General features: G+C 31.3%; 20 protein-coding genes across 25 annotated transcripts in view; 9 read left to right on the forward strand and 11 right to left on the reverse strand.

Annotated features, from left to right (window-relative positions):
• The first annotated feature begins 27,553 nt into the window (after window positions 1–27,553).
• Window positions 27,554–34,001, forward strand: LOC131852056 (uncharacterized). 2 transcript variants are annotated; one of them, XM_059202648.1, is made up of 6 exons: window positions 27,554–27,869; window positions 28,603–28,808; window positions 29,434–29,569; window positions 31,802–31,935; window positions 32,519–32,678; window positions 33,890–34,001. In XM_059202648.1, the coding sequence occupies exons 1-6, from the start codon at window positions 27,827–27,829 to the stop codon at window positions 33,979–33,981; spliced, it is 771 nt and encodes a 256-aa protein (XP_059058631.1). In that variant the 5' UTR covers window positions 27,554–27,826; the 3' UTR covers window positions 33,982–34,001. The 2 variants fall into 2 exon arrangements, with proteins under 2 accessions (XP_059058631.1, XP_059058632.1); XM_059202649.1 differs by having other exon boundaries at window positions 32,519–32,645.
• Window positions 34,002–34,827: 826 nt separating this feature from the next.
• LOC131852013 (vacuolar protein sorting-associated protein 4) lies at window positions 34,828–39,878 on the reverse strand. The gene is made up of 2 exons (XM_059202582.1): window positions 39,753–39,878; window positions 34,828–37,884 (listed from the first exon to the last, which is right to left on the reverse strand). Exon 2 carries the CDS (start codon window positions 37,869–37,871, stop codon window positions 36,549–36,551), a length of 1,323 nt encoding a protein of 440 aa, XP_059058565.1. The 5' UTR covers window positions 37,872–37,884; window positions 39,753–39,878; the 3' UTR covers window positions 34,828–36,548.
• A 941-nt stretch (window positions 39,879–40,819) lies between these two features.
• Window positions 40,820–41,692, reverse strand: LOC131852065 (putative peptidyl-tRNA hydrolase PTRHD1). Its single transcript, XM_059202668.1, has 2 exons — window positions 41,299–41,692; window positions 40,820–41,072 (listed from the first exon to the last, which is right to left on the reverse strand). The coding sequence occupies exons 1-2, from the start codon at window positions 41,485–41,487 to the stop codon at window positions 40,887–40,889; spliced, it is 375 nt and encodes a 124-aa protein (XP_059058651.1). The 5' UTR covers window positions 41,488–41,692; the 3' UTR covers window positions 40,820–40,886.
• A 146-nt stretch (window positions 41,693–41,838) lies between these two features.
• LOC131852074 (U6 snRNA-associated Sm-like protein LSm8) lies at window positions 41,839–42,326 on the forward strand. Its single transcript, XM_059202694.1, has one exon. It carries the CDS (start codon window positions 42,010–42,012, stop codon window positions 42,298–42,300), a length of 291 nt encoding a protein of 96 aa, XP_059058677.1. The 5' UTR covers window positions 41,839–42,009; the 3' UTR covers window positions 42,301–42,326.
• Window positions 42,327–44,088: 1,762 nt separating this feature from the next.
• Window positions 44,089–51,242, reverse strand: LOC131851973 (probable mitochondrial glutathione transporter SLC25A40). Of its 4 annotated transcripts, XR_009357904.1 has the most exons (11): window positions 50,968–51,242; window positions 50,733–50,890; window positions 50,492–50,654; window positions 48,999–49,121; window positions 48,426–48,524; window positions 47,954–48,060; window positions 46,734–46,815; window positions 45,912–46,119; window positions 45,757–45,826; window positions 45,383–45,506; window positions 44,089–44,449 (listed from the first exon to the last, which is right to left on the reverse strand). XR_009357904.1 is itself a non-coding variant. In XM_059202531.1 (10 exons), the coding sequence occupies exons 1-9, from the start codon at window positions 51,056–51,058 to the stop codon at window positions 45,787–45,789; spliced, it is 1,071 nt and encodes a 356-aa protein (XP_059058514.1). In that variant the 5' UTR covers window positions 51,059–51,242; the 3' UTR covers window positions 44,089–44,449; window positions 45,757–45,786. The 4 variants fall into 4 exon arrangements, 2 of the variants coding, with proteins under 2 accessions (XP_059058514.1, XP_059058513.1); XR_009357905.1 differs by lacking the exon at window positions 45,757–45,826; XM_059202531.1 differs by lacking the exon at window positions 45,383–45,506.
• A 1,173-nt stretch (window positions 51,243–52,415) lies between these two features.
• On the forward strand, window positions 52,416–76,002 carry LOC131851941 (NADP-dependent malic enzyme-like). The gene is made up of 12 exons (XM_059202501.1): window positions 52,416–52,568; window positions 61,803–61,977; window positions 62,482–62,640; window positions 64,825–65,006; window positions 65,525–65,705; window positions 66,560–66,688; window positions 69,139–69,321; window positions 69,942–70,164; window positions 70,835–70,977; window positions 71,772–71,942; window positions 72,271–72,394; window positions 73,497–76,002. Exons 1-12 carry the CDS (start codon window positions 52,540–52,542, stop codon window positions 73,655–73,657), a joined length of 1,860 nt encoding a protein of 619 aa, XP_059058484.1. The 5' UTR covers window positions 52,416–52,539; the 3' UTR covers window positions 73,658–76,002.
• Window positions 76,003–76,477: 475 nt separating this feature from the next.
• Window positions 76,478–88,009, forward strand: LOC131852088 (NADP-dependent malic enzyme-like). The gene is made up of 13 exons (XM_059202713.1): window positions 76,478–76,541; window positions 76,649–76,823; window positions 77,293–77,451; window positions 77,739–77,920; window positions 78,379–78,559; window positions 79,336–79,464; window positions 80,003–80,185; window positions 80,498–80,720; window positions 81,693–81,835; window positions 82,153–82,323; window positions 82,552–82,675; window positions 83,381–83,544; window positions 87,950–88,009. The coding sequence occupies exons 1-13, from the start codon at window positions 76,519–76,521 to the stop codon at window positions 88,007–88,009; spliced, it is 1,917 nt and encodes a 638-aa protein (XP_059058696.1). The 5' UTR covers window positions 76,478–76,518.
• Window positions 88,010–99,950: 11,941 nt separating this feature from the next.
• LOC131852079 (suppressor of lurcher protein 1) lies at window positions 99,951–386,689 on the forward strand. Of its 2 annotated transcripts, none has more exons than XM_059202698.1 (15): window positions 99,951–100,129; window positions 149,994–150,055; window positions 183,681–183,753; window positions 211,254–211,434; window positions 278,810–279,036; window positions 316,127–316,283; window positions 317,521–317,580; window positions 322,583–322,671; window positions 326,235–326,357; window positions 328,103–328,174; window positions 383,045–383,231; window positions 383,996–384,186; window positions 384,331–384,538; window positions 385,074–385,318; window positions 386,352–386,689. In XM_059202698.1, exons 2-15 carry the CDS (start codon window positions 150,029–150,031, stop codon window positions 386,423–386,425), a joined length of 1,914 nt encoding a protein of 637 aa, XP_059058681.1. In that variant the 5' UTR covers window positions 99,951–100,129; window positions 149,994–150,028; the 3' UTR covers window positions 386,426–386,689. The 2 variants fall into 2 exon arrangements, with proteins under 2 accessions (XP_059058681.1, XP_059058682.1); XM_059202699.1 differs by lacking the exon at window positions 99,951–100,129 and adding an exon at window positions 137,441–137,616.
• LOC131852080 (uncharacterized) lies at window positions 201,317–201,785 on the reverse strand. The gene has a single exon (XM_059202700.1). The coding sequence runs from the start codon at window positions 201,748–201,750 to the stop codon at window positions 201,352–201,354; it is 399 nt and encodes a 132-aa protein (XP_059058683.1). The 5' UTR covers window positions 201,751–201,785; the 3' UTR covers window positions 201,317–201,351.
• Window positions 288,587–290,565, reverse strand: LOC131852082 (anionic antimicrobial peptide 2-like). The gene is made up of 3 exons (XM_059202703.1): window positions 290,441–290,565; window positions 289,625–289,804; window positions 288,587–288,634 (listed from the first exon to the last, which is right to left on the reverse strand). Exons 1-3 carry the CDS (start codon window positions 290,483–290,485, stop codon window positions 288,596–288,598), a joined length of 264 nt encoding a protein of 87 aa, XP_059058686.1. The 5' UTR covers window positions 290,486–290,565; the 3' UTR covers window positions 288,587–288,595.
• Window positions 291,473–292,639, reverse strand: LOC131852083 (uncharacterized). The gene is made up of 3 exons (XM_059202704.1): window positions 292,522–292,639; window positions 292,062–292,241; window positions 291,473–291,631 (listed from the first exon to the last, which is right to left on the reverse strand). Exons 1-3 carry the CDS (start codon window positions 292,564–292,566, stop codon window positions 291,596–291,598), a joined length of 261 nt encoding a protein of 86 aa, XP_059058687.1. The 5' UTR covers window positions 292,567–292,639; the 3' UTR covers window positions 291,473–291,595.
• LOC131852081 (uncharacterized) lies at window positions 296,019–299,652 on the reverse strand. The gene is made up of 3 exons (XM_059202701.1): window positions 299,594–299,652; window positions 296,874–297,065; window positions 296,019–296,094 (listed from the first exon to the last, which is right to left on the reverse strand). The coding sequence occupies exons 1-3, from the start codon at window positions 299,642–299,644 to the stop codon at window positions 296,050–296,052; spliced, it is 288 nt and encodes a 95-aa protein (XP_059058684.1). The 5' UTR covers window positions 299,645–299,652; the 3' UTR covers window positions 296,019–296,049.
• On the reverse strand, window positions 377,038–382,309 carry LOC131852084 (DNA ligase 3). The gene is made up of 4 exons (XM_059202705.1): window positions 380,602–382,309; window positions 379,911–380,064; window positions 378,645–378,908; window positions 377,038–378,139 (listed from the first exon to the last, which is right to left on the reverse strand). Exons 1-4 carry the CDS (start codon window positions 382,198–382,200, stop codon window positions 377,259–377,261), a joined length of 2,898 nt encoding a protein of 965 aa, XP_059058688.1. The 5' UTR covers window positions 382,201–382,309; the 3' UTR covers window positions 377,038–377,258.
• A 1,690-nt stretch (window positions 386,690–388,379) lies between the features above and the next one.
• On the forward strand, window positions 388,380–535,893 carry LOC131852086 (cadherin-99C). Its single transcript, XM_059202707.1, has 31 exons — window positions 388,380–388,653; window positions 439,998–440,049; window positions 482,507–482,565; window positions 512,684–512,778; window positions 515,590–515,655; window positions 516,105–516,283; window positions 516,782–516,904; window positions 518,961–519,200; window positions 519,572–519,721; window positions 520,274–520,492; window positions 520,849–521,043; window positions 521,469–521,606; window positions 522,072–522,221; window positions 522,708–522,822; window positions 523,430–523,632; window positions 524,089–524,229; window positions 525,163–525,286; window positions 525,563–525,723; window positions 526,110–526,283; window positions 526,699–526,908; window positions 527,341–527,589; window positions 527,967–528,062; window positions 528,453–528,606; window positions 528,823–529,118; window positions 529,376–529,603; window positions 529,972–530,237; window positions 530,702–530,920; window positions 531,212–531,338; window positions 532,012–532,114; window positions 532,627–532,954; window positions 534,842–535,893. Exons 4-31 carry the CDS (start codon window positions 512,688–512,690, stop codon window positions 534,933–534,935), a joined length of 4,839 nt encoding a protein of 1,612 aa, XP_059058690.1. The 5' UTR covers window positions 388,380–388,653; window positions 439,998–440,049; window positions 482,507–482,565; window positions 512,684–512,687; the 3' UTR covers window positions 534,936–535,893.
• On the forward strand, window positions 456,115–461,679 carry LOC131851945 (uncharacterized). The gene has a single exon (XM_059202504.1). The coding sequence runs from the start codon at window positions 456,115–456,117 to the stop codon at window positions 461,677–461,679; it is 5,565 nt and encodes a 1,854-aa protein (XP_059058487.1).
• Window positions 471,793–472,595, reverse strand: LOC131852085 (uncharacterized). The gene has a single exon (XM_059202706.1). It carries the CDS (start codon window positions 472,593–472,595, stop codon window positions 471,801–471,803), a length of 795 nt encoding a protein of 264 aa, XP_059058689.1. The 3' UTR covers window positions 471,793–471,800.
• LOC131851946 (uncharacterized protein DKFZp434B061-like) lies at window positions 473,189–473,776 on the reverse strand. Its single transcript, XM_059202505.1, has one exon. It carries the CDS (start codon window positions 473,774–473,776, stop codon window positions 473,189–473,191), a length of 588 nt encoding a protein of 195 aa, XP_059058488.1.
• Window positions 535,894–540,351: 4,458 nt separating the features above from the next.
• Window positions 540,352–568,201, forward strand: LOC131851948 (zonadhesin-like). The gene is made up of 17 exons (XM_059202507.1): window positions 540,352–540,437; window positions 541,277–541,474; window positions 541,839–542,033; window positions 542,369–542,563; window positions 543,006–543,203; window positions 543,286–543,396; window positions 546,857–546,985; window positions 552,398–552,586; window positions 553,094–553,288; window positions 554,373–554,579; window positions 554,962–555,150; window positions 555,757–555,951; window positions 556,187–556,336; window positions 556,591–556,779; window positions 565,936–566,139; window positions 566,653–566,847; window positions 568,065–568,201. The coding sequence occupies exons 1-17, from the start codon at window positions 540,371–540,373 to the stop codon at window positions 568,106–568,108; spliced, it is 2,850 nt and encodes a 949-aa protein (XP_059058490.1). The 5' UTR covers window positions 540,352–540,370; the 3' UTR covers window positions 568,109–568,201.
• Window positions 542,387–543,435, forward strand: LOC131851986 (inducible metalloproteinase inhibitor protein-like). Its single transcript, XM_059202547.1, has 3 exons — window positions 542,387–542,563; window positions 543,006–543,203; window positions 543,286–543,435. Exons 1-3 carry the CDS (start codon window positions 542,461–542,463, stop codon window positions 543,423–543,425), a joined length of 441 nt encoding a protein of 146 aa, XP_059058530.1. The 5' UTR covers window positions 542,387–542,460; the 3' UTR covers window positions 543,426–543,435.
• Window positions 568,202–572,636: 4,435 nt separating the features above from the next.
• Window positions 572,637–576,716, reverse strand: part of LOC131851985 (venom peptide BmKAPI-like) — a 5,548-nt gene continuing 1,468 nt past the window's right edge. Inside the window, exons 2-4 of the mRNA XM_059202546.1 lie at window positions 576,174–576,374; window positions 574,505–574,687; window positions 572,637–572,806 (exon numbers count right to left, since the gene is read on the reverse strand). Coding sequence (XP_059058529.1) covers window positions 572,805–572,806; window positions 574,505–574,687; window positions 576,174–576,374 — 386 coding nt within the window. The 3' untranslated portion in view covers window positions 572,637–572,804. The remainder of the gene's footprint in view (window positions 572,807–574,504; window positions 574,688–576,173; window positions 576,375–576,716) is intronic.

The following is a 576,716-nucleotide window of genomic DNA, read 5'->3' on the forward strand; positions in this document are numbered from 1 at the left end:
AATAAAATTAATTTGTGGAACTTCACACTTTACGTGTATTTATGCAAATTTTAATAGCATTCCCAGCTAACACATTCTGCTTTCACGGTTCTAATCTCATATGCTATACACATATTTCGTATATACCTACACAAATGTGTGCTTAAGTACTTTAGGAACTGTAAATCAATAGATACATAGTTCCTAAGCTGCTACATCGTTTACTCGACACGTTATTATCGTTAGTATTTAGCTGAATCAGCTCCCCGCGTTAGGAGCCAATGCAGAGCACTTTTTAAGGGTGTTATACATTAGTACGCACATATAAATGTAAACCAATATCTAGTTTTACTAGTTTGTGACATTTAATAATAATACTAATAAACCTGGATAATACATATAACACCTAATAGATCTCAAGCTAAGCAGAACTTTTGTTATGGGTACCAGATAACTGATAATTATATATAAATTTAATATTTTTTTTTGTAAATGCATACATAATATACATAGAATACAACCAGCTTAATATAAAATGAAATGAAATGAACTGTATTTATTTGCATTAATATAATTTTTGTGTTCATGAGCATAAATAATATATAAATTAATTATGCTCATGAACACAAAAATTTCGAATCGAATCCGTGATAATCGAAAGTGGCGATGTGCTATGGAGACTAAGTATTAGTTTGACATAGATCTAACCTATGTACAAGTATTTTTTAGTTTACCACATTATCAGTTCAGTGATCTTCTATCAATAATAATCTTCTATCCTTACATAGAACTCTCCATCTTCGTGTACTTTTATTAAATCACATACAATTTTATAGACTCTTGAATCCTCCTGCTGATTCAATTTATGAGATTGAATCTCTTTTTAGCATTTAGTCTTCCTTCAAGATGACTTATGTACTTCGCATCCTTGCGGAATCCATATCGAAGATAGACAATTTTTTCTACAATTGCAGTAGTCCTGGAGACTTTTTCGTCAATTTTCATATATATATAAATATAGTATATTAATCATATGTTGAGTCATGCGGCACAAAAAAAAGCTGCGTTACAGGTACAACTGAAAATTCTTTATTTCCCGGTGTTTTGTACGCTCGGAATTGAAAACCACATTAAGCTAGAAATCGGATTGAGTCGATTATTCTCTCTCGTTAACTAAAGCCGGTGGTACCAATGTGGCCATTGCATGCTAACTAACTATTAGTTTGAATTACATGCAAGCGTAACATTCTAATAGTCCAGTGCGAGTGGATAGAAAAACTTGAGTAATTAAATAAAGGCAAATGAACCACTAACAGAAAGTACTGTCCATTAGCCTTTCTGTTAAATTAAGGTCATATTCTAATAGTTTCTTTACGTACATTTCAATACGTGTCTTTGATTACCTTTTTTATTTATATTGACGTCAGATCATCCCTTGTACGATAGGAGAGGACCGACGTTTCATTCTTTAAATCTTTAGCTTCGTCCACTGTCACACTTTGTCCTATACAGACACGCTGTGTTGTCTTGACTTCTTCATCATTTGAATATAATATATATACATATTTGTTTCTTATATAACTCAAAAAATATTTTAATTGATTTAAGTCATACTTCATCTATATTGTCGTAATCATGAAAATTCCATTTCAAAATAATTGAGAACAGAGATTCTTGACAATTATTCTCTTTGTTGAAAAAACCTGATGATAAACTTGTCACTACATTTCGAGCTGGTTATAGTAGTATATCGTATGTATATATACATATACATACGAAATAAATTCGTTTATTTCGTTTACATAAAAACAAAATCGTTACTTAAACGTGTATATTTGCATCAATTTTAACCTGTAACTAATAAATTTATATTATTAAATAAATAAAGTTGTTTTACAAAAAAAATAAGTCACTGCTAATAGAGAAATGCCACAATTGACGATTTTTGAAATTATTTTACTATTAATGACATTCTTAATAATAACTTAATAATCTGTACTTAATATAAACATTCAAACACAATGTACATTATTCATGAATATAATAAATAATAATAATAAATTAAATAAAACCGGTTTAAGAAGATTTACTATATTATGTATGTGGTCCCTTACGAAGCGTCAACGACAGTTTGGCTCCCAGCCAGACCCTCAACACATCTAGTGCCCACTTTACACCGCCAGAGAAACTATGTGACGGTCGTCATGCAAACTATGAGAATACCAAGCAACCTTAAACTCAAGTTGAAGACTTGTGCGGCTACCGGTATGAATTTGAGAAGTATTAACATCAAACTATTCAGCTTTGCGTCTTTATATAATATTATAAACTTGAAACTTTTCTAACCTAACATACATTAGATATAGAGAATATATATGGGCTCTTAGATATATGGTCTGTACAGGATAGTGAATATTGAAAATATACTTATGTACCCATCCGTCTATCAGTATATTATAATAATTTCAATAAGTACTTACCACTTATAGCTTATTTAGGTATCTACTAAAATGTAAAATTAATATCTGTTCTGGAAATGTAATAGGTAGGTAAATGTACCGTTTTTAAGAAAATAGCAAAAAAGATTTCCATTAATATAATATTTTACTAAGTATAACAGGGTATTATCCACACAAACGAAATTTGCATTCAAAAGCACTGGCTTTTGAATGCAAATGTTGTTTATTTGGCTCAACATAAGTCTTTACTAAAGCTTACATTTAAATATCAAAGTTGTAGGGCTATTTGTTAATCTTATAGGGTCTGTGAATTCACTAATAGTCAATGCGGTCTGTGACTTTATGATGACTGACCATTTTGAGAATTCTTTGTTTATTACACCCATTTGTAATCTGGGTAGATATTATACTCCTACATTACATCTACTGAGAATAACAAGCATCCAGTAGACCTTCCAAATAACAAGTCATCGGTGACCTCAACACACGAACATCACAAAATATTACATGAACCCAGTTCCATGAAACTGTTCATGCTTTGTTAGTTAAGAATTGAACGTACTATTTATTTTTGATCGTATAGACTGTTACATTACTATTAAATATTAATTTAAAGAATACCACAATGTATCAAGTATTTGACCCATTATTGATGTACATTATTTAATAAGTATTAGTACAAATTGACTGGTCTACTGTATGTAGATAATTTTATGTACATAGGGTCTCGACTCTTTTTTTAATAAATGATCTTTATCGCCGATAAAGAAATAGTGGTGTATTCTCCAGTGACAAATTTTATTCCAGGAAATAATGCTATGTCATTTTAGTCATGTGTAGGTATAATACGGAATGCAAATGATCTACGGAGGAACAGCCGCTGTTCAAGCGCAAAAATAAAGAGGAAACCAATATTTCCGTGACCTAGTTTATCTACGTAGTAAATTCAATTTGACTTGTTATCTTAACATTACATGAACACTAACGTTTTCTTTACTTTTTTATTTCACTATTTATAGCTGAAGAACTTGGAAATCTTTATCGAGCCAGATTATCTTTAGTAAATAGCCGTCATCATGTATGTATATTTTTTCACAGGATAATATATGTTGTTAAGGAAATACCTTTACCTCAAAATATTCCATCCAAATTTTAGCTACTAATAGTGCTGTTAACGGGCCCTCCGTTGCAACACCATCTACTTGGAAGTAGTATTCTTCTCTCATAGAAAATAGCCTCCACCCCAGCAATATTTGAGTAGAATACTGTACACGCATGTGTGTAGTAAACGCATCGTGGCATATTCGTAAACTGAATAATTCAAACGTTCAGAACTTGCAAATTATTGAACTAATATCTAAAGTTTATGTAGAAATTTCCAATTAACTCTCTCCTGTAATTAATCAATCAGTAAGATGACACTCCGGTAAGCTAGCAATGTTGAGATTTAATCAAATTATAAACATCTAATTATCCTTTTTAATTCCAAAAAAGTCCAAATTTCCATTATCTCTAAAGCAAGCCTTTATAAGCTACATTTGTGGTAAATTTTCTGCTTCGAGTAACATTTCCATTCAATCCCGAGGAGCTTATCTTCAGTAACAGCTTCGAGCAAAGGGACCAGAGGCATCAAGCGGGATCACCAATTTCTTACTTGATTGGGCCGCTTGATGGCTTTTGAAACAAGGGTATCGATCAAAATGAAGGAATACAACATGTTACGTGTACAATACAAGTTGAAGTAACGATTGCCCGAGCAAGCGTAACTGATTGGCAGTCTTAAGTTCATATTGGATTGGAATCGATATAAGAGAGATAATACGAATTCCACATTATTTATATTCCATTTTATTTGTATTTTACAGCAGGGATGTTATGGATATGATTTTTGGATACGGATAGGTTTCGGATATAGGAATTATTATTATACCGGATACGAATGCGGATATGAAATTATTTCGGATTATCCGTTAGTTTCGGATAATTTCGACTACGGATAATATTTTTTCAGGAATTTCAAATGTAAAATATAAGTAGCTAATAATATGGTTACATAACGTATCTCAATTAGGCTCCGCCCCTATCTGATATTGTCAGACACTTTTATTTCGGATTAGGTTACGGTTACGGATATTTTTTTATATCGGATATCTGATAGTTTCGGTTACGGTTACGGATCCTTAACATCCCTGTTTTACAGCAATAACTGTTTCTGTAATATATAAATTGTTGTTTTGTAGATACTGATAAATAAAAATATGTAGGTATTTGTCGAAATATTTATGTAATTCCAAAGGTACCATAATGCTTCGAGTCATAATCATTCAAGTACATCATTTTATATTTATTTATTTTTATGTACCTAAATTTGTATCTCTATATTTGTAGATATATATATAAGGGAACTCAGGTGGAGTTAATAAATCTACGAATATTTAAGAACTTTATGAAAATGTTCGATTCATACCTAAGACAAGAAAATGTCAGATTATAAATTGATTTACACTGAAGATTGAATAAACACATAACTGCAATTGCAATGCATTTATGCAATTAGATTAGACCATCTAAGTTACCGACATCGTATGTGCCCAAGCCACAGTAATGATTAATATTAATCACGCAACTTGGCTTGTGTCAACATAAACTCCAATTTATTGACTATTATTTGCCATTAACGTAAATCATGGAGACCATTACGGTAATGTATCAAAGGGACAACGGATTTTCATTTAGTGCGCCCATTATAATTGGAACATAACTCTATCTACATACATATTATACAAATATCTGTTCCATAAGAAAGGTCACGGTTTTTGTTGTCTTCGTTAAATTTTAATATAAATTTCTATAATAGTTTCTAAATTTTCTTAGCGAAGCTATTTGCTTAATTTTTAGTTTTGGTATTGACTTTTTAGTTTACCTTAGTAGCTCCATAGAGGGTATAACGTCTTTATGCAATATAAGTTTTTGGATAAAATTAAATTGATTCTACTATATTTTATGTACATAACTTGTAAAAGTCGTCTAAAAAAGAAATTGTATTAGTGATAAATCAACTCTATAATTTGTACTTTTGAAAAAAACTCAGAATCCCTTCTCTTTTATACTGTATTTGTCAATGTTAGTTTAATAATATATTGTTAAAAATAAAATACAAGATATTGATTATGGAATATGCATTTGAAAATATTTACGGCTATGTAAACGGCTAGACACTATCACACTTTAGTGATTGATAGAAATTATACTTTCTTTCTTTCTTTTTTCTAAAATTTTGTATGGTGCTTAAGTGTTGAATATATCTGAGCTATTCAACAATTATTTTATACAAAGCTAAACACATCTGTACATGTATATATAAATTTAGGATAGTTTGGGTATGTCTGACATAAGAGGGCTATTTATGTTATCTTAACAAACATGTATAAAGGCAGTGAGTCTCACTATCAGAAGGGACCCTGTAGACCATTGCTTGAAACTTTGGCTTATCTGGACTTATCAAATGAATTATTTAGTGGACACATTGCTATATATACTATAATATATGTATTAAATTATATAAGATATAATCTATATTACTCTTTTTTATAATTTTATACAAATAATCTTTGATAAATACGATTTTTAGTTAAAAAATTTGATAGCAAAAAATATTTTTTAAATTAAAAATGAAATTTTTAGCATAGTATTGCTTATCAAATCTGAACAACAGCTTAAACAACGTTAACTTTCAGATTGGTTTTTATATCAATTCTAATTTGATAATGTTGTATTTGATACTATTTTATGAAATACAGTATCAATCAGTATCATTTTTGTTTATATTTAGTTTCAAGTTTTGATTGAAAGTTAAGACTGAAGTTGTACGGTTTGCTATTGTTAACCACGACAACGTTTATCCATCTAAATAGAATATAACTGTCTTGTGAACATAAACATAGACAGGGATACCAACCGTACGAAAATCGTTGTACCAGTTTGGACAATATTTTGATATAAGAAGTCGACCGAAATACGATAATGTACAGGATTAAAGAGAGAGCAAATTGAGTTAAGATATTATCAGATTTCTTCATACGAAGGTACATGTTTTGGCACCCCTGAACCTAAATAAACCGACCTGCAGTGAGATGCCAATTATCGTGTTGACCTAAACTCCTTAATGGTTGAGCGGCTTTGTACATATGCAATTCTGAGATCGATATGTGTTTGCATCTTAGTGCTTCGCCAGTTAACATGAAGGGAAGCGAAGTGATTTACGACTATACTACATTGTACTATCCAAGGTCTTATTACATTAGTCTTATCTATGTTAGCCATCAAGTAGCTTGCATCGAAAATCATTTCATGAGAAGAGTAAGATAGGACAGATACATTGCAGAATATGGGAGCGTAACATCTTAGTATAATAGTATTCTAGTATGCATTAGTGGTATCACGGATGTAATATGATGATATCTGTGGTGTTGTTTATATAAAAAACTGACGGTTACTACTTACCGACATGTGGAAATCCTGCTTGTGTGTATTTCCTGTTATAAAAGAATAAATAAAAGTAATATGTCTAATATGTTGGTAAGTAGTAACCGTCACTTTTTTACATAATCAACACCACAGATATCAGCATATTACAGGCTGCATACCTATTTGTAACTAACAGACCATAAAAAAATATAAAAGAAAGAAATTGGGCAATGTTGCGAAATAAAAACCCTTATCAATAATAGCTCACCATCAAAAAATGCCAAGTGACCATTAAATCAATGAGGACAACTCTCATAACAATGGCCTCTTAGAGAAATAATGAAAGAAATTGTTATAAGTACCGGGGTACTCGAGCCGGAAAAAATCGCGCATTACAAAGAGAAAAAATATTTATAATGCCTACCAGCCGTTGTTCCCATAGCCTCCTTCTGCGCCAAAAAGCGTTAAGAGACCTTTTGTGAGACGCTGCGATGTGATTTTTTTTATAATTTTTCTTTTTGTCTCGAAATGTTGCGAATAGCGGTAGGCAATGTTAAATAAAATATTACACTCAAAAAATAATTGCCGTTGTAATTTTTAGCTCCTCATTTAACTTCGTTTTATTATTGCGGTAGACATAAAAAATACGTTAAGCGCGACAGGGCCGCGGGCAGAAGGTTCCAAACTATATAATTAAATTTGGAAACTCTGAATATTTTTGTGCTTTTAATTAGTTGCCGTGAGTAGCTTGAATTATATTTCGGTTCTCATATTTTGACCGTATTATTTAAATTACAATATCATGAAAAGATTACTCTTTATAATGCTTCGAAAAATGAGCATGATGTATTGACAGACGAGCTTGCGGCTTAGCGTGATGCTATTATTCTGAGTTCTAAGTACGACTGAGAAAGACAAGCCATAATGTCACTATACATATATAGTAAATTCGTATAATACAAATTAAGACATTTATTCATACTTTCCGCTATAATTATAAAACAACTAATTTAGAAAAATGTTCTATTATATTTACTTACTCATTCAATCATATAACTTAATTTAATTAATATAGCCAAGCAAAATTGTTTGAAGTTGCTATTCTTACCAATGAAAAAGATGTTTACTTGGCATGACATTGGGATAAAAGATATTTAGATGAAGCTTTGCATTACCACATGTACATATAACTTTTATTCTACCTCTGAATAATATTTCCGGATGTAAAACACACACAATTACAAATAATCATGCTACGTTGCGTCTAAAGAATGATGTTCTTGTCGATACTCCACCAGAACAATTTAAATAATGAAATATTTTTACACCAGTTTTCTTAAGAGATAAAGAGCTTGTCGTTACTTAAAAAGCAGAACCCTAAAATAAAGGCACTTCTTTAATTTGGGTTAATTATAACATCCCTACTATTATGTCTACCAGAATAAAGGATCATTTACACTTTAATATTTGTACGTTTGCATTGCAACATACGCTATTATTTTCATTATTATCTACAACTTCTTTAATCATTCTGTTAGTTTGACCGTCTATAAAATCGTAAAAAGGTGTCAAACGTACTAGAGAAACTCAAACTACATCATTTCTCCCATCATATCAGTGTAGCGTAGCCATGAAAAATACGAACCATTTCAACTCAGTTATAAAATTTTAAGGAATAAGTTAGTTATTCGCAAAATAAATTTTATAACTTATGAATTATAAATTTATTAATTTAAGTAACATTCATCTCTAAGATAAACCACCTGCCGACGGAGCCTTGGTATTACCACAGATAATATTGTATTACACTTGTAAATAGAGCCTTAGGGTATATATAATAGTACTAATGAGAACGATCTTAAACGTAAATGTGAGTTCATTTAAAATAATCTTCCCTTTTTAAATATTCTTATATCATGATCTAAATATTGATTTATATTTAGATCATGATGTAAGATTCATTTCAATATTAAAATATGTATTTATAACTTACGACTATCAATTAATTAGAGACTTTTAATTTGCTGTGTAGGTACCTATATCTATATTAATAATTTCGTCAAGGGGTACAGTAGATTCGAACGAAACCTTATGTAAATAACAAAACATAAAAAAATATTGATTTCGAGTCGACAACATATATCCGCAAAATTCGGATGATGGAGCATTTCGTTAAATTCTAATGACACTGACAAACAAACTGCAGTTACCATCTTTTCATTTCACTAGCATTTTCTTCGGTCGTTGACGTTTCGCGAAAATATTGTTTTTGACACTTTTTTATGATAAAAGAGTATGTGTTTTTTCTTTAAAACTGAAATTGGCCGAATGCGAGACAAATTTGGCAATTTTTTTTATTAATTTGTTTTACGGCTCTGGATATAAGTCCTTTTTAGCACAACAAAGTTTTACAAAAAAATAAAAATTATTTGTATAATAACTTTTGCATTTTTTATTTACTATATTTATTAAACACAATGAACGAAGCTTTACAAATCTATGCCTTGCTTACTTTTAATATTCCATAAGAACCGATGACTAAAGAAATATCTACCCACATTTCACCCGAGCGAAGCCGGGTTTTCATCTAGTATTATTTATAAAATGGATGGCTTATTATGAGTATTGTATCATAATATTATTTTACAATGCAGAGACTTGTGAATTTCATATGTTTATAAATGAAAATAGTCTTAAACCATTCAGCGACGTTATAAATAGTGCCTATACGTGCCTAATGTTCGCCAAGGGAAGGAACAGACTAAAATATTAACGAGTGTGAGAGTCCATAAACTAGACGAATTTGTATTCTGTACACTCCTTCAAGTGATGCATAATGTTGAAATAACAAACGGAAAATAAGAGTTAAATGTCTTTTATATTGTGTATTCTTGAATACTCACTGAATAAATTGAAAGAGAGAGTACATAACTTTATTGTATTATTTCGAATTCGACATTCGAAAATAATTTCTATTTCTTTTATTATTCTTCTTTCACTCTTTCTGCTCCTCTTATATAATTAATTGTTTGTGTTTTGTCTGCATTTAAATTTTTATATGAAATAACGATAAGGTATAATTTATAATCACCTGAAACCTGCTTCTTAAAGTTTATGAATATTCATAATTATACATAGTAATAGAATTTAGTTAATATAGACATCTTTAAGAAATCTATGGTACTATCTGAAATAGAATACCTGAACTTAAAGCAACAACAATGTTTTCTAGCACGTAAATGTACCACCCGAGAGATGGCGTTATACCAGAAACAACCACCTTAAACCGTTTGGGAACGACGCTCAGTCTTCAAATATTTTTCCGATAGATGTCACGCAAAGGCGATCTCGTCAAAATTTGTCTCGATAATATAAATTATTATTAAGACTTTTTTTTATAAAATATGTTTGGTATAAAATTCAACTACATAGGTAACTTATGAGGTAAATGGAATTAACGTTCGTTTAATTTTCACACTAATGACACCTACTCGAAGCGTCGACAGAGAACCTTTGTATATATCTTATTTACCATAATTTTTTTCATTTTAAACACGATAAACAGTAATTAATAATTGAATTTAAATAGAAACTTATAAATAGGTCAACTTTACTAAAAAGAACAATATGTATACATTTTATATATACATATAAAATTGAAATCGTTTAAGACTAATAATATATTGAATGTATGACGTTGATTATGACGATGACGATGACGTATGACGATGATTTAAACATGGTCGCGAAATCATGACGTACTAAAATAAGTTTTTACAAATACATATTCCGTTTACCATATATTATATTATGAATTAACTTTAAGTTATGTCATCTCGACTGGATAAGTAAATTTAAAATCTGTCGAGTCTTTTTTGCACTCCATATATTAAATTATAGCGGTAATAAAAAGTTTACTTTTTACTGTTGATTAGAAAATAATAGCGAAAGCGGTGGTAACAAGTACAAATGTTTATAAATACGTTAAACCTACAGTTACTGACAGAGCCCTGGGACATGGATAGATTGTATTTGTATTAGACCGCCCGCAGCGGTCAGACAGACGGTTTGCAATGCAATTCTTAATTGAATTAGGTATCACAGCTCTTTGCTAAATTAAGATCTGCAGTAGGAACGCAGTTCATATAGATTTTACATAAAGATATACCTACAAATTGTAGAGCATAGGAGCTTTACTTCGGAAAAGTTAAATATGTAACTTAAATTTATTTGCCAATATTTAACACCGATGGTATATCGGTGTTAAATATTGGCTACAAGTAAAAAAGCATTGCAATAGTTACAAAATAGCTAATTAAACTACGGAATATATTGTTAAAGACAATCTAACACTTATGTTCGTGTTTTAGAAAAAAGACCTAAGCTAATTATTTGGATATAATTAGCTTAAGTCCTTTGTCTCATGATATATCATGTTCATGGGCATTTTACTTGTTCGGCATAAAAAAAACTTAATCCACTATACACAGAAACAATAAGTATTCTTATACTCGTGCGATAGGTATTCAAACATGATAAAATTACGTTTGTATTGAGGCAGCCTGAAGCGATCAGACTGCGCAATGTAATTCCCGGATAGGGCTGCTGCTCTGTTATTGAATACTGGCTATTATCCGTGACTTTGACTGTATTTCTGAGATAAAAGATGCTTATCGTGAAAAGGTAAGAAACAAACATAGCATGAAACTTTCGAATTATTTATGTAGGTGTATAATAAATTATTAATTCACCATACAGTTTATATTTTTAAAGCTGTACAGGATTTAAACAGAAGAAATTAACAGGTATTATTTTAAAATTATATTAATTTAAAATTAATTTCCGAAAGTTGTTAGTTTTCGTTAGGTATTGTTTTTGTGAGTTTTCGCTTTGGACTATAAATACAATTTCATACACGTAGGTACATGCTATGATATCTTTCAATAATAATTGGATGCCCAAATTCGTCTATTTATTCTACAATTGGTAACGGGCCAAAAAATAAAATAAAGATGTTTTATGCCCTTACTGCAACATGGCTGTCTACAATGCAACTTTGATTGAGTTCCAGATTGCTTTGTAACTATAAAGGCATCTAACAGTAGGATCTTAGAACATTAGTTCTCTAAATTTCACATTAATCAAACTTAAATAATTAAATTCATCTAACGATAAAACGTTTTATTTAACTTTTAATGTGTTTTGTTCTTATGTCTCTATTTTCTTTATTTGAAACACCTTAAAATCTGGGAGTTAATTATTTTAATAATTAATATAAGTTAATGAATGGTATTAAGTTATACGAATTTTTTCGTCAGTAATTGAATAATTTGTGCTGATCTTACTTTCCTAAGTCATATTACTACAATATGCACTGAGGCGTTCGGGACCCTTGGGTTTGTATTACGACAAGCAAACCAGTTAGATAATATACTGAGTATCAAAATAATATATAATGTCTTCGTACGCAGTAAATTAGAAAGTAACGCAATTATATGGAACCCACATGAGTCAAAATGTAATACTCATGGTGGAGAAACTCCAAAAGAAATTAATACGATATATATATCAAAGGCAGTATGGTTATAGAGTCACATACCCTAATATATATCCTACTATGTTTTTGTTGGGGATGGTGGGATATGGCACACTCGAAGTAAGGCGGAAGATTGTATTAATGGAATATGTAGTCAAAGTCATGAGAGGTGAAAAATGTAACCAAGCGGTATTAACATCGGTGTCCATAAGAGCGCCCAATAATTACGTACAAGCACGAAGACGAAACTTGTTTGATGTTCCATGGTGAAGAACAGTGCTGGCCAAACAGGCTCCTATTTCTCTGGCATTGTCTACTCAACGATGTAGTTAGTCGCTTTACAGATTTAGACATATTTACTTGTAATTTGCCTCTAGTTTCGTAGGATGGCAGTAGATTATTTATGTAGTACAGAAAATTAGGATTACTATTTTTCTTGTGTAATTAGTGTATGTATTAGTAACTAGTGTTTTATATGTGTGTGTATATGTATAAAATCTTCCTAAGTGGGCATATTGGGAAACTGTAAAGCTCACTTAGTGTGACGTAAATAAATAAATAAATAATTTTCAAGGTGGGGCTATGAAATTATTGTTTAAAGGTGAATAAAACATTAGTCTTCAGGAAACAAACATTAGCTCTACTTCCCACATGAACCGTCAACATGTTTGTTATTGTAGTCTTATATAAAAACCCCAGTACAAGCAACAGTTCGTTGTTGATTACGATTTCATGCAATGATTAGAAACATAACAATTCTATTCAACGAATTAACAAGTTACGAAACATACAAACTTGACTTTGTTCTTTACAATATTAATTTAACCCGCTTGTTCTAAGTGTCTGAAATATCGAGACACGTTAATACTCGTAGTCCTAAACAAACAATCTGCGATACATACATGATGTTCGCCTAAAGCACAGCACACGGATTTTCGTCAATCGCTTAAGACAAAGAGAAGGGTGAATATTAAAGGGGCCAGCGACACTCGAGCGACGTTTTCATCAGCCAACGAGTCCCGTGTACCGCTTTCAAACCTTCCTTTTGAGATCCCGCGCAAGATTAGGCACCAGTTCTTATAGTGTGAACTTAGGGATATATGGACAGGTTAGTATTTCGAGGCGTGAAAGGAATTGAAAAATACGTCACTATTAAAATATTTCTAGGTTTAAAGTTTTCAAGAGAATTCTATTAGGATATGGTTACTAATATAGCAGTTTAAGTATTATGAATAAGTGGGTACAGGGCTAGGTGTTTTTACATTTTTAATTCTTATATTTTCATATTACATAAATGTAATGAAAATATAAGAATTAAAAATGTGGCGATTTCATGGAATGTTAAAACGTTTATCAACATTTTAACATTCCATAAAATCGCCACGTCATTCCGATGCACATATATATATTTAGGTATATATCTCCACTGTTATGCTTTCCTTACACACCTAAGTGTGAATGTTGTAGTTTCATCAAGCTAGGTATATGTTATATACAGAATATAAAACAGTGTAATTAAACTACTGAATGGATTCTTGAAATTTATAATAATTTAACAGCTATTAGGTTAACATGTATTTAGTTGTAATATCGATAATAATCTAAACGATGCAATGAGATTTCACAGTTCATTCTGATGATGTCTGAACTATTTTGTACGTGAGCTGGCTAGAATGTATGCTTGATTGCCACCATCGTAGTATAAAAAAAGAATATTTTCCTATGAATAGGTTGCAATTATGCAAGTAGCAGTTGTGCACAGAAAATTAGAAACTCTGCACTATTTTTCGATAGTTAGAAAAAACAGTAATTGCCCCAACCCTAGCTCGTTATTGCACGTCATCGCTAGTAGCACGACGCCTCTCGCCACTCGACACCGCGATGATTCAGCATTCTCAATCCAAAAGCCTTTTACGATTCCACTCTTTCATACTCTACTCGCATGAATTCGTGTCTTTGGATCTCTCACGCAGTTTAAACGTAACATGTAGAGAATAGTTCGCGGTTTCCGCTCCCTTATTCATTGCGCCAGACGTATTGCAGGCTCTTTTTGGAAGCGTGATTTAGTGAGACTCGATTTGGCACAGAACTAGTTACAGTTAAGAAATTTATTTATAGACTGAGAATTTTAGTAAACCAATATACATTTGTGTACAATTTGTATCTATATAAAAATCATGTCACAAAATAAAATAAAATTCATAAAGCCATTATTAAGTAAATATTTTCATAACTATGTACAGGAATTTAATGAAGATATCAACTTCGGTCTCGTAACAGGTATTTAATAATATAACTTTTATTATGAAAAATACATGCCGTTTAAAAGCATCGCACTAAAAAGAGAAAATAGAAACGGTGGAAAATTTATTAAAGTTGAAAAAGCAAATTGTCTGAAATGGTTGTTACATTATAAGTTCCGCCCTCGTCGAGCAATTTAAGTTCTGAGCACGTTTGAAGTAATTCAGGAAACGATGAAGAAACTTACACCTTTTTATTAAATTAAAATTATTTAAATTACAAATTATCAGTCTAATGGTATAAATTATATATATATTTTTATGAAGAATAAACTCATTATACTAACACACTGTATAAGGTAACAATTATTAATTAGATTTTAAACAGCGATCTATTTCCGGATGTCAAATATATTACATATGCGAATCATGTACATTACCACTTCTTAACTAATACTACATTTTAAGAGTTAATAATATTCTAATGATAACCAACCCTAAATTTAATTGACTGTACTGATTTACAGCTTCTAAAAGAGTACCTGCATAGTTTACGTGTTAGAGAGACAGGTCTGCCCATGAGGACAAAATTAATTAATCTATACAACAGTAAACTTACAATATATAATACTAATAAAAAAAAGACCGTAGCTTCATACAATTTCAACCTCAAATTATTTTGTTCTAAATAGGTTGGTACATAATGATGATGATGATAATGATGATGATGATGGTGATGATGATGATGGATGGACGATGGACTGACAAGTAGCGACACTGAACCTCGAGTAATTTATATAATAGTATAAAGTACTAGGAGAGAAGAAGGTTTTGAGTGTGAATAAATATTATAGAGGCTATCTTAATGTAGAATATAGAAGAACAAATCAATATTAATAAATCATATAGTATACTAAAATTTTGATAATTAATAATTAAAACATTGGATTTACTTGTAAATTCTTTTATCTGTGCTTGTAGCAAAGAGTTAAGATGTAAACTTAACTAAATGTGATTTAAAACATTTCAGTATATTTTATGATATCTATTATTCTAATGTTTTTAGATTTAATGATGGATTACTATATTTAACATAAGATGATTATATCTAATATCTTGCAAGACAAGGTTTTTGGCATGCACTGTATCTTATATAGTATATTCAGATACCTATATGACGAAGACATTCACATAAGTACAGCATTTACATATATTTGTGTAATGAAAACAGATCTCGAAAAATGTAATAAATAGGAACATCAATCAAGTGCAAAGCACAAAGCCAATGAAAAATGGCGGACGAAATAAAGCTTATTCGTAAATGTATAAATGTACAATGTAAAGTACGCAGCGTAGACGTCAACTGTAATTACAATTTTGATACGCATCAATCACTAAGAATTGTCCTATGTTTATCAAATGCTAAGATATTAGTACTTATGTATAAAAAATATATAATTTGAAATTCATCCATTTTAAAAAATATTTAAAATAAATAAGTTCTCTGATATTATATTCCTTCCTACCAAATTGAACGCTCTCACATATATGACTTCCTCAAACTTTAAGACGAATTAGGTAACAAACTATATTAACAACTCGAAGCAAGGTCTCACACAGTACAGAACAAACAACGCAAACGTGCCTACATAATACAGAAGGCAGGTGCCAATATATGCTCTGGGGAAGACTGAATGAAAGCCTAAATTATGTACTACTCCGTCAAAGAGAACCTATGCACAACTAATACAACTATTTGGCATTACTACTTGTATGAATTCATAACTAACTTGCATTTCAAATATGCGACAAAAACTTTGTTATAATGTATTTATACATATGTAAACAGTCAAACAATATTATTAAAATCTGTACACAGTTATAAAAATAAACTATTATTGTAAAATTAAAAATAACATACGGTGTACATGTGATTATGTCTACTTACTAACATTGAGACATGTTTCTAGGGATTTAAATTACACAATAAGAGTTACCTATCATTATATACCTAGTAGGTACTTTTAATAAAATCTCGTGTTTCTAAAAAATGTATTTTCCAGTCAAAGGGAAGCACAAAACTTCTGTTTACAAGCTACATATGTACGTACGCTAGCTGCAATTAGTGAAGTTGGAATGTTGCTACCATGTTGCTACAGAATAGGGTACGGTTACGGTAGGTACTCTGTTTGACGTTATATAACAGTACAGTAATACTGGTAACACGACAAATTAAAGTTTTACTTTATAAAAGATAATATACAATACATATATATAATATAATAAATTTAAATAAAATTAATATAAAATATTTAGTTTACATAAATAAATTTATTGAATTAAAAGTAATAATCAAGATTAAAAAAGAAAACGATATGATAATCCTTTACGACGATGTGGACACAAACTAAATTCAAAACCAAATAATTACTGTTGAAGTCGTTTGTAAACAAGGAATCTTTTTAGTTTTTTGTACAAACCTAAATGAAAGCTCAAGAAACACCAATGAGCTCTTATAAATCTCTATATCACAACACGGTATTAAATGATTTTGACCTAGGGAAGCAGAACGTATAAATGTATGCAGTTGTATGAAAAATGAACAATCTCGACATCGCGTATATGCCTCGTAGCGTAGGTAGGCTTTACGATAATATTTTATGTCGAGAAAATTATGAAAGAATAAAAAATGAAAACGAAACATGAAATTTTGTTTTAATCTTCTTATTGTATAAATTTTCATAAACAAAATTAAATAACGTTAACAAAGTTTTGTTTATTGATATTATTAAAATCGATCTTAAAATTTCTACTAACATATGTACTTTGTATTATAATTTATATTACAGATTCTTTATGGGTAATATTATAATTATTAAAGTTTTTTTTATATCTACCAAACGAAAATCTTAAACGAAAGATATTACACGCAGGAATGTACTTATTAGTTGATATATGTACATATCTATCTATGATGTAAAAATTATTATAATATTATGCATCAATACATACAAGAGACGTACATTGAAGAAACTATTCAGGCGGTATGCTTGCGTGCTTCAGTTGCACGACTCGTGAACAAAGAGTCGACGGAAATTCGCGCTCTTTTCAAATATTCCGCTATTACCAGATACACACAACCCATTAGACAGATGTACAGACAAAATTGTTATATTACGTAATATATATACATGATCAGCACTGTGGAGACCATGTTATAATGTGAAGACGGTGATATCACTAAATCCTGAGAGGTAACATATCATGGCTCATAAGATATCATTTCACTGCCTTATCTCAGCCTTCAACAAAGCAGCTACAGCTACAAAGCAAGGTATGTTAATGAAACAACAATGCAATCTAATGATTCTGTCTTTTAAATGTAGGTGTTTTGTCACTGTTTCAACCAACAGATTTGTTACAAATATTCAGCATGCAAATGCTTTATATTTAACATAAGCTTTCTTTTAAAAATACGTAAAAAAGAAGGATTCTCATTTACAGCATTATTTGTACATAATTAAAGACAAATATTGACTTCGGTCCAATGGACGATAATATGAATAGACTATATGTGTGAGATTAATGAAACGACGGATAAAAAATGTAATATACAATGTAAATACTTGTAAACTAGGTACGAACAGTAACATTGAAAAAGTAAAAAATAAATATAATGGCAAATCGAAAGATTAATACATAAACATATACAAAGAGTTAGCAACAGGTCCAATATTATAATAATTAAATTATGAAGGTTTATGATTTTTATCTTGAACGTGTTTGATAAATAGAATCTCTGTGTGTAAGGTTGTGATTGTGAAGCAATGGCGGCGGCGCGCCGGCCACAGTCTCCGCCGCCAATTTGTTACAACACCTCACAAAGCACCTCTTTTAATATTATTCCACAGAGCAGGACCCTCTCAAATTAAAGGCTACAGCATTATATTTGTGCCTTTATGAAAAGCTTACAGACGCTATTCGTTGTGTTCTTTTATTTTTAGGTCACAAAAAGAATACGAAATTACAAGGAATTTTAGTAAAACAGATTTCTACAGTTGAAGCGTAATATTGTTCGCACATAACTTTGTCGATTTGTGTTATGTACATTCCGAATAGAGACTACAATAGGGGATGAGATCTAGTTCTCATGTTAAATATTTAATACTCATAAAAAAAAACATATTTCTCAGATACCTAATTAATCACATTTCATTTCATTAGACACTGGAATGTGTTATTCCTTGATGTTAAATCAAACACCTTTCCGAGAACTAGAGTAACACCTGTTAATCCAAATTTTAAAAATATTATATATCCTCTATACCAGGGAAAGGCCTTCCCTACGCACCTGACATTCACTGTTAAATTATCAATTTAATAAAACATTTATTAAATTTTCCTTTAAGTTATATATAGACTTTGTAAAAAGTCGTCTACATGGGTCCGCTAAGCAGTTTGCAGACTGTATTTTACTTGGATGGTAAGATAAGACTGAAAAATTACAGAATAAGATCAAAAAATCTTGGACCTAGGGACTGGCAATACATGAGTAGTGTCACGAGCGACATGTGATAACGTTATATCCATAGTGATGAAATAGGCTTCGGTTACCACTCATCATCAGATGGACCATCGCCTTGTTTCTCATTCCAATTAGAAAATAAATCGTTATTAAAAAATATAATTATTACTGCGACGAAAATAATATTTTTTTTGTTTATTATACAAAATATTTTACATCTTGAAACCCTCTGCCCTGTACTTAACATTTCTAAAAGTAGTTATTAAGTTCTACAGCGTCACTGAAGTGTGAACAATGAGGCCTAATTTTCACTACCACTGTAGCTTACTGACTCTTTTGTTTGCACTCCCTCGCTCTTTACACTTGGCACATAAATTATGTCTATTATACTGTATAACGATCTCCGTGTATAATAACCCCGAAAGATCCGGATGAATAAATGAAAATTTGTATTACTTAACCTCCAAGGAACGAACCATATATTATTTTTATAACATTATTATACATATTATTAGTATTATTTTTCTACTTATATATTGATTTTATTATATAAATTAAGAAATCAAGTCATATAATAGCAAATGTAATAAAGCATTACATGTTTATTAATACGACATAATAAGACAAAAAACAATTCAAAATTCCTTTAATAAGTTATATTACAGCATTTTAATTTAATATAGAATCCGCATTTAGGTATAGAAGCTTAATTAGTACTTTAGGAAGTTTAATCTTTTTACATGTATCAATCGTTAAATGACAATTGATACAAACTTCCACATCATTAATCTGTAATTATTTAATGAGCTACCCTTTACTACTCTGCTAATATTAATATCTCTCTTTTAATTAGAAAATGTTCACAATGTTTTTTTTGTATTATACAATATTCTACCTCACTAAAATCTAAAACAAATGTTGGTATATTTTTTTTTTATCTATTTAAAATTATGATCCATATTGCAGTAAACTTGAAAGTTGAGTTGAGTGCATCAAATGGGGATAGGAACGTTTGTATCTGACTCCTATAGCATTTGGCCCATTAACTCTTGAGCCCGCAATAGACATCAGAATCTAGCTTCCAAGCACTTCACAACAAATAAGCAAAACTACTCTTAAAACCACCAGTTAAGTACCAAAATGGTGCGCAGGCTTTTTGGATAGTGACTACTTTGCTAATACGTAAGGTTGTAACAGTAGAAACAATTTTATTACATTCTCGACTTACTGCTTCTAACATTAGTGTTTAAAATTGTTTGTAAACGAATGCAATGTACAGAGCCGATTTAACTTATTTCATGTGGGTCCAAATTGCCAACAGTTAGGTTAACTGTTGCTCGCAGTACTTTCTATCTGTGCCATTGTGCTGCCTCCTGATATATTACAGAGCAGATGAAGGCAAAAAGCTCTAAGTAACAAATTTGGGTAATATTACATTTTCGTACTACACGTTAATATTTGGTAGTCCTCGGCCCAATTTTCATTTGCATCATCTCGACGCCTATACCGACTAAGACCGAATATTGCTTACTTCATACAATAATTTAAAAATGTAAAGAGTGTACTATAAATATTATAGCGTCTATATACAGCGTATTTTGTAAATATGTATATTAAAAAAATGTCAGTACTAGACGTAAAAAAAACCTACTGCTACATCACCGATGCCACGTAGGCTGTCATCCGAAATCACTTCCTTTGTACAATTAAAATTATACCTAAGTCCCAATGTTATTTAATTAATCACTCTCAAATATCTCTTTATAGGACTTCATTGAAACAATCATTTTTAGCAAAAATAAAATGGCACTATCACTGAAGTTAACTCAGTCAATTAAAAGAAATGAGAGTACGTACGTATTTTTTTATTACATTATAGGAAAAGATATACGTATAATATATAATATACATTGTAACAGGATATAAATATAATATAGAATTAACCTGCATACCACATTTATACAAATACTTAGTAAGTAAAGATAAATATTTTATTATATACAATAATCTTGCAGTTTGTAGACCGAATACAAAAATATAATATTCCCACAAACTATTACAATGTGAACGAAAGAGGGTCACTAAAAGTTATTATTATAGCGAAACAACATTGTACACTGATGTAATGCTAGGAAATGACATGAAAACCAAATGTTGTTGTCTAAGTACAAATATTTTGGGTAAAATATTCAGTTTGGTTCGTGCTGAAGTTTCCATTGTCGTTGTGTTTTTGTATGGGAAGCAATGTTTGTATGTATGATGAAGATAAAATACGAAAAGAAAAATAAATTTTATTCCTGTTTACACTAACATGGGAGATTATTAGTAACTGTTAGTGTGAAATTAAATAATGAATAAACATTCATCATTTTGATGTATTCATCAACATACATCCGAAGCCAGATAGCCCTGTATTCGCAAAGATCCAATTATTGAAACAATATTTTATTGTTAAATAAATTACAGAGTCATTTATTCGTTAATAATGTAGAAAGCTACATTATTAACGAGTAAATGAGACTAAGGAAAGGCTTAGGCGAAATCAGCAATGTATTTTATTAATTTTCTCAACAATAATTATGCTTGTAATATTTTTTTCCATTTTATTTCGAACAATCATTGTTATCCAACGCAGCACATCGTACCCAAGATACTGACAGCGTTCATTCTTTGAATCACCATGCTTATCCTCTACGCTGTTTGCTACCAGATCACAGGTCGCTAGTCTTTACAATATAGTTAAGAATAAACCTATAATTGAACAAGAACATGGTCCATCTGATAGTAGTAAGTTCAAAAAATCTAAATACGAACACCAAACTCAACCTGAAACCATAAGGTATCTATATAAGGGATATGTAACTTTATAAATACATGAATATAATTTAGCAGCAATATTCTATATATTTATGTTTCCGTTAGCCAGATTGCTCCAATTCAATAAAATATTAAAACTGAAGACTAATAAAATAAACTATATTCAAACATTGTAAAATGTTAAACAATATCATTGAAGATAGCTATTCCATTGAGGCATGTTATTCCTCGGACAGTATAATCCAAAAGTATCAATTCACATAAATTTATGGTGCGATACGGCATTTATAGCGTCGCTCGCCGTCGAGAACCAATAAAACCTCCTTGTTTTACGCTAAAGTTTATGTGCTATATTTTATAAAAATAAAATACCTGAGGACAGAAAATACAGGAATTTTATATGCTTATAAAAGGGATTTATTTATATTCCATTTTATGATATAAAGACCTTGTGAATTTTTTTAAGATTTTAGGAAACAGTTATAATAAATTGTATTAGTATTCTTTTCACCACAAACAATATATCTTAACCGCGATAATACTAAATTTAAAATATTAACGTGATACCCACTGTTCTCTATTAAACATAATTGTATTTATCTGAAATTTAAAGTGTTTCTTTAATATACCTACGCTTACACATGTCATTATTTTTTTATTACTTTCATGTCTATGCAATTATATGAGTAGGTCTATGTCTTTCTGAATACACATTTACCTCAGGAGTGAACTGTTTCGTAAATACAAATGAGAAATAATAAACAAAGAACGCATTTAAAATAAAATATAAATTATTAATTAATATATGAGGACGAAAAACTATTTTTATGGTAAAGAATTTATGGTCTGTAAATAAATTAGTTACCCCTTATAATATAAAATAACATTTTTATACATACTTCAAGTGGGACTAGAAACGCTAGCAACCATTAGTACCATGGCAGTATCGTCTACTTAACCTCATGGAACTATCACTTATATACATGCATTCACATTGCGCCTTTATGCGCCAAGAAGAAATTATCCTATGTACTATTACATTACATTCTACCCACCATCCATTGTTACATCTAAGGACTATTGCTTAACTATAAGTTAAGATGTAGAACTGAATACAACTTACAAAACTACTTGCTTAGCGACAGATATAAATGAAACAGATGCAAACGACATTGTATAAAGTGGCGCTCTAGAGAGATATAGGTACTTTGATTTATTTTTCAATATATTACAATTTTTCCATAAGAACTAAATTGAATTTCACGTAACGATAGCAACATTTTACTTAGTTTCGACAGCAAAAGGTATCTTCAAACTATAACACAAGCTTTGCTGTCTCTCTACCTGTCCATTAAAACTTGACAACCACTTCACGGAATTGATTGGAATCTTGGGGTCAATACCTATATTACTGAACACGTATATATATTTCGAACTTTTAAAAAGTAAATACGGACTTTCAGTATGTTACTTAAGAAATATATATATTTAAAAATAAAATTAATCATTTCGTAACTCACACTGGATTTAATTTATTTCTACTTAATGGTTTTTATATTTACTCATAATTAACAGTTTCACAACAAAATGTTCAGTATATTTTTATATGCGGTTACGAAATACTATTAACATTACTTAATCACTGAAATAAACACTGGTATAGTATAATCTATAGTACATTTGTAATGAAACTTTATTATAATAACGCACACCCGCAGTTTCGATTAAAATGAGATTCCAATAACGAATTCAGCATTTCAAGATGCTGCATATTCAATTGCTTAGAACTTTGATGTTTTGCCACAATTATGACAATTACGCTCGTTGTTATAGTCCGAACTAGTTAAAAAGTAAGTCGGCAATATAATGTCTATTATGCACGTGATGCCTAGTTAAATGGACGAAGTTAAATTGAAGTCCCTTATCCGACCCTTAGCTACGCATGTCGGCTAATACGAGTCTGGAACGTGTTTACTGCTGTTGTTTACTTGAATATGTACGAGGTCTATCAATATAACGTACGGTGACTTGTCTTAGAGAGTACGGAGATCAGTTAATATTATAATAGTTCTAATTTATCTTTTATCTTTTACGACTTTGTCTGTTATTATAAGTTGTTTATATCGTCTCTTACATTAAAATTAAGTATACTTGTGTCTATAAAATGAGACTGGTGGTATATTTAACGTTTATTTCTAAATGTTTATACATACAGAAAAATAAAATTGGAAATTAATGGCGAAGATGAAAATACATATTCCATTTATCATTATACATTTACAACGAACGCTTGAATTCAATGTCCCAAACCCGGCACAGTTCAGTTTTATTTATAAGAATGTAAATCTATACATATAGATTTTTATGACGGCCAAACAATTCATTATTATCATTTACGGTAATAAACTGGCAACTACGACGCTGCCTCCATCCGCAACATCTGAATTATATTCATGAATTTATATTGTGGCCTAACGGTATTATTATATTAATATTGTTATATAGTAGCATTGATCGTCAAGGCACTTACGTTATTAATCAAACCTGCAAAATCTAAACAGCTAAAGTTTTATTATTAAAAATATATAGGTATATAAATTTACGTGTTTACCGTAATCTTAAATATCATACCTATCTTAGGGTGTATTTTAATTAACAATCTACTTTAATTCTGCAGCAATAAAAGATAAACATGATTAAAATTTCCGGGTACAGTGCCCACCAATTTCTGTGCGTAATCCCAATGGATAATTAAAATTAATCGGTAGTTAAAGTCCACGTTAATTATTTTAATATTTAATTACCTTCTCTGCAGATATTATAAAAAGGTAATTATGCTGGCGATAAAACCAGAGCCATGCAAATTTTCCAATTAAATATTGAATATGTGAGAAGCATCTCATATTTTATTATACCTACTATTTCATAGGAAAATTCCTAACTGAATGCGATTTTTTATATGTTACGCAATATTTTTATCACCACGATTTTCATTTTAATCGATAACGTTTACTAGCATGTTGATTGCATACTAATTTTGTTACAGTTTCTAGGATAGTAGTTTTTTTGTTATTGTTTACCAAAACTATTAGTAGTATAAGAACAGATATAAAAAAATTACAAGCGATATAGCCACCAATTTTCAGTCTTTAATGCTGTGGACATAACTAAGTAACAGGGAATCTACGATAGGAATGAACACTATGAATCATGAAACTGCGCTCAATATTTAAAGATATCGCGTAAAACAAGAACCAAAAATAATATCGAAAGGAGAAACGAGAAGAATCTACAGTCCTTCTTTTGGTAAAAGGTAGTAATTGAAGCTTTAAGTTAGTCATTTATTGAAGCCATGCAGGGTCACATCAAACGTATGAGTACAGTATTGCTGTAAAAACATTTTATTTATAGAACCCAACTACAGCAGAATAATGGTCAAGTTACTGTGCTGGCTTCGTTTCATTGTTAGAAGGCGTTTCATGAGCTATAATGGCGTTATGAGAAACATAATATGGTGGATAAATGTTATAAAATAAATCACTGGTCTGAGAGTCTGGAAAATTAGATATATCGGTTTATAACTTTTTTTCATGGTTGTTTACATTTCTACATGTTTACATTGTACAAAATTAAATCGCATCCAATTTTAATGCAGTTTTTAGCAACAAATAGAGTAAATTAAGAGAAAGGTTTGTATGTACACCCTTGTAAAATATTATATAAACGGGATATTTGCTATGATATGTGATAAGATATATATGATATGAGATATATGAGCTATATCGACGCTGATACGAAAGTCTTATTTAAGAGTCGACTAGAAATAGCGGTGCATATAAACAATTATCACGAGTAGAGAAATCAGTCTATCAGCTTCCTTAGTCTTTTTTCTGCACATGCCACTGGAAAACGCAATACATAGTCATTACAAAACACACTAACTGTATCATTTTGATTTTATCGATCATATTTAGTATTACGCTTACTTTTATTTAAGTATTCCTCAAACAGGATTCCAGCTATAATGTCAGTTTGTTCTTTCAATGACCATAAAATTTGCAATTAATATACCAGTATTATTATTATTACACAAATAGTATATGCCTACATAGTATAAAAAGTTCGTCGAAATCAAATAGCATTACATTGGAATTAGTTTTCAAAGCAAATGCTGCTCAGCTGGTGCTACCAACTAGGTCCAATACGAGTTAGGGAATTGCAAACGGGAAATCAAAGGCTTTCGGCAATTTGGATAATATCTAATCAATCTTTTCTCAACCTGGGAGCGTTACCGCTCATGGGATCTGAATATTACAGTGGGTCGCAATATGTTCGCTAAACAAAATCTGTATACGAAATGAACATGTATATATTATATGAGGCACCAAATGCAAATTCTCAACACTAAAAAAGTAAAAAATTGATAATTTAATCAACTCTTGCTCATGAATCAACAGTGCTATTTAGTTTTCTTTTACTAATTGAAACACAAAACAATATGTTTTAAATATAGGTGAGGAATATAATCTAGAACATATCTGAGATTAGTCGATTAAGTATTTCAAAATAAATTGTGTGATACAAATTTCATTCAGAAGAGTTAATCAACTAAATGTACATATCAGCTCATACAATTTCATGGTAACAGGTAGTTAATCTCATGACAACAATAGCATAGAGATAATGGAAAACAACCAGGAAACCTGTACTATTATTGTGTTTTACAAAAACAATATTATCTTCCGTACTTAAAGAAAAAATTCTGGTCAGCAATAAATACATGATAAAAACTTCTTTGTACCTGTAGGTACCACTACCTCTAGATTCCATTACTTTATTATTAATTTGTTCGTAGATATAGGTATACCAAAGTCTTCATTAATATATATATAATTAATTTATAGTTATTTGCTATACCTAAAATATTTCACTGTAATTTTTGTAGTGATATATTTTATGTAATTATTTCATTGTTAACCTACATAAATGAAAATATTGTACTTGTATACATTTTACTAACATGTATATCTTAATTTTGTATAAAATTATTTGTTGGAATTGATACATTTAGGTACACAATGAAATATTTGCATAAAATAATTTACGTACGTACTTAGACTATTTTTAAACATTTATTAAGTATTTAATAAACATAAGTAACATTATAATGTAATTTAGAATATATAGGTATAATATAATAATAGGTACAAATCAAATTCTGTTATTTCACGTATAAGAGCATAAGATTACGAAATGTGGGATCTAAAACTATCTTATTCATTGGAAAGCATTACGGTACGAATATAATTAAATTATTACTATATTTTTATACCTTAATATTTTTTATAAACAACAGCACCCAAAATTCCTTAATGCATTATAATAGACAAATAGAGTAAATATTATTCATCTACTTTTATGTGGTGCTTCTATATAAATATTACTACGATTTATAGCTACGCGGAGGCGTAGCTCTACGAGCTCGTAGCGAATTTTACATAGCAACAGTTGCATTCCGTTCACGAAGTAAACCGCTCGCTCGCGCCTACGTCTCGACACTTAAAGTTACGAACGCGAAATGTCGTTTAGTTTATGATTTTCCAATTTACGTACCTAACAAATAAAATTTAATTCGCAAAATAAAATCATGATTAGTAATTTTAAAGTCACTTGAAATATTTGCCAAGCATACATCTTGATTAATATTAAATATAGCCTAAAAAAACATTATTACATACTGTAATTGAAAATATTGGTTTGTATTTTTAATTTAGACGATGAAAGTGAATGACAATAGTGAAATATGAAGATTGTTATAATTTACTTTCTACTTGCGTATGTAAAAGGTAATTATAAGGTTTTCTATTTTGACTATATGTTATATATTTTTTAGATAACGTTATAAATATTTATAGGCACTCTGTAACTAACGACTTCAATTTTGAATCTGTACTAACGGATAAAATGTAGATATTATAATATCAGACAGTATTAGTTAACATTAAAATTGATTTAATTAAATGTACAATAAAAAGTGAATCTTAATTATGCAATAATAAATACATAAACAATTTTACAAAAATCATCGTTCTTATATACTTAAATATCATGTGTGTATAAATAGCTTTATAATTTGATAATTATAAATAAGTATACCTTACACTTTTTTGGTCTGTGTCAAAATATTTTTGTAATAGTTTTTTGGCGTTCCTAATTAAAAATATTTGAACTAGATTAACAAAAAGGACATTCCCCGTTTTTTACTATCGTCGTAAACTTTTGTAAAAACAAATACTTTATTTAGTATAGAAAACAATATTTTCATTATATTGCTGTTTCGTTTACATTTGTTAGCTTTGTAATATTACATTTGTTAGGTTTGGAGAATTGTGCACTAAAATAATATATGGAGTGATTCAGAGGTACACCTAAGTCCTTATTATATAAAGCATACCTAAGGGCTATCACAGTATCTATATTAACGAAGGTGCTGTTTATGTTTATAAATGATGCAAACATTTTCTAGCAAATATGAAAATAATAAACAATATTTTATTTATTGTTTATTTTATTTGTCAGTAACAATATGTCTGCGAGTAGTCAGCATCACGGTACCGAAGTACAAACAGCGTGGTGAACCTGCCACTTTGACATGCGACTATGACTTGGAAGGCGGTCGCTTATATTCCGTGAAGTGGTATAGGGATAACGAGGAGTTCTACCGGTACATGCCGAGACTGAGGCCACCTCAACACGCTCATAGGCTAGACGGCGTAAAAGTTGATGTAAGTTTAAAAAATATGTATGTAAGAATAGAAACGCGTATTCATTTGTCTATGGGCAATTAATCTCTTAGAATTCTATCTGACGTCACAATAAAACAATATATTGAAAATTAAAAAGAAAACAAAAAGCACATTAAATTAATAAATTGCTCACTGGCTGTTACATATACGCTTTTCAACTTGTATTTACTCCCGTCCAGATTATGTTTTCAGATAAAAGTTACTCTACGTCCGAATAATAATACCATCTATCTTTACATCAAATTTCATTAAGATCTGTTCAGACATTTAGTCATGAAAAAGTAACAAACACGCAAACTGACAGACACACATTCACATTTTGTAATATTAGTAGGGATATATCATACAAGCTATTTCCCGTGGCTTTATCTGCTTTTTGGAAAATAAAATATAACTTATGTCCGTGCTCATAATTCAATATATTAAGTTTAAGTTAAATCTCATTAAGGTCCGATACTTCGTTTAGTTCTAAAAAGGTATCAAACACATATTCAAATTTATAGTATTAATTTGGATGGATAATAAGCTTTGCAAGCATTTTATAATCATCATAATATTTATGCCGTCCCATATAGTAAATCAATATTTTTTCGTATTTCTACAGTTGGGAAAGTCTAGTGCTAGACATGCACATCTCCGCGAGTTAACATTGAGATCACGAGGACTCTACCGCTGCGAGGTGTCTGAAGAAGCACCATCTTTCCATTCAGCACAAGCTGAAGCGTTCATGGAGGTTTACCGTAAGTTACCATTAAATCCTTTTGGTCTCTACATCTAATGTGTGCTGATTTAATATTTCAACCGTCGACGCGTCGTGTAGCTTGTTTTTAAGATTGGTTTCGGTTGAAGTGTACAGATTAGGCAGGCAATTACAGGATAAGAAGCATGGCATCTTCGTCATCTCGAATAGTAACGTATGAGTGGTATCACTGGTTTCACATGATAACGTAGTATTGTCATATATATATATATCGGTAACCGATTACCATCAACACTGTTAAACGCTATCACCAGGTGGGTGTCGACTTATTAATCAATCCAATTACATAAAGAAAGAGGTACTAGGAATTAGGAAAACTGACGACAAATATATATAGATAAGTTTGTTCTCTTCACACTTTCCTACATTGCTTTATCTTAGGTTCTAGATGTTTCTAATGTCAGGGTTTTTGAATCTCTTGATTAAAGATAATCTTTAATAATTGATTATATACTTTGTGAGCTATAAAAACAAACGTATAAGATAACGGATGTACATAATTTAAAATGTTTATAATACCTAAAACATCGTAAATCTATTTAAACTCCTATCCTCTGTTATTTGTATTTCTTAAAAATATGTAGATACCCATTAGGCATTATTAGTTTAAACAAATATAAGATCAGTTTCGTCATGAGAAGGTAACAAATAGACAGCAGACAGATATACTTACGCAGTTATGATATTGGTATGAATGTACTACAAAAAATAAAACCAACTAACCACCTACAACATTTCTCTCCGTAATATCTTTGTCTCTATGTAAGTACATCAATGTAATATTATGACCGAATACAAAATTGCACTTAGCCATGTCGTTCCCTCGCGAAACTTCCTGAAATATGTACGTTAGGTATATATGTATACTGTAGATATGTTTCAAGTCCTAGGAGTATTACGTTGGCAACTCTGCCAATTTCGCCAAATTGTAACATTCATATTTGAATGACGGGGCCGGCACTTTGGTCCATGCGCGACAGAAACCTACATAAAGTTTACTAGGTACTCACACTAATTCAGTAAATTCACTGTAAGACGCTTCAGTGCCTTAAGCTATTCCGTACCAACCTAACTAATTCATTTAACATTTCGCTCAACGTAAATGAATGAACAATAAGGAAAATGTCGATCAGTTTGTTGAGATATGAAATTAACATTGGAATTGATTGTATTTTTATTAATTGGAAATCATGCAAATACAAACTTTTTATAAAGTGTATTCTGTCTCTGGTTGTTTTTAAAATTCATATTCATATAACTAATAATATATGTCCTTGCAACTCCCAAAACGGACTCATTTGGCACCTGTAAATATCAACGTTACATATTTTATTATACTGTAAAAAGTCTTCACAATCCAAAGGGTATAGACGGTACACTTTCAGGATAATCTTACTAATGTATCTGTGATAATACTCGTATTATCAACGCGAAAGTAGGTAGCTGGATGGATGGATGTCTGTTACTCATTCACGTAAAAATTAATAAAGGAATTTTGATAAAACTATACAGTAATATAACTTATACGTCGTAACAATATAAATAGGCTACAATTTAAAAAAAAATGTAAATTGGCCGATTTTAATGATAAATGTCAATTAAGTGTCATACAGACGAAGTTCCGTTGTTCAGCTAGTCCATACTAAGTAGAATTTAAGTAATTTATTTCCCATAATACCAGTCAGGCCTGGGATTCAGTCCTCCACGTGTTCGTATTAGTTTACGTCCTCGTTTTACAACAAATAACCCGAACCCAGTAGTTACCCATCAATAGAACGATAAAGGGCAGTTATTATGATAATTTATGACTGTGATTAGTATGATAATAATTACCTACTAACCAACTGGTAATTAAGGGGTAAGGTATTAGTAATGTGAACTAAGATTATTAGTAATGTGAACTAATTCGAATACCAAGTTCACCTCCACAGGATGCCTCTACAAACCTCCATGATAAATTCCTAGTGAATTCACCACGATCGGCTAACTGACCTTACCTCTTGCTCATTTTATCATCCTCCACTATCCTAGTGACCCGCTGTCGTAAAACAATAAGCTAGGCAGGTGTACCATTAATAAAAACAAAGACAAATAATGTCAAACCGAAACTGAAAACTGTCTTCTATAAATACATACCAGTTACTTGTATCGCCTGATATCCAAATATATATTTTTATTTGTTCTACCATTCTAGATGTTTCTATTTTTGCAGATTTTCCTCGCGATAGCCCTAGTGTTACTGGACATGAACGTCGTTATGAAATAGACGAACCTCTTGATGTCAACTGTTCCTCTGCTAGATCTTTCCCAGCACCAGACCTACATTGGCATATTAATGGACAAAAGGTAAATAGTTTTGACTTCCTCATTGTGGACTACTTACGTGGCCATGGATATCTACATTTTAATCAAATCAAATCAAAAATCATTTATTCATGTAGGACATTTTAGCCACTTATGAACATCAATTTTTTTTAATATTTTGTTCTATAAAAGACATCACATTCTTTATAGACCAAAATATTGTTAATAATGTTACAGTCACGTTTGTCTTTAAATCTATTATTAATATTATGAATATGGTAAAAGTATATATACCTACTATAGTAGTAGGATAGTATGAACTCGTAATTGAAATTTTGATTCCTCATTAAACTGGAAAGCGTGTAAATGAATACGTAGTTAACGTATTCATTTACACGCTTTCCAGTTTATACTAAACGCGTGGTATACTTAGTATTGCTAATAGTATATATATATACCTACGTATTTACCAGATGTCTATATATTATAAATAGTCCCTAATTGAGTTAACGTTGACCTAAGAGCAATATCTAACTAAAATATCGTCATGATTACATATTTCATTGTAATTTTGTCCCAGTGAAAGTACCAACTTAATACTTATATTTTCAATCCAAATTTTCAGATTACAGAACGATCCTGGTTGGTTGCTTACGGTGCGAAACCTGTACCACAAGGATTATTGGTGTCTACACTCGGACTGAAAGCTCCAGCCAAACCTCGAATGAAACTCCGCTGCGTTGCTACTATTGGTACACACAAAAGAGAGCGAACTGTCTTAATAGGCAGGTTCCTTTTTTATTCACAAATAAAAAGACAAAAACAAACTCTTATATCGTCTGAAAGAGTATCTTAATCCAATTTAACATATATTCAAATGATGATATTATGACCTTTATCTATACATCTATACATATAAAGAAAATTGGACTGTCTGTTTGTAATATTAAAATATCAGTTTTTTACTACATGCTTATGAATATAAATTTGTGTATGTACCGTACATACACCAAAATAACATTTTTTACAATTTTTGTCTGCCTGTCTGTCGGTCTGTTTGTACCGGCTAATCTCTGAAATGGCTGGACCGATTATGACGCGAGTTTTTTTGGTAGGTAGCTGATGTAATAAGTAGTAACTTAGGCTACTTTTATTTTAGAAAAATAAAATAAAATTCCACGCGGACGTAGTCGTAGGTACAGTTAGTATAAAATAAAGTCGCTGTCGCCGTCTGTCCATCCCTATATATGCTTAAATCTTTAAAACTACGCAACGGATTTGAAGAGGTTTTTTAAAAGAGTGATTCAAGAGGAAGGTTTAATAATTTATGGTATGTAGAAGTTCAAATTGACTTTTAAATATCATTACGAATCGTTTGTATAGGATTCTTCCCGGAATCTCTCCACTGACATTTCAACTTTATGGTATGGTATTAAACTTCAAATTGACTTTTAAGTATCATTAAGAATCGTTTGTATGGGATTACAGAAGTGTAGTATTTAGGCAATTTTTTGAATTCATCAACCATCCAACCATCCTCGTACCTCAAGGTATATTTTAAAAAAAGAATTATCGAAATCGGTTTTGTAATTCTCGAGATTAGCGCTTACCAACACATTTAGCGATTCATTTTTATATTATAGATAGGTACATGTACACCCGTGCCAAGCCGGGGCGAGTAGAAAGTAATATTATATGAATTACGGAAACATTTCTATTGCCGAAGATGCTACAGCAAAAGATTTGTAATAATTACAGTCCATAGAAGCATACGTAAACAACAGGAAAACAAAACAATCTTTTTAAGTAACAGTTTTTGTTGAATCATCACAAAACTCCCACAAACACGTGATCCGATACTATAGCCATAACATTAAGGTCTAGAGACCATTTCTTATATTTTAAGTTCTATATTTATTTAGACCCCTTGGTTTATGGATCCTACTCGCAATTTACAGGAGTTAGTTTTACTATAATTCGATCTTTTTCATTACAGACACCAACTCAGCTAGTTGCAATAGCAGAGTCGGCGCATCTTTGCTGATTTTGACATGCGTCAATATGATTGTGCGTGACAAAATATCGTGATAGGTAGTTATATTTGTTAAGCATTTAATGTAAATACAGTGATGTTTTAAACTTTACTATTTATTATTTACCCACTCGTTAAAAACTGTACCTATATATATATATATATATAGGTATATGGTTTCTGATATATCACAACATACCCTGTTAAATTTGTATGCCATGAGATACAAAATTATAACTATATAAACTATGATTTTTCATATATATTATAGGTACTGAAATTGGAAAACAATTTAAAATATTTAGGATACATGGCTGCATTAAACTACATAAATAAACTTAGGCAAAATCGACCCAGCGCCATTTGTAGAATGATTCTATCAACGAAATAAATACATTTGTCTATCAACTTAAACCCAACCTCGACGTCTATAAATCGAGGTAGTAAACATCGTTGCCAGACGTGCCGATTATTAAATCAAAAATAACTGTTCCGCGCGGGAGTCTGTCCCGCTTTTCTTGGATAACTCGACGCTGCATACAGCAAGCTGTGGAGAACAAGATTCAACTGCTGAACAATCCGTTTCGTATTTCTGATTAAAAATATTATATTTTTATTAAAATGCTATTTTATTATTGTTATTTTTGTTATCTATTGTCACGTAAACGTAATTTGAACTCAATTAAAAAGATAAATATTTAAGAACTCGATTATCTACGGTGAGTTTTTTACTATATCTCGCTTTTGACGAAAAATGCCGCTATTTGTATTGAAAAATTCCAACTTAGCAAAAAAAATAAGTTGGTATTGGTAGTAAATTAGTAAATCACCAGGCCACAACGCTCTCAACAAAATTAAGTCACAAGATATAATTAAAACATATTTAATAAGCTTAATGACAAAATACATTTAACCATTATTGTGGGACATAAATCAACTAAACCTATTACTGAAAAAATATTTTAATGAAAATACAGTACTTATAACCTAAATGTACAATAACAAATTAAAGTATTAAAAATAATTTGTAATATTTTGACGAGTTCAAGAATACTATTATATACAATCAGAATATGACTTCCAATAATGGAATTTAATATAGACAAACCTACCTTCACATTTTTATACGTCTTGAACTCCTTCCGATAAAATAACGTAACACAATATTATCACTTTATAATAATAACAACTAAATTATATGGACAGATTCTGAAATGTAATTCTAGAAATCATCGTTGTATCGTGCCGCTAGTTTTGGTAAATTCTCATAATGTAAGACCACGTCATAAAAGGACCTAACTTAGTCATTTCCCGCCATATTACAAAACTTGGTCTAACTTCTATGGATAGTAATAGAGTAAATACTAGGAATAAAGTATTGACCAAGTGAATCGACATTAATATAGACTGCATATTTTGTGCACCTATTTTAAATATTTTCTAGCTAGCTACAGACTCCAGATTGACATGAACTGTTTTATATACCTACATTGTTCATCGCGAAATCAAAAACTATAAAGTTTATTAATAATACGACAGAATACATAATTATATACTAAAATGAAAATCATTCATCTAAAGATAGGACAACGAGAAAACAAGTTAAGTTAGTTATGTGTGCTTATTATTTTCTTGTCTATTGACCACATATAACATGATTTTACCTTTTGCTAAATGTTCAACAGTAGTGTTAATATAAAATGGTAATAATTACATAAATTATATTTACACATAAAATATACTATACACATAATTAAACACAGCTGTTTAGACTGGGTTTTGAGTAGTCAGTCGATTAGTCTAAAATCTAAAGAATGACATTTCAGAATATGCCGCGATCTACATCTAGATACAGTATATTAACATAGGTATCAAAAATAAATCTAAAGAAACATAAGAATTTTCAGGACAGTATTGAGTTACTATTACTATTACATTTTGCGTGCTTAAGTAAGTTAATAAGCAAACATTAAATTCTATTGAAACCCTGTCATCTCTTCACTCTAGATAATGTCAGGTTCCTAAATGTTTTATTTCACATTAGTATTACATTATACTATATAAATAATAAGACAACATGAATATAACTATGATTTCGTATTATGCATTATTTTATACAAAAAATAACTCTTGACAGGTACTCGCATGTTATTCACAAGCAAAATTTTGAATACCTCCTCAAGACTATAATTCATTATTTAACTAATTTATTTATTATTGAGATACCATATATATAACATTAAATATCGAAATCATGTTAATAATAAAGGCAAAATGGTGTATCCTCTACAACTGATACCAAAACTTATATTTTAAAAAGTGAGGGAGAAGACATCACAGTAATTTAGAAATGAAATTAAAAGATTTCATATCCTTTCATAGGAGAAGCAATTTTTAAAATATTTTTTTGGTACCTGTGACATCATATACATATAAGAAAACCAAAACCCATATGCAAATACTCTTATAATTTTTTTATGTCGTATAGTTTCACAAGAATTGTTTAATGTGCAACACACAGTAACTGTGTTTTAAAGTCCATGCAGTGGGTACAATCATATATGTAAGTGAATTAATTTTGATAAATTATAAGAAAAATGTGTTCAAAAATAATACCCTCAATTTATCCTTCCTGCCCAAAATCTTCCATAAATTTCTTTAGTTTTGTCATATCATCATCATTAACTGTTGGTTTTGAAGTGGCTAAAGATCGCAGCATATCAGACATAGTCACAGCTGGTTCACCAAGTTTGTCACCTGGAACCTCCATCCAAGTCATTTCAACTGCCCCTGGATCCCCAGGAGAGCAAGGAGTCAATAAATCGTCCACCATAATGTCTGGATTGGTGGGGCAGCGTCCTCTCATTTTCTTAAAGTGTGTGGCTGACTGTACTTTACGAACTGGCTGCATCAAAGCATCACGGACAACAATACTTATATCAGCCCCAGAGTATCCATCGGTTTTTGCAGCTAAATCTTTCAGATCTTGCTCTGTTAACTGATGGTAAGTATTACCCAAATGCAATTTAAACATATCCAACCGTGCATGCTCTTCTGGAAGGGCAATGTAAATACGTTTTTCAAATCGCCTCCTAATAGCTGCATCAAGAACCCATGGTATGTTTGTTGCTCCGAGGACAAGAATTCCATCCATATCATTGCCTACACCCTGCATTTGTACAAGAAACTCAGTTTTAATTCTGCGAGCTGACTCTGATTCATTGTCTGATCGCGATGAGCACAGTGAATCAATTTCATCAATGAAGATAATACTTGGCTTATGTTCTCGTGCAAGTGTAAATAAGGTTTTGACTAGCTTCTCAGATTCACCTAACCATTTTGAAACAAGATTAGATGATGAAACAGAGAAGAAAGTTGAATTGTTGGCTTCTGTGGCAACAGCTTTTGCCAAGTAAGATTTACCTGTACCAGGTGGTCCAAAGAGAAGAATTCCTTTCCATGGTATTCGTTTGCCTGTGAATAAATGAGGAAATTTTATGGGTAAAATAACAGCTTCCTTTAATGCTTCTTTTGCACCCTCTAATCCAGCAACATCACTCCACTTGACATGTGGCTTCTCAAGTACAATTGCTCCCTCGAGCTGCCCTGCTAATTTCTTCTTTGATTGGTCATCAGAATCAGTATCGCTGTCACTCTTTTTGTCTTCACTTTTTGAATTGGATTCTCCATCCTTTATGGGCTTTTTCTTTTGATCTTTCTTAAGGTATTCTTTTAACTTTTCTGCCCTGTCTAGATATTGGAGGCATTTTGCTCTAATGCTTTCCTTTGCCCTTTCCCCTTGTGCTTCATATTTCACTGCATGTAAAAAGTATTCTACCCCGTGTTCATAAAGACGTAATGCTTCCTCATAATTTTTATTTTTATCCTCCTCTGTTGCTTTTGTTACAAGATCAATAGCTTTCTGTAAAGTATTAGATGAAGCCATTGCTAACTGTTACCTGTAAACAAGAAATTCCTGTGATAATATGAGGAACAATTATACCACTAGTATGAGTTCAATGCGTAACTGAAATTCTATAGAAACACTGCCAAATTTAAATATACATTTTTCAGAAGTAGTACTATGTAGAACAGAATTAAATAAACTAGATATCCATGAAATACACCTTGTATTTCATATCTAGTTTATTTAACACCTTATAAAGATTAACATAATGTAACTCTTCTTCTCTTCATTTGGATTGGTGGCTCACCAGGAAAACCCACATCAAGCTAAACAGATGAAACCAACCTCATTTAGGAACTTATACTAGCTCTTAGGTAGAAATTCTCAGTAGAGAACGAGTTGCTTGTCTAAAAGGTGGTCATCAAACCGATTTGGATGTATTGCATTAAACTGTAGGAAAGTGCTAATACCTCCAACATTGAGATTCTCCAGTGATCTGAGAATGCAATGTTGAAGACCATTCTTAGGACACCATGATTTATAACCAACTTGGAAATCTATCACTTTTCAAATTTACCCTCAGTACAAGTGGAGCTTTCTAGCATATGCTCAAATATCAGGGCTCGACTGAGTGTCCACACCAATGAACTAGCTCAGAGGTTACTAACTGACAACCCCCCAAAATGCCTGAAATAAACACATCTACTGGATATTGATAAGCAACACTCCAGTTCTCAATTCCTGAATGTATGCCACAGGGAGTCATTAAATACTTGCACTCAATGGACTGCTGACTTTCATTGCTATTTGCCAACCAATCCGATTATAGTAGATAAACTAATTGCGGATAAACTAGGAACAAAACAAAAACATTGTAATAACTATGTTATCTATTTGAGGTGATTTTGATATAAATGATCCTCACATAATTGGCATTTAATACCACTGGAATAAGCATGACAAGATATTATATTCAAGCTGTTTTTCATGTGAATAGATGTTCATTTTTTCTATGAATAATGATTGAATGGTTCACCCACTTGTGCTACAATTGTAGCATAAGCGTTAATTAACACAATTGGAAGTACCATATTAAATTATTAACAACAAAATATTGCTGAGCACCAATAGAGGATAATAGAATAAGCATGAAGTTTACAAAGAATGACAACCTGACATGATACATTACTAAAATAGAAATATTGCGACTAGCTGCTGTCCCACCTCAACAAGTGGGATGTTAGCTTGTTTGATGTTTCAGTCACAAAAAAATCCTATCTTTGAGCATAATATAATATGTTCCAGTATGGCAGAAGTTTCATAACCCTCAGACCAAAACAATAGAAACTAGAATATTTAAGTGGGAAAATGTACTTTTTTATTTATCAAAGAACATATATAGATTTCAATATTATTCTATTCCATTGGACTGTTTGAATGTTTTTATTATGCCTTGACCTGCCTTCCTAGTGCATACCCTGTACTAAAAAGGTATGTATATGACTACATCTGTCAGTACCTAATTCATATCTCATTTTAGTTATACAAAGAGATTTCACTAATAAACAAAGCGAATGTTAACATCACAGGAAATTGAACTAGGAATGGTTTTAAATGATACTATTCCACACTTCAGGATAAACCTATTTGGTGATATCATAAGAACTTGATTGAAAATGACTCACGTATAACACTTACAATAGAATAATATTTCCAAAATATTGAAACTCCAATTATCTAATGTAAGACAAAAGATCAAATTACAGGCCAAAAAACAACATAAAATATATTAATCAATTACTATAATAGGAAAGTAGTTTTGATTGATGCAAAATATTATGATTGACAAAAAGAATCACGTAAAACATGATAATCCTTTAACTATTTTTAATTGGATGTTAAATAATATTTAACACTCACCATTTAAGAGTTAACAAAACAAAAAACTGTTTTTTTTCGTGATTTGTAAAAGGGATTTTATATCACAATTTATAAACTAAAAATATTCTTGAATTTCATTCAATGTTGATACCATAAGAACGTAAGTGTCAGGGTTGCCAGAAAATAAATTAGTAAACAGCCCATTCTTTGCTGATGTAACGTTTTTTGGCACAATATGGAATATTTAAAAGAATATTTACCTGATACTAAAAATGTAATTTGAAGAAAAATGAATGTTTGAGTTTGATTAAAAAAATTGCACGTTGGTATTTAGTAAATGTTATTAATTTTTACTATGCAATTTATTTTTGTCAAATATTTATATATATATACATATACACGATGTTTCCGTCTGTACTCTCGCAATACTTTATTTTAGAAATATTAGTTACTACATATAATATGCAATAAAAACGTTCATGCGTATGAACGTATATTCAATTTAGGTATATTTCGATTGTATTAAGTTTATTTAAAAAATATTAATAAGTTAGACTTGCTCATGTTATCTCAATTGTGTAGATATTTCACATATATTTATGGATATACTCTTACTACCAAACGGTCAGTTAGATCACTTCCCAATTACCATCCTCATTGAACTGATTCAAATTAATTTATATTAATAGCTGTCTAATTATACATTTCATATTAGAAATTAATTTAGCCATTCAGACAGCCACATCAGGTATAGCAGTAGCATAATAGCATAAATAATATATAAAGATATGTGTTGTGCTCAATATAAGTATACTGAGCACAACACATATCTTTATATATTATTTATGCATTTTTCTATTATAGTATAAAGAAAAATATATATATGTCATAGTCATTCTTGTTCTGCTATTTTACTTTTGTACATAAAGTTATATTATTTATTTCTAAAATCTGTGTTTACATATTTATATTTACCAGCCCAATATATACACAGTCCTTCATTCACAGATATAAAGGCCAGAACATATTGTACCATTTACCTACCATCTTAACTGATGTTGTTTTATGATATTGGTTAAAATAAAAATGTTTTAAGATGTGTCTAACATAATTTATTTATTTAATATAGAAAAAAAAGCAACAATATATTATATTGCATAAATTATAAATTACTTAAAGTACCATAGTAGCTTTGTATAGCTTGTATTTTCCTACAAACTTTTTTATTGCTTCTTTAGGATAAGGTTTGATTGCTAGACAGGTAGGTATATTCTCAGGCTGTTCAGTCCATAGTTTGTAATCTATTGAATTTTCTTTTAATTTTTCTGCAGCTTTTTTCAATGAATCTTCATTAGGTACCTAAAAATTGTAATTACGAGATTGGCATTAGTTATTTATGTAGGGCACCACTAATAAATTTAATATATTAGAAATATAGTCTGTAAATATTACAACTGATTTAAAAAATAATCAAGTTTCTTGCCACTATCAACTGAAGAAGTTACTAATAATGTGTGTAATATATACATCATATTAGGCACGTATATTAAAATAAACAGTTCAGATCCTATCGTATACTACTTACTTCTAAAACTACTTTATGCATGTTGTCTAGATCATTTAAGTACTGTATAGTGTGTTCGTCGTCTTTATACAGATGTAAAGCTGCTGTCGATGCATGACAAGCCTGGGCAACCAAAGCCCCAATTGACCACCCTAAATCTTTTAACAAATCACTTCTTAAGAGAACATATTGAACAATTGGGTTAGACATTGTGGTTATAATAGTAACATGCACAGTACAAAATGGTTTAGTATCATTCCTATAAATGAGTAATCACTATTTAGATTGTCACTTTAGTATTATAAGTTTAACTCCTTATCTACTTATAAGTAATGCTTAAATGAAAATTGTGTTTGAAAGTTTCAACTTGTATTAGTAAACACAGACTAAAATATTTCATGTCTCTAATTCTCTCGACTCGACTATGATCTGTAACGTGAATTCGCCACAGATCAATAAATTATGACAGTAATTAATAAATGTCAATTCTCGCACGCAATGAGCTGACATCAAACTGACTTTTGAGTTTCTGAAATCTGTGTAGTCTATTTCATAGTTTTCAAGCTAGTCTGTGTAGCAATATTCACAAACTAACTGATAAATGATACTGTTTAACTTTAAACTGTTTATTGTAAGTTTTATTTTATCAATTTGAATTTATTTTAGTACCTATATCATAAGCATCTTTTTCTTAGTGCTATTTGACAATTAGCATAGAAACATTGTGAAGAAATGGCTTCAGGACTAGAAAATTATGTGAACCAAACTGTTTCAGTGATAACCTCAGACGGCCGAAACTTCATCGGTACTCTGAAGGGATTTGATCAAACGATAAATATAATTTTGGATGAATCACATGAGAGAGTGTTCTCTTCGTCAACTGGAGTGGCGCAAGTGGTACTAGGACTTCACATAATTAGAGGAGATAATATAGCAGTGGTTGGTCAAATAGATGAATCAATAGACAGCAGACTAGACCTCGGAAACATCAAAGCAGAGCCTTTAGGACCTATTGTACATTAATATTTATTGGATAAGGCTGAGTAATAAATAAGTATTTTTTTTATTATTTTGTTTTTATTAAATATATAGATATTTGCCGTTTCCCTCCATTCACAGTGATATGTAAACAAATTCTAATTTAAAATAATATATATTCATAATAAAACTAACAATTATATTATATCTATGTACAAATCAGATTCATGTATAATAACATTCAAGATAATAGGTAACATTTTTATATACTTTATGTGATATAATCTAAAAACAATTCATACAATTTACTAATGCATTTGCATTATAACAAATCTAAAATTAGAGAGTTATTAATATTTAAACAGCAACATTTGAAAATCTTATTAAAATTTTATTAATTATATATTTGTTACATACTTGAGACTTATTAAAGGAATATGTCATGAAGTTGAAAATAGGTTTACATTGAGTCTAAGGTTAATTTAGTTGAAGGTATAAGAATGACTATAGTTATCTACTTGGTGTGTAGTTCTATTCATATTTAATAAAATTGTGAAGAATGCAAAATTATCTGATACATACATTATTATTGAAAATAATATAGAATACTACAGAATTTTGCTATATGATTATTGTATTAATTTTCCTGAAGATTTTTTAAATAAACCTACTAAATCTGTCTCTATTTAAATAATATATAGAATAGCATATGTTCAAATTAAAATAATTTTATATGTTTATTACTGTGCTAGTCTACTACCCATCTAAATGTGAATAGATAAAAAGATGCTCTTTTTATCTATTCACAATTAAATGGGTAAATCAATACATGTAAATGACAATGTAAAGACTATTCCACTTACAGAAAAACAATATAATCTAAATTACTCTATTGATGTTCTTATTTATTCTATTCTATTGAAATCTATTATTTTCTATAGGTTGTCAAATGTATATTATAATAATTACTACTCATTTGAAAATGCTGATGTAATGTTTTGTATAACAAAAACTATCACATTTACCTCTATAAAATAGATTCATTAAAATTTTGAGATAAAAGCCAGATATTCAGTTATGTTGATATAGCAACTGCATACACTTAGTGTAGGAGCTCTTTCCGCCCCTCTAATCTACTGCAAGAGTCCGGCCCATAGGGCTGGAGTGTTAGCTTTGAGGGAGGCAGGCCGGGGCAGGTTCCATCTGGGGCCTGCCCCACATCATCCTCAAGATGCTAGTAATGCTAACACCACCTCATCACTCCCGCAATGGTACTTGTGGGTACACTGTGTGGTTTTCAGTGAGTGAAACACACCCGGCAAAGGGATGGTATTTGGAGATTTTTCCACAGGATAAAAGAAAAAGGAACTCTTTATACAAGTTAAATAATTTATAGCAGTGCCATAATTAGTCTCATGCAAATTGAACTAATGTCAGATATCTCTGTCTGAAAATAAAATACTATATTAAATTTCAGTGTGACCACAATAATGTTTACATCACAGCTAAGACATCTAATATGACCAGATTGGCCAAAAGTCAAGCATAAATAAAATATACTCCTATTAGTGCAAACTATATTAATTATTCCGTTATAGTTTCACAGAAAAAGAAAATAAAACGGAAACACTGCACCAAAACACAATATGAAATACTAAATTCTATAAAATAAGATAATTTAATATAGTAAACTTTATCTAGGAACTCCAAATTGAAATTTAGTTAATTATGCAACACATGACACATGGGCCCAGTTAAGGCCACAATTGACACATAAAACATATCTAGTTGCGTTATACAATTATAACCACATAGTTGGCAGTAACTAGTTATTGCAGTAATTTATCTAGGCACTGTAAATATTTATACAATGTTGAACAAAGACTATTAATATTAATATTTGTTATAATAAATTATGTGTCTATAAGAAACTAATAATATAATTATATTTAGTACATATATAATAAAAAAAGAATCATCCTTATAACTTGTGTTGTGACAGACTGCCTCCTATACTTCCATAAAAGAATAAATTTATAACAGGTAAACTAAAGTACATAACTGACACAGTTATATCACATAAAATATGGTAGCAATGTTATATATTCGAATTTCGTAGCATTTACTAATTATGTCTTTATTAGAATTCTAAGAATAATCCCTAGATTTGTTGATCAAAAGTATTTCTTGATGCCTGAAAAAAATAAGAAACGAAAGAAAATCAATATCTTTCATCTTTATTACAAATACCTAATAATGCATCTATAATTATTGATAAGTTATTTTTACATGATTAATATCACAAACTATAAATACATAGACTGATTATACCACTAAACAGTATAATACCATTTTAACCATATACCAAAACTAGAATGAGATTAATGACTATCTACGATGTCGGTAGTTATCAATACCAGAGAGGACTACATATATATAGAGTGCAACCTGAACCAGCAAATAGAAATTAGACGAAGAGAAACATGAACAACATATTTTGTGTGGCCATCATCACTCCACAGACTTGCCCACAAGAAATCAACTGGTGTTAAAAATATGTGATATATATATATATATATATATATAATATAAGTACTCCTCTGTGTCATTACTGTTAGTTTAGATTAAACATTTATTGAAATTATAATTGCAAATACTTAATTTATAATATATTTAACATATAACTTGATTTTAATTTATCTAAAAAGAAGGAGGGAACATGAAATGTTAGTTCTCTATAAGTGCATTTTATGACTGTTAGTATATGAGTCAAGACAACTACATGTTATTGCTACAGAAAAAGACAGGATTTAGATGTGTTAGAAGTACAGTTGCCACGTTTATAAGTTAATTTGGGTAAAGTATGTTAGTTTGTGTTACAAATTAAAGTCCTTATAATGTCTCGAATGTTCTTGCAATATACAATATTAGTGAAGACAATCACCCCTGTCAGAAAGATAAATAAATTGAAATGGAAATCCCACGGCCGATAACATAGCGTGATGAAATAACATAATATTTTTTTCTTTTAAATTAATAATACATTTATTTTGCGTTTAGAAAAACAGTTCAGTATTACTACTAGGGAAGAAAGTTTCTTGCGATACATATATAAGTCGAAAATTACTTCTTCCTTCTTCCACTTAATGCAGCGACGATCTTAGTGTCGTGGAGCATAGATTGATACTGTCTCATGAGAATTTCTTGTGCCAGTCTATGGAGGAGGCTTATGTTCGACAGTGGATGATTGGCTGAAATGATGAATTGTCATTCGAACAATTTTTTTGGACATAAACTAGTAAATATTAGGGATTCTGCTGTGCTTCTCACACCATGAACAGAGCGGCGAGATTTTTTTAAATATAATACTTATAATTCTGACCTATTAATATAGTTCCAAAGTTAATCCATATAACTTATAAACGTGGCACATCTATACACAACTATTAATTCAATCAGACACGAGATTGAGAATTGGTGACAATATATTAAGATGAATACCTTTTTCAGTAACAGTAAATTTTGATCAATTTATTTATCACTTTTAATTATGTCTATTTCAATGCCTTGTCTGAAATATAGGTTACAAAAATTAAAAGGGAAGGCAAATAAAAATAATTGACAAAATTTATTTTCATCAAAACTATTTACTTTACCTTTGCATATTCTCTTTGTATTGCTGTGTATTATACTTTTGAAAGAATTGTTTTCCATATTCAAATGTTGCAATCATTATAGCACATGCTGGTGCTACTTTAAATATTCTGGGTAATAATCCAGTGAATAGACCTTGGAATCCATGAATTTTGTATATATTTCTAACAATATTTTTCATATTTGAGGCCCTTTGTTGAACTTTACCATCTGAAAAATATGTGTATAAACATATAAGTGTGGTTTTGCTTGTTCTTAGCAGCTGAAACAGCTTTCAGTCTTGGGGAGTAGTATTATAAAAGCGGGAATCTAATTCACACTCTAATCACACGCCTATTTTGTAAAGATAATATTTTCTTTATATGTATAATAGCTTATAATACGCTATAAAATGTTAATTAGCTGGTTAATGATTTCTCAAGAATTCTACGACTTAGAACAATCCTATATGTACCATAATATTAATATTTGATAAGTTCAATTAATTAATTTAAGTAGGAAAAAATCAATTTAATTCATCATTTAGGAATATTATTTATTCATTAATATTAATGTATAATTACACAACAAGAAAGTCTAATTTAAATACAGACAGCATAAGTCTCCTTTGAATAACACTGGACATGTCCATAGTTTGTTCGGTATATTTGAAACCAATGTATTAGGCGCATGCCTACAACCGTATATCAAATCAATTTTGTCATTACCCGAGAGTTAGTCAGAAATATCATTAGACACAGAATTTATGGTGTCGCCACATTTGAACTGACCGACCGTTTGGTCTAAGAAGGGCTATAAACTTCTCAAATGATAACAAGGATTACCTGTATAAATCTCTTTCTCGCCCAATTCAATTTGTTGATGTGTCTTTACAACATCGAATGGTAAAGTTACAAGCGCGGCAATCTAAAAATATAAAATAAACATCATACGAACTGTTTGTTGTATCAGCGTTTGTGATAAAGATTTGTATAAGCTTAGCACATATTTAACTAATGATAACGCATCGCCTTATACTCTCTGTTTAACACGATGATTGACTGGCAGAGAATGCCCTTACTAGAGGATCGTATGAGGGCCGCAGCAAATTCAATGGATAAAGCGCTCCCCTTTATCTAAAAGATGCTTAGCGTTCTTAATTTAATTGAACACATTTATTTTGTACATCATTATTTGTTAGATTCTCCCTGGGCTCAGATGTTGACTTCCTTGGGTCTTTTGCTTTACCAATTTAATCTTACTTCACTGACAATTAGACAGGAAATATACCTTGCATACAATTTCCGTGTACACAGAAGAGCAATAAAATAAATAACTATTTCTTGTATAATAGCTATAGTACTCGGAACAATAAACGAATGATTCACGCTGTGATCCTACGTTACCTTGAATTGGTGGTTACCAGCTTAACGAGAAGTAAGCGATAGCGGAGATAATAACTTGTTGAAACTCTGTTGAGGTTTTGAGTATGGCTATGGGCGAACAATATGATGTAACGGGTTATTACTCTATTATGCAATGGTTGGTACCGTTTTGACTGCTCAACTTAGAACTGGGTAAACACGTTACATGCTAGGTCTGGCCATCATTTACCACCAGATCAGGTTAGTCCAAATGCAAACCCATTTCTAAAAAGAAAGAGCTAAACCAGCGATAAAATCCAACTAAATAGCCCATTCAACCGCGCCCAAATGCTCTCATCTAAATGCGGAAAACAGGCGGAAAGGGGATTGTTAGTAATGTGGATTGATAACCCCATTGCTAGCAATGTACCATGTCAGGTCGACCTCCACACGGTTCCCTCTGGAAACCATCGTGTTAAATTCCTGGTGAATTTGTCACGGGGCTAACTGACCTGACCTCATACTCATCTTATCATCCTCCACTGGTGTCCCGCCAGCGTAAATCGTTAGCGCAGGCGGGTGCACCATTCCATTATTATCCCCAAAAAAAAAATGCGGGAAACAGAGTCCAACATACAATAGCCGACTCAATGGAGACTATTACTTTATAAATGTAAATATCAATTATTATAGTCACTTACGCTGCCAGCAATAGATCCACAAAAGAAATTAAATAAAAATATATTTTTCTCCGTATCAGGTGAGCTGAATGTTCTTTTTGTCGTTTCTAATGTTGTCCAATAAATTCCTATAAGTAATATAACCACACCTTTATAAAAAGTATGTAAGTACATCCAAGTATCCAATATATTTCTGAATGAATTAGTTGAGTATGCATTATAGGAAAATAAAGTCAAAGAAGGAATGAACTCAATACACTAAGAAAATCTGCTTTGGCTTTAATTATCACCATTAAACGACAAAACAAATGTATATGTTAATCATAAAAGATCACGAAACACCGTTCCTAAACAGTGCGAAATACGCAATGAGCAAATTTGAATGAGCCTCGAATTATTTGTTTTTATATGAGGGACAGGAGTATTAAAGTAAATTTCAGGAAACTTAACTAACAAATTTAACTAGTACTTAAATAAAATTTGAAAGATGTACCTGAAAAGGGGACGTCTCTTAGTAGGGTAGATCCCAATCCACGAAACAGTCCCTTAAAGCCTTCATATTTAATTACTTGAAGTAATGCAGACTTAATTTCTAAAAAAAAAGTAAAACAGCATAAAATAAATAATGAATAAATAAATTACATATATAATTAACCCTAATAAAATATGAAGGTATTTGTTTTCGTATAAATTATATGATTGTGTGAAATTAGCAAAAGTGTAAATATTATGTATGTTTTATAAATAAAAATAAAAATGTAATAGTGATCAAATTTAACAAAATCAACAACAAAGGGATCTTTGAGGTAATCCATGAACAGAGAGGCTTGTAAAAGGAACAACGGTACAAAGTTGGTTTTTGTTTTGTCTTAATTGTTAATCACTGTGGACATTATTTTAATTTAAAACAAATATCTTCAAATAAATTATAAAACAACACATTTTTTAATATTTTTTGTGGCTAATTTACCAAATGTCAACTTAAAACACAAGCATGAACATTAAACTGTACATTATAAAACTTTTCCATTAATATTCAAGTGATCAGTGATTAATAGAGATATACCTGCATATGACAACCTCTTTGACTGCATTTTAGTCCTTATTAATTCCAAAGGACTAACAATAGTAACTGCAGTTGTCCTGGCAGTTGCTCCTGCTATTAGTGGAATCCAGAGTGGTTGCGACACTACAACAGTAGAGATATAAAGTTTGAAATTAATATAAAAATCAAAAAGGAATATGGCCTGATATCTTAGTCCTCTAAAAAGGGAACACTTGAGGGGCATTATAAGTTTAATATGATAATATGGTTTCCATAGTGGTGTTCATGTATATCATTGACAATTACTTCTTCAGAAGTTTCATCAGATTCAGGGTTACCATTAAAAAGTATTGATGCTATTGTTATTAAAATTCTAAAGTGTAATTATTTCAAAGTTTTCAATTCAAAAACATACATCATAAACTAAAAAATATCAGGATAATCAGAAACCTATTTCAAGCCTACTTGCAAAAAAATTCTTATATTTTCTGTTAATTGGTCAACAACTAAAACTGTTTAAAATTTTGAATTAATAATAGGTATTGAAAGTTACTAAAATACAACACTGAATCATAAATTTATATTGCCCTGGTTCTGTCCATTAGGGGCTTCCCCCAATGCAAAGAGATTATACATATGAGATTATTTTTACAGTATTGTGTAGGTGGCAGCTATGTTTTGGAACATTATTCTAGTGTATAACAATTCCAATCATTGTAGTCTATATATAATAATCATAATTAATATTTTCTTAAAATCAATTATTTTATTGATCATAATAAAGTTGATAAATTACCTATATTTTATTAATTTGTACAGTAATCACCTGTGTCTGAGAATTTACATTGACTTTTTGAAAAATTAAACATGAGGCAAAACCACACTAACACTGGGGTAGCATATGGGTAAGCAGTTTTAAGAATGATCAGTATTGGTTTTGTGGCAAAAAAAAACCATTTTAAATAAGCCTTTGTACATACATAAACACTTATTTTTTATATACAACTAATGAAATATCTACTTCTTTATAATCAATAAAGAAGTATATATTTTATTAGTTGTTTACAATAATTTAATGATAACAGTGGTGACAAATGTGTTTATAATTGTATCATATTATTGACAAGTTCGGTTATCAATTGCCACCATATATCTTTATGAAATCAACTGTATCCATGTAATTTGATGTTTGTATTCTAGTAATGATGTTTTAAATTGCCCATATCTAAAAGATATGGGCAATTTATTATACACCCCATACCTAATATTTGTAAAATGGTTGCATTTAAGTAATAAGAAAATATTTACTTATATATATTTTTCACAAAGTTGCTTATTAATATTTCGATTGGATACAAATATTAATAGTTGTTTTAGCAAGACTTATTAAATAATAGTGGGTGTTCATACTCCCAGTTCTTTGACAACATACTCATAAAAATTGTAATATCAACCCAATATAGTAATGTTTTTTTAATTAATGTACTCCTAATAAGAAAGTACCAATTACTTACTGTCACCAGTGATCTTGTTGTATTTAGTTTTCATATTATACCTCAATTGTTCATTGCATACAAAATATATAACTGTACAAGGAACAGCCAACACAAGAGTTGGACTTAAACCAGACCATAATGCTGGAACTCCTTCTAATTTAGCTATTTTGTAAAAAGCATCCTGAAAAATAAAAAATACTCTGATAAAATAAGTTATTAAAAGTTATATGATTGTAGATAATTAAAAAAAGATACAAACCATTGTACCATTAAAGTGTACTCGTCTTGGTATCCATGCAGTTTCCCCACAAGGGCACAGATGTTCCATTAGTCCATTGCAATATAAATAACATTTATTTGAGAGTAGAGCTTTTTGTTGAGCCTGCAGTCTAATTTTCACCACATCCAACGGTGTCACTACACGTTTCGAAAACATTAATATTAAATATTACACAAAAAAACAAGTTCTGTCTTTTGTAACCTGTATAACTTACTGAATAAGGATGTAATAAGGGCACCAGTGCAAGCTGATGCCATCTGCTGCAACGGAGTTATTCGGAACTGAGGATCATCTTCTCGAATCATGACATCTAATAAATTTAATAACAATTAGTTAAAGAATTTATTAAAAAAATACGGACCGGCGTTTAATACTGAAAACACAGAGTAGTTATCGTACTGAAGTCTGAAACGAAAGTAAAGTAGTGAAAATGCTATACATAAAGTTAAAGTAATTCATGCTTTCGGAATCAATGATTTTGATGGCATGTTTTATATTGTATTGTGAACTGTCAATGTCATAGTATGATTGTCAATCACTTTATTCATTCACGTCAAATTGGCAGAAATTGAATGAATGAACGTTACGTGACGGCTTTATGGACTTAGACTCTTTGCCTTTTCTTTAAGGATAAATAAAAATGAAAAAATGAATTCAGGCATCGACTCTGGAGGCCCGGCAACAATCCACGGCCCTCGGGGGTCTGGATTATTTATTATTTTTTTATTATATTGAATGTCTAAAGTTAGTTACTAAAATATATAGAAAGAAAATAGATGTAAGGGCATAATTTACAAATAAACGGAACTTAAATTCTAGTATTATATTTGGACACTTTTTTATATTTCAGTACTTTTTCTTTTGAACGATATTGATTGAATCAGAATAGCAAAATGCACTTAACATCGATGTATCGAATATTATTATTCGATACTTCGGATTGATTCGATTTTTGGCAACATATTTTCTATTCGATATATTTCTAGAAACGTCCTATTGATAAAACCTAAGAGTTACGTATAGTGCACGTTTCAATTAAGTACCTATATATAAAATTAAAGTTTTGTAGTTAGTATTTGATATTGACAAATATTCGACATCGTACGTACTCGTCCGATATAGAAAACTATCGAAATATTGATACTACAAACTACAACAACGTCGATTGAATATATTAACGACGATTAACGAGTATAAATAACAGTATATTATTTTTAATCTGCACCTGTATTATTGTTCTTTTTTACATTTGAATACGTTATTGTTGCTTTACAATTGATATTCGTCATACAGGCAGGCAAGGGTTTCTGGATTATATAGCTCTTCGGTGGTATTTGTATATTTAGTTATTGGCAAGATCGTGTGTACTCTACTGATTCCAAAACAATTTTCTCATGAAATTTCACTATATTGAAGTATGGTTCTTTCATACATTTGTGTGACGTAGTGATTTATTGCTTGACGAATACTTTTAATTTAGTCTTAATTGTTTTTTAGAAATTAAACAATAGATGTATTTCAATCATATCAAATAATATTTATATAATATGTACATTTCCTTTAAGATATTTGGCCTAATATTTTTGAACTTTAGACAGCTGGCAACATTTGAATTCTGTGAATCATTCAAAAAGTACTTCTTGAATCAGTCAATCAGTCACATCACTGCCATCTGGATGGAGGGCGTTACTAATAAAATTGAAAATAATTAAATTCTAATTGAATAATACGAAAAAATATTGTGAGTTTGTCAGTTCGAAAATATTGATGAAAATATTTTTTTGAAATGTTTTCTACAATTCCCCGATCTCTGTTGTAAGTACCGTTTATTTATTTTCGTGGTTTACATAACTTGACAGCTGTTTTTTATATATACGATCTACAAACCGTGAGCTATTTTAATTAATAATAGACTGTCGTATTCGTCGATAACCTTAAATTAAAACAGTGAAGAGTATATTCGAAAGAGTACCTACCTACCTTAAAACACCCGACACCTTGTTTGAAATATTTGATGAGGCCGTTCAAAGTATAGTAATCTTGCGTTTTAAATGATTTTTGTAATCCTATTACCTGACAGGTATATTTTAAGTGTGCACATTCTTTTTTAGAATCCTCAAGAAATAATATTACCATATTTCGGTAGTTAGACCTGGGTCGTACCGTTTCGCATTTACACCGAGAGAGATTTTGAGTTACTTATGTTTAATTTGCGCCGTTTTTAGAATTTGAATTTTCGTGATTATTTATGTAATACTATGTGTTTAGTTACATATTACATTGAGTTTTTTTTTACGATGTAAAGGAAATTCTAACGAAAACTAAATTTAATTTGTAATTTTAAGTTAAGAAACCTGATATTAGTAAATTACCAAGAGTACTAAAAATAAATATGTATTACTTATACATTTTATATAATTACTTTTAATTAATATATATCATAAAAGAAGTAGACATAGGGGTAATAATTTTTAAGTCAATTATTTGCAATTTAGTAGACTTCTACATTACATTTATTATAATTATAGTTTAGATAAGAACTACCTGACATTCTAATACCTGTAATTTCCTAACAACAGTACTTGACATCACTTGATTGCCCTGTGTGATTTTGTTTGAAGATTTCATAGAAATACAGATTCATAGACTTACAGACAGCTGTGTATTAGAAGCCTGACAAACAAGACAAACTATCAATTAATTAGACAATAAGTATTTATTATTAATTAGACAATAAATTTATAGGTATCAATGAAAATCATTAGCCCAATTATTTTTTTTAAAGTTCTTTTCACTTTGATGACAAATAAAACATTTAATTCATCTGACTTCACAAGACTGGAGATAGTACTAAATATTGATTATATAAAATATTCTGTCAAACTTCTTGTAGATTTTTTATCTATGGATATCTCTATATTACATAATGTACATATATATATATATTTGATTTGACATTAGTATTTGTTAATTAATTTTCACATATTTTCTTATGAATGTGAGTGTAAAATAAGAACAATAGATACTAACAAATAAAATAATAATTTGTATTTGTTAGTATTTATTGTTCTTCTGTCTGTCTTGTTTATAAACAAATAATTTTGATAAAAGATAGGCATAGTCTAAATATATGAAATAAAGACAATCAGACTGTGTGATATTAATTGAAATAATATACCACAACTTTAATTATTATAATTTCATTTTATGTGATTATTGTATATATAGGCTATTGAAACTATGTTAATTTTTTTTCATGGCACTAATATGCTGGTGCAGTGGCACTAAATAATAATTAATTAACTAATTAATTAGTGACTAGTAGCAACATCACTTTTCATATTTCACACTATACATACTATATTTCACAAAATGCAAACTAAATTGCATGATAATTTAAAAAGTGGATCCAGTAATGGTACTGTTGTTAATCATAGAATAATGCTACCTTGAATTAACTTACTTAGTAGTTAAATGCTTTGTTTTATGTCTATATTAACACAGAACAATTGAATAGGCTATAAAATTTCAAAGACTTATATTTTCTTACATTTTAATTCCTCAATATACTTTATCAAAGTGGTAAGGTAAAAATGTCAAATGAAATGTTTGATTTTTGTTCACATTTCTTATTAACCAAAGTATGTACAAAACTTGTTTCTTCCTTTTATTATTAAGAATGAGGTTCTTAATTAAAAACAGTATAAATATGATTGACCTTCAATTTCTTATACTATAGATACAGATATCTATAGTAACAATAACATGAATTATGCTTTATGATTAAAGTATTTTAAGTATATGTATAGTTTGATACAGACAATTTATATATATACTTGTAATCATAAAAATTGTAGGTGTAGTATATAATTAAATACTTTTTATAGTTTTTACCCAAGCAAGGTAAGTATAAAGGTATTTATTTACTTATGTAAAAACCACAATGAGCTGGCCTATTTGCACACAGAATGAGTAAGAGACAGTAAAATTATTAGATATTGCCATTTGCAGCCAATAGTTATGAGCAACTTATATTGATGCATCATAGAGGGAATACATATATGGTACATACATACAGATATGTTGTTAACACATTGTAATGTCTTGTTACAGTATTGTGAATGACAATTCTATATATTTTAAATAAATAGTTCAGTCTACTGTTTTTTTTTTTTTTTTTTTTTTATACCACTTAGGTGGCAAACAAGCATACGGCCCATCTGATGGTAAACGGCTACCGTAGCCTATGGACGCCTGAAACACCAGGGGTGTCACATGCGCGTTGCCGACCCTTAAGAAACCTTAATATACCCTTCTTGAAAACCCCCATGCTGTAGTCTCTCGAGAAAACCTCGGCAGGTAGTTCATTCCACAATCTAAGTGTACGCGAGAGGAAGCTCCTCTGAAACCGCACTGTACGAGACCACTTAGGTTCCAGCGTGTGGGGATGAATTCCCTGTCGATGGCGAGCGGTGCGATGGTAAAAGGTAGCCGTAGGCATCATGTCAAACAATTCATCAGAACACAGTCCATTGTATATTCGGTAGAACACACAAAGCGATGCGAAGTCTCGCCTCAAGCTAAGTGGTTCGATACCGTTAGAGAGATTAGGATCATCGACAATTCTCATAGCACGTCTCTGAACCGAGTCAAAAGGACCGAGCTGGTATCCAGGTGCTCCTGCCCAAAGATGAGAGCAGTACTCCATGTGCGGCCGAACTTGCGACTTATACAATAGAAGTCTCTGGTTCGCAGTGAAGTACCGCCTCGCTCTATTCAGCACACCGAGCTTCTTGGACGCCAGCTTGACCTTTTCTTCGAGATGACTACGGAACTCAACTGTGCTAGAGATGTCGACACCGAGAATCCCAATGCTCTTAGAGATGGTAATGGACGTGTTCTGGAATTGCGGAGCCACAGCAAAAGGGGTTTTCTTAGCGGTGAACGCGCAGGCTTGTGTCTTGGTAGGGTTGAATTGAACTAAGTTCAATCGCCCCCAATCGGAGACTCTGGTGAGAGTACTCTCGATTTCAGACACAAGCTGTTCGCGCTTTGACTCCACAACGGAAAGAGGGATGTTCGCACGGCCCGTGTAAGACGCGTCCCCAGTACTGTCATCCGCATAGCAATGAATGTCAACCGTAGTTAACAAATCATTAATATGCAGCAAAAACAGTGTCGGGGAGAGAACAGAGCCTTGCGGGACGCCAGCGTTAATGTCCATGCTATTGGAGCAACTACCGTCGACCACGGTTTTGATGCATCTGCTAGACAAAAAACTAGCGACCCATTTGCATAATCCCTCTGGTATTCCGTATGAGGGCAATTTCGATAGGAGACCTTGATGCCAAACCCGATCGAATGCCTTCGCCATATCAAGGCTGACTGCCAACGCCTCACCCTTGCTCTCGATGGCAAGAGCCCAGCGGTGTGTGAGATACACTAAAAGATCACCAGTTGAGCGATTATGGCGAAAGCCATATTGACGATCGCTCAATAAATCGTAATCTTCTAGGTATCTGAGGAGCTGTGTATTAATTACACGCTCCATCACCTTGGAGAGCAAAGATGCGATAGCGATAGGCCTGTAGTTCGATGGGTTTGACCTGTCGCCCTTTTTTGGCACAGGGTGCACAGGGGTGGCCTTCCATGACGACGGAAATTGCCCAGAGGAGTATGAAAGCGCGAAGAGGCGCGTGAGTACGGGACACAAATCTTCTTTAGCACCAAAGCCGGTATGCCGTCTGGCCCGTTCGACTTGTTGACGTCGAGAGACAGCAACTCTCGCCGGACACTCCGTTGTGTTACGGATATTTCCGGCATAGAGTTACCACACCATGGGATGGTAGTAGGTATGGTGTTCCCAGCGTCTAAAGTCGAATTTGAGGCAAAAAGAGCGCACAACAAATCGGCCTTCTCTTTTGCACTATGTGCCAAGTTATCATCCGGCTTCCGTAGTGATGGTAAGGATGACTGACTAAAGTTACCTTCGGCAGCCTTAGCAAGGGACCAAAAGGCTCGACTTCCAGAAGGATGACGGGCTAATCGCTCCCCAATTTTGCTGACGAAGTCGAATTTGGCTCTAGCAATTACTCTTTTACTAAACCTGGACGCAGCATTTAAATTCCGCCTCGCAACAGATACGCCAACATCCCTGTTGGAACGAGCCGTGGTCCAAGCCTGATAAGCAGATTCTTTAGCCTGTCTGGCTTCTCTGCATGACCTATTAAACCACGGTCGCTTTTTCGCCCCTGAAGCAACAAGCAGATTTGGAATGAAACATTCCATACCCGCAAGTATGACTTCAGTAACGGCGGCTGTACAGGTATCGACGTCTTCTGATGCAAAGCAGTGCTGCTTCCATGGGTACGATGCGTAAAATTCTCGCAATCTGTCCCAATCTGCTGACTTATAATGCCACATGCGACGTCGACCAGGTGTTCGGTGTGTGGCAGGTTGTGTGCACTGTACTTGGGATCGAATAAGACAGTGATCCGAAGAACCAAGAGGCGCTTCCACGGTGACACTGTTAAAGCTATGTGGCAAAAAATAATGCAATGTTAGCTATTTATAGGCTGTACCATTGAGAGTTGGCAACGATGCCCTGAATGTACCTTAAAATATTATAAGCGTACAGAACTAACAATTATATTATTTAGGTCTATGTTTTTATAACACAACCAATTAGCTAGTAATTAATTTTATATTTTAGAAATGAATTTCTATAAGATTTCTTTCACAAGTAAAGCTACTCCTATCTTATCGATTATAAATAAAATCGTAATGAAATTCGTACAATATCGATGAGGATATTGTTTAACACATTCAGCTTGTAATTTTTAAATTGATTAGTATAACTTTATTTTTAAACTAGGTACTAAAGTTTTATAGATGTTAAAAAACATCGTTATCACGCTGTATCACTATGATCTGTGATTATTACTGATTATACCATACGAAGTGAGTGATTCAGACTTGTAATTGATCGATATTTTCTTATTTTTAGTCAACAACAGCTGTAGCTGCAACAACAACAAATGGTCTGTACGTGAAGTTATGGATTGTTTGTTTACATTATACCACGTATGATTTAGATAGGTTTGTAAGAATACTTCGGCTATCGATGAATAACTAGAATTATATGGCCCCTGTTTATTGTTTTAATGTAACTGCAATGACAAATAAATTGACGGACCACCTGACGGAAAGACTGACTGATGAAAACAACTGTCGCCTACATACAGGAACGGGACCAAAGGAGTCGCAATTTGAAGGTGTATCCCCAATGTGTTCCGGAGGATTACTGTGTCATGGCTCCTTACCCTGTATTTTCACAACTATATCTCACACTATATATAAATAAATATAACCCGAAGCATAACTTAATAAGCAATTCCCTTGGTTCCATTAACTAAGACGGTGATCCCGGTAATTCGTACTTCAGTAGTGTAAATTAAGTACGCAAAATACATGTATAATGAATTTTTAAAACTATGTCGATATGGTAGTAGACAAATTGTTATTCTGAAATAACTAAGTACCTGCGATTCTGTCTGTTATGAACTAGTATATCCATTATTAAGTACATTCATTACCAAGTTCACGGTCTATGATACCACCTACTTTACCGTTTGTTCCGTACATTGACTCTACCATTATAAGTTTAACCTTGTATAAACTAGACGCGTCTTAGTATAAGAAAGTCCTGCCATTGACTCGTGATTTTGTCATACTTCGGTAATTTGTTACTAGCCTTCTAGATTTTATATTCTGTACCTATTGCATCATAAATTTACAACAATGTACTAGTGTATTTTTTTATAAATGTAAGTAATATGTATCAGAGTACCTTTAGTTGGTTTCTCTTAATGACCAACTGTATTTAGAAGTTTCTTAATATATTGTCTACTAACTGATGATCGCGACTTCGTCTTCTTACATTTTGGCTTTTCGTTAGAGTAGTATATTTTTCATGATGAGTTTTATGTTCCTTACATAAAGTAAGATTGAGTCCCCATTCAAATTCAATTTCCGTTTTACCTCCTTTTACATTATTTAGTGAGAGAGGCTATGTTTTCATAGCCGGCATGTTGCGTATCAGGCAGCATATATACTTTCGTAGTTATATTATTTGTATAGATATAAAATCAGTGTGCAGTTTTTTTTCCAAGGTTAATCATGAAAACACATAATAGGTATACCAGGCAGAAAACTAGACGGGGTCTTGATGTAGATTAGGTAAAGAATAACCAAAAATTAATACGGATAATTGAGTATTTGTGCTTCATTTAAAATTCTTAAACACAAATGGTGTTGCGTCCTTCCAATGTCACGAGTGGACTGGTAAGAAGTCACATGATTGGTTATTTTTGGAATACAGTAATTTATATACGTGAAGACGTAATGGTATTTTTAGTGTACAACAGCAGTGATATTACGAAAACGGAGAAAAAGTGTTTTTGTTTGAGATAAATATCTATGTAAATGACTCTGCCTTTCATAATTGTAGTTGTAAGCTACTGTAAGGAATATAAGACTTTCGGAAAATTTATTGCATACGAATCGCGAGAATATATTCCATAAAGATGGGCGGTTTCTCTCTGTATTCTCTTATTGCAACAACAGTGTACGTAATGTATAACTATTTTATTAACATTAATGATGACGTATACAAGCACTTGCCTACAAACCTTCTTATATTACATAGGTCCTTATATACGATATACGATACTTATATCTTACAATAAATACCTTGTCACGTGAATAGGTGCTAACTATCGAATGACGGCAAAGTATGTACAGTATCCAACACAAAAATGTAAACAATTTTCGTGTCGTCACCATAATACTCTATTAAAGTAATGGTTAACAATTGTCAATAATATTACTATTACAAAGTATAGTATTTTAAACATGCACGTTACTGTACTGTACAACAAAGCCCTGAATCGAGATTTCTCGTCTCGTATAATCCGTGTTCCATGCTAAAACTAGTTAATGACATAATACTGTAGTCATAAAATGGAAAATGGAATGGCTGGTCACGGCGAATGTTAATTGATGCTACTTCTGTGTTATTTTGTTTCATGATTGGCAATGTTGAACATGCAAGGCTGCTCTGTTACAGTACATATGACACTGCATTGTGTATTATCTTCCTTCCGCCGTCAATATTGGATTTCCATTGTTAAGTTGATGCTCTTCTGTTATCACATTATTTCTACATAGATGCCTTTGAACTGATTAAAGAAGGTTGTAAATTGTATACGTAACACTTACTTATAATATATAAATGTCATAATAAGACTGAATATATAAATGATTGTTTATTTTTCACAGTTATCAAGGCTAGGCTTATGATATTGGCAGAGAGATAGTTGACATAAAGATTCGTTAGTATAATAATGATTGTCAAAAATAAATAAATAGTAAATGTTTTGTAATTTTAGGAAATTGTTTCTGTAATAAAAGTCTGACAGTGGCAAATAAAGACAAATAAGAAAAACAATATCATGACGCTCATTTATGCAAATGAAATAAAGGAAAAGTTGGCTACTAAGACCATAATTTGTATTGTGGATTTTACCCTTGTAATTTTCCTGTAGTCAAGGAAATCCATAGAGTCATGCCGGATAAAGTCTTGCAGAGAAAACCTACAAGTCCAGATAAAGATTTGCCTCTATTTTTATTTATATATTTGTGCTTGTTTTTAACTAATTTTATTTTGCGAAATTTGCGCCGGTGCTCTAAGTTTAATGTATATATTTGCAACATTTACTCATTTATTTACAAAATAATTTTCGAACAAGTATTCCATCAGTTACCTAAACATTGTAGTGTCATTGTGGCTGTACACAGAAACTAAGAAAAATTGTCTTTACCTATACCGTACGGATTTAGACCTATTGAAGATTTCCTAATAGGAGGTGAATAATATGTGCATACGGATATGGTTACTTCCATTAATATATTACAAGCTTTTAGCTACCTGTGCTGGTGGAAGAATAATCCGGCGGTCGATTTATTTATCATAACCTTGTTATTTGGTTAGTTAATATCCATATCGTTATACAAATTTTAATTGAAAGGGTATGATCATCAAAATGTGTCTGATTCAATATAATTCAAATCTGCGGCCACGAAATGACTGGCTTTTATTATTCTTTACGATACTCCAAATGGCGTCAATAACACAATACATAATTTGTAAGCCCAACGTGTTACTGTATACGACTGTAATTAAAGGCTAGGGCGTACTGTTTCCATGCGTTGTGCCGTGAATAATGAGGTAATGTAATATACAGTTTTCTTCAGTAATCGAGAAATAATATTGACCGAGATTGTCTTTAAAAGTCTTATCAAGCAATATGAACCTTCTCTCGACGACACTCGACGTAAAATCACACCTCCGTAAGCGACGCCAAATGTTACGTTACGAAGGACAAGGTACAATAATATTTAACAGTCACGAAATAGTATCACAAGCCAAATTTTCAGAACATTACGAATAACTCAGCTGTATTCTCATGGCTCTCGTTATCTAATGGGCACGTCTTTTGTAATCTAATTTGTTTGCGAGTAGCGGTTCATTCGAACTCAAACGATTAAGTTAATCCCATTACATTTAAATTTCATAGTATTTATTTGCCTTCTTACAAACTACTGCTTTTCTTCATCGGAATTTTGTAAAAGAAAAAGGAAATTACAAACAAAGGGAATATTAGGCTAAATAGGTATATAGGATTTTATTCGAAATTGTATTAAAGGGAATATTAGGCTAAATATATAGGACTTATTCGAAATTGTATTTTTACACCTTTCTCTCCCTTTATTAATCCTTATTGCCTAAAATACTCCAGTTACTTTCCAAAAATTTGGCAATACACAAATTTACGATTCCCCTGTTTTTGCTTATGTTTATGGTCGGAAATAATGACCTACCAAGTATGGTGCAATCTCATCTGCTCTCTATACTATGAAATAAACAGGGTCGTATAATAAATTTAGGTTACTACATAGGAATAAAAATTTGTCTTTGTTTTGTTTCAGATGTTGTACAAACGTCATAGTCCCGAACAGGGCGTTAGCGTTTGCACTGACCAAATGTCCGTTCCTGGAGAACCCTAATCTGCAATGCCGAGAGTACCACGAGGTCACCGGCAATATAATCTGCCCGAACGTGGTTAGAGGCATCGATAATCTCCGGGATCCTAGATTGAACAAGGTGAATAATCATATATGTCTCTATTATCTTAGAAAATATAACAGGGAATGGTTTGATTTATGTACGTATATATCACGTACTATATATATTGTATCAAAGGGTATTCAAAATTGTTTCCCCTTTTGTATGATTTATTTTGATATTGTGTTATTAAAATCAGTATGTAGACAAAAGGATCTTTATTATTTTCATATAATAAGGTATAGTGAAATAGTTCTACTTTTCCTTTAGCGTATTTCCTTGTGTGACCAAGTCAAAGCAGCGGTAAGACCAGACCGCTGTGGAGAACGTATCGAATAATAATAAGAAGAATACTAATAAATACTGATGTTATAATGTTTTCTTTAAATTAATTACTGAATGATTAACAAGTAAAATTTTGTCTATTTCTTGTTAATGTTTTAAATGAAATTTAAAAGTTCTCTAATTATAATGCATGAAATATTTGGAATAGGAATTTATTCATGTATGAATTAGGATAATTAAAATTATATATATTTTTAGGGTCTAGCGTTCACATTGGAAGAACGACAAGCCCTCGGAATTCATGGCCTCTTAGCTGCCAAGTTCAAAACTCAGGAGGAACAGCTGGATATCTGCAGTATATCCATCGATAGATATGCGGACAACCTCAATAAATATCTCTACCTCGTCGAGTTACAGGTGACTAAAAAAGATAAAGGTACCATTGATTTTATGATTTTGTGATTATTAATATTTATGTTGGGCTCGGATAAGGAAAAGCTAACATTCTGATATGGTTTGTTGTGTATATTTATTTATCGCTATTATAAGGGTAAAGATGAGAAAGAGAAGTAATAGTTTCTTTCAGGCCTTGCCTTGGAGAGGTGAGATGATAATACTATATATATCTTATTACTGGTCTCTACTTATGTAGAGGAATTAGCCAACTGTTACCACGGTGACCAGAAATGACCTTGGTATAAGATTTATTGGCTTCATACACTGATTCCTTCTAGCTGTCTCTTATGACATTTTAGAGATGAAAAGGAGTAGTGAGGGGACATTTTATATTAGGGTATTTCATTTATTACAGAGTATATCGTCAGGATTACATTATTTTAATTTGTTTTTGTTAGGTTTTATTTACTTACAAGTTCCATTATGGAAAGTTGACATTTAATTGTATGATATAATAAATCATTATTTAATAATAATGATGATATTTGAAGTCTTTGATGTCGTTTTTCTCTTAATACTTATGTCTAAAGTATTCAGTGCAAACTGTTACTACTTAAAATGTAGTTTTTCTTTGTGGAGAAACTCGGCTTTAATGATATCCCAAGAAGTAGCATATACCTAACTGATCTGATTTATATATTCTAAATTAAGTTTGGACTAAAAATTATCTCTTTCTCTATTACCCTTATATAGATAGACATTTACCGTGATATTTATAAAAACGTGAAACTGCCAACAATAAATTAATCGATTCGATTATAATATTGGACATAAATTTTAATAAATTCTATGGTGATGGAAAACACCTTTAACAATCGAATTATTAAATAACACGGTGGTAGATCGCGGGGTGGCAGTAGATCTCTATAAAGATGGGTTTAAATATTTAAACTTTAAATGGGACCGGAAAGCGAAAATGATTACATCGAGTATTAAATTAGCAAGAACATATACCTAGTGTCGTGTGTCGTCATGTGTAGTGAAGTCGTATTTTTTTTAAAGTACTTTATTATAATTGCTATTGTTCTTTTTTTTACAAATAGAGAATTTGTCTTGAGAGAAAGAGACACAAAGGTCTAATATAGCTTTTTATACGTTTCACGTTTTTATGAATAAGATACGAGGAACAATTTATAAACCAAGGTAAGCGTGGTAATTAAAATACAAAATATACACCGCCCGAGACGAGTTCAAGGTAATGTTGTAACTATTTTTGCACTATTTCTGTTAATAGAATTATAAAGACCACACAATGTTTTAATATAAACACTGAACTGTCACTTGCACTTACTGCTGTAATAACGGAATGAAGTTGTGTAAATAAAATGCTTATTAAATGCATTATGAACAATTAATTCTCTTAAATTTTCGAATCGAACGGATCTTTAGTTGTAAACTGAATGGAATGAACTATCAGATATATGATTTTTCAATTATTTTCACTCGTAGTTTTTTGGACATACGTAAATTGAAATTAATAGCTAAGAAAGTACTAATGTTCTTGTGTGATTTATTCCAATACTCAAAGAATGGTTACCTCTATTGAAATTAAGGAGTGGTGTTATTTTAATAGCATGGTGGTTATGGATTCGATTAAACCTGGAATCTATCCATTAAGGTATTAACACACGCAAGGTCGTAGGTAAACATAAAAGTTAATACTATGATCATGGGGAGCAATTTATTCAATTGGTCTACTTAATTTTCCCTATTTATGAAAGTAATACATCAATGAATAATTTGTTTGCATAAACTACACTACGACTAAACACTAAAGTTCTAGGTTCTATAGTTGGTTCAAGTAAATGAAGTTTACACGCATATCTTTTTAACGTGTTATATGCAGAGGAGGATATTTTGCTTTTTTCGTCCCAAGTTCGATTCTTGGTAGGACCAAGTAGCGACCAGAGCGAAAATAGTCTAATTGCCTGTCGGTTGAGTAGCGTGCTTGCCACATATCCTTATAGTGATATACTATGATACCTAAAGATGCCATTAATTTCTGTCCTAAAGAAATTCTATCATTCATAGGGTGTATAGAATTTACATCTGTCATGAGTTGCTTACATTGTAATAACACATTATTATATATTATTGGAAACAGTGATCTCAGATGTTATTTGTAGCGCCATTGAATTATTGCAGGACAGAAATGAGAAGTTGTTCTTCCGACTTCTTGCTGAGAATGTGGAAAAGTATCTACCAATTGTATACACCCCGACCGTGGGATTGGCCTGCCAGAGGTTCGGTCTCATTTACAGAAGACCTAGGGGTCTATTCATCACTATCAAAGATAAAGGACACATTTTCAATATTCTGAAGAATTGGTAACTATTTTAATTTCATGCTACTATTAATAATCTATTCGTACTGTGAATTTTTCCACGCAGTCAGAGACTGTACGTTTTATGTAATAGAATAATTTTTTGGCGCAGTTTATTCTTGCCATTGAGAAAATTTATAGCTAATAGGTTCAGAGTGTAGTTTTGTATGACTATTATATAGCCAAAACATTTTTGAATTTGTATATTAGAATATACACTGCGTTGTCGTGTTAAACAGTGCAATTTACTATTATAGTATTTTTTACAGATAAACTTAGTGTCTATCGTTATCCTAGTACTTTGACTTAATTCTAATATTTTGAACTTTAATTGCACCAATAGGATTGACGCTCCTATTGGTGCAACGCTCGTCTGAATCCTATTGGTGCATTAATAATAAATCTACGGCAATAATTAAGGGAATATCACAAAAAGATCCTTCGAAATATAAAATTTCAATTACTCATCTAACGAGGTACATTTTATAATACATCCAAAAATAATAATGACGTCACTTTTAGGCCCGAACCAGATGTCAGAGCGATAGTGTTCACGGACGGTGAGCGTATTTTGGGTCTCGGTGATCTGGGCGCTTACGGCATGGGTATACCGGTCGGCAAGTTGTCGTTGTACACTGCACTCGCTGGAATTAAACCGCATCAATGTTTACCTATAACGTTAGATGTTGGCACTGATAACCAGGTAAAGTTACCTATTATACTTATTATTTATAAGGTTATATGAATCAGAATATAACAAGCGGAATTTTAGCGATTTGGAATTGAAATAATTTAGTGTCACAATAGTATAATATTAGAAATTTATAATTTATGTTCAAAAATCGAATGAGACATTGTGTTTTTTGATAATTATAATATGGATGATAAATCTTTACTAATTACGAATGTTTGAAGCCGGATGCCATATAGTGACGCCATTAAATATTTCTCGTAGACAATGTCACGGCTATCGATCCGTGTAAGCGAAGATACTCCTTCTCGGAAATTTTGTTATAGAACTATATTACGCGTCTATATACGAGTTATATATGGCACTTTTTACTTATTATTAGCATTATCTATCGATCTATCCGAATTATACTGTCCAATATTTTGTTTTAGGAATAAATTAAATCAGATATGACGCACAGCAACAATCTAAAATGTTATGTAATTAAGTCGATCTCTTTATATCAGATAACGACATGTATTGCTGATATTAATCTGTCTTATCATTCATTGTTGATATAATTATTATATTATTATTAGTAATGTGATAATCCTTATCAATACTATCCTTAGCAGCTGACAATTAGAAACTTGAATAATAAAAATTGCAAGAAACAGTTAATTATTATTGATGCAAAATTGTCACTCATAACTATCCCCTTACGGGAATATACGTGTATGATGTTTGTTATGTAATTTAGTATGTCTCTGTCACCCGTATACGTAATTTAGTTTATCCTGTCAACACTAGGTCACTGTCATTGTAGCACTAAAATATAGAGTTCCCAAAGTGTATTCTAATGCAACGTAATATGGTTTATTTTATAGGACCTATTAGAGGACCCTTTGTACATCGGCTTGCGGCAGAAGCGTGTACGTGGACAGGAATATGATGAGTTTATTGATGAATTCATGGAAGCCTGTGTGCGAAGATATGGCCAAAATACACTGCTTCAAGTAAGTTATTTTTAGTTGTTTACGTACATCATATTGTAAATGCCTGATATAGTAGGTTTCATCCGTACACGTGCAGATCTATAAAACATTAGTAATACACATTCTTATGATTCAATTAATTTATTTTGAGAGGTTTTCGTATACCATTACATGTTTTGATGATCTGATTGATTTGTAGATAATATTCTCAACGCAAAGTAATTTTAGTACAAACATAGATAAATATTTTTGTTTGCTTGCTTAAGGAAAGTACTTTCTTTTTCTAAAAAAATAAATATTTCTTACTTGTTTTAGATATTTTAAAGAAAACATTCGATAGTCGTTTAATTAACTTCTGTTTGTTGTTAGAGGCTGACGTGTTGTTGACGTGGTTTATCGATAAGGCGATAAATTCCAACAATCAGTCAACAATATCTTTTACTAGATAAAGTAAATCTCAGAATAATCGTCGAATAATAAATTTATTACTTAAAATTTAAGTAGATTATCTTTTATTGATTATTATGGGAATTTATCGCTTAATGACCACTAATATTTTATATGATTTGCAATGATTTTTAACTAATTGGGGTAGATAAAGTTATATTTATATTTTGTTAAGCTATTTTAATCAATATTGTGTCTTTGGATTCAACTTAAACGTTTATTTGGTCTATATGATGATATCGTAAAAAAAAGAGTCATTTCATAAAGAAGAATCTATTCTTAGACTAAATTCTTTACTTTTGTAGTATAAAAGCTTAACTAATTTTATTTTTATTTGTGTATTTATTCATTGTGTTGTTTTATAAAGATACTATAATAGTAGTTTTCTTGTATTTTAGTTCAATTGTTAAAATATTTTTTGTCAAATTGGGTAATTAAGATGTTACGAGTCAATACAATCATACTAATATCTGTGAAATTGTGGATAGATGTTCGTTTGTATGTTTAGATTTCTGTTGTCTACTCAATAACACTACACAGCTACTATTTTCTTGTTTCAGAGTAAATTGTGTATTACTATTATATATTAATCAATTTTTAATACAGACAGAACGATATAAATATAATAAATTAGGAAGTATTTATATATATATTATACACTTGCATTGCCTTGGGTGGGTAATAGTTAATAGTAATAAGTTTCAAATGATTGGATTGTTAATTTTGTGTTTATTGGTTGGCATGAGCAATGAATGTATGCAGAGATAGTTTATCCGTAAATAAACTGTGTTTATCTCCATTATAAATTTGAATTTCCGTGGATAATTACATCCTAAGCTCATCATCAAAATAATTTTTAGTGTCCGTGCAGCAGTTCCGGTAATTACTTCCATGTCTAAACAAACAAATGTTAGATCTTTATAATAAGTGTCTGGCGTATCTACGCAATCATATCTACGGCGGCGTTTAAGTGTTCACAAGTGTTAGATTATTATAGGATAACAACATAAGTGTCAATATAGCGTCGTACACTGATATGCATAGGTTGACTGTGTAAATACAGATAGTCATGGCAATTTATTTACCTACACCAATAAATCATTGTTATACATATAAACGTAATATGGTCTCCGTAATTTGTGCCGTTTTGTTATATTTATTTCTCTTCATTTTGTCTAATTATTTCATTATTTTGAGTAGTACGAAAACTCATATGAAAATTTATTGTTGTGATAATGATGTCCATCTTTCGCAATACTCATTTAACGAAGCGTCTCATTTTCAAGCGAAATGTAACTTGTATATCTAATGAATTAACCGACAATATGTTTTGAAATAGCAGCGGAAAACTTCAAATATTGTTTTAAGAATTGAATATTCATAAATGGAAATAAAAGTAATAACTAATGAGATATTACTGAAACACACTGTATGATCTATTTGATGATAATTGTATATATGATATTATATCATTCTTTTGTTATCTTTAACTTACATTTCCCATAGTTTCCATAATTGTGTTGTGTTTCAAAATACTACGAAAGTAATTCCCTACATTAGTAATTATTCAGTAAGTTACTGAATATGTCAGTTGTGTTTATACTATAATTTTCTATATTATATAATTTCATACTCTCTTTTACTTATGGGGTATATTTATATTTATTTATAGGGTAATATTATCAATTTGTATCGTATTTTATTTAATTGGAATTAGTTTCGAAAACTGAATTGTTTATATAGTTGGATGTATTTAATTGGAACTAGTTTCTGGCGTTTCATCTACATTTAATGTCATATATAGTTTAATTTGGTTAAGTATGCAATTTTTATTAATGAATTGTGATTACTTAGTTTGTCGTTTAAAAAATAATAGAACGAGCCATTGTCGAGTCGAGTATATTGTCAGATGTCAAATAAAGATAAACACAATATTTTGTAGTAATACAATTATAATTTATTAATGAAATATAAAAATGAAATATAAAAAATAAATATGAATTATTATTTAATTTAATTTTCAGTTTGAAGACTTCGCTTTAGCGAATGCTGGGCGCCTTTTGGTCAAGTATCGCAATAGATATTGCACTTTCAACGACGACATCCAGGGTACGGCCAGTGTGGCCGTGGCAGGACTGATGGCAGCTGTCAGAGTCACCAAGAGGAAACTCAGCGAAAATATATACTTGTTCCTCGGTGCTGGTTCTGTGAGTAATATTATAATATATAAAATTATCTGCTATTTGTCTAACTACTGCTAAGTTGTGTAGTTTCCTCTTATAAATGTACTTATATATTCTACCGCTTTTCACAGGTTAAAATAAAACATGCATGACTTCTATGTCTAGTTAATAATCGTCGATGTGGTGTGTTTGATGTAATTCGATGACTTAAGTGTTTCTCGTACTAGAACTCTTACCATTCCCTTTTTCACTATGTTGAGCACCTGAAAAACTTAGATTAGGTGATTAAACAATTACATGAAATGGAATATATTTCTTAGAACATAGATTATAAAAGTAAATAGTATAGTATAAATATAATAGTAGTATAGTATAAATATAGTAGTAGTATAGTATATATAATATTATACCGTCACAAATTTTATCCCAACATAGATGGGTTGTCTGTGTCTAAGTCATGTTATCATGCTCATATTCTATTAAAGGTTATTTTTAAACCCAAGTGATGCATAACTCCAATTTAGTTAATTTGGTTTAATTTCAGTGAATAATAAAAATCTTTTGGTAGAAAACACTTAATAATTATGATCTCTTAATGACTATTAAATATTGTGATTATATTATTATGTATATGACTTTGGCAGGCTTCCAACGGTATTGCCAATCTAACAGTGGCAGCTATGGTGGCCGAGGGTCTCTCCGTGAGGCAAGCTCGGGACCGGGTTTACATGTTTGATGTGGACGGATTACTGTCGACACGCCGTGAGGGTGGTGTGCCTGAACACGCGAAGAACTTCGGTAAGGACATCGAGCCGGAGAAGGATTTTGAAAAGTGCGTCGCCAAGATAAAACCAAGCTGTCTTATTGGTGAGTAGAATATTAATATTTATTTATAGTATTTTCTCAATTTGTTTGGTATTTCTTGATGCTTCGACGGCTAAATTAATCAACATCAAATTTGATATACAGGTTGTATCTCTCCCGATTGATCCCTTGTCTCATACCAACTCGGGTCGACGTTACGATGTCTGTCCTCAGCCTAAAGTGTAAATCCTTCCGCGGTTTTTTAATCAAAGCAAAGCGGAGTTTGTGTTATGAGTCCTAAACAAGTGATAGAAATACTTCTATACATATAAAATACACATAGAAAACATCCAGACCAATGCAAACAATCATACTCTCGAATACAAATGATGCCATCGTGCGTCAAATTGAGACAAGTAAACTAAAATGATTTGCTAAACGCCTTGACCGGCTGAGGCTGTCGTGTTTGAAATGATTTCATCGACATTTACGTCTGGTGCAGCTATAAAATCCAACTGTGAGCAACTGCATTAGAATAATTTGTGAAAATTATGTAAAAAATGGGTTGTATTTGGAATAGAGGAGGAACAGAGGCCTCTATTATATCCCTGTTATGCTGGTCCAATTAATTTAAAATTATACAGATTTGCCTCATAGTCATGCATTTGATGATGTCTTTATTTCATGTTAGTATTTATATTATTTTTCTAAATTCATAATTTATTTATTACAGGTTGTTCCACTGTGGGTGGCGCTTTCACCACAAATGTTCTGAAGCAAATGGCGCAAAATACAGAGCGGCCGGTTATTTTTGCTCTCTCTAATCCAACAAGCAAAGCCGAGTGTACTGCTCAAGATGCATACGATCATACAGAGGTATGTTTAAGTTTATACTCTTTGCTAGCAAGGTGATCAGCAGGCAATCTCTTCTTCCTAATATTTTATTTTATACTTTACTAACAATAATAATAATAATATCGCAGGATAATTCACACAGCAGCACTAGACTACAACTAATATAAATACATACTTAGATACATTTTGTAATACATATGTAAATAATAATAAATTTTTATTTCATTAACCAATATGTTTTACATAGATAGTATTACATAAAATACATAGAAAACACCCAGACCGATACAAATAATCATACTCATTAATATAAATAGTTGTACCGTAGAAATCGATCCGCGATCACTAGTAAGGGGATGTGATACACCGCTACACCACCAAGGCTGTTAATAGTTTATAAGTTATTTACTAACGCAGTATGGATGAGTATCCGAATTAAATAAATACTGATTACCATACAAAAGTTGCCTGGTATGCATATAACACTACATTACATTACAGTTTCAGTACATTTTCTTTCAATTTTTTAGAATATTGTATTTACTTTACACATGTTACGTTATTGTGTTAGTTTCGATAATACAAACATACATTTTGTTAGATCTCTTTAATGATAATTTTTATGATATTTAAAAAAATGGTTCTTATATTTTGTATGGAGAATTTACATCTCTTTTTGTGTGAAATACTTTTCTTTATGTGTAAAGGTAGTTTTTACTTTCCACCAGTTTCCACAGAGATTTCACTAAAATAATTAACTATTAATAATTATTTAACAAATTGTTACTCTATTATTATTTGAACACTTGTTACAGGGTCGTTGTGTATTCGCGTCTGGTTCTCCTTTCCCACCGGTTATATACAATGGCAAGGAGTATCACACAGGGCAAGGCAACAATTCGTACATCTTTCCTGGTGTCGCCCTTGGTGTGATTGCCACAGCCACGCACCATATACCTGAGACTATGTTCCTTACTGCTGCGAGAGTACGTTATCTATATAAATTAAATTAATTTATTTTTTATTTCAATTATTGTTCTAACTAATTCTCTGGTTATGTAAACACCGAAAACTAAACTAATTCGCTAGAAGGCGGTAGGCACGCTTACCTCTGCCACTTCAAATATAACCAGCGAAATGTATATGTCCATATGTGAAGTATTACCGTAAGGTCGCTAATTTTAATTTATAAAAATATATAAAGATGTATTTTCACGTTTACAATGTTACTGAGGTTGTGAAAAGTTTTATGGATCTTTGAATTGTTCATACACTTAAAACAGCTAAAATAATAGATCTAAATGTTTTTTCCAGACTTTAGCTAATTATGTAAGCGAAGAAGATCTGTCCATCGGCCGCATATATCCGTCGTTGGCTGAAGTGAAGGAAGTGTCAGTATCTATTGCTATTGAAGTCGCCAAGATGGCGTACGATGAAGGTGAGTGCTTAGTTACGAATTTAAAGGTAATATTAATAATTACCATATTCCACATTTCTTGCTTAGATTCTTTGTTAATAATTTAATAGCGACTTTTTTGGGTGTTTCTTGGAAGATTTAGTTACTATCCAATATCGCCTGTGTGATATATACAGTATTTTTATAACTCATTTTCATAGCAATTAAACTTTAATTTCTATGATAATATCTATTTTAATAATAATATTTATTTATTTCAAAAACCACACTTTATACGAGTCACTAACTTTGCTGACATAGATCTTAGATTATGGAATAAAAATTAAACAAAGTGATCAGTTCTGTACATTTATAACAGTTTCTGCACTATGCGGCTGGTACCGCAGGATTCAATCCAAATTAAAGTGAATTCAATGTTTAAAATTCGTGTAGGTTCGTGGGATAGAACACCAATAATAATGATATTAGATATATTTCTGCGACTCTACTTAATTTTACTCTGACGCAATATGTTACCATCTAGAAATAATAGTATGCACTTGAGCTAAACGTGGCATTTAATTTTCCATTCAATATAATATTTTGTAGCTAAAATCTTCTTCAAGTTATTATAAACCTTATGGAAAATGATAATACATTATTTAATTAAGCCTTACTCAATTACACCGATTGTTAAACGTCATTACAATAGATTACAATTATATATTTGTGTTACTTGCATTATCAGCTTATGATATGTAGATACGTGAATAAAATTATAAAAATAACTAAATAACTTTTATATTTTAAGAGTGTTAAGGCCACGAGGCTAATGGTTTACTATCTTGAATTACAACATCCAAAAGGCCGTGTTTTTTAATTTGGCCGATACAAAAAAAACATCGTTTATTTATATTTGATTCTTCCACAATAGTCACATGTATCAAATCAAAAAATAATCCATGAGACGGTATTAGGCTCGCCCCTGCCACGTTGAATTTATATGAACCAAGTAAAATGCGGATATGTCACGTGCTGCGTTCATTACAACATCAACAAGTACTGCCTCTGATGAGTCCAGCTAGGATACAGTCGTAACAGTTGGTTGTATGAAAGCATAGTTTAAGTGATAAGTTTGTTGCAGGTTTGGCGTCTGTCTACCCCGAGCCAAAAGATCTCGCTAAACATGTCGAGAATCAAATGTACAACTACTACTACGAGAGTGCTTTGCCAGTTGTATGGGATTGGAAACCCGAGGAGAAATTTAATGTAAAACCAATCCAACCAGTACCGAAAAACATCTAAACAGTATTACTATTTTTTAATTATTTATTTTATTATCTAAGCGCAAGGAACATCGCGTCACATATTGTAAGAGTCGACTGTAATCGACACTTTGACGCCTTTATGGGAGTGTTCATGATTTTGTTTATTATTGTTACGATATGAATTAGGGATTTAAGAATGCATCTGTAATGTCATCCTGTAGCACGAAGTATGTTATTCGAAAAGTAGGGCTTTGGTCCAGTTGCATGTTTTATAACGCTGGCGTTAAATAACACAGATTATGATTTGAAGCGGTTAATATAGATTTATTAGAATTGTTAATAATTCTAACACCACAGACAATTTATTTTATTAAAAAATATTTTCTGTCTTTGGTATCTGAAATTTAATTGGATCTTTATACAGTAACTGGACCTATTTGTATTTCACGTAGTATTTGTCTTATTGTATGTTTGTGTGCAAGGTAGTAAGTAGAAATACGAGTTGAATCTATATAATGTAATCATGTTCAAAGTAATATACAATGTTCGTCAAACTATATATTTATGGGCGCCTTTCATATGTCATATTACCTAATTTCACGAAATGGTTATCTTTGAAGTTGGGAATGTTTGGTACAAAGTATGGCAATGAATTATTCGTTTATTGCTGAACTATTCATAACAAAAACTTACTTTGTAATATCATTATGCTCATATGTTTTTGTGACTAACATCTGACACATTTGGAGATACTTTTAACTTATTTTATTACAGTTTGTTTTAGCGTTATTTTCTAATTGCACTTTTGCTTGAACTAATTATTACTTACATTATTTATAATTTTTAAGATTTAAATGAAACAACACGATACAGCACTTACTTATCGTATTAATTTATATAATGGCAAAAATCTTAAGGATACATTGATATTATAACAATATAATATTATTAAAATAGAAAGGAAATACTCTAGTCAGCGCGGTATTAAAACTATATTACGGATATCTACCATGCAGGTTCGTAATTATACAGTAATATTAAGAGAAAGCACAATCATTTGGATGTATATGACTGTAGAATAAAATGTAGCTCGATTAGAATATAATTCTAATTAATGCATAAATTAGATGAAAAATAATTTTAGTGGCATCTTTTATTTTTTATTATAAATTGTGACTATTGCATGGCTCAGTAAGACATTAGATATCTTGAGTATAGTTATCATAATTCGATTATCAGATGTCAATGTGTTTAGAAAATGTATTATCTTGACTATAATGTTAATATTCTTTTGCGGGCAACATTAATTTTGAATAAAAGAAAATAGATTAAATCTGTAGTACTGTAACGGGCTTTCCCCCTGAATAAGCTAAAAGCGTAAGTTTGCAATCTGTCAAAAATTGAAATCGGGTTGTAAGAAGTTAATGCAAGAAAGAAGAACTCGAAAATTCGTCTAAATAGTATATGTAGTATTTTAATCAGTTTAGCGTTGAAGACTATTTGCATTCAATGAATAGTTCCCATAACACCTTTAAGTAGAAACAATGTGGTATGCTTGTTTTTCAATGCATATACATAGATTGAAGTTGTCGAATCTTTGCGTAAAAAAGAAATGAATCTAATAGAATATTAAAGTGTGATTAATTAGTTCAAATATATAGGAATAAAGTTTTTTGGCATTTGTTAATTGTTAATTGATATATAGTACTACAGTATGCCTCAAATACCACTATTAATTGGGGTTCTACAATTTTATTATTTTTCTGTATTATAATGCAGTTAAGGATAAAATTGAATTAATAGAGTTGGACATGAATTGAAACATCTGTCCATATCTTCAACATTGAATACACGAAAACAATTTGTTACTATATTCCATATAGTATACTTTACATAGGCTTTTATGAAAAACGAGATCATGATATTAAACTTGGACTATTTTATAATTTTAAGAAAATTAAATGTATTTTACATTTTAGTCTAACTTGATCTAGAATAACCGATTGCAAATATTAGTATTATGTTATTTAAAGTGAGACGCATTTCGCAAAGCGAAGTAAACCTTATTTATTTAATTTACAAATATTGATACATAGTGATTTTTAGCTGTGAAGATAAAATTATTTTTAAACTATGAGTTAATGTTTATCAGTTGTTCAAAATATACATGTTTAATTAAGACCAATTTTATTCAATGTTCAATGGAATTGTTTTGTTGTCAATTATCATGCAATATGTTTAGAATGATATTGATGTTTGAGGGTCTTTTTAATTTTACGATTAGGTCAATTACCTCATCTCCCCATGGCAACTGTAATGTACCTTTTAGGCGTACCAAGTCGTATGTTTAGTTAGTGCAATTGTTATATAAATTATAGATGTTACTAATTAAACATGTTCGAAATATATTATTGTTTTATTTATGACTAAATTAATAATTTCGTGTTACACTATCATTTTCTTATATTTTATGTATAAGTAGATTGTAAGTTATGAATTGATGTAACATATCAATGAATACATAGAATTCTTTTTTACATTCATGATTCTAGTAATATGTAAGACCATATATAATAATTTCGTATTTTAATGTAAAATCGGAGGTGTAATTAAACATAAAAATTTAATTAAATACACAATATTTTGCTAATTATATCAATATAAATGAGTTCGTTAAATTAAGAATACCTAAGTTACATACTAGATAATTTAGGGAACTCATTGTTCTCGAAATTACTTTGGGCTGAATTACGCTGAAGTCTAAAAGAACAAATCCGGTACTAGTGATACTTCGTTAAAAATGATACTGGCTGAACATTTGCATGACTTATAAAATATAAAGAAATATTGTGAAGAAAACGTCACTGTCATTATTACAACTTCGGAGATATATTTATAATGTTTTTATGTAGATTTTTGTTGTAAGTATATTTTTCATAATATAGAAATTTCCATTAGGTATTTATACATTTTTGAGTAATTATAATTATTTTGCATCCAGCATTAAAAATATAAATATTATTTTAAGGAATACACGAACGGCCCGCCAAATTAGTGTATTATTATATGTAGTTAAAAACACAAGGATAAATCTTGAAGCGATACTGGCTCAATGTCGGAATTTCCATGAGGTTACAGGAAACATCATCGTACCGAACTTGGTGAGAGGTATAGATCACCTAAAAGATCCTCGTATGAATAAGGTACGTTGAAGTAATTCATGGCAATTTTGCCATAGATCAAATAGAATCCAGCAACTCTGGAAACGATAGCTATGGCTGAAACATACTTGTTAGGTAGTGGATCTAACAAGTTACTACAACGTTAAATATGAGCTACAAAGTAATTCATAACTTACTTTCAAAAAAAGAAAAAATAGGTGCAATTCTCTTTGTTTTAAGAATTTACTTTATATAGTAGCGGCATCAAACAAAGTCGCCATAGCTATCTGTCCGCCTTTGTCTTTTAAATTACACTACGGATTTTGATGCCGTTTTCAGCAATAGATTTAAGAGGAAAGTTTAATTGTATAATACATGCGTATTATGGTATAGAACAAACCGACAAATTCAAATATTTATAATAGACAAGTTGCTTGTTATATACTATCAAAATCGTCTGTGTATCATCATTTAATAGAAATAATAGATTTTGTGTTATATACGATTTTAGGGTCTCGCGTTCACATTAGAAGAGCGCCAGGCCTTAGGACTTCAAGGTTTATTGGCGTCGAATTTTAAAACCCAAGAACAACAGATTGATATAGCAAGAATATCAGTGGACAGATACAAAAGTGATTTAAATAAATATTTGTATTTAGTGGAACTGCAGGTATCTATATTATTGTTTACTACAGTTTGATCCTCATTCACATTAATGTAAATAAGGATCTTTCCGTGTTTTAAGGATCTTTTCGGTGGTCTGTTATTGATTTATTGGTGGTCGGCTAATGATTTATTTTTTATATTGGTTACATATTACATATATCTTGTTGCGTTTCAAGTATGTAGTCTTTTATAGTGGAAATGAAAACTGATATATTTTTATAGTAAAAGTGGTAGGCAGAAAGTAGGAGGCAGGACGTAAATTGAATTTTGCATGTTTACACTATTTTTCAGGACATAAATGAAAGGTTATTCTTTAGCTTACTGGCTCAAAACATCGAGAAATATTTACCTATAGTGTACACCCCGACTGTAGGTTTGGCATGTCAGAAGTTTGGGCTTATATACAGAAGAGCAAGAGGTTTATTTATCAGTATTAATGACAAAGGACATGTATATGATATAATCAGAAATTGGTGAGTGGCCTGTCAATTAAGTTGTGTATATAAGTATTTTTTTATATAAAAGGAATGGCCGTAAGGTCCACCTGATGGTAAACGGCAATCTATAACATCACGGACATCATATTATTGCGATGTCCGTGATTGTCGACGACCATGGTAGACCACCTACCTTGCCATTCCGGAGCACTAGTGTCTTGCCTCCGTATCTTGTGCCTTACATATATCATCCTTCGAACGATATTTTTCCGTAAACTTATAGATCCATACATGTATTGTACGGGAATTGAGCTCGGTAATCAGAATATGATACTATACTGATTGTTATCAAACCGCTACCTTACCAGGGCTATTTACCTGTAAAATATACCTATATAAAGCCATCCCTGGTTCTTCCTTCAAAAATGATTATGTCGACTCGATATAAATAGATCTACATTGACCGAAAATATTACATGTAATGTCAATTTTAGGCCCGAACACGATGTTAGAGCGATAGTGTTCACTGATGGCGAGCGTATTTTGGGTTTAGGCGATCTGGGCGCTTATGGTATGGGCATACCAGTAGGCAAGCTTGCATTGTATACTGCACTCGCTGGGATAAAACCACACCAGTGTCTACCCATTATGCTGGACGTTGGTACTGACAACGAGGTAAAATTTTTATATCAATCCGTTCGTTTGCGAGTTTTCAGTATATTTACAATCAATACTCGTAATCGAGATGGTACACAAGCGTCAGTAATGCCTCATCTTATTTAAGAATATAAGTCAAGTCTAGGAGGGAGCACTAGTAGGTATTAACTTTATATTAAGTATATTAATTGTTCCTGCGGTTTCACCCGCATGAAATTTATAGTCTATATGTTTGTCTGATGTATAAGCTATATTACTGTAAAGTTTCATTAAAATCCGTGCAGTAGTTTTTGCGTGAAAGACTAACAAACATCCATCCATAGTCACAAACTTTCGCGTTTATAATATTACTAGCTACTCGACCCGGCTTCACCCGGTTGTACATGTCTTATATATATAAACCTTCCTCTAGAATCACTGTATCTATTAAAAAAATCGCTTCCAAATTCGTTGCGTAGTTTTATAGATTTAAACATACATAGGGACAGATTGCGACAGCGACTTTATTTTATACTATGTAATAATGATTAAGATTACCTATCTGACCCGCGTAACTTCGTCTGCGTCATGTTTTACAACACTTTATTCCAGCTCAGCTCCTATTGGTTGTAGCGTGATGTTATATAGTTTGTAACTTTCCTAAATAAATAGGATATTTGACACTAAAATAATTTTCAAAATCTGATTAGTAGTGTTATTATTATATGAAGTTGATCCTTAACATTCAAACTCCAAAACTATACCCTGCTATAAAAACAAATTGCTTGTATTAATATTATTGTATGAAATTTTAGACTTTGTTAGAAGATCCTCTTTATATTGGTGTACGGCAGAAGAGAGTTCGGGGTGAGAAGTACGATGAGTTCTTGGACGAATTTATGAAGGCATGTGTCACAAGATATGGACCAAATACACTTCTGCAAGTAATTGTGGCAATTATTAAGTGTGTAGTAAAATATGGTCGAAAGAATAAAAAATATGCGGAATGTTTAAAACTGGATTTCTTTTAGAGTACTAATTTTTAGGTAGGTTAGTTGATATCCTTCCTCCAAAGTAACTTTCACAGTTATTAACAATTTTAAATTAACCTAAGAATATTTTATAATTTTAATTCGGAATTCGGCGAAATCCTTTCATATAGGCACCGCTTCTTGTTCTACTTCGCTGAGTACGTCAATCACTGGTCAGAGTTGATTAATAAAAATAGAGTCCTCTACAAATACGGTTCCAATATTAAAATGCTCTACATTTTATGTTATCTGTTTTTATTTTAATTTTACTTAGATTTGCAAATTGCAAATGCATCTGATGAAGACATGATGATGGTGCACCTCAAGAACTAAGTTACTGAGTCTCTTGTAATTTCATTTCCATATCTCATCCTTTACACTTGAAAACAGTAAAATTAGTTAAGATATGTACCGAGAATTGAGAGATTTTAATATTTGATGTTTTAAGTAGTTTGAAGATTTCGCTCTCCCGAATGCTGGGCGATTTTTAAAGAAATATCAAGAAAAATACTGCACATTCAATGACGATATTCAGGGCACAGCCAGTGTAGTGGTCGCCGGACTATTGGCGGCAACAAGAATTACTAAGAAGAAATTATCAGAGAATAAATACTTGTATCTCGGTGCTGGATCTGTAAGTAGCTAACATTCCTACATTTCTCTATTTAATTGTCTTCATAAGATATTTCAGAAATGCGAGTAAGGTATGTATGCTGTAGGATTAATAGAATTGCTTTATAAATTCTATAATTGTCAATACACTTCAACGTCAATGTTTTGGGTCTTAAATATTAATACTTTGAAAACGTACTAACTATTGTGAGATCTCAATAGAAAAAAATGCTATAAACACAAGAGTTTACTAACAAAAGTTACAAGCAAACTTTATATTATAGGTATTTTTTTACCTAAATTTTCGGTTCTAAATTCAACGAATGTTTTGTAGGCGGCGAATGGAATTGCTGACTTGACAGTATTAGCAATGATGGACGAAGGAATGTCACAACAAGAAGCTCGAGACCGGATATTTATGTTTGATATAGATGGACTCTTGACCACTCGTCGTCCTCAAGGCGTCCCGGCGCACGCTGTGAATTTCGGCAAGGATATGGAACCGGAGAAGAGCTTCGAAACATGTGTGGACATTTTGAAGCCAACATGTATAATAGGTGATTTTTTAAAAATGCCTTTTTTCCCACATTACAATTAGAACCCTCAGACAAGCTGACGGGTTACCTGACTGTAAATGATAATCGACATCTATAGACATGAACAGTATAACAGATATCATGTCATCATTCGACGACCTCTCATGCATTGCCATTCCAATTGGACTACAAAATCATGGTATGTAATTCCACGCTGTAATTTCATATAGGAATGAAACACATTAAAAAGTACGTTTGACAAGTATGCTTGACGGCTGAAATTGACGATACTGAGTTTACGCGTGATGACTTAGTACAAAGTCTATCTTGGTAATATTATTGAAACTAACACTAACACGGGACTCTATTATTGCAAAATATGTTATTAAATGTGTGCAGATTTTGTTAAGATATGGTATGACTTGAAACTATAAATAATTAATATATTAGAAAAGATAGTAATAGAAAAAATATCTTACTTTAAAATCCGTTGAGAAGCTCCGCTATTTTTATTGATAACCGCAGAGTTTCAGAATAATATTGTTATTGTAACGTCATATCATATCATTATTGGATACTAGAAAATATTAATCTTCTAACTAGAGAAGGATTGTCCAACATCAAGCATCATCAACATCCAAGCCAAGCAAATCTCTCATTATATACATATATCCGTGGCGCATTTACAGTTTTAGCCAAGAATATTTAATTTAGTAAAAACTTAAAATACAATTGAAAAGATATTTGACACAAAAATTTTGTATCCCTTTTCATTAAAAATGCTAATGCGAATGTAGAAGTATGAAATTATAATTAGTCATATACTAAACAAATTAGTAGCGATACATCATCACATCATATAACAATAATATAAAGCTACAGTGGTGAGGTGATAACCATTGCGCTACACTATAATATAGCAAGGTATGTTGTGGCTGTATATGCAATCTACGACTAAATTATGCTAATACAAGGTTATTGCAAAACTTGCAGGTTGTTCAACTATAGGTGGTGCATTCACGCCATCTATATTGAAGTTGATGGGCAAACATAATGAGAGACCAATTATTTTTGCTCTTTCAAATCCAACGAACAAAGCAGAATGTACCGCACAAGCCGCCTATGACAATACAGAGGTGAGCTTAAATATTGCTGATACCATAAACTAAGTATGCTAATTTATATTTGTAACTGCACTCGAGTGGTGGTAACATAGATAATAAAATTAAAGAAATGCCGATATGTGACACATTGGACTCAAAATACATTCAGTGAAATATGGGATCTCATGTGTTACGTTCACCAAGTCGTTGATATTTTACTATGCGTCTGACAGGTTAGTCAGACGTATAGTCCAATATCAACATCATGGTTTACTATTATGCAGGTAAATGGTTATTATTACGGTTAATATTATGGTTATTATCTTATCTATGGTTTGTATATTTATTAGGGGCGCTGTATTTTTTCATCTGGCTCTCCGTTTCCACCAGTGACGTACGACGGGAAAGAATATCATACAGGGCAAGGAAATAACTCGTACATATTTCCTGGAGTAGCGCTTGGGGTCATTGCAACGTCAGCACATCATATACCCGATTATATATTTTTGACGGCTGCAAAGGTATGTTTAAAAAATGTTATATAAAACTTGCCTATTGAAAATTATTACTTTTGCGACTTATTGACATCAAAGATTGTGAAGACAAATCTAGCAAACACAAAGACTAAGATTCCTAATTTTATTTTTTAATAAATACTATTCGCTATTTTCATTTATACCGCATACGTATAGTTTAGTTAAGAATCCCCTTCGTTTTGAAGTTGGTTGAAAATAATTTATTTTTTATAGACGTTGGCGAAATCTGTTCATGAAAGTGATTTAAATATTGGTCGTTTGTATCCTCCTTTGAAACAAATTAAGGAAGTGTCATTAACTATAGCTGTGGAAGTTGCTAAAATGACTTATAAGAAAGGTGCGTAATATAAACTTGTTTGTTTTGTGTTTAAGATTTGGAAATCTAATTGGGTACTTGAATTAATTCTGAAACACAAAATAGAGACAATAAATGCTGCAATTGTAAATAATATATCGAATGGGTACGGCAGATTGTATGTAGAATTTCCTAGCATTATGTATTTTTTTATACTATTTTCTATTGCATAAAGTCTCTATTTCCAAAAATCACTCAGTCTAGAATACTCATAAAGATAGAGCCATCGTGCCGAATCACTATTGCTGCCAGTAGTATCATCTATAATGGAAAAAATAGTCAAAAGTAATTTTATTTTAATTTTATGAGAGATTATTATATTTAAGATCTATGAATAACTTCTCTAAGGGATTGAATATATAACGAAGTAAGTCACCAGACAGTTAAATTACTAGACGTATAGTTCAAGACGATTTCGAATCGTGAAGTGGCATCAAGTTGGTTGTAACTGGAAATTGAACTAGCTGAGAAGCAAATGCAATGCAGAATGACCTGCAGTTACGAGTAGGTCGAGCTATGATATAATAGGATATTGATATAGCTTGGGATTAGCCAAATCGATCAGTGGAATGCAGTGGGTTGATGACCATAAGATTATTTTTTATTACTCTTATAAAAGACTTCACAAAAACTGTGCAGTTTCTTATATATATAAACATTGTGTTTGATTCAGTATTGTTGTTATAGATTTAGCAACTGTCTACCCTAAACCAAAGGATATCAAAGCGTACTTAAAATCACATCTATACCAATTGAAATACCCAGATTATCTGCCGAGCTTTTATAAATATCCAGATATGCCTAAAGTGAAAGTAAAATCATTTGAAGAAGCCTACAATGGAATTATGTTGGTATTTATTATTTTCGTTTATTGTGTTAATATTATAAAACATATGATGTGGACAGAGACCGAAACGTCCTATTTTGCTAATATTATAAGACATATCACAGGAGGCCGAGAATTCTTATGTTAATATAATTAATATATAATTTCGAGTTTGAGTTTAAGTTCATAAAGTTTGATCAGATTTTTGTGATACTTTCACGTAAAAGTTACTAGTCCGTTTCGAATTAAATTTAGTAAGCAGATAGATAATATATTAGCCAGTATTCGTAAGAGCAGCGCTGTGATATATTGCCCATTTGTATATAGTTACGATTTGCTTCTATTCTATAACATTAGTCAGATATTTTGCATCATTGCATCATTGTCGGCGATACGCTTGCAATTATTATATATATATTTTTTTTTTTATAGCGTGCCGTGTATATTATATTATATATATATATATATATATATATATATATATATTACTATTATATTTATTCTTAAATGTCTGATAATGATTCTTTTTGTACAGCCAATAGTTCGAATGATTCTTTTCAGTCGCTTGATGGATCGATACTTGAACCTTCTCTTTCCACCTATCTCAGCCGGGAACTTGTGAGCACCGGTCGTACCTTGAATATATGTCATATTAATGCGCAGAGCTTACCACAGCACCATGGAGATCTAATGAATACTTTTAGTACGAATACAGTCGATGTGATTCTGGTATCTGAAAGCTGGTTAAATGCTACTATTCCCTCCACCTATGTTAGTTTACCTGGTTTCATTTTGCTACGTAATGATCGCACTGATAGGCGAGGAGGTGGTGTGGCCATTTACCTGCGGGGTAGTATTAATTATAAAATTTTAGTTAGTTCATCCATCACTGGTAGCGCTGAATATTTATTCGTGGCGGTTGATATTAGGGGTACCAAGATCGTTCTTGGTGTTGTTTATTGTCCTCCTTCCATTGATTACTTTCTAGACCTCGAGTCTGTTTTCGAAACTGTTATGACAGAGCACACACATCACATTATCATGGGAGACTTTAATACTGACTTGCTACAAGATACTCACAGGTCTCTCAAACTGCGCAATATTGTGGATTCGGCAAGCCTTTCTGTATTACCCCTTGGTCCCACGCATATCAACAAAGATTTTCCTGACACTTGGTTGGACCACATCTTTATCTCATCACCAACATCTGTACTAAAACATGGCCAACTACCTGCACCAGAATTCTCTCGACATGACCTATTATATCTTTCGTATGATATTAAAACTTTTAAACCTAAACCGGCAGTAGTTCGTCTTCGAAATTTCTCAAGAGTTGACATGACAAAATTGGGCAAGGATCTAACTACAGTTGATTGGTCATGTGTACTGTCCGCCTCATGTATTAATGACAAGGTATCCGAGTTTAATCGTACTGTGCTTCAAATCATGGACAAACATGCACCGGCCCATCTAGTTAAGGTTAGAAGACAGCCAGCTCCCTGGATAACTGAGGCAGTACGCATGGCCATGAGAAAACGAAATCGTGCTTTTAGGTTGTATAGAAGGGATCGTTGCGATGAGAATTGGAGTAATTTCAAAACTGCCCGCAACACCTGCAACTATATGGTAAGAGCAGCTAAACGCCGTTACATCCATTCGAATATTCATAACTCCTCTTCGGCCAATACTTGGAAGTTTCTCAAATCACTTGGGTTGTGCAAGCAACCTAATGATTTTTCCTCTTCATTTTCATTGAATGACCTTAATAGGCACTTTTCCACCGTCCCTGCTTTGAGTGTTTCTCAAAAGTCAAGTACTTTAGCTGAGATAACTTCATGGCCTAAACTTCCTGTAGTTGAATTTTTATTTACACCCACCTCTGATGATGAAATCTTTAAGATAATATCCTCAATTAAATCTAACTGTACTGGTTCTGATGATGTGAGTAGACCTATGATAATTCTCTTACTTGAAGCCATGCTCCCTATCATTACTCACATCATTAATTTTTCTCTACTCTCTTCTGAATTCCCTGCAGCATGGTTAAATGCTTTTGTTCTTCCACTTCCTAAAGTGTTATCCCCAAATCTTCTTAAAGATTTCAGACCTATCTCAATCCTGCCCTTTCTCTCTAAAATACTTGAAGCTGTTGTCCATAGGCAGTTATCCGACTTTGTTTTTAAAAACAAGCTGTTAAATCCATTCCAATCGGGGTTTCGACCTGGACACAGCACCACTAGTGCCTTATTGAAAATCACCGAGGATACGAGAGAGGGTATGGAACATTCAAAATTAACTGTTCTCGTTCTAGTCGATTTCTCAAATGCGTTTAACACCGTTGACCATGATATCTTACTAGCTATCCTTTCTCATCTTGGGATTTCATCATCAGTCCTTAAATGGTTTTCCTCCTATCTTCGGGGACGTCAGCAGGCGGTTCGTGTCAATCAGTCATTATCTGATTGGTGCGATCTTGACGCTGGCGTCCCCCAAGGCGGTATTTTGTCTCCATTACTTTTTTCTATCTTTATTGATTTTATCACTAAGAGTTTGAAATGTTCTTACCATTTATATGCAGACGATCTTCAGATATACTGTCAGACAGTTGCGGCTGAGGTCAATGAAGCCATCGACCAATTGAATAATGATCTTGGTCATATATTCAATTGGTCCAAAAAGTTTGGTGTATTTGTTAACCCTTCTAAGTGTCAGGCGATCATTCTTGGAAGCAGTCCACAAGTCAGTAAAATTAATTTCAATATTCTACCTCCACTCCTGTTCAACAATCAACCTATCACATACAGTACTAAAGTTAAGAACCTAGGTTTATTAATGGACAGTACTCTCAGTTGGCAGAACTATGTTAGCGAAATTGGCCGTAAAGTCACACTTACATTGCGCAACTTATATAGGTTAAAAAACTTTCTCCCTGTAAGCACAAAAATTTTACTCATCCAGTCCTTAGTGCTCCCTACCCTCGACTATGCTGATGTGTGTTGTTCTGACATGAATGTAGACCTTCTAAATAAATTGGATCGTCTTCTTAATAATTCTATCCGCTTCATTTTTAATTTACGTAAGTTCGATCATATCTCATCTTTTCGTTCACAGCTTAAATGGCTGCCTATCCGTTATCGTAGAAATGTCCGTATTTTATGCACTCTCTATTCTATTCTGTACGATCCAAACTATCCTGAATACATTAGCAGCAAATTTCATTTCCATGGGGACAACACCAATCGCTCTGTTCGCACTACTAGAAAATTATTACTTCATATCCCGGCTCATTTGTCTGGTTTTGTCCATTATTCTTTCGCCATTCAGGCAATCAAACTTTGGAATGACTTACCCCTTCATATCAAAACCGTCACGAGTAGATTTTTTTTCAAGCGTAAATTACGGGAACATTATTTAAACTTGTAACCTTTTCTGTGTCCTGTTTTCTCATTGTGCTTTTTATTTTTAGGTATAAATATATATATACTTTTAATTCCATTATTTGTGGCAGTACATGATATTTCATTGTCAGATTATTTATTAATTATGTATTTATGTACGGTTTATGTAAGTATATATATATGTAGTTATTTATTCATGTATATTTTTATGTGTATCGTTTTACATATTTTTTTTTTTAATTTGCACCGCCAACAATCATTCTCTGCACCACCCATGGTTGACTGGTAGATAATGCCGCATGGTGTTAAGTCCGCCATATGTACTTTCAATTATGTGCATTAAAGTTTTAATAAATAAATAAATAAATATTTCTTTATCGTTTTTTGCAAGTAAGCATAGATCGGCACTGATTTATCTATGAACTATTTTGTGTACAGTTTCAAAGATAAGTTAAGAGTCTTCATAAAAACGAGTCCGAAACGAGTTATAAAATTGAATTATACATGAGTTGTGTGTAAATGTCTATCGTCAGCCACTACACACACCACACATACACGCCACAGTTTTCTAGGCCTATCCCGTAAGGAACTGTGCTATATAGTGTTTAATTTTATATTTATATTTTACTAGCTATTTCCAGCGACTTCGTTTGCTTTTTATAGATAAAATAAATTTTTATGTAGTTTTCAAGATCTGTTTAAGGCGTTTAGATATGAAAATAACAAACAGACATACTTTGACATTTATAATATTAGTGTAGATCTGATTATAGGTGTATACATGCGTGTATTTATATTATGGGTGTTTGTGTGTATATATTAAAATAAGTATAATTCATAGGTATACTCAACGTATATATATATGTAAAATCTGCATCAGGTGCTTATTTATTTAAAGCTCTTTTTCAAAATGAAATTACTTTCCGGTGTTTCAATAAAACTAAGTACCAAAAGTCTGCCCGCCATTATTTGGATTAGAAATCGAAAATATGGTGTTGGCGATAAGATTTTTATCTCATTCGTTATTTTCAGGAGTACGGACGTACACCGTCCCCTTGGGAGACACAAATGATGGATGACTTTATAATATAAGATAAATTAGAAGTACTCTGTCTGGACATGGTAACCATCTAGTTCCAACTTTTTACTATTTTTAGACTTTGTTTGACATTATGAGATTGAACATTGTTAAAGTCAACATTGTGCTTACAACAAGACAATATATCTTATACATGAAATTATTGTTAATTATGTCCGAGTGTCGTACGGGTGTCCATAATAGATGAGGGTGGTCCAACCGACTAAATTTTTATTTTTTGACAAGTATTTCTCCAATATATTTCAAAAGAACAGCACAGAAATTACATTAAGATATGACTCTAAAATACAATAGAACTGCAGTTTTGTGAATAGCAGTTTAACACCTTGTAATTTTTTTTAGGCCGCAAGATCTCATTGATGCAAGCAAAATACAACCCTGCACGTTCACAATAGAACTCTGAATTTATTAACATCATGGATTATTTGCACTATATACTTCTACTTTTTAATTTTATGGAGTAAATTTAATTTATTTTTATGATATTTTTTAACTTCATTATGTACAACTTAAATTACTCGTAGCTCAAGGAATTTTATGATCTCATAAACCTCTGGAAGTATATTTTAAAAATCTCTTTCGAGCTATTAATTCGTTGATGACTCTCCGGTTCATTATGGACTAGTGAAGTGTAGTCTGAGAGCTAAGTATCTTACAGATCAATAAATTATGTTTTTTTTAATTATATGTAGTTATTTGTACCAGTTTATAGGATAATCTACAAAGAAGTAGTATAATCAGTATACAAAAATAATTTTCTTTACAATTATTAAATTTTAAAAATTGTCTCAAAATAATAATATTTCGAATACAACTAGTACCTCTAAAATGAGTATTCATTTTAGAGGTACTAGTTGTTTTCCTCGAATTAGTTTTTTTTTCTATATTAAAGATAGTGTATCTTTTACCTATTATACTCTCAGGTTCAGTCGGCAAAAAATATCAAATAAATAGACTGATACACATTCAAATTTATAATATTAGTATGGTTATACTTGTAAGCGTTTGCATTATATGTAGAACAAGCACACAATCATGGGGAGGTGATGCGATGTGGGTAATCACTATACAGATGCAATTGTATTCAGAGGTTGTAGCAATAAGTACTAACATGACAATGTTGTTAACCAACGAACTGGCGTTATTGATCATAACAGTTGGTAGTTGGTGTGGTCAAGTGCGGGGATGCTGGCACAATATCCGTGTAGCCACGTGACGCGGCAGCTGTTTGCGACGATTACACTGGATCAGTGCCACAGACGGTGCCGACAACACAGTACAATCACCGTCAACGATCGTGTCATATTTATTAAAACAACAATAGCCTACAACTGCATTTGTGTCAACATAAATGACCGGTATATAATGCCCATGATATTCGTTTTCATTTCAAATACTACTTATAGAATAATAGCCTACCTCTACAACTTAACCTTGACCATGGATGACCATGAAATGAAAAAGAGTCCCTTCTCCATCACAAATGCACATAGCGTATGTACTAAATTTCATGAAGATGAAAACGTAATAAAATACACATATTCACTTTTGTATTTGTTTAAGTTCATACAGAATAAAAAGAAGTATTGTATCTTTATTTCGTGTCTACCTAACATTATAAATTGAAGTTGTATTTATGTAGGTATTATATATATTTTATCGCTTTTGTATATAAAAAAAATAATTTTATTAAATTTCACCAATACACAAATAAATAATTACGAAGTAATTACGGTAATTCATTATTGAGCGAAGATATTGCGTAAAACGTAAACAAAAAAGTCTAATCAAGTTTAATGAAAAACTACAAAAACATATGTGTACCGAAATATAAATAAGAAGAACATTCAGTAGAGTGACAGTAAGAGCCTTTCGAGCTGGATCGCATAGAAAGAAGTGCTACTTCTTTTGCCACTTGCATGGTAATTCTTTGGCTCTTTTATAAAAACTTCCAATAATGCTCGTTAAACTATGAGTTCAGATCAATTTTTGCTATTGTTCTGCTACGTTTATAAAATATAATAACATCTGTGGCTTCGTCTCTCAGTTCAAACAGAGATTGCCTCCTTTGCATTTCAATCCAATTTTTCTAATTTCAAATGTTACGCTCCATTTGCGTGGAAATAGGATTGACCTTTTCTATTAAAAGATATTGAATTAAAATATATTGACAATATTGTTCTTAGAACTTTGCATCATTCTAATTTTTTCTAAATATAAACATGTGACGTATCGACTAAGATTAGGCCTAAATAATTCATAATGATGACTTACTGTTTAAAAAAAAATAACAATGGTAAAAGCCTGATAATAATTATCGATATTGTAAACACCGAATTAAATGCGTAACTTTTATTATCGTGTATTTGAACTAAACTAGTTAAAGTAGGTAGCATAGCAATAACTTAGTAATGATTAGATATGATATTGACCTAATTTTAACCATTCTATGCTGTAGTGTACAGCTCTCTTTTACATCAGTTGGCAACTTTTTGTTCACGTTTTTCAACGCAATTGTTCAGTTATTGGAAAATTTGTAAATTTTAGGTACTAAGTAAATTGACCCAGTGAACTTTGTACCGCCTAACAATCGATTCGAAGACCATTGGGGCAACTACGGTACGTGAATGAATTTTATAGAATATATATATATATATATATATATATTATAGAAATTTCTATCACAATTTTGTAGGAAAACTATTGCCGATAATATAGAAATAATAAAACTAGACGTCGCACAGTGCCATGAAATACCAAAGTAAGTCAACCTTGTATTAGCACCAGACGACGCATATTTTTTTTATGTATGTAAATGGAATGACATTTAATTTGCCCATCGGTGGTAAATGGTAACCGTCGCCTATATATAAACAACTCTACGGACATCATGTTATTGTGACACCCGTGAATACCGCTCATGTGTGTCATACCGCCATTCAAAGGGACTAAGATGGCATGCCTCTTATTTTGTAAATGCATTGACTAATCTGACCCTACAACCAAAACACAACTTGCAAAGGAAGCTACTTGTCGGTCGAAATAGGTGATACCGAGGTAGACAGTAGAGTTTTGATTGTTGCCAATATAGCTAGAAATAATAAATAAACTTGGACGACTCACACAGCGCCATATAGCCCTAAACTAAGCTACACTTGTATTAAGACCAGATGACGGATATAAATATTTTGTTGTTATAAATATATGTATATTAATAGATAAAAAGTGAACCCAACAAATATACCTACCCATAAATTCACATGTAGCGCGAGGATTGAATTTGCTATTTGCCATAAATGATTAAGTGAATAAGGAAATCTGCTAAGTTGCTAGACGGCATCAATTAGTTGTAATATTAGCTTTATTAATCAATATATCGTAGACAGCGATGGTATTTGGGTTGAACAAATTTTTATACGAATTCTTTCATCCCCAAAGGGCAGCAATGATTAATGACTACACTAGTGACCGGGAAGTTCCTCGTGGGGCGCTTTATTTACTAAATTGCCCTTAATCTTACGCTACACTGATTTCTCAATGGGTTGTGCTCTTTTTTTGTTAATGTTTAATTTAGTAGCTTATTTATTGTGATTGTATGAGATTTATGGGTTAATCATAGCATTCATCAAAAGATAGCGTGCCATATCATAGTCAAATTACACATTATAACGAATTTTACATTAATTGATATCTAGTCCTTCTATATTACATTAAGTATCTTACTTGGTGGACAGAGATAACCGAGTGCCATTACTTTCTATCGTTACATACTATTCTTGCTTTATTCTATTATTTAAATAACTTAACAATAATTAAAATTAATTAATCAAGTCTTAATAACCAACAATTAAGACCGAAAGTTACGATATAAAGAGATGACCAAAATGTGTAATATTTATTTTTATAATATTTATACATCACCAATAACGTAGGTATATAGTTAGAAACATAAATCCATTTGGATTGGGCTACTTCTACTTAATTAACTTGCCGTCAAAATGTTCTATCCACCGCACAATCACCAAAACATACTATTATTTTCCTTGTTCATTCTTTATGAAAATTCTAACCGAGAAAATATCAGTCTATTCACGGTTATAATAAAGTAAAAATTCCGTTCACGTTAAGTACATTATAAAACTTATATAGCTCCTAACATTTGTTATGCAAAAATTGAATTTAAAATTTCTACAGGGTGAAGACAAAGAGCGTGTAATGACCGTAGATCACCGGCTGCGTTGTACGTCCGTTTAGACCTCCCCCTGTATGAATACAAACAGCTTGCAAATTTCGACTGTATGAAATTTACATCGTATATTTCATGCGATAGCGTCTTTTGCTCCTTTGAATGTTACGTTACATTTTGATGCCCTGTTTATGTTTAAATGTAAGTGCCTATCTTGTGCCTATAAACAACGCTTAAAAGTCTACTGAATTGTTTGCAAGTTTGAGCAATGATACGTTTTTATTATTTCGTACCATTGTTTTGAAGAAATGCGAGTGTGTTTATGTGTGTGTGTAATGTGTACTTACTATACCAACTTAAATCAATAATATTTTTTATTATTAATATTTAATAATATCATAATACTGTTTAATTTATGTTCTCATGCAAAGACTATATTGTTATTAAAAGTTATTTTAGTATTGTATAAAATTATTGATAGAAATATTAAAAATGATCGACGTTTATTTCACAAGTCTAAACGTATATAGCACATAATTATATAATTATTGTGATGAATAAATATAATTAGAATTCTATTAAAACACCCTTACATGTTTACATGAGACAGGTAAATATATTATAAAAAACGAGTTTAAGTAATACCTAATTAAATAAACGATTTAAAACTCACTACGAATACTCAAAAAATAATTTAGGTTTAGGAGTATCAGATTAAAGGTAATAAATATGTATTGTACTACAACATAACGTTTCAGAACATTCCTTGCATAGGTATATAATTTAAGAAATGCTCACATTTTTAAAATGAACAATAACAAGAATGCTATGCAATTTGTTAAATATGCGACTACGTTCGTTGTAATGCGGGGGAATTATGTTGCTAGGCGTTAAAAATACAAGTTTGCCGAGGCTCGCGATTCTGTAGCGGAAGCATGATATCGCGTTGTGTCTGAAAACTACGGATATAGGGTGTAGTGCTTTTATACTTATTTAATATCGCATCTTTACATATTATGCGGCAGTTTTTTACCTTTATCAGAAATTGGAAGACTTTTTTTTATAGACTAGTATATAATAACATAAGGCTGGATGCCGCTCAATAATGGGACTCTAGAATGGTAGACCTACTAGTCTTCTAGATAAGATTACCATAGAAATTACTGACTTTGATTTCTCTTATGTTGAAAAACTCAAGACTCTTGAATCTTGTATTATGCCAGTGTAATGTATCTGAGTACATTCAACCTTTTGGTATCCCATACAAAAGTCGCGATTATAGATTGATTGATATCTACGTTTTATAAATTCTCTAGGTCTTAAAAAGTTGTTATAACAAAACATATCTACTTTTTTAAGAGTACCACAGACAATACCATCCACTGTGGCAGGTGTTATTTGTTATGCGACGGAAGAATAAAATCTATTTATCAAGCTGCACAAAATTTATTAAAAACAATTTCTTGTTAATTTTAACTTCGTTTAGCTCGCATCACCCAAAATTTGCAGCATGTTTGTTACTCACAGTATATGACTCTTATTAAAGTTTAAAATTAATTCCACACTGTGTACAGTACAGGATACTATGTCTGATGAGGTTTCTGTCATACAAAGTGGGTCCGGGCGTTGTACATTAGTAAATAATCTAGTGTCCTCCGCATAAAGATTATCTGCGTCCCCAGTTTTCATGTTGGGTCCATAAAACGCAGTCGTGGGCGTATTCGATTCACGTACAGCATAAAAAGTACGGTAGTATAAAAAAATACACTGTTATGTTTGCGTTATACTATGACGTACAGTGCCGTGTTGAATATGAGTAATAAACAAAAGCATTATCTTTATTATGTATTCTATATTAATGCTACGGGGCGTGTTATTTTCTTAATTATAGCATTATGTAGTTATTATAGCGTTTAGCCGTGTGCTACAACTTATTTAAAAATTAATTCGATCTACTATGTTTTACTTATACAAGAACTCGAACGTTTTCAATATATAGCAATCGACATAACTCATTTCCTCGATTTTTATGGCCTAAAATACATTTAAACGTTCTTCTACGTTCATTTTTCTTCCGTCCTCTTATCTTTATATTTCTATAGCGTTTTGGGGCGAAAACGAGATAACTACTACTGAATAAGTCCTAATTGTTTGCGACAATAAAGATAACATTCGGTCGAGTTTATGAGTATTCCAGTGGGATTATAACTGCATGGTAAATTAATAGCGATGCAAAATAAACTAAAACTTGAAGCTTATGGCTCCGTGCTGTATAATTATTTTGCACTAATTCCCGCTCTCACGCTATTGTAGTGTAGTCTAGTCGTTGCAACCACTTCTTATAATTGTATTTTGTTATTCGGTCAAATGTAGACCGCTGGGAACAGGTTGTGGTATTAAGAAAAACTATTTTATCTCTTAAATTACTATATGCATAAGTACTATATACATGACCACAATATGTCATATATACCCTATGACTTATAATACCCTAGTGGTTGTGAAATTAAATTTGTTCGATACAGCTGTGTCAAGTTCTATTTTCAATAATATACAATCGTATTCCATATAAAAACAGACTCCAATACAAATTAATTATGAAAACTATGAAAACTAACATTGTATAAAGACTTCAAAAGCTGTTCATAATTGACGAAGATACATGTACTACTAAAAAGTGAAGTTGGATTGCGATTGGATTTTTCTTGTAACGTATACTACGTTACAAGAAAAATCCAAATCGCATTACGTTGAAATATCTCAAAACTTTAGACATAAAAGAAATCCATATGGAGAAAACAGTTGTAAATTAGCTGTATTACATCGGACACTTTTAGACCTAACCTAAAAAGGTCTAAAATCAACCTACTTTCATTTTGAAATCTAGCCTTCAGATATAAGTTAAGCTATCAATGTTCGGTCATCTCCAATTGAAATTGTCTGTGGGCAAATTTTTGTATTTTCAATTAAATTAGAATGTATTACAAAGGCGACAAATTACCTTATTTATAATTAATTATAAACCAAATAATAATATAACCAAGAAGTGGTTACTATATTGTGGTTAGTTTAGTATATTTAGTTGCCCCAAGCGTGTACCCACTAACTCTGAAATGTGCAACTCCTAAATGGTTGTCTCGCTGAGAGCTGCCAACAACACTACAGGTAAGAACACCCATAGGACACGAGTACTTCATTGTACATTGCCACTACCACCGATCTCAGTACTGAACATAATTAACTATATCCGACTTATATTATAAAAGCGAAAGTTTATAAATAATAATATATAACCCTGGACAATTAATATAGCGCCCTCTAGTCCCACGGTAAGCAGAGTTTATGTTATGGGTACTAGATAACTGATATAAATGCTTAGATATTTTTCTTGTACATACATAGATAACACCCAGGCCGATACAAACAATTATACACACGGAATTGGATGATGACATTTATATAGACGTGATGGAATACAAAATTCGTTATAGGATCTGGTTTGTTTTTTTATTGTTGGCATATGATATAAAAATATATATAAATAAAGCATTTGAGTTGAATTAAAGTAATAGATCCTTATGTATAGGTAGTTTTGTGTCAATGGATCGATTATTATTTATTATATGTATTGTATATACACTTTTTACACTTAGGAAACCTGTCAGATTATTAAAATGAACTAAAATAAGTACGTATCTATATATTGGTTCAGGTGTATCTCATGGATATTTTTATTGGTTTAAAAGTCATGCTTTATTTGAATATCGGTGATAAACTATCTACGAGCCAAATTTCAATCCCATTCGTTCTGCAGTTTTTTCATGATGCTCATATTGTTGACTTAACAATACTAATATACGCGTGACTATGACGGGTAGAAGTTAGTACATCTTATACTATTTTAATCAGTTATTGGTCTAGTGAATTTATTAATATACTAACTATAGCGATATAGGCTACGTGGAATTAAGTACTATGGATTTAATTTATTAAAAGCATATTTCTTGTTGGTATAATTCGATGTTTTCGAATTGAAATAAGCACTAATAATACAGTGGCCGTAATAACACAGTAAGTCTAGTAATTATTAGTGAAATTTATTTTCGTGTTTATTTTTAGGTTTACCAATTATATCATTAAATTTACGTGTGCACAGGATTTGTAAGGAATAAGTACGAAAGTGGGCATTCCTTATTTTTCATTCAATCAATACATTATCTCAGTCACGCCAATTAAGTTGCTCACAAAAATTAATATACCATTCAAAGAATAAAGCTAAATGTAGAAATAACAAATTTAGTATTAGTGTATCGATTAAACATATTCATAAAAATATTGTAGTCGTGTGCGTTATAATTATAGATATTTTTAATCAAATTTCATTCATTGTATTATTATTTATAGGCATATCTATCTATCTTTATAGAATATTTTAGTGAATATAGCTACCAAGCTAAAATATTCTTATCTTGTTATTAAATAATTAAAAAAATATTAGTTGTTTTGTAGAAGTATTTGAAGGAAAACACTTCATCATAATTAATAAGTAGGTATACCTACGTAAGTATACTCATTGGTTATGATGCTATAATTACTATTTACGTATGGTCTACTCAGGTGAATAATTCATTACTTTCAAAGAAATAGGTTTTAATATCAACGAAATGCAATACTTATTTATGTATACTGTTTATTTTAATACATTGTTGATTGTCTGGGTATTGATCATTGCGGTCTTACTAGTTACTTGCTGGTCTATCTGATTCGTTTCTGTGTATTTTACTATCACTATTTAAATGTAGTGAAATATATATATTAGCAATACGCTATTATTATCTATGAAAATTATTAACGATCCACTACAACATATCGATTGAACTATTGCTGGGCAATCTTATTTCTTATTGATATTATAAACGCGAAAGTTTGTGAGTATGGATTGATAGATGAATGGATGGATATTTGTTACTCTTTCAAAAACTACGGAACGGATTTTGATGAATGATTTTAAATACTTACACCGTAATATAGCTTATACATCAGAATAACATACGGGCTATAAATTTCTTGCGTGGTGAAACCGAGGGCACAACTTATGGAGAAATAAACCTAATGAACGAACTATTTTCTTTAGGTACATAACATACATACAGTTAATATGGTAAATTATACACGTAGCTTTGCTCGTCTTTATTGCAATGCAATTTAGTAGAATAAAGCACGTCGCTATATTCACCTAAATTAGCAATATGAAGTGAAATCGCTTTACTAAAATTGAGTATGTGACTTGCAAACACGTAGTAAGGTGGAACGACAATAAAGTGAACGGACAATGCACGATCTAAAGTAGGTATGCACTACTTTAGAAAATGAACAATAAGCAATTTTAAATCAGTTTATACAGAACAGGTAGAAGTTAAAATAATGATGTAATAATATTACATCACTCTTGTTTTACTGGTAATGGTAAAGTGAAGCAATATCTGAAAAGTATAGAAATTTAATTATTCAAGTGTACATCAAAAATTAATTATGGTCTATAAATTATATAACTATTAATAAGTAAGCATGAATTATGCAGCGACATTTCTTCAGCTATTTAACTTCTTGTATTGGCAGTCTCTATACCTGGTTTTTTTTGTGCGGTATCGTAATTTGCAAATTTGAGCTATGTCTATCCTAATTCAATTCAGATACCAATTTTTCTGATCATCTTGGTTATATATACACATTCTATATACAATTTATGATTCCTGCTATGCGTAATGTAAAGTCGCTTTAATAAATTTTTCGGTTTTAATGAGATGTAGCTCAGTTACAGTTTAACCCGAATACAATCTAATGAAGTCTATTCAGCAACGTTCAGCAATAATAATTAATGTAGGTTACTGTACTATGTGTTTTAGTTTAAATATAATAATCTAATTGTATATGTGCACATTTTAGTAGGTAGTTGACTATTATTTACAAAAAAAATATTTTACTGAATCTAACACTAAATTAGACTACTTATTAAAATAAGCAATCCAATCTACTGTTCCATAATAACACATTAAATTGCCGGTTCGAATACTATTCATTTAATCTACATTTCTTGGTTTAATTTTAATCACTACTTTCTGCGTTTGTTTCAGCTATAATCACCACTTTTATACACTGTATACTATTGTTGTTCGTGATTTATAAAAGGAAATGTATTGGATAAAATAATTGTGTGTATTTTCTTAGTAAATATTACAATATAGTAATAACTATTAACGTGACAACGTGTAAAATTGAAAGCGTTGTAGTCTAATAGTCTACTACCAAGGTATGCACTCAAAAGGCATTGAGATGAAATTTCACCGATATAGATAGCTCGGTGATAGAAACAACGACATCAAACTAAAAATAAACCGCGAATGGAGGATAGTTGGCCCGCATCCTACCACGTTGGCTCTTCAATAATTTAATATTTTTTATATTATTATCACTACATGTAATTCGACCAGTTTTCTTTACGAAACCTTCAATAACATGTGATATATCATTAATAAAACTTATTTGTACTTATAACAACTATTTTGTCACATCATTGAAGAGTGGGTCAGGTAATATAATATTAATTAGTGCTGTGGCTGGGGCACAGTAGAGGTGCGTGTTGGTCTGCGACAGACTTGCACGAATAGGAAAATCAACACAGAACACTGACCTGTTGTTAAAAATATATTGAAGGTCTGTTATAGTCACGCTATCATATGTATTATACATTTAGTAATAAGTAGGTTTTAGTAATAATATTTTTCTTATATAATAAACGACCAAACTTTATGTGACCACTCCTTTCCATTTCAATGATATTATAACTGGCGATCAAATCATAGATACATTGGTATCAGAAAGGATAAACTCGAAAGAAATTGTTTTATAAAGAATTCTATCTAAAGGGATAATTAAACTGGTAACCCTTAACCTTATAAAGAGACCAATACGACGTATGCAACGAACGAGATAACGAAATAGGTAAGCTTACTACTAGATTTCTATATTAATTTTCTCGATGGTTTATGTTATTATAAAGTCTAATGCCTGGTTGCGTATTCATAATTTAGCAAATTTCTAATTACATAATGTAATTTCCATTCTAGTTTTAAGTTATCAATATTAAAATGTCTGTTCTGAAATTTTAACTTGATGTAATTTATTTTTTTTCCCAATAGATAAAAACGAATTAAATTTATTTCAAAATATCTAGAGTGAAAATAGTAGTTACTAAATATAGTATTAATAAATTGATAAAAATGTACACTATAGTCATCGTTCCATACTTTGGTATTTATAATAGTATAAAACTTTAAAAATGTGTTTTAAACATAATTTTAAATATAAATTTTAAAATAATTGTTATCTATCTGTTCCTTGCTACTTAGATATACATTTCCAGAAGAAATTACAACACGAGAGTAGAGAATATTTAAGCATTGTTTATTGACTCACATATTTATTTGCTAAAATAGACAATATAACAACTCAGCAAAGTGAAATTACCTCAGTATCCAATTAGTTCATACTTAGTACGAATCTTATATTGCCCAAGGAAAATTTCTAAGTGCTCAAAAAGTGTTAGTAGGCTACTAATAGCTATAGTGGAAATGAGGTCTCACTTCATATCATACTATATTACAGCTACACTACTCGGCAGTGAGTCTCGGTCGCTACGTAGGCACGGTCGCCTACGACACTCGCTACGCGCTACGCCGCTACTACGCGGGTATATAACTTAGTTCGATTATAAAAACTTATAAAATGTAGTAAATTCATTATTAATGTAATAACATAAGTGGGTTTTAGTATTAATATTAAATAGTAAAATAATGATCAGTGACATTAAAAAGAGTAGTGCTTGAATAGTGCACACTAACCTACTCAAATGTTTCATAAAACGGGGGTAAGTAATTACTAGAGTGCTATATTTATGTATAGAGAATGTACTAATTAAAAGAATGTTAGAGTGTGTGGAAGCTAGGCAGAAAATAATGTAATGGAAACTTTAATAATTTTGATTTACTTAGGTTTTTACGTTATGTTCATATTGTTATATTGCAACACAGTAAAATATATTTGAATATTTAAAAAAGAATGCACTATAGGTATAACTACAATTTTTTTGAAATGGTTCTATAATCTTTTTATGTATATCTAAAATCATTAAAAATAAATAAAGGATATCATTATTTATGGACCATAACAATATTGCTTCTACATATTAAAAATAGAAATTGCAAATAATTATTAATTATTTATGTATATTATATATTCTACTATCTCATTACATTATTTGTAATTAGATTTACCGAGATCTTAACAGTAATATTTTTGTAGATGGAACTAATAATATATATATATATACGTATATATTAGCCGTGACGATATTATTTACTGAGAATTAAACAATAATAATGTCCCCGGACAATTCACACAGCGCCATCTAGTTCCAAGCTAAGTAGAGCTTATGTTATGGATACTAGATAACTGATAGATACATTTTGTTTTGTAAATACATAAATATTATGCGCTCAAAAATACTCAGACCAATACGAACAATCATACTCATGAAAAAAAAATGTTTGTATTGTGCGAGAAATCGAACCGGCGACCAGCGGAAGTCAAGCGGTGCATTAATATTTTTATAGATGGAACTACATCTACAGGTATATAGGTACCTGTGTTAAAGGTTTGGAAATTTAATTGAGGTCATTATGCGAGAACTTGATTAATGATAGTTAAAATCAATACAAATGTTTAAATTGTGGCTACACCTCTACGTCATTTGCTACTTTTCCTGCATATTTTTATTCTGATTCAATCAAGTATATAAACAAAATCCCTTTTTTAATTTTGTTCTATTTTGAAATAATCGTTAAAATTCTTTCTATAAAATCATTTTTAGATAGACAACCTTATTTATTATAGAATGTTATTCGATTATGTGTAGCTGCTATACAGCTATTACGTGGCGCCCTGGTTTCCAAGAAAGTCTCAAAATTATGTAATTTTAAATACTAATAAATTCTCGACGTTTCTGGAAATATCAACGGAGTTTACAGAACAAAATTATTCTAATTAAATATTGCAATACTTCATAATAGCTTCGGTCACATTTAAGATACAGATCTCAATAATAAACAAGTTTCTAATTCTAAAATTGTGTAAAACAAACCTGCAAACGTGGCAGCTAACCTATTCTATGATTTATGGATGTTCCATAATGAACTTTTACCCTACCTCACTCTCATATTGTTATTTTCAAGAAATCAATAAATAACACATAAATTTCCATAAATAAAAAAGGGCAGTCTTTCACAGATGTGTTTATACATTTTGTATTAACACTCACGTGTGTATTTAATCTTCAATAGTCAGCACGAACGGTATTTTTTCATGTACCTTCTGAAATATGTGACACCTCGGCAGGTGTAGGTGTGTTTATGTGTCTGTGGTATCGTAGTTCCGAATAACGAATCATAACGAATAGACTGATTATGATATGTTTTTTGTTTGAAAACTGAAGTGAGCTTGTATTCTCCTAGATTATAATACATAACTAATTGAAATCTTTATACACAAAGATATTCAAATCTTTGTGTATAAAGATTTCAATTAGTTATGTATTATAACTTATTTTCATTGTGTGCTGTGAAAACTGTGAAGACTGCTTGCAATTTGTGCTCAGATAAACAGACAAATTCGAATGATTTCAGTTCTGCTAATAGTTTTTCTCATATGCTTCATGCAGCTATCAGTTACAGTTTTATTATATCTAAAAATACACATAAATCAATGGAGATTTTTTTTGTATGTTCTCATTTCATCCCTCCAGCGATGCAATGTGCATCATATTTAATTGCATTGCATTGTCGTTTTTTGGCGTCCTTGTCATGGATTTACCAAAGAGGATTGCATATACAGAGTGATTCTTTTACCAGTATTCATTATGAGTAGTGGACTGTCACGGTAACTATGACCAATATTATTTATAGTATAGTTTGTTCTTGGAGTAGTTGTAGATTTCCAATGAGAATTAATGCTATAATTTTATTGATGTTTGTTCTTCAAAATATAGCTTTTGCATTAGTTGTACATAAAATACATTTAATTATTTCTATCACTTGTCCAGTACTCATTGTGCAAACTCTGTAGATCGCTCTAAGTTATTCAGTTAAAAATATTTCCAATGTTGGTATAAGATAAATATCAAAAAATAGTTAATTATATATTCCAGTCTTGGTCTTCAATTATATAGAATACTTCAATGTTAAAGAAACAAAATTAATACCTATAGCATAGTTCAGCTGAAGTTTAAGAAATCAATATTCATAAATTATTTATATAATGTTACTGCCACGTCTCTGAATAAATAAATATGATGTTATTTTGGAAAACACAGTTAGTAAATAATCAACAATATAAAATAAATTCACTCTTGACGTAGTTGCTGATTCATGCTAAATATATAAAAATAAAGCAGTTATTTGATTTGGCTGTGTATAATTGTTTACGTAAAATAAAATAACTGCGTAATTTAAACATGAATAGAAATATAATGAAATAAACTGTTCGAAGTAACGGATTTGAACAATTGTTATGAATGGACACTACTATATATTCTAACTCATATATCCTATCTGACCATCTTGTATTAGTAATTCTATTGATGTGCTTATAAACAGTTTAAACGTTTATAAGCACATCAATTGTGATGAACTCGATAACAAGTTCATTATTATGTAATTTTCACAATTAATCTTTTACAGAAATGTAATTTATTATTTTCCTGAAATACTTAGTATATTGTTCACTACGGGAAGAAATGACTGATTGGCAATGACGATGCCATAGCTAAAGGAACTGCTTGAGGCCTCGCCTTCAGTTAGTGCGAGTTAGGAATGCTACTTTCCAGTGAATATTGTCTATTCTATACTTTTACCTAGTGCTATTGGCTTACGAGGAAACTATATTAATAATTATTCATTCACTTCCCATTTATTGCTGTAGAATGTTAGAAAGAACATTTTTTTATATTTTTTGCGGGTAGATTATTAATTTTTCAGAGAGATTAATCATGGACAGGCTAAAAATATTCAGTCCTAGAGTTACAGCGCTCTGAACACCCCCCGCCTCGAATTATCTTGAGCATTTTCTTTTATCTTCCGTAGCGTCAAACACTTTACTTTCAGAAAGCACTTGACGACGTTTTAAATTAAGTAAATTCAATTATGTATACATAATACTCGAAAGATACTTTAATAATGTAGACTTCATAATATTGTCTAAATATAAGTGAAGTGAAAAAGGAAAGTGTATTTCTGCTGTTTTTAGTGTATAATAATGACTTATTAACTTATACTGCGTTAAAGTATACTCTGACGGGACAAGTAAAGAATAAAAGATGATGGTAATAATAAATAAACGTATAAATGATTTGGTTAAAATATAGTGTAACATCTTTTGTATTGCTGGCAAAGTGCCAATTTCTTCCTATTAAAAATCGGTTGAAAAAGATAATATTCATTTTCAAATATCTTATAACAACCCAAATACTTTTGAAGTGCTATAATCAGACTATTTATTCGTTATACTAACGGATAAGGGAGTAGGTAGGATCGGAATTAAGTGAATTCCATAGATATTTTAACAGGAAACTTGGACAATCTTTTTAAGGAGCGAGGGGTTTCTTTTTAATTAAGCTTCCTCATTATGTTACATGAAAAATAAAAAGTTCATCGAGATTGAGTTTTTAGTTGCAAACTTTTGTGATAAATGCTTTCTTTTCGCTGTTGGCACGAGGTTTGTTGATTTGATTATAATTAATTTTATACATTGCCTGTAGTTTATATAGGATGGCTGAAGTTATTACTGTTTTACTACACAAAGACAGAGGAAATTACTTTTCACAAAACAATTATGTGCACAATTTGCTATTTTGAGTGTTACGATTTGATGAGCTCTCAATCTAACTCAAATCAATCGGTAGCTTTGTATTACAGATTCATATCGATCTAGGTATAGGGTTAGTTAAATAAATTATAGTCAATTCAGTCTACAGACTAGAGACTTGATTTACAACCTTGAGATTAACGTAAATAGCCAATAACGCTGGCAATCGATTGGTTTTTCTAATAAACCTGCCGAGTGCGAGCTAATTTATATAGTAACGTTTATACTTCATAATTATTTTAAAATAGGTAATAATACAATGGCTTTATACAAATTTAATGTATTAATTAAAAACAATATATATAATCATTTCTGGAACTAAAATTCCAAATTCAAATTGTTGTCACACCCTGATAACGTCAGTTTATAAAAAAGACTGTATAGTCCAAAAACCTTTTACAACCTACATGGCAAATTAAAAAAACAACAGCAACATTGCATAAAAAATAAATTGTGAATTTTGTTTTCCCGCCATTTATTTTTGCAAGTATGAAAAAATTATATTCGTGTCTACGACCACGACCGTTGGCCCGCAGTGAGCATGTAACATCAACGATGTGTGAGTATGGAGTAGGGGCATCAAATTAATGCTTAGTGAGCTGTTTGTTTAATACTTATATTCTAGAAGATATTTCTGCATGAAGAATGTGTTATAACCTGAATTGACAATACAAATGAGTAAATTTTAATTTGATTTTATAAAAACATTTTTAATTAATTTTTTTGTGAATTAAGTCTGTAATTTTGAATAATAATTTGATGAGTTTATATAGAGAAATGTGGAATACAAAAAATTAAAAGTAGATATGTCTTTTTAAAAAAAAAACTATAACTTAAATGTAACTCCGTTTCCAACTTTACTGTTTGTTACAGGTTACTATTAGATATAATTTTCGCTTACATTTAAGTATTAGCTGTTTTTTTATTATTAATGATATTGTTACCTACAATATCATTAATAATAAAAAACACAATACAATATCACTAATTGGTTTTGGACTAGATTTTGAGTTATTTATTTGTTTTGTCACATTATTTTGCCTATGTAATATTATGTTATCTGTGCTATTAGTGTCTAACAATGTAGTACCTTAATTGCTTCTTTGAACAAGTAAAGTACTTGATGTTTTAGTTCCTAAGTTCAATTAACACAGCATAGTTCATGTATGTATTAAATTAGAAGTTCCTAATAAGTGTCGTATATAACTATATAGGAATATTATTACATAGTATAAAATAAAGTCGCTACCGCTGTCTGTCCCCATATATGCATAAATCTTTAAAACTACGTAACGTATTTTGAAGCGGTTTTTTTTTAATAGATAGAGTCATTCAAGAGGAAGGTTTATATGTATATATAATAATACATGTACAGCCGTGCGTAGCCGGGGCGAGTAGCTAGTATTCAATATTACACTTGAGTACAATTTCACCTACATACTTATAAATTAATATTTCTAGATTTACCTATTTATTACTTACTACTATTTAGAAACTTACTTGTGTACTACAACAACATACTATTGCATCTGTTGTTACAGATGAGACAGTTAGAGCTATTCTTGAATATTGATATTGTTCTGAACACAACACTTTATATGTCTACATCTCGCAGGGTATATTTTGGATCCAACGTGATAGGGGGCGAACCTACAGCTGTCTCTCGAGTGTCTCTTGGGTATCTCTCTTATGGGTGTAATACTGGGTACTAAACCACTAGCATATGACGCTGTCTTATTGTTGTTAATATATCTACTAAGTGTTGTAGATATTAAAAGTTGATAGTAATGAGGGACTTACTTTTTATTTATAACAATAATGTATTATAAATGAAGTAACTGTACACTTGACAACGTCCGCGTGGAATTTAACTTTATTTTTCTAAAATAAAGGTAGCCTAACTTACTCCTTATTACATAAGCTACCTGCCAATAAAAGTCCCGTCAAAATCGGTTCAGCTATTTCAGAGGTTAGCCGAAACAAACAGACAGACAAAAATGATAAAAAATATTATTTTGGTGTATGTACCGTATTTATATTTATAATATGTATGTAGTAAAAAACGGTTATTTTAATATTACAAACAGACACTCCAATTTTATTTATATGTATAGATAATGTAAAAAATCATAACATTCTTCAGTTGGCTATTTCCTATAAGTGTAAACAATGGAGTACCGCGTTATCACAAATCAATTGCAACGCGTCGCCACGACACGAGAGAATGTGAGCCAGTGGAACAGTGGAACGATGCTAGGCCGAGTTGAGTTATGGACAAAGCGTTACACCGCATAAATACCATAGGTATTTATGCTAATAATAATTTCTGATGTGCCTTTTTTATCTTATGAGAGGTTTTTAATAGATTAGGATGTGACAGTGCTGTCATCTGAGGTAATGATATACGTAAGCGAGATACCTAATAGAGATCATGAAAATATTATGTAGTCAGCTCAGGTTTAGCGAGAATTAAGAGTCATGGTTTTCAGGCAATAATGTAGATGACTGAGAACATTGTCAGCGATAGAACCAATACTAAAAATCAGCGATAGATTTTTATTCTGTTATTGTGTATATATGTGTCTATAGTATAAAATATTAATTTAAAGTATGATAATTTCTTTCTCATTTGATATTCGAGTGAACATAACCCTACCCTAAAATGTCATTTTGTGGAAATGAAAAAAGTTTCCGGCTGACTGTTTGCTCAGGGCACCATATAAAAGGGCAGTATACATATTACTAATTATAGAGTAGGTATCTATTGGTTACTTTATCAGATTGTTATACATCTATCATACTATATAATTTACATAAATTATTCGACTATTTATTTTATTCACCGTCAAGCTAATGAAGTTTAAATGGTGTTGTATTGCTTGCTTTAGAAATTAAATTTCTGATATACATAGATGATATATTCGAACTATTTGGGTTATACCAATAAATTAACCCGAGAGGGCTATTATGATAATATGAGATTGTATTTGCAACTGATTTCCAACAGGTTTTATGATATCTATGTACAGAATAAGAGATTATGATAATAAGAAACACTTTAATCATCTATCGAATCGTTTCCTTTACAGTTATTAACAGTGCAACAACAAATAATTTACTTTATACGCTTTGAAGATGTTTACGTAATTATGTAGTTTTTGTGTAATTCTATATTAAATTCTTAATAGTAATGTGTAAACTCTAGATACTTTGTATATATATATATAGGTAGTTAGTATCTAGTAATGATATTCATGTTTTATTTAATTTATCTTATGTAATATTAATTAAGATTAAAATAAAAAATATATTCAATTAAATAACAACATAGTAATGGAATTCTGCCGTTCCCTTATAATCAAGTTCATATGCCAACAAAGTTGATGTTTGAGATCAAACATCAAATTTTAGGATTGATTCCTCATTCCTAACAATAACATCTATTACCCTATAATTAACTGTTATAATACAAGCGAATGGTGCGTTTAAGATAATTAAGTCTCTCCATTATGTTTCATGTCGGCGCACCTTCGGGGCTGTTTATTTATATACCGGTCATATTCGTCACGTATGAGTGGTTCGTGAACTGAATTGAAATTGCACACTTTGTAGCCTTGTTACAAAATAGGCTCCCGAAAAATATTACGAGTTACTTTAAACCGACTTCTAAACAGAGCAGGTTTTCTATACAAACATATATTGCATACAGCCGACTTCGGTATTGTAACAATTTTACAGACCGCCTCAATCCGATGTTTGTGGGTTCGATACTAATATTTATATTCGTATGTATGATTGTTTATATTGTCTGGGTGTTTTTTACGTATATTATGTATATATTTACAAAAATATTTAAACATTCATATCGGTTGTCTTAAATACAGGCTCTTAACGTTATGTTGCAGAGGAGTATTACAATATTTTTCAGTTTTATTGTGAGAATTATTTTTTAGCTTACTACTTTTTAGACTACTTAATAGATTTTTTAAACATTTAATTTGATCAGGTTTACTTATATATGTACATACCTATGCCCTAAGGTAATATGATGATCATAATCTGCCAAAAACTAACATTTTATCTTGCTCTATGTTACGAGAATTTTTGGTCAATTCAGTTGTATATCAAACGGTTTCATGCATATCATTTATAACATCTAATATAATTTTATTATGATTGAGGTCAATAAAACATTGGTACACATCAATACCTACGCTGAAATAAAATTATATGTAATAAGAATTGGGCAGACCACATTTTTAAATATTAATAAAATTTTCTTAAACGCGTTTATAAATTTATTCAAAAGTAGAACTTTTAACATCAAATAATATTAAAGTTGGCGCTTATTAAAGCAGTCGTTGGAACTTGTGTAAGGTAGAGCAACGCCGCCGCTTACCTGCCAATTACCTTTAGGCAGAATGTAAGCATTATTCCATATATTATAGGGTATATATTTGAGGTTCTTTTATATTGTGCATATATTCTATATGCAATATAATTTGAAGAAAATTTTAAGATTTTGGCAGTAATTATGTTGAAATCGATATTGTTGTTTTCGTAAATTACCAATAGTTTTATTTTTATTTGTAGCACATTTTTATAATTTGTGAATTATTACATCATGTATCACATAAATCACATATTTCTTAAAGAAAATACATATTAAGAAATTAGCATTTTGTATATGCTCTATATTATTAAGTAAAATGTTTGTAGAGAAAGTTATCGTATACCGCGATATAACAATTTCGGAAATGTAGTACATATAGTACCTCGAACGTTACACGAAACCTTACACACAATAACATATATGTGTATAATGAAGGTAAACGGCATATGTGTATTGAACACGAGTAGATTGGTAGTATCAATTGTATTGGTATGGCATCGGAACTTCTGAGGCTTGGACAGTTTATCCTGTATCCTGCAGCTTATGCATTGTCTGACGTATGATGTTAGCAGTCTATCTACTAACACAGCATAAAGTAAATAGTAACTTGTCGATAAACTGTATATTGTACTGAGGATATAGTGAGAGATCGTTAAATTATAATAACCTGTCGCTTTACATTAGTTTATGATGATCAAATCTCAGTCGCTGTAAGTAATAAACTTTTGAATATTATGCTTTCCTATTAATATTGCATCCGATACCTAATAATGAAATAGAAAGAACAATTATACATTTATAAAAGAAATTGAATTTGCTCCAGTAAATGCAGAAAACACGGTATGAAACTAACCTAAGTACGATAATTAAGTATTAAATTTTATAAATATTTTTTTGCTAATAATGTAGTAGTGATCTTTTGAACAAGTTTGTTATAAATGTAGGTGTTTAATTAATTACTTTCATAACACACTTCCGCGTACGCTTTGGGGTGCCAATGTAGTTACGCCCACAAACTAGCAATCCCAAACCGTTTTGAATAGATATAGTATCAGCTTTACAGCCCGTTAGTAAGTAACACTTTTCAAGAAGATTAGTTTAAATAATATTATGAAGAATAATTGCATTGAAAATGATTCCTTTCTGTATTATATCAAAGAAAAAAGAAATATATATTGTGTATTAGATTAACTAATTAAAACACGCTTATATTTTTTTATAAGTACCTAAAATGCAAAATTATTTCAATAATAGGATGAGTTATATACTTCAGTAATTTTATAAAAACGTATTGATTACATGAGAATGAGAATTCAGTAGGCAGTTTATAGAATTTCAAATAAATCTCGATATTTCAAATGTAAAACAAAAGAAAATAAGCTATTAAGATCCAAAATCCCGTGTGATTAGATTGAATAAATTCTGAAATCAATTTTGATTTTCGTAAACAAAAGACTCGGCCGACCAAACTTTGTCGAGTCGTAATTATTCGACATACAAATTGGTTTATGTAAATTTGTAGCTTCCTAAACTATGTTAACAGGCAGATTTAGGGTATTTAATTATTCTTTGAGTCCTGTATTAATGGAGATTTCAATTTATATTAGGGCATTAAAAATTAAATGTATTATAATTAGATCTACAAAATATGCATATTACTTACATATTTTAATTCTTATTACTTACTAGCTGATCCGTGCAACTTTGTCTACGAATATTTTTCCAGTTTTTTCCATATTTTTAATGTATCTCCATAACTTTTCATTACAGCACAACATTATAGAGGGTACAGCTATTTCGGATAAGTAGGCTATCTTATACAAAATATACAAAATAAATGAAATCGGGTCATATGTACTGGTCCCGAATATACAAACTCACAAATTTTACCTATTTGTAATTTTAGTACAGATTATTAAAATTATTACATGCGCCCAAAATACTACAGGTATTTTTAAGACAGAAATATTGGGCGCACATATTAGAAATTTGTTAAGAAGTAATAAAAACTCGTCTCACTTCCGTCTCTTCTAAACTAACATCGGGACAAGTTTGATGTTTTATGATGAAGCTTACATCAATGCGGAGACACCAAAACTTGAATAATGTTGATGTATTTACTCTACCGTCAAAATTATAATTACTTAAATATCTTCGGCAGAGCCCATCGCTACCCGGACAGACATTTCGCCAACTAATGGCTCTGTCGAATAATGTTTACTCCTGAACACTGTAACGATGGGACAAACAAAATTCACGTCCTCATTGTTTTCATTATTATGCAAATTACTTTTATTCATTCAATGGAACATACCTTTCAAACCCTCATTTGTTTAGTAAGTCCCATTAATCAAAGAAAATCCACGGGACTGGGATTCCGTTTATTTGAAATGCTTATTCTTTATTTGGCCCTGTTCAACTGCGTAATTACTACATCGAAGGGAAAAATGCGTTTGAAATACACGAGTATCCAAGGTTTTCTTTTACTACAAAGGTGGTGGATGTAAGTCACGAGCGCAGGATAAATTCACTCCAATGATTTTTCTTCCTTTTATGCCGAGTTTTGTCTTTACAGCTAATTTATTGAAATACGTGTTTTGACGTTAATTTGTTCCATTATTAGTTTCTAGGCGATCAATCATAATAATATTTGCACCAGTTTACTTATACATACCTTAAATTATAAATATATGATAACCAGTAAATACATCGTTAGTCGTAGTTTACGCACAAACCTCATTACAATACCATTTAAATATATGGAAATAAAACTTAATATTATTATGTCTTTATTATATATATAATTATTTTTAATATTTTTATATATAATTATTTTCTAATATATTATTTTATCAATTGTAATTCGTTTCTTTTAAAACTAGATGAACTAAAATCAACGAACAATCCTCTAACAGTAACAGTCATAACACTAAGCGAAAGCATTCACGTGAAAGCGACATGTTCGCTCGGGATAGTGGTTACAAACCACTTACGTGTGACATGTCGCAATTGTGAGATTCAATTTTGCGCCCCCTTTTATCCGATTATTATATAAGTATATTTAATGTTCAGTTCATGGATGGTGACGTTTTTTGTTACAACTGATTTCTATTTAATGGTCCATCAATATTTTGTAATAAGTGATTATATATTTTATTTAAATTATGTAACATTATGTTATCTATGATTTTAATTAAGAATGCTCTCTTAAACTCTATTAGGTATTAGCGAAATTAAAATAATTTATTTTTATTTTTAATAAGTAATATTTAATATTTATAATTTAGAATGTAAATATTTAAGAAGAAAACATATAAATTATTATGAATATATATGAATATCTATTGATTTCTGTTTTCATTTTTAGTAGATTTTCCTCACATAAATTGCAAAAGTAAATTTGAGTAACATTTTATTTTTTGTTTATACGGGCACTGCATTAAAATATTAAATATTACTTTACCATAGTTACGAGTATATAATGCAATACATATCGGCATTAGGAAAAAATATATTTAACTAGTTTAAATTATAGAAAGAAACGATAGTAGTGTATGACAATTAATAATAATATTCACGTAATCTTGCTTCTTTATGAGGTTAGTGGATTATGAAAACTTATATCCTTTTGTCAAGAAACTAAAAACATATATTATATATACGTATCTCCTATAGAACAAACAAAAGGAGTAAAAGACGTCTGCCAGCATTCTCAGCAAGAAGATACGTATTCGTAACAATGCAGAAGTACTCTCAGCAATAAACATAAGAGTATTTCGGCATTTGCCAAATGCTTAAGATCATTTTCTTTGATGCCCCTAGTGCATTTTGCATTCCAAGTATTATCTAATATATTTAGGTACTCTATATTGTGATAAAGAGGTAGCATAATGTAAATAAACATATTATAAGTGTTAAAAATATTGTAAGTACCATTTAATAGTATTTTTTTATTACCACTCATTCGGAAGCAGATTCCGCACAAGAAAAGTGAGCAAGGTTGCCTGTTGCTTTTTTAAACAAATTTTGTTGGCTGTATATTTTTTAGATTGCTCTTTATTGACTAGACCAACAACAACTGTCACCAATCTGAAGATTTTAGTGAACATGTTACTACTGTACAATATACACGTATGTGTCGTCGTCAGTTATTATAAAAATATTTATGTATAAATAAGAAGCGTAGTCAAATATCAAAAATATGTACGATATATTTATGATACACTATGCTTGTTATTAGATATTAATATGAATAAGATAATACAAGCCAATGCTTGGCCAATGCTCCAATTGGTGTCACTGTCTATGTTCAAGGCGCTGCTTATGGCTGTAGACAGGAGTTAGTACTGTACATGAGGTTATCATTGTGATTAGTTTGTTTAATAAAATTTAATTTACTCTGTCAGTAGATATCTCATTATATGTTTTTATAAATAAAATTAATTCCAGTAACCTAAGGCATAAAAATCTTAACATGGCGACTTTTCAGGTAACTCACAGATGAATCGATCAACCCCCTAACGCCTAGTAAATAGTAATATTGAAGTTAAATTAGTTTTGAAACAAATTGTAATTCGCTTAAATGTTTATACATTTTGAGTAATTGGATTGGATTTTGATAAACTTCCAATAATTAATTTTGATATCTAAGTATTAATAGGACATGGTTTTCCTTTCTAATTTAATGTAACTTTATAGACATGTTAAGAGGTTTATCCATAAACATGTTACTGATAGAGAGAATTGATATATACCTACTACCTTATTAAGTCCTACTTGACCGTGATCAGCTCATTATCTTGTTTTTGTGCCCATTATTTCGGTACACGCCATTCTGATTTTCTTTTACATTGGGAAAGGTCGTGAGGAGTTTGAATGATTAATTTATAAGTTATTTTAGGAAAGAAGTTTATTATAAATTGAAACGTATTTTTTGTGCCCGATATTTATACGCTACAACTTGACTCGTTATGAATAAAAATTCTAAATATTATACAATAATTATAACAATATAATGTAGGTAGTGCCTAATATTTGAATTATTGATATTTTTTAATACGCTATGCATTAATATTAAAACAAACTATTATACATTACGCATGATAATATATATTTAGAACATAAAATATATAATAACATTTTCTACAGGCTCTATATGAAAAATGAGGAATAAGTATGTAACATAAGATGTTATAATAATTTTACGTATACTTCATAAAAAGTACTACGTTTTGAAATTCTAGTCAATTTACAATTTTTTTCAAGATCGAAGTCAATGTTTCTTTGTGGATTAGTCATGAAAGTAATATTGTAGTTTGTGAAAGTAACTTAGGTACCCATATACGATTACTTTACAACTACTTACGTGGCGACGATAAAGTATTCTGTTAGAAGTTAATGTTGATATGTACTTTAGTTCTCTCGACACTTTGTCTTTAGATTTAGGTTCTTGTTACAATGATGTAATGTACTCGGTAAAAATTTTCGTAATTTTTCATGTTATACGCATTATCGATGTTGATTTTATATTTTAAAAATCATCCTGTGCAGTAATTTAAGTATATGTATATAAATTTTTCCGGGATGGCAACGCATGAACAATATCATGGACGTCATATGATACTGTTCAAATATATAGGCGACGTTTTCAAATTACCATCAGGTATATCGTCCGCTTGTTTGTCATTCAAATTACAGGAAAAAATATCAACTTGTAATTAAAAAAGTTGTAAATACTATATTATAAATTATAAAATGTTTCCCTCGCCGATGTCCCTATGGTATATTATCTGAGGACAGTAAAAAGTTTTATAAACAAACAGATCCTCGTATGACTAGAAGGGTATTGTGTCTGCTCATGCTTAAAATAAACCTTCCCGGGTCAATGAGCTTCATCCACTGAGGCAAATCCCCGGCCCCCGATATAAAAATAAATATATTGAAATAATAGGTTTAATGTCGTATCGTATCATAGTTGTTTACCACTACTCAAATTGATCCTACTGGCTGGACCACCAGTTTGAGTTGGATCTACATATGTCCAAGAAAAGTAACTATTAGATAATTTATTGACTACCGTTTAAACTATGGGTGCATTTTACTTTGTAAGCAAAAATATCAACAGATAATGTTTCAAATTCTTATGTTGATTTTAAAATACTACGTTTTGTAATACAAAGACGAAAGATTTTTTTTAATTTTAATATTTAGGTAAAAACGATTCTATATTATAAGTGTTTAATGACATATCAGCAATACGTAGATGCATATACTATATTATTGTTAAACTGTTCTCACGGTACAATAAATTTAGATTTAGCAGCAAAGAAAATAAGCAAAACCGTTATATAAAAATACCACTTCATAAATTCTGTAAAACTTACAAATAGATACAGTTTACTAGTTATCTACAAGAACAAATTTTTTCGTTCGATATAATCCGATTATGTCATGGGACATTACTATGCAATTTGCACATTGCGCGCCCATCGGAATACATCTTTTGTATTATCCATCAACCGAATACCAAATTGATCGCCTAAATTTCAGTCGACTTACACTGAATGGAATTTTCCTAGAAATTGATATGTAATATTGTTGTGAGAGGTTCTCGCAAACAGGATTAGAGACGGTACGGGCCTTGGGCCGTCAGAAAATCTAATTGAGACTTGTCGCGCCGCCCGGTCGGCGTCGATCGTCGTTCAATGAACACTTACACATATACTTACGCTTTTATTCCAATAAGATTACGCGAATCATACGTTCCCATAAACACATTTATTATGGTAAAACTATAAGTCATATATAGTTTCCTTTTGTAATGAAATTATAGTGGATTGGTGCCAAGTCGTTGTGGTGTTTATCTATATGTATTGTGGATATACCAAACAGTATTGGATTAAGTTAGCAATTTTCTTTCAACAATCAACTTAATTTTTACAAAATTCTATACGTCAGAAGCATACCTACAGAATATAGTTTGTAATAGTTAAATAGTTAACTATAATATAAAATCAGTGTAATAATTATAAAATTAATAATTTTAAGTAACCTCTGAATAATAAAACTCGAACAAATGGTAGCTAATAACAAATTCTATCATGATAGTTTTGAAACAAAAACATACTGCATCAAAATTGGTATATTTTTGTTTAGAAGCTACGTTGCAACAGACAAGTGCTCAGATACACAGTCACGTCAAACTTATAAAACCCCACTTTTTGCGTCCACTGAAAATAATAAAAGCCATTCTCGTAGCTTTATTCATGTAAAGAGAATGCCGTACACTTCCGAAACTGTTATACAATGCAAGAATGAAGGGAAACAGGTATTAGAGAAGTCCTAGAAATTAAGTCCTAAAATTACTAAGTAACATGTTTGCGAAAAAACGTATATGCACGAGGTGAAACAGGATTTGGAAGAAGAATGTGTCGTATAAAAGCGTAGAACAGAACGTCATACGTTCTGTTCTACATGATTATCCCCTAAGTGAGCTTCTACAAATATAGTTAGTTATATGATATTTATGTAATATTTCAATGGAGAACGTATACTGTGTTTGCCGACACGAACCAACACTGACGTGACTTTTATTGGAGTTGAGAGTCTTGTGATAAATTATTTACACCTGCCTGCAGTCTTTATGAAGATAAAGTGGGCAATACCTATTTACAGAATGGTTGGGATGGTCATTTAGGAATGGTTTTGTTAATAAATAAATAAGAATGGTGAATGGACCTATTGCTTAGTGATATTTACCTTTTATGTATAGTTTTGAAATATTATTATTGTTTATGTATATATTTTATATATCTCCCTTTGATGGGATGTTAAACTTGTCATTGCGAGTGAAAATCACCAAACAATGACAATTATAAAAGAAATGATTATGATGACAAAAATTTTCGGACTATTGAACATGTATTTAGAATTACAGTCTTTATTATTCTTCTCTCTATCATCTCACTCTCACAGCTTATATTATTATTATTATAATTAGTCAACTAATTTATCGATGATATTAGATATTTGTAGCAACAAAACTAAAATTTCTAAACTCGTTCTATGGTGGCAAAATCTTAGAATAGAGCATATTAGAAACATAGAAATAGTCAGTTTTGTTAAATAGTTGCACTTCATGAAATATTACCTTAATTTTTAACATTTTTCACGTTATACCTTAATTATATTATTGCATAACTAAACAAACAGCTGTATGTATAAATACTGTACGGTGATTTAGTAAAATATTTTCATTATTCAGTGCGTTGACATGTTGTACATATCTACTATACAAAATGGCGGTGCTAAACAATGCCTTACAAGTAAAACTTTTCCTTCTTAGCCAAGAAAAGTTGGGCTACTAGGTAAAGGAGGCCACACAATATTGGTTTTTTTCATTGGACAAATTTTGCACATATGCAGGCCATGCTATGACTATGGTTTTTCTTAATAACAAGATATATCTTTTTCTTAAAAATGTACCGAGGATTCCAAGGATATGGTATGGTATTAGGAAGATTGAGATAAATAGTGATAGCTATGATCTACAGAATTGTATATTCGTTTATATCAGAAATATGAACCTATTTACGTATATTAGGAAAATAATAGTACAACCACAGAAAAAAGAATAATAATAATTTTAAAACTAAAAGTAGCTAATAATATAAATCTAGTACAGATCTGCTAGTAGATAGCTACTAGATAAATTTTATATCTCGCAATTCAGCGCTATTTATATTAATAGCAGCTGCTGTCGTTTTTATTACATAAGGTTTACATGCACATCCTTATGTAGGCTTATATGTTTTCAAGTTTTGTCCCTGACTAAGGGAATCCTCCTTTGTTGACCTAAACAGGGTACAAACAACAATCCTAAACAAACATTTGAGTCTTAGTCTTGCTAATCTTGCTTACCTATAGCCACAGGCAACTAACTAAGATGTGAAATGTTGGTACTTATCACAAAATGGTCCTTAGTTGAGCAAATATTTATCTGAAATTTGGTCACAAGTCATTAAAATATGTTTGTTTTGATTTCGATTTTGAATAGAATATAAGTTGAAAATAAATAACATATGCTGTGGCAAATTGACAGAAAAAAAACTGACAGAAAAATCTTACGCTTGACGAATGTTTCGACTCTAATTCTATGTATTCCATAATATTAAGTAGATTATGTACTTTTGTTGTACATATAATTGTAAGTATTTAACTAATGGTTAAGTTAAAATCAATAGATGGCAAAAAATAATAAAGTTGGCAAAAGTTAAAAGAGCGAACAAGAAATGGTCCATCGATTAAACCTTTCGCCTTTTAAAGATCACTGAGCGGGTTATTTCTTCTCATAACTTTTATAATAATGACCCGGTTAGAAAATTTTACAGGGAAAAAATACAAAACCTTTATACAACAAACAAAGGAAATACGAATGTTATTCAATTATGGTGTTTTTATGGTTTCCGATCGGTCGCGTCCGCGTTCCAGTTTCCATCTAGTTTATATTTAATTATGCTTACGACACACACGAGTACACGGAATAGTTTAAGAACAGACCGAACATTCTTGTTTAGTTTCAAGGTAGCTACAAAACGTCTCAAAGCTTTCGTTTCCTAATATCGTGCGCAGAAACTTTGTGAAGCGGTACGAGGAAAATAATCAAGAGCTTAGTTATTTGTTATATTTATCAACAATGTAATTTGAAAATATTTATTCTTTTTTCTAAGGATTTAGATAGATAGATATAGCGCATCCCAATAAATTGATTTAGTATTCGATAGCAGGGGGCGCATTAATTATTTATGTGCTCATTAATAGAATTTAAATGTATAATTTGAAGGAGTTTCGGTCACCAGACCAATCAAAAATTACTTAGCAGCCAAATTAAAGAACCATCGATTATAGATTTGTGTAGGGTCAATTAGTTTTGAGAAATATGAAAATAATTGTAATATATATAAGTAGTACAAGACTTATGTACAGACACATAGTTGTGCAGATAATGACGACCACGAGAGCGTGATTGTGGTTACATGTAACAGTTAACCACTGGAAGCGGGTTAGCGCAGTAATTTCATTATTTATGCTATAAAATATAAGTTAGGGCTTTCGGGGTTCGAATTTTACTATCTTTGGGATATATTTTACATTATCATTGGTTATTTTTTATGTAACAGGAATTGAAAATGTAACTGTCACCATGTGACGCCAGTAGCACCTCATGCTTAATTATTCTGAAGAACTAAGAAATCATACATTCTCTGTAATGTCTTCACTCTTTGACCGAAATACGCCTTACAAAGTAATCTGCTTGGGGGTTAACATCGTCGGTAATATGTAATAATGTAAGAAATAAATAATAATTATTTTAAAGAAAGATCAAAAATCTTAATAATTAATTTTGAATGTTGCTTGTTTATTTGTGTATTTGGTACATTCAAATTACATTTACAAATATACATAATCAAATTGGTCTTTCTTTATTTTTATTGTTTAACATTCGTTTTAATACCATTAAAACGAATGTTAAACAATAAAAATAAAGACTTTAAACTAACTGTAAAGTTGTAAATAAATGCTACTACATAAACTACATTTGACTGATGTTACTGAAACATTTTTATCGGTAGTGGACAGGCAGCTTTATTTAGCAATAAGTGTCACGGGCGCAAGCGATAACAGTTGCTGTTTGCGCAGTAGTTAATCTTCTTAATGAATTTTCATAGACAATTCTAGGTCATATAGTTTCATGAGGCAGTTCGGCGTCACTAAACAATGGGAACTCGTATTTCAACGTTGAAATCGAACCCTGGAGAGGATTCAGTATTATTCCGTGTGCATTTATAACATGCAGTTGAAGTTTCTGTAAAACGAATTACGGCCCTGTTTTATATCAGAGCTGCCAATAAATCATTTACAGGTGTAATGAGGTGTATTGGGTATAAATCGTTTAATTCGTTGTCAATATGAGCGGTTTATTGAAGGTTATATAAATTTTTATAAGGGGTATTAATTTGTATGTCAAACTACAGCAATTCCGGGATCGTGAGTTACGTTTTTAATGTTATGTTCTGGGTTAACAAGTTCATTTATTAAGTGATTTAAATATAATAAATTGTGAGATTTTTATCCTATTCTCATTGTCAAAATTAAATAATGTTACTTAAGAATATCATCATCATCATCATCGCAGCCTGGAAGACGTCCACTGCTGGACATAGGCCTCCCCCAAAGATCTCCACGACGATCGGTCCTGCGCTGCTCGCATCCAATGCCTTCCCGCGATCTTGACCAGATCGTCGGTCCACCTTGCTGGAGGCCTTCCCACGCTGCGTCTTCCGGTCCGTGGTCGCCACTCGAGGACTTTACTGCCCCAACGGCCATCTGTCCTACGAGCTATGTGCCCTGCCCATTGCCACTTCAAAGTCGCAATTCTTCGGGCTATGTCGGTCACTCTGGTTCTTCTGCGGATCTCCTCATTTCTGATTCGATCACGCAGAGAAACTCCGAGCATAGCCCTCTCCATTGCCCTCTGAGTGACTCTGAGCTTGTTGATGGGGCCCATAGTTAGCGACCACGTCTCTGTTCCGTAAGTCATCACTGGCAACACACATTGGTCGTAAACCTTCGTCTTGAGACACTGCGGAAATTTGGACGAAAAGATATATCGGAGCTTCCCGAACGCTGCCCATCCGAGTTGGATTCGACGATTGACCTCTTTCTCGAAATTGGATCTACCTAGCTGGATAGTTTGCCCTAAGTATACGTAGTGATCGACAATTTCGAGTGTAGAATCTCCGATTTTTACGGGAGCAGGTACGACATGGACGTTTGACATAATTTTCGTCTTGTCCATGTTCATTTTAAGACCTACTCCTTGTGAGACTCTACTGAGGTCTTCGAGCATTTTGCTAAGGTCTTCCAGGGTCTCAGCCATGACCACGATATCGTCGGCAAATCGAAGGTGATTGATGTACTCGCCGTTAATGTTGATGCCCAGCCCGCTCCAGTCCGCTCCGCTTAAGAATATATATAAAGATTATTAAATGATATAATATTTCATATGCTTTTCTTTTAAACACATTTCATTTTCACTTATTGCAAGTTTATTTAAGTTTTATTTTTTATTCCGCAAAAATAGTATGTCATTTTCCATTTCAGATACTTAGCAGGTACTTGTGGGTTAATCCATTTACTAAACAAACAAACACGGCAACATAATAAATAACAAGTGGCTTTACTTATAATTTAATAATTAAATATTACAAATTAATAAAAATAAGAATATTGCAATCGCATTTATTATATTTGTCAGGATTTATGTAATATTTTTATTGACGGAGACTCATAATTTTCTTACGTATCTCTTATTTTATTGCCTATCCAATTAGAGTATATGTATATATATAGACATATGACTTTTTAAATCTGTAATTTTAATTTGTTTAGCAAATATCTCCACGGTGCACTACTATACTCCATGTATCTTCGTGTACCTATCTACTTCAGGTCGTAAATCATGTTGACATCAATTTCGATCAAGTGTGCCATTGGATACCTGGATCTAAGCACTTGTTACAGCTGAAATCTGCATCATATTGACATACCTACGTCTGTTGCCATGTAAGTATTGAGTTAGATTTCATTTATCCGTTTTAAATATAAATTCTAACATAAAATAACATTGAACGTATATAAGTAAATTGATCAATCAATTTTTATTTTGATCAATGAAGTTATAACATAGATCTTAATTTAAAATTCTCTAAGAATTATAAAACATAAATAATCTTAAATATTATTTTAATTTTGTAATCAACTGACAGAATATATTTATAAGTGTTTAAAATAATTTTGGATAATATAAGTTCATAATTACTTGTTGCGTTGTAAATTGTTCAAGACATAAAATTATAATAATTTCTTTAAAGTCAGTATGTTATCGATACTGATGATTTCAAAAGGGAAATAAACTTTAGTGTACATCGAAAATATCTTCAAGCAGCAATGTTATCTGAAACTATCATACGTGTAGAAATTGAAATAACCGCCACTCAAAGACCTTTTTCTTTTATTAAGTACTTACTTCCAATTCATAATAAAAGTTATTTTAAAGAAATACTATTACTGCGAGATTCTTGAAAGTTAGGTAACAGCTTTTAAATCCAACCAAGGCCGAACGAACTTAGTTAAATCCACTCACAATCGTTTTCTATACCTCTTCATGAATTTCACCCCAACCTCCCTAACTCGAATAATATTACATTTTCTCAAACAAATAGTGTAGTTACCAGTATATTATAATATTAAATATAACAGTTAATATTAGAATGTACTGGTAATTGTAGTGCTATATGTACTAAAACAAATGGTATAATAAAACAATTAGTTTTCTAACAGTTCTTCTGATAATTATACGGTTATTCATGGTACGAAAAAAACAATTTTAATATCATAAATAATTTATACAACGACAAATAATAATTTCCGTAACGTAATTAGAAAGTTTAAACACATTATACCTGTTTATTATATTTAAATACGTCAGTTATCCTGGGTTTAGTTATAAGACCTTGACTTTGTTACAACGAAACTTCCTCGAAATATACATAGTATATTTTTCAAACCAAAGAATTTTGATTTCGGCCCACAATTGACAAAGATATAGAGACATATACAAAGATATGAAGGTATATAAAAAAAAACATTTATAGTACCTTTTTCTATTTTGGAGTCGGTAAAAAGATCTAGTTTTAATATGTAAAACTACTCGAGTTTGCACTTAGCAACTGACTGTATCGTCAGCTGCCCTCGTATTAAGGCGGTTTCCCCTCAATTAGTCCAGTGGTCTTTTGTTTTAACGCTCTTGGTCAGGGGTGAGCAACCTTATTAATAAACGGGCCAATTTAAATTTAAGTTTTTGCAAATATATATATAAAAAAAATATAAATTTAAAAAAGAAGTAAAGAAGCTATACCAAATTAATGAAATCGTTTTTTTTTTCATTTTTGGACGACACGGCGAGTAACTCGTCACATAAAATTGTTTCAGTTTAGTTTAGTATGCACTATCATTTTATTATAAATATTTTATAACTATATATTTATGAGAGAAAGTAGAAGATATTAATTCAATTATAGAAATGCTTGGCGAGTCACAGGCTGTGTCTTGCTCATCCCTGCTCTAGGTAGTTTCATACTCATACTGCGCCGCGTTGCCAAATGGTAAATTTTTTATTCAACAATAGTTGTTGGTACTTATAATAAGTGCCTATGAAATTAGTAGTTCTGTAGAATTACGGCCAGTTAAATTAGCTAGTATACATTCTATAATAAATTTATGAAACACTATTATTGATTTTTCGATAACTTTCAGACTTTGAAAAGGTTAAAAAATATCAACCTTGTTTGTTGATAAACAAGGTTGATATTTTTTAATAATCGTAAAATGTCTGGTCTCACTTTAAAATAACTTTCACACTTAATCATGCTGATATAAAAAGAAAGTTTGTACGTTAGATGTATAAATAAATATATATACTCAGGTGGTTGAACATATTTCAATTAAATTTGTTTGATAGTCATAACATGTTAGAATACTTCATTATATCAAATACCTACAGATAATTGCTCCTAGTTAACTAAATCAATATTTTTTTCACTTATTTTTCTGAACATTTGGTTGGATCCGGCAGTACTTGAGGATCAAGTATGGCAGTGAATATTCACTAAATAATACCTTTTCAATTTCTTACTAGTATTTTTATTTTTAACTATCTAAATAGATTCTCGGAAGTACCTGACATTTGCGTGTAAAACCAGACATTCAGAAACAAGCTAAACATTTATTATGTAGATAGACCTAACTACATACAAAATTTGTTTTTATTTCTTGTAGTATTATTATACACGTATGTATATGTATACATATGAATTATTTTATTACATTCATGAGTATAATAAGCATCAAAAATGACCCTTTGACCAAAAGGGATCGGAATTTGTACAGAGACCTCGCATTTTTATGGGAATTTTTTTTAATATTAATAGACTAGTTTTGAGAGCGATGGTCTCGAAGGTGTATTTTAATTCCTTTTTTGTTGAAGTAATAATTATGAATGAGTATATAATGAATCCCTAAACTGAGTAAATGAGATCATTTAAAGAAAATTGTATTAGTAAAAATTTATATCTATAGATACTTATATAAACATATTAAATTAAAAGTATATATAAGATCCACAGGATATAATAGATAAACCTAATTTAATATCATCTGCAGATACTACATAGTTTTCTATCTTATTTTGAACCTGAAAGAAAAAAATAATAGACTGACTTTTTCAAGTGAAAAGTTGAAGCAATATAAAAACGTCTGAGCCAATTAATGACTTACTAAAAGAAAACCATTTCACAATACTTTTTATTCAAGTCCAAAGAAAACATTGTTGCGTATCTGCACAAAGAAATTGAACACAGCTTAAAGATAGTAGAAAGAATATATTTTTGAAAAAGTCTATAGAGTAGTTACAACAATTGGGGCATGTAATATATACACACTAATAATATTTAATTCTAACTGGAGGGCATAGATTTTTCTGCGTAAGAGGATATTAAACTACTATTACTTCGATGATCAAGAGGCTGGCACTAGATATAGAAGAGTGGTGACATTGTTGACAATTGTTTACTTAGTTTGCAGATTGGGGACACATGTCTGCCATTATACATATATTATGTATGCCTTTCGATAATGACTTCTGTTTTATATTCTTAGTAGTTATGCATTATTTAGAAAATATATTAAAAAGCGTCATTATTGGTATATTATATACATATTTATAAAATATAATCTAATATATAGTTATTATTATACCTACAGCTATCTCAGATAACCTATGCCTGACCTCGTGATACAACCTATTTTTGACTATGATGAAGTCAACAAATAGATAGATACACTTACGCTTTTATAGTACAAGTATTTATGGATTACAGCTACATATACATATATAAGTACGTCATTGATTTTATTCGACATCATTAGTTAAATTCAAATATTTTTAAATTGATATCTCATTTTCCATGCCGGGTAATCTTCCAGCAGTTTCTTTTTCGACCTCAACGTTAATCGGCTTTCATAAGAAGGTATCCATTATTTATTCTCAGTAGGTATACTTCCCGACTTTGTCTTAATAAATAAAGTACATGAAATATTTATTGTTTTTGTGCACGCTTCCTCAGGGATTATAATGTCTAATTGAGGCCGATAGCATCGCTCTGAAAATGTTTTCAATAAAATATTGGCGAAGTTCAAACACTCAATTATTAGTGACCGTTTTCCGGCATTTATTTGTATTAACAATTTATCAGGCAATTTGATATTTAAATCCGATTGGTACATTTATAGCTTTTTGATTCATAATTTTGAAAATACAGTTTGTTCGACAAATAATTGAATTTGTTTTGTTGTACGCATTGTTTAGAAATATTATTATCAGTTTATATTTATGACATATCCACAGTGATAATTTACTATTATATTATTACATATATTATGTAGATAATATAAATGACAGTTATTACAAATATTTTATACGATAAAATTTGCATAGCGACAATTACCTGAACAAATTTACCTCGACCTTAGAATGTTGCCTAACCTTATAATGTTTTTATAATTATAGACAGATCGTCACTTCTTTTGCAGTCTAAGTTCTAAAACAGAAGGGAAGGTCTAGTTGTTTGGGACGCTAATTATTTAGTAATTGTTGAAGTCGTTAGCATGTTTTTATATTAATTTTATGGAAAATCTGTGATCTCTTTTTGTTGAATAAGGTAACAACAGGAAGCCAGTAAGTAACTTTTAAGCCTCAGTGTTTGAAAGTCATTTAAACTTGACTAAATACTAAGACAGAATTGCCATTGATGGAAGTAACATATTTTAAAGTAATTATAAGAGAATGGTTACTGAGAGAATTGTGTATAAAGTATATCGAGGAGATGTCTTCTATTAGCTATAACGAATGGGGACATGGCATTTTACCATATGTAAATGTTATTTTATATTTGACTTTATGTTTAATACAGTAGAAATATAATCAGACTGTAACTTTAAATTATGTACTATAATAAAATTGTAAAAACATTACATACGTTTAAATTTACTTCAGTCAAATTTGCTAAGGAGTCCAAAAATACCTTAAAATATATTACAAGCTTATGCTTGTCACGTCGTCCGCGTAACTGGGTGTTGAGATATTGAGTAATCTGAATTTTTCGTAAAAAACATTTAATTGGGCTTTTTTTCAATTACAAAACCGGCATATTATATTGTGTGTCAATACCGTGTATAAAAATATTTACATCATAATATTTTGCAGACGTATGTATAGAATGTTGCGGAAAATCAGTGTCACCATCCAGTTAACAAAGAACTCTACACATCTTTGTTAATTAGTCAATCAAAAAATTTTGTTCAACAAATTGTTGATTAACAATTTTATATTATTATTTTTTTATTTATAACTCTTTATTGCACCTTTAAAAATACATAACAATATACATAGTATGTAGGTCATTGTAGGTACAAAAGGCGGTCTTATCGCTTAAGCGATCTCTTCCAGACAACCTTAGGGTAGAGGAGAAATTACAGATGGTGGTTGAAGGCGCAAGATGGAATGAAGAAACATAAATAATATAGCAATATAACATATATATATATATATATAAGTGCACATAAAAAAATATATTAATTGTTCCGAACGATTTATGTTTGTTAAATCGTTCTCTATATTTTTATATGCAAATAACAGGCATTATTTAAATAATTATGCACAGGTAAGGCCGCGCCAAACACATAGGTACCTAATATTTTCATAACAATAGCCACGATAATGCTATAAAAAGAAAATAAACAGTACTTTATTTAATCACGCTGCACGAGTTAATATCAACATTTATCATAATAACTGCATCCTGCAAAGTTAACTCGTAGATATAGAGATGAGAGGAAGCGAAACAAAATTACACCATTAAAATTCAGGCACGGATGTTACGTGTTTCACAAAACAGGCTGCCAAAATAAAACTGTTATGTGACTGCAAGCTGTGTCGTTTAAATCCTTTGAAATCTAAATGCATTTCATACATTCCCGTTGTACCAATTTCTTTCATTCATACATTACATCGCTCATCGGTTAAAATAATAAAAAATAGCTAAATTTAATTTAATAGGTTATCCTGTTTATTTTGTTACTGGAGATACAAGTGTGAATTATTATTAAGTACCTAAGGTTTTCATATTATCAAAAAATTCAACTCGCCAAATCTAGTGTGATGTGTAATTGGTTTACTAAAGTGCATATATTTTTCCGATTCATTTATTAGACTGCATTAAAAACATGCATAGGATTAATTTTATAGAATTCGACGAATGTATTAAGTCTCTTTAGATGTATAGGTGCAATATTGATGAATTAATGCAGTTTTATCGGTGGCCGTTGTAAAAAAAAATCAGCATTGTTACGTAAGGAGAGTTCTGTATTATTTTATTTTAGCAGGTGTATGAGGAACTATATCTAAGTACGTAAACTAGACTAGTATCGTAGTTCTTTACACGAATTACTTTGTTATTAAAGTAGCTTACCCAATAGTAATTTGTTTACGTAAGGTAACATGTCGACATTTGTATGGGGTAAGTTGACTAACGTATTAGGGCGATTGTGTTATTCTGAAATGACGAATGAAAACATTTTCAAGACAGATAATATATAATTTATGTGTCGGTAATAAACTAGTAATCTTTTTCATTTTGGTAACAGTTGGTATATGTTATTTATATTTTGAATAAAATTATGTCTATTCAGAGTCTATTCTAATAAAAAACAATTAATGGATACTTTCGATTTGTTTTAAATTTATTTGAAACTAGCGACTTTATATAGAAATTATTTTAGGTATGTATAATTTACATATGTATTTATGAATGTATATATCTTATTTATTGTGTTTAATATTTGTGTTTGTTTATTAAAAATAAAACAACAAATTTTACTTTTTTATAATACTAGTTCAGATAAAAATATCCAGCAATAAGCAGTTAGTTTTTTGTTTGCGTGCTAGGTTAAAAAACACTCTAGGATGATTGTCTGAAACTGGTCCGAAACAAAGCACAACTTAGCATGGTATCATGTACCACCTGTTTACTTATGAGCGTTTTGCATGAGAGCTGCAGAAAAGAATTTCATCTATGTAATGCTTTCTTTGAATTTTATCTTATTAAATGTTTATCATAATAACATTGTCTTATTTGAAGACGATGAGGATAAAAAATGTCCAATGATGTAAAAATGATAAATTTTAAATTTGACAGACCTCACGAATCGAATGTTTTTGTGTGATTATTACGTTTGCTATTTGAAAAACATTTTGACGATATATTTAAATTATCAATGAATATTAATTAAATCTTTTTTAAAGGATAATAATAAAATGGTACGCCGCCTACTCTATATATTCCTTTCAATACGCTGGCAGGATACCAGTGGAAGCTGATAAGATGTGCATGAAGTTGGGTGGTTAGTTAATTGTAATCAATACACTAAGAATTAATTACGACGTTTTCAGAGGGGATCGCGTGAAGCTCAATCTGACATAGAACATTACAGTACAAATCCTGGGTAAATTAGTAGAGGTTTATGTTAACTTCTAAATAGAAATGCACCTTGTAAGCTACACTTCTTAAATATTACCGTGTCGCTCCCGTTTCTAGGTCACAGACATAGTATGTCAACAATAGAAGATGTGTATGGATATTATGAACGCTAGTAACTCTGCGTATATATGCAATAGTAAGCAGAGTAAGGCAAAATTATTATAGATATTTAGAAATATTATAGATAATTAGAAGTATAAAAAAACATTGATTTGGACGAACGATAGTAATTTCTTATTATTATTTTTTAGAAAAGATTATTTTGTCTTATAAATTACTACAGACATAAATGTGGAGGTATAATATTTATGACAACTGTTTATCGTATATTGGTGGTGTATAGGATTCTTCTCTATATAAGAATGAAGAATTCTTATTCAGAGAAGAATCATATACATAATTAATTATTATTCGTCATATAATATAAGGATTACCTAAACTGTTATCACACTGTACAAGCGCAGTAGGGCATACGACGTTAATACTAATAAATAAATATTATTATTCAACAACACAAAACAGACAGTAAAGAATAAAGATAAATGTAGGAAATAAATTTCTATTTGTACCACGTAATTTAGGTTACATTAATGCATCGCCTTATATCCTCTCTGTTCAGCACGATAGTTGACTGGTAGAGAAAGCCATCAGGTATATTAAGTCCGTCCGGTATACATTTTCTGTGTGCAGTAGAATAAATAAATGAAATACTCTGTATTTATTTTGAGTTTTCCTTCTCTTACACTAATGTATTTGACTTCATCCCTTAGATACCTTTTACGATATGTTAGAGATGAGTAATGTACTAAGCAGTTTTATTTTTTAATTGTAGGTATTATAATATTAATAAAAACTCTGGATAATTCATACTAGACAGTTGTTAGAATTACTTTTTTTTAACGTTTGATAATCCGTTTCCCTAATGATGCCTTAAAAAGATTGCTTTGAGCCATAAGGCCACCTTATTCTAATTATACACGTGTTACTTGATATATTAATAATGTATTTACTTAATATATTAATTATGTTTTTTTTTTATTATTATTATTACATGGTATAAAATAAAGTCGCTGTCGCTGTCTGTCCGTCTCTATGCATGCTTAAATCTTTAAAATTAATCAACGGATTTTGAAGCGGTTTTTTTTAATAGTGATTCTAGAGAAAGGTTTTTATATATAATACATGTATACCCGTGCGAAGCCGGGCGATTCGCTAGTAACTAATAAAGTAATGAAATCAGATCTATTTAAAATATATAAACGACTAAGATTTAATATTCTCATAATATACACTTAGCTAAAACTTATATTCATAAGTACGATAGTCTGTATCAAACGATCGTATTAAAAATACAAATTTGTGCGTCGTTCGAGGTATCGAACCTCCGATAACAGGAAGTAAGGCGATGAGCTTAATCGTCAGACCACTGAGGCCGTCAATATACTGTACCTATATATAAATCCCATTTATACTAAGCTTAGAATGATTAAATTCGTTTTAGTAAATTGAAAGCGTGAAATCTCAAACGGTACTGACGAACAATACATGCGAAATACATGAAGCACGAAAGGCAAATAACTTTTGTGTTGAAGCACTTACAATTTATTTCGTTACTTAATCTATTGTTAATATATTCTCTTGTTTAAATGTACGTAAGTCTGTATTTGTAACAATAGCAAAGTCTATATGAAAGTTACGATTAAAAAGGTATAATCAATATTACAAAAAAAAAAAAACCGCAACTACCGAAAATATTAATAGTAATAGAAAATTAATGTCTGTAATGGGAATACTTACTATTTTATTTAAATATTTCTATAAAATATAATCCACAAATAATTCAGGATCTGTATAATAATTTGAAATTGTATATTTAACAAATATTGGATTGCTATCAACGTGAAAGATATTAAGTTGACTCACTTACTAGACTCCAAATTGTTGCGATTTACATAATGTAGACAAACTGATAATAAAAATCTATTAGTTCATATTTCAAATAAGCAAATTGCTATATTCTAACATTTCGTTTTAATCATATATTACAAACAAATCTTGGATAGAATTATAAACTCTGAGTCGTTGCGGGCAGATCAAGTTCCGATAAACCGCGAATAAAGTTCCGTAACGAATAGAATCATCAGTTTACATTAACATAATGTTTAAGTATATGAAGTCGAATTAACAACCTCTTTTTATACATACATTCATTTACATATATGTATTTGTATTTTACAAAATGTTGCATGTATAGATCAGAGTGCTTAGACAAGATGCAAACACGTACCATAAAAATTCGATTCCATTACCGCACGCATGAGATAAAATGAGATAGAGAGTCAGCAATATCTGACTTCTTGGTCTTTCTTATGTGTTGTGCAGCTATGGAGTCGTTATTGATAATACGTTAGCCACTTGAATAAGGTCCATTGAGTCCCAAATTACTACAATAAAACGTAAGTATAAATTGAGTTACAAACGTTACTTAACCTTAACACTGTATTAACGCATGAAATAAATCGTCACAAACGAAACAAATAAAGTGGTTTGGCAACTAGAGAAAGCATTCTGTAGATGGAGTAATAAAATGTAAATAGCTACAGAAGTGTTAAAAGGAGTCGCGGTAAAAGTTTAGCTCACGCGAACTTAGCACTCGGTGGCGTCCCTCAGAGTTCGCCTGTGGGACATTTAACAGGCGGGTTTGTGAGAATTAAAAAATATTTAATCTTTACTATGGATATTATGTATAAATAATTCTTCATATTTTATAAACCTTATATATATTAAAACTCTCCTACTAAATCACATGTATTAAAAATGAAATAATTCTGTAATATTTTATTAAAGAAATATGCTAAAGGCAACTTTCAGTCATGTCATTATAAGAAAATGATTTTTAATAAAAACAAATTCGTTAGCTTCTGGTATTATATAATTTATACCATCTTGTATGCATTTAGGTATGTATTAGAATTATAATTGACAATATCATCAAATAATGAGTTAGTAGTTATATTATCTTATCTGTGGTTATATAAAATGTTACTTTCCGTTTATGACATACACCACGTTGTAAACGATTCCCGCGTTTCTGAGGAAATCCGCCACAAATGGGTTCAGAGCGAAATAAGTATCGGAGTTATATTGGAGCAAGAATTATGAACATTGCTCTAATAAAGGCTTATTTCATAATTTAGTCCCAGATAAAGCGTCCTATCAAAAGAGAATTGTAATTAACATTCACTGCGGAAATTGGCAAAATAATAACAGAGGAAGAAGTGGCAGGTACCAGTTGGATCTGTGTACTAATATAGGTTTATAAGTATATTTATAAGTATAATATAATATTAATTTATGGACTTCTGTTTAATTTATGTTTTTGTATTATTAAAATAATGAAACATAAGTATTTGTTATTAATAAATTCTTATGTGGTGATAAAAAAATTTATACTAAAATTATGATAAAAAAATGTTTCATGTTACTAAGTAACCAAGTTATCATAACTTGGTTAGTAAACTTAAACTGCGTACTTTAAGGAGATCTCGAAATAAATTACAGAACGATTACACGAGTTGATTGTTTTGAGGCTAAAGGTTTAAAAAACAGAAATACGAAATTTCTAAAAATATTCTACGAAAACATATTTATCGTAATTATAATGTTTAAAGATACTACCTATTCGAGCGAAATCGTATTTTCGGACATTTGTTGTAATAGCTATTGCTAATTATATTTTTATAGATATACTAATATTCCTATAAGTATTAATTTATAAGATGAACAATGTGGCCGTTACAGGCATAAATACTTATTTAAATATTATGAATACATAACATTTAGAGATGAGAAAAGTTAAAAGGCAAAAGTGAAAAAAAATTACTCGGTGCAAAATCCGGTATTCCGTGTAGCGACAAACAAGGGTGAAAAGCAACAAAGTTTGATAAGATTGTTACAATGGCCCTGTTTCTTTCATAAGATTCGTGAGATGAACGAAACATAGGTAGTAACAACCTTAGACGATACGAGAGAGGGAAATGCGCGTTGAATATCAAACGCTTTTATGTATTTATTTAAAAGTTTATGAGTATTGAACTGTTGACAGTTACATTTTGTGTTAACACAGTACTATCTATATGTCAACGAAATTTAACAATACTTTAAGAAAACATGTTTCAAAGATTTGCTTTAGCTTCTGAAAAATTTATACATCTAGAAAATATCAAATTTAAACAAAGCTAGTAATGAAGTAATGAGTAATCATAACGTAAAAATGTTTTTTGTTACGTGATGATTACTTGGGATACCATTTGTTGATAATAAAAATAAGCATATAGGTGTAGACTATTTCTGTAGTGTAACTGCTAGTTTTGCAATTTGTGTTGCGGTTTGAAGGGTGAGAAATAGAAGTAAAATTACAGGGTACCTCCCTGTAATTTTGGTGTAAAATGTTACTAAACCTGTAAAATGGTACTAATTTCATAAAAATAGCAAAGCATAAAGCAAATAGCAAAGCTAAAAATCGTCAAAGTATTTTATGATGTCTGTATTGTCACTGAAATCTATCTATGCTAATATTGTAAAGAGATATAGCCTGTAAGTATATGAGGTTGTATAGGTAATCTCTGGATCAACTAAATCGTATTTTCTGTTTTTTCATTTTTTTCTGTTCTCACTGAAATTCCCAATAGTAAGTCACGTTATCTGTAAGTGTTGTAGGTTATATATTAACCCGGAAAACGAAAAAACTTTTGTGATAGTCGGAAATGATTACCGCCCAACAAAGTGGGCACGAGTCAGTAATATGGTTATTAGTTTAAACACTGTTTCAAACTTTTTTCATTGTTGTTTACAGTTACACATATAATGGTTACCACTAAAAAAAGGCAACAAGCTGTTGACCAGATTAGTTAGATTTAATCATTTCCAGTCAATTGAAAATTATACACTGAGTATGCAATTTTACTGTTGTTTATGTTTTAAGTTTGTTATTTTATAATAAAATTAATAATAATACGTGAAATAGCACTTCATAAGTAACAAAATTGTTAACCATATCTGACATTGTTTTATTATATTATTGTTATTGTATGACTATTGTTTGCATTCATAATATTACAAAAATGGCAATGTTAAAATTATAGATATAATCATCTATATCATTCTCATAATAATTATGAAATTAAAGTATAATAAAATTTATTTCATAAAACGTTTTATATCAATTATATTTTTATATAATCATAATCAAAGCCTTGAGGAAATTATGGAAATCTCCAATCGCCTCTGTTTTATTATCTCAGACAGGAAAATATTATATTCTAATAATTTTGAGGTCTTATTTATTTGTGGTGTATTTGTGACCAACCCAAACAAAAAAAACAAATTGATGAGACTACCGAAAATAAGCAATTTAATTTATTAGCGATTGTTTCCATATAAAATCAAGATGATTTATAGGTATATATTTTAATTTAATTCATTCTTGGAGTCGACTTAGATTTTATTAAATTAAAATAAGTGACTATCTTTTCAAACAAATGTATTTCATATATTTTGAAATAATTTTTATTAAATGATTTACATACCTCAGCTAATATAATTTTTAAGTTTGATATTCATTACATATATATAGTGGCTTGGTGGTACAACCAATACTTGCATTATACTGGACTTTAACTGAATATGATATTGTTTAAAATATTTGATACATATCTAGTGTTCTTATGATAAGTATGTATTATCCTTTACGATACACGCACTCTGTCATGGGTTTGTAGAAAACAAAGGCAGCGACATAAACACGGTTGATATATTAAAAACGTTTGACGGCATTATCAGTGAAATATACCTCCAGATATCCTCATAAATGATATATGTAATGGGGAAAGTGATTCATCACATACCCGTAACCACTGAACCCTGAAACTTGATATAACAGACCTATACGCTCCCTCCGGAGCATAAATATAGAATAACAAAACACATTTATAAATGGATGTTGAAACTGATCTAAGTGGAATGAGAAAACAAGTAACTGGGGATCTGATCTGAACTGACCATAAAACTATTGGTGTGTAGCAGTATTGTTACAGTCACTGACACCAGTGTAATTACGAATAAATATGCAAATGAACGAGGTAGAATATGTAGGTATAGAATCTCAATGTTTACACGTAGTGCCCTGACTTAGGCTTTGGCGCACTATTATTTGTCCTCTAAGGCACCTGAGTAAAAATTAATCGAATATTACTCTGCTATTCAATTAAATATGATTGCGTCAAGTTCTTATAGTAACATTATTGCTATGTTTTCGTACTAAAAGCCATTTAAACTGTACTTTTTTATTCCGGTTCTCGATGCGTTTTACTCACAATTTTTAGCGGTTTCGAGATTTTTTACTCATAAATTTTAACACATTTGTATCACATGCGCTTTTGTTACCTTTTATTTCAGCTGAAATCATATTTCTTTTTATAACGTATGTAAAATGTTGCTATAAATATTATAATAATTTAAAATTTGGTAAGTACCTACGACTAACTAAAGTTTAAATTTTTATTACATATATGTATTTTATGTGTGTGTGTGTGTGTATAAGTGGTAGACGTTGCCTATGTACATGAACCGCACCACAGATATCACGTGATTATGTGATACCATGTGATACCACACATGCGCTGTCATTCTGGAGGTCTATATAGATATCATGCATAATACGCTGTTATTCCGTTGCCTAATCTCGACCTTTCAATCGAAATACAGCTTACAAAGCAAATGGCTTGGTGCTAGAAATCAGTGAAACTGAGATATCTACGCAGACCAGTTTTTGAAGAATGTACTGGTAAATATTCCTAATAATATAAAACAATATGCAATGTTCTAATGATCAGTCTAGGTCGAATCAATTTAAAAAATAAAATATTTTTAATTAATGCCAAAGGTATATGATAAATTATTGATATTAATATATTTAAACTACATCTTTTTATTATGTCCACGCAAACAAAGGAAATATGCCGAAACCTTTTATATTTTTCTCGAATACATTTCCAATCGATTACGTTTACAGTGAGTACTATTTTCCTTATTTGAGCATAAAGTGTCTGTAGATATAAGGAACTTATCTATTAATAAACAGCCAACTGTCCATTTCTGTTGTGCAGATACCAGAAAGGCTAAGCGCTCGCCGCAATCGGAAAGGCGCAATTATATTCACTCGGTGACTATAACTCGTCGAACCACTACTATGAGTTTGAGTTTCCTATACTAATACTAATACATTTTAATTTTGATACTTGGACATGGACTTAGAAGATAGTAAAGAATATGTAATACTGTCAAATATTTCAAGTTCTAAATATTTAACAAATACTGTATTAAATTTTTTTTACAATTATATACATTATGTGAACGGGATATTTACCAGATATTTCGGTGCTGTTACAAACGTCAGTCACAGATTGATCAGACCAAAACATTTATAGGCGTTGCTGTAATGATGGAAACTCTTAAACAATATTGTCATGGAATTATATAATCAGTACAGTTGTACATATAGGTCTATGGAAATCAAAGTATAAGTCAAATAAGATACAAAGGACATGGAAAAGTTAAAGATAAACTTATAAAACGTGGGTGGTATTTAAATATATATATAGTTTGTTTGCCTAATAGTCACTGTAGCGCGTGATGACTATATTTGTTATGAGTTTTACAAGAAAATTTTAGATTCTGTTTTTTGTTTTCTGATTTTAAATTGAAAATTTTGGGTCTTCGTACTTTTTCTAAATTCATAAAAATATTGACACCATTGAGCTTTGAGTTCGAGTAACTAACCATAGTAATACGGCTAATGTTACACCCGAACGATTTTTCGCACCCTCGGTATGGACCGAAATAACTTGGTGTCTATATATTTGATTTGGAATAACCCAATGCTATTTCATACCTTATTGCCATGAGATTAGATATAAAATTGCCCTAACTCTCCCTATTCTTCTATGGATGTCTATCTACATGGATTTCCTCTGAAACAAAGTGACCTAGCACTTTAAAATTTTCTAGACAATTTATGCAGACCTGTAGTCTAAATAATGAGTGAGTATAATTTTTATATTTAGTATACTTTATTAGAATCACTACGATTTTAGATTTTAATTGTGGAAAGATATAGACGCTGGAACTGATTTAGATTAAATGTATGATCGAATACTAGATGCTACATTATATATAAGACAAGAATATTCAGAGAAGGTAATATGTGACATACTATTAAAGTAACCAAAGGGATATACTGTTGAGATATACTACGATGGTGGCAAATAAGTATGATGCTCATCTTATACTGTAGACGGAACGGTCTATGGACGACCACCAGGGGTATAAAGTGGGCGTAGCTAATCCATAAGAAACCTTAATGTAGCCTTTTTGAAAAACCTCATGCTGTAGTTTCTAGAGAAAACCATATAGTAAAGCAACATGAGGAAATACGCAGATAATGGGTTTTATTATATGTATCTTTTGTATTTTGATTTTACTATACTTTTAAGGAAACTTTAGTATTAGAGTTAAAGTTTACTATCATCATTTCCTGTTTATTTAAGTTCCAAGTTGTTTTTAACGGTGGGCCATATTCTGCATAACGGCCGAGGAGTTGTAAATTATCGAAGTCACTGGTAAGCTTTTTATATGCTAATTGAAATCAGTTTAAGACTTTTCTGCAGACTATAAAATCAGTTGTCGGAATGGTTTGGAATTCTCAAGCGATTTAATTTGCGTTTAATAAAACTGGCACTCAGTGGCTTGATTTTTACCGAGGGCAATTTATTCGTTATTGCTGTTAGTCTAAGGTAGAGTCAGCTAAAATGTAGCTGTATTTGTTAACATCTTAGTTTTAATTTCTCAGTATACTAAATAACATTTTGAATATGGAATAAAATTGTGTTTTTATCTATATTACATGCATACGCTAAAATGAAGTTGGTTTAATATCATCATTTCTACACAACACTACAACTTCAATATATATATACAAATATATGCAAAAAAATAATTTATTTCTGTTAATTTATCTAATTTTATTTTATTGTGGTGTCAGTTCTTTGTATGACAAAGCTAAACTCATCAAATAGGAAGTGTTAGTTACCTGTAGTCTTTGGCGGCACACAGTCGCGTGTTTGCTTTCATTATAACAGTATACGTGAAAATTTTGTCGATCCCCACACCCTTTTTCGTGCAAGTGTGCTAGTAATAAGCACGCACTCCACCCAAAGTATTATGTAGCGCATCGCGTGCGCCTGCCTTCCAAATAAAACTGATATTATCTATGTAGGTAGGTGCAGGTAAACCGAGGTAATTAAAATTTATTTATGACGTCTTTTATTTTATCTCCAAGTGGTAATGTTAAATAGGTATGTTAGAGTAGGTTGGTACTTAAGCATACAAGGACAACAAAGAATTTAATATAAGCTTCCTATTGAGATTTATCATATAAATTGCAGCACTCCTCATAAATAGGTATAGGTTTCGAATCAAAACAAATCAGAACATCTTTATACATGGTAAGTAAAATTTACCGTCTGGAAAGAAGTGACAAAAAATTCGGGTGTAACTTTTTTTATTGTATTACTACATTATAAACAATTTCAGCAATTATAAACTGAATAAACTAGTCTCCACAGGCCGTAACCGTTCATGTGTATGGTGATCGAGTCTCTTATAATTGCATTGCCTACGCACCTCTTAGAAAGAATATTCGCCCTAATCTAGACGTGACTGCAGTACAATACATCTACAGAGCGGGTCAATGCCGCCGTCGTTGCCTAGGGTGAATTCTGACTCGACCCTGTGACTCCGGTAATAGTGGTTGCCAGTTATACAAAGTGGTTTTATGGGGCATGTAAACCATTAGTGTCATAAGTTTAAGTGTCCTATACTCTACCTGCGTCGTAACTTTTAAAAATTTTCCACGTGTTAAATAAGTTATCATTGCCCTCTCAAACTTATTAGAGAGAATGAAACGACCTGGCTTACCACTTTCAAAATTCCTTTCTGGAAGTACCTAAAAGTCTCAGTTGTCGAACGAGCCGTCTAAATTTGATGCAAACATTTAAGGTTTTAACAGATAATTAGCGTCATTGAACCGGTTACATAGACAGCTGGAATTATTGAAGTGATACGAGACTAGGGATGTCGCAGAACCGATAATACTGTTGGATTAAATGTGTTCGTGAGTGAAAATTGCGAGCGTAAACGTAATATGGGACGTTCATTCTCAAACTGGAGCGAGGGTCTACGTAAACCAAATTTGAACTGTAGGGTTGAGTTTACACGTCGAAATTTTTGTTGGATTTTGTAATAATGTTTATTTAATTCTTAGGAAAGTATTTTTATATTTACTTTTTAATATATACCATATTTTTGTAATGCGTAGTTGAAAGTTTAAATAAGACTACACTTTCCCCACTAGAATCTAGGAATAAAAACAAGTCCACTCTTGCTCATAGGAGTGATTGTACTGACATAAGATTATATCCCTGAGCTGTACGATATTTCGAAAGCGATTATTTATATATATCTCCACAAATACTGCGTATATAATGATATATATTATCAACTCCATAATAAGGTATATAGAACATAAATATTATGCACAAAAGTTATAAATATATAAAGACCTATCCATACCAATATTTAAAAATCGAAAGTATCTTCGTCAGTTGTTAGTTCGTTAAACTTGACGTGAATGTAGATTGTTTCTAAAATGACGAACATAGACACATATCTTGTATATAAAGGAGCAGACGAAATCGCGCATAATAGCTAATATAGTGCAGCTAGTACACTGTGGTTAATATTTGTAGGTACTCCTAGAGCTTCTTCCTTAGCACTATCAGCGTCGGGAGTTAGTTCATCACAATTGCTTGACATTGTTGTGTTATAAAGAGTCGAGAATCATAAATGCTACCACGTACAGGGTTGCTTTCATGTCCGCTTCTTTACTTCTCGTAAAGAGTAGCAAATAAAAGATTTCAATGCATAAGGTTCATATTATGACCGCCATAAATCCAGTGTATGAAAAAAAGCTACGACTATTGTTTAGACTTTATTATATCTGATGTGGACTTTGTATGAGAAAGTAGTAAATAAAACTGCCAGAAATATTCAACTTTTTCTTGAATTTCGTTGAACGGTAAATTGATATTGTAACTTCTCGCATCAAGTAGCACACTCTATTCTTAACCTTCAATATTTATCCCAGCTGTGACTGTAACACTTATATAAACATTGAATAATTGAAATATATTTATTATTACTCGAATCTCCAACTAATGTGATAAAGTGAATAAACATTACTTGAACATTAATCATGATTAATTTAAGTAATTTATCTACATTAAATGTTCTGTTTTTCCGAGAAAAAAACAGACGGTTTCCACAGAAGAGATAATTAAACGCCATTTGGAAATTAAGGCTTTAATAAAATAATTACGTTTTTTTTATATAGTGAATTAATTTGTTAAATGAATACCAATTTCCTGTTTTATTAAAAAATGTTAATCCATTCTTCCATAGGTACTAATATAATAAACGTAACAGTTCATCATTGTGGTTGTTAGCTTATTACAATGGAAGGGACTAAGGAATCTTAATAAAATTGTATTGTAATAACCTGAAGATAGATTTGTATTACGAGGACGGAGATAGACAATCTTTTATCTAAAAAAATCAGATAATATCGCGGTTAATAGTCACGTAGAAATGGTTTCGCTTTTAAAAGAAAAGAGAAATTTATCAGCAATAAAAGAAATATCATAATCCTTAATGTTAGGTTATGGGCATTATTAGGTCTGATTGAGAGCAACGCAAAAAGGTGGCCACACGATTACGGTCGTAACGCGGTTTGATTACAATTCGACCCATGGAAAATAAGTCGGGAAAGGGTATTCCAAATCCGAAATCAGGGATAACGGTCTAAGATAGGCTTGTATCATTGAAATAGCTACATACTTACACAAACTAGTCAATTCTCATTTACATTACACCTACATATATAGGCTGTTTTGATTCTGTGATGCTGTGACAGCCGCGGTAGTTTTTAGAATATTAGCACAGCGCCTTACTTCTGATGATCTAGGGTTCAATTCATGGCACTGTATAAACACTTGTATTCATCACAATGATTGTTAGTATTGGTCTCGGTGTTTTCTATCTATATTATGTATGTATTTAAAAAAGTTATTCAGTATCCATAACAGTTATGTTAGGAAATTCTTATAATTGATGTACGATATTCGAAGAATATAATCTTCGTTACATAGTATATTTAAAAGATTAGTGGTATATTAATAAGAGCATATTGAGGAGTATTAAGTGTACCAACTATATACCGTGTCAGTAATACACAATAATGAAGAACTATAATCTAAGAAATATTTAAAATGGTCCGGTATATGTATAAAGGCCTATATATAAAATATCGTAAGTTAATAAAATTTACCTATATATTGTCATAAAATTATAATAAAAATGAAATCGATAATTTATTGGTTGTACTGTTATATCATATATATATATCGATTTGACTAAAAAAAACAAATAATATTAGTATGTTGGCGTTAATGACACGAAACTCTGTGTTGGCCTCGTGTTTTTCGCAGTACCATGAATTGATTTCCATTTACATATAAAACGTTTCACCGCGATTACTTTGTTCCCGCCGTTTATTACTTCTCCAATGAGCCGTGAAAAGATCGCTTTCCAAATTATTTACAGTTTTATTTTATTACGGGATTTTTGATTTTTGCAACCAAATGAGTTATAATCCGCTTTACAAATTAACATAATCCAGGTTGAGCGTTTGATTTTCCAGACCAATTTAAGCAGATAATAATGTTGACAGATTTGTGCATCTTTCATGTATTTGCAGTATTTCCATATTATTCAATGTCAACATATAGGGTAAACAGTATAGTGATTGCCCATTTAAGGAAATTATACTGGTTTTATATGTATATAAATGTTAATTAAAATAATAGGTAAGTGAGTGTCACCTCTTTGGTAACATTAATAGTTTAGCTAAGAGATCCAGTAGTAACAATTTAAATATCTTAAGGAAACTAATAATTACAAGCTTTAACAAAAATAACCTCTAAAAGTATAGTGATTGCCCGGACCAGATAGTCATTGCCTCACGCATCACATAGTTATTGCCCACATAGCATTATATAGTTACTAAATCTAGTTAAAAATATACCATATAAACATTAATTCTTATTGTTTAGGAATGTTGACTAACATTAATCGTTAAAGCAAAACAATGTCTCAAGTTTTAAAGACCTTATTTATTATTTGAGATCTTTTATAGCTTTCTGTACGTTAGTATACATTTCTAAACAATCAGAATCAGTGTCTTTAGCAGAATAAGAATCATCTACTTTATAGTAAAAATGACACAAAAACAAAAGAATATCTAATTCATCTGGCATGTGGTTTTTGTAATGTTCAGGAATACATTTTGAATAAAATGATTTGTGGCAGCTGCTGCCATTAATTTTATTTTTAAAAATTGTCTGCTTGCATACTACACAAACATACCCAGCGTGCAAAACCTGTTTTTCTTTTTACTCTAGTTTCTTCTTTTCTTTTCTTTAAGATTCTCCTTATATGATTGCCTTTATAGTAAAGCTAACTTGAATACGTCTGATGTAATAGCAAATGGTTGTCCTTCTGATGACAGACAGAAAGATAATCATTTGCTATTACATCATTTCCTTTTATTACCGGAGTTACAGGGTATGCTAAATAGTCCCAAAAAGATGAGTTAACTTTTTGTATTTGTAGACTTACTACACTAATAAAATATTTGGGGAACAAATGGACTACAAATAATACCAGCAGCCGAGAAAGTAAATAAAATGACTATTGATTATTTTCCATTTGAATGTTCAATATTATAAACGTTTCTAGAACCATTTTCAGCTACAACTAGTCCTGCACACTGGCAAATATGAAAATTTGTCTCACCTATATTGAAAACTTGACTTAAGACTTGGCTTATTACTTTTTCATTGACATAGCAATATTTCATGGAACCTAAATCTTTTTCAGATACACATGAGCTTGATTTTGTTCGAACACCTTCAAAACTCCGTATACTTAATTTAGGATGTCTCTTTAAAAATACTTTCCACTATCCAATGTCAGGCCTATTATTCACGAATGGATTAGGTCTTGGATTTTCCTCTAGAAATTTTTGAACACTGTTCAAAATATTTTCTTTATGCCTTGGAAAACCTTTTCGTGCTGAAGTTGTTATCCTGTCTTCAAGAATAGCTTCTTCTTTAGCAGTTAAAATTGGCACCGAACCCAAGCTGATTTTGTGTCCTGAATTATGTTAAAATATCAGCGTTGTCCTAGGAATTCCATATTTTTGAGCTATTTGTCAATCTGAAAACCTGTCTTTGTTATTTTGGATTTCGATGATTGCCCTCTTTAGGTCTTCCCGTTTGTATTTTAACTTGGTAACCTTCGGCATTCTATAAAGAACTAGATAATACTACTACGTAAATGTATTTAACAAAAATAAACTTATTTTAATAGAAATTGCCCGGGCAATAGCTGTACCCAATGCCAATGGCAATAACTAAATACTGATATGGCAATCACTAAAATTCATCTAAATAAGATTTAGTAATTGCCCACCCCATCTAACTCCTTAAGAGGTAAATTTTACATCACAATAACTTCTTGAAATTATAGTATAAAGCATTTACTAACTTATTCTCTATAGCAATAAGTTTAAAACGGAGCTAAGTTAACACAATAAATTAAAACAAAAAGTGTATCCTTAAGAAATTCTTTAAGAAACTTACTTTTTCCGATAAGAGGCATACCTGTTGTCAACAAATATGCCATAACACTATGTTTTTCTTTAAATTTTGCCAATTTATTATTAAACGTTCTACTAGAGGATCTCTTAATGCCATCCAGCGAATTTAATTCGAATTAACTCCTTTATAAATAGGTTTAAATGTATCATCTTCTTACTGTGGGCCATATCTATACACTGGGCAATCACTGTAGGGTTTACCCTACCTGTTTACAGATAAGTAGTTTATTCCACGGCAAATATTTATATGATAGCGTTTCCATCACTTCACACAAGTATTACACTCAGATATGGGTACAAATATATATGTATATATATAACTTAGATATTAAATATATTGCTATAACATTATATTTATAAATCAATTTTCATTTATTTAGAAATCGCGACTGCAGAAAATCCTACTTAGCCAGCGCCTAGACAGAGGCAGCCTAGCCCGGGGCGTGCAGCCGTTACAAATACGTGCAAATGTTATGGTTTAGAATGATAAAATTCTGTAACTGTCAATTAAAATAAACTCCAATAAATTTATGCTAAGAACTATCTAGGTCATGTCAGCTTTAAAGCAATAAAGAGGCATATAATCTCTTCTATAACGAACTATCACAGCACACACAACCACGTTAAACTGAAAATACCCCTCTTTTAATTAAATATATTTAAAAGACAGTATGAATTATGTTATAATCATTTATTTTTGAATGAAATATTGCGCTTGATTGCCAATGATATGTTCATATTCATGCAAATAAATACAATGTTTTAGTTATAACCAAACTTACGCCTACATAAACATCGCGAATAGAGACATAAAATGTTATATCTGACATATGTCTTACATTAAGCATCAGAACACACGGCGGGAACACACGCCAAACTTACATTTGACGTGTTAAGATAAATTTTGTTCGCTTTATTCGCATGAAATCTGATAAATTACACGTTGGAGTGATAGTGACAAGGTGACGCATGCAAACCGCACTTGCTACTTCAAGGTCGAAATGTCTGTGCTGTCTACGAAGAGCTGGTATTATCAACATGTGGGAGTGGATTATGTCGAATTTAGATTAGACAATTATTTAGCTGAAGGTGACATTTCGTCTGCGAAACCTGTTGTCATTATGAAATTCATCCAGACTGCATCGCGTTACACTTCAGTAAATGTTGGGACATATGTAATTTGGTACAAATCTTACAAATTATTAAATCTGTTGAAATATGATTAATATTATTTATTAGTTGAGGTCCGGATATCATACAAAACTTATTGGATTACAAACATATTTTGAGTAAAATTAAACAAACAATAAATAACTTCACCACAGTCTATTAGTAAAAACCGTATCCAAGTAGGTTCTGAGATTAGCGGGTATAAATGTACAGACAGACATTAAATTCTTACAACTATTGGATTTTATTACGTTGATAAAGTTGTAAAAATAATCTTATATCTACCATGTACAGACAGTCATCAGTTGCATTTTTATATATATGTAGGTATAGTTTTCTCACCGCTAACGGTAAGATATCACTTTGAAAGATCGAATTGTTGTGTTTTGTTTAACAGTTATTAAATTATAACTGCTCACAGAAATCAAATTGAATATTTTGTTTCAATTAGCAAAAAAGTTTAATTTTTTGCTAATTGCAACAAAAAGTTTTAAATTCTATCTTTATAATAATAGAACACTTTTCGAATTTATGTACAGCGGTATTCTCTTGAAAATAATAATGGAGTTACAGAATATTACAAAAGTATTTCTTTTGATGTAATTAGGTGAGAACTTCTTCATTAGGAACTTCGTAAGCAGTCAATCTTCTAATAATGAAAACACAGTAAAAGAACATCAGTGGCACAATATTTCTGATATAATAAAATGTTTTGCCTAATTCCCCCAATCATTAGGGCGCGCTTGTTCATGCCGATTGTAATTTGAATTGTCAGGGTTGTCACGCGAACACACTGTATTTCATTATGTTCTAAGTATGTCGATGTCGATAACAATGAAATGCTTTATTGGAATTTTCCTTTTACAGTTTAAATATACACAGCTATGTTATAGTTATTTGAAAGTAATATTAACACTATGTGTTTGTGTACAAAATTCCCGCGGGTAAAATCCTTGTCTGCTTGTCATTAGGTAGATCAATAAATACTATTTAATTATAGTAAACTATTATAATGATTAAGTAGTTGTAATTCACCCACTAAAGCAGGGATGCCGCTTTTGAATATTCAAGAATGATTTTGTTCATATAGAAAGATAGGGCTAAAGTAGTATATATATACGCCACTAAAATCAGAGGCAAAATCGGAGCAGTTGTAGGGAGTGGTCTCCATTACTTTCAAGATCGCCTCGTGTGTACCGTAACCAGAACCGATTTCTTCCATGTAGTGATCCCGCCAGGCTGATTGTACTTTCACCACAAATGCTCCAATATTGTTCCTGATTTTAGGGTTGTGTGAAGGCTTTTTAACTTAGTAACTAGTTTGCCCTTGTTAGAGAAGAGATTTGTCCAATGACATCTACAGAGCGGGCCGTCGCCACTGGATCATTGGTAGAGTGCTAATGTGACCCCGTGACACCCTCATACATTGCCCTCGGCGTGATTGAATGGTCGTAGGATTTTCCACACTGAAAACAAAACATAATTGCTCTTAATGATTTTAGTAAAAATGGTATTAAACTATTAAACTAAATTATTAATAATATTAAAAATCACAATTTTTAGCCGAACCCTGTGTTGTTCGTTTTCATTCAATTCTTCTTCGTTCGGTTTTAACTTAATTTCGTTCGATTAGGTACCTATGTTTCTGTTTGATTATTTATTCCACTTCATATCATCTGAGATGTATAGGCATAGGATATATATAAATTTATATTTTTGTATCTATACCAAAAGCGGTAAAATAGTAATAATATATTACAGTACAACCATACCGAACTTTTTTGTAGGAATAAAAATTGTAGAAATAAGATATGATCAACAATGAAATACGTCATCAATCACTTAAAAAACATTACAAACTTACACAAAAAGATAACCCAATTCAAGTATACATACGTACATTGTTATGTATATATTGCCCATATTGTAATAGTAATGTAGCCTATAAATATGCTTTATGGGCCAGTTTTGCCAGCCCTGTATCTACATATATTTTGTGATCATAATCGAGATAATAATATTGAAAAATATAGCTATCATAACTGCGTGGATTGTCGCGATACATATAAAAACATATTGGCCGCTTTTTTTCTTTTTTCTTAACAAGTCAAAGTTATTCTTTTTGTATTGACAGAAAGTTTTTTGTTATGTTATCAGCCGTCATAACAAATCAAACTATTAATAGAAACGAACACGCCTGATAAAATATTAAAGAAAGAGTTATTTAAACATGATTTTTATTTACTCTTATTTTTCTAAGCAAAAAAAGTATATGAAATACGACAGACCAATAATTATCTGTCTTCTAGATGTCAAAGATATTTTATTTACTTTTTTTAATGAATGATTGAATTATTATTTATTTATCTATATATTAATGTCTTGATATATTTCAGACATATGTACATATCATATAAGACTGTAAATAAATTATATGTTTATTAAAATTTATATACCAGTATAAAGTTTCTAAGTCAAAGTAATAAAAAGGTACGGCCCATCAAATTTATTATATACTCATCCGCTGATCATCAAAATGTATAGAAAATGCTATAAAGTTTTCATGGGCTTAAAATGAAAATATAAAGAAATATCAGGTTATAATCCTTTTCAACTAATAACTTTTTTAGCTTTTTTGTAATCTTTTAGCATTAAGATATGTAGTCAAATTTCAAGTTTTGATTGTACTAAGAAATTTTTAAGGCTTATTCTATAAAATAATTTCGAAAAAGAAAGTTTTCTCTACGAGTAAAATTAAATTTATAGTATTAAATATAGATTTTTATTCTATGGCAGCTATCAATTAATAGTCACTGTTAGTGACTAGTCACTTTCTCTCAAATTATGAACAGCGTGACGAATAACACAAAACATTTGGAATAGTCACCTTTTTGTCAAGCCCTAATTGAAATACAATAAATTATAACTGATATAATGAATATACGGATTTTTATACTAAAGCATTTTTACCGCATTTTATAACAGTAGCATAAATCCTTCCTCTTTTATATAAATAGACTCGAATTCATTAGAATTTTCAATGTTGAGTTGAGTTGAGTGATGAGTCAAGACGTGGATAGCGATTAAATTAGAGCCATATTACTACATTTGTATATTATGTACATTTTTTATACAGCAATAATGTTAAACTCAAACATACGGCTATGTGGATTTTTGACATATAAATAAAATTTGAGTTTCTGTTTGTAATCTTGATTTTCTTGATGATCCGTTTAATAAGTTAAAACTAGATGTACATACCAAGTAACAACAGAATAAGTAAGGATATAAAATTAAAGTTTAATAGATTTAGGCAAATGTCCTGATAAGGTCTCAAATTTCTTATAAAAATAGTGGTTTATTTGTAATAGTTAAAATTGTATATTTAGATCTGATAACAAAATTAAAAAGTAACCTATTGTTGTTGATATATAAAGGAAGTATATATATATGTCAACATTATAGATATCCCTGTATAGGGTACTGGCACTAGTAGTCGGCCCCGCACCAGTACTCAGCCTTTTTCGGTTTAAAACCAATAGGAATAGCGCTATAACAGAAAATACCTAATCAAATTATTTTAAATTGCTTCTATGACTTCTCATTGGTAGAATTAAATCCAAACATAATAGCTACGTGGCTGCGAAGTACATTAAATATGAATCTATTTCGACGTCATCGGCTGACGAGGCGACATGCGGCGTGCGCGCCATTTTTTTATTAGTGAGAAGCGTTCACAGAAATGGTAATTTATTTAATTTTTTTGTTAGTTTTAGGCCACATTGTATTAAAATTTACATTAATTAAGAGTTTTGGCATTGTAATCAATGAAAAGTATCATGTTTTTCTTAAGAATTATTAAATAATGAAGTGGCCGACTACTGGGTTCCATTTTTATATACATTATCTAGTACTCAACCACCCCTGGCTGACTACTGGTTTTAACGCTGTTTGTCAAAAACCCAATAGTCGGCCACTAAAATAGTTAGAGTTTGTTGCCTGGCTGAGTACTTGAAAGTAGACCCAGTATTACCGTCCATATTTAAATTGTTTTTTATATAGTTTTTAATACAAAAAAAAAGAAAAAAAGCAGATCTAGATTCTACCAAAAGTAAAGTGAAGGAGACTACAAAGAAGAAAAATTATGAATATGATAAGGAATTGAGTGTAAAATTCACAAAGACAGGCTGTGATTTAGTGGAAATCAAAAGAAAATAAAATTAAAATTCTCAGTAATATACTTCTATCTCCTGAAACTCCTGACACAGAAACCTGTAAGGAAGATAAGCTCCTAAAAAAAATTGTTAATCGGCGACTTTTACAAAGAAGAAGAAGAAGAAGAACTTATAATCTTTTTTTTTAAATACTGCTGTTACTAAAGAAGTTTCCGACTGGTTTAAATATAAGTTAGATAGGTATTTGATTGTTGTGATTGTTAGGGCACAGTTAAGTCCTTTTAGGTTCTATAACCGGACTAATTGTTTATTAATGTTCTTAATTTAAGCTTAAAACTATTGATCTTGCTGACCACTGGTGGCAATATTGAGTACTAGTTTTTGGCGGCTGAGCACTGGTGAAAAGTGCCTTATTTTGTTATAAAGTATTTTTCACTTTATTAAAGGATAAATTTGTAATTTTTGTTAATATATAAATGAGTAAGTTAAATTATACAAAAGACTTTCAATTTACTCTTTCTAATATTTTCTTATATAAGTTTGAACCCAGACTTACCACTAAAAGGCTGACTACTGGTGCCGGTACCCTACCGTGATTTACTAGAAAATTTCAATTTAACCGTATTTATTCCAGCTGTACGTAACACAATATCAGCGAAACCAATCAGATATAATGTCTGTTGTTTGTCATTTCGCCATTAAAATAATAGCTTCTCTATTATTAACTGGCGACATTAATTAGTACTTTATGATATTGAATGTTAAAAATCGATAATACGTGTTTTAGTACTTATGTTAAGTTACACGCTAAGGGATAAAAACTGAACTCCATTTGGTGGTATTCTATTTCTCTTTATATATATGTATATCTTAAATATATTTAGGAAAATGTACTATATAATTATTACGACATATTAATAAAGTATAATGTTAACAAATATTATAAATATACGATTGTTAAAGGTTAGACTGTTTTTTGTGTCGTTTTAATTTCAGTCTAAAATCGAGCTTCTACTATATTCAGAGGTAGCTACAATAACTTTTCCTGTAAATGAAGCAATGAAGAATACTTTTTGTATTGTTATGGCAATCAAGTTTATCACTTTTGTAACTTAAGAAATCAATTTTACGTCTCTTCTCATTGTCAACTTATTTTTAATTAATTAATAAATAGTTAGTTATATAGGATAAAGTGATGATGCTGAGATGTATAAATATATTTACCAGTATCAGTCTCAGCTTAAAATTCTAAAACATATATTAAGTCTTGTATTGACTTCCGTTTGCAATTTACTATATTATTTAATTTCTAAACTATTTCGTAGTTGTAAACTACTCACATTTCATTACAATATATGTAAGTAATTTTATTCATTCGTTCATTTATAATTTAAGCGCCACGCTCTTGTCGGTGGAGCTCTTGTCACTTCCCACGATTTTGATTATATATTTGGTATTTGTATTTTCAGATATTCCAGTTCAATTGAGGCGATGTCGTATCGCCATGGGACGACGAGGTAGTGCAATGGAGGTAAGTTACATATCATATCATACCTTTAATTTAATTATAAAATCACTAAAGTTCTTTAAAAGTAATCAGTAAAAATAAGTTTCCTTTTATCTTCGACTTAGTGACAAAATTATATTATTTGACTTATAAAACGTTATTCTAAAAATTCGATTAAAATTTATTTACAAGATTTAGAACTTTCTTCATAGTTTTGTTGTTAATTTAGTATACTTGATACTGATCTAATTTTCAGATATACTAGTTAATCAAAATGATTCAGAATTACAATTTTATCTTTCTAATGTTTTGTATAGAAAATTCGACGAATTTTGGAATTACACGTACAGAATTAACGTAATCGGATTTAGTTTTATAAATCCGCTTGTACCTATTATTCCACAAAAACACGGAAATAGTAGATAGGTCTTCATTTGTATTTTATTTACCTCGGAATATGTTATTTACTTTTTTACGTCTTCGTCATATGACAAATAATTTTATTGTGTCTGTATTATTATACATAATAATCTAAGAACTATTGCAATAAGATAAATTAAAAACTTGTTAAATTATATTTACTGTACAAAGTCCACTCACAAAATAATTACTAAATAACAAACGTGCTTGGCAGTAGTTGTTCATACACTCCGATTTTCATTTCATGTTATACATAGACATCTAAATAAGACTTTTATAATAGATTAATTATAAAAAAAAATCAGTTGAGTTTCTTGCCTGTTATAATTCATTTATTTCTAAACAAACGGAGTTGGCGAGTTGAAAAAAGTAGGTTCCTATGTTGTATAAGTTAACTATGCAGCTACTGCAGCAGATATCAAAATTCCTTAAAGTATACCTGAATATAGTATATACCAGAACCTACGTTCAAAAGTAATACTAGTAGTTCAAGCTGTGTACGTTTTTCGTTTATAGCGATTTTTTTAAAACAGCGTAATAATATGCCAGATATATTTCATAAATAAAAATATTCGCGTGTTTTATTCTGATTGTACATTCACATTCAGTAGATAAAACGGTAAAACAAAGTTCGTCGTCGCATCTCATCAGTAGAGCGGCTGAAAACAAAACTGGGAGAGCTCTCTTCAACAGCATTATTTTTAATTTTCATTTTATAAAACTTTTGAACACTGAAATGCTGCACTTATTAAGTTGTTATTTGTTTTTTAGTGGGAAAGAAACTTGCAGTTTGCAGCGGTCTAAGAAATAATTGCTATTTTTAGTGTCTAGTGGACTATTTACAATGTGTAAAGTACCAGTATGTATATATTTAAGAAGGCCATAAAAAATAGTACGTAAAAGAGGCTTCTTGGGTACATTTACATATATTATCAATAATATATATAGAGGTTTATAATTATTTGTGATAGTACATCACTATTGTACCATCCATACGTGATGAATAAATGTAACATACCACTTGTTTTTTTCTTCTAAAACCAAAATTTACTTGTGAGTGAATCCTGTAATTTTTAGTGAGCTTTAACAAAAATTATGTACAACAAGTTTTGTGGGAACGAAAATAAACTTTATTTATTTAGACGTATGTGTGATTAATGATGATGATGATGATGACGTTTGACTTTGTATTGTATAAACATAATCTGATAGACTGGTAGGCTGTTATTATTCTTACAATTTGGATTGTTTACTCGCCAAGAGTTAATTTCTGATTCTTCTTCTTTTAATGCATACGCACTCAATAGAAACACACATAAATATTAATTTGTATTAAATAATTATTTATTATTATAGTATTATTATTTTTGTTTAATAACCTCCCAGTGTCCTCGAAAAAATTACTCATTAAGTACATCGACATTAATTAAAATGTTTCGTTGATGTAACCTATATTGTTTTCATAATAATTTTACATTGTTTACCAGAGCAAACATAGAAATGATTTGAAAGACTTTGTTTTATAAAATAATAAACGTAATTTATGCAACAGAAAAGTTGAATTTGTCTGAAAAGGTGGCGAGCTTTGATTTTGACATTTAATTTATATTGTGTTTTTATAAATGATTGTGGAAGAGAAATCATTTTCCCATTGTTAAGTTTGTATAATTACAACGAAATGAAATATCTGTTTCCGTACTTCATAACTTCGGTTGACAATAGTATTTACTGAATAAGCTCACATATTAAATAAGTTCAACTTGCGATGTTATTACTCGAGTAAAATTTTAGCAACTCGTAATACGACAAGTATGACGTAGAGAGTTATATTTGTTGATGTATATTTACTCAAAATATTTTTTTTAATGAAAGAATTCGTCCAGTAGTTTTAATGGTGATACAATACATTTTTTAGACGACAACTTAAAAACTGGACTATATTTGACAAGAATATTAGAATCTCTATGAGACATTGTAGAGTTTGTTCTAATATGATGCTTATATATATTTAATAGATGACGAGGAATATGAACGGATATTTTTAAATACAATCCCTAAGGTGTCGGTTTACAGTATATAGTGTATAAAAAATTATATGGAGAAATAATATTAAGCAGATATTTCCATTTGAGACTTTACAGGATTAGTCTTAAAAACAAATAAATACGTACGTATTTTAAGTTCTTGTATAAAACACCGAATCGTTAAAAGTAGACCTGTAGTATGGTACCTAGTACCATGGATGAAAATAAGAGTATAAAACTCTGTAACAACAATTTATATCTCTGTCATAGAGATACGTTCATAACACTCCATTGCGTAGAAATAGTTACCTATTTCTACGCAGTACGAGTGTTAAGGATGGGTAGGTATATTCATTATTCTTGTTTATTTGAATAAGCTTTAATCTACACGCCCAAATAGGGTAACTTTTCAGCCTTTCAGATTTGCATATTCGTTGTTATTGTTGTTACCTTGCGCAAGTACGGCCTGCAATTGTATAATATCTGGCGCTTAAGCTGCTTTGATATTACTTACGACCTTTTAGCTTCTTTGCCTACTTGGTGTTATTAGACGGAAGTCTCGTGAAAGTCTTTGTATTCGTATCCTTTGAGCTCAGCTCACCTATGTTCGTAATTTAAATTTAGAAGTTCGCCTACATCAAATTAGGAAGTTGATATAAAGGACCTTTTAATATATAGTACATCGATGTAAATCGATATATAACGGAAGCAATTTTCAGGTTGTCGACTTAGGTTTGTTCGACATTTTCTTTTATTTTTTGGTAATATTCTGTTTTGCTTATATAACTACGATAGAAAAATTTTTTTTTTTCATTTTAATCCGCTGCTTTCTCTCCAAATAAAACTCTTCCAAAATTTTGTACCTGGCAGAAGTACCGAATATTGGATTCAATTCCATTTTAGTAATATCCTGAAGATGCGATATGTAAGTTTTTATGAAGCACATTGTTAATATATTTTTGTATATTGTTTTTATGCATCATTTTGTATTCGTAATGTATATTTTGAAAAATATGGAGCAATATAATTGTTATACTTTCGTGTTTAATATATATTATTTATATAATTAACCGGGTCTTAACACGAACTAATTTTATGGCAAATAAAGGTATTTACCTCTCACATGTGTGTCGCCAATTTTCGTTGAGCAATCTAGTGACGATGGAATGATAAAATTGCTGTCACCAATGTAGATATTGACATTGCTGTTATTCCAGGCAGCTCGTGTCTATGGCTGGTGCAACCTAGTCTAAACGTTGAGAGAGGTAAAAACCTTTATTTACTATAAAATTATTTCGTGTTAAGACCCGGTTAATTATATAAATAATGAATAATATACATAATTTGATTAATAGTATGAATATATGTATATAACGTAATCTGACTGACTGGCTGACTAGGCGACAAGATTTCATGCCAGTTCGATCTGATCTATAAGATCATGAGCCTGACAAATCAATCGGCAAATTGAGCAATCAGATTCTTATAAATATCTATTGGCCCCACTGATCTGGGCCAAATTGATTCATTCCCATTTTTCGTTTCAACTTATTATGTTAATATACGAGGACTACTACACTAAATTATCAAATATGACAGTTCTAAACTGACATTATCTGAGCCTGATTGAGGTCATTCCCGGGTAAATCTGCGCGAAGATAGTAATGCAAATAGCGTTTCTGTGTTTCAACGTACTACTATATATTCTGTGGTTTCAACGAATGAGTCACGTTATAGTCTACTAAAGCCTCTGCACACTCGTTGAATACATTTCAAGTTTTCCTACTATTTAAGAGAGTTTATTAGTTCAAAAATGTATTTATAAAATCGCTGCTACTACTTTTTTTATTTTTTCTTCCTGTATGCTGTTGGCTAGACAGACAATTGTCTCTATATTATACAACACAGTTCTGTAACTGTGGAAAACTTTCTCTAGGGAAAATATCGAAAATATATATTTCTTTAACACATATTGACGAATGACCTGAATTTTTATGTATCCAGTTCCGCTAAATGATATATGAGTAACGTAATTTCTTTAAATTTTGTACCAATATGTCATGTACAAATACCGTGCAAATATGTTATACATAACGCAGACGGTTAATCACCGCACAGTACAACCGTCAGCATTTCGCTGCTATTCATATAACACTCAAGCATCATTGTAAACTCATGTTTATATTAAATATTTTTTTGTGAGCTCTGAAAATTATCATTTATAAAGAATGTCATATTCAAGGATTCTCATAGCATCCTGAGTATCTGTGTTATAGCAGAGTACATATTATTTATGGTCCTTCGAGTCGGATGTTATAAACATAAAAAAATATATATTTTAAAGTGCAGTACTCGACTGTTGTTATAAATACACATTTATAGAGCTCAATTTTAACCGCCGACGCTGTTCGTGAAATGTCGTTAGTAAATAGCTCCCGAAACTCTCCGTTTCTATCCGGGTCCCCACTTATCTTGGGCTATCGCGACGAGACGGAGCAAAGTTAAATGAGGAAGAAAATCTATGGGTTGTTTAGTTGATTCCGAGTCTAGCGCTAATTCAGAAACTACTTAATCTCGTCTCGTTCCAACAAGTTTAAGCGGGATGAGATTAAGATCGGTTCCGTTTCCTGCGATACGAACGGTGAGCCAATTAATTTATTGAAAACGCCTGGCATTGCGGATGATTTCGGAATTCCTTTCATTGAAAAGATCAAACTGTTTCTTGTGCACCTTACAGCCCGTGGAATTTATATTTAATTTGAGTATAACAAATTACTGCTTATTTTTAATTAATAGTTAATTGTTGGGTAAGATTAATAAAAGAAGAAATATTTTGACGAATAATATTAGCGACCAATTAAATATATCTTACGTAGTGCCCGCGAAATCATTGATATGTACATTTGCAGATGCCATGTATGGATGATAAAATCAAACAACAACAATCAATAAATTTTCTATACGACTCCATTATTTTATTCAGAAATTATGTATTAAAATAGTAGTAGGCACATGAATAATTTTAACAAAATCTAATATTTCTCGTTAGTATGTATTTTTCTCAGCTTTCTTTAGCAGTTATGTGCATGTGCATACATGGACGCATATTTAACATTATATTGAAAATTTCATATTAACATACAAATAAACAGATGAAGAGACAGTTTTCGCCTAGTTACAATGTTATAATTTTATTACCTATGGTATATGTAAAGATGAAATATTGTTTAAGTAGTTATATGTAAATTGTGATTAGAAAGGCTAATTATTAAGTGTTTATAGTTTGCAGTTTATGTTGAGCCTACGCATGAGTAAAAAGTGATATTGTGTAACATTGATATTGTAATTTTATCTCTCTCATACTGGCAGATTATAGCATTTGTTCAAGAATTTGTGGTTACAGTAATGGATTCTAGTAACAAAACCAGTTTTATGGCTTGCTAAAGGACGGTTTTCTACAAGCGACATATGTGTCTTCATAATGTTTATTATTTCATGCGTTGTAACAGCTTTTATAATGGGTTGAAAGTTTTTATTATAACATTGTTATGAGAATATACAGAAAGATACTTTGTCGCACTAAAGAACAATAAATATACATACATACGTTGCTTGAAGATCGCATTTCCCTTATTAGACACTTAGAAATCGTCATATGTGAAATAATCAATGATCTATGTGTGGTGAAAATAAAAAAATATAGAGTTACTTTGACTATATACTTATATTACAATTACGAGTATGATTATAAACTTTTTTGTTTTGTCTCTTCTTTTGTGCATATTATTTTGACACATATTTTTAACAAATCTATTTTTCTTATTATCTTTTCCAATGATGTATAGTGTAAATTAAATGGTTTAATTATATTATTTAACTTAAAGTATCGTTTGTTTGCTCATTTTGGTCCCTGGCCTTATGTCAACAAAAAAAAAAACTGATTCCTATGAGTACAACTAAGTATCATAGAGCTAAATATTATCGGCTAAAAGCGCTCAAAATATGACCAGATTAATAATGAAATAGTGTATGTTCATAGTGAATCACAAAGTTATGTACTTTCGATTTAACAACTCTTCTTCTTATTGAAGTCGATTGAAATACATGCTTATACCTAAGTAAAATAGAATTTCGATTGCGTTGACAAATTTTCGTTATTTGGATAATTTCAAATTAGGCTCGGGGAATTCCGACAGCGTCTGCACAAAGTTTAAAGCCGACATCATAGTCCACATTAGCTGTGGGGCGACATTATCGCGTTGTAAACCGGAGATTTAACGGCACCTCCGCAGGTAAAGCTCAGTGTTACAGCTATAACGCCTTGGGATTTGCAATGAGTATATTCTTGTGTTACATACATATTTTATATGTACCATGTGTGTATTATGATATATAGTTTACATTGAATAATGTTTTCAGTCTATTATTTGACGGTACGTAGTGGCTATGTCCTTATATTTACCATATTGAAATGTAATGAAAAAATAATATACATAATAATATGCCATCACAACTATTGTCCCTAATAGAGTACTGTCAGCTAGTAATGTCGTAGTGAACACAATATTTGTCATACCCACATTTCGCTGAATACACCAGTGATAGGGGTCATTCTGAGCCCTGAACCTACTGCCGTCTCTTGGATTAATTTAAAGTAGAGATTATTATACATGTGATAATAACATTAATTCTAAATTTAAAAATATATATAAATAGTAATTGCCGTCGATATATATACTTATTTATACCTTATATATATACGATATATATAAGATGTAAATAAGCTATTTAATTAAAATAATTATTTAAACATTGATCTACTTGACCATATTTTGTCTAATAAAAATAGAAATATTTATATTACAGCTACTTATTACTTAAATATATATGTATGTTACAAGACTAACTAAAGTCTAACTCACTGTCACTACAATTTAATTTATATGTCCAGACGTCTAGATATAAGAAAATGTACTAGCAACTTTAGTTGTGTTCTTCATGACATACTTTTGTAACGAGATGTCAACCTCACTCGTTGGAAAATGTGTAGACCAGATCTGATATATGTAAGGATTTCATTTCAGATGATTACTTAATAATTGAATGATATTTGTAGAGAATATTTAAGATATAGTTGTAGTTGTAATAATTCATATCTATTTTTACCGCCATGCAGTTTGCTTTGTAAACTATCTTTCAATTGAAGGGAGATAAGGCAGAGTAATAGCAGGATATAGAAGAACGATATCTTAGCCCTTCGGAGTGGCAATGTAAGTAATACGTGAACGTTATAAAACAATATATTGTCCATAGTGCTGTTAATGTATATAGGTGACAGTTACCACTTACCATCAGGTGTCCGCCTGTTTGACATTAGTGTTTCATAAAAAATATTATATACTAAGCAAAATGCTTCTTATTTTTTTCCCATGATTCCAAATGAAAGTCTAAAAGTTCTTAACCTTTCATATTCAGTAGTTCCATAATGAATTAATGAAATTTCATCTATTATATTTTTTTATTAACAGTTTTGAAGTCACTTAAGTAATATTACTTGTTGAGATTGTTTGTTGCTTATCATCACAAACATGTTGTCATGAAAATGTTCGAAATAAATGCAACAAACTTTCCAAATGAAACCCAAAGAAATGGTTGAAGGAACTCAATCAAACGAATTGCTCCAATCATTTAAAAGCTTTCACCGTGACCAAATACATTGATTCACGTTTATAAATAGAACCCTTAGGTTACATTGTAGAAACTGTTTTATTGTACTGGTATAATAATATGTAACAGTTATAGAATATAACAGCCTTCAAATCCATTAGAATTCACAATTATACCTTTCATCTATCTAAATACTCTCTACTTGATTGTCTGTAAGAGATTGCTTATAGCTATAATAAGTGGAGGTTCTCAATTCGAGTGAATGATCCATTTTATAGAAAGTGATGTCGCTGGATGGACATATTTTCAGTAGCTATATGTATCACGACAAAATTGCCGCGTGAATTTCGATAAAATTGTCCTAGCTTTTATTCTAGAATATGCTCTAAGTCTATAAAAGCTGTATCGTCTAAATAAAATACTGTATAAATATAATAATGTTACTATTAATATTAGAATATAATAATATTACATTACTACAAACCTGTTAATAATTATGGTTATTAACTTTTTATTCTTTATTTTAATTAATATTAAAGACTAGCGAATTACCTTTGCTTCGTATGGTATAAGATATTTTACTGCGGATAAATAGACCCTATATTCCCTGTTAGATCTCTGTTAGACCTAGAGGTCTAACAGAGATCTAACAGTACTTCTGTGCAAGTCGTCTCTTCTTTGAAGGTTTGGCCTACAGACCGACAAATATTTTTAAGTCTGTAGTTTTGTCTTCTGTTGCTTGAATGTAGATGCCTATATTATATTTTTACAATATCCACAATATGCTGACATCAGCTAGTTACAATTTTATTATTACGTATAGATAAAAAGATATCTTATAAAAGTCAAAGAACACACGATAACTGCGGGATGGAAAAATTATGAAAACCCTAAAGTTCTTATGGAAGTTATTAAGTGATCCCCAGAGCATTTTGGACCCTTTAAATCTTTCATTATGACGTGGTTTCTGAATACTGCTATGGTTATATTTTAGTATATTATAGGAGTGACTGTACTTTGTAAAGCAAGAAGGTGTGTAATTATTTAACTTTGCACAATGACTTAAGACTAAGTATTAATGCTGTCCAAAAGGCAGGGAATTTCATTTTAGATATTGGAGGGTTTAAGAATATGGAATTCATCATGTTCAAATCATTATGATAGTCTCGCTGATCAAGAGGTTTGAAACAACGCATTACTTCTAATGACTGTGGGTTCGATTCTTGCACAATACCAACAGTTGCATTCATGACTATGATCGTTTGTAATGGTCTGGCATTTCTTTTAATATTTATTATGTATTTATTTAATATAAATATTTCTACAAATCATTTACTATTTATAAGAGAAAAACTTAATTTTCATTTGCTACAAGATCGTCCTCGATGAATTATTTTGGTTATATTACTATATTAACTATATATTTTTTAATTAATAAGATATATTAATTTATAGTAGTAGTAGTAGGTAGTGAGCATCACTGATATTATATGTCGTGGTGTGTATAGCAATAAATTTTGTTGTTTTTTATTCTACGTTACTGCTGTACATACGAAAAACAAAATGCAATTTTTTCAAATAATTTTAAACTAAGTTTGATTTTATGTAGGAAAAGAAACTTCAAACATTAATCCTCTTGTTCACAGGACTGTTGTATTTCTAGGTTTATGGCGTCCGTTACGAGAACTTGTTTATGTTATGTTCGCCCGCAAATTACTAATTTGTTACACGATTACATTGTCAAATGAAATGAATTACGCCGCTGTCCACAACATTGTTTGAAAGTATCACAAATATCACTTCCAAATGAGCGTAACTCTCAGCGTAACAGCCAACATTCTCATTTTATTGGTTAATTCTACTTTTAGTATGGCAATTTTTAGAGCGCTGTTGTAAAACATTCAACAATGGAGTGAACTGTATTGTGTACAAGTCTGAAGCATCCTTATTTACTTTGTTTGAGAACAGAGCGGACCATAAAATTATCTGCATTCTGTATAAAACAAAAGCAGGGGTAATGAACTTTCGCTATGCCAACTTTTGCATCACTTCCGAATGCAATTCATTGATTTTCCTTTATGGAATTTGTGAATAAAAATCTCTAGGAAAAATATACGTAATTAATTATTAATTGATTTATCATTTCATTACTAATATTAATTTAATTAATAATTAATTAAGTATAGCGTAATAGCGTGTGTGTTTCTATATAATATATATTTACTTAAAAATATTTCAAAAGTCATTTTGTGTACAAGAAAATATATAGGCATTAAATAGCGAAATAGATTTAATTGAAACTAACTGCAAAAAATAATGTTACGGTTAGAAAATGTTCAATGTACATATTCTTTTTTAATTTATAATATTATATCTATTACGAACGTATAGAAATTGAAATAAATATGTACTCGTGTAACAAACAGAAAATCTCACTGCATCAAAACGGGTAGGTAATCCAATATTGCTACATTTCCAAACGATATTGGATTTGTAGGTAGCATAATATCTTTATAGAAACAATATTAATATACAGAATATTTATTCGTATTTTTACTATAGGATATAAATGGTTACTATATATAATATAAGTATTTATATATGATCAATATAGTTCATAAGCTTTTTGGTTATAGTATTTTATATTATATAAGATCAAGTCGAGTATGAAACCAAATTAGAACTTCATGTGCATTAATAAATATTAGTACCGTAAGTTCGATCTGTGCCAAAAATTTTAGTTGAATATTAATAATAATATAATACATAATAACTATAAATACATTAGTAATTTTTTTCTCTATACGACTTTTTGACAGCAGACTGATATATATTTGTCATTAACAGATCAATTCCATACTTACCTAATATAATCAATGCGAAAGTGTCTCAGTCTGTTTGTTTGTAACATTTTCAAGCTACACGGTTGAGTGGATCTATTCGAAATTTGATAATAGTTATGACTAGGCAAATCTACTGGTAACAAATGACTAATAAATATTTCTTCCTCAACAACAAAGTTCGCATAGAAGAAATTAAATATAATGTGACGTGCTTTCGAGGGCAACATATTCTTTTCTCTTTTCACCACACTACTATGCACTTTATATAAATCCGGGTGTTGCGAGTGGATCTCATTAAACTCACGCCTAATGATGTGCCCCTGTCTGAACTCCCGCTTTTGATTGCATTAAGCAAGTCGAGGGGGACTTTGAGTCGACAACATTGCAAACTGGCGAGTTCTGAGGTTCACTATATTTTTCATAGTTAAAATTATACTTTTTATAATTAGTTAACTTGAAACAACATACAAATGAAAAATGATGGCAAGCGGAAAAAGTATATTTATTTTAAACTTGCTGTTTGCGTAGTTTTCTGCACCGTCGTTCGCTTGTATTTATAGCACTATACTACGTGCAGAACTAAGTCCATTATATATTCTTTGACTATACTCGTCCTTACCTATAATTTGACTAATGGCTGCTTAATCACTAATATAAAGCCTTATTTCATTCTTGATTTAATTTGATGTCAACTGTTTTTATTAAAGTTAAAATTTGAATTTTTCTTATATTTCACTATAATCTATCCTGTTCATATATTTAGTAACGTCCAGCACCTTGTATCATTTGGGCAACCCCAACTTGGTTGAACGTCCTAGAAGAAGTTGGGGTAATGTTAAATATATTTTTATTTAGATTCTAGATTATTCTGGATTCGATGAAATATGAATGATAAGTTATAGCACAATTTCATGTTTTATACTATTTCACGAATAAACTGCCTAAGATATGGTAATGAAATTTTGTATGAAAAAGATATAACGATGACGGACATAAGCTGCCTTTACAAGTACGCTCTTTACTTTTTGTCAGGAAACAATATGTATTTAAACATAGATAAAGCACAAGAAAGACCGCGCTCGTCGTCAGCTCGCGCATTCTCGATTTCTTCAATCGTGAGTATTTTTGTAATAGTTAATAATTATTGAAAAGTGGAGGACATCCAACTATATGTTAAAGATAATTATAATGTTATTGATAATTAATTTATAATTCTTTAACGTATCTTTGGAAAATAAAGTCAGGGGAATAAAAAAATAGATTTAAAAAAGAAAGTGAAATTACTAAATGAAACAAGTCCTCGAAAGAGTGATCACAAAAAATAGTATTATGCAATCCCTCACGATTAAGCGCTCTGGCTTTTCTGCGCTAAATTCCATGCGCTCCTAACCGCGCGTGAAAGAATGTGTCGTTTAAAGGTAGATTATCTAAAAAAAATAAAGTCGTGGATAAAAGCTGGTGTCTTATATATTTGATCTCGTTGTACAAATAATCCCTTTTTACTCAAAGTTTCTGTTTTGACATTGAAATATTGTTATTTGTATTATGTATCAAATATTTGCTCTCATGTCTGGCTACAGAGTAAAATTCAGTTCTTGTGCCAGACAGAAGAAAACGTTACGAAAACCTGTGACAGTTCACAACTATCAACATAACGTATATATAGATATTTTTAAACTTTCTTCGGTAAGTATGGTAACAAAATTAAATACAAAAACAATTGCACTTTTTAATCTGAACATTCAGGTACGGTAGTACCTTAGACTAATTGAATAAATAAGGTATCAGACAATTTTCGATTTAATGGAAGACAAATCAACTTTGGTTAACATAAGCAATTAATAAACTATTGGATAAGTATAATTCCTATAATATAATGGAAGGGCTTATTGTTTTTGATGTTTATGCCTCACTTACTACAAGATTTGTCGCCGTTTTGCAAGATTGAATGACTACCTCGCAGATGAGGCTGAAAATAAAAATGTAATAGCAAAACGGCGTAACAGCTCGATTTCCGAGAAACGAAGTGATTGAGCATCTGGATTTACCTGAATTATGTGATCAGTAAAATTGAATGCTGAGATTCTAGACAGGTTAAACTTGTTTTATTTTGTACTAAAATTGTCACCTAATTCTACTGCCAGGACCATGGTTTTCAATTTCAATGGAATTATACGGTACGAAAGCAAAATAACTTAGTCTCAATAATGGCAACGTATATTTTTTGATGTCCGTAAAGCTACATATATATATTGGCATATATTATATATCAGATCAGCTGCCGACAAGACAATGCCAAATGCATGATTTTTGTGGGGCTTTTTTATATAATTGGAATAGTAAAAAAGAGCTGACGGTACACCTGATGGTAAATGGTAACCGTCGTTTGTACCCATGATTAGTACTACTGACATTACGATATCATTTGTCGCTTGTGGTTCAATTCATGTATTACCATTATGGAGGACTCAGTAGTTGTGCCCTTTATCCTGCAATTTGATTGCTTTATCCTTTCATCGAAAAACCTCTTATAAATAGATGATACCCACGCAGACAACATCATACAAAGTCTATTTGGGTACATCAGTATGGTAGTTGTTGCTACCCAAGGAATTTTCAATGGAAGACAATAATACTCTGCAAGTATTTACTCGCCATCCCAGCCCTGTTTAGTTACGGCACAAGACTTGTCTCATTAAGTTGGATTTAGTTACTTGAGACGCAATTAACTTCACTAAAGAACACTGTGAACTATTCTTGCTGATAAAGAACAAGTTACTATTGTATTTCGTATTATAACAATGTTCACGGGTTAAAACTGTTCACTAACATTTTTACATGAACTTTTAAAAGAAAAATTGTGTTAACTAACATTTTTATTTCATGTAAAAATTGTGTATTGTTGAATATTTAACATTTTTAAGTCGCCTGTTGGAAGGTAATGAGGGCGCAAGCGTGTATAGCTACGAGTGAATAGAAAATTAGATGTAGATACTTATTCGTATACCTATATATAGAGATAGAATATTTTATTTTTGTACTACAAATTAAATTATTCTAAAATATAGTATGGATGGTATCCATGCTTATTACATAAGGCTGCTATATTGGTTATCTTTATTGGTAAGCACAGATAACATAAAAAGTAATATTTTCAACGTAATATATTTTTAACGTATGTTATGGGTGACCTTCTGGATTACTTATCGTAAAAATAATTCACATCTATTTCTATTTCTATAAATCAGGAAGCACATCCTTTTTGGAGTCGGTTAAAAACCACAATGTCTTGTATTAATAAAAATACACTTTATTTTATTTTAAATTTATAATGTAAAAATAGCATGTGAAAATAGGTATGGACACTAATTTTACCATTTTTCGAGGAAAATAATTTATGTACGCAGAAAATATGAACTATTCTTCCCTTGAGAAATTAAATCAATCTTTAGGTACGTACCGATCTTATATCGACGAAATAATCACATTCTATACATCTAGTCTGTGTTTAACTTTGTTAAGCTAAAATCCCTGAAGAGTTACCAGTAAAATTTGGTTGGTAGTTTTATTATTGAAGTAAGACATAGAAAGAACAATGAGGGAATTATGAGGGAATGTAAGGACGTTGAAAATGAAATATTAAAATTGAATAATCCCTAAGATATAAGGTTTTGTAGTACGTAATACAGAGTTTCCTTTCAAATTTCTTTCCTCTTTTCTTTCTTCTCTCTCTTTATACTGGTGTTTTGTTATTCACATATAATTCTACTGTTTAATAAATAGACAGTCATATTATTATCTAGTCCATCTTTCTTTCACTAACTTTAATATGTTTTTAATTAAACAAGCATTTGTAAAATATCATAAACACTTAGATAGGCGCCAATATAGCCTAATAACAAATGGGAAAGAAAGAGCTGAATTGAAATTATAAGTATATAAAAATATAACAAAAAGGACAATTTATTATTGGTAGTATATATGGTATACTCCCACGCAATCCCCTCATTACAATTTTATTTCTATTTAAAATGAAATATGAACGCGATTCTTTGTTTTCACTATCAAATGCTCATTGTCTATTGAATTCTACGATGAAAATTCAGAAAAATGGAAAATATATATTATCCATTGTCCATTTCCATATTTTCACACTGCTGGTTAATATTATCGTGAGTCAGGGGTTCCATAATAGGTTTTGCATAACTGCTAAAGACTGTTTTATAGCTGTAGCGAAACATGTCGACATTGTTGTATTAAAATGAATGAAGAATAGAATTTTATATTAACTTATTTTATAAAATTTGTATTTATTTCAATATGAAAATTGTTTTGTTGCTTAATATCTTAATTTATCGCAAATATCTACTAAAACTTATATTATTGTAATATTCAATAAGTAAGTCTACTTAATTGTGTTAATATTTACCAGAAATAGATTTTCCAAAGTCGTCTACGTTATTTTAGTCTTACTTATTTTAGCTACTGTCGTGAAGCTATTACATAACAGAAGATTTTAGTTACATTTTATTTGTCAAATAGTTGTGTACAATTATTTGTTTGATAAAGTTAGTTTTAATTAATAATACAATACAATGTTCATATCAGCTGCCAAGCTTTGTTTGTAAGCTATGTTACTATTGTGTAGTGTGATGAGGTAATAACGTTATAGGATAAGAGCCATGACATTTTTGTGCTCTGGAATAGCAACGCATTAGTGGTATCATGGGTATCACATAACAACATAATAACTGGAGTAGTGGTAAGGTATATAGGCGATGCTTATTTCTTACCATTATGTAGATCACTAGAAAACAATAAAGGGAATAAAGAAATTAACACCTAGTACTTTGTTTATATTTTAAAATAAAAACAAGGCATTAAAATAATAAAATTTTATTTCATAGGTAACACATGCAGCATTATTCATATTAGTTCGCTGATAAGTTACATAAGACTCGTATATATTAATCTTGATAATGGTCTCAGAAGACTAATAAAAATACCTAAGAGCCTAATTTCTCCATCTCACCTTTCCTCTTCTTCCTCTTCTTCTCTTCACTTATTTTGAAGATTCTTGCATAATTTACTTTAGACATCTAATATGCCAGTCCTCCTCGCTACTTGCATTGTTTCACTTTCGTACATACGTATCTCTGATTCGTCATTCTTTCATCCGACATTCTTTCTACATGCCTGAATCAACACTTTTTTTTACACTGACATTTTTCTTTTTAATATCTATAATGATGTACGAGAATATTCTTTAATAACATATTATGGCGTTTCAGGTATTAGTATTATATTGTGTTTTGTCAAAGAAGCATATGAAGTTCTTATTTGATATAAGATTTACATTTTTTTACAAAGGTTAATTATTAAACGGAAGAATAAACAAAAATAGAACTTCACCTATTTGAAAATATAACATTAATTATATTGTCTATTGTGTATACAATAGACAATAGAAATTGGAGCTGGTCAAACTAGCTTAAATAATTTCTAAATTATAAATGAATTAACGATTATTTTGAACCTTATTCAAATTTCATTTAAGTATTGATTGATTTATACAACATTGTTACTTCCGTAAGGAGACTGTCATTATCATTTCGCCAGTAAGCGTAAAAAGCACCTTAACATTAAATAACTTCAAGATCAAAAATCGACATCAAGGTAGGTATTCATAAAACTCATCTTCCTAACGGAACTTCCTCGTTTTAAAGCGACAAAAAAATCACAAACGACACCCGCCATTTCCGAGCTCTTAGATACACCGACCGCATTAAGAAGCATTAGTTCTGTAACAAAGGGTGGTATGACAAAGTGCCTTCCCTCCGGGGCGGGGTTCGACAATAGAAGTGTCGCTTGTTGTTCCTAGATCGTGCAGCACGCGACCGGAGGCAGGGCGAGCTTTCCGCCGCTTAACGACTTAATGCATCGTCTCGTTACTTTTAAAGGACGAAAGAAGCGTCTTGCTACTATGTGACCAAGCTTTAGTTTTTGTCATCACTACTTTAGACTTCATATATTATAATAGATTTTTAAAAGCAATAGCTAAAATCAATATTGTCCCCTTTCAGTCACGTTTATTTTTAGTACTAATTTGCATTTCTAAGTTCCACTTGAAATATTGAAGTATCTCTCAAAAATGGCAACGCATTTGTGATCTAGCGAGTTTCTGCTATTCAGGTGATGAATTGTCGTTTATGACGACTACATCATGGCTCTATGAGCCCTGTACTTTTATTATCATATTTTGCTCTTAAAATCGAAATATAGCATAATAACACAGATAACATAATATTATTATAGTGAATAATTTGTTTGTAATAGATACTACATACTCACGAAGACTTTGTACAGAATTATCCTAACTTACAAATGAGAGAAAAGCATGTCGCAGTTCATGTTATCTACTTCTAGAAGTAGAAAAATACTTTGGAATATACAATTAAAAAGGGGTTTAAAAAATAGACGTCTTGTCTTGTATTTCATAAATTAATTACAAAATTTATTTATTCTTTACAAAAACCAATATTGATCAAGTCAACAAATGCCATGTTTCATTTTATAAAAGAGTCTTTTTCATATAATTTCATTTTCCTTATTTTAAGTTAAATATTATTTGCATTAAACTGAAGTATTTTGTATAAAAATATACAGCATATTTTATTAGGTAACTATTGTATTTTTTACTTAACGGTTATTTCCGACTTTGTCTGCTTTATTTGATATAAAAATATTAGTATGGACGAATGTATAAAGAATATATTGCCTTATTGAAATGTGTAAATAATTTATCTTGGGACGTAATTATTGTCGGTTATCAAAGTTTATTGTTTATTTTCAATCAGAACAGAGGCGGGGTACCAGTAGAGGATGTATTTGATCTGAACTCATCTTGACTTTAGATCAATTACCCCATCGTGGCAAATTCACCATAAATTTATCACAATGATTTCCAGGAGAAAACACATAGAATATCGCTAGTAATTGGGTTATTAGTCCACATTACTGACAAGCCCCTTCCCCCCGGAGTGCAAACGATTTTACCACACCACATGTATCATATAGATATAATACACAAGATAAAGTCATTTTCGATTTCTGTTGTGTTATGGTCCTGATTTTTAAACATTAAGCACAACGCTTTTTATAAGTGTTTTCAATTTTGAGCTAAACTTGAAAATATATATTTACGCTTTTGATAAAAACGAAACTGTCCTATAACTTTGATTTTAAATTAAAAAAAACCTATTTTCGAGTTTTTTTTATTATTAAGTTACAGTTTTCTGGACTTTTTACTTATGTTTGTAACGTATAATAGATATATAACGCACCAAACAATTCTTTTTTATATATCCAATTAAGTACGAAAATATTAGACATTAATTGAAGATAGGCGGAACAACAAAGTAACATAGAGATTTCCCACTTATTTTCTTGTAAGTTATTACTATGAAATTTATGCAACTCACGGCTGACTTGTAGACACCTCGGGGGCATGAATCATGACCGCGCAGTATAATATAAAATTGTTTTTGTATTCTATTATACTTGAACAGGTGAAGGTCGGCAACGTTGATAAGGTCACGTGTCTATATATATGTCTACACACATACATGCTGTCACGACTATTATCCCGAATAGGGATTCAGAGGTATTGTCATCTGTCGACGTCATGGTGAACTCAACACTTAACATAGCTACATTTCGCTGGATGTATTTGAACCCAACGTGGTAGGTGGCTAGCCTACTGCCATCACCCGGATTAGTTTTTGATTTTGTTTTCAGAGTTTCCTTTAACGGAGAGTCAGTCCGGGATATAATTTGAAACAAAGTATTTGGTGTCGTCAAGATTAGAACTTATGACCTTTTGGGCATAAGTCGGGGTCGTAAGCAACTGGACCAGGGTGCTTTCAATATCATACCTATTATACTATGTCTATTAAATTTAAAATCTCGCATTATTACTCCAAATTGTAGTTAATAAATGTGACATTACATAGGTCGTTACAATATTAAAAGAGAAAATAAATGTATAAGGAAAAAAGTTTGAGTTCAGAGGTAAATCTTTCCTTGTAAATAACTGGCATCTAATTTATTTATACCTAATAAAAAGTAAAAAATAGGGATATGTAATTCTACAAATAAATATAATAATAAATATTGTATTACATTTAGATTATAGTAATTTATACAGTAGCAGGTATTATTAAAATTAGTAATCTATGCTAATTATCATGAATCGAAAGTAACTCTGTCTGTCTGTCTGTCTGTCTGTCTCGCTTTCACGCCAAAACTACTGAACCGATTTAAATGAAATTTGGTACAAATAGAACGCCGAGGAAGGACGATCTTTTTAATTATAAATAAATGTACATAAATATGAGAAGGTAAAATTTTCGTCAGTTACAAATCTCGTCAATTCCTGATTTTTTTTAATATATCTATATTTCTGGTTTGGAAAGGCAATTAAGCTATAACTGATTAAAACAACTTCTTGGAAGAAACTATCCGAGCTATTCGGATTATTTTGATTTAACAAATTTTTATTATGTTACATCCAAATATTGCCTTATATTGTACTGAAGGACTAAGCCTTAGCCCACGTTATCCGGTTTAGTACGCAAGTCAGAGCTGAGGACGTCAATTGATGAATTTGAAATACCAAACAAAAACCAATTATTTAAATCATCGGCTGGATTACTCTAATATAATATTATTAAAAGATAGTCATGATTATCCTTCGTTTTAGATTTTTAAGATATAGTTTTAGTACTACCAAACTTTTGCAGACTCCAGCTAGTAACAGTTTACTAGCAGTTTCCCGCGGGATCTTCTCTTGGTAGTATCACATGCCTTGTCATCCTATCTCCTGTTTTGAAAAATCAGTGTCTAACGGTTACCCACAGTGAACATTCAACATTATATTATTCCAACACTACTCAAAAATGTTTATAATATCAGCTAGCCATTCAGTAGGAATGTTTCTAAAACAAATTTAATTCTATTTAAACTAATAATTACTCAGACTATCATGACCGATCACAAACACTAATATTTTTAGTAAATTTAATTTCAATTACGATGGAGTAGTAACTCAAACAATTTATTACAAACTGTCAGAAACAATGTAAACCTTAAATTTAATTTGTAAACATTGATCCGTGAGTTGTAAAATATTTGCGTATCTACTTATTATGGTAAATATTACACAGATAACTTAATTTTCATTTATTTGTCTATATTTATGAAATTACTATATTTTATATGCAGTAAGTAAAAAAATAAAACCTATGAATTGACCTACAGACTGAATAGGATCTAATTGTTATGAATGTTTGTTGGTAATATTGCAATTAAAATAAATTTATTGTTTTGTGTAAAATATTTTAATGTTTTATTGTCATCGTGGTGTTTTTTATCTGTAAATATTAACCTGGAATAAGTTTTATTATCTTTTTGAAATAAATAATACATGATTATATTTTTGATAAGATTTATTTCAATATCAAAGTAGTGTTTCGTTTAAATAGATACCTACGGCTAATATAAAATGTCTAGACAATTGTACTATACCATTCTTTAAGTTTAATAATAACAAATTCATTTCCAAAGTGTAAAAGGGTGCTACTAATATGTTACCGACAATAAATTGTTATTTGAGAAGCTCTATTTCTTTGTTAAAAGTCCAAGGGTCGAATTATTCACAAAGTTGGCTCGTTAAACCTCGTGAGACATGGACAACTTCCTGAAAGTGAAACACCACCCAGTCTGGTCCGCAAAATATATTGTTTGCACAAATTATAAAGGCAATTAAGATTTTTTTAAATATTACCACAGTTTGGATTTAGTGGTCAATATTTCATTCATTGTTCATAATTTATCAAAGAATATATTGTGGAATATTGTTATTTGTTAATAAATACTTAGTTCTTTCTTAGGTTCTATAAACTAACTGAGTTAATGTTAGGGGGTAAATGTCAATAATGGTGACTACGCTCAAATACTTTTAGTCCCTACTAGAAACCATTGTGGTAAAATACTAGTGAATTTGCTACAAAAGGATAAGTGACCTGAATTCGGCTTTTTGTTTAGAATATCACCGTTCAATCACTATCTATAAAAATAATATTTGTAGTGCACCAGTAATACATAGATCCAGATTTTAAGTCCCTTACTTTGGTAGTTCTATTGTACTCGTATTGTCTAATTAACCTTATAATTTCTAGGTACTGCAACCCGGAATCAGCTATTATTGTCAATAATCTGTTTTTATTAATAATATTTTTATCTGCACAACAGATAAGTGAAATGAATGTTTTTCTAATAATGGTACATATAATAGATTTTGAAAGGAAAGTGGTTCAGTCTCATTGAAACTTGTAGCATAAGTTTTAATAAAACTTTTACGTTTGGAGTGATCTCAAGAATTTTGAGGGTGAAACTTTTTGACATTGATTTTTGGGTGGACGCTTTATATTCATTGGACCATGTAATTTTAGCAGCCACTCGAGCAAAATATTGTAAATTAATTTATTGGAAACGTGATGTAGGTAGGTAATATTTGAAATGAGTATTAAAACCGTTGTATATCTCTGTCGAGTGCCAATTATGGACAGCGACAGACAATATTCGTTTCATTAATCTAGATTAGAAGTGTCTCTACTTATACCTTTTGATAACGTTTGTCAACCCTCAGTTGAGTACCTATCAAATATAATTTCAGAATTCCTTTGATATCGGGTGATAAATATATGTAGATAATAGTAATGCATAATGTATGTTACATATACATGTACAAAATGTAAAAAATTATCAAGTAGAATGTGTAGGTAGTACTGAACTACGAGTATCGTAAGAAAATTATTGTCTCTATCCGTTCTGCATTTTTATAACACACCTGTGACACATTAGCTATATTTATATGAATATATAATAACATCATTGGTCGTGAAGATTAGACTTCTGTTTATGTTACCTGAACTGTTATTGAAAAAAATTATGTATGTTGAAACGCATACCGCGCCTCAACATATATACTACTGTATAATATACGAGTTGCTATTATTGAGACAAAAATGCACTTTTAAATTATGGTACTACTATGCTGATAAAATGCTGACCAAATAATTATATTTAATTAATAAATAGAACATCTTTATTAATTAAAAATGTGTTTATAGTAATATGGTGTAGTGTAGAAAACTACAATGTCTGTTAATTGTTACGAATTATATAGATATTAATTTTAAGTTAGATAGAATGCGTAAATAAATAAATTAATCTAATTTAGTAAGATACTGTGTTATAGGAAAACTGAAAATGTGCGGGTACTTGCTAAAAACTTTTTTTGGAGGTATTTTTTGGGTTCTTTTATTCTTCGAATAAATATAGCAGAAATGATAATGCATAAAATGATATATGTAATATGTATATATTATAGTATGAGAGTCTAAAACTTACATAAAGTGGAAAATTATACCGGTTCATCCTCCATTTAAAAATGTAATCTAAACTGTTCGTCTAACTGCTCCAGTGGCTTGTAATGAAATACGGCAATTAATCTGGACAAAGTTGGTGACAGAATAATACAATTATTATCTTTTGTAAGGTCAGTGGAAAAATTTTGTCAATTTATTTCTCTTAGCAAAAGTAATTGTCGATTCTCGTGACGATGCAAACGTAAATGGCTTCAATTAATTTCAATAACGTTTTAAGAACACTGTATTTTTAGTATTCCACTTTTGTAATACTTTAGTAAAGTTTCTTTTAATCCAGTTTTAGTCTGCTTGTCTGCTTTGCTGCTTTTAATAGCATTATACATAGCTCTTTACTTCTTTTATTTATTACTGTATATATATATATACATGTAAATTACAACTGATAGACTCTATAAAAGGTAGTTTACGTGGATTTTTCAGTCTTAACTATTTCGTACACTACGTTTCGGTTGTAGATTAGAGATAAGAGAGTCAACTTACAGAATTTGGAGTTATACTTGTTAGTGCTCTGGAATGACAACGGATACGAATATCACGGGCGTCACATGATAACGAGATGTCCGTGGTGCTGTTCATATGGTATATGTAAGCAACTATTACCATTGATGGGCCGGTTGTTTGCCATTCCAAATAATTATAAATATACTTTTATTAGAGTATTATTGTGAAAAGGAACAAAAACAGGTAGGAGGCTCCACATACCTACGTACGAAACTGAAATATTTTCCTCGAGGAAGGTTGAAAGTCATTATAGAAAAATAATTGATCCTTCATGTACAAACTGCGTGGTAAATTGATCGATTAAGTATAACAAATTCATAAGTGATTTTCGTATTTACCGTTCTTAATTCTATTTTTATTCTTATAGAAACTTACTTCAATTCTCTCATATTACAATATATACCATACATTTCGAACATTTTATAATTTTCCATCCCGTCATGCCTGACATGATAACTATAGGTAGAAACGAAACCTCCCAATGAAAAAGACCAAAAATGTAGATATGGACCGTAGTGCCCGATACCACAATAACTAATATGTGCCAAGTGTAAGAATATATACTATGTTGTGGAACGCATTGTACAAACACTATATTGAGGTATTGATGGACCGTGTTATAACGAAGTTATGTAGTATTTTATATCTAAATATAATTAATGGTAGACATATATGTAATGTTATTATTACATGTACGAGCGCTGTTTATTAACAGTTAATGTAATCGTTATGTGCTATTAAATTATCGGGTGATAAATGTTGGTTGACTGTTTAGATAGCTCTCATAAATCAATTAGGAAATTATTGATGATTGATGCAAACGCCTGAAAACAATATAGTGAAATATTGTCGCATTATCAAATCTATTTCAAATACGTTTATTAAAATGTCATTGTTTTCGACCGGAGCTCTCTCATTATTTACAGTAATTTGTGGTACATTTAGATATTTCATTAAAATCTAGGTACTCGTAGTTCAATTTTTTAAATATATAATAATCAATTAAATTTTTTAAATAATTAATAAATGCGAAAGTAACTCTGTCTGTCTGTCTAGTTTTCATGTCAAAACTACTGAAACGATTTAAATGAAATTTGTTACACAGATAGTCTAGATCCTGATAAAAGACATAGGCTAAATTTTAACGCGAAATAAGTATTGTAAGGGATTGAAAGGGAGCTGAATGCTTGAATGGAAGTATCGCCATTTTTAAAGCTAGGAAAGTTATTAAAATTTAAAAAAATATAAAAACCTTGAAAGTTATTTAATAGGTAGCTATTAGTCTAATAAGCCTAATAGGCTGTTGATTAAATATAAGTATATATGACATTCAAAGTTTGTAAGAATGTTACCCTTAAGGCGGTAAAACAATAGTGATGAAATTTTGAGTGAAAATTCGTCATTTATGTAGCTAAAATGATTACTTAACTTTTATCTTTGTCTATTTTGGGTTATATTATTTTTTTTTTTTTTATTTGGTCAAGTTAATTATAACACGCCGACACAGCTGGTAATATTAATATACAGATTACTAATTTCCTTTAAAGGGCAGGGTACTCATTTTTATTTATTCTATTCAACAATAGATGCTATTTTTATTAATAACGCTCATTTTATTTTCTTCTTTCACATATTCTCTTCATTTCAAGTAATGCACCAACGACGTTATGGTTTCGTATATTGGACTATATAGTGTGATGTCCACTCGACGGGGGTCAGCACCATATGTCGCCCAAGTTTAACGAAGATTTACTGAGCTAGCAACACCCGCATGTGTGTACTGTATCTTTAACTTTAAACTCGAAACACTTTCTAAAAAACAGTGACTATAAATCACTACTTTTTAATAGAATTTTGTATAAGAAAATATAGATTTGGAATCTCAATATAACCACCAAACTAAATATCATTGAATATGTAATTAATGATGAAATAAATAAGTAAATGAATGAATAAATTATGAATCAAGTAATGGATTGCATACGTGAATTAACTTTGAATCTATCCGTAATATGCCTATTGAATATAGCATTGGTATAGATCGATAGTTCGTATTTAATATGAATTGAATTTGAACAGAAAAAAAATATTATAAATATATTTAAAATACATGCTAGGTAGTAGTGGGTATTATAGAGGTGCAATGGATTCTTGAGATTAATACTGAACAAGCAAAAGGTTAACATACAAAAAATGTTCAAGGCTTAAAGTTCGTGATGCGCATAAATCCCTGTAGCGCAGCGTCGCCGTCGTGTCGTGTTAAAACCCAGTTACCATCACTTCGTTTATAACGATGTTTGGTCATCTACTCTCGCTGTGATAAACCGACTTGTATACAAACTTGCTCATATTTCTGCCTGTTGTTTATTTTAAACTGCTAAGTATATCGTTGATGTAAATATTCTCCGTGCATCTCCGCAAAAGAGGGAATTATCTCAATTGCGTTTATGCTCGCAAACTTTCAAAGAAATATGGTAATACACTTTATATTCAGGAAGAGGGCTGAATGCTGGATGTAAATGAGATTGTAATGATGTTGATGATACTAATATTCAATGTTGTCGTGATTTTCACACGCCAGTTTAATGGACGTATCCTGTTAGATGCTCATTAAATATTCTATTAATACATATTCATGTTAAAAGTATTTAAAATGTTTTTTAGGCTATCGTTAGTTTTTTCATTATTTTTGTACTATTATGGTGGTAAACAAGCATATGGTCCATATGATGGTAAACGGTTACTGAAGGCTATGAACACCTGAAACACCAAGGAACCTTAATATACCTAAAAATCAAGCATCAAGCTAAAATAAATATTAATACTAAAGGTTAGAAATGAAAAGTTTGTAACATTATTAAAAAAATACTTAACTGTTAATAAAAACGTATGGACATACTTATTCCCAAAATAACTGGCACACTGACTTGTGATTAAAACTTATAGGTTATTTCCGGTTAACCCAGAATAGTGCAGAAATTTGGCATAAAGAAAGGTCTTATTGTTAGCCGTTTTACTTTAAGTTTCTTCTTGCTTTCATTATTGAACACGTAGATGTGTAATATTCTCTTAATATTATTGTACATAATCTGAAATTACTTTCCCGGTGACAATTTCAGCTATCATCAGCTACATATCAGAATAATGAATAAGTGTTAGTTAACTGTATCATTTTATAGAGGTAAAGTTTTAATACAACAAATAATCTTTTAATTTACTATCTACAGTTATTCCACATTTTAATATAGACTTTCAGAATGACTATATGCGAAATATCGTATACAAGACTATGGGTCTAGCTACATTGTATATAGAACAGAATTGTAAATGGTAATAGAAACGTAGCTTGACTACAATCAATAGGTCGAGGTTTGTGTTGGCATGGTGACAGAGAGACCTCTTAGACCGCATGTAGGCCCAGTGAAACGTGTCAACGTAAAGTTGACTTAACTAAGATTTATGGATGCTGACCGTCTGCCATTAACTGCTCTTCAGCAGAATAGCGTTCGTTATTGGCAATACTTATTTAGATACTTTGTCCAATGTTCTTAAGGTATAATTTCGTAGCTACAGGGATTTAGAGGCATTGTACAATTTAATTGAAATTAATGTGGTTCTGTTCACATCTATAGGCGACGATTGCCATTTATAAACAGGTGGGTGTCAATCCTGTTATATAAAAGATATTAATTTTCTTTATTTAACAGTTCAAATTTTTAAAAAGTAACATTTGATATTTAAATTCTAAGTGACTATTTGTTGAAGATATAAACAACGTGATAATAAATATAATGCAATAATTAATCATAGATACTATATTAATGTATTTTTTTTGTGTCAAATAAGTCCCCAGTTACAATCAAAATAAAGTAATTGCTGTTTCAATTTTCTTTACATACCAAGAAAAACAACTTATTACTTTGTACGAAATAAAGCACATTGTCAGTATTTAAGTTGCATTGCATTTTATGCATATAGTAAAAAAATGCATTATATATTGGCACTTATTTATTATTTCAGTGATTAGCTATTATGAATGTACCAAATACGAAATTACTAAAACGAGATCGTTCATATATTATCATCATATGGCCATTTGCTATGAACACCATATTGCGCCCCTTTATTGCCTAAGTTAGTTCCTTCACAACCGACATGATTTGTGCGAGTTTGCCATGAAAATTTGTTTATAGCTGTCAGCTGAGATCTAAACTTTCGTTTCTCTTTATATACGTACGTATTAAATATAAGCAGAATATTTTCTAAAACGGTTTGATATGTACTTAACAAATTGATATATCATTTTAATCTTTACTATTATTATTGCTCGCAATATAAACTTACCTATAAAGTTGTATGAAAAGTGTACAAATGGTATGCTTAAAACTGCAGGAGTTTTATTTGACAACCCAGATCGGAGAGAATATTCTCTATATAGGTAGTAAGTACGGTGCACAGTACAGTACAGTTTAGGAAAACATATGACTACAACATTTGTTTATAAGGTACAATCTAGGAAATAATATTTCTATAATATTTAATATATGAACGGCATCATGTAATCATATGATGCCCTCATGAGTTAACATTCCATGAGTGGACAAAATTGTCATGTCTCTTTATTCTTATTTCACAGTCTTATTAACACAAACCCATCTTACAAAGCAAGTTTCTTGTATGCTAAATAGGTTTTACAGAGATACCCAGGTAGACGAGTTTGTACTAACTTTACCTCAGTAAAACTTATTCATTAAAATTGATTTGTATTCAAATTCAAATTAAAAATATCTTTATTTATGTAGTTCTATTACATACTCTTATGATATATCAACTTTACCGTCACAGCGGAATGATTTAGAGATGAGAATAACTATTTATTATAAAATATGTATTGTTTATACTATGTATTTACTATATTTATAACAATCACTATATATTCATTTCATTATATATCTATATACAGGGGTATATACGCCTCAAACCAATTGCCAGCCTGACTTGGAACGAGTAGCTTTGGTTTGCTGAATTTAACAAATAGCCTCGATATCTCCATATCACCAACACACATAGATACTGACTAGTCAGTTGTTTAGATAAACAAGAGACCCAACATTGATGTGAGGCCATTCTGAGGGATCTTGTTACTCGCCAACTTGTTTTGATTCACTGGTGCTTGTTATTTTTGTAAATATATTTATGTGCAAACGTAAGGAAGGAATTATAGATAAAAATACTCTAAAATGTATTTAATAAATTAAATAAGGTCTCCTAATTTATTGACTCTCGATCGCCTAAAAAGCTAATATGACAAATGTTTAATTGTCTATGCGATACTGATTAACACTTTATAAATTAAAATAAAGTTAAGAATGAATTTATTATACTGATACTGCTTGAAATCTAATGGATGAGATCACAATTTTCTTGCTGCATCATATATCAAGTAATACTCGAAGAACTTTTTAGCAACTTGACGTGCAGTTTCCGAGGACGATTTTATTACTTCCTCACGCCTTGGAAATATTTTAAGGCAAGTCCTGTTACAAACTAGGTATACATTAGTAGTTTATACAAAGCTTGTGATGCAACTTTAACGTGGTTATATCTTAGCAAATTGTTAGTTCCTAGCTTGTGTTTTAATATTTTATAACGCTATGTTACTTGATTTCCTTAAGGAAATCTTGTTAGCATACTTTATAGGATTAGTAAATTGTCGTTCTTCTCCATTACATTCTTTACTAAAATAATCTAGATTTATAACTTTATTGCAAAATTTTGTATATTGTATATGTATAATAAGAGAGGTGCTGTTGAGATAGATATATCATATTTTTTATATTATGTCCTACGTGCACATGTTAATTTTTAAACTTGTGGATTTCAATTAACAACCTGACAATATGTCAGGTTTATTGTTAATTATTGCCTTAATGTAATTAAACTGAGCTGAATATTATGTTATGTTTAAATATATTCATTGTATATTAATTTAACCTAAATTATTGCAAAAAAATACAAAAATATAGTAGACCGTGCCCTTAAAATACTACATTAGCGAAAGGCCAATATTGATTGCAAATATTTGCAATTAGCTGATGATGCAAATAGAAAATCCATTTAATCTCTTAGTTATCTAATACTAAGTAAATGTAACACTCCCAATTTAGATCAGTCAATTCATACATTACTATCAATTCATTAATTACGTCCGGGGTGCTTCATCTTAATTAGTCAAAGATTGATTTATACTCTCGGGGATATAGATAGAGACTTCTTTACTGCTATTTATCATTCTGTATGTAACTATGTAGGCCTCCTATAGTGTGAGAGTGATTGATATTTTGTCTCCAGGCCTGACTGATCGAGTGGATATACTTATAGTGCTTGATTTGATTACGATTCACGAATAATGTTGCTTTACATGTTTTTGATATAGAAAAGAAAATTAAAATATTAGAACAGCAAATTTTTCTTTCCAATTGTATGTTATTTGGTTGTTATCAGTTGTAAATGTAAAAAAAATAGCAAACAGCGTTTCTATTATTATAATTATAGATTTTGTAATTAATAGTTTATAGAGGAGACTTTCTTTTTCCATATGTTGTTTACTACATAAGCAATTTGGATGTGAATAAAAATTGTCAGTGCCTACTGTTTAATTAAAAAAAATTAAGTATTAATTTAATTAAATTAAAAATATGTTAATCTATGTCCGTGTCTTATTATAATGTTGTATCCAATCTGACATCTCATTTTAGAACAAGGAAACCACATTGAATGTTACAAACGGTAAATCAAACTGTCATTTAGTTGAAATACCTACGAATTGTGGACGGATGTACAACATACTGTTTTGTTCAGGGTTGCCATCTTTAAAATGGTTTGTCTTGTAGGTGCTTGCTTAAAAATTCATATATATATTAGCTAGTCAACCCTGTATGTCACCATGTTTAGGGGGTGAATTATTGATACAAGGTTATTCATTGCACTGTTTAAAACTTCACAAAAACAAATATTTAATTGATACAATATATGTTAAATATTGTTACTTACATTTATCCTAGATTACATAAGTTGCATTATTGTTAATTTTTTTTTATTTTAGATGTCATCATCCACTTACTTTATATGAGGTTACTTCGTACAGGATATTAAAAATCTCGTAGCCGTACGATACGGTTGGGAACCCTAGTCTTGCCCCGATATCGTGTCACGCAACACCCATTATAATTTGACCTTCCAACTTGCCGAACCTGTATTGTTTGCTCTGTATATATAATTGCTTGAAGGAGAAAGGTCCTGTGTAATTGGGCGGCTTGTTTGCAAACAAACATTAGAAACAGAGCCGAGATGTAATGATATTTAATTATTTGCTTTTAACAAGATGAAATATGCAACGTGTATATATTTTGCTGTTTATAATGAAGTTTATGTTATAATTTAACGGGAGATAGTACCATAAATGATTTGTAAAATATATTTTTATAACATTTAGAAAGATACAATATTTTATAACTAATACAAAATTACGTAAATGGTATCTATCTTATTTCAATTTAACATTGTTCTTTAGAATAATATTAAATGCTGTAACGTATAATAATAAACACGGCATACTAAGGATAAAATAGTCTATTTCTTTATTTATAATTATTATAGAATTTCCTTACATATTATTAAATACACTTTTAATTATTTTATGTAATTTGAATAGAAAACAAGGTGACAACGTAATCACGCTTATTACATAAGTATAGTAAGCACTAACTAACAATATAATACATACTGTTCATATAATACATATATAAACAGCACTATAGCCATCACGGGATACCCGTGATACGATTCATGCGTTATTCTTTCAGAAGGCTGAGATATTATACCCTTATTCTGCAATTTCAGTGCCTAATCGCACCCTACAACGGAAACATAGCTTATAAAGTGAGGAAAAAAAGACTATACAAATTTATCACACGATATCAAAATTATCTGTAATGTTTTGTTAAAATAAGTTGTTTAAACTATAACAACGGAGAACTTGAAAGATATAATACTAGCTGACCCGCGGAATTTCGTCTGCATCACACTTACTCAATTTACATTATATCTTTTTAAATTATAGTCTATGTGTTATTCTGATGTATAAGCTACATTACTGTAAAGTTTTATCAAAATCCGTTTAGTAGTTTTTGCGTGAAAGAGTAATAAACATCCATCCACACTCACAAACTTTCGCGTTTATTTTATTATTAGGATTAACTCTGTATCGTATTCGAAATCTTCTGAGCATGATACTAAAAAATATTAAAGTTTAAGTAACTCTGTAGAAAAGAAAAACGCATTCAGTAATGTCATGTTTGTTTCCCTCCACTTGTTTTTATATCTAACACTATGTCAAACGCGTTTGAAACAGTATAAACTTTCACGCGTTTATTTGAAAATAAAACCAAAATTTAACTCGCAGCTGCGCTGAATTTAAAGAGCGCTTTTGCTACACATACTAAAGTTTGTTTAGAACTAACTGGTTCTAGTAAAAACTGGCAAGATAAAATATCTCCAGTTTCCGTATGGTTTATGTGTACTCGTGAAAGTGTTTGTCCGTGAAATATTTGCTGAAACTTTAGTATGATACGTAGTAGCGTAGGCTTATAAAATATCTCAAATAAGAGTAAGGCAGAAAATAAAGTTTTCACTCCCTGGAAACTTCAGACGCCATTTTAATATATTTGTTATTGGATTATATTTAAAACACATACTTTTTCATCACATACCGGGCTTTCGAGTTGAGAAAACTGACAAGAAACTCAGTTCGTATTCTTTTCAAATATAGCATACAATAATACAGATTAATTTTTAAATTTAAATTTGCGAGCAGTATATTAAACCACCACCAAGGCCATTAAATTTTTATTAGAATAGTATTGGAATAAGCATAATCCAATCACACAAAAAACAAATAACAAGAATAGAACTTTAAACTTTTTGATTGTCTTTATTTGATAGCCTTTGTCACGAATTCCTCACAATTTATATCATAAAGAGTAGGTAAAGCTAGGTTGTCGAGTCATCGATAACCTTACAACACATAACCTGAAATTATTGGGAATAAGATTAATGTGATATTTAAGTATTTCTATTATAACTAAATGAAATAGACATTATTGAAAACCTTTGTATCGGAATAAACATTAAAGAGTTAGGTAATCTAGTCACAGAAACTCTTGTTAATAGTAGAATCTAATTCATGGTTAGCTAAGTGTTTAACTGAAATTACTTAGAATTTAGTATAAATAGGTTTAAGATATGTTTAAACTACCTGTGAACGCGGTGTCATCCGCTTGATGTTTATAGCCTGTGTTATTCTGATGTATAAGCTAAATTATTGTAAAGTATCACTAAAATCTAATCTAATCTAATCATTAAAAAATTTAGTATTTTTTGCATGAAATATTTATCATATCCATCTACACTTATTAACTTCCGCGTTTATAATATTGGTAAGATAATACATAGCTTTTAATTTTTAATATATATTTTATAAATTAACATTTTTTTTTTCAATATATTCCTAAGAAATCCACATCATTCACTACCAATACTAATGTGATATTTCTAAAGTTGGTTATTTAAAATATTTTCTTCGCAATACAATATATTGTTTTCTTAAGCGTAACTAAAAAAACCGTAATTCAGTTGTAATCTGATTCTCTTTAATTACAACAATAATTAACTCTGCAAAATACGTTTTCGTGAGATTACAATCGTATGCACTTAGCTTGAACTTTAAAAACTATTTTGTACATTACACAAAAAACGCTTTTAAGAAAAGGAAAGAGCATTTATGTTACTATTAAAAATATCCTTTAGTACTGTTCTACCTCGAGCTCTTTGGATAATATTTACACAAAGAGAAAATAATCAGGAGGATGAATAAATATTCTTAGAAATTACCAAGATAATTTAATAAAATTACCAAAATAATTAAAATACTAAAATTACTTACTTGAAATAAAATAGCGAGATTGTTTTATTATAATAAATAATACCTACTATTTATAATGGTAATAAATACCCATAATATGTCAATTTACAAAGTATTCGTAGAAAAAATTGTATTGTATTGTGTGTTGTATTTGGAGTTGGTGAATTTTTAGTTTTTAGTTATAGATATCTAACTAAAAGAATATATTTTTTAATTAATTGAAATGGTAAATGAATTAACAGTCGAACAGTCAGAAGTGGCAACTGCTGAAATATACGAGTACATGAGTTGCATCTCAGCGATCACAGAATATATTGTGTTGGGTAGGTTTTTCGTATTTCGCCATTCTTGAGGATTAAGTTATTATGCCATACTGTATAATATCATTGCCATATATCACCTCTCAATGTGGTTTATGTAAATCGTGAGACCGTCTGGTGGTGTCAGAATTTGTTGAGATAGACATACTCCGCGGACGATGTACAGAGAGTTCCCATCTTTTCATAGAATAAAGAAAGTCGCCGTAGCTATTTGTAGGCTTAGATCTTCAAAATTACGCAACGGTTTTTAATGGAGTTTTAATGAAAGTTTATGTATATCATGGAAAGAAGAGAAATTCAAAGATTTATAATGTACCTGCGAGGTCAGTGTTAAATGAATAGTTAGTTATAAATGAACTAATAACGTTTTTTTTTATTTCAGTTGTCAGCAACGTTGCTCGTGCTCCTACATCTATCGATGAACGTTGTCGACGAAGGACATGCTGTCAATCCCAGTGAGTAACATTTAAATATGTGACATATTGACGGGTATTTCGAGAATGAATGAAATTTAGACATAGGAAATTTGTGTTTTCGTATATTATTTTTAGAACTGTAGACAATAGTCCTCTCCAAGTGAATTATAAGTATTGCAGTTAAAGTACAAATAAACATATTCTTTGGTAATACCTACCCGCCTCCTAATGTAGGGTACTTCTATTATGTCTGTATCATTCTCACAAATGAAACAAATGAATTGGCTTAATTTTATCACAATGTGTAATAGAACAACCGATGTAGTAGTACATACAATAAATTCTTACTATTTATATGTTAATGTATTTTGCCCGTAATTTAGCAGCATAAGTCGCAGACTAATGCTCTTAATTGTTTTGTTATGAACCACATATTCATACATTACACATGTTCTATAGATTTAATCATATCAACGAGATGTAAGAATCTTTACATATATTTAATAATTACCTGAAACCTGAATTAAAATACCTGAATAAATAAAACAGACACAAAAATTATATTTGAATTCAATTAAAACACCGTTAAATATAGAAAAAAGTATATATATTAGAACCATATCAAATAAATACGAACAAAATAATTAAAATTGATCCAGATTTGGCAAAGGAGTCATTTGAGTCAAGTCAAAGGAGTTATTTAGTCATTTGAGAAATGGCGCAATAAAATATAGGTATATTATTTGTTTATATAGTATTCCAATCATACTGAAACATTAGTCAAATTGCGAAGGTTCTCATTTTTAATGTCGGTAGAACCAAATACATGTAATAATTTTTCTGACGCCCCCGTTTTATATGATTTCGACCGGGTACACCTTTCAGCCTTATAATTGCCTGGTACTACAAAAATGCCTTTATTCGGTTGATGGTTTCGTGAGATTAGAGGGTGATTATTAATACGTTGCTGAGTTTTGTCGAATAAGTGCCTTTTTGTGTTCACTACGCGACGCATGAATAATATAATTATATTTGATTCATTTTCGTTTCTCCTTTGAGTTGTTTTATTGTCCGGGAAGAATGTAGTATAAGGAAGATCTTGGCACGGCACTCGGCATCGTAAATGGATTGCGACTTTAATTCTTTTTAAGTCTTGTGTCACAGTATTATATTTACATACACTATCAACCTGGCCCAGTTTTAAACGGCTGTAATTATTGCATCTTTTTTTTTAATACTAAATTTATTTAAATATGGCTTGTTGATAATGTAAGTCTCTATAGGAGAAAGGTTTTTCTAAATTGGTAATATATATTCTTAGTTTTAATAATAAATAGTAAGATTCTCTTAATAGTTGATACAGAATTAAATATTTCCAATCTAAACATGTAAAATTGAATATGAATAAAATGCATAAATATTTTTTTATAATTTATTTTATTTATTATAATATATATGGTACATGCAATGTAATGAATTATACCTTTAAATAAAAAAATAATAATACCATAAATAAAATAATTTTATATTTACATTGTTTCTTTTGTGACATTTCAATATAGATATCGTTTGGTGAATATTACAGTAAGTTTTGAGTTCATAATTCTGGTGTGGTCAAAGCAATCCTTTGCAAGATCGCAGTCTTAGTTTACCTATATACGGGTCGTGGGGTTGTTTGGTAATTTCTACGTGCTACATCCGAGAATTGGGTGAGACCAGTATTTGAGGTGTTAATATTCCGCAAACAAATTACTGTGACCGCAAATTCTCGTCTCGGTAAGAGAACCAACCGTAATCTTGACTTCCGTGAAACGCCACACTGGTGTTGTGCACTAATATATTTACTTTACTATAGTACTTTTCATGGTGATATTATTGGCAATACCTGAAAATATTTTTAAGTATTATCTTGATACTTAAAAATTATACAATAGACAGTTTGATGTCATCAATGGTCTAGCTGTTTAGCACACCGTATTAGGTACTTTCGATGATCGCGGGTTGGTTTTCCCATACATGTGCAAACATTGGTATTCATGAGTAGGATTGTTAATAGTTAGTATCTATATATATTTAAAAAATGTCATAGAAATCAATTTCAGTTGTAGCCAGCTACTATTCAGAACAGTTTATTTGTTTACAGTTATTACTCTAGTTATATATATTTTTTACTTTATTTCACTATACACAGATTATCAAAGTATTTTCAATATTATGATTATAATTTGATAAAAAATATACTTCGATAAAAATTATACTTTTCTAAAACAAAGCAGACTTTCTCGCTTGTTTCGACAGCTGACAACCCTAACCGGACCATTGTTACCTATACTCGTGTCGAAATGGGTCGAATGCATTTTTCAGTGTTGAAAAAACAAACTTTTTTTGTGTGGTGTTCCGAACCGAGTTGTTTCAGCTTTTGAACAGGTTAATTTTCATCACAGGAAACAGTGGTCACAAAAATGTGGTAATACTTTTTGTGAGTAAGGATACATTTTAAATTGCAAAGTTCAACTCAAAATATTGTTTAATATTTGATTTTAAGTCTAATAGTGGCTATTTAAAACATAAAATAATAATATACTAGAGAACTACTTATTTAATTATACGATTACTATTAAATTGTTATATATATTATGAAAATAAAGAATTTATAAGTTTGGTGTATATTTGAACAATGAATAAAAGTTGAACAACAGAGAAAGCCATTATATAACTGTTACAGGAGAAAAATAAAGCAATATCACGTGTATGTACTATGTATCTACACGGAACGGCCGATATAGGCGCATGATGGGCGGTCGACGCTGAATAATGCATAAGGGTTCGAATATTTCAGTCTCCAGATAACCTTGCGGCCAAACAAAGTTGCCTGGATCGGCTTCTTGTTGTTTACTCTTGGACTATTAACTCATTAACATGGATAATTTCGAAAAATATACTTATATCGACAGAATTATCGCGGTAGATTTTGTTTTTGTTTGAAGTGATCTGAGTCTCCAAGCAGTATTTTGGAAGCTGTGTTTGGCTTGTAGAACAGGTATAAGGCAGTGAAATTATGGAACAAGAGGCATGACATAGCCCTCCGTAAGGAAGGTATGAACGGTATTGTGGCTAATATATGATGACGTGATGTTCCTAGTATTGTTTTTTTTTATACTACGATGGTGGTAATCAGGCATACAGCTCATCTGATGGTAAATGGTTATCGTAGCCTATGAAGGCCTTAAACACTAGGAGGATCACGTGCGCGTTGCCGACCCTTAAGAAATCTTATTATACCCTTCTTGAAAAACCCTTGTTTATGTACATAGGCTCGATCTATTAGAATGGTAAAAGGCATTTTATCTACTATTATATTATATCTACTATTTACATTGTGATAAGCATTTCACTCGATCACATTTCGCTGGTTAGCTTTCGAATGAAATTTGTTAATGGTATTTAGGGTTACTCCTAATTAATTCACATCTTCCTTAAACCACATTTAAGGTGCACCTCAATATTAATTAACAGACTTGCTAAATATCTAATAAGGGGGAGATTTATTAGTTCTATTATAGATGCAATTAATTGACAGTTGTTACAATTAATTTTACGAATCGCCATATATAAAATACCCAGATTTGCATTGATACAATTATTGTAAGATCTGTATTTTATTTTAAGTGGAATAGAACTCATTTTAATGAATATTAATATAGGTAAATCTATTATTAATAAAAAACAGTAGGTTAGGTAACGAAGGAATTTTGATAACTACAGGAAAACTGTTATTACCTATTTCTTTATTTAAAATAGCCCACAGATAACAGATAAGAAATTAAATTACAGATAAGATAATGCCTATATACGTCATGTGATGCTTTCATGTGTTCATATTACGGATCATCATCATCATCATCGCAGCCCGGAAGACGTCCACTGCTGGACATAGGCCTCCCCCAAAGATCTCCACGACGATCGGTCCTGCGCTGCTCGCATCCAATGCCTTCCAGCGATCTTGACCAGATCGTCGGTCTACCTTGCTGGATGGATGTCCATATTACGGATGACCAATATAAAATAGGTACTACTGTATACTATAATTTTATTGCCTTATGCACGTCCTTCAACCATGTCAACCATAATATAGCTTGCGAAGTAAGCTGGTTGACAGCTAAAATAGGAAAACGAAGGTACCCATTGTTGGTGACCAAGGTATGAAATCCCTTAGTTTTTTTTTCGTAAAAATTATGGTAATGAAATCTTTTTAACAATGCTCGCGTGGAAATAAATCTCGTAAGGTGCTGATACCCCAAATAAATTCAGGAAAGCGGAGTTTGCCGAACTCCAAAGAGTATGCCTCACTTGTTAGTCATTCCCTTATACCCTTATCAAGTGGGACGAACAGACTTCATAGTAAATATTTAGATTATGTTGTAGAACATGTCTTTCAGATTGAATATTGTACTGTGATTATTTATAACAGTTGTAAGTAAATATAATAGGAGTTTTAACTATATGAAGGTATCACAGTAGGTACTTATTATTTTCCACAGACCACTCTTTATTTTTAAATTTAAATTAAAAATAATTATATCAATATTTAACTGTGTCTTCTATTCGTAGCTGGGATACCCTATATTAAAATATATATAATATATTTTGAGAGCCACACAGTCCACCGGTTCGTTACAATCACCTTTATAGAATGTTTATATTTAGACAGAAAATATTTGAAAAGTTACACAACAATTTATTGTGTTATGGAAGTAGTACGTGAGAATTATTTCCCCCTAACCAATAGACAAGAGAGTATCGCGGCGTAGCCTTCAGAGATTCTACCTACGTTTGTTCATAAGCAGAAGTAGGTACCACAAAAAACTGTCTTTATTTAGTGATGTTACTTTATTAGTGAAGTTAAAAATTACAAGATAAATTAAATTAAATGTTTTAAAATCATAATCCGATCATTAAAAAAAATATCTCCATTATCCAAAACGTCAGTAAGCTCTTAAGTTTACGACGTAAGAGGTTACACAGGAGGGAAATATTGCATTATATACAAAAAAATTAACGGTCGAACTGAGACTAGAGGAGCAAAATACTGTAATCTATTTCAAATATGAGTATCATCAAGGGAAGAGAGTGACCGATTACCAATATATGTGACGTTTCATGTCCGAGCTAAAGGGGAGGGTTTCAAACCATACGTTGCTAGTTTCTTTACAGTGATACATTACATGTAGGTACAGATAACACAATATTGATGTAGGTAAGCACTTGACACCACGCTGTGAGGAAAATAATATACCTACTTTCATTTATATATTAAGTATATTGTTGTTCTTATTTTTAAAATTCATATAATTAGTTATGTTGGAATACTAAAACGACTTCGACTAGTCCAATTAGCTTGTTCACATACTGATTTGTTTACGATGAGATTGCTACGAGTATAAAGAAACGAACGATTTTTCCCGTTATTAGATCTAATACAAATTTGGAGTATTTTTCATTATTTTTAGTTTTTACTTAATTCGAGGTTTAGTAATAAACATTCAAAACAATGTTTTATATTTGTTGTAATTATAATTATAAATAATTACGTTCCTATAGCTGCTCACGGAAGAACAGATAATCTTCAGTATCCACTTAAATTACGGTCATGGGGATATTTAATACCTACGTATACAAATTGCTTGAATAGAACTAATTATTGTCACAAGAGGCGGCCTATTCCATAAACATCTACGTTTAGGCGAAATAGTGCAAGCTCCGTAATTAATCAGGCCGCCAACAACAAAATAATGGCAACGCTACAAACTCAATTTATTATCGCTTTTAAAGAATCTACTCAGCTATTCCATTTCTCTTTGTTGAATATTACAAAAGGGTTGAGCGTTTTCCTCGTTTTAACTGTAATTTTTATTGCGTATATATATTTTTTTAATATTATTTTTTATCGCCCTTCCAAGAGTTACAGGGATTAATTTGAAAGTTTTAATCTCGCGACAAGAATAATTTCTTGTACTGTATTTTCATACATTTATAGAATCCTTTCATTTATTCTTTTTTAAAGAAATATTAGAACTTGTGATTTTATACTTAATAAAACAATTGTCACTATATCTATATGAAAATTATGAATACTAAAATACAGTAAATTTAATTTGCTTCAGAGAGTATATCTTTACTATAACATTAAAATTCCTAATACTCCATCTTTATTAAGAGTGTCCTACAGTCTTAGTATTATGTTTTGTAAGCAGTAACTTTAATGTGTACATAAAAGAAAACCTGTTATAACTTCGTGCGCATTTGTGGAGTCAATGAACCCAATTAAGGGCTTATTACCATCTCTATATTGCGCCGGTGAAGCGTGAAAACCCTAACGTAAAGTTCGCCGGTTGTTGGATTATTTTAGTGGAAATTAACACTTCTACTAAAATAATCCAACTAAACCTAACGGCTATAACCTTATTATTATTCTATACGTGAACGACAGAATTTGCTTAATTTACAGATTAGGGGATATAATATGTAAAGCTATTTTACAAGAGCGATAGATACATATAATGGAGGTTCTGTTACAGCACTGGGATGAATGTGTGAATGAATTTTTGGATTTATAATTTTGATACATGTACTTTTTTATTTTAATGCGGATACTATTGATACGTAATATTAAAGAAATAGGAGATATCAACTTTTTAGCATTCTATGGATTCACCGGACGAGTGCAGAGTCAATCGTAGTGAGGGAGAGAAATTTCGAGCAGATCCGGAAACTTGTGACACAAGCAGTAATTTATAATCGTGACTTATTCTCCGACTATGGAATTACCCGTACAAACTAAATTAATCAGGGATACGGTAGACTGTCCTCCTGCGTGTTGAATGTAAAATATATTAAACATCGACAGTCGAGTATCCCATTTGGGATTGTAGTTGTGAAGGTACATTCTCATTATTATTTTATCGTTATTAAAGACGTATATTTGTTTGAAGTATATTAAATAAAATGTAAAATTAAAATATTTTCTTTAAGCTGTTTAGTTAAACGAATAAATATAATTAGATGTATAGTGTTGTTGACCTCTGACCTTCAAATGGTTCAATGAAAGGTTATTCATATTTTGTTGCTGAATTTTACGCGTATCAGTCAGTCAGGTGTACTAAATCGTTTGGACACATTTGGCTTACATTTTTTCATTCAATTCGCCACGATAAACCCTTTCGTCAGGGTTGAGTGGTTGCGATGATAAATGGCTGCGATCAGTCTTGCATCTCTTTTAAAGTGTCACATGTACTTAATTTCAATTTATTGCAATCTCTCTCTTTCCAGGTCATGAAATTACTTAGGTAAACAAATGAATTTGAGTACATACCAAAATAAAACTGCAAGGTTGGCTAATTAACATTTCTTAAATGTTTATTAGGCTACCTTGCTTGCTTGTTCATGGCTTCCATTTATATATAATATTAATATTAATATCTCGGGACAACTTCCATAGCGCTATTTAGCTCCAACCAAAGCAGCTTATGTAGGTAGTACACAACCGATTTAAACAAATAAACAAAAAACTTTTTTTTTATATATACATACATAAGAAAACACCCAGACCGATACAAACAATCATACTCATGACTACAAAATGTTTCTACCATGCAAGGAATCGAACCCGCAATCATCGAAAGTAAAGCGGTGTGCTAAGCCACACCTACTAGACCTCGGTGGTCTAGTAGGTCATCATATGTATTTATATTGTATTGTCATTATATCCTCCTGCAGATAAAGATACATTAAAGTACTAACTATTCTTAAAGTCATTTTAGTAAGGTAAACATCAAGTCCATACATAAAAGATCAGGTTACTTATAACTTATAGATCCCAAAGGCAGGTAGTTCTGATATCTGGCAGATACCGAAACAACTTTATGTGTCAATTTATACCTTTGACGAACTCTCAGTTGTATTGGCGACTGCATACTGAACCAAAATAATCCTAGAGACGGAGGTTAGTTTCCTCCTGCTATGTTGATTCAAATATTCTCAGCAAAATACGAGTATTTGAATCCATATCAAATATTGCGAGAGAAGAAAGGAACTTTATTTCTTCGATACTCATTTTTTTTTACTACAATAGTGACAAACAAATATATGGACTATTTGGTGGTAAATGGTAACCGTAGTCTATGGATGCCTGAGCCACCACATACGCGTTGCCGGTTCTTAAGAAACCTTAATATACCAATATTTTTGACAACCCCATTGAAGGTAACTTATATGTTATTTATTTAGTTTTTTTGTGACCGAACAAGATAAATGTAATATACACGAACGTTTAGGTATCTTGTAATAAGGCATACCTAATACGTCGTCTACTATTGAGTGCGTCCTTGATCAGGTCAATTTGAGAAACGATCTTTTCTAAATTGGTTCGGATCTGGCTGTTTGAGTTATTCCTTCCTTCTTTGTCTGTTTCTTCAAAGAGAATTACTTAAATTCAATGATTAGACCAACTTCTATTGTTTATTTAATATATATATATATATAGATATATAATGTTATACACTCTATTAAGTACAACTTTTATCAGTCGAATATGCGGGTCTTTTACTTCGTATTTTTAATATATAATATCCTTTTGTAAGTTAATTTAATTAGATATTTTAATTTTTTAAATATTTAATTTACATGATAAAAATATACTGAACCATATATACCTAGTTGAAATCAAGATTCAACCATATACGGCTACTATTAAGTATTCAGTATTTTAGCGGCTATCTATTTCCAATGGACCCCACTTTCTTTGTTACTACTCACTATGAGTAATTTATTAACCTCTTTGATTTTAAAATCAACAAGAAGTATAGATATAGATATGTTTAATAATAAAAAAAAATGCGATGGTAACAAGTTTTATTTTTTCATATCTAATTATAACTGTCTATTTGTTGATATTTATGTAAATTTCTAAGTAAGTTTCATTCAAATTACCTACTCATAACTTATAATTATAACAACACATCATTATTTGAGAAGTAATAAAATAATATTATATATATTAGAATTGTTATTATAATTATAAATAACTTGAGAACAAGTTGAATGATATTTTTTACTGGTATAATATTGGATAAACAGATACTAAACAAATGAAATTTTGGATAATACATTTATAATTCTATTATTTTTTGTTCTTTCTTTTCAAATTTAAATACCCAAGTTGTAAGGAATTGACAAGTATGTAGTTGTTTTCGTTGTTTACCGCATTTCAACGGCGTCCCTATCAACATGCTAAGTGATTAATGCTATTGCATTTAGAATTCACAGTATAATGCAGTGAATTAAGTTACATTGTAAATGGTAGCTTGAAGTACGAACACAGTCGACATTGTTTCGCTCGTTCGTCGCACTGGTTCAATAATGAGTACAATGCTGCAGGAATTGCTTCCATGACTGAGTTCCATTCAGAGATTTCTCGCTCAGTCACTAGAATATATGCAAATGTTGTGAACTATATAGTTCATAGAAGTCGATATTAGATTCAAAGCGGAAACCGTTATTTTCACTCCTCACAGGAAATTTCAAATCATTACTTAGTGAACTTCACATATGGACTTTAAAATTTTATATAGCTATAAATATTTTTTAGTATGAAATATACTGTGTAGATTATAAGCCAGACACGTAATAGTAACTAGTGTTATTGCATAGGTACATGTTTTTTCACGTAGTGTTCTTCTACACAAGTTGATATGCTTTTCAGCTGTGTATAATCCACACATATTTCTTTATGCATTAATAACAAAAAATACATAGCTTGTAATATTACGTATATTACAAGCGATATATTTGTTTTACGAAAGTTAAGTTTTCTGAGATTATTCGTGTTACTAAATGTCGTATTGCAAGATATATAATATAATTCCATAAACTGTAACTTCTTTAATTTGTTGTATATATGTATACCCATATTAGATACAAAATTACTTATGGTCAAATAACATTGGATATTGTTTATTAAAATTTCGATACAGGATAATTGTAACGGAATTAGGAATTATTCCCCGAGATTCCCTAAACAATATGAGGTAGACGAAATCTTGTACAGGTAATAAGCGAAAGTGCTCGGTACGGCTAAATTAAATATGAATGCCGGAATGTAACTACGGTGTTCTGTCGGGATATACCTAATCCCTTTCATTCCTTTTACGTTTCATGTCGTTTTTATTGAGGTTTTTATAGCCGTCACAACAATGATTGCGACATGAAACTGGTTATTCGTCTTTAGGTTGTAATTTCGCGTTATATCATGGTTCAATTGGATAACCCTTACTTTAAGAATTGCTATCATCCGTTCAACACAAAACAATGGGCTTTCAGGAGCTGATATGTAATAGAAACATTTATTCGCGCGAAAATTGCGAATTCAATGATAAAAGAGGAGAAACTTTCCGACACTTCGCGACTTCATATCGCACGAAAGAGGCACTTAATGAAAAGAAAATCGTTTTAACGCTAAAGTTAAGATGCTCAGCGGCAGCTATACTTATGATTCGACCAGGTAGACAGAGAAATAAATAGGATTTCGTATTAACTGTAACTACAATGGTGTCTATTATTATACAGACACTTAGTATCTATTTAAATGTATTTTGTGAGTAAAGTGAGCCTATTGTAGTAGAAGTGAATCTTTACTTAATTTTATTATGTATATTTAAATTTAATTATTATTTCAGTTTTTTCACGCTACGTTTCCCTTCATCAACAATATATCGATCCTCATTTATGATCAATATTAATTTTACTATATGCAACAAGTCACTGCTCCCACTCCATAATCCAATGATATAATCTAACTTCGATCCACACGGTGTTTCACGCTTATTGAGCATTCTTGTTATTGGTGAACTTCAAATGGATTACTATATTGAGTTCTCTTATTATGGTATATCTATGTAAAATTGATATTTTTTCAACTCTAAAAGATTTAAGATATTGGTAGTATATCTATTGATCACTTTTTGTAGCCTTTTTATAAGAAATGGCCATGGTTCACTCGTCAAATATTATGTATATGCAATATTATATTTAATGTAAAACAGATAGACCATCGAAATTATAATTATTTTCAAAACAATAGAATATTTAATTAATTCAGATAGATTCATGAATTAAATTGAATTATTATAGTAACAAAATAAGTATAAAATATGACTAACATTATTATACTGAAAAATAATACGTATTAAATCTTTTGCCGAATGCGATGTTATTCAGACTTCGGTTACCGTGCAAGCGTGAAAATCCTAAGGGAGATTTTTTCAGCGTTGAACGTATCATCCATATATTTCTATTAATTTATTACTTGAATTTGTTGAATCTCATGTGAATTGAGAAACTAATACAAATAAAAGGTTCTACCAATATATCCATTACGCCTCTTTGAATTTATAAAAATATTTACTAACACTTTTTCTACTATGTTATAATACCATTAGTGTACTGACTCTATGTACTGTATTTTAATTAAACGTACTTGCTGACGCTGTTTAAAATATGAAATATTTTTGTAATTACGTCATTATACAGTGATCTAATATTGAAAAGCTGATGATGCTTTCTATCGCACATCGTAGTTACATATAAAAATCATCATCATCATTTCAGCCCGGAAGACGCCCACTGCTGAACAAAGGCGTGCCCCAAAGATCTCCATATAATAATACTGACTAATTATTATTGTGACAAAGTACAAAAATATTTACTTATTATTGGTAGTCATTATAGGTATCTAGCAGTTTAGCAGAATACATTTCCGGTGCGTTTGCACAATGCGAGGAATAGAGCCCGGGATGGGTTCGATTCCTCGCATTATGCAAACATTTGTATTAATTAGTATAATTGTTTTATTGATCTAGATGTCTATGTATTTTTTATATGTATTAAAAAAATCGAATTATTTATATAATCTAATCTAACTGTTAATATTAGTTACTACCATGTCACAAGCTCTGGCTACCTTGGGACTAGATGGCTCCGTGTGTATTTTCCAGGGTCCAGTATAATATAGATACCTAAGCAAAGAAATTAGATTATATCTTTTCTTTAAAATAGTAAACTGCAGACAAAAACAAATACTCTAAAAAGTGTGTTTTCGCATCTAGAATGCGATAGTATTTTCTCGTCTGTCAGGCTGATGAATGGCCAAATGGTCCTAATTGAATATTAAATGCGGCTGTCCCCAGCCAGACGGCATGACAGGGGTTTAGGTGTCTTAAAACGGTCGTGAAAACTAGAGAATGGTTGAAAGCGAGATTACTCGACCTGCGACCCTTTGTCTATAAAGCAGCAGGTGGCCGTACTTTTCATAAAATTTCATATTATATTTTTTACGTTTCATAATAAAAATAATCAGTAACCATCGTTCCCTCGGAGTTGTTATAAACAGAATATAACTATTGACGTAATTTGCAAGAAGAAAATACTTAATAAAGTATATATAAATATATTTGCGGTTTCTTTGTTAGGTATATTTGATTTATTATTGTATGAAGGACAACGAATGAAACAGTTTTTAAAATGCACATGAAAAGAGACAATCATCAGACAGAGTTTTTTTTAAATAAGAAGAGAACCTTTATTTTGAATCGTATTTCAAAAAGGAGAAGATTATGTGATCTGAATGTGACAATTTTTCTTTTAGTTGGAATCTTGTGCTTTCCATGTGATCTTACGTATGCGTGTTTAAAATTTAAGTATCGGTTTAGAGTTATCCTTAATACTGCGACTAGAGTCTGTTTTGTCGTGGCTTAAACTCAATATTATAGAGCTATTTTTCTAAGATATGGAACCCAAAAATTAAGGGGCGTGCGAATACTTTCTTATAGAGTGGGTGGATATTGGTAGGTGGATAGTATATAACATGTATTAAGGATAAACCCCAAGGGAAGAGTAAGGTTTGAACTGATTTTACTCAATAACGTTAAAACGGTTCAAGGAATCTTTTGATACATTACTAAAGACTTTCACTATCCCGCAGGAGCTTTCCCTTATGTTAATCATGTTAGTTGAAGGTAGACGTGAGAAAAAGTGGTTTCTATTTGATTATAGAAAAAGGAGTTATACATTTCTGTAAGTTGTATTTACATAATAGAATTCGATTTTATTGATTATAGATCTTCCTCAGAAATTATTCTATGGATAGATGAAAGTCCTAAGAAAATTCATTCATGGTCCGCTTAAAATGTGTAGACTATGTTATCTGCTATAAATTACGAATTACTGACGAGTTTTTTTAAATCGGCTGAGCATATTGTTGAGTCGTTCATTACAAATAAAGAAACAATGTATTTTTTTCTGTGTACAATATTCTCACACAACTACTACTTTAACCTTAACATTAATCATGCACAAAGTGTACGCGGTAGGCGTTATTGTTTATAATGTAGTTTATCATTGAAATTAAGTTAACATGAATTTTATGAAAATAGTTAAAAGCGAAAAGGAAGAAAATAAGCTTTCATCTGAAAAGATTGAGAGATTACAGATTCTAAAAATAATAGATTCTTGAAATTAATCATTCGACACATCCCACTTTCCAAATATGACGTTTCTTTTATATATATTGATCTTGGGTATTTCTACTATTTAAGGATCGTAATTACTACCATCTATTAACAAAATAATCAGAGTACGGTTATTACCTATTCATAAGAAAATGAATAATTCCTATTTATTTACAATACTTAATACAAACCAAATCAAGCCCATGGTTTTTCGTAGGATTATTAAAACTGAATGAGTAATCCTGAATTAACCATCATTCAAAATTCAACGATACGTACGGGTGTACGGATCCCATTGTTATCAATCGTAATTTATTATGCGGATTTCGAAATATACGTTAAGTGTGTACCCATCGTTTGTTTGGGTCCATTAATTAATAATCCATCCCTTATTTACTGGCTACACATAAATATTTAATTTCAAATAAGTACAATATGACATATTCTACTAAAATTTTAGTTAAGAAACAGAGATTTTTGTGCTTTAAAAATACGTTTAACAAAGTTAAACACGTTAATACATGACCTGTATATTAATATGTAAGGTGGTATGCATTATGGAAGTACATGCTTCTTGTAAGGCTAATTATTAAAATAAGGAGTGTAAAGCACGGAAGACCATACATGAAGGATGCAGTTATAGTCGTCTTTTTAATAATTGGCCTTACAAGAAGCCTGGTCTTACAAGGAGCTTCATAGCCAATTTGCAAGCACACAGTAATTAAATAATTTCGTGTGGGCAAAGGTGCGGTAAACAAATATATTTAATAGAATCTAATTCTGGCTGTTTTTGTTCATCTGATAAATTTGCATTAGCAACAAAATTTTAGATGAATATTAAGGACACGTATTTATTCCACACTCGACTGAATTATCTACTGAAACAATCCTAAATTGGTTTTAAGTTTAGTTGTGTTAGTGAATAAGATTTTAGTTGTTGGGAATTCAAAAACGTCTATTCATTTGTATGTAATAGTAAGTACAACACTGAAGTAGGTATGCCCGTTTGGTTAAAAAAGAAATATCAAAATCTGTTCAGCATTAATTGTTATTCCGCACCGTGAAATATGCATAATATTTATAAAAATAAAAAATCGTCTGCCTTTGTCTACCTACTTCACCCGCCAAGCAGCTTGTAATATAAATTTGTTAGTTTAGGTTACAGGATGCGATAAAGCAGTGAAATTACAGAATGACAGGCATAACATTTTATCACAGGCATCACATGATAACGTGATGTTGTAGCACTGTTCATATATGTAAGTATATGCAGTAATGTAGTAAAACTAAAATATTGCTTGACACACCTATGAGCAGAATACATTCGAATTGACAATTTCTTCGTGAACCAATAAAGTATGTAATAGTGTTATACTTCAGACAACTTGGAAAATTACATCGTACGTGTAAATTGGAAACCTTTGCTAACATTCACAAGATATTTCTAAACTGAGGTTGTAAGTGGTAAAGACACAAATATTTACCCCGTAGCACTTTCCTATATATCTTGTTTATCTTATCCTAGTTTGGGGTTTGTTTTATTTCTAAGTTAACTAATAATAGTTAATAGTTCTTATAATAAATGGCACATATTTTGCACAGAAAAAGGTTGATTTTTTGTGTAATAAAATGGTACAAATTATAAATTTAATATCAAAACCAATTTATATATAAAACGAAAATGTTTTTAAATGTATGTAGACACTGGTTGCTCAGTTGCTTATTAGTTTAACGATTTCGAGAAATTTATATATATTGTTGTAAAAATATAAAATATTGTAATAGCAATTTGTGAGTTCAAGTAGTGTCATAAAATTATTATAAAAAATACTTAACTATGCATAATATTGTTAAGTAATAAATATGATATGATTTATATCAGTCTTTATTTCTAGGCTTTCATAGGGTTGGGGTACTTCCTAAAAATGTGTGTTTATTTATATTTATATATGTGTTAAAATATATGTATTAAATTACGTGTTTAATTACAATAGTCCTGGCCTTGTCCTTATGTATCTAGTACGAGAAGCACATTTACGAGGAAACTTCGACTATTTACGAACCAAGACGATGAAACAGTTACAGTTTTAACAATAATGGAACTTCTGGTATAACACCAATAAGACCTTATTACGGTAATTAATTACGTATAAGAAATATCATAATAATCTTAGAATAACTTAACAAGAATGAGAGCAATTGTTTAGTATGTAGGTATTTACAAAATCAGGTAAATTAAGTAGGTATTTAATGAGCTATGGTATTTATATTGTTACATTTTCATTCTCCTACATTAGATAAAGATAGAGACAGAGTTAAAATTATATAAGTATTAACGTTATCTATTCATTATGGATACATCTCTACATTTGCCCATTTTCATAAACGAGAATGCATAACAATTCTTATGAATAATCTCTAATTTTACGAAAGTTAGTAATTCGTTTTATGGAAATTGCGTGAGGTTTTACAATAAACTCCCAGAGTGTGTACTCAATTTGCCAGAAAAAAATTCAAATGTGCAATAAAATATTTTCTTTGTAAAAAAGCTTATTATAAAATTGAAGAATTTATAAATGATAATAATGTTTTTGTAGAAAATATCTAACTTAAAATTCATAGCGCTGACAATGTTATCTGATTGAACAGAGATTAAGTGCGTAGCGGTTTCTATGTTGTTTCTCGTATGCCTAATCCTTGTTGTTAATTAAATATAAGTAAACCAATATTTATTTAAAAGAGCAACACAGTTTCTTTCTTATTCTTCTTGTGATGAATCTGCATTCCGAATAAGCGGTAGAATCAAAAAACTTGACTATTCAAAAGTGCTTATACATATTAAGTTTATTTGAATAAAGATGATTTCTATTTCTATTTCAATAATAGTCGTCGTATCTGTGATCTATCAGAATTAAATATATACATACCAACTATTCATATATTATATTTTGTACTACCATTTCATATTAAATGCATTATTCGCTGGCATAGGTTTGACGGCTTCGTATTTCATCTTTTGGTCTAGCGGTGCGGTAGTTTTTTAGAATATTAGCACACTGTCTCACTTCTGATGGTCGGGGGATCAATTCCTCGTACGGTACAAACATTTGTATTCATGAATCTGTTTCTTCATAGCGGTTTATGTGTATTCCATGTATTTACTAAAAACATATATATCTATGTATAACATTTGTATCAGTTGTCTAGTACCCATAACGCAAGCTCTATCTGGGTTAACTTGAGTCTAGATGGCGCTGTGTGAATTGTCCTGAGATTATTATATAATATTTTATAGGTAAGTACTTAATATGAAAATTAGGTAGCGACACAGTAGTAGTGTATCTTCTGATATCAACAATTTTAATATACGTGTATGTCACACGAATAAAGTCCGTTTTGTCTGACATCTAATTATTTGGTTATAGCAATATATGAAAAGATGCAGGATATTGTACTAATGTTATACCACATTTATTTTTTGTAAGTATAAAAGTATGATTAAAAAAAAAACGGTGTAATATCAAATTTATTTCATACGTGTAGCTCACACACGGGTGATTAATGACACGGTGTATGTGTGAGACGAGATTAATAATAAACCAGTTGGAAACTTTGTTTATACCACATTTGTGTTAGCGAACTAACTAAAATGTTGAGATTTAGCTACTATAATCCTACCCTTTAAGTGACTGTGTACTGAGATTAGTGATATAACTTAGTTTTAATCATCACGGCGTGTTACTCTAAAGGAAGCTCCTGATGAAATCCAATACAAAGTTGTAAGCACCTTATTGCATTTGCTACGATCGATCATGTTTTTTTTTAAGTATTTTTCAGGTAGGTATAATGTTATTCACACTTAGAGCTATTTTCGCCATCATCTTAAAAATCTTTTAAGATTACTTTAATTTTTATTTCAAATAGGTACGTCGGCATATTATAATGACTGAGTTTTTATGTATTATTATAATATATAGTGAAACGTCAAATACAACTATTAATGAAAGAGATAAGCAAAAAAAAGTTTATTTCTACGAAACAGCACAGAAATATATTTTTATATATTTTACAACATTTAGTAAGGGAGAATACATTGCTTACTAAACCAGTCTTTAATATCTTGAATCTTGTAAGAGTCTGGAACTACCGGTGCGTTCTGAAAAGGATCCGTAACTTCTGTCTGTCCTCCTCCAGAAAGTCCTCCTGTCGGATAGGAATGTGACACTTGGGGTTGGTTGTAGTTCTCATCCAATCTTATACTTCTATCCTGATTCCACGTCAGCCTTTGCACTTGACCTTGCCATTTCACAACCACTGATGGAAACGGATCTCCTCCTTGCAACGTTCTCAGAATACATGGAATAGATGCTAATTCATCACTTTCGGTTTCTATATATATTTCACCAGATGCTACTCTGCTATCCACAAATTGTGAAAGCAATAACACAGAAAATAATTTAATAAATATGTTCATCTTGCTTCCTCGGAATGATGTCACTTACTGATCAAGCGTCGTTAAATTCTCAATGTATTTGTATAAATTAGCATTTACTAATGTGCATACATATTATAGTATCATTATTTTATTATCAGTAATTATAAATATAACGCTGTGTTTATTATTATTATGCTCACTAGAAATCGGCTAACGAGCGATGATAATGATTCTATTCTTACAATTGTTTTCGCATTTATTATCTACATGGAATTTGAGTGGCTGTCTGTTATTTACATTCATCTAAAAATAATTTAAAAACAATATTTGTTACTGATGTAAGGTTGGTAATTTTTATTAAACAGAATTATTGGCTAACAAAGATATATTAGATATTATTACATTATAATAAACATTATTTAAAAAAAAAACTACTAACATTCTTATTAAAAAAAAAAGTTTTGATGTAGACCAAACCTCAATTTATACAACGAAACATATCCCACTTTTACCTTCAATTCTTAAGAACTGTACGTAAAATATCAGGATATATTTTGATGTGATATATATATATATATATATACTCTTATATACAAATGTAGATAGAAACTAAACCAACTGAGTCCTTTTTGGCTGGCTAGCCAAGCGTAGCAGATGGTAACTCAGCGCACTAAGAAACTTACTCGTAGTTCTTTGTGTTGAAAATACAGCACAGGTTGCTAAGTTAGACTACTATATCAGTCGCTAAGAAATGTAACCAAAGTTATTGGTAAAAATAATGTTTGATACAAACTTGACATTTCTGTTTTAAGAAATTCTGGGGATGGACATTTTGGAAATTATCTTAATTGATAACTATATTAAACTTTATTACATTTTTAGTAGCTTATTTTAAAATTAGCAAATATGTTGTTCTAAATAGAACTATTCACTCAGCCACTAATAATAATCAGGCATAATGAATATAACTGAGTGCCGTCCTTTTTTAAAAGATATGAGAAATGCTAATTTGGGGACTTTGTCAATATTATAGAATCCAAACCAATATTAGTTATACTTTTATGTTTATCTGTTTCTTTATTGTTTGTATGAAATATCCACAGGAATGATTTGTATGTAGTTTTTACAAAAGTATTGTCCCTATGCTTAAAATATAATACATTAAATATTACATTAATATAAATAATTCTTTAATTTCAATCAGTGCCAAAATGTTATACGGGTGTAAATTTGCGAGTTATATTATATGTATAAGCCAAATTTCATAACGAGCGATATCAAAGAAATAAGGAATTAAATTCAAACAATGTCCTCCAATTCCAAATTAAGTAGAGATTGTACAGTAAGTAGATACTAACTAGCTGATAGAATTATTTATATACTCGTACATACCTTCTATACATAGAAAACACTAAGACAATAAAAAAGGCATATTGGTGATTACATAATGTTGGCGTGCGGAGTTCTAAACCTCTTCATCACTGGAAGTCAGGTATTATTGTTAATTTGCATTGTACTGTAAGTTTCATAATACATAATATATTTTGATGATGAAAGAGGAACGGCTATGTTATTACAACAAGGAGATCAACAAATAGACAAAGACAAGCGTCAGTAACTCTCTTTGTTATTAATACAAATTTTGTATCCGGCCCATCTGGACTGGAAACTGGAATGATCTAGGTAAATATTATACCCAACATAATTATGTTTGAATGATGGCCACGTTTCGGTAAACAACCTAATGCGGGATGCTCTAACTTATGTTCCATTACACACATTTAATGTAACGAGCCTTTGGTTAACTTTTGGTTATATTCTATTTTAAACTGGATATTATATTACAATTAGAAATGCAATGTTCCAACATTAATATTTTTTTATTTATATATTTGAACAAACAGCACAAACAGTTGGAAAGTTATTAAAACTTACTGCACTCATTGTCAGAGACAGTTATCATTGGAATTAAATGTAGCGGCATAATTTTAATGGTACTGCTATCTATAGGAATGAGATTTAATTTTTAAAGAATGAAAAATAGGGATCGATTTCATTTTAGAAGTAATTTATCCTTTAGCAATCATCATTCAGTGTGAGACTACTGAAGTTTAAAAGCTATTTCGACAACTAATTGCACTTAACAACCTGCTTCATGGATTATCTATTTTTTGGAGAATTTCACTATCTATCACTATAAATCTGTGTCTCTATTGAACATTATGTTTCAGAACTGAAATTCAGAATACAAAAATTGTTTCACTAAAGTTGGGGCTTTCCGAGATCAGTTTTAATTATATTTGTTTTTGATTGTGTTCGGTGGCGCAAAGCTAAATCGGCGACCTTTTACGCTTCGATAGAAACGTTCTGCAATTTGTTCGTTGATTCCTTGTTAATAAGGTTTATTCTTTAATATATTTGGTTTAAATTAATGTTTATGATTTTTCCTAATTGTAAGATATTGTAGTATCCGTGTGTGAGTTATATTTGCTATTTTTCTTCCACAACTATACTGTAAATATAATTTTAATAAATAATTACATTCCGTATTTTAGGAAATTTCGTATCCTTTGTAGTCCAACTTAAACCGGACGAATAGGTCCGATTCTCAGAAATTACTAATGTAATATTAACCATTCTCAAGGATTAGTTTTCGATAGCAGCCCAAAATTTTAAGAAGAGAAAAATTAAAAATAATTTTTACTTTCACTTGAAGTTTTATGATAAAATATTATTAACTCAATTTTATTGCGTACCTATTTCAATAAGTTAATTATAATATTATACTATAATAGATCTAGTTTGTTTATTTTTTACTTTAATTTATCCTGGACAATTCTATTCTCATAGTGCCATCGAGTACCACTTTAAGCACAAATTATGCTATAACACTAAATAAGAAATTGTATTACAAATATTTGTTTTTTTAAGTACGTACATATTAGAAATACCCAGCCTGATACAAACAATCATACTCATGAATGCAAATGTATCGTGCGAGAAATGAAACCCACGATCATCAGAAATAAGGTGGTGTTACAGACCGCTATACCACCGAGGCCGTCATATTTGATTGTAAGTCTTTGTGTAAGATCTTACTAGTCTTTTGTTTATTTTCTCTTTTGTTTAGTGTACATTGTTGTTCTATATACTATGCGTCCTATGAAATGCTGCGAGCAACAGTTGAAGTTTTAGCGCATTTTAGTCCAAAAAGTTTAATTGAAAGTCTAATATTATTAAAATCTAATATTATAATTGATTACAAATATTTAAATTCAATTTGGTTATAGATAAATTTATTCATATAATAAATAAATACGCATATACTGTGTACCTATACACATATAATCATTTATAAATTGCTATTAGTATATTTTAATAATACTGTCAGTTATTTAACATCATGTGTTTAATAATAGATATCCTTAACTACAGCGGTGAGCGTTCATTTCATCTTCAAAGAGAACATTTTGATGCGATCGGGACGTAAACTGCTTTGAACAGTCAGGGCTTCTTGTAATTTGTTTATATTCATTGTACTTGTAGGTGCAGTTTCGGCAATTAGTAGTTATTTCGGCATTATAGAAGCACTTGCATTATCTGATAAAAACGGTTCGTGATTGATATTGGACGGTGGTGGTTTTTATGTGTAGTAACGATATAAGAATACTGGCAATATACTACGCTTTATTCTCAGTACATAGTTATAGTTGTATACAGTATATGGTTGTAAAAGACTCTCTCGTGAGAGGCAACTCCTATCAACCAGCAGCACAACAAACATTGTAACAACTTATTAAAATTATTTAAAAATCAACGATAACAAAAATTTATTGCTTATTTTATAAAAAGTTGACAATAATGTACTTTGTATTTTTTTTTCATAATAAAGTACAAACCGTAGAAACTATACTAATAAAAATACTCCTTAAAGAAATTAATTACGGGGCTCTCAAATAATAAAATATGTAATTGTAGGTATATTAATATAGTAGTACTAAGTTTGTTATTACTGACAAATATGGTCCTATATATGAATAAATAAAATAAAATAAAAAAATGTACAAAATTATAATGAGAGTAATAGACATCATCTAATTGGGGTCATAATAAAATTAGCGATGAATTTGCGTCAACATACATTCGAGTAAAAATATGCGTACAAGTCTGCTATTATATACATTAATATTAAAAATAGTCTTACATGCTAGAACAATAGCTTAAAAATCTTGCACTTTTGAATGATAGAGCAACTTACTTATGAATTCTCTAAATTAATAAATTACTCGCTATCCGAAAATCCAGTACTTATAGAATAATGAAACATATAAAGGTCCTCATTTCAACAAATCTAAATATACATAGTAAACGCAATATTAATTTCTGGCTAGATCGTGTAAGTTGGCCCGTTATCTGGCAAGTTTCCCCGGACAGTCCGGCCCGGAACAGTTCCAATTTCCGGATACCCAACCGTTTCGGCCAATGGTTTATCGGCCAGAATGAGTACTCAAGACTTGTAATTATAGAAATGTGTTTTGGTAAATAAATTTCATCTAGATACCAATTTATGTTCATTGTTTTGTGTATTTGTAATAATTAATTTGTTATCTAAACTAAAATTTATATTATACTAGTTGACCGGTTCAACTTCGTCTGCGCCACATTCTGTTAGTTATTGCAACTACGCTTTTATTGACATTAGAGTAATGTTATGTAGCCTATAATAGCCTACCTAGATAAATGAGTTATCTAACACTAATACAATATAAAAAATCGGATCAATATCTTACAAATTCAAAATACCTCTTTATAATATTCGTAACCAAATCTTAATCTACACGAATATTAAAAAGAGAGTGTCAATTTTATATATGTATGTGTTAGGTAATATATCTGTGTATTTTAAAAATTCTTTGGTCATTAAAAGATTGTAATGATATGGATATGCAGTGTATCACGCACGGCATTTTCAGTATTTTGATAGTGTCAAATGAAAATATTCGTTTCGTGGAAAAAAAAAAGGATTTTTTATCAATATTGACGCTTTTCAAAAATATTGTGTCGTATTCTGTTTTTTATTTCGAATTTATTAACGGGTAATTTATTAAATTTGTTAATAATTATATAGGTTAGATACCGCAAAAGATATGTCATAATATACTGAACCGTTACTAAACGTATCTTAATTAAATTTTACTTGAAAATAGATTCTATAATACTATTAGGAAAGGCAGACTATATTTTGCAGACAAAATCGCGCAGAACAACTAGCATTATATATATTGTGTACCCGATACGCAGTCAGACCAAGTCATCGGTACTCGAGAAAAGATATACCTACTTTAGCATAATAATTATTATCAGTCTGACGATCTTTGCCAATTAATGCCGAATAGCAATCCTACTAAGTTCGATAATCCTCATCAATTCCTCTCATCTATAATCAAGAACCACTGGTTAATTGGAATAGTTGACTGAAATTGACGAGTTGCCGACTACAGTAATACAATGATTCAATGCCAAAATCGTTAACGCTATTTGTCTGAGCTCCATTCCTCAAGGTATCATACCGGTTGATTAATTTCTTATCGCATTATAACAATCTCGAGAGGTTATGTATAAATTTAACGACGTCAGTGCTCTAGCGGTTTAGTATACTGCCCTAGTTTTCGATGTTTTAGGTTCAATCCACGGGCAAATATTTGTTGTTGCGAGTATATCAGTTTGTATTGGTTTGGGTCTTTCTATGTGTATGTTATGTATATAATTTCTAGAAAGAATGTTTTTCATTTGTTTTACAACACAAACTCTGTTTAGTTTGGACAATATTGAGTGACAAATTTTATTATTACAATATATCGGTTCATTCAATTTATGGCATCTGATCTAAAACTAAGAGCTTCTGTTACAGTATTACAGAACAGATACGAATACTCTAGATTTTTTTATTATACTTATATAACATATTTCTGAGTATAAATAAATGTTTTCACCGTGCGAGAATTTGAACCCGCGACTATCGAATGTAAAGCCGTGTGCTATGCCACTGGACCACCGAGGCTGTCGAATTTATTTTTATCAAAAATATATTATAGCCAAATTTAGTCATTTTCAAACTAAGAACTGACATATTTCATAGCACAAAACTAGACTGGTGTAAGCCCCATTAGTTATTAGCTTTGTCCTTTAGTACGGATGTGTGGACGAATAATTTACAACCCTTCCATGAATTACCAACCCCAATCAAGGTAGAACAATTTGCGGTTTACACAGGACCGCAGATTGTTATGCTTAAAGACCGTAATGGTAGTAAAGTGTTGGTTTTGGAGATAATTACTAGATTACTTAACATTAAGAGTAATAACGTAAACCCTTTTCCATTTTTATAACGACGTTGTGTGGTTATAATTATTGTAGTACTCGACTACACGACTGTACCTGTTATAGGGGAGCAAAGTATGTAATTTTGTACGCAGTGATTTAGTATTCCGTAGACGATAAACATTATATATACAACTATGTAATAATAGATATATAAAAATAGAATAGAATAGAATAGAATAGAAAATCATTTATTCAAATAAACTTAATTTAAGCACTTTTGAATAGTCATAACAATTTGTTTTTTATCTACCACTCGTTCGGAAAGCTGTCTCATCACAAGAAGAACGAGCAAGAAACTTGTGTGTTGCTCTTTTAAATAATCCTTGTAAGTTTACATTTACAAGTCGAAACGTGTGAATACAAACTACCAACAAGCACTAATTTTTGGGTCAAATATAAATATGCAATAAGATTAAATCAGTCGTAGTGATAAGAGCAGACCAGTCCCTACAAGTAGCACTCGTTCACGAGTATGACGGATGAGCCAGCCATCACTGCGCTCGATATATATTTACATTGTTGCCCACCACGCCGCCACATGTCTGGACATTTTAGTGAGCATGACTACTCATTCCACACGACCACGTCACAGCTACAAAAATTACTATATGGTAGTTACAGTATTCGCACTTTACATAAGGATGCATGCGGCAATCAATACAAAAGCCGCTACGCTATCATATATCAAGAAAGCAGTATGAAAATTAAAATTATAACGTTGTCCGCAAATAAACTTATTCTTGCTATATATTGCTATCATCTATAAATTCATCTATCTTATAATAGGCTTTTTTACATAACATTTGTTTAATATAAGATTTGAATTGCCTCTCTGTAAGATTTAGACTCTGGCAGTTTATTATAGAATCTTACGCAATTACCATAAAATGAATTACTAACTTTGTGTAGACGGCATTTAGGTAAAATTAGCTTATTTTTATTGCGTAAGTTTCTACTTGTCGTCTTTAAGTTTCTTGAAACTATCTAAGTTTTTCCTTGTATACATATATTCATAAATGTACTGTGAGGCAACGGTAGGATATTTGATTGTTTAAAGCATTGACGTAATGACTCTCTAGAACCCATTCATAAATAGAACGTATGGCTCTCTTTTGTAAAATAAATATAGTATTTATATCGGCACTTTACCCCATAGCAGTATGCCATATGACATAATGCTATGGAAATAACTAAAATATACAAGTTTTGCCGTCGCCACGTCTGTTAATTGCCTTATCCTTCTAATTGCATAAGCAGCAGAACTAAGTCTACTGGCTAATTTTGAAATATGGGGCCCCCATTGTAACTCGAGTCTGTTATTCCTAAAAAAACTGTATATATACAAAATTTACTATTTCATCATTAAGCAATAGCTGCGTATTTACTTGTTTTACATTAGGCAGCGTGAATTTAATGCACTTAGTTTTGTTGGAGTTCAATAATAGATTATTACATGTGAACCAATTTAGTATAGCAGAGATAGCATAATTTACATCGTCTAATTGATTACATTGGCGACCAATTTTAAACACTAACGAAGTATCATCAAATATATCTGCAATTTTTCTACCATGTAGGGAAGGTCATTTATATAAATTAAAAAGAGAAATACATAATATTGAACCTTGAGGAACGCCCATTTTTATATTAACTTAGACTTCACACCATCAATATCTACAGTTTAAACCTATCCTCTATATAAGTTTTCATTAGACTTAGGTCATTATCTCTAATACCATAATATTTGAGCTTGTACAAAAGTGTTTCATGATCTACGCAATCAAACGCCTTCGACAAGTAAAAAAAAACGCCGAGAGCATCCTGTGAGTTTTCCCATGATTTGAATATGTGTAATAAGCGTTACACCTGCATCAGTAGTAGACTTGGCAGTGAAACCATATTGCTGACTGTGAAGCAGTCGTTAATAATTTTAACATTTGGTTAAACATAATCTTTTCAAATATTTATACAGGCAAAATAGAAATTGTCTATAGTTACCATCAAATCTATCTCCAGATTTAAAGAGTGGAATTAATTTGCTAAATTTCATTAATGAAAAGCCATTATCAACACATTTATTGAAAATATACCTAGATAACTAGAAACATATCGATGAATGTACTTATTTATGACATGTCCCAGAGATCTTCCGTATTTTTTAAATTTAACTGTTTGAATATTTTTATTGAAAAGTGGTGACATGTGAAAATTTAAATGAGAACTTTGACATTAGCCTCCAGTAATGTTTTTGCTCGAATTGGAGATGAGTCTAGAGAAGATGTAATATCAATCGGAATATTAGCAAAAATCTTGAAAAATATGAACTATATCTTTTGTTGCTGTTATTAATTGTCATAATTTAATGAAATGATTGCAGGCTTTTTCAGACCGTCCAGTTTCTTTGTTTATAATTCCCCAGATGGTCTTAATTTTGTCAGAGGACTGATTAATTTGTTTATTTATAAAATAGATTTGGCGGCAATACAAACTTGTTTGAAAATTTTAAATTTCTCACATAAGTTGTAAATTTGTCATCAAATCTATATTTTTGATCATATAAATCAAATAAAATGTTTCTACTTTTAAGTATTCTCACTGTTTACATTCTGTAAATTTAGTTTAATATCGTGTCATGAACAGGGTAAATTCTCGACTATAACCAATTTCCATGAAAACCTCACAAAAATCTATAATTTGGTCTATAAGAAAATAGAAGAATGCAGGTATTAGCCCTTCATAGCTTTTACCTATGAAAATTCATCACTAAACATTCTTCTCTAAGTTAAATCACGCAGGAAATTTCTCAGCTTATCTTCATATATATTTACTTGAATATCGTAAAAAACTAATGTTATAAACAACTCTGTCTATCTGTTTATATTTCTGTCTGTCTGTCTCGCTTTACTTAATCACTTAATCAACTAGCTTTTTTAAAGCTAGTTGATTAGTTATATTAGTCGTTTATTAGATAGATTAGTCATTTTTGAAGCTAAGAAGCCGATTCATTTAAGAAACCGATTAAACATTTTTATTTGGCTTTTATTGGGTTAGGTTATTAATCTTTTTATAATTTAGTTAAGGTCACTATTTTACGCGGACGTGGTCGCGGGCACAACTAGTTTCATATATTTGAATGATGAATAATATTTGTATTGCAGGTTGCACGTGTCTCCGGTTCACGTCGACGTTCGGCAAAGAGCGCGGCACGTTCAGCAGCCCGGATTACCCGCGGCCCTACCCGCCGCGCCTCGACTGCCTACTCTACACCTTCCTAGCTGCTCCGCATCAGATTGTTGAACTCGTCTTCACCGACTTCGATATATACAAAGAACATCTTGAGTGAGTACACTGGCATTATTTACTACCGATTTTTTTCAGGATAATCCACACAGCGCCATCTAGACCTAAGTTAAGCTAACAAAAGCTTGTGTTATAGGTATATAGGTTGCTTGTGCTAGACGACTGACACAAATATATAGATTTTTTTCCTAAATACATACAAACATACTATACATAGAAAACACCCAGACCAATATAAACAATCACACTCATGAATAACACTAAACACTGTGCGAGAATTCGAACCCGCGACCATCGGAAGTAAGGCGGTGTGCTAAACCGCTACACCACCGAGGCCTTTAAAAGATCGCCCCCAACTGCTTGCTTTGAAACTCTGTTTCAGTTAATATCCTTGCGAATGGCAATACATGACGTTGTACCCTGAACATCGAATAATAACGTGATGTCTGAGGGTCTGTTCATGTATACAGGTGACGATTGTCACATACCATCAGGTAATCTACGAGCTTGATGAAGTTACATAAAATACCTAGATAACTAGAAACATTCTAGACTTATTTATTTAGAATACCGTAATTTAGTGAATTATTAAAAGTGGTAAGTTAAAAATCAATCGAGAACTTTGTGCCTCCATTAACATTTCAGAACATACCAAATTAATCCGAGAATTGGTGGTAGGCTCCTGTCATGTTGGCGTTTAATTGTTAGTGAAATGTGGGCATGTGAAGTGTCACGTTCACCATGGCATCGACAGTTACAATACCTTTGACTACCCTATTTAAAATAAGATTCATGAGAATGTTTTATTTATGAAACTATTTAACCTCCTTGGCTTCTCACGTGTTTACAGTGTATGTAACGGATGTTTGAATATCCTCAGAACGAAATTCTCGATATAATAGTAAAAACCGCATAAAAATCCATAGCATTGTTTAGAAGAAATAAACGGAAAAACAGACGGACGAAAACAGCGACCTAGATTTCAACTACATATTTGCGCAAAAGTTATTGAATATCTAAAAAACCGAGTGAACAAGTATTTATATTATATTCTCTAATGAACGTATACTTCTAGATTTCATGTAAATAATAAACATAGGAAATATTTTATTAAAATTCCAAAACTGTGCTAACAGTCGGCGAAGTTGAATTCATGCCAGTCAATTATTACTTGATCAAACTTCTCTATTTCGCAGGGGCCTATTTCAAATCGTTTCATTTCCAAGAACTTAACTTTGCTTTTACAAAGTGTTCCTTTTCCATTTTGAACAATATCTATTAATTATGACATAATCATTTCTCATTCATCATTTCTCTAAATCAGGATATTATTTAGAATATACAATAGTATCACTACACAATACAACGGTTAGAAAAGAATATATTTAATTAAAAAATTACGAATCGGTATATTATAACAACGTATAATATTAGTAAACTTCTCAGATTTATTCTTTATTTTTATTTGGTTTTTTGAGGCCACATAATTGACTGCAGAAGCGCACGTAGTCAATCATTGGAGTACCATTTTTTTGGACTATAGGCGCTTCGTCCAAGGCGTAGTCGGCTTCTTTTTCGGTGAAACGGTCTCCCCATGTCATTAGATCATGTCTAATTCTGAAAAAAAATAAAAAAGTTTTTTTACATTAGATGCAATAAATAAAAGTAACATATATATAGATAGTCAATTGGAGAGACATTATACAAATTAGATAGATTTTTCTTGAAAAACAATACTCGTTCCTGCAATAGAAAATCAATTTAGAGAAAATAAAGTGTAGGTTTTAAAGTAGAACACATAATTTTATTTTACTGCCGTGTGTACTGCCTACAAATGCTTTCGTATTTGTCTTCAAGTCAAATTTTCCCTGGGAATTATATGAAAGCCTATTCGGCGGCGTCGTAAAACACAGATTGCATTGAGAATTTTAATAAACTCGGATCCCGGCTTTACTGTACACGTATAAATAATTCTTTATGTCTCATCATCAAATATTTAAATAAGTACTTTGACACGAAATCAGTGTAAATTTTTCATTATGTATAAATAAAGTGCTTTGTATTGGTATCAATCGATAGACTGCTAGATACGATAGATTATATAGATATATATGTGTAAAGAAATATTATTGGAAGTATATACTGGAATGTGAAACAAGCTAACAATTCACGTGATGGTAAGTGACAACCCTTGGCAAATATTGGCAAGGGTTGCCACACATGAAGAGTATCAGATCACATTGTTATGTTGTGCCAGCAATGCTCGTCATGCGCTGCCACTTCGGCGGGCTAAAGTGTTATACCTTCGTTCTCTACATACATATATTTTCATTACTATAATTCTCTTTAAGCTGCTTGATGGGTAAAATATGCACTAACGCAGACGACTTTGTTCGAACTCTATCTCGGTAAACTTATTTAGAATTTCTTAAGGTAGATTTTATTAATTATTTATAACTATTAATATAAGACTATACAATAATTATACTCGTACTTGAGTGTGAATGGAAACCTCAAACAGTTCATCAAAAGCGTCTCTTCTGTCCGTCACAGAATAGGTAATTAATTCAGAGAATGCTTTTAATTAAATGGTTAATTAGATTTAAAAAATATGACAAATACATTTTTTTAAATATTTGGCAAATTATTCAAGTTTAGTCTACTTGAATAATTCGTATAGCCTATTTATTTATCTACACAAATTTGAAGTTATTACTTCCACAAAATGATTAGAAAAAAATTAACTAATAATTTTAAATTAATTAATAGATTTATTACAATTTTATTAATAATATACCGTTTATTTGAAAATTAATTGTTGTACAATTTCCTGAATTCTGTGAATGTTCTGATTGCTGTCGCCGGAGGTCGTAACCATCAATTATTTGGGTACAACCCTTAGGAATCACCCCAAAGAACTGTAATTGGGCTCGTCTGATGTTTGTTTATGAATTATTATGAAATATTTCAAGACGTTTCCTTTAATAAATATTTTGTCCCCGTTATTTGTGAACACCGAGTCCTTCGAATCTATTTTGTCATAAACTGATGAGAAAATTAAATATTATTTTACACTCTATATAACAAGATATTTGCCTTAATTATCTATTTGTATACTTGTAGGGATCGGTCCGCTCTAGTTGCTACTACCGACTCAGTTTATTAATTAGATGTATTGTATTATATTAATTACATATATATTAAAATGTACAAAAATATGTAATAAAACAATGATATTGACATTAATAGAATTTAAGAATAAAATAAAATCATATTTCGAGCAACATCCATTTTGCAATGTGTCTGAATTCCAATGCAAAATAATGACATAATATTGTTAGTGTTTTATATTAAAAATAATTAAAATTATAATTGTGACATAATTATCTATTGACATGTAATTGCAATTACTATTGACATGCTATTGTGTAACGAGATGTGTACATTTGTAATTAAAATAATATGAATTGTGTACTAATTATATTATTTCTATGTAGTCTGAGAATTTTTTTACTGTCGCTATCATGTTGAACGCAACACTTAAGGTAACTACATTATATTGAGTATATATTTGAATCCAAAAATGCTTTGTTTATGTGATGTTCCCATAGCCAAAGAGTCAGCTAGAAATGTAAATTGACACGCATAGTTTTGGTGTCAATCAATTTTGAACTTACTGTCTTTAGGTGTAGAAATCGGGGTACTAAACCACCAATCCATGTCGCTATCTTTCCCGCTAAATGAATGAAAATATCCAATTTCCTTACGGAAAGTTCACGTTTACTCACAAGCTTAGAAGCTAAATCTAAATATTTGCATTGATTATGCATGAGAGGGTTTATTTTGTGTTTAGAGATCGTATTGCTATTATTACGAGATCTAGACGCTTGTCATTCAGTTTGGATCCGCATTTCCTCTTGAGACTGACTGCGAGGGTACGATAGCAAAACTTTGTTATTATAGAACTTGTAGAATTGCCGCTTTTGATTATAGATACTTATAATTTAGAATGAATAAGATTATGTACTTTCATTTTTCTACTAATTACTGAAATAAAATTCTTGTTATTATTAATATGGAAACTGAAAATACAGCGCACTTTTATGGTACGGAATCTGACAAAACCTGTGTCAAATGAACGTTTACTACTTTGAATTTCTTCAGGCAAATTAAGTTCAGTACTACTATTATAGTAGTAATACTAGAGCGTAGAAGACCAAAGATTTATTGTTTGCGTGTCAATTAAAATTTGTGGCTAAATGAAATAAATTAAATGAAATCTCCTATAGCTAACAAATTATTCAGTGAGAAGGTAAAGGTAAAGTAAGCTTGTCATAATCCATATTAGATTCCATATACCCTCGATGCTAGGGATTTCGTTCACTCTGACGCCGATAGTTGACATTGCCTCAGACTACCCCATATGGCAAACAGTCATGAAGTTTTCGCCTTTAATATTCAGCATCAAACTTTCTATACATGCTTCAATATCGCAGAGATTAGATAAGTTCACGTAGTTTGCAGTTGTTATTCCTAATTACTTGCGTGATGACGATAATTAATAACTAGCCCCAACTTTGTTTTGCTATATGGGAACTTAATGTTTCTGATAGTATTAGCAGTCATATATCGATATTAGGGGTTATCTACAATTGCATCACACGATCTTCATAATTTTTGATCCCTTCCCCTGACTGTGTCACGGCTGGTCGTACCTTATTAATTTTGCATTTTAATAAGGTATAATGGATTTTTAAGTTACTCCTTAATAGTTCTAATTTCTTATTTTAATACTGAGGTATATTTTTATTTATTAATTATATGAAACAAGTAAGTCGTTTTAATTTTTTGAACAGTAACTATATACTTGAACAGTACTACGGATATCACTTAAACGCCCGCCGTTATGGTTATATCATACGAGCGTGCATGGAAATAGTTGTCAAGCATGCATTTAATGTTAGACATAGACACCTAAATAAATATACATTGTAAATAAAATAAATATGCAATTGAGTTTCTTGTTCTTGTTCTTCTCAATTGGATGTATATAGTGAAGGGAAAAAATTAAAATTATAATGTAAAAAGTTTGTCGTTCATAAGCGGTTAAGCTATCTAAAGCTTGTGTTACATAGCATATTATACATAGTAAACACCTAGACCGATACAAACAATGATACTCATAAATACAAATGTTTGTGTCGTGCGAGGACTCGAAACCGCGACCATCGGACGTAAAGCGGTATGCTAAACCGCTAGACCACCGAGGTCGACGAATGTGATTCAAAAGTGTCTTTAATAAAATATTGTGGTTATATGATTACCTACCAGTTAATCATATAACCATAATGATAGAAGCATCTACAATGATTACTGTCGAACTTATAATAATAAACATTTATTGTAGGAAAAATAGATCTATTTATAAATCTGGTTGGATAAACTTTTCAATAGAAAAGTTGATAAATAAAGTAGTAGAGACGACAGACTGAGCAAATGTGGAGAATCAATAAAGTGGCAAGAAGACAAACTGCTGTCTCGAGTCAATGAATGATCGTTTATTTGCGAACCACTTTCGCCTTAAATAAATAAGTAATATATGTACTGTTGAATTGAATTTAAGCACCTTATATCGTTATAGTATTGTATTGATTTAAATAATTGAACACGTATTCAAAATTGCAGTTCTAGTGACATACCCTTTTTTTTAATCATAATTTACAATAATAAATAAAATTGTAGGTGGCGTATTAAAAATATTATTAAATAAATATACTGTGAAAGTTTTATCATAGCTGCTAGCGATAAAGACACACAAACAGAAAAATAGGCTGTTTTTGCCTCGTCACTTCTTTATGATTTTTTTACATGTAAAGATAAAGAAGATGATGTAAACTCATATTCTAATTTTCGATTTGCTAACTCATTGAAAACCTGTTTCAGTTTTTTTTTAGAAATATACTACTGATTTAATGTGTTGCATTATAAGCTGTTGGTTTTCTAATAAACAAATAATAAATCTATTTTAGTTATTTAACTGTATCGATATTTGTGCTATTTTTATGTAGTGGTAGTTTATAATCTTGACTGATAGTAAGCAAGTGAAACGACTTAATTATTAAACGTTAAACCTCTCATTTACACTCATGTTTATATGTAAATATGCTACAAAATACCACCATAAAAATAGCTCTATTATATCTAGCAAACACAGTTTTAAAAATGAAAAAGTAATCTATAACATCATTTATATGTAAATTTAAAAAAAAATCTATTAAAAAAGATTAAAATTTTTGTAATATAAATATTTGTTTTATTTAAATTACGGCATAATAATTTAACTTTGTCTATTTTGTTTTTGTAGAAAATGTTATGTTAGTATATTTAGTATCCATCCTAATTACGACAGGTTACCGATGTTTAATTAAACTTTAGAAATATTAAAAATATGTATATTTCAAATTTGACGTGTAAATATAATTACCTGATGTTTCGCGAACGTCAGCTTTACAGTGATAGACATCTTAAGATCTGCGTTATATTATTACGCTTACGCACGCAATTACGAGCTTGCCAAAAGCAGATTTGATCTGAGTTAGATTAATATATCACGTAAAATATGTAATATACTTTATACTCAATTTAAAGAAGAATTAATGAAAATTTACCTTTCTTCAGATATGTACCCGGAATTGTCTTTGTCCCATCTAGATAGAGCTGCAACTAAGGTTTCTTCAGAGTCCAGTTCCAATGTTTTGTATCCCAGAAGATTGACAAATGCATCAAAATCTAGTGGGTTCGATGCCTGAAAAAGAAACAAATTTCTTACTATTTATTAATCAATTTGAAATATATGTGCGAAAAATATATTATATCAGCGTAATTACAATGATTGTCAGAATTCTTGTCAATAGATTTGTTTGTATACGCGGGATCAACTAGTAGGTACATAAATTTAAATTTAAAAACTGTTTATCAATTTCTACGTATTAATTTTACCACTATTTATACAGACGCAGTCATTTGATTAATTGTGAGTTATTTATATTATTAACCGGGTTTTAACACGAATAATTTTGTGGCTCTCTCAACGTTTATGACTGAATTGTGAATGTTTTATTTTTAATGGAGATATTAGTTTTACTTTCATGTATGAATACTATTTTTACAAGAGTGAATAATTATTGACTAGGTATAACTTGAAAATATATTACGTTGGGACTATAGAATATTTTTAATTGTACTTTGTAAGTTTCGTATCATAACCTCTAAGCAATTTTATATTTTAATTATCGTTGGTAAATTTCATTATTGCATTATAAACTTCCATGCGCTGAACTCGCTTCTGACCTATTTCAGGTAATAAAATATGAAAGACAAGCTGCCTGTGACTTTAACAATTAAATATTAATTTTAAATATCTAATTTTGCATCACATCATCATCACACATCGATATTACTTATTAATAGATTGAGGATCTTGTTGCATATTTTATCGTACATAAATTTTTGACTCAATTTATTAGTCAAAAGTCTGTTCAGATAAAATATTTTAACAAATATTTATACAGCAAACAAGTTGTACAACAAATTTTGGCGATATACCCAGTTTATGTAACTCATAAATTGTACTACATGAAAGAAAATTAAACCAGAAGCGAAACAATAAGGCGGGGGAAAATATTATTTTTTTAACTCGGGTTAGAGGCAGCCGTATGTGCCTATATATATTATTATTTATGAACAACATGTTCAATCTTCAGTTTACCTTCAACCTAATAAGGAAAATTATTAAGTTTAATGGTTTTATGTGATGTAAAATAAATGAAAAGCTATATAATATACTCAATTCATATTAATATTATTTTTTATACCATCTCTAGCTTTGATCTAGTCTACATTTATTACATGTTTAAATCACCGAATGATGATGGAAATTAAGTCTGAGAAAATACGACTTTATTATTAAAGCCTTGAACATTGTTTCAATTGAAAGTGTAAGCGCCGTTTACTAATTACTAAGGTTCCATCAATTTAATTTGTTCATGATCATGACTGCAGCGATCGATCATCAACTGGGAACTTAGATCTCTATGAACTGTGCCTTTACGGTAGCTGCATCCATTATATCTAGATAGACTATCTATCTTCATCTCGTTTCTCAAGATTATGACGACAATGACAAATTAGAATAAGCTGCTTTCATCTAAATTGTCAATCAGCTTTCAAAACAAGAAAATATTAAACTCTCATTGTGTTTTTCAAAAATTTATCAAATTTGTGATATTTATTTTACAATTGATATTTTTTATATTAATTTAGTTACAATATAAATTAGTCTTTTCTTGTAGCAAGCATTAGTGCAGTCATCGATGAAGTTTACATTACATCCAAATGCTTGTGTTATCTCATAATTTGAGCTTTAGTTTTGAATATTTCCTTTAATTGTAATCACTATTTCATGAATAACAATTTCCGAATGCAATATTTGGATATATTATTAGTAAAATAGTAATTAACAATGATTTATATTTAAATATTCAAATGCAGTATCACGTTGTCGTAATTAACATATGGTTGTATTCAGTTTATACGCAATAACAACCGTAATACCTATTTGAGTAAATCGCATCGATTAATAATGATTTAATAGTCCACTAAAATAATAATTTACTAATAAAATATTCAGTACAATCACTAAAATATTTAGGTTTCTATAAATTATATTAAAGTTAGAAGCTGAAGCAATAATGTTATTATAAATATATTTTTTTCTTCTAATCGGTATCCAAATGGAAATATTGATGGCCCATTTAATGATAAGTGGTAACTGGATATGAATTGTCGTTATTGTTACGTGATATCAATGGTATTATTTAAGTGGGAACTAAGTATGTTTTTTATACGAATTTATTATGATTTTGGGAGAAACAAGAAAAGTATTAGCTATAACAATAAGTATTCTTAACTCGCGGAACATTGTCGCCATTGTAAATATTTCAATAGCTGAATAAAGAAATGAAACTACTTATATTTATGTTATGTATTCTCTACTCTACTTTCTACTGTAATGAAGAACCTATTGTACATTTTTTTATATAAGATAAATATTAGAATAATACAAGTAATCATGAATACTAGTCGAATCACTAAATATACCTACCTACTATATAATAATGTTATATTTTCTAACAGTTTTCATTTAGTCTCACATCTTTTATTTCAACTTTTGAATAATTAAATCAATGTTTTATCTGTGGAAATGCGGATATGTGAGTCTGTAATCTGTATGTTATAAACCTCACCGTGATACTATTATAATAAATTGCTAGGTCATTCTTTTCAATGTTGATAAAACTTACCCAAATCGATAGAGGAAAATTAGATTCCTTATAAGAATGTAAGGACAATTTCTGGGCCTTCGTCACACGGCGCATGGCGGTGGATTGACATGGGCTTAGAGAGCTCTTTCGACAGGTTCCCTTATAACTTCTAACTTTACTAACAATACTTAAGAGGAATTAAAAGAAAAGCAAAGTTTGTATCTGTTTTGGGCTCGCTTTGTTTTGGAAATGTGAATGAATTGCTCGGCCATAATCTTTTTCGAAACATTATGCCACTGTTAGCATCTCGGACTATATAAATCACGTTACTATATAGCGACTTTTATCTCATTGATAAAAAGGTTGATGTTTAGAATAATATGTTTATATCTTTTTCAGTACGTATTTCCCAGAATGTTGTTTGTAATACATGTTTATAAAACGTGGGAGTTATTAATAAGTAACAAACAACAGAACTATTATTTAATATTTTTTCTTAGTATTTAACTGAATTAGTGCTAATATGTAGTTTGTATTCACACACTTCAGCAAAAAGTAAAGTATCAATAAAATTATTTAAAAGAGCATCACGCAAGTTTCTTGCTCGTTCTTCTTACGATGAGACGTTTTTTTTAATCTACCGCTCATTCGGAGATGTCCGAATTAAAGATTTAAAAAAACGTGATGACTATTCAAAATATATATTATTATATTATTCAAAATAATATACTTCAATATGAGTTTATTTAAATAAATGATTTTCTATTATTTTCTATTGTAATTCTCGTACTAAAATTTTAAAATAGGTAGAGACCTATTGAAGAATAATATTCCTATTTCAGTATAACTTTCATATCGTAAAATCCGGGTTTATAGTAAAACTATCGCAGCATTGCCTATTGAAAATGGTTTTTAAATAACTCTGTTACGTGATGTTGCAGTTGTTACCTACTTTCTGGACCGAACGTATCCCTAGACCAATATATGACCCAATTTACACTGGAGTTGTTAACTAAAGAACTAAAAGTACTTGGAGTAGGAAAAATAAAAGCTAATACATAAACAAAACGTTAACTTTTGCGGCGTAAAAGATATCAATTGATGACAACTTTGTTGGAAAAAAAAAGCATAACTTCTAACAAAAAATATTTTAGGTATTGAACTGTTTTTCTTAATGAAAAGTCATTTATTTATATTATAATTCGAAGACTGTGACTTTTTTTATGTAAAAGGAGGCGATAATACATATAATGTGCTATTCTTTGTCTCTTTGTAATTCGCAGAATATTTTATAATGCGGCTAGAGGAACATAGTACATCGTTGCAGGGTGTTGCTAATATCTAGGCGGCTGATTAGCGTAGTATATTAAATAAAATTCTTTTTTTTCTTACCTCGGAAAGCATGTTTCTAACTGCTTGTTCTTCAACGTTTTCTCCAAGACTTACTAAAGTCGCTCGCAAGTCACTGTAATCAATGCAACCGTCGCCATCGAAATCGAATAATAAGAATGCCTGTAATTATAAAAGATATCCGAATATTAATATCAACTAGAAGAGAAGAATACGTTATTTTATATATATTATTTACATACGTATATACAGAAAAAAACAGTCTCAATCTAAGCTGAGCTTGTGTTATGTTTGCTAGACAACTCATATAATTTCTTAAATATATTTTTTTCTAAATGCGTAAATATTATAATACATACTCTTCAATATAATACAAATATATCTAACAATATTTAAAATTTCGGAATTCTGTTTTGGAGTCTATATGTTTACTATGACCTTATGCATTCTTAAAATATAAATGATATTGCTATTTACTGTATTTAAAAGTCAAGAATAGATACCTCCTTTAATTCAAATATTTTGGTTTCATCGAGCTCCGCCAAAACATTATCGGGTATATAAAGCGCTTCTCTCGCCTTGGATGCTGAGCGAGATCTCGGATGCCCCGGCACTGTTATCTCGCCGCCACTTTCAGATATTATAGAGGAACCGCTAAGAAAAACAAAATTGCAAATTGTTACAAGAGTTTCGGGCTTTGTATTTTCTATACCTACCTACCTAGGAGTAACTTTAGAATACGAAGTTAGATTTGCAATTTACAAAGGAAACATATTGTAGTTATATTACTACGTATTTTACTTTGACTTGTTATTTAGAAATATATATATATATTATATAACATGTGTGAAACTTAGTCAAAAAAGTAAATTAAAATGTTTTTTAAAATTGTTTCATCATATATTAATATTTTATTACTAATTTTAATGTAATAACCATCTATTTAACATATAAAATATTTACCATATTCATAACTGTAATAATAAAATTTAATTTTAGAATATGACTAATTAAAATAAATAATTTAGCAATGTCAGTTAAGTGGTAACTAAACTGATTTTAGGTACTTAATAGAATTTGGTTACCACTTAATATATACAACACCTTAGGCGCTGAAAAGAATTAGGTAATAGAAATTTTAATGTTTTTCATTGGTCTATTTATTTCTTTGGCAAAATGTTTTCCAAATATTTTCAATTTAATTACAGCAGTTATAAGTACGTACTTACAGGTCAAATATTTTCATAATTAAATATTATAAACTTAGTCCTTTTTGAAATACATACTAGTATATGTGTAGGTATCAATTATTTGACTACTATTTTAGTCAAAAGTTTTTATACTTTGTATAAAATAAATAATAAAAACATAAATTATTTTTAACAGCCTTAATTTTCAGTGCCACGTATTTTCAATCAAGTCTCGATAAAAAAATTCTCAGTACTAAAACATTTTCGTGAGCGCGTTGCCAGAGCGGAAATTAAAAATTACGAATAAGAGTGAAGGCTTGAGGGCTGTGAAAGACTTTTATGATTATTATAAGTTATAGAAGAAGTGTATTAATTTAAAGTCTGTGGTGACTACTGGTTTTTGAGCCTACTCAAAAAGGCAGGATTATATACATTATGTTCTGTGTATAATTATTCGTGGTATTATGCTATGTGTGCTAAGTAGTTCAGTATACTCACTCTCCTGCAGCGACGGACTGAAGTAAATTTTCTTTGAACTGTTTTATTTCATCACGAACAGAATCTAGCTCAGGTTTGCTGCGACGTCGATCTCCTTTTGAATTGCTCTGAGAAAAAATAATAGCATTTCGTTCATAAACTTTGAGAGAGTTTATTTCATAGTCGTACAATAATAATTGAACTACACCTCATGAGCTATAGAGCTAATCATAGCACAAGTTGGACTTAAATATATTACCGAAAATTACTTTTTCACATTTTGTTGTACATTTCCATATATGTTTCTTTGTTTTTTTTTTTAACTATACAGTCAAATTATCCATAATAGTTTCGTAAGAAGATTGATTGATTCACATTTCAGTTCTAACATACTTATAAAAATTATTTAAAAATTGAACAATTTTTTATTTTAAAAACATCAAAAAAATTTTATGATTGTGGAAAAACAGAATAAATTTGTACGCAAAATTTAAATCACTTAATTTCAACGTTCGAAAAATGAAAAAAAATCTACATTATTTCAAGATTTTTCCGTCTATTGACAGTACAAACGTTAATGGATACTTTTAGTTTAAACAATCCAGGGAAAATGAAAAGTAAAATTGCTTCCTAGTATATCTCACAGTTTAATTACCGAAAGATTTTATAGCTCCTTTACTTCTGTTTCGAGACATTAAAACGATGTCATAAAACGGATTTTCTCATAGAGTGATATAAAAAATTTATAGATGTGTAAGTATTTTAAAATAAAAAAATGAACTTAAAATTCCATTGAAAGTAGAAAAACTAAATGTTAGTAGTTATACTTGTAATATTAAAATAATGTAAAATTATCTTGAATATTCATGATAAATATGAAACCATGAACAGAACGGTATCACTTTATTGCCAGTACTTTAAAATATTGATCACAAACTATATACTTACCTCTTCCATGTTAATAGAAAACTGTATCCTCGAGTGATATCCTGGACCACTTTCGCAAGAGCGCAGTTTACGACGACTGACCGAATCCACTCATACTCATTATAACGATATTAAGTATATTAAATATACATTGCATTTTCCAGGCGGAGATAATTATTTATTTCGGTCGGATGCACAGATTTCGAGATTAGTCGAGACTCGAGCTGTTTGCTCCGACTAATTAATCTTTGGGTCGAAACTGTTCTAAGATTTCCAGGTCACCGAATTGTTTGGTCCCAGTTTACATGTTTCCACTTGCTTGGAAATGAAAGGGTATACAATCGAGCCGTCTGTTTATTTCGGTAAATAAACTCAGCGTTCGGTTTAACATTGGACTGTAAAAGTTATATGCGATATTTACAAATTAATTTAATTGTGATATTGCGTCTGATATTCATATTCTTTTTCTATATTAAACCTATGTAAATATAGAAGTAGAAAAGCTTTTCAACTGTTTAGTTTTATATTAATAAAAAAGTAATATTAGTATACTATCATAAACTTAAAGAGAATATTTGCTTTGAATTTTTAAATAAAATTCCATATTTTAAATTATGTATATTGAAATTAGTAAGTGGCAAATTATGTTTCATTCCTCAGCGTTAAGTGAAATGCAATTTGCATGCCTAAATCTTGTGCAATGTATAATTTAATAGCGAATATGTACCTAGATTAAACTTAATATGGCACATTGAATTGGCAATTAGACACACAAATGAGTATAATAATGACATTAATTACGTTCATTTGACACCTCTAATATTAGAACTAAATGTAAAATATTAAATTAATTTAAGTGTTTAGTAGGAAATTAGTATGGATTAATTAATTATTATACTTACTTAATAATGCGATATTCATAGTGCTGTTCATATATGTATGCATACAGCTGATGGTTACCACTTACCATCAGGTGGATCAGCTTGTTTGCCATTATATTGACGTACAAAATACATCACCATGATTAACATAAATTAGTAAAAGCCTTCTGTTATTTCCAATAATTTAAAAGGTAGGGATTGTAAATTAACTTTTTTATGACGATATTATGATGATATTTTTATTACACGATAATTGAGATTATCGGTAAATATAGGAACTTGACGCGTGCTATTGTCAGTGTTTGATAATATTTTTTATGGATCTGTGATCCCGCCTAAAGTAGAAACGAAACAGAATAAAGATTGGAATTATATGTTTATAATAAAGGCAGTTTTTTTATACTACGATGGTGGCGACCATCTAATGGTAAATGGTTACCGTAGCCTATAAACGCCTAAACAACAGGAGTGTCATATGAGCATTGTACATCCTTAAGAAATCTTAAGTTCTTGAAAAAAAAATATTCTTTACGGCGAGGTTTGAAGCGTACCTATACAAAACGCGATTAGAATACCGTCAGGGTAGACCCCGAAAATATATATCGCATGAAATACTAACTTGATTACCTAGTAAATTATGTTATAAGTACTTATTTTAAACAGCATCTAACTAAAATAATATTTTAAATTTGAAAACCAATTCCATTAGCGATGCATCGGTAAAGCTTAAAGTGTATCCTCGGAAACTTAATGGATATGAACAATTTAAGCTAACGACAGCAATTTTTTACCAGTCTAAAAACGAGCTAGGATATCGTGATGCAAAGTGGATTCATTTTTTTTATTCTAATATAAAAAACGGTGTATTTAACGACGGCATGCTAATTCCTGTTTCAAATTAGAATAATTAACTATAAGAAAGTATGAAGCAAATTTCCGTATATATAACTAATGACTTTAACTTTCTCTATAATTGAAACGGCAATTGGAAAATAATCATATGTGTAAATATTCTACATACTAAAAAAAACTGGAAATGGAATATGTTTATGACAATAAACAATAGAAATACAGACTTCGATAATTATATATAATTAATAAGTTCATATTATAATACATATAATACAATACATAAACCATAAATGTACTAAAAAAATAAATGTAGTAGAACAATAATATATTAATATTTCTGTATTCTATAAACTCATTTAAATCCAAAATCCATTAAAACTCGTTAAAACTTGGTAAGCACTATAGTAAAACTCGATATTAAAGGTAAGCACTCTTTTAGTTCGAAAGTTGTTTAAACATTCTCGCATTATTATATTAATAGAAAGATTAATCCTTTTCATTGTAATACCTCAGAATTTAAATAGGTAGGTACTTATTAGAAGGAAGCAAATGCTTGCTTCATCTGTTTTCATACTGTTATATATGTTCGTTTTGGTAAATATTGAATACTCTGACCAAAAGACATAAAATTTAAAATTTCAACTACCTTTCCAGTAGCGAAAAACATCGGTAATACACATATATTAAGGCCTTAAGGCATATACGGTTTCTCTCGAATCTAACAACGTCCAAACAACCAATATTTCTTCTTAACTATATAAACGCAGAAAACAATCGTGAACGCATATTACAATGTATTTTTATGTCTGTTGTATGGCAAACTATAACAACATCGTTGTCGTCTCATTTGTCGTAATTGTACAGTAACAGTCGCTCGGAAGCCTTCCGTTTCGCCCACAGCCACTACTGTAGACACAAACTGACCATTTACACGAGACCCGCGACATCCGATATGCATGTCCCTTCCGTTGTTAAATTTACCGCTGTCCTAACCGGGTGAAGGGGTCCGTCTTTACTGGTACAATGACATTCCGTTTCGGGACGAAACCGTTTCCCTACTCATTATCGTTAACAAAAGGGTTGTACTTGATTTACATTTCATCGTAGCGCTACACTATTGTGCCGCCGTTTAACGTTCTATTTCGCTCTGTCGACGTATGTGTACAGTGTACACCTGGATATTAATTAATCAAGTATTCATTACGTTTCAATAGCATTTCGAATCACTATTCACTAAATAAAGGGTTGAGTCGGCTTTCTGAAAAGCCATATCGAATGTGTGAAGGGACGGAAAGACAAACATTCGACCTTATGAAAAGCAATGGTTTGAATATACTCTGTAATATAGAACGTATTATAGATATCTATTAATAAAAGACGGATTAGATACATACTTCCAATTATGCATAAGATTCTCGTACAATGGAAACGTTGAAATTAATCAAAGACGTTAGTTATATCTGGCGTCTCCGTGATCTTGAATGCGAAATTCTATTTTTCATTTCCCCCTGACCGGGAGATAGCAACCTATCTTCAGTTTTTTTTTCATAAAACATTTTATATTTGACAAGACTATTATTTTTGGAGTGAAAATAAATTTCGCTTTTCCTTTTTAGATGCCTATCGACTTTTGCAGTAATGACGAAAATATTTAATATTCGTATTATTAAGTACACACTTATTAAAAAATATCACGTTGCCTTTTTGGTATAAATATTTCATATATGTTATAACTACGGAAATGAGATAGTTTTGTAAACTTTGATACTCAAATGGCAATTAAAACTTTACCTATTAGTCAAATTAGTGTTCGTATTTATTAGTTTAGGGTAAGATTTAGGTAAAATGTTAAGATTTATGTGAATAGTTGAGATTAATCCAGGAAGGATACCTTGAAAAGAATTTTCAATAATAAGACTATATTACTACTATATACTGTAAACTGTATAATACTGCAATATAAAATAATAATAAAATTAAAAATAACAAATTTTTTTTTGGAAGTTAGTAATAATAATAAATAAATATTCATCCTTCCAAAACATATCTCCTACAGAAAGCCACAATATTAAATACCTGTCGCATAACCCGAAAATTCTTAACGTCCTCAACAATATCTTCATCCAGCACAACCTCTCCCACACTTGACTAAGGCCCGTGTAGGTGAGTATTACCTTCTTTTAAATCTATAAAAGAAGAGAAAAAAAAAGGAAAAAAGAATAATAATAATAATAATATATAGGGACACATCACATAGCGCCATCTAGTACTAAGCTAAGCAGAGCTAGTGTTATGCATACTAGATAAATACAAAGCTATTTTTTTTTTAAATACATAAATAATATACATCGAAAACATCCAGAACGATACAGAAAATCATACTTATGAATACAAACGTTAGTACTGGGCGAGGAACCGGACCCGAGACCATGGGAAGTACGGCGGAGTACTAAACCGCCCACTATCGAAACCGTCGATTATATCTGGAAATATAACTGAAAAGTATGGGTTCTTTATATAACGATTATTAAAAATAAGAAAAACAAACAAAAAGTACAAATGGATTCTATTCCAAAACACATCCAATGCAGTTGTAGAAATTTATCAGTGCATTTAACGCTGATATTCTCTTGTGCGCGATCTGTAAATATATGTTTCTCTAATTCCAAACTCTACGGGAATGTGTGCCTCTTCGCACATTATGTCCGTAGTAGAAAGAAATTAATTACGGACTTAAATCGTTATTCAAGTAACAACGATAGCCGTTATATGGAACGTTAATGTGGATTTAGTGCAAGTGAGCAAATTCTTATTCACCTCCAATTTCTGCAATAAATAATTTGTTGATAGATAGTACCGTAAATTACTATTCAGTCCTTCATCACTGTCCACAGTTCTAAAAAGTAATAATAACAAAATAGTAACTCATTATTGCGCACAGAAACACTATTTCCAAAAAAAGAACTTTATGTTATTGATCACTTATTACAGAAACAAATAATAGGAATTTCGCAGAACTTTCTTGGGTAGTGGTTGCGCTCTGTTGTTAGCAAAATATTTTTTTGTCAATATGCATATTAATACTTCTGCATATTTTTATTCATACTTTTATACTCAGATTTTTTATAAAACATACATTACATGGGAGTATTTAATAATTAATAGTAACTATTAATTATTAAATACTCCCATGTAATGTACGTATAGAAACGAATCAAATGGGCCGAAACTAAAAATTGATATTCCTTCCTGAACAACCCACACTAAGCTTATAACCTTTTTCTAACTGTGATACTTATAATAACATCTCTAGTTAATGTTAAGTCAAACTATATGTATTATCCATATTCATAATAGTGCAATTGTGTGTAGTTGGTAACATTGTAATAATTTATTTATATATCTATCAGGTTGTATCTTATGTATGGTCTAACATAGATCTGTCATAAATTTTGAAGTAAACTTAGTCAATAAAAATGGATTATTAAAAAAAGAATATATATATAGGAGGCAAAAAAATCTGTAAATTATACAGTAGGTATAATATTTCTTGCACAAGTACATATAAACAGCTATTAGTAGTTCATTAAAAAAAATAAAATTACAAATTTTCCGTATTAAAAAAATCAACTAACAAGGTAAACATAATTTGTACGGACGTCGTAGGATCAGTAATTTTACGAAGGATACAGCTAAAAGATATGCGTTTAACTTTCCGTACGTTTTGAGAATAATTTAATTCCTGTAAATAGACTTACATTTAAATGTGCTCATGAAGACACGGTAGTAAGTAAACTTAATTATAACATTATAACTTTTTATGGTTCTTCGCTGACTTGGTGATTTAAGTGAAAATTCCTCGAAAAATGAATTACTTTTATATATAACAGTTATTTATTTTCTAGTGTTCTTATTTTTTATGTATTCTATACATAAATAACCATTTTCTTAGGAGTCGGCCTAGATAACCATCGGTCTTCTTGGTCTGTCTCGCAAGTTTCTAACACCAAAAACATACCTTGCATGCTGGTTTATAAACTCATGCAGATTTCAAGCTATAAACTTTAAGTGTCAATTTCTATTTTCAATGGTACTATATATGTGCTATTTGTATGATGATACGGTCCACTAATATACATTTTTCAAATTATATTTACTCCGATAAACTACTCTATAAAATGTAAAAGTCAATACTTGAATTGGTATATCTAAAAATATACAAAAATTCCAAGAAAATCATATGAAAACGAGATTCAGAATTGCAAAGCGAATGTGGTCACTTAAGTGTTCATTTATTGGTTCTATTACCCTATTTCCAACTAAATGCGCATAAACCGATTTGTGGGTGTGATTGGACTAGTTGGATTACTTCGAGAGAACTCGCGGTCTGTCAGCTCGATTAATAGGTTCGTGGACAGACAAATCGTGCCATGTGTAAATGCTATATCTCTCCTATAAAATTCGTTTTTTTTTTCAAATTTAATTCAAATTCAAAATATCTTTATTCATGTAGGTCTATTACAGACTGTTATGATATGTCAAATCTACCGTCAGTTCGCAATTTCGAGATGGGAAGAAGTGATAAGAAACTCAGGTCGTATTCTTTTCAAATTCGTATTTTTTTTTAATATTATACGTGTTTAAAACAATACAGATTAATTTTTAAATTCAAACTTGGCAGAATAGAGTGATCACCAGCACATGCTATTTCAAAAGCAAATAGTCTAATCAGTATTCGCAACCCAAACAGACCAGTCCTCACAAGCAGCACTCGTTCACGCATATGACAGAATTTCAAATTGAAATATCAAAGTCTTTGTTTGTAAAAGAGCTAATGGTAAGTGGCTACGGTCGCGTCGCCTATAAACAAGAACGTACCACGGATACCAAATCACCATGTGATGCCAGCTTTAGCCCTCATTTGTTGCCATTCCAATGTGTGTGGAATACCATGTCTCCTCACACATGTCTAATCACTGTCGTATGGTCACACTTCAACCGAAACAGCTTACAAAACAAGCTGCTTAAGGACATTAGAATTAGATTATTGATTAGAGGCATGCAGATGATTTTATACTAAGACTACTCGTGCCTTTGATTTTATCTTAGTATGTAGATAGATTTCTAAGAGTCATTAATAGTTTATTTATATACATATATATATATATTTGCAAGTTCGACTCACATAGCTTAGAATACCGAAAACCAAAACAAAACGTTGAATGTCGGGATATATTCGTACCCCGCGGGTGCCATTTTTCCTTAACTGCTACCGAGAGATTGTGATTACTTCATTTTAGTAATCCCCTCACCCGAATTTAATCTTTGTTCGTTTACATTTGTACTAGTCGTAGATCGTTACTTTAATTGTCTGTTACGCTCCCCTTTGTATTCAAACTACTTTCTAGTACAGTGGTTTATTTGTTTTCACTGCTTTCAATATATTTATCTTCAAAAGTACATGATTGAAAACCGAATCCAGATCATCAGGTAGGTATCATCAAATATGGATTTATTTTGCCGAATTTATGATAGTAGGAATACATCTATATATACATGTATTTAGTTATAAGATATTTTTTTTTAAACGGATAGACATTTATGTATATCTTTGTATCATACGAGAATTGATCCCGCGGTCATCGGATGGTGAAACTGTGTTAAAGTGCTATACCACCAACGTTATTAATCAAATATTAACATATCACCTGTTATTTACTATAGATAAAAGCTAAATCGTTAAGAAATTGCATTGTGCGCGTATCTACCAGAATTTCTTGAATACTACATAATAGTCATAGATACTGGTAATATCTGGTGAAAGCTCGCCTCATCTGGTATCATTAATCAGAAGCAGAACTAATGACGGAGATAAAAATACTTCTAACATACCGCCGTTTCATAGCGATAAAATATTATATCCAGAACTCGATTGTTTTTCTCGTAATGTATCTATTGTATGATCCATTTTGTTGATTGTGATATGCCTATCATATAATTATTCGATAAAAGTAGATAATCGATGAATTATTACAAGGCTATGATAGCATAGGCTATTAATATACGTCAATGTAGGCATTTATTATTACGAAAATATAAATATCACTATATGTCATATTAATATTAATACACATCAATCTATCTAAGTAGTGACTGTTATAAGACACATACCAATTAATACTATATAAAGTTTCAATACTAATTCGAATTTCGCACCATTCTATTATTATCCTTAAAAAATATATATAAATTATATAGTAATGTCTAAATATATCGCTAGCTAATATCTCCTCATATCAAATGCAAAATTATATTGAAAACCGATACGCATCGATCTCTTTTGAAAGATAAAGCCCACCGGCAATGGAATACTCGAAACTTCCAACATGAACAATTTTTGAATAGAAATTTCTAGCTGTAGGCGGCTTACGTGATAGAGTTACATGCAATTCGCCTCTTGAAGAGAATGCACAAGGAAGCCTACATATTTTATGTAACGGTCATAAATTCGCATTTTTAATATCCTCTTTATTTTTACATATATTATAATTGTATAACCGTTACGAGGCGAAAACTGTCTGTTTATCGGTTTGTATGTTTCTCGTAAATACAGCTGGAAGTAAAATGATAAAATATTCACTGAATATGTTGTTATGTGCTTATATATAGACGAAATCAAGATATACACTGCGCGCAGTCGTGGGCACCACAAGTTTTAAATATAATAATTAACAGATTCCTACAACCTTTGTTTATTACATTCAGCTTGACATTTTGTATATTAAGTAAAATAACCGTGAATGTCTATAAAATTTTATCTTTATTATATTTACATAAAATCCTATGATGTCTTCAAAATAATCTACGGCGATAAATGTACTAATATCCAAACAAACGCTAATAGCAAACAAGAATGCATAGACAAAGTAAAAGCTATTGTGTTTCCAGTCGATCCACAATAAGGCTTTTAGTTTTGCGGAGATGTCAACAGCAATAAATTGTTCGGTAACGTGAGAAGTTCAGTATATTCATGAGCGGACTTGTTTTGACAAGGTTTCATTACAGTTCCTACAAGAAGTTCCTTTCTGATGGTATTGTGAGCAATAAAAACAGGCCGGTTAAGAACGATTGGAGGCCTACTGAGTCTAGATTGATCATAAAAGCACCCCTGTAAAAGGTATAGAGGATATAGCGAAATAAAACGATTTGTAACTTACGCAAACATACGCTACGAACAGATATTAAGATTACCAGTATGTACTACTACTGAAACATTCCAACTATAGATATTACGCTTTATTTGTTTTCATTTGACTTCTTATTACGATAAGGTTATTTTACTTGATTTGATAGTTATTACTGAATTATATGGAGCGTATTACATTTAATAAATTATTACTATCCATCAAAAGTTGTTCCAATGTTTTAGCCGTGTACTCTGTTGATATATTATTTATTTATTATTCTAACCTTATTAGATTAGAATAATAAATAGATAATAACACATATTAAGTTATAGTTCTCTTTGTAGCCTACTCACATTGTATTTTATTTTTCCTAGTTTTTATCTTACATTTTTAAATACATATAATATGAATAATAATACATATATATTATTATTTTAATTATTATGAATATTTCCTTACTTTTATCATGTACCTGTATATACATTGTTATTATTATAATGCAAAGATATTCAAATAACTTTTTTAATACTCTGTATTTAGTTACACGTAGAAACCTATATATATAACTACCAAAACATTTTTTATCTTTGATAAATAAGTAAAGAGTTACCGTGAAACCCTTTTACACTGCAATTTTTACTCCCAAAATCTGAGAAAATGTGCGTTTGAGCGACCCAAACACTAAAAGTCACCACAGGTGGTATATCTGATGTTGTGGTACAAGTTATGAAAGGAAATATAGTAACAAATGTAACAGAATAAAGTTTTCTCTTTGTATTGAACTTTGAATAGTTTCAACCGCTGTTAGGATATGATATGTCAAACTTCTAGGTTCTAACGTTGCTCATCTTTTGTTTGAATTTATAGTATTCACTATAATAGAATTTTATTGAAAACTATCTGTAACCGCTACTTAGTCCGCGTGGAATTTAACTTTATTTTTTCTAAAATAAAAGTAGCCTAAGTTACTTATTATATCAGCTACAAAAAATGTCCCGTTAAAATCGGTCCAGCTATTTCAGAGATTAGTCGGAACAAACAGACAGACAAAAATTGTAAAAAAAAATATTTTGGTGTATGTACCGTATTTATATTCATATGTAGGTATGTAGTAAAAAACGGTTATATCAATATTACAAACAGATCCAATTTTATTTTTATGTATGTAATTTCATTAACATTTCTCAGAGAAAAAAAAATTGTTAGTAACTTTTTTCTTAAGTTAAATATATTTGATGTTATCACATCTGAAAGTATTAATATTGTTTTCAGAGACGAGAGAATTACACGCATTGCCTGCGTGTATATATTTTATTTCAAATGTTAAGCTACTATATTACAATAAAAATAATCTTTGTTTTGTTATTTTGAATCTAGCCACACAAAAATGTTAGGGTGTTAGATAAAATAGGCCAAGTGAAAACAGGTTTCATCTTTGTCGACGTATTTATGATGCCTCTGGGGCGTTTATACCGGTTTATCACATATACAATGTGCACACATGTGCACGTAGTGAAGAGTCAGTATAAAGAGGTTTTTTACGTTGTTTTTATAAACGCCTCTCATTTTCTGAACCACTGAGAGGATTACTCTCATGCCAATATTTGTAAGTATAGAGAATACTAGCTGTATCCGCGACTTCGTCCGCGTAAAATAGTGAACTTGACCATATAATGAAAAAACATTTAGTAATCTAACCCAATAAAAGATTTCGTAACTTTATCTTCTTTTTTTTTTTTTATTTATGTAGTCTATTACAGACTCTTATGATATGTTAAATCTACCGTCAGTACGAAATGATTTCGAGATGAGAAGAACTGACAAGAAACACAGCTCGTATTTCTTTACAAATAATAGTGGAACATGTTTATAATAATACATAGTCATTAAAATTTGGGAGAAAAGATCAGCATATGCTATCGCAAAGAACAAAAAAATTAATCAGTGTTCACAACCTGAACAGACCAGTCCCCACAAGCAGCACCCGTTCACGAGTATGACGGATGAGCCAGCCATCATTGCACTCAACCATATTTGAGGGAGCACATCGACCCGGCCCACCACGCCGCCACAAGTTTGAACTTTATAGCGAGCATGACTGTTTCAGGTTACTCCACTACGTCAATTATATTATTTACAGCATAGGCTGTACCGATCACAGTTTTCTCCCATTATAATCTTTCTTTAATGTTATTACATTATCCATGTCAATGGGAAAATTATATACCTCATAACAAAAGTTAAAATTGTAGTTAAGTCCACACATTGTAGTCATTTAAGTAGTCGTTTATTTTATAAAAAGCTTTAGAGCAAAAGCTTCAAAAATGAAAATTTCCATACAGAATTCAAAATTTGTAAGTAAAGAGATTATTAGCAAATTAAATTATTTTTGTAAGTATAGAGAAATATTAGAAAATTAAATTATTTAATAACGTAGTTAGAATGATATCAGGTGGTCTGCTGAGTAATAACTCTCGTAATTTTAATAAAATACTAAATTAATTCTTTCGATATTTTTTATATTATTACATTATTACTGTAACTGGAGTGGAAACATAATAACTATTATTGAAAAATTGGATAATTGTAAATGTTTATAATTCACGCAGAGAAATAGTCAAAAGTGATATATAGAAAACAGATATCATAATTTTACAAGTTATAAAAATTATTATTATTATAAAAAGAATGATGGACAAGCTGCCAGCAACAATTGATTTTCTTGAAAATGTTATGTAGTACTTATATTTATAACAATCATCTACATATTTTGCAATTTCTGCATAGGGTACAGGTTTTATTTTATCTTTGAGAAGAGAAAATGTTACGAATACTAAGAGAGAATGCGATCGTAAAATACTAACAAAAAGCTCGTGCAAGACGAGCTTTCTTTGCCCTAGTGTCAAGTAAACGTCTGTTTATGACATCTATCTCATTATATGCCAACATGTTACCAGACGTGGGGTGGAGATTTATTACTTTGTTAAAAATTTCACGTCGTTATCACCAAAGGTCCTTTTTTGCAGTACCGGCTTCTGAAACGGGCCGATGTTTTGGGCCCATGTTTACTATTATTCAATTACCAACTATATTTTACATTGTTTGTATAAATAGAGTAAAAGGTATTTTAGTCTTTAATTTATTATAGTATTTGTCTTTGTGCTATATTTTACTAAACTCTTATGTTTTAGTATAATCCAGTGTTCACAAATCACAATAAAAATATTTATATAAGTTCTTACAGAGTATTTGTGTTAAATTCTTTTGTATTTTTCTTTTTTTCTTCAGTGAGGTTTCAATCGAGAAAAATTGGACGAAACTCGACATTTAATACTCTTTAAAACAGATTAATTCTTTTTTTATTTTCAGAACGGTGTAAATGCTGTCTGAGACAGAGAATTTCTCTGTTATTATATAAATGTTTGTATACCCTGGACTTCTCCTACTAACAACATTATTGTGGTATATCTTATCGTACATATCATAGGTTTTGTGATATCATATCATACAATATAGCTTCTAAGCTTTGGCTTCGCCCAGTTCTCTTCATGCAAGGTTCGACTTTTCACTACACATTCTGTCTTCCTGGATAAACCATTACTTATACTTAGCAAAAATAATGATGCGACATTGCTTATTAGTAATCTAAAAATAGGGATTTCGCCTACTTTTATGATACATCTTAGTAGAGCATCAGTAAAAGTTGATATGATGAAAACATTTCACTGTCACTATTTCATGACAATTTCACCAAATTTAGCCATGGTGGTTTTCAGAGAGAACCATGTTGAAGTCGATCTAACAAAGTAAGCCAACAATATACTAACAGACTTCATACTATTAATCTGGTCTGATCGGTCAAATCAGGATTAAAGGGATAATACATACACATACTGTTACGGGCCCGCGCCCCACACTTGCCTGGCAAAGCGCCTCTGTCCCTGAGTAATATCTTCGGGTCACACGGGGGACATTTGGGCGGGTTGACTGATTCTTGTTTAAAACTTATTGTGTAGGTAGTTTTATCCGGGTGCTCTGGAATATTCTGGATGAAATATGAGTACAAGTAATATCCGCGTCTCTTGTTTCGGACAGTTAGGGATAGAGTGCCGCGTAAAATTATGAGATGTCCCACGAGAAGGACTGTACGGATAGTCTGACTGTTTATATATTTATTAAAATACTCGAATATAAAACAGATATTTATGCCAAAAATACAGGGGATATTATATCTGTCTTTAATTGAAGCGTAGCAATTGCGGATTCGACTATTTAATTAAAACATAGGTAATAGATAATTATAAAGAATCCGGAGAAATAAGGCCTTCGTTTTGTATGAGGTAGATGACATAGAATTAACACTAGGTAAAACCGATTAAATACCATTGAGTAAACATAGCTATGCTATTCCTCTCAGTAATAGAACATTCCAGTATTTCTCACGTATCCATTAGTTTCATTACTTTATCTCACCCTTAAACCTACGCAGACTTTTTATAAAGTCTACCTCGGTATTATTTATCTTTTTGTAGGTATATATAATAGCAATTCAATTTATAAATTGTGTAAAATAATTCTTCCAGCATTTAATAAGTCCTCAATTTGTGTTATCAATGTCATGAAATCTATTAAATGCCCAAGAGAGTACCCCTATGATAACAATAAATTGAAACCCAAAAGTTCTGTATTGGAAGCCTTTATAACATGCACACTTGTTCCGTACACTTGTTGGCGCCATATATTATTCCTTTATTTGCATTGTAAATGTCACAGAAAACCGCAAAATATCCCCAATTCGTTAATCATTGTTAATATTTCTCAATTTTTCATTCAGAATTTTTGCGTGGCAAAAAATTTCATTATAATTCTGCCTATAAAAGGGAAAGGGTTCGCAGGGCTGAATTCCATCTAACAATTATAATGGTGCTACCAAATGACAGAAATTTCACCACATTGTATTATATGCGACATATTTATTTATAACATTGTGCTATAATTTAGAATGATTCGTAAAGAACAGAGGCTTTGACGAAAAACGGCTCTATAGGAGCTGAAAGTATTATTGAAATAAATTCGAGTAATCATGAGAAGCTAGAAGAATATTTTAATGACAAATTGTTAATTTCCTTATATATTTTAGAGTCATGAAGTTTAGTAAAATATTAATTTGTTCTTATAACTTTAAGAGAAGATTAAAGCAATAATTTAAAAGTGTTCTGCTTCTATTCATAAGCTACGTTTGGTTGAATGGCAGTCTAACCACTCTGCTCACCTGAATTGGACAGGGGCATATGCCCGTGTCCAATTCAGGTGAGCAGATATATCTGCACCCATCGTCCATCCCAGTTCACCTATACAGTTAATAAAAATAAAGAACAAACACGAAAGTTTATCCTTTGTTGGAATAACCTCTTTACGGGTACAAAAATATTATTTGGTTTATGCAAATCATAAACAGACGGACTGCTAATATCCGGCAAATAAATAATATTTGGGCTGCTCACATAAATCCCTTCTAGCTAGTTTAAAAAGCTGCGTCCTATGTGAGCAATATAATATTATCGCTTTCCAATATACTACTGTCATTGTGTTGTGTTCATGTGGTTTTCACCTTGTAATTGTTAGGCTAATTCGCATTACTAACAATCCTTATATCCATTATATAATAATCTTATATATATTATTTAGTAAGTATACTTCAAATATTGCACATCATTTATTTATAATAAATACATCACATGTTTATCTTGTAAGTAAAAATCTCGTATCACAATGTTAGTTACCATACCCCTCCGAAACGGCTTGGCTGATATTTATGAAATTTTATATGCATATTCAATAGATATAAAAATCGACTGCTATCTATTTTTCATACTACTAAGGGATAAGGGTTCACCCCTAACAGTTTTTTATTATTATGGACATTTTTTTTATATTTGTATAAATTAAAAATATAGTTAGTTATTATAATAGCCATTTTAATTTATATGGCAAAACAACGTTTGTGGGATTACCTACTATATTATATAAACGTTAAGTTCAAGAACTGACTCATTTCTAAAGAGCTTTGTATCCTTACAATTTGTTTTTTTTTTTACTTTAAAATAACAATTATATGTAGTATAACACATTATATATTAATACAGTATATATTTACATCGAATACTTTGTCAGACAGTTTATATACTTACATTGATTGATTGATTGCTTACTAAGGACATTACAAATACTGAAAAATTTTTGGATAAATAATTCCGCAGCGGTTTTATGGATTCGCTTCAATATCCTATCGCTAACTGGTCATAAAACATCTCGTTTTACGTAGGTACATTTACAGTTTTCTATTTGGAAAATTTAGTAGCATGCAGGTGTTAAATAGCTGTCCGTATTTTAGAGCACGTCGTATTTGAGTTTAGTAAAATTTTATGCACTTTTAATGATAGAACGGGTGAATTCTTTTATAATATACTTTTTTAATAAGTTAATATACACTTGCATTACGTATTACAAAATTAGTTAGATGACTATGGTGTGATGATCTATGGTGGTTACTTATAGTATATTTAAACATTACTATACTTTTCTAATGTTATTATTTTTTATCAATAAACTTTACGCAGAATATATCCGCGGATAAGTAACTTTGTAACCTTGCAACTTGTCAATTTTGTAACCTAATTAATTTCGATATAAGACTTGTTTAATTCTAAAAATATATTTATAACATAATAGTGTATAGAGGTCAAAATAATTCTGTATATTCATCAAGCTATTGTATTCAGTTGTAAGTTTTGATATAAGCATATTATTGTCACTAACCCGAAAAAGAAGAAAATTTTTCATTACATATAAAAACCATTGAAAAGTTTGTTGTGCAAGGGACCTTTTAACAAAAAAATGTTCAAAAATAAACAGAGACCGTAGTAATAAAAGAAAAGATTGAAGTGGCGACCGGGTGAAGTCCAGCTGATTAAACAGGAAATAAAAAAGACATATTTTCTTTTTATATGTTTGTCGTATTATACATAGTACCGGCTATATATTGAAAAAATATCAGAGTTTACTCTATTTATTAATGATATGTAATATTATATTATAATGTTATCTGTGTTAATAACATAATACTTTAGTCGTTTTATGCTTATAATACCACATAGGTTTAATGGTATTGCACAATACCTTATTATTTTTAGCAGGTTCGATATATAAACATGAGTATGATTGGTTGTATTAAACTGGGAGTCATTTATGTATGCTATTTATAAAAAAACAACAACTTATTTTATTTCTAAATAGAAAATACAAGTAATCATCAATCAACTTGTATTTTTTAGAAGTGATCAGATATGTAATCCTTTTTGTAGCATACTGAGCTCACATTACAGAAATATTGGAGTCTAATGTACATTAATGAGAGTCATTAATACTAGTCACTTACATATGATACTTTTTATACGGTTATCCCAAGCGCCCTCTATTTCCACGGAATGGGATTATGAAGGAACAAATTACAAACAGAAAAGGTACACGCCTGTTATGAGCTCACTAATTTAACTTATTTGTCGTGACCCCGACCCTTTTCAACATTATATAACTAACGAACCAAATTATATTTATAAAATATATATATATATATATATATATATATATATAATTGAGTTCGTTATATAAAGACATTTAATAAAATTAATGCTTTTTATACATTTCATTAGACAAGCAATTATATATACTTAAAATAAATACTTAATATTAGTAATTAGCGTACTTCTGACTGACATATGACTACAATCAAATATGTTCGTTTACTCAAACATAATTTAGCATTTAATGCTAAAATAAGTTTTAAAATAGGTTTAGTAGTTTTTGAGTTAATTCGTTATAAAGATACAAAAATACAACTTTAATTATATAATTAATAATACAGTATATACGGATAGACTAGGTGCTTACAGAAACTTTGACTGTTGACGTCAATGTCTTACGAAGTTAATGTTACCGTATATCAAAGCTTCATTATATTGTTCGTATAATCTCTTGACTACATACATGAATATGACTAGGCAATTATAAATGGCAGGTAGGTATAAACTAGATTAAATCTAGTTATTTAATATCGCTTTAATGAACCTGGCACTAACTTAACCGACAAAGACTGCTATATACTGAGTTTACTACCACGTGATATTCATGAGTGAAATAATTTCAGTTAACAACAACTTTAGTTGCATTTGATTATTCTACGTCCATGAATAGCTTATTATAATTTCTTTTAATTTTACATACCTTTTTTATTATATATACATAGGCTTTATACTTTATACTTTACTATACTCATGCTTTATTTATTAATCGATCTCAATATTTCTAATCCCGGTTAAAGTCAAATACAAAATAATCGTAGCATAATTATGAAACAAAATATAAATTCTTGTCACGTTTCGTATTAAAGACAGGATTTGTAGTAAATCCATAAACATTTGACAATATAATTATAGAATCACAGACAAATCTATAAATATCTCACGTAATATATAAACATATTTCTTTGTATAAAAATGTAAACAATGCGGTAATTAATTATATATGTTGTTACTGTTTTATTCATAAAATCGTCTTCATTAAAAAAAAACACATTTTGGAGTCAACAGATACGAGAATTGTTAAAATATTACTGGCATATTCGTAGCCTTGCTTCCATATATTCCTAATAGAAACTAAATAACTTCAGCAACGTTTAATAGAGTCAATGCACAATGCACTCTTTAACATGAACTTACAAATCATGTTAAACAGGGTTCAATCAATAACTAAGTTATTTTTGAATTTTCGTCTATTATTATATTATATATACATTATTTATATTATTAACCTGGTCTTAACAAGAATAATTTTATAGCAAATAAAGAAATTTACCTCTCTCGATGTTTTGGCTAGATTGCACTAGCTGTGGTCACGATCTCTCAGGAGTAACATCGATGTCAATGTAGATAGGTACCAGCAGTTTTTTTTTACCACTAGATTGTCCGACAAAATAATATCTAAGTCTTACATAATACGTCGTTTTAATTCCACACAGCTCAAGCACACAGTTTCAAACTATAATTAGAAGTTAATCCTGCAGCTGTACATACAGTAAACTCTTTAATGTCTCTTAATCTTTTATACTCGTAATACAAGAAGGTAATTCAGTGGCATAAGCCGAGGAAACATTAATAATATAATAATAGGACGTTTAGCCGCACAACGTAAAGCCCAATAACTTCTTGTTGGATTTATAATGCAACACGTTGGACTAGTAGAATAATATTTAATACGATAAAATATGTCTGCCGCTTTTCAACTAAAATTATGCAAAGAGATTTCTGAACAATGAAGAATGGTAAAGCCCGGATTTCTTATGTACATGTAGATATTCATAAATAGGTTTAAAATGATAAAGAGTCTACACAACGAGTAAATTTATATGTATATACGTCTTTAGACATTAATTTAATTCTCAGTAAAATATATATATATTCGAATTAATACTACCCTTAAATTAAGTGTCCTATGTCATTCTCGTAATACCTTTTTTAAAAGTACAATATAATTATTCATATCCAGTTTATAATAAAAATATTATTAAATTCCTAGTCTTTCTCTGATCTTTCAGCTAACAGTAAATAAAGTTACAAGTACAAAGAACAAAGGTCGAGTAAGCTTAGAGAGGATAAAAGAGGGAAAGTGCACACGGGCTTACTGGACGTTTTGTTGTGTAAAAACAATGCAGTAAATATTAAAAAAAAATGTTGTCTTTATGAATGTCTAACATAGTTAGTAACAATTCTCTTATAAAAAATATAAAAACAATACAGTTTGCGGAATTAAATTGATTAAACTCTGCATAATTTTATGTAGTATATTATATATAGAATATATAGAATGCATTCTGCATTCTATATATAATTATTTATATATATATTATTAATTTATTATATATATAAATATATATATAATAAATTTTAAATAAGATATAAATTATCCATGAATTAGTTTTTCTGGTAGACGTTGATTATATGAAAACAGTACCAAATGAACGTTTATAAATACTACAGTTAGAATATAACGAGTCAGTGGCCACACACATTTGTGTGTTCACAAAAAAAACATCGTGAACTCAATAAACAAAGGTAAAACAATATTACCCGGAAGCGTCATATAAAGCTGAGACATTTTGCTTCGGATCAATATATTTCGAAACATTTTTTTTGGATTATATGAAAAGAATGAATGAATAGATCGAAGTAATAAAATGTTGAATATGGATAAGTATACACAGTATCTAAACTATAAAACTTAGAAAAGCTTTCTATGAAATTGTTATAAAAGAAAACAAAAAATATATCAAAGAAATCAATCTCAGACGATAATTTACGATGCCTAGTAAAAGTAGCTGTTCGGAATGGATATAACCCGCTTCCGAAGATGTTTATCCTCTAGAGAATACCGCAGATTTATCATTTCAAATTTACAAACGAGTTATAGTACGCAGAAAGCATTTCTAACATATCATAGACAAAAGACGAGAACATAAGAAGCTATTATTATTATAATAAAATACTAAATAAAGTACTTGTATGAATTCACTGTATTTTAGAAAGACTGAAAATATCCAAATTTATAATAATAATAATAATAACACACTTTAATTAATCAACTCCCATTGACTAGTAGCAGATAGCACTACGTAGGTAGGTTTTTTTTAAGTCATATAAAAACAGGTCTATTATTAAATGTGTCTCTATAAGTACTGAAACTGGAAATAAAAGTCTATACAGATATTTTGTTGAGTAGTAGTACACAATTTGTAGTACGTACAAATATTGCAGACAAAGGATTTTCCTAAACTAGTACAATAAACTAAATTTCCGTTCAGTAATTTTTATTTATATTATACTTTGAGTTTAACTTACTTTTCTACAATTTATAAATGTACATACATTATATTTTATATTAAATACGTATTACATGTAGATACATGAACTAATATACAGAAAAAATGTTAAACAATCATGTAGGAACAAAATGTTTATATATGTACTTGTGAAGAATTGTACAACATAAAATACCTAAAAATACTGTACTATACTATACTGTACTGTCTTAGTACAAAAAAATATTGAAAACTAGTCATCAATTTAATAGTCATAAACGTAACCATATAAATAACGTAATTATACCATCCAAAAACCTAAAAAGACCTCAATTTAGTAAACTTTCAATAAGGATCTTATTGATTTCAATAGGCTATAATATCCATCTATAATCAAGACTTTATCGTGGGGCTCCCTCATATTTCCCCCAATTTATGGGAGTGCCTTTTGCGGTTCTCTGACAGTTCTTACGAATTTTCTGATAGAATCGAATTTATTTGGTTCAACTTACACGGAAAATTTACATTAGAGCGCGTGTTTTTAGACGTGATATGTAGTTATAGCATATATTTGAAGTCTCACACACATGCAAAGACTTAAATTTGCGTCGTATTATATATTAGATTTTTTTATTGAAATAATGGAATGTTGCACCTGCTTGCACTAGGAGTATACGCTAGCGGGGTACCAGTAGAGGATGATACGGTGAGTATTAGGTCAGGTCAGTCAGCACATGGTGACAAATTCACCAGGAATTTATCATGATAGTTTGCAGGGGGAACCGCGTGGAGTTCAACTTGACATGATACATACATGCTAGCAATGGTGTCCACAGTGCACATTACTTACAATCCCCTTTCCCCTATTTATAAGTGTTCATATAATTAAACCAAAACATTATATCATTATTATGATATATATCAGATATATCTGCTCATTAAACTTTTATGGTGAAGTACTAAGCCAATTTAGATAAAAAATACAGATAGAGTATTTAAAACCCTAAAATAGCGATTCCGATAGATTTTCAGACGGATTAATGTCTTTTTCCGCATAGCATTTCAACCTGGCTGGACTGAGTTACTTAAAACAGAAATAAATATATCAAACTGCTACCATTTTTTATAATAATGTTGAAATACTGGTTCCATAGATTCGTTTTAGGATTTCTACTCATAAGCTCCCCTTATGCCAACTCTTAAAACGTAGTGTTTATTTGCTTATTAACTCTATACAGATAATATAGCAAGGGGTTGAAATAACTTAGATCAATAGCAACAAAGTAATTCAATGAACCGTAGACGTGGGATCTCTACTGGAATTCGTGAATAACATGGAATTTTGCCTCGCGTCAATGCATGCAACTATTGGAATGTGTAGAATCGCAAGCAAATATAAATATTTTATTAATACCAACGCAAATACAAGGCTTTTTAAAATGGTCAGATTTCTTGAAACATACATCCGCACAACATTAAATATAGGTTTCATCATTCACATCAAATTAAATTCAAAATATTTTGTAAGTTCAAAATCTACTGGCTATTTATGAGAAATGCATTTTGGAACAGAACCAAATGGATAAGGAATGATGGATGTCTTCAGATTCTTGATAGTGGTTATGCAGATTTTGGGACATGGGTCAATGTATATGAAATCGAATCAGAAATAACGCAATTTGTATGTGACGGGATTGTTCATAATATTTTTATAATGTGTATGTTTAAAAACTACTGTACAGATATTCAATATCGGATTTTTAAATAGTTCTCCTAATAATTGTTACATGTTCACTTTGAAAGCCGTATACGTTCCTTAAGTAACAATCACTTTAAAAACTAATAAATATGAAACAAAACGAAAACAATTTGTCGGATCTTATTAGAAGTATTCATTGATTCAGTGATTACAGCTAGTTAAACGATTTTGAATTACCGAGCGATGTATATGTATCAATTACTATTATTAAGTTATGTTCAGATTTAACTAATTAAATAGTTAATAAAAGAAACTTAAACAATAAATAATAAATATTAATAATAATAAAAATCTTTATTGTTTTAATCAAAATTAATTAAAGTTCTTTTTACTTTATATATTTTTTTATTTTGTACATATGTCACATTCATGCTCCGGCGATAATAATTCTACATTCTATAAAACCGAGTATATGTAAGCACTTTATGTGTTCAAAAACAGTAAATAATATTTTTTATATAGGTTTATAAGAAATAAAAATAATAATATCGATAATTACCGACGAATACAATTCGTTCTATTCGTTGATTATGCATCGTGCCATATTACATTGATCGTGTAATATGTCAACTCCATTACCCCCCCTATATCCTTATGTCGTTTCTAGTTACGAGAATTCGGGTTAATTCGCGCTTGTATCGTGCCGTAAGAAATATAGCTTGTCGTCTGATTGTAATTGGATTGTTGATTGTCTCATTAGTTACGTTAGATTACCTTCTTACCCACATACTGGAATATCTTTGTATTATAACTTTAACAATTTTGTGTCTGTTTATCGAATATCCCGGCTGCTATACAAGGGTGGTACTGGATAAGCAAATGATAGGAATGACATTTTAGTGTAGGTATACTGTACATTGATTGTTATAATCAATATTTTTTTACTATTTACTTACTTAGTACGTACATCCTTACGTAGACTCTCTGAATCAGAATCAATATCAAAAATACCTACTCTTTGTTTCAGCATATCAGCATCATTAGTAGATTATGCTATACAATGTTTTTTTAAACGCAGTCGAAATACATTTTCTATTAATGTTCATTGGAAAAGAGATGGAAAAGAAAGAAGGTAGGTAAAAATATGAGTATAATATTTTTTAATAGTGAAAATCACGTGAAAATAATAAATTCACTATTGGCTAAGGTATTAAATATCATAATGTAAGTCGCAACTATGATTTCAAAGTAGGTAGTTTAAAACCGAATACCAGCGTTCTGATCTTTGAAATGCTCAATTTAACTTATCCAATGTGATTTCTTGAGATTCTGTTGAAAATTCTCTTGCATATTCTATCAGACCTCCGTGTTAAATCCGCGTACCAACATGTCCTGATGTGGCAATGATTCTGAATACGGAGTTTCTATCGGTATTGAACATTACTATGACAGAGAACGTGACTTATGATAGAATGAACTTTAGAATTTCATGTCACAGTATCTATTTTTACATTTAGTAAAAATATGTTTAACGTTACTATCTTTTAAAATGAAAGTCTTATCATAAATATATACATCTATTTAATTTTCGATATACATATATGTAGTATTATAGTTGTCTATACTCTCACTCTCTCACTCTACTTACTCTATACTTATTGATTAATGTTTATTACCTAACTAATAAATCTATCGATTAAGTTAAACCTTTAATGACGTTGCTGTTACAATAATAATATAAGTATTTAAGAACCAGGGAGAAGTAAATAATATACAAGTAATTGGAAATAAAGATTGTTATTTTAATATTCTTCCTCTAACTCCTCAGCCAATTACAGTGAATTCTGATCCAAAAATAATATCGAGTAATAAATAACTTTGAGATGCAAACAAAAATGTCAAGGTGACCTATTAATATCAAGAAAATATTTATTAAAATAGCTTCTGAGTTCCATAATATAAATACTGCAATAGATGATTATATTGTTCATGTTACCATTATATGTGTAATGTTTTTACAGCACTTATTTTCGTATCCTTATAATAAAGGCCAACCTTTTTCTGATTTTCACGATCGTTAGACCAATTATGACATTTATAATACTAGCGTAATGTGATTTCTAAAAACAATATTGCCTCATAAATAACTTTGAGATTCAAAGAAAAATGCCAATGACCTATTAGTATCAAGAAAATGTTTATGTAAATGACTCCTGAATTATTTGTAATTTAAGAATTTAGACCGATTTTCGTTACTTGTTTCTAAATTATTGGATTCATCTCCGCCCCACATAATACAATAAATAGAAAAGACTATTTTAGTCTGTACACAATTAATATTAAAATATCCGAAAATTGTTTGTTTGGAACAATGTTAGAATATTTTATATATGTATGTGTGATTTACATGACGTATGACGTTAAAAAAATTTAGGTTTAATTCAATCATGATGTTCGCTGGCTCAAGTAGCAATACAAGAATAAATAGCACTCTGTATGAATTTTACTTATAATTTTTTAATTCAGATAAGAATATTTTAAATCTCAATTAAATCATAAGATGTATTTAAAGCGATTACACGAACGGATGTGTAATTAGAGCGACTCCAGTTATTTATGTGTACACAGACGACAGTTACTCAAGATTTACTATAATGAATTCCTTACCGTTGATTTACGGTAGCAAATCCATTTAGTAGAACGTTATGAATGTAACCACGGTTCATTTAAAGATTTAAAGTATTCGCTTACTGGCAGATGAAATGCAAAGCGAAAGGGAAGCGTGAAAATATACTGCCCATCTTTGGACACAGAGCGAATATAAAAATTTATTATATGGAGACATTACGTATGTAAGTAAATTGCAATTGTGTATTATATTCATTCACATTATGATATAATAATTGAATTTTTAGCTTGTATTTACATGGGTACTTACAGTCATTTCAACGTTTTAAATATAGTGAAAAATAAATATGAATCGTATATTAATATACTCGTACATAGATATATATACCACGTCTATAGAGTAATATGATATAAGCATAGACATATCAATAAATTGGTAGTAATAGCAATAAAGTGGTTAATTAATTATTGAATTGTTACTTCTATAATTTTAGTATTACACATCGAAATTTAGTTAAAAATATAATGTCCTCCACTAATTAGTACCCTTTTTAATTCTAAATATAAATATTTACCGGTTCCAAATAACGTTTTATCTCGGATCATTGATCAAAGAAGCCCATAATAACAAGCTATTTTTATATTTGTTATAAAATATATTAAAAATAAAGTATACTGATTGTCAACGCGCATTATATTTACAACATTATTTTTATTTATTTAACTTCAATGCACTTAATACAAAATATAGTACAGTACATTTGACGGACTTAACAGCATGCGACATTTTCTACCAGTCGACCGTAGGTGGTGGAGAGAATAATTGTTGGTAGTGTAAATATAATAAATGATAAACAAAATATAAACAGAACGAAAAATACAATATGTACTATACAACAATATATCCTATAATAGAAGTTATGTGATTTTAACCAAAATAACAATATTTTTAACTCTGGATCATGTTTGTAGTAGTATTATTAAATATAATAAGGTGTGAATATATAAAATTATAGACAAATTAAATAATAATATGTGTATTAATCAATCTATCTATACCTACTGATATTATAAAGAGATACAGCGGATTTCATATTGAGGAAAATAAGCCCGGAATACTTCCTACATATTATTCTAGAATGATATAGGCAATATATTAAGCTAATATAAATAAAAGTAAAAATAAAATTCAATAAACGAACACTTGATTAACTTGAAATGTCCACTTTTTAATAATAAACCATAAGAGTATATTTCTGCGATTTTTATATACAATCAATTACAGAATATGGAAGCTAGATATCTTAGTCCTCCGGATTTACTATGCATGAGTGGTATCATGATAAAGTGATATCCATAGTGCTAGTTCATGTATATAGGCAACGGTTACTATCTACCATCAGCTAGTATACTATTTCAGTTAAATAAAATCAATACAATGGAATATTAAAACTGCTTAAAAATATCCGGGATCAATTACTAATCGTCTCCAATATCGTAAAGCTATCTCTTCATTATGATTATGGATCCTAAAAGGGTCAAAATGGAATGTTACTGGGTTAACGGACTAAACGAATGACATTCCTAAATGCCTTTACTGAGGATATTAAATCGGATTTGTGGATTGATAATTTTTCAATTGAAATTCTTTTAAAATTTCACAACCGTGTTTTTTTCGATATGTTTAATCACTTTTCACGTAATCATATCTAAAAATGTGATAGATGGCGTAGCGTATATCCGACCTTTTATGCTTTTGCATCTTGTGTCTTGTGTTTTTAATTTGTCGATTAATTTGTTGTTCGAAGAGAGGTCGTATAGTATTCGTAAATAACTATATTTACATATAGAAGTTATTTACGAATACTATATGACCTCTCTTCGATTTGAACGTATATAGTATATATATATCATCATGCTTATTATTACTGTTTTGATAAATGAATATTTTGTGTTCTATATATACTGTATATATAAGATATATATAAATATGAGTAACCTATATGGGTAATCTGTTCCACATACTGTACTCAGCCAGCACTCGCTTGATTGTGTTTCGAACGGCTATGTATCCTAGTCCTCGGGAATGAAGAAATGTCTTGAATGTTACTATAGGCACCTGTAGGTATCAAAGTATGGTCTGTAATATCCACAATCGAAGGCTGTTCATTGGGATGTTTTAAAGGTGTTTGCAAGTAACGGGTACTTGTGACCCTATTGTTAACAATCTATAATGCTAAATCGACCTGCATGTGGTTCCCTCTGGAAACCATCATGTTTAATTCCTGGTAATTTCACTATGTGTTAACTAACTACTTCGTCGTACTAATCTTCTTTAATTAGTGCCACGTCAGCGTATACCGTTGACACAGGCTAGAACAACATTCTATCATCATTTAATAAAAGTATATATAAGGCAACTTTCGGCCATGGGATATGGAACATATGAAACTAGAACCTTTTGAAGGAGGTAGGTAGGTACAAGTAGTATTGGTAGGTAAATACTATTTTTGTTGTAATTAATAATTTTATATATATCTCAGGCACGCATTTATACTGGTAACAACAATCCTAGATTCAAAGGCTAGTTAAGGTAAGACAGGCAGTTTATCCACCATTCTTTCTTTAAATTCTTTGTTATTTTGATACCTTTATTATTATATACACCACTTTTAATTTTTGTGATTATAATTACTGGGATTAATATTTACATATTAATTCCAATAGGGATTCCCATTCCTGGATTTTTTAAATAATTGTATACTTATCCTAACACACACACACAAAAGGGTTTTTCCTAAAGTAATTGGTTTTGTGATAGATGTGTTGTTTATTCGATATTCTGTTTCTATACATAATTCGATTTTTAATTTCCAGTTTTTTACAGTTACTTATCTGATAGTAAAAGGCAGCCGTCGTTTTGTACATGAACAGTTACGGAAAAAATGTCACCTTGTCACATCTTATAAACATAGAAACTTTCTAGTAACAATAAAATTATCGCTAATGGTAAAATGTAATATGTATGAAATTGAGTTAGGCTTTCGAAGTTACGTGGATTATATTCACGAACAACTCTGAACATAATACGAAGAAAGTATTTAGTTGCCGTGACTTACTAAGTACACTACCTTCATGAAAATATTATTAGGTACTAGAAGTTTTTAAACCAATTAATTAGTATTAAGAATAATAAAGTAGGCTGTAAGTTCAGTGCTATATTTTTTTATTTAGACATATATTTATTTATATAAAGAAATTAATATTGAAAACATAGTTTAAATTAGTAGTTATTTTATGAAAACACCTAGTGAGTGGTTTGATGTTTCACCTTCACAGACGGAACCTTTGATCGCTGATTAATATTAATGATTTCCTTGGGGAACTAATTTGAGTGGATAATGGACCTTTTGTATCTGATGAAAAAGTAATTTGTACGAACCCTCCGACCAACCAATTAGAATGCGAAAAGTGGGTAGAAACGCTTTCCGATTAATCAGCACATTCCCTTGTAAATCGGCCCATATTGAGTCATCGCGTGGTTCATGCCTATTAAACCCTTTATTTTGAGTAAGTACAATTACTTGTATTTTTGAAAAGGCTTTTTAAAATAAGCTACAGATCACTAATAACACATTTTATGGTTCTTGCCATGTCTTATGGTTTTAGCTTTAACGTATAATTCTGATCAACATCTGTTGGTGAATTACGAGTACCTATCCGAAATGAATGTAATGAACCCAAACTAGAAGAAGAATATTTAAAGATAGAAGATTTGTTGTTTTTCGTACATTGAACAAATTTTGGTAATAGAGAAAATAGACAGAAAAATATTATGTGTTAATGTTTAAAAAATTACAATCTACATACAAATTATTTGCAAATACAGTGTGTGGGTGAGTACTATGGTAGTAACTATATTTCTTTTTTAACATACATCTTTGTAATGTTTCGAAAAAATTGAACGACAATACTTGAAACATTTAGACAGATAGAACCAGGCTACGCTAGCAAGTCGAGTTAAATCCTTGAGGCAGTAACAAAGGATAAAGACCAAATCTCACAGCGTTCCATAAGATTGAAAGGATTTCAGGCAAGTAAACAGGAATTATTGGAACAGCACAATCTAACTTATACGTTCGCTATTTTTATTTTGCGATTTGATTTTAAGTCTATATTTATATTCTAGGTACTGAAGAAATATAAGAACTGAAGAATTATATGAATATTCTTATTATATTTTGATTTGATACAATTTGTGTTTTGACGGATATGATTAAATCTATATATTTATATAAAAAAGTAATAATTCTTATTTACAATTTATTAGATTTTAAACAGTGATTTTCTTTGGATTTGGAGGTAATCTGAATTAAATTTATTACTATAAAAATCAATACCTCTTTTTCTATTCAAATTGCTATGGTCAAGTAAAATATTAATATATGAACCTTTTGGTTTAAACATCAATATTTTAAATTTTAGTATGAATTAGTACAAATTAGCAGTAGACTTATTTTAACCTTGACCTTTGGGGTGTAAGAATTTTACATTTAAAAAAAATATTTAGTGGTGTGTGTCCACGCAGTAAGATTACAATGTCAGTTCAGTATTCATTCTATCTTTATTCAGAAATCTTGCATATTCCCTCACCAATTTTGTGATAAATATTTTTGTCGCGTTCTACTCAGTTTTCTTTATTTTAGCAAATATAATTGTTTTTTTTTTATTATTCTGAAAATGCATTATAATTTCAAAGTCTTTGATTGTTCATACGTACGAGCTAAAATATGTCCTTTTTAGTGAACTAGAGTTTTTTGGATACAAGTAATTCTAAAACACAGTTATTAAAAAAACAGATTAGTGTAAAACGTTGAAGATCAATGTTATTTGCTTTATTCTATGGACAACATGTGTATGGACTTTAATTAGTTATTACAGAACATTTTCATAATCGCAGGTTTTGTATGGAGGTTGGGTTAGGGCATGCAGCTAATACATGCATTTAATTTAAAAAATATAGCATGTGTGTTCAAAATTACATTCTTTTCTTTAACAATTTAAAATAAATAAGTAACAATTATTTTCACAAATATCTTTACAAACTTTCACAATTATAATCGTACTAAGATTATACATGACTATATAGGACGTTAGGTATCTTCTAAAACTTGCCATCTGTAAGTTCAAAGTAGATAGATTTAGCAGTGAATCCAGGAATTAATGTTTGGTTCTAGTTTTATGTGGTGGTGTGGTAGAGATTAATAGTTTTGTTCATAAACCAAGTTCTATCGAAGTTGAACTCCACTTTGCAGTTTGCGCAATGATTTTATTAGCCGTTCTTATAAAGTTCTTAGTTCAATTACAAGCTTATAGTCTCGTGACAGAAGATATAAGAGTGCAGGTTATTAAATAATATTTTAAATTAAATTGTAAAATCTTAGGAATTATATAAATTTTTATTTGAACTAAGTGTAAGTGTAAATAATGTATGTATGAATATATACATTATTTATATAATTAACCGGGTCTTAATATTAATAAAATTCTCGTTTCACAATGTTAGTTACCATTATGAAAAATACCATATTATGAAATTTTATATGCATATTCAGTAGGTCTGAAAATCGACTACTATCTATTTTTCATACCCCTAAGTGATTTTTTTTTGTCAATTTTTTTTATATTCTTTAGTGTGGCATTTAAAATACGTACAACCCTAATAATTTTCACCCTTCTAACATCAACCCCTATTTTTAATAGCGATTTAATTTTTTATGGTAATACGACGTCTGCCGGAACAGTTAGTATGAATATATGTTTCTTATTATCTTCTCTTTATTTAGTTAAAAGTAACTACCTACATAGTGCAGTACGATTTACTAAATAATTACATGAAAGGGTAATCTTTGTCTTATTTTATTATAGTTACAAAGTTTATGTTATTATCGTTTTTATTATAATTATTCCATAACGTGACTATGAAATAAAAATTCGTGATAGATATACGAAAAGACATGATGAAATCATAAATATTTCTATAATGAAAACAAGCATTCAATTAAATTACGTAAAAGGATTTTCAATTATAAAATACCGCCAAGTTCATAATGAACATCTATCCAAGTATTTCAGAACAAAATCTATGAATAAACTGTCTTCAACAAAACTTCAGCCCGGGTATCTTATGAAAGTGATTTAACTTAGAATACTCGAAGAAAGCTCGGGCCCCGTCCGCAAGCTAAGCATCCCTGTGCGTTAATGAAGGAATTCCGTTTTTATTATACTCAAGTACATGCTGTCACATCCATCTTGCCTTTAGATAGTCTTTAGAAATGAGGAAAGACAAAAATCCGCAGTAAAATAGATTTTTATAAATTCGATAGACCCAAAACTCCCTTGGGCCGCCGAAAACGCCTATCTATTATTGGCGAATAGGCACTTAAATTTAATTAAACCGAGAGTTTCGAATTCTTTCGTTTTGTGCGTTAAAAATTTTACAAAGCAATCCATTTTTCGTAACCAATTGATTTAATCGGCTTCATTAAATTCAATGGTTATTTACGAGTAGGTATAAATACCTTGCATGTAAGCACATTACTTGACCTCACCAATATAATATTGATGTCTTTATAATGTAATACAGCTAAACTCAGATTAGATAGACCTATTATTATGGGTTTTTGTATGTATGTATAATATAGAGAGCTTTATTATATATTTTACTGATAACAAATCGTATAATTATTTTTAACAAAATCAGTAAAAGAATTTATAAAACAAACACGGTATGATGAATTCGTTCGAGAGCACGTCTGTATCTTTTAAAAACCTAACACGCCTCTCCAAAATCGTCGTTGCGTCGTCGCATACATTTCCGACTGCTAAAGATGTTAATGCTCAGGGCTATACATCGGAGACGAGTCAACAGACTCTTCACAACCTGTGAACAGCGATTTTATTTTATACTATGTAATGATGATTAGCCACACAAAATATGCATTGTAGCACAGAGCTTACACATATCTTATTCGATGCTGTCACGAACCATTGACCAAGGCAGAGTGAGCCTTACAAGAGAGAGACATAGTATCACACAAACATAATGCTATAATTCTTATAACACACTGATAATACTATTTACATGACATTTCCTAAGAATATCTTGAACCTTTTAGTAAGCCTTTACGTATAAAATATCTGCACAAAGCCTTATACATACACACATACACACTGATGTATATATAACACATAAAAATAAATAAACACGATTGATGCATTTATATTATAATTAATATTTTGTAAAAAGTTAAATTATTTAGATCATATATTGACAATTATAGTATTAAAAAAATGTCTCACATATGAAATAATGCGTCAAAAGTAACCTTAGTATTTCTTTACAAGATTAGATTTAGTCCAATTTACGATTATTGATTTAAACAGTCTTTGAAATATAACAAAATGCATGTTAATAATTATAAGATTTATTTTTTTATATACAAACAATATACAGTATATATTCATCATCAAGCATATGCTACTACGATTTGTCTGCGTGAGATAAACGACGTTATACATATTCAAACGTCAGATCTGAAGTTTATACAAGTACTACCCTAAAATGCCGATCGTGACGATGTCAATGCCTGACGCTATGGGCAAAACGACAGCAACAGTCACGTGTATACGTCCGTCTTTTCCTATTTGAATAACGTACTCTCCCGGGAGATAAAATAACTCAATTGAATGATTTACTGTTAATTTGAGGTTTATGATATATTCTAGTATCACCCTAAATATTGCACAAACCATTCATTCCTTAAATGATATTGTTTGGATACATAGGGTAACTATAATATAAGAAAATATTTGAAGAACAACAGATAAAAAATTCTAAAGTTTGTATTCAACTTGAACTTAAAATGTACAGTTACCACAAGATTATACAATTTTTGCTGTTCCTACGATAAATAAGTAGTTCACGCGGAATCAATTACTATATGAAAAGAAACTGAAATTCCAACAGAAAGAACACAACCTGCCCTTAAATAAGTTTCCAATTGTAGCGGAAATATTGTCTTTAAACTAATTATAACTGTAAAAAAGAGTTATAAAGCTTACATACTGCGTTTAATATAATAGATGTAGTTGGATTATAATAATGATAAGCACAAATTTTCTTTTTCTCACCACGGAACGATACACGCTATGAAGGTAGATTATCATTTTGAGCGGGGAAAAATCGTTATTTCGTATGCGATCAGTACAAAGCGACGTCTTTGATCACAAGGTACTAAGAAACATCTTGTGAGTTGATGGTTTGCAGGATTAATAAGAAAGTAATCAAACCGATATCCGTTTCGTCTAAACAATATATACAACACGAAAACTATCATTTGATTTAAAAGAAGTTGAATATATGAACTACCTAAACATTAACATATGACAATCTTTCTTCTACTAAACATTTGTGGGTATAATCATATACGTTTCGTCTAAACACATAATATGTGCATCTTACAACACGAAGACGACATTTGATTTTTGTGCAGATGTACAGTAAAATATCATAGTAAGAGAAAAGTTAGCCTAATAGTAAGCGTTTCAGTTATATATTCTTACAAAACGCATATATTATTTTTCAAAAGAACTAAATTTACTTCTATACTGACTATATTGCAAATATAGCATATTGTGAATCTACTTCTTATTAAGTTTGCTATTATATGACCAAGTATGAAACAAATCACTAATCAAGGTTACTACGATTTAGCAGTATATTAATGTTTGCTTCACCTTTTAACAACAAAACTGACTACCGTGTCGGTTCACTGAATGACCACGATCTAGAAAAATGTTGCGCATACTTAAAAGTATGAAATATAAAAAACATTATAATGTCTGTTGATAGCAACCGAAAACCGCAACGTTGGCGCCGCGTTTGGCTGGCGCGCCGACTGTCTGCGCGGGCGGCGACAGCGTGGCAATTTTTTTTATATTACGTCGGCAGCTATATGCGAATATATAATCCTAGTTCACCTATATTTGATTAAAACGATGGGCGTTTTCTACTCGACTGTAATATCCTTAGTCAAAAATGTTATTCGCGACCAAAAATGGCCAAAAATATGATGTTAGGAGTATCCTCTAAATTTAATAAGAAACTGATAACAAATCGTATAATTATTTTTAACAAAATCAGTAAAAGAATTTATAAAACAAACACGGTATGATACGGAGATTCGTTAAATAAGCTACGTCTGTCGACCAAAAGAGGCCGCAATGGCCACCACAGGAAGTTACACCTAACAATATATTTTACTAGCTAATATTCGCGCTGGTGTACATGTATTATATATTCCTTCCTTCCTTTATACTATACCTTCCTCTTGAATCACTCTATCTTTAAAAAAAAAACCGCATCAAAATTCGTTGCGTGTTTTAAAGATTTAAGCATACATAGGGGCAGACAGAGACAGCGATTTTATTTTATACTATGTAATGATGATTAGAAAATATGCATTGTAGCAGAGCTTACATAGATTCGTGGCGTCACGAACCATTGACCAAGGCAGTTAGAGAAAGAGAGAGACATAGATCACACAAACATAATGCTATAATTCTAGCACACTGATAATACTTTTACATGACATTTCCTAAGAATATCTTGAATTTTAGTAAGTTACGTATAAAATATCTATACATACACACATACATATGATGTATATATAACAATAAAAATAAATAAACGCGATTGATGCATTTATATTATAATTAATATTTTGTAAAAAGTTAAATTATTTAGATCATAATTGACAATTATAGTATTAAAAAATGTCTCACATATGAAATAATGCGTCAAAAGTAACCTTAGCCAATTAGATTTAGTCCAATACGATTATTGATTTAAACATCTGTTGGAAATGCATGAAAATAAAATTTTATATACAAACAATATACAGAAGTTTAAACGCCGTTTGTCTAAACGACGTTATACAGACAGATCTGAAGTTTATACAAGTAGGCCCTCGTCACTGTCAGCTGACGCTATGGGCAAAACGACAGCAACAGTCACAATGATAACGTACTCTCCAGGGAGATAAAATAACTCTTGAATGATTTACTGTTAATGAGGTTTATGATATTCTAGAGCCCATTTCATTCCTGGATACATAGGGTAAATAATATAAGAAATATTTGAAGAACAACAGATAAAAAATTCTAAAGTATAACTCGATACTACAGATTATACAATTTTTGCTGCTAACAAATTAATCAACACTATAAAAAGACTATTCCAACAGAAAGGAACACAAATTGCCCTTAAAAAGTTTCCAGTTGTATATTGTCTTTAAACTATTGGGCAAAGAGTTATAAAGCTTCACTGCTTAATATAATAGATGTAGTTGGATTATAATAATGATGCAGCTAGCTCTAACGATACACGCTGTAGGTAGTATCATGAGGGATGATGCGATCAGTACAAAGCGATGTCAGCTAGTTGATGGTTTCCAGGATTAACCGCTTGGAAGTCGAATATATTAGCAATAGTCCTCATTACTGACAACTTCTTCTACTCTAACTACTACTGTCACTTTTGTGCAGATGTACAGTAAAATAATGTGAGTGAAATAGTTTTAGTTATAGTACGCTGCATGCAATATTATTATATTGTATTATATTGAAAATCACATCAATATCCGTTATTTACTTATTAAACTTCAATGCATAAACAAACAAATGAAGGTGCACATTGCGGACTTGAGGGACTACCGTTATGTAGAAAAGTAATGAAACAGATATATGAAAACTGCAACTTTACTATTAATAGATATATAATCCTAATTAATTAAAAGGTACTGGTATAGTTTTGGCAAAAATATGACCAATGTCATATATAAAAATATAATTGATTTGGAAACCTCGTCTTTTTGTTTTAAATAACTAAATGGGTAAATATTATAATAATTATATAGATCGATAGATAAAACTTTTATTTGCGTATTCATACTTTATAGTCGACTTCACAATCTGCTTTTTTTAAAAGATAACCTATGATCGTTTTTCGGGATACAATCTATCTTTACGTCACACGTTCGCACTTATCATATTAGGTTTTTTCTGTTCTTGAAACTGACAAACAAGCTGATGTGTCACCTGTTCGTAACGATAACTGTCACCTATTTGTTTAAAGGACTATGGACATCATGTTATTATGTGATACACGTGATACTACCCATACGTTGTCATTTCAGAAGACTAATATATCATGCATCTTACCCTGTTATTTCATTAATCATTCTTCTTCTAAATTGTATTTCGGTTATAGGGACAACTGAAATACAACTTACAAGGCAAGATCCTAGGCGGCTTAAAGTGGATGTGACTGAAGGTACTCATGATGATATTTTACAGTCTACCTCAAGTATTACTATATCAAATGTATATATAAATATAACATGTCCTAACTCTTATATCATCGCCGACCCGAAACCGAAGCTATAAACGAGAAATTTGCCAAATATTTTTACGAAAGGGTTTTCATAAATTTTGTGTCTGTACTATAAAGGAACTTCAAATTTTTTATGAATTATTATGCTATTTTGTATAGAGTTGTAATAAAATATATATGTCGTAGTCTCTACTTAAGATTTTTTTTTTATTTTATATAACAGTTGAATAAATATGTCGTGAATTTGACTGACGGGCGGCAAATAACGATATTATTCAGTAAAATATTACTTAAATAAATGAAGATTTCAAATATTGGTAAATTCAATTTTATAGTAACATAACAGTTCAATTTTATATACATTACCATATTGCAATCATATTTGAAAGAATGAAACAAGCTGTCACTGAAATAATATATATACATACATTTTAATCTTTTATTTATTTACATTATTAGTATTATAAATACTAAATATTAAAATTAGAAAAATGTAAATAAATAAAAGATTGCATTGCTTGAAAATAAAGGATTGCATTATTACATGTGATATTATAAATATTTATTATACTTATCAACTTGTATGGTCGACTACCTAAAATCTACGCAACCAATTTACATTAATATGCAGTGCCCGAGAGTACCCATGCAATGTTGATCAAATACAGGTTGATTTAATGTTTACTATTGTATCTATACAATGCAGTTAGATCAAGTTTAGATATGCAGTCGTATTGTATTACTAACATGAAGTCATGTAGGCCTATTTGAACGCCAGCAAATGGTTATTTGAATATTGTCTTGGTATTAAACCGCCCATCCATCTTATGGTAGTTCACTTTTTAATGTCTTTTGGCAGAGGTTTGTATTATCTATTATTGGGGTGTATATTCAGTATTTAGTACCTAAATAGAACTGAAAGGATTTTGTAAATTAATTACTGAATATAAATATCATTCCGAATGGTAATATGCTTTTTATTTGTAGTACAAAATGCATCTAAATGATTTTTTTATAATTTGAAATCAATATTGAGGTAACGATTTTTTCACAATACAATTTTATTAGGAATTATTAACTTTAAAAGAAACTTAATTTTCTCAATTCCTAATTATTATTACATTGTTCTGATAATTCTACATCATAATCGATTCACGATTGCTAAGATACATTATAAAATTACATTATAAAATATACTTATATTTGGTGGGAATGCTATTGTAATCTATAGTTATATCATTGAGAAATCCTTATTTTTAAAGACCTCAAAATGGGTTTTTTCTATATTTTCAACCGACTAAAACAGGAAAGATGTTCTAAATCAGACTAAATAATATAGACTTGGACCTAAATTTTCATAGTTAAAATACCTTGTACGGATTTTTTTTTGATACATCTGTTCGTTATTCCATATGCCGACATGTTCCCATTATACTGTCAATCCTGCCTTTTGCACTACGTACACTCAGCCACATTAATATTCACCTTACTCCGGAACCAAGTGAATGCTACGGAAGTTGGTTTGATTTACTGTACGCTATTACCGGTGGTATCTATCTATAATATAGATTGTCTTATAGGTAACATTCAAAGACCTTATTTTAGTGATAGAAAATCTTTTTCTATGAACATGATTAACCACAATGACATTCTCAATGTATTTCATTGCTTTTTTTAACAAGAGAACATAAGAATTTTGTGAATTTCTCAGTTTGGAAAAGTAATTTTGAGGACAGCTATAACACTTATGAAAATCCTTTACTTCCTAAAATGTACAGTATTCCAGATAAACTTAAATTATACATTTATGCTTCACCTGGTTGAAATTAAAACAACCCACCATTAATATACTATGTTACTTATATCATTCATGTGATTATTCGTAACTAAAAACTAGTTAAATTTATTTTTGGGCACAGTTAAATCATATCTTAGACTATTCGAATATCGTATAATTTTTACCTGATATCACGCGAACAGAAACGCGATTCACCGCCTGACACCTAGATTACTATAATATAATATTTCTTTATTAGGAAACAAGCTTATTAACAAACTAGGGGGATATAATGCCTTAAAGACACATAATAATATTATCTCAAAACGAATTCAGGCATGCTATTTAGTTTTAGACTTTATGTCTAAGTAAATAAGGTAAAATATCGTATTAACTGTCTTCCTCGTTGTCTATTCTAAAGCTTCTAGTTTAAAAAATAATCTATATCTTACCCACAGCTCTATTCAATTCCAGTAGGTGTAATTAATTATCCAACTAATAATACTTGCCAAAATATTATATTACAGCTGAATATCTCTACTTATCTTAAATTCCAACAACTGAAAACATCTTTAGTCCTTTGTTCTAGCGTTATATGCTTATTTGGAATAAGCATATAACGCTAGATTTTTGTTCATAACAACATTTGTTTTCCACATAAGTTTGTGAGTATGGATGTATGGACGTTTGTTACTCTTTCACGCAAAAACTACAGAACGGATGTTCATGAAACTTTACAGTAATATAGCTTATACATATAATAATACGAACACAAATGCACGTAATAGTAGCAAATATTAGCGCGATTTGGAAATATGATTATGCAATACATTAGTTATAAATCATTGATCAGAATAATACATTACTATTATTATACAGAATTTCTCACTATATCAATCACCACATAGGTATACATTTCAATAAATTTACGAGTACATAAAATATGAATTTCAAAATAACAATAGAGATATTAGTGGAACCGTTACTTATTACTAAAATGTTTATATATAATTGTAAATCATTATATAAGAAGAGAACTGTATAGTTTTGTTTGCACATATACACATGTATATGGAAAGTCATCGAATCATTCTGATTGAGTTAACTGTTTAGCTGGGAGTTAAGCAAATATCATTTATCAGTCCACTGGTTTTGATTGCTTACTCATTGCCTATTAATATTTAGTGAACGGAAATATTTGATACTGTTACTAGGATTAGATCATATTCATATAGGATGGAAAATACGGTATATTTAAACTACAATATCAAAATTTATATTGTTTATTAAAGTTAACAAATGTAGCCCAATGGGAACATATTTTGTTAGTAGACATATATAAACTGCATAAATGGCATATCTGTGCTGGGAATACTCGACAAATATGCATAATAAAAAAAGAAACATTTAATTTGACGCATGATTTTTCCAAAAAAATATTGTATACGTTTCATAAAAACTATGAAATTTTATAATAAATAATATTGATGGGTTCGCCTCTTACCAGGTTACTTTCATAAATAGTAAGCGATTTGTGATCATATTAAAATTAAGTATTGCGTATATAACAATCTTAATTTAGTTTGTAATCGCCTTTGATCCGCCGGTGTTACAACCGTGACTATATCATAAGCATACAATATATATATATATATATATATATATATATATATATATATATATATATATATATATATATATATATATATATATATATATATATAATAACAAATATATAATTTACTGTTTCTAATGTATTGTTTTAAACATTACATTAGAAACAGTAAATTGTCTTTTAAATACCAGATTATGACGTATTTAGACAACTGAGGTAAATAACAATTAAGTGTCTATTTACATAAAATACACAATAAAACTATAATAAACTGATATCACTATATGCGAAGCATTATTGCAATAATTTTATATACTGATCGGTGTTACTTTATGAAACAAACAGACCTTGTGTACATATTGAAACCATTCCAACAGAGCTAACACTCGTAAAACTAAAACAAAAACAACACGACACGTTTCCATGTTGTCGTAACTTAGTTGAATAAATCGAATGTTTTAGCTACCGGTAAAATAGTTGATTTTGTTGTAATTACACATCATTGTTCGGTAAACTACAATGTTGTTGTTGCTTACAATATTTACTACGTATGCCAATAACAGCTAATATTCTGTGATATTCCTGGAATGTGCAGATTTTAATACTAAAAATTTTGATGTTTTTTATATGTATTTTGCGGTTATTAATATAAATAATTAATAATTAAATTATAAACAATTCCATTGATATCTTCAACATTTAAATAATCCAATTCTAGTTTAAATGTTCGCTGCTATTGGAAAAAATGTAACTGATTCACAATTATGTGTGAAGAAAATGTGATAATTATTTCTAATTTCATTACGACATAAGACAATCTAAAGATGTTTCGATATTCAAACAATTTTAATAATATATAAACCTTTCTATACGAGATTTATATTTACTTAGCGAGTCAATTATAAGGAACGTTTACATAGTCTAAAGCGTTATTTATAATATACTCATCAAACCTTATTATTATATATCGTCTAAATTTTCGTCTCTTATTATCTAAACCAAACATATTAATAAATCTAGAATAGCCCATGGTTGCAGACTTTGTAAAAGGTCCTCTGAGACTTGCTTGGTACAGTAACTTCCTTAGTAAGCTGTGTTTTAGTTAAAGGGCTGAGATAAGGTAGTGAAATTTCAGGATAAGAGGTATGAAATCTTAGTACTTTGAATTGGTAATGCATAATTACGGGTTCACATGATAACTAATCATATATTCCAATTACATAAAAAAGTGGTTTATAGAACTCATAATACAGCAATAAAGAAATAATGCAAGGACAAGATTTCACATTTACAAAGTGTGAATTGCGATCGATCATCAATAGAAATGAGGGTGCTGTCCGCGACCGCAGCGAAAACTTACATCAATCACCCTCACGCCCATCTATCGAGACATTTTCTTGGGCTGACACTTTGCTTTTTATTTCATACCTACATATGTTCAGAGATATTGGACGAACTTATGTAACCATTGTTTTAACGGAGACCTGAGCGTTTCGTTCTCAATACGTTCTGAAGCATGTGAATTTACGGTCATGCATGTTGCATGACCGTAGTTATCCTAATAGTTAGTATATAGTTATCCAATAGAAAGTTTTAACGATAAAAAGTAATTTAACCTACTCATATTATAGAGTTTTAGTTTATTTGATTTTGTTATTGTTATTGTAATAACATTATCGAAACAACTATTACTATTGATATCTGTATTACTTATTTAACACACCTATAAATGTGGTATATACATATATATAAAGAGAAGAAAAGTAGAGTTTTAACTTACTTTTCAAATACTTACTTTTTAAATATAACTTCACTTTTCAAATACCGTATGTTTAGCTCTTCTAAACATATTTTATTAATTTACTCATTCTCATATAGGAATAATTACACGATTATAAATTACGATATCCTTTTTATTTTAAAACTATGTTATTATAACATGTTACTAAAAATACTTTACAACTATGTTATTAAAAATACTTATAATTTGAACTTATTACTGTTATTGTAAGGTGAGAATGTTTTATTAAATATTATAGAACGAGAAAAGTTATTGCTTAAAAGTAATATTAATGAAGGCTACTATGACGCGATTTAAATTTAAGTTTCAAACATTAACCAGCGCGATTTAGTGAAGCCTCTGAAAAAATCTCTACGAAATCTTTTCTCTCTTAAAACGATGGAGCTACGTTATTAAGATCCTCATTATCATTCCTTGCTTTCATCCCAATTATTTGGGTCGGCTTTATAGGGGTTATTATGATGGAATGGCTTAAGGTTCTGCTATAAGGTTATCAGGAGCGCAGTCTGCCGACTCAGTTTTAATATCCGACGGATTAATATAACTACTGTGTACAAATAAGTATTTGCTCGCGTATTAAATGTGACCCAAGTTCCTAATTATTACAATAATTAGAAAATATTACTATAAATAATCATGTAACTTTATAAATATATAAATATGGTCCTTGTGATATGATACTCGACATCATGCGTATGTCCAGACTGTAATTTACTTAAAAAAATAATTAAACTATGTTATTCATACTAACTAAATATTACGATTCTATCAGAAAACTTCCTACAAATTAGTAGGTGTAGTATGTACTCTTTATATTTACAGTGGAATACAAGCAAAAGCTGTCGCTTCGTTTGCAAGGAATTATAACATTAAAATAAAGAAAATTCCGTACGTAACCTTAACTTGGAGGGTAAACTACTTGCTTACTTGCCAACCAACAGATTTCCCAGTAGCATCATTTGTCCTCACTTTAAAAGTCAGACCATTCTCGTGTCGTTAGACTTAGATGCTTAAAACTTCTATATCGAGTGGTATTTTGTGTTTGTCCACTGGTTAATTTCATTTTAGAAATGTGTTAAATTTAATCTTAATTAAAATGATTTTCATAAATAATATTTCAAAGGTTTATATTTAATTTAATTTATAAAAATCTACTTATACTATCACTTTCTATCAGGTTTTATCAAAATATGTCGAAAATCTTGATACAATACCGTAAAAGAAGCAATCCGAATTCTTTCTAAGTTAAGGAAAACATGATTTATAAATATATTTTTTTTTTAATTTACTAATATTTGTAGATACTTATATATATTGTGTAATTATATATTATTGTATTTCTTAGGTATATATTTTATTTTTGTTCTACTTATATTTTGTTTATTATTAATTTATATTTGCACTGCCAACAATTATTCTCTGTAAATATGTGAGAAATGCCTTACTCTAAAAAAAATTGTTTCTAATTTCCATTATATTAAATTATTAAATGTCAATGACAGGAAGGTAAAATGTTAATACTTAATTATCTATAGTATTAATTTATGTACATATATAAGCTTGAATAAGTAGTATGTGACATTTATTTATATACTTTTTCTGATAAGTAAAGGTAAATTATAAAATACTATTTTATATTATACCTAAACCTAAAAATACCTGAGCAACACGTAAATAAAACCTGAGAAACTGCCAACCTTACGATATTTTTAAGAGTTTTACCCTTAAGTGACACTTATGGATCGAATGCTCGATCGAACTGTCAAGAATAGCTGTCTGTTACTTCCTGCTTCGAAGAGCACGTAAAGCCAGTAAACGACGTGGCAAAGGTGCACAATAATGGCGACATAAAAATGCTTAATGCCGGAAAGCGCCTAAACTATGTGTACTGCAATAACATGAGATTAAAATATTTCATATAAATTGTTTTAAATATATTTGGCAGAAACTAAACTATTTCAAATTTAAAATCCGTTAGGTGGCGGAAGTTATAGCAACAAGAGATAAGGGAAACAAATGTGCAAGAAAAATAAAAGTAGATAATTCCTTTGGGAGGCAGGTTTGCCTAGGAATGTTTATAGATTGATATGAGAACCATTGGATAGGATCATCCAAAATTATTGTAACAATCATAATTATCTTCTATTGGAATTATTTATTAATGAATCTAAACTTACGTACTGATCAGAAAATTAATGTAATATGAAAATATTAAAGTCAGCGTAATAATATCTGAAGTCAATTGCACTTTATTTTGACTCGCTAAGCAAAATAATATAATCGCAAATGTATTTACTGTAAAACCAATAATACTTTACATGTGATATTAAATTTGCATAATTTGTCAAGTAGCAATTTTTTCCAGTTCAGTTCATTTCATTATTTTATTATAACAGCCCGATTGATATCAAAATCTTTTTACTTATGCGAAATTACGTACGCACTTTAGTCGCACAAAATGTTCACATGTACATGAAGTTTTTCTTTAATATGGTCTTAATTCCCGCTCATTGCAATGTTCATAGTAAAAAATGTTTCAATTTCACTCGTTACGTTTCTTTTAATATAATCTTTAATTATTCATCGTTGTCACTTACCTTGATTATTGCAATATTTTCTTCACAATTGTGAGATAGCATTGAACTGTGTCGTTAATATGCATCAAGTGCAAACTATGGTCCAAGCTGATCGCAGATACTACTGCGTCGATAGCCGTTGGGTCTGTTCCAACTCCGTATTGGACACTATGTTTTACAATGCCATTTCGGTGATCCACATGCATTACCAGACAATTTTATTAAGAAACGAAAATATATTGTGAATTTATTATTTATCTACGTAGAGATTTTTTATGATATTATATTCTTTATTCAGAGTATTTGTTATGGCAAAAGTTGAGAAGATCGTAAATATGTCGCGATATCAACATTGCGATTATTACTTCGTAAAAATTAAATTTCTTTTCTCACAAAATTATGAGTTGTCGGAAGAAAGATTATATATTTTAAGCATGTATGTGATTAAAATATTCACCATCTATTCTTCATTGGGCTCCCTAAAATATAGTCGAGCGCAGTGATGGCTGGCTCATCCGTCATACTCGTGACCGAGTGCTGCTTGTAGGGACTCGTCTGCTCTAATCACTACAACTTATTTAATCTTATATTGTATTTATATTTGACCCTAATAAATTAGTGCTGGTTGGTAGTTTGTATTCACACGTTTCGACTTGTAAAATATGAACATACAAGGATTACTTAAAAGAGCAATACACAAGTTTCTTGCTCGTTCTTCTTGTGTTGAGATAGCTTTCCGAAATAAACTTAATTTATGCGCTTTTGAATAACTCAAACTTGGGAATTTTTCCAAATTTAAACAGAAATTGTGATATCTTTCTGGATGAGTCCCTAGGTCAAATCATCCATAATTTACACATTTTGAAAGATTCTGCATACCCTGACATCGAGAATTTGCACGTAAAAGGCTTTCATTGGTTGTCATCTAGGGCAATACCTAAGAATGATACTGTCAACGAAGTAATCAGAATATTCAAAAAGTTCCCGGACAAATACAAAATTACAAATCAATCGACGTCGTGATTAATATCGGAAACGCATCGGACTGCTACCATACGATTTGATGTCAAAAATCGGAATTTCTCAAAAGCATGATCTAATCATGATTTTGAGAAATGTAAACCCATAAGAGGCTGCTTACTAAGGAAATGAAGGACAATTTAATTGTAGCGGCCATTACCACCGGCACGGGCCACGGCAGTCGGGTAACTAGCTCATATACCAAGAATACTGATGATCCCAACTAATCTGCCAATACCATTTAAACGGCTTTAATTTTGCGGTTAAAATATCTTCTATGTTTTGATCTTAAAAATCTACGCTTTTTATGCGTTTTTATTTAAAAGACAGAATACATAGAGTGACTCAAGAGGAAGGTTTAGGATATATAACGTCCCACTACTGAACACGGATCTTTAAACGTGCAATAACCTATACCTATATTCTATGACCACGCGGGCGAAGCCGCGAGTGGATCGCTAGTTTTCTATAATTCTAAACATTAGTTGGTAATTGCGTACGATTTGACAGTTTTTTAATACTTCGCTATGCACCTTTACAAAATATGAAAATACAAATGTCGTTAAAGTTTTGTTTCACAAATTTTATTCCAGAACTCTGTTATAACTTTCTCGACAGGAATTGTCATCTTATTAATATGCAACAGCTAATGAGAACGATCGTGGTCTACGTACAATTTTGTTTAATCAGCGCATCCACGAGCGTTTTTGCTCGGCTACAGCTATTCTGCTTAAATAGCCATTTCGTGTTTGATGTTAATTTAAATAATTTAACAATTTCCTGTAGTATTGAATATATTTTTATCACTGAGTTAAAAAAGTATAAGATTCTCATTCTATACTATATTAAGCGACAATTAGAAACGTAAAATTACCACCAAGTTCTTACGTTTCCGAAATAAAAATCTGTTATTATAAAATTAAGTCACTGTATCTTTTCCATGAACAATATTGATTAATATAATATTCAGATTTCTTAATATAATTCGAAACATTATAAAAACCAATAAGAAAGTAACAAAAACATTTCAAACATTTCTGAATATCAAAGGCAATACCAGTAACGCAGAAATGATAGTTCCCACAGACTAGATATCGACCTACGGCAAGTGTTGAAAGGCGATTCTACATACAAAATGAGGCAGTTACGATGGCGCGCGTCATCGGGTATTGGCTATTGTATTCCAATTTGCGAACGATATCATCAGCTGTTTCGTTAGAAATTGGAATATTGCCCTAATATTTTTTACCATAATAAATATTAATAATTTAAAAGATGTAAAATAATTAATAGTATATATTCACTGTAACTGTAAAATTTAAGATACGGATTACCGTGGCGTTGTCGATTGTTGACTTCTTAGGCTAAACTTGACCTTTCACTGAGTATATTGAAATTCAATTTGGAAAGCAAATCTACTCTCGCCTCTCCAATTAATTTAGTTTGTTATCAGAGTTTCTATCGATATATTATATTTTTGACTGACTCAGTTAAAAATATAAACTGACAGAAAAGATTTGAATGTCCAAAAAATTAAAACTAAAGACCTTTGGCATTTATAAAATGGGGTAGTAAACTATTAAGCCATCTAACAATCAACACGCTACCAACTTTTGAATTTTTTCTCTTTAATGAAAGTACTTAATTACTTACTTGTTTTATAATTATTTTAATATTTATTCAATAAATTCACATTAAATATCAACATTATTATTTTCCATAGCGTCGCGCCACATTGAGGCAGTGTTCCTGAGCCCTGGCAGCATTCCCTCTCTGAATTGCCATAATTACTTTTAATCGCCCTCAAAAATATTTAGCTCATACTAGAGACCTTATTGACTGTTCGGTATCAATGTAATGTGTGTAACATTCGTTTGGTGATATGTGGACACAGTAAACCCACATATCGCTAAGCAATTTGGAATCCAACGTGACCTAATGAAAGCCCGAGTGACCAAACCCACGTCAACAAACTAGCACGAGTGCCGCAGATTTGCAATTCGCAATGCGTCGTGTAACAACAAACAAGCAAGCGTTTCACTTCGGCATTTGTAATCGAAAGCTGTGTTGGTCGGCAACCATTAATGTAGATACGTTTAGTGTGGACCAGCATTGGTAGTTTGTTAGTCTATCTGCCTATGTGTTGTTTTATCAGTCTGTGTATTATAGACAGATTTGTTTACAAGGTGACTATGTTGCAACGTTATTCGGCCGATTTTTTTTTATAACACAGGGGACAAACGAGCATGCTCACCTGATGGTAAGGGATTACCGCTGCCCATGAGCACACGCAACACCAGAGGAATTGCAAGTACGTTGTCGGCCTTTTAAAAAGGAAATAGCTCTTTTCTTGAAGGTTTCAATATCGTATCGGTACGGAAATACCATTGCTGGAAGGTGATTCCACAATGTGCTTGTGCGAGGCAAAAAGTTTCTAGAAAACAGCACTCTGGAGGACGGCCATTCATCCCATTTGGATGGATCGGGATATTTTAGTTTCTGGCGGGTGGTACGGTGGTGAAACTCAGCAGCTGGTATTAATCCGAACAATTCCTCAGAACACTCCCCGAGATATATGCGGTAGAAAACGTACAGAGATGCAATATCTCGCCGCAAAGCCAATGGGTCGAGTCAGATTTATTTTAATTCGGATTACATCCATATTGTGTTAGTAAAGACTTATAAAACTATGTTAGTAACTTATAATATACAGATACGTAGATATATTTAATTCATATATTTGTGTCCACATCCAGAAGCACTGGGTCCACAATGCAACGATATCCAATGCCTCTGGAGCGGACAATCAGGTATATTCGCAACAGTTTTTAGGATGCTATTTGTGCTCCCCCGAATTCTAGACATCAGTGATGCAGCTCTTTTACGCATTATGGCTTCAAATCCATGTACCCGCACTGCTGCAAACATCTCTGATGCGCTACAGAACCGAGGGAGCCCCAACAACATCCTAAACCCATTATTATACCGTATACGAAGAGCGTTGCCCATGCCCACTGCGTATACCCAAACCATAGGCCGCACGTGTAAAACGACTGACAATACGCTTTAAACAACGTTGTCTTCACGTCGTTATAACACCGTGCAAACCTACGGGCCAGCATATTACATCGGACCGACAACGCTCTTCGTTCCCTCTCTATGTCATAGTCGTCATTCAAGGCCTCCGATACAATGTGACCCAGGTATTTAAACCGCGACACCCGATTCAATGGTGTGCCATAAAGACATACCGCCGGCATACTTCTCTGTGTGCTATTAGCAACACTTTATAACTGAAGATATTTTTTGAGCCAATTATTTATAAAATTTTTATATTCTTATATTCTTCTTACAGATATAATTTAAAAAACAAATTGTACAGACACAAGAGATTATGCATTCGTATTTCAAACTGAATAAAAGGCCAATATGAAACTTTATTATATATTAATAGAAAATTGAATTAATTAATCAACACGTACGCCATTTCGATGTCATATTTATTTTATTGTCAAATTGATATTTCAATTCAACCAATGGATAACGAATTTGTGCTTTGTATACTATTATAACTTGCAAGAATTAAAAATAGAAAAAAATGAAAATATATCATGAATTTAAGAAATTTCGTCATGCAATTTTTAATTACTTATGTAAATGTTACCTACATTAATATTACATGGAACAACATGTTGAACTTTTTCAAATTGTGGGTAAATTATAAATTACATTCTTTTAAATTATAACGTGAATATTATATATATTACACAGAAAATTTAAACGTAGTAAAGTCTTAATGGTTTTAGTCTTAATTGCATTTCCTTTTTACTAAGATATATTTAAAAGCTACTCAACTTGTTGAGTTATACATAAGTGAACGATCCTAATTTGTGTTCGTTTCTCCTAACAGTCTTGTCATTAGACTGTAAAGCAACATTTTTGTAGGGCTAGCCTCCGCAGAGTAGAAAGAAATGAAACAATAGAAAATACTTTTTAATATACTTCTAAATACAAAATTCCAACAATTTATGTACCTATAGTTAAAATAAAATTTTATATAATTGTCTATTTCTTTTTACTAACTCTACAGGTTGATGATTACAAATATTTTTGTTATTACATCTTTGAATTACCTTTATTGCTATTTATTATAAACGCAACAGGCGGAGTATGTTTTCTTTTTACACTGATCTCAATTAGCCGTCATATCTAAGTTTTTTCTATTAGACATATCATCATATTCCATGCATCCCATAATTTTTATAATCGCTCTCTCCCTTCTTTAGGTCCTTCCGTGTTGTTATTTAATACAGACTTTAAATATACTTTGTTATTCAGTACAGGGAGTGCACTTAATAATTTTACCATTCCTAAAGTCCGTAAATATGTAGGCATCTAGGTGACCGCTGTATGCGACGTGCGTGACAAAATAAACACGTCCTGAAAATTGATGAGAGTGGCAAAATTGTCACGGCAAGTAAACTAATTCGTGCGCGCTACTTTAATTAATTTTATTCTTTTAGTATGTAATATATGTTACATAATATTTACCTACCATTTTTAGTATTATAAGTAACTATATGCAAACGTATAGAACAATGGATATTAAGTCAATGCGTAGGTGTCGACGTGACGCCCACAGTCCTCTTCATGCATTGGCTTTCCGGAGAACTTAGGTATTATGGCTCCGTGATTTTACTTTTCATGACATATTTCACCCTTTACAAGCTAATTGATGGTAGTAGCCAAAAGACAGAGATGCCATGGAAGTATTGAGATATATGACTTTGTTTAAAGTCTCTAATTATAACCTTATATATGTATATAGGTACGTTATTTTAAACTTGGTTGAAATTAAATACATATATTACAGAGAAAAGTATGATCTTACAATAACTGGTACAACGCAACTAAACAACTTAACAACTTTCAAAGAAATTTGATATAAAAATTGATCGAGCACTGTCATAGACTATCTATTATCTCAGAATGTAACCTGGATGGAGGCATATAGGTGGTGAAAGTTTCTACAGTCCCGGGTAACACCTAGTTTCGTATATTTAAGAATATTTAATTCTATGTCTATCTATTGCAGATAGTGTTAAGTTTTCAAAACTAAAATGCTCTACATGGTACTTAATATATACGCAATGCAATACACGATTACAGTTTTCCACACCAAGGGGCCTGTGCAACGTTCATGTAAAGGGTTTTGTGATGAGCCCAAAATATTGGGCATTAATTTATTCCCCACGCATGAATAGACTGATCTCCGACGCATGCGTATTGGACCGTGCTAACTAACAAAGAGCTTGTTTATGGCATGGATGAATATTAACTTGCAAAATCATGTGTTTCTGTTGGGAACAGTCTAACGGCACATTTTGCCGCAATGTTGCATATATGCATAATTTTTAGGAGCTTCATCAGCTGTTTAAATGAATTATTTACATCTACACGCTTATTTATTCACGTAAACTGCAATTACAAGTTTACAAGTTTTTAACAGATTTTCTCTGTGTTACCAAAAAGAGTTACCTGATTGAGATAAAGTAGTAATAAATAGGGATAAAATCGTCTTCACTTATTTTGGTTTGGTCATCTAATTATTATCTGAGGTAGTGATCAGAGAAATTATTTTTGCTTGTATGAAAAGAATTTATTGTCTATTTCAAATTTATACCCATGGCTATATATTTTAATTTTCATTTATATAATTCAATATATATTATTAATTAGTAGTATCAATAACATAGATGGACTTAAATAACTTTCGACTATAGCGCAACCATTTATAAAGTAGGTACTTTGAATTAAACTCAATAATTTTAATTAAAGTGAATAGAAATCCAGTTTTTAACACAATCTAAAAAAATGCAATATAAGTATTATATTATAACTAGTGAAAAACATTTCATATTATCAATCATGAGTAGTATATAGTAGTTGTTGCGGCCTCCTTGACAGGACTGCTTGCGGTTTTAAGACGTGACTAGGACAGACGAAAGAAAAAAGACAGACTCGACAAGGAAAAAAGACGGACAATTACATAGATATTTAAATAATTATATTTTACTTTGAAAACAAGCTCTCTTCTTTAATTACGACGACATTTCTCAACGGTCGGCCGACCAGCAGACCGTTCAGTAGTTATTATGTAGGATATAAGATAGGCATAGGCACATATGACGAAAAAGAATAAAAACCCCATAAAAAGAAGAATAAGTATACTACATACTTACATCCGTATTAAAGAGAAGCGACAACTTTTTGCAATGATTAAGGAATCGTTACGTGTCCCCATATTTCCTATAAACTTCATAACCTTTTTACATTCGTACCTCTGTTGATGGTAATATAAATAATATTTTACATTCGTATAAATGGTCACACACTATATAACTGCTAAAAGAATTAACCGACACAAAATTTTAATTTCAGCTTGCCACAATACTTTATTAAAACCACATCGAAATTTCTGAGATTACCGCGAAAATATGCAGACGTAAATTCTCAATTTTGTTTTATATAATAATTTACTTATTTATTTCCTATATACAGATAGTATTCAGTTATAGTTTTATTATATTTATAGATTATTATCACTACCAATGTGTAGACTGTGTGTGTCGTTAGTGATTCAGGAACGGTATTTTTTATGTATTAAATATATTAAACATATATATTTATAAATACTATATTTAACCTAGTAAGTGATATTCAAGATGATTTTCTTGCGAACTTCTCTCAAAAGAAACTAGCCGAATTAGACTGTATAAACTATTATAAAAAAAATACATGCAAATGTAGCAACCATTTATATACCACGTTTCTATTTTCCATCCTCTTTGTTTGTTTTGTATTAAAAAAGTAAATATCCTTTCATTCTTTTAAATGTACAAAATTAAGTTATTAATATACAAAATTATCCGTTCATAATCCATCTTGTATACCTATTTACGATGACTGAATATAAAGTATTCCTACAGAATAATATTATAACAAGATTGAAAGCAAACCGTTTACAGTACGATCTCGATCCTGTCAACGTAAGAAAGTTGTCATTTCGTGACCGATTGAGTTAGGTTAGGATTCTGGTAAATATAGCTCGTCACTGTACGATGGTTTGTCGAGATAGCGACTGTATGCTACTGGAGGAAAACTGACGTTTTTATAATGACATCCATTCGATCTTCATACTTTCATCTGTGTACTATGGGAATTTGTTCTTCCTGAATATGGTTGAAATGATGGCTATCCATCCATCTATTATTATACTTGTAAATATTTGCTGTTTACAGCCACCTTGTACCAATCTATATATTTTTTTTGGAGTCCACATTACAATATATGCAAATAGACAGTCATGACTATTATTACAGATGAAGTAGTGAGATTAATTATTAGTACTTCTATCTCATAGACGTAACACTTGATATGCCCATATTGTAGAGTATATTTGAATCCAACAGGGCAGGAAGCGAACCAAACGCCATCTCTCGGATTAGTTTTCGGTTTGATACGGATACCTGCATCATTGGAGAGTCAGTCAGAGAAATGTAAATTGACACACAAAGACAGCTTTGGTCTTGGCTAGATTTGGAATCAATACTGAAGATTATAACTCCAGTTTACCTTGATCTGAGCCTATAGATAAAATAACAACATATCTTCATCAAAGTATTCAGACTCTTCAAAGACGATATAAATAATAGTAGTAGATAAATTATTAAAATAAAAACATCCCTGACTTATTCCAATAAGGCGATTATAATTAATATCGGTTGTTAAAAACATACAATAATGAACTCTACACAAATGTTCAAGACAAACATGTCAATATGTCAAAATACATCAATAGCTGCACGAAATCAAAAATATGTTAATATCATAAGATAATAATTCCATATTTTCTACTGGAACGTGGACACAGAATATCTGACTTTGATAGTAAGTATATCCGGGAATAATAGGAGATTATTATGTCCATTAATCGCAGTGTCTCAACATAAAAAGCACCCGTATCCATCGTGTATGCGTAAGATTGATGAGTGAGGGAGGATAAAATGCTACGATTTAAGAGTACTGTGCGAAGTTCAGAAGACTGGGACACTTACTATTATCACTTAATGTGCATGCTTCACGTTCTTTTTCAAACTTTGTATAAATTCAAAATCTAGTTCTTGATAAAGAATGATGCACTATGCAATTTTAAATTGATGTTTTAATACTAATTATGCATCGTGTATTATTATAGATTATATGTATATAACACACGAATAAAATATTTCTAATTTATATTATATATTTTGGCATTTATTAAAAAAATATGTAGATGAGATCAAACAAATTAATGTATCTTTAAAGATCATACATGAGTATCCAAATAAAATTAAAATACACCGTAATATTTCGTAAATTAAATCAAATAGAAAACCATTGAAAACTGCAATTTTAGTGTTCATAAAACAAACAATATTTCAATTTATATTTTCGGTGCTCTAACATGTAATGGAAAGAGCATGTGAAGTAAAACTTTTACCTGTACTCTCATGAGGGTTGTATAGCGAAAAATCTTGAAACATGTCTATTTTCGTACTTTGAAAAAGAAATAAAATATCTATTACATTTTGGTCTGGACTGGTACTGGACATATCTCATAGATAGTATAAGATATATATATTCTGGGTATCTATAATCTATCTACTTTATCATTTTTTTTTTTTAACTTTTGTTTAAGTATATACTTACTTCACATTAGTAGGTAATTATTTTTTCTCAAATTGAAATTTGACAGTATGTAGTAGTAGTACACCCAAATTTTTTATGCTTTTAGCAATGTAACAAAATTCGTTTGTTATTTTAAAAGAAGATTGCTGCTTTAGTCTAAAGATACTTTAGAAAACAATGTATTCGCAAAATTTTAATTTCCTTTAAACATAACTAAAAGTTGTTCCATAAGATATTTTAAAGTCTTCAAGAGCAGTGTATCATAAAATCGAGACAGTGTAACGCCTTTCAGCGACCGATTTTCAATAAACCACCTTACAATGACACTAATGCCTGTTCATTTTGAAATATTACAGTCATCGTGCACGACCAAAAATCTTTGATATTAAGATAAAATGTTTTATATCGTCACTAACATGTTCAAAATCGGTAGATAAGTAACTTTGCCATTAATACTTAAAGTTTTATATAGAATACGGAACCATCAAACGATTTTTACAACAGATCATATTATACATATTTATTGACAGAATACAGTAAAATGTATAGTTTGGTAACTGCATAAAATTAATTAAATTAAACTATATTTTACACGATATTCTTGTACAACGTATTTCGATGATTTATTTATGATTGATACCTAAGTTCCCATCTACATAACTGTGGATACCATCCAGATATTGGTAGAGGAAGGCTGAAACAAAGATAGGTGGACTGTGTGAATGACCATGTGACAAGGAAGGGAGTGAATAACGAATGACTGTGAACAGGAATAAATGAAAGTGAAAAACATATTAAGCTGACCAAATGAATGGGATAAGGGAGAAGCAGATGATGATGATCTAAACTCCTATACAAATAATAATCATGATCTTGAATATTATAATATTAATAAATTTATATCGTCTCACCATTCTTTCACTTTCACCGTGCAGCTACAAGTAGGTAAACGTAATTTTATTATTGTTTCATTTCCTTAATGTTCTAATATTTATAATTGTTTTCTTGTTACAGCTGCGTCCGTGGTGATTATCTGAAAGTGTACTGGGAAGTGCAAGGTCCGGGACCACCTGGTGCAATCAGTGAGCGTTCAGCCTGGGCCAAAGAGTTGTGTGGCAGCAGGACCGATGCACCACCAGCCCTGTACTCACCAGGGCCGGCGTTGGTGCTGGAGTTCCATACTGGCTTGAAGCAGAACAACGCAACAGGCTTCGTGGGCACATATAGCTTTATTGACAGACGTAAGTAAATCCTTTTATTTCCCTGCTACGTCATAGAGTGATAGAATATAAATAAGAATAACTATTCTTCTAACCAATATTTTGTAAGAATAACTGTTCTCGAAACCATTGTTTAAGTTAATTTTACAGATATTATTTAGGTGGTATCTTTTTGTACTATAAATGACAATGATTTCATATATAGTCTCCTTAACTTTACTTCTATTCACACATTGTGTGTTTAATATTTCATACCTAGTCTTACCATAAATATTATTACAAGGAAAAAAGTGTTAGTTTATGCTTATTCGAAATTATCTTCATTGACTGCAATACAGTCCTTAAAACCTTGAGGTCAGTTACCATTAGTGGCACGCACTCTTTACATAGAAAAATTGTTTCCTGACAATCTTATGGATTGCTTTATGGACTTATTATTACTTTTAAAACAAGCTATACTTTCTAAAACTGACTATAAATCATAATCAAGCGGATGAAAAACGACTAGATGACGGCCAATCTTCAGCTTTGATGAAGTCCGGAACATTCGTTTCCACCAATCTTGGATGGATCGAGCTTGAAAAAGTCTTGCTGAAAGGACAATTCTTGAATGTAAAACATGAACCATCTTCTTAAAAATGGTATCTTGTGACACTTTTTTTGGCTTAGTCACTCCCACATAGTAACTATCACCTATTAAACCATAGTGGGATAATATCCAGGTCCAGGAGGTTTTTTAAAGTTTTGAACATAAACACGGTTATTATGTATGTTAAAATACTACTAAATTGTAAAAAAAATATATGCAAATGAAACCGCAAAAGTAATTTCTATTTGGTGCGTTTCTGGAAACTTTGAAAAATAAAATTGGCATTGAATTTAAAATCGTATTAAGGTTTAATTTAAAAGCATTTTTACCAATTCCCTGTTGTACCGCTTATTGTTTATCATATTCGTATTTGTATATATGTAAGTTTAGTATAAGTATGTATATAAAATAACACAATACAAGCTCTACTTAATATGGAAGTAGATAGAGTTATATGATATTCCCATGTGTATTTATTTGTTACTACCTAAATTAACCTTATTAACTGCATCATGAGTGGTTCGCCTCTAGATTCCAAATGACCTCACAAAATCGCATCGTCGTCGAATCGTATAATGTTTCATTACTTATCCCGATCTTGAAAGGGTTTCACGTGATCCGAATATACTAAATTTTGGCCCCGGCAACGTATTATGTTATATCAATAGAGATGGACATATTTTATGCTAAAAAATGAGTGTGTATGCATGTAAACCCTTCGTGAAAAACGTGAGCGGTTTTTATAAGTGGATTAAATGTGTGGTACTAGTTATATTAAATTTACCATTTTTAGTAAAATACAATAGAAATAAAATTTAGTAACATTATGTTCCTAGGAGTATCTAAGTATACTTAAACTAAGTATATCTAAGAATATTTGATAGATACCGCTATACGTATTCAACGATTGGTAAATTCAATATTTTTGGTAAACACAACACCAGTACCATTTACAATATGCAGTGAGAATTCAGCGCCTTTGACTTCTTCCTACACACAATTCTTTCTGCATTCACATAATTCGCCTCATATATGTACAGCGATTCCTGAAAATAACTGATTCCCTCATGAGACAACACAATGATTATAGGTTATCTTGAGCGTCCCCTGGTATATAGATACATCCACTGCTACATTCTATATCTATTTCGTCAAAATTCAACCGACAATCGTTCACATGCCCAAATCGATCTCATTAAAAACTAGAGAGTTTTTATTATCTTTCTTACATGTCTTAGGTGTCTAATTATATATCGTAAATACATTTAAATTAAGTATACATATATGGCTGGTATACTTGTATTTGCGCTATATTAAAATGTTTGTTAAGATGTCTTCAAAGTCTGGTACCATTGTTATATGTATTAAGTTTTGAGAAATATAGCTTTACAGAATTTGTACTGTAATCCCGGGATTATAATAAACATGGACAATATCACTTTATACTGTATCATAGTTCTAAATCATAGAAATAGTTACCGCTTTTGAACGGACGCTCAAGCTCGTTCTATTAAATCGGCTCTAAAATCGGATTCCAAAGAGATTTGCGTCATCAAAACTATTTCACATAGACACTGATACAAATTGGTCCTTTTGTGTCAGTCGAACGCTTGGAAACAACGTAAATTACGCTCTCAGTTACATACTACGGTAAGCTACGGTATTATTTATTACAAAGCCGTGAATCATTTTATATACACTCCTTTTTAACCTGTGTTTTCACAATATTTTTATCTATGATTTGTGTTTGATTGTGTGGCATTAATTAATACAAACAGTTAACATTATAAATGTGGTAAAAGAATATTTTACAAATAGAATAAACGACACTTGTCATTATATATTTTTTATAAACTAAGGCGTTAGAAGCGTGAATTATACAAAACGCGGCAAACGCTTTATGTGCCAGTATTACTACAATATAAACCAACAGTTTTAATCCCTAGAACAAGGGCTAAAGCGATAGATATAGTGTAAAAACCTGTTTTTATGCATTGATGTAAAATAATAAAAGAAAAACGGAAAATTTTTCATTTATTTTTAATATAACATCTATTTCATTTTAATAAAATGTAATATAAGTAGACTTATATATGTTGATAACTCATATCTCGTTCCCTTAGAACGAACAAACATATATATATTTCATGACCTTTGTAAGAGAATTACTACATGTCGTTTTGTGTCAAATTTGTTTGCATTACGCAGATTTGCTATATGTATTACCATGGCGCACTAAAATGACACACAAATTGTGTAACGTAAATGCCGCTCAGTGAATGTCATATAATTTACATAATATTATTAGATGCCACAGAAAAATACAAATGAGAAATGCTTTACAGGCGGGAAATGTTGCTGCATACTCATCAACAGTCATACTGATTTGAGGCTGTAAAAGATGTCTGAATGTCGCCTTATTTTCTTTCTACCGTGGAGGACGTTATTTTTCGGTCCGATACAATATTATAGTTATTTCTTTTTTGTAGATTCCCTATCAACTGAAATTCTGTAAAATTATAAAATATAAGTTAAATTTACTTTTATATTTCTGATGTACAATAATTACTACTAAAAATTTGATATGAAATGCTTTAAGTTTTCTAATAGTGTCTGACAGGATTGGATAATAAGATTTAGAATCTAGGTAGTCTACGTCTAATAACCATAAATAAGTAATCTATATATAGGTATAAAATATATAAATACCTACTGTATTTTATACAATTAAAGAAATTTTATACCACAACTAGGCATTCAGATTTTCCGTGTCATTCTATTAAAAACTGCAAATAAAATCAATTGCAATAAATAACTTTCAAACTAAAAAATTCTATTGTTTGGATTTGGAATACAAGGCATGTTTGATCATCATTTCAAAACATTGGTGCATGAAGTGATTAATTTAGTTTCCACTTACTGATCCTCATGTTATAGGTTATACTGGCTCTATTATAAATTCGTTTTAAGACTATACAAGGGAACAATATATATCTTACTGTATTGTTCGGGCTTTCTAAACTTGACCATAAAATCCAAGTATTAAATCTGAAATTTCTTGTCGTCACTTAGACCTATATTAATCCAATGTTTATTTTAACCCTTTCTACAAATATAATTTTATAATGACTAAATATCATTTTGGACAATTAAACGTTTTATTCAAAAATCTTTCAAATTGGAGATGTCAGTTGTTGAATACAATATTAACAATTTCGACAATAAACCTCATCTAGAAATATAAGGTACAATTAGTTATTTTTTATTTTAACCCTTTCTACCAAAACTACAAATTAAATTCAAAAATAATTAAATTCGACATTCATATTAATTAGCCTGCCATGTCGATGTATTTAAAATAATACAGTGTTCGATTACTCTACTATTTATTACACACAACAGGTTTACAGGATCATAATGAAATAGACTAAAATTATTCAGTCGCTCCTTTCCAATATTAGTTCAGTCAGGGCAAGTTGGATTAACTTTCATTCGATTCCAATAATGAGTTGGCTCCATACCACCGCACGCTCGACTGAAATCCAAACATAATGTAGATATCCAGTGTGCTAATATGCTTAAGAAATATGATATTCAACACCAAACTACCATTTACATCCTCACTATCAATGTAAAACAAAATATACTATACTTAGAACGCTAAAACTTGGAAACATAGATTCATTTTATTATTTTAACTGTGAAGATTTGTGTAAATTTCAACTAATCTCCATTAATGAAACTAATTATTACAATTCGCGTGAAAAACGTGGTTTTGCACGCAGCATCGAGTTTAATACAGTCGTAAATACGAAACCTTACATACGTTTTAGAACAGAAAATGCAAATCAACAAATTATTTGTGCTAAATAAAAAATAATCAGCGAATTCTATTTAATTTTAGCGAAAATATTTAGGAATGAAAGCATAATTAATATAACATTAAATCACTTCAGTGTACAAATATATATATTTTATATATTTTTTTTAATAACTCCACTAACAACTGATATACACCGCCAAGTAAGACTACAAAAACAAGAGACTTGGCAAGAAGCCCGGTTTTGTTTTTACAAAAACATGTTGCAAATATGTACGAATACTATGCTACAATATTATGGTATGGTATAAATGCCACACAATCGTACTAAATCAATTGTTCAAATCAAGTATTGTCACATTTATATTTGAAAAATTGTCGAACAACTTTACATATTTGGTATATTTCTACAAAGTACAGTCATAAACAATAACATTTAAATTGCTTTGTGAATTTATTTTAACGAGGTAGATTTAGTACAAAGTCATTTGCGTGACACCATGCTTTGTTAGCTGTGGCTGTAGGTTGACATATTGCAGTGAAATCTTAAGGACATAATACCTTAGTTATCTGGAATAACAACACATGAGTACCCCAAAAGTCGCTTGATGATGTTATGATCATGATATATTTTAGTATAAGAGATGGCTACTTACCATATTGGTTTAGTAGCATATTGGTTTAGACTTATGTTTATATTTTCAACTTTTATAAATATATACAAGAACAATTGTCGCGCAATACGAAAACATAGTATATAGTTTATAAAATATTAATTATGTAATATAATAATAAAAAAAATTACAACACCAAATATATATTATACCATGTAGTTTTATGAGATATGTGACAGAATTTTCAATATGTCTATATAACACATTATTATATAATACTACAGTTATTCGTGATAAAATAAATTTTAAATTCACTCAAAGTTTTATTTTACATTTCGTTTGACACGTGTAATATTGTGAAACGAATATACCTATCTATATGATAATTCAAAAAATCATTGCGCACTATTTCCATGAAATTCTCCTGTAGCTTGGAAACAAATACCTACATTTGAATGATTCAGAGAAACATATTTATCTACATATATTTCCGGGATTACTACAAAAGAGTATTTATTAAAGAAAATTTATTTTTCTACTGCAACCAATCTACTTATTGGTAAAACTAATACAACTACGCTTATAATTTTAGTTCATAGGCAGTCCAATTATACATAAAAGATATTAACTTTATGTCAGTATAATTTAAATTGCATTTTTCTTACCTTTAATTCCTTATTTTATACATTTTTCCAGCCATCGATCAATCCCGAAGGTACTTTAGATGTGTAATGGGAATGGGTGACACATTTATTTTTTTATAAATTTTATTTTGTCTATATTTATGCTATATTATAATTAATATTTTTAGGATACAGGACGTATTAAGAACCATTGTAATTGGTTCAGAATAGATTAAAGTAAATATAAAAATATAAATAATTTATTCACCTTCTGTTTTGAATTATTTACAAAATATGACAATTGTATTTTTTAATAAAAACATAGCCACTTCACAATCTTAATTGCATTATACAGAATTTAAAAAAATAAACATCAAGACTGTATATGTATGTACTGAATATGTATTACAGTTTTAAATGAGACATTAATATTTGAGTAAAAAGTAAACTTCCTTATTTATTATATATCTATATATAGATACTAAATAAAAAAATAATATATAAATATAAAATTTAATGTTGTTATTTCATGATAAAATATACAATGTCAGTTTCCTATCTCCTGTGACGGAAGATGAACGTGAAGCCTGAAAACGCTCAAACGGGATATAGTAGGCTTCGGCGGACCGGCTTATCGTGGATTACATGCATATTGAATAATACTTCTTACTCGTAGCTTCTTGGCCTAAATATTTATAAGCAGCCTACAGTATACAGTTTTATTTCGCTTAATGAAACACAAATGGAATAAAATTACAATTTCTTTTCTTACTAGCCGTTTTCTTTGACTTTGCCTACGTACACAATTTATCTTAATTTCCTGTGGATTGTTTTATAAAAACTCTTACTTGACGGACATTTAAACCGAGAAACCTACAAAATACAACATTAAAAATCTAGTTCTTCTATGTCGTATTACAACACTCTATCTCCAATTAGGGTCGATAGAAACGATGTATTATATAGTACATAATACTGAACACAATTGTTAATACTTATTTTTTAATGTCTCTTTAGACTCTCCATACTACTTTACACATATATTGAAATATTGCAAATCATTTATATTATTAGAATGATAACACGATGTTAAAATAATCATAAAATGGTCTGAAACTGGATCTGAAGATCATCAAATAAAGTCAGGAATAAAACCTTATCAATTTGGTATTGCATTGGTTTCAGTAGTAATCAGATATTTTATTATCACTAACAAATACCTGCAAGGGAAACGATTTCAAAGTAACTGGTATGCATTGAGATCAACCATATATTATTTGTAGGTTTTTAATTCCTAACAAAATGAATAAAAACATTGGTATAAGTATGATAAAAATGTATGTACACGCAAAAGGTCACATAATAAATTGAAAGCCAAATAAATAGATAATCAGATGTAAAAATAATGTTTTCCATTTACGATTTATTACTTTTATATTTTGTACTTTGAAAACACCAAAAGATTTAAGTGCAAATGTGCTTTTTAGTTCCTTGCCATTTCACAACTCGAAAATAAATTTATCTTCAAGATTTCATAAAACATTAACCGAGTGGAACTGGTGTAAATCTGAGAAAAGCCTTGCAGACGGTAGAGTCCGAGACTCAAATAGGATCAGGTCAGGCTTTGTAGAGAGGCTTATCGGCCACCTGCTTCTATGCATATTAAAGCCAACAGTCCCACAAGTTGGCGACCAGAGGGAATATTCTATTAGGTGAGAAAGAAACTTATTCTCAAAGTTCTATAAAGAGTTCTGTTTGTTATTTACAATCAGGATGCAGCATGCATTGTAGCAAAAACGATGTATAATATCAATCTAAAATATAAAATAAGTTCTTTGTATGTCTATTGCGACGACAGGACAGGAATTCTAAATAATAATAAAATTTACTATTCTTATGTTATCAGATAGGACACACTCGTACACTTATAGTTCTTCCTACTACTAGGGTTCATTACACAGGTAGATTCGGCGGCTTAGACGGAAAACGATTATAATTAATAACTGATACAACTGGTTCCTTGGCTATGTACTATGCCTTGTTGATCTCCACTAGATCTCTCCAGCAATCCACGAGTTCTCCGCCCGCGTATACCCTAAGGCCGGCACTTCATTGCATACTCATCTAAAAAAATTCTACACCACCTGTCACGAGTCATCAATACAAACATGAATATAATTAGTAAGGAAAATATACTATTATGAATTTATGCTGATAAGAAAAAGAAGGTGATTATAAATAATATGCAAATTAGCAGTAGATAAGTAGATTAGATACACTAGAGACAATACAATATCTTTGCTGTTATTGTTTAATAGTAACAAATTTGAATTAAGTATTTTTTTATAATAATTATAACCCAGGATAATCCGCACAAAGTGAGCATATACATTTTTGTTCATAAGTACACACATAATATACATAGAATATATATTTTTTTTTAAATAATATAAAATATTAAATATATATTAACGTGCTAAATAAGTACTTCAAAGTCATATTGGTACAGTGCGAATATTATCAGAGGTTAAAGTTGAAGTTATTGCGGACTCTAATCAGCATTGATAAGATTTATTTCATAACATTCACGCAAATATTGAACCTCGATTGTTTTTATAATACAGTATTGTTATTGTTAAAGTGGCCTATATTGTTACGAGGCATATTATTATTATAAAAAATATTTTCTGTGTAAATTTCTATAATTTGAAATTACAATACTTACACCAGGATAGCTTTATCATTAGATATTTTGAAATTACACTCATCGATTTTAAATATTTACTTATTGTATAAAAAACTCACGTGCAATGATTAGTGATTTTTACTACGACCTAGAATCGGCAGTTGTGTGTTCGACTGTAACCGATATCAAAAACATTTTTTGTATAAATTTTGTGTTCCTCATTTACTCTCCGCTGATGGAAACATTGATATCAAGCCAAATTAATCTGATTTGCGATATAGTCATATTGGATTCATATGCGAGTATAGATATATATACAACGAAATATGGAGCGTTATTATGTTGCATCCACTGAGACGTCGATAGGTAACAATGCATCGACTAAGGATAACAGTAATGTAGTCATATTTTTATTATTCTTATAGAATTTTAAAGATAATAGAATTTTAAAAATAGCTTCATTACTATTTAAATATACACCAACCAATACTATTGTAAATACTATACTTGATAAAAAAAAATAGGTAGGCCCAACTTATAGTTACTTACATTTATTAGATGGTAAATGTGAGTTAATCTACTTCATTACATTACATAGTATAAAACAAAGTCGCTGTCGCTGTCTGTCCGTTCATATGTATGCTTAAATCTTTACAACTACGCAACGGATTTTAAAGCGGTTTTTTTTAATAGATAGAGTGATTCAAGAGAAAGGTTATAATATATGTACACCCGTGCGAGTAGCTAGTTAGTATTAAACTAAACATGAATTTGAAATTACTGTTCAGTTTTATATTCGTTCCATTAAAGGTGCGCATAATTGAGCGTGGTCAGCTAAATCGCGTCGGGTTTTAATCTCAAATTATGTAAATTTCTAAATTGCAAATTGGTCTTCTTAGTTATTGGTTTCTTTACTACTACTTATGTACTACATTAATGCTCTCTACACAAACAAAAAGTGCTATAATGCGTTTACAGGCACTGTTCTTGTAACTTAAAAAACCTTCATTGTGTGGATTAAGGAGCACAACGAGTAATATCATTTGGTTAGACGACTGATCTATATTACTAAAATAAAAATATTTAAATTTCATTAATTTATTTATCTGTATTATAATAGTATTTGATATTTTATCGAACTTTAATGCATATACAAATTATTCAATATTTTTAGCGCCATTTCATCACATTGTTAATTAGTATTCAACTAACTAATGGTAATTTCCAATCATTTCTGTACTTATTAGATTACTTGGGCGTTTCTTTCTTCTCACCCAGTTCCTTCAACTGAAAATAATAAAAATTCTGAATGAGATAGTTTCTGACAGTGATTAGTTCTCAGTTTCTTTATTTCAGTGAATTAGGAGACGTGTTTTCAAATATAAAATAATAGAAATACCACATCAAACGTTCATTATTCAATTCTTTAAAATTATTAGTTTATTCAGTTGTATTAAATTAAAATAAATTAAGGGAAATCATGATTTATTTGTTGTATATTTGAGTATACTTACAAAATAGTACACACAAATAATTAAAATGTTTAAAGATAAGTACGATCTCGTTTTAATACCAAACGGCTTGCTCTGTAAACTGTGTTTCGATTCGAGAGTGTAGATTAGGTAGTGAAATCACAGGAACAGCATGGCAACGTATGAGTGGTATCATGGAGTTTTTCAAGAAGGGTATATTAAGCTTTCTTAAGAGTCGGCAACGTGCATGTGATACCCCTGGTGTTTCAAGCGTTCATAGGCTACGGTAACCATTTACCATCAGATGGGCCGTATGCTTGATTGCCACCATCGTAGTATAAAAAAATATGTATATAGTCGACGGTTGCCGCTTATCACCAAGTGGACCGTCAACATGTTTGCCATTCCGAATATACAAAAGAAAACTATATGCTCGCACATGCTAACGACGGAGTGTCACACTGATGGACAGATGGACGAACAGTCTATCTAAGCTTTATAGTCTGGAAATATTCAGATAAATAAGAGGACCTACTTACATTACCCGTTTTTTAACTTTGGGTATATCCGGGGAAGGTAGGCGGGTACTGCCGGACTCTTACTAACTAAAAACCCCAATGTGATCATTCTTACTTAGACATTATCCTAAATTAACATATAATGCCTTCTACTTCGAATTCACAGGGACGTCATCGCGGTACACAACTAATATGGAAAATTATATTGAAAGTATTTATATAAAAAATATAATTAAATTATATTATATATTGAGACAAATGTGAAATTATATATTATCATTACTTACTGTCTTGCTTAAGTTTTCAATAAAGTCATTGACGTCCTTCTTAATCTTGTCGGAGTCGAGCGCATTCTGCACTTGTGTACCAAAATTCTTGGAAGCTTCTTCGAATTGTTTCTGAAGATTTTTCAAGATATCGTCGCTGGCCGCTGGGGTTGCTGTATCACGTTTTACGAATGCGTGTACCTGTACGATATTTTTTTAAGTTCTGTTATACTTATTGCATTGATGTTGATTTTTTACTGCTACTATTTGTACCACACAATTTCATAAAAATACTGGCTTTCAAATATTTAGTACACAAACCGAAAGTTAGGTAGGTACGTGTACATTTGTACTAGATTAATATATATTTTATTGGTTTGCATCTCAAAAAAAGTTCTCGTTAATTGAAAAAGTAAATAAATCAAAGAAAAATGAAATATGTGTACAATGGCACTAATAATGCCCACATGAAAGAAAAAGGGCAAAAATAATAATAACGGTCTGCGTAACCGTGTATTATATTATCATTTGATAGCAGATTCTGTGGTTATTTATGAGCATATTTTTCAAATTTATTTAGCTAATAAGTTATTAATTTTAAGACTGTACGAAGTAATAACAATTGTAATGGTTTACCATTAGTGACCAAAATTATAAATATTAGTTTAGTAAAGCAAATTAATTAAAACAATATAAAGATCTTCCGTAGTATAAAATAAAGAATATAAATAGTATAAAATATTAATAAATATTCGATAGAGTCTAAGAAGATAGAAGCTGGATATTTAAGGATATTATAAAAGTAGGCAAAAATAATAGATATGTCTCATTACTTACATTGACAAGGCATACTGCCAACAGGACGATCAGTAGTTTGTTCATCTTTGTTTCTTTTGCTTCTCCTTACTTTGCTTGTACAAGTGAAAAGACCGGGATCAGTCGACAGACTAAAACTCTCGCACTAGCAATACCCTTTATCTATGCTCTGCACAAAAGTCAGGTCATATTTGCTTTCTTATCACCGGTTCCGGGTTGCTTGTTAGGAGAGCTAATTAATTAATGACTATGCAATGAACATTCATCGAGTTCATTTTATCTACTGAACTATTATTTCATTGTAGTCTATAATACATAGGCAACGAATCTAGACTATGTTTGCATCCTGTCTCTGGTAATTAGGTACCTATTTTATTTGGTATTTTTTGACTAAAGTATTCTAATATTCACATTCGTAGTTATATAGTGAACATAATATACCCTTGTTTTCGGTAATCACGGGCTTGAACTTCATATGATACGAATATATGAAGGTGTATATCAATTGATTATTTATACTAGTCTGGTGTTTCTTGTTTTCTATCCTCGCTTCTTAGTTTGAGACTAGATAGTGCTGTGGGATATGCTAATAGAGATTTATTTCATTTACTCAACCCTCATCACTGTAAATAGTCGATAGAATCTGGTGGTTCAAAATTTAATTTTGTACGGGACGTTCGGTATAATTTTATTTACTCTTTATTAAAAAAAATAACAATGTATTACACATGTTGAAAAGATATAAATATGCAAATTAATATAATTTGACTACTGATGCGCTACTAGCTAACCCATTTAATATTATTTTTCCAATTCAGTCATATTTATCGGCAATTTTAAACAGTACCGATTTTGTTTGGTTATCATGCCAAAAAAAATGTGGCACTTTTGAAACAATGCGATTTTTTTGTTTCAACGTACCTTGTACCTGTATCCTGGTTGTAGCAAGTCTTACGGTAATAACTCACTTTCAGGTATATTCGAGTACTATGTTGTAAAAACAACATTATAAAGAAAAACAAACATATGTTATTACTAAAATAAAAATAACTTTATCCAATATGTAGAATGTATTATTGTTTTTATTATTGATTTGTGTTTTAATATTCACATTATTGTTAGTATTCAACTATAACTATTAAAATGGCAGTTTTAAATATTCGTGTAGACCCTATTTTACTTCGATGTATTTTTCTTCGTCAGTTGGCTTACCTGAAAATAATTAAAATAGATATTAGTTATTGTCAAGCGGTTACATCTATAAGAGGAGCCTTCAAAATTATTTCAAAGCTAGTTTCCCGATTTTTCAATTCTTAATAAATAATAGGTATTCTATTATTAAACTTAACAAACGATTGAACACGTTCATTTCCATTATATATAGGTACTATTATTTCAGATTTTTATACTAATTCTAACACATAACATCCGCTAAAATGACGACGAAACTGATTTATACAGGGAGACGGATGAATGAATAATAAGTACCTAAGGGTAGAAGGTAGTTTAGTTAGACTTATTTCAAGTAGTGTATATACTTTATATACACTACTTGAAATAAGTCTAACATTTTTTACTGTAATATAAATCTTGTAGGACTTATAGGATAAATGTAAACGGATATACGCATTATTATACTTACAGTGTTACTAATACTTTCTATAGCGTCATTTAATTCTTTCTTTAATTTCTCAGCGTCGAATGTACTCTGGAATTGTGTACCAATATTCTTAGCGGTTTCTTCGAATTGTTTCTGTAGATTTTTCAAGACGTCGTCATTGGATGCTGTGGCTGCTGTATCGCGTTTCACAAATGCGTGTACCTGTATAATATGATGTTTTAGTATTAATAGTGTATTACGTCTAAGATGGATTCTTTTCACTGTTATTATTTCACGACATTGCAAAAACATCGACTTAAGACACTTGCAAAAATTCTAATATAAATATTTAAATGCAAATTAAAAAAAATATAATGAATATTAATTGGAAAATAGTGATGATTATCCGGATTTAGAAATAAAGCCGAATTATGATCTTGTTATTTTAAAAGTAAATTTAAAGATGCTTTTAATAAGTAAATGAAACGCTTCCATTACTTACATTAACAAGGCATACTGCCAACAGGACAATCAATAATTTGTTCATGTTTAGTAAGGTATACTTTGCTTCTACAAGTGAACGAAACGGGATCAGACGACAGACTAAAAATCTCGCTCTAAAAATACTCTTTATCAATGCTTTGGATAACAGTCAGGTCATATTTGCTTCCTTATCAACGATTCGGACTTGCTTGTTAGGAGACTGATTATTTGATGACTTGCAAAATGAAAATTCCCCGAGTTAATTTTTTCCGCTAGAAATAGCTCAATTCGTTGTAGCCTATAATACATAGGCATAGAATACATGCCTATGTATTATGGACTACAATGAATTGAGCTATTTCTAGCAGATAAAACTATGTTTATGTCCTAACATACTTTAGAATACACAACTGATAAAAGTGTACCTACATAAGTAAAGGTATTGTCCGTCGAATTAATATTATTATTATATAGTAATATAGTAGTCCTATAAAACGCAGGAATTAATTTCATAACTATTGTACATACTGCCTAAACCTGGCCTCATATTATCCGAACGGCCTGTGTCGGAAATGCCGTTCCAATGGTTGCTACGCCCGCCCTCTTCAAATGCTCAAGTATATTAGTAATTCAAATAAAACCACTGCATCAAGACTCTTAATGTGAACCCACTCTCACTCTTCGTGGGTAGCGGCTAGACAGTCAGACGCGGATGATCTTAATCTTCATACTAATACAGTACAAAGTATGTGTTCGTAAGTATGGTGGTGAAGAACAAAAGGACAGAAAAGTCCATATACTAATATGTGGCGCTATTTTGTATGTTATCAGGCACTTTATTTCTATACTTCCACTTTTTAATAAAAAATAACCCTGGACAATTAACACAACGCCAACTAGTCCCACGATAAGCAGAGCTTGTATTATGGGCACTAGACAACGGATATAGATACTTAGATTTTTTTTTGTAAATACATAAAACACGCAGCCCAATACAAACAAGCATATTCATGAATAAAAAATTTTGCACCGTGCGAGGAATCGAACCCGCGACCATCGGAAGTAAACTGTGTTAAATCATGTTCTGCTAACCGCTAGACTAGCGGTCAGCGGGCGACAGTGGTCTAGAGGTTTAGGTAACCCGTCAAAATTAATGAAATTGAATCAGCAAATACGAAACACCTAATAATAAGTGGTAATCGCCTATAAACTTGTATCTCGGATATCACGTCGCCTCGTCGTCGTGTTACGCCCGTGAAACTCCTAATACATTGCCATTTCAGAATACTAAGGTACCATGACTCTACAGCATGCTCTGTAAATTTTTTGTCATTTCTCAAATTTTAAACCTACACACAATATATGCGTATAATGTATGCGTAGAACACAATGTAAGGCAAGATTCAAAAGGAAACTTTATAATTATATGTTGAAGCAACAGGATGAGTGTTAACAGCTTTCCGTTGTTATATAGGATATATATTAGTAATTTCTTTGTATATATATATATATATATATAGTACCTCTTATAGCAAGTATTTAAGTACATATATACTATTGTTATATAAGCATGTTACTATTGACATATATACCTAAGTTAGGTAAATACAAATAGTATGCCTTTTCCCATTACTGCCCTTCAATCGCTTTCTGTTTTTACCCCAATGGTTAGCTGGTAGAGAATGCCACGTGGCATTAAACTCATCAATTGTACATTATTTTAAATGGTGCAATAAAGGATAAATAAATATAAAAATAAATATATATATAAAATAAACTACGCGGCGGCAGAAATAGGTGAGACACATCTGTCTCATCTGTGTCTCTATGATAAAATATCTCTTTATACCCACGCAGACCACTTTATACCTCCACTTCGGTAAAATTACTTCCTACGTACAGATCAACAAACAGATTTCATCTATTTATAATATTACGATAAGAACGAGTAAGAATTCTATGAAATATGCCGCAATGAATTATGTATCATAACAACAATATTTCTTGTTAATAAGTATAAACATTTTATAATAAGTATAAAGTTAAGTTGTAAATAATGACAATTAGATATTGTTTGCCAACTTTATTGTAACAAAACACATCAAGTTATAAGGGTTATGAATCCTGTTACCATTATAAACTAACATAAAAAGTAGGTACTTAATTGAACTTTATTTATTTATAAAAACTGAGTTAATCTGAGAAAGTTAGTTAACTGCAGTTACATCTAATTTTAATTATTAACTTTTAATCGGGTCTTAACATGAATAAATTTATGGTATCTATCTCCCTCGACGATTCAACGAGGTTGCCCTCACTCATGCTTAACCATGGGTAGGGCAACCGTTAACCTGAGTACGGCAATGTCGTGCCAGTAGTTTTTTCTACTAGCATTACTAAATTTCGCAAAGAAAGACTACCTGACACACAGTACTTACGGTATCCGTAAATTTATTGACTAATGCTACAGAACTTTGATTGAAATTATTTATCACAGACGATAATTTTAACCAATCTAGCTGACTGCAATTGCATATTTTTTTTTCATTTCTATCACTTAGTGGCATTTAAGTAGAAAAGACAGTGAAAAAGAAGAAGCAGTGTGTAACTCAATCCAGTAAGTTGGTCCAGCATTCAGCATATCGGCAGAATTATTCGTTTCCAGATCGATTTACATCATTCGTATTATATAAGTTATAACTAACGAATATCTAATTTATTTTAAATATGTCCTCACAACTACTCCTGATTTCATTTATGTAAGTATTCATATACATCATGTTCTGTCTGATCCGAAAAGACCCAACGTAAAGATAAATTATAATAGAGCGGAAATCGAATCCGATTCATGAATTTCAAGTCCTCAAACCACAGGATCACTAAAGCATTGTGATGAGACATCACATTTCTACAATATCTTTATAAAGCTTGCTTGTAGACCACTATTTATTTAGGACAAAACATCTATTACATAAATACTTTAAATAGGGTTCGGCAAACGAATTGTTAGTACTGGGGGTCCAATTTTAAGTGTTTGCTCGGCCTCCCTTGGGATCAGGTTGTTTGTGAAAAAGTTACAGCAAGAAAATATTTCTGGCGACTTTTTTGTAAGTTACACTCATTTTCTGGCAGGAGTTCTAAATTAAATATTTTTGTATGAGTAATTTGGTATTTGATACTGATACAAAAAATACGATTTCAAGTGTGATATTTAATTACAAGGCATTCAAAGTTGTTTTTATTAAAAAATAATCGACAAAATTGATTTTGAAATCGATGAAGCACAACTTACGTATGCTTACAAAATATATTAAGTACTTTCTGTTTTGAAGTCGATTATAAAATAAACACATGTTGGATTGTACTAAATGGAATGATAAAGTAATATGTCTATACTATATATTATTCTTAACAAAATTCAAAGAAGTTTAATTTTACATTATAGGTAGGCAATTGGTTTTCATTAAAATTTCATCCACAAAATTAATATAACGCGGATCAATATTATTGTTTATCCAAAATACATTAATAGTTTATATTTTATAAATTAATTTGCATTAGAAGCTGGAGATGGAGCAGTCAGGTCTTGAATCTGAAATATACGAACATCGATTTAAATATTATTAAGAATTAATTGTGACTTTGTTTAACGATAAATGTATCTACATTAAAAGTATATATAAATTTATTAAGAAATAGGGCTTACATTAGTTACCTATTTATTAAAATTCTTATTTTCATTAAAAATATTAAAGTTATGATGAACAATATAATTATGAATAATTAACTATTAAAATTAGTCATATAATTATATCTATATAGCTTTATAAATATTATCCGTATCTTTATCTATTAAAAAAAAATGTTATATACTTTAGAGATTTAAGTCTTATCTCACGAAACTATAACTAGATGCCAAAGAAGGCTTGTTAGCATTAGTTCCATTTGGTAAAATCTACGACATCTCTGAATTGATTTCAGCTCCGTTAACACCAAAACTTCCACGACAATTGTTTCACGCTACTTCATATGATTAAATTTGATTCATACATATATCAAGTTGTGTTTAATACTCATACTGAGTATGAAACTATTTCGACTAAATGATACACTAAAAAAAATTAGATATTTATTTACAAGTGAAACTATTGATGAAACTATTTCCATGTAAATTATGTTTTAGTACAGGTTCTCACTAACCTATACTAAAGCGCCGTGAATTTACTATCCTGAATCTCACCCTAGAACCAAAGAGATCAAACGAAAAAGTTATCCTAGACGCGGCAAGCTTGCTTCCTGCCATCTGAGATAACAGTGGTTATTGTATTCTGGTTTGTGTTTGTTTATAGATTACTTGTAAAATATCCTTACCGCCTTTGAAACTCTATTGACTTGATCACCAATGACACTGAATATCGGCTGTAGTTGCTGCGTACTGACTTGATTTACCGAATTAGCCAGAACTTGGTCAACACATTTTCTGAACTCGTCCACATTTGCCTGTATGGATTGCAGTACATTTGTTTGTGGAGGCGATACATCTCTTTTCACGAAGGCTGCAATCTAAAAAAATATAAAATACATTGCATTCCATTCCCTTTCATTGTTGTATACGGATCTAACAGAAGAATATAAAATAAGTGTATACTAAAATTAAAATCCTGTGAATATATGCTGTACGGTTTTAATTCCTATTTTCCTTTGTTTTAGTGTATAATATTCCGCAAATTATTATCAATCATCTGTTTATAATTAATAAACAAATGATTTATAATACTTCTGTTACATCATAAACTTATACATACATTATAAATACTGATAAGACATTATTTTGCGATATACAGCGCATGAAGGACATTAATCATTTGAAGAAATAAATGGCACAGTGACTCTATACCGGTAATCGTCGGCAAGAATAGTTACTTCAGATAATATTACAGATGATTTTCTTATAAATACTGTTATAAAATCACCTGTAATATTATCTATCAATGATGACAAGTCTAGTACCTTCTACAGAAATAGTATCCACCTATTTTTTGCATTTACAGTTGATTTTCCAATTTTTGTTAATTATACAAGTATTGCGAGTATATTTGCCATAATCAATATAAACAGTATTGATTATGGCAAATATACAACCAACTAATTTTTAATAATAATAATAATATAATAATAATCTCAGGACATTCACACAGCGCCATCTAGACCAAAGTTAAGCTAGCTAAAGCTTGTGTTATGGGTTCTAAACAACTGATACAAATACATAGATATTTTTTTCGTAAATACATATATATTATACATAGAAAATACCCAGACCGACCCAGACAAATAATCATACTCACGAATACAAATGTTTGTGTCCTGCGAGGAACCTGCGACCATCGGACGTAAAGCAGTGTGCTAGACCGCTAGATCACCGAGGCCGTCAAAATTATTTATATTTCAATTTCATTAATTTTCTCGCAATTACAATTACATACTGTTTTAAATTTTGTTATAGAATTATTTGCATCGTGTAAATTCAGTTAGCGACTTCACCGATACCGAAAATTATTAATTATTCAAACTTTACATTAAAATTGGTCAAAATTTACATGCGTAGCAATTAACGCAGACCATGTCATGATCCTTTTTTAATTGCAAGTATAAAATGTGTCCATAATGTATAAATAATGAATTAATATGGGTGTTGTTTAATTTATAGACTTTAGTTGAATACATTTTACTTTTGGTGAGCATTCAGTAGGTACGTTATTGTTATAAAGAACTCTTAATTACATTTTTCAATCAAAACCAGATTTTACAGCCACAACTGAAAGCTGTATTCTATTTCTTTACTCTTTAAACTAAATAAAAAACTTTAAATAATAATGTAATTATTGTCTCAAGTCTGTGGTGGTGGACTTAATACGTAAAAAAGTAGAGTCAAAATAGAATAAAATAAAATAAGTTTAAATATTTGTTAAATTTGGATCGAACAATTTCAGCATTTGACGAATTTTGTTGTCATGACAGTAAATTAATGAATTGTGTTACTTACAATTAATATAAAATCAAAATTAAAACATCAGAGATAAGCTATATTGCTCTATAGAATACTTATAGAACTTTATGAGTACGCTCTTGAAATATCGTTATTTCTGTTGTAATGAAACACTGATAAATGATTAAAATAACGATTTTGTTGAATATTACATTACAACAAAATCGTTCTTTTAGGTAGAAAATTATAAATACAAATAGGTAATAAAAAGCCACAAATCTTTCGTGTTGACTAGTGATTTTCCTGGCAGATAAGTACTACCTGTTCATATCAGTTGTGATGTCTCCTTTAGTACTACAATAATGACTAAAGATTTATTTTTAAAGCATTTATGACTGTCTTTGTGATTGCTTGTTTAAAACATAATACTTTCCGAATTGCTTTCCCCAAGTGTTTCCGTTACAAAGCAAACATCTTGCATGTGCTGTCAAAAGATCGTACCTACTTCCCTTATCTTCATATTGAATATTAACCTAAGTAAATATAAGAAATATGGTAAAAATTCTTATTTTGTATCAGGCATCCCTTTGAATAAGTAAGCGTTATTTCAGATATTCAAATTATTATGCATATAAGACAAGAAATCGCAATACAAAAAGCAATCCATAATATATGATGTTTATAAGAGTTCAGTAATGTTATTAATATTTCTGAATAGAATATTTTGTTAGTCAAATAAAATAGAATTGTATATTTATGTCAATAAAAAATATTCTCCTTCACCAATATTTAAAAATTGAATAATTTAAATAATGTTCCATTAACATAAAATTTTCTAGCCTCGATTCAAACTTCCATCACTAATATACTTAAAGTGTGTATAGTTGTATTCTCCTAAAGGTATAGATATAGTTGTATTCTCCTAAGGTAAGTAATCTATGGAATAATTTTATGGTGTTCTTACATGTACCGAATTGTTTGAACAAAATAATAAAAGTATGCATTTTTTTAATCAGTTACATTCTAAAATCATAATATATCTAATTAATAAATCACTGTTTCCATAATGAGTTCTATATCAGACATGTGTACTCATAATACTCACATTAGATATTAACAAAACCAAACAGAAAAGAGTAATAACTTTGTAAACCATTGTAACACGATAACATTAAAACAGAGGTGAATATGAACTAGTGGCATGGTGTTAAATAGTAACTCTTTATGTACATATCAACACGACGTTATATTTGATGTCATTGTGTTTGGACAACATCCATACGGACAATATAAAAGGACTGTTTAATAATAGAATTTTATTATATAATCCCAGACAGACAGAATTGCCGATTTAAATCATTTTATTCTATAAAAAGATCCGATTTCCGTTCAGATTTATTCAATTTATTTATTTGCCTTATTCAATCTTGTCTTATATTTAGGATATTGGAATTAAACCTCTAGTACTCCGTGTTTTTATATTATTTTGAACTTTATTTAATGATGGAATACAATTGATATTACAGAGAATGTATACATAACACCTTAGTTCTTCAGTATAGCAACAAATGAGGGGCACGAAAATTACTTAATATCCATAATGCGTTACATATATATTGGCGATGACCACTTACCATCAGGTTACCCGCCAGCTTATTTGCTATTCCAGTGACATTATAAAAATTAAAAACAAATTTCATTCATAGTTCATGTTCTTGTAGGTCCCATTTTGTTAGCTTTACGTCTGTAATTAGCCATTACTACTTGCAGCTGTTCTAACAATCGTTACATGTGGTTATGGTATATTATGAAGTTCTACGCCAATTACAGAGGGATACCTATTTTATTAGGGTTGCTTAGTAAGGCTGTGAAGATACGACACCGATGATATTTCAAAGTTTCAACTACTTATAATAAGTGATGATATAATATCGTTTACTATCAAAGTAATAATTTTGCTCTACTATGCGGTAGAAGGCGATACGTTATTTCTTTAATGAAATTCTTTCTATCATTTCTTATTTTCTATCAAAAATGTTACGTGCTATAAAATAAGTTTAAGTCAATTATTTAAAAACCATCTAAAGACAAGACAAGTCCCAAACACAGCTAAAAGGCTCAAAACGTTATGACACTTTCTACTACAACGGGGGTTAATATATATATGTATTTGCAAATAAAAACTGACTGCTGAACATATATTATTATAAAATAATGTTCCAACATTCGTCACATAAGTATTGAATATGACCTTGTCACGTCGGATGTTGACGATCGAAGTTCAGTTTAGTGTACTCATGTGTAGATACAGTGTGATTTTCTCTTTGACATGACAACATTATTAGTTTTTACGTATTTAAATGACACATTAGTTACGCTGAATATTAAAATTACACATCTGCCACATTAACACTTCTAAAAATGATACACTCAATCACAAGCACACTTTTTTTTAATTATGTAGTTGACGCGACTGTATGCGTGCGTACATTTATAAATATAATTGGTGATTGTCTCGGTTGCGTAGCAGTTTAGCAAACTACTGTCTTACTTCGGATAGTCGCTGGTACGATTCCTTGCACGGTTCAGATATTTGTATTCATGAGTATGATTTTGAGTCATATAGTACTTATAGACAAATTAGAATAAAACAAACTCAGTTTAGCTGGATGTCTGGAAATTCGCAATGTCCAAGGTTATTATTATTACCGACTAGCTAATAAATAAATATATTTATAAAATTAATTCAACCACTCCATATTTGAATCAGTCTGTACATTAGATACATAGACAATGGATAATAGCGGCTGCTGCTTCAAAGATAAACCTATGCGTGCCTTTTACCGGTGTTTTACAGAACATTAATATCTTGAAGTACGGTCACCAACATTTATAGCTTTGAATCTGACGCGAATACTCTACTGTAGCTCTTGTTGTACTTGGTATACTGGCTATAATTGTTGTGCGCATTTTTATTTAATTTTTACATATGCTCAGCACATAGTTTCATTATTTCTAGTAAAAACTAAGATTTTCAACAACATCACCATATCTAATAAAATAGATGACTCAGTATATAATAGTAATAAATATCTTAATTACGATGGTGGCAAACAAGCAATCCGTTGCCTATGGAATCCTGAGATAGTAGGGGTGTCATGTGCGCATTGCCGTGCAAAGTGACTACTTACTTAATTCGAAAGATATACATATATTAGTAAAACAAACGAAACATAAATCATTATGTAACTAGAATGGTAAAAATATATTAAGTACTCAATTTCACAACATGTTACATTTAGTACTGTACACATCGGATTTGCAGAGTATTAGTAGACCACCAATTACCGAGGTAGACATTCTCGCCTATTTCATTTTGCAATTCGAAAACACGGCTACACGAAAATTCGAAACAGCTTTCAAAAAGCTGTGTTTCGGTTGTATGGTGAGATATGGCAGTGAAATTACAAGATAAGAGGCATGATATCTTAGTCTTCCGAAATGGCAACGCATACGCACACAGATGTCAAAATTATAATATTATGGATATTGCTGGATATCTGAGTGTTAATCGAAGCCTAGATACAATAGTATATAGACTTCGATTGACACTCAGATATACCATCAACTTGTTTACTATTTCAATTGCATAAATAAAACCTCGACTCTATAATACAGTCGCTGCTGTGTAAAATTATTTATTCAATGGGGTAAACGAATACTTGATAATCTGGATAATTTGGATGATACAAATAAGGAAGTCCTGAGTTAGGGTAAAGGAATGTCGTCACTGAATCTTTAGACGATTTTACTTCAGGTGTAACTTCTACAGGTCCAACTAAAATATCATCCAACTCATCTGAATAATTCAAATAACGGACACCATCAGTATTACTCGGAGAATCAGAATCATTCGTAGAATTACAATCACTTGAAAAGTCAGAATTCTTCGAAAAATCTAAACCAGCTGAAGTGTTTGTGTCGAGTATTTCTATTATTTGTGATAAATCTTCATTTAACGAAAAGCTTTCTTCAATATGCTAAAATATAATGTTATAGCGTCATTAGTTCATAGAATTATCATTATTAGTACTTAAAGTGCAGTGGTACTTGAAACTCATATGTAAATCACTTTAACTCATATGTAAATAAATTCAGTTGTAAATTTTCATCTGGTAGACTTACTTATCTTTACTATCATAGACTATTCTAAGGATTTTTGATATTATCAATAACATTTTAATTTGTTATTATTGTGCAAACGTGCTTTCATGTTTGTTTGTGATTGTCTAGTTCGGACATGCATATTTGTAGACCTAGTTGTTATTGCTGTACAATAATAACCTTGTACTGCAAGTACAAACGAATATAATTAATTGACTGTCTCGCACGGTTCAATCAATTATTTTCGTGAGCATGATTATTATTTGAATCGAACCCATGACCATCAGTAGTAAGATAGTATTGTACCACATTGTATCGATAACAAATGATAATGCTAATACTTTAGTAGATTGTTATTTTTTGATATAAGATTTTATGAGTTATGCGTTTTCGTGTTCGTACTGTAATTTATTTTATGTTACTTTTCTATCCGTGAAAACCTGTAAGTGGCCGTTCTGATTTAATGATTATACGTTTATAACTGTCTGTAAATAGCCTTGGTTTTCCGAACATAAATAAATAAATAAATACAAGTCATTACAATGTATAGTATTGTGGATATAAACCCAATTTGTAACTAAACCATTCAATTGTGACGAACAAATAATTGGACAAATAACTTACAGCGTGCAAAAGGACAGGATGGATTTAAACTGCTCAATTTTGATTACATATACTAGTATAATAAAGGTCCTTATAGCTTACCATATCTTCTATCTCGCTAACTATGTTGTAGAATGATTCTTCTATTTTTTCTTCAGAAACATCCTCATCATTATCGATTTCATAGAAAATTTCTTCTATAAATTTCGCAATTTTGTGTAATATTTCGCTTACTTGTTGTCCAATTGTTGATTTACTATACTCGTATTCATAGTGAATACTGGATTGATAAGACTGCAATTGAAACTTCAATATTAATATTAATATAATTTTTCTGTACGTATGTTTATCCTAAACGACTGTAATGAATTCGAAGATGATGATGAATTTGGTGTGTGTATATTTTAATGAGTTCTTGGATGGTTTGTGACTAATATTAAACTCGGAGGTAACGTATATTTCCGGGCAGGACGTCTGTCCGTTTGTAATTTGTATTACTAAAATTTTAACGTTTAATAGAGTTGCGCCCAATATTTAGTAGGTTAATGAACATATTTACTATTGATAGAATTACAAATAATTTATTTATAAATGTTAAGTTAAACGTTTAATTATACTGATTAACGAATAATTATATATTACTTATAATATTGCTCGTATTCGTATATACAATTAACTTACGTCGTGAAGTAAAGATGTAATGCAAATGAACATAAACCATACTGTATGTATTTTAGCCATATTAAAACTTTAATTAGTGCTCAGAATTTCGAGGCTTGGTGCACTACTAAAGGGATTTGTTTTTTTGTTGTTCTATATATAAATATGGAAAACAACGTGACTCAAGATACTCACGTATTGTTGCTATAAAAGTTATCTAATAGGATTGTTTATAAAGATTATAAATAGTTGAACAATACATAAATGGATAAAAATTAATAATATCTGCATACTAGCTAGTTATCACCCGCCACTTTGCCAGCACAAATTTTACACCCTATATTTACACCTAGATTAACTTTTAAGGTATAAGATAATCTACTTCTTTAGCTATCTTTTTGTCTGTTCATCCTCGTAATATTCTTAATATTAAAATATCATTAAGAGGAGATCAGGTTTGTAAGGTCAAAAAATGGTATATGTTTATGAATTGTTATTGCTGAACTTGTCAATATAAATGAAATAAACGTAATGAGGTCTTCTTTGGTGTTATTTCAAGAGTTATTTTCTGATATTTTCACACGTTCAGCCATTTAGTTGTGACAAAGTAAGGAAAAGATGGATAGACTGACAATTTTGCATTTAAAATATTAGTATGGTTAATTTCTTCTACAATTGTAAACAATTATAAATAAAGTTTAAAAAGTTGTTCACACTAGTATGTGTTTATTTATATCAAAGTTTCTGATGGAAATTTTCCCTCATAGAGGTCTATGTACATAACATATTTTATTCTCGTCTATTTCTACTTCAATATGTCTTGTTTAAATTTCATCTAACTTATTCTTATTATAAGTAGAATACGCACAATGTCTGCTACTGTTGATTAAATTGAGAAACAAGTGAATGATATGAATTTATAACTTGTTTATGTAGTTCAATGTGCGAATTGCGCATACTACTCCAATTAGTGGGATGCAAGGCCACAATAATAATCACAATATTATGCCAATTATTTGTTTATAAATTGAACATTATTTTTTATGCGTTATCAATAAAATATTCCAATATGTACATGATAACTCCCCATCTTTCACAAATTTATTTACCGAGATATATTCATTAGTTTTATTCAAATTTAATATACTGTATGCATCTTATTTATATTTAGACTTTATACACACAACTTCTTCTTATAATAATAAATAAATATAATAATAAGTATATACATAAAATATGTATTCTTTAATAATTCAAATACATATATTACAGGAACGTGCCGGACATACGAATATGATGATTATAATTAACTTGCTCAAACCTGCACGTAGTGGAAGATAAGCTGCCTCTTAGTATTAGGACCAACATAATTATATCAACATAATAATATTAACGTGTACTATTTTGTACATACAGGTTTATTTGTCGTGAGTTTATTAAGCACTAAGTGGAAAATTTAAAATAATTTTGAATTTCTCGTATGAACTCCGATATCATGTGGTCGATTTAACACGAACACTCCAAAATTAATTATAAATGTATATAATAATTCTTATTTGCACATACCTTTAGATATGCTATAAAATTTATTCTAAATGATCAAAGTCTATGCTTCATCGAATTTGATGTTTTTTGTGTGTTTTAATGAATCCCGGAATCATTTAGACTTATAATTAATATATTAGCCTTGGTTATAAGTGAATTCTTACCAATATTGAATAGTTAGTATTTTTTAATGATATTATTAAAATCATTTCCACATCTTACCCACAAATCATTGTTTAGGAAAACGTATTAATTATTTCTATTTTGCAAAAGGTGTAAAATACAAAAATGTTATTAGATATATATGTGTCAAAAAATATTATGTTTTATTTATAAAGATAAACCTTCAACTCATCTGATAAACGCAATAGCATGTGAGAATGTTTGTCGATTAGTGGACTGGACTTTACAATGAAATGGGCGAACAGACCTTAATATTAACTAAAACTATAAGATATGAGTGTATATCACAACGACGAACTTCTTTTATTTCGGAAATCATTGTAATTTAAAAAAAAAGCATATACAAAAATCGGAAACGAATTCACGACCATCGGAAGTAAGGCGATGTGCTAAACCGCTAGACCACCGAGGCCGACAATGTGTGCGATGTGTGTTACATATGATAAATACAGAATATAGTAAACAACAAAAATATAAAAACGTGATAGCACACGTTTTGTATATTAAACCCTTTTAATATTTTAGCAGTCTCCAACCGTATTTACTTAGGATGCGTCTAATGTTGTTAAGCTGATATCTTTTAGTCACCATACTCTCTATACATGTAGTAGTGTTTAGGTACGTGCCCATTGGACTTAATATTTGGAAAATATATGTCAACTATTCACCACACGTTGCAACCGTTCTATGACTAATTATACTTAAAACATTTTATGGTAATCTTAGTAACAAAAACTGTTTTTGTCATGTCATACTATCATTTTACCGATACTCTATATAGAAGCTATAAGAACTTTTTGGTCTAATGGTTTCAGAGGTATGGATTTGAATAATGTATCTTAAAGGTCGTGTAAAGGTATAGGTAGTGTTTAAAGCTGGCATAAGAGACAAATACCTCTTACTATTTTTTTTATTAAAACCTTAAACTGTTTCCTAAACGCTGTCAGAACGAGGTTGTATAGCGATAATACTGCAATTTGTACAATTTCTATTATTATTAGGTATATTCCATATATTTTTTTACTTTTGTGTCTCGTTAATCCAATGTCTTGTGTAAATAAATAATAATCGTAACTATGTTGATAAAAATAAGGTTATTTTTCGACTATCGGAAGTGGAAATGAAAGCGTATATAAGAAGTGATAAACATTCAGGGAATATTCCAAATAGGCAACAAATACAGATCGTTTTTCACGCCCGTTGCGCCCCTCTCTCGATGATCCCGATCAACGTTTTAATAAAATTCGAAGACCCCGTACTTACTAAGTATATCTGGATGCCTTTTATTTGTTAAATGTTTTAAGAAGATCAGTATAGCAATCCACCTAGTGTTATGTTTTTAAATAAAATTACGTTGAAATTTTTTTTTTCTTTTTTGTAACAAACTTTATTTTTACATTAATATACATTTAATTATTTAGTATACTCTTACCACAGAACAGTACTATTGCTACATAATAACACTTTGTCGATTATCTTATTTTCGGACATAACATACCCATAAACTTTAGAAATTATTTCTATGAATATACTAATATATTTTAATAGCAAGTTTTATGCTGTTATTGATAATATAAATCTACTGTAATGTAACTGGTCTGTGTTTTATTATAATGCTGTTTTTGTAGTTGTAGCTTCTTTGTAGGTACTTTTAATTTTTTTTATGAAACTCATATTTTCTGCGAAACCAAAATAAGGATTTTTAAGAGCTACTTGATATGTTAAGAATTTTGCGAAAGTACAGGTCATGCGTGTACAACTTTTAAGTTGTTGACATACGAGGTTGTTAATAATGTCTAAATATAACATTAAAATAAATTATACTTATTAATATTATATTAGATTACTATCACGTTACCAGCATTAATATTAAGATAGTTGGCGTTATAGTTAGTTTTTCAATAAAAATAAAAGGATTCCTTTTAGATCTCACATAAACACTATTGATTATATCTTATCTATAATGTACTCATAAAGAAAATCGACCGGATTGAATTTAATAAACAGAACCCCAATAACTGACAGAAACTAATAATCTACCTAAGTTAACTTTAAGATTAATATGACCAGAACGAGAATATAGGCTTCTTTTAATTTATAAGAAGCTAATAAAGTGGCGCTTCAAGGCTAATATTTCATATAGAAATATTTTTCTATTAAATTATAGGATATTTAGAAATATATTTGTAAATAGATTTGACATTTTGGTTTTTAAATATACAAGCTAATAGTTGACGGGAAATGCACACAGACTATTACATCTCAATTAAAACAACAAATAGATCCAGATCCTTCTAAAGCGCAAGATCCATTTTATTTTATACCCAGACTTGAAAGGTTACAGAAATATACTCGTACGTTCCGATGTGAAAATAGAATTGTTTTAATAGAAAACGATCATTCGTTGTTCTAGGTCGACTGTGTCGTCTTGACCTGGGCAGTCTAGTCTAGGAAATGTCTAAAAACGAAATAATAGTTAAAACATTATATACTATAGTAGCTAACTCGTGCAACTTCGACGTCGTGACAAATTCCCCGTTTTTGCAAAATTTCCATAGTTGCTCGTCTTTTATTGGCACTAGTGTATATAGCCTAGCTAGCTGAATATTTCTTGCTGTTGCTTGTTGTAGATTATTTTGCAATTGGGATGAGTAATTCCTGAGATTAGAGCTGTCAAATAAACAAAGTTTTTAATACAAATTACCTAAAGGTTTATTAAGTACCAAATGGATTCAACTATCTACATATGTAGTGAATATATGTTCAGCTTTTGAATAATAGCGTACAATTTAGCCTTATGCATGCAGTAGAGTACCCAGATGTCCAGTAGAGCATCTTTTATTTTTAGACACGTACGCTAGATGCAGGTGGTCCTTGGCATTGGTCCAAAAGGCGTAGATTACTCTCCTAAATCATAGGTTATAAACAATGAAATATCCGTTTTTGTTCACACTTCAGTCGTGCTGCGATTTTTTAGTAGGAACGGAAACCAAGTTGAGGTTATTCCTTGAATTCTTGCAACCATATAATAGTATATATTATTTACCATCACTAATACTAAATTTACCAAAGTATCTATATCAGAAATGTTATGTTTATACAATATTTTATAATTTTTAGTTAAATGTGAAAGCATAACAAACAAACTCGTGTTCCTTTAGGTGTTGTGTCATATCTTATTAGAGTGACGCTAGTTGAACAAAATACGGATACCTACCGACATTAACATATCTATAATCTACTCAGCTCGTGAACACGGCTAGTGCAACTTGGACGAAAGGTTTAGAGAGAAATAATATTATTCGAGTTAAAACTCGTTTAAGTGGATGAATAAAATCGCATTAACAAAATTTATTAGTACTTATTGGAAATATTTTTAGAAATTCTAAATTACTTTTCAAATAAATACCTAAGCATAATACAATGTAATACAAATCGATAAGTGTTTATGTTAGAATCGTAAACGAGTATCGATATCGAATATTCTGTGTGCATTCTCTAATTAAAAAATCACATCGTAAAAGCATCGAGTGATACTCGAGCAAATATCGATACGATTTTCAATTAACTGGCAGTCATGTTCAGATGTGTGAACTTCCAATATTACTTACATTCTTATTTTCTTGAAGATCATTATCCAATCTGATACCTCTTCTAGTATGTGTTATTTAACGTCAATATATTTTGTTATATCTTATGCCTAATGTATAATGTTGAACAATAATATCTGAAATAGTTTTACATTTTTATAATTTCTAACTTAAACAATATTCATACATATATAAAAATAAAGTGATTAGAATGTAAAACAAACTAATGCTACACCTGATGGTAATTGGTAACCGAAACAACCAGCATCATCACCAACGTCACAAAACATACTTACTGTGCTACTTAATGCTTTGTTACTTTTCAGAACAATTTTTCGTTGTTTAGAAAGTGTAATAAAAACAAATATACTTATTAGTACAAATATTTGAGTTGTCCGGGAATCAATACTCAATTTTTGGGAACCATATAATCATGTAAACTGGCGAAGATATCACGTATAACAAACGAAAATTACACTCGAATTATAAACTTTCTTCTATTTGCGGTGGAAAAGTTTAAAGACAAATCTTTGAATTGCTTTTTCGAAGAGGGGACTTTGTATTGAAATCTCCGGCTGTGCACATTTCCCAAGTCACTATGTCTTATACCGATAAGCTGTGGAGCGCATCCAGGCAACGGCAAGTGAGGCAGGTGTGTTTGTTTTTCATTAACCATCCCCAACGACTGAGTTTCCCGTTTATTGCGCACCGATATTGTGGCGTCTTAATATTATTTCAATGACTCTTGGAGTAAATATGGAGGATTTAATTTTAAGCGACGGCGTTACACCTTTAATGATTTTCATTCTATTAATAATGTATATGTTTAAAATACATTTTACACTAATTTAAACACGTAATTAGAAATAAATTTACCTTGTAAATGTATTTATACATTATTGATTTAACTTATCAAAATACTTCTACCTATACAATAATCAATAAATTAATTGTTGTACAAAACATATAAAAATACTTCACTTATAAAATTACTTCGTATACATATTAATTTACAATAGGTTAGTATTTATCTTTTTTAGAATAAGCTGTTTATTAAATAAATTATAACTAAATAACAACTCAAATCACTCCGTCAGTATATTTAAAAAAAACTAACTGAACTATAACTTCAGCAAATAAATAATACGCGATTTTTAATTTAGGCTTATTTCAATAAAGTTTATGTCTTTTCTATTCAACTTCTATTCTAAACCAACCACAAGTCTTAAGTAGATTTCATGAGCTGTAATAAAAACAGAAAGTTTTCATTATATCAAAAATGAATTTATGAAGTTATTATTAAGAGAAGATTAGTTTTGTTCAAATTTGTTAAATCAAAAGAAAAATAACAAACAAGAATTTAATTACTCCGTGATTCCGTGGAAGGCTCATAATGGCGCCGGACAACTTTAGGAAAAATAATTTAATTAATTGAATTTTGAATTATTTAATTAATTACTGCGTCCTACCTAGGACAACTTTAGGTTTAAAATACTATAATTTAATTAATAACATAGAAATATACTTATAAATTTTTAAGGAGGCAATAAAAAAACAAATAGTAATGTACTTAAATCAAAGGTTATTTAAAAAAATATAAACATATCGAAAATACATCGTAGCTTATTGAAAGTTTCTGATACTCATAAATTCTTTGTATCTCTAACTTTGGATGTCACCATTCACCATTTTACGTTGCCATTCCATAAACTCTTACACCACCGAAGTGAACTAATTACAAAAGAAAGAAGGTTCAAAATACTACTATTCTGATTATTGTACTCAAATTTTTACGAAGTTTATTTTTATATAGAGTTTTCTCGGGACAAATTCTCGTATTGAAACAAGTATTGTCGGGAAAAAGTTATAAAAGTTATAAATTTGTTATTTTAAAATGATATACAACATTTAGCTAGTGAATTAGTTCAATTGTTGAGGTATAATATGTAAGCAAGAGAGTAGAAACTATATTCACACGCGTTTTAGAGACACGACCTATGTCTTCCTGAATTTTCCCCGCCAACGGCAACTTGTGAATCTTGTGCTTGTAATAATTTAATATTACAATTAATATAGTAAAAGCTTAATTAGTTTATTAAACTTTGAAAAGGGAAACATAATTTTCTCATAGCAACCCCGAGTTTCATAACGACCGCCATATTGAAAAAGTAATGAAAAACTCCAACCACTCAGTTCAAAACTCGCTTTATTGAAAAACTATTTCATTTCGAGACAGACAATTTCTAGAAGCTGTCTTTTGAGGGATAAACTATGTATTTATACAAGTAATATTGAATTGATTCTCGTAAATATGAGAAAATATCTTTATTATATTATTCAGTATTAGTAATATCGTTCTACCTTTTTGTTTATGCCGAGTCTTTGAGACAAGAAAACGTTTAATATTTATAGATGAAGTAAAAGAGTAAACGTGAAACTAAAATAGATACAATAATACAAATTGCTTTTGCGATGTAAAGAAAATGAGGGATATAATTGACAGAGACAAGTTACACTTGCGAATTTCCCTAAAACTGTACATACTAAACCTACATCTAGTACTGTAAACCACTAACCATCTAGATCACATCACACGATTCCTATGTTTAACTAATTATTGTGTAATATGTAATAACTTCAATACGTATATCTAATATTCTCTAAATATAACTTGCTGATCATTTATTTTTGTGTCTAAAATTCTCGTATCAGTATTAGTATCCATACTTTTCTGAAATGGTTTAACCAATTTTGTATATATAGTTGAAATTTTATATGTATACTTTGTAGGTTTATTACCGATATTAATTTATATGGCAAAACAAGCCGGGTCAGCTATAAGTAAATATATGTAAGATGTATAAACATCTAAACTAAAAATATAAATCAATACTATACATATTTCACAATTTGTTAATACTAGAGATTTCTTGATAGATATATTGTTACTTTAAATATTTATATTTAAAGTAATATATATACAACATTTACTCATATTTTTCATATACTGTACCTGTGTAGGTAAAATGAAACGCACGGAAAGAAATTCTCATTTTGATTGATACGTTTAAAGCACTAGAGAAATATAATATTAGTGGAATCTACTGATATTAGATACGTGACGTGATGAAATTACTTCTATGACATTGAGAAGAACGAATAGTTATTTTTTAAAACGAAAATATCATGTAATCATGCATACCTGATACTTAATGATTACTATAGACGATGACTTTCAATACTAGATGTATCATAGGTGAAATTTGACTTAAACATCATCAATCATCAACATAGTATAGAGAATAAAGTATACCACAACAATAAAGAGTCCTAGGATCAAATCTGGCTGAAAATCTTATTTTAAAAATGATTAATTCTTAACCTTAACCTTGGAAATAAACCAAATCAATGTGATGCACGGCAGTAAGTTGAAACAATGCCAAGTTTTATTCAAATAGTCTTAGCGAAATGTGGGCAAATCGTTACGTTCACCATACAGACAACAATTGACAACATATCTAACTACTCCATCTATTCTACACGGTGAGTTTTTTTACATCCACATGTTGAATTCGCTCATGATACTAATAGATATTCCTTATAAATAGTTTTCCGTTATTTCGTGACGAGGAGATTATTAGTACCCACCTAATCCGAATCAGTGACTTCATCGTTAGCAGTGTAAAATGTTAGATCAATCAACCACGCGGTCCTAAAAAACCAACTCGATTTATTTCTGGGAAATTCATCAGTTACACTGGTGCCCCGTTCACATGCAGCACTAGCAGGAATGCACCTCCACACCACACATATTAATAAATTAAATATATGCACGATAAATAACACGATATATTGTACATATATACACGATAAATTGTATGTAATCAGGCGTTAATCCTCAAAGACTCGAGTGTATACTTCGGTAAGTGTAACGTTGCACTTACCTAAGCTTACGACATGACATGGTTCGTGACGACACATATATGATGGATTATCCACTCATCTCTTTGGAATTAAAGGGTAATTTTTGATTATTATGTATAAAGACGCAAAGTTGCTTATTTATACATAATAATCAAAAATAAACTTAGTTATTCTCTCTGTTTCTATAAATGTCAACACTTTTAAAAAAACATTTGGCCTGATTGGTTAGCAGATCTATCAGAGCACAGCGTAAACTCGAAGTCTGTATCGTCTCACTGTATAGAAATAGTTTCTTAATAAGAAGTGGATATTGACTAACTTTTTAATGGACAAGTGACTTGATGTAGGAAAAGATCTCAAAACTTGCTTCTCTTGAATAAGTGCTTTGTTTCCTTAGTAGATTTTACTATATTCAGAAAATGTAAAGACATTTAATTTCTAACTTATTCATATCAGGGTAAATATACAATTTATATATTAATTGTTTATAGTAATTGTAAAAAGTCTCATTCAATCTATCCATGCTTTTGGTCTCTCCTACATAGAACGGATAAATTGGGTGAACGAACATAGGTGTAAGAAGTAGTTTTTTTAATCAATGATAATTGTATAGTCCGCCTGTGTTAAAGGTATAATCTAGCGGGGTTTATCATCTTACCCTTCAATAGAGGGTAATACGAAGAGTATAACCTCAGGTCAGTTAGTCTATCATGAAAGATATATTTTACTATATTAATTAACCACAATGATGTCTTGTACTAAAAAGAGGAGGGGCCTCTATAATAATAGCGGGTTCGGTAACAAAAATATTGAAGTAGGAAAACATACTGCGGCACATATTGTACACAATTACTTAATAATCCAAAGGCAAGACAGTGATGAATAAAATGTAATATAGCAAATTCACTATATTATACCATCCTTTGAAGTGATATTATGTATAGCTGACATCCTTTATTATCAATTTTGTACAGTAATTGGTATTGTATTGAATCCTGCCACAATGAAGCATAGTTCTCTTCTTTATATCATATAATATTGGAATATTGAAGAAGACACATTAAATGAAGAATAAGTAGAAATGAGGCTGTGTCACGAGAACAGAGATAGAGTATGATAGTATGTAGATAGGATAAGAGCTAATAATAAATACAATTTCAAGGTTAAGTATCTTCTAATTTTATTAAGATTCCTACAGCCGTTAACATACTTTCGCATTAAATTGGTATGACTTTTGTAAACTACTGATTAAGATTTCTGAATGTAATTCAATTTACCCAAATAAGAAAATTTCACGTAATTTTGACAAAATCTCTTTTCATCGTGAAAAAATATCGGTTTATTGCAAACGAATTAGAGATTCAAATTGAATTCTATTTTCAATTTATCACGTTTTTAGTAGAACATTCGAGGCCGGAAAATTTTATTGCCCCAACTGTTTGTAGTCGCAATTTCATTGAACTTTTCGCGCTAACGCTCCTTGGGTTCAGGAAACTGAAGCATAAAACGCAGAATTCAGTAAGGGAACCCTAATAAAGGTTTATGCATTAATTGAAACCTATATACTAATATACATCCAAGATAGAGTAGGCAAAAGAATCAACTGTCGACGTAGAGCAATATTTTCACTCGACGTTTTGATCATACTCGTACTTGGCAGGAACAACTCTGTCGATTTCTCTTAAGTTAATTCAATATGTTATTGATGACCACTACCGGATTTTCAGTCAAATATAAAATCTTTTTGAGTCCGTCAGATTTGAATTCACTACTTCACAGGTATAATTCGGGGTGGTAAACACCTACGCTCTTTTGGTACATACACATGCGTTTGCAACTTTATTTATTTTAGAAAAATATAGTGTTAATATAATCGTTTAATATATTCATTTCACTACCATAACTCAACTTTCATATCAAAATTTACATTTTACAGAACGATATTAACTTGTTCCTTGACATTTTCTTTTAAAACATACAATTCCATTGCTGACAAAAACTATTACAAATTAATTACCCTCAATTAACTGTAATAAATACGGCTTATAATTCCTAAGCATAAGCTTTATTGTTGGTATGAAATATACAAGAGTATTTAATGATGAAATATCGTGTGTAAATGCTATAACTTTGAAATAATTCATTGACATTAGGATACACAAAAGAGAGGTATTTTGTACATGAGTTCACTAAATATTAAGATTCCTATTTAGTTCTTTTGTCGATAAAAAATAATACTTTCAACCTTATTATCTTTTTATTTATTAATGGTCTAGGATCATAAGGAATATCTACTCTCATATGTTATTTAATAATTACAACGTTTATATGTATATTTGTAAATAGCACATGGGTTGCCAGACTAAACCCTGGGTAAAGGTGCTAAATTTCATAATAACATAAGACACCACTATCTCCAACACGCACTTATTACGCAACTTATTAATATAAGCGTAAACATGTGTAAAGAGCCAAAGTTGAAAAACTTAAACTTAATTATACTTAATTTTTTATATACTATCATAAATATTGTTTATCATGGCATGATATCATGGGGTGGTCGGTCCTGGCTTTATTTACTAATGTTACTCCTTGTTGTATGTACAATAGCATTCTACAGTCGCATAGGCGATGGGATGACTGGTGATGATAGGATCACAAGTGGTCCAAAATAATTAAGAGCTAATGAAATATTTATATATAAGTGTCTCAGAAGACTACCTAATTCAAATAAGGGGCCGCTCAGTTAAGACTGCATACAAATTAACACTAAACTGCCAAAAATTCACATGTGTGCCAAATATACTCCTTACACGGTGAGCGTATATCATTAGCACAACCGTTGTATAAATATGAGACCTATTTGTTTGTATGACATATATGTATGACGCATATTAAATAATACAAATAATACTGCAGTTTATTATTAAGCTTGCGAAATATTATTTAAATTATTTATTTGTCTGCAGGTCTATTTGAGACAGATGGCGTCCGCGTGCCTGGGACGGAATGCGACTATCAGTTCAGCCGGTCCGGCAATCGGCCGACGCATGGCCGAATGTACAGCCCTCGATACCCGTCCATCTATCCAAACAACGTGCGATGTTCCTATCACTTTCATGCCAGGTTAGTAACAGTAAAAATGAATGAAAATAGAGAGATGCTTGTATAGACTTTTATTATAGCAGAGCGCAGTGATAGAAGTGTTATAAAACAAAATGTATAAAAAGACCTCTCATATTTTAAATATGGATAAACGAATATAAAAACTGTCAGTACTCTCATTGTAGGTCTAACAGTAACCCATAATTAGAACAAAAAAGGAATTTGTTTTAACCATCTTCAAAAGTGAGAGGCTCTTCAGTTCAACGTTTTTTGTGTATACTCCAAAAAATAATACTTCATTTTTTTAATCTCTGTTTAAATTAACATCATTTTTTGAACTATAAAAGTTTATTTGTAAGTTTGTAATATCATAACATAAAAGTTTTGTTTATTAAAATATTTTTCTAATGAAATGTTAGTAAAATTAAACAACAAAAACATAAAACTTAAATTCAATCATATTATAGACCATTCAATAAATAAGTTTATATTTTAAGTTTATACATTAACTAGTTAATACAATAAAGTACCTATACAAAAATAAGGCAAAGGTGGAAAAAGGCACATAACAGCGGAACAAACAGTCGAGTCGATTCCTCTAGTTTTGAAATTGATAAAAAAGTTACACTTTTTTCCTATTAAAACTATTTCCATACGAGGTGTAGATGACACGAGCGTATACGAATAAAATTCAATATTCCATATCAAAGTTGAAAACTAGTTCACATGATCCGGCAGAATTCCGGTTGACAATTCAATTCAACGGGATGTCTACTCCCTTATCAGATTTCTATTCCATACCTGCCATACTGAGTTCCCCTAAATTGTGAATTATATACGATTTGTCACGTCCCTGATTTTATTTGTCACGAGTCACGCCAAGCATAACAACAAGCGTATTATGGTTCGTTGACTACAAAAAACATAGAGAAAATTATTTCAAATAACTGAAAAAAAAATCAAATATATAATATTTTCCTAAAAGAATTTTGGATAGGCTTCTCTATCTGTTTCTCTAAACTTACAACCTACCGAAGTAGACTTTCTTAAAATAATTGCATAGGTCCTTTCTCGCACCTAAGCATTGTTTTCCAGCAGCGAAATGCTGGCGGAATTAAAATGAGATACTCATACTGACGACTTTGAACAAAGTACCCCTTCAATTAATTAATATTATTATTAAATATATTATATATCTATACGTACAACATATACTTGTTAATCGTATTTTATAGCCTCCTGTATTCCTTTCTTTCAGAGCAAAAGAACGAGTAAAAGTGGTATTTGAAGAGGTATCTCTTCAGAAAGGTGATATTAGGTTAGTATACTGTTATAAATTGAATTTTGTGTAACCTATATTTTTGTACAGTTAAATGAAAATAAATCGTGTATAATCCCTTGTAAAACGAATGTCGGATGGATATAACGATACACATATATATATACCCACAATATTAGACAGAACAATGTGATAAATTCTGATGAACCTTGTGTTTAAAAGAATTATGACACACGGAAGGTACTTTTAGTTAAAGATACCGATAATTTAATCTTGAAATCGATACATAATAATTAGTTAAAGATATAAGATACGAGTAGAAAACTATATAAGTATACAGTTATGTATTTTATTCTTTTGTAATTTACAAAATTAAATTACTTGCTATGATGACGTAGCAGTCAAAAGTCCGCTTGAATCAGAACAAAAATTTATCGATTATGTGTGCTCTAAGATTATCAATAAATACTAAATGTTATTCATATTCTTCTACAAAAAGCAAGGTTTAATAACAAATATACAAATATTTTTACTAGCTTTCTCATTTATAAAATAGGTAAATTTCGAAAACTATAGTAGAATAGGTTTAGCACACCGCTGTACTTCGGATGGTCGCGTATTCGATTCCTCGGACGATACAAAGAATTGTATCCATGAGTATGATTGATTGTATCGGTCTGGGTGTTTTCATACATATTATGTATATATTTAAAAAAAAATGTATCTTGTATTTATATCAGCTGTCTATCCACAAGCTCAGCTTAGCTTGGGACTAGATGGCGCTGTGTTAATTGTCCAGAGATATTATTATTGTAAATTATGTAGACTGTAATAAATATATAATACTACTAATAAAACCCTATTCGATAAGTATCAAATTCTCCAACTTAAGTGCTTATGTACGATTTATTATGAACATCCCATAAAATCACCGTCAATATCCGCCGCGGACAGGGGCAATAAAAATGTCGTACGTACCTCGTTATAATAGAATCCTTGATCTGAAATATTGAATATTACACGACAAGTGCAGCATCGGACGTTGCCATAAAATTCTGTCGTAAAATCTTCCGTCCGACAAAATGTACAATGTCCGGATCATGTACAGGGGAATATTATGAATAGAGGCAATTTTGTTGGTTATGTAAAGAGAAAATGGAATGAAAATAATATATCTATACTAATGTTACAAAGTCGAAGAGTTTGTTTAAAAATATTGCTAATATGGGAAACAATTATTTTCTCTTTACATGCAATTATTTTGCTCTATATATAAAAACGAAATTGAGCGGTTCGGGTTGTACTTATTAAAATACATATGTAAATAAATATCTAAGGACGTATTACACAGCATCATCTAGTCAAATGTAGTAGTTTCAATTGGCAGTTTGGACTGACACATTGTTAAATTAAAAGTTTTAAGTTACGTAAAATTTGTTTAAAAAATCAGAAAACAATTTTTTGGTAATATTTCTTGGCTGTGGATTCTGAATAGACAATAGAATAAAACGACTATTCCAAAATGCTTAAAATTATATTTATTTTAATACAGAATATTATTACTTTATTTACAAAGTCATGAATAATAGTATTAGTCACCGACTAATGTAATGAATACATATTAGAAAAACAGACCATTACAAAAAGACATGCAAAAACCGCAACGTCCACAAGCTTATTAGTATACTTAACCTTAATGCTACAAAACCTACGAATAGTATTCGATATAGATCGCATTAAACACACATATTACATATAAATATGCAATGTTTACTAAAGACTCAATAACGTTTCAATAATACTTAAAAATATCGCAATACTTCTATTTGAATTGTAACAGTCACAATCGCTAACGAAACCGAGAACGTTAGCATAATTAAATTATGAACGTAACGGCCCACTTGTGTTCCCGTTAATGAGTCCACACTATAAACTATATCTGCCGGCTTAATTAACTGGATAATGCATGAATGCGCTGCCCGAATGGCGGAGAATTTACATTGCATCAGTGGCTACTGGGCTAGACGAATAACGTTCGTATTAGTTCTGTCACTAATTACTCACTTAGATCACACATAGAGTTACAAAATACAATGACGGCTATTACTATAACAATTATTCTCTGATTTAATGTAGATATTACTGAATAACTATTACGAATACATTGAATATATTTGTTTTTGTGTTGGATACCTAATGAAAATTAGAAAGACGGCTGACGTCTTATTTTTAAATTATATTACAACTTTAGTCAAAGTCAGTCTATAATTCAAGAGCCAGTTTCTAAATTTGATAAAAGTGTCAAAACACTCATAGTTAAAATTTATAACTACGCGGCGAACCCGTTATAACTTTTATGTATAAAGGGGTTAGTTTCTAAGTCTACTGAAGTATTTAGTTACGAAGCGTTGATGAATTTGTTATAATATTAGACTTTATACAGACTGTACGTCTGCTTCTACTCTATTATTTCGTTACCTGTCTACCCTCAGCACTTCTTAAGAAATCGAAAAAGCATACGAGCGTTTTCAGTAGAAATGAAACAACCAGTAAAGATATTTCATTAAAATGTAGATATGTCAAGTATTGGATTTATCACACTGTTCTCACTGTAATCGCTCTACTGATTACTGTCAGGACGATATTTTTTTCGTAATATGTTCGAACTTATTTTAAATTAGAAATGTTATAAAATACCGACAATTTTGCAGTCTATTTCTGCTGCTACTAGTGGCCTGTTTTGTAACTTGTATTCCGATATTAATTGACATGACACCTTACTCCTCGTAATGGTAAAGAATAAGGGATATCACGGACGTCACCAATTCATTTATGCTATAGGTATCAATAACCATATTATGTGAAGTGGAAAATATTTTTCTTGGAACTTTATAGCTTTCTACTAAGACCGTATATGATCAATAGACGCCATAAATTATCACGTTATTCACGCTCTAAAGCACAAAACAACAAGCGACACGATGTTGAAGGCTTAACTTCTAACTAGGCCACGACTGTAGGAATTTATGGAACATGATCCATTTAGTTGAAAGCTAGAACTACATAGCTCTGTATCGCATTTCACCTATTCGCATAAAATGTCAACGCTGGCGACATATATGTCTAATGTAATAAATACTTCAATATACGTAAAATTACTTGAAAATTCAATCTACACCAATATTTATTAATGCTGTAAAGTTTGCTTGTTCGGTTGAAAGCATTAATTTCAGAAAATAGAAGTTCCAATTGACCCCGACGTCTGATGAAAAAAACACAAATAACAAAATTTCATCCGAAAGATGGCGATAGGTTTGCCCACTGCCACGTTGGATTTACACAATGTGATGTGGCATATCAAGTGCTGTATTCACAACCTTGAGAAATGTCAATTCCTCCGACTCCCCATCCAGGATAATAGTCATCAATTTTATTTATATTTACTTACTAACAGTAGAGCCGCTTGCTCATTTGGTCGCCATAGTATAAGAAAAACCATTATATCAAGACAAAAACTTTCAACTTTTTATTCCAATTTTCTTATATAACTGGTAATGGTACTGGAGTTTTTGTTCTTAACGTCGCCTTTCGAATTCATTGAGCCGACATCGCCTTACTTCAATAGGTCTCTCGATAAAGACTTGTTAGTGTTTATATATTAAATTTTGTTGACGAAACATTACCTATGTCATGGCATGTTACACAAATAAACAATTCAACAAATGTAAGTTAGCATTAACTATATCATTGCATACGCAAATAAACAATTCAATTAAATATTGGGTATATTTTGTATAGATTTCTACAAATTAAAGTCCATTTTCAACATTTTAAATTAACTATATACAAGGGAGAAAGTTTGTGCTAAGGACCAGAACAATAATTTCGAATAAAACGAATTCAATTTAATTATTAATTTCTTAGAAAGTTTCCCCGTGAAATATTCATAGTCATTCATTACTACATTATTTTTCACACCAACAATTCAATTTACAAATAAAATAAAAATGAACGAACATATTTATTTCAACTTTATTTAAAGATTACACAAATAAAAAATAAATTCTTTCATTTCTACAGTATTAGCTTTCAAAAGCTAGATTATATGTATTATGTTTGTAAATCCACCGATTTAGTTCAGTTGGCACGGGAATTTGCTCAGAGAATAGTTACTGAGACTGAATAACTAAATTAATGTTACGGAACTATCGGGTCTATACTGATAAATTGTTATCACGTACAGAAATTAATTAAGAGGCCCATGTCTTTGTTCTGCTAACAGTTATACCTATTCACCTACCGCGCATGTGTTAAGTGACGTTAATTTAATGATGGAACGATAAGTAGGTATACGTGTCAGAAATAATGATGCTTTTCCGTTCTATTAAGATCATTACCGTTTTTACATTATTGATATGTGCTTAAATTTTCTTCAAATTATCCTTAGTGTAAAATTCTCGAAAGCAATCGATTTTTATACTCTCACCGAGTATCAAACCAGCAATCGACTAGATGTATAATTTCTAATATCACTATGTTGATGAACGATCAAAAACGATCAAATTTCCACATAAGGAATTTTCTTCTACCACCGAATCAATTAATGAGGTGGTATTCCTTAAAGATTTTTCTAACACTTAGAATACTTACTTACTTATTTCTATTATACCATTGTGTATATACTGTATCGATGAACAAACAGTAAGCCAAAACGCAGAGATTTTTATGTAATCGATTCACTTTACTTTTTTAACATCAATAAATCGAGGAAGAAGTAGATAAATTACTCTTATATTTTAGAATTGTACATAGTTCCGGGTATTTCAGGGTAAAAATTAACTACGGAAAGAAAGCACGTGATTCCAGTGAAATAAAAGCAAATCTGCAAGTAAAACCCTACCCACCTAGCTATGTACCTAACGTAATAATAGGATAATATCATCGTCTTATGAGAAGACATGCGCCCTGCAGTGTGGCGTTAATGGTTTGCTATAATATGGTAATGTACTCAAGTCTAATTACATCTTAATTCTGTTTGCAGTTGTCTACGGCGTGCTGATATCATCAAAGTGTTTGATGGTAGAGACACAAGTGCGCCTGCTATAGCGATGCTGTGTAACGAGCTTACAGGTTAGTATCATTATAGTTATACTTTATGCAAGGTTACTCTTAAAGGGTATACTCTGAGCTAACTTTTAGTAATAGTACTCATAAACTGAAATAATTTCCCCTAGTATAAAATGGCTCGATCACGTGATAAATGTCGTATAAAAAGTTCAGGATTTATTTTCTGATAGCCACTTGTAATCTTGGGCTTAGTGATTTAGTTTCATTAGTATTCTAACTTGCTTTTGGTTTAGTATGTTTTATGGTTAATCCCATATATTTGGTCCCTTCGTTCCACATATTTGGTAAAAAAAGCAATATTAATAAACTAATTTAAAATTTGCTCATTATTTTTTCCTTGATATTAAAGACAACATTAAATTTGGCAGCACTACCATGCTCCTAGATCTACCACAATCATCTACTTATCTCGACGTCTCGTCGTCCCCCAGTTCGCTTTTGAATGAATAATTCCAGGTCAAAGCAACACCGACCTGTAAGGGTTAACACTTTTTTGAAAAACAAGTTGTTAGAAGAAAATTATTTCACGTGATATAAACACTTTTATATAATCTTACTTTACTGCAATCTTAGGCATAGTAAAAATAATAGACCACCAAAAAATAATAGTACACGAGAAATGGAATTTAATTATTAATATTTTTCCTAAAGAAAATTTACCTTTCCATGTAAAACCTAATTTATCCATTCCAAACTCGCTACAACATTGTTGAATGCTGCATACCCGTGAAAAGTAGTAGGGTAGTGCTAGTGGCAACCCTATAAACAAATACCTATTGCCTCAACTACGAGTTGTGATTGCTAGCTCCAGTTTCAATACCTAATTTCCAAGTTTTCAGTATTCAGGCCACGTCACGTTTTACTGTTGTTGCTTAATTTATAGTTTTGTACGTTTTTCTTAATAGCACTATTGTTATTGGCAGAGGAACGTAGGGCACAATGTATGAGCGCGAGATGTGTTTATGTTAGATGAATTAAATAACAGACAAAAATTGTGAATACTTATAATAATTGTTATCTACACTAATAGCAACAGTAGTGAAAAGTGACAATAATATACAATGACTATGCATAGTTCTCTGCACCACCTATATGTCCGCCAAATAGAACACCGTAAACCAATTAACAACAAAAAAAAGTTAATAAATATGTGTACAGAATTTGCAATACTGCCTAATAATGATAATGAGTAAGTAAATGAAAAGTCACACACAAACACCTAATAATTATTGAATTAACTTTTTATAGTTTTATATATCACTGAACTGGTAGGTACCTGCGTCTTTATCTGCACAAACTTTCATCTTCTATTTCCACAAAATACTTTTTGAGATAAAAGCTAGCCTACGTCCACGTGATACAATTTATCTTCAAGTTCATTAACATCCGTTCAGCCGTTTAAACAAAAAAAATATTCTTAAGCTTTTATAAAGTTATTGACACTAGGTTTGTAACTGGACTTTAAAAAAATCTTGAATACATCAATGTATGTGATTATTTTATTTGTTATTATTATTAAACATTTATTTTTTAACAATCAGTGCCATAATATAATATAATTAAAAAAATATTCTTATAGCACATAAAATTATTGAGACTAGGGTTTGTAACTGGACTTTGAAAATCTTGAATACTTCCATGTTTGTGATTATTTTATTTGTTATTATTATTAAACATTATTTATTTAGCAATCAGTGCCATAATAAATTAAATTAAAAAAAATATTCTTAAGCACATAAAATTATTGAGACTAGGGTTTGTAATTGGACTTTGAAAATCTTGAATACTTCAATGTATGTGATTATTTTATTTGTTATTATTATTAAACATTATTTATTTAGCAATCAGTGCCATAATAAATTAAATTAAAAAAAATATTCTTAAGCACATAAAATTATTGAGACTAGGGTTTGTAATTGGACTTTTTGAAAATCTTGAATATTCAATGTATGTGATTATTTTATTCATATTATTATTATTAAACATTATTTATTTAACAATCAGTGCCATAATAAATTGAATTAAAAAAATTGTTCTTAAGCTCATAAAATTATTGAGACTAGGGTTTGTAACTGGACTTTGAAAATCTTGAATACTTCAATGTATGTGATTATTTTATTTGTTATTATTATTAAACATTATTTATTTAACAATCAGTGCCATAATAAATTGAATTAAAAAAATATATTCTTAAGCACATAAAGTTATTGACACTAGGGTTTGTAACTGGACTTTGAAAATCTTGAATACTTCAATGTATGTGATTATTTTATTTATTATTATTATTAAATATTATTTATTTAACAATCAGCGCCATATTACCCGGTTTCCCCTACATAGGGAAATACATATTAATACTGTAACTCCGAGTTACACTTACAAATGTATTTTCTTAGCTATAAAATATGAATTAGCATATTATACAAATGAGAAATCTATTTTTGTAGTAGCTAACACATTACTCAGTTTATACGTTAATACCTAAAGGCCAGTTCAACCTCAACAAAGTAAATACTCTTTATGTTGTAGGTATATGATGTTTAAATACACTTAATAGATAATGTTTCTAGAATAACCCAATATCTAAAGATATTTCCTTGACCTTTATAATCATGTGATTTGTTATCTAAAGAAATATTACGTAATGTTGCTATTAAACAGATAGTTCTACTTTAAATAGGTATTAACCCAGATTACGATTATACATTCTTCGTTAACTGAATACCTAAAATTTTAACTCGCAAATAATTTGGTATGTCCATGGGAACTACTTGTAGAGTGATCTCCTAAAAACAGCAACAGCAGGGTTTTTTTTACTAGAATTCATCTTCATAATCAAATGGGTCACATTTGATTTAAAAAATCATTGTTTTTTATCTAAATGATTTGTGCAAACAAACTGCCAGTCCAATTGATGGTAAGTGGCAACCATAGCCTATAGGGGGAAGAGTATCGTTAGTAATGTGGATTAATAACTCCATTGTTAGCAGTGTACCATGTTAGGTTCAGATCCTCATAATTCCTCCTGGCAAGGATCATGACATAATATGTCACGATCGATCATTTCACCAGGAATATCCTGGTGAATTTGCTACGATGGCCTAACTGACCTGACCTGACTCATCTTATCATTTTCCACTGGTGCCCCGCCAGCGTATATCGGTAGCGCAGGCGATGCAGGCGAGCGTTCCATTATCATCCCTTAAAAAAACTGTAGACTATAATATCGTCATATGACGCCTGTGCATCTCTCATGCATTGTCATTTCCGAGGGCAAAGGTATTATTTCATACGCTGGTAATAAACATTCGTCTAATTGCAACAATATATTATTATACTTTTAAACTACAAAGGGTACCTAATTAATAACAATAAAAATATCTGCTAACTTTAAATGCAAGCTGCTTTGGAACTAAAATAGATGACACAAAACGTACTCACAGATGCTAATTTGTTAAATTTAGACTCAGTAAAAAAAATTGTGTGTGTGTGTTTAGATATGTGAAATTTCATAGACATATTAAATAAAATAATATCAATATATTGACAATATTAATTTGTTTCAGGATACGAGGTGCTGTCAACAGGTCCAGCGTTACTTCTGCAGTTTACAGCGAACTCAGCCACACCTGGTCAAGGTTTCGCCGCAACATTTCATTTTCAACCACCGCCGGACTCCACGGCAGCTGGTTTGTTGATTTTATTAAAAGCAACTACTTATACCATATTATTCAGCATGTGTCTTTCTAAAAAACAACTTTTGTCTGAAAGCGCAAATAAAAACTATTTTTTAATGAACGCTACTGATATCTGTAACTATATGAGATCAGCTTCAGATAGATGTGATATACAGACAGTGTATAACTACAGAAATATATCTCTACGTGTATATTGCAGGAATAGTTTCGTTTGAATAAAACATTTAATATTTTCTATGGAGAATATATAATCCCATACCTACATTAGTCACCAGAATAAACGTTTCCTCGGTTTGTGGGTAGAAAAGCACCTTAGAGTAATTGCAAGCGATCTAGTTTAATTTGCAACTGCGGCCAACAAGGTATGAATGAATAGAAATTTTGGCTTCATTCCAGGTACACTCTACTTCGGATGTAATACCTACCTATCAATACACAAGTAGATAGATATAATATTACTGTGAGGACTTGCTTTATTCACTATTATTGAAAAACCAGAGCGTCAGAATTAATTTTGTTTTAAATATTAGTTAGAAGTAAATGCAATAATTATTATTCGTAATATGTAGAATTTATTTTCCACAACAGTACTCATTGCAAAAGTAATTTTTGTCCATATGGCGCCATCTATTAGAATTATTCTAAACTGAGTCTCCTGGCTTCAAAGCATATAACGAAATACTCGGATTGAAGCGCCATCTGTACGTGATATTACGGAGAGAATCCCACAGATGGCACTTGTGTATTTTGCCAAATTATTTATCATGTCAATCATTCATACCTGAAATTAAAAAAAATCTCTCCAACCAAATTGAAGATAAGAGGACACCATATAAGGACACAAAATAAATAGTTATCATAATTTTTTTTATTTATTATACAAAAATAAAATCTATTATGTTACCAAAGGAAGCACATAGGGTAAATAAATATGTAACTGAGATAGGCACTCACTTTTACACCACTCGTTTTACACTATTGATTTTCGAGAAACTTGCTTTTGTATGTATATACTTCGGTACCTATTTAAAGTTAAATATATTTTTCATGAAGTATGGATTCCTAATACGCATAGAGCACATTCAGTATACTATTATGAAAAGAGCAAAGGCTTCCCTTTACGTTTTCACATTTTCCTACCTTTACGTAGTCATCGGACCGTTATTTTTCTGCGAAAATACCCAAATCCATCCAGCAATAGATTGGTGTAACGGTAACTGTCTCAGGTCACCTTATTGGTGCTTTCGTACCCAATCTTATATGATAATTATCTAAAATACAAAAATATTTGTTTTTTGGGTTAATAGGGAATGCTGCATTCGGTTCGCTAATGTATATTATGCTAATGGGACCTTTAGTACTGTACACTCGTTGTTGCTCCTAAAATACTTTGAAGTCAAGAAAAAATCACTATTTACATCAATCTAAAGGGTAATATGATCGCAATTACAGTAAAAAAATGTAATTTGCAATCGAAAGATAATTAAACAAGGCAAGTGTAGATTAATCAGATGAACATGTTAGGTTTTTATTCCATCGTGACAAATTCACACAGATTTACGATCCTTTCTAATAGAAACCACTTGAAGTTGATCTGACATAGTACATTGCTACCAATGGGGTTACTAGTTCCCATAACCAATGATAATTACACATAGTAATTACCATAATATACATATTATTATATAAATATCATAATTAAATCGCACTATATTTGTTTTTTATTATTGTTTTAGATTCCGATCGTCTCTTGAAGTTGAGTTTTGGAAAAGCCTTCGAATCCCTTGGTCCAGAAGTCAGCGCTACAAGTAAGTTTATATTTTATATAAATAAGTACTAACTTTAAGTAAGAATACGCAATGCCTTTAATATGAAATTTGTCAGGTTGTTTTCCCATTGTTTTTTTGTCGTAAAGGCGTTCCGGTCTGAATTAAACCGTGTCTGTCCAGTTCCATATGTCTCACAAGTACTAAATTGCTTTGAAGATATATCATTCAATTTAATATTACATTTCATATTGGTAGATTATAACTAATTATAACTTTTTTGGTTATAATTATTAAGATTCCGCTATGATCATCGCACATCAACATATATAACTGTAATTTTTTTATACAATGACATAGTTTTTATAATAGAGTTTATGTGACATTTGTAATCTAAATAAAACATTTTTAGGTTTCTGAACTAAAGGTAAAACAATACTCTTACCTACTGCAGAAGTATGTCCGTCAATCTATCTATCACAACTGTATAGTTAAAAAACTACAAATAGTTGGAGATGTTAAGTTTAATATAGTTTTAAATACTGTCTGTATCTCTTACTTAAAAAAATCACTGTGATATACCTATTCGAAAGTAATATTTTTCACCTAATATAATTTAGCTTTAGCTTTATTTTTTTTAGTCGTCACTTTAGAAAATTCAACTTAAAGTATAAAAATTTTGCTCCATCTAAGTTAAATGTATTTCCTTCTAAGTGCGGCAATGTCTATTTAAATAGTGCAGAGAAAAAAGATAGGTGACGTCAAAGCAAATGATAAAGTGAGTCCGAGCGCAGCCGAGTAATTTCATGTTTTAAAATTGACAAAGTGAATAATAAATCCTCGGCGCTAATGCTGCGGATCCTGTGTTACCAGGTGTTCCGTTTTGTTTTCCCTACAAATTCCCCTAAAATCCCTCTAACAATCGGGCTTCGAAGAAAAATCCTATAAGTATTAGTAATGACCATTTCACAATATGTTAATATTTTTTTTTATTTAGGCCACAAACATTTCATAGTTCTAGTTAGTTCAATAATTCCGCTATTCCAATATTCATATTTTTATAATAAAATCATTCGTCTACCTACTACTACCTACGCCAAATTTGTTCTCTCTACACACCATCTAAATATTTGTTCCATTCAAATTTCCCTCCATCGCTACAAAATCGAAACTCCACAATCTGACAACACCGCGCGGAGCTACGTGTCGCGATAATACCTACGAGTAATTTTGTTCGAAGGTTTATGTTTATCTTTCTTTTGATATTTTCCCCATTTCCTATACTTTGTATGCGACGATACCTTATCCCAATCTTAGGTATTATTACCAATTAAAGTTACATGTACACGCAAATTTGAACTTGTGAACTATATAACATATACTGCAATACATTTAGAATACATATCCTTTTAACTCGAATATATTTTATACTATAAATAGTTTGTCGGATCTTAAAAAGAATAATTTAATGCTAAATAAGAGAATGTAATAGAAGATTATGAGAGTAATGTCCGTGGTGTTTTGTTCTTGTACAGATACAGGCGACGGTTGCAACTTAATGTCTACTGGACGTGTTTGCTATTCTAATCACTTAAAAAAAATATTTACCAATAAATGTACCTAACAAACTATGTTAATAATGTGGATCAAACAATCTGAAAGCTCTAATATAGTATTATGATGTAGTACATGTTGAATAACAGAAGCTATATTACATAACGCCATTTAGTCTCCATCTAAGCAAAGCTTGTGTATTGTATGATAATTTGTTATACTAGCATATGCTGTAAATCAACGAAGTATGAGTTAGACTGCTATTTCGTATAGGAAAGGTGCTGTATATTACTTGATATAAAAAAAAAATAATTTTTACACGCATTAGTATAATATACGTTGATATGAAACAAAACATTACAGTCTTCATTAGCGAGTGCGAGCTACACTGCATAGTAAACAAATTTAACTAAATTAATTTAATTCTTAAAAACATAATGTAAATACTAGTGCACTGAAGGAAATAGCATTACGGGTTTTTATTTGAAAACATTCGCATCCAGTTCATACAGAAGTGTCTATACTATGAGACATTATACTGAGAGTTGTTATGATTTACTGAGAGGATTTCGATAACGTATACACCTACAGCAGCATCTAATTTAAGCTGAAATTTCTCTCTAAATCGCCGATGTTGGTGAACATGTTTCAATCCTCGAGATGATTGTAAATGTGCCATCTGCTGTTTTTAATAACTCTACTAACGTATAGGGTAGACCTTGGATTGTATAAATTTGGCAAAACTTATGCATATAGAAAGCTCATAAAAATTTGTACAAAAAATTGGTTTATTTTACTTCTTTTCGTTCTTTTACCATACACTAATTTAAGAAGAGAAACTATTTTAGAAGTTGTTAAATAAAGAAAAAAAACATTTCATACCTCCGCGTTGCAGTGTCACTGTTAAATGCATTGGACTGCAGGTAACGGCTGAACGTAAAACATCCAACACTAAATAAATGATCAAACAACGTGCACTCACCTCTGTATAATATATACGGGCCAAGGATATGTAGACCTAGGTATAAAACACTGAAAAGTCTGAATACTCATCGTACATTTTTGATGGGAATTTTCTATTGTTTTTTATTACTGTTTTCATTTCGTTTGCTGTCAGCTAGTCAATAAAAACCTAGACAAAGGCGTATTGGAAGACTATAAGTACTGAGATGAAAAGAAAATTAAAATTCAGTTGAGTTTCTTGCCAGTTCTTCTTAATTGAATTTGTGTACTAAACTAGACAGGAATAAAAGGGAGGGAAGAAAATTATATTGCAAAAAACTTGATGTTCATAAGCGGTTAAAATGTCCTACATGAATAAATGATTTTTGAATTTGAATTTGAAAGGTAGTCTGTAAGCAGCGCAGTAAACTTTCTCTATATATTTTGATTGGATTTTGTATTGTGAGTTTCTTTGTCTAAAATGTAGTTATTTGTCAACATAGTCATAACTTAGACGACTTGATTTTTGCGTACATATTACCACAGATAAGATAATATTATATAGTATTACAAAGATGTGTAACTACTTACATACATAAAAATTTTTAGTATCCACCAAATCAGGTATATAGGTAGGTATTATTATTCGATATAAAGACGTGATATTTTATATCGAAATTACATCTCACTCTAATCGCTGGATTACTACTAATCTTTTTTGATGTAGAATAAATAAAAATGAAGGAGAATTCTTATCCGGTGAGACATTAGACCTTATATACTGTGTATGTAGGGATTCCAGGAAAAGTGCTTAATTTATTATAGATTTATGAAATACCAAGACCGTGGGCATTATTAGTAAAGATGACCATTGGTCCATTTCTAACAATAGCCTCTATACATTTATCTTAGAAGCCATTGGTGAATTTGCAATGAATGAATGAAATGTGAATGTGAATTTGTATAAGTGATCTGATTTCTTTCAAAGCGGTAAAATTATATTAAGTATAATGATTCATGAGTTCATAGATTTTTTTATTTTAAGCTGAAATCAATATACTAAAACTTAAATTTGAAATAGTAATACAGAAGCAGTTACAACACTATCTGTATGTCTATAAGAGCATGTGTGTTAGTGTAGAAATAGAGTGCCGTAGGGACTGTAGTTAGGCCAGCCGTAACAATTTATATAACTAAAGGAAGCTGGGGAGCAAATCGGTCAAATATAAACTAGGTAATTCACATGGACTCTTTTTTTTGTAGTAACGAAAACGTTGCTTTGCGTAAATTTAGTCTTGGATTCAATTCTCTGAAGAGTCTATTAAAGGATAAGACCTTACCTAATGTATTAACTTATAGTACATATTTGTTTTGTCGTGATTTCTCGTAACTTTTACTTGAACCTGATAACAATTAAGTCACAAATAACATATATAGTTTTGTACAAAAATTATGTCATATATTAATAGAAATAATGACGCTTCTAAAATTTCGTATTAATGTACCTCACAGCTGTCATATGCCCGTTACTTATATCTAAATTCTACTGGCTTCCAATTTTATTCGCGGCAAAAATTTTTAGGTTGATTTTGTCGTGAATTACCCGATTTCAACTTGTCTAAGACATTTTTTTCAAATTTATGAAAACATTTAAAACTCTGGAAAAATGTTTTAGATATTGTACCGAAGGGTAATTAAATTTTGTATCTCAGGTTTTGACAACGAAATTATAATATTAGGTATTCGCCACGAATGTACCAATAAAATACTTCTATATTACCTATACTAGGATCTCAAGCCCCTATGTTTGAGTTTAATTATCCGTACCGATATTATAAATAAGGAAGTGTGGCTGTGAGATACAGCAACACTTGGTTACCTTATCTCAAGTAAACAATTGAGCAGGTGTAAATAAAATTTGATGCGAGGACACATTATATCACGTAGGCAGATATATGCTACCTATTGTTTATAAAAAAGCAGAAAATGTCGCTGGAATCAGCTAGTAATTCATATTTAAAACCGAAATATCACATGTTACTTAACAAATTGGCTACATAAGTGTTTAAGAAACATATAAACGCAAACTTGTTACCCCTTTTTTCGCATAGGGAGATAAAACAGATATTTCAAAAACCAGCTCTCACAAAATTATCTTTGCTTACATAGCAGCAAAAGCACACAAAACTACCCATTTGTGGTCCGAGCTATGCGAATGCCATGCCAAAATTCCTACCCTAACTCCCAGCGTACCTATATACGGCAGTTTACTGAAAAGCTTTTTTCAAATAAATTTTTAGATAATTTTGTACTGTGCATGCCAAATGGTTACATGACGTCATTATAAATCGCCATATAGGTTGACGATACAGAAGTTTACATGTGCCTCACCTTCTGAAATTCTAACTAATATAAATGCGGAAATGAGTTTGTTTGTTATTCTTTCACACTATTTCTTAGTGTGAAAGAATAACAAACTTTGTTCTGTTATGGGTACATAACAATTGATATAGATCCTTAAATACCTTTTTTGTAAATACACGCATCATATACATAAAAAACACCCAGGCCAATATTAATAATAATATAACATCATACAACTCATGATTATAAATGTTTACATGCCGCCTCCTTATTAATATTTGTTTATTAACACTCAAGTTTCTTGCTTATTCTTACTCTGCGTCTCTTTTGAGTGGTATAATAAAAAAATAAGACTATTCAAAAATGCGTATAATAAGTTTATTTAAATAAAGATTATTTCTATTACCACCCTGCGAGGAATCGAAACCGCAGCCATCGTAAATATAGCGGACTGCTAAACCACTAAGCTACTGATGCCGTCATTTTAATTGCATTACAAGTTCTATGATTTTTTTTAGAATGTTTATTCAAATAATATTAATTCCAAGCATCGCTTCAGGCTGCCTACTTTGCATCGTATATTTTGAAATTTAAATAAAGTACAATCTGCATCTTTATCTAAATTTCAAAACATTCTGTTCGATTTTCGATAAATTTTCCAAGTAAGACGAACGTAGCAAGTTCGGTCACCTTAAGCTAGGTTAAGTTTACAAGTCATATGAGGCTCATTGTAATATATCTACCACAATTTCATGATCACATATTATTACACATAACACACATTGATAAAGTAATAGGGCATAATTCACATAGCGCCATCTAGTCCCAAATTAAATTATGTGCCAAGTTAATATTATGAGTATTATAGAAGTGATACACATACTTAAATATATATTGTTTTATAAATACGTACATAACATACACTCATACACCTAACATATATCACATGTAAAACATTTGTGTTCATTAGCATCTTGCGAAAGTCAAACCTGTTATATAAATTGTAAATCTTAAATATTATTAGTTTCTTTAAACGAATACTGCAACTACCTAAAGAAATTCTATCGAAGAATCATTTTCATTTTGGGAAAGCTTACCACTGCAAAGCCGACGTGGAGCCATACAGAGGATTACATGTACAGAGTGGGAGCTTTTCAGTTAGTGCTTATTCTGGAAAATTGTATCCGCCACATTAGGAACAAGATAACTATCTATGAATAGTACTGTGCATGTTACCGTTTCGTCATTAAAACGGTGACGATCACGATTACAGACGTGCGAGACCTGTGTAAGATATTTTATATATTTTATAACTTTGTAGGAGTTTCTTAGATATTAATTCAAATACTTGAGAAATTTTTAATTCAAACTAATAACATGAGTATATAGACAATAGTAATAATAATACTAAAAGTTATTGTCGGATCTTCTCAACTAAAACAGACAGATACTGCACGATAACGCAGTGATGGAGAATCAATAACGCAATATTTTAGGTGCAGCACCAATCTAAACTGTATACACTTTAGTTCTAAATAATTATGATTATATATATGAAGTGATCAGGCGTAATGTAAAAATAGCACGTCATTAGACAAATATACGCTAACCGGGCAGAATTAGTCAGTCTCAAAAAATAATAACATTTCGGTATTTGTGTCCGTATATAGACAACTAGTAAGACAATATAGCAGAGCTGCAGTCTGCATGCTTAATTACCGCTATATATCTTCCTCGTGAAGTGTCACCGGACCGCGCCGTAAATCGACAGATTGCGTTCGGCAAAAACAAATGACTACGCTCAGAAACCTAGGAGTTCGCATTCTAACAGAATAGAACCACGTAAAAATGAATGTGTGCCCACAGCTGCACATAAAACTAATACGTTATCTCTACTGATACTTCAATTGTTATCTTTACTTCTTTTTATAAAAAAACATATTAAAATTAAGAGAGTACGTACGAACTACTACGAGACAAACCTCGACAGGAGTTTTGCTGGACAGTAACTAATTCTAAACTTTGTAAAAAATTGAAAAATTAAGTTTTTTTATCTATCTATCTATTGCTGATGAAGTAGGACAGTGAATTTAAGGGGATACAGTCTCTGGTGGTTGTCACACACGACGACGGTAACCGTTTGTGCTGTTGCATAGTTCCTGTTATATGTTGTATATTATATTCGTATACACGCTATCGTATGTTAATCTAGTTCTACAAAATAAATTGACGATTTGATGATGTACTATTGATATAATGTATTTTTACATCTATGTTTGTCGTAAGATCCAGCTAGAGGAAAAAGGATAAATATTTCAATGCTAGAGTAAATTGATTCGCTAAGAACTCCCTCTTTTAATAGTAGATATTCATGTTTAGCAGTGAGAGGCTATATAGTAAAACAAAATGTATGTATCAATCGAAATAAAAGGGTTATAAATCTATAGATAGCATTAAATTTAATGTATTGTATTTATTATTTCCAGTGATATGACAATAATTTATATGACAGGAACATATAAACTATTATCATATCAATGGAAATAAATATTATTCTACATTCTTCTAACATTTATATAAGTATCGCCATTGTTGTGTTGTGATGTGTGATTGTAATAAATATTATTCTATTTTATTCTTCTATAATCTATATAAGTACCATTAATAGGTAGGGTTATGAGTAATCAATATAAATTTTTTGTGTTTGTTTGATATAGGTAAAGAAAACCTTGATCAGTTTTAAAAATTCTTTCATGTATAGATCCATTATTAGTATAGATTTATAAAATTATACATAATACCTCAATACTATTGAATCATTTCACTTGAGTGGGTGGTAAGTTACCTACAAATGTAAAATTACTCCATTAGGTAACGATGACGCTACTTCTCCGTTTCGACAGATGTTCGCGATTAAGCTAAGCTCGTTTCACAGTTGTAAGACTAACACAGAAATAATTGGAATGCCTACGACACTGCGTTGGATTTGTTTTTTTATTTAAACGCATCTTTTCTAAAACTTGGGTGTATGGTCTTGGTTTATGCCGAACATGCGTAAATGATAATTTTACTTAAAATACAGATATAATAATCTTGCAAGTTAATATATTTCTGCAAGTAACTTTTTATAATGAATTTATGATGTAACCGAGTAAATGTAGGTTTTAAAAAATATTATTCCCTTTATTACTTGGGGAGTGTTTCAGCGAGCATTGTCATTGACTATTAACCCTGTATACTAGATGTCCTACTTATTCACCTGAAAAACATATATTTTAGATAAAAAAAATACGCTATTAGGATATGTTCGACACATTACAATATTTTTAGAATAGATACAATTTTACAAGCAATATTATTGCGAATAATTGTGTATTTTTTATTTAATGGAATTAGACTTTAGACTCCATTCCAGTCCAAGAATTGTTTTCATAGGCTTACAAAACTCACAGCCCAGTAACAACATTTTCATAAGGAAAATAGTCGAAAGGAATTTTGATGATAAATCGGTCACGTAACTTCGCGGTTTGTATGAAACGCTTAAAAACGCGTCCCCTCAGGGATAGTCTTCGTGTATACTATAACTGGATTTCGGGAGCTTCTCGTTATATAGAGTTCACGATTTGCTCTCTATTGTATTTATTTATATTTTATTCTTTTCATGGTTATAGCTACTACATGTATATACTAGCTGAATATCTATGAAAACTGAATGAATACCCTCAAATATGAATAATTTTCGCCGTTTTTGAAACATTATTCACTGATGATTCGCTTCTATTGGTCATAGCGTAATATTGTATAGCTAAAAGCCTTCCTTGACATGTGACTATCCAACACAAAAATAATTTTTCAATTCGTACCAGTAGTTCCTGAGCGTGTTCAAATAAATTCTTCAGCTTTATATTTAATAAAAAAATAAAATAATATATATAATATATAGTATTATTAGTATAGATTAATAGGTGAAGCAAAAACTTTGTACTCCTTTTTACGAAAGTTACGCGAACTGAGGAATATAAACTTTAGCATATTTGTAGTTTATATGGAGGAGGTGTGCAGAATGCTAATATTTATTAAAAATTATGAAAAAAATACATTAAATAAATAGAAAAATATTACATAATAGTCTGTTGGAGTTTTTATATTGATTTCAGTTATGTGTTAAATCCTTGGACACCAAGGACACATAGTGTAGTCTTTGACAATAGAACCTTAATAATGTTCAAACATATAATTGAAATTATTTAAGGTCAAACTTCGACCACTGGGCATCCATTAGTATTTATATAATACTTATATTTTATTCCCAAATAAGCTGTTAAAGTCTCAAGTGACCTCTAGGCCTTCGTTATTTATTATTCTGGATATTTCAGTATAAAAATACTGCTTACTTATTAAATCGTTTAGACGTAAATAAAATAAAAATGTAGAAATTATAGCAACATAATACCACCCATTATGTTTGAGGGGTGCAATTCTGTAGTAACAACAGAATTAGTATATTTACGTTATACAGGAATATAAAAATTGAATTAACTATTAGTAATTTAAAATTACAGATTTTGACTAAATTATATATGAGTGTATACACGTTACTTAAATAAAAAAAATAATGTTATGACTTTTGTCACCCTTTCTACATATTTTTGCTAATCTGAAACGGCTGCGCTGAGTTTGACGGCACTTTACATCGAGATAGCTAATGTTATAATGAGTAACTCAGGCTACTTCTATTCTGGAAGTTTTATTTAATTAAAATAAAATCCACGCGGATGAAGTCACAGGTAACAGCTGGATACCACTTATACTGGATTTATTGTGGAAGGGTTTAGGTATCAGCGAAGCTTTAGACAACCTGATCATCTGGCATGATCATAAGACCACCCTAAGTCTGCAGAGTCAACGTGATTTTTTTAAAGTAATTGGAGTGGAACTGAATGTGAACCCCACGGAGATGCTGCTATCAAGCGACGCCAGTGGTGCCCCTCATGCATTGCCTTTTCTGAGGACTGACCATGTTTCATGTTTGTTGAAAAAAAAGCTGTTATGTTAGTTATTCACATATTTCATTCTGTTTTATTTAATGAAATACTAGCTGTTCTCGCGGGTTTACCAGCGTGAAATTTACAGCATATAATTTCTGATGCATAAGCTATATTTCTGTAAATTTTCATCAAAATCCGTTCAGTAGTTTTTGCGTGAAAAAGTAACATACTCAACAGCTTTCGCGTTTATAATATTGTTAAGATAAAATGTGAGTCAAATCTGTCGAATACGATACGACTATTTTTATAAACTTGCCTTCTGTAAAATAATAAATCTATTGTATAAATAATAGTCTGAAAATATGTACAATTATATAATAATCAAAACTATACAATTTATTGTATTCTAACAAGTCGCTAGAAAATTAAACGTTTACGGAGTCCAGTCTCGAGCAGATTCAATTTGGTTTTTATAGCTCGCTGGCGGATTACTTCTTTCAATTTTATTCACTAATGTTTTTATTAGAGTTTGGATATATTATAATATACATATATTTGTGTATATAGTTCAATGACAGGCCTAAATACCTGAACAAGTATATTTGCAGCGCTATTCAATTTAACAGTAGTAGACAACGTATTCAGAATTGCTTTTTCCCATATTGCCAAATTGCTACGACTTTTATATTAAAAGTAGCTTCGTATTGCAAACGTAAAGAATTTTGGTAACTTCTATTTTGCCCATTACAATTGGATTGCGCCATCTAGTTTCAAACTAAGTAAAATTGATAGTAATACTTAAATATATGTTTTTGTAATTACATATAAAATTGTATACATTGAAAACACCCAGATTCATACCAACAATTATGCTCATGTATAGAAATGTTTGTCTTCCCGGAATCGCACCTGCATTCACCGAATGTAATGCGGTATGCTGGAACATCAAGGCGGAACTCGAATATAATACTATTTTGAAAATATTTTAATTCATAAAATCTTTAGCGATTTTTAGGTAAAAACTCTACTCTACTGGTCGCCACTAAAATTCCTGGAATACATTTCTCATTTTCTTTAATACTTATAATTTTCACAATTAAAGAATTTTATTAAAATTAAAATGTCTTTATATATATTGTTAAACATATGAATATTATAATTCCTAGAAGGTGTACAAATTACTAATACTAGTATACAAGTTCTAGGCAGATTTTCTCTATATTACCTACTTTCGGATTGTACCTTATAAAATATGCATTATAATACAGACATATTTAGACTACTTATATTTTAATAGGAATAAAAATTATATTTCAATACTTAATTTTTGAGTTCACCAATAATACGGTATAAGTTCTATTCTCATTAGTCTCTCGTAGTAGTCAGTTTCCAACATAAATATATTAGTTTAGTCGAAGTAGTTTTCAAGGAAATTAATAACGGGGAACAAGTCGTTTTACTTAGAAATAGGTATTTGCTTTTGATATCGTTTAACTTCAGGGTACCTGAAAGGTATTTCAAGTTATACTAAGGTCCAGATTTTTAAGATGCTATGTATGCGTATCTTAAATAACTTATTAGACATATATATTTAGTATACCTAAATAATTATATGGCACCCTAAAAGTGATACAAATTTTTAAATTTTATTAAATTCTTCTATGCTCATGGAATGCACTATGGATATTCCGTGATCATAAGATGGCCGTGCTACAACTCATGCGTTATCATTCTGAAGGACTAACATGTGATTTCATTGACCTTTTCCTCTCTTCAACTAAAAGCAAAGTGCTTAGCGAATGAAATAAGTGAAACTGGGGTACCCACGTTACTGCTCCTAAGTTTAAGTAATTCGAGTTTAAGTAAGTCTACCTCAGGAAATTTTAATATTTAAAGACTTGGCAATCTATGATCATGGAAAAATTTAGAGATAAGTACCTAATTAATTTACCTGAAAACAATTTAATTTCCACTTTACGTTTTTTAATGAGAATCAAATTAGAAAGCTAATATAGTCGAATAAAATAAGATGAATTAATTAACAGGATCAAGTGAAAGTTTATCCGAAAATAATTTTACGAGTACAGTGTCTCTAAGGAAAAATTAACATTTACGTAAATTTTAAAACTAAGTTATTCATTTTTATAGTTCTGATGTATATGTAGGCGGTTCCCTTCAACATACATCTTTCCAGCCAACAACAGAGATAATATTTTATTTTTTTATGAACATAGAGCTACTTTAACCCGTCATCCCAATCTGTCCCCGAATTCCTTCACATACAAAATTAACAGATTTCATGATTCATTTATCTATCAACAAAGTTTTAGTTTATCCTACATTAATAGGTACTATATATGGAATAATGGCTATGGAAATATCAAACCTACTGTTACAAAATGATGTAAACTTATAGAGAAAATACAAATTTATAACAGATTTCCCTAACTTGCCTCATAAGTCTACGTTAAGAATAACCAAGTACTTTATAAAACTGTGTTACAATTCCACGTCTCGTGCACACAGATCCTCTAATGAAAGTTGGCTCTCTTCCCTGATACATTTATAAGTGTATAGTTACTCGTAGTTCCGAGTTCGTTCTCTTAATGTAAGGGAAACATTTATTCACTATCTACATCTATTTAGTCCCTACTCCTATATTGACATATATATGACAAATTAAGTATAATATATTGATTAAAACATACAAAAATACTACATGTATCTGTAGTTCTAAATGCTTGTTGTAAATTGTTGTTGATTAAAAATGTATTAAATTAAAATATTTAATACATTTTTATTCACATATATTAGCTATTTACTTTTAACAGTAATAAATTGAAGGAAAGAAACGAACGGTAATTAAATATTTCCAAAAGAAGGTTTGTGAATGTTTGCCGATATTTTTGTCAATTGCGAACCATGTTCTACAATTTCAGCAACATATTACAATGCCTTGTACTTTAATATATATCCATGTTCATTGACATGGTCCAACATTTTATTTGTCACTAACTGTTACCATCTATTATAAATTATCTATTGCTTTTCTGTATAATAGAAATGTCAATGTGTTGGTCCATCTTATGGTAAGCACACTGATATATAATCTATATTCACATTATTTACAAATTATCTACTTAAATCAAAATAAAATTGCATCAAAGTAAATGTATATAATAGAAGTAAAATTTAATTATTAGCAACTCAATCTCGAAAGATTATTTTAACGTTACTCCCAAGATATAAAACCTATTAATAAAACTAGCTCGTACAAAAAGATCTGTATCAACGTCCTTTCTAAGGCTCTGTTTTTTGTTAAGGAAGATTGAACGTCACGGCCTAACCGCTCCATTTTTGCCATCAATTCATAAAATTGGATATTCGCGCCGAACTAATGAAATTAAACTCTGAACATTTCTGTAAGTAGTTTACACAAAATTTCAATTGCTTTCTACTTTTACTTTTCAATTAACTGAAGTGGGTTGAAGGTAAACACATGTTTGAAAACATAGCTATAACCAATGTAACATGATGGAAAATATTATATTTTGTGTAATAAAAATTAAGTGGCTTCCATTTACAGTGCCGTGAAGATATAAGTTACAAATTATACCTTTATCCAGGGTTAGTCGTAAACGGTATACCAAGCAGTAAACCAGTAGCATTATTTATGATGCTCCACAACTTTCCCCAAGAATAAAAGTAGAAGTCTGAAAAAAAATATTTTGAATTTTTCATACTCAATAGATCGCGTGACTGCGTAGTTTGTTGGTCTATTTTTTCTTCAAGTTTTGTCTTTTCATCTATGGGAAAGTTCGTCTAGTCTTATAAATACTACAATTGCCTTTCTGCTTTCCATAATGATATCCAAACCCGTAACTACATGATATATATTATAGCGTTCTTTGCGTCTCTTCTTTTTATTACCTATATAACTATTTATGTCACTATTAAGTAAAGTAAACCTTCACTTTCTAATTCGGGAATACAATTAGCTTTCAGAACATTAACTGTTCCATATCGATGTATACTATTATTTCCCTTATAATTGGATAAATATTATTTATATACTATCAATATAACTGATTATCCAGATACAATTTTGGTTTAGTGCCGACTGATCTTAGAAAAATAGCTGATCAGGTCTGAGTAATCAATCTTTACGTCAGCTCGGATGCCCACCGTTATTTCGGCGTTCAAGATTAAACTAAGAGGGATAAGTATCCTGATGTTGGTTTCTTTTGGTTTTCAACTCATCCACCATAATTCAGCCATGTTATTTTTAAATACAGAAGTCATATTATCATACTTCCATTATAAATTGTGAAAATAAATTCATGCTCGATTTTAACAATTTTAATATCTTATTTTCGTACAAAGCATTTTATATAGTAAATGTTTCTATAATACAATGGAATATAAATACATTGGAATATAAATCAATGATAAAATTGTTAAAATCTTAGAATTTTTGTAATATGCTTTCATATTTATATTACGTAAGGATCTATTTAAAAAATAATTGAATCTTCAATATAGAATTAGTCTAGTTAGATTCGAGTTTTTAATGTTATATTAGGTTACGTTCCATTAAGGCAAGGCCTTCTATCCCAAACTATTATTTTAATTTTATTAAAATAGCTACTTACGTATTTCATAAATGTTACTTTAAATATGCAATATTTTTAATGACTGCTGTAGTTACAACTATAGTTTTAGTGTAATCTTCATTGCCATTGTAACATTACAGCCATGTTATTAAAGCATTTTTTATGATTGCTCGTTTAAAAATTCCTAATCCCTTAGGTACCGCAGCCCTAACAATACGTCAACATAACAGCAAAACACCACTAATCCTGAATAATATTTCGTTTTTTATAAGTATTTACATTAATAATACTTTTTATATGTCTACATACATTTTTTACGAAACATATGTGATAATTAAATAGATAAATATGCTCATCGCTGATATGAAATGAACATATGCAATTACAGGGTAAGAGGCATGATATATTATGCCTCTGGAATGGCAATGCATGAGTGGTAACATGAGTATCTTATGATAACATGATAGCCGTAGTGCTGTTCATGTATATTCGTGATGGTTACCACTCAGCATGAGTTGGTGTGACAAAAAAATACAAACTCTTTAAATATACATGAATGACTGTGCTAAGCAGCATCGGACACGTAGCAGCTTCATACCTAATAAGTAATAATATTGACCACCCGAAGGATAGAACAGCCTAGCACTTTGTACCTAAATAAATATTTACGTACCCTTGCTGAATTGAAAACTGAAATGCTCAGTTTAAGTTTTAGGTAGAATGCTACATACATTTATACATTTTGGTTGTCCGTTCCACCATGTGCATATTACAGTGGACAGTTATATAAACTATTTTCAACACATATCTTGTATGTATTTCTTGTAAAATTATATACGATAAATATTACGGTTTCACAATTACTGCTACTGACCGTTTTGATTTTATATGATGTTATTGATGATATTTTAATATTATACATTCAGCTAAATAGTGGATGCTCCGCTGGAAAATGTTTTGACTTTCTTCAATCCAGAAGTAAGATGTGTATATTTTTTCTTTTGTGCAAGGAAATTAGAATATCAGTGATAATTAAAAAAAATAACGATTTATAGAGAACAATAGCGATATACGAATAACGATAATAAGAGATTTGTAAAGAATTGAACTAAATGGCTTACGAGAAAGAGTTGCCAATCCGTATAATAATTTCAATTGATTGCTAACAAATTTTTTTTTAAAAGGTATCAACAGTTCATTTTTTATGCAATCGATAGTATTTAACTCATTTCATATTTGTTCTTCAATAGACTTAAATAGTTGATCAGTAATTTATAGACAAAAATGTAAATTATGGTTTTCTTCAAATATATCTAAACGTGCTTACTTGTACTTGCAAAATTGTGCGATATAACTATATGTTTCATGTTTTAGGTATATCATTACTTCACGAGAACTATGCACTATTCCCAAGAGTTACGAGTTATGTGGTGTTGGTTTAATACAACCACGTGCCGACAACATTGTATTTTCGTTGTCTAATTTTAGTTCATAAAATAAATAGATTACAGTTGATTAATTTTATTTAATCTGTATTTAATATTTGTAAAAACAAACGTTTAAATTTACATTCTATTGAATTTCAGTATATAGATTCAATTGACAAGAACCCTGCATCTATGTTTCATTACCTGTAAGTTTGATCAAAAGGAAAGTATTTTTTTTAATTTGACGACAATCCCGTAGGGAGTTAGTAGTTAATAGCATTGTGGACCACGCATTGTAGCGAATACTTGACATGCTCGCATTTCGCTAACTATATAATAATTCCCATTCTTGAATAGACCGATAATAGACAAACCTACTACCGACTGAAGATAAATTAATGTTATTCAATTACATGGTAATGATAAAATATCCCAATACTACAGCCTTGGTGGACTAAGGGTTGAGCACGTTTTGCTTACGATGGTTGTGGGTTCTATTCCGTTTATGCAAATATTTGTATTCATGAATATGATCATTATATTAGTCTGGGTGTTTTTTTACGTTTTCTATGTATGTATGTTATGTTTGTATTTAAGTATTTCTATTAGTTGTCTGTTACCCATTATACAAACTGTGCATTGCTCGGGAATAGATGGTGTTGTGTCAATTGTCATCCCGCTTGTTGTCAGATCGCCAGATAAAAACTTGGAAACGTCGATTATGAACGTTTTGATGTGACATTAGATACAATTGCTTTCTATATGGTTACTGTATTTGTATTCTCATCCCTTAGAAAAACATTCATAGAAGTTTTTAGGATGGAGTTCAAGGTAGTCGATCGATTAGTTTCTACCTTTGTTGACAATCATTAAAAATTTATGGTTTTTATTTCACGTTTCTCTGAGATTCGTAATTGGAGTTGAAATTGGGGGAGCGTTATTAAATATTTGTACTGGCCGAGTTCTGTCGATTTCGTAATTTCGATTTTAATTCAATGAAAATTTATTTTGTTGTTTTTTTTAGTTTATTAATATGAAAGTTCAACAAATCAATAACTTCAATAAACGATTACTCGTAGTGTTTAGAGGTCTTAATTACACTGCGGTAGTGAACTAAACATATAGTTATTATTCCAATATCAGTTTATGTTCAGCTCTTAAACCGTAATGGAAAAAATTACCATCAACAATAGCATTGGCCTTTAATTAGTTTGGTATTATTAACTCTACTAGAAAAGACCAGCTCAAAACAAAATAAGAGTTTTCTTAAATTAGAGTATGTAGGTTTTTAGCTACGTTAAATTTAATTTATAATAATTATAATTTATTCAATCACGTGTCTTTAAAAATCAGCCATACGGTATCGAATACAGGGACCCAGAAGATTGTTGCCCCAGAAGAGAACCCATGGTAAAGTGACTGGCCCTGAGGCTCCAACCTGCACCCACCTAGGTGAGGTATGGAAAACCAGATTATCAATACACACAAAATTGTCAAGTCGCTTTTGGGAAATTTAGTCAAATCTAGAAATAATATATGGGCCAAGATTATAAATATTAATGAGTAAATCAACGTTATATAGTCAAACCATAACCCTTGTCTTCACTTACAGTTTCAGGATAAATTAATAATTATCTCATCACCGCCTTCCCTAATCTGAACTTCGACAATCAGAGCGAACTTCTCAGATATCAGATCAAGAAAAGCCTTTGGTTTCAGTTAACATTTATCACTCAATCTCTATAACAAAAGAGCAGAACATAATGGCAAAGAACAGCCTGCTTTTAATTAATCCGATCATCAATGCAAAATCAAATCCGTTCAATATCCAACAACAAATATCATTAAAGTGAAATGGCGTTGTTTGTAATAACATCTGATTGTATCTCTCTAGATATAATATTCCGGCCGTGTCAACAGGTTATCTGACGATATTTAGGTCACGCGGTAGGCCAGTTAAATATTGAAATCGCTGTAACAACAGAGTAAACTGTACGAACATAACAGTACGTAACTGGTATGGTAGATATGCTACCTGGTTTGGTATGTCTATATAAATTATTTATTTCCTTACGTTATTTACATGTCTATATGTAGAAAATAATTACGGAATCTAATTTAGACAATTTTCAAAATGTGCTATCGATCAAAACAATTTTTAATAAATTTGTTGTTATAAATTAAAGCAGGAATATTAATATTTGTTTTTGAAATACTTTAGATGTAATGTAAGGGAAAAACTAAACTAACGTGTTCACTATTGTGATCTTATAAATGAAACTTATTATCTATTTTTGTGTTTTGGTGAGTACAATAAGACCGATATTCTCTTTTAGGAGTTTGATTTGATAAGAAGTGAGTAATTGTATTCTCGTCTCAACTTTTAAAATCCTTCATTAGATACCTATTGTGCTTTTAATTGACTTCAAAAATAGTTTCACTGCGATTATATTGTTTTATTTTTATGTGCAAATAGAACAAAATTCATAACACAAATTATATTGATTGTGTGTTATGAACTTTATACGGTACTACAAGGTACCAAATTATTGGATATTTTTAATAAAATATTAACGTTATTGATAGAATGGAAACAGAGAAAGCAAAATGCTGTACAAATTGATATACTGACGAATTTTTTTTTTTAATCTAAACTTTCCTTACCAAAGACAAAAAATGTGTATATGAAATTTGTCTGAAAGACGAAGCATTAAATTATTTTGTGTTAATCATTTCAAGACCTCAGAAATCAATCCGATGGACAATTCGATTTGAGTACAAAAAATTTCATTTGATTTATTACGGAAGTACGCTGTGACATTCCGTGACTCCTACACTTGTATAAAATATAGCCACAAAAGTAAATTAAGGCCCGACGAAATCTACCTCCAATAGAATCCATTCTTCGCGACAATGACTGACAATTGATCCAATTCATTACTTACTTCCCGATTGGCTCTCAATTACCAGGTAAGTGTATAAATTATGTTCTTAATATGACTGTACTCATACCATTGTGTTTATGGTGCGAAAGTAAATAAATTATGGTTTCGGGACACCAATCCGCTATAAAAGCCTTCATCTGTAAAATTATATCGCTTTCAAATTCGTAATCTCTATACTCTCAATCGAACCTTTGAATTTGCATTTTGTGGAAAAGATTAGGTAGGACACTATGATCATGGTATCCGATTGGACCAAGCCAAAGTTGAAATTCTACAAATAAATATTATTTGAATGTACATTTGTTACCATCAAATAATGTTTTTCGTTATTATCCATTAATCACATGTTTCGTATACAATCTTCGATTTCATATATAAACTTATAAAAATCACGTTTTATATTATGGCTATATATCATACTCGTATTCGACCCGTATATAGATAGACATGTGTCTTGTGAAATATTTACAATAATTTTGAATCATTGGTGAAAATTATTATTATAACCGAAGGATTAACTACTCTTTTCTTTATATATTTAAGTATGTTATAGTAATCCGCGTCGACTTTCCCATTTCTACAATATTATAATCTAATCAGCATTAATATTAGTTTTTTACTGAATCTTGTATTTGTAATACCTAATAAATATTTTACATATATTCGATTTACTTTTTTAATACAATTTCAAATATTGTGCTTATTTTTATACTTTGGATACTTTTACAAGTTTGACGGAACTGCTAAAACATTAATAATTCAACCCCACCAACATTATACACGCACATTTTGCTTCCTATTCATATAATATGTAAAAACTTTTCGATATTCCTGTACAACTCATAATTTTTTATAAGTAATACATAAATCTCTCATAACAGCATATTAGTTATTAGATATGATCTTTTGAAAACAAAATTACTCCTGCAAATATAATTATATATTGAATTGACCTTCAATCTAATATTCGTCAAAGCTGTTTTTTTCATAAATGGATGTGGTATATGAAATATACAGTTAAATCATTAATTACATTACATTTAAATCAATTATTACGTCTAAATATGTTTTTATACTACTATGGTGGAAATCAAGCATACACCAGGTCACGTGCTCGTTGCCGACCCTCGAGAAACTTAAATATGAATGCTCTTTGGAACACCCCATGCCGTAGTCTCTCGAGAAAACAGGCAGGTAGTTCTGCAATCTAAATGTACTCAGGAGGAAGCTCCTCTGAAACCGCACTGTCCGAGACCACTTAGTTTCCAGCGTGTATGCTCGTATGAATGCCCTATCGATGGCGAGTGGTGCGATTGTAAAGTAAAGATTACCGTAGGTATCATGTCAAACAATTCTTCAGAACAGAATTCGTATTCTATAGAGATCTCAGTCGACTTTCATTTTTGTACATAATTTTTTATGTACATGGAAATATTTTGGTGTAGTAAATAAATATATACTCTAATATTCTTAGATGTAATACTCCACACGATAAAATTGAAAAATTTAATAATCCTCAGGCTAATACGTATTATATTGTAGTCTTTAAATTCTTATTCAAATTGTATATATTTTCAACCTTTCTAAACTTATTTATGCTCAATTTGTATCCAAATGTTAATATTTATTCAACACATGTTCACAACTTTACTCTGCAAAGTTACCGCCTTAAATAATTAGTAACTCTTTACGGTGCCATAACTTTATTATGTACCACATTCTATATTTATATTTCATTTATTATATTATTCTACAAAACCATTTCAGTGAGAAATAACAAGGTAACAAACAACCTTGTATATAAAGAAAAAATCGTCATAATCGGTTCCAATTTGACGAATGCAACTTTCTGTCTTTATTGTACAGACAAATAAAGGATCCTCTTTATTTGAAGTCCGTTGAACTATAAACAATATATAAATATGCAAATATACCATATGAGCTTTCTAAATGTTCCATATAAAGCTTAAAAACTGTAGAAAATGCTCACTGCGCAGTGGTCCATTTCTGTAGCGTTCCAGTTAGGCATGTCGACTCAGTCGTTCTTGTTGTGTTGAGAGCACTCGACCCTCGCCCGAACTGAAATCGACACGTTTGCTACACTGACTTCCCTTCAAACTTTCTTTCATTGTGTTTATGATGTGAAGTGCTTTTGTAATGCGGGTAAAACCGAGTTCATAGCTGTTAGCTGCTCGGAACTACACCCAGGAGAAATGATCAAGAAAACTTGCCACGGAATCTTCTTGAGTTTCGTTTCAATTTCCTTCTGCTGTCAGATTACTGAAACTATGGCAAAAAGCGCCAGTAGATTTATTGGTAAGTGCTATTCAATTATATTCTAAGTACACAGGTAATTTTTATTTATAAAACATATAGATTTTAGTTTAAACTGGACTGTTTTTCATTTCATTTTCACATTTCATTAAATATATGTTGGGTATTAGTAATCAGAGCATATATAATTTACTGAAAGTTGATATTTCTCTATACATATATATATATATATAAAAGTTTTCTAACATTTGATTTAAATTTATATTATACTTATACATGTAGATATCATTATTATTACTCTGTGAATAATACACAGTGTATTTAAAATTCGCAGTGTGCAATTAGTTATGAGAAAATTAATTAAAGGCTCTGTAAGTAGGTATAATCTATACCTAACAGCATCTCAGGTGTTTGTGCTTAGAGCCCAACGTAATTAGCGATGGCTTAAGTCTGGATCCTAATTCAAACTTCGAATTCACTGCAAGGAATGAAACTAGTTTCCAGTTTTTGTTCTTAATCTATTTTTTGTGAAACTCTAGTCGCATAGAAAGACAACAAAATACAAAATATGGTTTAACAAATATTATTTTATTATTCACTTGTTAAGGAAAACGAGTTGTCGTAAATCATATGTTTGCCATATTTATTTCATTCTACTGTAATTAGAATTAGAGCACTCTTAAGATTAAGGCAAGTTTTGTGAGTACCCGAGTAGTCTTTACGTCTAGCCTCATGTTTTTTTTACGTAGCATCAATATATACTTGTATATACCTAAAAAAATATTACATTTCGTTCTTAAGCAGATGAGTAATAAGTAGGTAGGTAAACAATCTATGCTTATTAAATTTTAAAGTTCAATTTACATTATATAATTGGTTTCAATCATCACATATGCATATATGAAAATTTAATGAATAATTATTTCATGAAAATAATTTCAAATAAAAACCTATTAGTTTCGTGAAATCTGCAATATCGCTGAATTTACGACCCGTCAAAGCTTTCGTGTTTTGCATATATAAATGTCTAGATTATACCGTTTCCCATCAAACGCTTCTATAAAAATAGCCGAACTTTATATTTTATATATTAACTTTTTTATACTTGTATGCAAGAAATGGATTGCCAGAGTATATGTTACTATTTATAGAAAATATATTTGTTTAAAACTTGATATTATAAAATGAAATGGTGTAATGGTACTCTCAATTTGATTAATGTATAAATACATTATATAATACTTAAAAAAATATTTCAATCATGTTACCAATACTAACAGCTGATTTTTTAGTTTGATTCTTCTATGAGGTTATCTACTACCGAATGAAAATAATTGCGTTACACTAGTTTTGTTAAAAAATTGCCAATAGCAATTGCTTTGGTTTAGTTGCTACTGCATTATAGAGTTCAGAAGCATAGCATCTTAGTCATCCGGAAAGACAACCCATGTGGAGTATACTATAGACGTCACATTAAGATGTGACGTGCGTGGCACTCTTCATAAGTGTATATGTAAACGACGGTCACCACTTACCATTAGGTTATTTGCTATTCCCGTTGCCAATCAATACGTATATTTACACGAATTAAAATGGTGAAAGTAGTTTCGTACCACTAGATTCATGATGTATTATATGTTTTATATAGGTGCTTCAGGTCCAATTTTTGGCACAATTGTAGAAATAATTTCCACGTCTGTTCCCTGTGGAAATTTTCTGTTAAAACAAAGAAACACTTCGAGTCCTACTTTTTGTTTTATTTACAAAAAGGAGAAAAGTATAACGTATTATTTTCTCTTATAAATTAAATGTAAGTACCTATAAAAATGTATCCCCTAAGGAATTTGATAATAGAAAATACTTATAAAAATCTTCTTAGAATAGTAGTGAAAATCATATATTTAACTTGTTAGTATTATTAATCTATCATATCTTGCCTTTTCACCATTTAACGGCTGAAAGGATATTTAATGAAGTTAGATATGAGTGAAGTATAGTTAGTGTGGAGAGATAGTATCAAGAGGACAGACGTAGGTTATCTTTTTCTGTAAAAGAGCAGTCGAAATTGAGGGTACGTAATGATAATGTAATATATATTTATGATGATATTTTAATATGGAACTTACTAAATACTTTATTTATGGTTTTAAAATATGTACCATATTTATCGATAAAGTAGGTATAGACTTATTGAGTTTATCAGTACAAAGGGAAAAATGAATATTTCCTTTTTATAATATTAGTTTACATCATAAATTAATAATTAGATTAAATTTTATGTGACCTTAGTGGCATAGTGGTTAAGTAACCTGAATTATACCGAAAAGGGCGTGAGTACAAATATGGCCGACTAAGTAAAAATTTTGAACATTTTCTGTGACAACGGCAAAGGAACCGATACAGAACTAAAAACAATCAGAGACAAGTCGATAGGCTCGTCCACTTCGTTGTACTAACGATACCTCTGACTACCTCAACAGTCGCGATATATATATATAATATAATAATATAGATATATCCACGTTTTATTTTCAACAATTCGCTGCAGTCACATTCTGTGAACAAATTGTCCTTCCATCACATATCCGGGTTAACAGGTAATATTTCAGGGAAATGTCTCGTATATTAGATCGATTTAGCAGCCGGTTCTGAAACTATTATTACATGATGTGTATATCGTATACGATTCTACGTACCCTCGGGTACAATTCGATAAAATTTTTGTGACATTTTTGTACAGGTGTTAGTACACAGATCATGTTGCTTACTTAAGGTTACTGACTATCGCAGTAGTATACATATAAAAATATATTAAACTATATATTTATATCAAATACACCTATTCGAGATGTAAAAAAGATATAGGATATTATTATTATATTAGGGATTTATCTCAATTAATCAAGATCACACAGAAGAAGTTTCGCGTAAAAGCTAGTGATAAACATTTAATATTGAGAACCGTAATATTACAAAAACAAATTTCAACTTTTATGTAATGCCAACAATAACAAAATGAACAAAAAAATTAATTCAGAATCTTCATTATAACATGTGTATTAAAATACATTCATTAATATTGTATAGCCAGTTCCGTAATATTAATTTTAGTAACAGAGAATCAAACTCCGAACTTTATTTATGCGTAACGCTCAAACACTGTGTTACAAAGGACGCGAAAGCTTTTAGTGGGATTAAACTTTTGATATATTGATAGAACTAATCCAAATTAGTAAAGGACAGACTATAAATAAGTTGCTTCAATACGTTTTCACGACTTATAGATATGACATGGAAATATATATACGAAATGTATTAATCCTGAAATATTAAAGTATTCTATAAACATTATTAAGTGGCAATAACATACTGTGGTTACACATTATGCCAACTCTATATTTAATGACCCACTACCTTGATGAAGGTTCAGAACAGCTTACACAGACATCCTTATCTTACTGTTAGACACCTGCAGTTTACCAGCAACATTTGGATACCCAATTTTGCTTGCATATTTTTTTAATACTAATAAGTTCACATTTAAACGTACAATAAGTATGGATGAACCTTCTTATAGAACAATTTTATAATTAACATAAGGTAAACAAAGAATTGCGTTATATATGCAAATTTGCTACTCAAAAGAGGATAACGGTAATCCGCTTATTTGATAAAACATTTTTGTTTTTGCTGTATTCGAGATAGGGATACAAATTACAAAATAAATACATATAATACCTAATGTGTGCTGCTTTTTAATTTATTTTCAGTTTGTGAAACTAAGATTTTTATCAGCTGCTATTCTTAAATTAATGGTAGATATTTTATTAATAAATTTTATTACTAACTAAGTAAAGACGTAATTCTGCCTGTAATAGCAGCACCATCTACTCAGTCCAATTGTGTTTTCAAACCATTCAGAAACTTATTGAAATAGAGACAAAATTTCAAATCAAAATTGGTCCAACTATTCAGGAGAAGTTAAGTGATAAACGCACTGAGTAGTTATACCATACACTAAAGGTAAGTACCCAATAAGAAACATATATTGTTTTGTAAATACGTAAGTAATAATTTAGAATGCAACATTCTTTTGAATATAAATGTTATTGTAATAACATCATTTGGTAACTAGCACCTTGGCACTACCTTATCTAGTTGATAACAAAAGGTTTTCCTGTATATTTGTCAGCGTATACCTTAACCCGTTGAAAAAAACTATGGTTATATGTATATACATGTATACGTATTGCTTAATCTATTAATATATTTTTTCGCTTGCTCGTCAGTTACGAATTCTTCTAAAAAAGCAATACTCCAATAAGCTCCAATAGCTAAAGTTTGTTAGACGTTTGACATTTTTATGAATAGGTAAAGGGAATTGATTGTATATACACTCAAGGAAACATAAATCGTTTCCAGTCCAAAGGACCGACTACAAAAGTAATCCCCGTAAATAAATTCAAGTCCATTAAAAGAACTTGCATGTTATACTCGTACAATGTTACGATATTAAAATATTCCAACTGAGTGTACGTATGCCCACTCTGCAAAGCAGTTTATTAATCACATGTTTCACCGTTCATCCTCATCTTAATCCATAAAACAAAATATTATTCTGAAGTTTGTCTGAACTGTAATGTATATATTGTATTTCAGTTTTATTTTTACACTATAATTTATCTATTTTTGTTATGAGACTAAACGATGTGATAATAATACCTGTTGTAGAACATACACAATTACATTTTATTAAAATGGAAGAATAACCGATTTGAATAGAATAGAATAGAATAGAATAGAAAATCATTTATTCAAATAAACTTAATTTAAGCACTTTTGAATAGTCATAACAATTTGTTTTTATCTACCACTCGTTCGGAAAGCTGTCTCATCACAAGAAGAACGAGCAAGAAACTTGTGTGTTGCTCTTTTAAATAATCCTTGTAAGTTTACATTTACAAGTCGAAACGTGTGAATACAAACTACCAACAAGCACTAATTTTTGGGTCAAATATAATCATGCAATAAGATTAAATCAGTCGTAGTGATAAGAGCAGACCAGTCCCTACAAGCAGCACTCGTTCACGAGTATGACGGATGAGCCAGCCATCACTGCGCTCGACCATATTTTAGGGAGCCCATTGACCCGGCCCACCACGCCGCCACATGTCTGGACATTTTAGTGAGCATGACTACTCATTCCACACGACCACGTCACAGCTACAAAAATTACTATATGGTAGTTACAGTATTCGCACTTTACATAAGGATGCATGCGGCAATCAATACAAAAGCCGCTACGCTATCATATATCAAGAAAGCAGTATGAAAATTAAAATTATAACGTTGTCCGCAAATAAACTTATTCTTGCTATATATTGCTATCATCTATAAATTCATCTATCTTATAATAGGCTTTTTTACATAACATTTGTTTAATATAAGATTTGAATTGCCTCTCTGTAAGATTTAGCGTAGACTCTGGCAGTTTATTATAGAATCTTACGCAATTACCATAAAATGAATTACTAACTTTGTGTAGACGGCATTTAGGTAAAATTAGCTTATTTTTATTGCGTAAGTTTCTACTTGTACAGTCTTTAAGTTTCTTGAAACTATCTAAGTTTTTCCTTGTATACATAATATTTTCATAAATGTACTGTGAGGCAACGGTGAGGATATTTGATTGTTTAAAGCATTGACGTAATGACTCTCTAGAACCCATACCATAAATAGAACGTATGGCTCTCTTTTGTAAAATAAATATAGTATTTATATCGGCAGCTTTACCCCATAGCAGTATGCCATATGACATAATGCTATGGAAATAACTAAAATACACAAGTTTTGCCGTCGCCACGTCTGTTAATTGCCTTATCCTTCTAATTGCATAAGCAGCAGAACTAAGTCTACTGGCTAATTTTGAAATATGGGGCCCCCATTGTAACTTCGAGTCCACTGTTATTCCTAAAAAAACTGTATCATTAACAAAATTTACTATTTCATCATTAAGCAATAGCTGCGTATTTACTTGTTTTACATTAGGCAGCGTGAATTTAATGCACTTAGTTTTGTTGGAGTTCAATAATAGATTATTACATGTGAACCAATTTAGTATAGCAGAGATAGCATAATTTACATCGTCTAAATGATTATTACATTGGCGACCAATTTTAAACACTAACGAAGTATCATCCGCAAATAACACTATATCTGCAACTTTCTCTACCATGTAGGGAAGGTCATTTATATAAATTAAAAAACGAAATGGGCCTAATATTGAACCTTGAGGAACGCCCATTTTTATATTAGTTCCCTTAGACTTTACACCATCAATATCTACAGTTTGCACCCTATCCTCTAGATAAGTTTTCATTAGACTTAGGTCATTATCTCTAATACCATAATATTTGAGCTTGTACAAAAGTGTTTCATGATCTACGCAATCAAAAGCCTTCGACAAGTCACAAAAAACGCCGAGAGCATCCTGTGAGTTTTCCCATGATTCGAATATATGTGTAATAAGCGCTACACCTGCATCAGTAGTAGACTTGCCGGCAGTGAAACCATATTGCTGACTGTGAAGCAGTCCGTTATCCCTGAAGTATTTTAACATTTGGTTAAACATAATCTTTTCAAATACTTTACTTAGAACTGGCAACTTGATTTTATAGTTCGCGGCACACACTGTTTTGTTAATATTATAATATCTGTACATTTTTAATTTCCTTTAATAGGAACTAGGAAACACTAATCTGATGTAATCTTTACTATATTTATAGATGTTATTAGAATATTAAGCTGATGTAAGGGTTTAGGTAGACATTATATGCCAAATTACTCTTCCATTACATTTTCCGGATTTCAGAATATTGAAAATCTTTATTGTTATTGCCGTGCTTTATGATATAGCTGTTCTAATGTAGGCGACCTTCATTTAATTTTACACCGATATGCCCACTTTAGTCTTCCTCATATGAGTTTTCATCTCGCGAGTGTGCTTTTCAATTCTGCCATATCTTAGCTAAAACTGAAGGGATTTAGCTGAGGCTTTTTAATTCGATAGCGTTTTCTTTTGTGTTGATCAAATACTCACTTGGTCATATATTTGATAGTGCCTTCCGATTTCTGAATCAATATTTTCACATACACATATCACACAACTCACAATATCTGTATATTTTCTTTTTTAAGAACAGAATTGAAACTAGGGTAACTCAGAATGCAATACGAACAATATGGACTATTATCACGCAATATCTGTGTAATTTTCTGTTCTTAAGAAAAGAAAAGGAAAGGAAAGTATGTGATTATGAAGGTGTAGGTCTATAGGCCCCATTACTGAGAATTCGTACTCTTCACAATACAACCCTACAGTAGTTTGCCTGTGGCATGCATAATTAACATCTATGTATGCATAAATAGTTATTAATAAGGCATTTATTATAAAAGTGTCATTTTATTTGAAATTAAGATTAAACTTACATAATAAAAGTTGATAGTATTATACTTTCTTAATATTCAACAAACTAAAGGTCTAAAATGGTCACAACACTTGACAAATGTAACATTTCTAATTGGTATAATTAACTATTTAATTTTGCTAATTAAATCTCAGAATTCCAAGTACCGCCAATGCTAAATTGGCCAATTAACTCATATGTAAAGCTTCAATTCAGACGTAGAGATGCTACATGCTTGTGACTGAACATAACTACTAGATATATAATTATTCATGCTCCCCTATTGTGCCTGTGATAGGATGACGAGATATCAAAGGGATTGTAACCTTTGTTATTATATACTAGTATGTACATATAGCACAAAGACAGAATGTATCAAATAGAATTGCTCAACGGTGTTTTTACACCGTGTTTGCATCTCTTGTTTTTACAAGAGATGCAAACACTGCCGATGTATAAATGACTATTTATAATAGGAATAATTGAGGAAGTGCACATAGACAATGTTAATCATTTACCATCAAGTGACCCATACACATATTATGTATTTGCTGTATATTTTTTTAAAAAGGTAATAACAATATAGTATTAATAATCCAGGACAATTCACATAGCGTCATCTATTCCCAAGCTAAGTACAGCTTATATTATGGGATCCATCCAGTGGATGACTGATGTAATGTATATGTAGATATATAATTTTTGTATTACATAAAAAAACATGCAGACTATTACAAACGATCATACTCATAATTAAAAATGTTTGTACCGTGCGAGAAATCTAATATACGATCATCAGAAGTCATCAGTTTACTTAACCGATAGACCTCCGAAGGCGTCAAAATTATTATTTCCAAATGTTAATTTAACATATTTTGTGATGTTTCTTCTTATTTATCACTGATTGAAAATCCAGGGTTGATGCAATTGTAAATGGTGATGAAGCATGAATCTTCATCATAAAGTATAAAACGAAGTTCTGTTCATTACAATAATTGTTTAAAATCACTTGGTAAATCGAAACAAATCTTGTAGCAAGAGTTTTCTTGCGTCAGATTCTATTATCTTTAACCAATTATTCAAATTGGTGCCAATTTGTATAAGGAAATGACTTGAGGCTAAGTCGATAATAAATTTATTATAAATTACCAGAAAGTGTTAATTTTCGAATATTGTTACAATATTGTTTCAGTTACAATTATTACTTATTAATTAAAAATCAAGAATTTTAATTTATGCCATAAATACGATTTTTGATCGTATACTTTATTAATGTAAATGCCATTGTGTATCCGTTGCGTTAATGACCTACACTGTCGGGTAGTAGATGGTAGACCAGGAGAGATCAGATCAATTGGACCATCGTGGCAAATTCACTAGGAGTTTATCATGGAGGTTTCCATACCGCAGGGGTACATACAGTAGTCTACTAACAATCCCCTTCACTCCTATTATGACCTTATTTTTTATGGATTATGTATAATGGATGCATCATGCACCAATGCACCACGCATTGGTGCCTGTAGATGATAAGATAAGAATGAGGCGAGGTCAGTTAGCTCGTCATATCAAATTCACCAGGAATTTATAACGATGGTTTCCAGATTTTCAACCTGACAAATCCTTTCTCCCCTTTATATATTCTAATTTAAAAGGAAGATAAAAGATAAGAAATGAATATTCAATATAATATATACAAGCTGTATTTTACTTGGGATCATCTACGCTGTCTGAATGGTCTCATTGTTATTATTATTCCAATAATTAAATTTATTGTTTGGTATGAGTTAAATGTACAACAGTTGTTATCGAGAACAATCAGTAATTCATACCTGCTATACAAAGGTCATCCCTGATCCCTTTAAAGCAGACGCAAGTTTTAAAATTTTAATTTAACAAAGCCCAAAATAATGTTGCCCCATTTAAACTCAGAATCGTTTTAACGATACGTCACCGCAATATTTTACTCTATTAAAAAGTTAAGATGGAATTAAAATATTGAGTATGAATTTTACTACAAATGCTTGAAAGTGAATAAAGTAGAAATTAAATTATATGAATATTAGTGCAATATTATGAACTTTATTATTTCCTGACCATATTACTGGTTGAACAAAGATTGAGTGCGTATCAGTTTCTACGGTGATTGTCGCATGCCTAATCCTTTTTAATGTATATATCTAGAATTAAATTTACTTAAAAGAACAACACCCAAGTTCTTTGCTCATTCTTAGTCTGCGTTCTGAATGAGTGGTACAAGACAGGAAATTAGACTATTCAAAAGTGCTTATACTAAGTTTATTTGAATAAAGTTATTTCTGTTTTCTTACAGTATGACAAAATTCCAATAGAGTTTTTTTAACAATAAATAAAAATAATTTTCTACAATGTTGTGTTACAATAATTACTTACAACCCTTTTGATACCTAGTAAAATGAGTAGTAATAATTGTATATAGAAAATATCTACTGTGAAGGGTCTATAGTTTAATGAGTTTTGTTTGCCGAGGATCATGTACATGAAATAAAAGGAGTCAATAAAAGAACACCTTCATAAATATAATTTTAAATTTCCATATCTTTTTCATTTATATAAATTAAATAATGATCTTGGTATTTTAAATATTAATAAACTTTTTTTTTAATTTACTAATGTAACGAAGTAAATAATTAATTATTCAGGTACTCAACAACGTTGAGTGCAAAATATAGAAATAATACGTATTATTCCACTGTCTCTTCTCACAAGACCTTTGTTCATATCAACATTATTGTTTATTAAACAGAATACACAAATAGTTCCCAAAAAGGGTTCATAACGACATCAGAAGTAGGTGAGGTCATTATTATTTCAGTGTCCCTGATGTCGCAATTTTCATAAAGCTTTAATTACGTCGGAAGCGAGACACTCTGGAAACAAGTTAGGTACGTATATAACATTTACAGGAAACGTGAAAAATTAACTTAGCGCAAGTTAAAGAGTATTTGCATGTATATTTTAAAATCGGAATTACTTAAATACTCTTTAAAAAGACTCTGGAGAAACTTGTTCAAAATTTTCATTCGCCCGTATTTTATTAACTTTATAGAGTTCCGTAACTAGTTGTTGAAAATTATAAGTGCTAATATAATGATGTTTTTTCGTTTTTTAACTGTTCTTTTATTTTATGCCTTAAATTTTATATTATAATTTACATCTTTATGTACAACAATTTACTATGGTCAATGTTGTATAGTCATGTATGCCAAAAACGTATTATAGTCTTATAGGTATGTAAGTATGTAATAAGGGTATGTAGTATTATCTTATCCGTATCAAAGGTAATATCAAGACATGCGTTATTTTATTTTTGAACATTCACACCTTTTATTATTATCTTCCTGATAAGTTAAATAAGAGTCATGCTATACCTATTTGATGTTATTCGTATATAAAATTCTATATTTTATTAGCTTTTACGTAATAATTTCCTTGCTATTACGCGGATATATTTGAGCCAATTTCACCGGTTATTATTATCCAGAAATTCAAACAAATCGATAAATTAAATAATTAGTAAGCACCTCTAAAGTAATGTTGCTATTTTCGTCTAACTGTTTCCTAGTTTACTTCTCCTAAAACACGAAACGGATTTAATATCTTCAAGAAGGCTTGAATGTATAAATGTACATAGGTAGTTTCGACCTATAGGGAAATAATAATACAACTTAATTCAAACAATAAATAGCCTGAAATTCTAAGTCGAAGGTACGCCTAAAACAATATTGAAACAGTTGTTAATTGTGATACAGAATTATGGTTCGTAAATAAGACCTTGTTAGTAACAACCTTGAGGTTAAGTATAAACGGTCATGTAAGACACAAAGGGCGCACTTACTAACTTAGTGAACATGAGAAACTATTCGTAACTTCGATTTACAAAACGTACGAGAACCACAAATCCTGCCCGTGTCACCACCGAATTCGTCTTAAACGGATCCAAATTTATTTTTATGGAAGGGACACTTTTATAAGTTGGACATATTCTTTGAAATATTTTAGCCGTAATGAATTTGTTTCAGGGCCGTGTTACATGATAACAAATAATTAAATTCTGAATTAGTGAGTCACATATGTAGGTAAAGCACATAATAAGAATATGGAATTAATGGAATTTTATAAAGCTATAAAAATAATGTAGAGAAATAAAAATAACAGTATTCATAAATTGGTTTAAATAAAGTATCGTATTTGGTAAGTTAATACCTGAAGATGTTAAGAAGCATATTGAATTAAATTTACTGAAAAATTCACATCGATCATTATTATATCTAATGTTATTATATTCCCTATATATATTATAAAAAGTAAACTTCTTTAGAATTCCATTTAATAAAAAAATATTGTTAAAAATTACCAAAGGACTTAGAAAAATAGAAAAAGGAACAATACTTTTAGATTTTGTACTTTTTTTCGTTTCTCGAGTGCATTCGCAAACAATAATCTTGTTCCTTTTCTATTTTAGCATAAACATAACGTACCTGGTTCTTTGTTCTATCTTTTAGTTTGTTTTTAGCTTTTATTATATGCTGTTTATTCTTTTTTATCTATTTTTTTTACAAGTATTCGTTGTCTATATCTGTCTCTGTTATATAGCATTATAAAGCATAAAAAACCCAAATCTGAGCACAAATGTGTGAAGAAGATAATTTATGCTATATTCATGGTTTTGTTGCTTATCTTTTACATCTAGTGTCATAGAATTCAAGACGAATCCTGTTTAATTTTTTGCTTGGGTCACAAGAAATTATCTTCACACATTTGTGCTCAGAATCATGTTTATATCGACCACTAAGCAAGTAACTATTGACTTCATTTTTATACATACTAGCTAGTATATCCTCTAAACTTTTCTCTTGTCCAGATATAACTTTGGTACTTTATAATAAATTTTACTACACTAATATTGTGTCCCTTCGATTGATCCTCCGTCCAATTCAAACGGGGATCGAAATTAGGACTGCCTGAATCGAGGTTTGAAACCCTAGCAGTGCCCTCAGACTCAAGTCGTATCCGTCAGCTGGGATTTGGCGTTCAGCCGCTCCGTAAGTCGTCCTGCGAGTTTGGCTACGAGTGCCATCTGCACTCGTCCGGTGAAGCTGTACAGGGCAGCTGCGGGTAACAGCATTAGAGTAGTCCAAATAAAAAAAACTAATATTATGTAATTCTTCTATGAGTGTTCAAGAAACAACCGTCCAATATTTTAAGATTTAAGTTACAGATGTAATTAAATTTTCAATGTGTAATAAAACAATATCCCTACTCTATCTACACAATAAACAGTCTTGACACGTGTGAAACGTAAACTTCAAAATTAACCTTCTCCGTGACCGCATATACCTAAGTCTGTTACAATTTCCCTATGTAAATCAAACAAATGCTTGACTTCTCTTGCGCGTACTTACTTACTCACAAAATGATCTATGTAATCCCGGATGGGTCTTATCCCATAGCAAAAGTTTAGTTAAGTCAGTCAATATCATGAAAATATAAGAGAGTTACAAATTAATAAGATTCCAGTACTTATTAGCTGTAACAGGTAGAGCAGCTACTCTGCGCTATAGCATTTTTTACCACTGTGGCGACAAACGGTTACCTTAGCTTATAGAGAAATGAAATACAATGGTTATCACGGGCACGCTGGCGTCTCTTAAGAAACCTTAATATAGAACAAATATAGTATACTATTAATATATTTTAAATAATTAATATTGTTCAAGATTAGTGAAGTAGAAAGAACCGCTATTGGTATACAAATTAAGAATTATCTTTCCCAACATGAACTTAATTTCTAATATGTCTAACTTTTGCCAGATTTAATTCAATTAGTGTTCAAACTTCTACCGTTCCAATTTATAATACGTTTCTAGTCAAAATCTATTGCGGTGTTAGCCTACAGAAAGCCCATAGTTTACGAAGGTCTCATTTTGGGGTCGCAAGCTTTAGTTATGCATGGCCCGGTGTCCCAGACCTTTGTTAATTATGACGTTGGTCGTACTCCACTCGAAAATTGGATATTTAGAACTGAATAGCTGATTCAAGGTTATTTTATACATTGCTTCAATATCTTCATATTTATGTGTTATGATTTTAATATCGTAGGAAGGAAACAATATTTATTTATCTACTTTTTTGGATTATGAATTGCATGGCTAAATGATTTTGTCTTTTAGCGACTGATAGACAGACAGAACGTTGAGATTTTAAACTGAATACAGATATTTTTGGTATGTAACTGTAATTTTCTGTTGATGTAATTGTCTAGTTACTTCATATATATCAAAGTTTCCTGTACGTCAATTTAGCAATTTCAGGCCGATTAAATTTATTAATTAAGAGTTTCGCAAGCGTTATATTAGTTACGTGAAACATGTCTATTATTGTATTAAAACTTTACTTCTATGAATCTACTTCCAAGTAAAGCCTAATTTAATTTTATTTATTAATATCGGTAGGTTGTGAATTTGCTGACGCTAACGAAATAAGCTGACGAGATACCAGGCAAAGATGAGAGGATGAAGATAAAGTTAGTCTAATTAGTTCATTGTAACAATTCAATAGAAACAGGGCTTGCGTAAAGATAGTTGCCAGACAGAATGGATTGAGTCTGTTAAGCCAACCAGAGACATTATTAGCAATCGAATGAAAACCATTTGTCCTCAATACGTATATGTTTTTAATGTGGTGATATTCAATGCTACCGCAGGTACTGGCACCTGCGGTAACGGTAAGCGCTGGCGAATCATAAGTGTGAGATGATAGTATGAGGATAAGGTCAGCTAGGTCGTCATCCATCATGACATCATGATGAACATCATGACGAAATGACCATGAATTGAAACCACGAAGAACAAATGAAAGTCGCGTAGGATTTCTAAGCCTGGAGGTCGACTGACTGAGCAATGGGTCCACCAATTAAGAGATGGTATACAAATATATAATGAAAGTAGGAAAGATCCTACCCTTATATGTTTTTGAACACGATATTACATTATACATAAATAGTATATTGTCTATGACATAATTTTTAATTGTGTTTTTTCTATATAATTGTCGTTCATTCCATATTGTAGTGTAACGATGACAGTTCACGTATATTAAATATAATCTAAAATTCATTCATTTATCAATTCATTTTTATTATTAAGGTATGTTATACATATAAAATATTGTACGCACAAAGTTATGTTATGTATTATTAATATATTCATATTTTTTTAATCACAATTATGTAATAGCAATTACTGAGCAAAACTCCAATGCAGTATCGGTACACTTATTTATATCCCAGTAATATTTATCACACTGAAATATGTATTATCTTAAAAGATAAAGCAAAAACTCGCAGTAAAGTCGGACAGCCAAGATCAAACGTGACTCGCAACTTTCCAACGGGTATTAAAATCTTCGTTTTATGACTTGCTAGCAGCAAGTATTTGCCGCAACAAAATTGCCCTATTATTTTTCAATGCTCTTATAAGCATATATATTATTTTTTCACCTTACCTTATATATTTATTCATCAAGTAGTAAACTATTTAGATTATTACAATACATATGCATGGAGTAAGTTCATTTTTAATTTCCAAATTAAAGTAATTGTGAAGAGTTTAATAATGAGAGCACTGAATATGACACTGTAGTATCTACATACTATAAATAACGCCTTTAATTTCCTATACAATATATTGATGTGTTTGCGGCTGTGTATTGAAGATATCTGTCTAATTGGTATTTTGAAGTATGTTTGGTTTACTATTAACACAAAAGAAATAGAAGAATCTACTCTGGAGAGTTAGGTGCTTTAGATTTTGTAAAATCTAGTAATCTGTTTTCAATCCAGTGCTCTATCATGGTGTTTTTCTGCGTACTGTGTTATCCTGTTTCGAAAATAAAACTATACATGTAGTATTTATTGTTTTTTTTTTTAATATAATTTTAACATCTTTCATCTTTACAAGTATATTAGTGTATCTATAGAGTCGCAGAAAAAATATTGCAATACTTAGCAAAGGAATATTTAGATAGCAATTTTTAATAGATTTAAAAAGGCAAGTTTTCCTCAAAATATTTTTGTTATACACTCTATTTTGGTCAATTAAACCGAATGAGAAACCTCTTTTACAGACAGACTTTTGTTTTATTTTATGTTGTTACAATTTAAATTTATTTTTTGTAAACAAAATCTAACTACCGATAATAGCGCAATACTTTCTGTCTTTTTGTTTCACTAAGTAAACTGATTTGCCAATTATAATATCCGTAATGACTTATTACAATTTAATGGGTATGTTATATAGATTCATACTTTGTTTCATTGAAAACCCTGTAATAATTAGGTATTTTATATGATCGGATTTTAATAAAATTGTTATATCCTTCATAATTAAATTAGATACATTATGCATATTAATGTAAACAGTTAGCTTAATTAGAAAATTAATTATATTTATTAGTCTTTGTTTGCCTTAATCTTGGCGGAGTTTAACTTCGTACTTTATTAATAACACAATGTAAAATTTCTCGCTGAAATCATGTTTCAGTATTGATTTATTCATTATAGTTGACTCGTGTTCGCAAGAATGGTAGTATGGCTTTGTTTATAATTCTTATTGTTTGAAAATATAATTATGTAGTAAAAATATACAATGTATTTTTTTCAAATAAACAATTTCTTATTTCCCATGGATAGGTTTTGTAGAATATTGACTCGTTGGTTTCTAATTTGCACCCAAACCTTGTGTACATGCTATATAAGTATTAAAAGGTGAGATGTATTTTGTATAACATTTTATTTATAGCTCCTTACAGATAAGCTTTACTAGCTAATTACAAATGAGCAAAAATTGTGAAAAGTATGAATTCTAAAACAGTGCAACGCAAAATGACTTATTTCCTATAACCAATTCATTACGTCATAATAAAATATTTATAGATACATCTAATATTGTTGTCTCCTGACAAAATGTCTATTCTTATTCCTTTCCTTAAATTATTTAGATATGGTAATGAGTTCGAATTTACAATTTGCGACAAGAGTACTTAAAACGCTAATTACTTTACGCTACCTTTGTAATATATATTTATATTTTGTTCGAGTTGTATATAGGTAATGAATAACACATTTAAAATTACACGAGCGTTATCAGACGGAAACAGGATTATAAAAGAAAAAGTAAATTCCTATATTACCTTCCATCAATATTTCCTAAATTTTCATATCCAGATTAATCATTTTAGAGATATTAACATATTGTAATTCTTCTATTAATATCAAATTTGTTAAAATTCTATACAGAACCTACACCATTTTGTTTATTAGTTACTACTATACTTTACAAGTATAAAAATCCAATACAAACTATTAAACAGCTTCTGTCGGCACCAACGCGCAGAAACTTCAAAGCATACCTAGACTAAGAGAACCCCAGTAACAAAGTTTGGTTTGAAAATTGTCACCAAGCCGGCGCATAGTGGTTATAACTTTATGTAAACTTACCCTACTTTAATTTCCTACTTCATTCCAAACAATGGTAGAATAGTGCTTCAAAATTAACGCCTCGCGCATTCTCAAATCGTGATAGTGAACACATAACACAGTTTAATTAATAAAAACGGATTCATCTGTATGTGGACATAGAATATATGTTAAGTAAAATGTATAACAAATACAAGTTAACTACTAGATATGATGATAATATTCCTGGACAATTCACACTGAGCCATCTGGTTAAGCAAAGCTTCTGTTATAACTAATATATTTTTTTTCTAAATACATACATATATATAGAAAACACTCAGGCTGATAAAGAACACATAAACTCATGAATACAATTTTTTGTACCGTGCGCAGAATCGAACTAGCGACACCACTTAGGATGTCAACAGATATCAGATAGATAGACAAGCAACTGTTATGGCATTCCACGCGTAAAGGCTTTAAACAAACACATAATTAAATATCATTTATTGATATAATAAGAAAAAAACTACACCCTTATAGTGCGACTTTATTTATCTATCGCACTTTTCTATATATTTATTTTTTGCTTAAATCTAAGAAAGTGAAGACTATGTTATAAATAAAAAAAAATGTACATATAATAATTAATATCTACCTCTATTTATTTATGGTATAAAACATTTATATGTGAAGAAATTATCTCACAGCTATCATATATTTAAACTAAAATCCAGTTTAAACATAACTCAGACCCAACTGTGTCAGTCCGAGTCGCGCTCTACTCGTTCTATTTATGTACAGTTACATCTTTGTAGTACATACATTACGTGGGGTCACACTTTTTACGTGTTTCCTTCTTTTGCCCACTCTTGTATGTTTAACCGCTTCAACTATTAGAACAACTTCAAAAAGGCAGTATAGTTAGTGAACTAGGAGAGCGTTGTAGCGAGTAATCCAATTTGAAAGTTGCGCTCGGCGAGCCGCGTTCCCCGTCATAATTAACTGGTGGCTGGGGACAAGCCCCATGAATAAGTAAAGCGGCCGTGACAACGCCGACAACTGCAATGCTCCTATTTACACAACGCAGATTTGAATAATTCGCTATAATGGAACGCTCCCGTACGGTATCGCCATTAGTGGAATGCAGTGATTTGTTATAAGGTTTTAAACTAAAGTAACAAAAGGTATAGTATAAGAATTAAGAGGATAGTAGAATGATGTTTTCGCCTTCGCTAACGGTACCACTGAAGCCACGAACTTGTAGCCACGCTGAAGCCACCACTGGATGATGATAAATGGTAATAAGCGAATGAACTCAGGTCTTGCTGTTGAATTCACCAGGGATTAACCAGAATGGTTCTTAGTGCATAATGCTAAAAACTTATACCTGATGCACGTACAGTAATGTTACTGGTACTTACATACCCCTTCTTCATTAGAAAGAGGTTTGTTAAATGAACAACAAAAAATAACGTACAATATCTCTTAGTTAAGTCCGTACAATTAACAAAAGTTTTAAAAGTTAGACTTGAATAAAAAGTTTGTTTCTAGCACTAAATAATTAAATAAGTTACAATGTGTTATCACTCCTTTTCATCCCGATAATGCGGGAAATGATATGACACATATAATTTAAATAAAACCCAAACAAAAATAAAACAACGAAGAAAAATACAAATTTTATATTATTAAATGTTCCGCCAACATTTGTCGTTAACGTACAATTAATATATCAATTACGAATTCATTTTCTGTTATGACACTGATTTATTATGTATCCATTAATTTGCAACCCCAATGGTGATAAAACATATCGTTTGCCCCCATTTAGTTTATTATCGTATCTACCGTGTAATATTTATTTATTTAAAACTTTATTGAATTTTGTTTTGTACAATAGGCGGGCTTAATGCTTATAGCATTCTCTACCAGCCAACCTTAGGAAGTGTAGAGATACTCGAAGGCGGTTTGGTTTTATTAAATTAAATATAGTCATATATTCAATTAAATAGATATAAGAGTATACATATACATACGAATATACTAATATGCAAATACTTATGAAATAAAGTTACTTATATTTGAATAGAAAATTACATTAGACATTTCTTTCTGTCTACCTTTTATATATTTAGATTCTGTAGTCCTTGGAACCTAGAAACCTTGCCTAGAAATCTTTTGAAAGTTAAGTAACTTTCAAAAGAAACAAGGTTTCGATTTACTTTGAGAATAAATTTTTCACACATTAATGCAATTAGGTATATGTACTGTATTAATTAGTAGTGATTTGCTTGCTTAGTCCTCTTGTAATGTCTGATATAGGATATGTAATTTGTCAATACTACTATAACATCTAGGAACATTCCATTGAACATTAATGTTCCTAGCTGTTATTGGTATATAGAAACCATGAAAAAATACATTAAAGCCTAGAAATAAGGTTGATAATGGACTTCGCAAAATGTGCACGATTTAATTCTGAATTGAATTTCCGACATGACCAATGTATATCAGCAATACATCAAAAGTTAATTCAAGCTGTCAACATAACACGACTTTTGAAATAAACTGGTATTAAAATTCTGTGTTTTATGCTTAAAATGTTATGTAATGTTTACTTAGATAATGTTTTTTTACTTATTTTGTCAATTGAATGGAATACAAGTTTTAAGGAAGCCAGAAATATTTCAGTTCTCTGTCAAATATATTTGAGTAGTTTACTGGCAGCTTTCTTAGCGTGACCTGCTATTAATGCTAAAATATATTCCACATTCAATTATAATAAATATATTAAGGCCCCAAGTGACGAAAACATGTGCAGATGTTATATAACGAATATAAAATTGTATATTATTTAATTATACATTACTATAATTACAAGGAATACTCATGTATTGTATGTAAAATGGATCTATAGGGGAAAGGTAAAGGGACAAATTAGTACATGTCACAGATAACATAATACTAGCCCTCGTCAAACTTATGTCAACCAAATTGGGCATGACGTGAATACAAAATAAATTAGAGGTACCCTAAATAGACCAGTCATGGGATTAATAAATTAAACCAAAGGATGCCAGAAAGTACATAAATCTAGGAGAAACCACGACGGTGAATTTAACTAAGTAAGTGCTCTGAATCCAACCATTAATAGCAAATAATGATTGAAGCACTATCTAATACCGATAATGATACAGAAGTGAGATGTAATTACCGTTTTATATCGCTTTATACAAAACTAGCTGTGCCCGTGACTTCGTCCGCATATTATAGTGATCTTGACCAAATAAAGAAAAATATTGAATAATCTAACGCAAAGAAATCGTTCTAGTTTAAAAAAAATTACAATACTTTCATACATTCTTTCATCTCCCCTTTCGACCCTTTACAATACTTTTTCAGGGTCTAGACTACCTGTGTACCAAATTTCATTTAAATCGGTTTAGTACTTTTAGCGTGAAAGTGAGACAAACAGACAGAGCCACTTTCGCATTTGTAATATTAGTAAGGATTAGATGAGAACGCTACATATACACATCTAGTTATAGTGAGTATTCATATCTTTCAGCCTGATGGCATCATGATATCACAATATATGATAAGATATATGAATATGAATAAATATTGTACTCTGTATTATATATTAAAATATACATGCTGTTCAATGCATATTCTAATATCCACGCAAGACTAAACCGGCGTTTCAGATTTTTCAATTCTGCAGAAGGCGCAGCTAAAGATTTATTAAAACAATACTGTACAGAGTGCTAGTTTTTTTCTCCTTTTTTTGAAGACCGCAATGTTACGAAGTTGGAATATTTTTCTAGATTCGCATGCTTGGTATATTCTACTCTCGAAAATTGCTACTAGCAAACATCTGTAACAATACATACAATTTAACGGTTCGTTAATCCAAAGTTAAGGAAAGAATCCGTTATGTTGAAACGTGTTTTCATGACAATTATATATAACAAGTTCCATATATTGACTATTTTTTATTTTATGATCACCTAAACAATATCTATAGATTTCTCATATTTCTATCCCTGGCTTCGTAATGTTTAAGTAATTAATAATAAAGAAGGTCTCTAATTAGATTTTAGATAGACATAAATTAAGAAAAGAACATTTCTAAATTGAATTATGTATTACGTTTTGTCGTGTCTTTCCAATCTAAATTAACATCCATATCTATAATATACAGGGTATACTTAGATGAATAAACCATGGTTAATTGTAAGAATTGTTTGTGTGCAATCTTCTGTAGATATAGATCTAACTGAAAATAAGCATAAAGATGTATAACTTAAAAAAATCAGATTGTAATTCATCCGATGTCGCCATCTTCGATGATTCGAATAGAATATCAATTTCGTCTCTAAAGAAAGTATTCCAAAAATAAATTTCGTATAAAATTTCTGTGGCGAATCTACTTCCTTATTTTGATAGACGACAGCCTATTACGTACTATAGCTTTCAATGGTACAGCAATTTAAAAAAACTTAGGCGTATCGCCCACGTAGGACGCGAAACGGAATCTCTTATAAATATTTTATGCAGTCTGAGATGGGATCTACGTTAGGCATCGGAACAACTACAGATATACCTACATGCAATATCCTGGCAAAAAACTACAAAAAAATCTATTTTTATCATCTACTTTTAAAATTCTCATCATTTATTTAATCACTTCGTCACATAAATGCAGACAATCAGTTTCGTGCATATTTACGCGCAATGTATTTGTACCTTTTGGAAGTTACGTAATTAATATTCGAATAGAAAAATAACAGAAATTATGTTAACATTATTTTATATAACTCTCTGGTTTTCTAAATGGGTCTTCAAACCGAGTGTACTCAAGATACAGTTTTATAAGCGGTACTGAAATTGTACCATTCCCTATTTTTTGCAGCTCCTATAGCGAATTGATTAAGTTGGTCATCAATCTCAGAACGAATGTCTCGTGAAAAATCACTTACCTGTTTGCTTTACCTTACTTGCTAGTAGATATATAAGGAAACAATTTATCTGAGGACAATACAAACACACAGATCTGTCAAAACTTAATATAATACTGAACTGTTTTTAAGGTTTAGTTTTAGAGATATCACCACTGTCATTTTATGTAACTGAATTGTAAGATTTGATGACAGGAAACTCAATATTGATTTAAGAATCAATTAAATATAGGATCTCCTATTTATCTAAAAGACTCTCCCGTCTTTTATCTAAAAGACGTTAAGTACGTCTTTTAACTTCTATATTTTATTGATATTCTGTATTTTCTTAAAAACTACCGATTTAGTATATGCCAGTAATACGAAACTGAAGTAAGATGTAATAATAGTGAATACATGTGGTGAATTTTCGGTGTTTATAGTAGACGATAATTCGACTATTACTATAGGCATTGGGTAACACAGGTGGACCGTTTGCTTGTTTTCCATTCAGATCTGTCCATTCAAACATTATAATTCCAGTATTTCTTCCGTTTATCCAATTCTTAAAAATATTAGATTCCCAAATGATCGATTTCGTTCAATGAATTTTATATGTATTTTAATATTCATTGAACGTTTAATTACATTCTTTAGGAAGTTTGCTCTCCTTTTCGGAAAAAATATTAATTCTTAATGAAATTTAGAAAAGTTGTAAACCTCTCTAAATATATAAAATATTGTAAACTTACGCTTACTCACGTGCTCCTAATAAAACTGATAACTAGTTATGAATTTTATTCCTATAATACCTCTATCCTTAACATATCTACTGTATTTATTTTTCTGTTGGATGTTTCTTTCATTGCAGTAGCGATTTTTATGTATTTTATTACTTTTTATTTTCAATCATATGTATGATAATATATGTAGGTATCTATTTCTATTAAGGTTTAATGTTGAAAAGTATTGATATTGTTTTTATTACAATTGTTCAAGTCAAAGTGCTCATACAGACATGTACGAAGTCAGCTAGCTGAGGATATGACCATTGTCATAGAGATGATTCTCTATTTGATGGCATAATTCAGAGTTATGCCATCAAATAGAATTCGTAATTAAGATATCCACGTCAAATATAAAATAACCGACATAGACCGAAGAATCAGCATCAAAAAGAAATGAAAAGAAGTGACCCTTTCGGGAGAAGAGCTGTTGGTTTATTTTTGGATTCTTACTCATCATCTTACTATTACATTTTTAATACAATTGAACAAATGTTTTATTCCATTATTATTTAACAGTAACGTCAAGTTAATGATCGTTGTTGATTACGATGATGCTACGATTACCTTTTAAATGGCCGCTTTCATAATTAGTGTGCAAACAATAAAAACTTTTATTCCCGCATTGTTACCAACTCGCTAGCTTCATTCAGCGGTAACTCGGTCATTTATTATTATTGTTATTAAAATTAACGTCTTGTTCCTCCAGAATATTGAATATTCAATTTCTGTCATAAGCTTGCGTAATACTTGGAACTGTATTGATAATTTTCGGAATATGTAAACATTCTCGGCTGTGTTACTGAGGAAAGCCGAGCTCTGCGTATAAATAATTAATTTGTTTTAGCACACACAAGCCCGAGTGTACTTGAGCGTGGTAGCTGTACTGCTGAAATTTTAAACCGGAACACGCGATTCACGGCCCTAAGGCGTTTCAATGGTTATTATGAGGCATGTTTGTATCCTGCTGAAAGGAATACTATTGCACCGTAATCAAGGAAATCATACAAAGACATAATATACGTTTGACAATCTATTTTAGTAAATTAATAATATATTAATGCCTACATTCGACGACACGGGTCGTAAATGGAAACTTGTAGTATCTGAGAATATTATTTAATGTCCTTTATAATACGATTTCTGTTCTAATGCCAAAATAATTGTTTAAATGTTTACGTAATTATTTTATAACATTATAAACTGCCCATAAGCATATTCATTCATAAGGTTCATGATTCAAAGGTTTATTTAATTATCTTTACAAAATCTTTGGAGTTAAAGATAATAATTACCTATAGATAATTACCTCGCGTAATGTAAAGAGGTAGAGTAATAAGTTTAAATGAGCATGTTCTTTTGTTTGAATTACAGATGTAACTACTGCTGAACCTTAAATTTACTTATTGGTATAGGATACCAACTTTGAATACTATTATTATTATAGATGAAGTCATAAATATGTTTGGTTGTTTATTAAGAAACAACCAAACATATTTATGACTTCATAAAGTAAGTATTCGGTCAGGCTTTAAAGTACGGAAAGGATTTAAACGAAATTCAGTTCTTTTTCTATACTATAGGTGGCAGTCGAGTAGGTATAGGACCCATCTGATGGTAAACGGTGATCATAGTCTATGGACGCCTCAGATATCAAAGGTGTCACGTGCGCGGTGCCGACGCATAAGAAACCTTAATATACCTAACTCCCATGCTGTACTCCCTAGAGAAATTTTGGCAGGTATGCATTCCACAATCTGAGTGAGCGTGGGAGGAAATTCCTCTAAAACCGCACTGTCCGTGACCTCTTAGTTTCCAAAGAGTGACTTATAGAACTCATTGAATATTTAGCCACAAAGAATAATAATAAATGAAGCCCATCGTACCTAATACATTTATACTCGTACTTCTTATGCTAATTATAGCATACGAAACTATACTCTATTTTATATTACTAGGTATTCCATTCGTGCACCACCTTATGTCTCTCTTCCACCCAAAGTGCTAGGAAATACCACCTATTGTACCTAATTACTTTATGTTCTTTGTTATTTACTTTTGGTTCAATAAAGAGCTATATGAGGTACTGTTAGTCAAGAACAATTTTAGACGATTATTCTGTTCGGGTAGATCACACCGCAGCTCGTGACGGTGTGATAGGCGTCTGTGCCACCTATTTGTGCCAAACTGATGTTAAATCTGCTCGTTAAATTTTATACGCCGCTGGTTTTTTCGTTTGTATTGCTATGAATTTAATTATTTATTAATACTTCGTCTCGTGATAGGTATCGTTTCGTTTTGCTGATTTAATTGGTATAGGTACGTCTGTGAATCTTCACAGTTGCATATATTTATTGTCGTATTTTTAATTAGATAATTGATATCAGGGTTTTTATAATAAGTAACCAGGATATTTTGTACCACAAGAAAAAACAACTACTAATGGCAATAAAAGTAGATAATATGGCACTATCACGGTATACATTACAAAAAGAATCATCGAAAATCCTTTAAACTCATTTGTACCATATTTAGTTCCATTACTCTGAAATCAACTGTAATAACTTTATAAGGGAATTAAGCGATTAACATCACTAGATAATAGAATAACTTGCAGTATTATTAGAAGCTTCTAGTATAAACTTTTCTCTCAGGCCACGAAAAAACTGACTTCAATCGCATTATGACCTAGAGCATATAGACCTATTTTTATTATTGGAGTTTTATTGTTAGAGTACCAGTGTATTAAAAGAAATGTATCAATGAAATCAGGTTACTTACATAGAATAAAGTAGTAATAAACCACAATGGTTTCTAATAAGGAACGACCTACGTTCAATAGCACTGTGCCCTACATTGATGTCAATGGAACCACTATTTCCCATTATTAACAATCCTCATCCCTTAATGTTAAGTTACAGTGGCCGGCCATACTAAAACTTTCCACAGCTTCAACTTATTTAAGTATTGTTAAATTACAGCTGTTACGCTTAGCTTAACGACCATAAACTTAACAACATCGATCAATGGTGCCCCAGAATATAGAGATAATTAATGGTTATCCATGACTTCAACAGGTGGGATACACTATCTAAGATACTCATAGTTTGGATATTTAAATGTGGTCAACTCCGAACATAAATGTGTGTAGATATTCTTAAAAAACATACATTTGTCTTAACTATGATTATAAATACAAATATAAGCTTGTTTATTTGGCTATTGCCATTCTAAGCCTTAGCGCCTTAACCAATTATCACGAATATTTTTTATATTACTGTGGTGATAATAATAAACATACGGCCTATGTGATGATTAGCCTATGAACGCCTGAGTCATCAGGAGTGTCACATGCACGTTGTCTACACTTGAGAAACTTTAATACAACCGTTCTTAAAAACCCCATGCTGTTGTTTCAGGTGAAACCCTTGACAATTAGTTCATACCACAATCTGAGTGTGCGTGGGAGGAAACTCCTCTGAAATTGTACTGTCAGTGACCACTTAGGTTCCAAAGTGAGCAAAAAGACATATTCTACTTTTAATCACGATCAATCATTCACGAGGATGAAGTCCCAAGCCGGCGCTAGTATTTAATAATAATATTTAGGTATGTCAGTCCGTAGTACAGTCAATGGAATATTTTTAAATCCACCAAAGGATTAAATGGGAATTGAATTTAATAATACAAAACGCGGTGTCTACGTTGATCACGTGAAGGTAAAAAATAGCGTCCGCCCGGACGTCAAGGGTATTATATGCGAAGTGATAAAGGCCTGTATTGATGTACTAATGTATTTAAACCCTCTGTTTTATGCTTTAATAAAATTTTCTGAAAATGATTATTTAAATATACTTGAAAATGAACACTTTTATGTAGTGGATGACATTGAAAGTCATTCCGCTTGCGCTAGCAGTACCTACATGCTATTACACCACTGGTGAGGGGTGAAAATATGAGAATGAAGTTGACTAAGCCACGAAGGCTACAATTAATCAGTAACTAAACTCGAACTCGAACTCAGGACGAATTGCGTGACGAATAACCTATAAGGATTCGTAACTAGGAGTATAACTAATATTCGGTATTTCTAACAGTCTCCACTATAGGCAATAGGAATCAAATTAAATAGACAATAACACACTTACGGACGATCGATTGGAAGTCTTTCAAGGTATAGCATATGATATAAAAAGATAGAGTAGTATAATAGTAATCATTTATCCAGTGTCCAAGAAATTCTATTCATGAAGTGTATACGTGAAATACGTGAGAAAAATATAATAAATATTCGTAGACATTCTAAGCGGTGGCGGAACAAGATTTCTAAAAATTCAAATAATTGTAGCATGGAATTCGATAGTAAAGAAAATACTGCAATGCAATGTCTATATTATTGTCTATCTATCAATAATTTATGTATATATATGTATATACTACTTCATACCACACTCTTTTTATTTTATAAATAAAGAAAAAAGATCCGTTTGAATTATTTTTGTAAATTAAATTTGTCTGATTTTGTGTAACAATATAAATTAACTAATAACAACTATCGACGTAGACTTTGTTCAAAGTCGTCTAACTCTGGCTTGCCTATCTGCCGTAAGTCAGTTTTGTTTGTAATCAATATTTTGGTTTGAACTATGACATATGCCTGTGTAATTGAAAGGCACGGATGCATTACAACTTATCTCTCAGGAGGAGCACCGCAAGTGTGTACTTCACTTCACTTACTGCACAGTACAAGTTCAACAGATAGGCTGTTTATATTAGCGACTGTTGCTACTCCCAAACAGAGACAACTTCTTAAATACCCGTAAAGTTCCAAATCTAAAAACATTTCTTTATCATATGTAACTATTCCTTAGATATCGTTATAACATTACCAATTTGTGAAATATCAAACAATAATAGACGGATGTAAAACAAAATCATACCAGGAGATTAGGTTTTAACTTGTTGGTTTAATTTAACCTATAGCAGTTTATTGGCTTCTATGAAATTACACCTAAAAGGCAGTTGTTGCAGCAGTTGTTACAACTATTGGAATGAAAAGAATAGTAATATAAATATATTGAACAATATGTAATTTAATCCATAATTTTTACACTCACACATGTGACGATTGTATAAAAACAATAACAATTCATAACGATACTTATAGAAGATTCACAATTATTCGAAAATATATGTATTAATAAAGCTATTAGAAAATAAAGCGTTTTGTTAATACATCGCCTGTGAGATTACAACGATTTAGCTTTTATTAAAATACCACAAACAATTTGCGCTTAACTATGTTCTAATATAATTTATTATAAATTTATGGTTTAACGGTAACTGTATAATTAATAACATCACACAATTTAATATCATTAATACATCTTATAAGCCAATTCTTATTGACGTGCCTAACATGATCCGGTAAATTTCTTTTTAATTTCGTCATTTTCTTAAAGCTTATCTCATCGTTTATATGAACGACAAAATCAGCCTTCATATTGCGTATCGATTTATCTACTATACCGCCATATGCTATCCAATGTCTTTCGAAATGTTTTCTTTCGTCCTCTGGAAAACTAATGAAATCCGGGTAGAAACCTAATCTTTTATCTTTGAATACATCAGGCAAAGGATTATCAGGTAACAACTGTATCTTTATATCCTTTTTACTGTCAACATCATCACAGTTTATATTATTATCGCATTCATCCGATACGTCAAGGGTATTCTTGTTCCTTTTCTTCTTTTTAAATGGTGATATCATTTCTTCCTTTATATCGCTTTGATTCATTCTCTTTTTAGGTGTAGTATTGGAATTACTGAATGTTTGTGCGCATTCAGTCTCCTCAAAACTAGATTCACTCTTTATCGACGTGATTGTAGTATTAGAATCATCTTTTTGAAATTTCTTTTTCACCGGTGATGTTTTATCTTGTTTTGTAAGAAATTTATCTATTTTGTTGGCTTTTGGACTGTCTTTTATTTTATTTTTCGGTGACACTGAATTCTGGGAAGCTGTTACAGCTAGATTATTCAAAAGGGTTACGTCTGTCTTTTCTTTTGACGTTTTATATAAATGCTTTAGTTCTTTCAAGTTGGTAGCGGTTGTCCAGTCTTTATCTTTTCGTATTCTTGTTACCCTTGGAAATCTAATAGAAATACCATCTGCTGTATGTATGTTTGCTTTGGTAAATTCAGTACCTGAAATTATAGTTCCTAAATTTGTACATTTTTAATCTGCTATTTGAGTTTACAGCATTCAATATATTAGATTGACCCGACCCGTGCCCACTCGTTAGGCAGTAAACATTTTTACTTGTAATGAAATTATGAGCGTGCATGCTATGATTTCTCAACTGCCAAAACGTCGCGTTGGCCGAACATTCAAGTTGGCCGAATAGAATCGACAAATTGTCTCGCGAACTGATATTTTAAATTATCTCTTATACTATGCAAACAAAATATAAATATTGTAAAAAACGAGTTTTATCTAAATACATTTTCATTGATGATAATGCAATTTTTTGTAAGTAAATACATGTTGAACTGGCCATTGAATTCCATCCAGATGATTACTTTAGCCCACCCAGTTAGAATTGGGGCATTCTTTTATTTATAGATCCTGTACCATATGTGATGTTAATAATATATACTAAACGCAAATATTAAAGTATAACTGTTTTATAAAAGATGTCAAAGAGCTTACCAGTTATTTCCCACACAGGTTGTTTTTTCGGATCTTTCGCTACAAAATCAGGAACCAGTCCTTTATTGCAGTCCAGCCATGAAGGTATTCTAGTATTATCTTGAGATATTTTTAACATGAGAGGCTCTAATTGCACTTGGAGTCTTTCCAAAGTGCTATCATCGTGACCAGTATGCACTTTTGTCACAGTGACCCATCGGTCTCGTAACTCGTCAAAACATCCCATCAGAAAAACTGACATCATACCGCCTTTCTTCCCAGAGCCTGCAATTAAAAACTTATTTAATAAGAATAATATTTTTGCATCTAAATATTATGATCATTTCAATATGAGGGTAAGCGAATACAGTGAAACTACTTGAATCATAATCACAATGAAGAATATCTATTAGGCAGTTACTAAAAATGACTATTCCAATTATGACTATGAAAACTCTATTGATATGTCAAGAAATATATTTTATAATGTCTCAGATTTGTCATTTAAAAAAAAAATACTACTTGTTTTTATAGCTAAAACCTATTAGCCATTACTGGTGAATAGCTTAAGACAAAAAATCAACACTAATTTTCGATTGGACTTATACTACTAAGCTTTGGTACTCAACCAATGAAACAAATTTTATAGGCTCATGAATTGTTTAGAATTGGAAATTATAGCCCCAATACCTATTATATGTATTGGGGCTATAATGGTGGATTTCAAGCTTGTATTTGAACAGTTGTGAGAATAAAGGTAACCAACACCTTTATTATAATTATCTCAGTATGTTGTGTTCAAAATTTAAATTAACTGTCTATATACCAAATAGAACAATCTAGAACCATTGTAAAAGTAAAATTTGTAAACAATACTAAATTATGTAGTTAAAATATAAACAAAATTTTTAACACTGATGCCACATTCTCACTTTACATGGGTTAAATAATATAGGATGTAGCATATGCATTAAATATTACTTATATTATCTTATTGCACAGGCAATTAGTTCTTTTACAGTTCACACAGCATCATTTAGTCCTAAGCTATGCAAATCTTGTGTTATGGGTACTAGACAACCAATATAAATATTGAAATATATGTTTTTTAATTACAATGAACACATGTACATAATATGCATAGAAAACATTCATAATCATACTCATGATTACAAATATCAGAAGTAAGGAAACACAACTATTGGAAGTAAAGCAGTGCTAAACCAATATACTACCGAGGTCTTCACCATAGAGTCGTCTGTGAGAATATATAGTTATTTTATTTACCAAACCAAGCTCCCAGAACAACGAGATCAGCTGTATCTGCCATTGCTCCATCAAATAGATAATCCTTTTTTACTTTTAACCAATGCCGTTTACCAGGCTCATATGTAGACTCTAGATCCTTCAATACTAATCCTTCTAACCCAAGCTGCAACACCTGAAACCGTCATTTTATAATACTGTTATTTTACAAGTAAGTAAGCAGTATACAAATATATACAAAAAAGGCCTATTTAATTCAAGTAAAAAGACACAAGACAATGGTTTTATTGTAAAATTATAGGAGAATTAATTATACTTATTTTCCCAAAATTATTCTAATATACATATAAGTCAGGTAATTATAAATATATACATATATCATTATTTTTAACTTAAAACCTGGATTTTAGTTTAGTTACTAGTTTAGTATAGATATCACTTATAAAATTTATTTCTATTTTTACAAAATCCTATCATTACTGAATTATAAGCAGCATATTATAATAAATTATAAGAGTTACTATAATAAAAACACATCACTGTGAAAGTAACATAATCTGTACAAATAAAATTTAGATGAATGTGTAAGTGTAATTGATGAATTTACAAATAAATATGATCTAACAATAAAAATTGACCACAGTTTTGCAATAATTTGTTACATTACAAAAACACAAGACATAAAAAATACAAGTTATAAATTAGATATTACCTCTGCAATCATTGTTGCCAAATCCGCTGCTTTCTCAATGTGCTGCTGTTCAGAAATCATTACATGATTTTTTACTTCAACCATATTGTCAATTAAGAACTGTCTTCTTTTTCGTATAGGCAGATCTATAAGAACCTTATCATTATAATATAAACAGTCAAATACAAACAGACAGACCTGTGCATCCTTAAACTTTGACTGCTTATGAATACCAAGTGTACCAAATGGTAATGGTTTACCAGTATTGGTATCGACCATCAAAACTTCAGCATCTAAAATCAGATCAACAGCCTCAGGAAATGCTTGAGGTAAATAATCCTTAAAATGACTAATTTTATGTGGCATAACAGGTTTCAAAGCTCGTGAAAAATACTTAAACTCATTCCCTTTTTTATGCACTTGTACTCTCTCCCCATCATATTTGATTTCGGAAAACATTCCATTTGGACATTTCTTCATTGCCATTTCAACTGATTTACAGGCCTCCGCTAACATGGGAAGGACAGGAGTCATAAGGATTATTTTAGCTCGGACATTATCATGTGATGAGTCCTTGTGTTTCACACCCGTGGTGTTAGACAAAACTCTATCTAATACCATGCTCAGATCTCTTGATGTTTGAAAAGCTTTGTAAGCATCTGGATGAACACCCTCCAAAATATGTTTTGGGCCCGCATTTATACGCAAGTCTCCTTTGATAAGCCGAATTAACATCAGTATGTCATCCTGAGTACATTTTTTAACAATTTTTTTAAAGTGATATATTTGTTCTTCCTCTTTTGTCAATTTAGAAAGATCTTCAAGGAAATTCTCAACATCATGTATTGTTAGAGTACTCTCATGGGCCGGTATGACAGAATTAGCTTTGGTAAAGAAATTTTGAACAGTCTGAGCTACATCACCTTGTTCAAGATCTATAAGCATGTCATAATGATCTGTACTAAATATTTTGGAGAACAATTTGATTATCTGTTTACTTTTCAAATTGTAAACCCTTTTAGTAACCTGTGGCAATAACAATTTACACCATAATAATAAATCACCATTGAACAAGTTATTGTCTGTGCCTTTACGAAAAAAATTATTAACAACTGCTGTTTTTTCTGTATATGCATCTACCTTTGATATTTTCTTACAAAGATTAAAGAATGTTGAGAACATGTTATCATTAGTTTTTATACTTTGTGTTTGCAATGCTTTTGTATTAGTAATGTCAGTAGTATCAGTGCTAATTTGAGGCGCTTTTGACTCATTCTTTATTACTTTCGCTGTATATTTCCCGCTGTTTTTCTCAGCATAAAGTTTTTCCATTTCATTTATTTTCTTTAATAAAAACTTTTGATCTTCCTTGGTTACACTGTCCCAGTTCCCAATGTCGTCGATGGAGTCTATACGTTTGGTGGCTGGACGTTGTTTTAATAACGCCGTCATGAAACAATCCACATGATGCCATGATTTCATTTGCTGATTTTCGCCATATGGACTTGCAACAATCTTGGCAAAGCGTAGTTCTCCAGTTTGGCAATTTCCTTTGCAAACTTTGCATGATGCTCGTCCGCCTTTCGCTCTGTCGACGTAGAAAGGTGTAAAATCCGCCATAACGTAAAACTTTATTAACACTCTGCTTTATACCACAAAAAATTATGAAACATATTTAAGTTTATAGGGAATTAATAACAAATACTGTTACATACGCACTTAAATCTACATAATGAATCAAAACAACAACGAAATGTCAAATGTCAATGTCAATTCGACATTTCTAGTGATGCGAATTTTGCTCAGGCACGTAAATAATGTAACGAATCACCGGTGGAGTTAGAAATGAAAACGTAATACTTTTTACTTAAATCAGTTTTGATATTCGTTTAATGACGATGGTACGCATTTTAACCGTAACCACTGTTGCTAGCACCTACAAATAATAACGACAAATGACGTACCCTATCGACCGCATTCTTCACGCATGCGTCTTAGAACTGTTTTGTACTCCATTTGGATTGAATAAAAATGCCTATTAAAACTATTAGAGCTAATCATCGTTCTTCTCTACTTTTCACTTCTATTACTATTAAGTAAATACCACTGAGCAAAAGTAAATACCAACAATGGTTTTCATATAAATATGTTAAATATGATTACCGAAAAAAACTTAGTTCTCTTATTGACCTGCATTCACGAATAGTTTTCATGTTGTTCTATACTATAAAATTAATACTAATATATTTTATTTATAAATATATATTTTTTAACGGACAATATCAATAAATTTGGGTCATCACATATCCTAAAGACATTTAGAAATTTTTGATGTATTTTACATTATATTTTCCTGCTTCGTTCCTCTAATCTAACATGGATAAATGTAGTCCGTGTATTCTTACTTCATCCCCACAAAGTACTAATACGGATTAATTTAATTTTTCTTTTTCAATTTTTTCAGCTTCATCCTGTCATCAAGAGTTTAGCAGTGATGGATCAAAGCATGGAACACTTACATCTCCTCATTACCCGTCGCCTTATCCACCTAATACGCACTGCCACTACGAGTTTTTTGGAAGAGGAAAGGAGAGAGTTAGATTAATATTTCAAGATTTCTTTTTGTACAAATCTGCAGATGGATCTGTTGAGTAAGTATCTAATTTTATAATAGAAACAATAATTTAAAAAAATACTTATTATTAAAAAATGAGTCTAATACCTACTAGTACATAAGTAAAACCATTAAAATAGTATTATGTATCAAATTGTGTGAAACCGTCCGACTACGGCTAAGGGACGAGTGGTTGTTAGTGATGGGGACTAGTGGCCAGTAGTGCTGCATATTGCTAGCAATATATATAGGATCAATAGTGGTATCGGCGGTACCCTAAAAGAATTTAGCTACACTCGACTGCTCAGCCTTTCGTAGCAGACAAAAGTGAAACATTGCAACAGGTGGTGAAGAGTACATAGTGAAAAAAAATATTAACTAAGATCATCATCTTAGTTTACATTTTATATATATAAACATATTAAAATTACGAAAAAATATAATATATACAAAGGTTTTTAATTAATGATACTAGCATAGTACACCCGCCTGATGGTATACGCGAAGCACCTGTAGGACAATAAGATAAGGTCAGTTATCCCTTTGTGACAAATTCACCACAATGATTTCCATGAGGGATCACTTGGAGGTCGACCAGGCATACTAGATTACAGTTCCCACGCGTGCTGGTGTGTAGCTGACGATATCCGTCAAAAGTTATAAAGAAATATCATTATCTTGATGCAGAAAGGTGGTTGAAAAATTATGCTTTCTGCATTCAAGAACTTCTTTTGCTATTTTTCATCCCATCGAACTATTAGTTAGATGACAACTTAACAATTTTCTTCATTTTCATTTCAGCTGTACGAATTTGGATTCCCTACAAGCATTCGTGAATGTAGACGGAAGGTTAGAAAAGGTCGAGACATTTTGTGGGGTAAACCTACCCAAACCAATTATGTCGAATGGACCGAAACTAATGTTGGAATTCCGGGGTACACAGTCTTCTAGATATGCCAGAGGATTTAAAATATCATATTCGTTTGTAGAAAGTAAGTGTATTTTCCTCCTTCATTCAATAGTATCATTATTAGCCACTACGCCATCAATGATATACTTGATAGATTTACTTAATCTAATCAAAATTTAGTACTAAATATAGATATGTTTTTAATATTCATATATTTCATTTTTAGATTTCGGAATCAATACAGGGAGGCAACTGAAAGAGTTTCCTTGCGCCTTTGTTTATAATAGTAGTGAATCTCGAAATGGTACCTTCGCGTCTCCTAATTCTCCGGGACCATATCCCCGTGACACTGAATGTACATATTTCTTCCATGGTGGGGAGACAGAGAAGGTTCATCTTCACTTTACGAACTTCGATATCGAAGGAGTTTTGCCGTACGTATTATTATTTCAGAATTTTATTGGTAACTATATTCTACATTTTTTTTTGTATCCATACATAATTTTTCAAAATTCACTGTAATAATGTTCACTCAGGAACCTTATTTCACTGTTTAACCACTATAGTACCGAATCGGATAAGAATTCTGCTGAACCTTACCTGGTGATCTATATAATGATGTCACTATGGTAAAATAAATATCATCTTAATCGTACCTACTGTAATAAAAAATTGCATGAGATTTGCAAAGCCAATTTTTTGTCGCAGTCCATTATTCTGTCGAATACCTATATTCGAATTCGGTCTACTAGGGTATAGTTATAAAGGTACATAAATGTGGTTGTCTCAATAAATATCTTCAGAGATGGGAAGCATATTAATACAATCAGATATAGGTATATGCTCATTAGCCATATTCCGTATACCTGAATTTACTAATATTGTAGATATTATTGTAATGAATTATTTATTAGATCATCTAATTGTGTCATCTAAGTTCCTAACAATAAAAATACTCGACTATTTCAGATGTGAAGCCGTGTCAGCTAGCGATTACGTTGAATTTTCAAACTATATGACTGAGGACAATAGATATGGTAGATATTGCGGTCTGATGAAGGAGTTTCATGTGGAGTCGGAGAGAAACTTCTTCAAAGTAACATTCAGGTCCAATGATCGGTTAGATGGTACTGGTTTTAAAGCTATCTACCAATTTTTAGAAATAACAGACGAGTATCAGGCTCCTATACAAGATGAGGCTTCAAAAGCAATGTGTAAGTATACATCTGATTCGAAATTACATTTTGTCAAAATATTTAATAGCTTCGTAATTGGCATGCCTTTATATATTTTTATGGGTACATATTCATATATATTGGACGATTGGGTTATGTCCAGTCGTTCAATATTATATATATTTATAATAATATAATTACTATTAAGAGATATCGTTGCCTGAGCAAAGGCTAATATTCGATTATGAGAAACATATTAAAATATTCATCTTGCAAAAAAGATTCCAAAACAACAATTATGGTTGATTGATTATCTTTACTTAATGGAAGAAGTGTAAATAACTTTATTCCATTATACACAAATAATGCAATGTAGTAAGACTGGGAATTCCACTACCAATATAGTAATTATGGGGTAACTGTATTTTTTATTTTTAATTAGACATAAGTATATGCTCTAATGATTTTAATGAAACAGGTAATTCTACATATGTAACATCTAAATACCACGCGCTATTGAATGACAATAATAAAGGACAAAGCTAACATAAACACATTGTAAGGATGTAAAAATTACTAAGGCGAATATTTATTTTTTACTAGAAACACAATCAACATTCTTTCCACGAGAAGATAAAGTTGATACCTTCTAGTATCATCTAGCCCGTTCAATTCAAATGGGAATCGAAATTACGACAGCCTGATCTGAGGTTCGAATCCCTGGCGGTGCCCTCAGAATAAAGTCGTATCCATCAGGCAAGAGTTGGCGGCCTCCCGCTGATTTGTAGTGCCATATGTACTCGCCACCTATCATTCGGTGAAGTTGCAAAGGACGGACTGTGTGCAACAGCGTTAGAATAGTTCGAAAAATAAACATCAGTAATCAGTACCCAAACGTCTAAAAGTTTTGAGAGATACTTGTAGTCTATGCAAATGTTTTGAGAACTCAAATGAAAACTCGAAATCCCAAAACCCAAGGTGTATAGGTTATCTAGTTTCCATTAGTTTCGTAAAATAATGATGTGTCTTCTCATTCCTGTTTTAATATAAGGAATTATGTCTCTTTTTACAGATACTTCAGCCCACCTGAATGCGATGCTGATCCTTACCATAATAACAGAAATACATCGGCAATTATATCATTAAATAAAGTGATATTAGATTAATTGATTAGTCTGTAATCCTGTATATTTTGTATAATAGCATGTGCCATACACATTTGTAATTACGTAGAAATGCAATATTTTCTAATCTGTTTTCGTTTTAAGTTTTCCCTTATTACCGACTAAAGCAATACGATATGAAACACAATAAATTCTTTAATAATTAAAGGCACGTCATAACAATAATTAAATAATTTGAATCAAATATTTGTTTCCATTCCTATTGTTAAGTGACGAAATAAAAGAAATAAAGAGTTGTATCTATTTATTTAATATTTTTCCTTTAAATTAAAGTTACCTAACTACATTGACATAGATATTGCAAAGAAATACAGTGTAATAACTTTCTAAGTTTAAGTAGCTATATTATAGAGTGTTATAATTACTTTAGGGTATTGGAAAATAACGTACTTTGTGGTATATTAAAGATAGACCGATGTTTAGCGGCAATGATGTTGGTTGGTTGGATGGTTACACGAAATATATTACAAAGTTCAATTTAGCTCCGTATCCGAAAATGAATCGATTGAATTTTTTGCAACTGAAATGTCAAATATTCTGACGGCCTACCTGATGGTAAGTAGCAATGATCTCCTACAATATATTAATAGCAATGTGGTAACTAAATGAGTTGCCATTCAGGATAAGAAGTCAAGACATTGTACACTTTTATTTCACTGTCCTAACTCATCTCGGACCGAACGGCTTACAAAGCAAGTTGAGAGTACTGAAACGGATCTACGCATTCAAATATACCTATTTTTACATAATCTACGGTAAATTAACCCCCTAATGTTTTACAGATAACGAATATATGAAAGGCTCACTACGGTGTGGCTTATATGATATAAGTATTAAGTGAGACCACTCTCTTTTAGTCAAAGTTAATTTTAGTACAGCTTCACGTCAGGTGCTATTTATTTATGATTTAGGTTCAGTTCCGTGTAGTTGTCGACATTGGGAGGAAGCTGTGAAATACTTAATTTATAACTACGTATCCAAGTAAGTATTTATACAAAAGTAGATATGTAGGCACTAACATTTTTTGATGTGTTTGAATTTTGAAATGACAAACTACATGACATCCCGTATAGGCATGCACCATGGATCACGTAATAATATAACGCTCGAAATGACAACGCATGTCTACCCCTATAGTAATTTCGGAGGACTAAAATGTCATAATTTCGTATTCTATAATTTAATTGCTGCCTCTTTAACCGAAACACAGCATATTTGGCTGATGAAATACACACGTCGGAGGACACAGTCGACTTTTTACAAAATTTACCTCTGTAACAAGTACATTACCAAGAACTTTGAACTCTTTCAAACCAAGCGATCATCAAACTTATATTGTAACAAAATTCCATACGTTGTAAGTAGGTACGCTCCTCGATTTATCAATAAAATGCTAGTAGGTACCTACCTAAATTTTGAAAAACTTAGTTGCGTATAGAAACCTAAATTATCTATTTATCAAAATTGAATTGCTAAAATAATAATTAACAGATCTCATCAGATGTATATGCAAAATAACTAAGCCGACCTAAATTAGACTTCACATATAGTTGATTATTATGTAGACCACAGCAGTATAGGTAACTACCTAAAACATCATGGATCATAAAATATGTTTATGTTCCAACTTACCACAACAAAGAATTTCAATTAAATGCTTTGTTTAAAACTTGTCGACATTTTCTTCCTGCTCTCGCGGTTATAAACTTTACCGTATTGAATTGCATAATCTGAGAATGCTAGTTAAGCTTTTTAGCAGGGCACACTGCGCTGTGTTGCAAGTTTCGTACTTGCACAGTTTGTACGCCCGCGCGTCGACAGGTGTGGCGGCGCTGCCGTCGCATCTGATTGGTTATTTTCTTGTGATTGCCCCTCTCTCCATTCCGCTGTCTCTTTCTGTACGTCAGTCCGAGTTTGTACGTTGCGTGAGTCGTATGTACTTGTGTTTATACTACATTGCTCGCGAGTCGCGAAACTTTTTTAGCGAAACTTTAAAAATATACTCATTAGAACTATACTGGATTTGTAGTGAAGTGCAGGAACGGAAGTATTTGGTTTTGGAACATTGTTTGTTTGTGATAAAGTTAAACTTGTAGTGTGTGTGCTTGTGGTCACAGGTGTCGCATTCCTTGAGGGACGCCGACGCAGCCTCCGATACGGTGGGCAGGTGAACGGATAGTCAATTTTAATGTGAGTATTAGGTATATAAGTAATAATAGTAATGAATTGAAACTACATGCAATTCGATTACATTCATCCTTCACTTGATCTTTAGGGGTTAAACTAAAGTTCAACAGGTTATTTTATTATTTTTCATAGACCAGACATGTAAATGTGGGGCAATACATATGCTTAGTGGAAGCGAGGAACGTTGGAATGTATCATGGCCCATTGCTAGAAATGTTATGAAAACTATGTAAGGTTAACCAGTACGAGGTCCATGACTTCCTTGTGGAAGCCATCGTAGTTAATTCCTAGTAAATACGTCCGCCACGATGAGTTAGCTGATCTGATTTCTGCCTCATCCCTCACATTAATGCCCAGTTATCATATACTGATAGCTATCATTATAATCCATTAAAAAATAGGGTAGGTAGGTACCTACGTGATGTGAGTTTTAAACCTTCTATAAATAAAATTACGTCGGTTATGGCACGAGAACAATGTATAATATAACACGCAAAATAATCTGAGAAAAGACACATACAAGTAATTATAATATACCTTATTGATAAATGAAACCGCTTTCCATACTGGCTTCTGTTATACGGCTAATGCTAGTTCAGAAGTCAGAACTACACAGAAATACAGAAACGATTTATATTGTCTTGAAAGTGTACCTATTGGATAAATAATATTGTAACGATCCTTCTGATTGCGTGAAAGTCAACAATTTTAGATTGTAAATAACTTTATTTATAAATTAAAAAATAAAGTCCTGGTTGCGTGAAATCCTATTCGTGAACAGTCAATCGCCTAAATCATTATAAATATATCTCAGATTATGCTACGGCCCTTTTTATTTTAGTGATTTATTCATATCACACCTACATTGATGAGAAGAGTTTTGATGAGTATTGACTAGTGACTAGGACCTCCCTTTTTATTTGTTACTAATGTTATATCTAGGTAGGAATCTACCAATGTAGGTAACATTGGCGAATCTTTATGATTATCCGTTATTTGCGATGCATCGCAAATAATGGATAATCACAAGCGTTATCCAGTCCAATGTCTACATTGTGAACTAGATATAACATTAGTAACAAATAAAAAGCCTCCTTTTTATAAAGCTTACTTCTGTCTAGAAGTAAGCTTTATAAAGAGTCGTCTGTATGGGTACCTCAGTTTACCTATTTCAGTAGCCGAATAGATTGCTTTGTAAGCTGCATTTTGTTTGAATGCATAAGACTATCAGGCCTTGTTATGTTGTTATCTTGACCCGAGATAACTTAGTACCTACTCAGGAATGCCAACACAACGCATGATAACGTGATGTCCGTAGTGTTGTTCATGTATATAGATGACGGTTACTAGTAGTATCACAAAATTTGATAGCGTCTGTGGCCTAGCGGTTTAGTACACCGCTTTACTTCCCATGGTCGCGGGTTCGATTCCTCGCACGGTGCAAACATTTGTATTCATGAGTATGATTGTTTGTATCAGTCTGAGTGTTTTCTATGAATATTCTTTATTTATTTACAAAATAAAATTATCTAAGTATTTATATCAGTTGTCTAGTACCCATAATGCAAGCTCCGTTTACCATGAGACTAGATGGCACTGTTTTAATTGTATAAGGTATATATTTATTTATTTATCACATGAGCCATTAGCTGTATGTCATTTCAATTACATAAAATAAATCTTCCAAAATATTGTTAACAAAACTCCTTGAGCTGTAAATCGATTCAGTGGTATCATTTGTTGAACAAAAAACAATTATAATTTTAACATTTTTTTTAATAAAAACTAGTGTTCGAATTTTGTCCGATACATTTGTGAACAGTCCACTGTCACAATTTGAATATCGCGCCACAAAAATATTAAACACTATTGTGACTATATTTCGCGTGAAATGGAACGTTAACATGCTGAATAAGTCTCCAAGATTTTGCACAGTGACAACCGTCTGTGTGGGAACCAGTGAACATTCCTCTGGTAAGTCTATTTTACGGTGTTTTATGTGTTATAATTATATTTATTTAACAAAAAAATTGCTCAGTGTGATAATTTAGACCTGTTTCAGTTTCTACAAGAAACCGAGTCGAAATACAGCAATAGTATAATATGTTTTCGATTCTTGTTCCAAAATTTGGAGTCTACATTTTGAACTGTGTTTCTCTTTAAAGGGCATATGTCAGTAACTTACAGGACAATTAATATGTTTTCGATTCTTGTTCCAAAATTTGGAGTCTACTTTTTGACTATGTTTCTCTTTAATGGGCGTTGTATGTCAGTGAAAAAACTTACAGGATATAGGTACATGATTTCTTCTTCTTTAGTCTTCTTGAATGGCAATTCATGAAGGGATGACACGTGACGACGTCATATCCGTGTTACTGTATATATAATAATAGGTGATGAGCCGACTGTTATTACATTTCGTAAGGTGCCGTGAGCATCGCAATTCTTCTTATGTAATTAGAATGACAAACAAGCTGACGGCCTGCCTTATGGTAACTTAACTGTGGCTTATATTACATACAGAGCAGCATTACAGACATGTCATGTTTCTTATCTTATTTTATATCCTAATTTCACTGCCTCTAGGCCGCTGAAATACCTACACAAATGAGACAAAGGAAACACGTAGACGAGTTTATATGCAGTTTCTTCGTTTTATATGTTATGGGCTGTATGAATTCATTATAATCAGAGTTTATAATAAATTCATACATCCCATAACATTGAATAATATATAAATTCAGTTTATCAACAGATTTATTAATACCAGAAGTTTATTGAACGTGATGACAGCAAAACATAAATATTGATGACAGTTGTAAGAAAATATGTATCAATCTACATCATTAATAATTAACGATCCTCATCTATTGTTTCTAAAAGCTATTACGTATCTAATTAAGTCGTTGTTGTCTTTGATTATACAGTAATCATGTATTCATGACTTTTTATTAAACATAATGCAGTAATGATCGAGTAACGAATCATGTAATGTCTGTAATTACACATTATACAGTAAGGTGTATTTTGACTGAGCGAGTAAATTTTGATCTTCTTGCTTTCTTACTAATATTCTATACGCGAAAGGTAGAGGAAGACCGAAAAAGAGATGGATGGACTGTGTGAAAGATGATATGGTGAGAAAGAAAATATGGAGTAAATAACGACGAATGACTGCGAACAGAGATGAATGGAAGAGAAAAACATATTACGACGACCATAATAAATGGGATAAGGAAGAAGCAGACGATTATATACGCGATACTTTGTAAGAATGGATGAATAGATGTGTGTTACTCCTATAATTACACATCGATTTTATCATATATTATTATGTTAAAGTTTTTAATACTTATATGTTAGAAGCAATTGACAAATCAAATTGGTTCCATCACATCATCAGCTAACCATAAAAGGTGCCTATAATTTTTTAGTTTTAATCTGTACTTATTTGACTCTTTAACTTCCGTGCAAATTCAAATTGGTTAGTAAATGTTAAATAAAAAGACATCGTGTCGTATCATTCGACAAAGGATTCATCCATAGAAACCAATTAATCTCGGCTAGATTACAGGACGCTCATTTTAAATATAAATGAAAGTTCAGTGACCGAATATAAAATCGCCAATAACTCTTAGCATTTTTTGCTTAAACAAGTTTGTTTGTTAATAGACCAGTTTGAAAACGTCCACTAAAGCCCATTGGATACCGTACCTAATTCTTTTTTGTTGCCTGTTTACTCTGTATTATAGGGAACTATTCTATGATAGTTTATTGCGTAAATAATCCATTCCACTTGAGCATTGAAGCGAAAAATTTAGAGATCATTTTTACTATATTTTTTACGTTTCGTAGGTCATTGTCGAAAATGTTTGTATTAGTATCCGACTATCCGACAGTCCCTATTTTATATTATTATTTCATAGAGTACGTAACGTACTTATAGAACAAGTAGATACTATATACATTTTTGTAGGTTTTCTTCGCCGTATTTCATTTATGTAACATGAATAATTCGTTAAAATTTTTATATTTTACATTCGGTTTCTTTCATTAATTATCTGAACTATTATTAAATATAATTTCCATAGATGACTATGCCTATTTTTTGTAGTTCTGCTAAACGAGTTAACACCAGATAGTTTGTTTTTGCTCAGATGTAACAGTATTTTTATATATTCTATCATGAATATTTGTATACAAAATTAGATTAAAAATAATTGTTTAATATGTTTATTTCGAACTTCTAATACAGCAATTTAATTTTAATTATTAATTAAACTACAAGATTACAATTTTAGAGGACTCCGCGTCCCTTGAAAATATTTTCTCCTAGTTTTTTGTTAAGCGTGTACACGTCTAGGATTTAATAAAATCATAAATTAAGGTTTCTGTGAACTATCTGTCCTTAGACGTAAAGACAAATTTAAGACTTAAAATTCAATACAGACTTAACGTACTTTAAATTTTTTTTATTTATATAATAATTTTATTAAATACATACTTAAATCATAAAATTGAACAAGCTGACGGCATATGTGATAGTCAGTTAAATTACTTATTTGCTTTTATAGTATAAGCAACACCACAGTCATCACGTCATCATATAACGTGTGACACCTTTGATACAATGACGTCGTTCCTGTGGATTACTAAGTGGTGTCATGCATCCGTACCCTGTAATGTCTCTGTCATCTTACACTGTAACCTAAACCGCTTACAAAGCAAGCTGCTTGGCGGCTGATATAGGTGAGACAGAGTACAGAGGTTACAAGTTGCAACTGTTAGTTCTAGCTTCAAAGGCGTTTTCCGGCAGCTTTATTATAATATATCAACAAGTTCCGAATGATACATCGATTATTTGAATTGCAAAACAAATTATCCGCTTATTACTGCTCATATATTGTTCTGTCACTTTAAGGCCAATGCGTGTCGAATTATTCTTTTCAATAATTGTAATATGCCCTTGCACTATATATAGAAAACATTCAAGCCACAACACAAACACGATTCGTGATAAATAACAATGTCGGTGATTATAAATTCGTTTCTAACACTTATGTATTAGACACGTATAGTTACATGAATAGTGATGGTAATGTCCTGTTTTAATCGAATCGAATTCGATTCCTATTGTCTATTACGAATCTGTGGCCGAATTCTTTTGATTAGACTATGTTATCTTTGTTTTATATTGGATATATTATTTTTTTCTTTTAATGTCTTTTTTTAATATGAGATTGGAAGGTTTATGCTAACTTAAAAGTTATTAGTTGTTAGTATATCAGCTATAGATTAAATAACATTTCTTTTAACTTTGATGATGTAATAGATATTTTATTATTATAGTATTAGGATAATAATCATCAATTAAATACAAATGGTTTGTAACAAAAACTTTCATTAGAAGTTGTGTGTAATTATATCAAATAAACATTAGTAATAACAAAATAATCATAAGTAAATAAGTGTTTTTAATCCTTATTCTCATGCAGCATATACCTAATCTAAAATATTATCGAAATTATAAATGATCAAGAGCATGCCGAAGCTATGTGTAATTTTACTGTTTAAATTGCCCTATACGTTACATAAATTACGCAGAATACAAGTATAATATTTCTTCCGATAATATCTGTGGATAGTTTGCTCACAAATCTCCATTTGGGTCTGTTACCGAGATTTAAGATAGGAATGGCGCGTGGCAAAGGGAACAAAAATATATACCGACTATACTATGTATACATTCAAATACAATAACAAGGACATTCTATTCTACAATAAAAAGTTAGACAATGCATTCACGGGAGTAAATTCATACTAAAAAAACATCGCCTAATACTCACAAGCATAAAATATAGCTAAAATGAAAAACTTTTGGTGGTGGGTTGAAAATAAAAATGTATCTAATATAAAGTTAATATATAGGTATACATTATGTATATTAAATATTAATAATGTAAGTATTTGAATTATGTGTGCTAAAAGTCATTGAGAAATATTCCTTTGCCCGCACTATTATTGCTGTGATATGGTAAAGCGATCATTTTTGTGTACCTATATTATTATACGGTACATACACATAGTGCACTTTACTCTGGCAGTTTAGATATCTTTACTGCCTACTAGGCTACATATTAGTATACATAAAAGATGGAAGCTCTAGTTTTACCCTTACTGTCATAATAGGCCAATTTACACAAACAAGAGATACGAGACTAAAAGCATGTTCTAATAAAAGACTTATAATTGTGTAAAAGAATTTTAATTTTATTATTGTAACACATTATATTTAAAATATATATGTGTACATACATACATATATTATGTGATTACGCTATATTAAATAATTGCTAGTTTCGTAGTTTCTTATTTCAGTGATAGGAAAAGGGTTGTCATTGTAAAACTAGTTAATCAGTGACTGTAATATTTTCATTTTACTAGTCATTTTATAATTAGATGATTGTATTGGTATATAATACATATATGTATATTTTATATCAGTTTTTGGTGCCAGTGACTTTACTATAACAAAAATTAAATTTAGCAGGAAGTGAATAGAGGTCGCCAAGTAATATGCCTCTTTGTATATAGGATGCAGAGTTTAATTTATTTTGACATGACAGCCCTGAGAACTTGGTTAATGTACACTCGTCTCCAGATTTGTTTCCTTTATTTATGACGGGAAATATCTCAATAGTTTATTATTTTTCTTTTGTACATTTTTCAATCACTTTAAACAATATGGAGCTTTGGACTAAGTAATGTAAAGAAATAAGAAATTATGCCGTGGTTTCCGTAATTTTAAAAGAACTTTCTTATTTTAAAACATAGTGATAAGATAAAACTAAGTAATTTGTGCATAATTTAATTGTAGTATGAACTTGAAAACTAGATTAGTAATCAAACAGAGAAATAAAAGTAATCATTGTACCATTTCTGTTTAAATGAATTAATAAATAATAATTTCGCGAATGAACAGTTACGTTAATAATGTAATTACTCCGATCACATATTTTTAACGTGTGTAACACAAAACAAGCGAGACTGTACCCAAGAAATTGTGAGGCACAGCGCACGAACAGCGGAGATGACAAATTGGATAATTAGTTTAAAATCACGATGTTAGTACACTTCACTCTATTACAACATTCTTACTGTGACACCATAAAGGTTGCAATTTGCAATTTTCTAGCGATGATAAATCATTAAACAATGACTGAGGTGAACAGGTAAATACTTGGAAAATCAAAGGCAAATCCTTTCAAACCAAAAAGTCTTTTTTGTTTTGTTGTATACAGTTCTATTGATGTATATATATAAATAGGTCTGTATGGGTACAACCAAACTATAATATATACTTGTATCAATTTAAAAAAGGAAAATCAAACGTAATACTTAATGTTTTATAAATCTTAGTTACTCCTAAGTAAAGCGTGCGTTTTTGTTGGAAATCTTTGATTTTACTGAATATTCAATAAAAGTGTGCATTTTGTTTATACTATATAAGATTAGAGAAGAAGATAGTATTACAAGAAACTGAATTATACAGGTCGTACATTGTATTCGGCACAACCTGCACGTCAAGATAAGATGAACGAAGTGTAAAATTATTGGTAACCCAACTGAGATTGGTACCAAAAATCTACCCATAGGTTTCTAAACATAAATACAAAATTAAATGCTTTTTGTGCCAAGAATGTAGGTCCAGGACCTGTCAATGTAAATCAAGCGGTATTACTTAGTACGCAACTTGATTTAAATGCATTTGTTTACATATTGAAAACGTGTCTGTCATAGTAACGTGTCTATTTTCCTCATAAATAATTGATGCAGATAGGCCTGAATAATGGTTTGCTCTGGTAATCCAACGCAACATGACTTCTGATTTCGATTGTACCAGATATTTCTTGTATTTGAGAATTATTCAGAGCTGGGAGCGGCTTGTCTTTAGAGACGAGATTGATTAATATTCAATGTATCACATAGTGTAATCGTATTGCATCATCATTTACATTTTATAGTGTAAAATTTTAATTATTGTAATAGGTAGTAATTTTTTTACAAACAACGTAGCTTGTGCGACTTAATGACTATATATATTTTAAACGCCATCTGTTGATACTAATCTAAACGATTATAACAAATTTAAATCATCTATACGATGTCATACATAATTGTATTAATAATTTAATCATTAAAACAGTAGATTGTGTATTGTAAAATAATGATAAAATGAATTACTAGCCGCGGTATTTTTTTTATCTTTCTTTAGCCCGTGTTTCCCTGTGATTTATTTTAAACTTTAACACCGAAACACACAGTTTTCGTTTCCTTGTGGTCTTAGTATAAATAAGATATTGTTTATTTTTATGTTCATCCTTTCAAGTAGATGTTTGTTCAATGTTGAGTGGGAAAGTACCCTTTATGTAAATACGTGCAGTTCACCAAGGAAGTAGTTTCGTCAAATCACGTTACTTACTCGTATTCTTGTCAATTTAGCACATCACGTACTGGGTTAACGTGTCGTCTCTCCAATTGCTTGTAGTTATGTAACATATTGTTATTATATATTATTGTTATTGTAGTAAAACCTCTTTGTTAAACCTTCTTATTCTTAATATTGCGATTTTAAAATGTTTATATCATAGGTAGTAATAAAATCAGTGAAATTAGAAAGTGACATAATTCATAATTAAAATTAATTACGCAGTTAACCTACTTTACCGGTACCTTCTATCTTCTTCCACGATAACATCTAGTCATCCGATTTACCACATTAGGTATGGCAAGGCTACCGTAAGCGAATTGAAAATTCCAAATTCAAAATATTAAGATTTAAAATGTTCGCTAAAGTGGGTTCATCATAAAGGTTTGACATGGACAGACTATATTATAAAGCATATAAACACTTCCCATACCTACACTTCATATTAGTATACTGCAATGAAAATTTTATGTCCTCATTTGTAAACTAATCGTGATTTAGCATATATGATATCTAGATATACATATATATACTGATGCCCACTATGCCTTTTAGAGACCATATTGGAATTCTGGGTTAAATTGTTTTTCCTTTTAGGGCGTATACTCCACGTTGTTTGGCTGTGTAATGAAGTATTTTAATTACTCTTGTAATAAAAGCGTAAAGCGTCGATACAATAATAATGGGTTTCCTTATGGCTCTCTTATTTGTTTGTTGTGCTTTCGTATTGTATTATGAACAGAGCTCGTGTGAGATTTCCTGCTTATCGGGGTATATTAATTACAATAATACGTATATACTTCTTTTTAAATTTAAGTACTACCTAGTTGACCAGCGCAACTTCACACTCACATTTTATGGTTTTGGAATCATTTTTCATTGGTACTCCGATCCTATTATTCGTAGCGTGATGATATGAATAAAATAACTTTATAAACTGTAACCTTCCCCGATAAATATCAGGATATCACACTAAAAGAATTTTAAATATGTAGTACCTAGTTGCTTAGATTAGAAAAGTAATATACTTCTAACGAAAAAATCTAATAATAATATAAACTAAAATAGATTATATCTATATTCCTTTTGGGATGAAGAAGTGCTATTCCATACCTATACTCATTAGCTTACGTGTAAGCATTATGACAGTTTGCTAACTATTAAGGGCGACAATTACGCAAACTCTTTTTAACAATCACAATTTATTGACTTGTTTCGCCAGACTGTGGTTATGATTTGGGTACAATTAAAAATATGTCGCAATCTAACTTAGGTGTAATCTGAATTGCACTTTAAAAAAAATTGTTACTCATATTTTCTAGGGTTAGTAAGCAATTGCATAATGCTTTATTTGTTCATTGTTCTGTGAATATTACCGAATACAATTAAACTTGTTATGTATGTAATGGTACGTATTGGGTTTTTGTTTGTTGTTAGTGGCGTGTACAACCCAGCCAATCCAGATTAATAATTGGGGCTGGGAATAGGTAGTTTTATGTAAATATGTGCAATTTTATGTACTTGTAGCTAGAAAGTCAACGTAAGCATGACATGGATAAGACTTAAAATCAGTTTGATTTCCGGGAACTTAAATCATGCAATGCAATGCAACTTATATAATTATGAAATCATGAGAATTACACTTATTGTTTATTTATAGGTTTATAGGAGTGAGTAGAAGGAAAAAAAAAACATATTCAGATATTTATTGTAATTTAAAAGGTAAATCAAAGTGCAGTAGAGTGTTCCAAAGGTGACAATTATTCGTCTTCGAATTCAAGATCGCCAACAAAATCATCATCGTCGGGTTTAATATAACATAAAACTATTATGTTTTTAGCATTACTGGGTATCCAGGAATTTCTTTTAATATTCATTATTCATTTATACAGCGAAAAAGAAAATAGTACGTTATAGGCATATCCATACTATTGATGTCGCAATATTGCACTACCTATTCTGAGCCCTATTAATAATATTAATGTTAAATTACTAGTTTACGTTGAATTTTAAACAATGATACTGTTACAACAGAATAAAATATATTACAAAGAGAATAGTTTAAATATTTTAAAATGTATATATATATGTACTATATTATATAATGAAAAATAGAAAAAGTATTATAAAATTTCAATAGCAAAAATAATAAGTAAATTTCATTCAGTACTTTTTTGTAAAATAAGCGACTACATGAAAAAAATAATGTGTGCGTAAGCTGTGATTATTTTAAAACAATAATTAGTTAGTTTTTATACAATTTCATAATCTCCATGTTGTTAACATAGAGGTTGGGTGGAAAAACATTTTTTTAACGGATCGCATTAAATTATTATGTTTTCGAAGAAGATATCGCGTTAGTCTGTCTTTTATTAGTGTAAATTATGAGGTATTTATAAAAATAATACAAACACAGACGATTTCATATTTAAATGTGTTGCGATCGATATTTAAATTCACACTCATTAATCATAACATTATTTAAATCTGTGCCAATAAATATAATCAATGAAGAGCACCTGCTTCCACGTTGACTCGACTATTATGGGGATTAGGGTTAAAATAATTCATATACTTATGTAAATTTAAGAATCAGTAGTATAATAATTTAAGATTTAGTCTGACAGAAACATTCCTTTAAATTTGAGGAAATTAGACCTTATTACTTTTTCGTGTACGTACACATTTTTGTCATGGTCATAGATTGATTGTACACAGGACTTAATGGTTACGCCGCGGAATGTTCGAGATGATGATGATGAAAAATACATAAAAAGAAACAAAACAATGCATGACGTTCTATTTTCAAATTGTATAATTTTATTTTTAAATACATTATTAGGCTATTTACGATTGCAAACAATGTTTTTGACTTTGATCGCTACAAAGTTGCCTAGTCTAGAACGAAAACGTAACTTTGAATAAATAGAAGTGTAATACAAAAAGAATTGGATCGAGATCGAATCGAGAACAGAACGAGTTCGCCGACAATAGGAATGTGTAGACAAAGCCGAGATAGTTGTCGGCCTCTATTTGAGAGTCGAGCGAGGACGATAAGAGGCGAGAGGACGCACTTTTTAACTATATTTTTTATTATTTATGATTATTTTATGGAACCAATATTAGAACTTTCATGTATCTTAAATTCTAGTAAATGAGTCATGTAAGTAAAGTATCGATAAGGGAAGTTATATAAACCCGAGCGGTATATTGGAATTGAAAATGGTAATGTTATCCAATCATAACAAAGATTTTAAAAACGTCATATAATAATAGAAAATAGTAAATAAAAATTATGATATGATTAAATGGCTACTCTAAAAATATCTAGTTGACCATGCTATTTGTCATTTCAGCTTACCAATTGAGTTGGCTTTTCTATAGATCACGATCAATTTTGTCAGATAACCTCACAGCTCAGCATTTTCTATAGCTCTTTAAGAGACTTGGAGTTTCCTCATATATTATTACCTTGATACATTCAGATACCTAGAAGTGCATAACAAAAATACGTGAAACTGGTTTTTTTGCAACCTGTTTTCAGTTTTTAATGAGCGGATTATTATTAATAGCAGTAAACTTGATCACAATGAGCCCTATTGTATACCATATTAAAAGAACAGAACGTATGCATTCGTGAATGTTCATACCCTTGTCTGTTTCACACCTTGTTGCTGTCAACTATCATGTTATTGGTATTTGAATAAATGAATTCGATATAGGTACATACCTAACTGTAGTACTGTGTAGGACATAACCGCTTTGTTTATGTCCTACACAGTACTACAGTTATAATATAACAAACTATCTGTGTATAAATGTACAAATTTCATTCAAATCTTCCCAGCCATAGTAAAAAATATCCAAACGGCTCGTAAAACTTTCACATGTATAACATTGGTAGCTGATGAATTATTTTTTTTCGTTATTGAATGTCTTTTATTTTTAATTTGTGTTTTCTCTAATGAATAACGTAGAGGGCTTTGAATAGAATTGCAACTTTGTTAACTAAATAATTCACTTTAATTGGACGTTAAATCTTATAGACAGATTTATACTTATTTCCTATAAAAATTGTGGTTTATCGTGAAATAGACGGCACTATTGAGCTGTACTCGACCTAAATGTCCATCTCTTTTTACAGTCATCTTTATGTATATTGCTATCTCGTTTAGACGTGACTTTCATTAAACTTGATTGTTGAATAACCTGTCGTATCCTATATGGAGTTAAGACATCGATTTCTTACTGTAAGATTCCTGCGATTTTATGGTTATTTATGTTGCCTTTATTTTAATTTATACGTTATCACCATCATTATTTAAGCTATTCATTATACACTTCTTAATAAAGAATACTATATTGTAAGGTGCACTGAACTATCTACCTGTATTATTGATTTCTTGTCTCACTTTGAGATCGTCACTAGCTTCTAGATCGTCTAGTGAGGAGCCACTCAGCCAACACTGGCTTGGCGCTGACGCATTGCTCGCCGAGAATAATTTCCTCCAATAGCTTATCCATTTTTTTACCTATATGACTAACTTCTTGGTCTTTTGGGCTATTTGGTTCTGCAATTTTATTACAGTCTGCTAAATCAATTTACATATGAAAAATTGTTTAATGAGTAAATCAATGTACGGATCGTATTTTTGACGTTGTAGGGGTCTGTAGCGGACGGTAATTTTTTATCATTCTGTGGGCGACTTGTACAAGCTGTAGTAACTTTCTGGTAAAACAACATAACAAAATTAATATACATATTATTATTTAATTAAGCACTAAATAATGAATATTGTGGTATTTTACCTTATCTCAGCTTTATAACTCGATTATAAATCGGAACACGTTATAAATACTTTGTAGACAACATTTGAGAATAACGTCGCAGGTGGGCCATAAACTCGTAGACTAATAAAGTTCTTACATTGCTGTTGATCGATGGAAAGTGGAACGTAATAAAACGATTACTTTGGTATTTCTTCTTACACTACCGTTTATTTTGTTTATCTAATGAACAAAGTACATAATATTGACATGATTGAGTGTTTCAATATTCTTCTGTTTATTTAAGTATTAAAAAAAGCGAACTTATTGTACTACTAACAGGTATCATTTTCTAGCAGACAATTTAATTATTTAAAAACTTTATTCAATAAATGTTCTGCATATAGGAGGACTAAGAAAATAGAAAATCTCAACTTTTGTATAACATTGAAAACATTATACACTATAATATTAATTAATAAAGGTACAAACAGGTATTAACAGTATCAGAAAAAAACCGGTAATACCAATATACACTTTCAAATTTGTGCCTTAGGTAATTTATTTAGGGTATCAATTATTTTATAAACACTATAGATATTTAGACATTTAACTATTAGTTAATAAGGTCCATTGTTTAATAAACATTGTAACGGCATTCACTCATACAAAGCGACCTGAATATAAATAAATGAGATTCTAAACAAGGTTCCCTTTATTCGGATTTGAAACATGGGAACTTTACGGTCGTAATGGTGTTTTTGTGGTTTAATTAATGTCTTTTGTATACATTAAGAACGTCGGCTTTTGAAGATTTAATGTGACGTCTTATTCACCCAACCTAAAAGAACAGGTACAATAATAACTGTCATTGCAGGTAGTTTTATTTTTATAATAAAATGAACTAGTCTTTAATAAAAGCAATATAATATATTATTTTTTTGCCAAATAAAAGTCTTTAATAACTAAGTATAGTACTACTATTTCTTTATATTTTCTAAATATATTTTATACATATTTTTATTGCAACCTTCCATCGTTCTCAGCGTTTGTTATTCTATAACTTTCGTATTACCAAACCTCTTAAATCCCCTTCATCTTTGTGATTACAAATTTTACAATATTTGTATAGCGTCAATACTTATTTTTTTTATTGCAAAAAGGATCAACTAAGTCATTCCAGTGTAGTCTTTGAAAATAAAACCTTCTATCCTTGCAGTACTAGTAGTAGGTATATTACTCACAGTAGTCAAACTTGATGCTTGGGTGCTGTATTAGACATCAACGGGAATAGATTAGCTACGACAACCAAATTTAACTGTAGTGAATTATCCTTCGATATGTTTCTGATTAATAAATTCTTCTATTCCGTTGGATAAGTTAGTGAAGGTAGTTGATGACATAAAATTATTCGTGTAAAACCAGACTAACTATATTAATACCGATTGATTATAATAATTATAATAATAAATTACTCCATTTATTTCCATTGAAAACCTTTGCTAAGAAAGTCGATAAACTAACAATTTTGCAGTTTAACTTCTATCTAAAATAATAGAAAAAAAAAACTATTGTTTTATGTTTAGCGTAATAAAATGCTAATTTCAAATTAAATACAATAAAATTTTCTTGTCATTACTTCCCTAAAAATATAATAGTTTTAGGAAACTGAGTTGATTATTGAATGAAGAACTAAATGACTTTATTATACAAATTTCACAAAATGAACTGTTAAAATCGATCAATTCGTTGGTGGATCAACAATTGACGTTCGCAGCTCAATGGAGTGGAACGCTCCGGTCGCTGCGACAGAAGGTAATGATTCGGTTTCCTCCATAGGTATAGGAATAAATAATTTTAACACCTCCCAAAAGCTTATGTTATTTATGGCATTCTGTTTGTTAATAACAATCGTGATCGCGATGACTACCTGTATGTACTTAAAAGTAAAATAAACACGGTTTCCGCATTGGCCTCGTATGTGGGCCGTTATGCATTATGTCTGCAGTATTGACAAATATATATCAAGTAATATGCAAACAATAAGTACCGTCGTATAGTCAACGTCTTTTTGATAGTCGGTTGAAAACCTAAAGATATATGTACAGATAGAGGTTGATTGCACTCAGTTCTAGCTGGCATCCTTATAAAGAATCTTTCGTGACGAAATAGACGATAAATTAGATTATGGAAATTGTGTGCTGTCGTGATAAATACTTAATTTTCATTTTCGATATTGCTTTATTACCTAGAAAATACACAGTAGGTCTGTGTAGTTTTATAATAAACTTACTAATCTTTATAACTAATAATTTTCTAATCTACACCAAATCTGTAATTATCATACATTCCAAATAAGAAAACAGGAGTAATGTTGTAATCTTTCTTTTTCTATAATCGCATTATAGCATCTGACTACAAAAAGATCTGTCCTGCGGCTTCTTTGAATGCGCCAGCGCAGCGTGTCGGTTGTCCACCCCCTTCCCCTGACACTGCTCTTTGCCGCCTCACCGCATCCTGCGACAATCTTTTGTTTGTTAAACGTGCTACAAAACCAACACGTACCACGTACACGGAATAAGGCTCGGTCACGTCTTTTTATTTTTTTAATTGTACGACTACAGCTTTGTGGATACTTCAACTTTATTACTTTATTGTCCAAATAAATAAAAGGTGGTCCGCTGTTGGACGTAAGTTGTAGCTTGCATGTGGGAACGGGGTATACAATGTTTTAATAAGACCTTCTAAATTCAAATAAGAATTTATATTTTGTGCTAGTTTGCAAACCTATATTATTATTATATAGGTAGATGTTACATTGGTGATATAGGGAACTATTTTTAATATAAGACCTTTGTATGTGGTTGGTACTGTTCACCTCATAAACTGTACGTTTAAACTTTAATGGAGGCAGACGTAGTATTTTTCGATATACTCCAATTATTGTTTCTATTATAATTTATAAGTCACACAAACAACTATATTACACATAAAATATCTCATACACTTGTTAAGTATACATAACTGAAGTAGGACTTTTTTCCGGTGTTAGCAACCCTATAGGAATGTGGTAATCGTTGACTACTGTAATTCTGTAAAAAATACTGTCTTCGAATCGAATCTTTGAAGTTTCGAAGCGAGTAATCGGTATTTAAAAAAAACATGTTTGCAATTTAATGGTGGCAACAATACTGTAGTATCTTAAAGATAGTCAGTCCTGATGTAGCAATACTTGATAAAAACCGGTCAGAGTTAATGTTTGCCTAATATGCCAATGGTTCCATCCATTTGTATCTCGTTGATTTAAATTGATGTCTCACACAATTATAACTGGCTATTTGTATAATTTAATACAAATCAAGATTTTTATATATCATTTTATTCTATAAATATATTATATAATATTAATGTTTACTTTTCGTTGTCCATATAAAGAACAGATGTGGATAGAGGAACAACAGGTGAATGGTTGTAAAAAAGGTAGCAACACCTGTTGTTTGAGTTCATTAAGCCGTGTAAAATGTAGTGGAATTTATGGGCACTATGGCGTAGAATAGGTAGATATATAGATAAATGCTTTATTCATCTATTACAAATACATAGCTTACATGTATAAATGGTCAAATGATACTTACAACATATTATTTTACTAACATTATAAAATTAACAGATTTTCAAAATATAATAATGGCGATTTTTACAGTAGCTATTATTTTATATTGGTAATTCTTTTAGCAGATTGTTAAAAATCTAAATTCGGAAATATGAAATATGGGATCTTATTATCAGCTTATCAGGAACCATCTAATATTATAAGCACAACACTCAAACTACCTTGTCATAATAAAGTATTTACGAACATTAATGTTTTGCGAACCGTCTAGCCTAGCAGGTACAGTTACATTTAGTCATGTATAAAAACATTCATTATAAGTATTTTTAATAGATACATGATCATTATACCATCATCATTTATTTTTATACTTGACTAATGATTTTCTTCGAGCGCCAAATGAAATTGCTTATACGAGATGAATTTTAATTGTCTTAAACGTGTCTATTCAAGGCAGCTGCGTATTTAAATGCTGTTTTTGACCGCGATTCTTTAATGAATTTAGAGGATGACATCATGCTTAGCTTGCTTTCACAGGCCGCACCCCTTTTGTGTATTATATGACCATAATTGCTTAGATCCCTATCATTATAGCGCGGGCGCGGTGGGATGGCTCCCGGCTATCTTGTCTCGAATTTTGGACTAAAAAAAATTATAAGTCGTGGGAATTCCAACGACTATTCCGATACATTGAATTACCTGCTGGACACCTCTATCGGGAGATTTGATTGAGCTATGTAATGATGACGATCTTATGGATAAACTAGCTGTAACTCGTGACTTCTACCGCGTAGAAATTAATTTTATTTTTATTGAAATGAATAAATCTTATAAAAAAGTAGCCTATGGTACTTCTTATAACATTAGCTATATGCAAGTGAAAGTGCCGTAAAAATCGGTCCAGTCGTTTCAGAGATTAACAAGAACAAACAGACAGATACGAAAAAGGATAAAACCATTTTTGGAATTAGTAGTTATTTATATAGAAAACGCGCTTCGGTAAATAAGTGCACACGTTTAGACGATCTCGGTGGTCTAGCACACCGCTTCACGTCCGATGGTCGCGGGTTTGATTCCTCGCGCGGCACAAACATTTGTATTCATTTGTAATTAACATTTAATGATATATTATTTTCGTTATATTAAATTTACATTTCATATTACAGCTACAGATACAGTAAGTATATAATTCTTGTTCGATTCAGTAAACAAATAGGTAAGTGTTATTTATAGCTATAACTTGTTTTATTATGTAGGTATTTTTTAATGCATTTTTTGTCGATTCCCTGAGAATCTCTATGTTTGCGATATCACATTAGATATTTTATTTCTATAGAATTTACTTTATTTATAATAAATCTTTATATATAAAGATTTATTAGATAATGTAAATTCTTATAAGATACAGTCAAAGTCAAGTTAATATTTGTCCTTATCACAAATTTTATGTCAACAACTATTTTTTTAAAGCAAAGAATTTTCTAATCACCACCGTGTCCTCACAGGATTAGTGACGATAATTATTAAAAAGGGTTCTGAGATGACTCTCGTGATACACGAATCAACGCTACATAGCTTCATTGCGTTTTATCCCACGCTATTAAATTTAAACGTAGAATAGAATTGTTATTTGTCATATTATATACTGAATTATAGTTACGTACAGATTTTTCAAATTCTCTATTCTATTAGATATTGAAAAAGAAAAATTCTATATAGAAGTGGTTTTTTATCTATACTTATACTAATTGTTCAGGACCTACAAAAATTCCTTTGTAATATTTTGTACTTAGGTGTGAAAGTGCTACCGTTGTGCTTACGTTTTGCGTGAGAACGGAATAGACGTCTATGTCGATTTTCATAGCAGATATTACGTGCATTGCAATCTATGTATATATATATATCAAATTAGCAAGGGTAATATGATTAGACGGTAGGTTCTTCCCCTGCCCCTGCTTGTTTACCTAGCGAAATCTAGGCGTTTCAGGTGTTGCGTTCACCACTATATCGACTATTGATATTGCCTGTAACTGTGCTACCTAGTATAACAGTCTTGACGGTACGTTATGTTATACTATGAAATTAATATTATATTTTTTGATCGTCTTCTGCTTAAACGTTTCTCAATACAGTCATCGAACAATACGTCATAGGCTCTCCGGATGTGGCTAATTCCACCGCAATGTGAGAAGGCTGATTCAAAACCTGTTCTTGATCTATATTTTTTCTTTTGTACCATCTGTTTGTCGTCATATAAACTCTACTATGACTAGTCAGTCATTAATGTACAGGCATTCTGTGGTAATTTGAAATCGTCCAGATTTCACGTCTGGCCTTCAATTTCAAAGAACTTTTTGTTGGTTGCATAATGGCATCTTGCACATCATTATGGATAGTCGTTAGAAACAAATTTGTATCTTTTCTAATTTATACCAAATTATTATTGAAGGATACATGTGTGGGACTATAATAATATAGATTTTGTAAAATTTATACCGAAATCTGACAGAAAATAAGAAGTAACTATTATTATTATCATATGTACAGTTACCTTCGCAGTTCTATGTATTATATTCTGTATTTCTGTATTATTCAAACGCGTGTACATTTTTAGATTGCCATCTATTGATAAAGATCATATACAAGATCGATCGAATAATAAACGAAGCATCTATACGACGGCATTATTTTAAAACTCCCGCTACTTACATTTTTTATAGTAGTAATAATGTATTAAAAATGTAGATGACAGGAAATTGAAATAATGCCGTTTATTGAAATATCCACAAAATTAATTATAGTCTGCTTTGAGAGAATCTTTTCTAATTTTGTTTAGCATATGTATGTTGATCGATATTTAACAACATATCTTGTGAAAAATGTGTCGTCATTCCTCCAGGCATGAACGGAAAAGTTTCCCCTCAACCCGGTTTTAAGATTTTAATAAAGACTATTATGTATGTCATGAACATACTTTCTAGATCTAACAAGGGACAAGCAGGTACCTTACTAATAACGTTCAAACAAATGCTATCACATCTATCGTACAAATTTATATGCAGACGTCTACAGATCTCAGTTCACATGCTCTATATTCTACATTCTCCCACATATACGACTGCAATACGAGTCGAGTATGTGAGTGAACCTCGGCGCATCAATCTTCACCGCCCCTGAACAATGGACGCCGTGTCACGTTCCGTTTTACGCTATAACACCACCGATTTTTCAAACCTTACGCGAAGCTACGTATAATAGGCCATTAAATCGGTGATGCATGTTTGACTTTCGATTTTTTTTGCATTGTATTTCGGTCTCTATTGAGTGATGTGAAAGCTTTGTCGCATACATACAATAATAAGCTGTTATAGTTTATTATTGCATCACGTACAATAATGAACAACAATATATTACTACTAAAGAATTAGGTAAAATTTTAACTAAATTATGTTTATGTTTATTGGTTAAATAAAAATTGTATTATCTTCCCTGATGGGAACATAGTAACATATTTTAGTGTCATTATATTAAAATATAAGAAACATTACTTTAAGAAATACAATGTACACTGAGATCTAAACATATATTTTTATCATTCTTATTATATTGTATTACAATTGTGTATTCAATATAACGCCAACATGCTAATACAACAAGTTGGTTCATACATTTGAATGGTAGCAATGCCTTTTGTTTAGATCTCCCACGACTAGCGTATAACGGAACGTTACAGCTAAATACATAGTAGGAAGACCATCACAACGTGCGAAAATGCGCTGACGCGACACTATATCTGCTTGCGCGTGTAAAAACTTTTATTATAAAATAAATATTATTTTACGCATGCTTTGTAGTTAGTTGATACGATTAATAGTATGCTATACTTTATTTAATATTATACAAATTGTAATGATGAGTTGTGACATTGAGATTATGCTATTTATATTATACAAAATTACATAACTGTATTTAAAATAGTGTTTGCAAATTGCAATGTAAGTTATTAGTAGGTTCATATTTTAAAACTACTGTGAACTGTATTTATATAGTAAATATTAGTCTTATTGCTACTGTAGATATAAAACGAATTATTTTTTAAAATGACTCTTGTTTATTTTGCAATTATAAAGTTATTAATGTTTTTGCACTTTAGAAGGTATCCGATAGACAATAAATGATATAATAAATGATTTAACTAAATATGCTTTATTTTTCATTACCGTTTTATATGCGAAACAGATAATGATCTCGTCATTGAAAAATGATTGTTATTTATATGACCTCTTAACTATTAATAAATGTTTAATATTCAACAATAGTAAAATGAATCATCGAAATAAAGTGAAAGTGTATGAAAAGTATCATTAACACCAAGTTATTAATCATGAAAAGTATACTTAATTTAACATTGGATTCAGCTGTTGATTCATCGACAAAATAAATAATGTCGCGTAAAGGTGCCTTGTTGTTGACCTTTCCTTACAAAACGCTGTTGTAATATTCAACTTTCTTTAGATTATAACGCGAAGGCATTGAAATTCTTTTCTACGTAATACACATTATTAGGAAACATTAATACTAATACGAGATATTTTTATGTAAATTAAGTAATGTCGATAATATAATATGACATGTTTTATACTTCCTGTGGTAACTGGTTTTAGTATGGGTGAGTTTATCTGGGAATTACTATATCATAAAAAAATCCCTATTTGGTACGTATAATTATTTAATAAACCATTATTAGATATGACTGTTATTCCTTACACAATATATAATATGAACCATCGCATATCATAATAAATGTGTGGCGTGGCGGTAATCTCGTCGCTATAATAACCAGCAGTTTCCCGCTCATTCGTCCTCGTGGAATCGAATTTTATTTTATTAATATAAATATAGTAAAATTTCTAAAATAAAAGTAAGTTAAAGTTACTGTAGTCCTTTTAACATTAGCTATCTGCGAGTGGAAATCTCATTAAAATCTGTCGACAAGACAGACACATTTTTTTTGACAATAAATTTGACATAATAAACGTACACTTGAATTTTATATATTTATGTAGATTGGAATAATTCATAAATAAGGTATTTTATTTCCATATTCTAATTTTAAATTATATCTTTAGTCTCACGTATTACGCATTACAATAGAACCACAAATGCCATTATATATTTTAAGCGCAATCGCAAAAGCATAACACGGCGAATCTAATAGAGATATTATTAAACACCACTTACGAGTAGGTACATAGTTGCATAAACGTAATGATACGTTGTTCCCTTAAAATTATCGTTTCGATCGAGCCTTTCGTAAGATTCGGAATTGTATGTCATTTCGTATGCGTACGTTTGTAATTTTATTGCTCGAATGTGTATTTATTTTAAATGAACCAAGCAGGGTTTTATCTTTTATCGAAAATATTGTGTGCTCAATCAATATTTGTAATGTGGTAATAAGTTAATCTTATTAATGGCGAATGAGTATGGATGGATGTTTGTTACTGTTTCACGCAAAAACTACTGAATGGATTTTGATGAAACTTTACAGTAATTATACGTCAGAATAACATATAGGATATAAATTTCTCGCCTGTGAAACCGCGGGCTCAGCTAGTATGCAATAAATAAATGAATTTTAATAATTCATATAACACTCCAAAGGATAGGATAACTATAAATATTACAATCATGATCGTTTTATTCGTTTGTCAGTTTGTTATTGGAATCATTATTTCGAAAACGGCTGACGGTAAGAAACTGAAATTAACACATATCACATAGACTACAAAGGAAACCTTTGTAGTCTATGTGATATGTGTTAATTTGTTTCGTTAGAACTAACGTTCGTTTGGGATATATTTAATATTGTCTTAGACACATAATATTCAATATATATTTAATATGTTTTAAAAACTATTCATTAAATATTATCCTGGGCTACCTTTATGAATAAGAAGTTCTCATGATGAGTATTTATATACATTTGTATATCGGGCCGAGACACTAAGTGGGGGGAGTCAGTAATCACTTGTATTACCGGTTCGAGACGGCAAAAAAGCAAGAGGCAAGTCGATTATTCAGTGGTGCCACTTTTACCCTATTCTCTGCCAATATCGAGGTAAGAGACGCCAATAATCTGATCCCCTCACGGCTGCAACTTTATCGCTTCCGCCTGTATGGCGCGAGGCGATTTACAAGGGTTGGCAAAGTCCAACCACAAACCACAGACTATAATACTGGTAATAAACCAGTCTTCCGCTATTGTTCTTTTTCTTTTTATCAATATTTTGTTTGTTTGGTACCCGCATGAAATTTATAGCCTATATTTTATTCTGATGTATAAACTATATTACTGTAAAGTTTCATCAAAATCCATTCAGTAGTTTTTGTGTGAAAAAGTATCAAACATCCATCCATCCATACATACTCACAAACTTTCGCGTTTATAATATTCATAAGATATTTTACACTATCCAAATTGTCAAATTCGAAATTAATATGGTCAAACCAAAATTATTATCAATAATGTAGTAAGTCGACAAGTATTTTAATAAGCAACATTTCTATTATAAAAAAATGCCTGATAGATTAATATATAATAATTGTTTAAGAATAAATTAGACTTGTAATATGATCATTATTAATACTCCATGCAAGTGACAGCCCTAGGTGCAAAAGCAATAGTGCTTTTATCTGTTACAAAGGAGCCGTTGTCGTGGTGTTATGGGGCCTTTTACCCTACTTTATAGTGTTCGAGTTGTATTACAATATCTCACAATTTTCTTGTAAAATTCTATTCTATATTAACAAAGACAATTTCCTATTAAATATTACAAGCTGATACCCTGCGTTTTCCTATCGTAGAATAAATACAGACATGTTCCTTCAAATATACCATATTATACAGCATGCGCGACTTGCTATAACTTAATTGTACCTATAACTTTCAAGAAATTGTCAGTAATAAGTTGACAAAGTTATATTGCAATGGGATAAATGTATGACAACGAAGGTAATTATAAGGAACACAAATAAATATAGATTTTAATATAATGTATATTCTATTGACTATGGTCTGGCGGTTAAGCAAGCTTCACTTCCGATGGTCTCGGGTTCGATCCCTCGCACGGTACAAACATTTGATTAATGAGTATGATTGTTTCTATTGATCTGTGTGTGTTTTCATGTATAATAGAAATACATATGTATTTACAAAAATCGATTTAAGTATTGCTATCTGTTATTTAGTAACGTAACACAAACTCTTATTAAGCTTATCTACTACTAGATGGCGCTGTGTGAATTTTCGAATTAATATTTTTTACAAAGACTACTAGACGTAGATAGTGTCAATAAATATTTTATGTAACTAACGTTAACTTGTGTATTTTAATTGCAATGCTTTATGACTTTGTCAAGTCCTCTTCTAATATTTATTCATTCTTTTGTCTTACATTATTTTTTTTATTCTTTTCAGGTAAGTCGTAGTGCCTGTTACATTATTCACATTGCATCGCAGCTGTTCGCGTGCCCCGTAAATATTGAGTAAATGTTTATTTTTGTTCTCCATGAGTCAAGTGCCTACTATCTGCTAACTTTATAACTACGTCTAACGTAGTTTTAAGATTTTAAAATTAACTTCACACGCAATGTTTAAAACAGGGCTAATAGTTTTAAGCCACAGTTCAGATTGTAGAAAAACAGTAATGTTTCTTACCCATTTATATCAACTGAACCTTAAGAATTTATTTTTATTGGTTTTTAAGTAAATAAAATATAACAGTACAGTAATATAAATTTTTCTCTTCAACCAACTTCAATCGTTGTATGGAACTAGCGAGGCGTTAAAACTTGGTTGGGAGAAATTACAATGAAAATCGGTACAATATTCTGTAATATATTGTTTTTTAATGTATTATACATTAAAAAACACACAACCTAATCAATAACTTGTTTTTTATCAATTTAAAGTACCTACTGTTATTGTCTATTTTAGGAACTACAAACTTTGTAAATACTTAATTGCACCTCTCATAAGACAACCCTAACTTGGCATGCATGCATCTTTATAATTTGTAAATCTGATCTATATCTTTGAATAAGATGTCGCGAGTCACGAGTTTATGCATGTACGTGATCTTTATTATCTAATTATAACCTTTCATTGGCTTCTGTTGCAAATGTCTTAATTACATTGTAAGATTGTTGATTTTAATGAACCCGTTTCGAATCCAAGTGTTCCCTTAATATGTAAACAAATTTGTGTTCCACTATTATCTTAGCTTATTTACGATTAATTAGTTCTGTTATCTTCACTTTAGAACCTTATTTATATGGTCTTTATTTTTTTCTTTTTTTATAAAGGAGTACTTTCTTTACATGGAACTTGAAATATTTATAAAACTGTTGCAAATATTTATATTAAAATGAAGGTTTTAAAATTAAAGTTCTCATTTCTTGTGTTCAATGTTGTAATCAGTTACAGTAAATATAATGTTTATTCCATTAGTTGATTCTGATAATTAAAAATTCTTTTAACAGATCCAAAAATATGCTCTTAACTTGAAAATACTTGAGAATTGATCTTGTTTCGAGAGTTTTTATTATATTTGCTTTTATTATCGCCTTTAACCAAAATGAAGCATAGTTTTCTCTTATATTCTATCTATATAGTTACTGTTATATAAATTTAATATTCTATTGAATTTATATTCTTCTATATCCTATATCTATAACACTGCACATCGACCAAAAAAAACAACAGGTAAAACAAGTGCTTTATATAGTTTTATACATTTATTTATCAAATCATGACCCTTATGAATTGAACTAGACACAAAGCGCATTGCGCGTTTGTTTGTTAGTACAACACAATCTCGTTTACGTAGCAGTCGACGCACGTTGCGATCTTGTTGACATGCATGCCACGTCCGTTGTACAGATAACACTGTGATGTTGCTACTAATCTGTACAGCAGGCAGCTACGTACTGCATTTTTTAAATTTAATTGCAATGGCAAACAAACTAATGGCCCGTCTGAAGTAGTAATCGTCTGCAGAATTGCTAGCAATGTACCTTGTCAGATTGACCCCTGGAAACCATCATGATAAATTCCTGGTGAATTTACCACAACTGTCCTGATCTCTTATCTTATCATCCTACACTGGTGCCCCTCCAGCGTAAACTAGTAGCGCAGGCGGGTGAAATATACCATTATCATGCATTAAAAAAAATCGTCGTATATACGTGAATAGCATTTCGGACATCACGTTACATAACGACGATCGTTATCTTGGGTCGTCACATGATGACGGCAATAGCGTCCACGCGTTGCTATTCCGGAGGATTGAGGTGTTAGGCCTCTTGTAATTTCACTGTCTTATCAGTCTTATCACACCATTAAACCGAAAGGACACAGTTTACAAAGCAAGCTCTTGGCAGATGAAGTAGACTAAAGATACCCACCCACGCACACGAGTTTCTGCAGAGTCCGTGGTAGACTTTGTAAAAACTTGTCTGTCTTTGTAAAAATTGTAATGCAATATCGATATTACTCGAATTTTTTAACTTTCTCATTTCTTATTAGCCCACGACTTATTGGCCGTGGTATTCAAAACAACAATAGTTTATAACTTTCTTGTTTGTAAACCGGTTGGATTAAAATAAACTCAAACAATTGGTTATATTTTTACCATATCTATAAATAGTATTCATTTGTTATCGATGTAACATGTCACAACGCTATGTAAATAATTATTATAATAATCAGAAAACAATTACACTAAAATTAATTAACAGCAAATAATACAATTAATTATACTTAGGTATTTATAATTTTAAATTGGCATTTAGGTTGGGTTTAAATTGGCATTTGTAGACATTATAATTTTTCGATACCTATCGAAAAATTATAATGTCTACAAAGCTAGTATACCTATCCTCATTTAATAATAATAAAGAGGATGCTTGTGGAAAAGTTTTTATTTCGTTATTACTATAAAAGATTACAATCTCTGATCGTCCGTACGTTTTCACTCTACAACCGATTGTTATGTGCCACAAATATAATATTAACAAATTATTTTACAAAGAGGTATTGACAAAATGTATAGAACTATAAAAAAACTCGATGCATTGGCGCATTGGTGAATGGAATTGGACCGCGTCACGGTGCTTTAGCTTCTCGGGTCAGTGCCCGTGAACTCGCGTGCATTTCCTCCCTTTACTAGTTTCATCCAACAGGTCATTTGGGCCGTGAATTCGGTGAAATTTATCAATGAAAGGGAATTTATCAAAAATTCTAGTATTTAGTTAGTTTTGAAAAAGAGCGAGCACAATAGATCTATGCAGGTCGTAAGGTTACAGGTCTTAGCACCTGACAATAGCCCAAAACCCTCAGTAATAAAAAATACGTAGCTAATTGGTAGTAGTAGTTATTACATCCTGTGTTAAATCACAGGATGTAATAGATACGTAACATTTTATATTTTTTTTATGGATAATGATGAAATTATCTGTATACCTATCTGTGTTAGACTGGGCACCTGTGAAAATAAGTACGGTGGCAAATTAACCATTTTTTTCTCGAAGGGATGGCATAATATGGTAGATTACTTGCAATAGTGGTAATGGTGAAATGTTAGTCACAATTACTAACCATCCTCTTCCCCTTTTGATTTAAAATTATAATGATACATTTTACATGTTGTCTATGTCATCAGAGTCGACGCTACAAATTATCGTCCAATTATAACCGTTACTGTATAGTTAATCCAACGCGAAATCTCATCTGCACGCGGTGAAACCTGCGCGCGTATGACCTCTGCCACTAAATATAAGACGACTGCTCAGCCCAGCTGTCAAGCGCTCTTACTTTCTTAGAATTACTACCAAAGAATTGTACAATTAATTTTTTGCTACTATTGTGATGGTGCGTTTTAGTTATTTCTAATGTAATGATGAATATTGTCATTTCTACAGTACGGGTAATTATGACAGTAACAGATAGATAAAAAATGTCCTTCTGTAATCACTCTTTTATACCTTGTATATCACTATATGTTAAGCCGTTAGGCTTAACCAATTGCAAGAAATTTGTATCACCTGCTTGTAATTTTCGCAGTTACTTTATATCCAGACAATATATTCTGTCTGCACGAATCGCCGGTAAAACCTAATCATTACATAGTATAAAACAAAGTCGCTGTCGCTGTCTGCCAGTACCTATGTATGCTTAAATCTTTAAAAATACGCAACTTATTTTGAAGCGGTTTTTTTAAATGGATAAAGTGATTCAAGATGAAGGTTTATATATATAATACATGTACACCCGGGCGAAGCCGGGACGAGTAGCTAGTAATTAATAATCTACAAAACATGCAATGTACAGATTAAAAAAAAATCTTTCCGGTCTTTCAAAACCTGACCGTTTATCTTTGTATTTCAATTGCAAGGTTTTCTAACAAGCTTCGTTAATTTAGTATGTACCTATATAATATTCTCACCATTGTTCCGGATAATTTCAATAAAGTTATGGGATGTATTAAAGATCGTAAACATTAAGCGTGCCAAATGGCCTGGCACATTAGAGTTCATTGACGTAGTAACAAACGAGATGTAATTAATGCTATTTGAATCCCGGGACGAGGGATGAGTTTATGTGGGTAAAATCTACACTATGTAGTACCTAACGTAGAATATGACCAATTTTTTTACAACCTTTCGAACAACTGCGTCACCACAAACCTTCGTGTTTGTTTCTCTATAATAGTAGGATGAAAATTTCTGAGTACATACTGTGCCAAAATGAGAAAAAATTGCAACGGTTTATTTTTATTATTGTGATAAATATCTAAATCATGATCTTCATACGCGAATGTGAATTTTTATTATGTCTATGTATAATAATTGTTAGTTTATTTGACTTTAATAATATATGTTACATGTTATCAGTATTCAGAGAAGTGCTTTACAACAGTAAAGAATGCTAAATATATGGAGGAATTATTATTTTCTCTCTAATTAAGAATATACAGAGAAGTAGGTGTGTAGTGTATGTAGATACTAAGCTTAAAGCTAGCAAGGATTGCAACTCAAATCAACGTACGCAATTTGTACGCAAAATTACTTAAGCTCGATCGTAATCGTGGTCTCATGGTTGTAGGTACTTGGAAGAAATCATTATCTCTTATCTTCAAGTTTAGTAATAGCACCCATAAAGCCTCGTTTACATTTACAAGACTCCGAAGATAACACTTGTGTTGTGCCTATTTGTGACCAGTAGAAGCGGATCTATGAACACTAACTTTCTACTTGTAATAATAGCGACCGCGTGTACATTATGTTTCTGTATAAATTATTAAATCCGGGAGTGGCTTCATCCATGTTTATTGGTATATCTATTCCAATATCAAAATGTATACCTACAAATCAGCAGTACTGTACGGTTTTACTCTCAGTTTAATTTAAAATTAATGGCCACCGGTTCCGGTTCCCATCTCGCCATTTGTGGTTTTATTGTTTCCCCAAACTGTTACCTCGTATTTGCTTAGCATTTCTTTGGAATTCTGTTTGGCTGTACTTGTAAATCAACAAAAAACAGCTTATTATTATATATATTATATTAAATTATCTTTTATATTAAAAATTATCTTCTATTATACTTGCAGTAACAAACAAATCCTTCTTATTTGTTTGTTACTACAAGTTATACATACGAGTATCATATTAGTATATAGTTTAGATATTTGTATATTCTATATCATGTAGGATATGGGTACTATGTGTACACTGTGTGACATTAGGTCGTGGTTAAGCAGGAAATACGATCTCGTTAATAAAACACTTCTAAGTAAATATGTTTAGTTTTTATTTGATGAACAATTACAGACAATTATGTTATATACTTGACTACAGACTGATATTCCTTTATTATGGTTTTGGTTATACCGTGGACCAAAATGAAGTATTAATAAACGTGCACCATTTAGAAATAAAACGTTTCAGGCACGCCTTAACACTAAATAAGTTTAATGCATTATTAATCTTTTCACAAGTTTCCCACGACCGTTGGCGGAATTAATACCGGTATTAAATCTTAAATCGAAGTGGACAACCGTCGCTCGCCACGTGCTGGGTTTTGTGCATGTTAGTGGAAAATGTCGATAGTGTCTGGGGTCAAGTAAATATAGAACTTATAGTTATCTAGATTGACCTTTTAATCTTATACATATATCGGCATAGAAATCGATATCTATAAAATGTATACTATACATATTTATATAAATTTAAAATGTAGCTTTAATTCCATTGTTTTAACCTATAAAATGATATAAATAAACTGAATTAAGTAAATAATTACAGACTTTAAGTATGCGTCTCTAAAGTCAAATATTTAAAGCATATATCCCAAAATATTGTAATTTTAAACTAATGCAGTTTATTATTTAGTATGCTGATATTTTTTAATGTTTTATTAATTTTATATTTTAATTTCTATAATAGACGGCTGTCTATGGAGATTTTTGGGGGAGGAGTTTGTTGAGCAGTGGACGTCTTCCGGGCTGAAATGTAGATTATGATGATTTAACTATATTGTTTTTGGTGTTTTTGAAACCTAGTAATTACAAAATAAATTATAATTTTGATTATTAAATGATACAAAGCTTCGATGCAATGTGTTCAGTGATTTGGACGTAAACACTTCCTACATTAACAAAATAGCGTTCCTTTAGCTCAAGAACGCCTTCGTTAATAGTCCAAGTATTTATAATAGGGAAATAGATTGTTCGTATTCAAATAAATTGAAATAGAATATTTTTTGATGGACATTTCATTATCAAGAACGTTATTAATTAGCCTATATACATGTACATGAAAACATTTTGTAGCTAAGTAGCTAATACAAAAATTTGTGATGTATGCTTGTCTATCAATTTGTATGTTTTTTAATATATATTTTTGTTATTGGTTGTTAATACTTTTACTTCTTAAAGAAGTAGATAATATATCAATAAAAATAAATTTTATTATGTGAAAGGTTTTACATGTATTAATATCAATCGGAATTATTTACATTACTACCGTGGATATTTATTTCTTAGTTATACTATGCAAAATAACTGTCCGGCTTCAGGCAAATACAAGAGAATAACAACAATGTTTGAACTTGATTGTAGGGTTAGCTTATTTTATTTAACTATTTACAAATAATAATAAATATTATTATTTAGTTTATTCAAGTACCATTTATGTTGGTATATTTACTCTGTACCTGTATATTACATTATTATAATAACATATGTAGGTATGAAATAGTTCTATACCTACAATATTTAGATGTAGATTATAATTATCTATTATAGGTACAAACGAAAGATTGCCAAATTAATTTAATTCATTATTAAATTGATTTGGCAATTGCATAATTTAAAAAATATACTAAGTTAATACGTAAGCGATTCCACTTAGATTATTAAAAAAAATCTAGATTTGGTGACCCAAGGACGACTTTAACATTTTTTCTAGTTAAAGATTCAACATTACTTGCGTCTAACAAGTTTATTTTTTTGAGAATAGGTAACCCTGTATTGATTCAGGGAGCGTGTGATTTACTAAAAGACATACCGCCTCTAGCGACACAGTTTCTAAGAAGATCTTGAGATTAAGCTGCACTGCACATAAACACTACTCCACACATATAAGACTCTATGTCTATATATTTAAAGCACAAAATTGAGCAACAAGTTTCACATGTCTAGTGACTTGACCGTCCTTACAAAAAGACATTCAGTTTTGTTACACAGTCTGTTTGCCTAATACAGCATGAGAACTATGAAGTTAATACCAATTTTGTAATAATAGTCGATTGTTTCAAGTGTATTTGAATTGAATTTCGTGATATTTATAACGCTCTTAAAATGATCACAGCGGTTCAAATGTAAGATATTTGCACGAGATATTGTTCATGCTATGGTACTATGCTATATCTGAAATAGAGCTCTCACTCTGTACTTGTGCCTGTTTAAATTATTGAAAACATTTACTTTGTTCGCTACGATAGGAGTTTATGATTACTATAATTAATATAACCGCTATAACAGTGTATTGCGAATAGTTTGTTATGTATATTATCTGTACTTTTTTTAAAAAAGTTCAGAAACGTAGCGGTTATGTGAATATTTTGTTAACCACTATTGGGATTTCAAAAACCATCTTTGTGTGAGATTATTTCTCTAAATGAACGTTGCATGAGTATTAATAATAACCTGATTAGTTTTTAGTAAATAATCATATTAATGTATTGCTGCCTAGTATTTGAAATATATATACTTATTAAATTATATATTAAAAAAAATATATAATAGCAAATACTATTACAGTAGCCTATAATTATACTGTAGTTTATGTGCTATTTACAGAAATAAATCAAGTTAGTTAAATTATTGCGTAATTTTATACGATATGCGGTAAATTGCATATAATATTCCTTTGATTGTATGCCTCTCACAATAAATTCTTGTTAGATACTACGTACGGGCTCCGCTACAGAGTGTGGAATTCAACCACTACCACAAAATAACTAATAGTATCTATATACCTACTACGCCATTACCCGATATAACTTCCGCGTGTTGTATGAAACACTCGTAATTGAATAAAATGATCTAGAACATTCCACAATAAATTATTTATTGCACACCAAAAAAATGAAATAAAATGAGTGCATACAAAAACAGATTTACGTATGTTTGTAACAGAATGTTTGTTATGTATGTGTGCATAGAAAACGTCGATAATAAATTGATAAAGTAGATATAATGTGTTTTGTGTATAGAAATAACAATTTTGTAGGTAGATTAAAATACAAACATAAAATAGATATTAGTCTATTTTGTTGTTTTGCGTATCGATTATATTGCTATTTATCTGTATATTAATATATTTAAAAATATTTCAACAATGAATTTAAACAGTAAAAACGTGTTCATTGATTATGTATTATACTATAATATTATTTATAATTCTGTTTTATTTATAAAATTATTAATTAATTTGGTTGTTTACCAAATACTAAGGAATATCAAGGACGAAAACACAATATTGGATTTTACATGTAAAAGAAACAATTGAATAAATACAAAACAGTAATATAAAAATTATATTATTTTCCATGAACATTGAATAGTTAAATACAAGTACTATATTACAAAATATGAATATTAGCTGTTAAATATGTGAATATAAACACGTTATATTTATCATCGATCGTATTCATAGATCGTGAGGATTGCAAGGGATGACAATGTATATCTTCCTGAATGTCTTTTACGCTTGAAGAACATTTGTTGTTAATGGTCATTCAGACCATTTATGTCAGACTTTATACTGTATTTGATCGGAGAAACATTTTCTAGTATACGATGAGTTAACATCTCTATTCACCATTCACTAAATAATATAAAATGAAATCGCTATCTTTTATTTTTGTATATATATTGTTGTCAGCTTAAGTCCTCGTAATTATATATGTAAGAGATTGCGACATATATAGTTATTTGTAGATGTTTATGTTTGAATGATCTATGATTTAAGATTTTTGTGCGGAAACATCTATAATTTTCAGAAACTCTAGGGAGCTGTATTTGTTTGATCTAATAACTTTATTGATCAAATAAAACATGATAAAAGCTTATTGCTAGAAGGTTTCTGCATTTTATTTGTTTAATTGTAATATATATTCAGGCGTGCGTTTCAAATTATCGAACTTTATCTGAGTCTAGTTATGTTCAGCCTAAATAAATTATGGTATCCACGTCGCACGCAACGGCGCAGCTGTTGGCTGTCCTATGCGCATATTTGCTATAATTTCGTGGGATCTGTGGCTAATCCGCTCCGTACAAGTTCACAGGTTAGGTCGGGGTTAGGTTTCGCGGATATTAGTAACATCAGTCGGAGGAACGTGATCTTTGAAGGACCCGACCGGTGAAAATGTTATGGTGAGTGACAGAAAGAATTACGATGCAAATATGAAGTTTAACATGCGCAAAATGGTTAATATTTATGCCAGTTAGTCTACACGATAATCCTTCTTTAAATGTTTTCTATCGTAGTTCACCAAACGCGTAAACAAATACGAGAAAACATGTCCGCCATTTGAGTTTGAGGCGAGGTATTTAGACATAAATTAAGCTAGAAATATCCTTCAAATATTTGTGAATCCATTACTCGAATCTCATTCTTCATATGAATGCCTGGGCAGACCGAGAAACCTAATACCGTAATTATTTATTTTTTAACCGAACATATACCTTTTTCTGAATCGTATCTTCAAACATGTGGTATCCAAAAACTGATAGAAATAATTAAATTAAGTCTACCTATATTTACTTAGGTAGGTATTTCAACACAAACGGTATTATCGTATCTTAACTGTACATGTCAAACAAAGAAAGGCATGAATAACCAATGTAGTACATCTATTAGTAAAACAATGGTAGATAAAAAATATATCAGATATTAAAAATGTCAACAGCTCTATCAAAACAATAGTTAAAAGCGTGAAAGCCGACTAAAACCGGTAAAACACGTATATACGAGCATACTCGTATACCCTACCAGTATCCCCCTTATTCCATAAATTATCCCTTTGCTCCCATACCGTGCCTGCTACGAAGTATAAATGCGTTTAAGTTACAAAAGATTCTCTGTATGTTTACAATTATTATTTATGATATGACAGTGCAAGACAGAAAAGGGCCATTTTCCAGTTTTTGAGTTGTAGAAGAATTGTCAACAGAAATATTGAAGATGTTATTAAATATTGTAGATTTGTAAACAGAAGAAAAAACATTGAGGTTTAAATTAGGAGATTTAAATTATTGTAAGTTATGTTGAACACTATATAAGTGAGGATAGCTACTTATCACCAGGTAGATCGTCAACTTGTTTGCAATGTAAATTTACTTATTTTAAACAACAAAACGCAATCAGAAAGTAAAATATATTTTTTTATATTAATTTTATATTGACCAACATTTGTTAAATGATTACTAAGATCCATTTTGTAATTGATTAAATTAAGCACAGGTTATTTAAAAATAATTGAAGAGCAACATAGTAATTAAGTGTGGGAGTGTCGACAGGTTATAACAGTTTGAGCTCACATAACCGATTTTCAAACCGCTTGAAGTGCTTAACTTGTGACTCTACGTGTTACAAGTAATGGATGTCCATTTGCTGTCAAGCGCTACATTGCTGCAATAGGTGTGCGGATGTTGAACATATGCCTCATTAATTATATGTTCAGATTGAAAATCAGACTGTGTTTAGTGTCTAAATGATATCTGCAACCGACATTTAAAAAATCAGTAGGATGTGTTTTTTGTTTATGTTACATGTGATTTTAGTAAATTCTGAAACTTAATCGATCACGGATTTCTACTAGTGTTCGTTTTGTAATAAGACTCATGATAGAAGCTTGTTTTTGTGGTACAAAATATAAATATTTGCAGAAATTAAAGTTTTAGCTAACGTATGTTGCTTATTTATTGTGTTTTTTTTATTAAGGATGGGTCTCATCGTGACTATACTATAATACCTTATCTCTTAATAGCTAAATATGAATATAACCATCACTGCGATTAGTGTTTTGCTGGGATGGTAATCGGCACCTTGAGCGCCCCGCAAAAGTACCGTTTCACGCCCCACTTGGATGCCTTGGAACTGTAGGCGATTATTTATAGAAGCAAAATTTCTAGAACCTCGTGGGTTTTGTGTGACCATCGTAAGCCTACTTAATTTTGTCGTAAAGAGTTTCTATAACGCTATGGTAACAGAGATATATTTAATGCCGCATTTGGAAACTTTATGTCCTTTAACTTTCTCCATAATAAGGGAGAAAATGCACAGCTAAGCTATGTGTATTACGCCGGGAGACTATGAGAAATATTACTGATCTGTACTAAATGCGAATCGAAAGTTAAAAAGAAAGATAGAAAGAGACTGAATTAGGCGAGAGTACACTGGCTAAAGAGAGAAAAAAATCACAAATAATGAACATGGACCTACGAAATCTATTTATCTGAGTGAATGCGCTACATATTGTATTTACAACGCTATAAATTCGTGGCGACAGCACTATGAATTGACCCTATCTCGGAAACATAGCTTTACTACGACGGCAGATTGACACAAATGCAATTTTGTCGGCACATTGTAACGTGAGTTACTAATATTGGTCGCGTTTTCAAAATAGCCGACTCGTGACGCGAGATTTCTTGTTCAATAGCATGTCATAACATTTACAATAACATTGCACGGTGTTGACTCGCTATGAACCGTCGTTATGACTACATTTTAATGGGATTTACCCATACCCGTTTTGTTTTCTGATTGATTCCTAATGGTCGCTTGTATTGAGTAGGTTGTTTTTTGTTTGACGATTCGAATAAAGTTCGGGACATATTATATGTAAATCACATATTATATACATATCTACACTACACGGCACAGTATTACATCATATATGAAGTCCGCTGAGAAATTTATTTAAGTACCTACCAATACGGAACTGCAGTTACAGATAAATATGCAGGTAATATGTAGGTTGCAATTTCCTAGGAGTTTCTTCTAATCAACCAACAATACCGAAAAGGTGAATAGTTTTATATTTTAAGTAGATTCTTAATTACGTAGCTACTGTCTTATTATTATTAGGCACTATCTTACGGTTCCCTAAAAGTTTTTACGATTTCATTGACCGTTTTAAGTTGATTGGCTTCTTTGCAAATCACATTGTAGTGTTGAATGTCGCTGGTTACTATTAATAGACTGTTGACGAAACAGTGATAATTATCTACTTTTGATGTTTATTTCTATCATCATACATGACAATGCTAATTTGTTGAGAAATCAAGAAATATAAAATTCGTGAATGAATTTTGTTTATAATTCTCTATTAAAACTTTTAAATGTAGAACAATATTTTACTTATTATAATCAATTCCTAAAAAAATTTTAGGTGCTTCTTAGGCAAAAACTATTTCAGGTGTTAGAAGAATAATATTATAAAGAAAAAAAAACCCGTTTTCTAATTTAAAATGTAAATGAAGAAAACAACTCAAATTAAGAACACAAATAAAAAGATGGCTGTGAATAGCGGTTCTTCCAAATCCAACGTCTATGTTGACAGATGAACTTTAACATTAACGTTTTAACCAGTTAGGTGTGTCGAAATACTGATTACTGCTTACACTGAAGCGTTTAATTGAAGTACACCAAATAATTAACATTCTTAAATGTAATTTGATGGTAAACTAATATATTTACTTACTGTATAGATAATTGTATTATTACGCTATTTGCAAAAGAAACAATAAAAAATATCATTGGACGATTTCGTTAGAAAGTTAGCCAGAAATCATGCTGTAACAAATTCCTAAAATGTATTTCTACTTAGTTCCAATATATACCAAATACCTGGACAACTTAGCAATAATATTTTCAAATTTTTTCTATTGTAATTAGTGATTTATACTCAATAGTGAAACTAATATGGCTTGTTATGATGATGATATAGTTACCACATAAGAAATGCACGTAATGTCCATGACATTCGCTTTCAAGACTACGAGTTTTGCTTTCGGAATCGTTTTCATTATCATGCGTAGCGTTCTGTTAACATTTACCTAGATGTTCAGTCAACTATTAAACACCTAGTTAAGTGTAAGTTTGCATCTAGATTCATAAAGCAGATGATCTCTGTAAGATTGTCGAAGGCATATTGTGAAGCAAATTTACATATCTTGTAGGTATACATTTAATCCTAATCAAATTAGGCAATACACCAAATCAATGAGTTCAGAGGATTTATAAAATAACTAACTATTACATGTAACTTAGTCGTCATTTTTAAGATAAAAGATAACCTCCGTCCTCGGGATACAATCTATTTACATGTAAAATTTTATTGAGATCTGTTTAGTCATGAAAAGGTAACAAATAGTAATTTTTCAGTGCAACATTTTTTATATGCATTTTATTACTTTTTCATATGCATATGATATTGCATCGTACGTATAACTTGTAAGAATATGCTCTTACAATAATCCACTTCCCCGTCCCCTTTTGTCGCTCGAAATATTTAATGTCTGTACAGTAGTTGTAACATATATTAGCAATATGTAGATATGTTGCAAAGCCAACACACAGTGGTTACATAAATCTCTACAAAAACTACAACTATATGATTTCATATCAATACACTGACCATTCATCTTGTTTGTACCTTTCATTTCGCGTATATCAATGAAATAAATCACCGTCTCTAACAAAAGTCACTACAAAACTTTTTACTGATATATCAAAAGGGCAATAAACATACAATTTACTGGGATGCACTAATCTGCTTGACACATAGCCGCCCGTTTCTCAGCTTTGTAAACTTGTACATATTACTAACGAAAGAGCTGGACAATTTACTTGTGTGATCGAAAACTGTTTTTAAATCGATAGTTGTAGAGTTGTGTTTATAATGTATGGGTAATAAAGATGCGTCGTCGATATGCGAGCGAGCTGGTCCGTTAGACGTTCACCTGCGCTGCGCCCGCGCTTCTCTCGTTATGCTAATGGTGAGCGCGGTCTGCTCTTAGTTTTAAGTACAGGATAACAAGGAAATTTGATTACTGGAATGAACATCATATTTATTTATTTTTGAAATAAGAACTAATAGTGAAGTCACGATTTAACTTACCAAAGAAAGAATAAAAATGATATGTAAATTAAACGTGTGAATACAATTTCAATGAAACAATGTTCAGTTAAAAAATCGAGATACTGAAGTTTAGTTATTTTCTAACACTGTTCCTGTATTTATTGAACTAGCAAAATAATAATAAACAATGATATTTGAACCCGTATTCCTATATACATTAGAGTACATTATTCTATAGGAATTTCATTGGCCGACAATCATTAAAAATTTGTTGTGTGTGACTATGTTTATCCAATAAAAATCTGTTAGGATGTTATTTACGTACGTATTATCTGATACTATAGATCTGATCCATCTACCACGATTGAGTAAAGTCGACTTATACTTGTTTAACATACCCTTGTTGGTAATATTTCTAAATCAACTTTATATCCATGGTATCGATATATGGAAATATTCTACTCGCTATTTTCGCTGTGAACGGGACCGTGGGTGGACGTGAAACTTAACGGAAATCGATTCGAGGAACGCTTTTAAATCGAATTCCCGACACTGAGGTTAAATACGCTCGTATCGAATGAGATGTTCCTTACTTTATAGTATGGTAATTGGTAACATATTATTTGCTTAAAGATACAAATGTAATACGGAAGACAACATTTGTATTGCCTTGATTCCAATGTAATTGCTGTTAAACGCAGTGTCGACTTGGTTTTATACATGTGTGGATATCGACTGATTAATTTATTTAGTTAACTAGAGGCGGTCCTGACAAATAGGTTTCGGTCTTTTGGTTCTAAGTTTCGAAACGTTTTCTACAATATATGTCCTTCATTAGATTTAGACGACACGGTTTTATAGCCTGTCTGATCTAAAGCTGTTTAATGAACTGCTGATATAAAATATGAATCATATATACAGAAAAATAATAAGATTTATAGTTTCAGAGTAGACCCTTAATTGGACAGATATATTCGAGATATCAGAGTTGAATATAAAATTATGTAATGATTTGGCTTTTATTACTGGTTCAAACTAAGTTACAAATAGTTGTGTAATATCCCTTAATAATAATTTTAAGCAAAATACGGTTACCACATTTATATATTATCCAAATGAGGGAAAGTATTGCCCTTTAATTTTTTATTCGGTGAGCTACAGTGACGCAAGATTATACATAAATCTCAATAACTATGTAGACTTGGTAATTTAATACATTCACATAAAAGTGTTGTGGATTAATGATTTACTAACCCTACTGTATTGCTATTTTGACTAGCTTTTGGTGTACAATAAAATGTACTAAACAGACAAGTACCTTTATACTTAAAGTGTAGATTAAAAAATACTTAGGATTGTTTGACACCTCTAATTCCTCAGATTATACTTTCATTGTATAGGATTAATTAAATATATTATGTTACATAAGAAAGCTCCTAATGTTAACTTGAATAAGAATTCTAAAGAGTTTTAAGTATTACCAATACGTTTAATTATTTTGCACAAAGTACCTCATTGTAGCATTTGGTTAGTGCTACTGGCCCAATCGATTCATCTTAATGGATCGATTGGGATACTCTTGATCCATCGTCACCAGACATATCGAGAGCGTCTTATATTGACTCGTGAAATCGATCACGGACGCACAATGAGGCTATTCGATTCGTGACGTAACTTTTTACACTCCCGCTTTTTGTTGTACGTCGCTAACATTGATTTATTGTGTTACAAATGCTACAGTTATGTTTTGTTGCAATGTGAATGATATACGAGTGTGTTATCAAAGGTGTTGCGTGTTAAGATTTCACCGTGATATGGTGTCTGCAAGTCAATATTTCATTGTCAACGTTTCTTGAGTAGTCTTTGGATGCTTAGTCTAATATCTTAATTATTTCATCTTAGTTCTATATTAGATGTAATTATTTATATTATTTGACTTTATGCAATGTCTATTTCGTTCAATCCACTCCATTTTTACAAAAAAAGTTAAGCGAAATTTAGATAAATTATGATATACCTACATAATATTTTATCTAGAGTGATATAAAAAAAGAAATTTAACGAATCCGTCGCAGTATTATTGTTGCATATCTAGAACTTACAGGCCCGCTGAAAAAGAGCGGTAAGACTTAAATTTCGGGGATAACGTCGACTGGCCTGCTAAATAGGCTTAGTTGAAAAACCTTATTTTGAATCACAAATTCACAATATTATTTGTACATAAATAGCTAACAGCCATTTAGCAGTTATCACATTTAAAATTGACTCGCTCAATTTACCGTTGCACACTTTCATTTGATGTCTTCTATTCGATAGTCTCGTCTAATTCGATTAGCGGTGTCATCGCTTTGTGTCATTGAGTTAGCACCGTTGAACGCCGGCCAAGCACGACCAACAACAAATTTCGTGGTTCGTGCATGTATTTGAGATTATGTTACTTCGATGACTTAAAGTGATTATTTAGTATCAGACGTGATCCGTGGTCATCTTCATAGTGAATTTAGTTCCAATACCGTTATTTATGAGCGCTACTGTGAAATTAGTTGATCTATGAAAAGTAATCTGTGGGAGTGGGATCTAAATTTGAAACGTTGAAATGTATATAGTTGTTTTATATTTGGTTTTTAAGGAAAAAAAAATATTACGGGAGACAGATAATCTTGCGAAATACTATAAGATATGAATTAGAAGGCGAACACAAACAGCTTTATTGAAGCTACCGATATCAATCTAGATTAAAAAAAATAGGTGTTTATACAACACCGTTATGTAACTTATGTCAATTGACCAACATTTAGTTTTAGTTAATAGGTTGTACGTTGATATGTCAGTAACTCAGCCATTTTTTTTTCCTGTAAATATTAACAGACATATTTTCCAATTAACGGTAACATTTTATAGCTGATATGATTTAATAGTTCAGGAAACCGCTCCCGTTTTATACCCCACCTGACAATGTCCAAGAAGTTATAATAAGCCCTACATTTTCAATAGTTTTACTGTTTTTACTGTGCATTGCTACATGGTTCCTGATATCGATTAGCAATAGTTTCGAGTTTTTATCGTGTAGTGTAAGTATCTTTCGCCGATGGTCTGTACCTAGTGGCAGGTTGGTTTTTGCGTCGTAACATAAGATTTTCTAAGGAATTCTTGATAACGGGTTCAGTGGAATTTATGATGGTGATTTACCTAATTCAGGCAATTTAACTACATGCTATTTCAAAAGTATTTAAAATAGGTATTCATGTTCATAAATTCTTTTCACCGTTCACATTCTCGTTAATTTGTTAACATTATTTTCTGTGATTTTGCTTCATAGTTTAGACGTAATCAGAAAATTCCTATAGAGTATAATTCACGCAGATAAAATTGTTGGACACCGACTGCCGTGAATTCTTTAATAATAATAGTAATCATCACGTTTATTTGTCTTAAATAATAAACAATTATACAGCTCAGAGGCTCATATTCTATTAATTTATTGTAAGTATTCAAAGACGATGATAGCATTTAAGATTAAAACTCGTCTAGTAAGTGTCTATCTATTGATAAGTTAATTTATTTAGGGCCATAGTATTTCAACAACTGCACCAATGGGGCGTCATTGATGTCAATGTGTCAGTGTGACTTATAAATAAGCAGATACTACGTTGCTTTATCTGTTCAAAGTGCTTCGTGATTGCTCATTTCAACGGCGCTGCAATTAAGATGCTCTAACAACAGTTCGGACGGAAACCTACGTCCAGTACTGGAACTGTCGGACCGGGGGTCGTCAATCATCGTGACTGGACGTCGTGAGCGCGGCCCACCCATTGGGCGCGTGTAACAGTACTAACAGTATTACTAGCTATTGCGATGGTGTAAAGGAATAAGTGTCCTTTGCACACTATATTCAGCTTGTTACCCTTTACAGGTGGAATTTTAACAATCAACGTACATTAATGCGATGTAGCCAGAACAATACCTTGGCTGAAGAAACTGGCTGGCTGCCAGTATGCCATAGAATACACCTATTTAACTTCAGAGCTTGAATGATATAGTCTTCTTTTAGATGTATTACGAACACATTGCATCAAAATATAATGCAGATCTTCTTTCACTCAAGAAACAATAATTCGATCGTATTTCTAACATGATCTACGTTAGAGTAAAAGACAATAGGATACCGGTTGGTTTATATGTATGTAATGTAAATTTATTTCCTTAATATGATCCCTAGAGGCACACTGAAAACTATGATTCAAAATAACTACTCTTAGGTAATCCGACGTCATTAGAACGTTGGCCTTTGTTTTAACAACCTCTGAGGCTCTCTTGTACCGTCACGTAGATTCTTAAGTACTAAAACTTTGAACTGTTTACGTGAGATACTTTCAAGCTCATAGTAACTTTCGACGAGATTCGTTACTTATATCATAGTGCACTGTATTATACTTCCTTGAAGTTGTTCTAAAATATTATTATATGTTACCAAAAAATAGAAAAGTTCTAAAATATTATTAAGTATATGTTACCAAAAAAATAGAAAATTATTAAAGAACGTAATAAAATTATTCTAAAAGAAAGTAGTAATTTTTTTCTAAACTACTATTTGGGTATATTAAGTGTACTTTAATGTGTTTGTGAGAATGTATGTGTATATATAAACGGATTAGTGTATTTGCTATGGACAAACTACCAATACCAAGCAGTTTGGCGGCTTGCTGTGCATATATGTTGTAAATTTGCGTGAAAAAAGTAATAAAAAAGAATCAACAGATTATTTATTTATATTACCTATCTACTTAAGTCTTACATACAGACATTCACTACCGACGATTTCCAATGCTGATATACGCCGGCAACTCGACGAACATTACGTATGTTGCGACATGGCCTTCTCCAACAACCAACCTGAAACAACATCCTGAAAAAAAAAGATGTAGTAAGTAAGATGAAAATTAGGTTTTGAAGATAATCTTTCCTTTAACAAAATATTTCCATCTTCAAGTCGGAGTAGAACAGTCTAATAGTTCATTATTAACTCTTCTTTAGCTAATTACCGGCTTATATTATAAAGATCCCATTGTTTTACATATACTATCGATGAGTACCAATCGTAACGGATATTTTATGGATTTAAGGCAACAGCTCTGCAAAAGAGGTTTACAGCTCTGGCCCTCGAGGACCGGTCTTGCCGGCCCCGTTTCATTTCACAGAACGCGTGAGCGGGAAACGCAGTATGACGGATTTGTTGCGAATAAATTTATTACTTATTTATTACTGTCAAAGACTATGGTGTGCATAGGTATTGTTTATTATGCTCATTTATTATGAACGCAATTTTATGTAGGGACATGCGCTTTAGGCTTTGTCAATGTACGCTTTCAGGTGCATAACACGCCTATAACTTTACAGTTGTATTATCATATGTTTATGAGTTATATTTATAATATTAAACAAAGTTAGGTAAAACTATTAGATCACGTCATATCGGTAGAATTTTACTTAAAGGCTTAAAGAAAGCGGATTGAAATAATAGTCAGATCTTAAACCTGATCTGCAATGATTTTTAACTGTTCCACAATTTTGAAAAATTCATTTAATAAATAAAAGTAGGACATTTGAAATAGAATTAATACTAATGCATCTATCAAATTGATTGTTGAAATAAAAAAAAACATCAAGATCAACATCTTGATGTTTTTTATTTAAATGTCTGTCACAACAAGAATAATACCGTTTAAGAAGTTTCAAATGATGTTAATTTGCTATCAATACATTAATTATTCTCATGAATTATTCTAAGTATCAAATTGGAGTCAAATTCATTTAGCCGCGTATATTACAATACAATAATACATTATTATAATACAATAATATATTTATTAAAGTTATTATATTACATTTTTTTAAAGAATATAGCAATAGTCTTCTATTTCATTAATTGAATATGAAGTAGGTAGTCCATTTGTGTCAACTTATAAATATTTGTTTGTGATCTCTAAAGTTATACAACTTTGTTTATATATTTAATGTTGTTTTACTCGTAATGCATACCGCGTAGTGATGATGTATATTTATAAATTGTATTGTAACAGTAGTATCAACAATAAGAGGTACTTCATATGTAAATTGTTGTATTGTATTGAGTTCGCTGGCCTCATCCGAATTAAATTGTCCGTATGCAAATCGTCTATCTAATTTTCATCTATTTCCTATAAAGTTTATAGTAATTTGTGGTTTTACATGTGCGTATTTTATTTCATATTTTATTAAATAAAAATACGTCCTGGATGTTGTTCGGTCATTAATATTTACAATTTTGGTATTTTTTATTGCCTTTCCCTTTTCATTTCTTCGTTGAATAAACTATAATTAACACAACTGTTTTGACACTGCTGACAGTTTTGCCGTTATCTTTTTGTTAATAACTAGGTAGATATGTCGTATGGATAGGTCAAAGAATAATGAACTAAACAAAAGATATGACAGAAACATTCTTCTGTCTCGTACACCATTACGAATACGGTTTGAAAGAAAAAGATGACGAGTATTGTCCCTAAAGAGATGCGAGGCTGCGCGCGCGCGTCTGCGCTTGTGCCATTGACCCACTACGGCTTTTTGTACAGATAACGGGCCGGCACACTTGATGTTTTATTGATATAAAAGTTAATGATTTCGACTATAGATTTTTGAATTTCGTCACACTGCTGAATGTAAAAAATAAATTGTTTCCGTCACCAAACGCCAAACGATTTTGCGTGTGATCATGAGGTGATGAGGGCAGTGGACTGTGATTAATCTTTACAAAAGCAACGCGAATAGATTTTATTGTATATAGGATCGTTTCAATAAATAATTGATGTTAAATCGATAAAGACAAGTAGCACACTTGTAGATAAGTAAATAGGTAAATTTGATTTGGTGAAAGTATCCAAACATTGACTCTGAAATTGTTTCAAATTTTTGTTACTGTTCAAAAACATATAGTTAGAGACTATTATTGCAAATTACATCATGACAGAATATTGACAGTCATTATGTATATTATTAATGTTCTCAATTCATCTTTAAATTAGTCGGCCTTATTGATCTTTCATTAAAGGTAGTTATGGCAATTGAACCTACGATTTGAGGTAATTATTATGATAGTATGCGATTTTGGGCACGACTAAAACCGTTACATTATCTCCGACTCGTGGTTTATTGAATTAATTAACAGAAACTATAAGTTGAAATGCCGTTGTTGCAAAGAACTTAGTCCAAATAAGGCGAACGCTTAATTTGTAATCGGGTTAAGTGTTTCTTTTTGGTTTTTTTAATATAATTAGAGAGACTAACAAATCACCTAATGGTAAGTGGCACAATGGACATCACGTTATCATGTGACACCTATGATACCAATACTCAAGCATTGCCATTAATACTAATATGTCAGTCTCTTATTTAATTATATATATATATATGTAATTTCACTGCCTAATCTGCAGCCTTTAACAGGAAAACAGCTTCCAAAGAAAGGTGATTGGTGGCGAATCTATATACGTGTATATAATATAAAATTTTGCATGCCACAATGTATTTTTTTTTATATGTGTAATCTCACTTATTGGAAGTGATTGAATGTATTTTTTTTATAACAGTGTGTTTTAGCCTGTATACAACAATTTTTGTATGTATCGTTATGTTATTTTAGCTATTTCTAATACCTATTTTTCATTATTTTTTTAATATTTGTTTTATTTAAAAGAAAAATAATAATAATTATGGAATGTAAACTTAAACATAAAATATCAATTAATATATTCATAGATATAATATAGGTAATTATGTGTATGACTGCAAAGTTACATATGTGTTGAAAACTTCAAAGCTATTCATCAACTGAGTAATATATCGACACACTTTCTGATATTCTCCGATATAGATAAACAACTTAAAAGACTGTTACACCAACAAGATGTATGGCAAATATGTCTGCTTACTTCTCAGCTTTATTACAATTCGTTATGCTTGTCTATCTGTCCATTAAACGAACAGGAATACTTAGAGAGCGTGAAAATAGTATGACTATTTAATTTAAATACGTTACATAGGTACGTCGTACTATGATTGAGTGGTATTGATTGTGCAATCCGTTATATCTACACAGTCGATTTTGTGACTGATAATTATACACGACATTTTTGACACTTGTTTTGTAGACTTTTTTTTCAATAGCGACTCGCCATGACTTCCTGCATATATGCAATTATTGTATGAACTTTTTTTAATAAAATGCGGCCCACATTCCTCATAATTTACTTATTATAACAGAAATAATTTATAAATTAGTCAACTATTTTTTATGTTTATTCAATACAAACAATAAATTATTTTTTTATATTATTTTTGCCATTTTTAACACTGTAGTCCTCTGAAACAACGACAAACGTTGATACTATGTAAAATACATTTTATTAAGTTCATAGTCATGTGCCTTATGTATAGCCAATAGATAAGTAATATCTTCCGTCATGAGTTGGTAATTTTTTTGCCAATCCAGTTATAATTAAATGTTTATTTATACAATTCTGGGATCTACGTTATATTTATGAATAGAAAGTTTCTGTTCTATATACAGTCAAAACTCATACGGATATGTAGATAATTTAGTTCAAAACGCAAATCTATAACTATTAACTACATTATGTGATTATGTATATACTTATATTTTTAGAGTATATATCATTAAAATGTAATAAAGTAAGAGTGATTTTATGAAGGAAAGACCGGAGACTAAATAAAATAAGGACCGGCTAATGAATGGAATTGTAACCCATATAGCTCGAAAAACATATTTATGACGAAGAGAGCATGTCGAATAACGGACACTGTTCAAGCAGTATTGAACGATCTCTATTCAGGTTCTTATAACTAATTATAAAGGCATAGGCCTTAGCATTAGAATATAAACGAAAACAATTATGATGATGTACTGTACAAAAAGCAGTAAGAATTAGCAGTGCACTATAGGCAGTAATTAGTACAATATTATGGAGTAAGTAATGGTTCTCTCATTCCACAATATAATCATTTTGACATAATAGTATACGTTTCTAAGCCTATTTACGTGGTTGCGGGAAACCTGACAATTTCATACCGACGCTTCATGTACATTTATTGCTATTCTAAGAGATGTTATATTGCAGTTAATTACTGATGATATTTGATATTTATATTATGAAAATAAGGCAAAATTGTATTTATTTCAAAGGTATTTGTGTTATTTTTCGTACTATTTTGACTATACCTGTGTACAAGAAGTGTTTCTTTGCATTGTAGTATGAAAATTAAAACCTTTTATTGTTATTTTACACATGATTAAATAAAGCATGTGATGTGACCACATTGTTTGCCAGGAATTCTTCTATAAATAATGTCGACGGCCAGTTTTTCTCTGATTAAAATAGTTTGCGGTGATCAGCAGCTATTGAAATGCATTCTTAGTATATTCCTATATTTATTCTATAATAGGACTATTCATAGAATTTCTACCCAACATTGATACACGTACAAAAGTTCCATCATTAGGAAAACATTTTAAACGTTAGCTATCCAAGGTCTATTGACAAGTTACAGTACAGTTCACGGCAAATAATAAGAACTAACTCATAAGACAAAGAGGCATATGCTATAACCGAATTCCAAATAAAATGGGTCGGTACAGTACATTCAGTACATTCATAATTACTAAACACACTTAAAGAGATTCTTTTTTTCATATATACGCAGTTATACTGATGTATTGGATGTAACTTTTATCTAACTTGTAGATCTATAGCGACCTGATGAGTGACCTACGGCGTTACAGTGGTATTGTTATTTAGAAAGCGATATAATTCTTGTAGGAAGGCATTAAGGTGAATATTAGAATGACTATGAAAAGAAATTGTAAATATAAGTTGGTAAATATTCGTCGTAGTGGAGTAAGTCAATCATATGAGCAGTACTTTATATTCGACAACATTGACATTTCGCGTAATTGCATAAGAGTAATTATCATTTGTAAGAACTAAAATGAGAAGTAGTCTGATTGCCTTCCTATATTACATTTCGTGTGCCTTTCTAAATTGCTGCACATAAAACTTAGTACCATATCGTACGGCGTTCGCCGTGTATAGTAATTTTTGTACATTGTACTAGTAATTGAGTATAATTGATTATCGCAATGCTACAGAAATAGCTGTCATTAAAATATATTCAAGTAGGTATATATGTACTTTAACTTACTTGAAATTTTGTATGAGTATGTGTATAATTATTTTGTTCGTAAATTGTTTGTTTTTACAATATTTATTATTTCTAAGATGAATTATATAGTAAGATCTAATTATTTAATGTTGGAATCATTTATAATTCTAGATTTGTTCATGTGAAATTAGAGAAGTTCAACAAATACAAAAGTTTCCGTGAAGATTAACAAACAGTGTCATAAGTATCATCAACTCATCATCAATCTTCTCGCTGTTCACGCAATCCCTCAAAAAGTGCAGCGAGAGAACGTAATAACCATTTATGGTCATGGTTCGGTCATGAATTTAGGTAATAATATAATTCACAGTAGATAATTTACTTGGGGAAGTAACGTTTGCACGACCCAGCGCAGGAGCATTCGTCAGCTGCCCGGATAATTTCTTTAATTATTCACAACCACTTTCGTGGTTGAGATTGTAAAATGTTTATATTTAACGGGACTGTCAGAAGGTAATTTTCTCGGGCATGTTTATTTTATTTTCATTTATTACTGAATTTTTGTACTTACTATAGGCGGGCGTAATGTTATTAGCATACTCTACCATCTTAGGGAGTACTCCCTAAGATGGTAGAGTATGTATGGTAGAGTAGAGATCCTCGAAGGCGGTTTATGTTTTTTATGTCACTGCAATGTCAAATAAGCTTACGAGTTACAGTGCACCTGATGGTGAGAGGTAACCGTCACGGTCGCCTATATACATAAACCCCACTACGAATATCACGTTATAATATGACGCTCGTGGTATCTCTCATACATTGTCATCCAGTAGCATTAGAATGTCATTCCTTTATTTCTGTAATTTCACTTCTTTATCTCACTCAGCCTTTACCCATATCTAACAGAGTGTACGCAGAAGACTTTTCACAAAGTTCGTTAAATATCTACCCTACCCTACTCTCCTGTAAATATGGCGATATAGTTGAAATTAATATTGGTAAAATTTTTAAGAAATTGATTTTTCTAATCGATTTATATATAAATAAACAAATACTTCAGCTTATTGAAAATTCTTTCACATGCTAAATAACATGGGCTCTATTGTACGCGAGCATTGCCACCTGCAGTATACAGATAGTTCCTTAAGAAATCATTGAAATTTTCAAGTAACAGTCCTGATAGACATGTTTAAGTTGTGTTTAGAGACAGATAAACTAAAAACCATTGCATTATTATTCTGTTCACGTCAAGCATTTACTATAAGTATTCAGTAAGTTGTTTTATATTTATAGCACCTCACGAGGTCCAGGAATTCCTTTATGTTCTTATATTGCCTCTAAAAATATCTTGAATTGACTTTAAGTTAAATTAAAAATGTATTAATCATATAGGATAACGTCGGCAACTTATGCTAATGACAATGTTTTGTCCCTATTCCTACCGTCCAGTTTGGGGAAATACTAAAATGTTTATAATTTTTTAGAGCTGGATTGTAAATAAAGAATTATTTAAATTTAGGAAAGCAGAACGGATGGAGTTAATTAATTTTTAGTAAATGAATTCTTGACAAATTTTAATTGCATTTTCATTTAAATATTGCGTTTCTAATTTACATATTAAATTTCACTTCAAGGTTTATTAAAAACTATAATTACATTATTATAGTTTATTTGGTTCCTAATAAATTGTTATTCAATTAAAAATTTATGATTTTAGGTAAAATTAGTGATTCCTTTTTTCTATAGACGCGATACTTATTCTAGACCTTTTCATATCATAATGCGATAACATTATGTATTGTGAAGTATGATTTATATCAAATGCATTTTACGTTCGCACATTTCAACTTTTATAACGTAAATTTATTCTCTCTTTATAGTACCACATATGGTATGGTGGCAATTGATGTTGGATTTATGGATAATTCTATTGATGTAACCGCTATAAATTTTCTCTTGTAAAAGCGGCGTTGTTTTTTTAAACCATGTCATTAGCGATTAAAGGACTGTATGTAGTTATCGTTCTTATAAAGTCTTAAAAATAAATTAGTCCAAATATAGTATATGTATAGAGTATGTGTATTTATACACACGCTGGTAAAGCATAATATTAAGACTTTATGATCATTTATATTCCATATATTTTTTAATTTAATTTTCTATATATTTTATTCTTAAATATCGACAAATATTTGTAATACATAGGTTAAATTATTATTGACAATCATTTTCATTGATAATAGCATTAATTTAATGGATTGTAAAAATAAAGTACGAGTCATACACAGTATTTTCTAGATTTACAGATTAACAATTATTTATTTTATCTTAATTTAGGAGTCAATCCTGTAGTATACTTTTTAAATGTATGTAAATGTGTATGTAAATTTTATGATTTACAATATTTTATTGTTTTAATTAATATTTAATTCAATACACAATCTTTTACTAAATTAATTAGTGAGAGATTGCGTAACCTAAATAATATAGTTTAAAAATATAATGTATAATACTTTATTTGACTACATCATTTGTCTCATTGTTCTCAGATTCAAAATGGTGGTGCGGTAATGAGATCGAACATACAACAACAACTTCTAGGTGAGTCTAGAATGCAAATGTATTATGCAAACACACATGCTTATGTTATAAACACATAATGAGTCTATTCAAACATTTAGGATCCATTTGCACGCGCTTTCTCTTTAAATATTTGGCATGCTGGTAGGTAGTTCTCACAAATTTAGCCAATAGAATTCGATATTTTCATATTATACAAATAAATGTCACGATGTATACCAGCTTAAAATGGATAAATGCTGTATTAGCAAATCAAGGGGTGTGGTGCTAAGCATATAAAAGAGGAATTAAGACCACTACCCACGACATCAGCTTGCGAATGGAGACATTAAATTATACGAACATTGACACGGAATTGTATTAATGAATTATTGTATTGTACAGGTATAAAAATGTATACCTACCTAATACTATAAATCATTTACAGAGAGATAACATGACATGATAAGCATTTTAATTTACCTACAGGTACCTTATATATTGTCTTGCTTTATATATTATTATTAATACTCTAGACTGTATTTAATATTAAAAAATAAGGTATTTTATAGAAGAACTATCTAAACTATAATATCAGTAAGGTGATAGAAAGTAGGCTAACGTCTTTTTGATTATAAAACAAAATGTTATTGAAAAATACTTTGTTAAAAAGAAATTTTATATTTAATTATAATCTATACCAAATATAATTAGCAGCAAATTTACTCAGAGAGTTGAAAAAAAATATGTTTGATTTGTGTTTTATGCTGAATATATGTATATAATGATTCTATTTATTATAATTCTTTATCGGAAAATATCACTAACTCAAGTAAATACCTTTGATCTCTTTATAGAAATAGATTCATAGTGCGTCATGAAATAAAGTGTAACTGCACATTGAACGTAAATCAGTTCTATGCGTTCGGAATGCGAGATTGCCATGTTGCAAGTTGTGATCCTCGGCTGACTTCGACAGGTTTTGGATCAGGCTCGCTATCTAAAGCACCTTTGATCGCGTTAGGCAACACGACTTAATGCTTATAATGTTGCAGGTTGTTTATTGGTACTATATACCTTCATAAATGTTCAACTTATCACAACTGGTGTTTCACTGAATAAAATTGTTACTTTATTTTGAAACGTACGAATATCCCACTTAAAATATCATATACAGTTATATTTTATTCTGATGAAGAATTATTGTATGTTTCTATTAAAAATAACTACAATTTTATGAAATAAATTGTCCTGGTATATACTTGGTATGTTCCAAAATAGTCAGAGATTTTTTGTTAATACATTTATAATGTGCACAGAAAACATCCTGTGTCGGATTTTTTAAAACAAAATACAAACTAGGTAATTGTCGAGTATACACATGAATACCCCCTATGGATATCACAAAATATTAGTGACGGCTGTAGTACGTCTAATACATTATCATTTGTGAGGACTATAATTTCACGATCGTATCTCACTCTTCAAAATGAAGTACAGTCTACGATGCAAGCTACTGGCGGTGAAAATAGCTTTATATCTAAAATTTGTGATGTGAAGTTATATAGGAAGCTAGTGTAATTGCTTGACATAAGATATGTTTAAGTGAAAAGCAATTATATACATATACCTGTAAATATAAAAAATATACGTTATGAAACTTAATTTTCTTTAGATACTCATATTGTGATTAAGATTTTAGCTCTGAATCCTGAAAGGGTTGACATATAGGGATAGGCTTTGAGAGATGATTTAGAATACAATTTATTACGATTTATGTTTAATGATTGACTCATAATATATTCGTAAATACTCTTAATGTAGTTACATGATACCATATAATCTGTGTTGACACGGTTTTTAAGATATTTTTGTTTCATTCATTCGTAGATATCACAAATTTGCCTCTAGGTTTCATATATAAGTCTTGAACGAAAGTTTACGAGCTGTGTGTTGTACGAATTGGTTACGGTAAGTGTGGTAACAGCCATTTACGCTTGTAGAATCACTAATATGAAGTGGCGTCAGTACACTTATATAGAATTCAAACGTTAACTGTAAATACATAGACACCTTGTTTTGTTATTGTTGAAGTTATTTTAAATTCTACTACTGTAGGTTTATTGTAGTATAACATACAACACAATGGGAGGACCCGATTCTGATATTTATAGTCATATTGCTTTTGTATTGTTAAGTGGAAAATTGTAGATAACGTAATTCTATAGAGACTAGGAAAATTTATTTAATAAGTACTTCAATATTTTTCTTTTTCTATAAGTAAGGTACTAGCTCCACGTTTGTGAGAAATTCCTCGTTAGACGTGACAACTAACGATAGACGTATCTTTCAAAAGCACATATCACTTATACAGAAAAAAAAAGCAAAAGTATTCTTAAACAAAAACGCTAGAAACAACATAACTGAAACACATACAAGTAGATAAAAATAACAATAATATAGATATTGTAGTGATCTATAAGTAATATCTCATATACAGTACCAGTCCTGCCTATATATTCATAGCTATGTATATATAATGTATGTATATGACTTGAAATCATCACTATTCCTTTTTCTATAGACACAGATGTATAGTCTATGGGTAAGATAATGATATTTACTTATGAGTAGATCGATCCTACACCAGAAGTAACAGTCTGTATAACCAAGGAAAACCAAAATCAATTCAAAGCAAAGTCCGAAAACTACCAATTCTATGTGCTAATGAACTAATATTACTCAACTTAAATTTCGAACAATAGGTATAAACATTTGACATGAAAACACTGAGCAAAAATAAGGTAATGTTAATTAAATTCAGATAACTCTTTGAAGATTAATCGTACATTTAAAATTAATAAAGAAACATAATTAGAATGTTTCTTGTCTAATTCTGACAAGATAAATCTGTGTATCGTGTATAATGTAATCTAATGAGCTAAACATTAAACAGAATCACGGTGAAGTATATGTAATGTATAAAAAGGTTAGAGATCGTAAGTTCAGTTCTTGCAACACAGATAGGATATTTACATGTATTTTAGTAATTTCCATTTAGTGCAGTTGGCTTAAGAATTTATTGTGACTTCTAAATTGAGTCGGGTCTTCATGTTACATTTGGTCGTAGTTTCTTATAGTATAGCATCATCCAGAATTGCTTCAGGCTACTGATATCCGGTTAAAGAACTTATTCATTCTTCTTAAGTAGCAATTACTGCCTGAACCTGCTTAAAATATTATATTAAAAAAAATCAATACAATGCTTAATAGATTAGCATTACTGATACAACTGTAGTGCATAGTATGAAATAAAATAAATTGCATTAGTCACTTTTTGTATCAAATCATCTTATATGGTAGTTGGACACGTTGCTCCAATATCATTAATACGATCTCAAAGCTACAAGAAGCTTTCGAGCTAATAAGGTCTTTTACAGCTCCAGCGCGAGAATTTGAGATCTCAGTATGAAGATTGGAAATACGGGTCTGGATTGCGTCGACGCACATCTCTATATGGGATCCTGTTTCAATACTCACTTTATTATTTGCTTCTTTTACCTATATAGGGTACATACTAAATGATATTGCCCTAGTTGGTATTTATTTATTTCTCGTAATTAAATGTTCCTCAGTAAATGTCATTGGGTATATCGATATCTTTCTATTGACTACGTAAAGATAAAGATTTCAATTTTCCAGTCGTAGTTAAAATGTTGATTTACTGCATATTACATATTTTAGTTTTTATCGATTAGTTTGGTTAGTCTATATTTTTAAGAATGCTAAAAATATACGCGTAATTTAGAGTTACTATTAAGATTCTTATAAAACATGAACAAGAACTAGTTCTTCTTACTTGGTACAATAATGAAATGTAAAATAAAGAATAAAAATTTAAAAATAAAATTTAGAGATAGATTAGAGATTATTATGATTATACGCGTAGTTTAGAGTAGTAACTAAATTACGCGTATAATCATAATAATACTCCCTGTATTATTATTCTTAATCCTAGAAAAAACTAAAGACAGTATTAAGCATTAAGTATTCAAGTTTTTTTTATTTGTTATAGTATATATACTATAACAAAAAAAAACTTGAATATAATATTGTGTCCCTAATAAAGTAATTTATTTCTGCTAACTTTGATGTTTCATTTCAACGAGACTTCTTACAAATTGACGTGTATTTTCATTCCCTGTTTACTCTAAATAACGGTACTAACACGAGGTACTATCGTTGCCCCAGTTCAATTTGATAATACTTCTATTGCACAGAGCCAATTGTTGTAAGGAGACTTCATAATTGAAGCTATAAATTTAACGGCGAAAATGACTATTTGCTATTTGAACACAAATTAAATTGCGAAATGGAAATAATGATTTATCTTAAGCACTTAGCTCATCTATATTATATTTTCCGTTATGTTGATATTTGTATTAGCATAGTTTATGTCCGCTTATGCATACATATGTATGTAAATCATTTGATTTTTATTATTGTGGTTGTTGTTTATAAATATGTGGCATATTAGTGATATGTTTGTTTACATTGTTTATACGGTAACGTATAACAATTTGTTTATATATGTATCTTATAAATATTTCCTTATGATTAATTATGTTGTATTGCAAAATTAGAATATATCTATTCCATCTTTAATAAACATTAATAAGTAGTTGACCATAAACATTATGCGTAATTAAAATTTTATTGTATTGTTACAAGTTCGACTGTAAATTCGTTTAATGTTTATCGTTATTTTAAAATGTAAAATTATGTATCTATGTTACTGCAACAAGTAACGGAGATTCCAACAGATCTGCATATTTATAGGGGACATTAAGGGATTATGGGAAAGTAACTTCCAATAAAGTTTGGTGTTTGCTCATAGGTACCACACTACACACGATTTGTTGCTCGATGGGTAGGAATAATCTGTCGTGTCCTTATAATGTAAAATAGTCTAAGAGAATAGATCATTATCGGGTTGATATGTTGTTATTGAATCGATTTGGTTTTATTATTCAGAATTCAATTTTAGGCTATCAAGAAAGCGATCCGATAATGTTAGAATAGTTATGTTGGAAGCTGTACTAAAATTAGCTAGGCGGTTGTATGTAAAGTTGATATATATGGAATGAACGCTCCATCTCAACTCGACTGATTGTCAAGTTAAGATAGCACAAGCAACTTAATCAATATTTTTATAACGTTCTAAATGGCGTAAGAATTCGATTGTCTAACTAGTGAATGCAATAAAACAGAAGGTATCTACAGTTACTATGGTCTTATTGCACTGGCCCGTTAGAGTTTCTTCCCATCAGCTGTACTCTTTTATTCGTTTAATGGTCCAAGTAACAATTATGACAACTTAGTTTAATGACCCTATGATGTTACGTCATCACATAACGGTGGTGGACATCATTTGAATATCAGATGAACCATCAACGTTATGGTCAAGGCTGATTTACATAGATTCAGTAGTTCAGCACGAGTGTATTAATTTGTACACGTTTGTATGTCGTACTTGTCTTATTTATGTTTTTATTTTATATTTTCTTTCTTCTGTGTGTCAATGAATTCATTGAATCGTTGATGTTATGTACGCAATATAATAGTAATAACAGTTAGGGCTACAATAGAAGATTTTGTTGCTTTTTTATAACAGCTTATAATGAATGATATTTTGGTTTGTTTTGACTTCATTCTATATACAGTGTAAAACGCGTAGTTTAAAGTTTTAATGGATGAAATAGCGTAATAAGGGTGATATTCAATTATTAGCAAAAAAAAAACTGGTACGTTTCGAGCTTGACAATCTAATTGGCACTACATACTGAATTTATGCAATTTTTATCCACCTTTTGTGAGTAAAGAATGTCGTACTTTTCATAATGACTCATGTAGAATGTGAAGGAATGTTAATAGGTATCTACTGCAAGATTATGACCCGATAGCCATATCAAAATACCTTAGTTTATGTACAAATAAAAATAAATGAGTAACGTATTTTTATAAAATATGTCTTAGAAAAATAAGTATAATGTTTTTCAAGCAACAACTTTATTTATATCAACACCTTACAGACTTCAAATCTTAGGAGTAATTTATAGCTTGGGGAAAGGCATTATTAGTAATAAGAATTATTAGCCTATTTGCTGGCAATGTATTGTGAAGACCTACAAACCATCTTAGTCAACTCTTTGTGGCGAATTTACTATGATTAATTCATGGTAAATTCGCCACAAAGATGACTGACCTGATTACATTACTTACCCTTCTTTTATTATATCCTTGGTACCATTCTAGCTATGCTGATGCTACAATCAGCGCAGAATATATTCTATCTTTATACAAACATGTAGCTAAATGGTATGACTGATTTAATTTATAATCGTTTTTTACATTACCTTAATCGTGATCTCTATCGCTCTAGGCTACATGACGACAATACGCAATAAAAATGACAGCCATAAACTGTTAGAACCTGGGAAAAAAATAAGTTTTGTGTATTAGGTAATTGTTTACGATGAGATTGTCTGTAGATATCAAAGAATAATAAATTAACTTTAATTTTTTAAACAACATTTCGTAATATTTTAAAAACAAATGTTCCAATCATAAAGATACTCGGTTTAATTTTTAATAACTTTATCAGAACTACAGTTATTGGTGCGATGCCAATTGTTTAGAGTAACTTAGTGACTTAGCAAATAAAGATAATTCGATTAAACAGAATAAATGTTTGTATATACCGAATCAAGTAAGAATTCTTATATAGTAGAAAATGTCCTTAGATATGATCGAAGATTTGGGTTCTTGAAGCAGACGCTCTGTAACAATGTTGTCGACGTCATCAAAGATGTGTTTTGCATTTCCAAGTCGCACGAACTGAAATATTCTAAAACCTGTAAATACTAATATATCACAAAAATAAAACTAATATGGACAAAATCATAGAGTACAACAAATTTTATTTGTCCCATAACACTTCACAATATTATATCGCGTTTATAGGTGTGTCAGATTATAAACACCGCCTACATAGCAGGCATGAGTTATACGCGCATCAAAATAATTTATCATAAATGTGTACTTTTTAATTGGAAGTAAATACTCGACCGACGAGTATAGTCGACCTAAATTCGGGACCTGTTCTATGGCCTGTTCTGTTCTGTTTTCGTTGTACGAAAACAGCTAACCATTTGAGGCCGAATCCATTTTCGGAGTATGGCACGTGGTCTCGTTATACTCTAATTTTGTATTTCTTTTGTTTTAGAATGCATAATTTGCGTATTTGTGGTTCTGTTCAGGTATAGAGGCCATGTTTCGATATTTGAATCAAACAGTCTATAAGCTTGTGTGTCTTTCTAACCAGAAAAAATATTTAAATTGCTTTGGAGAGTGCAAAAGTTGTACATAATTTTTACAAATTATAGTATATTATTATGGTTAATTGACGTGTTATTGGTATAAAAAATTACAGATAGATATTGTGTTACTTTCAATTTTGTTCCATAAAAATACAATGTATTTTTTTTACAAAATTGTAATATATTAACAAAGGAATAACTCCCTTGCTATTACAATAGAAATAGATGCAGTATTGTATGTCATATATACAACGACTTGTAATAACATATACCTATTCAGCGTAATATACAGCCGTTATGAGAACTATTGATTGGTTATTAAAAATCAATTCGTTATAGCTGCTCTTTATATCCGAATATCGATTCTGGGTTGATGGTAATCACTTCATACAGCTATTTATCGTAGTAACTGTTAATGTATAATTTATTGAAATCGATTCTAATCCGGTTAGCGTAGCACATCCCTACGCTTGGTATATTAGATATCTCTATCTCGGGTCGATGCGCTGCGTAGATTTCGCGCACTCTGATACTGCCTCTAAATACCGATCGTGGCGATTCTCGATAAGCGATACGTAAGCGATCTCGATTGTCTGGTACCGTTTGAGTTTGGAACGCTAAATTATCGCTCACGTTTCGCTACTGAACATGGCGTGGCGCCCACAGTTACGGTGCTTAAAATGTTTCTGAAGGGCGGTAAACGACGTTCTCTTATGTATGAATTACAAGTGAATCAGAATACGTAAATACTACAGCTGCCTTTTATAGCTTGTAAATAAATGTATCTCATATATTGCATTGCTTCGATTCTTAAATGTTATATTTAAGAATCGAAACAATGAAACGTAAATAACGGCCAATAAAATTGAGTATTATTATAAAATCCTTAATAATATTATACATGTGAAAGTTTGTTTATTTGTCTGTTACCTCTTGACGCTTGAACTCCGTCATAAAATTTGTTATACACGTAGTATCATAGAAATAACATACGCTTTTTGTTCCGGTCATTCAATACGTCGCCGGTCACGCTATTGCAGTTGCATTGGGTAAAAAGTAATAGAAAATAAACGCGAATCTAATATTATACATAATATTTAGAATATTTGTGGTGTATCAGAAAAATACAAGGCCTGTTAACAACAACACGATTTTATACAAAACCCATTATTAATGTTATTTTTTCAATGTTCTGTGAAACTGTAAAACAAAAGTTTACATTACTTGAACACGCTCATTGTGAGTGATGTTTAAATTGGTTACAGTCGCCCTGCTTCCGATGGTCGCGGAGTTTCTATATATACCTATTAAGTATGTATTAAAATATATATTTATTTCAGTTGTTTAATACCCAAAATCTGCTTAGATTGGGGTTAGATGGTGCTGTGTGTATTCCTGGGTTATTATTGTTATAGTCAGTTTTAGTATAGTTGATGCTAACAGTGTTGAATTGATAAAGTTCCTCTAACATTATTTGATAGTGCCAAACCAAAGGTTTAAGTATATGAAAGTTATGACCTTTTGATTGTGGGCGATGCTTGCATAGTGAGTTTTCCATTACAGTTATTCCGTACTAGCTGCACCGCGAACATCGTCTGTGTCACATTTTCCTCATTTTTGCAAAATTATAGGTCGTAGCGTGATGTTATATAGCTTATGACACTCACAAATATCGTGGTTTTCTATTGGTAAAAGAATTTTCTAAATCATTTCAATAGATGTTACCCCTTTACAACCTCACTAATTTTACGTTTTTATAATGTTAATACATACTACGCGGTAAATTGTTTCTTTATTTCATTATGTAGATTGTCTGTCACTATTAAATGTATTTCATCAAATTATATTACGTGATAGTGTAAAACAAAGGTTTTGCATTACATGAATGTAATATTGTTTCCCATTGTATTCAGTGCTCGCTCGATTGGCCGTAGTAAATTTTTCGTTACAGTTATTGCCCACAATGCAATGGTTCGTTACGTGTTGTTTTCATTATATATCTATTATAGAACTATTATTGTAATTTGTTTTTCTCTAATCTTTATTTATTTTTACGAATAGTAACAATTATGGCATTCTTGTTATCATTAATTTAATTATAAGTTAAATGAATTGTTTTTCGTGGATATTCGAATTGGACTGCAATAAAAGGTGTTTGTGTTTTTATTTACATCGTAGAAAAATATTATAATTGTATCTTACTCGATGATTTAAAGATACTTATGATTTATAGCTATACCTATATTAAAAAATCTGGTTACATTATAACGTAGTATCAGCAAACTAAAACTAAATAAAATTAAATTGGGTCCGCTCCAAATATTGCCTAAGCAAATACGGGTCGAAAAAAAAAACCATTCATTTCAATTCCGATTCGAATGTAGATCTCGACGTGTTTATCGATATCGATCTATTTATTTGCTATTACGATGCGGTTATCGTGTAGATAATTCTGACATTCTATTTGTGAATGGTGTTAAGCATGAAAACAATTATTTTACGGGTAAATTTTTACAGCGACACGTTTCATAATCGAGATCGTGGAGATATTATTGTTTTCCGAGTCAACGATCAGATTCAATTGCCTGCGAATTGGTTCAATTAGGCAACAGAGGCAGTAGAGTGAAAACAAGTTGTTACGAATATTGATTTAAAGGTTCCGTACTACCTATAAAATATTACTAGCTGTTAAGTGCGAGCTACTCTGCTCTAGCCTATGTTTGTGTTTCAATCTATCTTCATAGAAAATTAAGTAACAGGTAGACAGACAGGCACACTTTCAAATTTATAATAGTAATATGAATTCTATCCAGAAAGAATATAGTTACCCAAAAATGTCATAGATGAGGAATTTTTCATTAAACTGTTCTTGTTAATAAATATAATAATTTGTAATTTGTAACATCAATCAAATAATCTAACCAATCAATATTGATACAAAAATATGATCAAACTTTCGAAATCAATTTCTAAAAGTTCATTATCATTCGAGATTTTATTATTTATATCTATCGTTTACGATTGAATAGTTAGTGTTATCTGAGAACCATCTTGTTAGATCGTTTCTTTCTAGTTTGTATATCCGTTCATTCGGAACTATGTTTGTCTTTATACACCATATGTCACGAATTAAGCATTCTTTGGCCATTCTCTTGAGACCAGTGTAAATGTAAATATACTTCTTATCCGCGGACAGATATCGTGTCTCGTTTTGCATATCGAGCTCGACTATCTAACGTTAGGGGTTAATCAAATATCTAATGAATCAATTTGCGATTTGAAACGTATTCTTGGTGGCCTTTTATGTCGAGCTATCCGGAGATAGCGGTCTTTGGAGTAAGCCTTGTATTATGATAAACGTTTTAGCTTCATGCAATGTAGCTTGAATTGGTGATTATTTTCCTTTGTTCCCCAAATAATGTATTCATATGTATTTGTTGTGTCCTTTAACTGATTTCTGATGCAAATGAAGAGGCGTTATGAGATTTCAGACGGTTTATCAGCAGAAATTTGCGTTTCTATGTTGCAATATTAGAAATGGAATATATGCGATATTATTTTCATTACTTATTTATTATAAACTAGCTACTTTGCCCAGGTGTACATGTATTATATATCTAGAATCACGCTATCTATTAAAAAATCCGTTGCGTAGTTTTAAATATTTAAGCATACATAGGGTCGGACAGACAGTGACAGCGACTTTATTTTATACTATGTAATGATAAACATAAAAATATATTGGTTTAATGTACGGTACCTAAGCATAGCTTTAGGCTAGAGGAAAGTTGATAATCCTATTCTTATGTTTGTCGTTATAATTTACAATGACACAGTTACAAATTAAATGCGTTAAATATTTATCTGTCGTAGCGCAACTTATCATTATCTACATGCCATTTATCATTATGACTTCATGAGTGTGTTCTTACTTTTACTATTAATAGTAGTCTTAGTCCTTTTTAAACTATACTAACTAACAAAATAATGCACAAGCAAAATGAAAATCTATTTGTAAGGCTTGTTAATTAAAGTTTCGATCGGAAACGTAGATAATTGTGCTGTCCTATCGCAATTAATAGGAATGAGAAACGTATCGAAAGCGAACAATTATTGTGTCGGCAAGAGGATAACGTCCGGATAGGCCACCTGTCTTCCCATAGTTCGTAACGAAGCTCAATTTATATGACGCCAAGACACGTAGGCGGGTGTTTAGGTGCACTGTAAGTGGGGTTACCATTCATCAGGATTAGTTAGGATTAGTCGGAATTGAGGTCGGCTTTAGGAATTGTCAACATTTTTCAATTAATTGAATTAAGTTCCCAGATGTCTATTAATTTAATAATTCTAAAGTTTCTCAAACAAGTTTTTGTTATAAAACAACGTATCGAAACCAATTATTTTGATTCCAGTTGTTATATTTGCAGAGTGGGTATGATTATCAAACATTTCTAGGAATTTATACTTTAGAGTTGATACGTGATGATTTTGAGATTCGCTTGCAATTGGTCAAATTTATGGTCCAATATAAATTTTTAATAAATTATAAAACACTTTTATAGTTTTTCTATACACATTAACATTTTAAAATTAACAGTAATTGTTGGAAACTCCAACAAAAATATTTATTAAAACCTCATTAATACCGCTGATAATAACTTTGTGAAAATAATAACTTTGTTGAGATACACACTAATAATGTGAAATGAAAATAATTTCTAAGTAAATCCGCGTTTTTGTCAAGTGTCTTTAATTATTCGGCTGAGTTGGTGACTCTAGCGCTAAGGCGCGTCTGCACATTTTAACATAAAATGGCCACAGTTTAAATGTATTTTATTGTGATATTATGGACACATAAAGAGTTATAGATCCAGAGCTGGACACTTCGAGCCGCTTCATATTTATGTGAATCTTTGTTTTAGTTTCTGTTCAAAACTTTAGTAGGTACTATATTCTTAGCTACAATACTGTATATGCATAGAAGTATATTTTATTATATATTATCTTTACTTCATTATTTATCTACTTAAGTAAGACTTAAAAACTACAGATGTGTAGTACAAAATAATGATATATCACATACAAAAAGTTATGTAATAAGGTATTTGTTTGCTACATTCTTATTACATACATATTGAATCGTGTAGAGTAGTATGAAAAGAAGTGTTTTTTTTTAAATGTTTACCTCGGTTTTCTCGCGGTTTAGGTAAATAGTGTATTAACATAGTTCTTACAAAAGATACATTACATTATTTAAATGCTCAGATTATAAAAGATTACATAGTGCATGAACTTTATTGTATATAAGTGAAATGATACATAAATTATAACAATATGTCATTGGATACTATACAAAGAAATATTTCTAAATATTATAAGAAAAGAATGTGTATTATTCTCGGAACTAACAGTTATCCTGGTACGGGCTGTGCAATCGCCATCTTTAATAATGTTGATTATTTATAACTGCATATTCCAGCGCTTGTGATAAGTCGTAGGCGTACTCTCACGGGCTACTTTGATATGTAAAATTTTATGCAGATACCATGTTCTGCATTTTATCAGTATTAATATAATTTATGATACATCGAGCGCTGAATTGCTAATATTTAAGGTTATGCGGGTCAGTTTTGGTCTGAGTATTTAAATATATTATAGTTTTTATTGTTTTATGTATACGATATCTAAAATTTGAATACATATACCGTGTTTTCCGTTATATTAGTAATAACATTTTATTTGTATTATTTTGAGTGTTTATGTGATACTGAAATGTTAAATTGAGTATTGTAGTAAAAATCTATTTTATTATTATAGTTATTTAAATATTGTTCTTTTGCTTTTATTCTTACTGTAAAGTACTTGATTTGCAAGCTGTGAAGCGTGAGAAATGTTAGTGTAATTACAGGGTGCGAGGGCATTGTTATACTTCCGTGCCCTGTCATTTCCGCAGTGATCTGTTCGAAGTCCAGTTTATCCTCAGAAATAGCAAGGCAATGCAAAGTACTTACTATTGGCTGTGGCACTGTGCTTTATGATAGAGCATAGTGCATTTTATTGTCTACGTAGAATGTGTCTATAGTTAACGATTACTTTTACTTAGATGAAATCGTATTGTTTGACTGTATATTTGTATAAACTAAGAGTGTATCAAAAGAATATTATTAATAAATTATCTGGGCACTCCGTAGCCATCTAACTTTTTTGTTTGTAAACTTATTGGATTAAAAGTGTAAATGATCAGACAATAATTCTAAACTACAAAAAATCTGTTTGTTCTCTATTTATTGGTAAAGTCCTCCCATAATACTTTGTTTATATATATTATCATGATCAGTTACATATTATTTTATATATTTTTGATAATAATTTAGTAGAACAACAATGGTACAGTAATTCTGGAAATAATAAACTATCCTAAAGTTCGATTGTTCTCACAGATTGTCATCCAGGTCTTGGAAAATATAAATTCTAAATTTCACCTATAAACATGTACAGTACTGTATGTATTATCAAAGAATACAATATGCCCGCCTACAGTGTTCTGATGGTAAGATATATCATTGGAATCTAAACCTCATATATAAAGATGTGGTTTTTGTTTCATTCATGAGTATAACTGGCCAATGGTAATGAATTGACAGTACTTGGCTCATATTTATTTATTTCCTTGTAGTTACTTGCTTCCCACTGATCCCGGTGTGTCTTTTACGTAATATACCGTTGCTTTTACCGCCACTGGTAGACAATTACGTAGATTTAATAGTACCAGATTAATAGTACGGTTGTGATGATTTCGTACTGATTATTTATAGCCTGCAGGTAAATAATTTTGAATTGCTGATAATGTATCTCAATGTACACGTAATTTCAACGACAGGAACTGGTAAAAGGAGAAATTTCATAATTGTACAGATTATTATTATTTGTATGCGTGACATACAAACAATAAGAATGAAATGACCGGCAGAATCTATTTACATGAAAATTAATGTCTACTAAATACTTGCCCTATGTTACTCATATGGTAAAGCTATATGGAATGTCTTCTTAAAATATCTGCTCTCTATATGAAGTTGTTTAAACTCTACTGAGTGAGGCTATCTGTACTATGCCTTTCAGTATTTAATTTAAGGTTTAATGTCCAAAGTTACAAGCAAAGTTTACTTACATATCAATATTATATCTGTCTGTGCTGACCATTACTAAGTAATATTGCATATCATTAGTTTTGAGTATTACTTTTCGCTGGTCATTAATTAAAAGTAATTACCTACGTTACTGATATATTAGCTATATACACTTACATAATGTCCGTCGGTCGCTGTCTCTATTATAAGCACAGCATGGTGCAGTACCATGATGTACACAAAAAAATGGTACGTGAAATAAGCAACATTTTTCTTTCAATGTTTGATTCAAAATATTGGTTTGATTTCTCTCTTTTCCCGCTATACATAAGATGGTTTGAACTGATTTTCTGGCCATACTGTGGTAGTTTTATTGTAATGCACCATGCTCCATGCTGTTCACAGAAAAAGTGGTACGTAAAATTAGGAACGTTTTTCTTTTAATGTATGCCTCAAAACATTCCTTCTATTTCACTCATTTCCTACTAATACTATGCTGTTTTGAACTGTTTTTTATTCAAATTCTAACTAGTTGACTGAATATTCATGTCTGCATGTCGGCTATAGTCTAGAATTTATGATTTATACGGCCCCAAGCCTTATTAGGTTATGGTTTACAATTCTAAGCGTTGATTTAGAACTTTGTATAACGTTTATTAACATAGCTTCTTCTTGAACAATACTTATTGTGTATGCTCTTACATAAATCATGTTTTCCTTAGTTCAACGACTTAACATGCAATTGTGTTTAACAAGTATGCCGTTACGTTTTCACTATCTTTTAGCGGCTTGTTAGCCTATTTGTGGTGATTGTGAACAGTCTTATTGAGTTGAATATGTTTAAGGACGAATGATTTATGAATTATTTTGTCTGAGTTATTGTTTTATCTGAGTGAATTTGTCTTAGGAATAGATGGAGTAGATGTGCATGCATATTTAAACACAATTTAATGTTACAATAGTCTTCATACTTTTTTTTTATAGCAACTACTTTCTTTTTAAGACAAATAAAGCTGTAGTTACCAGCTGACTGAGTCCGTTCGAAACACAGCCTTTATTTATGATAAATATTTTTTCTTGTAACAATATAAATAATGCCATGAATTCGTTATTCATTTTTGTTCGCGACTATTGTAAATATTTGATTATTGTTAGCTTAATAAAATTTATAATTGTAGTAGTTTCAATTCCCTAATAGGTAGAATTAAATTGTATTGTATGTAAAGTTTAAATTAATAAATAAAGGAGCGAGTAGAGGTGGTCTTTTCGCGCTCTCCGTCCCGCTCGCACCTATGTGCGTAACACAATCGTTACCTAGTACGTGACACGGTACGAGCGGGCGGAGTATAAATATAGGTGCCGAACGCGGCACAATTCATTCCGCTTCCATCGCTAGTACAGACCACCGAACTCTGCTCTAGAGGATACTTACACTTGTCTTTCTTGTTTCCACCTGCACCCGCAACCTTACAAACAAGTACGGGGAATAGATACCCGTACATCTGGTCCTTCGAGAAGCCGGATTGTTGGAAGAAGAAAGCAAGACTGCACAGAGATCAAGATCACAGATGCCAACAACAAGAAGCCAAAGAACAGCCATGGAAGCTCAATCAAACGAAGAAAACACCGCCGCCGTCACGTCGCCTGTCGCCGCTACGCCGACCGTCGCCGCCACTACGTCGCCTGCTGCCGCCACTACGTCGACCACCACGACGTACACGTCCTCGGAACCTACTGCTACCACGGAGACTTCCGCGGAGACTACCACAACAATTCCAAGGGCGCCGCGCACCACAGCTTCAAAAAAGAAGAAAGAATTGGCTAAAGCCAGAGAAGAATTGCTACGCAAGGAGGTAGAACTGGCCGCCGCACGCGTCGCAGCATTGGAGGCAGACACGGACGACGAAGAGGAGGACGAAAATGAAGAGGACGCCGCCACATTAAGAAGAGAGAGGACTACGGACTGGATTCGCCGGACGAGCACATTGGCACTCACGATGGAGCCGCACACAGAGAGGACGACCGCCGACTTGCATCTGGGGATTAATATCTCATCGATACCCGCCGGAGAGGGAACGAAAGCGCCGCAGCCGCAGCCGTGCAGCGACGCATTCCGACGGGACCATGCAAGCCACAACGGTCCGAGGGAAGACTCCATAGCACCGATGATGCCAACGAAGAAAGAAGAGGATTCACTGAAGGGGGGCATCGACTATAAGGAATTGGCGACTGCAATGACTATGGCAGCTCGCGCAATTCAGCCCTCCACAGTGCCGCGAGTCACAGAACTACCACCCTTCAACGGCGCGTCAAGCGAATGGCTGCCCTGGAAGATGGCCTACGAAGAGTCTGCGGGGCAGCTGACCGAGCAAGAAAACTTGGGTAGATTACGTCGGTGTTTAAAGGGTGCGGCCAAAGAGGCTGCACACTGTCTTTTCGTTGGGGATACGTCTGCAGCAGAAGTAATACAATTACTTGCTACGAGGTTCGGCCGTCCAGGAGCACTCGTGATGGCCGAGATGAATAAACTTCGTGCGCTGCCGCGGCTGTCAGACAACCCCAAGGACATCTGTCTATTCGCATCCAGAATAGCCAATGTCACTGCAACAATTCAAGCCCTGAAGAAGAACCACTATTTGTACAACGAAGAAGTGACAAGATCCATCACGGAGAAGATGCCTTCTGCGCTACGATTCAAATACTACGACTTCGTAGCAGAACAGCCAGCTGATCAACCGGACCTGATAACGCTCTCCAAGTTCCTGCAAATCACCGCAGCCAGGTGCGGTGACTTCGCACCCGCCGAAATAATAGTAAATGAAGACCGGCGGGAGCCAGCAACGAAGAGAAGCGTGAAAACATACATCACGCAGGAGAAACCGACTTCACCGCCGTGTCCGACGTGCAACAGGGAGGGACACGCACCACCCGATTGCATCACTGTGAAGAACGCCGAGCCACAAGCAAGATGGGAGATAGCAAAAAAACACAGGCTATGTTTCCGTTGCCTGAGGATAAAAAGATTTCGTCACAACTGCAAGACGAAGAGATGCAACGTTGGTGGGTGTACACACCTACATCACCCACTCCTGCACGTCGACACCATAGAGAAGAAGGACAGCGAGCCCTCCGATGATAAAGCAGCCGCAGTCGTCGCGTCTGCGAGAGAAGATAAGAAGATCGCATTCCTCAAGATAGTGCCGATACAAGTGATCGGTCCCAAAGGAACGTGCGATACATACGCACTCCTGGACGACGGCGCAACGTGCACCATCATCGAAGAAGCAACAGCGAAGCAAATCGGCGCCACTGGTCCTCCCGCACCCTTCTACATAGAGGCCGTGGCCGGGACACGCATAAACGCCGATGAATCGAAGCTTGTCCACTTCACAATACGGGGACGAAGATCGGAAGATCATGCCGTGTCTGCGCGAACCATGAAGAAACTACTGTTATCTCCACAAACAGTATCACGCAACGCAATAGAAGACTGTCCACACTTGTACGATATAATAGATCAGCTGACATATGAAGAAGGTCAACCGACGGTTCTGCTGGGTCAAGACAACTGGCATTTGCTGCTCGCACATGAAGTCAGAAGAGGCAATAAGACACAACCGGTCGCATCACTCACCGACCTGGGTTGGGTGTTGCACGGCACGGGAGCGGCGAGAGCGAGACAGCAAGTGCACAGAATCAGTCACTTAGTCGACGGGCAAGAAAATGAAGAATCCATAGAGCGATTAATGAAAGAACACTTCGCTCTCGAATCACTGGGCGTCACACCAAAGCGCTCATACAATGAAGAGGAACAACGCGCGCTGAAAATATTGCAAGAAAAAACTCGCCCGTTACCGGCGGGAGGCTACGAGACCGCGTTGCTATGGAAACGCGACAACGCAACGCCGCCGGCTAACTACGACTCAGCAATGCGACGCCTCGAGTTAATTGAGAAAAAACTCGACAAGAATGAAGACATGAAGAACAGATATAAACAGCAAATTACCACGCTGTTAGAAAGGGGATATGCAGAAATCGCCCCACCGGTGAAGACTGAACGAGTATGGTACCTGCCACACTTCGCTGTCATCAACCCACAGAAACCGGACAAGCTGCGCATCGTGCACGACGCCGCCGCCAAGACAAGGGGCATTAGTCTCAACGACATGCTGCTGTCGGGACCCGACCTACTCCAATCACTACCTGGGGTCCTCATGAGGTTCCGACAGCGCCGTGTGGCGGTCACAGCGGACATCAAGGATATGTTCATGCGTGTCACAATACGAGAAGAAGACCGAGACATGCAACGGTTTCTATGGAGAGGAGATCGACGCCAGGGTCCAGCTGTCGAATATAGGATGAAGAGCGTCATCTTCGGGGCCACTTCGTCGCCATGCACGGCGATATACGTGAAGAACAAGAACGCCGAACTACATAAAGAAGAGTTCCCGGAGGCGGCTGCAGCGGTGGTTGTCAATCACTATGTTGACGACTACCTCGCTAGCTTCGACACTGAAGAGCAAGCCGTACGAGTCTCTAGCGAGGTCGCCTACATCCACAGCCGGGCGAACTACTATCTTCAGCGCTGGGCATCGAACTCGCGCCATGTACGAGAAGAGTTCTCACATAGAAATGAAGAGAACATGGTGCAACTCGACGCTGAGAAGATACTGGGTATGGTGTGGCGGCCTGAGGAAGACAGTCTCGGGTTCAACTTCAACGGGAACAAACTTCCGTTACACATCATACGAGGCGAACGCACCCCAACGAAGAGAGAAGCCCTCCGCGCCGTTATGTCGCTGTTCGACCCATTGGGCCTGGCCACACCCGTCACAATACAAGCCAAGAAGATATTACAAGAAACGTGGCGCACGGGTATCGGCTGGGACACCGAACTGCAAGAACGGGAAGCAGCAGCGTGGCGGAGCTGGATATCGCACGCACAGCAGTTACCCCACTTGGTAATACCACGGTGTTACCCCGGTGTGGCGACGGCACATACGACGGAGCTTCACACATTCGTCGACGCGAGCTCAGATGCATACGCCTGTGTCGTATACTGGCGGGCCGTATGCGTGACCGGCGAGGTACGTGTGTCACTCATCGCAGCCAAGGGAAGAGTGGCCCCTTTGAACAAGGTCACCACTATACCACGTCTGGAGCTGCAAGCGGCCGTACTAGGGAGCCGCCTGTCACGCACGGCTGTCGAAGAACACGATCTGAAACCTGCCCGTCGTGTCTACTGGTCGGATTCGCGTACCGTACTGTCTTGGTTACGCACCGGGCCGCGTGCATTCAAGCCCTTCGTCGCTCACCGAGTCGCTGAAATTATGGAAGATACGAAAACGAACGAGTGGAGATGGGTGCCGACGGCCGACAACGTCGCGGATGATGCCACACGCGACGTACCACACCACTTCACTTCAACACACAGATGGTTCCGGGGGCCGCAGTTTCTATATCGACCAGAAGGAGAGTGGCCTCATGAAGACGATTCCCACCATACGGAAAATACAAGCGAAGAGCGCGCCCACACAATACAAGATGCAACACGATTATCTCGAGCGTTGCCCGATCCCGCGCGATTCTCCGACTGGATGAAGATCGTCCGCAGTACGGCCCGCGTATTGCAATTTATAGATAAGTTACGACCACTCAAGCAACACTGCGCCGTCGCTACCCACAAGAGAAACAAAAAACATGAAGACGATCCCACGTGGCGAAGCAACAAGATAAGAAAACCAGGACCGTCGAAAAGAAAAAACGTACGTGCGCCTGTGTGTTATATACCCATAGATACACACTACTTAGAACGCGCCCGTCGGCTATGGATCCGCTCAATACAGGAAGAAGCATTCAGCATCGATATAGCGGCGTTGCGACGCAATAAACAACTGTCGTCGAGTAGTCGACTTATACAGTTGTCCATTTTTATCGACGAAGACAATGTGCTGCGACTCCGCTCAAGGGTGTCGGCTGCCGCCGATCTGTCCGCGGAGCAACGGGAACCACCCATAGTCGACGGTCAACATGTATGGGTACGCCTGTACATAGCATGGGTGCACAGAAAACTTCATCACGGGGGCTTCGAAACCACTGCGAACGAGGTGCGTCAACACATGTGGGTGTTGCGCCTACGACATGCCGTTCGTAGTGAACTGAAGAGATGCCAAACGTGCCGCATCAGGAAAGCAGCACCAGCACAACCATCAACGGGCAACCACCCACGCAGCAGGCTGGCACATCATCAGCGGCCGTTCACCTTCACCGTCCTAGACTCCTTCGGGCCGATGACAGTGACGGTGGGTCGCACGCATCAGAAGCGATACGGCGTGCTGTTCACATGTCTCACCACGAGGGCTGTGCACCTGGAGATCGCCGGCAGCCTCAGCACCGACTCCGCAGTAATGGCTCTGCGGCGCTTTATAAGCCGCCGCGGGTGCCCCACGGAGCTGTGGTCGGACCAAGGCACCAACCTCAAGGGTGCCGACCTCGAGATGAAGAAAGCAGCCGCTGAAGCCATGGAAGAAGAGTCGTCGGTGCGCTTTATACGCTGGCGCTACATACCACCGAGCGCTCCCTTCATGGGCGGCGCCTGGGAACGACTAGTGCGCAGCGTAAAAACCGCGCTGGCCGCGACACTGCATGAACGAGCCCCGAAAGAAGAAGTCCTCCTCACCCTGCTGGTGGAAGTAGAACACACCCTCAACAGTCGACCTCTCACCCACGTGTCGACATCAGCAGACGACGAGGACGCACTCACCCCCAACCACTTCCTATTGGGAGGTCCGTCCCGCGTACCACTGCCGGGAGCTTTCGCTGAGGGCGATACGGCGGGCAGAAAGGAGTGGCGCGCCAGTCAGTGGCTCGCTGACTGCTTCTGGAGGCGCTGGGTAACAGAATATTTACCCCAGCTACAACACCGGCGGGAGCCCCGAGCTACACACGGAGTCATCAAGTTAGAAGACTTGGTGCTGGTGGCGGACGGCAACCTGCCTCGGAACTCCTGGCCGCGCGGCGTGGTGGTGGCTACGTATCCGGGACCGGATGGTGAAATACGGGCGGTCGACGTGCGCACTAACAAGGGGATACTTCGGCGGCCTACGAAGAAATTAGTAATCCTGCCAATCGAACAACGCGAACTCGAATTAAATACGGCTTAGCTGCGGCGGGAGATATGTTCGCGACTATTGTAAATATTTGATTATTGTTAGCTTAATAAAATTTATAATTGTAGTAGTTTCAATTCCCTAATAGGTAGAATTAAATTGTATTGTATGTAAAGTTTAAATTAATAAATAAAGGAGCGAGTAGAGGTGGTCTTTTCGCGCTCTCCGTCCCGCTCGCACCTATGTGCGTAACACAATCGTTACCTAGTACGTGACACGGTACGAGCGGGCGGAGTATAAATATAGGTGCCGAACGCGGCACAATTCATTCCGCTTCCATCGCTAGTACAGACCACCGAACTCTGCTCGAGAGGATACTTACACTTGTCTTTCTTGTTTCCACCTGCACCCGCAACCTTACAAACAAGTACGGGGAATAGATACCCGTACAATTTTTATATACACCGGTAATGCAGTTGGTTCCGGTTAAGATAAGGAAATTTAAATGTGAAAATTAATGTACACACGAATATCTCTTCTGTGAACACATGTCATTCAAAGAATTAAAGGTGTGAGTAAACAGATTCGAGTATGTAACGCACTGGTAAAGTACAATGAACTGCTTTTATTATCACTTGTCACGGATATGTGCTTTTGTTATCGTGTAAATTGTCGAAGAGTACATGTAAAAAGCAGCGATTCCCTGAATTGAAATTGCTTTTAATTAAAAGCGTCTGCGGACAACACGAGGACCATGACGATTTAATCTGTTTTGTTATGTCTCATGAGAATGGACGTTATTGAAGATGCTTTTAATTAAACGTTTTTACGGACGCTTTTAACTATAACAATAACAACCATGGTTTATTATGTATACATAAAGATTATTATTGTCTTCCAAAACGATTTTGGTGTTTGGATTGAAAAAGTGTAGAATTATGTGATATACATAATTATAAACTTTTTAAGTGTGAGTAATGAATGATAAAATGAACACTTTTATCATCAAAAATTAAGACAAGTCAGACGATCCTGTTTGACACCTTTCATAAGTTTGTCAGAAGTATTTTAACAAATACGGTTTAATTTTAACAGCAAAAGGTATTAGATACCTGTCTACCCACCATCTTTTAACAGGAAGGCTTACATCATTTACCTAAACCAACTTTTTATTGGTGTCATTGCGGTCAGACGTTGTATTTCATAAGAAAAGATTAGTGTTGGTAATCTTTAGAACTTTTTGCAAGCCAATTAAATGTTTCTAGATTTTTTGTCTACAATCACTTTACTTGGTAATTTGTCATAAAAGGAGATGTCTGTATACTCTTGATTCGTATAATTTTCTTTTCGAATTTATCATCTATCAATCAATATTAAATATTGATATATTAATTTTGTTGTTGTATGTCTGTTTGTTTGTGACCTTTTAACGCCTAAACGGCTGAATATACCTTAACGAAATTGGGCATAACACAAAGTCGTCTACGTGAATACCTTTATCTCTCCCAATTTTGTCATCCAATCTGAATCGTGAAGTTTGGCAATGATTACAGGGTACGGAGGTAAATTAGGAGTAGTTCTCAGGAACGGTAATGTATATGGAGCGGCATTTTACAACGATAGTGACGCGGTTCAGTTAGGCCACGGTTACAACTTTTTCATTTATGTTTCATCATCATCATCGGCTTCTTCCTTATCCCATTTATTTGAGGTCGGCGTAATATGTCTTTACCATTATAATAAAATAATTGAGATATGTGTGAATTTAATAAGTTTTACTTCTAATTGAAACCCATCAAAATGAAAGTAAGTCTTTAAACTGTATAAAAATGTATTGAAATTGAAATCGAGATACGTTTAGATGTTAAGATCAATTTTATTAGAGCACTCAATAAGTTCTAAGAAAACTAATTTCAAATAAACTATTTTATGGCTTGTAATCTATAAAACCAGGATTAAGATTAAATCGGTTACTTCGGTTGTTGATTAAACTTAGAAATATATAAGGAATATTATATACATATACATGTATAATGTGCGTAAAATGTAATTTTAATGAGGTTAGGATAAATATCCACATATTAGGTTATCACCAGTAATCAGAACATGATAAAATTTCGTTGTCGTAGGTACTCTTCTAATGATAATGGTAAATATATTTAAATTTAATTCTTTATATAGGCAACCATAGGCAACTATGGATACCATTGTGTATCCATAGTTGCCTATCTGGTATGCGTGGAACCTTAATATCCGAAAAACTTCAATTCTCTAAAAATATTACATATACAATAGTTTCATGCATTCTAAACATCACTTGTATGTTTCGACTTTGGGACGTTTCGTTTAGTTTTGCATAGGTACCAAAATATTTATTTATTGGTTACTGTTTGAAATTTATGTTCTTTCTGCTTCATTCGTTAAATACAGTGTAACGTTATAAAATAGGAAGTCAGGGAATGGAACCGATTTAGTGGTTGGGCACAGCGGGCGACTCAGCTCGCTGAGAGCTTTGTTAAGATTACCACAAATTAACTGTCGATGGAGAAGTTGCGGATCGAATCTTTTGCGCGTGACTTATCTACGTGTTTCAGCATTACGAGTACTAGTTGTTGAGATCATGCTTGGATATTATTTGCAATTAGCAGTATAATTTATTATCAACTCAAATCAAAAAACATTTATACATGCGGAACATTTTAGCCGCTTATGAATGTTAGGTTTTTGTACTAATATTATTTTTCTTACCGTGCATTTTAGTATACAGATTCAATTCAGAAAAACTGGCTAGTAACTGGTATTATTTTTTAAAAGCCAGTTTGTTAACATTGTTTACCGATATAGATGTCTATGTCTAACATTAAATAAAAACCGCGTGCTTGAACAACTTTTGCCTGCATGGTTTGTCATTTAAGTAATCGTTTACTAAGTAATATGCTTGGCTCATTAAATATAAATTGGCAGATATTTTAAAATTATTAAAACACAATACACAGTATATCCTTTTATCCTAGCCTTTACCATAAGATTTCTTTTATTGTAAAAATACATATAATAACCCTGAACTACTGTTATAGGTAATGTAATCTAGTCCGAAAGTGAGAGAGAAAAGACTATTTTTGGTAATGGGGGTTAGACAGGATAACTAATTGTAATCTAATAAAAAAACTGAGCATTGTGTTTAGTATTGATACTAAATAGAAAACTTGTAAAGTTGCGTATATTTTCTCATACATATACATACAGTTAGATACAGTAGAGTCACCTACTGCTATAGGTCGACCAGCATGCCGTTAAAACTCCAAAGCGTATGTTATGGTCCTGTTACAATAGTTCACGAAAAAGATTGTTGTTGCCTTGGATTATTATTACTTACCGTCGATGCATCAGTTATTATCTATGCTGTGTAATAAATAGCTCTAAATTATCTTTTTCGACCTTACTTCTAATGGTCTGCATATGTATTTATTATTAATAATACATATTGATAAAGTACGGACAAGGTTACATTTAAATTAAATGTTTTAACCGACTGCCAAATGGACGAGGAACTCAACTCGACCATTTTTCAAACTATTGCACTTACGGCACGCTTTATTCATAGTCACTATACACTGTTCTTATACGATTCATGTGGCTTTGTTATTGTCAGGTCCAACAATAAAAGTGAAACACTATTCGATACATTTATCGCAGTATACATAATACTACGTCCGTTATGAAAGATATAATATCTTTTTTTATAACTTTATATTACATCCAATCTTTTTTTCAGTCACTTGTCGAATAAGTATTGAAAGAAATATTTTTTGCAGTACGTGCCGTCGTTATTGACTACGAAAGCGTGAAGTCGAAAGTCAAAACATTTGATCGAGCACGTAATTAGTTCCGGTGACATCTGTTTCTTGGGTTTCATCGGTCATTAAACTTTCCAAATACGGTGCAATTTATCAATGAAGTAATCTCATAAAAAGCGGGCTATTGCTTACTCCACTTTGCCCTCTGACCGAAGGACCCTAGGCAATTGAACCTTTCACTTTTTCTGTAGCCAACCGTTTAGATACACGCACAGTGACCTCAATGAGAATAAACGTAATACAAAAAAATAAGTAAACGCAGAAAAACTTCCCAGATCTCTTGGTTGCGCCATCGGGTAATTGTGCCAGCAAAATTATACGGCAAATTTTCGACGTTTTTGCTCTCAAATGTGATTTAGAACAAGGCGCGTGACTTTCGTAACTGGTGACATTACAGTATCGTGTCTGACCAAAACTTTAAACTACTTGACCTCGTGGTTCGAGAAATTGTTAGACTTATTGTTACCGAGGTGACAACAGGCCTGTAAAAAATGTAAACCAATATCAAACTTGTTTTCTACAAAAATACATTTTGGTGTAATAATTAATTATGTGCATTAATAAATGTCTGATTTTGTCAATTAACACTTGTAATTAATGACTGTAATAAACTCAAATCGTGATGTGATCTTTAGAAACTATTAATTTAGTAATGCGTCAAACTGTTATAAAAACATACAGCGCCTATCAAGCATACGACATCAGTTTTTTTAAAGAAGCTCAAACTACATATATTACTATTGTGAATGCGAATGTGTGTGTTTGTCTGCTTGTATAAATGACCTAAACCATAATATCTTATATGTTAAAAAATGGTCCTGATCGTGGGTGTTATACGGGATGAAAGTATATTATAAAACGTGAAGCTTTCTTGTTAAAATACGATTTAGAGCAGTGTAACCTTTGTAGTAGATACCTATTTCATAAATCGATATGAATCGGTTCACAAAGACGAATTTGTGACAACTAGTTACTATGTACTTATAATAGAATTCAACGCTAGTACACTCACGTTATCAAAGAAATTTTACAACCGGTCCCACTTACGTTTTCGTTTGAAGCGATCTCAATCTAGACTCATTATCATCCGTATTCATACTCAAATGGCTATCTGATTGAAACAGTCTATATTTGGTTCGCAGAAATGAAATCTAGCACTGAGATACAACTGGATATTTTTAAGTACATGTTTTATAAATTAATTCCTTACGATTGGAACTTATGTGTTTATAGTAGATCGCATTAAATAGACTCTACCTATTTGCTCTATTTTTGTTTTTGTTTTATACATATATTTAGAAATACCTGTAACAGAAGAAAACTATTGGAAGTAGACTCATGGAATTTGTACTGAAGTGTTTTAGACGTTGCAGTAGAGCAATAAAACAGGATTTCCTAAATGCAAAGGCATGATAGAAAACAATACCCATGCGGGAGAAATCACGGGAAAACGCTTGTAGTGCTTAATTAAAAGCATTATCACTATGGTAATATTCCAATTAATTTAACTATAAACTCACTTCAACCGTGTCATCAATTGAGTTTGCTTTTTCCGGATTAAAACATAGTCGTGAGTCATAAGAATTCGTTTCCATTTTAGTACGAGATTACTGTGTTCTTGTGTGTACCCGTATTAGTAAGATTGATTATATTGTTCACATATAAGAACTACCAATTTATATTACATATAACAAAAATCATAATGTAGACAGATTTCTATAGAACTGATCTCAATTTTATTTCTAGGGATATATAATTATTTACATACAATATGATCTGTCAAATATGACCCGTGAAGAACAAAGTATCGTGCCACCAATAAGCATTCAATGTTATATCGAAGTCTTATTTATTGATAGTGCTTACATTAATGAGTGTATTAAGTCCATGCAATACTTCAGAAGAGTTAACGCTCCAGGCTGTTATTCAAATTCATAATTTCTTCGATACTTGCACCAATACATTATTAATGCTTAAGATCTTGTCGTGCATTGCTGGTATTAAAGTAGTATGCTATTTAAGAAAGATCATGCTTAAATATTTATGGCTCTTTCAAGCACGAATTATTATTAAGCTTCGTTGTGGTTAAGCTACCGGGGATTAAAATGATTCACTGTTTTGTTTGGAGATTGGATAGTAACAAATTAATACTGGATTGCAGAGTTGCAACTTAGATATAACATTTATCGGCCTGACGTAGTGTATTATGGATTGAAAAAAAAAACAGTCAATGGACAGTCAACTATCAAGAAAAAATATGTAGATTTTCACACGCGTTCATCGCTCCAGTCAGTTCCATTGAGTAAATGCTAATTGGAGACGATTTGAACACGACTACCAATTATGTGACGGATATTACAAGAATTACAACCGGAACGTATTGTTTAGAAGATTTTAAAGAAATAAAACTTCTGTATTACATTAATTTCAGTATGGTTTTTTCCCATTGATTTGGAAATTGGATTCTGCTGTAATTATTAATTTAATTTATATATTTCCTATTACCGCCATAGTAGTTTAGTACCAATACCAGTAGTAATAAGGTTACCAAATTTAAATAAATATTTCTGGAAAATTCACACAGCGCTGTCTAGTGTCAAGCTGTGCTTGTACTGTGCTAAACAAGTTCTCGAAATACCTATACATATTTAATGGATATTTTAGCACACTCAGGCTGTTCGATATACAGTACTATGTCAATGTCAATGTCGGTTGATTCATTTTCCGCACTTATCTCATTCGGGCCGTTGTGCGTGTAGAGCAATGGCTACTAGCGTAATGCCGTGCCTCAACGCAGAAGTCTCCTGGTGTCTTCGCAGGCTTCTCGGAGTGACCTCACCGTTCCGAGGATTTGATTTCGTTGTGTGGTCACTGCTTCGACACTCCAGGATTACGTGAGCGGCCGTTTCCTTTTAAAGCGCCCCGGCATAGGGGACTGTCTGTAGCACCTATTGTGTACAAATGTCTGTTTAAGGGACAGTGGCACGTCATTGTGGGCGATCATTGTTTTTATGTTATGCCTGTCCAGATTTATTAGGCGTTTTGTTATTCGTTGATTTGTTCTGGGACCACTTTTGATTGTTTACAATCGGTGGTTTGTTTCCATCTTTGGTTTTGTATCTCAGTGGATCTTTGGCGAATCCAGAATCGAAATTGTGAGAATGGTATTGGCAGAAGCGGGAGTTTTTGCCAATACCGTCATGTGATCCAATTGTCGCCAATTCGTCCGCGGCATCATTTCCATATGATCCACTGTGCCCTTTTATCCACTGGATGGTTACAACGTTGTGCTCTGCCACTTTATCCATGATATTGTGACATTCGATTATTAATCTGTTGTTTGATTTCCTGTTCTGTAGTGCTTTTAGCACGGCTGCACTGTCCGATATAAATTTTAAGTTGAAGTTGTTGACATTCTAACTTTAGCACTGTTCGTGCTGCCTCAGTCAGGGCAACGCATTCACATTGGAAAATCGAACTGTGTGGGCCGAGTGGTATGTATAAGTTCATGTTGAGGTCAAGGGAGTGGGCTCCTGCTCCTGAACCGTTATGTGTTTTGGAGCCATCTGTGTATATTCGCAGTTCATTTACAGCAGATTGGTCTTGTTCCTCCTGATTCATTTGTATTTGGTATTTTCTGTTAAATGAGTGATAAGTTTGAGTTCTGTCACACGGAGCTGCAATCAAAGGTTCGTGTTCGATTGCTTGGTTCAGGATGTGAGTGTGAGAACTATTATGGTTTTTGCCCCATAGACCAAGATGGTATATATGTACAAATCGAGGGGTGTTATATTGAGGGCTATTTCAATTGCTGTTGTTGGGGTATTTATACATCCCGTGATTGCAGAGCATGCAAGTCTTTGAAAGGACCTTAGTTTGTTGACTGTGGTCGTGAGTTTCGACTCTTGTCCACCAAACCAAGGCCCCTGTACACGAGCATTGGTCTTATCACAGCTGTGTATAGCCAGAGTGTTATTTTAGGTGTAATACCCCACTTATTTCCTAGCATCTTTCGACATTGATAAAATGCTATGGTACTTTTGTTAATTTTGTGGTCAAGATGTTTGTTCCATAGGAGCTTACTGTCCAGTATAACTCCCAGGTACTTGACTTCTTCTTTTAGATTAAGGTCTGTGTTAAAGAGTTTCGGTGTCCTGAAGGTACCAGGAGCTCTTTTGTTAGTAAACATGATTAGTTCTGTTTTGGAAGGATTTACCGAGAGTTCGTGGTTTTTACACCATCTCTCTACAGTTCTGAAGGCTTCTCTCATGCGGTCGCATAGAGTTCCCTCAAATTTTCCTGTTATCAGTATGGCAATATCGTCAGCATACCCTACCGTGTAGAGGTCGTTGTCGTTGAGCTCCTCAATGAGTTCGTTAACAACTAGATTCCAAAGAAGAGGTGATAGGACCCCTCCTTGTGGACATCCTCTGCTCACGATACCTCGTGTGGTAGTGTTAACGGTAAACTGAATTGCACGGTTCTTTAGCATGTTGCTTATCCATTCTATGATAGTTAAAGGTACTCCATGTATGGCAAGAGCCCGGCTTATGCTGGTAAAATTCGTTTTATCAAAGGCCCCTTCGATGTCTATAAAGGCACCTAGTGTTGGCTGCTTTGAGTGTAACGAGTTACCAATTCGGGTTACTACGCTGTGGAGTGCTGATTCCGTTGATTTACCTTCGCTGTAGGCATGTTGGTTAGGGTGGAGTGGTTTGTTTGTGGACACAAGGTCTCTGATTTCTTTGTCGCATAGTCTCTCCAAAGTTTTTAGTAAAAACGATGTGAGACTAATTGGTCGAAAAGATTTGGCCTGCGTATAATCACCTCTGCCTGGTTTTGGGATGAAGATTATTTTCACTTCGCGCCATATCAAAGGTATGTATCGGTGTGCCAGACATGCTCGAAATAGCTGAACGAGTTGTTCGGCTATTATGTCTCCGCTCCATCTAAGGAGGGCCGGAAAGACACCATCTAGTCCCGCTGCTTTGAAAGGCAGGAATGTGTTGATTGCCCATATTAGTTTTTCTTTGTCTATTATTTTGCAAGCTACCTCCCAGTCCGAGCTGCTGGTTGTCCTGTCTTCCTGTGAATTCCATGAGTGGTTATTGTCCACTAGAAATCCTGGGAAGTGAGTTGACAGTAGTATTTCGCAAGTTTCTGTGTCATTTGTTGTGTAGCTGTTATCTGGTTTTTTTAGACAGCCTATTGTGTGGTCTTTCTCCTTGGAGAGACACGCTTTTACCTTGACTGCTTGGTTGTTGTTTTCTATATTTGTGCAGAATCGCCTCCAACATTCCTGTCGTCGTTGGCGAATTAGTTTTTTGTATTTTTTTTGAAGTAGTGTATTTGTCCCAATCACTTTGTGACCTACTATTCATGGCTACGTTGAAAGTTTTCCTTAACCTCCGTCGGTGTCTCTCTAGTTCGAGACACCACCAGTGTTGCCTACCTCTGCTTTTGGGTACGGTGAGAGGGCAAGACTGTTCGTAGCACGTGGTTAGTATGGACGTTATGTTGTCTGCGTGGTTGTCTATTTCCGTTTTGTCTAGTTTTATTGAGAGTACGGATTGTTTTGCTACGTACGTTTTGACCAATCCCAGGAATTTGAATTTGTCAGTGTTACGAGGAATCCGTCTCGGCTGTGGTTTAGGTAACTGCATGTCGATTGTAAAGCGGATCCATCTATGGTCAGAGCATGATAGTTCGTTGGACACGTGCCAGTCACGAACATGCTCCGAGATGCCTGTCGATGTCAGTGTTATGTCTATGATGGTTTGTGAACGAGCGTTTATGAATGTAGGTTCGGAACCTTTATTGAGCAGTGTGAGGTTATTGCTAAAAATAAAAAGAGCTAAGTCCTCACCTCTGTTGTTGGTCTTACTGTTTCCCCATAGCGTGTGGTGCGCGTTGGAGTCAGCGGCGACGACCAGTTCCAGCTTCTCCCTCTCGCAGTACTCGACCAGCTGGCTGAGTTCTGGAGGTGGCACCTCCCCGTCGCTCGGCAGGTATGCTGAGGCGAGGACGATGTCCGGGAGATTTTGTTCTACAGTGGTTATTCTGACTGTTGTTAGATCCCTTGAACAGAATTCGTTTATTAATAATGTTGGAACATGTTTTGGTAGGAAAATACAAGTCCTAGGTTTACTTACGGAGGTATCCAGTAGCAGTTTTCCTCCGATGTTGCCGAGACCACAGATTTTGTTGTTTCTGATCCACGGCTCTTGGATCGGGGCTATGGTCTGGGTGTTATTTTCCAGCACTCTGCGTAGTGAGGCCGTCGCAGTTTGGCTGTGCTGGAGGTTTCCCTGCAGGAGTTTAGTCTTCCCGTAGGGGGGAGGAGTAGAGGAGGCTGTCGCTGGCCTCGCTCTCTCCTCCCCCTGCCGGAAAGCACTCTTCATCCGAGATAATTCTCGGTGAAGATGGTACCTGCACCTCCATTGCCGTCGGAGCCTCTACGTCCTCCGCCGCAGTCTCGACATCCATTGCCGACGTTGTCGGCTCGGGTTCCGTCTCCTGCTCGCCAAGGCTTGTGGCCTCCGTCTGTTTCGAGGCGGCTGCAGGTGTTTGATGGGAGACATCTGTGTCCAGGAAGCGAACATAGATGTTCCCCATCAGGTAGTAGACTCTTCTGTCCTGGGCCTTCAGCACTTCTACATCCTTTTCAGGAATACGAAAGAATAGGCAGGTTCCTGGTGGATCTTCTCTGATTCTTTCGTGTGTCAGGGTCCAGGAGTTGATGCTCATGTTGCTGTTTTGCCCCGCGAGAAGTTCACGTAGCTCTGCCAAGTCCTCGATTTCTCCAGGTACAAAGAGCAGGCACGGCACCTTCTTCGGTATGGCCGACTGTGGTCTAACGACTAGCCTCGAGCCTTCTACTGGTGAGACCATGTCTGTGATGCTTTTCTCAAGCCAGGCTAAGGTGTAGGCATCCTCGCACCATGTTTTGAGGACACCATCTGCGAAGTGAGCCTTGCCACGGAATTTGAGGTCTTTTCTTGTTGCTGCAGGGATCTTGAGGTCGGCTTTGACTTGGAGCCTAAGCTTCCCTTCGATCTGCCTTCTGAGATCCTCCGCTTGGTCTTGTATGAGGTCGGTAAATGGTTCTACCATGACTGCAACGCACAGTTCGTTTGCCAGGAAGCTGGCAGCTGCTTCGGCGTATGACGTCGGTCCCCTACCCATCACTCCTGCGGTTCTGGGTTTTTTGCCCTCCCCTTTGGGTGTGACCGTGTCCTCCGGACGAGTGCGTTTCTGCGGTCTTGGTGCGGTCTTGTCGTCGTGTGTCCTGGTCTTTTTCCGGCCTCTGGGCTTCATGCTGCGTTTATGAAGGCCAACCGTCAGTGCAGCACTTGTCGAGGCAGTTGCAGGTGCTTTGGTCCCACTTGTTGACGCCTCCCCTTTCGGTTTGGTCGCCTTTGGGCAGGTACCGAGCTGATGCCTTACGGCATCTGCTACGTTGCTTGCTGCTACTGCGCGTTGTGCTGCTGCTTTGGCTCTGGCCTTCATGCGCCGCTTTTTTGAGGCCGACTTGGGTTTGGTGACGGTCTTCCATTGACCCGGTTTCGTGGGCGATTGGATTGCGTCTTTTAGTGACGACAGATCCAATGCCGGGGTGTCAGAACCGTTGTCGGATGCAGCTTTGTTTGGCCTCTCTTCCGCCTCCGCTTTCATCAGTGCTGCCGAGTTCCCTTCGGAAGACGCACTCACTGACGCAGCCCTGTTGGGCGCATTCGGAGTGCGCTTGTCCTTGGTTCCCCCATAGCAGCGCCTGTCTTTGGCGGAGGGTTAGGAGTTGCCTTTGGAGGCGCATCTAAGGCCAACGCTGGAGGCACTTTACGGGACGCAGCCTGGGTTGGCGCATTCCGCTCAGTGCCCTTCCTCAACGTGTCCTCAGACACAGCCTTTTTCACCGCATCTTTTACCGACATGGACGGTGTGTCACGGGACGCAGCCTGAGTTGGCGCATTCCATTCGACAGTCCTCCTTGTCGGATCTTGTGACGCAGCTTTGCTCGGCGCATCCTTGGTTGCCTTGGAAGGTACGTTTCTGGACGCAGCCTGGTCAGGCGCATCCCGGTCGGTAGCCTTCCTCAACAAATCCTTGGACGCAGCTTTGCTTGGCGCAGCTTTGTTTGTGGCTTGCCCTTGGGCGTCGAAGGACGCGGCCTTGGGCAGTGGTGGTCGTTTTGGCGCATCTTGGGACGCAGCCTTTTCTGGTTGTTGGTTTGGCGCATTCGAGGACGCAGCCTGTGTCGGTTTTTTGTTTTTGAGTTTTTTAGTCTCTGTATCCATGAGTGGTTTTTTTCTTTTACTTCACCTTGGGAGCTCTCCACCCACCACGGAGCCCTCACGTCGGGGACGTCATTCGTTCCAGCGAATGATCGTCAGAGCTCTCCCTTGGTATAGGTACAGCAGGCTGGAAAGTAGACGAGTCCGCACGCAGCGAAACACAACGAGGACACCTACATCACGAGACAATGATGCAGGCTAGCCCCGAGGCGCCGCGCCACGCCGACTGCCACCCCCCAGCCCACCAAACCTCGCTTGACTGCCCGCTTATGGGGAATCGCAGCCGATTGATCGTGGTTAGCTACTCCACGACCTCCCGTTTGAGAGGAAATCCAGACCAAAGAGGTGTGTTGTGAACAGTGTACAACAACAGCCGGCACACTGCTGCACTCAACCACCAGGACTCCTTCATCCCTCCGTACGGGTCTCCGCGCACGGCTTATTTTTAAAAAACAAACACGCGGGAGGTCATTACTGTCCACCTTCTGTTTTTTGGTCGATGATGGACACGCAAGGACATGACCTCTCCATCCCTGCATTGGTCGCCCGGTAGTTTTTGTTACGTCTATTTCATAGGGAACTAGACCAATAACAGGGCGGCAACCTCGTGAAGGGTATCTACCGCACTTGCCTTAAGGATCTACACGACTTGCGCTCTAGGGTTTAAGACCACACCCCTCTACCTCTCTGAAGGAGATGGTAGAGTAGGCCTGTGTTTATATCTCATCAGTCTTGAGATATTCCCACAAGCCCGCCCCTAAACAGATATACAGTACTATTAACGCCGTTGATTCAATTTGCTATCTAAAATAAAGACTAGAATACAATGGAAACACGTAATGCCGTGCATCAACTGCAGACTTGGTCGGACCCACCTCGTGACGTCGGTGTTCCGATAACCTTATTCCCTCGAGACCTTGACAGTTGGATGTAGCGAAGTTATTTTTTTTAAACGTTGCACATCACTGGCTATTATCATCATAACAAATTATTATCATCCTTCGGATGGACACGTGTTTATGGGCGAAAATTTAGATATTAAGCTATTACTCTGTACATATCTATTTCTTGTTTATTTTTTAATATTTGTCCTTTGTCCATCTAGCCGAGCCGGCTATATGGACAAACTTATTTACTGAATTTTTGAGTGACACCGCGTAGTATTGGACTTATGAAGAATTCAATATAATGTGTTTTTTTTTAATTATGGTTCAACCCTATCTATTAAAACAGTATTATAGAAATTAGTCCAGTTTTTGCCAATATTTCATATATGAAATTACTTATATCATTACATCATTGGAACTCGTACTCGCTTGGAAAATTTGCTAATTTTAATATTACTTATTTTATTAAAACTGAATATACTATAATCAATTGCGTTACATTGACTGTCAGTGTCAAGTAAATGATTACAATTTAGAGGATTACTTCTACTTATAAAAACAGTGAAAGCTTTTCTCCACCGAAAACTATCTATGAAAAGTGTTATTTTTTTTATTCTATTAATACCATATTCCTGATCGAACTAATGCTCTTTTCCTTAGTACATTATTGAAATACGAAGACGATTCTACTAGGCGAATGTTCCACATTGCCAGTCTATTGTCTGCTTTTCAAATGCCATCTTTGCAGGTCGCCCGACGTGGGAAATTCACATTTTGTCCGCGATCCCGTTTACTGTTACATAAAGATGATTTACAAACGCGCTTCTTCCTATTTTACCCAACTGCCGTGGAAAGGAGAGTAATGTTTATCTGATTGTTAAATGTATGTATCTCTGGATCTGTACTACAATGCGTTCAATAATATATATATTTATACTTTATTTTTAATTAAGGGAATATTACGAATTTATAAAATATATGTAATAAATTTATATATATGTAATATATAAATTTATTTAAGCTTGTATTTCTATTATTTATAAAAATATATGTATAATTTTATCAAGACATAGAATTACTATGAGAACGAAGAATAGTAAAAAGAACTCATATAATTTAATATCTCTCTGTGTAATTACTGTATTCAATTTCGTAATTGCAGTATGTCAATGATCCAATACTTCTGTAATTAAAGGAGCACCTATAAATTTAACAATTTTTTTCACATCTGATATGAATTATTTATTTTGTTGATAATTATATTGGAACATAATTATCTGCGTAGATCTATGTTGAGTATCATGAATGGTATCTTGTAATCGTTTTGGCAGTTTAAAGGGCGGCTTGAGTGAGACACGTGATGAAACAAAAAGTGATTGGACATGCGGCTGGCTGTGTATATTTTTTATTCTCATTCCGTCGAACTGCGCAATCATCGAACAATTCGTTCCTGAGATATACGTGTAATTTGACACATTGGTTTTAAGTTCCTCGAACACCAACAGGTACAGATGAGACGATAATATTTTTCAGCTCAATTAAAAACCGACGTAGTTCTCATTTCCACTGCGTATTTTGTGTGTATATGTATAATGTAACTTCCTCGCCGATGCTGAAACTAGTTTAATAATATTTTAAAAAGAGTTTTCTAGTTAATCGTATTTTTTAAGGCCAACTTACTCCTTGTATATCCCATTTAAGTTTCATATCAATATAGATATCACATTGTGTGAAATTTAGTTTTATTTAGTTGAAAATTCTAATCCTATAGATATCGTAATATTAATCTTTATTTATAAGGTTAGGTTTACGCATTTTCCAGAAATTTCTTATATTTCCGTAGCTGTGTGTCCTTAAATCGTTTAGTAGCAAGCAAAAACTATGCAAGACCTGTCAGCACAATGTAAGTGACAAGAGAATGGTTCGAGAAAATTCTTTTTAAGTCAGCTTCTAGTTGATACCGCCGATCGTGACTTTTATTTTGATTATTGAATTTATTTCTTTTTAAAATAAGACAAAAAATACATCAAGGCAGTAGGTATAGAAAAAGTTTATAAAAAAATCTATTTATGTCTCAAGCAGTAGTCGATAGTTTCTCTAACCGTTAGGTATTAGGGTTTAATTTCCTATATGAAACTAGTTATTAGGAATAATGCTATTTAGCTATCTACTTATATACCTATATATATGTTGCTCGTATCTCAAAGCCCAGAGTAGGACATAAGTCTAGACTATAATACGAAAGTCTATACAATATGTAATATCTTACTTATATACTTTCGCATTCAGTTCTCTCTGTCTACCATCTACGAGACTAGGTTTTAGTACTTGAGTTAAGAGTCAATTTTATTACGAACCGTGGTAATATTACTATAGGTGCTAGGGAAAAAGCAATGAAGAAATGCCCCGTTAAACACACAATCGGGTTTACTGAGCACGAGAAAGATTATTCAATATCTAAGGCAATCTAGAAATACGATTTGAAAATTGGAGCTGCAAGCCAATAACAGTATCTAGTGCAAAATAGCTACTGTTATCAATAATTGGTAGAGCAATAGCCGTGCTATTGCGCTTAAGGCGAATACAAGCTTTATATTAGGATGAAAAACTGTAACAAAAAATCCGTTTCACTTCAAATAACTGCTTCAACTGATGATGTCGTCATTTAGTTTAATTTAGTTTTTTTCCTAAATTAAACGTTATTCGATTATGTTACGTAGCTATGTAATAACGATTGCCTTTGTAGTTTAGTGGGTATTTCTTTCAAAATGATCTATAACAGCCTCGTTCGTCTAGCATTGCAACCTTAATAAATAAATTTTAGACGAGAATAATCTTAATTCAGTTTTGAATTGTTTTTTACTCCGTAGCCACTGCCCATGGTAATGATTAAACTCCTATGGTAAACGGTATATCTCCTATTTACACATGTACACACTAAAAAAAAGTCACAAAAAGTCGGAAGTATTAAGCACAAAATCTTGTGAATTTGACCCTGTTATCTTTTGAAGTACAATAGGCATCTAAGAAGTAAGTATGTATTTGGGAAAAGCATCGGTAATCTCGTTTCGTGCGGGTTCTTGAGTTGATTTTGGTCAGAAATATTCGAGAACTCATACGCAATAGATGCAACAATAGATTATTTCTCAGCATCATACCCACCAAAAAGCAATTCGTTTAAAATCATAACATTTTATAGGACCGAATGTAATAATCGTATTGTCACAGTCCATTGACAGTCTTCTTAACTTACATACATTAAATGTTAAGTAACGTAACTGTAAATTCACAGACGTTATAACTATCCATTCAGATAAAGTTATTTTTATTACAATTGCCAGCATAATGGGCCTTGATTCATGTACCGTGTTCATATACGGCTGTAATTATTACATTAAGGTAGCGACACATACGATGATTGCTCGTCTATTTTATAGACGCTTAAATGCATTGCAAATGAAAGGTGTAATTGAGATTCGTGTCTTAATTTTAATTTGATATTACACTACGAATATACTGTATACAAGTGTCGAACTAATGATGTTGCGCTTACTATGTAATCTAAGTGAACTTATGTAATCAATGCGGTTAAATTATATAGTGATGTTAAGATTATTTAAATTTATTTGATAATGCTTATTATAGGAAAGAAAAATTGAATAACAGCGGCGAATTTGATTCAAGTATCAATTAAGCGTTCAATTGGAATTTACACCAATACTACATAAACATTACCCGCTACAACTGCTTTTATTGTTATAAAAGACAGCCTATAAATAAAAGTTGTTAGTACATGTGCTGCAATATATTTTCTCGTCAAATATTTATATATGCAAGGTCCAAATAAATAAAGTAATTACTGAGCCACAGTTCTATAGCGTGGTCGAGTATATCCAAAGTAATATTTGTATTCTTAAACAGTATTAACCTTAACTGTGCCTTAAATTAACTTCACATATAGTTTAAATAAGTAAAACAGATGACTTCTGATCTAAGATTTAAAATACAAATCATTAAAAATTATAAATTAATTTGTTAACTTAATAGACAAGGAACCCAATCTTACATCTCGAGTCACGTTTGAATCATGAAATTTATATTATTATAAATATTGTTGTTTAACTGTCGAAGAGAAAAACAACTTAGGATGTATGCCTCTTTAAAATTAACAAATCTATAAAAGAATAAAAACTTCTATTATTATATTATAGATATATTCTGCAAGTAGGATTGATCGTTAGGATGATGTAAAACTCACGATTGTCCCTGGGCTATTTTAGTGTATATACATTTAGTCGGTCTCTTTTTACTTGTTAATCTTTATTATCTATCTCGAGATATTATCAAAATTAAATTCATGCGATATTTAATGTTAAATATGGCTGATTTCTCCTTGAAACTATAGTAAATATTAACGGCAAGTTAGTTGCAAAATTTATGAGTTGGACATTTCTTAGAGGCGGATAGAAACTGTTTGATATTCATTAATACTGTCAATGGTTTACCGATTGGTAAGGTCATTTTAAAGGAATATTATACAAGTGTTTATAGAGTGTGAATACTGGTTACTGGATCAGAAAGCGTGATATGAAGTCATTAACGCACGGCTTTAGCACGTCATTCATTCATTTCTGTCATATTGGAAATCGTACTAATGTTATATAATATAGTTCAGAAGTATAAAGAATTAGCCAATTAGTATTCATGTATTTTACCTCCACTTTACAACCTAGAACAATATTTTTTTGGTACTAGGTATTGCATTACAAGAACACAAAATATGCCAATAATTTACATTAAACAAATGAAAATATATAAAAATTGTTTCAATAACTTGTAGGCGTAACAGAAAATTAAATTATAAAGTCATTGTCGTAATATACAAATATTCCTGTGACAACAGTAGTTGGTTGGTAAAATCGTTTATTCCATTTCAATGTTAAAAGGCAATCTCTTTATTCAGTCAATACTTTATTATTTATTCAATCTACTATGAAACTTAAAATTAAAAAAAAATAATATGCCAGTACCTCAGAGATAAAATCAATTCTCTTTAACTATTAATGATATTCAATTAAATTGATAGTAAAAATACAATTAGTTCTATTTTTAAAAAGCACACAGAGTAGAGACAACTTTTTACTTTACTTTACTTTATTATGAACGTATAATAAGTTGCCTTTTAGCATTGTAGAGTGCGTCCTTTCTGAAATTGGTTCTTTGTTCTTAAGTCTTTAAGTGGGACGTTTGGCAACCAGACGTGTTGTGAAGACAATAACCGCCAATAACTGGAAACATCGGTAACACCTATAACTTGTTTAGTTTACTGGATGACAGTATGAAATAAACCATACCTTGTAAGATTTACGATTCCGAAGCCTTTGCCTTTTGCTGGACAATGTTGAAGTGCTTTATAAATAGGGTTTTTACATATTGCATTTAGTTTATAAATAGAAATAAAGATGGTGAACTGTTTGCTTCAGGAGAGGAAAATAACCTCTTAAATTTTATTTATTTTATTTTAGTTTTAACAAATTAAATATATGTCATGAAATTGAACCAGAAATAATAGTTTACATTTGTGCAAAGCAGTAAATTTTATTACCTAAAAACAATTTCTTCTTTGATCTATACTCCGGCTGTAACGATACGAACAAAGATATATTTTACGGTTTATGACATCGGATCGAATTGATACCACTTTTGATTGTGAGTTGACTTTGACAGTTCCATAATGTATTTTTTTTTTAAGTAGGTACCCTCTGGTCTCTAATATAGACAAAAACCTAACTAACATGCAACTAGTATGGAACTCAAGCAGAAGAACATATAAGTTTTTAAGTATACTAGTGTGTGTCTTCATATGTCTTTATCCTTTTTGCATCCTATTACGTTTTTATTACCTGCTGAGAAGAACATTAAATCAAAAACAAGGTACTTGACTGATCTCTAATCTTGCGAACTTACACTTCATTTGGACTTTCCCTTACTATTACGTACCAACAATTTGTATGATCATCCATTGTATATTGATTGTTTATTATAACACAATTTTATTTATTTATTCAACCTGTTCATGTTTGTTTGATCGACTTGTGACCAGTCACTCCCCTCGCCCACGCAGCGACAGCGAAAGTCAAATGTTTGTAATGAGGACTGCTTCGTTCGATGTTATGTACGTTCAGTCAGAACCGTCCTCTCACATGACGATTCGCAATATCGATATGTAAATCAATTTTGAATACAGTTATTTCGAAAGATTGAATCGATTGTCCAGAACTGTTGGTGAGATTTTTTGTATTAAGTTTTTGTTTTAGTAGACTATCGATTTCATGGATATTATTTTAAACTGAAGGATATGGATTGATAACGGTTTTATCCGTTAACTTACTGTTGTATAAAATTATTCCTAAGTTTTTAGTAGATTTAAATATATTTCATTACTTTTTTAATGACTTCATTCTAATCATTAATGGAACATAATTAGATAGTCTAATTAAACTATTAATAGCTATAGAAAATGCTAATATTTAAATGTGAAAACTATATGTACATGGCATAAGCGATCACCTTTGATACAATCATGAAACAGAATTGAATACAGAAACAGGCGAGCCTGTCATCAAAGTGGCAGACAACCGACATCCGACAGCGCCCAGCACATTCATCCTTAAAGTGAATATTTTTTCCATTTCACTTTCCGGTTGATCGGCAATCTATATATTTCCTGACGCAACTCAGACTACCAAATTATGTATAAATGAGTGAGTCATGAGTAACCGGTTCCCACGCCTACCTGACTCCCACTCACAACTCTGCACTCCACTGGTCACCGTTGACATCACTTATGCAAGGGTGCTTTTATTTTATATCAGGTTTACTTGTAGTATAGTATGGTATAGGTACATAGATAATTTTTTTTAAATTCTTAAGTATTTTTGTCAATTGCAACATGATCAAACATTATAGTGTTATTATGCTACAAATTTTATTTTACGTGTCTCTCAAATTACATAAGAGTATATATATTTTAACTAACTGTCAATAGGAAGAGATTATCTATATGTCCTAGGTCGTTACGGATAGTATATTGTTCATTGTTCAAAAATTGTCACAATTAACTCGTCAGGTTTTGGTAATTACGAAAGTTTTCATTGTGTTGTTTGTATACGTTTCTTTTGTTTACTTTATTTTTAAATTATAAAACCAGATATATTTGTGTAATAAGAATCTACGCCAAAATAAAATGTGATCCATAGGTGAAGCATAATATTTGTATAAGCATAAAGATCCTTATACAAATATTTTACTTCTCATACACGTACAAAACGTTGTCTGATGTTTGTTCCTTGTTTGGTAACATGGTCTTGTAAAGTTGCACTGCGTTTGTTATATTATAATAAATAAGGTTATAAAAGCTCAATATATAACAGTAGTATCTTGTATCGAATGCGACAACAAATATATTAGAAGAGTTATTGCTTCCCTTTATAGAGTGACCAATTACCCTCATTATTTCGTGCATCTCTTTCATTTAATCAAACAAACAATACTACTTTAAACAAATATTTAATTGGCACTGCTAATTGTTCGACGATTCTATTGTTTATTCTTTCTCACAATCACCATTGTATGAGACAATGTTGGGAGCTGACCTCAAGGATCCATGATGCAACGCCTTTTTGCGCGCTGCTGTTAAGGAAGAGATCCGATCTTAGTGCGTTGACACCTTATCGTAACTCATTTCGAAGTGTGCTATATGTATAAGGATTCAGAAGTTTATTTTCTGGATACGTTAACTTTATTTTTGTTAAGTCATTACATTTACTGTTTTTTTTTGTTTCAGATGGGAAAGCTGGAAAAGATAATTTAGTAATGCGAATACTTTGGACTTGGAATTGCTGCGTGAGTATTTTATTATATAGATTTCAAATTACTTAAGTATTTTGAATGTAACATAATGTTTCAACAATTCTCTGTATTCCTACTCAGTTGATCTATTGTATTGTCTGTTATAAGTAACTTAGCGCTAGTTTTTCTCGTTAAATTTTTCTTTTTAGTAATTTTTCTTGTTTTTGTAGACAGGTTGTTTAATTCCTATACCATATATTACATATTCATATACTTAGGTTAAAATACAGGAATGTCTATTATACTTAAAAATACGATATGTAAAATGTCAATACCTATAATGTATTCTACCTCGAAATGGCTTACGTATGCTTAGATATAGCAATAACTAACACCAATAAATAATAATTTATGTTATCTGATTACAAATTTTTGTGTAAACGCCTATACTATTAATTTATAATCATGCGATTACATTTAGACATTTTTATGTACATCTGATGCGGTCGTGAGGGGCATTACACGAATATCTACAACAGCTCAATTAGACGTTCATGATATGTGGCCGGACAGTTTACGAAATGCCTGTGTAACGAGTTAGTTACCAAGCGTTATTTTATGTGAACTTTTAATTAGCGCTTATTGCTCAATGAATGTGGAAAATGTGTGTATGTATCGAAGCTCAACGATAAATTTAGTTGAAAGCTAAATTATTTCCAATAATTAGATTCGGTACAGTAGTAATTAAATCATATAATGATTACTATTGTATGATTCTTATTATTTTAAAATATTTCAATCCTAATCATTTAGTTTAATATTACCGAAGATTAAAACTATGTATTTCATAAGTAGGAGAAGGTCTATTTTAATAATTAATTTTATAACTTTTTATATGTTTTTAAATTATTCAGTAACTTGGTACAAATCTTGCAAATAATTTTTGAGTCAGATCTTATCATAAAATGGATTTGATAAAAACCGTTTGTAGACCTAAAGATGGAGATTTAATATTTTCACCATATTTTCGCTATAGTTGAAGTAATGTTAAGAAATTTTAATATTATAGAGGTAATAAAATACATTGATAAGACTGCATAATATTGCATAAGACTTCGTTATAAATATATATCACTTTAATTAATTTATAGATTCTGGCTGTAATTGCAATATTCATGATTAATATACCTACTTTCCTTAATATTACACTGGGGACTACATTTCCATATACTAATAATCTTAGAATATTGCGCAAATTTTAATACGTTAGTTATTAATAATCGTTTTATAACTTATTTCATTGTTAGTAAGATTGAAATTAGTTTGATTTTTAATATTTCAATAAATAGCGTACAAGAAAGTGGTACTGACAAAAAATATCTCGCCTATCTATCATAACCAGTTTGCAATTTACCTTTACGTATTCGCGCTTCCTGCGATTAATAAGAATAAACCTTATTTACTTGTGATACAAGTGATTATGATTTAAACATATTACTAGAAAATAGTTATAGTAAAGTAATATAGTTACACGTATATAAAATATTCGAACGAGCTTATATTTTTTAATTATTTTACTTACGTCAATTTTCAATTTCAGTATTAGATTTATATGTCAAACACTCCCTAATTAAATTATTCTTTATCACCACTACCTACATTATGTTCAACATCTATCAATTAATATTTCTAATAATAATACATTACATTTGGTTGTAACAGGTTTATGTTTACATAATACTTATGATCAATTCAAGTTATTGGTCCTCAGAGTTGTATCGATTCTGATTGCACCTTGTTAAAGCGAATATTATCATCATAAAGCTGCATTCCGTACACTATTTAATAAATAATAAATAACCCTGAACAATTAACATAGCGTCGTCTAGTCACACAGTAAGCAGAGCTTGTGTTATAATAATAATAATAATAATAAATTTATTTGCAATAGATTTTGGGTACATACATATATGATGTTATACAAAAACATGGCCCTTACAAAATCTGCTTATATCAAGCGTACAAATTTTAAGTTAATTAAATAATCGGTTGTTTATATAATTATGAATTATTGTATGTAGGTATATGTCAATATGTATATAAATCTAAATGTCATGAGGAACAATTTATTATTTTAATATTCCAAAAACTCTTTGGAAACTAACCATTCATGCAGTTTTCTTTTAAATAATATTCCAGAGAGGGTTCTTATATCGTCAGGAAGCTTATTAAATATTTGTATCGCCATACAAAATGGACTCTTTTTTGTTATGGATAGTTTATAGGTACTACATAACTGATATAAATACTTTTTTTTGTAAATACTTATATTATATACATAGGAAACACCCAGACCGATATCAATGCTCATATTCATACAAATGTTTGCACCGTGCGAGGAATCGATCCCGCGACCATCGGGAGTAAAGCTGTCTGTTTAACTGCTCGACTACCGAAGCCGTCAAATTAATTAAATATTTAGTATCATATACACAAAATCATAACTTACACTATTTTATTTTATATTTGTGAAAGTCTGGGTCAATATTAAGTACAGTTTTAATTTCATTCGATCGATCTACGATATCATATAACTAAATTGACTGCCTATTACCGCCCACTGATGTCGATTGGTGAAATTGTTTATTACATTGCAAAATTGTAATTAAGATAAGTTATTACTATATATTTCGATTAGGATTTACAGGAATTTACTACTGTTTGTATGATTTCAACCGACTACTAAAAATTCGTACCAAGAAGCTTCCCAAGGTTTTATGTTATTTTGATGATTGTTTGCTATCAAAATATTCATAGTTTCCTTCTGAAGACTGAGCCACCATTCTAGTTTTGTTAGAATTGGTACAATTGGGTTTGCACAATGCATTTGTAACCATTCAATATAGTATTAAGTAGTATTAACGCCTGAAGTGAGAGAGTTGAGATTCATAAGGTTTATAAAAAATACGCCAATGCATTTGCCTATAGAAGCTCTCTATCTAATTTCTGTAGCTGTCCTTTAGTTGACCACTGTCTTTAGTACTTTAGCTAATATATTATATTATACTATTTTCCTTGTGTCATCAGTTGCAAGAGACCATACTTCGTATTTTATTTTGTATTAATTGACAAAGGTACTGTAATTTCCTCCGGTTTATAATGCTAACATTTAGCTATCTATAAGCTAAGTTAATAGTACTAAATGAAAATGGAACAGTACAAAAGAACATGTATTTGCTAACTCAGTTTAAATCCAGTTATGAAATGTCATGATTATATTTAGTTTCACTGACATTACAGCACTAACAACGAGCAGGTTCTCATTTACTTATTCCCTTCGCTGAGGTTGATCTGTATTTATTTTCCGCTAATCTGCTCATTAGCTTCTCGCTCGGTCGTTGACAGTAAGCATTCAGGATTCACAGCAAGTCAGCAAGCCGTCAATAGAACTGGATTAATGTACGTGGAAGATATTTTAGAGATTTAAATGTCTATTCAATGACTTAACTTGCAGATTTATAACACTGTAGTGTTACTATTAGTCTTGGTATCATTTTAGATGTTAAAATATAATATGCATAGTATAATAATAATCTAGAACTTATTAAAAAGTCTAACAAAGTAGTGATCATAATTATTAACAGTTTAAAAATTTTGATCACAACTTAGACAATATAGTAGATAGGAGATTGTTATAGACAAAATAAGGATGGTAGTTTCTTCGGAACTTAATAGGCAGACTTATGACTTCTTTGGTTGGAATAGTGTATTGATAATATAGTAGGTCCTATACAATTGTGATGGAATGGAAACTATTGAAATGAATAAGTTAGGAGTATGAATTGTTTTATTTTAAACCATTGTAAACCGATTTATATGCAATAAAGTATACTAATCAATTGCATCTGACACATATTTCTATATTGCATAGCTATGTCCTAGTCGTGAGGCACATTTAGTTCGACATAGTCAGCTGAAGTGTTTTTATAGCCTCCGCGTGCTAACCGTTCTTGTCCCAGAATGACATCATGAATAGCAGAGTTGTAATGTCATAAGTTACAATTAATTGTGAATTGCATTGTTTGGGATTGACCGTGGATTGATAGGTTTACGCCGTGCAGCTCTGAATAGTATAATGTTTTTCATTATTGGAATTGGTGTTAATAACCTTTTTATGATTATCTTTAGTATGTCCATTGTACAATGTTCTCGTGCAGACTAAAACCGTACAAGGTAGAGACAAATTGCAAGGAGCTCTATCGCCAAAGACCACAACGATACCGTACCACAAGATATACCATCATAAAAACCACGACCATTCTGCCAAGAGTGAACGACAGAAGAAGAAAGTATGTCCATCTTACCAATGAATATAAACATACACCTCCGAACACCACAGCTATAGGAAAACCGTTGTGGTTTTTTATTTAAACAATTATCCAAACTGACTTTCACTCACAAACAAATCTTTTACAAATCTTCTTTTCAAAAACTAGTCATCATGCTATCTATTCAGCTGTATTAATTTATGTACAAAACTTCTGAAATAGAAGGACTACTAATGCAGTGTGAGTCCATGAAAGGGTATTTGCAAGGTACTATATATGTACGAAAAATAAAGGCATTGGACATATGAACGAAGCTATTGGATAGTTACGGTCTTAACCAGCAGTGGTTAGATATAAGTATAATATTTGCAGTAACAACATTGCAATACTTGAACAATTGAATGGCCATTAATGGGTACATCCAGAGAAACTCCAAAGTAATACAGATGACATGAAACATCATTTGGTTCATTATGATAGTATGGACAATTAATTTACAAATCAAGTAAATAGGATTTATCTCAAAATCTTTTAAATTAAAAGATCCCAAAATCCTAATAAATATGATCATTGCAATTACGAAAATACATAGCATACGCTCTTTGCTGGATTCAGAATTGCAAATTAGGCCTTAATTGGATTGTGGAACTGTACTTATATATCTAAATCTAGTAATGTATTAAATATTATATTGTATTAATATACAGTAATGGAAACACCTGTTTTGGTTTATGACTACGTCAGAGCTCTGCGGGTGGTGGCTTGTATCTACTAAAGAATGTCTCTCGTACAAGATTAAAATATGTTTAATTCATCGTATTTACATACTATTGTAGCTACGTGGGAACGATTATTGTGCATTTTGTGTTTTCCATCTAAATATTCTGTTCAACTATTTAAATATTTTACAACTTCATATTATATGTTTAACATTGAATAATTTTCCCAACTATAACGTATAACATAATTATTAACAAGGTGTTATTTTGCCTTCAGCTTGTAAAATTACCTAACCAAGTTGTTAATTACAAACGGTTTCCTAAAATCTATTAAACTACGTAGTAACGGTCTCATGATAAAGTCAATATAGCAGTGGATAACACAATAATGGTGGAGTTTCGAAATAATACAACTGGTTATTAGTTGCATATGTCTGAGGAATTTTATATCTGTAACTTGAGATTACGAGGACATAGTTTATGGCAATAAAACTTGTGGAGTAATAAATATATAATCGAATTTGATTTAAATTAATCTATAAGGGTCATATATTTATTAAGTAATCACCTATCAATCTATTCTTCATATCTTTTTATCTCAAACAAGTAATAAATGTTCATTTTGATGCAACAGTAATATTTTTGACATTATTTTGATTACCGTGGATGCCTTCCTCCTTAATTTTGTAATGCCGTTGTACCTACCTTTATATCTCCAAATAAGAAAGTTTGTTAGGTTGATCTAACGAACAGCATTCCGTCAAAATTGGAACAATTTTTTTTAGTTCATAGAAGGTAGTCAAGTTCAAGATTTCAAACGCTTTAAGAAATGACCTTCCGAAACTGACGTGAATAGGAGATAACAGGTTCATCGGACAATGGTTGTTATCAATAATTAGACTTTTTTGTTATATTGGAAATACTACTTGTTATGGCTTTGAAATGACTATCTCTTAAGTCTATCCATTGTATTGCTGAATAAATGAATAATATTCACAGGCTATACAGTTGGTATGGATGATAGAATATGTAACAGTTAACTACGGTCTACCAGATACCTGGTATAAATATAAATATATATCTACTAATTTACATTTAGTTGGATAGTTTAAAATAACATTTTAGTAAAATAATTTTACTGCATTTTTTTTATTAAAATATCAAGTCTAAGATACTTAGATTATTTAGATCTTAACCCTGAACTTCAACAATAACAAAGCTAGGCGTGCAAGCTAAATCAAGCCCTTATTGTAATGATTGGCAAACAATATTAAACAAATTATAACGTATAAGGCAGAGTTATTTAGGCACTTGGAGTAAGCCTCGAACAGCCTTGCGTCACTAACGCCCGATCTAAGCCACATTCCTGCGTTTGTATTCCAAATCAAGCGTTAACTTGTCCAACTTCAGTACCGTTGTACTAAGATTTACGACTGATGTGGAGGTAAGCTACCTTGTCGAATTAAGATTGAGAAGGTAATTGTCTGAAATGATGTTATGCGTAATGCGTATAATTGCAGTCACTGAGGTTAAGTGCCTTCATTTATTATAATCTTGATCAAATTTCTTTGATTTATTATTTCGTAAAATTACATGTGTGGGCATGCGTCGGTCACTTTGCTCGAAGTACTATTTGATAAGGATGTTTCGATAATAATAGTCTTACAGAGTAGTATAATGATAGTGCTATAGAAGGAATTACTGAATAAGTGGGACTCTTACTTCATTGAGTGATGATAATAAAAATAAATTTAGGATTCAATAGGACGACAAGCATTTAAATTGTTGGAACGTTTATGTTAAAGATATAAAATTTTCGATACACGAAAGATACTCTAGAAATATTGACTGTATCAGTAATAAAGTGAAGGTTGCTATTAAGAAATTAAATTATGTTTGTTGCAGAAACAGTAAACAATTGTAATAATGGACTATTCTACTAAATTATCATAGCTCGTTGTCGAGAAGTTATTCTTTGTTAACGATTTGCTACATTTTGGTATAAACAGTTATTTTAGAAATCGATATGACCTTGATCATAGTTTTTTCTGAATTCATAATAAAAGTACTTCTTTCTTCGGTCTATTTAATATTAGCTTCGTTTTAGGCTATGAAATTAAGATGATTTACTGCACTTTGCATCGTATTCAATCTTCTTCAAATCTACCGTCTTAGTATAATGCAGAATCTGTTTTCTGTCATCATCGTATGTATCTCAGTTAAATAATATTTATCAGTTAAATTAATGCTAGAATAATTATTAAAGTTTGTGTACCTAAATATTATTTTTTATTATTCTCGTACAACACGACTAAACTCAGTCATTAATGTCGTGTCATCTAAGTAATCAAGTGATTGCAAATATAGTGTTGTGTCATAGAGTATTATCAGCACTTTTCAACTTCCTCAGCAGACCAACTCTAACAACTATTGAGGTAGACTTTGTCGTCTACGTGGATACCTCAGTCTTACCATTTTAGCCAAGCCATTCAAGTAGATGGTTTTCTAAGTCACGTGTAGGTTGTAGAGAGAGATGAAGCAATGAAATTAGTGACATCTTAGTCCTCCAGAATGGCAATTCGTGAGTGGTATCATCATTGTCAAAGTCCTGTTTATTTATATAGGCGACGGTTACCACTTACCATCAGTTGGACCGTCAGCTTCTTTGCCATTCATAATTTATTCAATAACATAAACTACTACTATTAGCAATGTTTTAAGCTCCATTTATTTATTTCAATATCTTTTAAATAAAGCATATATTAGCATTTTTATATCAAAATATTTTAATAGTTTAATTACAGCTGTCAATTATATGTACATTTAGGAATTAGAATGTAATCCCTACCGGATGTCGTGACTTGTATCTTTGAAGTAATTTTTTCTTCACTCACGATTCATTTTCGATGATCTATTCATATAGAATTTTGTGACTTCCGATTCCGTGGTCATTGATTATATAAAGTTAACTTAAACTTTATTTTCGAAATTGAGTTTCAGAGAATTACGAAATGTAATAATTAAGTAAAGCAAAATTTTGTCGCAAAAAAACTAGATGCAATATATTTTCAGTTGAAAGTAATTGTATAAGAATGATAATTTCAGTTTACATATAGCATATAAATTCTACTAAATAATACTAATTATTAAATACTGATAAGATTACTAAAATAAGATTAGCCTTTACAAACAGACAGAGAAACAATAAATTGGAAAAAAATCTAAATGTGTTCATTTCACTTCTAACATCCCTATGACTCGGTTTTAGGCGTTTTATTCCTATGTAGAGACATTCGACCTCTATTGTTTTATTATATGTATAGATATAGATAATACATTTTAATAACTATATAAAAATAGAAAAAAAAACTTAAATAAAACATAATTTGATGGTAATTATGTTTTATATATATATAAATTTTGAATAGCGAGGAAGTGTTCCCAAAAGCTGGTCAGCATCAGAGAGCAGAGTTTAAATTCTCTGCTTTGTGGAAAGCATAATTAGTTTGAAATCATCGGCTTTCTGTAATCTCGTCATGCATCTTATGTGAATATACAAAAACACTGGTGTAAATGTAACTGTTGTTTAAAAGTATTACACACTTGGGTATCTCGAGTACAATACGTTAAGTAAACATATTTGCGTAAATATGTAAAGCAGTTAAATACTCATTTAAAATGCTGTAAGTATTATAATGGTGGTAAATATTATACATTCCGATTTCACAAAAAATTAAATCAGCATTCCTGATCGACAGTTCAAAAGATCACCAATAAAGCAGAATAATTGCGTTAATATTTCACTTAAATATGACAATAATAATTTGGAAATATTGCTACATCCCAACCACTGAATCAGCGTTTGCACAGGTGCGATACCTACACAATAAATTCTGACGAGTAACCTACAGTTGTGAAACGTACCGCTTTTTTCCCATTAACAATCAATTTAATAAAGTGACAGACCGATTTCAACAATTTAACGCCTACCGCATTGTCACCTCTGGCGATATCGCTTAAATTTTCGGTTTCATGTTAAAATTTTAAACGAGGTTTTTTATTAATATGTAATAACCACCATAAAGAAAATCAATCTTTGAAAGATGCTTATTGTAATTATAATATGTAACTTACTGCGATTTTGTAAGATTAGTTTACATTTGTGGTTCCGTTCAAATTTCCTTTGTACTTAATTGAAATCTTAGTAACTGGTTGAAATATCATACCTATTTTGAGGTTACGAATTATTAATAACAGAAATGTGATCGGTAAGGTAGATTTACGAAACTATTATAACTTTACAGTTTAGGTTTAGACTATAATCTCTTTTGTTACAAGATGGTGTCAGACCATTGTCGATAATATTTTAAGGAAATGTGGTAATATAAACACAACATGGATGATACATCAAGTTAAAGAATTCTTATTGTGGTTTATAACTTGGACCTACGTACTGGTTCAGTCATAAGTATGTACGATCTGTCGTTATGACAGAAACGCCGTTACAGTGCTGCCAAGAATGTTATATTATTATTTTATTACAGGGCAACGTTAAGTCACATACGTGACGTTGTAGAAATAATAGAACTGAAGGAAAAGAAAAGGACTAGAAAAAAATATGTTATTCAGAAATAGCTTACAAAAAAAACTTAAGCCTATTTGTTAAAATTTTTTGTATTGTTATACAATTTAGTATTGTCATTAGTACCTCTATCGCCATGCTACGTTCATTAACTCGTAGCATTGATACTTCACACCACTGTCAACTTCTGTAACAATACATATTAGATACAATGCAATTAAAAATTATATGGTTATTTCACGCATTGACTTGACACACTTCGTAATTCGCAGCATGATAATAGTGCTGTCCATATACCGCCGTCAGAATGTCGATATCGAGGTCAAAACTATTAGCACTTATTACAAGTACACACGCCTATTTCCTGTAGAAAGCTTGCGCAAACAAATGTCAATATGGAACTTTATCTGCTAATGAAGCCATCCACAATTTATTGTATTGAGACGAACAATAGTAGCATTTATAAGTGCAACATACTACAACTTTAAGATTACATCTCACTTTTAATTAATTTTGAACTTACTAGGTGTTACATTGGTTAATTGAAGATCTGTATGGATGCAAAATAAATTAGAGTTCCTAATTGAAAAATGAAACAGAATACAAATTATCTATTGCTACATGGAAGTAGATTAATAAATAGATCATTTAATTTCAATTAACTGTGTATTTACTAGAAAGAATCTGAAGGTGTATGTGCTTGTAAGATTAAATATATAATTTAAGACGGGTGTGCGTGGTAGATTAATTGACTGATGCAATAATGCATAACACTAATGAAATGATTGCTACACACAATTTAACTGTCTTATTGAGGTAGATTTTTTTATCATAAAAATATCTCATACAGTAGAATAGCAAGGGAACAAGAGTAAAATGCACGACAATAATATCATTATGAATTAACTCGGAAGTCACTAGGATTTTTATTGACATATTGAAAATTGTTGAGTAACATTCTTGTATTGATGGAGTAAGAATGTAAAGTATGGTCGAGTATAAAAGGCCACTAGGGAAACAGCACAAATATTACTTTAGAAAAAAAAACGGGAATTAAATCTGTACTTTACTGAGTACAGATTTAATTCCCGTTTTTTTTTACCGTACAGTAAGCTAAATGATGTTTTCACGAGAGGGCGAGCTTTTTTTTGTAAAACAGTTAAAATATTTCTTATATCTTAATTATTATTTAGGAAAATTAAGCCATGATTGATTGCCAAGGAATGATTTCAAGTTCCCGTCATTATACCTATTTTAGAACAATAGAAGAAAAGTTAACTTATAGTTTATTTAATAATTTAATAATATATATTCGCCATTACGTTAATAATACAGAAGGTGAGCTGAACACAAAAAACATAAGTTTAATGTTGCCTACACCATTGTAAATTTCAAAAAGAATTTCAAACGTGGAATGGAACTTATTCACCAATAAGTCCTTATACGAAACCACAGTTAAAAGGATAACATCGTCTGACGGAGTTATTTAAAACCATCCAACTCGGAGGCTTGCATAGTTTGCGACAGTGAAACAATAAATTGCCCATTGAGTTTGTTTCAAGATTATCGATAACTTTGACATGCCACACTAGTCGTTATTATTCTTTATAATTTGATTAATATTGTGTATATTATCTCCAACGCCGCAATATTTATGATAATTCTATATTTATAACTTTTCTTAGTCTTGTGTGCTTCATTTATCTAAGTTATATTATAATAGAAAAGTTATAGGCTGTTTATGATAATCTCGCGAACATCTGGTTTTTAATTTATTATATCGAATAGTTCCACTATGTCAATTAATTATGTCTTCCGCTCGCACACTTTTAAGTTTGTATGCCACAGTCATTTATAGACTTTTTTTATTATGTACGACATGATTTTATGAGATTTGTGGATTGTATTTTATACGTGTTTAGATGTTGGTAAAAACGTCTTCAAATAAGCGGACATATTATTTTTTCTGAATTGATATTTATTATTTTTTTTTACATGTACAATCTACATGTAGGTTCTCTACTATGTTGTTATTTGTAGAATGAAGTTTTAAATTATGATATTGTTAAGAAGTTACCATCTCATACGTATATATGCTAATGTGATGAGTAGATTTGTTACAGCATTGTAGTATTACGGAATGTTATGTATTGTAGAAAACGGATTAAGCTTAATGCATTAATAGAGAAAAAGAATTCATTGGCTCTCTCTCAAATTGTCACTTCCTGTGTGCAATATCACTTCTTCTGTGCCTGATTGATTAATAAACATCGATACTTTCACATATATTATATTATGAATATACTTCCAAAAAGAAGGGATTCTCATTTAATTTTATTGAACTGACTGCAAATTAGAGAAATTGAGAGGCCACCCAGTTTCATGATTTCTGTTTATGTACATATATTAAGTTTTATTTATTTCAGGAGTAACCAGCATTTAATTCATCTTTATAGATATTGTATCTCTCGTGTTTGTTTAAAAAAATATCCTTGTAGGATATTTTAATGCAAATTTTCCGCGTCGATTTGTTCTTTTAAAATTTACTCTGGCTTTCTGCAAGTAATCGTGGTATAATACCTGTTTTCTAAAAACGTAAAAACTTTACATCGTGCTGTAGTCATAATAAATTCTAATGGAACCAGTTTTAACTAATTACATATCGTTTTATGGCTGTTCGAATATTCTTCGGTTATTTACAACATTTGGCTTTCTAAAGTGTGGTGTTAATGTCATAAAGATTACACTGTGTTATATTAAGAACTTTATTTATTTTTATATTTGCTAACAAGGAAACGATTGATTCAACATTTATTTTTATTCAACAAAGTACTCATCAATTTGTGATGTTTTAGAATTATTTACAAGGTAATAAACCTTTACTGTGAACAGACAAGAAATACGAACATAAATAATATGTTAGAAAGTGCATTACAAAAGGTGGTCATATCGCCATAAGCAATATCATACAGATAGCCAGGACGACATCGTATCAAAGTATGTATCTGATGTATAATATCTGAGTTAGTTACACACGATAAGTTTAATGTATCGTAATTTAAATTTTATTTATCGTAAATAATATTATCGTTTTTATTGAAAAATAATTATTGAATAAAAGTGTACAATGGGGGACTTATCCCAAAAGAGGGATTTCTTGTAGTCAACCTTTAAATGACAGAGGAATTGTGGAGTATTAGAAACAGGTACAAAAAATAATATATATAATAGCATGCGTCATATTGTAATATATACACAAATATACATAAATGTGTATAGTACATATAATAAAAATAGATCTACATACAAATCTTTAATGCTCTATATAGGGGGTAAACCCTTCTCATATGGTGATCGATAAGGTACTTGATTCGCTAATATCCTCTTATTATATATAATTTCACACAGTTCTAATAATATACAAGTTATAAATGCAAAAGTGATACAATACTTTTTTTAAAAAAATGTAAAATATATGTAATTATATGTATGCTGTGTGATATATTGTGTGACTCGCATACTTATATGCATAAATAATATTAATTGTATTCTAAAATTCGTACATTGTGGTGTGTACATTCTTACATTACTATAATAATATATATATAAATATATATATATATACAATATAACAATATTTTAATTACCCTGTACATTAGCATAATTACGTTGTACTATTTAACAATTTCTTTGGCACAAATTTATGATTATATTCTCGAAACGTACCTATTAATTGTGATTAACCGTACTCATTGAGGTATATTATGCAATATGTTCATTACCTTACTATATTACTGTCTGCCGATAACGTTTCGAAATCGCATGATATTGTTATATGCATATAAATTTCTACTATCATTAATTAAAACTCGCAAGGTGATAGTATTCAGTATTTAATTTTATGGTTATTATTTATTTCTCAATCTATCTTATATTTATTATGAATATTTTAAAAAATCAATCTGTATTTTTGTAACGTGCATTCAAAAGTATTGTAACATCGTGGGAACTCAATGCTTAAAAGTAATTTAATTAGTATGAACAGACTTACTATAGCCATTATTTGTGGCTTATTAACACATAGTGTACAAGTAAGTGTAACTTTTGTCTGCATCCGGTGATATGAATTTAAATAGATGTATCAACGGTTTGTATTTTTTTATTGTACATTTAAAAAAAAATGTGAACTATAAATATTACTGTATTATATATTACTATAAACTGAATCAGCGTTATTGGTCAATATGTATTATTCCTTTTTGGTTCTCATTAAATTAAAAGAAAATAGAAGGAGTATAGTAAGGAGGTGGTAGGTAGTACATCTTATGTTTCCGAGCTTACTATATAGTTATATAATTAATAACATGAATCGAATTTATTATGAGCATTTGCGTGCTTTAAAGAGGTAAGTTTCGGTGGATTGTTGTGGTTTTGTTAAATAAAATATTTTATTTATCGACTGAAAATTAGCACAGACAACCTCAAATTAACATTATACCGTTAACATCTTTTATCATCCCAAACAAAAAGTGGAAGTCAAAGTGTATACGTATAATACATACAATTTTATAGCCTTTAGTATGTAGTATTTCGCTTCACTCAGACGTTAAGCACATAAACCGGGAATATAAAAGTTAGAGCTTTGCAATTAACATTTTTTATATTAAGTGCGAAAGTTTGTAAAGATGTTGTGTTTTTCATGTTTCGTTCTTTGTTACTTAACGATCGATCATAGTACAAAAATATTACAGGAAATACTAATAAATATGCAATGCATGTATCTACACATGAATAAACTCATTCTCATTCATAATTAAGGAGCGACGCTCTTATCAGTGGAGCTCTCGCCACTTTCCACGATCTTCCATCATACTCTTTAAACCCTGATACGACACGACTCCAATTCTGTCTTTCATTTGCTTGATGTAGCTGTACCTTGGGCTTTCTCTCCCTCGATGAATTTATGAACAAGTGGCCTAACATGAATGGACAGGACAGTAGAAAAAATAAGTATATATTAAGAGAATTTTTATAAGATCTTATCTAAGATTCTGACATGGTATTTTTTTTATTCTAATTCACACGAACAACGCTGTGCGATACAGATAGTATGTTAATAATTATACAAATATTTACAGTATGTTACTGTATCTAATGTGAGCACTTGTATCCAGAGCCGGAGCGGCATTCTCTTGGACATAATTACTGGACAGTCAACAGGAAGGCGGTAATGGCGTATCTGAGACGTTAGGCTACCAGTTCCGTGAGGATAATGAGTCTGCCAAGTCCAACTGTTATAGGGCTGTCAGGGATTCCTAGAAAAAATATGTTGTGGCTTGAAGTTATTTACTCACCTTGACGCCATGATTGATGTTATAATGTTTGACAACTTATTCGCATAATGTAATGAGGTAAATTTGACTATCGTCTAATTAAATATCTTAATATTTTAATGTACCTATATGTATTTTATAGTTATATACTACTTTGTTAATTGGTGATTATCACACTACGGCAACTACATTTCTGGCATATTAATTAGATCGGGTTTTAATTAATTACTTAATATAATGTACTATTTGGAACACGTTTATTTTAAAATTATTGTATTATAGAAGTAACGCAATATCATTGCGTTACTTCCACACAATTCCACACAACACAAATACTTACCACAAAATTATTAGTTACCAAAAAATTATGACTATAAATCTTAATAAAAACGAGCTAATCAAAGAAAACTAGAAAAGATCTGTAAAATGTCTTCACGATATATTTGTGATGATTACTATATTAGTACAATTTAATTTTCAACCCGAAGACGATGATATATCAATGTAAGTGTACTTACTATCATGACACCTGACAACCCTATTTATGTTTACCATAGATGCAGAAACACATGATAACGCAGAACTGCTTGTAAGCATGAAATTGTTTTCTGTATTCATATTCTAATCTGTTCCATTATCACTGCGGTTAAGAAATTTCAGTCACTAACTTTTGCCACGAAACTGTTAAAGTAAACCTGGACATTGTATTTAACCAATTTTGCAAATGTTCTTGCAACATAGCTCTTTCGAAATAGTGTGTATTATAAGCAAACATACTAGTGACCCGTCAACAGACTCATAACTTTACGATTATTGTATACATTAGCGTAATTTAATAGTTACTATGGAATAACGTATTTTTTAAACAGTGAAAGAATTTCCCAAACCTGTACAGGGGTTACTAGTCTTATAACAAAGTCCGCCTTATCTCTTTATACTATTAATAATAGATTAATATAATTGTTGCTATTATTCATTGATACTTGATTGCAGTCCTATACCTAGTCCTAACTTTATAAAATATCCTAGATGAAATTGGCATTCGATTAAATATTCATATCGATTGGTTGTTTTCATTGCGTGATATGCAACCAATTACAACGGGACCATTTTATCTCATTAAATAAAGTAGATACGTCTGTTAAAGACGACTGACATTTTGTAATGTATATCTTTTTAATCTGTGATCTAGCTAGCAAGCGCTCTAGGCATCTAAGATCTATTCTGGAATTAAAGTTATTTAATCTAGCCGCTCACTGCTTTACATTTTAGTTCAATTGCATTGAATATGTGCTTGCATTGAACGTATAAATTGTACACGCTATTTTCAATTGCATAATCCTGAGATTTATTCATTAACTATCTTATTTACAATAATTATTTACGATTACAGATATAGTGTATAATTATTTAAGTTGTATTGTTATACTGAAGAATTCCCTTCGGTAGTATTTAAAACAGGATTCCTCCATAATTTATAGTGTGCCTATGATTTTCCGAATACTAGATAATTGGTAAATATAGCTATATGTTATTAATATCTCAAATTATACAGGAGGGAGGGAGGATAGGAATTCAGAAATATCATATACATATAATAAACAAGTAGGTAGATATTCAACGATGTATAATAACACTGTGTGCGATTAGTACTTTCAGATGATTCAATCACGGCATGGCGTCGAGCATTCATGTACAACACTTTTGTTTTTGTTCTTTAGTCATTAATGTTAATGGATTATTTCCTAAATAGGGAATATAGTCGAGTACAGGGATGGGACTTATGTCTTTCTTGTGGTAAGGCAAACGCAATTTGCGGAGAAACTCGAGACGTCTGTCTGTTACTTTAGAGGTTTGCTCTGAGGCTAAAGTGATTATGTTTAAATGGCAAACGAAGTATTCAATTTGTATATTTGCATCCTTATTAAATTAATTGAAAGATTTTTATTTAACAGTATGAAATTAAGCTGTTTTTACAATGTATTTTTCAAATCATAATTAAAATAGCCGCTCATTAAACAACAACAGTACTGTCATTTTTTGCTCTGGTCCTTTTAAACAAATTAATGTCTTCAAAGCTAATTCAGTGACTTATACATTAGTAAAACAGTTCTTAACTTTAACGCAGTTAAGTTTTATAATTTACTAATACTTTACATGATGGGAAGTTACAGATAGACGGATAAATAGAATATTGTACTTGGGATTATTTATGGGTACTCTATTACATAAAATATAACCTCTAACTATTAATAACTGCATTTGAATGGGTACCGCTTGAATGAACCTAATAAATTTCATACGCACTAATAGAAGATGGCCATAAATTTACAGGGTTTTATGTCACCATGCTTCCTTCCTCGTAAATCCGATTTTGTCCTGTTCAGTTGAAGGAACCTATTAACTATTTACGATGCTCGCTCATTATTTAAATGCCTTCTTGACATTTGCGTCGTCTAGTTGTACATTACAAGTTACCTTTGTTCTCTTGCTTATTTTGGCCAAAGAAAAATGTATCGTATCACAAGTTACTGAAGCCTTTTCTCATTGCGAGCAGTGATGAATAAATAGTGCACAGAGTCATCTTCTGATAGATACTTATCCGATATCCGTAAAAGGCAAATAAAATTACCTATGTGGTTGTTAACATGATGTAAGTGACACATCATGTTAACAACCACATAGGTAATTTTTAGTATTAGAATTTAGTAAATGCATGGTTTTGTATATTATTATTTTAATTTGTATTGAATTTAGATGCCATTTAAAAGGATTTAAATTCAGAAAATCATTATGTGTAAAAGCAATAAATTTTCGCTAAGGGGTTTCGGTGGCAATGTCATTGATAGTATCTGGATGGCATCTATTCGCGTGCTGATCGCATCTCCCTTCAGTTCCACTTGTTTCTCTCTAATGAAATAGTATGAATGTGTGGATGTACTTTTGAAAATAATTGCGGGGTAGTTTGCCTATAACAAATCCCATAAAATGCACTAATAGAAATTAAATTTCATTTCATGGCTTTTTACATACTATAAATAAATAATAATACACATTTATACACAATAAATAATAATACATATATTTATAAAGATTAATAAATTGAATTTCAAATGCTGTAATTGCGACTATTGACGATAGTATATTTGTGATTACTGCAACTGGAATTGCAGCATTTCTTATTTCTTTCGAAGTCTGTGTGTACCTATATGTGCGTATATAGATACTATACCAGTTGCTCTTATGTGGTGTCAGGTCGTATATATGACGAACCTAATGCTGGTGGATTCCAGGCCAATTCAGTGTGACCTTTCGCTGATGGTAAGAGAAGGCGACAAAAAGCTCTGTAACTTTAACATTTTATGTAGTGAAATACAACTGATTCCTTTGGTCAATAGTATGGACAACGTAGATATTTTTTTATGATTTTATTAAAAAAATTAAAACAACAATTCGTGATATATCACAAATTTCTGACATTACTTCATAGTATGTCTTCTTATTTACAAGTTAAGGTCGCAGGTACACCTGCTTATTACCCATGAGACGAAACTGTTGCTGTTTCTACTAATATCCACCATTATTTTGCTCACGACTGACTGCATCGACCTATTGGTCTTTAGAAAATGAAGTTGTTACGTAAACTTATGCAAATTATTGAAAGATGCGCCGCAAATAGTCTTTATGTAAACACTTTCACGTCTAACTGAGACGGGAGTTTTCAAAACTGATTTTATTATTACCATTAAGAAAATCTCTTAAAACGCATTAGTATCACTGTACTGCACTGTAAGCTCCGGAGTAGTTAATCTGGATTTATTACGACCGCATAGTTTTGGATTTAAAAATAGTACCTGGTATGATGGTAACATAAGTAGAAATGTTAATTGTAGACAATGACAATCTTATTAAGAAGAAAATACATAAGCAATATAAAATAACAAAGAAATATATAATAAGAAATGTCTACATTGTATATTTTCCTAGACCACCTTCTACGAGAGGATTCTGTCTTAATGATAAATAGGATTAAGATTATTTCTATATAAATTCATCAATAAGTGTTCAATGAGGTTTGAGACACTGTGCTTTGAACATCCGCAAGTTACTCGTAAATCAAGTAATATGAACATTGAAGCAATAATTTATTTACTGTAATGATTCTGTCAGTGAATATATCCATAATCTTATCGAGACCGTATATTAATTACCGTAGCATTTTAATCGTAATAGGTTTGAGTGATTAAATGAATTATCAGATTCACTTAAACATCTATCGTAGGTACCCGTTTTCCAAGTTTGTGTTACTTTCTGGTTTCATACATAACATAGTCTGTGTTAATTACAGAAAAGTTTAGCAATTTTGGGCTTAGATAGGATAGATTCAGACAATATAACGCATAATCCTCTCGAATTGTACTATATATAACTATGTAGTCGTAGTTTTCTACGTTAGATGTTGGTGTAGAAATTAAGCACTGACCAGAGGTAATATAATTTTAATTCAAAGAATAATAAATCACTTGAAAAAAATATATATTGACGATGACAATCCATTAGGTTTACATATGAGACTGAAACCAATATGAATTGTACCGATACCAGGATTAAATATGTACATATTTCAAGCTTTCTCATAATCTACATATTTAAATATGATCATATATATTTAAGTGACTTTGAATTAATGCTATACATAATTTTTACGATTTAATATATCATCGTATAAAATAATAACAGGCAATAATCAGAACATTGAATTGTTTGTACGAGTATAAGTTTATATTTTCGCCATAAGTCAATATATATTACCGCTATGCTAAAGTGATCGTGAACGATGATTGTGAAAGACATACAATATAAACTTTACTGCATGCATGCAATGAAAATATTACGGTTCTAGAAAATAAAATGAAGACATAACGAGGAACTTGAAGTCTTGTTGTTAAATTATTATTTATATGTCATAGTTTCAACATTCAGAATGTCTAACTTTGATAACATCTTTAAACAAGTCACTGAGATTGCTCGATAGATGCGTAGTACAAGTTTAGATAACCTAACGTCTAGCCTCCAATATTTATTGGAGTCCTCTCTCTATGGGTGGCCTTTTCTGGATAACTTATCGACTCCGCTTACGGTTTTGTATGTTAAAACAACCAGTTATTTCCTGATTATATTATCCATTTATCTGGTGGATATTAGTGAATTCGCTAACTCTATTCGTCCATTTATGGTTTATAAAGATAATATCTTCATAAATATTGATTAGTACAATTATTATCTCTTGTCTGAGAGCTATTTGTTCTTTGCCGTTTGGTATTTAAAAAGTAAAGTAAAATTCAGTAATATTTTATACTAACGCCCACCTTGGCTTCATACGAGTATACAGTGAATGTGCCGGAGGTCGTACAACTGTATGTATTTGCTAATATACGAGTACGTATGAAACCTTCATAAAATAATTGACTTCAATAAACCATTGTGTTGATTAGAAGTAAACGGAGTAACTAAGAATATTTTTTAGGGGCATTTTAACTTTTTTAATTTAGTTTTACATATAAGTTTTTTAATTATATCCCTATATCATAGGCTGCGGTCGGAGTAATGAAAAACTCACTCAGCAGCCTATTTCAAGCGTTCACAGGTTATATCGGTTTCTTATGTAACTATGGCAAGGAATAGTCTTAAGTATTTTGCATCAGCAAATATTAACGAAGCACAACAAGTGTGTATACAGTATGTACATTAAATTGTTATTAATTATTGATGTATATCGTGAACACTTAGTTGGGAAATAAATACACTCGCTCATTCGTGTCTCGGCACGTTGAAAATTACGCTTGTGACGAAATGCTTGTGCCCGCTAATGCAAGTAAATTAAAATCACGGTCTGTACCCGCCGTTACAATTTCTACTTTATTTGAAGAGTTGTATGAATCAGAATGCATTTAACTCTTATGTAGGTGTTGCACCTGTCTCTGACAAAGGATCATGAAACTAATCTGGCTCAGACTACACCTACAATGAAAAGAGCTTAAGAAACAACAAACGTTCTACGTAGTGCTATGCCAATAATTTAATAAGATCGTTGAGATAAAGTTGAATATCACGATACACAGGATTTCAGTCTGTAATCGACATTTATTCCCAATTTATACCTATTGTAACTATTTTGCATGCAATAAATTGTTTACACAAATTCTCACTATTTAGAGATAATACGTATCTAATGTTCTATGGTCATTTTATACATACCTATACAAGTAATTTTGTTTTTGTATTGTAAGGTGTAGTTCTTGCAGTATGTTTAACAATTATTATTTTTATCTTATCTTATTTTATTTATTGAAAATGTTGTTTCATTTAATAATTACAGATCCGCATTCAATTTATACTCTGATTAATTTCCTAAATTTAATTTTCTTCCGGTCTGTATTCCTATGTTCACGTATATATATTCTATAAGGTATTTACTATTTGAACGCACTAATAAAAAATATTAATGTTTATTTCTATTTACATTAAAAGTCATTGAAATGATAATTAAGCGATAATAATATTTTATTTAGGAAGAATTCACGAACAATGTAATCTGGATTTTATCAAACCTTTTTCAATTAACATACTAACATTATTTTTGTCAATACTGTGTTAAAATATTCGTCATTTATATACTAGTAATTATTATCCGTAACTTAATACATATTTAATATAGCATTCAACTGATAATGTATTAAAAAATAATTATTAATAGTAACATTAATAATAACATAAATTCCCACATCGATGAATCCTTTGTTGATTAACATACTGAGAACTACGGGGAACTTAAAATTAATTCCGTCTCACGCGCTGGCATCTAGTAAAAGCTAATGGATTCACGCGCGTGTGGGCTATTACAATAAAACATCAATCATTTGGAGTGCGCCCGCGCAACAATCATCGCCTTTAGCCAAGTAAATCGAGGGGAGGATGCGGAAACAGATCTAGCATCTCAGATTTGCTATGAACTACGGCGTTTATTCAAAAGGTCGGTTAGAAAATGTATGAGGAGTTTAATGTAATGATATTATTATAATTATAATAACTTTGAACATTTCACACAGCGCCAGCTAGTCCCAAGCTAAGTTGAGGTTATGTTATGGGAACTAGACAACTGATATAAAAACTTAAATATTTTTTTTGTTCTTTGTAAAGAAACAATCGGACTCATGAATACAAATGTTTGCACCGCGCGAGAAATTGAATACGCAACCATCGCAAGAAAGCCTGTGTGCTAAACCACTAGACCTCCAAGTGCGTTATCATATTTTAGAAATCAATATATATACATTGTAGTACAAAAAATATACAGAAGTAAATGTATCGATTATATATAAATTAATATACTATATATAATAATACACAAATTAAATTAAACACATCTTTTAATTTTACTGGCAAGAACCACATTAGTTTCTTACCAGTCATCCAGTAATCAGAAGCGGTCGAAAGTTTTCAATATGAATAAGTAATTTTGAATTTGAATTTGACATACCTAACAAAATTAAAACCTCTCTTGAAATTATTAATTGATTTTAACCAGTTGTTCAACTTTTGTTGTTCAACTCAACAATTGTATTTTGATCTATAATTTTTATAACTTCTGAATTACTATTATCTTAAATGTTCTGTAGATGATAATAATAAAATAACACATACAAAATAATATTCCATCATTCCTATTTTCATAGGAAGTTAAATTGTGGTGCAATCAATGCATTGATGCACGAACAGGAATGAACCGGGACCATGAACAATAGGCTCCTCTTACAATACAAATTCCTATTGGAAATTATAGTTTTCCACACTTTGCCATTATAATAACTTGTGCGAATTGCTTTGAGCGATACTATTGGAATTTTTGCAACTATAGTTTACTCTTATCTGACTTTTTATTGCTGATTGCATTATGTATATTGAAAATAAATTAAGTGACTTCATATCGAATACTATAGGCACAGATAACATAATATTACATACAGATACCCCATCCCATACAAGAAAATGGTTCCTTCCTAACTCGGGCTATTCTTCGGGCTATTTTATTTCGCCACCGTAGCCGCTAGATGTCGCTAGATCTGAAGCAGTTCGGATTACTAGTGGGTGCTTAGTAACAAAGCATGAAAATAGATGGCAGTCAATTCAGCTACATGACATCTGTTTTGCAAAGATATGTATATAATAGATATGTAGGTAACTGTATCGTGTACCTCATTAGGGACGATTCAAGATTCAATGTAAATGTGTAGGTATAATATCGTTAGCCGACACTCTGCAGATATGGCTTATGTGCCAGTGTATATACCTATTATGTTATGGTTTATTTTACATTCCATGCCTATTTTTTTGATATGTTGTAACGCGTCTGCGCTATACGTATAGCCTGATTTTGATACGTTTATACTCGTACGTATCAAAATCGGGCTATACGTTTTTTTATTTCAATCGTTATATGTATGAGACTGATTTTAGCTACAATTAATTTACTGGTATATACCTCATGTATTCTACGAAGAGGGGTACCTCTTTTACCTAATGAGAATTCCGCTATATCTTATATTGTTGGATCGTCATAAAAATAATTAAAATAAGTTGTAAGACTATTGCGCTGCGTGCGGTATTCAACGACCAACTGCCGCCGGCCTCCCGTTACCCAACCGCTACCGGGGTATCTGTTGCTTAGCAACGAGCCAACAGCGCGAGGCTACCGGCGGGTGCGCCGCTATATATATATATCTACTTAGTGGTAGTGTATTACAATATATAAATTTTGTATCACAGTGTTAGTTGCCATATTTCTCCCATGATGAAAATTGATATGTATACTTGCCAGGTCTGAGGTAGGGTTGTTATCTATTTTTTATACCCCTAAGTCATAGGGGTGGCCTACCCCGAAAAAATATTTTTTTGTATTATGGACAATTTTTTTTTATTTATAATGTTACATTGAAAATACATACACGCCTAAATTTTCACCCGTCTTTCACCAACCCCTATTTTTAATAGCGATATTCTTTAAAATATTATAAATGCTAAAGTAACTCAGTCTGTCTATTTGTCTCGCTTTCACGCCAAACATTCTGAATTACTCGTATATCTTTCAATATCTTTAGCGGTATAAACCAGGTTATGTACTACTACTAGTATTGTTAGTGAGGGATAAAGTTGATGAACAAAAATAAAACAATATTCGTATTAAAAATATATTCATCTAATATTTTTGGCATTATTTTTAAGTTTCTTCCAAATACAAGGGGTCTGACATGGGGTGTTATGTACCTACATTAAAAGATACTTTTTGAAATGTATGAAATGTATGTATCTACATTAAAAGATAATTTTTGACATGTATGAAATGTATGAAAGAAATGTATGTACCTACATTAAAATATAATTTTTGAAATGTATGAAAGTAATGTATGTACCTACATTAAAAGATAATTTTTGACATGTATGAAATGTATGTACCTACATTAAAATATAATTTTTGACATGTATGAAATGTATGTACCTACATTAGAAGATAATTTTTGACATTTATGAAATGTATGTACCTACATTAAAAGATAATTTTTGACATGTATGAAATGTATGTACCTACATTAAAATATAATTTTTGAAATGTATGAAATGTATGAAAGAAATGTATGTATGTACCTACATTAGAAGATAATTTTTGACATTTATGAAATGTATGTACCTACATTAAAATATAATTTTTGAAATGTATGAGATGTATGAAAAAAATGTATGTACCTACATAAAAAGTTCATTTTTGAAATGTATGAAATGTATGTACCTACATTAAAAGATAATTTTTGACATGTATGAAATGTATGAAAGAAATGTATGTACCTACATTAAAAGATAATTTTTGACATGTATGAAATGTATGAAAGAAATGTATGTACCTACATTAAAATATAATTTTTGAAATGTATGCACCGTACAATAACAATACACGTTAAACATCATACCACAGAGTCATACGCAAGTTAAAAACAAACTGCTATGATATTAATGAGAAAGGAAAATCAACTTTATGGTATTCGAATTAGGATCGATTTCTCTCTTTTTTTTAAATACTAATTTAATCTTACCAGTTGCCAGTATTCGAAGACAACTACGATTCGTACTCGATATTTTAAATTATTATGTAATCGATTTTTCAGTACAAATGCAAATAACCAACGACACTAATAATGTACTACTATATTCCGTTCTTTGAAACGGAACACTGCTATAATACAAAATAATGAAAAATTACTGTTCACAACGATTCATTAAAAGCATCATCGAATAATGCGTAATAAAATCCTGTTATCGATTATTAAAAAAAATCGATAATACATGTATTTATTTATAATATGACAACACTTCATACATAAGTATTATTGGAAATATTATTACTTGCTTGTTCGGCTATTTTTAATTTACTTAAAAAATTTTTATATGTTTAATTTACAATAATAATATATTAAGTGCTTATTATTGGAAAATATAAAAAAGACATTTAATTATGCCGATACAAATTGACGACAATGCCATCTATGAAAGCATTTTGAAAACATTGAGCCCCATATTAGCACTGATTAAAGTGTAATTAAGTACTGGAAAATAACAAAATGAGTAAATATATGAAAATTACTTTTCTAAACGCATTATTTCATTTTGACATGTATATATAACTTTTTAAAAATTGATTAAACATTTTTGAAAACACAGTTTTGTTTTTTAAAACGTTTGCAAAACTATGAAGAATTCCATCGATACCAATCACGCCATCTATATGCAACTTTTAGCAATAATAATGGCTACTTCCTCATTGAGTGCCACTGCTATAGGTATTGTGAGGCTCTTTTCTATGTGTGCCAAGAATTTCCTTGCTACTGCGCAGTACTAATCATGCAAGGCGGATACTGTAATAGTATCTCTAGATATTAGTTCAAAGATTTCTATTCACAAAATACATGAACGAAGGAATTTTGATATCTCTGAAGTTACGAATGTAAATATCTGTTCTTCAATATTACAATATTTTAGTTCTCTGTCACCGTAATAAAATATCATCTCCCTAGAGATGAAAAAGACAACTACGATCCTAATAATAATAGTACACTCAGCTTATTTATGCAGATTACCTCTTTATCTGGCCCTAGGGCTCGCATAAAGATCATCTTGAGCTCCGTTTTCTGTTCTGTAGCTCGTTAAATATGTAAAAACAACAACAATCGCATAAAGTAACGACATATATTAAAATATTTCAATCATAACATCTCATGTATATAACCATTTTATTCAGATCACGTTTAATAGTTATATAAAATATAAAAGAATTATTTAAAATTATCAGCACATTATTAACTCATTGTATTTAGGAGTAAATTATCATCATCAATGCCTTCCTTTTATCCCATTTGGGGCCAGCGCAGTATGTACGTCATCATTCCTCTAGCAACATTCTTCCAGCGTTCCCTAACATTCGTCATATCTGAGTTTACTCTCCTTTTATGGATATCATCTTTCATACATTCCATCCATCTTTTAAAATACTCCCTATACACCAATCCCCTTTCATATTAAAAGATTTCCTTAACACTTTCCTATTAGAAATATTTTATACATTTGGAAATAAAATTGTAATAAAAATATTAAACAATTTCTAATCAAACATGCACTGGTTTTCTTTTCTATTGTAATTGGATTACGATGACTAGCGGTAAGTAACAGACAAGCACATACTTGCGTCCTACTATTCGTAATTTGTTGTAATACTATTACGAGATTATAGCGCATATTCGAGGTTAATGTATAATTGATGAAGTAACATTGAATTCTGTAAGCTAGTTACCTTTAAAGTTAAGCTTACATTTGTATTAAAAATATTTATAATAAATATGTGTTCTATAAATTTTATAAAATAAATTATATAATTTCTTTTTTAAATTTATAGAATAAGGCTATATATTATTCTAATGTTATCATCGTAATGTGATAACTAAACGAGATAAATTATTTATCTGTACTTAAAAGTTTGATCATATGTACATATTATCCTTATTTTTCTCCTCATTTCAAACAAACCTTTTCGTTATTCCTATATGTTCATAAAATACACACATGTATAAATTGCAATGTGGGAGATAATTATAATTCCAGCGGCGTCCTAAACATCCCTTGGGCATGTCTGGCATGGGGCATTCTTCATAAAATACGTCAACTTTTATGCCGCGCAATCGCCAGGGGGTACTCAGATTTACACAACTGGAAAGCGTATGCTAATTCAAAAGGTGACATATTAATGTTTTGGAGCCCTAATTAGGTACCAAGTGAGATGCTGGGCCCTTATTAGATGGCTTATGTTAACTTATACATTTAATGTATATTGTCAATTCGTGTTGGAAAAAATATGGGGAAAGATCAAAATACATACCATACATATCACATGAAACAAATGCTCTTCATATAAGGAAAGATCAACTCTGATTGATTATCTGTCCTATTTCAACGGAGACCAAAATTATGACGGCCTGAGCCGAATTTTGATTCTCTGGCATTCGCTCCTATTTTCTTTCAATATAACTATAAAGCATAGGTGTAGCCAACAACATTATAATGGTTCAAAAAAAAAAGTATACAGTTATACAGTTTCATAATATTAGCTTATTATGATATACTTATAAAAACATACGTACTATCTGCTTCAGACGATTGTAGATAAAATTTTGTACATATGTATATTAAACGACAAAATGGTATCATCTGTTAAAATGATTATTTTTAAGCATTATTGTATAGTACTAAAATTATTAGTGTATTTTTTTATGTAACAACCATCATACACATGAGTCGAATGGCATACCTCGTATGTATATTTGTTACTGAATTTTATTCAAAACGTATAATAATAACTTAGTTATTGCTAAGAATGTCATTTCTCTACACGTGCTCTCTAGTTATAAACCTCAATACTCTGATAAAACACCTTAACAAATGTTTCAACAAATGCTTTATAATTCCATTTGTTATAAATTCATTTAACACTTGATTGATTTTTAATTGTATCAGTATTTGATAATACTTTAAACAAACTCTCTAATACTTATATTACTTCGTTCTTCAGTTTTGTTTTTCAAATTACTATGCGGTTAAAACATTACTGGACTGTCATACGTTTATACATACGAGTATGTTATTACAACACACGTCTCTAGTTTAGTAGGTCTTATGTGGGTGTTCGTTTTTTACATCTAACTGTAAGAATATATTTGTATATTAATAAAAAATCCTGTAGATAGATTATATACATATATACGTATTCAAACATTTTAAAATCTACCTAAGTTTTTTTGGCGTTGACGTAAGACTGATCAATACGTACAATAAAAACCTAAGTTTTTATTTTTTTAATCGTCTTCAAATTCAATGAACGCATATACAGTTTTTAATTTTCTTTATCGGATTACATGAATGCTATTATTATAGTTAGACGTAGAATTCTTATACTCAGCAAATATTGTTATTTAGTTTTTTTTCTTAACTATTTTCGTATTTATTCCTTTTATTATTGTACCTGTCTGTCGACAGAATAATAGACAGTCCGGGAATAATTACAGTATCTCTTGTAAAATAATATTCGATAATATAATCAAGATGTTAATAGTTACAAATAGTTTTTTATGCGTGGTTGTTATCTTGTTACAAAGGTAATAAGATCAGCGATCCCTGGCAAGCTTTGCGCCATCGTCACATCACATCTTATTTATCGGAGACCCGCCTACTCTATGTTGGTCTGTGGATCCGAAGGCGGACTTCTAACTCCCATGATTTATTGCTAACATTTCAGATAATAGCTATTCGGGTTCTAGTTTTTGCCGCAACTAGACTTTCAACCGGTTGGTAATGAATAGGTACTTAATTAATTTTATCTTTGTGGCGTACTACAACGTGAGTTTTAAAACATGTTCAAGGTTCTTGCAAACTTTTATTTTTAAGATGGGAAATATGCCGTTTCATTGTCTACTATCTAATACAATTTGTGTTACTAAATTCACACGTGATAGTTAATTGTATAGTTCTACTGTATTACAAATGCAAACATGACTACGTATATTTGTCTATTACGAGTACGATAGTATTTATGATATATTTTTTTATAATACCAATTTCAGTTACAAGAACTCGTGCGGTATTTATTCAAATATACATATATTTAGAATCTGTTGTGTCATAACTATTTGTGAGTTCATACTGGTAAACAAATGTCGTATTAGAAATTTGAATGGAGAATAGTGGATTGTTTTCCATTCTTGCGTCAGGTATTTATTTCAATCAATTGAATTTACTTACCTTTGTTTGCCACCTAAATGCCGGCCATTTATCATCAATATACACACAAAAGTGGTCGACAATCCGCAAAAGTAGTTCAGTAAGGTGTACAAGAACGAGTTGTTGGTTGTCTTATTATAACTATAAGTTATTATAATAATGGGAATTTATGATATTATAATTGTCATTATGATTTATATTACTAACATTAGCGTTACAAATATGTTAATTCAGCAGATATCAAAATACGGATTCAGTGTATCGGCACAGGTTTTAGCAATTATACGGTAATGGTCTTGTATAACTTGATCTACTTACATTCTTGAATATGTAATTTTATTTTAACTATTCTTGTTGATATTAAGTTGTTAGATGTTTAAGTGTATTGACAACCTGCAATCAACGCTTCTCGGTTTGATATTTTCCTATTTTTGTCAATTGTAATGCAGAAAACTGTGTTAAGGGAAATTATATAATGTAATTGTATGTTGTATAAGGAAACGAAGGCAATAATTTTCTGTCAATTCAATTAAAACATACACAATATTTTAAATTTATTGACAGAATATTTGGTTTGGTTTGGTTTAATTTTATGCATTTCATAATATATTTACAATAATATCGTACTTTATACGTATAGTTTTCTATAGATTCATATAGATTTCTATTTTCTTATAATAAAAAAATAGTAATTGTCTTAGAAAAAAGGTAGATACAAAGTTTGGCATTAGAAATTGATTTCCTTTAAAAAGACAAATAAGACCTAAATGTATTATAAATACGTTGTATCGATTTCACAACTTAGACTTTATAATAATTTATTTATTCTTGTTACAGTGAGATGGCGCGGTGGAGCGCGCTGATCCAGCATGGACAATCACCCATTTGGCTCATCGTGCTGTGCCTACTGCATGCTGCGAGAGGGACACCTGGTAAGATTACCTTCCACTTTTTTTTAAATATATTGTTTAAATTAGTAGGTTTGTTTCTTATGTCTGTTACTAGATAGTGCTACTAGACTTGGCTAGTTTTGACTTTGTCCTATGCAAATATTAAAATTATATTTTTTTTACTTTATTTGTCATTGTGGTGAATGTAGGCAGTGTAAATAGTTGTGTGTTTTATTGTACTGCCTTTTATGGTAAATAATGTTCAAATATACAACTTTGAATATCATTAATCAAAAATATGTATCGTATTCGATTATATTCTATTTGTATCTATGTAAACATAAATACACTAGATGTACAATCTAACTGTTACTGATATTAGGCCTGAATCAGTTTTCTTATATATATTTCACTCACATTAAAAAGATCTTAAAATTTATGCACGGTATATACATATATATAACACTATATATATCTTTACCACTTTCAACACTGAACTATGTTTTTATTATTTCTGTAGTACTCGTATATGCATAATTTGTTCACATCTTGTAGAAGTAAATTGCAGTTGGCGGTCGATTGCACCTGTATGAATATTTTTATTATAGGCATTCTTCACTACTCCTGTTTCACACAGATGTAAAAATTTAGATATACAAGAAATTATGGTTAAAATGTGAGCCTAAAACATATTCTACCTACCAGATACTTTATGGATATGCCGTAAAGCAACAATAAATTTCAATGTACAATTAATAACGTGTTGACACGTAGGTACGCGGTTTTAATATATATTTGGAATGGCAAACAATTAGAAGGCACACCTGATGGTAAACGGTAATCGTCGCTACATGAACAGCACTGTAATTACAGATCTACTGAAGGTTAGTAGCTACTTTACTCCTTTATGTCTAATATAAAGAATTGAGGCAGCTACTCGATAAATTGTATTTTATTTAAGTATCTTACTGTAATAAGTACTTGAAGGAACTATTCGCTAACTAATGAGTAGAAATACGCAAACTATTCAATACATGTGCTAAACGGGACATACTATGCTTTCTAATTGGATCAAATACCTATAAGGCTGGCTTCTATTCGATAATACATTTAAGAGATACAAAGTACAATAATGTACTACAAGCGTACTAATTAATAGTGTCATTTATGGATGTAATGATATTTTTTGAAATCCTGATTTGGTGACACATAACACAAACATGATAGAATGGTTCTCAGGCTCGCCATTAGTAAAACATGGAATGCTATTTGCTTTTTGTTGGACAAAGGGTAGGGCCTACTTTTGGTAGTTATTAATCTAACTTTTTCCCTAATTAAAGTTATAAATGGAAACATGATCGGTTTAGGTGGGTACTTTTCGTATTCCTACATAAATTCCTAAGTATATAATATTGTTTGTTTTGATTTTATTTAACCATGCCTTTTCTGTTCGTTTTTTATTATTATAGAATAACAGGCATGACATCTTAATCCTCCAAAATGCTATACATGAGTGATGACGGGCGTCAAATGATAACATGATGTTCATTGTATATAGGCGACGCTAATCGCTTACCATCAGGCTTACCATATATTTATTATTACAACGAAATGAATTTAATATTATATACAGTCTAATATTGTTACCAATATAAAAATACAAGTACAATAGTACATGTATCAGCAAATATTTACTGTGTTGATCTAAGACAATATGGTTAGCATTTTTAAGTCACTAATTTAAATTTATCTTGTACCCTTATGATTTTAAATATACCTTTATTTTTACATCGTTCTCTGTACATAAGTCACACTATGCATATAAAAAGTATTTCACTATCATCATTATAAGCCTTGTTTATGTAGAAACTCTTACAAAATTAATTTGGTAAGTATGCCTGTAATTCTAGTAATGTTATGTTCCATACGGGTTTATTAAACCGCTAGAGGAAACGCGAAGCTGTCATTTGCGTAAGCGTAGTCAAGGGAAGAAGCTAGTTTATACGCCATTAAAATGTCGTAGAGTTTAATACGTAATCTTCAAGGCCTGAGAATTGTCTATAACCACAAGAAGCGACATTTATTGCTGCGTTAATGTTTATCCTGTAATATTCTGTTATGTCTAATTCCATTTCACGATGCTTTACGGTGCGGTTTACACGCCACGTTTAGAAAGGTAACAATAAAATTAGAAACACATTTGAGAGTTTTGTCGTTACATATTTGACACATATCCTGTAAAGTGATTGCTGTAAGTATACTTACAACTTTTATAACGTTGAGAATGGATTTTCCGTACAAATTTTACCAAGGTAGTCTTTTTACAAAGTCTTGTGCATGTGTAGGCTTACTCACACTCAGATTGAAGCATGAACTAGTTGAAAACAAAGTAAAATATTTTCGTACTCTTCGTATTATTGACAATAAAATATTTATTATAATAAAAAATGACACCAATTTAACATATAAGATAAAACATTGTTATCTATATAAAAAAGCTATAGTAATAAAAGCTTTGGAACATTAAGTAAATTGAACAGAAACGCGAAGTAAAGACTTAATTAGTCGAGCTAACGAAGGCATGCATTTCGCAGTGCACCTGTCCTGCCGTTATTTATGACTGTTTGTTAGTTTTACCTGGACTGTTTCATTCGTTTACCATTTTATACTTCCCTGTTACGTCTGTTGGCAATTCTGGTTACAATATACTGTATATTTAATTTTGCTATCTTCTGTTCTATTACTGTTCTGTAACTTTATGTCTTCATGAAGAAAGTTAACTTGTAACTAGATTTAGTAGATTTTATTTACATTAATGTAGATTGATTTGTTTTATTTTTTTAATTATTTCAGGTCCATGTGAAGTGGAAACCGGGCAGTCGAGTATTATCGTCGATATTGAGGAGAGTAGAGGAGATCGTAAGTATAAATCTTTTTGTGTATTTAATTTACTACGAGTTATGGGGTATATTTTTTGTTTCGGGGTAAGAAATGTTTATGTCAAATTATTTCAAAGTAAAAATGATTATTACTTGCGCGGTTGTCTGTATTTTCGGTCTGTCTTCGTAATGCCATCTATGTATCTTAATGTCGATTCATTCAACCGTTTAGACGTGAAAACGCAACAAACAGGTCTTACAAATAGATAGGTATAAGAGACACTTTCGTATTTATAATAATAATATAGACAAGGTACAAGTTACATATAGTATTTGTTACTTGATAGATACAAATACATCTAATTTAGCGGAAAATTCATTACAATTATACAATCATTATCAAAATGAGTCATAAAGTTCGAAAAATATTTTTATATTTGGAACGTTATTTAGTTTATAATAACCATTGTATTTTTTTCTTAATTGCAGAAGTCAACCAAAGCACAATACCATCAGAACTACCAATAGTCGGCGACCCAGATGTAGATGTAGTGCTTTCCACCGTTTTTCCCAAAGGTCCGACTCTATTCCAGCTTGATGGCAAGCGATTGCAGCTGTTACAGCCACTGGACAGAGATGCAGACAATCTATCACATATGGTCTTTCAGGTGATTGTTACATTATTGCTTTATAATCGTTATAAAAATAATATCAATACTATATAATTTAGTGTTTGAACAGAATTGTTTATGAATTCATATTAGGGGTTATTATTATTATCAAAATTGAAGTATACATCTGTATATTATAAATGTATATAAAAAAAATACACACAATAGTACTTATTTAATTTTTTTTTTTGCAAAATTGCTCTATACTCATCATATATCATTAAACTATTCCTGATAAACATAAAAATAAATTTTTACATACGCATAATAAAAAATCTAAAAATGTGATTAGACATTTTGCATTAGTGAAAACGAACCAGTTACATGTTTGTACTTTTTATCGAGTACATACAAATATATCATTTATTTTTTGTATTGCTTCTCTATTCAATGCACCTGTTTTTATCAGTTACCTAATTATAATATCGCCTAAAGGCACCTCCACGTTAATTGTTAGTCGAAGTTCAAGATGACTAATGAAGTGTCTATTCGCAGTTGGTGTGCCAAGTGAAAGCGACGAAGAAACGACGGACCATACCAGTTATAGTGAGAGTCTCTGATATCAATGATAACGCACCTGTGTTTCAAGGAGTACCGTATGAAACTAGCGTGTCGGAGGTGAGGAATGTTATGTTACTAATTTAAAAAGTATGTTAATATACTCCATAGTGTTAGCGATTTTTAATGCTTTCTTGTTTTTGCGGCATTATAGATTTTGCGGTTAACTTAATAGATATAAATGCATGGATTTAAAATTAAGCTACTGAAACTTTTTTTGCTGCCAGGAATCTAAAATATTCTGAATCGATATTTTCCGGTAGTTTCTTAAGTTGCAAATATTGAAGATAGAGAATAACTTGTACATAATACTCTTAAGGTTTTTTGTGACTTACCTACTTGGTACTTGGGTATAATATTACTTCATCTTGACCTCAATCTTCAGGCGTGAAACACGCGCGTTGTTTGTTTCAAGGGTCAAATAGTAATAATGATTTTTAACACAAAACATCCATACAAATCTTTGAAGTAACAATCAATAATACGTGAAGTAATGATGGTATTTCTATATATTAATTCCTTACATTGTCATTAGTGACATAAATAAATATAATAAATAACGTAATGGTGATAATTGTGTGGTGCTCCCGCCTGTAATGTACGATGATAATTGTGATATATCTTGAGTTGTATTGATTAAATTACCACTAACTAAACTTTGACGGATACTCTAATTATTCTTCTAGTAAACCAAAGCGAAACAAAATCAAATCTACAGGTAACTCTTTCACAAATAATTTTTTATTCAAAAAAGGGAATTGTTACAATTTAAAGTAACAACAATAAAAAATAAAAATATGATAACTTTAATCATTTAATTATTTCACATCTTGAATAACAATTAACTGAAGCATACATTTTATATAATCAACAAACTAAAGATTTAAGTTTTTAACTATTTATTTTAACTTGTGTACTCCTCTAGGTAGGTACTTATATCAATATGGACTTAAAAATCACAGTAAATTAAATTATAAACATCCAGATTGTAATTATCTCATAGTTCTAACTTACATCTTAGAATAATCAGCCTTGCAATGAGTCTCTTTATTAAAGAATTTATCTGAATTATAGTTGATACAAACAAAAGAAATAGTATTTTCTGTGACACATCCTACATGTGCCCACGTCTTACATACAATACATTCAACCCAATTATCTTTTGAATGACTATATGCTTCCTCGCAAATAAGACAATGCCTCAGATTCTGAATCTGAACTTAGAATCCTTTTTTTAACTCTTTTTATTTCATCTTTATTTTTTGCTGATTTTTTACCTTTTCCTTTCCCCTTTTGCTTTCCCTTACCCTTATCATCTTTTGTTTGCTTTTTCTTTATCTAAAAATAATAGCAGTAACTTACAGCAATTTGGGGGCAAGTTGTAACATGTTACAACAAACCCCACGATTTTGTTACAACTAGCCCCAAGGTATAATTTTCAATATTCATCACTAAAACTATTAAATCAACTTAGTAATCTCAAAAACTGTTACACGACGTCATAAATAGTTATATTTAAGCATCAAACAAAATACAAAAATCTCCAATTAGTTGAAAATTGTAAAGCTAACCAAATATTTACGGAAGTAAAATTATACGTTACCTTGCGACAACAAAGCTCTTGCACATACTCACTCACTGCGCCGCCTGGCAGGACACTGGCTATGATGAAACGGTGTGGCGCGTTACAATTGGAAGATTAAGTAAAAAAAATTCGTGTATAAAGTTAAAATATTTAAAAAAATCTGTTAATACCTGTTACAACAGCCCCGCGTCTACTGATACCCAGCAGAAGATAATGGGAGGGGATGAAGTTATGTCATCATAAGCCCATCGTGGCGAATTTACCAGCAATCAACCATGATGAATTCCAGGTCAATGTTTGGACCTATTTAACAATAGGTCCACCTGATAGGGAACATTGCCAGCAACTGGGTGAATACTGTCCGTTACAAACAATGCCTTATTACTACAGTATTATGGCATACTACCATGTTACTGTCGTAGTAATACTAATACCTACATGTCTTTAGGCGAGTCTTAGTTTCATCAGATAGACTCTGAGAATCTTTACTTAGTAGAATAACAGACATAACATCCGACTATTTTTTTGCAGCTCGTATCCATAGGTACAACGATATTCGACCGCATACGAGCCGTGGACCCCGACGCCGGTGTCAATGGCTTGGCCGAATACTTCATCGTACCAGGGGACAACGCGACCCTGGAGGCTGCAAATGCAGCGGATGGTTATGGCCATTTCGCTATACCACTGCCTCATCAGGGTCAAGTCACGGTTAATAGGAGTTTGGATTATGAGCGCACGCAGCGGTATCTAGTCACTATTGTTGCTTCTGTAAGTATTGTGTAATTGTTTTTTTTTTTTATTTTTCTAACCTGTCTTTTAGTCCAGTAGTAGTCGGATGTTTTGGCATTAATAACGTAGTTGTTCCTAACAATTTTGATTTGAAACAATCTAATGTGTATAAATCATTATTATTTCTCTGGTTTAGTTAAGTTTGACACAGTTAACAAATAGTTTAATAATATAAAAGTTGTGTTTGGACATTTTCTGCATGTCAAACAAAAATGTTAAATATAAAAAGTATAGATACTGACAAACCTCATAAAATTTTGCAAGACCTTAAAAAGTAGGTATATGAGTCAGTCATTGAGTATATTTTTATTATCTGTAATTTAAAAAAAATATACTTCATATACTTCTAGGATCGTGCACGCGATACCAAACAACGTCTATCCAGTACAGCTACATTAACCGTGAATGTTCAAGATGATGACGATCAAGACCCATCATTCATATACCAGGGGTGCACATTGCACGAAGGTGTTTGCATTAATCCTGAATATTCTAGCTATGTAAGTAAAAGTCTGCTCTGTAATATTTATACCACAGATTTTTTACTCATTATTTTTTATATCTCATTGTAATTATAACAAATAACATTAATAAAAAACAGTCAAATTAATGTCATGCCAGCCAGTACAATATCTTAGCTGTATATAAGGGTGGATCTGCCAATATTCTGTGAAATGAATTTCTATTTGCGCGGGAAAATAAAAAATGACTTACAAGATTTCCTTTACGGAAATTTTTTTGCATTCTTAATTGTAATTGTTTTACATTATTTTTTATAGTTTTTTAACTCTGTAACAAACTTCCAATACAATATACTACCTAATTATAGATCAACGCGATTATTAATACTCCCCCTGATAACATAAATATATAAAACAAATAAATATATCTATAATTAACCTACATTTGTCTCGCTCTTGCGTAAAGATCATCTCGATTTTCATTTAATTATCTGTTTTACGACTTTTTGTGATCGTGTGACATGCGATTTTAGGGTTACTCCATATAATTCAACATGAACGCAAATATTTTTATTATTATGACTTGTATAGGTAAACAGCGGAATTCTCGCCGGAATCTTAACGATAGAGCCAGAGAAAATCCAAGCTGTCGACATGGATACACTGGATGCTAGGATTCACTACAGCATCGAGAGTGGGGAGCCGGATTCTTGGGCCACATATTTCGCAATAGACCACAACACTGGCGCTGTGAGACAATTAATGCCAGTTGATACAAGTATCGCCAAGAAATTCAATTTAGTCATTAAGGTAATTTATTTCTATGTAAAATTTGCAATTTTTTATATTTTCAGGCCTAAACTGCTAAATGGATCCTATGGAAATCAGTTAGTCCCTAATTTTTCCACATTACATTCTATCTGAATTTCTTTTATTGATGTCGAGAATATATCCAATATGTATCCAAATAAAATAAAATATATTGCAGGTACATAGGTCTGCTAATAAGCAGACCTATGTATCCTAAATATTCGGAAATGAATACTATTTTGACTCCTATCAAAAAGTATTGTTTCATTACTTTTTGAAAAAAAAAATATTTTATGTTTACCTTAACTAAGAAAGCCAAGAATAGCAGTAAACATTCAAGTTGTATAATTTTATAGGCAGAAGAAGTGACAGAAGCGAAGAGATTCACAACAGCCAAGCTCACGATTACTGTACGGCCAGTAGACGCCAGCCCACCCGTGGTGCAGGCGTCATCAGAGGAAGGTCAGATTGAGGAGAACTCTCCGAAGGGTACCAAGGTTGTGGATGCTAACGGAACTCCAATAAGACTCAGCGTTACTGATCCTGATCTGGTAAGTTTAGTGTTTTATATGGTATCTTCCGATCTCTGTGATATATTATAAGATCTCTATGTTTTTTATATATTTAATATACACTGTATTCATTATTAGTCTTAATTAGAATTAATTTAATGTAATTTATTAGATTTAACCCCTTAAATTTGTATAAGTTCTAAACTAAGCAATTTCAATACTGCTACTACTGCAATTTAGATAATATCTTCCTAAGTTAGAGTAGTGTACAGAAAATACAGAGAAGACCATAATAATTCTTAGATTCAATTTAATTCGCATTCTGTAACAGTATTTTTATTACCTTCTTCCAATTCTGAAAATACATCTAAACAAGGGGATAGTTGAGGAGTTGGAATAGGTTTATTAACTTTATTAGTTTATTATAGTAAGTGTTGTTCATGTATTATTTATCTAAACTTCAGGGCCCTGGCGATCCAGTACCAAAATATAGTTATGAATTGACTACAAACTTCTTCGATATCGATAAAGACGGATATCTTACTGCTAGTGATGAGACACTAGATCGCGATCAACCGAACCGTGGGAAGTTTAGATTCCAGGTGAGTTTTTAAAGTACTTCTGATGGTAGAAAATTTTAAAGTGTTTTTATCAGTTGTCTAGTACCTATAACATAACATTTGCTTAGTTTGGGACTAGATGGGTCTGTGTGCTTATATTCTATATTATTACGAATAGTTAGCTAGCTTATCTTTGGAAATGTCAAATTACGTTATTTAATATTTTTTCGGTATTTGTATGTTGGAAATAAAATTGTTTATGGTGTACGGGTAGACTGTTAAAGTATATATTTGTAAAAGATAGGTGTACATGCATGCATACATGCATAGTTTTAACCGTCAAATATAATACACATCAAATAAAACAACACTTACACTTTCGCTTATTTATAATCTTGTTATACTGAAATAAGACCAGGTAAGTGTATATTAATATTACTATATACATCTACAAATACTCGTTGTTGTAAATTACAAATAATGATTATTTGTACCTCATCTAACCAGGTGGTGGCTAGGGAAGCAAACGGCGGTGCTGCATCAGCACCTCTCTCGTTAGCCGTGCAACTTCTGGACCAAAATGACAACGCGCCCGTCATTCCGAAGACTCAACCGATCATAGTGCCAGCAAGCTTAGAACCTACAGCTGTACATAAGGTATTATTATGAATATTACGTCATTTCTAGAATCTCTGGAGGTCTCAACTCAACACTTTACTGCTAGTATAAACACTCTTTTCTTTTCGATTTGTTTTATATATAAGAATTTTTATTATATACGATACCAATAATGGTATAATAAAAAAACTCCAACTCTTTCAACTCCAAATTTACCAACTTAGTTATAAAATTTATTTAAAATCCGTTATACTTTTTGACAGAATATAACAATTTCCTTCCAATTTTTTATCATTATTATTTTAAAGAGTAATAATCTCTAATTAATATTGATGAAAATTTACTCTTTTTCGTATTAGTTTCAATCGCATAAACAGTATATTTAACAACGCAAAACTGGCAAGAATCTCAGTTGTTACTGTTTTAAAAAATAAATCTAATAAAAAATAGTTTATTTTATTCAAATATTTGTTTTTAACAACTTAGTATTTGCGCCTATTATGAGTGTTGACTTTTTTTTTCTAGGTGGAAGCGATAGACATCGATGAGGGTGAGAACGCACGAATAACATACAGCATTTACCACATTTCTAATAATGGTGGCAATAAATTCACTATAGACCCTAACACCGGAGTTATATGTAAGTTGCACATTTTTCTCTCACCGCTTATTCGTCATTATATATTTTTGTTACAAAATTTGTAAGTACTTTTAAATGAGTCTAATTTTGTGTGCGTTTTTAACACCTGTTTTGAGTTTTAAAGCACGTCACGATTTTTTTACTGTGCTTTGCAAATATTTTTATACAATTTACATTTAGTTGGCATGTAATTTTTTACACTATAAACACAACGTGGTTTCTAACGTAAATGAAAACATCTATATACCATAGATTAAATTAAGGAATTTTTACAATTATTTTATTATTAACTATTACTCAAAAGAGCTTCGAAATATCAGTGTTATCTGTATAAATATGGTTATTTTTTAAGTAAATAAGAAACAATCATTTATATATAAGTAATGGTATAAAGCAGAGCAATAATGATGATCTATCAATAATGTACAATTATTGAATTAAATAAATTAATGATAAAAATATGTAATATATTTTAAATAATTTATTTTTGCCTATTATTTTTGCATATTACTTATACATTACACTGTAGATTTGACTAAATATATAACCACTGACGTGACTTCGATTGCCGAAACACTTTTTAAATCTATTTTATTCTATATTACAGCGAGCACTGGCCGATTGCAAGCTGGTGAACAATATAGCGTTACCGTCCGAGCGATGGATGCTAAAGGATTAAGTTCTCAAGGCATTGTAGAACTATCAGTAGCACCCGGTCCCAATACACGACCACCACAATTCTCTTCAAGGGACTATTACGCGCCAGTATCCGAAGGCGCCTCTATAAACTCAACGGTCACTACCGTCACTGTAAGTTGATCTGTCATAATTATTATTACATATGTATGTTAGTCTATAAGGTTTTCATAATATGGGCCATTAATAGCCTGAACTAAATAAATAATTGCTTATTGTATTACCAATTCTGGATTGAAACTTTCCAGAGTCAAGGGAAATGTGACGTATCTTGATACGAAGAATACAGTTTAATAACATGTATGATCACGATTATATTTCAGATGGGGTAGTCGAAGCCTTTGTAAACATTTTGCTGTAAAATGAAAACTAAAGTATAATTTATTTTGTATCAGGGATCAAGTGTACCCTAGTAGGATAAATTTTATTTCTTCTCATTATACATAAAATGTCACGTTTTTTATAGCCTGTTAGAACATATATATAGCCATCACTAACATTGAAGTTTAAAAGCCACAGGGCGATAAGATTAATGAAAAAAATACAAAATTATAATATTTATTCTTTCAGGCCAAAGATCCGGAAAACGAACCAGTTACATATTCGATTGTATCTGGTAACGATCTGCGACAATTTGCTATTGGTGCTAATACCGGCATCATCACAGTCATAAGAAGATTAGACAGAGAAGTTCTTACGAGATATCAACTGGTAACTATTTATATTCACTAATTACGATTTCCGTAGCTCTTTGTTTGTTTTATTTAATCAAATTTTTAATAATTCTGAATAAAAAAATGTTTTTCCATTTTGTATTTGTATTTTGACATCTAAATATAGTGAAATATAATTTCTCGAATATATCTTCCTGTGCTACAATATGGTTAGATACTTTTTAAATTTTTGTAATGTAAATTTTTGTCAATGAGTCCGTATTTTGTAAGAGATTTGGAAATAAATTTGATATAATACTTATTATTGATATACAAATAGTTGATTTCACAGCACAAGATAAAATTCTCCTTTGTGTACACATAAAGGTGTACAAGTATTCACATATTTTTAAGTGAGCCTTATACTTATAAGTTTATTTAGACCCATATTAGGATGAAGGCGCTCTTCCTCGATATGTTAATTTCGACCTTGTGTTATAACAAGATACATATTGACAAAAAAACTAATTTAAGTTTACTAATATAAGATTGTTTTTAATACCATCACAAAACAATATTCCCAATCAACACTATTTAGTAAAAATGTTAATCTAATAAGTTTAACAAGTATCCTCCATTTTTTTCTCTATAATCATTTTGTAGACACCACGGTAATAATTAGCGATTTCGTAACCTGCATACATAACATTCATATCTTCTCTATATACCAACAATATGCGTACTTTCTGACCTTTCACACTTAAATAACGTGCAGGACTGAGTCCCCTCTCCACTTCTTTTGTAAATATACTTATATTTGCTATCTGTAAATATCTCTATAATATCGTGTCTGAATAGTTCCGACCGGTGACTTACTTCTTCATTTCCTTTCACCTTCCTGCTACATACGTCCTCAGATATAAATATTAATGATAGTATCATAGTTGTTACATTATGGATTTTAACTATTTTTTTTTTAATTTTATTGTAGATGGTAAGAGCTGAAGATCCAGGCAAATTGTCGAGCACAGCAACCGTCAACATCAAGGTTACTGATATCAATGACAACAATCCAAAATTCGATGAAGATTCTTATTTGTTCCACGTGAAAGAAGGTAATTTATTGCTTATAACTATCTGAATAAATACTTTCATGTTTTATGTGTGAGATAACAGTAGTTCCTTCATAAGTGGAAAATAGTCTACAGTGATCACGATTTCTATGCGATAAGAGATTTTTCTTTTTTTTTACTTACATGAAATGACCATGTGAGGTTTTACGACACATTTCCTTAGTTAAACTATGACAATAGAAAATTGATATACTAAACTAATTTTCGCATACAATTCAGTGATCCATAAAGTTATAAAATAATACGTTATATTTTCAGGATTATCTGGCGAGGTTGTGGGCTATGTCCATGCAACTGATAGTGATGAAGGCATCAATGCTATGATCACGTACAGCATCCCATCCCATTTGCCATTCAATATAGATAATGGTACTGGAATGATCACTACTAACACGGCGTTGGATTATGAACACACAAAAGTAAGTAGGACTTTCAATTAGAAATTTAAATAATTTCAAATTAACAGTTTTTTTAACACTACATGCAAATGAGAGTATATACGGTACTTAAAAAAAATGTTGTGTTAGAATTCTTTGTCTTCCTGTTTGTTTGTTCTAGCTAATCTCTGAGAAGACTGGGCGGATTTTGACGGGACTTTCAGTCCCAGATAGCTAATAATGTCACAAAAAGATTTCTTTATTTTATAAAAAAAAAATTAAATTCCATTGAAAGTTGCGGGTATCGCTTGGTTATATATTATTGGAGTTTCTTCCAGGAAACTTGAAACTATAAAGAAAGATAAACGAAATTGTCACCCTCATTTGTACTTCGATGTTAAATGTTTGTGTAATTCTATAATGCACAGGAGTACGCGTTCGTGGTAACGGCAACAGATGGTGCGATCGACAAGCGTTTGGGCACTGCGTCTGTGGCAGTGCAAGTGCAGGATGTTCCCGACGAACCGCCTGTATTCCCTCAGGAACATTACTCCGTTCACGTGCCAGAAAATGCAGCTAATTACCCCGTTGCTAAAGTTTATGTATGTAACTTTTTTTTTTTAGCCTTAACATAAATCAAGCATTGTAACTCTATTGGTATATACACAGTTTTCATGTTGCTACTTGTAATTATTGGCACTTGGTAGAACTTTGAATGCACTAAAGATGACGCAAACACATATACAATTATTTCACTTTTATATTCTACATATTCTACATAAAATCTAGAGACTCGTAGCTTCATTTCACAGAAAATAACATTAGTTGTAACTAACTAAACGACGAAATAAAAACAATGTGTACAATAAATATACGTCAGTATATATATCTGAAAAATATAGAATTCAACATCATAGTTTTGTGAAGGTCATTTGATCATAGTAATATAGAAGGAATAATAGGCTATATTATATAGTATGTTATGCATTATATATTATAATGTCATCCATATTGCAGGCAGAAGATCCTGACACACTATCAGAAATAACCTATACCATAATGCTCGGCGATACAGATCTGTTCACAATAGACCGCAAATCTGGGATGATAAGAACAGCACTACCTCTAGATAGGGAGACGATGGCGCGACACGAAATAATAGTAGGCACTGAAGAGAATTCGGGAGAAGGTCCCGGTGCTACAACCATTGTCGAGGTGCTTGTAGATGTGAGTATTAATAACTAATGTAAACTTTCTTTTACACTAAAATCTTTATTACGCGACCTTAAAAAAATTTGTATATTTTTATTTTGTACGTTTATCCGCTACTTTCCTCAGTATCTACTGGATAGATAGTCAATGTGTAGAAAGTTATCAACAAAATTACTGGAATAGCAAACGAACACAATGGAAATCGACACCAACAAAGTCTGTCCTAGAATACATTGCGATGCCAGTAATTCAGCTTCGCTTATTAATATATTTGTCCTGACAAGTGACTTTTGAGGTGTTGCCATTGTCAATATTTAATTTCATTCCATTTACCAATTTAACTACGACATACGTTAATTATATTTTTTTTCTTATGGGTGTAGATACCCTACAGTGTGGAGTTAAAGTGTGTCATAATGTGATAATAAATAAATTTAATAATTTTAGGACAAGAACGATAATTCACCGATTTTCACGTCAGTGGTCCGCCCTGTAACCGTGGAGGACTCCTCATCTATCGGCACCCTCGTTCAAACAGTATCAGCTGTAGATTCCGACGCTACCGCCCCCAATAACAGGGTGCGATATAAGTTGGTTGGTAGAGGGAAGGCATCCAAATATTTCCACGTAGAACCTGACACTGGAGCTCTCAGAGTTAGAGATGACTTGAGAAAGGAGACCGATAGCGAATATACTGTAAGTATATAAAGACTTAGGTTGATATTTACTTGCAACTGTAAAGAGCTTACTACATATGTTATAGTATAATAAGCTTGGAGAGTTATGTAAGGACTTGATTAAGTTCGGTCTTGACAATTTTCATTCAACATTTACAGTCAATTTTCATCAAATTGACAATAAATTTGATGAAAATTGACTGTCGTAATTATACTCAAATTAATAATTAGGCGGGTAAGAATTTTAGTCATTGACAAATTCATAAGAATTATTATTATTGAATTTACTGGATACTTATTAATTCGTTATGTAGCGTAAAAACAAAATCCTAGTCAGTATTTAGTGATATTTCTTCAATATTAAAATTCTGATTGAAATTTATATTAATATTACAGGTCGACGTACAAGCTTACGACCAAGGAGAGCCTGTAATGTCATCAGTTGCCAGCCTTACCATCTACGTGAGCCATTCAGCTACTGTACCACCAGATGTAAGTTACAGACCATCATCATCATAATCGTAATGTCTATCAGTGTCCCTATTATAGGACGAGTACAAGAGGAGAATTTTAATTACCCTTAGGTTATCTATTTACAGAAGAAAAATATATATCCACAATTATCAGTTTTATAATAATACTCATATTACAAACTCAGCTTAGGTTGGAATCAGGTGGTGTGTCAATATATCATGTGGATATATATCATAATATTTTACAAAGCTACTGATTTTTATTTTATTTAAATATTGAGATTCTTAAACATCTGATATAATATTAATAATAATAATGAAATGTAGGTGCTTTACCTACACTTTTTTTTTTAATCTGAATTTATACATATTTATTCAGAATGTTCACTTTTGAATTATTTCTTGACAGGTTGGCCTCGGTTTTGCTGACACAGTATACACTGAACATGTAGCAGAGAACTCACCGAATGGTACATTAGTGAGGATACTGCCTGTTTTGAACAAGAAACAGCATTCTATGGATACTCCACTAAAGTGTATACTCACTGAGACGTCGCAAAAAGGTATTTTTATACAACATTCTTTTATTTTAATATATTTTTAAATTTACTTAATTCTAAATTTGGAATTCTCTAAATAAATGTTAGATCGAATGCAATCATAATTGTTGTATATACAATAAATGGGTTGCTTAAATTTGAAAAAAAAAATAACTTAACTGAAATAATATATATGTATTTATGCAAGTGATAACTTAAATTTCATTTTTCTAATTTCAGGCGTTTTTTACGTGAATCTAACGCTAGAAAGAGACTGCGCTATCTACCTCAATACAAGTTCCTTAGACTATGAAAGTCTTTCAGAGTATTCATTAGAAATCCAGCTAGAGTCCATACAGGGTCTAATAAACCCCGAGAGCAGTAAGGCCGTTGTAAAGGTTCACGTAACTGACGCGAATGACAACGCACCTATGTTTATATTCCCGGATCAGTCTACAATAACAGCGGCGAAGGGGAAATACTTCGCTATTGTTACCAAAGATATGTTATTGGGAACCAATGTTTTGCAAGTTAAGGTGAGTTTATTTTATATTTGACTAGCGCGATCCGTCACGGCTTCGCACGGATGCATTACAAATCCTTAAATTGCTCGGTTTGTTGTATATTAAAACACGCATGAGTTATACATATAAACCATCTTCTTGAATCTCTCTACCTATTGCTGAAAACTGCATTAAAATCCGTTGGTTAATTTAACATTTCTTAGGACTATAAGTATGATGAAGTAATAATACCTAATAAAACAAATATTATATTATTTATGTATTTGTAGGCTAAAGATAAAGACAGCGGTGAATATGGAAAACTAGAATATCACAAGAATTCCTGGACTAAAGCGGCTGAGGAGTACTTCAGTCTGGACGCTGATACAGGTGTAATTAGTAACATCAAATCATTCGAGAATGTTCCAAAAGACGTCCTACCATTCAAGTTTAGTGTGACAGCTCGTGACAACCCCGATTCACCACAAGATTATAATATTGCGAGAGCTTCTGTTGTGGTGAGTGTAACTGATTTTTTCTACATTCTATAAATACACAAAATATTTTTATTCTAAAGATTTTATTTCTTTAATTTTTCTTTTGTTATATTGTTTTCTCAAATTATATTATACAGCTTTGATGTAAGCTACAGGATTTTCAATAAAACTAAATAGAAATAATTTTTATTCAAATAAACTGAATATATGCTTATATTCAGTTTTGAATAGGAAAAGCAAAAATAAATAAGCGTTAAATTCTATAAATTTTTTGTGTTTTTATATAAAATGATATTTTCTTCTATTTCTCTACAGATTTCAATTTTTTTTGCATTATTATTATTTAAAGATTTAAGTATTATTTTGTAAAATTATTATATGTTTTGTAGATTAACCTCCTTCAAAAAGAGAACCAGTTAGTCGTCGAAGTATCAGACTTGAATCCTGACGCCATGCGCCGACGATCGCGTAGTTTGCTGACTGCTATTGAAGAAAAGAGCGGCCTTGTTGCCGGACTAGAACAGTTGACAGAGAGACATTATTTAGGAGAAAACGGCACATTGGAGAGTGACGCGAAGGGTACTGATGTATGGTTGTACCTTGTAGATCCTAGTACTGGAGAGATATTGATGAGAGAATCAAAACCTGTTAAGAGGTGAGTCAAAAAGAATGTTATTTTTTTACTTTTCCTCTGCGGGCTTTCGTTTATTTTGTTTTTTTTTTGTAATATGTATACTGTGTACAAATAATTTGTTTATCATTCTATATACATATAACCATTATAACTATATAAACTGGTATTAAACAGGAAATACTAGTCTGATGGCCTTTTACATAAATTTATAATTTTATTATACTAATTTTAATTAATATAGAATTTTATGTTATAAATTAAGGTACAATACATTCTAATAATTCTAATTCTAATATATTGCTATATATTTATAACGGATTTCGCACTGGTCCAATTGTTGTAGTACTTATTAATAAAGTAGCTATTATTAGTACTACTTCAATTTATCCATTACAGTGAAAATTTTCCTTTATAATAAGACAATAAACTAACTCGTTATCAATACGTATTAAAAACTATAGATTTTGAATAATATATTTTCTTAGGGCAATCGAGAATGGAGTTCGTAAAGCGGTAGCGGCTCGTCTCCAAGCTCCAGTAAGCGAGGTTCGACCGCCGCTCATTCCTACCGAACAACCACGGCGACCCCATATAGCGGTCGCGCCGCTTGCTACAGCGCTTCCAGCAGCTTTAATAGCGTTGGCTGCGCTCGTACTGGTCGCTGCCACTGCTGCGACTATATACATTTGTGCGTCGTGGAATAGGTAAGTGTATTTCTAATTATTACTCTATAGGATAAGAGGTGTGACATCTTAGTCCTCTGTCCAATGACGACGCATGACTTAATAGGAATTATGATTCTTTCATTGTTTACAATAATTTTATTTGCTATTATATTTGAAAATTATTGTATTAACCTGTTCGTCTCTTAATATATTCCTGATGAATATGTACAGGCCTCGGACATGATAAAATTTACCTTTGTGTAACATTTGTTTTTATATTTAAATCTGTTTCTTAAGGAAATTTACTTAAATACCGTCTCTTTTTTGAAGGTATAAGAAACATAAGGAGCAAGCGATACAGCAGTATGGTACTCTTAGTATGAGTATGGCGCCGCCACGGCCGCCTTCTGGATACGAATCGAGTGAAGATGAACCCGCACCGAGATACGAAACTCAGGTATGTTACTTTATTTAACTTCAATAATAAACGGTTAGGTATGTATAGTGGGCTATACAAATAGTAAATATTATAGCAGACTTAATAAATTTAGCGATAATTTAATCTGAAGAAAAAAGGAGGTGTTAGATTACTACTTAGATATTTTTTTTTTCTGCGTATGTTGATTCCGATTCAGAGCCTGTTTTATTTATTATTACATCGAATATTACACCCGTATTATATATATTAACATTGTTATAATTATGATTATAATATTTACAATTATTGTAGAGCCAGCACAGAATGAGAATAGAATTTATTGACTCGTCTTGAGACAACAATAACGAAATAATAACATACAAATAACAATTTACACACATTATAAAACATAGCCAATATGGACCACAACTAAGCGAAATACTGGAACCATAATTTCCAGCATTGATTTTCAGTTGGGACGAACAGTACGGACGCATATTATTTTAAAACAAAAATTTTAATTGTAGTTTTATTGTAATGTAACAATTTTTCCCGATTCATATAATAATGCCGTTGATGTAACACTCCTGAAGACACTGTACTTAATATGACAAATTACTCTCATTTCTATATACTTATTAAATTCGAAGGATCATAGAGAATTAATCATTCATATAGGAACTTAATAAATATACGTTAATTTACTTTTTAGGTTCTGAACATGGCTGTCGATGACGCTGACCTGCAACTAGATTTTAGCGCTAACAATCACGCTTTTAATATACACAGTGTGCAATATTTATCTAAAGACAATGGTTAGTATAAATCTATTATATATTCAAATAAATAAATTACAACAATTATTATTTAATTCTTGACTCATTTAAATAAAAATTTCACCATTTTATTACTTATTAAAATTTTTTTGGTGAATGTACTTTTAAAATCATTATGGGATTTGATTTTATCTATTAAGAAATTATTTTTTTTTAATTTATAATAGAACTACTTTCTGCTCGCACATGCTTCTGCGTGGTGATAAATAATTGACCAGGTACACTCTTATCTGTACCACATCCCTTACCTACATACCAAATATTATGATGATTGGTTTTGGGATATAATAATGTGGAGTGATGACCCTGGACAAGTCAACACGATAAAATTACAACCTTTGCTTGGTTTTATCCTTTTGACGTCTTATAATAGAATCATTTTATTTTTTATTCGCTTGTTCCGAATATTTTTTTATTTATTTAGGTTGATTCAAGGTAAGAATAACATGCATTCTATTATAAATTCTCTTATAAACATGTAAATTTTGTAGGCGAAAGAAGCCCGACATTATCAGAAACGGCTACCACCGCCCGCGCGTCAAGCGTCAATGAGAACGGCGGTACATTGAATAACAGTAACTTCGACTCGATTGCTAACAATGCCACCATTGCTCGCAATACACAAACACTGAACCGGCGAGTGCCAAATAATCACGCACTGAATAACGCACTCGGGACGTTACCGCGAGTGAACAACAACAACGTGGGTGGCGGATTACTGGCCGCTACTCTCGGCAGGAAAATAAATGGTGGTAACAATCATAAAAAGAAATCTACGCAGCCCATAATGGCGTATGATGAAATACCTGGATTGCAAAGGTAAGTCACTCGTTTGTTAATTTTATTCGCCTATTTAATCTTGTTTAAAATAAATTATATGCTTGAATATAATTTTAATTTGATTTGAAAGAACTTAAAAGACACGACGAAGACTTGAAAGATTGGACTTTATTGGGTGATTTTGTTGTTTTACATTAGCTGTTTTATTTAATTTATTAGTCCCTTACTAATTGTGTCAAGATAAAATTTGTCAATAAGTAAAAAAAAAATTATGAATATAAAACGCATCATAGCAACACTGGTCTCATTTCGGTATTATTGAGATTAAAGATGTATACACAATTACATAACAAAAGAATAATTACTCATTTATTAGTACTCTACTTGTCTATAATTCAACTTACGTAATTGTATTATTTTTTATCACCTGTTCGTGCGAATGTACGAATATAATTTTTGTAGATAGATATTGTCGATTTTGGACCCTTTATTTGTAAAATAAGCATACAATTCAAAAAGAGCTATGCTAGTTCCCAAATGCTTAAAAATATATAAAACAACAGTGAAAGAAATTGTTAACTTATATGATTTCACATCATTTTCTAATTACACTTAATTTTGAACAGAATTTAGTTAACTCTGTGAAATTAAACGCATCTATTCCCTCTCTAGAGAACCGTCGCTTCTATTATACAAACGTTTAATGAAAATATAGTCTATTCGCTGCTCTCAGTTTAATTATTGCATACTTTATAAGGACATTGTTAAGATTCAAACGTTTGCATTAGGGGATTAATACATTGTCAAGTATATGAAATTATATATTTTTGGACTATTTTATATCTTTTTAATGTTTTACAATGTCTATAATTATATTAGTAGAATTTTACTTATAAAATAATTCAAGGAGAATATTGTAAAAAAAAATTATTCATGCAGCTACATTTTCATAAATACGTTATACAGATAATTGTTCTGTCTCATCATTTCGATGCTGTATAACATGTTGTTAGACTTTGCAATTGTTTTAAAAGTTCTATAATAATTGCGTTTGTAAGTAAGCGTAAATATAATGTGTTTGAAATTATATTTATTTTCTGTATAAAATCCAAGAATTAATTTATTATGCATTTCTTATTTTATATTTTGAATACATATTTAACAATGTAATAACACCCTTCGTCCCTTGCGTGATTCGTACATTACTACTAATTAACCTACTCTGTAATATGTACAATAGTAAGGTCTACTAAATTTCAATACATGCTACATATGAAGTTTAGTCATTCCACCGAAGTTATATTGTTAATCCGGAATATAGCTATTCATATTAATATGTGATTGTTTATGTCTAACAGCATTTGGAGCATGAAGTGTACCCTCTAGACATTTGTTTCAAGTAATTAATCTTTGGGATTGTTGATATGTTTATATTTATAAGTTGGAATATTAGGTATTAATACGATATTGCATGTATTTATATCTAACTTTCGTCATTAGGAATGCTTTGAAAGTTTCAAATAATATTTCCCACGCAATGTCATTCGTATAACGTTACTGTGTTAAATATTAAACTACTAGTTGTTTACTACGGTTTGATATCACGGATTTTATTATGTTCCTTTGGAAATTTCGAGATATGTAGTATACATAAGTCAGTTTAGATGAGTCTCGTCATAATTTAAGATGTAGTCACACGCAAATGACTTCAATGGTGACAATATGAGATCTACTTTGTATATGAATATATATGAATAAGGTTTCATATGTGACAATATATATTCCATCATATGGCCTGTAAGCTTTTTATCATTTCAGTGGAAAAAACGATTTTTCGTTTTGCTGTTATGCATCTATGTATTTTTTTTTAATTTACATATGAAATGTGTATATATGTAATGAATATATTGTTGTTTTCTTTTTCAGAGCTATGGATAATGATAATGTCACTTTTGGCAAAAGAAACTTTAGCGGCTATACTTACGACCAATCACCGGTGGAAACCACGACTGAACTATAGTAATAAATGTAATCTTTTAATTATTCGAATGTGACATTATCTCTTTCCCTCTTTAATAGTTTTTCAGAGTGCGAATGAGATAGAGATAGAGATGCAAGATTTTTTCGTTTGGCATCGAATTATTTTTAATACCATTTAACTGCGTGAATGTAAAGTGAATTTAATACAGAGAAGTGATGAATGAAAACTTTTTTGTGATATGATGATATTCGTCCATGAACAATGAATATAATGAAGTATATTATAATATAGCATAATATATTGTGTTCAACGAATTTTTAGATAATACTTTTGTACGTAACTGTATGTACTTAGCAAAGGCTAGTCTTTTGTATAATGAAATATTGTGCATAATACAAATATAAATTAAATGTGTGTAAATAATAAAGGCATTAAATGTTTGATATATTTAGGTACCTGAACCGTAAACCAGGTACAAATCTTTGTAAAAATATTAATTTACAAGCGGTGTATATCTAATGCATGTAATTCTTGAGAAAAGCGTTTTGTAATTTACCACGGGAACTGATGGTTTTAAGGTAAGATTAAGGATATACTCCTTATTCCAAGGTTATGCGTAGATGGAGAAATTTACCTACGGTATTCTTTGTCTATGTTTGTAAGGCATTCCATTTTTTTACTTTTTTTATATTTTTGTATGAATTTTGTGCCAGTTACTGTTAAAATGTTAATAGGTGTACAATTATGGGCTTTTAAGGAAGCTATAAATAAAATGCTCATTTCGTAATCTGGTTTCACTAAAACGTTTGTGCCAAAAGATTGTGAATATTTTTTTTAATATCATGTATTTATTCGTGTGCACTGGAAAGTGTTACCTATGATAAATAATAATTGATCTGTATAATAATTGTAAATTTTATATTTTTTTAAATAAATTGTGAACTTTTTACATAGGTACTGTATTATAATTTTCTGATATAAATTGTTAATACTTTTGTGGAGTAAATTAATTTTTATTATCAAGATTTGTTTTTTTTAATGCAAGCATATTATGTGCTTTTATACTGATACAAATCGATACTAAGGTAAATTATTAATAGAGTATAACAGCATGGATTATAAAGTTTGAGTAATAGTTATAAATGACAACTTTAATCCTTTTATATTATTACCTACCTACCGTAATCTCTGATTATTTTGGTTTGTTATCAATGCTTCCAACAACAGAGAAAGAACTTTTTAGTTTTGCCCAGATTAAAACTCACGACTTTATTCAAGTCAGATTGTAACCCATAAACATGACGCTAAACCTTACTGTTTATAACAATATCTTGTGCCTATAGAATACATTTTGTTATCATTATATAATGTATTTTTGGCTGTTTGTTATATTTTTCTTGCAATAAAATATTACAATTCTTTTATGCTTTCAAGTGGAATGGTATAATTTGAAAGAGGCATATTAACCGGAACGTTGCTGCACTCGGCTTTGAATACCGTAAAAGGAACTCTGGAAATGTTTTCGGCTACTCGTATTCAACAATCTCGCCGCCGTGCATTTTTAAATTTAATATCTCTTTGTACCGCACTCCCTTGTGAGTGTTACATCGCAGAAAATTACAGGAGCGTTGGAAAATATAAATTTCTACTTTACCAGTGCCGTTCAAAGTGTACCACTGGGGATAAGTGGTTGCTGTGTCGACGACGATGCTGAGAAATAGAAAAAAAACGCCATAAATTTTGCATTCAATCACGACGATAATATTGTAGGTTTATAAATATACACATGAATAAGAGGTAGGATATGCTAGATATTAGAGTCTACAACTGTAAACATTTATTTTATTTATTCTATGTATTATTTTATATATTCTTTAGTAATACTGGAATGATGCACGGATATCCATAGGAGATGAGCAGGAAATCATGTTAATTAGCCCATTTTATCAAATTCACCGGGAATTAACTGCGATAGTTTCCAGTGGGAACCGCATGGAGGTCGTATACTTCACATATAGTAATTACCACCCATTATACAAGATCCCCTCCTGCCAATACTAATAATGTTCTGTATACAATAAAACTTAAAGTTAGCAAATACAATTTAACTTAACAATGTTTTTTTTAATATATTAAACAAAGGACAAAACAGTTAAATAGGTTATGTTTAACGTAGACGTTTTTTATGAATAGCGCTTTGTTTTACATATTATTTTTTATGCAGCTGAAATAACAAACTGCTTGACAACCTACCTTATGATGGTAACCGTCGCCAATACACAGCACCATATAATACACTGTGATAATTTTGCATATTTTATTACCTAACTAAAATATATATTCACTTGACGGCCTTATCCTGATCTAGCGTTTTGGCACACCGCTCTACTTCCGATGGTTGCAGGTTCGACTCCTCGCATGATCCAAACTTTTGTATTTACAAGTATGATTGTTTGTATTAGTCTGGATGTTATCTGTGAATATTATGTATTTGCAAAAAAATATCTAATTATTTTTAGTATCCATAATACGAAATTGTTTGTTTGGGACTAGATGACGCTACGTGGAATTGTCCTAGGTTATTATTAACTCTGAAAGCTTCATTGTTTTTAGGTCCACTGAACGGATGATAATGATCGAAGTATAACATGAAAATCGATTGTAACACAAAAACGGTCTAGGCTTTTATTAAAAAAGGCTAACTAAGTTACAATAATAGTAATAGCTAATATACTATAATATATGTACAAAAATACAGATTTAGGAGACAAAAATAAAGATCTTAAATCGAAGCCACGTCATAAATAATTCTATCGGAATCACCAAAAAATAGGTCTATGTGATAAGATATCTGTACTGATTCAAATAAATTGCATATATAAATAGGAAAGGAAACCTTGTTAAACCATCAGCACTCTATTAGGATATTCGGCATTACAAATTCTAAGAGTTGCCATACATATTTGATGTGTCTAATGTGATATTCGGTGGAATGGAAGGCCACGGGTCAGGCATTTCGAAAAGGATCAACAGTAAAAAGCTCTTTATGTATCTGAGACGTTCCGAATGCCACATTACGGGCACCAAGCTCCGACCCTTTAAAACCGTTTTAAATAATTAAAGACAGAACTCCAATAAAATGTTTGTACTTGAGACACCACCTGTATCTATCTATCTAAGTGTACGTTTATTGCACGTTTTCACGTAGAAAGCGCCCTCGAAAACTTGGCGTTTAAAGGACAACTGGGGGCCTATTATGGAACCCTTTTAAGCTGTGTTTCGGTCAGTTAAAATGGAACAGAAAATTGATGTTTATTTTTCACTTGTTAAATTCTTAATATAGGAGGTTGTAAATTGATTTAATTACAATTTACATTGTTGTCAAAGTATATATAAGTATATATACGCACTGTGTAGGTATACAGAAGAATGTGTTTGTAAATCTATACTAATATTGGAAGTAGGTAATGTTTGTGAGTTTGTGAAGTTGTAGGGGGTAAATTTCTCAATCTAAATAACTGATTTCAAAAATTCTTTTACTATTGGATAAGTCATTTATCGAGGAAAGCTATAGTCATATAATATCACGCTACAACTACTTAAAGCGGAACTCCAACAAAAAATGTAGGAACGGTAGAACGAGGAAATGTGACGCATGGAATTGCGCTGGCTGACCAGTATTCTGTTAAGTAGATTCTTAATTGTTTTAAAAGATAAATTACTATATTTTTTGTAAAAATGTCTGTTTTACTTAGGTAAAATTATTAGGTGCAACAATACTTTGTTCATATTGCTATGTGTGTCCTTATCTACTATTTTCCAAGAGACTATTTTTACCATTTATTTGAAATTCAACAAAGCTGTCGATGCCACATGTGGCTTATTGAACCGCGGTGAATTCTTACATATTACACACCTACTTATATATTAAAATTCAATATAGGTGGCAGATAGATGGTACATTTGAATAATAGAATATAAAAAGAAAATTTCGTACGTACCTATTTCATAACCACCTGATATTGCTCTATGGGCGCGGGTTCAATTCCCAGCACGATGCAAATAGGTATTATTATAGATAGAATAGACCCGGACGGTCTACATTATGTATAATAAAAAATATATTTAAGTATAATAGTTCTATCAGTTGTCTAGTACTAGCTAATCAGAGTTTGTGTTATAACACAAGCTCTGCTTAGATTGGAGTTAGATAGTTCTGTGTGAAATATCCTGACGTATTGTCATCTAACATTTAAAATTTGTTATTGATTGTTACATAACGTAGGCGTTCAATAAGAACTTAATCTTAAGATTAAAGAATTAAATCACCTATGTTACATTTGATACGACTTCAAGTGCACAATATGATCTTCATAGAACTCGCAGTTTAAAAACCTCAGATCATTTCTTAGGATGTCCGATGTCTCTGACGGAAGCAACCAATAACATAATATATTACATCATTTGAGAAAGCATTCATTTTGATAAGTTAGGGTAGCAGAGGACGGAGATTGATAAAGTAGATTTGAGGGTCGCAGATGAGATATTTTACTGCCAACTGTAATGTTCAATTACTTGTACCAAAAGTGTGAATATATGTATATTAAATGAATCAATATGTGGTGCACCTGCCTATGCTAAGATTGTATATTGGTAGGCCATGAGTGGAGTATGACAGCATGAGGATAAAGTTAGGTTCTTTAGCACATTGAGGCGTATACATAAGGAATTAAGCTAAGATGGTTTCCAGGTATTTCCAAGACGGTTTTTATTTGGCGTAGAATATTGTACTAGTAATGCGTCTATTACTAGCAATTTTTCCAATCTGATTTTCCATTTATCCATAAATGATAATCTTTAAAATTTTTAATTTTAGTTTCAAACATGTTCGGTATGACTACTACTGAATAAAAACAGATAATTATAAATATGGCAATATTTTGTTTACTGCTTCGTCATTCCTCCAGCTTATTTACGCTTTTTCTAGTTGGCACAATAAATAAGTAACAAAATGTACATATTTATATTAGGAATGAATTATAATATCTAGGTATATAAAAAACAAAAATATAGCCTACTTCATTATATTTTTAGTAGATTGATTGATAAAGATATATATGTAGATTAGAAATTCATAGTAAAGCATGAAAATACGTAATCACGGTGTATTTGAACAATTTAAATACCTAACTATTGAATATCAAAGTAAACGTGGTCAAGGATATATTGTGTAGTTGTAGACTCTACTCACTATTCAGGTTTATTTTTGTATGAACGTATTTGATTTGAACAACTGTATATTATTGTTTTTCGCAGAAACTATTGGTCGTTCATTATTATAATACTCATATTCACGTTCATTACATACACTGTTTGCTTATGTAAAAAGTTGCTCATATAAATGTAATTTTTATTAACATAATGACAGTGTAATTTATCAAGCCGCCGTCGGGATGGTGTTGGTTACGATTTATATGATTGGATTGTGTACAGCTGTTTTAGGGTCCGTACAAAAACAGCTTGTTACAAATGACGCATCAGGTAAGCAAATAACTCATACATTTACTAAAAACGTTAACTTAGTAAAAAATATGCACAATATAATAGGTATAAAATAGGCAAAGAAAAATGAAAGATGAAAGTTGTCAAAATATCTTAAAGACGCAGAAAATAAAACAAATTACATTTATTGAAATAAAAGTACGCAGCTATCCAAGCTAATTTAGTGTATTTACTCTTTTTCTAAGTTAGAATGAGAAGTTTGAGGCAGAGAAAGGAAGTTTTAAAGTACAAAGGTAAGTTTTTGATGTCAATGTAATAAGAAATATTTCAACTAGTAATGTAAAAACTTTTTCTAAAGTGCATAAACATAATAGAAACTGAAAATACACTTAGCCTAGGGATGCGGTTACGAATTCTGTCAGATCGTGTTGCTGTAAGGTTATATTTTTTAACCTAATAGGTATCCAAAATAGAGTTGGTACTTAGGATTTTAAAGAAAATGAGATTGTAATATATAACATATCATATTAAAATAAACATAATAATGAATTTTGCATCTATTTATAGTTTTTGCTACTATAAATAAATTTGATCATCCCTTTATTCAGGAAAAATAATTTCGTTTCACAATATAAAAAAGCTTCAAATAAAAAGAATGAAACAGTTACATAATTTTAATAGATTTGTTTGATTTTTTCTTAAATGTGTATTGGTATAATATAATTGTTATAGGAATTAATATGTAGAATTGAGGGAGCACTTAGAGTTTTTAGAATTAAGATAAGATATGTATGTGAGACGAATTATGAGAGCGAAAGAAGTTAGGGTGGTATTTATGGAGGAAATTAGACATACATAATTTTTATATTTATCCACAGCTACATCAGCTAGTATTCAATGCGGGCCTAATGAAATACCAACAACCAATAAGATAATATGTCCACCACAAACATGTGAGAGTATATATACACTATACTCGTGTATTGAAACACCACCGGTGGCTGGGTGTGATTGTGTAGACAATTATTTAAGGAATTCCAGTGGTATCTGTATACCTAGTGATCAATGTCCATCGCGTAAGTACCAAATGTTTTATTTATAGCTGGAATGGCAATGAATACCTATAAGTCACATTGATTGCCATTCCAGCCATTCATCTGATATATCTTTGCGGGATCCAAAAAATGTGATATATTATGACAATTGGGATTTCAAATTAATAGCTTTTCACTGAATGCATATGAAAGCAATTACATCAGGAAAATAATTAAAAATTTGTTTCAAGAATATAATTTAAAATTGGTTCAAGAGTTTAATTTAAAAATTTGTTAAATTTATTTTTTATAACTAAAAAAGGTAAATTCCATACGGTTGAAGTTGCAGGTCACGCAAATAAGATTAAATAAATTGTATATTTAAAATACAATTTCTCTATTTCAGCATCTGAACTCTTGCATTGTGGTCCAAACGAAGTACCTACCACCGATAGAATTGTATGTCCACCGCAGACTTGCGACAGTATTTATAAGTCGTTCCAATGCGAGGTAAAACCGCCTGAGCCTGGCTGTGACTGCCTTCAAAACTATCTGAGGAATGCAACTGGAGTATGTATCCCGAGTGACGAATGTCCATCGAGTATGTATTAAAATTTGTTAAAATAAATAAATTACTAATAATAAAGAAGAATATTTTTTCCCCAAATTATCGGGGTACTTAATGTTACATCTAATCTGCAATACTATCAATATAAGGATAACAATATAAAAATGTTTACAATAATCAATACACTACAAAAATAGCCATTTTCCAAACAGTGGCAATAAAGAAGAATGAAGAAGCATGGGGTTGATGCTAAGAATATATGTTACAGTTTATAATATTATTTTATATTGAAATGTAGTATTACGATTGTAACACAAAATATGTTGTATCAGGTCACTTATTAATCGATTCTTATATTTCATCCACAGCTCCAGTATCATCTCCAAAATGTGGACTTAACGAAGTAGCTACTGATAATGCGATAATATGCCCACCTCAGACTTGTGAAAGCCTCTACACAATGTATGACTGCTTGCCAAATCTTCCTGTACCAGGATGCAACTGTATTGACGGTTATTTCAGAAACGCTAGCGGAATATGCGTTCCTACAGACGAATGTCCACGTATGTATCTGTATTATATAAAAGCATAACATTTATATTTTTTTATGATTAAAACTGTACCAGTCTAGGTACAGTTTTAATCATGTTTATTATTGACTTTTCATTAAAGGATTTTCATTTCATTTTAATCTATTCTATAATAAAATACTCTTCAGTCTAACAAAAAGTGTAAAAATAAAATTGATTACAAATTTTTACTGCATGGTGATTCTTAAAAAAAAATTAATATCTAGTAATTGATTGATTCATCAGCTATCTAAGCCATAAAAAAGATTCTTCAAAATTTTACTACCATAAGAATACAAACATCACTTTATATGAATCCGACATTGTAAGATTTTATATTCAGAAGATAATAAATTGATTTTAGAGTATTGACATCGTATTCTTCACCATATATAAACATATAAATGAATTAATTTTATATTTTTTTCTTCATCAGCTCGTGTTTATGATATAAAATGTGGACCCAACGAGATAAAGAAAGACAAAAAAACTGAGTGTCCTCCTCAGACTTGCGAGAGTTTATATACTATAAACTTTTGTTTACCTCAAGACCCAGAACCTGGATGCGATTGCATTGAAGGTTACCTTAGAAATGACTTTGGAACATGTATACCGAGTAGTGAATGTCCCACGTGTATGTATTCTTACAGCCTATTGAATTTATTTTGAACTTAAAATCTATTTGTATAAGTTTCTTAATAGTGTATTTTTTGTAGATGATAATGATTTTGGCTATAGTGATGAAAGTGAAGAATCTGATTATGATACGAATTCCGTGTCATCAACAACTAGTCAGTCATCGTCATCATCGTCATCAACCAGTCAAAGTACATCAAGGACAAATTTAAGCGATTAAATTATTATTATCAAGCCCATCAAAATAATTGTATACTTATAAAATTTTGTTATTTTGTTAAATACTAGCCATAGTATTTAGTCCGTAATTTAATAAATCTGTATAATTTTCTCCTAAAAGTATTTGCTACTTTTGTCTTAGCCACTAATATTATTTTGTGACGTTAACGTGAAACATGTCAAATATATTTATAACTCAGTCTAAAACAAATGGAAAATATGTATTTTATTAATTTAATTGAAAATCAAACTTCTAAGTCAAATGTCGAATCGCTACAAAGTCGAATATACTATAGCTGTCAAATGGTATTCTCGATTCAAACTTGAATATGACAGAAGAATAACAAAAACATAAATATCCAAAAGGACAGACACCTGTATAATACGACTTTCGACATAATGCCAGAAAGGGCAAAACTATCAATATTTACGCAGATATGTCATTTATTCAATGATATTTATTTGATTCCGATTTGAACGCGTCAAAAATTATCCTGCAGATATAATGGCTGACAGGATTCAGGGGAAGAAGAAAATGTTTCTGTGTATGAAAATGTGTACATTTGTCATACACTACGTACCACCACCGACTTAAATGGCTATCTAATAAAATAATCCGAGAAGAGTGTTCACTTTTTTTTTCATAATTAAAAATAACCTCGAATAAACAAACCTCCTTCGGTTTTATAGACTGCTACTACCTCGTTGGTAAATCATACATATTGTTATAAATTTGGAATATTCTTATATATTTGGAATATTATTATATATTCAGAAAATACCATTTATCATTTAAGCTGTTATTGTTATTTATTATATTATATTGTATCGTATTACAGTATTATTATTCCAGTTAATAAAGTGTTACTTACCAAAATGGAATAGAATATATTATTTGATATTATTTTAGTCGTCATTCCTTCGACCACGTAACTATTGGTTTGTTGGTATTAAAATCTAATCTGGAGGCGTATTATGAACTCTTTAAAATCCAGTCAGTTTCCAGGCAGTTCAGTTTACGGCCTTAAACTGAATGGGAATAAGAGATTATGAAAATACGCCCCCTGATTTTAATTATATATATCTATTACATATCAGTCAAATCTACCGTCAATTTCGAATGTAGTTTGAGCAGACAAGAACTTGGCTCAAGAACAAGGTTTGGTCGCACTCAAGTGAAATTAGATATAATTGTAATAATATGTACATATTAAAGGTTTAGTTTAGGGTGAACTACGATAGTAGTTTATACTCCGATAGAAACCCTAAGGTTTATGAGTTCATATTTAATCGACTGTCCTCGACGAGATACAATGATTAGGCGTGAGATAGGAGAAAATAGTGAGACAGACACACTTTTGCATTTATTTTATTACTAAAGATTACTATGGAGACAATCTCCTTTGTTTATTGAAAATTACCTTTTTGGTCGTAAGTTGCTGATTTTATTACAAGTTGTATTGCAATAATTTTCTCCAGTTTAAGTAGGTTCTTGGAAACTAAGTACTATAGTGATGATACTGAAATGAAATTGGAGTCGAATATTTGTTGAATATAAGTTTATTGGTTATATTTATTATTTTGTGGTTTCGTAAGCTCTATAAAATCGGTACGACTGAGAAATTCGAGGCTATAATAATATCTAATACTATCTAAAAAGTATTACTAAAATTGACTACACTAGGTTCGATATAATAAACGTAAAAATCGTTACCATTTCCAATTGGGTGGCACATCCTCTTAAAAAGTTTCAGCAATATAGTGCTGGATATCACGTTACATGTGATACTCGTGATTATGTGTTGCCATTCCGAATAACTAAGAAGTTATTCTTTATTCTGTACTTTATTAAATTCAATGCCTATCCCACCGTTCAATCAAAACAAAAGCTTCTAGGTGGCTAAAATAGATGAGAGATAGCCTTCCATGATCATTATAGTAAGGTATATTCAAGATTTATTTTTTAATTCCACTTTGTATCTTGTGGTTCAGTTATTTGAGTATTCTAGTTTTGGCTTTCAGCTGAAAATACAATTTATGACTATCCCTGTTCCCTGTAACTATAATGTAAACCGCAAATAATAATAAACTTTCAATAAAAAATAGGAATTTGGAAAAACTACAACAAAGAATTACCTTTATAAGTTCAAGTAAATTTTATCTATTGCAGTTTGGCAGGTAACCATTAAATATATATTTATTGAATTTAGTATTTATATGTACCTAAAACGTGTTGTCAACACTTGTAATTATTTTCAAGTTTTTTTATGATTTCCGTTACTTATCGTGCCTCACGATATTTGTTATTGATTAGTGAGCAACATTTAAATTTAATAAATTCAGGTTATAAACCTGAATTTATTATTACATTATATTTACAAATTTTATGCTTTATATTAAACGTGTTAATATTGTTTATGTAGATTAAAATTCAGAATTTCTATTCATCTCTTTAGAATTTATTAAAAACTATAATATAAAAACACTTCTTTACAATCTAACAATTTTTAATTGTATTTCAAACAAAAACAAGTTTTTTTTATTTTAAGTAGAATAACGTATATACTATATTCCCGTATACTACAAACATTTGTATTTACCTATATAACTATCCCTATGAATTAGTCTAGATGTTTGTATGTATGATATGTGTACATGTGCCTTTGTTATGTAATTTTTTATCTGTTGTCTAGTATTCTTATGAGTTCTTTAGAGGAGACCATGCAGTTGATAAATTTAATTTCAATATTCCGGATAAACGATACAGTTCAATACCAGACAGACCAATAATATGTAAACATAATTCATACTTAGCAGCATCGATAACTTTTTACCTCATACAGAGACGAACTTAAAAATTATGCTGTTATAAATAATGAGTAAACACTTGAAAAAAGTGTTATAAGATACTGATGAGATAGCTATAATTACAGATGTTACCTGAAACTTTTGAGACTTTTATATTGTTTGATACGATTTATGATGGTGGCAAATATAAAAATATGGCATATGGCAGTTCTAGTGATACTTTCTATCAAATAAAATTCAGCCTTTAAGTAGTGAAAAGCTAAGAATCAGACGGAGTTTGGTAGTTATAATATTAGTATTGATTATGAGTTAATTGTAAGTATAATATTTTGTGTGTGTATTTAAAAAATAAATTAAGTATAAAGTAAATAAAAAAACCTAGAGAACATTCATCTAGACTGCTGTCGTTATTAATAATTATTAAATGAGTTAAGTATAACATATAATATTAAATAATGACACTCAAGGACCTAACTCCGTCACTGTGCCGATAAAAACACCTTTTTTACTTCTGTTCATTTAAATGGTAATTAACACGTTTCATTAAACTGAATTGAATACATCCAGCGTGGTGTTTGGCATCCTTTATTATTTTTCCCCTATTATAAACACATTCGATATAAGCTTGGTTTTTACTTTATACATTCATTTTATATCAGCTCACCATGTGGGTTCTATTATTGTTGAGTATTTTAGCCTCTGTTGAGGTGGACGCGGGGAGACCTAAACCTCCGGTCTGCACACCAAAACCAGGTATGTAATCTTGGTTACTATTCCTTTTTTAAAAAAAAATTGACAAGGCATTTATATAACAACAATAAATTGCTAACTACAAAACTCAAGCATGGTTGTACCAATTAAACATATTTTTTGTAATGTATCTTAAAAATATTTACGTAAAGGAAAAATGGAAAAAAATTTGTTAACGCTTTTTTTACAACTGTCAATTTAAATATTTTATAGAAGAATAATCTTATATTCTTATAATAAATCCATTATATTATGCCTTCATAATGGCACTGTGGGGTTAAACGAGGAAGAATGCGGGTGAATGGAGTACAGCGGGGTATAACGAAGAAGAACAGGGTAGAATAGGATTGAACGGGGTTGAGCGGAAATATTTATTAATCCCGTCATCTAGTTCAAACTTTTAATTAATATATTATGTTACTTATCCATACTAATATTATTGTAAAATGGAATAGTGTATGTATCCTCTTGACGTTTATGTTTCATGTAGTATTTACTAAGGAAAAGAATGTAGAAATACAAATGAAAATTTTGATCAATTGTAGTTTTTTCTATTATTTGACGCCGGCGATTATAGCATTATCGACAACTTAAACATCTATTTCCTGGGGCTGGGGCTGTCCTTTAGAAAAGGATAAGTAACTTTTAATTTTCTCTACATTCTGAATTATATTTTTATGTCCATTGTCTGTAGTTTTTCATACGTGATTGGCATCGGTTTTTTATTCTTTATATTTATATATTTAATTGTAAATTATTTTACTTACTTATCCAACAGCAAACAGTTATTTGCACTAACCGTACCTGTAGAAAGTCCTCCAAATGTACTTTTATTGTTATTTAAATTTTATTTGTATTGTTCACATTAAATTTATATACAGTAATAAAGTAATAAATATAATTTCTATTAACGACATTGTGAGTTGATATGTTGACACAATAGTTGAATTTGGTTTTTTATTGTAAATTTCATACATTTAAAAAACATCTAGAAAAACGCAATCTTCACAGACTCACAATTAATTAGAGGTCGTTGCTCCGTGTAATGAAGAATCGTCAAGACTAAACTTAGCCTTGTAGTACCTTAGGGACAGGATAGCACTGTAACCAGGTGCAGTCATAGTCAGAGTACCAACATGATATATTTCATAGCATCACAACTTGTTCCGTGTAGTTTTTATATAATCTACTCATTCTATGTTCTTCGGCGGATTTTTGGTCTTCGAAGAATTTCCACACGTAAAAAAAAAGATTACGTTTGCGTTATCGAGTCTTTGATAATCTTTTTTTCCCAACTTACCACAACAACTTAACCGGTTTGTATAACATTAAAATAAAAAAGTGATTGTTCAAACACTTGTTGTATGATAAAAAGTTGATCAATGCGTGAGTCAACATCGATGAAAAAATATTTGAACACCTGCCTCGAAATGAATTATGGAGGAACTGTTTACAGTATCAAGTGGCTAATGTGCCAAATAAAATACATGTTTTATATTTTTTATATAGTAAAATAGGTATTAACTACAGTAACCATTTGAATATCAACATTTTCTATATTATATATACTAAATACTGATAAATTAACGAGACAAAATAAAATCAATTTTACACTTCTTAAAAGATGTACTTAAGCTGTTTATTTAAAACTATTACCATTCGTGTTCACTCGATCGTATTATTGGAAGTTTAATGGGAAGTTGGAGAAGAATTTGAATTGGAGAAATATAAAAGGTTCTGAATAAGTCTATAGGTAAGTCTGTAGAATACAAAATCCGTCTCTACAGTAATCATTTAAGCTATATATGGATATAACCAATAGGTTTAATCTGGAACGATTCTAAATAGAAATGGGCACTCACATTATTTTAATTTTTGCGTGCGTAAGAAGTCTGTACTTTATTTCCACATGAACTCTCTTCTAGGCGCCTTGTCGTTCACAGTTACCTATTTTGTACGTTTGCGGATTCACAAATATTCAGTTTTGAATTTGATTCTAAAGATAAAAAAGTTAGATTGTTTAGTAATGAAGTCGATTCAGATCATCCATGATGTAAGTTTTTTTAATTTAATTATTTATTAGGTTCACCAACGGTATTAATTATAGTATTATTATACTACTATTATTATTATAATAATACTACTATAATAATTATATTACTATTACGACATTATTACTTATTTTGTACAATGTTTACTGTATAGTTACATAAAGATAAACATTGCATCCATATACTATGTGATTTCTAGGTTTAATATTTGTAATTTGTCATCATCATCATCATCATCATCGCAGCCCGGAAGACGTCCACTGCTGGACATAGGCCTCCCCCAAAGATCTCCACGACGATCGGTCCTGCGCTGCTCGCATCCAATGCCTTCCCGCGATCTTGACCAGATCGTCGGTCCACCTTGCTGGAGACCTTCCCACGCTGCGTCTTCCGGTCCGCGGTCGCCACTCGACTTTACTGCCCCAACGGCCATCTGTCCTACGAGCTATGTGCCCTGCCCATTGCCACTTCAAAGTCGCAATTCTTCGGGCTATGTCGGTCACTCTGGTTCTTCTGCGGATCTCCTCATTTCTGATTCGATCACGCAGAGAAACTCCGAGCATAGCCCTCTCCATTGCCCTCTGAGTGACTCTGAGCTTGTTGATGGGGCCCATATTTAGCGACCACGTCTCTGTTCCGTAAGTCATCACTGGCAACACACATTGGTCGTAAACCTTCGTCTTGAGACACTGCGGAAATTTGGACGAAAAGATATATCGGAGCTTCCCGAACGCTGCCCATCCGAGTTGGATTCGACGATTGACCTCTTTCTCGAAATTGGATCTACCTAGCTGGATAGTTTGCCCTAAGTATACGTAGTGATCGACAATTTCGAGTGTAGAATCTCCGATTTTTACGGGAGCAGGTACGACATGGACGTTTGACATAATTTTCGTCTTGTCCATGTTCATTTTAAGACCTACTCCTTGTGAGACTCTACTGAGGTCTTCGAGCATTTTGCTAAGGTCTTCCAGGGTCTCAGCCATGACCACGATATCGTCGGCAAATCGAAGGTGATTGACGTACTCGCCGTTAATGTTGATGCCCAGCCCGCTCCAGTCCAGAAGCTTGAAGACATCTTCCAACGCAGCGGTAAACAGCTTTGGCGATATGACATCGCCTTGTCTGACACCTCGCTGCAGTTGGATAGGCTTCGAATTCTGGTCGTGGAGGCGAACTGACATAGTGGCGTTTTCATACAAACATTCAACGCTTCGATATATCGATAGTCAATTTGGCACCGCTGGAGAGATTAAGCCCACGTCTCGATCGAATAATATCCACAAACGCCAAGCAAAGTGGCAGGTTGTATTCTTCGGTCTTCTGAATTACCTGCCGCAGCGTATGAATGTGGTCTATGGTACTAAAGCCTTTTCGGAACCCGGCTTGTTCGGGAGGCTGGAAGTCGTCAAACCTGCGCGCGAGACGATTCGTGATGACTCTCGAAAACAACTTATAAACATGGCTCAGCAGTGTTACGGGTCTGAAATTCTTCAGAAGCGATTTGTCTCCCTTCTTGAAGAACAGAACCACCACACCCCTTTGCCATGCTTGAGGCGTTTTGCCCTCGAGGATGACGGAGTTGAATAGCTTCTGGAGGATAGAACAGGTCTACCTGCCCTCAGAAGCTCAGCAGTAACTCCATCATCGCCCGGCGCCTTGTTGTTTTTAAGTTGTTTAAGAGCCATACCAATCTCGTACAGGCTGACGTCCGGGATATCTTCGGTATAGTGTCGGGTTAATTTGGCTCTAGGGTCGTTTCGTTCGCCGTGTTGTTAACAGGTTGTCGTATATAACTGTCCATAGAACTTCTCAATTTCCCTCAAAAGTTCGGGTTTAGACGATACGATCCTGCCGTCATCCGTCTTAAGTCGCGTCAGCTGGCTCTGTAATCCCTGTTAAAGACTTTTGAGCCCTTGTTTCTCTCAATAGCCTCCTTTACACAATTTGTGTTAAAGTGGCGTAAGTCACGAGTCAAGGACTTAGAGATCTGCCTGCTAAGTTGCCGATACTGAGAAGCGTCAGTCGGAGACTGCAGGACCATACTTCGCCTTTCATCCATCAATTTGAGGGTAGAGATAGATATTTTTCCGGTTCTTTCTGCGCGGCGGGTTTTGAAGTGCTTAGACCCAGCCGCACGGACAGTTTCCACGAACCTGTTGTTGTAATCGTCCACGTCAACGCAGTCACCAAGGCTTTCGAAACGGTTTTGCAATTCTAGCTGAAAGCTTTCGGGGTTTTGGATCTGTATAGGTGTAGGGCGGAGCGTAGATTTCATCAGTCGGGATCGTTCGAGTTTCAGACTGATTCAATGTGCCTCTTACAATCCGGTGATCACTTCCAATTTTGACGGAATTGATCACAGAGACATCATTGAAAATTCTCGTTGACAAGATGAAATCTATCTCGTTTTTTGTGGCACCATCGGGACTAATCCAGGTCCATTTCCGGTGTTCCGGCTTCCTGAAGAAGGAGTTCATCATAAAGAGGTTCTCCTTCTCCATGAAGTCGGCCAGCATTTGACCTCGGAAGTTCCGATCACCGATACCAAATTGCCCCACTCTCAGCTCATCACCGCTTCGTTTGCCCAATTTTGCGTTAAAGTCCCCCATGACAACGTTATTGAGTCTTTGTACTATGTATGGCTCTGGAGATATCCTCATACATATCAACCTCATCGTTGCGTCGAAGTTGGGTCGTACACTTGGATGACCTTCAATGAATACCGTTTGGTAATTGTATCAAATCGACACGCTCTCGACCTTGATAACATTATTCACAAGGGACTTGACGAGGAACCCGACACCGCCTTGGGGCAGTTGATCGCCCTCCCGGAAGTAAAGCAGATTGCCGGATTTCAGGACTATCGAGTCCTCCCCCTTTCTTCGGACTTCAGATAATCCCACGACATGCCAGTGCAATCTGCTCAACTCTTCCTCCAGTTCAATTAACTTTTCGTCGGTCCGCAGTGTTTGAACGTTGTATGTTGCCAGGGCCAGTGGTCGTCGTTTGTGGTAGCCTGGTCTTACCCGGAGATTCTTCGCACCCCCTGCCCCGCCGTTTCCATGACCGCTACCATGGTCAAGACTAGCGGGGCCGCCGGGGACTGGGGGCCGGGGCGTTGGGTGTAAATTCATTTGGGGGGATATTGCCATAATCGCCACGCTTGGCATGCGGGTTGGCGATCGCAGTATGATGGTAGGTACTCAGTAGGACGCTGCTGCCCGTCCACTGGTCGATGAATCCCTTAGTCGCCTTTTACGACACCCACGGGAAGAGAGGGGGTGGTGCTATTCTTACAACGACACCACACGCTTGAAATTTGTCAAAGTATGTAATATTTAAAGGTATTTTTTTTCTTTAGTAAAGCCTAAGTGTGGTCCAAATGAAGTACCAAGTAATTGCAAGATAGTTTGCCCACCACAAAGCTGTGAGAGCATTTATACTACGTACATGTGTGAAAAACTACCTTGTGAGAAAGGCTGCAATTGCATTAATGGTTATCTTAGAAATGCTAATGGCACTTGCATTCCAAACGAGCAATGTTTTTCAGGCAAGTAACATTTAAATTCTAATTCTAATAAATTTGATGAATAGAAAAAAAAATAAGTTATAGTTTATAGATTAAATGAATAATATTGCTATGCTTTTAACGTCGAACGGTTAAATGTACATATTAGTTCGTGAAGATTAGATTCTAACGAGATAAAATGTTTAAATAGACGTAAATAGAGTTTAAAATCACAAATATATTAATCAATAATGTATTACTAAAATCAAAAATCGACTAACTCATATCCCTTTACAAATTCATCAAATAGTCGCTCGATAAGATTTTATATCGATGAACATATTATGTAACTGCAATTAGTAATGCTTGTAAATGATCTGTAATATTTTTTTTTTGTGTCAAGGGACAACTCTTTATTGTAAGTAGTAATTAAATGCAATTAAGATCATAATTCCAGTACACCGATATAATATTTTTGATATATTATTCTTATCTTATAGTGGTCTCATATATGATAGTCTTTCTGTTATTAACTGATTATGTTTACAGATCCGGATCCTGTTTGTGGTCCAAATGAGGAACCAAGTGATTGTAAAATAGTTTGCCCACCACAATCCTGCGCAAGTATTTACTCTTCATACCTATGTGATAAAGATCGTCCGTGTGAAAAAGGTTGTAATTGCATCAATGGTTACCTTAGGAATTCAGAAGGCACATGTATACCGAGTGAACAATGTTCTATAGGTAAATATATAGTATCGCTTTATTATTGAATATTGAATCTTACGTTCAATAACAATTACCAAATAAATTCAATGACTTTATTATGTCTTCTTTTGTTATATTAATATTGAAACCTTACAACTGTATCGATATATTTTCGTCATATCAATATCTGTACTAGTGACTTTATTATTCTATACATAAAATAGAATAGTCGGATAATTTGTTGATGATAGTAAAATAGATAATAAGAAAATTGATATTTAGTAATTTGCAAGTATGTAGAGAAAGTTTTGTCTAAATATATATAGATACAGATAATTATTAGAAAAATGTATTATTATTATATATGATATTAAAATACGTCAAAATTAATCCGTATTAATTAAATTGTATAGAAATATATACCTGTTATATACAATAAAAGATTTGAAGGGTTTCCGCAAGGAAGGGCCCATTTGAGTGGATGTAGATTTTTCTTGTATTTTACAACTTGCTGGCAACTGACAAACCATCGAACTTGCTGGGTATTTAAATAATATTTTACATGAAATATTCAATAAAATTAGTGATTTTCAATTTAACTGCTGTGCTGCACATGTTTCATAAATTGCACCTGTGCAAAGTCGGGAAGGATACTCAGTAGAAAACACTTATACTTCATAATTCTTAAAATTTATACTATAATTCTATTGTATAATATATAGATAATAATTTGAGTTACTACTCCTGTTGTCAGTAACTAAGTAGCTTGGTGTAGTATCAAAAATTACATTGCATACACTCTCTTTCGTTCAATAATTTATCACGATTATGTACTACCGAACTGGTGATTTTATATATGAATATATATGTATATGATTATTTAAGAAATTGTTCAAAGGCTAGTTAAAAACTATATTAAAAAAAAACAATTAGTTAAAGACTCGTTTAATATACAAAAAAGTATCGACTTAAAAAAGATGTACCAGTAGAGTTTGTTGCCAGTTCATCTCTACTGTAAAATGTCTGACATGAATAAATAATTCCAATATTGTCTTTGAAAAGTTATTATGAAATGAGAAACTATTCTTTTTAAACTTTTATAAAGAAAGGATTCTTTCAGGATCCACTACTCCTGAATGTGGTACAAATGAAGTATACAGTGATTGCAAGATAGTATGTCCACCGCAGTCTTGTGAGAGCATCTATACAGACTATTTGTGTCTTAATGGAGGTTGTGAGCCAGGCTGCAACTGTATTGATACCTATTTACGAGATACTAACGGGACATGCATACCCAGTGACCAGTGTCCAACACATAACTGGAATGGTGAGATGGATTTAACATGAAAATTTTTAATTCTCACCCAAAACCTTACCGTATTGTTTTTTGGGTTTTAACTAAATTGGAAAGTATACTTCAGAATTTACTGTAGCAATATATATAACAATAGTTTGTAAAAATACTGTCTTACTTGCGGTCTCAAAGTCGCGGGTTCAGTTCGCACGGTATAAACATTTATATTCATGATGTGTATCGCTCTGGGTGATTTTTATGTATATTTGTATACAAAAAAGTATATCTATGTGATTATATCAGTTGTCTAGTACCCATAACACAAACTTGGGACAAGCTGGCACTGTGTGAATTGTCCTGATATATTATTATTATTATAGTTATGTATAATTTCTACCTTTTGTTTGTGATACAGGTTGTAGTGTTAATGAAACCTATGTAGACTGTGCATTTCGATGTCCTAATCAATACTGCCCAGAAGATGACAGTCGTTTACAGGTCGCTTGTAAACCTGGCCGGCCCTGTCCACCTGGTTGTGCTTGTAACCCCGGCTATAGAAGAAAGAGCACTGATGACGAGAGTTGTATTTTAGCTTCAGACTGCCGTAAGTTACTATTATTAAAATGGATATACATTTTTACGTCCAATTTATATATCTTATATATGTTTTTATGACTATCTGATGGAAAGTCACAATTGTCGCTTTTCTGTATGCAACAATTGTGACTTTGTACTACTATAGACTTCACATCGTTACGTGACCGTATACAGGGCATCTCGAGCGTTAGGTACTATAATATTACTGGGAACTAAGATGTTATCCTTGTTATTTTAATTATCTACTGTGGAATTGACTCGTATTGGTTTTAATTAACTACATCAAATAAGAAAGGAAATGATTATTAATTTATGCCTATACAAATTCAATATAAAATTTTTATTAAATTAAACAGAGTACCTACAATGAATTCATTAGATCAATTTTATTAATTAGTGTAAATTTTGTTTAGAGACACGAGTTCGTTTCTAATACGAATTTGCAAACTATCGTACTTTTTTATTGTGTATTTCAATTATTTTTTACATGAGATAATATTATAGAATTGATGAACTCTGATTAGAAATTTATTTTTTTCCGATAAAAATATGTGTATTACTACAGTTCGCTTTATAAACATTGCAAACACTTACAAATTATTATTTATTTCAGCCCCAGTGTCATGTACTAGACCTAACGAAGTATGGGCTCCGTGTGCATCGGATTGCCTCAATGAGAAATGCGAGGATATTGACAATCCACCCCCATGTGAACCAACGCCAGACAATTGTCAACCTCAATGCGTGTGCAAGAAAAACTCTTGTAGAAACGATAAAGATATTTGCGTACCTTCTGGCAAATGTATAGGTTTGTATCGTCACGCTATTATTTAACTAGCTCAGCCTATAATTTTGTATCCTTTGTATTGGAAATCAGAATAACAATTAAGATTAATATTATGAAACGAAAACTCTCCTTGTCTGTGTAATGTCTGTTTGCCTGTTTATATGTTCTTTATAAGCAACAAGATCAAACATATTATATAATATTATATTTACTCAAAATGTATTTTTAACTTCAAAGTGTATATTTATTTTTACAGTTCCAAAACCACCGATATATGATAGATGTACTGCAACTTGCGCTGTACCAAATCCATCTAATTGTTCATCAGGTCCAGTCAATAAATGTGAATCTGGATATATACTATCAAAGCAAGGAGGAAAATGCATTAAATTAGAAGATTGTCCACGTATGTAAAATATAGAAGTAATATTCGTAATGCTATTCCTTGAATTTCCAGGAAATATAACTAACAACTTGTCAAATTTAACATCAGTCCATTAAAGATTCCAATTGAAATTGAAGTGGCTATAGACAAACAGATACAAAAATAAAAAGTGTCTACGTTTTGTGTTTATCGACGAGGCGATATAACACTGAATCTATAAGAGATTTTTATATACATTTTATATACCTTATTTTAAGAATATAATTGCTTTCTAGAGAACCTGGGCTGTAACGGTGATCCAAATGCTGTTATTAAGACATGTCCTTCGCCCTGCCCATCAACATGTGAACAACCAAATTCATTGCCATGCAAGAGACTATGTTTAGCCTTTGGATGTCAATGTGCACCAGGTTACATTCTTTCTGAAATTGACGGAAAGTGCATTCTACCTGAGAAATGCAAATGTATGTATGAACAACAATTTGTATTTGATATTTCAATATAATTATTACTCGAAATTAAAAAGAGTCACCTATTAACCTTTATTTAGAGTATGATTTGTTTTTTTTCAAAATCGGCTTGTATTGACTTATATTTTGATAAAGATATTTTTGAAATATGTATTTTTGAAGATAAATTACTGTTAATAACTTTGCCCATCTAAATTAATTCTATTTACACTTATCTATAATACCCCTACAATTTAGTTTCAAACATAATATAATATATATTGTTAGGTGTAACTTCCTGTGGTGGCGCCACCGTCGTGCGGCGCGTCTATAAAAGGCTGCGAAACCCGGTGTGCGGCCTCTCTTTTGGTCGACAGACGTGCTCTCGAACGAATCTCCGTATCATACCGTGTTTGCTTTATAAGTTCTTTTACTGATTTTGTTAAAATTAATTATACGATTTGTTATAAGTTTCTTTTATTTAATTAAATTTAGAGGATACTCCTAACATCAGAAGTGGGATTCGAGGCCATTTTTGGTCGCGAATAACATTTTTGACTAAGGATTGATTACATGTCGAGTAGAAAACGCCCATCGTTACGAGAGCACGCGTCTCCGTTCTCCACCTATCAAATATAGGTGAACTAGGAGCGTTAATGGACGCAAGTCTCAACAATTGGTGTCGCTGGAACAACGTGCGGGTAGCTCAGCGAAACAGGGGTTCGCATATAGCTGCCGACGTAGATGCTGACGACGTGCCTGCGCCGGCACCGGCCCCGCCGCGCTGTCGCCGCCCGCGCAGACAGTCGGCGCGCCAGCCAGACCCGCCAACGCGGCGCCAACGAGCGCACCTGGTGCGGTGGCGCGATCGGTTGCTACCTCAACAGACATTACGAAACGTCTTATCGACGTTTAATGTCATGAATCTGGTGAGATCTTTCCATTTTTATATTTCATACTTTTAAGTATGCGCAACATTGACAAGTAGTTGCGATGAAGTAGATCGTGGTCATTCAGTGAACCGACAGACGGTGTCAGTTTTGTTGTTAAAAGGTGAAGCAAGTGCGTAGTAACGTGAGTGAGTTAGTGATGATCATACTTGGTCATATATGATAGCAAACTACGTAGTACAGAAGTAGATTCTCAAATACGGTGCTATAGTTGCAATATAGTCGGGTAGTATAGAAGTAAATTTAGTTCTTTTGAAAAATAACCTACGGACAAAATCGCATATGCGTTTTGTAAGAATATAGGTCATACTGAATACGCTTACTTTACAAAGAAATAATCTGAATTAGGCTAACGCAAGTTTTCGCCGTGACTTACTAGTGATAATGCACATTTACGAAATTATCGCGCCGTAATATGCGGGTACCCACAGATGTTTAGTACAATAGTGGTTCAACAACTTCTTTTAAATCAAATGATCGTCTTCGTGTTGTAAGATGCACATATTATGCTGTTTAGACGAAACGGATATGCGGTCTGATTATACCCACAAATGTTTAGTACGATAGTAGTTCAACTTCTTTTAAATCAAATGATCGTTTTCGTGTTGTAAGGTGCACATATTATGCTGTTTAGACGAAATGGATATGCGGTTTGATTACTTTCTTACTTAATCTGCAAAATTCATAACATCTCACAAGAAGTAACTTCTTAGTACCTTGTGATTATCTTAAAGACGTCGGTGCTCATTGGTAATGATATTTTTAATATTGAAAAGACATTGCGTATACGAAATAACGATTTTTAGCGTATTTTTAGAAACCGCTCTTTTGAAAATAATATAGCGCGTAGTGAATCGATAGCGCGACTTCAATTGATAAATACACCGTTCCGTGGTGATGAAAAAGAAAATTTGTAGTCTTAATGAATAAACATTCTGAATACTTTTTAGTGGCTCAGTCACAGCTATGGTCAATACCGTATAGAGATACACATTCGACTACTTGTTAACGAAGTAGCGTTATGTAGGTACGACGGTTAATTACCGAATCGACCATATAAATTATTTTACAGTTATAAATTAAGCATGCGTGTGAAAATCCAGGTTTACAATTCATTTCCGCTAAGTGTAATTACCTCGCTCCTGAGGTGGTGTATCCTAGGAGACTGGAACTATTTGTAAGAGTCAGGTCAGGCCGAACGTATCCAAAAAGAAATGATGGATTCTTCGTTCAAACAAATTTCAATTTGAGCACTTCATTCATTCATCAAGTAATACTTATTTTTGAATCTTCCGCGTGAACTATCTTATCGTATAAGGAACGAGCGAGGAAGACTAAGTCTGTTGCTTTTTTGAACACTTGTGGTAACTGTACATTTTAAGTTCAAATGTGTGAATACAAACTGCGAATTAGTACTAAATCATTAAAACCTAAATATTAAATACGCAATCAATTGGTTGATTAAGTAAATAAGATTAAAGCGGTGTTAGAGTAGGAAAGTCTCTACAAGCAGTCCTCGTTCATGTGTATGACGGACAGAGAAAATAAACGCCGTAGTAGTTTTGGATACCAAAAACTGTCGAAGCTGCTTGTTGCGGAATACGATGTTGTCGGTTGAGACGATGTATAATAAAAATGAACTGATCAAATGCAAACAATAACATTTAAGGAGAGCTGACATGGTTTGTGCAATATTTAGTTGATATTATTTAGTGATACTGGTCAGCTATCTTATTCGGTATATCCCGTGATACACCCAAATCGCCTCTTGAAATTTTAACGGGGAAAAGAATAGAAACTAGAGAGATGAGATCATCTCTATATTGGCTAGTCAATCCGCGTTGCTTATCTTTGACTATTTACGGACTGAAGTCCATACGGATGCAAGTGCACTAGGTTACGGTACTAATTCAAATAGGAAAAGACGGACGCATACACGCAGTAGCTTTACAATATGTGCAGATCCAAGGTACTACTCCTGAGCTCGAGATACTTGCTGTTGTCAAGGCATTGCAACATCGTCATCTCATCGGAAAACATTTTAGGGTAGTAACTAACTGCAACGCCCTGAAAATTATAAGAGGATCTCTTGCCTAGGGTAGTGCGCTGGTGAATGTGCCTACAGGATCGTGATTTGACGTTTGAATATCGTAAAGGTTAGTTCATATCTCACGCATCGAAATCCTTTTAATAACCTCACGAATCGTAGTAGCATATGCTGCTGATAATGAAACTACTTGTACAAGGGCAGTTGAATAGTTTGCGATATATAAAGAAAATAAATCTTAAAGAAAATAATTATTAACATATCTCTATAGGAAAAAGTCGCGATTATTGTTATATTTCTAAAGACTACGTGTTGACCATATTGACGTGGAAACGTTGTCGAGTTCAAATTAGTTGACGGTTTCAAAGTAGGGTCCATCTTGTAAAGAAATACTATAGAGCACGGAATTGTTTGTTTAATGTGTAAACATGTTACCTTATACTTTATATCACGTTCCTCTCCACCCAATGTCCAGGTCCACTATACTTTCAATACCTTATGATGCAGTACATAAAATGTAACGAATACAAATATATTCTCGTACACTCAAATGCTTTCTCTATTGTTCTAACCTATACAGAGTCAAAATAGAGTAGAGTCAAAAAGGAATTTGAGTTTTTCTAATGTAATTTGTATTTTTGAGATAAATTTTATCGTAAGGTATTTAGGTAACATCGTGTAAGGCTTTGTGCAGCATCGAGTGTGTTATAGGATACACCTCGTGTAAGGCTTTGTGCAGCGTCGAGTGTGTAATAGGTAAGCACCTCATATAAGGCTTTGTGCAGCATCGAGGGTGCTATAGGATACACCTCGTATAAGGCTTTGTGCAGCATCGAGCGTGTTATAGGATACACCTCGTGTAAGGCTTTGTGCAGCGTCGAGTGTGTATTAGGTAGCACCACGCATAAGGCTTAGTGCAGCATCGAGGGTGCTAAAGGATACACCTCGTATAAGGCTTTGTGCAGCATCGAGTGTGTTATAAGATACACCTCGTGTAAGGCTTTGTGCAGCATCGAGTGTGTTATAAGATACACCTCGTGTAAGGCTTTGTGCAGCATCGAGTGTGTTATAAGATACACCTCGTGTAAGGCTTTGTGCAGCATCGAGTGTGTTATAAGATACACCTCGTGTAAGGCTTTGTGCAGCATCGAGTGTGTTATAAGGTACACCTCGTGTAAGGCTTTGTGCAGCATCGAGTGTGTTATAAGATACATCTCGTGTAAGGCTCTGTGTAGCGTAAAGTGTGTTATAGGTTACCTCTCGTATAAAGCTTTGTGTGGCTTCTATGTATACAAGCTTAGATCAGATTTAAATTAGTCCTTGTGAGGCAACGTGATCCTACTTCCAAAAATAAAATGCTTACCACTAACTTATGGTTCACAGGTTGTGAAGAGTCACTGTTGACTCGTCTCCGAGCAATAGCCCTGAGAATACTTTCAGCCTGGACAGAGCGCATAAGATTAGCAGTCGGACCAGACGACGCGCCGTGACCAGAAAGCATCGGGGACGATGCTCCGTCAGGAGAGGCCGTGTTAGGTGTAACTTCCTGTGGTGGCGCCACCGTCGTGCGGCGCGTCTATAAAAGGCTGCGAAACCCGGTGTGCGGCCTCTCTTTTGGTCGACAGACGTGCTCTCGAACGAATCTCCGTATCATACCGTGTTTGCTTTATAAGTTCTTTTACTGATTTTGTTAAAATTAATTATACGATTTGTTATAAGTTTCTTTTATTTAATTAAATTTAGAGGATACTCCTAACATCAGAAGTGGGATTCGAGGCCATTTTTGGTCGCGAATAACATTTTTGACTAAGGATTGATTACATGTCGAGTAGAAAACGCCCATCGTTACGAGAGCACGCGTCTCCGTTCTCCACCTATCAAATATAGGTGAACTAGGAGCGTTAATGGACGCAAGTCTCAACAATTGGTGTCGCTGGAACAACGTGCGGGTAGCTCAGCGAAACAGGGGTTCGCATATAGCTGCCGACGTAGATGCTGACGACGTGCCTGCGCCGGCACCGGCCCCGCCGCGCTGTCGCCGCCCGCGCAGACAGTCGGCGCGCCAGCCAGACCCGCCAACGCGGCGCCAACGAGCGCACCTGGTGCGGTGGCGCGATCGGTTGCTACCTCAACAGACATTACGAAACGTCTTATCGACGTTTAATGTCATGAATCTGGTGAGATCTTTCCATTTTTATATTTCATACTTTTAAGTATGCGCAACATTGACAAGTAGTTGCGATGAAGTAGATCGTGGTCATTCAGTGAACCGACAGACGGTGTCAGTTTTGTTGTTAAAAGGTGAAGCAAGTGCGTAGTAACGTGAGTGAGTTAGTGATGATCATACTTGGTCATATATGATAGCAAACTACGTAGTACAGAAGTAGATTCTCAAATACGGTGCTATAGTTGCAATATAGTCGGGTAGTATAGAAGTAAATTTAGTTCTTTTGAAAAATAACCTACGGACAAAATCGCATATGCGTTTTGTAAGAATATAGGTCATACTGAATACGCTTACTTTACAAAGAAATAATCTGAATTAGGCTAACGCAAGTTTTCGCCGTGACTTACTAGTGATAATGCACATTTACGAAATTATCGCGCCGTAATATGCGGGTACCCACAGATGTTTAGTACAATAGTGGTTCAACAACTTCTTTTAAATCAAATGATCGTCTTCGTGTTGTAAGATGCACATATTATGCTGTTTAGACGAAACGGATATGCGGTCTGATTATACCCACAAATGTTTAGTACGATAGTAGTTCAACTTCTTTTAAATCAAATGATCGTTTTCGTGTTGTAAGGTGCACATATTATGCTGTTTAGACGAAATGGATATGCGGTTTGATTACTTTCTTACTTAATCTGCAAAATTCATAACATCTCACAAGAAGTAACTTCTTAGTACCTTGTGATTATCTTAAAGACGTCGGTGCTCATTGGTAATGATATTTTTAATATTGAAAAGACATTGCGTATACGAAATAACGATTTTTAGCGTATTTTTAGAAACCGCTCTTTTGAAAATAATATAGCGCGTAGTGAATCGATAGCGCGACTTCAATTGATAAATACACCGTTCCGTGGTGATGAAAAAGAAAATTTGTAGTCTTAATGAATAAACATTCTGAATACTTTTTAGTGGCTCAGTCACAGCTATGGTCAATACCGTATAGAGATACACATTCGACTACTTGTTAACGAAGTAGCGTTATGTAGGTACGACGGTTAATTACCGAATCGACCATATAAATTATTTTACAGTTATAAATTAAGCATGCGTGTGAAAATCCAGGTTTACAATTCATTTCCGCTAAGTGTAATTACCTCGCTCCTGAGGTGGTGTATCCTAGGAGACTGGAACTATTTGTAAGAGTCAGGTCAGGCCGAACGTATCCAAAAAGAAATGATGGATTCTTCGTTCAAACAAATTTCAATTTGAGCACTTCATTCATTCATCAAGTAATACTTATTTTTGAATCTTCCGCGTGAACTATCTTATCGTATAAGGAACGAGCGAGGAAGACTAAGTCTGTTGCTTTTTTGAACACTTGTGGTAACTGTACATTTTAAGTTCAAATGTGTGAATACAAACTGCGAATTAGTACTAAATCATTAAAACCTAAATATTAAATACGCAATCAATTGGTTGATTAAGTAAATAAGATTAAAGCGGTGTTAGAGTAGGAAAGTCTCTACAAGCAGTCCTCGTTCATGTGTATGACGGACAGAGAAAATAAACGCCGTAGTAGTTTTGGATACCAAAAACTGTCGAAGCTGCTTGTTGCGGAATACGATGTTGTCGGTTGAGACGATGTATAATAAAAATGAACTGATCAAATGCAAACAATAACATTTAAGGAGAGCTGACATGGTTTGTGCAATATTTAGTTGATATTATTTAGTGATACTGGTCAGCTATCTTATTCGGTATATCCCGTGATACACCCAAATCGCCTCTTGAAATTTTAACGGGGAAAAGAATAGAAACTAGAGAGATGAGATCATCTCTATATTGGCTAGTCAATCCGCGTTGCTTATCTTTGACTATTTACGGACTGAAGTCCATACGGATGCAAGTGCACTAGGTTACGGTACTAATTCAAATAGGAAAAGACGGACGCATACACGCAGTAGCTTTACAATATGTGCAGATCCAAGGTACTACTCCTGAGCTCGAGATACTTGCTGTTGTCAAGGCATTGCAACATCGTCATCTCATCGGAAAACATTTTAGGGTAGTAACTAACTGCAACGCCCTGAAAATTATAAGAGGATCTCTTGCCTAGGGTAGTGCGCTGGTGAATGTGCCTACAGGATCGTGATTTGACGTTTGAATATCGTAAAGGTTAGTTCATATCTCACGCATCGAAATCCTTTTAATAACCTCACGAATCGTAGTAGCATATGCTGCTGATAATGAAACTACTTGTACAAGGGCAGTTGAATAGTTTGCGATATATAAAGAAAATAAATCTTAAAGAAAATAATTATTAACATATCTCTATAGGAAAAAGTCGCGATTATTGTTATATTTCTAAAGACTACGTGTTGACCATATTGACGTGGAAACGTTGTCGAGTTCAAATTAGTTGACGGTTTCAAAGTAGGGTCCATCTTGTAAAGAAATACTATAGAGCACGGAATTGTTTGTTTAATGTGTAAACATGTTACCTTATACTTTATATCACGTTCCTCTCCACCCAATGTCCAGGTCCACTATACTTTCAATACCTTATGATGCAGTACATAAAATGTAACGAATACAAATATATTCTCGTACACTCAAATGCTTTCTCTATTGTTCTAACCTATACAGAGTCAAAATAGAGTAGAGTCAAAAAGGAATTTGAGTTTTTCTAATGTAATTTGTATTTTTGAGATAAATTTTATCGTAAGGTATTTAGGTAACACCTCGTGTAAGGCTTTGTGCAGCATCGAGTGTGTTATAGGATACACCTCGTGTAAGGCTTTGTGCAGCGTCGAGTGTGTAATAGGTAAGCACCTCATATAAGGCTTTGTGCAGCATCGAGGGTGCTATAGGATACACCTCGTATAAGGCTTTGTGCAGCATCGAGCGTGTTATAGGATACACCTCGTGTAAGGCTTTGTGCAGCGTCGAGTGTGTATTAGGTAGCACCACGCATAAGGCTTAGTGCAGCATCGAGGGTGCTAAAGGATACACCTCGTATAAGGCTTTGTGCAGCATCGAGTGTGTTATAAGATACACCTCGTGTAAGGCTTTGTGCAGCATCGAGTGTGTTATAAGATACACCTCGTGTAAGGCTTTGTGCAGCATCGAGTGTGTTATAAGATACACCTCGTGTAAGGCTTTGTGCAGCATCGAGTGTGTTATAAGATACACCTCGTGTAAGGCTTTGTGCAGCATCGAGTGTGTTATAAGGTACACCTCGTGTAAGGCTTTGTGCAGCATCGAGTGTGTTATAAGATACATCTCGTGTAAGGCTCTGTGTAGCGTAAAGTGTGTTATAGGTTACCTCTCGTATAAAGCTTTGTGTGGCTTCTATGTATACAAGCTTAGATCAGATTTAAATTAGTCCTTGTGAGGCAACGTGATCCTACTTCCAAAAATAAAATGCTTACCACTAACTTATGGTTCACAGGTTGTGAAGAGTCACTGTTGACTCGTCTCCGAGCAATAGCCCTGAGAATACTTTCAGCCTGGACAGAGCGCATAAGATTAGCAGTCGGACCAGACGACGCGCCGTGACCAGAAAGCATCGGGGACGATGCTCCGTCAGGAGAGGCCGTGTTAGGTGTAACTTCCTGTGGTGGCGCCACCGTCGTGCGGCGCGTCTATAAAAGGCTGCGAAACCCGGTGTGCGGCCTCTCTTTTGGTCGACAGACGTGCTCTCGAACGAATCTCCGTATCATACCGTGTTTGCTTTATAAGTTCTTTTACTGATTTTGTTAAAATTAATTATACGATTTGTTATAAGTTTCTTTTATTTAATTAAATTTAGAGGATACTCCTAACAATATGTATATTATGTATGTACATAGCTATTATAAATTATTTTATCAGTGTTATGTACACTGATAAAATAGTAATCCTAGTCATTTATAAACGTGTAACTTTAGATTGCAAAAACAAAACGTCTTTTATAAGAATAAGATGTAGTTTAGTAATGATTGAAATACTTTTAGGTGGCAATCCATGCGGAGAAAACGAGAGATTCGTAAGTTGTTACTCTGGTTGTCCAACGGATTATTGTCCAGTGGACGACAGCCGTGCCATAGTTATATGTGAATCGTTTCCCTTCTCACCTTGTCAGTCTGGCTGCGTATGCAATTTGAACCACAAGAAGTTAAGCCGTGAAGATGATCGATGCATTGTGTCTTCCGATTGTCGTAAGTTCATTATTATTACAATAATAAACAATTTCCAGTTTTAAATCTGGTACCTGAGTATTGTGGTTTGCAAGGAAATCATACTTGTCATAAAATTGCATTATTATAATATGTTTTTATAAAACACATATAAATATTGAATATCATTTATAATACAAATATTTTTTTGTATTATAAATGATATTCAACCTATAATTTCTGGTAACAAACTACAAACTGAAAAATTGTGAGTGTTTGTATATTGTTAAATTCTTATACATGGAAGACATAATTCTATTTTATTAATATTTTATATCTTACGAAAATACAGAGTGTACAAATGGTTTATTTTACACACAAAGCAACCAGTTGTGTTCAGTAAATGTTAACAAAATGTTTATTTATTCCGTTTTTTTTTTTATTTTCCATTTTATGACAATCGTGTTAATGATCATATTGCCCCATGCTCTTTTATTAATTTGTTCCATTATAAGAAAATGCAATTATCACTTATTCTAACTATTATTATCTCAGCTCCTGTAAACTGCACAAGACCTAATGAAGAATGGAGCCCATGCCCTTCAGATTGTTCGGGCGAGTACTGCGACAGTGCATATGAAGAACCAGTTGTATGTAACACTCTGGTATTGAATTGTCAACCTCGTTGCACATGCATTAAAAATCACTTTAGGAATGCAACAGATATTTGTATTCCTGCGCATGAATGTCGTGAGTATTATGTTCTTTTATCATGTAATTTGATAACTTTCTATTCCATTGAGTTCAATGTGCAAATTAGACCTAGAGTCTAATGTGTCAGAACGATGAAATACTTTTAATATCTCAAATGCGCTTTTGGTATGACTAACTAATTCAATAATATTCCAAGTTTTAAAGTTAAACAATTATAAGGTTTAATACATTAGGTTAAAATGTCTATATATTATTAGTTAGAGCCTTTGGTAATGCATTAGAAGTGCCATGATCGTTACCAGTGTATTTGTGCTGTGCAGAATGCTGTCTTATCGGTAAATTACAGTTAACACTTTCCACTCAGTGTTTGGTGACAGTGGCATGTTCCTCTACAGTTTCTTAAAAAGAAGTAAAATAATTATATTAATATTTTTGTAGAAATATATAAAATACACGATTTTTTTTATTTTGTACACATATTAGAGATATTTAAATATCTGTTACTGGAATAATAAACGAAGTTTAGCATAAATTTTATTGTAAATATAGATTCTCAAACCACGCTTAACGGTTATTATCATTGGGATGTTAACATAATATGGAAAGTACATTATGGTTCTATTTTGGAACATTTTATATGTTCTTTTGTATTATACAGTTTATTGTAAAATTGGTATACATTTAGGACAATTTTCTATAAAGCGATTGCAAGATTAATTTAAAGCGGATCATACTAATATATTATGTCTGCTTATAATAATAGCATATATATAGAAGAAGAATAGAAGTAATGAAGCACCTATTCCTAATAGAAACTAATGAACAACTGTTTAATATTATTGCGTGTTAATTGAATTATAAGTATGTATAGAAATTCTAACATTATTTCAACCCTTATAATATGCCTCTCCGTTCTATCCCCCGTCCACCCTGGTGATTGAAATTACGACGGCCTGAGCCGAGGTACGAAACCCCAGCGGTGCCCCGAGACTAAAGTCATATCCGTAAGACGAGAGTTGGCCTTCAGCCGCTCCATAAATCCTTCCGTAGGTTTGGAGTGCCATCAGCACTCGCCTCCTATTGTTCGGTGAAGCTGTAAAGGCCAATTGCGGTCAAGAGAATTGAGTACCTAGTCTGAAAAAATCCTTATAATACATGATACAGACGCAGCAGCTTTTAGTGATTTTCTTAAATTCAATAATGCATTGTAATTATATAAACTATATACTTATGTGTTTTTCTTTAATTTTCAGCCAAGAAAGAAACTTCACCGGCATCTAGCAACATACAGAATTAATTACATTTCAATTGTCTATTTTTATATATCTACTATAAATTCATCAAATTTTAGTTCGTACATTATACTTGTACGACAATTAAACAATTTTGGTCAATACAAGATATTCATGTAACAATAAATTTTGAAGTTGGTAATGTAATTTTATTATATAATGTAATTAATTATGAAATTCAATTCAACAATCTAATTTCGAAGAATTAATAGAATCATAATATTTATAAATGTCACCTGCAGAGGTATAGAATTCAAATTTAGATTAAAATAGAATTACGAATTAATTCCAAATCCCTTGCTTTACACTATTATTTTCCTTCTCAAAATAATGTAATATAAAACGACCATTCTGATTTCAATAGACGACACCCTTTGTAAATTGTTGCTTTCATTAAAAATACTCCTAAATATAATTAATTGATTCCTCTTTTTCATCAGAATTCATTAAATATTGACCTAAGATTTTTAAATAAATGAACATAGAAAGGTGCATGCTCTAACCGTATGTACTAGCAGGGCACGAGTGGTGAATGATAGGATGAACATGAAGGTTTAATTCCGATGAATTCACTAGGAATTAACCATAATCATTTCCAAGATGTACACTTCTATCCAGATTTAAATTACTTATTTACCTATTTCAAAAACTGTAAGACTTTCTTCATTTCATATGAATAATTACTTGTCATGCAGGTACTATAAAGACAAAATACAAATTTATTTTCATAACTTCAAACATATATAGCAAAATAAACAACCTGTAAAACTATACCAACTTTTAATAAGAACATACAAATTTATATTATGTTTAATTGAGGCGAACTAATTGTAAACCTACCTTATAGAGAACTAATTGTATTGTTTCATAAACTTTTTCATAAACTTAATAAACAAAAATGTTCGGTAAATGAATAGCTGGTAGTACGTTCCATTAAACTCTTTTCCAAAGTTGCACAAAACGATGACGTGATAGGAATCAACTAGGGCTTACGAACTGAGCTTACAATTTATAGTTGGAATCGGCTTTGGCCCGTAAACCGGCTGACTCGACTGATGATTCAAACTTTATCTAATATTAGCGTAATCTATAAATGCCAACCATTTTAATGTTTTAGGCAACTGAGTATATAAATAAATATTTAATAAAGTATATAAATTTTAAAATGCTAGTAAATTTAGAATGTAATTCTACAGTTTCGTCCGCAGGGGATACGGTGTTTAATCGAATCGATATATCTAAAACCCTTTTACCACACGTGATATAAATAAATATAGATTAAGTGTTTAAAAATAATGTACAAAATTAATAATACGTCTGGTTTAATAATAGCATAGATTTTTAAATATTATGCTGGAGATAGATATTATTATAAATAAATCTAAATAAAAATATTTGTTATATTCTCATAGATAAAAATATTTTCTCTGTCGCCTGTTTCGTTAATGACATTGAAAATATGTACAACCAGTTAACGTCTTAATTAATTATTAATCCTTGTTGGAAATTTCTAATGACACCTCTGTAGTCCACTTTGCTTGAATACAATAACCCGAGAATTTTCAAAGTCATCAAACTTTCAACGTAAAGACTGCGACTGGAAACTTCGTTGAATGTTAAAGCATAAAATTGATATTTTAATATTCCCCTGTTGTCAGTTTGAATCAAATTTCAAAGTAATCTTCGTATTATTTAAGTTTTCTTGTGAATATACGAGATTTAATACCTGCCCGCTATGAAATTCATCGAAAACTTAACTAGGGGTTAGTGATGTGATGTGTATCGATTTGTTGACTCAGAATTAACTTAAGGTGATTCGAACTATTTACTATTAAAAGACGATATTTATACTAATATTAGATTTCATGGATTCTATAAAATATAAACAATTCCAGATATAGCTACAATAAAAAAATCTTAAAAGTAAGTTGAAAATATTATATTATTAAGTGTAAAATATTATGGGTACTGTTTTTATGCTTTTAAGTAACTAAATTAAAATAAATGAACAAAAAGTCGTACCTCGCATTAATATAATAACATTATAAATTAAGGTCGCTTTAGGGCTAAGAAGCGTTTATATATATTTTAATTTTCCTTTCTTACTAATATTAGAAACGTGCGAGTTTGTAACGATATTGAGCTAGTTGTTAGTTATGTGTATGTTAGAGCAGTATGAAATTAAATGAACTATATATAGTATAATGATCGATTTATATGTATATGTAGAAGATCTATAGAAGTAAGTTGTACAGAAAATAAATAAAAAAAATACAAAAAATAACAAAGTACTTAAAAGTAGGTGTATTTACTGTAAAAGTTTAAATCTTAAAATAATTGATAAGTTCGTTACATTTTGCTTCAAGACGTTGCTTGAATTCAAACCATTAATATTATGTTGAGGCGCTGAAAGATACGAGTACGATACATTAAATATTCTATGATACATGTGCAAAGTACTAACGTGCGTTTCCAATACTTTTAATTTGAGTGTTTTGCAAGAAGAGTCATCACCTCACTATTCCAAGATTATTTTATTAACTCTAGTCAATTTTTTATTATTCACCAAGTTTTTTCCTACTTTCAGAGTTCGTAGTGCAAATGATTCATTAAAGAGAATTTTTTAATTTTATGTGCCTTTATATACAGAAATTACTGTCTGACTTTTTTTATAGACGCAGCTTTTAAAACTGTTTTACGATCAGATGGTTTCATTAACACCGAAATGGTGGCGTGAAACTTTAAAAGTCGATAATTAAAAAACTTCTTCAATTTAATTGAAATAAACAATTTCGTAAAGTTATTTTTTTGTATTAATAAAATAATTGACGTCATGGAGAGTTCAGTACTTTCCACATTTCATTAATTGTGTAGCTAGGGGCAAACCTCGCCATCTGTCGGATTCTTTTGATTTGGTATTTGCTAACTTTCCGGTGATGTTTATCGCCGGAAAGAGAGGGAGTCAGTCAGGTATGAAAATAGGCTTGCAATTCTTTCGGGTAAGTTTAATTTAGACTGATGACTATTATCCCCACTAATATTATAAATGAAAAAGTGTATCTGTCTGTATATCTATCTATGTATGTATATTTTTATCTGTTATTTTTTCATAACTAAATGCCTGAATATCTCAATTGACTTGAAGTTGAAATGAAAGTAGAACAAGATGATAAATATATGTATACAATTTAAATACATTTTATTTTAAAAATAGTCTGACAGACTGAAATATTAAACAAAGTTTTGCAGATGTCACAGGTCAGTGGCCTATAAGTACTAGGTTCACAACCCTTATAATATATAAGCCAACAACTTAAAATCTTAAATTTTTGTAACAAAAATTATTCATTATAAAAATAGTCAATTATATTTGCTATTACCAAGAAATTAAAGACTTTTGTATAGTCCTGTAAATTGGTTTTGCTATTATATAAAGGTATACAGTCGATACCTCTGTTGCCTATACAAAATGGGCTTCTAATCCGGATCTACATAGGCCTAAAATGGCTACTATAAGAAGCCGTAACGTCAGATTAATTTGTCTTACTGGTTTCTCGTTCGCAATTGACGGCCTGTCGAATTGTAGTTCGAAACTACATAATTGGTTAGGAAAAATGTTATTCCCCCAACTCTAATTGACTTTGTCGGGTCTTTGTGCGATTGTTTGTCTTATACTTAATAGAACTTTTCCAAGTAACGCTAATTTAGTCAACGGTCTGCAAACTGATTTGATACGTAATTATTTTGTTGATTACTTGATAATTGGAGGTGACGACGTCAATGTTCATTGACAATGAGTTTAAATTTTTTTTTAATTCTTACTAATTTTATAAATGCGAAAGTAACTTCGTCTGTCTGTCTGTCTCTCTCGCTTTCACGTTAAAACTACTGAACCGATTTAAATGAAATTTGGTACACTCATAGTCTAGACCCTGAGAAAGGACATCTAGAAGCTTGAAATTAACTTTTGTGGCTGTTGATTAAATACAAGTAAATATGACATACAATGTTTGTAAAAATATTATCCTTAAGGAGGTAAAAAATGTAACCTAAAGGGGATTGAAGTTTGTGTGGAAAATCGTTTAATTTTATTTGACTTTTTTTGCGTTAGATTATTGAATATTTTTTATTTGTTTGGTCGAGGTCACTACAACATGCGGATGAAGTCGTAAATTAGCGGATCCGGTGGTCGTTGCCCTGATTCGATAGGTAGCGCCATCTATTGGTCTAATACACAAAATTTAATTGGGTCCATCTATTTAAGAACTAAGTTTACTTACTTACCGAACTCTTTTCATGTGAGTGTGCATACTCAGTCAGAAAAAGAGTTATAGGCTTCTATATTCTTTTTGACTGATTACAAATATATTTTAGATTTATCTTATACAAGTTTCTGTCAAAGACCACGAATAAAAATATTTTTATTTGATTTGGTATATTCGTGAATCGAGATGGAAGTATCTACCTACCCTATAAGGTATTCAGCGTGATGATAAATAGTAAATACACATTTTTTTAACAGTAGAAAGTACTTGTTTTATTATCTATCAACGTATTATTTTCCACAACGTCGATCATTTGTCTCTTTAAAAGTCCCTTTGACATACTTTAGAACAAAACTTTCTTCGTACACTTTTCTTCTCTCGTTTTATTCATCTCTGAAACTTTCAACAGTTCCATTTTGTAGCTCATCCGTAAATTTCCTGTAACAAAAAACAATACAGTTTGTAATCAGGGAAACTTTACGTTTTAAATGATTTATAATGGCCGATAAAATTATATCAAGTCGATATAATTATTTTTTTTATTATATAGAGACTATTTATTACCCGTGACTTCTTCTGCCTTTTTAAATAAATGATGGCTATCCTCTGGGCTCTCAATCCAGTCGTTTGGTCGTATCAAGATGTCAAATAGACTTAGATACTTTAACATTTATAATCTTGGTATTGATTTATAAAAGTACGCAATAGTATATATAAAATTGAAACAAAAAATATTTTATTTTAAAGAAATAATATTTATATTATTATTATATTCAGCATATTTACTTTTATACAGTCATTATTACATCCATCTAAATCAAGTAATTCTTCTACTATTTTAAATCTATATATGTATAGAGTCTATCTATATATGTAGATTTAGTTTTTTTGAACTCCCGAATGAAAATAAAGCTACAGAATTTTAATGACCTCCATTATTACTCAGGTTATTCTGTGAATAGATAGCTTACCACCTAGTTGAATACAAACATCTTAAGGCTTGTATATGGTGTTGGGTATTGAGATAAGGGGAGATTCAGTGTACATCCAGTAGTCTCACCAAATGGATACGGGCTGAGAGGATGATGTAGTATAGGATTGTGTAAGTTTTATTGGAACATATCTCAACCGCTAAACAGCTTGTTTTGTATGCGTTTAGGTTGAATGGTAACAAGATAAGTAAAATTACTGGGCACGGAGGCATGATATCTTCGTCCTCCATAATGACAACTCATGAATGACTACGGGCGTGAACAAATGCCCGAGTGTTTTTAATATAGGATTATTGGATGTCATACCATTTACCATCAGGCGGGCTATAAGCTTTTTTCACATTTCAGTTATATAAAAAATAAAGCGTCTATGAGAAATATGTATTACATATTTCTATCGTGAATCAGCAAAGCGTGTGTTGTTTTTGTTTTTGTATCAAATACTAGTGTAATTTCTAAGAATGAAGCAATAAGTGTGACTAATTACACTTCTGGAGTGATTAATGCTTCCAAAGTGCTATAGATATCACTGTCATTATTTTGTTGTGAAGGGAGAGACTACGTAAGTAATATAATGAACTGTGAACATAGTATTAGTCGCTCAAATAAATTTTCTTTCTACCGTTTTTTATATTATTTCCTCTTTTTGCTAGTTGTCGCATTAGAATATAGGTACTGATTTTTGTTCAAATTCAAAATAATTTTATTCACGTAAGTCTATTATAGATTCTTAAAATATGTCAAATCTACTGTATTAATGTAATATATATACATATGTCAAATCGGAGTGCTTTCGAGCCAAGAAGAAATAAAACTCAGGTCTTATTTTTTCAAATGGGCTTATACATGTCTATTTTACAGATACATCTTTAAATTCAAATTAGTGACCACGGCATAGTAACTCTGTCAAAACAAAAGTGCATACAGACCAGTACTCAAGCACCACCCGTTCACGAGTATGACGTTTGATCCCGCCATTATTTCACTCAATGCATGTCAATTGGACCGTCTTAGACGAGTACTAGAATATGTGTTCCCACACACGGCACTGTTAATAATGGAGACTAGTGCTCTCATGCTATCAGGCAGATGCACCATTCCACTATCATCGATAAAAACAGTACTGCAATATATTTATACTTACAGCAATCTGTTGGCAAAACGCAATACTTCAAGTTCTCATGATAAACGTATCCATCTTTACAATCACAGCTGTTGTACCGGCATCCTGTGAGACACGTTTTGTTTATTTCTTTGTAGTCGGAACATGAGTTGCCGCAGTGGTTTCCGCAACCAGATGTTGCATTGTAGTCACCACCGCAACTAGCTGACAAATATATTAATAGGTATTTATTTTTTATATTATATCATCTTAATAATGTTATAAACCAGATAGTTTGTGAGTATAGATGGATATTTGTCACTGTTATTACTCTATCACGCAAAAACTACTAGGCTCCAGAGACATTTTATTTTTATGTATACAAATAATACATAGAAAACACTCGGACCTGAGTCCATACTGATCAAACTTGATACTATCAAAGTCAAATTAATTAATTTTATTCATAGATTCTTGTAATTCCTTACCATTCGATTAATCAAGCCACTTCGTTTAAGATGTCGCAAAAACTTAACTATGTGCATTTTTTTATCACACTTTTAACGAATGATAAGTCAATCCATCACCTAGAACTCAATGCCAAATGATCAATGACATCGAATTAATAAAAAAAAATGTGATTGATTATATTAATCAAACTCACTCTGAAAACATACATAAAGTAATGTATAAGGTCTTGTGTAGAATAAATTATTCAATTAGTAAGTACCATTACATACAAGTTTAAAATGTATAATTCACTTGATACTCAATTGGCAGACAATATTTCCGTAAAGTAACTTGTATATGTACATAACTACTTTAAGGTGTGTTATAGATGCATTGCAAATATTTTCCTCATTTCACAGAGAAACACTAATACAACAACTATGCGACTTTAGTATCATTTCCTTGCTAGTTATACTCATTTGTTTGTATATATTGTACTTAAATATTATTATTGATTCTCTTCTTTTATGCAAATCTGGCATGTTTACTTAGTATGATTACTATTAATACTTAGGTACTACTAATGCTAGTATATAGAATATAGAAATGTAGGTTTTTTTTTAATAATATCATGGTGGTAAACAAGCATTCGGCCATCTTCGACGTTAAACGTTACCGTAGGCTATATGGATGCCTAAAAATTTAGGGGTGCCACGTGCGCGTTTTTTAGGTAGACTGTAAAATTAGTCTGAGTGGATACCTCAGTCTCACATATTTCAGCCGTTAAGCATCTTGCTTTGTAAGCAGCGTTTTGTTTGTAGGGTGAAATTTTAGGATAAGACGTATGAAATCTGAGTCCACTGAATAGCAACGCATAAATGGTTTCACAGCTGAAACATGATAATATGATATCCGTAGTGCTGTTCATGTATATAGCTTAGCGTTTAGTAGGCCATCAGCTTGAAGACAGTGGATAAGTTTCAGAAGTATCGTATCTGACATTTTTAATTAATATACCGTTTATGACTAAACCTACGCTGCATATAGTTATTAATAAAATATGTTATTTAAAAATAGAACACAAATATACAAGTTATTCGACATCATCAGCATTAATAAGGTTTAATTTAACGGTAGCTAATTAATAAACTTAGTACAAGACAATAAAAATACGAAATGTATTAAAAATTAAGCATATTAGTTAGTACAGGCAGTCTCAGATTCCAATAGTCATACCTTAACACATTAGGAAATAACTTACGGCATTCATCTTTGGGTATGCATGTTCCATTAGTGTCTCTCACGTATCCATCGATACATACGCATTCCGGTCTGCATACTCCATTGGCGCCGATGCAGGGGATGGGTGAGCCTAGCTCGTTGCATGTCTTGGGGCCGCAGTGCGTACACTCCACTTGCATCTCATTGTGTTGGCATGTTGAACGTTTTACTATTTGGACCACTGAAAAGATGGAGAGTATCCATTAGCTCAGAGTATTACCATGAATCAGTTTAGTACATAATAAAAAAACATATATTTCCTCTTTATAATATATATAAAATAAAGTATACGATGCTTTTGGCATGGTTTAAATATTATTTTAAAAATTTAAATCGACTTTATTAGAAAAGTTAAAATGTTCTTATTGTGAAATTTTTATGACTGTAAACCTAGGTTATAGTATAATCACAGATAACATAATATGGTATAATATATAATATAGGTTATTAATACATAAATGTAACTTCTTAAATTTCACTTAGTATATTTAAAATCATTATAAATAGAGATGAGATCGCTATC

This window comes from Achroia grisella, unplaced genomic scaffold (genome assembly GCF_030625045.1).
Source record: "Achroia grisella isolate CSIRO2021 unplaced genomic scaffold, CSIRO_AGI_Agris_v1 utg821, whole genome shotgun sequence".
Lineage (NCBI taxonomy): Eukaryota > Metazoa > Arthropoda > Insecta > Lepidoptera > Pyralidae > Achroia > Achroia grisella.

Excerpts from the sequence above, each read along its gene's own strand:
- LOC131852056 (XM_059202648.1), top strand. The coding sequence starts at position 27,827 with ATGAAGATTGTTATAATTTACTTTCTACTTGCGTATGTAAAAG. Across the intron at positions 28,809-29,433 it reads TAGACGGCGTAAAAGTTGAT|TTGGGAAAGTCTAGTGCTAG; the intron begins GTAAGTTTAAAA and ends GTATTTCTACAG. Across the intron at positions 31,936-32,518 it reads GGCATATTAATGGACAAAAG|ATTACAGAACGATCCTGGTT; the intron begins GTAAATAGTTTT and ends CCAAATTTTCAG.
- LOC131852013 (XM_059202582.1), bottom strand. The coding sequence starts at position 37,871 with ATGGCTTCATCTAATACTTTACAGAAAGCTATTGATCTTGTAACAAAA.
- LOC131852065 (XM_059202668.1), bottom strand. The coding sequence starts at position 41,487 with ATGTCTAACCCAATTGTTCAATATGTTCTCTTAAGAAGTGATTTGTTA. Across the intron at positions 41,073-41,298 it reads TGCATAAAGTAGTTTTAGAA|GTACCTAATGAAGATTCATT; the intron begins GTAAGTAGTATA and ends TACAATTTTTAG.
- LOC131852074 (XM_059202694.1), top strand. The coding sequence starts at position 42,010 with ATGGCTTCAGGACTAGAAAATTATGTGAACCAAACTGTTTCAGTGATA.
- LOC131851973 (XM_059202530.1), bottom strand. The coding sequence starts at position 51,058 with ATGATTCGAGAAGATGATCCTCAGTTCCGAATAACTCCGTTGCAGCAG. Across the intron at positions 48,061-48,425 it reads AAGAGACGTCCCCTTTTCAG|GAATTTATTGGACAACATTA; the intron begins GTACATCTTTCA and ends TATTACTTATAG. Across the intron at positions 44,450-45,911 it reads TACAAAGAGAATATGCAAAG|GCATCAAGAAATACTTTTGA; the intron begins GTAAAGTAAATA and ends TATTTTTTTCAG.
- LOC131851941 (XM_059202501.1), top strand. The coding sequence starts at position 52,540 with ATGTTTTCTACAATTCCCCGATCTCTGTT. Across the intron at positions 69,322-69,941 it reads TGTTCCTCGGTGCTGGTTCT|GCTTCCAACGGTATTGCCAA; the intron begins GTGAGTAATATT and ends TGACTTTGGCAG. Across the intron at positions 71,943-72,270 it reads TGTTCCTTACTGCTGCGAGA|ACTTTAGCTAATTATGTAAG; the intron begins GTACGTTATCTA and ends TGTTTTTTCCAG.
- LOC131852088 (XM_059202713.1), top strand. The coding sequence starts at position 76,519 with ATGTTTTTATGTAGATTTTTGTT. Across the intron at positions 81,836-82,152 it reads CCGCCTATGACAATACAGAG|GGGCGCTGTATTTTTTCATC; the intron begins GTGAGCTTAAAT and ends TATATTTATTAG. Across the intron at positions 82,676-83,380 it reads TAAAATGACTTATAAGAAAG|ATTTAGCAACTGTCTACCCT; the intron begins GTGCGTAATATA and ends TTGTTGTTATAG.
- LOC131852079 (XM_059202698.1), top strand. The coding sequence starts at position 150,029 with ATGGGACGACGAGGTAGTGCAATGGAG. Across the intron at positions 383,232-383,995 it reads TCTGCAGATGGATCTGTTGA|CTGTACGAATTTGGATTCCC; the intron begins GTAAGTATCTAA and ends TTTTCATTTCAG. Across the intron at positions 385,319-386,351 it reads TGAGGCTTCAAAAGCAATGT|ATACTTCAGCCCACCTGAAT; the intron begins GTAAGTATACAT and ends CTCTTTTTACAG.
- LOC131852080 (XM_059202700.1), bottom strand. The coding sequence starts at position 201,750 with ATGAACATATTTATTAAATTATTTTCTGTGTTATTGCTTTCACAATTT.
- LOC131852082 (XM_059202703.1), bottom strand. The coding sequence starts at position 290,485 with ATGAACAAACTACTGATCGTCCTGTTGGCAGTATGCCTTGTCAAT. Across the intron at positions 289,805-290,440 it reads TGGCAGTATGCCTTGTCAAT|GTACACGCATTCGTAAAACG; the intron begins GTAAGTAATGAG and ends AATATCGTACAG. Across the intron at positions 288,635-289,624 it reads TTGAAAACTTAAGCAAGACA|TTGAAGGAACTGGGTGAGAA; the intron begins GTAAGTAATGAT and ends TATTATTTTCAG.
- LOC131852083 (XM_059202704.1), bottom strand. The coding sequence starts at position 292,566 with ATGAACAAATTATTGATTGTCCTGTTGGCAGTATGCCTTGTTAAT. Across the intron at positions 292,242-292,521 it reads TGGCAGTATGCCTTGTTAAT|GTACACGCATTTGTGAAACG; the intron begins GTAAGTAATGGA and ends CATATTATACAG. Across the intron at positions 291,632-292,061 it reads TAGAAAGTATTAGTAACACT|GTAAGCCAACTGACGAAGAA; the intron begins GTAAGTATAATA and ends AATTATTTTCAG.
- LOC131852081 (XM_059202701.1), bottom strand. The coding sequence starts at position 299,644 with ATGGTTTACAAAGTTATTACTCTTTTCTGTTTGGTTTTGTTAATATCT. Across the intron at positions 297,066-299,593 it reads TGGTTTTGTTAATATCTAAT|ATTGCAGCCTTCGTGAAAAG; the intron begins GTGAGTATTATG and ends ATATTTTTTTAG. Across the intron at positions 296,095-296,873 it reads TCAATAGAGTTTCAAAGGCG|ATTCAAGACCTGACTGCTCC; the intron begins GTAAGGATATTT and ends CGTATATTTCAG.
- LOC131852084 (XM_059202705.1), bottom strand. The coding sequence starts at position 382,200 with ATGGCGGATTTTACACCTTTCTACGTCGACAGAGCGAAAGGCGGACGA. Across the intron at positions 378,909-379,910 it reads TGTTCTGGGAGCTTGGTTTG|GCTCTGGGAAGAAAGGCGGT; the intron begins GTAAATAAAATA and ends TTTTAATTGCAG. Across the intron at positions 378,140-378,644 it reads ACCTGTGTGGGAAATAACTG|GTACTGAATTTACCAAAGCA; the intron begins GTAAGCTCTTTG and ends CTATAATTTCAG.
- LOC131851945 (XM_059202504.1), top strand. The coding sequence starts at position 456,115 with ATGGAAGCTCAATCAAACGAAGAAAACACCGCCGCCGTCACGTCGCCT.
- LOC131852085 (XM_059202706.1), bottom strand. The coding sequence starts at position 472,595 with ATGGTAGAACCATTTACCGACCTCATACAAGACCAAGCGGAGGATCTC.
- LOC131851946 (XM_059202505.1), bottom strand. The coding sequence starts at position 473,776 with ATGGATACAGAGACTAAAAAACTCAAAAACAAAAAACCGACACAGGCT.
- LOC131852086 (XM_059202707.1), top strand. The coding sequence starts at position 512,688 with ATGGCGCGGTGGAGCGCGCTGATCCAGCATGGACAATCACCCATTTGG. Across the intron at positions 512,779-515,589 it reads TGCTGCGAGAGGGACACCTG|GTCCATGTGAAGTGGAAACC; the intron begins GTAAGATTACCT and ends TAATTATTTCAG. Across the intron at positions 523,633-524,088 it reads CAACGGTCACTACCGTCACT|GCCAAAGATCCGGAAAACGA; the intron begins GTAAGTTGATCT and ends TTATTCTTTCAG.
- LOC131851948 (XM_059202507.1), top strand. The coding sequence starts at position 540,371 with ATGATTGGATTGTGTACAGCTGTTTTAGGGTCCGTACAAAAACAGCTT. Across the intron at positions 542,564-543,005 it reads TCCTACAGACGAATGTCCAC|CTCGTGTTTATGATATAAAA; the intron begins GTATGTATCTGT and ends TTTCTTCATCAG. Across the intron at positions 566,848-568,064 it reads TATTCCTGCGCATGAATGTC|CCAAGAAAGAAACTTCACCG; the intron begins GTGAGTATTATG and ends TTTAATTTTCAG.
- LOC131851986 (XM_059202547.1), top strand. The coding sequence starts at position 542,461 with ATGTATGACTGCTTGCCAAATCTTCCTGTACCAGGATGCAACTGTATT. Across the intron at positions 542,564-543,005 it reads TCCTACAGACGAATGTCCAC|CTCGTGTTTATGATATAAAA; the intron begins GTATGTATCTGT and ends TTTCTTCATCAG. Across the intron at positions 543,204-543,285 it reads GAGTAGTGAATGTCCCACGT|ATGATAATGATTTTGGCTAT; the intron begins GTATGTATTCTT and ends TATTTTTTGTAG.